At 41.4% G+C, this 487587-nt stretch overlaps 10 protein-coding genes and 2 long non-coding RNA genes across 66 annotated transcripts in view; 6 read left to right on the top strand and 6 right to left on the bottom strand.

Moving 5' to 3' along the window:
- Positions 1-3513, top strand: part of FGG (fibrinogen gamma chain) — a 5814-nt gene extending 2301 nt beyond the window's left edge. Inside the window, exons 6-10 of the mRNA XM_083834424.1 lie at positions 563-696; positions 811-995; positions 1458-1735; positions 2134-2300; positions 3286-3513. Coding sequence (XP_083690550.1) covers positions 563-696; positions 811-995; positions 1458-1735; positions 2134-2300; positions 3286-3300 — 779 coding nt within the window. The 3' untranslated portion in view covers positions 3301-3513. The remainder of the gene's footprint in view (positions 1-562; positions 697-810; positions 996-1457; positions 1736-2133; positions 2301-3285) is intronic.
- Positions 3514-10245: 6732 nt separating this feature from the next.
- FGA (fibrinogen alpha chain) lies at positions 10246-16861 on the top strand. Its single transcript, XM_083834425.1, has 6 exons — positions 10246-10384; positions 12164-12292; positions 13288-13471; positions 13756-13901; positions 14539-15613; positions 16000-16861. The coding sequence occupies exons 1-6, from the start codon at positions 10334-10336 to the stop codon at positions 16707-16709; spliced, it is 2295 nt and encodes a 764-aa protein (XP_083690551.1). The 5' UTR covers positions 10246-10333; the 3' UTR covers positions 16710-16861.
- Positions 16862-20011: 3150 nt separating this feature from the next.
- Positions 20012-27659, bottom strand: FGB (fibrinogen beta chain). The gene is made up of 8 exons (XM_083834426.1): positions 27501-27659; positions 25672-25875; positions 24226-24409; positions 23397-23624; positions 22680-22793; positions 22000-22122; positions 21534-21819; positions 20012-20615 (listed from the first exon to the last, which is right to left on the bottom strand). The coding sequence occupies exons 1-8, from the start codon at positions 27573-27575 to the stop codon at positions 20387-20389; spliced, it is 1443 nt and encodes a 480-aa protein (XP_083690552.1). The 5' UTR covers positions 27576-27659; the 3' UTR covers positions 20012-20386.
- Positions 27660-32193: 4534 nt separating this feature from the next.
- On the top strand, positions 32194-50204 carry PLRG1 (pleiotropic regulator 1). Its single transcript, XM_083834427.1, has 15 exons — positions 32194-32330; positions 33566-33672; positions 33924-34066; positions 35112-35165; positions 36740-36833; positions 37262-37352; positions 37538-37639; positions 39887-39979; positions 40327-40476; positions 40589-40690; positions 41205-41307; positions 41985-42093; positions 43146-43285; positions 45670-45863; positions 46821-50204. The coding sequence occupies exons 1-15, from the start codon at positions 32322-32324 to the stop codon at positions 46878-46880; spliced, it is 1551 nt and encodes a 516-aa protein (XP_083690553.1). The 5' UTR covers positions 32194-32321; the 3' UTR covers positions 46881-50204.
- Positions 50205-69709: 19505 nt separating this feature from the next.
- Positions 69710-176927, top strand: DCHS2 (dachsous cadherin-related 2; the record flags this gene model as incomplete). Of its 8 annotated transcripts, XM_083835074.1 has the most annotated exons (22): positions 84852-86324; positions 86835-86932; positions 87077-87191; positions 110149-110340; positions 120352-120583; positions 134607-134843; positions 135807-136826; positions 138182-138369; positions 139170-139269; positions 145341-145498; positions 146511-147351; positions 148007-148246; positions 152350-152484; positions 152729-152938; positions 154167-155021; positions 161046-161156; positions 163582-163793; positions 165301-165452; positions 168259-168389; positions 169907-170193; positions 172827-172965; positions 173979-176927. In XM_083835074.1, the coding sequence occupies 20 exons, from the start codon at positions 87180-87182 to the stop codon at positions 176603-176605; spliced, it is 8079 nt and encodes a 2692-aa protein (XP_083691200.1). In that variant the 3' UTR covers positions 176606-176927. The 8 variants fall into 8 exon arrangements, with proteins under 8 accessions (XP_083691193.1, XP_083691200.1, XP_083691194.1 ...); XM_083835068.1 differs by having other exon boundaries at positions 84852-86932; XM_083835069.1 differs by lacking the exon at positions 86835-86932 and having other exon boundaries at positions 84852-86662.
- Positions 176928-195547: 18620 nt separating this feature from the next.
- Positions 195548-336315, bottom strand: LOC310899686 (uncharacterized protein). Of its 28 annotated transcripts, XM_083836414.1 has the most exons (8): positions 336220-336315; positions 299576-301076; positions 296203-296314; positions 281836-284674; positions 280958-281119; positions 243192-243269; positions 207824-207952; positions 195548-196684 (listed from the first exon to the last, which is right to left on the bottom strand). In XM_083836414.1, the coding sequence occupies exons 4-8, from the start codon at positions 282077-282079 to the stop codon at positions 196677-196679; spliced, it is 621 nt and encodes a 206-aa protein (XP_083692540.1). In that variant the 5' UTR covers positions 282080-284674; positions 296203-296314; positions 299576-301076; positions 336220-336315; the 3' UTR covers positions 195548-196676. The 28 variants fall into 28 exon arrangements, 1 of the variants encoding a protein (XP_083692540.1); XR_014584486.1 differs by lacking the exons at positions 195548-196684; positions 207824-207952; positions 243192-243269; positions 280958-281119 and adding exons at positions 237260-237398; positions 238161-238226 and having other exon boundaries at positions 284526-284674; XR_014584487.1 differs by lacking the exons at positions 195548-196684; positions 207824-207952; positions 243192-243269 and adding exons at positions 237260-237398; positions 238161-238226 and having other exon boundaries at positions 269699-284674.
- LOC310899687 lies at positions 207790-242112 on the top strand. Of its 6 annotated transcripts, none has more exons than XR_014584514.1 (9): positions 207790-207930; positions 208429-208507; positions 210940-210982; positions 212505-212786; positions 221126-223585; positions 224203-224227; positions 227635-227923; positions 229674-232732; positions 233075-242112. It is a non-coding gene; the product is annotated as an uncharacterized lncRNA (long non-coding RNA). The 6 variants fall into 6 exon arrangements; XR_014584515.1 differs by having other exon boundaries at positions 233192-242112; XR_014584516.1 differs by having other exon boundaries at positions 221126-222456; positions 222794-223585; positions 229674-242112.
- A 2226-nt stretch (positions 336316-338541) lies between the features above and the next one.
- SFRP2 (secreted frizzled related protein 2) lies at positions 338542-342556 on the top strand. The gene is made up of 3 exons (XM_083836413.1): positions 338542-339192; positions 339783-339863; positions 341310-342556. Exons 1-3 carry the CDS (start codon positions 338700-338702, stop codon positions 341612-341614), a joined length of 879 nt encoding a protein of 292 aa, XP_083692539.1. The 5' UTR covers positions 338542-338699; the 3' UTR covers positions 341615-342556.
- Positions 342557-359629: 17073 nt separating this feature from the next.
- LOC310899270 lies at positions 359630-366766 on the bottom strand. 2 transcript variants are annotated; one of them, XR_014584138.1, is made up of 3 exons: positions 366434-366766; positions 365865-365973; positions 359630-361800 (listed from the first exon to the last, which is right to left on the bottom strand). It is a non-coding gene; the product is annotated as an uncharacterized lncRNA (long non-coding RNA). The 2 variants fall into 2 exon arrangements; XR_014584139.1 differs by lacking the exon at positions 366434-366766 and having other exon boundaries at positions 365865-366056.
- Positions 366767-377781: 11015 nt separating this feature from the next.
- LOC310898652 (toll-like receptor 2 type-2) lies at positions 377782-385747 on the bottom strand. Of its 5 annotated transcripts, XM_083834001.1 has the most exons (5): positions 385551-385747; positions 385258-385440; positions 383504-383571; positions 382918-383015; positions 377782-380522 (listed from the first exon to the last, which is right to left on the bottom strand). In XM_083834001.1, the coding sequence occupies exon 5, from the start codon at positions 380511-380513 to the stop codon at positions 378162-378164; it is 2352 nt and encodes a 783-aa protein (XP_083690127.1). In that variant the 5' UTR covers positions 380514-380522; positions 382918-383015; positions 383504-383571; positions 385258-385440; positions 385551-385747; the 3' UTR covers positions 377782-378161. The 5 variants fall into 5 exon arrangements, with proteins under 5 accessions (XP_083690127.1, XP_083690126.1, XP_083690124.1 ...); XM_083834000.1 differs by lacking the exon at positions 382918-383015; XM_083833998.1 differs by lacking the exons at positions 382918-383015; positions 383504-383571.
- A 1161-nt stretch (positions 385748-386908) lies between these two features.
- On the bottom strand, positions 386909-394288 carry LOC310898651 (toll-like receptor 2 type-1). 8 transcript variants are annotated; one of them, XM_083833993.1, is made up of 5 exons: positions 394060-394286; positions 393704-393974; positions 390587-390656; positions 389836-389990; positions 386909-389659 (listed from the first exon to the last, which is right to left on the bottom strand). In XM_083833993.1, exon 5 carries the CDS (start codon positions 389653-389655, stop codon positions 387274-387276), a length of 2382 nt encoding a protein of 793 aa, XP_083690119.1. In that variant the 5' UTR covers positions 389656-389659; positions 389836-389990; positions 390587-390656; positions 393704-393974; positions 394060-394286; the 3' UTR covers positions 386909-387273. The 8 variants fall into 8 exon arrangements, with proteins under 8 accessions (XP_083690119.1, XP_083690120.1, XP_083690116.1 ...); XM_083833994.1 differs by lacking the exon at positions 389836-389990 and having other exon boundaries at positions 394060-394287; XM_083833990.1 differs by having other exon boundaries at positions 386909-389990; positions 394060-394287.
- Positions 394289-407760: 13472 nt separating this feature from the next.
- TMEM131L (transmembrane 131 like) lies at positions 407761-487258 on the bottom strand. Of its 4 annotated transcripts, none has more exons than XM_083833987.1 (35): positions 487091-487258; positions 486800-486870; positions 479860-479903; positions 454099-454170; positions 453038-453161; positions 451849-451965; positions 449512-449622; positions 443733-443810; positions 441716-441869; positions 439423-439481; positions 438951-439059; positions 437886-437991; positions 437108-437261; positions 436284-436454; positions 435930-435999; positions 434020-434137; positions 433155-433293; positions 432057-432166; positions 430237-430309; positions 428073-428215; positions 427274-427416; positions 426760-426946; positions 425560-425745; positions 423855-424004; positions 422651-423267; positions 420044-420198; positions 418624-418748; positions 416823-416980; positions 415858-416043; positions 414677-414755; positions 413527-413612; positions 412086-412206; positions 410625-410713; positions 409647-409789; positions 407761-408173 (listed from the first exon to the last, which is right to left on the bottom strand). In XM_083833987.1, exons 1-35 carry the CDS (start codon positions 487212-487214, stop codon positions 407895-407897), a joined length of 4851 nt encoding a protein of 1616 aa, XP_083690113.1. In that variant the 5' UTR covers positions 487215-487258; the 3' UTR covers positions 407761-407894. The 4 variants fall into 4 exon arrangements, with proteins under 4 accessions (XP_083690113.1, XP_083690114.1, XP_083690112.1 ...); XM_083833988.1 differs by having other exon boundaries at positions 413527-413609; positions 433155-433296; XM_083833986.1 differs by having other exon boundaries at positions 433155-433296.
- Positions 487259-487587: the final 329 nt, after the last annotated feature.

Raw genomic sequence — 487587 nt, forward strand, 5'->3', positions numbered from 1 at the left:
TCTTAAGGGACATAGATTTTTACAAAGATATGTAAGATTGCAAGTTCTGAAGTCAGTGTTTGGAACAATTTAAGTACTGGGTAGATGCTCTGCAAGAAGGACATTCAAATGGAACAGAGGTCTCACTTGCCCCTTTGGCCTTTTTGACCAAAATATGATTATCCCAAAACGTATGTCATCAGTGACAGAAGGAGAGTTGCTGTGGACAGAGTGCAAACAGAAGATAACTCATTATGACATTTCTACTTAGTCATATGAAAAAATTTAGCTCCAGAAGTGCTGTTTTTGTTGTTGTAGAAACTAATGCAATGACTATATTTTACATTTAAGTTGCTTAAACTCCATGGAAGACCAAAGTCGTTCTCGTCTTATACAAGTCCTGTGACCTTCAGTGAGTTTTTTATGGCAGTGACATTAAAGTATGTAGACTAAATAGTGAACTTTGCAACAGTATTTAGATGAGTTGTATTTTTTGCACTAAGAAAGTTGCAATATCAAATAGATGTGAGGATAGAACTGCAGCTAGATTAATAACAATCCTTTTAATATATGCTTATTTCAGATTGTCAAGATATTGCAAATAAAGGTGCCAGAAGAAGTGGTCTTTACTTCATCAAGCCTCAAAATGCTAAGCAATCATTCCTAGTCTACTGTGAGATTGACTCATATGGCAACGGCTGGACAGTATTACAGAGGGTATGCCACTTGTGTATTATTACCATAAGCAAGCTTACTGCATCAGCACAGTTTTTATTTGCTTACATAAAATATATCACATTTTGGTTGATTTTTTTAAATATATTTTTCCAGAGATTGGATGGAAGTGAGGATTTCAGAAGAAATTGGGTTCAGTACAAGGAAGGATTTGGACATCTGTCTCCAGATGACACCACTGAGTTCTGGCTGGGCAACGAAAAGATTCATTTAATAACTACACAGTCCACTCTGCCATACACCCTGCGAATAGACCTGGAGGACTGGACTGGCAAAAAAAGGTATTTTCTCATGAAGCTTCTGAAAATGACAGCTTAAAGCTTACTGCTCCCACTGTTGTGTCGGGTTGTACATACTTTTGAAAAAATTATGGTGCTGTTAGGTCTACTAACATGCATAGGACACTGTATAGGCTCCTGAACTCACAAGTGTGATGCCAGCCCCTACGTGTGTCTGCCTGAAGGCCGCACACAAGCAGCCCTAGTTGATTTGGCAGAATAGATCTGTTTCTTCCTCCGTCTGAGAAATTCTTTATGACCATAGTATGCCTAAGCAGTAGGGGATACATATAGGGATACATATATGTGTGTATATGTGTAATGTAGGTCTTCTATACATCACTGAAGACTAGGAGTCAGAAAACACATCTAATGCTGGAGCATAAAAGTTGTTTCTGTATTTTTCGTTTGAGCACATACTGGGAATGCAACATGCTTACATTCACCATTATCCTCTGTTAACAGCACTGCTGACTATGCTGTATTCAAAGTGGGAACTGAACAAGACAAGTACAGATTGACCTATGCATACTTTATTGGTGGTGAAGCTGGAGATGCCTTTGATGGCTTTGATTTTGGAGATGATCCAAGTGACAAATCCTATACCTTCCATAATGGCATGCGATTCAGTACCTATGATAATGACAATGATAACTTCGAGGGCAACTGTGCTGAGCAAGATGGATCTGGATGGTGGATGAACAGATGTCATGCTGGCCACCTGAATGGCAAATATTATATAGGTAAAATATCTTCTAAATACCTACTTTCAGATATCTTCTAAATACCTACTTTCATGTGGAAAAAAGTAACCAAGGACAATACATTTCAATGACAAAAAGAAAAAAAAGTCACTTTCATTGAGTATATTTTGCCATCTGTTTTTTCCAAACTATACATAGCCCATTTTTTTCAATAATTGTTAATATTAAGGCCAGCAGTAGAAACTTCTGGCAGCTCTCCAGCCCAAAGTGGAAGTATCAGTCCTAAGAGAAGTAAACTGGGGGTCAGGGGCAGTGAATGCATACTGTTAGTATGCCTAGGGATATCATAGAATTGTTAGTACCACAAATATGTATGGGATGGGCACATTAATTATTTTAGAAACAACTAAATATTTTGTGCCAACTGATATTTTTAGATGGCGTGTACACATCTCAAGATTCTGATCCAGCTGGATATGACAATGGCATTATCTGGGCAACCTGGCGTGACCGGTGGTACTCCATGAAGAAAACTGCAATGAAAATCATCCCATTCAACAGACTCTCAATAGATGGACAGCAACACTCAGGCGGCACCAAGCAGGTTCGACCTCAGGAGAGAGGAGATGTTTAAAATGAAAACAGAACATAGTTATCATTTCAAGTACAGAGCACGGACAGCTGAAGTGTTAAGCCCTCTGCATCTTAGGGGCATCAGCTTTGTTTACCATTTTGTCACTGAAATATTTGTGTTTTGATTTTAGTATACCTTCTACTTTAATGTTTCTTTTAACAGATAGATAAGTGATTGGTCTCATGATCAGAAATAATTCCTTGCCACCATTTACTTTGAAGGCTACGTTTTTAACTTCCAGCTAGTGTCATAGAATCATTACAGTTGGAAAAGGCCTTCAAGATCATCTGGTCCACCTACCAGCAATATCACCCACTAAACCATGTCCCTACGTACCATGTCCAACCTTTCCTTAAACACCCCCAGGGACAGTGACTCCACCACCTCCCCGGGAAACCCGTTCCAATGCCTAGCTACTCTTTCTGAGAAGAATTTTTTTCTAATTTCCAACCTGAACCTCCCCAGAGCAACTTGAATGCATTCCCTCTTGTCCTGTCTCTAGTTATCTGTGAGAAGAGGCCAACCCCCAGCTTCCCACACCTTCCTTTCAGGTAGTTGTAGAGAGCAACAAGGTCTCCCCTGAGCCTCCTCTTCTCCAGACTAAACAACCCCAGTTCCCTCAGCCACTCCTCACAGGACTTGTGCTCCAGGCCCTTCACCAGCTTTGTAACCCTTCTCTGGACATGCTCCAGGGCCTTGATGTTCTTCTTGTAGTGAGGGGCCCAAAGCTGAACACAGGACTCGAGGTGCGGCCTCACCAGAGCTGAGTACAGGGGGATGATCACCTCCCTGGTCCTGCTGTCCACACTATTCCTGATACAAGCCAGGATGCCATTGGCCTTCTTGGCCACCTGGGCACACTGCTGGCTCATGTTGCACTGTCAACATGCCATTGTAGCCTTATGTACTTCTTTCTTAGAAGAACATTAAAATGCTGTCTTTTTTTCTGTTGTAGGTTGGAGACGCATAAAGGGACAATTTAGCAAAGACTGATATGGACAGGGAAAATAAATCTTTCATCTGTGAGACACTGAACTTATCTCACCTTCCACAGTTTGGAAGTCAACTTTGTAAAAAGCTGTTGGCTGTAAAATGCTCAAACGTTTTCCTTGAGCAGTGCTTACTTCTTATGTGGTTATTTTTTCTGTACAAATTCTCAATAAATTTTTGATTACTACAAAAATGCTGAGCTTACTGTTTGTGCTCTACTGTTGGCCAAACAAAACAAAGTAAACACTATAATGCTTGGAAGGTTACTCTGATCAAATCTGTTTGGTTCAGTCATTCCTGAATTGCACACCAGAAATTTCTGCTGTTTGCTTAGAAGTGTGTGTTGGAGCTATTTCTTCATAAAATGTGGTTTGTTTCCAAGAGTCTTCATTTTGTTTTCTGATGAAATTGTTGATTTGTGACACAGATCAAAGTACACAGCAAATTGAAAGGGACCTAGTTTGCTGCTAAAGGCCATTTAACTGAACCTACCACAAAGTAATGAATACGTTTTCAACCAGGATGTGTTCGGAGGTATACTAGCAATAATAAAGATATTTTATTCCAGAACATACATATTAACAAGTTTCCCAAATATTATTCAGAATAGAAGTTTGGTTTTCTATATAGCACACACTACCACACTGTACAATGATTATTCCTGAATGCCATTGTAAAACTATTGTTCCTGAATACCCTATTCATAAGCATTTTAAATGATTCTAATGTATATAGCATGATTTTCAGACCAAAGATGTTAAAAATTGCAGTAGAAAATAATTACATTTTAGTTGCATTTGCTTTTCCTAGATACAGTAATAATTTTCCAGCAATCCACACTACCAATCCAACAGCACAGATCAAGAACAGCAAAGACTTGGTTGGAGATGCTGTCTGAATGTACTCATTCAGAATATTTGATGAGTATTTCTGGGTAAGGGATTAATTATCAAATCAGATTAGGTTTGTGGATAAATTGCTCAACAAAAAATATATTCAGGCTAGAATAGAAATATAGATACATATCAGGTTGATATATGAAGAAATGCTTCCTGGTCTTTCCTTTTAGCTACCATTGAGCAGCCAGAAGTTCACCCGATATTTCTGAATAGCACATTCAAATAGTTTATTTTAAAGACAGAGAAGTGTAAGAGGAAGGCAGGTTTTTCAGGAGTAGGTCAGAAGAAGCCATTGCTAGCATAGTGTCAACATGGGGTTAACAGCTCTTTGGGATGAGAGACCACCCCTCCTCACCACTGAACCAGTACATTTGCATGGCTCTGTTGCATCCATGCAACCAGCTGTGGTTTGCAGCCCAGCTCCAGTCTTGACACATAATTCCTCACCAAGCAAAGCAGTTTTCCTGAATGTTTTGTGCAGTGAGGCCTCTCCCGTGGTTCCTCATGTGGTACATGCAGAGAGACCTGTGGGAAGGATGCAAGCTGGGAGCTGGCCAGCCCAGCCTGATCCTGGTTTGACAAACAGCCTCTTGAGTGGCATTGGCCAAGTCACTTTCACTTTCTGTTTTCAGTTTATCCCACGTATGGGATAAGGGTTGTTAAACAATCTTAAAGCCCCACCTATGACATCTGTAGCCACATTCCTCTAGGTCTGAACTGTGGTTTGCCCCTCCCAGTCTAGCTTTTTGGTTGCAATGACTTATTTGATGAGAATCTGCTGTAACTGCACACATTTCATTGCCGTAAATTGGCATTTTATGGGTTGCTCACATGAGCTAAGATTGGCTCATTCTACCAGTTGATTTGTTGATTGGTGTCCTAAAGTCTCAAGAATAATTTTGAACCTCTATGGAGAGGACCATCTGCTCGCTCCAGAAGTCTGTCAGGTCACAGCTGTTGAATCCAAGAAGCCTAATGATTCACTGAAGTCCTCTGACAGTGCTCAAAAGGGAGTCTGCCAGATCCCAATCTGCAGCTATACCCCATGGGCTCTGAAAGAAGACTGGCAAGATTCATGCCTTTTGGAGATCCTTCCTATTGTTTCCAACCATTTAGCTATCAGAAAGGGGCCTGAACAGATCCATCTCTTCTAACTCTTAGAGAGAGAATAATACTCTCTAGTTGTGTTTTGGTGTTTGTTGGTGGTTTTTGTTTGTTTGTTTTTGTTTTTGTTTTGTTTTGTTTTTCAAGTAAATATATTGTACTTTGACTTAATGCCCCCAATTTGTATTCTAAAAGATCTTATTTCTCCTTTCTAAATCAGTCTATAATTGCGGCCTTCAGAGCATAGACAGTATAATATATTTATATATTTATATTTATATTTATTTTATATTTAGGCTAACCTATCCTCATCTGAGTTTATGAGTTCATAATAGGGTTTGAGTGCTACACTGTTTGCCTTCCTTTGATCCCTGTGATCAATCCAAAGGAAAAAACAAAATAGGAAGGGATAGAGGTGTAGTGAGGCAAATAAGGTGGACAGACTGAAGGACTTTTGTAAGGAAACTAGGACTAAGAGGGCAGAGAGAAGGTACTTACTACCATTGGCTGTCCAGCCAGTAGGAGCAGGGAAGAAGACAGACTGGAGGGTGGTGCAAATTCAGAAACACGAACACTGACTTGCAAGCTGAAGTGAAGCTGAGGCCCCAGCAATGTTGACTTGGGGGAAACATGGGTCCAGACGCAGGGACTGGCTAGTAACAAATCCAAGAGAGATGAATAGGCTGAGGAAAATGTGAAGAGCAAGTGGAGCTCAGAGCTGGGGCTGGAGGGAAATTGTATCTAAGACAAAATTTCCAGAGGAGGGACAGGAAGAAGTGGATAAGAGGAGGATAAGGCACCTCCTGGAAACTTGTGGTGGGGATTGGTGATAAAACAGGAGACAGAGGCAATGATGGGCAAATGAGACCTGGTAGACACTAAGTTGAACATGAGTCAGTGATGTGTCCTTGCCACTAAGAAGGCTAACAATATTCTTGGCTGCATTAGGCAAAGTATTGCCAGCAGGTCAAGGGAGGTGATCTTTTCCCTCTACTCAGCATTGGCGAGGCTGCACCTGGAGTGCTGTGTCCCGTGCTGGGCCCCCAGTACAAGAGAGACTTGGACATACTGGAAAGAGTGCAACAGAGGGCTACTGAGATGATCAAGGGACTGGAGCACCTCTCCTGTGAGGAGAGGCTGAGAGAATTAGGACTGTTCAGCCTGGAGAAAAGGAGGCTCAGGGGAAATCTTATCAATGTCTATAAATACCTGAAGGGAGGGTGCAAAAAAGACAGAGCCAGGCTCTTTTCAGTGGCACCAGTGCCAGGACAAGAGGCAGCGGGCACAAACTTCTTTCCTGTACAGGTGATGGAGCACTGGCACAGGCTGCCCAGAGAGGTGGTGGAGTCTCCTCATTGGAGATCTCCAAAAGCCACCTGGACATGGTCCTGGGCACCCTGCTCTGGGTGGCCCTGCTGGAGCAGGGGTTGGACCAGGTGGACCCAGAGGTCCCTGCCAACCTCAGCCATGCTGTGATTCTCTGATTCAGAGCTGGCTCACAGCCAGGGCACACAACGCAGAACTAAATCCCGGACTCCCCAACTATTGTCGTGGCAGCCTGCCAAGAACAGGGCAGCCGAATCACTAAACTACACTTCTGTCCTTTGATCATGAATTAAAGTTAAATCCAAAGTTTATTTAGCTCTTAGCCTTTAGCCTTCTCAAACAAACAGACAGAGAAGTGACTGGATGATTGCAACAAGAAAGCAAAGGTACAGGCTGAAGGTCAGGCCCAGATTCAGCCCTCAACTGGAAAGCCTGAGGAACTCCTCCTTTTCCCCAGCTTCGCATATGAAGCAGGAAAGCCCTCTTAGCTTACCTAATGTTTATGATCAGTTATCAGCTTTTTTTTTTTTTTTTTTTTTTTTTTTTTTCCCAGCCGCTCTAGCCTTGTTGGCTGGGTTTTACTTGAACCAGAGCTTACGTTTTTTTGTGTTTGAAGGTGACCAGAGAACTGCACCCTCCATCAGGGTCAGAGGAAAGCTGGCTCATACTACTGCAATGTCCAGTCTTACACTGGTAGTGTACGTGCATCACACCATTAGCAAATTTTCTTACCCTCTGTTACTATGGTTGAAAAGGCAAAAATCCTTCTACTTGATGTGCTCACATTGCAAGAACCTGGACATGAAGAGAATGGTATGCATTTCCTGTTTCTTCAACACATTTTGTTTTTAAGGCCTATTAAATTACAAAAATAATGTTCAGAGAGTATTGAAGATCACAAAATCAAGCTCTTGCAAGTTAGGAAAAACAAGAACTAATGTGACACATCACATCTGAATTACGCTTACATATTCATTATGATACAGTCCTAAAGATACTATTACCCAGTGTTTTTTAGTGTTTGTTTTGTTTTGTTTTGTTTTTCCCATTACATTATTTGCCTAATTAGTGCTGAGCATGGGAACTGGTTGCAAGAAGAATGAAGGACAATTTGTTTGTTGCTGAGGTTGTAATAAATGTAGTGAGCAAGACCAGACTGGGTACAGTCATCTCTTACAGCCGATACTCTGCAAAATTAGGTACTATTCCTGACCTCTTCATCTCATTCCCATGGGACCACAGGCAAGTCACTCAGGGATCTTAGAGCTGGCTGCTGGATGTTCCTCCGGAGCCCCAGTGCTAAGCGGAGAGCTGCAGCTGAGGTCAGAGGGTTCTGCACATACAGTGTATTCTAAAAACTCAGTGTATCAAAAAAGATCCCCAAACCTAAGAACTACTTTTGGACTTAACCTTCTCACCTGGCTTCTGCAGCTGTGAAATGGAGAATGTGGTGCCTCACAAATGAGTGCTGGTAACGCACTGGGATAGTTGAGTGATGAGCACCATAGGAAAATCCTTGAGGTTTAAGTCTTCAGAAAAGAACATACAGCTTTGGGCAGCACTGTACACACTAAACATGATCAGGAGAAGGGAGAATCACAGGTGATCCAGCAGTACAGCCAAGTACATGTTTGTACACACAAGGAGGGCATGTGGAGGTGTATATGCAATTCTTGTGTTCCTGAGCATGGAGGGCATCAAGCCATGGTCTTTGAGCAGAGTTTGGGGTCTATCAAGTACGCTAAATTAGAGCTCATTAGCTTGAGTGGGGGACTGTCTGTGGACCCAAGTATATTTTGCATGTAGTTCATTTTACTCTGTTCTTTGAAATAACTTATCGCAATGCTACAAGTCTTTTTGTTATCATGATCTTTCCCTCCCTCAAGCATGTTACTCTTTTCTGAGCTTTTTGTAATTCCTTAAGATTCTTATAATTCTTTCACAGTACTGTTACACCAGAGTGAACACAACTGTGTAGGACTTGGAGTGGGGAGGAGTCATCAGTCTTGCCAATGCTGAATTTAGCAATGGAGAATTTATGTAAGTATATTATGTGCTTTGAGTTCAGGAGCTGCCTTATGGACATTTATCAACCAAACAACACAGCCATGGCTGGCTGATCTTCAATCTGAGCAAAGGTAACATGGGGTCTGTCTGGACTTCTGTGGCTGAAGTTAGTTGGGTTGTTCTGTTTCTGAAATTAGAATGTGTTTCTTGCATCATAGCATTACTGGCACTGCGTGGGATTCAACAGAAGTCTTTACAAAACAGCCTGCAGGGAATTGAAATAAACAAACAGTCTTGTTTCGGGTTATGCATGCACAGGTAAGATTAAGTCTTAAATGTAATAGAACCCCTTTGTCATTTGCAAAGCCAGATTCTGGTGGTATAGGTGTAAATCAGTGGCATAAATCAATGTAGCATCATCTTACTGAACTGTTATGTTTCCTGCTACCTGAGAATATGACTCAGTAATATTGGTATACGATCTATTTAAGTTTAAGAGGGTTTTCCTGGGTAAGGGAAACGTGCAATGCAAAGCCAGAAATAGGAGAAAACAAAGGGTCCAATTCAACTTCAATGAACTTTACATGGAGAGCGACAAAGACTTCTGAAGACAGAACAAGAGGAAAAGCAGAGGAAAGGAGGATAAGAGAAAACTAAAGAGGCTGTTCCAATGGATCCAAAGCTACAATCAGCTATTTTTAGTTAAAAATGTACGGTGTCAGAATCAGGCTTAAACATGCCTCTGTGGTGCAGAGTATGATAAGCAGCCTGTAGTTGGCGGAGAGTTTTGTGAATGTCATGTTATTTAAAAAAAAAAAAAAAAAAAGAGAGTGTTTTATTCTTTCAACTGATTAAGCTGACATTTGCCCAAGCAAAGATTTTCTTGCTCATTTCTGCTTACTGTGGTGGCAACTTTTGAGACAGGCAGTATCTTCAAGTGTTTGACAGCCATGTACAATATTCCCCAGTAATAGTAAGGTTTTTTATAGATCTCACAGCAGCAGCACATTATCATCAATTGCCACACATAAACTATACCCCTTGTTCAAAAAAAAAAAAAAAAAAAAAAGGAAATATAGCTCCTTAGAAATATTTAATTATTCTCAACATTTTTCTGGGACATTTTCAAATACTACTATATTGTGCTCTTCATAAACATGTGTTCAATTCACACAGTCCATTTGGTCATAGATAGCCTATATCAACCTTTCTAAGACAAGTACTTGCTTTAGAAGGCCCACGGGAACATAGTCACAGAGAAAGGGCAAATCAATGACTTCCTTTTTCAAATATCAACTGTTTGATTACACTAGCTAAATTCCTGTCACACAGTGTATGTCTTCCAGTGGTTGAGTATTCCTGGATGCTGCTAGATCCTGCATACATCTTAGCTGAACATCTGTTTACAAAAAACTAAGCTTTAAACAGATTTATTTTTTTTCCTGGAATTCATGGTGTTGCCCTCATGTTGGTGCTCTACAATCTTATCTGGAGCAAACAGCACCAGAAACTTGTGCAAGAGGCCTTAGGTAATCACCTGGGGACATCTGGCATGTTTTGTCTCCAAACAGAGGGAAAATAATGATTAATCTCAGATTTTCATTAAGGTTTAAATTGCATCAAAAGACAAGAGAAGAACATCCTCTCAGTCAGAGTTCTGCTCGCTCTTCTCTGAAGATGATATCCATGAGGATCCTCTGTGTGTTGCTCTGCCTCAGCTTAGCCTGGGTATGATTTTGCTTACTTCATTCTTTTCATATCATGCTGATTTGAAGAATGAAGGTTTATTTAATCTTCATTCATTAGATACATTTTGGCTGTCACCTAGCTTGTGAAATTCAATGCACACACATATGCACAAGCTTACTGTAACCAATTCAGTGCTGGACTTTCACATCAGCAGTTCTTGAATATCCATTTCTCTAGTTTTGCTTAATCTGGTTTTGCTGAATCTGCCTGGCTTTTGGAGCAGCAAAGCAGATACATTAACATGAATTCCTAGATTCATAGATGATGCTGTGAGTCTTAAAACTGACTGACCTGGATGCTAGTGGCTCCAGCAAGTCTGGAATTTTCAAGTTTATTTTAGGGTAAATTCTACTCTCCTTTGGCTAGAACATCTCAGTTTACCACTATAATATTTTCCAGCTACAAATAATACATAATGCCTTTATCATGAAATACCAGTTATACAACAGTGATTCCTGTGACAGCAGCATCAGGTTAAAGCAGATTTAAGCAAGAATCATTTTTTAGATAAGGAAAGTGATAGTCTTGATTTTCAACTATGCTAATGTAACTTTGCCCTTTTTTTCATTTAGGTCTCAGCCCATAATCTTATGTTAGTCCTTATGTTTCTCTTTGTGACTGTGTTTTGAAGAAAGTAGATATTTTAACAAATGACAGGAGTTATGTGAAGCAGATCTGACAAAACAGAAGCAGTCATGTTGGAGCTGTCAGTGCTGAAAGAGCACAGACCATCTAAAATTAAACTTTTTATTTGTTATTTTGTTAACAGGCGGTTGGGCCAGTTCCTCAGGATGAATCAAGCCAAAATGAATCAACACTCTAGTCCCATAGGGATGAGGTTCTGGCCCTGAAGTCTGAAATTAGGGAAACTTTCTCTGCCTCAGAATAAATCATTAATCTTTTTAAGCATTAATTATACTGCTTGAAAAGAAGGTAAGATGTGTGCAGAGGAGTCTAGTCAGACCTAATTACATATCAAGTCTTCAAACAGCCTCCTTCATCTTTTATGAAAAAAAAATATTTTCCAGTCTTTTACTGAGCAATAACACAGTAGGAATCTTTGCAACGCTTTGATTTAGAATTAGCTAGTGTAAATGTATTCTTGCTTCTCAGGTTTCAAGAAAATCTCAATACATTTCTTTCTTCTCTTTCCATTAGCAGAGTGGAATCCATTTATCACTGACATTAGTAATTTTATTACAGTGTTATTAGCTTTCTTGTTCTTTATGTTGGGCAAAACACTGCTACAAAGTTATATTTAGCAACTCTGATTAAAATCAGAAACAGGAATGGGAAAACTCAATTCATATATATATTTAAGACAGTTTTGTGTAGACTAGAGGGGGTAGGATGAAAATAGAAACTTAGAAATATGACAGCAAACAGATGTAGAACACAGAAATTTCAAAGCATAGGCTTTACCTTAAGCAGTTTGAATCTAATTTCAAGTTGTTTTTTAATATTTAAGTTTGCACAGAGCACGAGATCACCCTTTAATGATATTATCATATATCCTGAGCACCTTTCATTAATTTTAAGGTGCATTAATTTTAAGAATTGAAATGCTTTATTGTAAGAAAATCATATCTTACAAGAAATGCCAGGAATAAAACCCTTGCATTGCTGGGTGATTCCTTCCACATGGCTGCATTTTCTGCAGCAGTGATGCCACTGAGTGCTTAAGTGCTTAAATTTCCATTCTCTTGACAACTGTTTAGACAATCTCAGGTTTGCACCTCCTCTTTTTTCACCTGGCAGGCGCAGAATGGAGAGAGCACCTTTGAAAAGGAGGGCGCAGGTGTGCGTGGTCCCAGGATCGTGGAGCACATGCAGCAGACCACCTGCAAGTTCGAGAAGAATTGGCCCATCTGTGCGGATGATGACTGGGTGAGCAACGAGCTTTGGGGATGAAAACTGGGCACTCACAGACTTCAGCCAGCCTGCTCCGATGGGTGTCATGCAGTTTGTACACATTTGAGCCTTAGATCTGAGAGAGGGCAGATAAACCGTCACATCAGGGCATTGTGGTGAGGTGTCCTGGGGAAAAGAAAGTAAGAAAGCAACACAGCTGTTGCTGAAGAAGAAAGAAAGAGAAGGAAGAGCAGTTTGTAAAGGTGCAGAATTGGTCTGGAATAGAAAGATTAAACAAAAGAAGATTATATATATATATTTTCAGAATTTTGATATTGCTGCTTTTGGAGTCGGTAAGAGAAAGGCAATTGAAAGGAAGATGTGTGACAAAGAAAAATAAGTAAAAATAACTCATATTTCAGGAGCTACTTTTTAGAAAACCTGATGACAAAACATTCAGTAAAAGATTTGTAATGACTGACTGAATGTCTCTGTGTATAAACTGTCAGTTTGTCTTCTTCTTGCCTCTTACATCTCAACTCACCTTTATGCTATATTTGTAAGATGTAATCTTGCCAAAGAGCTTTAGTTTATAAAGAACATTAGGCTTTTCTGAGGAAAATTTTGCTTTAATAACTTGATCTAGGACATCCTTTCTCAAACTGGACAACAAAGCTCACCTTACAGCAGCCTTTTGGAAAACAAATAAGGTTTTTTGTTTGTTTGTTTTATTTCACTCTTGAGGAAAAGAGTAAAAGGAAAAATAAGGGTTCCTCATCCCTGCTTACAGCAGGTTTCATGGGATGCACTACAGGTGGTTTGCTCAAAGTCACACGAGTCCTTGGCAAAGTCATTGGATGAACAGGGCAGAACACCTGAAGAGAAGTTGCATTATCTTGCCTTTTTTTTTTTTTTTTTGTGTGTGTGTGTGTGTGTGTTTTAAGTGCAGGCAAAAATCTGTAAATATATTGATAAAAATAAGGCACGCTCATGAAGACTTTAACACAATTATTTCTTTCTTCCAATCTTAGGGTACAAAATGTCCATCAGGCTGCAGAATACAAGGACTGATTGATGACATGGACCAGGATAATAGTCACAGAATAGACAAAATTAGGCAGCTGCTCGCAGACAATCAGAACAACTATAAAACATCCAATCGGATAATTGTGGAAACCATAAATGTACTAAAACCAGGCCTGGAGGGTGCCCAGCGTAAGTATCTCACTCAGTTTTATAATTCATTGCTGATTTTTTTGTGTGTGCGTAAACAGTATTTAGCAAAAATATATGCTGTACTGGCCCTCATTATCAAAAGCCAGAATAAACATAATGCATGACTCTTAACTAGTAACAGATAAAAACTAATGTAATTTTTTTCTGCTTAGTGTTATGAGAAATATGTTAAGCACGTTTTAATTGTGTATTTTAAATTATGCCACTCTTTTAGGAAAGAAAGTCACATGTGCATAGCTGACCATGATGCATTTCTGTTTCAGAGCTTGATGAGAATTACGGTCAAGTGTCAGCAGAATTGAGGCGGAGAATTGTGACATTAAAGCAGAGAGTTGTCACTCAAGTGAACAGAATTAAAGCTCTGCAAAGCAGCATCCAGGATCAGGTGCTGGAGATGAAGCGCTTGGAGGTAAGCAGCTGCTTACACCATGCATATTGTTTCCAGAGCTTAGCTACAGAGCGAGGAGGGTCTGTTATACCATGCACAGCAAGCGGTGCTCCATCCAGAAGGAAAATACTATCTGACCTGCTAAGGCAAATCCCCAGAGGAGTTGCTTTCTGTGGGGCTTGCTTTTCTTTTCCTGCTGCATGGGAACCAGCATGAGCTGAGGAGGGCTCCTTGTCCCGTCTGCTCTCAGGCAGGCAGCGAGGTTTACTGATGCTGTGTCTGCTGATAAGTGGCTCCGTGCGGGGCAAGTCTCCTCCTGTAAGGAGCTGCTAGTCATTGAGGACAAGGGGGGGGAGGTCCTGTCTTTCAGGACACCCTTATGCCCCAAAAGCAAAGGGAGCAGAAACTGGGAACATGCCACAATGTACTTCTCCATGGCACTTATGTGCATCATGCCACCGTGTGTGTGGTATTTACAGTGGAAATGAAGCCAGGGTAGGTTTTGAAATGGAGCTTGGAGTTTCAAAATGGAAAAGCTTGGCTGTAGATGGGAGGTACCAATGCAGCTCCCAGTTTTCCCCAGTCCAGTTAAAGAATACACTTGCTTGAGAAAGTCAGGCAAGTTCCCTAACCGAGTTATTTCTCTCTGTTTATGTAGGTGGACATTGATATTAAGATACGAGCTTGCAAAGGAAGCTGTGCTAGAAGTTTTGATTACCAGGTGGACAAAGAAAGCTATGACAACATCCAGAAGCAGCTTACCCAGGCCAGCTCCATCAACATGCACCCAGACCTTCAAACAACCACCCTGAGCACACTGAAAATGAGGCCACTTAAGGACTCAACTGTTCCTGAGCATTTTAAGCTTAAGCCTCTGCCAGAAATGCAAGCTCTGAATGCATTTAGTAACATCAGGCAGATGCAAGTGGTGTTAGAAAGACCAGAAACAGGCTCGAGCCCCTCCCGAGGCGAGACCATGTATCACGTGGCAGAATCGAGGGGGGATGGACATTCCCACACCAGCAAATTAGTTACTTCTCCTCATGGGAGAGACACCCCTAGCCTGGGAGACAGAACCACCACTGTTCATAGATGCACCAAAACTGTCACCAAGAAAGTTGTTACTGGCCCCGATGGCCCCAGGGAAGAAATAGTTGAGAAAATGGTTTCTTCTGATGGCTCAGACTGCTCCCACTTGCAAGGACTAGGAAATACTGGAGGTGAAGGAAGCACGTACCATTTCAGTGGGCCAGGTAGCTTCCACAACCTAGACAAGTATTTCCCTGACTTAGAGCCCTTTCTTACCCACGATTCTGGATCCGCTGGCAGTAGGCACTCCAGTGGATCTAGCACTGTTTCAACTACTAGCCGTGTCACGGGGGCAGGCAGCAGCCACCTGGGTGCAGGAACATCCAGCCACACAGCGTCTTACGGAGGGAAAGACAAATTCTCTGACTTAGGCGAGGGGGAAGAAGATGACTTTGGAGGACTCCAGTTTCAGCCTGGATTCTCGTCTAGTGGTGCAAGTCACTCCAAGACTGTAGTTACCAGCTCCTCTTCTAGTTTCAACAAGGGAGGCTCCACTTTTGAAACCAAATCATTAAAGACCCGTGAAATATCTGAGCAGCTAGGTGGGGTGCAACACGATCAGAGTGCAGAGGACACCCCAGACATTCAGGCACGCAGCTTCAGAGCGGATAAAGTGAAGCAAAGGACAGCCAGCACTGGGAAAGGTACACAGGCTCACAGACATAGCTACTGAGGTAGTGGAGCCAAACTCCATCCATAACCAAACTGGCAGAGTGGTTTTAGGTACTGCAGTATAACAATGTGATGATAAAATGCCAGAACTGTGTCTGTTGCCACCTTGGGAAAAAAAAAAAAAGGGGGGGAAATTATATCATTAATATTTGGGTATTATATAAACAATTCACAGGTTAAGAAATATGTAACGTTTTCTTCTCTCAATTCTTTTTAATGTTGCCTGTCAGTATACCTAGTGTAGTCCAAGACATGTTTAACAAATTTTCCTCAGAGCTATTGCTACTTGGATTCCTCTGAAGTTTTTATTAAATTTTACTGATAACTCCTGTCAAACCAGATCAACTTTTTTTTTTAGACTGCGATGATATCCGCCAGAAACACACTTTTGGTGCCAAAAGTGGCATTTTCAAAATCAAGCCAGCGGGATCCAATAAGGTTTTGTCAGTTTATTGCGACCAAGACACCACTTTGGGAGGATGGCTATTGATCCAACAGAGAATGGATGGATCAGTGAATTTTAACCGGACCTGGCAAGACTACAAGAGAGGTTTCGGCAGCGTGGATGCCAAAGGGCGAGGAGAGTTGTGGCTGGGCAATGAAAACATTCACTTGCTGACTCAGAATGACACTCTGCTTCGCGTAGAGCTAGAGGACTGGGATGGAAATGCTGTGTACGCAGAGTACATCGTGCAGGTAGGGTCTGAAGCAGAAGGGTACGCCCTCACCGTGTCCTCCTATGAGGGCACGGCCGGGGATGCGCTGGTCGCCGGCTGGCTGGAGGAGGGCACCGAGTACACGTCCCACGCCCAGATGAGGTTCAGCACCTTCGACCAGGACCACGACCGCTGGGAGGAGAGCTGTGCAGAGATGTATGGGGGCGGCTGGTGGTACAACAGCTGCCAGGCAGCCAACCTCAATGGCATTTACTACATGGGGGGTCACTATGACCCACGGTACAATGTTCCCTATGAGATCGAAAATGGAGTTGTCTGGATGCCGTTTAGAGCCTCTGATTACTCCCTGAAAATTGCTAGAATGAAAATCAGACCCATGGACACCCTGTAGAAGGACAGGCATTTATTATATGTGTCATAACTGAAAGATGAAAAGATCTTTTATATATATATGCGTGATGTACCTTTACCCTATGAATGTGAAGGCAACCGGACACACAGTTCGTGGCTTACCAAATAAACACTGATTAATTATTAACAAAATAGTTCTTTCATCTTCTTTATAACTGAAAAACTTTTAAAGGAAATATTGATTTTAAAAAGCTTTTTATATAAACCTTGTCTGCAACCTTTCTATCGGTCCTTTTATAAAACTTCAGTAAACATCTCTCTGATGGACAGAGTACTTCTTACTAACATGTTTTAGGCTTTTCAACATGCTAAACATGTTAAAGGTCAAAAACTCACAAAACAATTATCCCTAACTCATGCCTTACACAATTGTTCCAGAAGTGTGAGTGAAAAATGACATTTGTGCAGCAATTTTCTAAAATGCAGCTTGAGTTTATCTTGATGGTGATTTGGAAGGGGAGTCTTGGGTATGCCAATAGTAGTGACATCAATCTACTGAAGAAATAAGCAATTCAAAGTGACAAATTGTGGTGCTCTTTGGAGCAAGTCAACAGCCTGGACTCCAACTTAATAACATTTGCCAGACTTAATCATTTACTTTAGCTCAGGAGAAAAATTCAAAATCCAGGTGATACCTGTATCAAATATGCTGCCTCAAGTTTTATCACAATAATTTAATATTTAAATGTCTGCCTTGCACCTTCCTCCTGAGAGCTGAAAAAACTTTTTTTTTTTTTTCTCTCGGGTTCATTCATTACCACCAGCATAAAAGCTTTCGGGGCTGGATGGTTATTTTATTGCTGTTAGTACTGGATAGATGAGGATATACAAAGTGTACTGCTCACATTTCTGCAGCTACATCATTTATGCAGCACTAAGCTGCCTAACCTTTCATAGGTGTTGAAAATAGATACTAATCCAGTTCATTGCTCTACATGAACACAAGACATAAATGGAATAGAATCCAGCCATACAAAGCCTGTAGGGCTAGATCCCTATTTTAGTGAAGCCAGCAGGTATATACTTGAAACATGCCCAGGTTTAGATCTTTTGAATATGGTGTTACTATTTTTACCTGATCTTTTTCATGTTTCTCTCCACTGTTAAGATACATATTTATGGATAAAATTACACAAGTATTTACTCTTTTTATTTTTTCTGTGCTTCAACTGAGAAACAAGCATAAGCAGAATTGCTCGCCTCAAATCTTACTGGTTAGCATTTTTCACACCATTTAACAATATAATAAAATACTGAGAAGGCTCACTTTTAGCCTTTTTTCAGGGCTTCTCAAGCACAACCACTGCATAACATTTTTTGAAATTTTGCTGAAGAGCAGAGACATCTATATAGCCAGATGTGTGGAGAAGTTTCTATGCTTTTGGAAAAGTTACTTCTGCTTTATGCCGCTTGTTTTAGTTCCCTAGCCTCACTGGAAGCCTGTCTGAGGGGATGCTGAATATCTGCAGTCATGCAGTGTGATGCTGCCATGACATCTCCTCCTTGTCCTCCTGGACTCCAGAGATTAAATAAACATGAGAACTGTAAATGAGAATTTTAGACTGCCATCATAATCAGCTAAAGAAATGTTGAAGGTGAGAAGGATGGCCTCGCTGACAAAAGGTCTTGATCTATACAGAGAGTTTAGTCCACATCACAGATGGAATAAACGGATGCATTTGGGAACAGGGAACAAACAGATAACTGTCAGAATAACATTGATACATATCTGTATTGCATTTAGATGCCTCTAAAAAAGAAGACAATTTGTGTTGTGTTTGCTTTAACTACCTTTATTATTCACAGGTAATGTACACATGGGTAGGATTTATACAAGGAGATGTTTTGTTTAAAGGGCTTAGCTGGTTTTAATAAAACCTTTTCGCAAATGGCAAAATGTGCTTCTCATCACTGCCCATGGTGTGCCCCCTGCTCAGTTAGCTCACCGGGTCGAGGTACACCCGTGCAACTCACAGGCAGAGTTCACAGGCAACTTGCGTTGTTGAGCCTGGCCACATTTCTGTCCAAAAAGGAAAACGTTCATAATAAAAATGCCAGTATACAGACAGTAAGTCAACCTCACTATCTTGCTCTCTTATGGTACAGCACCCCATCTCTCTTTGCTACAATTAGTTTTGTGTCTTGCCTGAACTTCCTTCAGCACTTCCAGGTCACGGGCACTTTCCTAGGCTTCTGGGCAAGCAAGGTATTGATCTGGCAATGGGAGTGGCACGGGGCAGTTCCCTCCAAAGCAGCTGTAGTAACAAGCCCCAAAGTCCCAATTACCCCGTTAAGTGGTAAAGATAAGGGAAGACTGTAACAGACAGGGGCTGGGTGATTTGAGAGGATGACAATACAAAGGTAGGTAGGACCTGAATACTGTATTTAGCCCAGAGCCTGAAAGCCTCTCCGCTGTTCTGCCTGCAGTCTGCAAGGGTCATCATACTCAGTTTTGGGTGCCCCAGTACAAGAATAGCAATGACAAACTGGAAAAAGACCAGTAGTTAGCAGGCTGGAGCACAAGGTATATGAGAAGGGGAACACAGCTGAGTTGGTGCAGGCTGGAGAATAGGAGGCTCAAAGCAGGGAGATATATCTCTACTTGTTGCTGTCTTCAGTATCATCTCATGGGGGTGACAGAGAAGGTTGCGTTGGACTCTTCTCGCAGGTGCACGCTCATGGTATGTGACGTGACAGGCACTAATGGCTGCACAGGAAAACCTGAGCAGATATAGGGGAAAAAACATCACAGACAGTGAAGCAGAGCTGGCTGCCCATCAAGGCTGTAATATCTTCTTCAAGATACTCAAAACTTGACAGGGCAAAGCCCTCAGGAACCTGATCTAACTTTGAAGTTGGCCCTGACTTGAGCAAGATGCTCTCTAGTGTTTCCTTCAAACCAGAACTAACCTATGATTGGAGTTACTAACTGCTCTTGTCCTGCAATAAGTGATTGCGTGAAAGACTTACCAGCCAGCTCCCCTAATACTATATAGGATATACTATAAAGATTGTGGGATGCTGGAAAAGCTGTGATGAGGTATGGTATGCAACCCAGTTTCCATAAAAGGGCATATTTAATCCAGGAAATAGGATGTGAACTAAGTGACTTAACCTACATGTTTTTTAAATTTACTTTTTTTACTTTATTCCTTCTCAACTTGTTACACAGGTAGTTACCACATCTTTATGATACAAAAGAAAAAAACAGTGCTTTCTTTGGTGGAATGTGTTTGCTTCTCCCCCGATAACACTTAAAGACTTAGAAATTGTGGAGAAAACTTCAGTTTTAACGCTTTATTTAATGTTTTAGAAAACATTTTACGATAATCCTTTTCCTCTTCAAATTTGATATGGAACTTCTTTGTAAAAGAGTGAAAACAAGTGTACATATACATATTTTATCAGACTTCTTTTAAACCAGTACTGCTGTATTGTGAAGAAATGAAAAATGGAACAAAATATACTTATGGCTTATTTTCAAAGTTCAGATTTTGATTTTTTCAGTTGCCATTGTTTTTCATTTTAGGTCACTATATGGTCCTACATATGCATTTGGTTCTCATATGTAAAGACAAGCCTGAATACCACGCTGAAAAACATAACCAGGTACAAATATGAAAAGAAAATCCCTGATTCTTTACACTTTTATAGCAGTTAATCTGGGAAGTATGGCTTGATTTTCATGCTAATCTTCTTCATTGAATACCATGACCCTTTCCAGTTCATCCATACAATACCATCGTCTGTACCATGTTTTGCCATGTCCCAGCTGTAGGACCCTCCCCAGTAGTATCTGCCATTGGGGTTGGCTGCGTGGCAACGATTGTACCACCATCCACCACCATCTTCTTTGGAGCACTGTTTTCTTGGATCTGTGGTTAACCTGATGAAGTAAAAGGAACAGTTAAGACAGATGAACAAGCAAATAAATGAGAGTATATACACGTGTCCCTGTACTGAAATTTGCAAACTACAACAAATATTTAAAATCCTCTCTGAACCTGCTGTAAAAGATTGACCATCACAAGTGTGTGCTATACAGTGCACTTGGAACGTTAAGTTGCTACAAGAAATAGGTAAAATTTTAGCTGCAACTCATTTGGAATGTCATTTTAGTTTACCAAATGATAACTACAATTACTTGCAGTTCATAATGATAATTGTAATATCGACACAATTTAGGGCTATTAGAAATAATGACAATTGTGTCTTCCCAAATCTAAACAATTCCTTTACTCATTAGTATGTAATCAGGTCTGAAAATAGAGATATATCATATGTTTTAGAGATACAGTGCTAAATTACATCCTTTACAAATGAGCTCCAGTCTTCTGAGTAGGCAGAACATTTTTTTTTTAATAATCTATTCCCTCAAGACCCATTACTGTGTTACACGGGAGAGTACCAATATTCCTACTCAAGCAAGACAGTGCTTAGGACAAGCACTGCCACCATCAGGCTCTGATATTGAGAATATTGTATCCAGATTTGCCATTTTTTCTCTGGTAACATCATTCATGTAATCAACCTAATTCAGTATGCTTGCTCCTTACGTGGCTGTGGAGCAGTGCTAACATAATATAGTTTTACCTGTCCTTTAGCTATGTCAGTTCTGTCATTGGCTACACCAATGGGACAGTGTGAACACTTGGCCAGTAACTTGCAGTGAGAAACTTATTTTAAGTTACTATGAAATGCTGTGCAAACTAACAGCAAAGTAGAGAAATATTCTATATTTCTTTTAAGGAGAGACATATGGTCGATAATTAATTTCTTTTAACTGTCTAATGTGGTTACATACCATCCATCATTGTCTCTGTCGTAAGTACTGAAGAACATGCCATTGTGAATTGTCATTGTCCTGTTTTCTCCATGCAACTGTGAAGCTCCTTCCATCAGAGCATTGCCTGCATTGCCTCCATAGTTACTAACTGAAAGCTGGTACTTGTTTCCTTCATTATGTATGGTGAAACCTCCATAGCGAGCTGATACTTTATCACCATTCCAATCTTCCATTTCAATTAAAACTTTAGTGGGCCCTATCTTGGTAAGTTGGCTGATTTTGTCATTTCCAAGCCAATATTCACCTGAGAAGCAACAAACGAGAGCTCTGTGAAATTAATTTCACAATATACTTCAAGGTAACTTTATGATTTGCCCACGTCTGCCAAAGCAGATTGGTTAGTTTTAAAAAGTCATAGTGCTTCAAGAAATATAAGAAAACAGTTTCAGTAAGAACTCTTCATGTTTCATGCTCAGTGTTTTACCTGGTGTATCACAGTAGTTCTTCCCTCCACTCTTTGCAACATTTCCAAATCCCCTTTTATATTCATCCCACACTCTTCCAAAATTAACACTGCCGTCCTGGCGGTTCTGAATCAAAGTCCAGCCTGCAGGAGCAACAATATTTAGATTAATTTGCTCTTATGAAAGGAGCATGAAATGTTAAGATACAGCCCTTCTATCATCATCTCAAGGTGAAGCACGTGACTTCCTTGCAGCAAGTCTGAGTTTTCACTGTTTATGAGTTCAGCCTTGCCATTTTTACTCACTCTGAAGGAGTGCCTTGCTTCATGAGGAAATGTGGAAAAAACAGAAGGTGAAAGAGTGACCCAGTTTTTTTGGCTAACATGTAGTAGCAGGGCAGGAAATGAGCCAGACCCTCCACTTCTGCCCACACATTGTCCATTTTAGCCATAGTAAGTATTCACCAGTCCCTTCCCATTAATTTATTTCCAGTTTCATTATAAAATGTCCTGCAGTGTATCTGAAGATGACCAGCAAGACTTTCTTGAATTAGTCAGACTTAATTCTCAAGAAACTACAAAAATTGCAGTTCTGTATTTGATTGTTTAAATTGCAAGTTACTACTACTTTTTTTTTTTACTTTTTTTTTGTGGAATTCTTATTAATTAATATTTTAACAACATTGATATTTCACACTAACCTCCATTATCTGTTTCCATGTCACAGTATACTCTGTATGGTCTGACGAAAGGATCTGGTTGGATGAGGTACATTTCAGATGTTTCACCTCCCTTTCTGAAAATATCCTCACATTCTGCAAGAATAAACCAGAGACTCCATTACTGAAAGAGCTCTGAACTCCTTGGTTTGCTGATTGCAAGGGAACAATTTTAAAGATGTATTTATGTACTTTGATTTTGATTTCCATACTACATTGTATGAAAGAAGCAAAGAAGAAAGAGCAGCATACTTGGATTGTTTTACTTTTCTAGATAAGCGTTTCTAAAAGTTCAGCCTGAACAACTGAAGACTATATTTTAATGACTTTTTGAATTGGACAAGCTTGTAAAAAAAAGAACCTTTCTTGATTGAAAAAGTAGAGTACAACTACGAGAGTCACAAATGTATCACCTTCACCTCACTGAAGGTGAACATGATTTACTTTACTTCTTCAAAATGCTACTGGCCAATGATGATGACTAGATATTAGGTAAGACAATCTTTGGTCTGACCAGTACAGGTCAGTCAAAAGATTTTTTCATATTGGATAACTATCTGTCTTTTCTGCTATCCTAATCAGTGTCATAGGTTTCAGAGCAACCAACTCACACCACCACCAATTGAATGATGTGTTTATCAATATGCACAGTGATATAAATGTGGGAAGAAAGAGATGTTATTATAGTTAAATGAGTACCTTTGCCTGTAACCACTGGAATATTACAGGAAGCAACGCATGGGGAACGGCAGTAGTCTGTTTGGGTTGCAATGGCATTTTCCAGTTTCTGGATCTTTTTGTATAAAGAGTCCATGACTGCACGAAGGACCCTGAGGCTTGATGGGATGTTATTGTCCAGATTATCCTTTATATAATTATAATGCAATTCCACTTCTGTGTTATACTCAGAAAGTAAAATATCATTGTCTAGAAAAACAATTAGATGAGAAGCAGATTAATTTTCAATGTTATGGAAAAGCCAAGAGCAATCTGTAAGCACAATCTGAGAAGCCACTTGTTTTCTCAGTGGGGAGGAAGGATATACGTGTCTTTTGCTTACCTTTGCACACTGTGCAAAAACTATGAAGAGATTCTTGGAAAATTATTACATGTGCACCATTATTTCTTTACAAGCTCATAGATTTATCAGTGTTGCTATATTCTGCCAAAGAACTGTAACTAGCTTCTTTCCAGAGAGCCATGGTGCCAAGCCAGGAGCTGGGCATAAGGGAGTCGGATGGATCATAGAATCATAGAATTGTGAAAGCAGGTAAGAGAGGGGGCAACCCTTACAGTTAAAGGCCTAATAAGAATCTTGCTTCAGTATGAGATCCATTCCTTTGACTCTCTCAAACATATATATATATATATTAAAGATTTAAGGTGGCACAGTGGTGGAACCCTACTTTGCTAGATATTCTACTGCATTTTTAACTTTTTTTTTTTAAAGTCCTGTTAGCAAGTAATAGTAGCAGTGTCAATAGAACTGTAACATTATTTACATTAATGATTCATAACAATAGCATACCTTTTCTTTGTTTTTGTGTCTTTACCAGTTTATCATCTATCATATTCACATATTGATAGAAAGTTGTAGAAGTATCAGAAAATTTGGTCACTTTGTCTTTTAGATCACGAATAACTGATGTCACAGTTTTTTCCTGTTTTACCAGTGCAGTTTGCAGTTCACATCCAGTTGGACAGAGTACTCCCTTAAAAAAAAAACAACAACAAGGGCTGTGCATAAAAATCAAGTAAAAAATAGAAGTTTCTAAACTAGTCAGTGAATGACCATAGCTTTGAAAACATTGAATAGTTAGTAATATGTGACCATATATTTAGGCATCAAGGTACAGGCTTAAGACATTTAACTACTATGAAGAAGCTGCAGTGTGAAGGGAAGGAAGGTGCCCTGAGTACCCCTATAGGAGTCCTGTTGAAGCTCTTTGGAAAAGGCCTTTCTTCACACTTTTGGGTCCACTATCTGCTTTTCACTTTTCTGCACTTTTAAATGTTCACGGTGTTAAGCCACCTGATCTATAACTAAAATCTGTCAGGAACTAGCTGGTGTCCATGCATGTCTATATCTACCCCTTCCTCTTTCACTATCCTCAGAAAATCAACCATGTTCTCTACACCTCTGTTATATACATCTTGAACTGGCCATGTATATTTCATTTAAAAATGGCCATGTCAAGAAGCCGAGCACTGCACCGTCAACAATAACTGTTTTAAAAGAGGTGGGAAATTCGGAAGTCCTGTGAGAAACAGAATACCCAGACAGCAGGGAGACCCTAACCATCGTGTATTCATTAAGCTTCAGTAGGCCTCATTTGTTGGAAACCTCCATAGTGAAACTTGCTCTCAGACACTTAAGATGCCATCACAGCTCACAGTCTCTGGCAGAGACCACAGCAGAGACTCTGTGATATATTACTGCCAGGCAGTGAGGAGTATGCTACGTATCAGGATGCTCCCATGCTCTTCCGTAAGAGCTGGAGCAGTGACTGAATGTAGACTATAATTACGGTTTGAAACAAATTTTAAGACATGTGAGGTTTTGGTGCTTTTTTTGTTTGTTTTTGTTCTTGGAGCTCCTTGAGGTTACCTGAAGCCCAAGCCAGCTCTTTTGCAGAACTTTTTTCTGTCATTCTTAATAGTCACCTATGCAAGGCAATAGGGAAAGTGCAGGGTAACCCACAGACGCTTCCTTTCCTCATTTATGGTTTGAACCTTTTCTCCCCTTACTCACTGTAGGCTGTCTGGCTTTGTGACTCCCATGGACTCTATATCGCTGCTCTTCTGAATAAAGCTCAACCAAACCCAAACAAAAACATGTTAAGTTGTGCTGCTTTAAACGAATGACCATTCCGTATTTGGCAAAGAAAACTCTAGTTCAGCACACTAGAAGAAAAGGACAGGCTGCTAACAACCGCGCCATCCTCCATTTCCATTCATACGAGGAGACACCTACCAGCTCCTCGTGAGGATGCTTGCAGCCACCAGCATCGGGGTAGACGATACGTTCCTTCTTGCTGCCCTGCTTATCGCGCTTTGGTGGCCGGGGCTGGTACCCGATTCCGGAGATGGGAGGTGCCACGGGTCTGAGCGTGGGAGCTGTTTCTCGCCTTTTGTCTAGGGGTCGGTGGCCTCGAGCCCCAGGTTGAGGGCTTTCGTCCTGCAAAGCCAGGGGAGAGGAAGCTCTCAGAGTCTGGGATTGCTATTGCAAAATGCTATGCACAGGATGACAGTATCCATTCAGCACTCTGTTTCAAACAGCAAGGAAAATCGTGGATTGGAATAAAAACAGCAACAGCTGAAATACAATACCGACGTTATGTAAAAATTATCACAGTGCTTTTCCTTGTAAAAGCAGCACGCTCTCTCCACCTAGGGACAGATAAACTAAAAAGCCTTTAAACCAAAGCAAAACAATGTTTCCGTATTTCATTCTGGCTAAGGAATAAAGTTGATATAGCTCAGAGCCACCGAGAATCATGAAACTTGAAGTGGTGGGATTAAAAACAAATATGTTAGAAATAAGAGGGTTAGGAAGAATATTCACCATCATGTGAATATTCAGTGTCTCAGTGGCATAATCAGGAAGATTGCTCAGTCATAGCCCTCATGCCAGGTTTTTAGAACTTCTTTGGATGTCCATGTTCCTCCTCCCTCCCAGAAGCAGGAACAACAACAGCCCCCTGCATCCCAAGCTGTGTTTTGCCAGCAGCAAAGGCTTACACATCGTCTCCTAAGGAGAACACTACCCCTGTGCGGCTTCGCTTCTATCGGCAAACAGAAACACCATCTTAACAATTTCATTTCTTTGAGAAACTTCCATCCTAAAGTTTATCCTGAAAGACTAGTAGGTCAAGCAAGGAAACTAAATTATTTGTTGAAATGAAACCTATTGAATCGTTAGTTGTTTGAAGAACTGGATCAAAATCTTTGACCATCTCCAATCCCATTCAGACTTAACTGACAAACATTTGTAAGGACCCATGAGCAGAAGTTTCAAGTAGTTCCAAACGTAGGCAGCAAGCAAATGACAAAACTGCTGAAAATGATTTAGTGTGGTGATCTCATCAATAATCAATGTACAGACATAAACATTTATGTTGTATAACAGAAAATAAACTAATTTCTGGTCACCTGAACCTACTTCTGACCTATTTCATTTTTGCAGGGATTTCGAAAATATAAAAATCATACTGAAACTATAAATAAAATTTCCTAATAAAATATTTTACTTATAGAAAACTAAATGCAGGTTAAATTATTTTAGATTGATCTTCATTGCTTACCTTTTGGTTTAGCAACTACCACCTCTCCATTTCAAATATAAATCTGACAGTTAATGATCTGGTGGCTGATTTTTTTTTCCCAATGTCTACTGCATCCATAGTAAAATTGTTCCTGTCTTTCAGACAGGACATGATTAATTACACGTTTCTATGGCTTTGCACATCACAAATGAATTGTCTGTAACATCAAATGTCAAAATTGCTACATAAATATCCTTAAATAAATTTAGCTAAATAACTAATCTTACCATTCTCCATTCCCTACAGAGAAAGAAAGGAAATAGGAAGAAAGTATATCCAAAACTAGAAAATAACTGTTGCACTGTTAAATACACATGAAGAAATAACTGAAAGATTATTTCTCTGAGCAGAAAAAGAACATGCACTGTATAATTTTCTAACTTAGCTAAGTCATACAAGCCAAGTAAGTCATGCATGCAATTAAATAAAATTAATTATTTTCACTCTTATTATTATTAATTCCAATCAATATTACAACCTCATCATCGTAATCAGTAAAACTCTGGGATTTAATGGAGGAAACACAGAGCAGGAGCAACAGGAGCAGCTTCATGGCGCTGGCTTTCTTGAGTTGCTCAGTGACCTTCTCCCATCAGCAGCTCTGACAGGGCAAGATCCTCTCTGTTCCTATATATACAGGTGGCAACCCCAATTTCCAGCTTGACACTGATAGGACCAACCCTTCAAAGCAATCAATGCTTTCCTGTTAACATTTAACATTTCCCTTCTCTGTGTGCCTGAATACATTCGATGTTGAGCAATCTCTCTGGACATCTCTTATCTACGTGTCCCAGAGACCTCTGTTGCTGCTGGCATCAACTAAATGTTTAAAAACTTAAAAGTACCTCCTGCTCAGATTACACAAGTTACCATGTTCTCAAAAATTACGAGTCTTACAAGACTGAAAAAAAATTGACAGCTGAGAAGGTGAACATCCAAAGAAATGTTGTCAAATATTGACTGTGACATCTCCTTGCTTATTTTCTCCCTGATGAAAATTTGAATGCTTCAGTAATAGCGTATTAAATTTGAATTAAACTCACCTCACACAGAATGCTACACCCTTCTAAATAGTTCTAATGGCACCTGGATATGCAAGCCTTTGGGTCATTTTAAGTACAGTACATATGAGTAAACTAATTTTTCTCAAGAAATTCACACTAATTATGTAAGATTCATGTTTTATTTTTACTTTCATTGCTGATGAGCCTTCTACTGAGCTATGTGGTTTGTAGCAGGGTTTGTAGAAACAGTGCATTTCAAGAAACTGTTAAAAAGCAAATTCCACATTTCTTTTGCACACATCCTGCATTTCAGTTGTACAATAACAAAATAAATAAATAAATAACTGTACAATAAATTCAATGGATACAGGATGGATTAGCCAATAAAACTGAGCTTTGAATACTCCTAAAGAGCTGCTAGTGCTAATATATAAATTCTGTAATTGTAAAACTTTATATGAGTAGGGTAATTTATTTTAAAAAATTAGATAATTAACTAGACCTGCTCAGAACTGACAAAGAAAAAAAAAATCATTCTATGTTCATTACATTAAAAAAAAGTGTGAAAACATTGCTCAGCTATAATTAAAGATCAGATTAATATTGTAAGCACAAAGCAATGCTTTTTTATTACTTCAGCAATGACATTGTAAATGAGTTAAAATAACAACATTTTACATATTAATTTCCTGTTTTCCTTTTTAACACAAGAAGAGTACATCATAGCCTTTATTTAAATACTTTTAATAATCTTTTAAAGTAATATGGTATGAAGTTATTTGTAATCACAGTGGATCATACTTTCTGATACTTTTTAAGAATATGGCATATCACTGCTCTCATATAAGCAGTTTTAACATTTCAGTGTCTGCATATCCTATAATTTTTGCAAGTATTACAGATGATTGTGTTATACTGAATTAATTCAAATGTGCAGAATGAAGGCCTGCACAATTTTAAAGTCATTCCTATCGATGTCTGAGGACATTAGCAGGAGCAAGCCATAGGCTGAGTTTCTCTTTCAGAGACCAACCTAATGGAGCAGGAGATTTTGTGATACAAAGACAAGAACAGCCAAAAACTGCCTGTTTTAGCTCTTTTTCCTGTATTCATGCCGTTGTCAGAGTTCTGGTAAACTATGGAGATTCTCGAAATATGAAAACTGTTTAACCTGGCTGGTTTAATCATTAAACAGCTTGGCCCCAAATGAGCCATGGCTCAGGAAGCTCTTACTCCCCTGAATATGATCCCTTGTGTGAGGACATCACTTACACTAACACTATTAGCTTTGGAAGAACACAAACTTATCCCTACAGAAATTAAGGAAGCCTGTCTGCGGCCAAAACTGACATCATCAACATGTTATTTATACGTAACGATGCCAGCCAAGATACCGTACGCCCTGTCATTATCACTGGTTCTGGGCATCTACCAGAACCTCAAATGCAGTTTTCCCCACACCGTACCATGGTGAAAGTTCGGTCACCCTCATTTTATGTATAAGGAAGGGGCACAGTGATGCTGAGCCTCTTCCCAGGGCTTACAGGTAGTGGGCCAGTGGAGAACTAAAATGGCGTCCCACTAGTCCTGAGTTAGGAACTTGGCCTTAAATTATCTTGCCTTGGTCCATGCAAATCTTCATGATATTTGTCTTGAATTCATTCTGAAACGACCACTATGTTCTGCAGTAGCTCATGGTGTCCTTCCTCAGGCGCTCAGAGCTCTTTGCATGTGGTGGCCAAAGGTGGCTATGTCCATGCAGAGCGTGTCCAGCACAAGTGGCAGGGGTTGGCACGGGAGCTGAGCCTGCTGCAGAGTCCCAGCACAGGAAAACCCCAGTTTCATCTGCTTTCTGATGGGATTTCCCCTTTGAAATTCAGCCTTTGACCCTCTCTGCTCCAGTGCTTTTCCTTGGCTTCCCAAGAGGGTTAGCCATTAGTATCTCCCCAGGAATTACCAGGAGCCACAACACATGAACAACAAATATCCGGTTTGTGGTGTTGGGTCAAGTGAGCAGATGCCCCAGCAGTGGTTGTGCAGGGCCTCAGCTGGTAGGTGGAGGATGTGTCTGCACCACAAAGGTTTTTGCTGGAGAGGATTTTTATGCAAAGCTGTGCCTGTACAGGGACACAAATTATTCTGGGAGAAAAAAAAAAAAAAAAAGCTTCCCGCATGACAGTCTAAATCTGGAACTGCAGAGTGAGCAAGGTATACTGGCAAACATACATGCATGTATCAAAATATTTTGGCAGCAGAACTTAATCTACGTGGGTTAGCTTGCTGGTAATGAGATGGGATTTTTATTTCATGCTTGCAACCATCACAGCTAGGCTGACACTTTATAAGGACTGAATATAGCCTTACAAAAAGCAAAGAGCAGGGCTTAAATTTATCCTAAAAATGGTATGGAGGAGGCTTTCTTTTCCAAACAGGACACCTGATTTTTTTTCCTTGCATTTTCGTCATATTCTCCCCAACACACATGGTTAATGCGAAGATCTTCTCAGACTCACATAGTTGTGACACCACAACAAACCTGCTATTAGGAACTGTAAAAACAAAACATTGATCTGGTGGTGTTCCAGGACATCTCTTTGTACAGTGCATTTGTCCTGGAGAGCTACTTACGGGCAGAGGTGTATGTGTGTGTTTCTAGGAATGCATATTTGTTTGCCGCCTCGTGTTTGTTCTGCCGATTTGGCTGTCCATACTCTTTACACAAACCCCCATCCTTGAATCTTGGCTCTTCCAAGCTGAACATGTCCCTGAGGTGGTCTTGGTGAGGGGGAACAGAGACTTCTTGGGCTGCTGACATTCTGTGATGGTTACTAAATTAAATTTAAAAAGACATCCAGTTGATTTAGAAATGTTCTCTGAAGCTGCTAGTGTTGTAATAATGTCATACTGTGACAAGAATACTGTGGAATTAAATGTTCATCTCAGGTGTCCTCTTTTGTTCCTTTTACTGGTAAAAAAATATTTCAAAGGTTTCTGGTAAATGAGAATTAACGTTACCTTCATATTCTGGGAGTAAGCAAGTTCTTAAACATTAATGAGGGGGGCTGTTCACTTTGGTCTTAAAAACAGCACTGAAAGCATACTCAATCTACCAGTCATCCCTTCCGTAGTGGTCATTTGTAAAAATAAATAAATAAATAAATGACATAGCTTGTTATTCCTGGAATTAGAGCTATAGCTGACATGCAAGAACACATCAAGTAGTAGATGTATCAATTGATTAAAAAAAATTTAAAAAAAGATTTTTAAAAAAAAAGTTGATTCAAAAAAATGAATAAAGTGAATATTCTCATGAATATTGCTGACATGATTTATTGAAGATCTTGGACTATATTTCAACTTAGAATAAATCTGCTAGAAAAAAATGCAAACATAACAGATTAATTTGACCTCTGGTTTTCTAAAGCATTGCAAGGTGCGTATCATTGTACATCACTGTACTTTATCCATTGGCAGAGATTAGCCCTTAAACCATTTCCACGTCAGGTTCAGTAGTCAAGCAGACACTCATTACTTTTTGTGTAAATCTTTGTTTTATTGTCTGAAATCCCTTCCCTCCAGATCTCCTTTTACACCTTGTGTATCCTCCATCTCGGGGATCTGCTGTGGCAGCTGTGGGACGTCTGCGGCCCACCCTCATCCCCAGCATCCGTAATGGATGCAAGGGGCATCACCCCGGCCCAGACCAGGCAGTGGAAGCCACCGGCAGCACATGTCAAGCTATTGCCACCAGAAATGATCCATCAGCACCATGAAAGAGAGGAGACGGTCGTTGTGTGAAGCGGGCAAGTTGTGTGAGGCACTAATCCCACCTTGCCATCCCATGGCACATAAAAGGGGCAGGTTTGTGTGCAGTTCCATGTGTGCGGTTGCTTATTTGGCTTACGCAGGCAAGTGGGAAACCTGCCAGGGCATCGGGATACGATCTGAAACACTAAAACTTCCACACAGGCCGCTGCTCCCCCACCCCAACCCGGCCTCTGTCTGCTCTCAGCAGGGAAACACCGCACCCGCGCGTCGGGCCCCGTAACTGCAGCCTGGGGGCGCGGGGTGGGACTCGAACCCGCAACCTCCGCGCCGCCGCCGGCCGCGCGGCGTAGCTGAGCCCACTGCGGTGCGGCCGCGCCCCATGATTGGCCACGCCCCATGCTTCACTCCACCGCCGTTCTTCCCGCGCGCATTGAAGACGTCACTTCCAGGGCGGCGCGGGGGAACGCCGGAAGTGCCTCCATTGCGAGCGGCGGCGGCGGCGGCGGGAGGCGAGAGGGAGCGGCGCCATGGTGGAGGTGCGGGGCGCTCGGGGGGGATCGGGGGGGGCGCGTTCTGTCAGAAAGAGCAGTCAGGCGTTGGGGCGGGTTGCCCCGGGAGGTGGTGGGGTCACCGTCACTGGGGGTGTTCGAGGAAAGGCTGGATGTGGTGCTTGGGGACATGGCTTAGTGGGTGACGGTGGTGGTAGCGGGGCGGTTGGGCCGGGTGCTCCTGGAGGGCTTTCCCAACCCCACTGATTCCGTGACTCGTGTTGCGATGAGTAGCGGCTCGCTGCTGCAGTTCCTATTCCTTTAGCTGTGTGGGATTCCCAGCCCAAGTCCCAGTGCTCTGTTCTTCAATTAGTACCTGCAGTTCGCAGGAGCTCACTGAGCCTGTGCAAAAATCTCCCTGTAGGTGCTGCAGAGTTAGGGGAGTAATACCATGGCAGGTGGACAGGCAGTATTCAGGGCAAAAAGACAGAAAATAGAAGAGCTTAAGGGGGGAAACCTCTGTGTAACAGGTCATGGAGGCCGGGCAGCAGAGTGATATCCAAAAGTTATTAACGTACCTTCCAGTTCGTTGCTGTTATTGGTGGCATACAGAACAAGTACAGGGTGCTTCACTTTTGCATACCAAAGCAAGCAGGCTCGTACTTCTAATTACTTCTTTTTGTACCCTGGGAGGAAGACATGAATTAAAAACTGATTTATATATACTGATGATAAATTAATATTCTATGTAAGTTAATAGCTTTTGAATTCTGCATATTTTTCCCTGAATGGGATTTTAAGTTTGATTTGCTTTTAGTAGCAAAAACGTAACAAAGTCACACTGTGCTCAGAGACTGATGATTGCCCTTGTTCATTTTCCTGGAGCTCGTGAAATAATTTTTAAAGAAATCTTTTCAGATTCAGTTGCTGTACTGTTTACATATAAAAACAACTGGAAAACATGAAGAAAAACATTTGCATATTTATGCATTTGTCATATAGATGCTACTGCTGAAAGTTTGATCTAAGTTTTTGGCTTGTAGTTCCAAGAAAGTGAATGTTGTTTTGAGTAAACACTGAATTAAAACAGATAAGAAGTGTAAGACAGTATATAACAGTTTCTAAGGGGAGCGGTGTTTTCTGTGAACTAAACAGTGTTGTTATATCATCTGTCTAATGCTACCGAAGTCTGAAATTGCTACTCAATTCAGTTTATGTTTTGGTTTTCAATTTTTCATTTAATCTTGGCTGAATTTATTTAAATATGCTTTGCTTTATTTTAGGAAGTCCAAAAGCATTCTGTGCACACACTTGTGTTCAGGTCTTTGAAGAGGACCCATGACATGTTTGTAGCTGATAATGCCAAACCTATACCATTAGATGATGAAAGGTAAGTGCTGTGGTCAGTAAATTATGAGCATGCCTCAAAGTTTTGTGTTGTTGGTGACTGCTCCATCCCAGGGGCAAGTTCAGATGTTTCCTTCTACACAATTAACAATCTAATGCTGAAAGAAGAAAAAGAAAGAAGAAAAAAAATAAGGATTGTAAAGTAAGCTGTATAAAACATTTTCTGAAATATTTCAGAACTTATAACAGTTCAAGTCAGGGTTTAATCAGGGTTGTGCTTTGTTCTTCCAACAGCCACAAAGTAAAGATGGCAGTCAAACTGCGTACAGAGTATGGCTCGGTGTTGCACATGCCTACTCTTAAAGAAAACATGAGGGAGAAAGGAGGCCCAGCCACTGGGGATCCTTATGGACATAAACAGTATTCTGGAAATCAAGGTCAGTTTGCTCATCGCGGTGTGGTTTTTCTCTATTTTGTAACAGTCTCAGTGATCTTCGTTCTGGAGACTGTGTTGTTAACCCATCAAAGACTCAGAAGGAAATTAAAATCTGTTTTTTCATTCTTTGGTATTTTCCTTGCTAGGGTCCACAGGAGGTAAGTGATCCAGGACAAGGAAAAGGTTTCTTTTAACAAGGGAATGGTATGATGCTGTGTAATTTAACTTGTTGGTAAAATGAGTGTTTTTTAAGGTAGTGTTAGTGTATGCTGTACTTGGGTATTAGAGAAAAAAAAAAGTCAGGGAAGTGCTTCACATTTTACAAACTGATGATTGTCAAGGACATGCTATTTGGTTGTTTTGTTTGTTCCATAGATTTTTTTTTCAGACTTCTTTTAGCTGGGCAGCTATTAAAACAAATATTTATTTTGATTCTGTAGGTTTTTTTCAGCTTATGTTTGGTTTGGTTACATATAGAAAATGTGTGCATTGGAGAGATCCATATAGAAATTTCTCTTCTGAAGAATGCCAAATGCCTTCTCATTTTAGTTGATTTTTTTCTGAAATACTCTATTTGAAAGTATTCTGAGAATGAGAAATGTTGAGGACTGAAAATATTTTAAGAAAAAAGAAATTTTGCTTGTATATTTCTTTTCCGATATCACACACAATGAGTTTTTGTGAGTGGCTTGCATGTCAGACACTCATGTTATTTGTGTACTTGAATCCTTTTTCATGATATTTTATCTACTTTGAAAGGCATCTTTGACAATGTGAAGGATTTTTCTTTTGGGAGAGTGTCCTTCTGGATTGAAAAAAAAAGTCATTGCTATTTTTAAGAGGTTATTTTACTACTGAATTTTAGAAAACAGATAATCAAAACAAATCAATGAAAATAAGAATTAAACTTCTGTGTAGTTCACTAGAAATGATTAAGTGATTGCAGGTTTCTTTTGCTCTGTTTTCCTCAATTTCCTGCTTGAAAGCATTATTTTGTGAAGTAGTAGAAAATACAGTTATTAATATGAAATTCTGTTGCTTTTTAGGACAAGAACTTGAATATATGATAACGGGTACACATCCATACCCATCTGGGCCTGGTAAGTAAAATTCTTTGAGTTTTGACAACTTTTTTTTTTGCCTGCCAGGCATCCCACATCCTAGCAGGCTTCCTGTTGCAGTGAATCAATAGCTGACAGTAGTGGGAAATAACATTTGAGTCTTTCGTAGTATTGATGCAGAGTTTTGTGGCTGATAAACGTTCTGGGTTAGGAGGTAGTAAGATTTGATAAAGATGCGGTGTCTTCTTGCGAAGCCTCTGTGGATGTGATCTTGCTCTGAGGATGTCATTTGCTTCCGTGAGAATTCTCCGGTGGTAACATCGTCAAAAAACGTTCTAGGAATTCTCTCCCTGATTTTGTGGTTCACTTTCTCTTGGAGAACTAGCCAAGACCTGTGGATTCCTAGTGCCTCCACTGTCGTGGCAGAGCTGCTCTTAGAGATTTATTGTGAATGAGGAGGGGGACTGCAGCTAGAAGGCAGTAGAATGACAAGGGGAGATGCATCCTGCTTTTCTTCCACGGACCAGAAGGATGTAGGTGTCACCAGCCTTGCTTTGAGAAGGGCGCAGTAGTGTCTAATAGCTGTAGTGTCAGTTGGTTTCATGTATGCTTGGAAAGGTCATTCCTGTGTTGTTGCATTGACAATTGCTAATTGTTGCTGTCATTGATCAGCCTCTTTGTGGCAGTTTAGATTTGTCTGTTCATCTTTTACTGTTAATGCTTAAGTTTAGTACAATAGTAGTGCGAAATGTGTTGTGGCTTGATTTGTAAGTTAACAAATAAGAGTTCAGAAGTGCTTACTTGCCTGTAGCTGTGGGTTAACAAAATCAGGTATGTTGAGCTTAAACATTAGATTTCCTTTTGTTGTTGCTTTTCTTTCTTGTTTTAACATGGGCACCTCACCCAAATTTTGTCTTTGTTGTCAATTGCCAGAACTTCGGTTAGGGAAAAAAATAGAGAAATGGGAGTGGAATAAATTCACCAGTCTGCACCAACGTTACACCTTTAAAAGAGGGTTGGTTTGTTGGGAAATTTGCTTTTGTTTGTTTTGGTTTGAGTTACTTATTTTTTGTTGTTGCTTGGTTTCTAAAGTGATCTGCTGTTCTTAGGATGATAAATTAAAAGTTCTGGTCTGAAATTTTCACTTAATTAGGACTAAACCTTTTGTAGTTCCTGCACCACCCTATGATACCTGTCAACACACAGGTACCACATAATAAACTGTTTTGAAGGAACAAATCAGCAAATACTTCTCAAAATATTGTTTCTTACTGTGGTGGTTGGAGTTCCACAGTGGTTGAGGCTGGATAAGAAGATGGACACTGCTACTAGTTAGGCTTCTTTTGTTTGCAATGACAACCATACTGTTTGCAACTCTAGAATTTGTGTACCTCTGTAAGCAGTAGAATCACGGTGGAATGGATTTGGACCAAAATTAAAATTTCTGTGGATTGGACTCCACAGAAAATTCTCTGGTTTATATGACATTATTTAGTATTACAGAGACGTAAGTCCTTGTGGATAGGTCTGTGTGTAAATGTGTTTATATAATGCACTTAACTAAATTTTCTTTTTAATAGCTGTCTTTGCTTTTGCTATGTTGTTTTTTTAAGGCGTGGCTCTGACAGCAGACACTAAGATCCAGAGGATGCCTAGTGAATCTGCAGCTCAGTCCTTAGCTGTAGCACTTCCCGCTTCTCAGAACAGGTACTGCTGTGTTACTTTGTTAATGCTTCTGTAATCGGGGGGAATTTCAGGACAAAACAAAAATTGGGATAAGTGCTATTTTGAGTGTTATGAACATTCAACTTTATAAAATACTTAAAGCCTTTTAGCATGGCCAGGTATGATCTTTGTTTACACACTGTTGTCACTGTTTTTTCTTGGGTGTCATAAGAGGCATGTGGACAGGAGTGGGAACATGGGGAATTCTGATTAGAGTAAAAGAGGGCCTTTGCTTATGGGTTAAAAAAAGTTTACCTTGAGGTGTTCAGAGACTGGAACCCCTCTGGGCAACCTGTAGTGGAATCTCCATCCTTGGAGACTCAGCTGAACACAGCTCAGAGATACCTTATCACTTACTTCATGAAAGACTAAGTTGATTCCAATCAGTCAACTGTTTTCATTCACCCTAGGCTGGATGCAAATCGGACAGCTGCTGGTGTGGGTGAGATTTACAGGCATGCTGGAATATCTGAACGTTCGCAGCCTCCTGGGATGTCAGTGGTGAGTTTGTTGCATGTCTAACGTGAGAATTAGGTAGTGTTCGTCAGGTTGGTTCTGTATTCATGTGTTGTGTGGAGATCTCCTTACTAAATTTGATGGGTATTGAGATGTCAGAGCAAGGAAGCTTTAGGTTTTGCGGGAAGTGATTAGTTTTAAAGCATAAGAGTAACCTTTTTAATTTACAGGCTATGATGGAAGCTGGTGGAAACAAAAATTCTGCATTAGTGGCAAAGAAGGCTCCCACCATGCCCAAACCTCAGTGGCATCCACCTTGGAAGCTGTACAGAGTAAGTTACAAACTTATGACATGAACTCAGATAAACTAATGGTTTATGTTCTATTAAGATCCGAACACACAGATTTTAATTCCTTTCTCATTCATAAAATAGAATCAAAAGAAAAGTGATCACACCTAAATTGTATACACACTTATCCTTAACAAAAAATGTGTTTACAAACATTGTTCCTTCTATTTAGTAAGTTACTTACTGATTATTCTTTTTACCTCTTTTGTTTATGTAAGTATACCCATAGTAATACATTTCTTAGAGATCGTGGGTTTTGTTTGTTTTGTTTTTTCTCTCATCATATTCTTTGGTACAGGAACTCAAAGGCAATATGCAAAAAATGAAACTAATGACATGCTAAAGAAATGACCGTAGCTGGTCTAGCAATGGTAACAAAATGAGAGAGTAATTTCCAAAAACACTTAATGTCAATGTCCAAGCACCAGACTCCTTTTAATTGCTATGGAAAAGGGAGGAAAAAGCTGAGCACTTTAATTGCATGTTATCTTTACAGTTTCAATTGTTAGACTTAGTCTTGATTATAAATTAATCTAATTAATTTTCTTGGAGTAATAATAGTTGTTCCCCCAAAATCTCAAATCATCAAACATTTTGGTGATGAATGTGGCAGGGTAGCTGAGATGCAGAGAAGATCTCTAAGCATATGTATTGGTTCAGATTTTAACTTTTCAGGTACATTTGTTTCAACATGCACACCTTTCTAAGGGGCTAATTCTTCCTATAAGACTTAAGCAATTTTATATTTTGTCTGAGAAAGGGTGAATATTATTTTAGGCATATCAGGCTGGTTGAGATGAGAAAATCTCCTGCTCTGGTATCAGGATTGCATTGTTTTTGTACTGTTCATCTAGATATAGCACCCTATAGACAGTTCAATCTTCAGAAGAGTACTAAATGCTGTTTTACTAATTAGGCGTAAGGCTAATTGTAAGAAGTATTTTTTTGAAAAATGGATATATATATTTGATTCTGAATGCAGCAGTATTAGAACATGCTCTGTATAGAAATGAAGGCAAATATCATTTATTGCAAGTGTCATCAAAATAAACCTAGAAGAGATACAAGGCAAACAAATGACAAATGCCTACTATATTGCGAGCACTTTTTTCAAAGAGGAAGTACAGATGTAAAGAAGAAAATTACAGCAAGTACAGTTCAAGTCACTGTGCTCGTTCTATATGTCAACTCTTTGTTAGCAGAAGTTTGCTATCAGAATCTTTGCTTAGTGGGACAAAAGCTTGTTCAAGTAACTTGGAAGTAGAAGCATAGATAGAACACCAAGTGCGGGTTTCATCTCATCTACTTAAGAACTGTGTTTCAGCTGGTCTTCCTAAGCTTAATTTGAAGTCATTTGAGGAAGGAAGATGGGGACTTAAAGTAGGTCGAGTAAATTATTTCTTATATTTGTGTCTTGGAAATGCTTGTGTTTTTTTCTAGACTATGAAGAAACCTAGGCAGATATTTCAAATGTATGTGGCTGAGGTCTCATCTGGTCTGAAGAATACACATTAGCTTTCCAAAGAATTTCTGCTTAAGAACTTCTGTTGCATTGTAGGTCTTTTGAAATTAGCTGTATGATAGTTCATGAAGTACTGCATCCGGTGAGGCCAAATGTGGATTTCGATTTTAGTTGTGTGACTTGAGAGAAGTCAGTGAAACAGAAAGGCTGCTGTAAGCAAGCCATGTATCAGTAGAGCATTTCTTGAGATTTGTCTCTAGTACTCTGTTACCAGAAAGTTTTTGATATACTTGTATCACCCCTTACTTGGGGAAAAGGAGGTGGTGGCTTGTTTTAAGTGGTAACTATTATTTGCCAATATAATTTAATAGCCAAGATTTTATGTAATAGTTCTTGAACTAGTTATTATACAAGCCCTATACAGTGATATAAGGAAGTTGCACTTAAGTATAGTATTTTTCTGTGAAGCCTCAAGTGTTGAACCACAATGGTCTGGACTCAAAAGATTTGAAAAAATTGCTTGTAGGAGCAGGGTCTTTCCCTGTTGCACGTTTCTTAGGTGTGGTGTATGACATGTAAATTTCTACTAAAGTAGAAATAAAAATTAAACTCTTTGCAGATCTAATTTCAGATTTGATTGTTTTGAGGAGCATGTGTTTCTCAGCAAATACTAACAAATTGTAGTGTTTGAGAATGAAAGTTTTATTGACTAATATATGTGTATTTTTCCTGATTTAGGAAAAAAAAAATGTTTCTTTTTTTTAAAGGTTATCAGTGGTCACTTGGGCTGGGTGAGATGTATTGCAGTAGAACCAGGAAATCAGTGGTTTGTTACAGGCTCTGCTGACAGAACTATAAAGGTAAGAGGTTGGAAGAAATTACTAACAAATAAAATTTTTCTGTTCCACCCCCTTCACATTTTAAAATGTCTTTAGCTCCTGGAAACAATTTCTTGGTTACTGTGCACATAATGCTGTGTACAGAGCTACAGAACTTATTTTTTCTTACTACCTAGTCACAAATGGAACAAGATTTATGGAGTATTACTACTACTTGGTATTTCATTTGTTATATGGTAGTAGTTGAGGAGTAGATGTTTATGCTGTAATTTTTAACTTTAATCCTACTGCTTTTTACCTGGGCTGTTTTCTCACATTATCACAGTGTAGGTTTTTTTGTCTACCTCAAAATACCTGTTTTGTTGCAGATTTGGGACCTCGCTAGTGGCAAATTGAAATTGTCTTTGACGGGACACATCAGTACTGTACGAGGAGTGATAGTAAGTGCAAGAAGTCCATACCTCTTTTCTTGTGGAGAAGACAAACAGGTGAAATGCTGGGATCTTGAATACAATAAGGTAAGCTGTAGTTTCTTTAATCGGAATTAGTTGGTACTGGGAAACATAAAAATCAAAGCACTTGAAATCTTCTTTTGAAGATGTTAAAAGTTTGTGTCTTTTTTTCATGTAGGTTATCAGACATTACCATGGTCACCTAAGTGCTGTCTATGGTTTAGACTTGCACCCAACAATAGATGTACTGGTAACATGTAGCAGAGATTCAACAGCACGAGTAAGTATAACATTGATATTTTTTAATATATTCAATGTATAAAAGTGAGTAGTTAGCAAATGTTAAGAACGTGTATTAAGATGAAAATGCAATGAAGGTTTCTGTTAACTTTGTCTTCCTGTGTAGAAAAAAATAAAGCCTTTGGTTATACCCCAAAAACAAACAAAAAAGTGTCATTTCAGGAGAATGTTCTATTTTTTTAATTTAGTAGGTAGACTACCTAAGTAAATACAGGATCACTCATTTTACTGTATTTAGAAAATGTTCTGTTTTTATGGTAAATTACTTTAAATTTCTAGACATCTGGATAACTTAAAGGCAGGTTTCCTGTTCCCCTTGAAATTTGAGAGCTGGGGCAGTCGTGATGAACTGTTGGGTGAAGTAAACAACTTAAACATCGTAGTTTAATCTGTAAACCTATGACAATGAACTCATATAATCATGACAATGCCTAAAATACATTGAATATGCTTCTGTTCTTGACCTCTATAATTTATTTACTGTGGATTTGTAGATTTGGGATGTGAGGACAAAAGCCAGCGTGCACACATTATCAGGACACACAAATGCGGTAGCGACAGTGAAGTGCCAAGCTGCAGAACCACAAATTATTACAGGTATAATGGGCATGGTTTCACATATAACATGATTAACAAATACATTCATGATTAGGTTTATGTGATAAACCTTCATTATTATTTAGGTTTATGTAAATATTTATTATTTTAATAATACTTTATTATTATTAGGTTTATGCAATAAACCTGATAATAAACCTAATGATGTGAGGTTCATACTCTTATCTTTAACTTAATTCACTTTTTTGTTAGCTTTCTGTTGAAAATGGGCCATGCAATGGTTATTTCATACAATTGATGATATATTTAGGGAAATATGGCTGTACATTGTTTAAAAGATTTTCTGCATTTCCTGTTTTTATGATGTTTAAATTTTTTTGTAATTTGTATTGAGACTTTGAATATTCTGTAATAGTCCAGTTCTCTACAATGCAGTTAAGTGTCTAGTACCATGATTAAATGAAGTGCATCTTTCCCATTATGTCCAATATACAGCTTTATGTAACTACTTAGTTCTCTTTGAATTTCAGACTGCATAAAAAGACTATTACAACCTTTCATCTTTCTCTTCTGAGATGGCATTAGTGTTTTATTTTCCTAACAAAGATATCAGTATTTTTTTCTTTCACATGTAAAGTTTTGGTTGACTTATCAAAAAAATAGTAACAGTTTTAAGAATAAATAAAATGTTTTTTACTATTTTCTTTTCATTGCAGGCAGTCATGATACTACCATACGACTCTGGGATTTAGTGGCAGGAAAAACTCGTGTTACTTTAACAAATCACAAGAAATCTGTAAGAGCAGTAATACTACATCCAAGACAGTAAGTTTTCCTCATTCTTTTACACTTCCCTAATTCATAACCTAGGGAAGTTAGGGAAAGCTAATGCAAATGATGATCTGGAATAGTAGGGCTTAATGTATTTAAAAAAAAAAAAAAAACAAGTGTAGAATGCTTTAAAAATGTACATATTGGTAGCCTCTTAGTTCTCAAATATATTACACTGTGCTTCCCAGGTATTGGTAATGGTGTACATTAGCAATCCCCAGAATATATTTTATATACCCCCACGGAATTTCTTATGCATGTACTTTGACATGATCCTTGAAAAATCAGCTGCACTGGGCTTTATAAAGCTAATGCTAAATATGTAACTGAATGATTATTAGCAGGAAGTAATGCATTTTATAAAATCGTGCATGTGCAAAGGAAGCAGTGACTAATGCAAAAGGATTTTTTTCAATATGTGCTTCACTGCATAAGATGTTTCAATCTAACTGACCTTAAAAAGAAACTTCTTGTGGATGTTTCATCTTTGAAGCAGGTGTTACTGGAAACACTCTGAATTACGATACGATATGTTGATGCATCAAAAGTTATCTGTTAATGCCCATTAAAACAATGGAGAAAAGAAATTCACATAATTCACTTTTTTGCAGTGCTTTCTCCTTGCTCGTGTGGTTTTGGAAGACTAGCCATAACTATTTTACCCCCCATATACTTCTGCTGCTGATGCCATTATACCTGAAAATTTGTCAGAATAGCAACAAATGAGAATATTACGTTTTACGCTGTCCAAAACTTCATGTGCATTTTTAATGTTTGTTTGCATATTAACATCCTGTATGGTATAGGAGAGCCTTGTGATTTGTAAAGCTTAGGTTATGTAAGAAACTAAAGGAAAACAGTAGAGAGAGATTAATTCATGCTTTCATTCATAACTTCATAAAACTGCTTAATTTTATGCAAAGTACAAATGTCAGAAAAGCAGTGTTAAATAATTTTGCAACTAGCATTCAGCTGTAGTTTGAACAAAGTGTTATTTATACTCACAGATATTGTAGCTTTAATATACTGTGTGTATTTTCTTTCAGTTACACATTTGCATCTGGTTCTCCAGATAATATTAAGCAATGGAAATTCCCAGATGGAAACTTCATTCAGAACCTCTCTGGTCACAATGCCATTATCAACACACTGGCTGTAAATTCAGATGGAGTTTTGGTATCAGGAGGTAAAATGAGAAATGCATGTTCATATTCCTTCCCCTCCACCCCATGCTATGAATATATGGCTGGAGGTCCTTAGACAAAGATTTTCACTGAACTCTCGTTTTTCTGGGATAAGAAGCCTGCTACAGCCTACAGCTTTGTTTTGCTGCAAGTAGGGTCACCGGCATTTTCTTTGTTACTGAGCTGCAAGCCCAAAAATATGTTTGAAAAGAATTTTAAGACTCTAGTAGGGAAGAGATTTCCCCTTCTCAGCTGGCTGTTGCCAAGATTAGTAGCTTATCTCCAAATTTTTTTTTGGCTCTTTGAGTCAAATGGAGGAGAATTCTGAATGCTTCCTATATCTGATCATGAATAGTTTCATGTAAGAACATTCATTATCTCATATTGCATGTAGCATTATTTTATGTCAATTACCCAAGTACTGCAACAAAAATACTTTGGAAGTATGTGTTATTAAAACCATAATCTTTGATGGTTCTGGAAGTTTTATGTTTGTGCAAGACAAGAGTACACATGTAGACTTTTTTTTAGGGGCAAGCATATAAAAGTAGCTTGTAGACATCCCAACTGAATTCAGATCTTTTCATTAAAGCACTGTCTAAACAGTAGGAACTGGTCATTTCTGTTGAGGTTTTTTGTTTGTTTATTGTAGATACTATTATAGAATTAATTAATGTGAGAAAAGCTATAATTCAGTGGCTTTAGAGTGAAGCTCTAGAGAAATTCTACAATAATGCAGGAAAACAGTTGAAGCAGGAAGTTAAACCCAAATATCTGAGGTCCTAGAACTATTACTTAATTATGAGTTTGTCCTGTTAAAGCTCTAGCTATTGTGGAAAATTAAGTTGAGGCTAAACTGTATTGCACCAAATTACTAGCAGGACCTGAGTTTTCTCCTCTTGATTTTGCTTATATAGTCTTTTGGTAGTTGTAAATGAGGATTGGACTCGATTCACAATGTGATGTGATAGAAAGTTCAATTTAAGACAGGTTCCATGAGTTTGCAGAAGCAGACACTTAACAAAGATTTCTGGTTTTGTAATAACAAAAATCTAATAATTTTTAGAACATCTCAGTTACATTTCATTGTTCCAAACTGAGTTTGATTCCATTTGATACAGTGTTCCTTGTAGGCTAATGGTGTGGAGTAACATGGAAATGCTTTAAACAAATAGGAAGATAGCTAATTATATGGCCAGCCTACCATGGTTGTGTTTTCAATTACTAGTAAAAGGGACCCTTGATTTTAAAATTCTGACAAAGCTCTATTTGACAACTGGTGCACTCACAGTGAGAGCAAGAACTCTACAGAACACTGGACTTTTCTCTTTCATTCTGCTTTGCTTTGAAGACATTTCTAGAAGGCCACCGTAGGACTTCCATGTTAGTAGTGGTTGAGGCCTTAGAAAAACTTATTTCTCTACAACTTATTTTAGTAAGATTCTGTAGACTTTTCTTAAAAATTAAAATTTAATAGATTATTCCCATCCCCTTGACATTTTCATGATAACTAAAATAAGTCGAGGTTACCTTAGAGTATCATACCTTGGTAGCACCCTTCTTGAAATATCAGGAATTCTTGCTAGGGAGAAATGAAAGCTTTTAGTAGATCTGGTTAGGCCACATAACGCTATTGGAGTGGGGTTGTATTTAACTGAAAAATTCCTTTGAGAGCATCCTTCTAAATACACACTTTGGATTGCTATGAATCCTCTGAGGCTACTAGTAGTTATAGTGACAGTAGTTTACACTGGTACCTCTGTAAATGTTAAGCATTGATACCTCTTTGTTCAATTTTAGTGGAGCTACTGAACAGAGAACTTAATATTCAGAATGCCAGTCCTTTCTTTGCTTTCAAAGCAACTTCTATGCCTTGGGATGTAGTGTATCATACTTGAGGCAAAATTTGATGAGCTTCAGAGGAAGCTTCATCAACCTGCTTAAACGAGATCAGCCTTCCTTAGCTAAGAAGGAAACCAGCAGAATATGGGAAACCTTATAGGATGTTGGACCTTGAATATTGTGGTCAGTCTTGGGCCCCTCGCTGCAAGAAGGATATTGAGTTGCTCTGGTGTGTGCAGAGAAGAGCTGATGAAGGGACCAGAAAACAAGACTCTCGAGGGGTGGCTGAGGGAACTGGGACTGTTTAGTCTGGAGAAAAGGAGGCTGAGGGGAGACCAGTACATCACTCTGTACAGCTACCTGAAAGGAGGCAGCAGCAAGGAAGGTGTCAGTCTCTTTTCTCAGGTGACAAGTAATTAGAACACAAGGCAATGGCCTGAATTATTGAATACATGAATATTTCAGCAGATATAATTCTGATAAATTAATTAGATGTTCTTGATACTGTTTTTAGGAAAATACTAATTCTTGTGTTTTTTTTAAGCTGATAATGGTACTATGCATCTTTGGGACTGGAGAACTGGATACAATTTCCAGAGGGTACATGCAGCTGTACAGCCAGGCTCCTTGGACAGTGAATCAGGAATATTTGCTTGTGTATTTGACCAGTCAGAAAGCAGATTGCTAACGGCTGAAGCTGATAAAACCATAAAAGTATACAAAGAAGATGATACTGCGGTATGTCAAAGTGTCTTTTTAATGTATTTTCATGAAATCAGCAGATTTCAAATAAGTTGTTACATATGTCCATAAGGCACATGTTAATAAAACAGATTAAACAAGTCTGTATATGTTCAAAAGAATATGTATGCATTAATGTAAAGAAGACAGCAGCCCACTCCTAATTTCTTACTAACTCCTATAGAACAAATAAGTTTTATGTCCATCAGCTCCTCTGCACAAATCCTTTATGAGAACGTTTGGATAAATACCATTAAAGTAGTTGTGTATATTGTCTTTTGAAGCCACTAGGGGACTGTTTGGTTTTAATCATTAAAATGTTAATTAGCAAAAAGATTAAATTTTGAACCTTTATAATACTTCCATATATGATCTAGGTTAAAAAATTGTCAAGACAAATGACTAGAGTTTAGAGTAAATAGCTTATTTTCAAACTGTTATTTCCAAATCTGAATCCATTTACTAACAGGGAAGGCAATAAATTATTGTATAGCTTTTCAGAATGTCTTGTGTAAATATTTTTTTATTAAACCATTGAACTTAGAGCAACTTGTAGAGGAATAACTTTTTTATACATTTTGCTATTGAGCAAACTGCAGACATTGTGGCATTTGCCAAAACTAGTGTACACCACTGAAAGACATTGACTTATTGACTGTTCCTGATGCTTTGATCACTACAGTGTTTTTTGAGCTGCCATTGGCAACCTGATTTTTATCTTTGTTGCTGGGGGGGGTGGGGCAGAAAAAGTTCTGTCATGCACTTCAGGCAGTGGAATGATATTAAAATTTCATGTGGGTAAATGAATTACATAATACATTAGGTAATTATACTATTATATATAAAATATATATAAATCCTTTGTAACTAATATTTTAAACTAAACTTTACTTGCAGATTGATTTCAAGTTAAAAATAATCCTTATGAGACTTTGCTTTTTTTTTCCCTTTTAGACTGAGGAAACTCATCCTGTCAGCTGGAAACCAGAAATTATCAAGAGAAAACGATTTTAATACAGCAACGTACTTGTGCTATAATTTTGTTTTGGTTTTCCGGAGAGCATTCAGTCACATTATGTTCTGCCTACAGCAGCAGAGCAGGAAGTCGGCAAGTCATTGCTTTTTCAACATGTTTTGTAATAAATTTTATTCTTCTTTCTTTGTCTTTTTTTTTTGGTGTGAACCCAACAAACCAGTTGCAGCTGTTAATTTTTTCTTTGTGGCGCATGTATAGTTCATGAAAAGGATAAATGTGTAGGTGGTTACTTTTTTATATGTATCTACTGAGCATAAGTCTAAATGTTTTGGTGAGCCAGGTTTTTTGAAAGCCCTTTGCTTCACTACAGAAGTTAATTGTAAATTTATCCATAGAGGCCATCTACTGGAGACTTCTTGAGTGACGTTTTTAGATTTTACATCAGTGTTGTTTACTGTATATATGCTTAGTATATGCTGAAATACTGTAATGGAACAGTATATATACTAAATTACAGAAGAATACCAAGAAAGAATTGGGATGATAAAATACCAATGTGGCTTGCTTAGTAAGCCACGCTGGCAATGCTCAGTGGCTGTGTTATTGAATGAAATGGATTTTCATAGTGTTCTTTCTCGAGGAAAGCTTTGACATGCAACTCCACATCTTCATTACTTTCATTTTGGAGTGGACCTTTATATAGCAATGGCTACTGTCAAATTATGTTGTTTAGTCAGCAGCGGATTAGGACCAATTGACTTTCTTCAAATCACCTGTCTGTTGCTTTTTTCAGTTATCCAAAGCATGTATGACATTAGATTACAGGGAACTTCTAAAACAGGTCTGAGGAAAAGCTCTTAAGTCATTCCAGCCTTAATTTTATTTATTGCTGTCTCCCCAAAATCTTACAAAGGATTAAAAAATATATACTGAAATATGATTAATACAAAGGTCAGATATGTCATTGTGTTTACAAACAGTCATGTAACAAGCAGTAAATACGTAAGCCTCCTTGGTACAGTTTATCGGTGGTGCCAGTGCTGGTGTTCTAAAGCACTTTTCTCTTAGCAGAGGAGAAAAGTGTTAAGTCATTGAGCCATTCAGTTGCCAGCAATTCTGCTAACGTTTTCAATAGCTGCAGTGGTGAGCTTCATGCAGGGTAGATACTGAGAATTGTTCTGTGGCGGCAGCCTTGTAGTAAACTGTTCACAGTAACCACTTCTAATTTATGCCAGTCTGACTTCTTTCAAATCTGGGATTTATGTTAGGGAAGTGACAGTTTGTTGAAAAGTGCCTGGAGCCCTCTGTTTGAGATACTGGCAATATAACTTACAAAAAACTAGTAAAACTAAGTGTCATTTATATTACAAGACTTATCTCTTTTGTGATGCATGGGAAATCTTGTGTACATCCTCCAAATACTGTATTTATAACTTAAATGTTTGACAATGTCATTTTAAGGCAGTCCATGCTGCATGAGTAACTGAAGTTTGGTTGACAGCTATTGACTGAAGCATCATCACAAAATAGCAAGTTTTATACACTTTGCTAACTTTGCTGTTGCCCTTCAACACATACTGAACTTTGTTTTCCAGACTGCTGTTTGAGGACAAAATAGGAAAAGATGGGAATGGTGATGTTCTTACAATTATGAAAAATACAAAAGCAAAAAAAAAAAAAACCAACCACATGAAATACGGATCAAAAACAAGCATTCACTTTAAACTAAAAAAAACTAGAATAATTTGAGTTAACTTAAAAATATTTAGTTTTTTTAATGTTCTTTTCTTTTGAAGTTTAAAAGCGGTGTTTCAGGGGGAGGAGGGAAGGGGAAGGTAGACTACAGTAACATATGCAGTCCCTTTTTAATCTGCTTCTCTGTGTATCTGCCTAGCCTGCAGTTTCTCACTCTTACAGTGTTAGTTTTCTTGCTGTCCTAGAGCCTGGAGAAAAATAAACCAGTTATTCTTTTTTAAAAAAAATCTTATAGAGGATATTTATAGGTTGGATTAAACACCTTTTATTTGGTTGCTAATCTTTATTACAGCTGTTTTCATTTTAACTGATGTAATGGGGAAAATACAGCCTATGATTTATACCTGCTGTTAATGCTTTGTTCCAGAAATCTGTGAGGTTCTGGTGTTGTACGGAATTCTCATGCTCACAGTTGAATTTTAACAGGAAACCAGTATGGAGAAGAATAAACTGGAAAAGGGTGTGTTTTTTTGTTGTTGTAATTTTCTTTTTAATAGAAGTGTCTCTTGATAATTTGGAATCAGAAAGGGGAAATCAAGTTTTGGCTCCCAGGTTTTGCAAATCTTTTCTATATTGGCATCTTCCTTTAAAAACTGCTTTTATTCCATTGCTTAGCATTTTGAGGAGAGATCAGAAAGTCACCTGCAGAACCTGCATTTCTTCCCTGGAGTCTTGCAGGAATCCACTAGCACGGGGGCAGTGGTTGCCAGGGCATTCTGTGTGTTGCTGTGGGTAAAGATTTGATTTGCAAATGAAAGGCTTTGTCACTGTTGTTTGGAATTACACTTTTCCTTTTTGGCTCTGTAATATGCTGTCCCAGTTTTCAGTGTGACTTTTTTTTGTGTGTATTCTTTAACATTTGATTTGCATGTTCATTTCCTTCCCTGTAGTTTTTTTCTTCCACTTGACAGTAATGTGAATATTGTCCTATGTACTTCTGTAAATATTTCAGACATCAAGATTCATTTAAACAACGAAAATTCATTTAAGTGCTTCTCTAGTGCAAAGCAAGCCTAGATAGTGAGCTGATGCACACACATCTGGTTGTGTAGGATACACAGATAAGACTTGTCCACGTAAGTCATAAAATGAAGCAAAATGGGAAGATTTGCATCACTGAATATAGTTTTCATGCTTCTGGAAAGTGTCATGCTGCAATGTCAGTTAAAGTGATCTTGACCTGGAGTCTCATTCGCAGAAAATAATTGTCACTTATTTCAGAAAATCTGTTGTCTTCTGTATATGATCAAATCATACACATTTGTACCACAAACCTTGGGTTTTGTTTTATACTGTACATAACTGCAGAGAAGAAAATGGTTTTTGATTGTAACATAATTAAAAATGTAACAGGTAAAAGTGATAAATTCTAAGATTGTTGTTTGCTGTGTGCTGAAGCATATAATGTAAGCTATGCAGCTGGAATGCAGTCATTTGCCGGCAGCACAGAAGTTGTGCAGAACAACATGTATTTGACAACCTAAAGGCTTACAGAAGTAAATCTTTAATAGCCAGTTCCTTTTTGGTCCTGTTAGATAAGAATTAAAGTACTTTGCCTAATTTTAAATGACAGCAATTTAGCCATCAATAAAACCTTCTATACAATATGATTTCATGTCATTTTTTTTTCCACTTTGGGTTCTGCATTAAGAACAACAATCAACTAAGCGCATATTGAAAACTAAAGTAATTTAGGATTAAAAATCACGACTGTTTCTCATGTAACAATAACAAATTTATTTCTGCAGTTCAGCTGTCATGGGGGAAGTAAGTCCTGGCTCATATTTTATGTACAACTTCGTATCTGTGTGAAAGGAATTAGCAAAACAAATACAGAATTCTTAATAATTTTCTCTAATGTATTTAAAAAAAATAAAAAATCGCAAGAATGAGGTTTAAAACAGGTTCTGGACGGGAGCTAAGGGTGTGGAAAAAAGTTTAGAGTGAAAGTTCTGGTATGTATTACTGAAAGCAAATTAAAAGAATATCCATGGCACAAAACTGAACATTTGTTCTCAAATCAGTGGGAGTTTTCTTTTTTTGAAGATTATTTCTCTCAGTGGGGTGTTTTATTCTTCACTGAGTTGCAAAAGCTATCAATCTGGCAAGTTGTATATGTAAGTATTCACACACGGCACACATTCGTGTGCAAGATGCATTTAATTTTATTTTTTTAGATTAGATTTCTAAATTTTTATTACTGCACCGAAGAAAATGGTGAGGGTTTTGGAAATTAATGAATGCTAGTGAATCTGATCAGCTGATGAGAGTCGGTTTTGTTCTGTAAAATTTAACACTAGATTAGCAGGACTTGAAACTACTGTAAATATGACTTTTTATGGAAAATGTTCCTTAAACAGAACATACAGTTAGTGAATGGCTTCATTCTTTTGAAAGCAAACAAGTCTTTAGGAGAAATGAGTTTGAAGGCTGCATGAAGAGGCAGAGAAGCTTTTTGACTTGTTCTTGCCTGTTGTTTCAAAACTTGGCAGGCAGGAAACTACCGAGCTCCTTGGTGGCCTTTGAGATGGAGCTTGTCACTTTGAGTGACTCCATCTGATGCTTCCTTAACAGTAGCAGTTACGAATCAGCTTTCTGGCTTTTGCGTCTTGAAGCCTCATGAATTTTAGTTCTGTGCTGACAAGGTCAGAAGCTGGCTAAAAATGGGAATCCATTTTCCATCCAATTTTTTTGCCATCTGTCTAAAGATGTGCCTTCCAAGAATTTTGATGCACAAAGGGAACTCTGCATTTCTCATTGCTATATGCAGTAAGCTTTTGTAAGTAAACTCCGACTGTAGGCCTATTCAAATATATTTGCCTCTATGAATGCTCCTACATGCATTTTTCGTATACTTTTTATCTTAGGAAAGGAAATCAAAATAAGCTTCTCAGGAGTTATTCTTCAGTGTTGTAACTTCATCTGCCCTATGTCAAACTTGAAAAATATCAGCATAAGCCTTCTAAGTTTTGATGTTGGAAATGTGGTATGTTTTTGAGAAAAATGACACAATCTATCCAAGAAGGTTTTCTCTTTAGCATGTATTCTAGCAATTGCTGTAAAGCAGCACTCAGATATTTAAAAAGGTGTATGAAAAACTAAGCTTTGTTTTAGATGGTAACTGTGGAGTTTCTAGATGCAGACTTCACCCCCCCCCCCCCAATCCAGGATGAATACTTGGGAATCTTTAAAAAAATAAATAAAATTGAGGGATATGCAGGATAAACCAATCAGTATTACTGTTCACTCACTAGTGCTTGTAGTGAAACTAATATCAATCAGCTTTGTGACTTGAAAGCAGCAGCAACATGTTAAAAGGTTACGTGCAGGTGAAGGAAGTTAATTCTTCTTTAGCATTTTCATTTTTAATATCACAAGTATGCAAGCCCCATATGTGTATCTAATGCATGGATTAATTGGGGCTCTTGCCTACAGATCAGACCTCAACAGTACAAACAATAATTCAGACAAAGGATCTGGGTAACAAAGATCAAAATCAACGGTAAGTATAGTTAAAAGGAAGAAATTGTATGTTTGCACTGATGGTAAAACTACCTTGTATGTTTTATTTTTTTTCCAAACAAATAAAGGAACTACCACCACACCCTAATTACTCTTGTTTTCAGTGTGAGACGTATTGTATCTTCCACCATTTCCTTGCTGCCTCTCTGCTTTATTTTCAGGGACTGCATGCATGTTTGCAAAGACCTCACCTTCATTTTTTTCTGTTACAGTAACAGCTCTTGGGCTTTGGGCTGCTGCAAGCGTTTTTTTCCTTTCTTTTTTTTTCTTTTTTCCTCTCCCCAATAGCTAAGAGTAGAAGTGAAGCGTTAAACACTTGAGTGCAAAAGAGAGTCAATCCAGCATCAGTATGAAGTATGAACAGCAAGGGCTATACCTAGGATACAGAAGGACTTCCTGGGGACCAAACAAGAAATAGTTGTAATTAACTGAGATCTCTCAGGAAAATAGAAAGGACAAGGAAAAGCTAAAATGAGGAGAGACCAGAATTATGACATCTGAAAGGAAATAGCTGAGAGCAGGCTACTTGAGAAAGTTCTGCTGCATGTGAAGAGTCTCAAAGCAACACAGAGTTAGGAGGCTGGAGATTGCTGCTGCTGGAGTGGGATTTCGCAGAGGAAGCACTCGCACGTACAATTCTAAACAAGGCTTAAGAGTAAAGCTTGAAGAGTGAAGCCAAGGTTTGCATTGCGAATAGCTTAAAAAGATAAAGTGAGGCTGATTTTAGAGTTGATTGAACGCGTGGATTACCTTAGGACAGTGGGTTAGCTTCTTTCTGACAGGCGGATGGTGGAGCTGGAGAACAGCACGAGTTCATAGCTGTGGAGCATCATGCTGACAGGATGTATTGCTGTTGGGAGACTATCATGTGATAAATAAGGGTGTAGCTAGTGCAATCAGGAAAACTTTTGTGCCATATCCAACAGCATTTTTTTCCACTAGGAAAAGATACCACGAATCTTAACATGACAACCATTTCCAAGCAAATCCCCTCGACAAGCAAGCTTCCTGCATTGACAACTGGAGATCTGCTCTTGATAAAGTAGTAATATAGAGTATGAACAGAAAAATTCCATACAAAAATTTGAGTGTGGCTTCAGCTGCCAGAAGAGTCAAATTTCATGTCCTGTAAGTATTATTAATTCTTTCCTGTTCATTCCATTTCTTTTCTTCCCATGCAACATGGTAACGAACACGTTTCTCTCAAAGACAGTTTGGCAATGCAAATCTACCAGAATTGATCAATTCTGCTAATGACTTTGTTCTATTTTGGAACCGAAAATCCCAGTTTTATTATTCCGTGCTGCTCTAAATCAACGTATAACAGGAAATTCAGAAGTAACTAGTGAAGCATACTCACTGTAGTAGATGAATTAAATTATATATTTAAAAGGCTTGCTGCTAATTAAAATAAATGTAGTAAAATCAAGTGTATGGCTCTTCCTAAGTAAGCCCACTTCGTTAATTTGTAGGTGAAGTTGTAAAAGGCTTTTAAATATGCAATAGGGTAGAAAACTGCACTCCTGCTGTTCTCCAGTTTCATAGTGTTGTTGGTACACGCAGTAGCCAGGTCAACGATGCAGTTTTTCTCCAGACATTAATATAGGATGGCCATGCTTAAAATAGCATGGTGTATTTCAAACTTTCACCCACTGAAGAATATGTCCGTATGCTTTCCAGTAACATAGCCCTGTGGTCTATGGCAGTGCATTTTTTATAGTAGTATTCTCTCTCTCAGAGGTTTTTAATTTCTCCTTGACCTTTTTAGGCAACAATAACTTCTAATGGGGAAAACATTGCTAAGAAATTGGAAGCTATCTCTAGCCCACATCTCCAGACCGATAATTCCTTTCTTTTCTTCCTTTTTCCCCCAAACTTGTCCTGCTCTTCTTCCATCAGCAGCAGCCCTGTGGAACCGGCAATGTCCTCAGCTGTGCTGGAGAGCTTCATGTTGTCTAGAAGTGTGTGCCGTGCTATGGATTGCTCTTCCAGGTCCCCATCACTTCATCAAACACGGTGACTGAACTATGTGGTGGAAGCATTTCAAGGTGAGAGATTGTTCTTGGAGAAGGGAATAGGCTGACTGGGTAAAATCTTACTTTCTCTCTTGACATGCAGTCTGATGTTGACAGCTGATGGTTCTCCCTTCATCTTGTTGCCCCACTTGGTTTTTCTTGAGTGATCATTCTCGTGGTACAGCACAGCGTGTATAATACGCTCTGGTGGTTTCTAGCAATACCCCACAGTCCCAGCAAAATGCGACGACTATTTTCATGTTCCAGGGAGAATAAAGACAAGTGGTAAAGGCTAAGACTAATGAGAGACCAACGAAACCTACAGCAAAGTTAGGAAGATGTCTGCGTTTTTTTTTTTTTTTTTTTTTTTCTCTTTATCTCCTGCTCTGCTCAGCATCATGCTCAGCAAGTTTATTGGCCTCATCTTACTCTAGGATAAGTTGAGACTGACCCAGAACAAGTCCTGGCAAATGCTTTGAATTGGTGTGGTCAAGGCAGGGAAGATGTGGTCGAAGAATGTCAAATGCTATCTGTTAGTGACAGGCTGTCCTCCATGTGATGGAAAGGTTTTTCATACAGCACTCTTTACTATTTATTCTTAATTTCTTAAACCCCATAAACATTTACTACAACATTTGCTACATATACTGTAGTAAAAAGATCTAGTATTTCAGGTAATACAGGTCATAAAATTGGACAGAACTTGTAAACTGTATCAAAATTACAGCCTTGCGAATATCCCAGGATGTGTAAGGCTTGCAATAATGTGGTCTCTCCTACCATTAAAACAAAAACAAATAAAAACATGGAGAGGAAGCTACTCTAATTAACAGTCACAATTAGGAAATAGGATTTTCTACTCTTCTGAACATTGTATGTCCATCTCCATCTTCATTCTGTTCAAAGAGAAAACAGAACGGGAAGATGAGGGGGGTGGGCAGGGGAACAGAAAATGATTGTTCAGGGCATAAATGGCCATGTGATGTCCTGTAAATGTATACCTTACACCTCGTTTAAGCTGAGGCAGTTCATTTGAATCATCTACGATGACAACTGGTATCAGTATAGTTATATCTGAAGGTAAGTTATATCAGAAAAGTTATATCAGGCAAGTTATGTCTGAAAAACAAAGCTGACGATGATTGTATGTAGGGGACACTTTACAATTAACCAGGAGGAGCCAACACATTTTTAAAATAACACAGCTGTTGTCGTTAATACCTCAGGGTAATGCTGTGTTTTCACACTGTCCTAGTTTAAGGCATGTCAGTTTGCACATTTTTTAATGTGGTGCATTTCGCTGGTGTAGACAGGGCCTAAGTAATATGCAGTGGAATTTAGAAATGTTCCAGTACGGACAATATATTTTGCCAAGAACAGGAAACCTCATCCTCTTTCATCTTTTTTTTCATGGTTTTTGTTGAAAGGCTTTCCTGCACATTCTCACATGCAGTTCATGTAAAGCCACTTTTCTTCCTCAACGGAAGGAGAGCAAAATTAGTACTAAGCAAGCGAGGATAAAAGCAATGTCCCTGAGACTTTACCTGGAAAAAGATTAAAAAGTATTAGTTTCTTTTTTTGTTGGTGAGTGGATATAAAGCAGACATACTCTGATTTTCCTTTTCTTCTTTGGTGGTTAGAGGTGAGAAAGGGATCACCTGCAGGAGCCACTGGAGCTGTGTTCCTAGGGTCACACCTTCTAAAATTCACTGTAGACTTTGTAGAAACATGAACTTAAAAAGTGCTTTGCTGACAAATTTGTTGTTTCTCCCACCTGAGATCGTCATAATGATAAGCATGTTTGTGATGTATCACTTGCCACAATAAGCACTGGGTCCCAAGATGCATTTTCACATGCTTTTGTTCAGGGAATTTCATGCAGATTTTTTGTCTTTGAAGTGGGACTGGACAGCATCGCTGGTTCACGCCTCTAGGTTTCTGAATTCGCTTGCTGAGATCAAGTCAGCTTGGGAAAAAGAAACTCTACAGTTGAATATAAACTGTAGCTGGCTTTCTCACTGCCTACTACAAACGTAGTGCGGGCCAGATCCAGCCAGGCCACTGCTTGGTCCTGCCCCACCAAGCTGTGTTGGGGCAGGCTGGCTTGTGGCAGAGCTCCATCAGGCCCCGGGGGGTGGCAGGTGGTGGCCAACAAATTCTTAGGGTGCTGCTGAGGAGCACCAGGTCAGGCTGGCACCACTTCTTCTGGAACTGGTTCTTTTCTGGACTCCAGGACTGAAATCCTGGAGCCTTTGGCTTCTCAGGAGGTGAGGTTTTGGCTTCAGTGAAACCCTGAGACGCAACTCGGGGAGGCTGATGTCTGCAGTAGCCCAGCCAATCTCCCTTTTCATTAAAAAATGCGAGGCTTTTATGCCAAACCTAGCATGGTCCACAACTTAACTATCAGCTTTGCATGATAGAGATTAAGCTAGAAAAATAAAGCAAATGCACATTCTTGTGGAAATAAATTATGGGAAGCTAAGTTTGCAGCTCTTATTTCACTATTTTTTTTTTTTTCTCATTTTAAATCAAGCATCAAGGCAGCAAGGGGGTGAGTTGTGGTGTGAGTGTGTGGCGACCTTGTTGTTGCATCCCACAGAGGGAGGAGGAGAAGTGCTGCTTCTATGTGCTCTACTCTGAAGTCATCTTTGCTCTGATAAAATCTCTTCACTGGCATTTTATCCATATCTGACTCATTGGAGCCGTGCATTTGTTTTCCATTAGTTGCCTCTTTTAATACGATGGGTTTCTTTCATATTATCCTTAAATATTGCATTTTAATGAAAGATTTAACATTAACATTGACACTTCTTCAATGGTCTGATAAATCATTGGAAGATAATTTGCTCTTTCTGCCTCATGTTTTTCTTTTCATTCATTTTGCTTCATTTTTCTTTCCCTCCTTCCTTTTCTGTGAGCCGATGTTTCTCACCCGCACACCGTGTTTAATATTTTCATATGCATTGTGCTACACACAGAAGCTGTGAGGAAGAGGTGGTTTTCTGCCATTGTAAACACAAGTTTGCTCTGTGTCCTCTCAGGAGCGTCCTGTGTGCTGGGAGCAGGATCTGGAGGTACCTGGAGGCCAGGAGGATGAGAAATGGGAAGAGCGAGGTGTCATTAAGAAACGGTGTTATCATTTTTTAATATTCCCCTCAGCTGGGTGCCTTACTTACTTTCAATGTATCTTTAAATTTTGCACATAGGTTCTGGGGTTTTGCTCCTTTAACAGAAGGAAGTTTAAAAAAAAAATATCGGAGTGCACAAGAGAGTGAGTATTGAGAAATAACTCTGAAGCGAGATTTTTCATGTGCTCTTTGAGTCCTATAAACCCACTACAGAAGTAGGACCATAGGATTAAGCCTTCCAAATTTCATACTGTAAAGTTTCCTCTATCAAGACTGTACATTTTTCCTTTCTTCCCCTTTGCAAAGATTTAAGCCAAAAGATAAGTCTTGCCTCATGGCCCAAAGGTCAATAAATCCAGTCTGACATACACCTGTGGGGAAATTAAAAAGTTACATTGTCCTCATGGCTTCATTTTCTAAAACGTCTTTCCTCTGCCAGTGTTTTGGTCATAAGCTCTTCGCAGCAAATTCTGTAGCTATAGTTGTGCCTTGAAGTTGCTCTAGTAATAGAAATAACAGGGGAGAGTTGATCTCTACCATACTGAGTGGTTTCATTTTTCAAAGTATATTCAGTTACAATCAGTTATTATTAATTTAGGTGAGGCGGACAGAAAAGGGCAAGCTGGGAGTACTGGGGTGGGATGTTTTCATTCCTTTTAAAATGCTCTACCAGCACTAATGTACTGCTGTTTTCATTCACATCCTTCCCCAGCTCAGAAAATGACAAACTGGGGGATCAATATTTGTTCCGCCTAAACATCTGCTTGAACCACTTTTGCATTTCCTGCCCTCACCTTTCTCTCAAAATAAATTAATAAATATAAACCCATAGAGTGAGGTATTAGCCCAATCACTTGGTCTTAATGACAGAGATGTCAAATGATAGGAAATGACAATCTGAACTGAGGTATGTAAAAACTCCCCACCTCAAATGACTGCTTTAGATCTAGGTTTGCCATTGTACTTGTTGAGAGGAATTCCAATACGGTTCCCTTTCCTTAACCTCTCTGTTTTACAGTTTATTCCTTGTTCCACAATTTACTGTGTTTGAAATTGGACACGGAGACACGTATGGGTTGAAAAGCAAAGGACAGGTCCCAAACCGTGCTGTTACACACTATTAACCATAGGGATAGCAGCCAGTGAGCGCACTTGATTATGCCAAACCCAGATTATGCAGCACAAGCCCCAACAATTTGATATCATTTTCTGAAGAAGCTATTCCAAATCTACTTTCTGGTGGGGAGAGAAGACAATGTTTTGGGGGAAAGGAGTGACTCTCTTTAGCTGTTGAGCAAATACAGAGCATCTGTCTAATATGCACTGTGCATATCCAAAGACACTTAGGTGGAAAAGGTTTGTTTTGGAACTAAGGGGATGGATTCCTGTCCCATTAGAGTAAATGGGAGACCTGCCATTGACTTCAGGCAGGCCAGCTTTTCACCCAATATCTTTTACATATGTTCTTATATGTTATGATAATTCATGAATGAACTAAAACAATCCCTGTAGAGAATATATAAAGATTTTTCTTCTCTACCTAGGGGGGAGCAATCTTTGTTGCTTCGTATATTGGGGTTCTTGGAAAAGATATGGATTGGAGAGCCTTTACTACATTAATGATACATACTTTGTCTTGTATTACTCTTTTGTATAATCTATCAACCGCAGCATTACACAGAGGTTAGTTGAGAAAGGAGCACAGATGGGAAGAAAATGCTTGAAACTGGATCTGAATGGGGCTGAGGCGATGTTGTCTGGATGGGGACTGAGCAGAAAATGAAGAGAATAACTTGCCCTTCGAGTGTGTCTATTTCAGATTGTTCCAAGTCTATGTTCCAAAGGCAAGGTTGGATTTCCAGTCCCATTCTGGCTGGATTTCCAAACACTTAGGACAGCATTAGTAGCCAGGACAACTTTTGGGGGGGGGCTTCGGGGGGCAGGGGGATTTCTGTACGTTGCCTGGCCAGGAGATTATGATGAATCCTTCTGGGGATGGGTCTTTTTGTTCTTTATCCAAGACTTCATCTGCCCAGCAGCAGGTTTGTTCAACATGTTCCTTATGAAGATGCATCTTCCATCTGAGGGGAAACTGATACCCATGGAGATTAGGGGCTGGCTTATCCCTCTGTGAGCATGTAGTGCCTGTGCTCCGCAGTCGGCTTTGGCTTTGGCTACCTCTCATCTTGATTTGAACATGTTAGTTTTGGCCGGAGAAGTTCCAGCAAGCTGAGTGAGCTTGTCCTTTCTTGGCCCAGGCCATGGTTAGTGCTGGCCCTTGGCCTGCAGGGCTGCTAATGTGAGAGGGAATAAGAGGTAGCTGGAGAGCCATTTTCTGTTCAAGATCTTTGATTTGGAAACTCACTTTCTCCTCTTGGTCAGAATGCCTTGTGGTGGGTGAGTAAGAAGTGGTTTGGAGCTTAGGCAAGCAGAGAAAGAGGATGAAACTAATGTCATGCTACTTTCTCTTGCAAGACTGTAGTTAGTTAGCAGGTAACTGGGGGAGCCCTCTAATAGCGTAACTAGAGTCAGTTTAAATATTCAGTGGAGTAAGAAGTGGCCACCCAGAGAAAATAAAATCATAACTAATATAAAGCCTGTGTAAATTAGAGTATGAGAAACTGAGAGGAGAAAAGCACTGTTGACACTGTTGACTGCAGAGTGCCGAAATCCCAAGCCTTTGCTGACAAATTAACATTGCCCACCTCAGGGGTGGAAGCAGTAGAGCTCTTTGGGTTGTTTTGTGTGCAAGTATCACACAGTATCACACAGTATCACAGATTTCTAGGTTGGAAGAGACCTCAAGATCATCGAGTCAAGTAAATAAGCTCAGTTTTTCAGAGCAACTTGGGTGTCTTCCATACCTGTGGTATGAGTGACTTGCAGTCGGGGAAATTGATTTCTGGGTAATTGAGAGCTGTCTATATTTCCAAGGCTATCCAACAATTCTGACTACATGGCTGTTATTTGCATAATAAAATGGACATATTCTAAATGAATAAGAAAATTAAATTGGTCACTGCAAGAGACTTGCATCTGTTTCATGGACTAACAATGTGCAATTCTGAGTGGTCCAGATTTTATATTTCCCCAGCACGCTGCTGATTCCTAGCTTCTAATTGATACTTCTGCTATAGCTTTGTCAGGCAGTTAATCTGCCAGGCAATAAGGACACAAAATTGTTGCAGTAAATAAAGCATTTCAGATAAGCACTGTAGTGCTCAGTTGAAGAAGCCCATGGGAATACTTCAGCTCATTCTGATTTCCTTTAAAGATTATCTTGGCCACAAAGTACTATTATTTGTCCTTACAATATGACTTTTTTTCTGGAAAATGTTAACACAAGCTCTCTTATATCATATTGTCTTATAATAAATTACCATGGTTTGGCTGATGTTCTGGTTACAGTCTGCTCTAAAACAGAAGGAAGGGAAGTAGCCTAAAATAGCAATTAGAAGAGAGATTTGAGGGTCATGCATTATTTTCTATTCCTGTCACTAGTTGAGATCTCAGCTCAAAATGCTTTGAAGTCACAGGAAATCCTTTTATTGATCTCAGCAGGTTTTGGATCAGGTGCATTCCCTCTGACCTCAGACAAGTCAGGTGCCTTCTGTGCTTGGAAAGGAAACATGCAAGCTCTGCTTACCAGTCGGACAGGATTGCCGTAAAGCCTAATTCATTCACATCTGCAGAGAGCAGTAGAACCCGCAAACCAAGGCCGCTTTTTTAAGTACAACCTGTTATTTCTGTGTAGATTAATTCATTTTACCTTCCTACTCGCTGCCAACAGTCTGTTTAGTGCAACAAAATCCTGACAGCCTGTGTCAACAACCGAAAGCAGCTATTTTATGACAGGGAGAGAAAAGAAAAGAAAATACAGACCTGAACTCTTCCCCTTACAGGGAATGTATTAGTTGAAGGATTTCGTTGTGTATGAAAATAAAAATTGTGGCTATCATTTAAAAGACCTTCTCATAAAAGAAATGCACGTTAAATTAAAACCGCTGTTACTTTTTTCATTCCCGTGCAATATGGACCCCTCCTGGTTCTTGATGAAGAGCGAGGTGAAATATCGCACGACTGAGCTGCAGAGAAAATACAGGCTGTTCCAAGCACATCAGCCAAAATGAGCGTTCAGAGAGAGATCACTGTGTCATGAGCTCATGCTGGCAATATGGTTTTTTCTATGGGTGTAAACTGAGATTTGAGCCTAGGAGAGACCCTATAGCGAGCCTCACAGGAGCACTTCCACTTGTGTTGTTTTCTTTAGCATCAGCAAGGAAGCTGTGAGCTGCTCCCAGACCTGGAAGCACTGCAACAGTCCCCGGCGGGTGCCACAGCCCAACAGTCACCTCCACCTCCCTCGGCGATAAACTGATGACAGAGCCAGAGATGGAAACATCCAGATCTTAGCAAGGAGACAACGTAATTTTGTCCCATGTAACTATTTGCCTTTGCACTCCCATTTCAGATGGGGAAGGGCTGTGGTGGGTGGGTGCAGAGATGTAGTGGGCAGGGGTGGGGATGCAGCAGGCAGAAGCAGGATGGGACAGTGGAGGTGCATGGACCCCCAGTCTTTCTTCATTTCTTCTGAAAGGAAAAGGATGCCCTGAGCGTGGCCCAAAGTCAGCAAAGTGCTGGATTTCTCAGCATCCCGACTTTGCAGTCCAGTAAGTGCCATGCTGCACATTTTACAATTCCTCTTAAGAATTTCCTATCTGTATTACTGACAAAGCCTAAAAATCATATTAGTAATTCTTCTCAATGTACTAAAAAAGGATAGTAGCTTGTTAGGAAAAAATGTATTTAAAAATAGGTGCACTCTTCTAATCCCCAAAGCACTGGCACCGGGTTTTAGAGTGTGACTGGGTCAGGGGGACCCTGGTGTTGGGAAGGGACTTCCCCAGCAGCACGACCCCAGGCACCTACGTAGACAAGCAGATTTAGGAATCTGGTTTCATTTGCCCAGTAGCATTGTCCAGCACCATTCAGCGAAGTGGTGTGTCTTGTGTTATTTTGAAAGAAGCAGCCGTGGAGCCTTTGACACTGGAATTTGGAAGCGATGCACCCAAGTCAGGCATGAACAAATGGCAAGGGTGACTGAAACAGTGAGCTAGGCATACAGACAGTCCTTGCCTAAAATTAGCTATATCAGTTTAGTCTTCCTACATTTTCGTTTTACTGTAGCCACATGTTAGGGCATGTATGTATATGGGTTTAGAAGAAATGTTTTCCTTTTGGACACGTCTAGCAGTCTTCCTTTTTCCTATAAATATACACTTAAAATTATAAAGTTTATCATAGAGCCTTGCTTGAAGGCTTGAAAGCTTCTCCTTTCTATTCTTTCTGGTTGAATTCAGTCTGAAATACAAGCACTGGTTTCTGTACCTACTGCCGAATGATATATGCAAGTGTTACAACCCTTAAACAGTTACAGGATATAAAGTCAAGGAGGTGAATATTCTCATATATAACTGGAAGCAAAGAAAAGGCATTAAAGAAGACATTACATTGACAATTTCTTGTCAGGGAAGAACATCTGTTTTTAGTGAGTCTGCAATCTTCACATTTTGAAACTTTAAAGTTACTGCTGCAGCTCTGTGATCTCAAGTATTCCGATTATTATAGCATCTGATAGTTGACATTCCAGCTACCAGAGCAGAAGACACATAGCTGAAATTGGTAAATGCCTACATTATTTTATTCTTAAGCACACCAGGAAAAAAAAAAGTATTGGGGGGGAGGGGGGAGCAGTGGTCAAATACTGCTAGAACAGGCTGTAAAAAGCAAGCAGCGAAAAACAAGGCCTGAGGCATGACCTTGGGATCTGAGCTAGTACGTGGCAGAGAGCTTCTCGTCCCAGTGCATGTGCTGTGCACAGGCACTAGTTTGTCCCTAGAAGCCGTGATGAGGGGATATTTGGGCTTGTCTGGCATTTAACCTGCCCCTTTGGCCTGTTATTTCAGGCTCAGCACCCTGAGAGTGCTCCTGTGGCATCACCTGCTGAAAAGCAGGGTCAGCATTTCTTCAGGGCACTTTGTCCATTGCACGACGCACATGTGCCCTGCGGACAAGTAATTCAACATCTGCATGTGCTCCCCTGTGTGGAGTGGTGATAATGAACCTTTTCAGCCCTATAAAGATTCTGTAAAGACAAACTCTGTAAAAAAGGATGAAGACCTTGAATAAGTCAGTGAGAGCATCATAAAAATAAGATTTCCCCCTATAGACATGAAGCGGCTGGAGGAAGCTGGCAGGAAACTGCTTATAGATTCTGCTTCTAAGCCTTAAATTAAAACAGGCAATCAACTTCATCTCCAGCATTCGGTCTTGGCTTACTTTCAAGCAAACAGGATCCATTAATTAGGATTTACACGAATGTGTTTTCACACATAGTAAAAATGGGTGCCTACTCAAAAACCGTGAGGTGTTCCTCCACCACTTACCAAAATGAAATCAACAGAATTAGCTAACCAGCAGTTTACCTCTAGCTGCCAGCAAAAACAAACCTGCTGCAGAAGGTAACACAAACATCTGCTCTTCTCCGGCTTCTGCAGGCTGTCACCTCCACACACGGATGCGTAGGACGGCGTAACACCGTGTGTCCTGAAAATCAGCAGGTCAGGGCACTTGCACGGTGGAAAAATGAGGATTGCTTTGTTCCTGTGTATTTATAGACACACCCACCCACCTTCTTTTTAATAGGCGGTTTAAGAAAACAGGCAAACCTTTCAAAATCGTAATTATGCTAGTGTCAGCCGGAGCGCAGCAGCCAAGACTCAGGCGTTCAAGCTCCTTATGAAATTATCATCTGGAAAAGGAGTGCAGAGGCTCAGAAACTGCTGGTTGGTTAGTTGCTTTTAATTTGCGTGTGCGTGTGTGAAAATAGCCAGGGGCCTTAATTCACACGTGGATTACAGTGTATTTTAGTTTTAAAAGCAAAGCCCCTTTCCGATTTATAGCTATTTTAAATAATTACTAAGTTCTGAACAGCGAGGGAATCAGCTGGCACAGTGACTGGAGCATACTAAGATCCAGCTTTGTGCCGACTCTCTCTCCGCTCAGTGCCACAAGCTCGAGTCCCCAGCAGGGACTTGCTCTGATGAAGTGATAGCAGCAGGTTTCCAGACCTCCAGCGCGCTGTGTGGGCTGTTCTTCTGTGATGAGGGCAGCTGCCCTGGGAAATGGGATTTTCGTAGATTTGAAAGCCAGAAAGGAACATTCAAATCATTTAGCCTGACTTCATTTTACTCGGTAATTCCTGCCTAAAGCCCTATAATTTGTGACTGAAAGGGAACATATCTGTTAGACGTCTAATCTTGATTTAAAGACTGCAAGTGTCAGAAAATGCATCGTATCCCACAGTATCCTGTTGCAGTCATCCTTACTGTTTGCATCTTGTTTGCAGGCTGAAGGCTGCTGACTTTCAACTTCCTACTACCGTATTTTGACTTGCTGGCACCAGTGGTGCTGTGTGCCACATTAACCACAGTTAATGCTGGCTAAATGACTTCCCTGAAGGGAAATCTGGGAAGAGCTAGGTCAGAGCAATCCTGCCTCTGCAGGCTTCTTACGCCTTCAGATATGGTTGTAAAGCTTTTGTGTTACTTGTGAAAAGTCAATACAGTGGTCAAAGGAGGTTACAGTGTTAAATCTGACCTGGGATTATTTCTTCTCAAGCTTCCTGGAGTTCATCTCCAAGTTTTAGGGAGACCACTAAATTCCAGATTCAGTGTTGGTAAGCAGATGCAAAAGACAACTCTACGTGAAATGCAACTCATACAGTTGAAACCTCTTGTGTTTTCCCGCCTGGCCCCAAAGGGTGAACCCTTCTCCATCTTAAAGGGGCTGCTTCAAGCCTGCACTGGTTTGTCAGGAAAACACACAAGAGAAAAAATCCTGTTTCTGTTTTAGAAATAATTTTATAATATGTTAGGTGTGACATATACTGCAAACCACACAAGGAAGTAAAGAGCAATCAAAAATAGGGTCTTTTGCTTCTGGATAAATATTATCGCTAGAATAATAAAATCTGTGGCTAAGCTTATAAACTATATAGAGAGCGTATGTATATATGTGTATATATATAAGTGAATAGAATGTCAAAATCTGAATGAACACAGATCTAGCAGAATCTCATTTATTTCTGTTAATATTTAATTTCATAAATAATTTGACTGATTTTTTCAGAAACTTTCTTCATTAAAAAAAAGGATCAGTTATGTATTACGCATAGACAAGAAGGGTCTTCATCCTGCCAGCAATAGTAGGATTAACGTGATGTGGACAGAAGAAGGAATTTGGATTTCCCAGGCTGTTTGGTGAACCTACCGGCTGGCTGCGAGGCAGCTAGGAGCAGTACACTTGACAAGTGGTGCGGTGCTCTGGCTGGTAGATGGAAAGGCATGGAGTACAAACGGGGCGAGATTGATGGCAGAGAGACTACCAAAGGTCTGTGATGGAAACACAACATCGGGACAGATTAGGCCTGGATGATAGCACATGAGATAAGTGAGCTAGAAATAAAGTTAATGTGAAGTTATCGATCTGGGTAATCTTACTTAGACGGTTATAACCGAGTGACAAATCCTGAAGTGATTGCACATGGAAGGCAGCAGCAACACCCACTCCACAGAGGCAAAGGCACTGCAGCACACCTGGAACTACAAAGAAAAAATAATAACAATAAAAAAACAACTACTACTTTTCCTACCTGTAGCCTCATTCTCTCAAAACAGCTTGAAAGCCTCTCCTATGTTGGAAGGCAAAATCAGGTATGCTATTTCCCATCGGATTCTGGCAATGAAGTGATTCTTGATTAGTGAATGCTCAAGCATCTGTTCCGCAGCAAAAGGAGTTCAGCAAAACACTTTGTGCTCAAGAGTGACGGGATGGCTCCCAGGAAAACGAAATAAAATCAAATCACTCTTAACTACATTGTGCTGCGTTAGTAGGAAAAGCAGTCCCGTACATTGCTTTCTATTACAGTCACTGTGACCAGCCTTCATTTGGTCACTGGCAAATCTTTTGTGCAGCTGACACTCCTTCAGAGAGGTGTTGCTGAAATCAATACACGCCTGCCTGGGGAGCTATAAATAATGAAACGCCTGATGATCTGCAAAGTTAACGCTTTCTCCATACATCATGTATCCCAGGCTGAGTATTCGAAGTGACCCCAGCCGGTAAGGCTGTGGACAGGCATTCTTCCTTAGATCCAGCTGCAATAGTTGGAGATATTAGTGCTTCCCCACCCCACAGTTCTGCCAGAAAGGTGATTTGTATGGGATCTCTGCAATCCAGTGTAGGAAAAATAGCACTGGGGTTAATGGAAATTGTTGTTCCAGTGTTGATTAAACCCAATTCGTGTCCTTAAACCAAACCCACAGAGGATCAGGGAACGCCATCTGGTAGGCAGAAACGCAAGCATGGTGCCCACTTGCTGAAAGTCAGTAACAAGCAGCTGACACCGTACTGTCCTCAGACAGCACAGGAAATAACCTCATGGAAAGACTTTTCCATTTTTTTTTTTTTTCAGCTCTATCTGGAGCAGTTCAGCCACCCTCTGCCCTCAGCTGGCTGCTACCTCCCATATAATGCATGCTGGAAAGGACCTGAAGAGCTCCGGCTCTCTGTCAGTACAGAGCCAGCTGGTTTGGCTGGAGCGGCTGCTGTGGGCTGACTTTGCTGCAGGAAGGGAAGCAGTCGTGCTGCTTCAGCACCACCTCAGCTCCATGGGTCCTGAGTGTCTTGGGGACACATCTGAGGCTGCCACAGCTGCTGCGTAGGCAAGGCGATGTGTGTAGGTACCAGTAAGTCTAGCAGTGAGGGACCTTCATGGCTGTGACGACGTGATCTCTTTCAGTGATCTTTTGTGCTCTAGTATTGTACCACAGCTTTGCTTTGCTACATTTTAATTCTCCTTGAAGGAGGAAGAATTTCCGATTAGCCCAAGGAGCATTAAACCATGGTGAGCATCGACTTACAATCACGGGCCGGTTACATTTGAGCAGCTGATCCAGTTATTGGCCCCGCTTCCTTCCTCGCTCTCTTCCTGGAGGCTGGGTCCCTGCCACAAGGACAGCTGACCTGGCACACGGAGCTGCCCCGGGATCACCGCAGGTCGCTGCCTTGCACAGCATAGCGGTGCCGACGTGGGGCTGCCTGGAGGAACGCCAGGTTGCTGGAAACGTCACTGCTTTGGAAGTGTTGGCGTGAGCTCTTCACCTGCCTATAAAGGCAGGGGTGGCCACCTCCAGGAAAGCATTTGGCGCCAGCCAACATCCCTTGCCTTCAAACAAGGTCATGTCTAAGTGCAACAAAATGAGTAGGGGTACAAATACACAGCACGCTATTCTGTCTGCTCTTTACACCATAAGCTTAGGTAGAAGATGTAAGTAGCAGCCAAGTGTTGTTGCTGCAAGAATGACTCATTTGGGATGTCGGGGTAGTGCACTGAAAATTTGCACCCTTCCTTTGGGATAACGTTGCTGTGGTAGCTTCCCTTTGTGCCTGATGTGATGCCACTTCTATTTTACACATAGGTCAGCATGTCACTGGGAAGATGGGGAACAGCGGGGGTAGCTAAATATATCCAGGAGACTGCAAGCATCTCCTCAAAATTTAGAAACTTCTGTTTGTGATTTGTGGAAGAAAGGGAATGAGATCATGAACACGGCAAAAGAGAGGGGGACAAAAAGCTTAAGAAGGAATGGAGAAAGGAAGAAAATGCTCAGAGGAGGCAGAAGGACAAAGAAGGTGGAGGAGCACTCACGAGGTAGGGCTCAAAGTAGGCAGCACATCTGTGCTGTCCCACAGATGCGGCATTTCTGGAAACATGCTGCAGTTGGGCAGGGTTTTACATGACTTTACATGATGTAAAACTGATGATGTGCCCTGGCCTCACAAAACACAGGGATGCTGGGTTATCTATTTCTATACTGCCAGAACCTCAGACAGCTAAGTCCGTCTTATTTTTTTTTTTTTTCCAGCTGCCTCCATGCTTGCTGTGTCTGAATACAGAACCTTGCTCCTTAGGCACTGCCTGAGCTTGGCAACAGCAGGTTTTGTTTATTTCCTCAGTAAACGCGCCTGACTGAACATGATTCACATGTTTTCTTAGTGACTGCATGGGCTGCATGGGACATGGCAGTTTTTCCAAACTTGCTGTGATTCAATGGAATTTAGGCATTTTCATATTGAACATCTGTGACTTGGGGAGGATCCATGTGTTTTCTCAATGAATATGAATGGAACTGGCAAGGGCCTCAGCGTTTCCTTCTTGCTTCTATGCTTGTAATTATCGCAGTATATAAATATACAGAGACTTTCTCAGAATTTGCACTGTGCCTAAGAAGATCTGACAAAATCTAGATTTTGCTCAGCCCTGTCTCTCTACGTAGGGAGGCCAGTCAGATGTAGCGATACGATCTGTGCCTCTCCCCTCCCGCACATGCAGGCACACACACTCGCAGACTTCCAGACTTACTTTGAAAACTGCTTTTCCCTCTTACCTCGGTATGTTGACTTTTTAGGTTATAGCAACGTGGGAAAAAGCCACCCTTCTCTTCCCTTCTCCTGCCCTACGTGGATACTTTCAGGGCTGTTGCAGCGGCTTTGCCCCTTCCTCAGGGAACTGGTGCTCTGGCAGTGGGATGTGGGTAGCAGTTCCTAGGGAGGCAAGTAGCAAAAGAGCTGCTCTCCCAAGTGCCCCATGCTCCTTCATAGCAGGGGACCTAACCCGCAGCATCTCCTCCTGCCACTTTATTTTCTTTGCCCTGATTTCACTTGTCTGCCCTAGGATGAATGTGCTTTTCTCCGACTGGCCGGCAGGAGAAAGGGGAAATGGAGTTTGGGAAGGGAGCAGCGGGAGCAGCAGGAGGCTGCAGGTAACTGTTGAAGCATCGCACGTAGCTTTCACGGGAAGATGGATGTCTGGTACTTAGCATTTATATGACGCCGTATATTCTCGGTGGCACCGAAGAATCACTAATTCTTCCCAGTCAGATACGGGAGTCAGGAATAGCGAAAAAGGAAGGAAATCCTGGTCCCACTCAAGCCGACCCAACTTCCTCCTTAGAGCTTACTCCTGGTAAGTGCTCCCCTGCCGTGCCGAGCGCTGTTTACTGACCTAACGCTGGGATAAAGAGCGAGCCTAGAAAGCGAAGACGCGAACATTAAGGCGAGAAAAATCCTGGCCGAACACGGCAAACCCTCGCAGGTTTCCGTCCGATTTAAATCCCTCCCCGTGCCCCCGCGTGCCCCGGCTCCCCGGGGCGCTCCGCTCCCGCCCGAGCCCCCCCAGCCCTCCGAGCGCCGGGGGGCGGCGGGGCGGGGGCTGCGCGGGGCGGTGGCGGCGGCGGGGAGCCGCCCTGCCCGCCCCCTCGCACTCGCTCGTCCTCGCAGCGCCTTGCAGGCTCGCAGGCTCTCCTGCCGGCGCAGCGGAGGAGCATGGCGGGGCGGCGGCGGGGCGGCGGCGGCGACAGGTGCCGGGGCGGCCGAGGGGGGCGAGGCGGCGGCGGAGCCCCGGCGCCGGCCGCCCCGTCGGGGCGGGCGCTGGTGCCGCTGTGGCTGTGGCTGTGCGCGGCGGGCGGCGGCGGCGCGGCGCCGGCCTACAAGCTGAGCCTGGCGGTGGACGAGGGGCTGCCGGCCGACACGCTGGTGGGCGACATCCGCGCCGGGCTGCCGGAGGGCTCCGCGCCGCCGGGGGGCTTCCTGCTGTCGGAGGGCAGCGGCGAGTCGGCGGTGCTGGCCGACTTCCACGTGCAGCCCGACACGGGCATCATCCGCACGGCGCGGCGGCTGGACCGGGAGCGCCGGGCGCGCTACAGCTTCGCGGCGGCCACGCTGCGCGGCGACGTGGTGCAGGTGGAGATCGCGGTGGCCGACGTGAACGACCACCCGCCGCGCTTCCCGAGGGACCGCCTGCGGCTCGACGTGTCGGAGCTGAGCCCCCCCGGCACCGCCTTCCGCCTGCCCGCCGCCCGCGACCCCGACGCCGGCCGCTTCGGCACGCAGGGCTACGCGCTGCTGGCGGCCGGCGAGCCGCCGCTCTTCGCGCTGCGCTACGGGCGCCCGGCGCCGGGCTCGCCGCCGGAGCCGCTGGACCTGGTGCTGCTGCGGCGGCTGGACCGGGAGCGGGCGGCCGAGCACCGGCTGGTGGTGGAGGCGTGGGACGGCGGCAGCCCGCGGCGCCGCGGCCGGCTGCGGGTGGCCGTGCGGGTGCTGGACGAGAACGACAACGCGCCCGCCTTCAGCCGCGCCGAGTACCGGGCGCGCCTGCGGGAGGACGCGGCGCCGGGCACGGCCGTGTGCCGCCTGCTGGCCACCGACCCGGACCTGGGCGCCAACGGCGAGGTGCGCTACGCCATCAACCGCCGGCAGAGCGACCCCGACGGCTACTTCGCCGTGGAGGAGCGCAGCGGCGTGCTGCGGCTCCGCCGCCCGCTGGACCGCGAGGCGCGGGCGCTGCACCGCCTGGTGGTGGAGGCGCGGGACGGCGGCGCGCAGCCCGAGGTGTCCAGCGCGCTCGTCTCCGTGGCCGTGCTGGACGTGAACGACAACCGGCCGGCCATCCGCCTGCTCTTCCTCACCGAGAGCGGCGGCCCGCGGGTCTCCGAGGGGGCGCGGCCGGGCGACTACGTGGCCCGCGTCTCCGTCTCGGACGCCGACGAGGCGGGCGGCGAGCCCGGCGTGGCGCTGGCCCTGCGCGGCGCCGACGGCGCCTTCTCGCTGCGCCCGGCGGGCGCCGGCGTCTTCTTCCTCTGCGTGGCGGCCCCGCTCGACCGGGAGCGCCGCGACCTCTACGAGCTGCGCCTGGTGGCCCGCGACGGCGGCGCGCCGCCGCTCTCCGCCGAGCAGCCGCTGCTGCTGCGCGTCGCCGACCTCAACGACGAGGCGCCCGCCTTCGCGCAGCCCCACTACCGCGCCGCCGTCTCGGAGGCCGCCTCCCCCGGCACGGCCGTGCTGCGCCTCAGCGCCTCGGACGCCGACGAGCCGGGCTCGCCCAACGCCGAGGTGCGCTACGCGCTGGAGGGCGCGCCCGCCGCCCTGGCGCTGCTGCGCATCGACGCGCGGAGCGGCGCCGTCAGCACCCGCGCCCGCCTCGACCGGGAGCGGCAGGCGGCGCTGGAGCTGCGGGTGGTGGCCCGCGACGGCGGCCGCCCGCCCCGCTCCGCCTCCGCCCGGCTCAGCGTCCGCCTGGAGGACGCCAACGACAACGAGCCCCGCTTCGAGCGGCGCGTCTACCGCGGGCGCCTCCCCGAGCACGCCGCGCCCGGCCGCTGCCTGCTGCAGGTGAGCCCCGGGGCGGGACACGACGGCGCCGGCACCCCCGACGGCACCGGCCCCACGACGGCCCCGTGCCCCCGACGGCCTCGTGACCCCGACAGCCGGCCCGCCCCGATGGCTGTGACCCCCCGACGGCAGTGTCACCTCGGCTGCCGTGTCCCCCCGAGGGCCAGCCCGCCCCGACGGCCCCGTCCCCCCGACGGCCGCCCCGGCCCTCCGGGCGGGATGGGAGCAGCAGCGCCGTGCACTGTGGTGGCTAAGTCATAGCCTACACAGCCTACGGGTGCTTATTTTCTTGGTTTTAGGGCTTTAGGTTTTCTGCCCTAGAATAAAAATATCGCTTACACCTTCTGCAACGTGAAGCAGCCCAGGTAATGAGCACAAAAGCTTGGATCTGCAGAGATTCAGGTGCCGGCTCTCTCCAAGCCCCACACAGTTAAACAGCCTGTTTAAGCTGCCCGCTTTGGAGGATTTGGGAGAGTCCTCAGTGTAGAATCAGTAAGATCACACATCTCGGAGGGTAAGTGTGGTGCACAGGGGAACTTTATGGCAGAGAGCAAGTGTGACACAGAGGGACCTGACATTAAAAAGCATTTCTGGGGCTTTGTAATGTTGTCAGAGCTCTCTCGGATAATGAAGAGAATCAATTCACCCTGCCTTTACAGAAAGTGATTAACGCTGATAGAAAAAAATGTCCGCTTTTGTACATCAAAAAATCCTGCGTAAGTGAGGTTGAATGGAGGTTTTTCAAGGCCAGGATTTGCCAGATACCCCTTCTGCCTTTAGCTTGGAAGATTTCAGAATTTCTACACTGGAAAGCCTTCAGCTTTGTATCTCGTATCCCAAAGCAACGAGAAAACCTGGCTGCAGGGCTGGTGCGCGGGGCCCCTGCGGTCCGTGGTGCTGAAACACAGCGACTCGTGCGTGTGGTTTGGCCGGACAGGCGCTGCTTGAAGGACCTGGGGAAAAAAATAGAAATGCTGGGGTTTGGTACTTGCTCGATACAGGTTTTCTAGCAGGTCAAAGCACCACATGCGAGGGTATCATCCAGGGTGTGCTGAATTTTGCAAACATCACCAGGCTGCCGTGATCCTTCTTAGAGAGTAGGAAAAAGTAGGCAGGTTACATGGGTGGATGATCAGACCTGCGAGATTAAAGCCAAAGGTGATCCAGAGTGTGGGAGGAATAGGAAATGAGCATCCCTTGGACTGCCGGGGAAGGAAGCTGCTGTTTCTGCGTGCAGATTAATCCTGTACCATTGGAGTGATGCCCACATTTCTTACTAGGCTTAATAGGTTTAATCCTTAAACGTGCTCCCTTTTAAAATATCCATTTCCAATCCATTTTCCCTGCTTTCATCCTATTCACCTGTCATAAGCAGGAAAAGCTCTCATAAAGCAGGTGGCTTCATTTTCATTGCTGTTGTAGCTTCAGTGGGTGCTGTGAATGAAGAAAATAGTTTTTGCTTTGGCCAAGCCATCTTTCAGGATCCATGGTAGGAGTCCTGGCTCTCACTTGGCTCTTGAACTTCAGAGCTAGCATGAAGAGGGGGTGACCCCAGAATGTGTTATTGCTCCTCCTGAAAACAAACACCACAAAATGCTGGGCAATTTGTTCCCTTGTGTTCTTCGCTGCACGCTGTTGATGGGAGATTTCTTTCCTTCTGTGAGGCCTTTTACTCTGGCTGTGACTCTCAGTTAGGTTTTCGTTCCCTTCTGCCTCCTTGCCTTTGGGATAATATCTCATGGGGTAGATAAATGAAGTGTGTCAACTTGCATTTAAGCCTGTCTGTCAGTGGTTTCTGCTGTTTTGTAGAAAGTCACTGGTTGAAGGAATTAACTGCACTGCACTTAGGGGACATGGAGTTTTCAGCAGCTGCTGCAACCACTGCTCATTTCCAGGCATAGGGACAGGATTTTCCGTGTTGGCAAAAAGCTCTCCCTTCTGGTGAAGATTTCCCAGGAAAGGAGAATCTGCATCCTGAAAAATAAGTGGTGTTTGTTTACATTGGCTAAGATAGAAAGAAGCGTGGCAATGTAATGATTGCATCACTGAAGAAAATAACACAGGTGAGATCAGAAATCTGAGCAGACAAATGGGAAAAAGTCTAAATGAAGAAAAGGGAAGATCAATGTGGAAGTGATTGGACATTGGAAAGTACTGCACAGGTATACAGTGAAACACGTATAACTAGATTTCTGAAGATGTTATTAGAGTTTATCACATTTTTGTCTCTTTTTGGCTACTGAACTTCTGTCTTGTAAAAGGTTGTGGTAGACGCACCTTTGTTAAAATATAAGGATTACCATGGGTAATTGAATCAAGTCTTATGCAGGAGATGGTGTAGGCTGAGTTTGTGCGGTGTGGTCACCATTATGGCACATTGCGAAGGACGGTGGCTGCAGGGTGAACAAGGGGCATGTTTCATGGTTCCCGTTGAAGGGCAATGGTCTCTGAGGCGGCAGCACTTCTGAACTTGTAGCCTTTGGGGCGCTTTCATAAGTAAAATGCAAGTCAGGACAGGTTGGGTAAGGGAACTTTCAACATAATACGAGTCTGTTTTCTGTGGATCTTCAGTATGACCTAGAAAGGAGATAAGATGGACAAAAAGCGAGAGCAGCTCTGGCTTTCTTCTTTTTTTTTTTTTTTCTTTCTATACTTTTCATCCCAGTCTAATGGAGCAATGTGATTGCAAAGCCTGTGGACAGCTGAGTGATGATGATGATGATGTCCTGTTTCCTTGCTCCTTGGTGTCAGCTTGGCAAGTTCAGTTGGGTTTAACAGACGATGATTTATGCCTCTGTGATGATTGCACCTCTGTGGCCTAAGGGTGATGAGTGTGACCGAGTGTCTCTCTTGTGAGCCATTCTCTTACTCCTAATGTAATGAATTGAGGAATAAAGTTTTCCCGTTGACCTGACTTGATAACACAGGTTAAATTCTCATTACTAATTTCATTTTCGAGCTTTTTAGGTGATTGCAGTGCTTTGTAATACTCATTGAAATGGCTCTCTCTAGTACAATACATCTATCTCAAAATTAGAGTACTGAGTTGCGAGGTCTGTCAGGATTTTCAGTCTCCTACCTGAAGCAGCAATATATTTTCTTTGTCTCTCATGCAGCAGGCTAAAACTTGATTTAAAGGAAAATAATTCAGTACATCAGGTTGGCGCCTCTTTTCCTTAGGTTGTACCTTTTACCTTGGTGAAGCAAAAATGTGCCAGTTCTGCTTTGTGTCCTCCAGGGACTCCTGCGTAAATGACTATTTGTCCCTTATTGGGCTATGCAGAGCTTAGAGTTAGAAAGAGATTTGGTGGCTGTTGCAGATCTCAGCTGAACTCTTATTTCAAGCTTAATGGAGGTGTTTATTTTGTGTTACACAGCACGGCACATTCTGTATATGTTTGGGACTGGTAGGTTAAACTTGCTTCCCCAGCCGGAGTGTGCTGGAGCTTGTGAGGTGCTCTGTGGCAGGAACGTAGCTCACTTAATTCTGCACATGAGTTCTTAGGAAAAGTATAATAATGTGTTAAAAGCCTGTAATTGCATCTTGAAGAGAACATAAATCGTCATGAATTAGTGACAGTCATGTCAGTAGAGTTTTCTTGTTTTCCTAAGTTCATTTTCTTTCATGGTTTATCAGAAAATATGTTTATTGGCTTTTGAGTGATCTCTGACAGCACAGGAGAAAAAACATATGTTAACTGTCAAATGATAAAGACCTATGTACATTCCGCTGTTATGACAACTTGCACTTTTCTGGTCCATTAAGGAGGCTGTTTTAACTCACTGGTTAGAGCTCCTCCGTTCCTTTTATTTAAAAATGACGGTCCTTCTGGTGCTGAGATTGTGAGGGGTTTGTAAATGCAATGACAGCAAAGAAAGATTTTGTTTAGAGCCCTAGAAGCTAGCCTAAGTACACTTGCAATTAGTCCATGATTAGGGAAAGGCCTGCAGGTTTCTATAAAATAATATTTAAAGGTATAATAAGAAGGTTGCTTTGTTTTTGATTTTTGTTTAAGTGCTTAGTATATTTCAGATAAACTGTTTTTACTTGAAATACACATTTCCAAGAGGCACTACCAGAAGGAGAGGGTTCTAAAAAGGACATTTTAACATGCAGCTGTTCCTCATTTTTTCTCTGCTTTCTGCAAAATAAAAAGAAAGAAAAGTAAGAGTATGAAAAGGGATGAGGGATACATCCCTGCTAGAAGTGATGGAGGCTTGGAGGCTGTAATCTTTTGCTGGGCCCCTGACCAGGTAGCAGCACAGCCTGCAGACTGCATTTTCCTTTCTTTTCTTTCCCTGAATGTTGAAGCAGGGAGCTGAAAGGACTGTCCTTTCTCTGAAGGTTTTGGTTTTAGATCATTTCATCCACGCTGCGGTTACTAGAAACAGAAATGAAACCAACAAACTAGACTATAAGGAGCTGTAAAATCTGGCTCATCCTCACTAGACGTAAGAGAAAAAGAGGCTGGAGGAGATCAGGCCATGTGGGCAACTCTTAAGTTTCTTGAGCTTTCCAGGTCTAGCTTGGCTGTATCCTATTTCAAGAATTCAGCTGCAGGGAAGAGTTAGGTTTTGTTTGTTGACTTAGAATGATACATTTTAAAGCTACTGTAATTGACAACAGGGAGACCAAAAGCCAGGCTGAACTACAGTTACAGCAAAGAAATCAATCATCTCACCTCTAATTACAATGCAACAGTATTTATTCATTCATCCATCCAATTAATACTATATTATTAAGTCTGACAGCAGTCACCATATCATGATTTATCTGTTTGGTATATGATTTTGAAGCAATTATTTTTCTATAAATTCACAACAGATATCCTTTTGCACTCCGGAAGCCATTCAGTAGATTCTCGGTAGATTATAACAGCTTTGCAGAATAAAATCAGTTTTCATGGCTGCCCTGAACTTTATTTGATCTATAAAATATGTAGCTTCACAAGTATGGATGGTCTGGGCCCAGAGAATAATAAGTGGCTCTTTGACTGTGCAATATTCTGATGATTCCTGTATGGAGATGGAGGAAAGGAAAAAATTCAGAAAGCAAAATACATGATTTTAATGATTGCTTTAAAGTCTCTTTAAATGAGTAGGATTTTTAAATATTCTTTTGCTTCAGAATTCTAATTTTGGTGCCCTTTAGCTTTTTAATAATAGGAAAAGAGTTTCGTTCAATAACTGAAAAGTTTATAGTAATGAGAGTCCGATTCTTGATGCTATCCTTTCAGTGCTGGTCTTAAGCACAGGCTGCATGCTTTGTAGGTGCAGGAAGCACTGATCCTAACAATGCACGGATATGAGAAGTGGGAGGTAGAAGTAAGTTCCTCCATAGTCACTGACTTTTTGGGTTAGTGGTTGGTGTGCTACTGTTTCAGATGGGAGCCAGGCCCCTTCAGAAAAGCAATGGTTTTGCTGGTGTTCACCTTTAATCAAAGAGCTGACTTCAGCAGTTGTTTTATGCCACACTCGAGCAAATTATAAATAAGCTGTAAATGGCTGGCTATGGCCTGTCTATTCATTTATCAAACATTAACGTCAGTTTATCATCCGTATAGATTTTCATAAATTGCTGGGTAAGCAGAAGGCTTAGTCTTTCCTGGAAGGTTTTAAAGCATTGGGAAATATATGAGTTCACAACCTCTTAAGGTCTAGCTTGCAATGCAAAGAGATTGACACATCACAGAGCAAGCCCTTGTTTTTATTTCACTGCTTTATTCATTCTTGAAAACAAACTTCTAATTGCACGCTTAAAAAACATGAATGATTTATAGAGTCTGCATTTGTCTTTTAAAATTCATGAGTTTGATTTAGAACCTACTCAGGAGTTTTATGGGATTTGGTGCACTGTGCATGTAGGAGAAACTTGTTCTGTGATGCGTTAATGATAGGGTTTGTTTAAGCAACCCTTACTCCCTGTTCCCTCTTAAGTGGTAAGGAGTAAGAACACCGCTGTAGCAAAGAGTGGGGGGCTCTGCCAGATTGCTTATGAAAATCCCACAATAGGTGTCAACAGCACAGAGGCACAGATATCAGCTGACACAATACACTTGGTGGAAAATACTACAGAGCTCACTTGGCACAGATGTACGTAATCTGTGCAAAAGAGGCTTCTTTCAGGAAGAGTAATAGATTTTTAATATATTACTTATAAGTCACAGTTCATTCAGTCAGTTCAGGAGCTTTTTAATTTCATTGGCACTTGAGTGAAATCATTCTTCTCTGGTGAATGTAGGACTGCAAAGGATTTGCATCATACCTGGAGAACATATCCAGTAATGGTGTATTTGATTCGGCAACAGAAGATGTGCAAACACTTCTCACCTTCTGGTAGTGAACTGCTTTCCTAATAAATGTGTGTGTGTACCTATATACATATATATGTATATATAAATGTGCAGGAGTTTAAACAGTTGCATCCTATTTAACACGTACAGGACCACACGTAGTAACTGTCAGCATTCACAGTGACCACCAGCACACAGTAATGCAGCAGGAGTGTCCCTAAGGACCTGTATGCTGGCCAGCGGTGTGTGGGTGTAAAATCTCTGCCTCGTTCTCTTGGTAATTACTAGGTTAGGGTTTTCAGGGTAGGTGCAGGAGCTATGTACCAAAGCATGTGGATCACCGAGGAAATTGTTCTGTGTGCCAAATCTGTATCATTCTCATTCCTTGCTCAGTCTCCTTTAAATCAGGCAGCATAAAGAAAATGTTAACTAGGTTTTTCTTTATGTGGGTGAAGTTTACTGTACACCCCAAAGCCTCACCCTTCATGGGTGAGACATGAGAGTAAGCAGAACATGTTTTAAGGGAAGATGCTTTTGTTGCAACCCCTTTTCCTCTGCTCCACATTGATACGGAGGTTGCTCCAGAGAGGGTCACATCTATGGACTTTGAGACACTGCTTTGCTGAGAAGTGGACTTGCCTTTTGTAACTGACAGCATAGCATTAGAGATGCTGCTCTAGGTTCTGTCTTCTCTCTTCCCTTTCCTTAAATGAAAACAAGCATTACATTTCTGCCAGACTTTAATGCGTCTGATTCCTGTTGGATGCGACTTAAAAATCCGGATGCTGTCATGCCTATTTACTTGCTCTCACAGGCTGCACTGTTTTAAGAGTAAAACTGTTGCGGTAACAACAATATCTGCTATTATACAAGCAAACGTACTGATTTCCAGCCTTGACAGATGTCTCAATCTCCCGCACTGACCTTGTGGGACTCCTGTGTAGTGTTTTCATCTCCCCTTCCCCCTTCCCCAGCTATGTCCCTCATGCAGGGAATTAGCTTGTCATGCTTATGTCTGCTCCACTTCCACTGGCTTCTACCTACATCTGGTACTGGGAAAGGGGTAACAGGAAGGGCAGTTTTTTTAACTAACGTCTGACTGAACATATGTGAGACAAACAACTTGTGTATGCCTTGGTGGTTTTTTTCTTTACAATTATAAATAAACACATATGGTTTAATGCAGCGTCCAAGGAACTGGATGTATGTCACCAATCAGAGAAACTGCACTCCTGCACTCAGCCTCTGGTAGGTTACATGCTACACCATCTTTTGTTTCCTAATGTGTAAAACCCCAGAAAGTATAATTTTATAGTACACATTCATTTTTTCGTACTATGTTTTGTAGTTTCTTTAAATTCTGAACTCATGGCCAGTCATACCAAAGTAATAGTTTATTGGAGCCTGTTCTCCCAGTTGGCCTTCTGCACCATGACTGCCTTGATAGTAGACTGACCATTTGTAGAAAAGAGGTTTTCTCAAAGATTGTTATCAAAGTCAAGGCTTTATTGATATCTTCATCTCTGCTTCCATACAAAAGTAGGGCTACATATTAAGCATTCTCATATAGACACCTAATTATTTTTACATAGCGATGTACTGTTAATCTTGTGATAGGCTATTTCTTTGGACATTTATCCAGTTTGATTCTGTAAGAAACTCCACACACTTTTATTAATTAGCTAATTTCTTGAATACGTTTCAGTTTGGTACTTTTACCACTGTAATACTTGATGATATTACTGTAGGAGTGATGTTGTGCCCTTATGTGGGAATGGACAAGATAAAGCATGTTCTGTAACATAAATTTCTGTTCCGAAAAGATTTTCAGTTGTCTTTAGATGCTGTCAGATGGAGGAGAATAAGCTCTTTGAGACAAGGATTATCACCTTGTTAATGCTTGTGCTGTACGTTGTACTGTAAGTGCCTGCTGGATAGATAGTTTTTTTTGGTGTGGTATTAGAAAATGTATTAATCTCAAGAATGTATCAACACAGAATTTAAACCTTAAAATTCACAGATATGTTTGGGGGAAGGGGATTAGTAACCTGATTTATGCCAGCTCAGTGCTTGCTCTGTTTCCAACAGTTTTGTCCCTGTTTGCGCATTTTGTGTGCCGCACTATTACTCATGCTCAAAAAGACATTGAATAGAGTATAATTTTATAGCATTTTGAGAGGTGAAATCACTAAAGGCATTTCAGACTTCTTGCTTACAATTGTAGTTACTCTAGCGTAGCTTTGGAGTAGCTTTTTAGCGCCATTAGTGCCAAGGGGCAGTTGATGCTCAAAGCCTCAGCAGAATCCTGTTGCCAGCTTGTGCTGGGGTAATAGGATGGGGCAACATTGCTCGGGGAAAACTGGCTGTTTACCTCACAGCACAAGTCAGTAATGTGTGTTTTTAAAAACGAACAAACTTGGTAATTCCTGCCTGCCTTCTGCTTTACATAGACCGCTAAGCCCGTGCAAAGTAAGTGTAAAATGCTACCATATGGTAATGCTGTACGACAACCTCGCGCCCCTTGATGGCTGCAGAAGTTGTGGGGCAGTGGGGAGCTGGAAGGCTGTTTTCAAAAGAGCCTTTGTTGCGCAAGTGTGCAGGCAGCTTAGGAACATAAGCCTCGATGAAATCAGCCAGGACTTGTTCTTTGGGGGTTTTTCAGGTTCTCTGAATTTTGAAAATCCCAGCTAATTTAATGTGTGCCTGTGTCTCCAAGGCGGAGAGAGGGAGTGCTGTATTCATGGTGCTGTAGGAGCAAGGGGATGAAATAAACTGCAGTACAAACATGACCTACTTTCCCAGAGCACAGAACTTTTTCTTAATGTCACATATTTTAACGCAGTCTGTGCTTCCATCACCAGTGACACTAGAATAATGATTTTACCCAAAGGTTGCAGTTGAAGACAGACTCACAGCTTCAAAATTTCTTTTGCTTTTAGTTTCGCGTTCATATAATTTTTAAAGGAGCTAAGAGGGGACATTTCATTCTGGTTCTAAAAAGAAAGAAGAAAGACAAAAATGTATATTTGGCTTCTATTGTTGTTTGTTCTCTCATTTTTGTTACTGTTAAGTAAAATTCCATATCCCGGAATTTGTTTCTTTTCTTTCTTTAGCTGTCTTTGAAGTTGATGTCTTTAGCAATAATTTTGGCAGTGTTGCAGTCTTATAATGATTTTGTTCTGATAGCAGGCTGCTTTTGCATTCTCTTTTCATTGAAAAAATGAACCGCCAAATCTCTTAGATTTGTGATTTGCAATTAAAGAAGTAAGGTTTGAATTTTCTTGGAACTAATCACTAATTACTACTTTTTTTTTTTCTTTTTTTTTTCTTTTTTTTTTTTTAATTCTCCATTTGTGCCTGTGTCTTTGGAGGGGAAAAAGAGTTGGCAGTGGGAACACTCATTTTGAAAGTCTAACTGCTTTTCATTTTCTGAAAGGTTTGTCTGAAGCTGTTTGTGTTGAGGACCAAGGCCAACATTCGGGACTTAGACCAGAACATGTGTTGCATTTCCAGAACACTGCAGTTATGGGATACACGTTAACCTAAAGTTTCTGAAACTCTGTTGTTGAAACACCATTTTGGAGAACATTTCTGTTTCCTGGGAGATTTCTGATGTCTATTGTATCTAATTGGAGGCCACTTAAAATGTACTTTGTTACTTCCCTTTTCCCTTCCCATCTTGTTTTCTTTTCTTCTTACCTGGTTTCTAACCATATGATCTTTTGACTAATAGCTGAGTCTGTACTAAATAAAAATGGAAAGAAATGTTGCTTCACAAAATGCAGATCGACTAAATCTATTAAGCTTTGTGTGTCTAGAAAATCCATTGTCAAAAGGATACCAAAATACTTGGCAAAATGTTGTCTTTTATCCACTTATTCTATCTTCTGCCTATTCTTCAGAACTTGTTCTAAAGTTTGTATCTGTTTTGGTCAGCATGATGGGACTGCAGTGCCCACGTTCATTTGCTCTTCTTTTCTACACTGTTGCCTCTCCTTTCGGTATTTTCAAGAGAGGTGGATTTGTTAAGACCTAGAATAGTTTTGGCTGCAACCTTGTAGTTTTATTTGTAAGTTCTTTAACAATTCTAGGTCGGATCCTCCCATTCTGAACACTGATTTAATGTTAACTTCAACATGTATAACTTCCTTTCTCGCATTTTCATTCCCATTAGTTATGATAATTGTTGATACCAGAGTGAGGAAGGTACTCCTTCACCTCTCACGCAGTGGCCAATTTTAACAGTATGCTGGCTTCTCATCTTAGCACACCCAGTTTTGCTCATTCTTTTCTGAGTATCTACATATATTTATCCTGACTGACTTAAGTCCTAGTCTTCTCTCATATCCAAACCCCCGTATTTGTCTGTTTGCCTTTAACTGTCCCTTTCATTTTTAATGTTACTTGCTTATCACTTTAAAACTGAGATACAGACTGTTTATTTCCCTCTTTATTTTACACTCAAGTTATAATTACATGGTCTGAAGTATTCATGTCTAATATCTTTATTACTTTAATTGATTTGTGAGTCTCTGAGAAGCTAAAGCTCCTCATAAAGAACTGATTCCTGGTGATGTTCTTTCTCCAAGATCATTGTAATTCTTTCTGGATATCTTCTAATCTAACCCCAGGGCTGAGGAGGCCTATAGCAGATACTGAGCTTTGTTCCATATGATGATGGGGAAAAAATCCACCAAGCAACATACCCTGTGAGCATTAACTCAACACTTTACAGCTGTTAAAATCTCATCTTCTTGCTCTAAGGACTAACCATCTATGTTTCTCTTGGCTCACAAACTCACATGTGAATTCATTCTAGCTTTGTGTGTGTGTTTTTTTCTTTTTCCTTTTTTTTTTTTTTAATAATAAAATAGGGGTTAGCTGGGGTTGCTTGTAGAGTTTCCTCTCTGCTGGGACACTTCACTGGGTGATATGTTAGGGATTTATTTCATTAGGCCATGCATTCTTTAAGCCCCTGGAATCTGGACCTCCGGGGGGTCTCTAAGCACCTTCTGGAGATACCATAAATCTTTCAAGCGACTGCTGGGATCCTGCCCAGCTCCTCTTGGCTTCTGCAGCTTCCGGCATTTCTTCAGTAACTATGCTTTTCTCCCACTTTTTTCTCACATGAATCTTATATGTCTCCAGTTAAATAAGACCCCATCTTCTTTCTCTTGTCCAAAAATTATTGAGATTGCCCCCTATGCTCATCTTTCAAGTCTTTTTCTAAGCTTGTGTTGTAGCCACTCTCTTAGTGAATATTTCTAGCTTGGGTATTCTCTGCTCTCTCCGCTTCCTCCTGGTGGACAAGCAGGAGAAAATTCACTTCTGGCTTTAATCACTCAGCCAAAGAAGCAATTGTTATTTTCAATGGCCAGTTACTTTATCTGGTTGGGGAGGTGTGGTTGGAAACTTTTACTGGAAATGGTGTGTATGAGATTTACTCGATAAAAAAAAACACTATTTATAAAACAAATTCAGAATGTCAGACAAAGTTCATGAGTGGTTTACAGGGAAGATTCCTGAACTGTCACAAGGAGTGTGGATATTGTCACTGTGCAGTTACTAAAAACGTTTTTCTTGTGTGGAATTGTTAATGAAGCCTTCAGAAAGCCTCAACAGACATACAGTCATCTTTCATATTCCCCATCCTACTTTTAAAAATGCTCTAGATAATTCAGGACTTCTGAATATTTAGAATAGCTGTAATCCCTTTCAGAATTAATATTTACTCAATTAAATAAGATGCATCCCTAAAAAGCAAGAAATGAGAAATTGTGACTGGGGAGAATAAACATCTTAGTTCTTCTATTCCTCTTGCATCAGTGAAGTTCTTAAAGGTTGCCAAGTACAGTGTAGCAATGAGTATGAGGTCTTCGGTGGCTATAATTCAGCCTACTTTTGTTTATAACTTCACTGTTGCATGTACCAAATTGGAGAAAAGAAGACCCTTGAAAAACACTTGAAAAAAGAATTTTAGCTCTGGGATGAATGCTGTTGTAAGAGTTTCACATTATGAATATCTGCACACTGCCCGAGATTCAGATGAGCTTTCAGAGCAAAAGGATGTTTTCCTTTTGTATATAGCTGTCAAAGTGAAGGATGCTCACCTAGAAAAGCTGTGTTACGAAGTAAGGATTTGCACATATGGCTTTGAAGCTACATGTGATTACCACTAAATGTACTGGTCTACTACTCATCTGCAGGGAAATTCTAGCTGTGAGACAGAAGCTGACCATAAGTTGCAGCAGCATCTTTTGAAGACCATCACAATCATATCCATTTCATGTGCTTGACATGTTCTGGTCATTTAAGGCAAGGTAATGTCAGAGCATAGGTATGTGAGACTTCTGTTTGATACATATTTGTATTGGATAACAAACTGTGGTCAAAAAATATTTGCAATTAATGCATGGAAAAAAAAGAGTAACACATTTCAAAGAAGAGATTTCCTCTAAAGTAGTAAACATATGAGTTACAAAAAAATACAGAGGACATCCTGATAAAATGATAGGCATTTGGGTTTATTTTTGTTTGTTGCTGCTGAAAAATCCCTTCCTTGAGTTAGAATTCAAGCTGATAACCCCATCTCATTCCATATACATCCAAAACACCTTCTTCCTTTTAGATATCTACATGCTATTTATCAAACATAGTGTAATCTGTCCATTCACGTTTGTTGTCAAATTATTTTCTAAAAATGAAGTGGTAGTATTGCTGCTTCTTTAAAAGATAATAAAAGTGGGATTCTATCAGGTAGAGAAACATAACTGTATGTCCAGTTATTTGGATACTCTTGTTTAATATGTGAAGTGAAGAACACTTTTTAAACTATAACTAGCCTAGAATTATTCAGCTTCCATGAGAACTACGTCCTCCTCATATGGGCAGTCATTAGAGACCTCCTTGCAAACTGGAATACAGAACACAGATTTAAAGTCTCGGGAGCATCGTGCATATTTCTAACAACTCCAGGAGGATTTTGTATCTCTACATGGTTAGCAGGCTGTCAGCATATTCATCTGTAGCTGGAGCATTGATATTGTGGATGATCTTAATATGATAAATTATTCAAAAATGTAAAATACAAAAATTAATTTGGTAGAGCCATTTTTAATTTGTTCTTTTAATCTATGTGATTTGGGGTAATTTATCAGTTTTTAGTAACTCCAGCATCACCAATCAGAAGTTCCTTTAGGTGAAATTTCTGGGTCATCAGTATGGTTTTGACATTTAGACCAGCAGCACGGAATAAGTAGTAGCAGTATTAGGTTGTTATCTTCTCTGGTTCACATCCCTAAAGTCATGCCTTCTGTTAGCTTTTTTATCACACTTTTTCTGGTTCAATGTTTTACATCTTATCCCGCCTTGTCTAAGCTGAAAAATTAATGCAGGCTTTCAGTCTGAAAAAAAACCTGAAAAGTATTTTATTGCTTTTTTCCCCTTTCAGATTAAATATGAAATTAATAAGGTGCTCCAGGCTGGATGAAACATTGGCTTTGTTTGGAAATAAAGCACTTTTTTTTTTTTTGATCCTTCAAAGAAAGCAAAGAAATTTAAGTAAAAGTGTCAATGTTCTCTCTTCTTATCTAATAGCTCAGTGATTAATTCACTCACACAGGGACTGAGGCAGAAAACAAGCACCCATCTTCTATTTTCTGGAGGGGGTTGTGCACAGTGATATGTGTAAGTAAAGATTTTTCTTGATCCTTTGAGACAGGTACAATTCAGAATATGTTTTCCACAATCACAGGTTTAGACTTGTGCTTGGAAAATACTTTTAGTACTGAAGATGTTCTTAATCGTTGTGACATTATTTTCATGATTCACTTTTTTGGAAAAGAAGGATGAACATAGCATTTGCCATGCAGAAATAGAACATAAGAAAGGAAAGTTGAAAGAGGAAGAAAAGTCCTGGACAGCAATGCGAGGTTCTGTTTCATAAAGAAGAGGTTACTGTGAAATTTCAGTTTCCTTTATTTCCACTCTTGCCCTGTGACTTCTGCTGGTGTATTTCCCCCAGTACCCTCTTTAATACTGAAAGCCTGACTTAATTGTCTTGTTTTAATTAGTACAATACAAAGTGGAGGAGACTGAACATCTGTGGTTGACAAGGAGGGACCTGCCATGAGGTTGTAGAAGTGGAATAGATTTGTGAAGGTCTTTAGGAACACTTCTCCCTGCAGGAGCACTGAGGTGAAGCTCCCTGGCATTTGCTGGGAGTGGTAATGAGTTACTCTGGGACCTAATTGCTTTTTCCAGGTGTTAGCAGTCTTAGAGGATACAGCCTCAGCTGCATTCACTGCAGTGGGATGTAACACTTGGGGAAGGTAATTACTTAATTTCATTTCTGCAGGAGAGATTATTAATGGCTTCATTCACACACCCTAGAAATTTTACCTGCTCAGCATGTTATTTGCCTTCTGCCTTCACTAGTCACTTAGTGGAGTATTATATTACTGACCTCCATGCTCTGTGTTAGTCTTTCTTTGGTTGTCGTACACTGTAGATAGGAAAAATAGATTACCAGAAATGTAAAGCTGTTATCTTGTAATTAAGACTGTAGTAAGTGTAGGTGGCATGCTACATGTATGATAATTGTAAAACTGTGTAGTTTGTTAACTGAATGTGGGAAAAATATTTGGTAGCTTAAAGTATTTAAAAGTCTAACAGACTTCTTTCCTTTAGCAAGGATTATATTTCAGTGCACTCTAGTCTTGGAAATGGATAGGTTTAAGGTGGTAGCAGTAAATGTCTGTATAATCCTTTTGTCTTTATTTAACCATTTTGATAGCATCTGGAAAGTATTCTTCAGGTACTGAGACGTAGTAAATACCTACTTGCCTTAAAATGATCAGATTATGCTATAGAGATCATCACAGTAATGTGTTAGAATTAGCATGATACTAAATGGAACAGGACAAATTTTCTGCCATTCACAAGCTTTATTGTTTGATTAGAAAGTCCTCTTTACATGTAAATGCTAGGTTGTGGTGAACCTGCATGGAGAAAGTTGTTCTACTTCTGCCTATTAGTAGAGGTAGTACCTAGAGAACTTCTAGAAGTCTAGCAGATATTTGAAATGGTACATTTGGTAAATTTTAGATATCTCTGTTTTCCTTGGGAGCTGCGTGAAAAGACACCCATCCACCCCACCCATTGGCCATAATTTTTGTAATAAAGGGAATTAAAAATAATATTTAGTTATCTTTTCCACCTCACCTACCAGTTCTGTGGTTTAGTTCTGACTTGCATCCAGCCTAGTGTAAAGTTTTCTGCCTCCAAGCTCAGCAAAAGATGGAACGTGAAGCACACCCGTGTTACTGAGGCAGATGTGCTTTCAGGTAAGCCAGTACTGAGCAGTCAGAGGGATTGTGCCTGTGCTTAAATCAGGATGGGATTTCATTGCTGCCAGTTCTCTGCACAAACTAGAAACACTTGTTTTGTTTCTTCTTCTGTATTTTTAAAATTTTATCAAGACGTTATATTTCTGTGCTTTGACCATGTGACTAGTTTATTTTTCTTCTTTGATTTGCAACTGAAGCTGTTTCAAATTATTACATTTTTCTTATGCATTCTGTCTGGAAAGAATACTTTCTCCCAAAGTCACTAAGAAAAGGCACGTAGTGCTACACTGTTTGCTTTATCCCATGAAACCCTTCATGTTGTGACACCGTAGTGAACTGGAAGATATATGAACTGTGAAGTCTGATTTTGATAGAATAGCATTTCCAATTATATAGAGATTTTTACTTACGTGGGGTTTCTTTTTAATTGTTCGTGCTAAACTTTTGTGTTCTAACATTCATCAGCTCAATAGAATTACATTATAAATCTTCATATCATAAGCCAGAATGGTGACTTCTTTTCTGTGCTGCTAAAGAACTTGCTCATATGAAAAACATGCTTTTAATGATACAGATGGCAGTAGATTCTTGAAAAAGCTTTTATGTTTGTCAGCAACATTTGCATTTCATGCTTTAGCAGTCAGGAACACTTTGTAACATCAACGTGACAAATGCGGAACAGTTAGTCCTGTCATGATGCATTTTTGGTGTGTGGCAGGGTTTTTCTTTTTCTAATTAAGTCAACCAAAGACTATTCGTTTTTCTTTCTTGTCTTTCTACAACGTGGTTGGTAAATTCCAAACAGCATTACCCAGGATAGCGGTCAATCTGTTTTGTTCCTGCAGAGAATTGCTGACACGTGTTGGCAAACTTTGTAAAATGTCAGAGCTTATTACATTAACCGTCATACTTCTCTGGTTCTGTTAGTGTTGCCATATTATGTCAGAGTTTAAGTTCTCTTGTATTCCTGGCCATGATGTTTCCCTACTTTGAGTTTAGTAATTGTGAAGCTTAGTCCTAATAGTCCTAATTCTGGATTCCTTGTCCACTCAAGTTGGAAGCTTAAACTGGTAAAAAAAAAAAAAGTGAAAATAGATACTCCGGGATGATTTGTCAGCCATTTGTTCCTCTTACTACCATTATTCTTCATTTTCCTTGTTAGTGTCATCTGACTTTTTTCTGAGAACAGAACAAGCATCTTCTGTCAAAGCTGTTGATAACCCTTATCGGACAACACTGTCCAAGGTGTCAGAGTGAAAGACAAACTTCTTTTCCTGTTTTAATTCACTTGAAAATGCCTTGTATTGAGGGCTCTACTGAGATATTTAAGGACAATTACATTAAGTGTAATTACATAGTAACCTAGGCCTTAGGTAGGAAGATGAAGACCAGTTTTAACTTTATCGTGACTGGTTCTCTGTCATAATACTACTATTCCTGTTTATTTAAGTCTAAATTTGGAGGGTGTAGTCATATAGCAGTTTAATCTATCCCCTTGACTACAGTGATATCAGCCATGGAGAACATAAAAATTCAGCATGCTTGGGTTTGGCATTTAGGTTTCCTTTTATTTCTGGAATTTGCCAGCACTATTTGCATTGGCATTATAGCATAAAATCTTTATAATTTTGAGTAACCTTTGTAAGGTCTTCTGCTTTATCAATTTCCCTATTGCGAATTCTTCTCTCCATTTCTGTGATATTGTAAAGAGTTACGTTAAATGAATTTTCAGATGTTACAGCCTGTCTTTAGATACGTATATACAGGAAGTGCAGCTTGATTTCAGTATCTGTGTTCAAGGACGTTTAACACAAGAATCAAAGCCCAAAGTCTGTGAAAGCAGTATTTCAACAAGTATAGAAAAACCTTAAGAGATTATTATAGTTCACAGTAACTGTCAAATTTCCAAGTGTCTTCATTGCTGGGAGATTCTGCCCCAGCTGTGTAGATTGCCCATATATCTTACAATTCCTCAACAACCATCCTAAAACAAATTTAAAGCCACACATTTTATATTTTTATGATGACCATGGGCAGTATTTTATTACAGAATGAAATTTGCTTTCTTCCAGAGTGTAGCAGCTGTAGTGTGTCCAAATGCCTTCATCTGAGGAGCTCCAGAACCAACAGGTCAGGTCCTATTGTGAAAAGGAAACCAGCCACCTGCTTTCTTTGGAAAACAGGATACTGACTCCTCACCGTGAAATCAGGGCTCAAAGGAGAATGTGAAATTTAACAGCTGCTGCTTAGTTTCTCTTGAGAAGGATCACATGCTTCCATGAGGCTTGAATTCATTGTCCTTAGCAAGAAACCTGGCTGCTTGGAGGAGAAAGGAAGGGGGGTGGACACTTGATGCTCCCCCCAAAAACCTCATTGTCTCCACTTTCCTGGACGTTATTCTCTGGAGCTAGCTGATGGCTGTTTACATGGTTGTTTATACTCATCTTTAGCTACATAGAGATTGAATAGATGTGTAGATGTTTTCATGTGCAACTTTGTTATTGAGGCTAAGTGACGAAAGCAAATGTGGATGTTATGGAGGGGAAAACATTACACAGGGCATAACTTGGAAACAAACCATGAAGATTACTTTTTCCATGCTGGCATTAGAAGCCTAGAGTAAGGAAGGAGTTGGGTGTGCGTTATCTTCTGGGACAAAACCAACCAGAGTTGTCAAACTCCAGGGCCAGTACAGCTGACCTGCTTCTTCTCAGGAGTAAAAAATATTTGTGGAGCACGGCAGAGCTGTGGTGCCACCTCCTTATTCAGTCCCTTGGACTGTCAGCCTGGTACTACCAGATGGCATAGACAAAGGAGCTATTAATATGTAAAATGAGACACTGCTGTGTAATGTTAATGAGTGGAGAAGGAGCATATTAACTCTAATTTATAAAACTTGTCAATGTACTATTTTTATTTGTTGTTATAAGAAAAACACTTTTTCCTAAGTACTAATAACAATACTATAAAAATACTATTATAACACACTCTTGTGAGATTTTCATTTAGTGGTTACATGTATACTCTTCTTGTAGAAATCACTGTTGAAAAGATGCACTTCTGACCTTTGGTGTAGTGAAGTAAGAAAAAAGCTTTAAACTTTCCTTATGAACTACGTTCAGTCTGGCTTTAAAAGTTTGTCTCTAAGACTATGTGAACTTCATAGGCAGATAAAGTGGTTGGAATACAATGATCTTCAGGTCCTTTCCAACCCAAACCATTCTCTGATTCTATGATAGTATACGATAAATGATGCTAAAATGTGAGAATTCTCCTCTTCCTCCTCAACATTTCATCAAATATCCAATATCCATCTTCCTGTTCTGGATGTTGGCAACACCTTTTCTTTAGGCCTCAAATAGCAGTATTCTTCCTTTGGCCACAATGTTCTTTCAGCCTTTCAGCGATTCTCTTTCTTTCTTTCCCATCTCCTTGTTGATGTACCTGTGCTATCACTGCGTGTCCTCCAGACACTCCAGAATCTGGGGACCTCATCCTTGTGACATGGGATGTAACTGACCCGCAACTGTGTATTCTTCCTATTGAACAGCTACTTTGGTGTTTGTGTTATTGAAAAGAGAAATTAGAAAAATCATCTGAAAGAAATTTAACATTTTTCAAGGGAAAAATTTTCTTTTGCTATCACTGACCAGATTTTTATAATTGAGGCAGGGGTGGGGATTTCATTTCAGCTATTGGTGTTAGCAGGGTAGTTTAAGAAAATAGTCTTTGCTTTCTGTTTTGGTAAAGCTAAGGTTTTTTGTTGTCCTCATCCCTTCTGGAAAGGTTCTGCTTATTTTTGCCCCATTTGGGCTGGGGGTGGAGCATTTAGATGTGTAAAGTGCGACTGATAGTTCTGTCATTTTCTAAAAGCAATCTTTCTGGTAGCTGAACTTTAATTCCAATGAAGAGGTCTGAAGATAAGGATGAGAGCCTTCAACTTGACCTGTTCTTTAATGGAGAGTTAATCAAATGAACAAATGGAGAAGAGGTTTGAGTGACTGCGGCTACTGAGCAACGGCTTTGCTGTAGTTGGATCTGGTTAGAGCTTGCCCAGGACTTGAAGTAGTGTGTGGAGTTACCTGTTCAGTTGCAGTTGAAGTGGTGAGGCCTAAAGGTGATAAATTTTGTGATTGAGTGCAAGTGTGACAGGAATGGGACCCTCTTAGTAGGTCTGGCCTTTTGAGTGTTTGGGAAGAATTATAAATTCAGGTAAATACCAAAATTGGTAGCGTAATGTTGTGTGGAGAGATTACTTTTGGTGTGGATGATACTAGAAAGGTGGTATTTTTATTTTAACAACTCTTATTTTTCAGCCAACACTATCTTAGCATTGCTAGGGTTCATCCAGCTGTCTGGTATGCAAATCTTATTCATGTTGTGGATAACTAGGAAATAGCACTCTTACATTTGATAGCAGAGAGGGATGTTAGCAGTACATAAGCGTTTACATTTAACTTTACCCAAGGGCTTTGTGGAGAGGAAGAGCAGAGATGTTTTATGATTTTCTGAAAAGAGCTCTGAAACCATCTCAGCGCAAGCCCAGCAACCCCTGTGAGGTGTTTATGGCAGTGGTGTTCCCAGACGGGAGGAATTCTGCTTTTTGGCAATCCCTGTGTTGACTTGGAGGCAATTCTTGTCAAGTCTCTTATTTGGCTTCCTCAGGAATTGAGAGGTGGTATTACAGATGGGAAGTAGATAGAGGAGTTGAATAAATGGAGAGCTTAATACAGTGTGCTCCAAAGGAGATTCTTCTCAAAAGAGTTTTAAAAGGTAAGATGATATAACTGAAGAACAAGGAAGAGCTTTAGGTTGTTGTTATTCTAAAAGCCTAGGTTGTTAGTTATAGTTTTGTAGCATGTTACTAATGAACATTTTTACTTGTTACTCCTTCTTAGTTTTTAGGACTGGGACTGACCATCTCAGGCTGGCTACTGCCCCTTCATTTGTCTTTGTCACAGAAGCCACCGTGAAGGAAGTCACTCTTCTTGGTAGCCAAGCAAAAAGGTTTAAAGCGTTCAGATATCAAAATTGTCTCAGTACTGAAAGTGTGTTCGCTCATGTTTGGTGCTGATACACATCAAAGAAAACTTCTGTCAGAGGAGAGAGAGAGGTTTTCATTTTGTCAGTGGGGTTAGTTTGGGGCTTTTATGGGAACCAAATGTATGGTAAGGAAATATCTGCAAGTTTCCCACAAAATTCATAAAGTCTCATTACACTTCTTTACATTAAAAGATCCAAATACAGTTGTTCACATGACATTATCTGGTTGCACACAAAATGACTTCTGTGTGACCTTTCAAGTTTGATAGAAGTAGCATGTAATTGTGGACAGGTTACCCCAATAGACAAAATAATAATAGTTACTTTACTGAGTGATTAAAGCCTGAAAAAGAGAGAAAATAGATCTGCTTAGATACTACCCAGCCAAAGAAAATAAGGACCAAGACCTCAACAGTAGCTGAGATTTATGGGATGCTGATGCTCACTGAAAAAAGGGCTTATATCAAGTATATGCTAGCTTAAAATTAATTCAACATTTGTAATTTTACATCTATATTGTAACTGTTTGTGTTTAAGCATGTTAATGTGAGACAGCTGCTGGAGCTTCACACAGAGATGAAGTCCACATGAGCCTCTTTTTCCGTGCAATAGAGACGATTCAGTGTTACTTGTGCTTTGAAGTGTTGCAGCAAAATGGTGTTTCACTACAGAACTGTCTTGCTACCAAGCGACTAGCGAGATACAACTGACTGCAGGTTTTTCTGATTTCTACTGGTTCTGCTGAAAACTGCTTCTTATCAAACAAAGCAGCAGAAAGGGCTTACTTTTCCTATCTAGCTGCTATTGGTGACACACAGGTGTCAAGGAGAAGCTTTTGAATACTGCTGAGGTGCCTATCAATGACCAATATGCCTGTGGAGGAGGTCAGACTATTTTTTGAGGTAATAATTCCAGTGCTAGTTCTTCAGAGGTGAAGGTGACTGGTGTATTTTAGGGGTGCGGGATGTTGCGAAGCGGATAATAAACAGTTCCTGGTATTGTTTGGAGCCTGTTGGGACTGCATGTAGAGTAAGGCAGACACAGACATATTGTAAATATGCCTCACACTGAAGGCTCTGCTTTTCTACACTTATCTTCTGAGTTATTTGCTGTCATGTAACCCTTGCTTTTTGAGTTGAGTTTTCAAGGTGAATTCACTCAGACATAGATGTGTTTATAAGACCAGTGGGTATTCATTAAGGACTTAATCCCGTTGAGTTTTGTGGTAACTTGACGTGATTGAAGAGCACTTTGAACCCCTGTATTTTGATGCAAGAGATTCCTCACTTCAATCATGAAATTATCATGTCCTGTTCAATACCAACACTCCCATGCTGCTTTTAAAAGGGAAGTTTTACACAATGCCTGAATCCTACAGCATGTGTAGTTCCTGAAATGCCTTTTTTTCCCTGTTGGATCCAATATTTGGGGGTTGGTGGACAAGGTTCTTTCACTGTAGCACCATTGTCTATTGCAGCAGTCCCATGTGCCTGCCCCAGTTGCCCAGAAGCACAGGGCTCTCATGGAGTTGCAGTCCAAAGCACCTGGCCATTGCAGGCTTCCTGTAATTTGTCTCTAGCCTTTTATTTTGCAAAACATTGCTGTTATCTAGTACTAGTTTATTTTCTTAACCTTTGGGGGAAAAAAATATCTTGACATGATTGATTTTGGCACAGGTATCAGATGAATGCATGCCAGCATGACTTTGACATTTTATCACTGATATCATTGCTTTGGAGTGATATTATTTTCTATACTGTGTGAAATGAGCCCTGTTAAAGGCAGTGTGTGCTCATTCTTTTTACTTTATAATGTTATTACCTTAGGTATTTAAAGTTAATGATCACTCTTCCAAAATTTCCCAGGCCATTGCTAGCGTGTTGAAAATCGTGGAATTCAATGCAAGGGGAAAGATTAGTAAAGGAGGATAAACATACCACTGCAGGATTTCCTTTAAATTTTGTATTAAATATTTTATTAATTTCATAATATGAAATTTTATAAGACTTTATCTGTGAAAACTGTAGCGTAAGAATTTTGAAATGCTGAAGCTGCAATTATTTTGTAATTAAAGGAGGCATTGAAGCTGAAGAGAAGTTAGAGCAAACTAGTAGTTATTTCTCATCATGAAATAATGTTACAGGTTGGATGGCACCACAGAGAGGAGGCACTTGCAGGGAGGAGAATAATGTTGAGAATAAGACCCTTTTCTGTGTGTTGGCCTGCATACAGGGCTTTTCTTTTGTCTTCAACCCACCACTAGTGACAGTGGGATTAGTTTCAAAATGTGTTCAAGTGCAGTCATGGTCAGTTCAAATCAGTCCCCCAGGATTCTGTGCCGTAATAGAGAATACTGGCTATGCTGGGAAATGGATTTTGATTCATATTTTGCAAATGCCTTTACTTGCTACGGTGGTGGTGGTAAAATACTGAATTCCTCATGCTGTAGAAATTCACAGCAATGTTGTCATATTTCTTATCTTTGGCACATAGGCTACCATGTTTTGTCTTTTTCTCTGTAGGGTAGCTTTATATCAAATTAATACTGGAGTTTCTTAACTTCTGTCTTGCTCTTCTTAGGATTGTGTGGAAAAAAATATTAAATGTATCTTTCCTATCCTCTCTTGTGGCTTTAGGAAGTCATTTTTTTTCCCTTCAGGTAACTTCTATAGTTTTCTTTCTGTACTTTCCTTGGTCTCAGCATATCCCTTCTTTGCTTTTCTGTATGTTATATACTTTGAAAGGTGTTGGTGTGTGGACATCTATTTACAAAACATACTGAGTTGAATTTGCTCCTGGGACTTTGTTCGCTACATGTGCGAAGCTGCACATCTTCCTTTTAAAAGCTGTGGCATGCAAGAACAGCACACAGTGCTGACATCAGTGGCTTTATGTGAAAGCTCGTTTGTCTTCCCTTCACTTGTTTCAGTTCTTCATGCACCAGCAAAATACAAATGGAATTTGCCCTTTTGCCTAGCTCAGTTTACTCCGTTATTTTGCTTTAAATTTTTTTTGTCATTAACCGAGGTTGCTAAACTTCCTTTTCCTTGAAGTGTGGAGGACTCTATTTATTTCATGGTAGTAGGCTGAGGTGGAAGGACATGATGACTTTAGAAAGACTTTTTTTTTGACTCAAATTATCTTAGAAATTGATGTTATTTACTATGATTAGATGAATTATTCTCATTAATCCTGTGGAAATGCATCTTCACAGGATCAGAAAAGAAAGACCTTTGCATTGTGGGCTGTGAAAAGCCTGATGCTGTTGCCGATGTGGTATTAGCATTGCGGGTGGCTTTACTATGAAGGGCTGTACCAGTTGGTAACCAATGTACATCTCTTGCTTCCTCTGAAGGATGAAGACCTGGATTTCTCTGGTTGTCTCACTTTTCCCAGAGTTTTGTGCTGAATTTCCCATTGAGTCCTTTTTTCTTTTTTTTCAGTGTTATTTCTAGTGAGAAGAAAGGTAAATTCAGTTCCAGCTAGGGCAGCAGAACTGTCTCTCAGCACTTGGCTCTATTGCCAGCCATTCTGACAACATACAGCACCCAGTCTTCTGAGCTGGTTCTTTAGTGTCTGTATACATACAGAGCACTGGTGCTGTCATTGGGAGTTGAGTCACAGTCAGTGTCGTGGACCTTTTCTCTTTAATTGGTGTGACTAACTGTGGAGAAATATTTTGTTTTTGTCTGTAAATCTCTACCTTGCTTGCAGATCTTTTTGAGTGTATTGCACAGCCTTGCAGATAATTACTATAATCAACTACTTGGCAGCATCTCCTGCTGTGTGGTAATCCTGTTTAGCTCAGCTGCTGTCAAGAAACAGCAGTTTTTATCCCCATGTATGCTGTTTATGGATGGGTGTTAATGATAAAGTAGCTCTACCAAGGGTGTGATCAGAGACAGCTCACTGTTCATGAGTTTTGGCTGCTACTGAAAGATCACTGTTCAGTACTGCTAGATGTACTTCTTCCAGTCCGCTCTGCATTTACTTCAAAACATGCCCACTTTTTTATTGACCCACCTGCACTCCTGGTGCATGTGATGTGCATGACATTACCAGATAAACATTCAGGCTGTGCTGCTGGAGCATTGCGTTACAGATGTGAAAACAGCTCAAATGACAGTGTTCTGAATCTTAGTGGTGCACAGAGTATGGTGGCTATATGGAGATCATTTCCTGACACACAAACTTGTCTGCAAAACTAAGTGTGCAGGCTTCTCTACTTCTGAAGCTGGTGGGTAAGATGGACTACATTTACTTTGTGCTAGAGCAGGTGTTCTCCCACCAAAACCCTTCAGTCTAAGCATAATTTTTCTTTAATAAATTTAACTGTTTTTAACACCTTATATGAAGAATGATATTTTAAGATCTGATAACAAGAAAAAGCATTTGATTGCTCTCTTTCATTCTCAGTTTTCATTTTTATGCAAAGTCTGGTACTTTGGTAACACATTTTGCAGCTAGGGCACTGTTTCCTCCAGCTGCATGCCTCCTGCCCTCCCCAAGTCACTTCTCTGCTGGAGTTAATTAGAGCTATGCAGGTGCCATGCTTCCTTTAGGCCACGTGTTCTTCCATTATTCCCCAATGTCAATACATACTCTTTAGCTTTTCTATCAGTTGAGTTCAGTCCTGCTCTGTCCTCCATTACTGCATCCTATCTGTAGATCTGCATGCTGGATGCTTCTAGTGTTTCAGAAAATGTGGTATTTCCAAATTTGAAACATCTGTCAGTTAACCAACCTCCATACCTCACGGTGAAGTGAATCTGAACAGCAGAAGTTGTGGAAATAGGCTATAGCAGTGTCTGATGCCAGCTCCCACGATGATAAAGATCTGAAGAAGCTGGACCAACCAGCTCCATCTTCCTTCTTGGTTGAGGACTGACACATTGATAGCAGTTTGTCCTTTAAGAGATCATGTCTTTTTAGCTTCATGAGCAAGTGACCATTAACAATTATTAGTTATTAGTCATTGCTAGTATTCTTGGAGGCTCAAGACCTTGCTGTGTTCCCTGTGGGCAGAAGCATGGAGAAACATCAAGGATAAATAGGTCATCATTGGCAGAGGAAGATCTCTACTGGCACTGCTCTACCATTTCTAGGACACCCATAGGGACTGGAGTTACTCCTTTCTACAGTGCTGGCCAATGCCACCTTCATAATCAAAGGGATTTTAAAATACCGATTCAGGCACAATCCCTGTTTCCGGGTTGTCTTGGTTACTTCACTCCATAGACTGTAGCTCTAGTGCAAGGACTTGGTCACCGTTGTAACTTCTGAGGACCAGGAGCCTCCATGACACTGGTGCTGGCAGAGAGATGGCTGAAATCTCCTGTCTTTTTGTTGTCTCAGTATCAATTTCCAAGTACCCATTTTTTTCTTTGGAGTGGAAAGGTATCTAGCTTTTAATTCCTCATGTAACAAAATATACTCCATTACACTGAAAGGCAAATTCCAAAATGATGAAATAAAATTCTTCCTGAGCAGGAACCTTGTAGCCACGGCACATCTTCAGAAGTAGTTTAACATGTTTGGAGAAAGCTTGGACGTTTATGCTTGTAATGCAAGAAAAGGTATTTCATTCAGAAAAGTTTGGGGAAGAATATAAGCCTGACCTCTGTTTACTTACCTATTTAACTATTAAATTTATGTTGAATCCTTCATGGAGCAGGAGAAAGATGAGGCGAAGGGAGTAGTATATCAGCTATGGGTTTTTTGCATTTTACTCATAGGGATGTGGCACTAGCCATCCTCCAGGACCAAGGTACTGAACTAGAGAGCCAATTGTTCCATTGTGGTCTGGAAGCTTTGCATCTTTATAATGCACCTTCAACAGCTACAGTTTCACTTGAGAAAGGGTGGGGGAGTGAGGTTATAATGAGGCAGGACAAATGAGAAAAATGCACTGGAACAAGATCTTGAGAATAAAATACAACAGGGTATTTACAAGCCAACTGGAAACCTGTGGTGCAAAGTGGAAAGAGCACACACTGCAGCCCACATATCCCCATCTCTGTACTGTACATTCTCCAGTGTCTCTTGTGTGGCTGAAATATAATAATCCTGTTGTGAAAGTGTAGCTGCTGTGATTCCCGCTTGTGTTGTTTAACAGGAGCCAGGTCTCTGTAAGAAACTGTTTGTTTTACAAGGTTAACGAAAAGGCTGTTGCTACGTGTCTGCTGTGTAGCTGCTGGCCAGGGGAAACTGCCACCCTCTGGAGCTACGGAAAGGACAGAACCTGTGCTGGGGATAAAATGACATGGCAAAGGTTGGGAAAAACAAGCTATTTTGGGGCCAGCTGGTGAAAAGCTCCAATGCAAGCAGCTGAGATTAATGAATGTTGTGGACAGGTACCAATACTATGCATGAGAGAGGGAAGCAACTGAGAGCAGGATCTCATTATTCAGCAGTTCCCTATTCTGAGTTCTAACATACCTTTTTAGTTTCTCCAGAAAACAGAGGAATGCTATGCTACAAATTTACCGTGTAGATGGGACAAAACTACAGGCATCATTTTGGCTTAATAGGAATATCTGGTCTGCTTATAGTTTAAATACCATGCTACAAATGGTCTCATCTGTTAGTTTGAGGAAAAATGTAGTGAGTCAGTAAAGAATGGATCATCTAAAAGTAGCACATGTGATAAAGTGATTTAGTATTAGCAACATACTGTCTGAATATTCAGGGAGGCTTCAGTCCTTCCTAACCATATGGATGTGCAAATTCTGCATGCACAAATTGGACATAAGCTTCTTTTTGGAGTTACTGTGTTTTTAATTGTTGTTTCTGTGAAGCAGATACTGAAGAATGCTTCTAGTTGCCAGACTCATCTTGCTCTTCTGGTTGCTGAAGTTGAAATTCATTCCAGTTAGCTGTTTTGATCACTGAAAGGGCCACATCCAAAATGTTCAGAACCAGTCTTCAGAACAGAATATTTCCTTTTCCTAAGAGAGAGCAAGAGACTTCAGAGAATTCTGGAGCTGAGCAAATGGACCTGGCCATCTGGCTTTCATAATCTCCCACTTCAAAACAATTCTGAATTCTGCTGCTGTGCAGGAAATATAAGAACAGCATAGGGCTGCAGTGTACTGTTTGTGGGAGAATTCCTTATTGTGGGGGGGGCGTTGGATGCCTCTATCTGTGTAAGTGATGTGGCCAATTTATACCCTGTCAGCATCTCTCATTTCCTTCCCGGAACTTAACCCATCTGTTGCTTTTACTAATTAAAATACGCTGTTGGTACACAGTGTGCTTTCCTTAGATGTTATGCTATAAAAAGTAGCTGCATTCCATGCTTGAGATGCTCCCATATGCAATGCTCCTTTTGTTATCTGGTGTATTTTGAAAAGGCTTGGGATTCAGTAGGTGTCACTATTTAAAAACTCTGCATTTATTGGGGGGGGGGAACTTATTGATGATTAAAGTAAGCAGAGTCTGAGACGAATCAGTTGTAGCAGGACAGGATCCACTTCTGCAGCAGGTTCATGGCTAGAATGGTTATTTTCTCCTCATTTTCTTTAATTTGATCCTGTTAGTTGGCTCGGGCTGTGTATCCTGACTTGCATACTGGTAACATGCTGGTCTTGTGGCTGTTGCGTAATTGGGGTTGTGTATGAACAGAGAGGGATCATAGGAGAGGAAAGGCTGGTGCACCCTGCAGTTTCATTTAGACACTCAGCCTGTGGCCAGCGTGCACCTGGGGATAGGGGTACTTCTGGGCCTGTAGTCGTGTGCTGGGGCAGTTAATGACCTAAATGTTACGGTGTTTGTTTAAAGATCTGTAGCGTATGAAAGGGTGCTATGCAGAATTATTTTCATTCTTGGTAAGTAAGGCTTGTTTGGCGTGATAGATATCAAGTAAACTTTACTTCATTGAAGAATTTACTTCATTGTTCATTTACTTCATTGAACAGTTTTCCTTGTATGCACTTAAGCATAATTCCCATAATACCAATTAAGATTTGTAGTTTGGGAGCAAGAAGTTATTTATGGTAAGTTCTTTTTAGATATTGAAAGTGTTTAAAAGCTCTACCTTTAGAACATCTTGCACAAAGTAGGGCAGTGGCTTTGTGGTGCTTCAGTGACCCCATGATGTATAAGCAACAATATGCAGATATGTCCTTTAACTTCTTGGGAATGGCTCTGCCACCTCCACATATTCAAAGATGGGCCATCTGAATCACTTTTAAAACGTATACCTAATTCAAATCAAAGAAATTGATGGATTAGTTGTATACATCTACTGCACACAGTTTTTTTATTTTGGACTAAATAGTCTTTTTGTTAGACAGTTTCCCAAATATTGTTTAGTGTCATGCAAAACCCTAACCTGGATAGCATGTGTCATGCCTTTTGATCTTTCTGGTTGCTTATTGTTATGTTTTGTAGTCTTCAAGCCTCTAGACTGTGTGTGTGTATGTGTGAGACTGCTATAGAGCAAAAATAGCTAGGGACAGATTTGGAGTGTTGGAGAGATGGGAAACAAAACTGGTGTGTATATGAAAAATTCTTTCAGAAGAAAGGGGAGAAATGTCTCTATAGTTTGTGTCAGGCTTCATTTCTGCACCAATCATTAGGAGATATATAGATCCCTTGCTAATTTTTATGTCTGCAATGAACAGAATATAAAAATATTTTTTAATGTGCTATGAATACATTATTCAAGCTGTGAGTTTGGCCATGTTTTAAATTTTCCATAAAAGCAGAATGAACTAAGAGCCCTCATCTTCTTACTTCCAAATATAAAATGACTATGATTTATAAGGCTAGTTACACAAAATGTATGCTTTTGTTAGGAGAGAAATTGTTCTCTTTAACACACAGCTCTTACAGGGAATGACTGAAAGCAGTGCAGGCCGTGTTTCTGAGAGCCAAGCTAAGGCGCTCACTGATGATTTGAAGATGTTATTAGTAGTGTTATTTTGCAGGTAAGCGCATTAACAGGTATTCACAAAGGGAGAAGGCACTAGGGACCAGTTTTCTGAAGGGATATAGGTGCCACAAGCTGCAGGCCTCTCCATGGGGGTTTTCAAAGCTCTGATTTCTATGGAAGAATATGGGAGGGTAGGCAGGCTCTAGCATGTAAACAAGAAGTGGCCCAAACACTTGAAAGGCTTTTGATATCTGTTGCACAAGTATGGGATAGAAGGGAGCCCACCACTATTTCAAGAAGTAAATAAACTAGATCTGCAAGTCAAAGGATGATACTGTGGGGAATGTAAAAGAACCTGTGTAGCATTGATTGACTTCTTTTTTAAAGAAGGACTCTTCCTGACTTATGGAAAAACTTGGTGCCTCGGAAAACATCCAAACCCAATCCATAGCACAGCTTCAGTTATAAGGCAAGCCTGGGAGGGAGTTGACATTGGATGGACCCTCTCTGAGATCCTCTGGGCTTGATCAAAACAGTGTGTTTCCTGAGATAACCTTCTGCAAGGGTTTTCTGACCAGTAATGGTATTTTGAAGGCTGGTTTTCCAGAGGCAGCAAGCCTTCCTGTTAATCTGCCACATGAGCCCTTCAGCTATGTTAAACGACCACATTTACCTAACAAATACAGAAATCTGAAAGTGGCAATTTAGGCAGCACACACGTGGTATTTATTTATTATGAAGGTGCAGTAACAAAACCTGTTTCTCTCACAGAAAAATCAATCTGATTTCCATCCTGGTTGCTCATTGATCCTTCCTAGTGTTATTGAAGTGAAGTAGGAAAAGAATTCTTAACGTAATCTGACTAAATACAAATAAAATCCAAGAACACTTATTCTGATTGGTATGTCTTGGGAGGAATTTAAGCTCTGTTCTTAGTGATCTTGTTCACAGCGTGGCTCCATAAATAGTTGTATCAGTCAAGCCAGGAATATTGGTTGAGCACTGTGGTTTGTGGGCAGCAATTAGCAGCTCAGACTGGTTTGAGGGTTTGGAAAATGCTTGCATAAACACATGTAAGTGTGCTGTTTCAGCCTGTCTTAAGTATGTGCTGTTATTGCAAGAGTTTTTAGGTGTTTTCCTGCTGCCCTTCCACTACTTGCCCTGGGCTCAGCTGCATCAGGATCAGAGCTGGCTGGAATCTAATAATGCAACAATAACAGGAAGTTTTAATGACTGGCTTCTACTGGGTCACCTCCTAGAGCTGGCCAGTTGCACAAGCCTGGGTGCCCCCAAGGAATGGATAAGGCTGCTTATCCACATCTGCAGTTCTTTCTCTCCTTTGTAACCATCCTCCTTCAATTTCTCTGTTACAGACACTGGTATAATTGAAAGATTATTTTATCCTTAGTGTTCTGTTATAAGGTCACACATCTACTCTTCATTCAAGATATCTACTTTGATCATTTAGGCTCAATTAGCTAGTATATCACATTATAGATATTTATATAGTAATTATATCGATTGATCTGAACCAAGAAAATTATTTCTTCTAATTAAAATTAATATTACATAGTGCCAAGAAAAGTCATATAATCAACTTATCATTCATAGGAAGGAACTGTAATAGGAAAAACATCTTAAGCAACAAGATAGCTGGTACCCTGAGTTCTTTACAAATTTTTATAAATCATTTTGTTAAATGCGATATTAAAATGAGTACCACCCCCAAAAGTTAAAACATAGTCCAGTGTAAGATCATCAAAATAACATGGTCTATATGAAATATTTTTGTGACATATTCTAGTTTATTAAAGCCATTATTCATAACTCCTTGCTTTATGCAATTAGCACAAAATAGGAAAACTTTTGTTCTCTGCTATTACTTGGCAGAGGTTCTTAGACTTGGAGCTCTGCAGCTTGCTGAAGTTAATGAATAAAAACGGATTTGTACTTAAATTCTTAACTGTGTATAGCAGGTCTTTAGTGTGCTATAAAATCTGAAATTATAACAGAGTATATGAGCAGCATTAATGAACATGCTGATTTGCTTTTACTGAAAAGTAGGGGTCACCTTTGATTAAATAACACTTTAGTCCTGGAAATATTTTCTATTTGCTATGACAGTTTACCTTCCTCAGAAATATGTTCTCCTGTTCATCATTTCTGTTCTTCCATTTTACATAGGCAATAAAAATAAATGATATAAATCCAGATTGTATTTGCACAGCAAGGAAGGAAGGATGGAAATGTAGACCAAATGGACTGACCAAATAGATGCTGGATCTCTTAGCAGATGATCTTGGCACTGGACCCTAAGCTTCCTGCTCCCAAAACACACTTTCTAATCACTACTCTACCATGTAGCAAGTAGGTATTAGCAGCACTGCTGTTTGCTATGAAGTCAGATATTGACAACTGTATTTTGTGATGGTCCTGATCCTATTGATGTATTAAGTGTGATAAGGGCCTGCCTTGCAGATTGGGCCTGATTCCCAGATTTCTGGATCCTGGCTTGCATCAAAGGGATTTAGCTGCTCACGCCACTTTGGGGGAGGTGTAGAAACAAAACTGAAGGCATGTCAGGAACTTCTGGTTTAAATAGCAGTGAATTCAGGCTCTGGGTAACATCAGAGCAGGAACTGCAGATTACTGTTTGGACTGACATGCACAGTTCTTCCTGGATCCCCCTTGGTTTGCTGGATGATGTCTGGTTTTCAGAATAAAAGTGTGATGCTATAATGTACTCATGGTTTTTCTCTACCAATGACTTTCTTTTTCTTCTTTCTATGGATTAACTGAAAGCAGTAAATTGCAGATATGTCAATATTGGCAGGTTTGTTCATTGTCATCGGTTAGAAAAGAAGACAAAAAGCTAAAATCTCACCATCATACATCAAGTTAAATGTTTCCTTTCATTTACTTGAAAGATGAAGTGAAGGTAGCAAATGTTACAAAACAAAAATCAATGTGTTATTAAAAAGATAAAAATTGGTGTGATCTATGAGAGATTCATGTGTGAAATGGGGTTAGGCTTATCTGATTTAAAAACCTTGGGTTTTATTTGTACATGCCATGCTCCTCATGGGTTGGCTCACAAGTACAAAAAAAAAATGCCAACAATGTAGGCTGCTTTTCTCCTCGGTGAGGAGTGGTGGCTGCTTCTGAAATACTGGTGGTCAGTCATTGTGGTGGCATTTGGATTGTACTGCAGGACTTGTCTGGTAAGGGTTTGTCATTGGGCATTGCTGTATTGCCATGAACACTTCTGGTGTCCCATAATATGAAGGGTGCTGGAGTTTGGTTTGGTGACCCCTGGATGTCTGTAGGACAGGACTATTTTCATACCACTAATCAGCCCCGTAATTGTGTTGCTGAATTGCTTCCTTTCAGTGTCCTGGTAGTTTCACTGTGTCTGTATCCATCTGTAGTGTCCTGCCTTATATTTTGATGAGGAGGATTTTGGAGTAGTAGAGAATGGGTTTATTTACATTCTGATTTTCTTTGACTACCAGCAGTTAATTTGCTTTTCACAATGTCACTTCAATTGAAAGAATTGAATGCACCTTTTATACACAAAATAAAGTCTTAAGTTTTGATGTTGAGAGTCCCCCAAACAGGCTTCATGAACTATAGAAGCTGCATCTTGTCTTGCTGGAATCAAATTGAGGAAACTTGACAAAATGTGTTGTATGGGAGTAATTCTTAAGCTGTGAAAAATTAATTTAGTACTTTTTAGTCGTGTTTAATTGCTATCAGAGATGACCAATGTCACGAATGTTTTGGCCAGACTGCCTGCTCTTTCCCATTGTAGCCTATTTTTATTCTGTCGATCTGAAAGCCATAAAATGAAATCTGGTCACCCACATGTGCAATTCAGTATTGCAAAGCAGTCAGCTTCAAGGCTGCACACTACCGAAGCCCTAGAAATGGTCTTTACATAGAATGCAAAATGCATGCCCTGAATTTTTGGTCTGCATGTTGAGTTAATCAGACTGTATTCTCTGGTGTGGTTTTGTGTGCATAGGTCACTTCTATTTTGTATATAGTTTAAAATATTTGTTCTGCTTTTCAAAATACATTCAGTTGTTAATAAACAGGAAATAATGTCTTAGGAAAAATCGAAAATACCTAAATCTATAGACAGGGACTTTATTTTCATCTGTCAAAACAGTAGGGTGACAGTTAAACACATGCTTGAAGATTTTGAAGCAGTGGAAACAAATCAAAGTGGGAACTTTTCTGTCAAAATGGATTAGTGTTTGAAATAATCTGGACTTTAGAGAATTATAAGTTTTTCTATATAATCATATTACTGTTTCATGCACTTAGAATATGGGGAAAGATTGCACATTGCTGTGAGTTGTTATAGTCCCACTGGAGTGAGTGGAACCAGCTGACAATCTACCAAATGTTTGCTTTCTATTAGTTGTAAAGTCTCTTCTTCCTTAGTATAACACTGAAAAAGATTTTTCTGTTCCCATCTATCTGAGCATGGTGCCAGCATTTTTTCTTTGTTTGGACTTCCACATGTGTTGTAGGATTAAAGTGTACATATAGATGAAGTTAATAATCTTCAAGTACACAGTGGTTCCCATTATTTTTTTCTGAGATGAGGCCTTCTTTCCACATGCAAATAGAAAGTTGTTTCTGCACTTCTAATGTTGTCTGTTACTTGGTCATTTAAAGACACGAATTATTTTTATCGCTATTTTATACCCTTTCTTTTCTAACAGTTCCCACCATTTGTTGCCTCATGCACTAATCTGAGCATCACACTGATTGATCAGCTTCTTAATTGTTCTTCATAACACTTCTCTAGGTTCTACCTTCATCCTCTTGAGAGGACATCTCTGTTCTAACCATTTATTACCTTACTGGTAGTGTCAGCAGGGCAAAAAAAACCTTTCTTTTTCTTTTGACAAGCTTGTGGTCTAGAAAGTGCAGAAATAAGCATGTAGGTTACAGAAAACATGACTGACTGGAGAAGTCCAGTCAGCAGCTATCAGGCTGCTAAGCCATGGCTTTTGTTGGCTTTTAGAAATGTTTCTTGGGAATGCTTTGTCCTGTAGCTACTTATTCCCAAGTTTACACTCCTTAATTACACGTCTTCAATTTGGCACATTGAAAATGTATTTAGTGAAAGAATAAGTAAGGCCCTGAGAGCTTAATTCTCCCCCCCGCCCCTTCTCCCAGCTCCCGATATCATATCACATTCAGCCTGACTGTCAGAACAGTTGAAGTTACAGCTTTGTGCTCTCTTGCCTTCCCCACCTCCAAGGCCCATAAATCCTTTCAGCTCTATCACCTCTGTGCTATTGCCAGCACGCAATGCTCTTGATCAATGCCCTGTGAAAACTCTGGCTGCTGCCTTCATTTCCTTTTGCTAGGACTGCTGTAACTCAAAGCTACTGAACACTTAATTACTGTAATACCCTGTAGGAATGGTACTAGTGCAGCTTGTAATGCCCTAGTGCAACTGTTATACCCTGCCATGCTTCGGCTCATGACTACAATATGCTTCAGTTCCTAAAATGTGTGGTAACTTGTTCTCTTCACTTGTATCTGAAAGCTTGAACTTGAATCCAGTGAAAACACACAAACCTTCTAAATCAGCTTGTATTGATAATTGCTCCCCAGACCTCAGGTGCTATTCAACTTCTGTTTGCTACAGTAAATTATTCTTTCGTTTGTGATTTCAGATTTTTTCCTCTTCAGAGCCAAGACTCCATGGGTAAAACTGCAGATTAAAAAAACCTGTTAATTGGGTGAAAATTGAGTGGGTGCTAAGGACTTGGACAGAGATCATATTTTTATACATGCAGACATTGCCATTTAATTCTGGCATCATTTATTGGTAACAGTTAGACCTTCAAAGCCATACTGCTTTGAACTGAAGCATTTTCCTTTAAATTCATCAGTCATCATTCCATTGCATGTACTGTTAAAAGCCTAAGGACTGCATAATCTAAAAGAAGGAAAACAAGTTGCTAAGCTTCTAACAATGCTCTCTACCTTCACACTTATAATTACTCACCCATGTTCAATTGCAGACAAATGTCAGCATTTACACATGTAACTACATATAGGTATAATGAGACAGAACCTTTCATTATTGTCACCTGCATTAGATTTCAGGTGCAAAAAATATCTTTCTCCAAAGGACCAAATGAATTACTGTTCCATAACATCAGGGTGATTGAATACGGAGGGCATGCTAGACTTCTGTTCTATTATCTTTTATAATAGTAATAACAAGGTGCAAGAGTGGTAAAATACGTGTGGTAGAATTCATTTATGTACAGCTGTAAAGCATGCTTAGGGCCAGATCTTGGTTATGCTGAAGCTGAGTTTTGCCTATAACTTAACCAGGAGGAGTCATGGGACTGGAGTCAGGACTGGCCATGAATTGCATGCACCTGGTGCTATAGCTGGGGGCTGCAGACTGCAAGGGAGCATGAAAGGCTCTGAAACTGCAGGGCTCCTTACCATTTGCAGTGCCAGAAATCCTGGTATAATGGCCTGCAGTGCTGTAAGAAACTTGAAAAAGGGATACGCTGGAGTGTGCTGCACAATCCCAGTCAGAGATACCTCTTGACATATAGCAAATGTGGATCATCTCATGCAGAAGCAGGCAAATCCATACAGTGCTTTAAGATAGAAAGGAGAAAAAAAGTGTCTGAACTAATGTGCATCTTTTGGGCCATCACCTTGAAGTTCTGATATAAGTAACTGGTCTAGGGTAAGTTTTAGCCTTATAATTTGCTTCAGCCCTTTGTACACAGTTTCTTTTCCCCCACTTCTACATTTTTGTGCCTTCACAAGCCATGTTTTTGTTCAGGTGAGTTTCCTTCAGTCCCAGTTCAGTACCCTAATGCCAAAATGATTCCTCTGAGGGCCAAGAGGTGAGTGCATGACTAAGGCACTGAGTGGCCTTGACCACATGTTTATAGCAGTGAGGAAGGCAGCTGGGGCCTGTTCTCTGGCCTTGTGGCCACTGACTTGCAACAGCTTGTGTCCATGCACATGAATTCATTTGTCCCCCTTCCAAAGAAACAGGATGAGCTCATCCAGACTCTTTGCTAGGAACAGTCCCTGGTATGTCCTGCTTGGTTGCTGTTGAAACCATGCCTAAAACCGTGCCAGATGTCTAACAGTACAGACAGCTGTGCAGTAGCACACAGACCTCTGCCCTCCCTGGTTCATGACCGTGGGCGTAGCCTACAAACCTGGGTCAGGGCAGGTGGTCAGTCTCACAGGTCTTCTTGGGGAACTTGACTGGGTTTAAACTCCCATACTTGGTGGTCATAAGTTTTCCGAAGTTTTGGTAAGGTATTGTACTCACACAGACAGGCAAGAAAAAAGCACAGGACTTCTCTTCAAAGAAGTGGAAAATGAAGCCAGATGAGGAAGAGAAATCCTTCAAGTATCTCCAGTAGTCACAAACTAAAAATGCAGTCTATTTTAATGTGTACTTATGTTTACAGATATCTTAAAGAAATCTTATTTAAAAAGTGAAAATTTTCATGATGGGATATACCACAAAAAAGCCAAACTCAGCACAGTTTTTTTTAATCAGGGACTTTGTGCCTTCAATTTTATTGCTATAATGTACAATACTTCTCTGTTTACCAAATGTTTAAGCTATCCACCCCTCAGCAAAAGAGCAACAGCTTTACACTTCAGCATCCTATTGTATTTGTTTTTTAGTGGCTGGTGAGGCAGCACAGCCTTGTTGCAGTGCTAACGTTGCCTGGCAGAGTTTATTCCTTGGGCTGTGGATGGAGAGTTGGTGGGAGGTGTCTGGTGGTCTTGGGGCCAGACAGCTCTGGCTGCTCGTGGTTGTGTCCCCTTGGGTCTTGGAACTTCAAGAATGGAGACCTCAGCCTCTCTGGGCAGGGAGCTCCATCATCTTCATAGCAACAGTATGTCTTTTCATCCAGACAGTACTGTTGCAGCTTGTGACCGCTGTTTCTCCTCCTGCCCTGCACCTGAAGAGGGACCCTGATGTATTTTCAGTAACATCCTCTTGGATAATGGAGGGCTGCTAGTAGATCTTCCTGCAAACCACCTCTTCTCCGTGCTAAGCAAGCCCATTTCCCTCAGCCTCTCATAGGGCATGTGTATGTTTTATGGACAAAGCCTTCTGATATTATAAGAGCTTTTTTAAAATATTTTTTAAAGACTGTTGATTTCTGCTAGGTTGGTGCAGATGAACATCTCTCTGAAGTCTTGCTTTAAAATACTCATTTACAGTGTTTGGGATTTGCAGCAGATTTCATGCTGTTTTTTAAACGTACTTAATATAGCTGAAAAAAAGTTGGTCTTGTTCAGCATCTGTAACTCCATCCAAGGCTGTGCTAGGGACCAAGGGAATCTGGTCTCTCCCAGGAACTTACTGCAGTCCATACATCCTTTGCTTTGTGCTGTGCATGCAGGTGATGGCTGTGTTCAGTAGTGCTGGCAGAGCTCTGGCTCTGTAGAGAACTGCAGATTAAAGCACCCTCCAGCCCTTGCCTTTCATGGATCACTGTGTCGCCAAGCCCTCAATTAAATTAAGGATTTTAATTAAGCTCTGGGAAATCTTTCAGACAACACATTCAGTAAGAATGTCCTGCATCACTTCTCTGATGCATATGTAATATTCATGATAATTCATACAGGAACTGTATGAATTACCTCTGCTGATTAAGATCCTCTCCCTTCCTTTTTTTTAACGTGTGGCCTAGTGACATGGCTTAGTGTGCATGTCTTTTCTAGTTATAGGATGTTAATTTGATTGAGATGATTATTGACAAATAAACAAGTATGTTACAGACAAGGTCTAATCGATCTTCCATGCTTGTTTCAATAATTATGCTGTCAGCATCTGAGTTTTCATCATTTTACACAATGCAAACAGATAGCTTAGGGCATGTTTGTATTCATAGGGCATCATGTGTATGCATGTTTGCTTTCAAAACACAGGCATTTTTAAAACAAAGTATCTGATTTTTGAGTAATAGTTTCACTGCCTTCATTTTTCCTGTTTCCCTGCAGGTCAAGGCAACAGATGCTGATGCTGACCAGTTTGGTGAAATTGAATATTTTCTTTATGATGGATTCCATTATTATGAAAAATCCAAAGCCTTCCAGATTGATCCCCGTACTGGTCAAATCTGTGTGTCTCAAGATATTGACAGAGAAGGAGATCCAACTACTTATGATCTCTTAGTAAAAGCTACGGATGGGGTAAGTTTTGCCCTGCTGTAATGCAAGGTTTGTGACTATATTAGCAAATTTGGATGTGCTGCGTGTGTACCCTTAAAGGGAAATGGAGTATGTGAAAATTGCATGACTTCTGAATAAATTTTCTTGCCCCTGCAGAGGACAGAATGATACTTCCACAAAACTTAAATTTTGACCTGAACTGATAAAGGTTCACTGTAAAATCCAGAGTCACTCCTAAAAACGTTTCTAGGACACATTAGTCCCTGTTGATTTTCTTTCTCCTTTCAGGAATGGTGGACTCCAACTGGAGTGCATTAGCAGCATTAAGTGCTATCATGGAGTATATCCTTCATTTAGTTTTAGCTTAGCTTGTATGCTTTGAGGCCAGTGCAAACTGAAGCAGGGTAAAGGAGGAGTCAGAGTAGTGAAAACAACAAAGAATGTTATGAAGAACAGTCCATTTCTTCGGACAGGCCAATGGACTGAAAATACAGAAGAGTTTTGCTTGTCAAACCCAGATGTACATTGGGGTAAAACTGCCTAAAGCTGTAAAGAGTTGTTTTTTTTAGATTGTCTTCCTTTGAAATATACTGTGGAGATGTTTGTTCACATCACACATCATGCTGTTCAGGGGTGGACACTTGTTCTATAGGGTGATGTAACAGAAGATTTTGGTAAAGTGGCTTCTCAAAAAGAAGGGAAAAATAACTCATAGTTTCATTTAGTGATGATCACAAAACCATCTGAAGGCTGTTTGCAACAAGGTGGCCAGAAGGGAGACCATTCACTACTTTTCTTACTTTCTTTAGCAGTGAACTGTGAGAAGACTGAAGAGAGAGGTTACTGGCTGTTTGCAAATTTTACATTTAACATAAAGGCACTGTTTTAAACTGAGGGATTCATGTTATTCAGGTCACGTTTTACAGTACAAGTTGAGCTGAAAAACATCAAAAATAAATTATTTGTCTATAAAGTTTTTATTTTGTACTTTAGATATTATGCTTGCATTTAAAGTAGTCCTAAGCTATCTAGTATACGCTTTTTGAAAAAGCTGTTTTTCTAGAAGTTTTCCATAAAACATGTGCTTTTCATTATAATTCTCCAAATTTCTTCAGTGTACTGTAATTTCTGTATTCATGAGTAGATGGACTTAACTAGCTGCAGTTGATGCTTGATGCTATTTGTTGCATTTGGATGACGTAGTGGTCAAGGGTATATTATATTTGTATGCTGTCCAATTTGGATATATGTGTATAACTAATGCACCTGTATTTTTCTTTAACTGTGACTAATCAGTGTTTATTTCAGAGGCTACAGAAGCATTCTTTTACATTAACATTGCCTTTTGCAATGTTTTTTCTATAGTTTTCTTTATGAGGAGAAATAGCATAATATCATCTTTTGTTTGTTTCCTGACATACAACTCTATCTTATAGGTTATTTCTTAAATTAAGTCTTTTTTTTGGGGCGATGTTTGAAACTTCCCCAGCAGAAGTCTGGCCATTTCGGAGATTCTCTGGGATGTAATTTCTGTCTTCAAAATTTCTTTCTAGGCAAAATTTCATAGTGTACACCTAAGTGCAGGTGTCAAAAAGACGAAGAATAAAGCAGTCAATAATACAATATATAACACGAGAAAGCTACTTTGCAATAGTTCATAGCTTCATTTTTCTACTACATCCAGTGCTGATTTTGTGCAGGGCCTCACATGTTTTGGATCTGTATAAAGAACGTGTACAAATACTTGGAATAACAGAATTATTCCTATTCACCAAGGCTATGTGAGAGCTGAACAACAGCACTGAAATTCTGACACATTTCTCACATACGCTTTTTGGCCTGGTCCAGAAGGTTAGCTTGAAAATGTAAAATAAAATAGGTTTACGTGAAAAAGGTAGATCCATTTTTTTGTTAAATTGTTGCTCTGATGATACACTTCACGTCAAAAGTTATAGGAAAATGGGCAATGCATTGAAACTATAGTTTGTTTCATTTTTAAGATAGGTCTGTGATTTATTTCCATTTAGGGACCTTGTGTGTTCAGTAATGGAGAGGACTCAATTTTTGATTGCCTTGTCTGTGACAGACAAGACTTGATCTTTTTACTGGAACCCAGCACTTTACAGCTTCCATTGATTGCACTTCAAAAAATTAGGTCATCTGACACCTCAATACTAAAGCACCAAAAATCAATATTTGCCTTTCAAAATTTCCAGTATGCCTGAAAAAATGCTGAGCCACCAGCTGCCTCTACAGCAGAACTATAGTGGGTTATTTTATCTCCCGGCACTCTGCTGCTGTTTGTGATGGATTAAATGTGTTAGGTGTGCAGTTCAAGGTGGAGGCTGTGATCAGGGGAGAAACGTATACAGAGAAGTTGAGGGAAGAGTGAAGGGTCACTATTGACGAAGGGGAGGGAAGAGAGATGAAGAGGAGAGAAAATAACAAAGTTAATTAGAAATGAGGAGAAAAAGTGTTTTCCAGGTGGTGCTCAGCTAATCTTACAGTAGGGCTATCAGTTTCTTCCACCTGTTCAGGCCTGCTCCATTACATGGTTTTGGATCTTGTTGGTCTTGTCTTTTATGCCCTATTTAGAAGCAGTAATGGGAGAACTGAAATGGCACACAAGAGCCCATGGACAGGAAGGCACAGAGCAGATTCTGTTAAACTGGTGTTAAATAAACATCCTGTGAGAGCATGTGGGAGCCATCGTGCTGACTTAAATGGGGTCATAGTGTTAGCTTTATCAGCTAACAGCACTGATTTGGGTTCCAAAGTCTCTTACTTCACATGTGTATCTGGTCCTCCTCCTTGAAATGATTTTTATATGGGAAGAAATCATGTAGCTAGCTTATAGAAAAGTTTGCGCTGTATCCCATGGCATCTGCATTTAGCCCTACTTTTGGGTCTTTGTACATGGATTGTGGCAGATCAACATCTTGCTCCCATAGCAAGGGTCACACTCTTGTCACTTGCACACCAGCTCTGCCTGGAATTACCCCAGTTAGTTCTGGCTGTAAACAGCTGTGTTTTGCAATTGTGACAGATCAGGGTTTCAGTAGACATTTTAGGAGTCTTTGAACTTCTAGTCAGATAATTTCCTGTATTGATACTAAAATTGCAATGTTTTTCTTTAAAATAAAATCAGATGAAGGCATTTTGTTTTGGGAAACTTCACAAACAATTGAGAGATTTAGATCAAACTTACTGTGAAATCAAGCCTTACAAAAGGAAAATATGGAAAACCAAGATTTCTAGCAAGTGTTTTCAAATGTATAGGGAACAAAGTTACTACTCTTTCCCATCTGAATGTGTGGAAGTTAGATCCGATAAAGTTTTACTGCTTATGTTTTTTGTTTGTTTTTGAAACATGACTGAAATGGGTACTACAGTGTGTTTTCCTGATTGCCCAAGGGTGTCCAAACAGTTACATATGCAAGTTTATGCTTCCATTACTCCTTTTAAGTGATTCTTAGTCCTAAAATGAATTCATTTTCATACAGGAAAGCTTATTTTTTACAGCACACATTTTTGCTGCTGTATGGTGGCAAACTTTATTGCTATGTATCATGCATATTTCAATCCTATTGTTTATTTGCATTTTTATGCCTGTCATCTTTCTTTTTCTTTCAACAATAGTAATGCTTGCACCTGTTTAGAAATAAAAAGCAAAACAAAAACAAAACCTGTTATGGTCCATGGAAATTTAATTGGAATAATGCTAGTTTAAATTCTATCTACTGGCACCTATACCATCTGTTTAGAGACAGTAGTTGTCTGGTTTTCAAAGCCAAAATCTTCAAGTTGCACAATTTTGGGGTTGGTGCACAATGAGAGGCCTTCAGGAGTGCGTCCAGCTTCAACTCTCTGAAGACCTGGTCCATGCAGTTTTCCCCAAAAAATGGGGAAGGCCTGATGACCTGTGCTTGCACAGGCTGCTCTCAGGGATTGTCCAGCTCCAGCAACAAACACCTCTCTAGATAACACAGTGCACATACCAGTCTACCACTTCTCTTCATCAGCATGGCAAGAGGTTTCAAAAACTGCAGAGGACAGGCAGGATGTTGTGCTTCTCTGGCCCTCACACCGTAAGGGATGCCACACCACATCCTCGCAGTGGTGGGATTGTATGCATCATTATGGGCTTGAGCGTGTCTAATCCCAGCTGGATCCATGTGGCTTCTGTGAAGCCTCTCCATAATACTGTAAGTTTGTGTTAGAAGCACATGCTTGGCTACAGTGGAGTCCAGGAGAAATCTGTATGCCACGCTGAGAGTTCAGATGATGGAAATACCCCCAAACCCATTTTTTTCTTTTTAAAAGGTGGACTACTTTTATTTTTGCCCTTTCCAGGTGAGGTTCTTGAGAGCTTTGATAAGACAGCCCTTCATTAGGATTTGACAGCTGTCGCTGAATGGTGGTGGTGGGCTTGTTTGAAAGTCTGTGCCACGGTGACTTCTCATCTTGCTTGTTTTCCTCAGGTCTGGATCCATTAGGTTCTGTTTTCAGCATACTCCAGGTTTGACTGGCATGTAGTGCTGTGGGTACCATATGAAGCCCTACTTTCTTTCATACCCTATAGCTGTGGTTTTTTTTTTAAGCCTTTTCCGGGGGCTTTTTGGATGAGAAGAGAAAGGTGTGATGGATGGTTTTTGTATTTGTTAGGCCTTTTTTGGTTGGAGTTTTCTTTTTATCCTGGACTACAGGATAAATCTTTTATCCTAACTTGTTGGCCCAAGAAAGCTCTCTGCCTGCTAAAGTCACCCTTTGGCATGTACATGCTTAGTGTGTCCATGCATCTCTTCCCCTGCCCACCTGTTCAGCCTTTGCCCGGACTAAGATCTGTTGACTTTAGGCCATATTTTCCTCCAAGGGGAAGGGATACCATGTCGTAGGATAAACTCATGGAAATAATTTCTGCCAGGCAATGGTGGAAGTGAGCCAAAGATCACTGGTTCTGCCTTGGCTCTGGAGTGTGGGTGAGTGCCCTGCAGCCCTCGGGAAGCCTTGACTACTTAATCTGGGATTCAGTGGGGAAGGATGCTATCCCATGTTCTCATCATCTAGTCTGGGCTCCTTCTTCCCTGTCCTCCTGCTGCAGGCTGCTGGCAGACAATGACACAGTAACAAAGAGCTCCTTTAGTACGTGGGTTACAGGGTATGTCCACTACTGGGGGTCAGAGGGAGCAAAGCAGCCTGCATATGGCATGTTGAACCTTTTGCAGAGATAAAGTAGCAGCTGAAAAACTGAAGACCTAGAATGCTATATAGAAGAAACAAGAATACTTCTTTTCATCTGTGGTTATTTAGTATTAAGTTAAGACTTAATTGGTAGCTTTTCTAGGTTTTTATCTTTGAGTCATTAGTCTTTTTATTCTTTTCTGAAAAACTGCTTTTGAATAGATCAGATGTCTTTTGGATGCTGAAAACTACTTCAAAATCAGATGTCCTTGTAGTAACTAAGACTTTTAAGTACAGTTTTTTAAAGTAGATCATTAGTCACATCTATTTGCATATACAAGTGCATCTGCTAAATGTGAAGGTATGGTTTCATAGAGCATTATGATCACATCTGTGTGCTGCATACTCAAGATGGTTACTGAATTTACTCAGGATTGTGTGGCCTTACACTGGGTGTTGTCACTTGCTCCTTGTTATGAAGCAGTTTTTCAAAACTCAGCTGAAATACACTTAAGAATGCTTGCATAGGCAAAGTGCACGTACTTGAAAAAGTAAGAACAGGAAAAAATTGAGCTTTATGTATTGTGCATTAACTGACCTTGCTGTCACAGAATACATGGTTAAAGCTGCCTTGCAGTACTACACAGTACTACAGTATTGTGCCTGGGTTCCTGCCGAACCACGCATTTTGTAAGTAATTGTATATGAAGTCTTTGAGTTCTGTTGTTCACCACAGGAGCTTTGACATACTGAGAGACAAGTAGGTAAACAGCTCACCTGAACAGTAAGAGTATTTAAGATGTTTTCCTTTAATAAAAATAAAAAACCTACTAAAAAAATAAAGCTGGCATAATTTTCAATTTGTCATGAGATTCTAAGTGAAAGATTCTTCATGGAAAGAAGAGATCAGGTTTAGGTGTCAGGGCTGAAGTACAGCAGTACTTTAAATTCCAGCCTGCCCCCTTCCCCTCCCCCCCCCCCCCCCGAAGAAGTGTATCTTGTCTTTCAAATTCATTTACAGCAGATCATGAAATTGCCTACCAACACAGAGTATGCCATTACTAACTTTTATGTTACAGCTCACTTTTATAGAGGTACATGAACAACAGTTCATTAAACACTTCAACTAGGCCAGTTACGTAGGCTGGTATTTATTTAGGTTCTGAAGAACTTCCAATGATACTGAAGCCTCGATGGCTCTTCTGCTGTCTTTGAGTATAAAGAAATATTTTGCTCTTCATCCTTTTTTTGGTAAATACACTACTTGTCCAATTTTCTTTGTATTTTACACTGAAGCAATTAATGTAGAGATAAGCACTCAGCACTCACAGGCAAAGCTTCTAAAGAAGTTAAAGCTTTTGAGATAATTGGTAGTGCATCTCCATTTTGACAGGATGGTGACTTGAAGATTACATACTATCTTCTAGGTTTAATAAAGAAAAGAAAACGTTTTCATGTCAGATCCTGTCAGATATCACAGTTCAGTTGGGATCATGAATTTGACAGCACCCTTCATTGATCAAAAAGGTTGGAGACTGTAGTGGAAGTCTTGACAGATTCTTAAAAAATTTTATAATGTCAAGACAAAATAGTTATTCAAAACAGCACTGCTTTTACTACTTGTTAATCTAGAGTATCTCTCCTGCCACAGGCAATGAATTTTTTAAAGACAATTAAGAGGGGTACTAAAAGCTTTATATTTTCTTACAAGTTTGGTCCTGTCAAAGAAAAGAAAATATATCTCATGGTTATTTTGACTTGGTAGCTTTGCATGTCCTATTCTTCAAAAATCACAGGATTCTTACACAAGCCTACATAATTGTTAGTTTTTGTCACATCAAAACAGTTAAAATATCTGAACGTTTGAGAAACAGGATTTCAAAATGAACAACTGTGGCTTTTTGTTGCTTGTAATATGTTTTGACAAATGTAGTTTTCTGTCAACAACAGACTCGTTTAAATCAACCTTCATGTTTTGGAAGATCAGCTTTGTGCTTGCTTCTGAGTAGATGAAGTACATCCATGTGGTTAGAAATAGAAGCAGTTTGTTCCTTCTCACTTGGGATCCTTCTCACTTGGGATGTTACTTAAAGATTTTCATAGCCAGAGCAAGAACTGGGCCATAACCAAGTTAATATTGCTCTTGACTCATGTGAGGGAATACGCTGCTTCAGGAAAAGTAGGGTCTGCCTCCATCATAAGATTCGGTCTGTCTTCTGAGAGATTAAGTAGTTAGTAGATCTCCAACTTGCTTCTCCCATATCGCCAGACTGACTCTATTTCCAAAGATTTTAGTCTTTACATAACACCATAGGATAAATATAAATCCTCTGGAGAGGGTTTTGGTTTTTCATGTCTGTTTAGCAATAATGAGACTTGCAAGAAGCAGCTAAACACATTATCATGAGCTTTCTTGCAGTTTGGTTTCATGCTGCTCTAACCTTGCCTCTTTTTAGATGTTTTATATTCTTGACCTAATTTCTTCCTTGGCACACTCATTTTCCTTAAAAACATTGTTTCTAATTCCTGTCCTAAAATATCTGAAACCACTACCTGAAAGCTGTGGAGCTGCAGCCCCAGGGCATCTTCTGAGAGTGGGCTTCAACAGAGTACATAGGTTTTAGTTCCTGTGCAGTGATTTCCTTCTCAGGGAAATCAAGACCTTGGGGAAATGCTCGCACTGCAGCAGGGTTGGGGTGCGGGCAGTGAGCCCAATAGGTACGCACATCTACCCTTCCCCATATCAGTGCCGTGATTCGCATCTGTTTTGGCAGTCTGAAGTACAGTGCCCTGCCCTGCCCTCGTCCCCAGGTGCTGGTTGACTGCTCTATGGCTCATTGTGGCCTTGCTTTCCTCAGAAGAAAACCCAAGCATGCTGCAAGGAGGATGGGGGCCAGATCTCCTAGTTTCCAGGTGAAATAGAGGCACTGTGATCCACAATGCACTCTTAAACAACAGTCTTAATTTTCTGCATACTTGAGCTTTTATGGCACTGTCACTTCCACCCAACAGGGATACTACTGCTACACAAAGCAAAACAAAAATTCTGATGGAAAGCTGGGGAGAACACTGATAATATTTTCTCCACAAAATTAATTCTCATCTTGTGTGAGTAATAAACTCGAAAATAATTTCAGAGACATTCTTACACTGCAAGAAAAAATAATATCGAGTCTAAATCATTTGATACTGTTAAACCCAACCTTCATGAAAGTAAGCGAGACATAGGATTAGATGTGTTTTGTATCTCTACAAGCTATGTTGCATATCACCAGTACTGCAATTGCAAAATGAAGTTTAGACATGCTCAGCATAGCTTGTCATTTGTATGTGCCAGCATCCCATCTGTCTCAGCAGTTTCTGTAAGTGACTAATTGTTCCCAACACTGTGCTCCCAGGGTCCTTCCTCCAGCTGTGCCTTGATGTAGTGTGTATGGTGTGTGCAAGGTACGCATGCATGTGATGGTTTGTGCCTACGTTATACACATCACTGCCACAGAATTTGCTGTGAGTTTTTTTTTTATATTTTTTTAAGAAAACACTACCTAAATATAACCCCTCCTCACAACTGATCTGCAGGGGCTATGTGGCTATGAGAGACAAATTGCCATTTGTTTCACTCCAGGGCCCTGTGGGGTCAATGCTTCAGCACCCACAGAATTATCTCTTCCAGATTGCCACAAAACTGTTTTGCCATGGCAAATTATGATTTCACTGCAGTGTAATGTGATAAGCCAGCTTGCAGTTGCTCCTTGCTTCTCTGATTTCGCTGTAGAGCTAAAGGTGGCTTTCTGGCTGCTCAGGTGGTATTTAGGGGAGGTCTTAGTGGGTGCCTGTAGCAGAGGCTTCAACCCAGGTGAGAACAGCCTAGCAGCCAGGCCTGGGATGGCAAAGGGGGGCATTTACTGAAGCCATGCACGCTGCCTGGCTCTTTTCCCAGCTATTAGCATAGGGGAAAGAAACATGATCTGAGAAGTTGAGCCAAGCCCCCTGGAAAGCATGGTCAGACCTCTTCCCCCTCAAAATCACAAGCGTGCTTGAAATAAAACTATGTAAGCAGTTATGAATTTGACATGAAAAAATCTTTTCAGCTATGTGCTTCAGTGGAATTTGGTTTTGTTCTGTCTGTGTACGTGAAGTGGGGATATGTAGACATATATATATATACACACGTGCATGTACTATATAATTTGTATATGGATGCAATTTACATGCATATATACTTACATATTTATATACAGTGTGGGTGTATATAAGTACACGTAAGTATGCTGCAGAGCTGCTTAAACCTGCCAGGGTGGTAAATTGAGAATGGATCTTACGTGCAGCAGCCTGGCAGGTAGGCTTCTAGCTGTCCTGCAGTGGTCTGCTCTCAGCCTGTGTTCCTAATCAGTGTTGAAAAACTATTGTATTCACTGTTAAAATGGTCACGCTTTTAAATCTGAAAAATGCATAGACAGAAAAAAGTTACTAAGCCCTGACTTTTATCTGTGAAAGAGTAAGCGGCATGTAGGTGATTAACGTAAACATGTGCGAAGTCAGACTAGCAGGAATTGATGTGTGTAGTGCTTGTTGGCATTAACAAAAGTAGTTTTGTGTTCAGGCTTCGCAGTCACAAGAATTTGAACTTTGTGTATTCTGTTAGCGAGCACACTGGAGCTGTTCTCAGTGTGTAGCTGGCCTGAACTCAGTATTTTGGGATACTTACTGTACATACCTTAAATTCTTCTTGATAGACAGTTTCATTGCTCAGTTGTGTTGCAGTGTGTTCTTTAATGATGTGCTGAAGCTAGATTCATATCATTCTATTGTATGCATTTATAATTATTTTTTTTCTGATTTATCCAACAGGGTGGGCTGAGTGCCCAAGCTTTTGTTCGTATAGAGATAGAAGATATTAACGATAATCAACCAGTTTTTGAACAAGCCACCTATGTGACAAGCATCAGCAGTCACGCACAGCCAGGAACAGAGATCGTCAGTGTTGTTGCCACGGACAGAGATTCGGGAATATATGGAGTAGTCACATATGAACTGGTCCCAGGAGAATCTTCTTCTCTTGTCACAGTAGATGCTACTACAGGTACTATGTGTGTTTCAGAAAGGCTATAATTATACATGTGTCTCTTCCTTGAGGATGTGTTATGTGATTTCCTACCCCCCCACCTGGAGTCATGTCATAAAGCTGAAACTTAAATTCTGCTGAAAAGTAATTTAGAGGAGGACGGAGGATTTAGGTTTAACATGAAGCCTTTGTATTCACTGGAATAAACAGGAAAAAGGGAAACAGTACACGTCAGTACAATACAGGGCAAGCAATTGTGTCACTTCACCAGTGTTTCAGACAAATACATTCATCGCTCTAAGGAATAAATAAAATAGTTACTTTATACAATAATATCTGAATTCCTCTTTTTTTTAAAGTTTACTCTTGAAGAGCATGCTTCTTTCATTTCATCTGTTTCCTAATCTTTCCCTACGTTGTGCTAGAGTGCATCTCCTGTTCTGCTCACAGTCTGCCATACCCAGCTGCCTCCCTGTTTGATTCAGTGATTAGCTTCAGGAGTGTGTCTTCTGCTTTTTATTTCTGGCAGTGAACCTTCCCCCTTCTGATTTCTGGCGGGAGGTTCAATGAAGGTGTGATGAAGAAGGCAAGAAAACAATTTTGGCAAAAGCAAATCTGGATGATTTTTTTTTTCTAAGGGAGCTTGAATCTGGCAGATTGAATTGCTCTTCCCGTGTCCACAAAGCAGCCTGTATAGTCTGCTTTCTAATCTTAAAATAATTATCAATGTCAGCTAGAAGGAACGTGAACCATGTATCCACAAATGTCCGTGGTACCTTTCAGAGAGTGAAAGCTAAGCTTCAGCTGCCACTTAACTTGAGAGCTAGCCCTTGCATACTGCAATGACTGTGTTCTCATCAAAAGTTTTGCTTCCTGATGGTCTTGGCACAGTGGATTATTTTACATTCCTAAAAGAATTTTTGGGGCTGTGTGTATTGTATGCATATATAAGCTGTTTGGCATGTGAACCGCTATGAGTCTCTATTCTTTCAAAATTATGCCTGTTTTCACTTTCTTGTACAGTTCCCCAAATATTCTGTTGAACAGAAGAGCCTAATCTTCTTAGGAAGTTGGCCTGGTTGTCTTGGCTATTTCATAATTTACTTTAACTGTGGACTTCAACTGCCTTTCAAATCAGATCCTCTAGGGCATAACTGTTGCCAAAAATATATAGGTCAATCAATAATTAGGGAGCTGGATCTCCACAGGCATTTAACTGGTCGTTTTAAAACTGCACAGGTAGGCTGGTCGGAGAGACCTTGTGGATTGTGCTGGAAGAATTGGCTGTGCAGCAGCCCTTTCTTCTGAAAGGGTTCTTCCTCAGATTGTGACCTTTTGGCCCTTTTTTTCCTAGTTTTGGCACTTTACATAGGAAAAATGTCATCCTTAATCATGGAGAACATATAAGATAACGTTATCTCGCAGATCTATCGTAGTGTTTTATTAAAGGCAGACCAAATTCATGATGAAGTAGCTTAAGGTTGTTATTACTGACATCTCGTGATGAGAAAAGCATTTAGGTTAGAGACGCTATTCCCAACATTGTAGTGCTTGGAATCTGATTGCACTTAATCAGATCTCCTGAGTAATTCAAGAGGTCAGGCTGTGTTTTGTTTTCACTTATTAATATTAATGGTGTGGGGGGTGTTTTGTTATTTTTTTTTTTCCTGAAGAATATGTTTTCTGTATTTATATTCCTTGTGCACTCACAACCGTGCTTAGGATTAATCGCTAGCAAGTAGAATTATTTTTAGACTGGCAATGTTTAAACAAAATAAGGATAAAAATTGCCAAGTTGCTACTCAGAAATTGTGCAATCTTTGTGGATTAAATACCTTTGAAATCTGTTCAGTATTCAGAGGAAAGTGAAAAAGTGGCTTACTGTTACTGCGCAGAGATTTGAGCTCTTCATTCCTCCTCACCTCTTGTTAGGACAGTTATTTTTCCCTGTTTTCATCTTGCTAAGGCTGTCTGCGTGCACTCATAGGTCCTAGTTTAGATATGTCTCTCTGAAGGTTACGTGTGGAACTTCATCTAGTTACACAGACTGCATTTTGTGAACAGAGGGTGATAGACAAATATGGTTAGAACAGAAGTTCTCAGGAGATTAATCACCAAACCCATAGGACAAACGTGATATTACTGCAGTTTTGATATTAGGGTTTCTGATCTTTCTTGTGGACTTGAAATCTGTCACTGATCTGTTTTGCATTTTTTTCAGTTTGCAATGATGCAAATTGGTTTTTTTGTGTGTGTGTTTTTCACTATTAGAGGACCCAAAAGGAGATGTGTAGTGTTACAGGTATAAGAGGGCAGAGATATATTCAGTAATATGAGATGTAAATTAATTATTAGCTTAACAGTTTGTCAAAGTACACCATGGTACGTGAAAATAATTGCAGGATGGTGCTGTTCTCCACAGCATAGGTAATGGCATCTAGGTTGTGCATTTGAAAAACTCATCTCGTTTTAGTGTTCTTCAGGGATGTTTTTGGTGTGCTGCACTTAGAATACTCACTAAAGATGCACTTTTTTCCCAACTCCCTTTTCATTTTTAGGAGAAATGGGCAAAGTAATAAAAACCGTAGCTGGAATTCTTCACTTTTATGGCTTGCTTCTGGTGGTTGCTTTGTTGAAGCAATTATATGGGTGTAACAAGAAAGCCATTAGCTTTGCATAGTGCACTGTGGTCACAATACAGGTATCATACCAGCTGGTAAAACACTGACTGGACGTAATATATCAATGGTGCTTTTGATACATACAGTTCACGAGGTCGAGCTACATCCAAGCTGCTTGAAGGGGTTCCATCCTTGGTTTCAAGCACTGTGACGTGTGGGTTTCGTGTATTGATAAATTCAATGGGAACGGGAAAGAAGAGCCTTCCACTGGCCAAGAGATACTCATTTAAAAGGTTCTTTGAATTCTAAACAAGTCTTTATTAGTGGCACTTGTTTGCTATTTTAGCTTTTATTTTCTCTATTTATTGTTTGGGATACACTCTTACAATCTTGTAAATAACACTTTTTCTCAAAGGAAAATGCAATAAAAATTGAAATGAAGTATTTTTCACTTGATTGATGATAGACTGTCCACAGGAAAAAAAAACACTCTAAGAATTGTTTAACTAGAAAAATGTATGGATAGGGAACTGTAAACTGGTTCTTTTGCTAGTTCATGACTGTTATTATCATTTGATTCTAGTGTTGGTGTAAACAACATCTTGGCTTTATTATGTTTCCTTTTGTAGATATCTGATCTATGCATGATCTATGAACAGCTCTCGTGAACTGATTAGAAAAGAGCAAGCTGAAGAGCTCTTCTGGCTAAGAAACTGTCTGGACTATGCTTGTTTATTTTCCCTATTGTTACCTAACAACCTATCTGAAAGTGTATTTATAGTTATGGCTGAGCAGGTAATTAAAAACGTAAGTCACAGGGTACAATCAGAAGTGTGGCAGAAAACCTATGCAGTGCTTAACTTTAAGACTTTGGGATTAACAGTTGTATTTACAACTCCCATTATGTTACAAGCATTATTATTTTCTTTCACCCAGGGGCTTAAAGTTAATTTTTCCGTGGATCTTAGTGATACCCTTCTTCAGAGCTGGATAAAAGATGGTTATCATCTCATTGCAATCCTGGTTCAGGGAAGCTGTTTCAGATCAACAAAATTAATAATAGTCTTTGAAAATTATTTTGGGCCAGTGTGAATTCAGCATGGCAGTCTTCAGATAAGCAGCCTGTTCGTATTTGAAGAACAAATCCCATAGCTGGTTGTTGTATATGGAGAAAACTTTGACGTGAAGGTGAAGTAAAAGGCAACAGCCATCAATTTATGTTCGTTTGAAGGTATTAATGATTTAAACCTAGTAAGAAAAGGATTTAGAGAAGGTAGCATTCACAGTCGACATTACAGCAATATAAGCATTTATCTTAGCTTCTCTGTTTCTTTCTTTTGACAATATAAGGCATTTAGGCTCTTGTTTCTGTGAATCCTGCCTATATTAGATGCTTAAAACAGAGGCTATGACTATCCTTCTTGTATATTACCAAGATTGTTTCCACGAGGAATTTAGAGATCTCTCCACTGACTTGAAGATACTTGGTTCAGGCCTTTGTCATGATACCTTCTGTTACTTACTTATGCTAATAAATCTGTACTGAGTACAACAGACCAGCCTTTTTACAAGCTGGTCAGTAGTTTAGTGTTAAAAATTCTCATCTTAAAGTACAGTTTCTACAAAAGAACTATTCTTTTGAGGAAATTTTAACTTGCTAAAAAAAACATAATTAATTTCCTTTAAGATGCATTCTGATTTCTTTTTAACTGAATAGCATAGGGCATCACGCGACTAAAATGTCTTGGAAGAGATGTAGGGCAATCTAGGGTCTTAGTCCATTGGAGACGAATAAAGGAAGAAGGCACATGAAAAACATACAGGTTTAAGAATGTAAAAATTGCTAACTTAGCTAAAAGGCAGATTTAAGTCCAGTATCTTGTCTCCTTAATGGTGTCTGGTAATGGAAGCAAAAGGAGGGGTTAAGAATAGAACCAGTGCAGAATGTTTCTTCCACTGGTACATTTTCCTTGCTTTGGCAGCATGCAATTTAGTGCTGTACTACTTCCATTACTGTACTATGGTACCATATGTAAATGCAATTTAATGTCAAACTGAGTTAAAACAAACTTCTTGATTTGGTTCAGAGCACCAGAATAGATTAATTCCAGTTAAGAATGTTTACAAGTTTTGTTTTACTGAAGAAAATGGAAATGCTATTTTCTGACAATTGCATTTTGGGAGATTTTCATTGCATTAAAATGCCTTGTTTGATTTTTATTACACTACAGGTTGAAAATAAAAGTTAAAATACTAAAATTTCTTTTGGAGGGAAAAAATATCAAATTTTGCTCAACTCCGTGTATTACACAATATTTAATATATAGCAGATTGTAATATGCATTAAAAAAAAAGAAAAAGAATACATCCTTTTTAAAGAAAGCAAGGCTGTTTTTATGATGATTAATGATGTTTTCATATAGTATTGTAGGAAAATTTTTTTATTTTTAAAGTACTTCTGGCATTTTCATACAGCATATTGTACATTTGCTAAACATATGAAGAGGTTCTCAAAAATAACATTTAAAATTAGGAATGTTTTTATTTTGGAACATTTTGAGACCACATTTTTTAACTGCAGTTTTTCAATTACTGTTTTTCTGATCTTTCATATGAAATTGATACCAATGCTGTAAATTAGAGTATATCTCAGACATTGGATTAGCTCACTAGGCTTTCGACTTTGAAGAATTTTATTCATGTTAAGACACAAAGGAAAAAGTAGAAGTCTCAGCTGAATAATTTGTGGACTTTTACCGTTATCACAGAGATCTCATCTATTGAGTAATATGACATAAAGGACACCAGAAATAGTATATTATCCTTGAAGCATACAAACTTTGCTATAATAAGTATGAGAGTGCAGATTTTGGCCCTGAAAGAAAGCTCTGTGGCAGAACAGCATGAAAAAAATACATAATGCCAGCTCTTCATGTACGTAGCTCTTTTTTTGTTCTGTTATGAATAAAATTCAGTAGAATCAATCATGTACAAAGTGAAAAATACCTGCAAGCTGTGTGCCAAAAACTCAACAATGCAATAGTAGGGACATGTGTACTTGAGATTCATTGTGCACAACAGAATGCAAAGTATTTACCAAAACCAGATACTCTAGCCCACCCCCCTTTCTTGTACTTCAGTCACTGTCAGATCTCAGAAACAAGAATCCACCAGATGAGACAAAGAGCGAGCTGCTGTGGTGATGCACTGCCACAGCTCTTGGTCTGCAAGAGGCAGGTGATGTGGGCCGGTAACAGAAAAAATGGAGAAGAGGAAAAGATTATACTCAAACCTCACATTTTGGAGGAGAGAAATAATGCAAGGTTTATACAGTTAAGTTCAGGCGATCAGCGTGTTTCTTTAATAGCGATTGTATAGGTCTCAGGTACAGAACATTAAGAAACCAGTTATTGCTGGCAGTGAGCACATCATGTTCTTATTTTCTCTTCCATTTCAGTAGAACAAGGTACTGGTGGTATTGTCTTTCTAATCAGAAGCTATAGATAGAAGGGGTTTGCACTTCACTGCCTCTTTCCTGAGGCTGCCCAGTATTTAGTTTTCAGGGAGGTGGCAGTCCTGGAGCCTTGCAGTTAGTCCCTCTGGAAAAATGAAGGCTCTCCTTCATGTTCTCAGTTAACTTGAAGAAGAAAGTGCCAAGTCACACAAAGAACAAATAGGCTTGGAAAAATGCCTTCATGCTGCTAGACTGTTAAACTGAACACGGTAGGGAGTCCATATAGTACAAAATCAGTTTGTGAGGATTAAGATGAGTATCTGGAATGTTTTGTAATGCTCTTAATTTAATACAAGATCAGCAGACCTATCTTACTGGGCTTGTGTTATGCTTCAGTCAGTATCGGTGCTGGAAACGTGCATCTTTTTGCACGGTGCCTTCAAAGAAATATCTCTGGTTACCATGGCAGTGGAGATTTGTTATCAGGTTGTGCATTGAGCTGGTTTTGAATCTGCAAGCTGGCAGCTTGGTTGAGAAGGTCCTCGACTAAGATGTTTTTGGAAAACTGCAGTAAGCTGAGCAACCAAAAGTGACGTGGTGGGGGTGGTGAGGCAGTGCTGGAGCTGCGTGTGTTGCTTGGGGAAGGCTCTGCCTTTGTCTTTGAAAATGCAGCTGTTCGTTGGGCAAGAGTCCAGCCCACTTCATTGTTATATGCTTTGATTTTTTTGTTTGTTTGTTTTTAAACTCAGTTGTCATGTGGAAGTGTTACCTGTTTGCATACAAAGAGAACAAGTGTACTGTGAGTTATGTCAGTTTAAAGAAAACAAAACAATGCAGAATGAAATCTCCATGCAATAGCAAATTGGGTCTTTTCAGTTATGTGGGGCTTTATTGAGAAATTGGATTTTTTTTTTTTTCTGGTAGGGAGGAATCACTTAAACATGTGGTAGTATAAAAAAGTAGAAAAGGCGATGTCAATGTAATACTTTCTTTTTCTTTGTTCAATTTAGTTTTGGTGTCCTATGGTGAGTCATAGGAGCCTTTGTTGTACTAACATTATCACTGTACTAAGCAAAAAAAAATGGGGGGGGGGAGGGGGATGGACCTAGTCCTGTCCTGTGAGGTTTATAGCAAGTTGAAATTGTGAGAGTAATGAATAAATATGACAAGCAGTCAGTTCAGCATCTCTAGGTGTTTGGTTTTTTTTTTATTTAATATGCACTGTAGGAAATGCATTTTGAGGAGCTGAATGTTTGATTTGACAGTTTTCTGAAGAATATACAGCAAATATGCTTGTGGGAAATTTGAGTTGTTTTTTTTTAATGTTGAAATTTAACATGGGAGGAAGAAAATCAAGCAAAATGTTTTATTTGACTTAAATGACAAAAAGAAATGAAATGAAGCAATAGCTTCACAAAGTAGGTGAGGAATTGTAATCCCTCATAGTTTAGCGATTGATTGGGTCACCAGTAAGACCTACTGCAGCTCTTCAATTGCTTTGAGCACCATTGGATCCGTTAGCCTTCAGGCAGGTTTGCAGTCACCTGAATAAAGCTAGAGCCATAGGGCTTTATTTCCCTTAGTATTTCTGTAAGTGTTTCAGGCAGAGTGGAGCATCTTCCCTGTTCACATTAGCTGCAGGTACTGGTGGCTTCAGTGCAAATGCCCTGGCATTTCTTGCTAGCGGGGGGGCAGCCTGTTGCCTTTTAACTTGTTCAGAGTGCTGCTGTCTGGCTTGCAGCTGGTGGGAGCACAGTCAGCTTGCTTTGCCTGCTCTTTGTTGGGAGCCTGTTAAATGAAACACTCCGTTTAGAACCAACTTAAAAGCTCTGAATAGGTCTGATCCAGCTCGTATCTGAAACCTTTCAGATACACTCTTAGTCTTGCCTACCTTCGGGATTCTACCATCTCTCTTGAAATCAATAGGCAATTTTTCTAATAAATAATTAAAAAAAAAAAAAAGATATAACCAGTGGTCTCAAAAACTTGCCTTTGTTAAACTCAACTTCTTGAAATCATTAGAGGTGGTCTCTTTTTAAGAGCATTATGAATTTTATTTTTTTTGTGTGATCAGTGAGCACCATTTTAGGGTTGTCCCACACCTGAGAACGTTTTACAAGGGATGCTTCATAAGAATCTGCTAGAGAAGGAACACTGTCTAAAGCATTCCTGGTGCAGGGGGATGAGGCTTCTGTAAAGAACAAATATAGATATGTGACTGATAAAACTTGAGTCAGTTATTTACTACAGAAGCATTAAAATACTGAATACTTTCAAACTTGAAATAGCCCTCTTATTCACTGAAATTCCAAACAGTGTTTGTGTCACAAAGATTAAGCTTTTAAAAATAACTTCCTATAAGCTGAAGCTGTGTGTATTGATGCGAATAGACTGTAAATAACACTGTAATTCCTCATTAATTCTTCCCTTTCCCCTGACAGTTATTAAACTGGCTCTTCAAATAATGTGTTCTGCAGGGTGTTGTTATGGTTACCATCAAGAATGCAGCTTCATTTGAAATGAATAAATAAATAGCATGTTTTAAATACAGGTGAATGGCTAAAGATTGAATCTAAGTGTGATGCTAAGATTAGAGGATAGGCAGTGAGCCAGACAAATAGAAATGTCAAACACTCTTTTTCTCCCTAGAACAATGCTGTTTTTAATGTTAGTGTGAAGTCTGTGTCCCCTAACTGTATCTGCCTGTCCAAGGCGAATTTTCTAGTGCAGTTCTTTGCCATATGTGAAGAACAAAGCTGTACGTGCATGTCTGTACCAAGAAGTTAGCGTGACGGGTTGGGCAAGACATACTCCCAACAGGTCAGTGGGTCGGCTCCACCCTATATGTGGTACTGAACAGCAGGTTCAACAGCCAGCTTTGGACGTGAATTGAGGTGGTGAGCTATACATCCCTTTTTGCCATCTGCTTGCTGTCTGCATCCTAGGATATGTGCTGAAGAAATATGGCCATCATCTGCAGTTGTTAGGGCATTCAGCTTTGTGGTCTTAACATTATTGGTTGTTGTTGAACTTTATTCTTCTTCCTGCGTGCTGAAGTTGCCTTTTTTTTTTTTTTTTTTACTCCATGAACAATAAGAAAAAATAGAAGCTAATTAAATGAATACACATTTCTATGTGATCAAGACTACGTTACTGAAGTTAGTCTGTCCTGATTTATATCTTTGCCTTTTCAGTGTTTGACTAGTGAAAATTTTTTTTTTTCCTACTAATGGCTATAAATGTAGAGCTGTTTTTTGTGTTGATTACTTGAAGACCCTGTGGAAAAACAACTACATTTTCAAAGTGGTCAGCTAGAGGCTTACATGGAAATCCTATTGGAATAACCATCACTGTTTCCTCTATACGAAATATGACTTTGGTGAGTGAGCCTACTTTGCTGATCTATGCTGCTGTGATGTTAAGACTGAACATAGGGTCACGGAGAAGATCAGGAATGTATTTTAACAGAATCATTATATGTGGCCCCTATCTCCTACCTTTAACCCTTGAGAAATAGCACACAGCAGCAAACCCACCTGGGGAAGTAGAATGCACCTCAACAAAAATAAGTGCAGCAAAATCAAACCCAAGAGGAACTTTGACATTGCCAGAGAATGGCTGGTGCCACAGAGTCCTGTCTTTCACTACTGTGTTTGCATGTTTTGGGCAAACATTAGCTTTGTTTCACCTTTGTTTGTGTATAGGCACAACGTGGAGAACAACTTTTTGGAAGTGCCCTAGCACATGTCATGAGGGAGGAAGGGTGAAGCAGGTCAAATAGTTGGCACTCATGATTTCACCCCTCATTAGTGCTAGCTCTCACAGCAGTATATTGAATCCCTGGATTGTCGTAACAATTTACACTAGCTAGTAAGCATAGATTGTCCTGCAGCAAAATGTCTTTAACTCCCAGTGTGGCTGTGCTGAGCTAACCTGCCCTGGTGCAGAGCTTTTCTGAAACCACACCTTGTAGTGGCAATTGCCAACATGCAACCAGCAATGCAGCTCTATCTAAAATGTGTATGCAGATCACTGTAGGCATTCTCTGGGACATGTTTATGATTTATAAAAGTTCAAATCCACAGTCAGTCACACCCATGAAGATCTATTCAAGAACACAGGCTGGATGATGACATTTCATCTGGAATTTAATTATATAATTGCTCACCTGTGAGTCAGAATTGATTCCAGCACACTCTCCTGCAGAATGAGGAATTACCAAAGGTAAAATCTTCAAGGCAGTGCAATAATATAAACAACAAATTTTAGAAGTGGGAATTAAATGTTATTAAAGACAGCAGATAAGCCTGTCCATATATATGGGAAGCCAAGCCATAAGGAAGGTGCCACTTCTCAAAGTAGAACCACACTTCTGTCTGTGTGGTCCCACACAGGGTGCTTTGGTCTTAACAAGGCATTCCTCACAGAGGAGCTGTCTAACCACTGCGTTGTTCCCTTTCCATCATTAGCCTTCCTGGAAGCTGTTCTTCATAATGGAAGAATATACTTGTACCATAGCAACTCAATTATCTTTTAAGTTCTCTGAAGCCACAAATTCCAGGCTGCACATGACTATGGTAATAATAACAATAATAACCCACTGTCTTTTCTTAATCACAGAACGAGAGAGAGAGGAAAATTATGACTCATCTGCAGTCTGTTATTTAGTGGAGGCATACCTGCTGAGTTTTGTACACCGATGTGTGACTTATGCAGCTGGCTCCCGCCTTGTGTATCTTATGGTTTAGTCCTGTGGGCAAAGACAGAAGTCTGTGCAATGTAGTACCAGGAGTTCTCCCCCACCATGCTTCAGGAGATCAAATGCACCTATGTTGGTAGCTCTTTTTGACCCAAGCAGTCATGGCTGCCCATTTGAGCCAGTCTGGGATTTTTACCTAACTAAATAGAAAGTAGAGTCACAGGTGCTGTTTATTTCTACAGCTTCTTTCCCATTAAACAGTCATCATAGAGCTTAATGTGTCATGTTCCCTAGCATATGACAGAGCTGTCTGAAACGTCTGTATAGGTTATAATCCATATCACCAGACTCAAAGCTAATCTCTAGTCATACAAATACTGAAACAGAATGTATATAATTAAAACTCAAAACAGGTTATACAATTTCCAACATATTATAGTTTTGAGGCTGGAAGAAACCATCAGGAACACATACTTTTTGCCTGGAGTCTGCCGCTTGTCTTAGTTCATCCTTGGTCCTGAAAGAGAGGACTGAGTTGCTGAGATATACTTGCCTCTTCCCTCTCTAGGGCACAGCGAAAGCATGAAGAACAGGAGCAAAAAAACATTTTCTTTCTTGACTGTTTTCTGTAGTAGTCTGAACTGTCATGGACTGTGCTTTAATCTGTGTTTTGTCTAGGTCAGCAGAGAAGTAATTTTGATTCTGAAATATTTCTGTTCCACAAAGTCATCATAATTCCAGGACTGAAGCATTTTTTTTTCTGATGTTCTATATATTCTGATTCACTATTTATTGCTTTTAGAGTAAGAATTTCAACATGATGCATTTCTGTAGCAGTTTTCCCACTCTTCACATATATCTTGAATATTCCAACATGATATTTTTGGCCTTTTCAATAGAAAAATATCTAATAGTGAATTGGTCAAGTTTGTAAAATACAGTCCATTTGCTGTCAAATTAATTGAAACTATCAACAATGTTTAAAATCCATGCCTATACATTTAACCTCTGGGAAAAGAAGGTTAAAAACCTTTTTCGTTCAAGCCACAGTTACTCAGATTACCTCAGGAAATGCCAGAAGTTTATGTCCCTGGAATACTACTTTGTTAAGCTAACTAATCGTAAAACCCAATCATCAGAAGACCAAAAAAAAAAAAAGGCCAAAATAAGGTTTATTCGTGGAATTGCATCAGTTACTGGCCTAGGAACTGGATTAGCAATGAATTCTGAATCTATCTAATCTATCTGTATCTTTTGAGTTTTTACTGTAGTTTGTCACACTGGTATAAGTGTCCTTTGTTGTTAGTGGAAAGCATTCTTCCTTGATCATGAAGACCCTTGCATGTCAAGACACAGTTTGTTATTATAATGTCCTGGCAGCATAATTGGAATATATTCTGCATTCCAATTTGAATATTTGTAAGGATTTAATGCATTTTCCATTATTCTGCTTAAAAGTGCATTGTAGCAAATTAAGGTTGTGGCTTCACACTCAATTTTCAGAATATATATTGTAGTTGAATCGTTCACTGATTCTCCTAAGGCAGTTTGAGTTGCATCTAATTTACCCCATTTGACAAATAGGACCACTCAATAACTAGCATGAATGCCAAACATCATCCCTACTAAACCTGTACTGAGAGCCAGGAAGTTACAAAGGTAGCTCAAAGCTTTGAAGTTTGGTTTTACTGAGCTGTTAGAGGCTTTGTGATCTCATCAGTTTCTACAAAAAGCAGTGGCACCTTCTTAAAAATATCCATTGATATATAGAAAGTGGTCCCTATTAGCTGAATTGGTTGAATTTCCTACAACCTCCGTACTTAGAAGCTCACTGCTATTTTTACATTTAGCGTACACTTAATAATAACTCATTTATTGCTAAGAAGAATTTCCTTGCATTTGGTCACCTCTCATCTTCATTTTCATATCTAAAACCTTACTTTGCAAATGTCTGTTTGTGTTGCGAATTCTGTGACCCCCCCCCCCACCCCCCCCCCCCAAGAGTCTTTGAATACTGAGGGATTTTTGTCCTCCCTTCAGAACAGGTGGAAATGTTTTCCTTCTGCTCAGTGATAGAGAAAATGCTGGACAGCAGACAAACCAAATAATGCTAATGCTCACTAGGGCCTAATTATATTTTTTTTCATTCCATCTTTTACCTGGCTGAAAGCACCTGGTCTTTAACTGTGTGCCACAGTTTATTATTTAATTATACAATTCATTGAAGTAATACAATTTATTGAAGTAATAAACATACTGTGATCTGCTATATTGCCCTATAATTTAGTGTGCTGCCCTACGTTTTTAAGTATTTTGCTCGCTTCATCTAGACCAGACGTTTCAAAGTGCTCTAAGGTTTAATGTCTTACTCAGTGTTTTTGTATCTTCATTTATAAATCCTTAATTTGTTTGCAAAGGACAATCATTAACATGGAACAATAGCAAGTGGTGAACCATTATGAACATCCCATAGAGACCTACATTTCAGATGTAATTGTCACTACTGAGACTGATGTCTTTGCTCAGACAAAGCTTTCTGTGAAGTTTAGACAAGCTTTTACTGCAGAAGATGGGCCAGGATTGCTGCCTTGTGCATGCTTTCTATCCATACTACCATCTTAGGTAATAATAGATGCTAATGTAGATGTGGGCTTCTGTAGTAATATACAGAGTAGCTGAAAATCGTGCATAATTATCTGATATTACTAAAGACTTATTTTAGCAGTCAGAGGAGAATGTATTTGGAGACAGCTAGTCTCATTCATCAGAGCTAAAGGATGAAAATGTATTTATTTTGAGGAAAGCACTTCCAAAGTACTGTATTTCTGGACAAAGCATTGCATTTTCTTTTCAAAGAATTACTTATTTCACGTAGTTTAGACAAAACATAATTGGTGGCAGCTTGCAAATTCAACAGACCTTAGAATTTACCTCAGAAAAAGGGTTTTTTACCAGAAACTTGTGACCAGACAGCAGGTGATTGCTTCCCAGATAATTCCCACAGAGCCCACTGTTCCTAAGATTGATATTCTGGGTACTCAACTGCCTCCTGTGTGGATGCTTTATATGGGGACTTAAGATGTTTCTGCAAATCCTGTTTGAAATAAAGTTACTCATTTCTCAAACTCTTGAAAAGCTTTCTGCCAACATTGTCTGGTCCTCTCTTAGAGCACAGGTACCTGTTGAAGGCATTTTGACATCCTGCTAGATTTGGCAGAGTGCATCCTTAACTTACTTTATTACTCTTTTATTTCTGTACGGTTTCAGGAATTATTTACCTGCTCTCAGCCCTTAGTCACCTGGCACACTCTGCACTCTTCCTGACTGTTTCTGCACGTGATGGAGGCGGTCTTTCCTCTGCCATCAATGCAGCTGTCACAGTACACATCCTTCAGACCACTTTGGCCCCTGCCATATTTGAGAAATCCCGGTATGCTTTTTCTGTCCCCGAAGATGCTCCTGAAGACAGTCTGGTTGGAACTGTAAAGGCCAAAGAGCCCCCAGGTAAGCTGTTAAATCATTAGTCATGGGAAAAAAAAAAAAAAAAAGAGCAGTGCTCATGAATAGTGAGTATTCAGAAATTTCAAAGAATCTACAGGATGTGTTGGCCCCTACTCCCCCCCCCCCCCAATGGTGAAGTCCAGACGAGTGTTTATGGGGCCTTAAAGATATATAGGTATTTGTTTTGTTTTTTTTATGCTTTTAGAGGGAAATGGGTTAACCCCTGCCAAGCTCCCGTCATAAAATACCCTGTCCTGAGAGCCATATATAATTGTTTTTTATGCAGAGCAGTAGGAGCCATGAGTCCATGTACCAGCTTGGTAATGGATCTATACATGCAAGTTGGTAGAGGCAGAGGTTTCATATAATTAGTCAGTTCTTCTCCTTGGAAGGGACAGGATGTTGACCACTGTCCCCAGAGAGGTAGCAGCTGCAGGGCAGCCTTGTCAGAAAGACTTTAGATAGCTTTTGCTTTAGATAGCATCTGATGTACGCCAGTTATAGCAATGGCCATCCATGAACAGTAAGTTCAGTAAAATACCATTCTTTCAGGGAACTGCTACCTGTTTCATTCATTGCTGTAGTGAATGCCTGGGTATAGTGAAATTATTCCCTTAAGACTAATTTATAGGGGCTTTTTTTCTGTGCTTTAGATCAGAGAAAAACAAGAGGCTATTATACTATTTTCTCTATAGAGTTTTATCATACCAGTGAGAGGAAAAGCAAACAGTGCACAAATGGGCAAAGTATATACACTCAGATCAAACCTGTGCAGTATTTATTTTACTGAAGGGCTCCAGGGACGGGAACAAAGAAGTATATAAAGCTTAAGAAAGTCAAACATCTGTGTAGCTTACATCTATGCTGCTGATTTTAACAGCATGCCTTCTTCACAGCTGTTCTTACCAACTTTTATGCTCTCACTTTGTTGTTGTTGTTACTTTTGTTTATTATTTCCATTTCTAGATTCTGTAGAAGTGGTTTCTTATAGAATTTCCTCTGGTGACCCACAAGGAAGGTTCTGTATTGACCCCCAGTTTGGTATCATCCGCACCAAGAAAAAGCTTGACCATGAAACCCAGTCTGTTGTGATGCTCATGGTTCAGTCACAGTTGGGCAACTCTCCTGTCTACAGCAGTACCCAGGTCAACGTATCTGTGATAGATGTTAATGACAACCCTCCGGTATTTCTTACTAAATCTGATAAAGTAATCATTTCACACACCCAGCCTCCTGGCACTGCTGTCTACATTGCTCATGCAGAAGATAAAGACAGTGGCCTAAATGGGGCAATCAAATACAGTCTTGCAAGCAATCAGTCAAATGCATTTAGCATTGATCCAAGCCTTGGAGTGGTAAACCTCACCAGGACAGTGTTTGAGGATAAACAGCAGGAATATACTCTACGCATAGCAGCTGAAGACCATGGAAGTCCTCCTCTGAGTTCTTTGCTGTTATTGACAGTGGTTGTTGAAGAGCAGAAGATGGGCCCGACTTTGGTTTTTCAGAACTTGGTGTATCAAGTAGAAGTCAGTGAAGCTACTCCTCCGGGTGCCCAAATCCTTCAGATTCAAGCCCACTCACTTGATCCACACGGTGTTACCTACAAGCTGATGTATTCCTTAGAGTCTAGCACAGATTCTGTTGCATTTGGAATCAGAGCTGATACTGGCTGGATTTATCTTCGGAAACGTTTGAACTATGAATATGCACAGTTACTAAGTTTTAGAGCCCTGGTCAGCACCTCAGAGGATGAAAACTCCATGCAAAATGCAAGTACATCAGTAATAGTTAATGTCCTGGATGAAAATGATAATTCCCCTGTGTTTATGCATGAGAGCTACTTCTTCAAAATGGAAGAAAATCCGGTCCCCAGGGGTGTGGTTGGCACTGTCACAGCTGTTGACAAAGACTCGGGAAGAAATGGACAACTTTCCTATTTCCTCCTGTCTGATGGAAAGTATTTCAAGATGAATTCCAACACAGGTAGCGTTTTTATGATTTGTAATCTGCCTAATATTGCTTTTGGAAAGCAGCCCTCCCTAAGGGAATGGAAATCGTGTAAAGCTTTCAGGAACTGCTGTGAATCTCGGGTTGGTACATGAATATTCTAACTAAAAGCTTCAAAATTTGGGGAGTGAAATAAATCTAATACATGTTGATGAAGGATAAACTAACCCTTAGTATCTGATTTTTCATGGCTTCATTCTGACCACTTGGTTATAAGTTCTGACTGTTCCAAATTAAAAGAGGGAGTTTTAAATTATAGCTTCAATAGATTATGAGGAACTTAATTGCCTGTGTTCAAGTAAAGTTGAAAAATACAGATCAGCCATAAGTAACTATAAGGGTGACTATAATATTTGACGGTTAATGCTTTAAAACATTTGTGAAAGCTTCTGCAAGCTACATCCAAATGGAGTTCATGTTGTACAGGCTACCACAAAAACAGTTTGGCTGAGAGAAATTCTTCACCACACTGTGTACTCTGCAGTGAATCCCAAATGCCTTGTGTGATAGATACTATATTCACACAGTGTAACGATGCAGAACACAACACTGAAAGCCCAGAGGAGGGGAATCCAGTAAGGAATGTGGGTGCTATAAATAATGCAATTAGGCAAAACATGTAATGAGCAAAAATCTGACCATTTCCCATGAGATTCTGTTCTCATGGGCAGTGAAGAGGCTCTTGTAGGATTTCTTTCTATAAAACTCAAAATTTTCATTTCAGAGCATGTTCATTGAGTGCATTTATGGAAATTTAAAGGCAAACAAAGGAATTAACGAAGATCATCTTAATATGTGATTATCTGTGTGAAGGACTTTGGTCATCCGCAAATCTTCGGGTATATAGAGTATGGCTGAGCAGATGGGGACAAGATTTGGTCAGATTTATTTACTGGGCTTACCAAAACATGTAGGAGACACAAGGCTTCCTGATTAACTCACAGATGTTGTACTGAGAATTTCCTAACCCAAGGGCGTAGTAAACGCTGTTTATCGGTAGTTAAAACCCCGTGCTCATAGATTATCTGTCCTGAAATGTGATGAAGAAAGGGACAGGTGGATTTGTTTGGAAGGTCAGTATGTCAGTTTGAAATGTTTTGCACCTTTGCTTGGGGCTACCTAGAGTATGGCAAAGAATGTAATGTAGTACTAAAGTACAAGCACACACTTTCATTGACAAAACACTTCTATGGGTTGGAGCTTGGAAAACTGTGGTTTGATATCAGCAGCAAGGTGTATCAAAAGACATATCATTACTGCATGTCATAAGAATGGTGCTAACACATAATAATATGTAACTCCCTTTCTCCCTCATTTTCTTTGTCCCTCAGGTGAAATTATAAACTGGGTTGCATTAGATCATGAAAAACAAGCTCACCACCAGTTAACTGTGCTAGTGACTGATCATGGGTCACCACGCCTTAATGCCACAGCAACTGTCTACATTTCGGTGACGGATGTCAACGATAACAAGCCTATCTTCCCTCAGGTTGCACCTGGAAAAGAGCTAAGCGCCAAGGTCTGTAGCAGCCCTTGGCCAGCCTGTGCTGCGTAGTTCAGGGCTTGTTCTGAGCACCACCCTGTGGCAATAGCTCAAACTGTAAATGGGGTTTCAGTCTGCATTCTGGACAGTCTGTGCTTGGTGCAGTGCATGCGGTCAGGCTGCTACCTGGGTGCGCTGCAGAGTGAAGCAGTCGGTCACAACGAGACATTATCCAGTCTGCCTGGCCAGCACGTTGCCTGCAACGCCTGATCTAACTGAGATTCAGTTAAGGTTAATTAATTGAGACTCGTCTACCAGCCAGAAGTTTTTTGATCAATGTGAAATGAATAATTTATCACCCTAAAGTATTTAAATTGCCATTTTGCTGTAGAACTGAAAAATCATTAAACAGAAACAGTATAACACCGAAACAGAGACATAGCAGATTCTTAATTTAGACCCTGGTATATTTGGGACTTTCAAAATTTGCAAAATGATTTTCCAGCCTTGTAGACTGCTAGATAAAAAGGATGTGTATATAATTTTGTTTATGCATGTAGTAGATTTTTTTTTAATTTCTGACCTCCAAGTCTGTTATATTAATGCATATTTTTGAATTAGCAATATATGCTATATATATATATATATGCAGACAGTAAAAGGGGCTTGCTAGAACTGCATTAACCTTTTTCTGAAATGTTATTTGCGCTGACCGTAAACATCACTAAAATGTAAAACATAGCAGCACTAAACTTTTGTGCTAAGGGAATGAATTTGTTTTAAGGCTCACTGTTACATTTGTGTTTGTAAGTTATTTATAAATTGCTTGATGACAGGTTTTGGAAGGGCAGCCATCAGGAACACTTATCACCACTATCTTTGCAAAGGACTTTGATTCTGGGAACAACGGTGTCGTACTATATTCAATAGAATCAGGTAAGAATTTAAAGTGGAATTCATAAGCAAAAATGCAATGAAATAGAGTTTTCAAAGTGGCATATATACACGCAGGATTTCATGTCTCTCTTGTCTCTGTTAGAGTAATGGTGCTTGTGTAAATAGGAAAGAGGACCATTATGTGTCTAATTAAGCATCTCTGGAGGCATGAGGAGCTTCCTTCTTTCCCTTCCTTCCCCACTGCCCTGTTTTCCCAAGGGCTTGGTTGCTTTTGTGGCCAGCCAGAGAGCATTCACCTGGCATTCACAAAGGATTAGGATCATGATCTTGTACAGTACAGTTTAGTGTTTCAGTCAGTTGTTTAACAACAGAAAGGAAAGATGATCTCCCTTTTCCCATGACCAACTGAAAATTTCCTGCTAGAAGAATGGTTCTTGACAGTCTGAGACAGGGATCAGAAGGATCAGCAGATAATCTGGGCAAACAATGAGGCTTGTGGTTTTTAGTTCATATTGCACCCTTTTATTAGTCTTGTGTTAGCCTGACATAGCATAGCTGCTTAAAAACACTTCTCTTTTTTAGTTTTTCCCTAACTCAGATGTGTAGCACCCAACTTTATTGGCAGTGGAATCAGTAGCAGAGTAGTCCTAAATGAGAATGTGAGCAGGACTGAGGCATGGATATTGGTAAGAGACATAGATGTCATCTATTTTTGTCAGGTATCACTTACTGCATTTTTACACAAGGGAGACTTCCATCTGAAAACAGTGAGGAAAATGTCTCTTCCTCCTGTTTTAATTTGTTATTGGTTCAAAACAGCAAAAGATGCCAAGAACTGAACTTTCTTTTATTTTGTACTTGCTCTATTTTACCAGCTTACTGCAATCAATGTCTTTTAACCTTGGTGTATCATTGTGATAATTTTCACATTCAACACACTGTTTCATCAGAGAAAGAAAGCATTTCCAATATTTCTGTCTGCTCAGCAGGTTTTCTCAGGTGTTCATTCCTCCTTAGGGAGAATGCAAATGGGTGCTCAGTTGGTTTAAACTCATTATGATTATTTGTCGCTGCCGAGTAAAGAACAAAATACCATAAAGCTACTTTACTCCTCGGTCTTTAAGGGAAAGGGAGTCTGAAGCCTCTTGCCAAGGGTGAAATTACTGAAAGATTCCTATGGATTATGTTATACTGTGTCTTTATGTACCCTTTGGACTTCTGTGGGGTAATGGAAGGATTTTAAGATCCAAAATTCACAGGGGCCAGAGAGCTAACTTTGCTCTCATCCACCAAGAGATGCTTAAAGAAATGAGATGTTTAACAACTCTATTGAAAATTTTGCAGTTGAAATGTATTTAGGTAATCAGTCTTCAGTTTTTTTGCCATATTTTTATTGCATTAATTTGGATACAATTGACCACCTCTTCCAAAGGGATTTGGAAGAAAAAAGGAAACTGCAGAATGGGTAGTATCCAACCCTTTGTTTGGTGGGTGATGGTCCAGCAGCCATGGGAAGTGTTCTTAAGGGGTCACTGCCTCTCTGCAAATCTCACTGTATCCCTTCCTTCAAACAGCACACTGGATTTTCTTATGGCTTCTCTGTAGAGCCAGCAAGTCCCCTCTGTGAGAAAGAATTCAAAATATAAAAATGACTAGCAACACAAAATACGACTGGTCTTGTAAATGCTGTCTCTAGCAAGGACAAAAGGATAAAAACAGCAGCAAAAATAAACAACAACAAAAAACAATACTAAAATAGCTCTCTAAGTCTTGGAACTAGATATCTTTCTGATAAACAGATCCAGAAACAGCTGAGCTTCTCTGATACTAATTTTTGTCATTGTTTTTGGTTGGCTTACAGCCTTGAACATCTGCTCTTTTGTTTCATGGTGAAGTTCTTGCCTGGTTTATATTTAAAATAGTATTTTCTAGTTTGGAGACACTGTTCAGTGCTAAAATTTGAGGAAGAAATATGATTTGATTTAAAGCCATATTTACTAAACACAGTTATCGGGTTAATTGGAGGACTGGAGAAAAAGAAATACCTTAAAGAAATGTAACAACAGATAAAAATAGAAACAATAGATTAAGCTATGCAGGCGGGCTAGTAACAAATGTCAGCAAATTATACAAGCAAAAATCTGTAAAGTAAAAAATAAAGAAATAAAAATGTTGGGAGGAATCAGCTTTCAGAGTGTGTTTCCTTCAAAATGCACTTCCCTTTTCCAAGATAATGAAAACAAATCATCCCTACACGTTCACATGTCTGGAAATACATGATCATATGGTCATACCCCTCACTTTTGTAGTACCACTAATTACCTAATTCAGAAGGAAGTAAATCCCAGCTATGTTTGTTATCCCTTATGGTCGCCTTTATGACTGTCAATAGATTATATTATAGCCTTTATACCAGAAACGAGCCTGTATGTATAGTGCATCATAAATGATTGCTTGTGTGCTAAGAGTAGCACAGGCGAAGTAGAGGCTCTTACGATTGCCTTTGGACCTATTCTGCAAATACGTTAAAACTTGACCACTAGAGTGCTGTGAGAAGACTAGTTTGCACTGCTAAGACACAAACTGGCAAGTGTTGAATGTACGTCTGTAGACAAGTGAAAAGCCAATATTTGAGATTCACTCCAGGGTGTTGTGTAAGCACCATGTAGGGAGCATTCCTAGCCTGGTGGAGGGCTACATTTCTGCAGCAGCCCCACGGTGTTCAAACTATTTCAGAGCCATGGCACTGCTTACCTCTTTTCTATTAAGAAAAACAATTTTAATTTTATCTCAAAGGACAATGAGATGGCCAAGGCACCAAGTATTTTAAAGAATATGTAAAATACGTTTCTTTGGGAAATTAGGCAAAAATGTATGTGACTGCATACTGAGGTTGCTATTTTGGGGGAAAAATCTCATGCTGCTTTCTGTCTGCTTTTTGGGCCATTTTGCCTGAGTGCCAGTCCTCCTGGAAGGCTTGAATGTTCTCCCGAAGTTCGCAGCCACACATTGCATTGCAATATTTTTGTCCAAATTTGCGGATTCTGTGGTTGTGTTTGAGAGCACAGAGTTGAATAAGTGCCTGGTCTTTGGAGAACTCAAGTGAATGAAAGCCTGGTGGACAGGTCAGGCAATGAAGAGTTAGAAAACCTGAGTGAAACAGCGTATTGGTTTATTGGCAGGTTAGAGTAGAGTTAAAAGCACAAGAAGAAATTGTGGTGGCATTGGAGTCTAGTCGCTGACATTTTTCTGTTCCATGGTTTGTCTGCTCTTTTCTATCTCTTTTCTGATCCATTTGTCTCATACTTCTTTTTTTCTTTATGCATAAAGGGAAGCCCTTAGGATGTATGATAAAAGGAGCAGTTGCCTAATTCAGGTGACTTACAGAGATGAAAGTTGGGCAAATGTTTCTGAAAGCGCAGGGAGCATGAGCTTTTAGAGAAACAACTCTTTGAGCATAAAACTTAAAACCATCTTTTTCATTGCTTTGAGCTCCCCAAAAAATAATGTGGAGTATTTGGAATGTATTTAGAAAGTGAGCAAGCAAGGACTTACATCCACTTGCTCTCTGTTATCTTGGGCAAAAGTATTTAAAAGTGATCTGTCTGTTCTCTTAGCATGTGTCATCTGTTAAATCAGTGGCAAAACAAGATTGGCTGTTTAAGTAGGCTTTTGAAATTCAGAAATTGAATAAAATGGTTTAGCATCAGAATATAGCATAAAAGGCTGTTTAAGCTGTTTGTAGATGAAGGGAAATCCGTTGCATGGCAAGATTTTTTTTCTTGATAATTTTATTTAGAATCAAATAGCTCTACTTTGAAATCGTCCATGAGGAAAATAAAAAATAGACTGATAAAAATATTAGCAAAATAAAACCGAGACATTTCAGCTTTGAATGTCTTAATAGTGCAGTACCAAGTAAAAATATGAAAATAAGAAACAATTCCATAATAGAGGTTCTGAAGGGCTCTGGTTATACAGTCACTTTCCAACGTGAGCAGACTGTCTTGTTACTGAAGTCTCCAGCAAAATGTGCTAAATTGATGGTTTCAAGCAATTTTTGGATTTTAGGAGAATGATAGTCTCTAATGAGTAACACTACGGTAGTTTCTTTTCTGACCAGTTCTTTTATGTTATTCAGAAATGTAAATTCCTTTCTCCTGTGAGATAAGCGTCAGCCCTCCTGAAGCTCTGAATGATGCCTGTTTCAGTTGACCTTAACTATATGCTCTGTTACTTCAAATAGAAAAATGGGTATTGGTGTTTATGGTAGAGATACTGACGATCCTCAGTTACTGCTGGAGCAATGGTGAATCCTTGTAGCTTCTGTCTCAGACTGCAGTTATATGCAGTATTTCTTGTTTACTGGTATTCTTTTTTGGCTCAATTTTGTAACTACAGATCTGTTTTGATAGAAAAAAGAAGGGAATGGTTTTCATGCACTTTTGTTTACTGTTTTGTTTTTCGTGTTAGCTCTCACTATCAATTATTTTAAATGTCAATTTTAGCAAAATGTTGAAAATATTTGCATGCAATTCACATCGTGTTCTTTTTTTCATATCTCCTTTGCTGTTTTTCTTAGCTGGGGTTTTGTGTCATGAAATACTATATTGGACAAAATAGCATATCTGTGTATGTAGATGTACTGTTGGGACCTAAAACTGAAAAGTAACCAAAAGCAATTTATGAAAACAGTAATGTGGCAGCATTAATATTTTGAAACTATTGCAATGCAGAATGTGAGACTGTATCATTCAATGTAATTGTCACTACATATTGCTTCCTTTTGTTGGCAATTTCCTCATTTTGTTCCAGACTGTGAGAGTCAACCCAGAAGGGACTCGTGGAGCATTAAAAACCTATAGTCAGTCAAAAATAACAGAACAATGTTAGAAAAAATTATTTGTAGATTGTCAAAACTCTGTTTTCTAACTAGCAAGCTCAGTGTTTGTTCAAATTCTACGGGTGCAAGTATTTTGCAGTTAGAGACAATGTTATTGGGTATATGAATGAACACTTATATGGGCAGCTAACTAATTTTCATGTGCAGATTTGGAGAATATAAACAGCTTCATGCTCGCTTAGGTGCCTATGGAAATACAGGTTTTTTATGGATGTCTTCTGTACTACATCTGCATTGAATTTATTTTTACCACAGTTGCTTATTAGAATAGCAGCTGTTACGCTACATGACTTTGTTTAACCCACCAGCACACCTTATTAAAAATTGATGTAGCAAAATTGTTTGTGTACTATTTTAAGAGAGAAGTGGTTAGGACAAATTCTGATTTTCTCGGTTTCTGGTAATGTACATCAAATACTAGATATTTTCCAATTTTACTAAAAACTGGAGAGTGATTTCTATTGTGCTCCCTGAAAGTGGAGGAGAAATTGCAAAGACCTATTTACTCTTCTGTGGTAGATTTTTTCTTTGAAACTGAAATAAATGTTATATGATGCAACTACTGGTAGTAATTTTAATTAGAACTTGCCAGTTATTAGCGTGAAGCCAGTTCTTGGTGATGGATGAAAATGCAATTTCCAATATTCACATTGCTTTGGAAGAAATCAGTGTAAGATGCTAGTCACCCCCAGATGTCTCCCTGTTCAGAGCAGAGGCAGGGCAGGCTGCATCACTGTGATTGCTTTGTTTTAGGGGTAGAGGGGTCTCTTTGCTGACTCGTAGTCCACCAGGGATGTGAGCCAGCTGTGTATTCAGCACCACCTAACTGACTCTTCATGCCACTTCAGAGAAAAAGACTTTCTCTGGCCCTGATTGCCAACTTAGGTTGGAAACAGGAGTGGCAGTCCTGGGCTGTCTGCTGCACTCCTGATGCACACACCATTAATGTGAGCAACATCAGTACAAAAGTGAGCAGTTGCTTTTGTATTCCACAGTGTTTCTCTCTCTGAATTTTTAAATTTAGAGTAAGCAGGTTATAATAATTATTATTCAAATTAAATTCAAATTCAAATGGCTGCAGCAGTTCCCTTTCCTTTGTGCCCTGCTCCTTCTTACTCGTTAATTAAATTATCATGTTCAGTGCCATGGAGGCACTTGGCAAGCTGAAGAGATCTGTAATAACTGATACCCATTTTTTCCCCTATAGAGGAGGGTGCAGGATGCTTCCAGATTGATGCTGTCACTGGGGAGCTGAGAACGACCCAGTTTCTGTCATATACTGCGAGATCAAACTACAGGATGACAGTCACTGCCAGGGATCAGGGAATGCCTTCCCTTCAAGGACACACTGCTGTTTCCATCCAGGTACTTGTTTGTATTGTGCCAGTAGAAAAACTATGCTGCATACTTCGTTCCTTTAAAATAATAACAAAATAAAAAATAAAAAAAGCAGTCTGGGAAGACTTTAGGGAACTAAATTGAAGAAAGGAAAAATCTGGAAATAAGTGTATTGTCTCAATTTTCCTTAGTCTAACTGCTTTTCTGTTAAGTGAGGAAATCAGAGGCCAAATTCATTTTGATTTGTTTTGAAGACACAATATTATGGGTTGTCCTGCAAATAGATCATGATTGTGCTTTAGTAGGGGGTCTTTATGAACACTGGAAAAGAGAAGGAAAATATCCGGGTAGGCAGAATGAAAAGCAGATTTCAGGAGGGATTGGAAGTGGGACAGATAGAAGCTAAAACACCTGTTGGAGTAGATGTTGTTTCTCAGCTATATTAATATCTTTTCTGAATTCTCTCTCTGTGCAAGGACAGCTCATTCGCTTGTGCTGATTCACAGTGAGCTGCTCTGCACAGGAGTGTGAAATGCAGCCTGTGCTCTTCCTGCATGCAGGAGGTCTGCCTGGCCACGGCCCTCTGCACGCTCCTCTGTCACAGGTTGAGTGTCACCTGCTCTGTGCGTGTTTGGCAAAATGTATAGCATAGTACCCCGTGCTTCCTTGTCCAATCCATCTGTGTGAGTGCTGAGCTGCTGTCCCAGGGAGAAAGGCAGCTGAAGTGCTCTGGAGCAGGGGCAGAGGTACCAGTGTTGGAGGCTCCTGTCTTTGGATGCCTGCAAATCAGATGACGACAGACTATCTTGTCCCTTATTTTTTTTCATATGGGAATGAAAGAGAGAATTATGGAGTGACTGGCCAAGGGCCGTTTGAACTCTGCTAGAGCATGTCAAGTTTGTTTTCTGGCTTTCAGGCATAGTTAGTATAATTACATAGTCACAAACGATAAATGATTAAACTGTCAAGAAAATAATTTTCATTACACTACTTCTAATAACAGTGGGAAAATATGGCAGTCTTTGTGCTTTTGTTATAGGTAATCCCACTTCCCCCAGGGAGGCCTGTCTTCTCTCAAGATTTCAAGCACTTGGTCATACCTGAGAACTTTAAACCTGCACAAATATTGACTTCTGTAAAGCTGCCTGGTAATCATCTGGCAACTAACAGGAAATTGTATTTTAGTATCGCTGAAGATGTTGATGATGTTCATTTCGAATTAGATAGTTTGACGGGAGACCTTTTTCTTTCCAAGGAACTTGACTATGAAACAGCTTCACACTTCCTTTTACGAGTTCTTGTAAAGGATTACAATAATAATCCTCCACAGAATAACACCGTGTTCCTCAATATTGATGTAGAAGATCGGAATGACCATTCCCCATGTTTCCAAGATGACTTCATAGTGATTGGCATAGAGGAAAATGTACCTGTTGGGACTCTGGTTTACACATTCAATGCAAAAGATGGAGATGGCAGTTTTCTGAACAGCAAAATACAGTATTCTGTGGAAATGAGTAGCGTGGCTGAAAATCCATTTCTTATTCACCCTTCGTATGGCACCTTGGTCACAGCATTTCCACTGGACAGGGAGATCACTCAGTCTGTGATCCTTACAGTGTCTGCCACAGACCAGACAATAAACGTGGCTGATCGCAGGCTTGATTCCCTAACTGCAAAAATTGTTATTCTAGATATCAATGACAACACTCCCAGTTTCATGTCTTCATCTCTTTCCTATGTCGTGGAGGATGCGGAGGTGGGTTTTCTTGTGCACCGCATAAATGCAAAGGATCCTGACGAGGGAAGAAATGGACAAGTTACATATCACATCGTTTCAGGCAATGAAAACAAATCGTTTATATTGGATAAAATCACAGGTACTGTAACTTCTGTCTACAGTCTGTACGATGTGCTTCTCAGGGTCATATTTGGGAGTATATACAGTGCAATACTGAAATACCACATTACTGTGGTACTCTACCCCAGGTGATGAGCATGGTGGTGCTACTTTCAGTATGCATACTCAGTGAGACTCAGCTCAGAAATTTATGCATGGCACTGTGACTGTGTTGTGCAGATGTACTGAAATGCCTTCCAGTAGGGCACTGAGGGAAGCAGGGAAAAAAGTGTGTGCAATGAAATACTTCACTCAGATTTTTACACAATGCATACTTAAAGCATGTATACGCAGCTACATTAATATATGTAGATGCTATATGTAGAGCTGCTAATTGTAGAGCTAATGTGCAAAAAGAAAATAAAGCTAAGTAAAAACTTTAAGCCAAAAGTTAAATAAAAATAAATCTCTTAGCTTCAACTTCACTTCAATTTCCATGAATCCCAATTTTCCCTGATGTCAAAATGAGTATTTCTGGGTGACTCCAAAAGGAATGATCTGCTCCAAAGTCTGGAAGCCTTGCAACAGTGGCACAGAGTGCCCTGCGCTGCTACACTGAAGCCGTGAGTGCTGGAACAACTAGCATCCTAACCTGGAGCAGAGCACTTCTTTAATGATTCCTTTCTTTATAACAGGATTCCTAAGTACAGCCCAGCTTCTGGACCGTGAGGTTCAGGAGCGCTACAGTCTGATGGTCATGGCTATTGATGATGGCAGCCCAGCTCTCTCTGCAACTCAAGTTCTGACCATCGTTGTTCTTGATGTGAATGACGAGAGACCAATATTTCTGCAGCAACTTTATGAGACTGCAGTTCGTGAAAACCAGGATCCAGGGGAGCTGGTCGTAAAGGTAGAAGCTATGGATAGAGACGCAGGTAATTTCAGTCCCTTTGCTATACATTTCATTGTGAACACTGTGGACTGATCAAATCTTGCTGCTTGATTAGTATATTAAATATAAACTAAGTGCTTGGGTGATGTGGATAGCTCAGCATGCTCTAGATTTCATGTGAAAACAGTCGGAGTATTCTGTTTATAAGTCAGAAAACAATGTTCATCTCCATTAGAGTTAATATTTGAACATTTTGTTTCTCTCCATCAGTTTTGCATAGTTTTAAAAGTTATGAGATAGGGTCCTGGTTTTGTAAGAGAACCAGTAAATATGCACTAATCTCTTCTGACCAGAGAGGGGCACTGTCATCCAAGATTTTCCAGGTAGCTGAGCTGTGAAGGAATTTTGGAAACCACTCTGGATTTCAAATACGATTTTACATACCTAAAAATATTAATGCACTGCTTTTCAAACATACACGAAATGAATGAGTAAAAAGGGTGGTTCATAAGCTCACAGAAAATGGTGAAATGTGAGAGAGTCTTTGCTGAGCAAATAAAAAACTCCATCCAGTTCTTCAACTACCTGTTCTTTCGGAATATCTGAAATGCATGTGATGCTACAGGTGGTCTGTGTGCTGGAGATAATCATACCTTCAGGAATACCAAGCACAGCATATGCAGTTGGTGTAACCTGAAGCAGTTGCCCAGAGTTTGATTTGTAGTAAAATAAAATATGAGAAAAGAATTAAACTTGTGGATATTGCTGCAATTGTCCTAAAACTTGTCTCAGCTTTGTGAATGACTTTCTCTTTACCATGAGTTTGCTTTCTGCACATCTTGAGAATGGTTTAAGATTGTGCTATCCAAAAAATAAAACTCTTGAGCAAAATCATCTTTCGTCTCCCAGTAAGATTTACCATTTTAAAGTAGAGCACATACTGATTATGAAAGGCTGATGTGAGATGCACAGCTCAGCAGAGATGCTGTATGGGAGAGCTATTTCTCCACAACTATGTAAAGTATTTGGAAATTCGGAAGGAGTGGGTAGCCCTGTATATGAACATCTTCGTGCCAGTTGAGCAGCATTACCGTCTGCCTCTGTCTCCCTCACTCTTCCATGTACTTTCTTTCCTTTGCGCATCACTCTATAAAAACAAAGGCTGAATTTGATGTTAAAAATTGCTAGATAATATAGAAAAAGAATGGGAATTTGCTTGAATTCCTCTGTCTCCTTTCTCCATCCCTTATATTATTTTATCCCACCTTTTGTGGGAAATACAACAGAAGGGAAATTTTGGGAGCCATTAGTAGGAGGGAGCGCGACTGGCTTGGCAGGGTGGAGAGGAAGGGCTCTCCAGGTCTACCAGGTGGCATGTGGCCGGCCAGTGTGCACATGATGGAACAGATACTTGAGGCTGGAGCAGTGTTGGAGCTAATGGATCCTTCCTGTTTTGTTTGTTTTTTGTTGTTGTTGTTGGAGGTGTGTGTGTGTGTGTGTTTATTTTTGTTATTATTAATTATATTTTAGTTTATAATTTTTCCAGTAATCAGAGTCGTTCTGTTGTCTTTTTCTCACATTTTCATGATTTGGCCCAATCTCATATGTATGTTGCAGTATTGTTCCAAATACTGAAAATGGTGCTTGTAATGTAAGAAAAGATTTATATAGGCGCCATACAAATATAACATAACTAACTTTTCTTATCCTTTTGGGACATAATTTTTGAGTAAGACAACTGCTCTCATGGTGTTCTTTTTTTTCTTTTTTTATCACATTTTAAACATCATTTTTATTTGCTCTTTAAATTGCAATTCAAATCTCAGTAATATTTCCAGTCTCAGAAGAGGACTTTCCTTCCTGTATTGTTTCTTTCACCTCATATGTTCCCTGACTGACCACGGGGAGGAATGATGGAATGATTTTTACTGACAATTGCAGCCATCATCAACCGTTTGGTTTCATTTGTTTCTCTACTTTATGTATTATCTGTGAAGGAAAGAGCAAGCAGCTGTCATCTACTTTGTGTTTGACCCAAGCTTTAAGGTCACTGCCACTTCAAAAGGTCTTTTGTGGAAATCACTGCTAAAATTTTTGCCTGTACAGATTTTTTTTTTCCCCACATAGATATCCATGAAAATTCTTGTTCCACTGACTCCTATCTCTAGCTGTACTTACTGCAACCCTGCCCTTCCTCATCTTATATAAGTCTTCTACACAGTGTGGGAGCTCTCTACTTGCCCCAAGGCCAACATCTAGCTGTGTGATGAGAGTAAACACACGTCTTCAATTGGTCATTCCAGTTTATAATGTCAGCCCCCCAAAATGTGACTAGTAACCAGTTAACCGGGAGGTTGGATTAAGTGCAGATGTGTCAGCTGCTATGTCAAGCCCATGGCGCGTGAACGCATAGAGTCATCACCCTCCTCTCTTGGCAGTATACAGGCATGCATTTTTTTCTGCCTGTAGCATGTTGGTAATTAAGGATGGATAAATGCAGACAAAGTTGCAAATATCTTTTTAAAGGTAGTTGAGAGTTGATAGACTGTTGGTAATATCAAGTTTTCAAGATACTCTTCTTCGTTGTCCCTACAGCCATGATTTTCCTCCTTTCTTCCAGAGAGCTGGAAGGATTTCTGTAACTCATTTTTTTTGTATTTTCATGAATACGTTGCTTCCTTGAATTGGTTTAGATGCGAATAACAGTAATAATTCCTTCAATCAAATTTCAGTAGCATTGTCAACTACTTAGCAAAGCTATTCAAAGGCAAACAAAGGCAGTCATGGGCATCAAAACTGTAGAATCTGTTTCTTGTCTCACTTTGGTGTTTCTCCATCAACTCCACTGCAGACCATCCTATTTTCTGCTGCTGTAGCTGACATCAAGGATGCAGTGTTAACTCGGAATAGCAGTTATAGTATTACCAGGAGTACTTTAGTTTTCCGGGTGCACTAACTGTCTCTGTGTGACCAAAAGATTGTTTATTGTGTGGAAAAAACAAACAAACAAAAACAAAAAAAAAGTATTTGCATGAAACAGAAAAATGTGTAAATGAATGAGCACAGTTGTACAAGATGTGTGGTTGCTGCCTTTTAATTGTAATGTAGGATTAAACTCATTAGCGATCTTGTAATTGAGATTACATTGTATTTTCCTCTGATGGGTGTTGAAACTACATAAAATATGAAATAAATTATAAAATAACCATAACTCATAGGAATGTGGAATCCCATTTCTTGTTCAACTCAGGCAGCTTTGGAAGAAGGAGTTGTAAAAGCCTGTACAGTTTTAGCCTAGTATTTCCTAGAGAAGGACAGGAAGAATAATATTTGTGTACTGTATACAAATGGTAGGTGCAATTAGGAACAGATTGGAGATGGCATTCAGAAAAACATTGAGGGAGGGAAAATCTTTAATCTTCCCTTTTGGAAATTCTACAAGACTTCACAAAGGCAAGCAGTATGATTTCAGAGGTTGGCTACGAGCATGAACAGTCTAAAAGGCCTGAGACGTGCTGTGGGAATGTCCACCAAGTTGGCTTTTGTGTTGAAGACAACTAGGAAATGCCTACCCTATGAATCCTGATTGGACTTAGGCACCTGCCTGCTCAATATTACAAATGTTTACAACTTGTGGGCATGCCAAGAAGCAGATGCTTTCTCTGGATGTTTATGCTATTCTGTATCATACTTTATAGAGATGCTTGTATTGGCTCTGAGTGAGGAAACTGGAGAAACAGAGCTGCCAGACAAGCCTGGTGCACTGCCTGACGTCCTGTTGAGAAATAATTAATTACCTCAGAGAGAGCACAAGACAGATGCACAGATTCCACGATCTAAGCTAGTGCTGTATTACACCACAACAATATGTGAGCTTGCTTGGAGACTTGCCCTGGATGCTGAGAAATGCTGCTGGGGTCACTTTGAGTGGCAGGCAACACATTAGGTACAATGCAGCAGCTGGACAAGCATTTTGAAGATCCAATTTTAAATTTTAATCTCTTATGCTAATGAAGAAGCAGTTAATCATTGCATTAAAAATAATAATTTCATCCATAATCCATTTCCCAGAACGTGGGGGGAAAATAAAGAGAGCATGTAAGGAGAGTGGCTGAGTTTTACTAACACTTCTATTCTGCTTTTAAGGACGAAATTCCTTGCTTCAGTATGAAATCTTGCCAGGAACTGGATCTGAAAAATTTAGGATGAACTCAGAGAATGGAGAACTCACAACAGCTGTATCACTGAACAGGGAAACCCAGGAGTTTTTCAGCATTAAAGGTAACAGTGTGAAATACCTGGGACTGCTTGTAAAATGGGAGGTGGGAATGGAATTGGTGTTGCCGTCATCATTACCTTCACTTCTTGCCATCTGGATTAGATGGAAGTGGTAGTATTTTGAGGAGCAGGAGAGTATGTGCACTTTGCATAACACAAATAACTCTAGTGCTCTGATATTGCTAAAGAGTATCCCTTGTTGCACCTACCCTCTGTACAAAATTTGCTTTCTGTTTTTTAACCTTAGTTTTGGTTCGAGATGGTGGAACTCCCTCACTATCAAGCACAGTGACAGTTATCTGCAAAGTGCTGGATGAAAATGACTGCTCTCCCAAGTTTCTCTTCCCTGTTTCTGAGATTCATATTCCGGAGAATCAACAGCCTTCAGTAGTCTACGTTGCTGGGGCTGTAGATATGGATGCAGGCAATAACGGAGCTCTAAGATACCAAATAATTGGTAAGTTATACCCTATCATTTTTGTTAGTTAGTATAAATCGGGAAGCATATAAACAGCAGTATCCAGGTTTTAGACTACCTCCTGCCTTGTCCACATCCTTCTTTTATGTAGAGAGGAAAAAAAAAAATCTTTCACTCCTTTGTCAGCATTAATAAGCCCTTTTCAAGCACACTTTCAGTCTGTTTTCTGGATTTGAAATAGTACAGAACAGAAGAACAAAAACAATCAAATGCTGGAAGGAGGCATTTATCACAAAAGCATAGTTTTGTCCCTGTTGTAATAGTTGTGGAAGTATTGAATGTAAATATACCCTTGCAAGTAAGTACAAGAACTAACTGAATTTTATTATTTTATTATTTATTTTATATATTTATATAAATTTTGTTTCTTGAGAGCTTCTTTCACTCACCAATTAAAGTTATACTTAATTTTCATGTTGCCAGACTCTCCACATGTCCACTATGCCAATGTAAGCTCCACAGCTGTTCAAAGCCTCCGGTAAAATTTGTGCAGAAATACAAGCACACTGTGCTTACTTTGGTTTGTGGCTCTCAGCAATAGCTGAAAAAGTAGGCACATAGCTACTGTGGTAACAGCCAACAAATTTTTCTTTGAAGAAGCAGTTAAGAATTCCTTTGTGTTTTCTTGGTTTTCATTTCATGATCTTTAATGATCTTTAATTACCTTTAATGGTCTTTCTACGTGTTATAAAGTATGTATGCCATTCACTGTTACTAAAAATGCTAACTTTTCTTCTGTCAACTTCTTCATATTTACCTTCCCCCGCAAATCAAGATCTTGCACAATTCTTCACTTCCAAGAGACAGGTTTGTAGAAGAGAGCAAGGAGCATGTAATTACAATCGTCAGCAATGCTTTATAAGTTTCTGGAGTTTGTAACTAAGGTTGGGAAGAGGTCACTTTGTGCAGCAGCATAGTTGCAGGAGATTTTATAAGGTGTGCTGCTTTAGGAAAAAAGACATGCATCTGGCAAAATAGCCACTCTGTAAATTGATATGATATTCTGTATTTACTGTCATTGCCACCCACTGATTTAAATGAAATGCAGGTTTTAATTCTTATAAGAGGAATAAAATATGTGAAAGACACATGAGCACAACAGCTGCACTGGCAATTGGATTGTGTTATTGCAATTAATGTGGTATTCACAAGGGATTCTTTTTCAAAAGCAATTGTTTGTCATCATTTGATTTTGTGTGTTTGAAAGGTGGAAACGATGGAGAATACTTCACACTAAATAATACTTCAGGAAAACTGTTGGTCACTCGTACCTTAGACAGAGAGGATATCAGCAATTTCACCCTTGTAATTGAGTGCCATGACCTAGGCAGGCCCTCGAGAAGCTCCACTGCACTGTTGTACGTAACAGTCCTGGATGAAAATGACCACAGCCCTCTGTTTGCAAAGAACCAGTATCACGTCTCTGTGAGAGAAGACCTAGAGGAAGGCTCAGCCGTCCTTGACCTTTTTGCTTCTGACGAAGATGATGGCCTGAACGGTGAAGTTATGTACCGGCTTATCGATGACACCTTTGGAGCATTTGCCATTGACAGCGTAACAGGTTCCATAGTTACCACAAAGGCACTGGACCGGGAGACCAAATCCCAGTACACGTTCAGGGCTGTGGCAAGTGACTGTAGCGCTCACTGGCCGAGAAGTGCCACTGTCAGCGTTGTGGTGCATGTTGACGATGTCAATGACAATGACCCGGTGTTTCTGCAGAACCCTATCAGGGTCTTCATGCCTGCTGAAACTGCTGTCAACGAGACGGTAGCCACTGTGAGAGCAGAGGACGTGGATCTGGGGCCAAATGGAGCTGTTGTCTTTAGCTTGGTGCCAGAAACTGTATTTCAGATTGACGCAATGACGGGTGCCATCGTTCTTCAGCAGCCCTTGGCTTCCGAAGACTTCAGTGCTCAGCTGCTTGTGATGGCTTTGGATCAAGGTAGCTCACCTCGAACAGCCACAGCCATGGTCATTATCTTTACGGAGGGACAAGAGGAGCAGATTTCGTTCAGTCGTAACTTGTATGAAGCAAGTGTGCCTGAGAACAGTGCAGCAGGTAGGTATCAAATCCCCATCTGTGTTCTTGCAGCTGCTGGGATCCTTTCCATTTGGGATGGTAATTTTAACAAACAGTGTAGGGAAATGTCCTTCCTGTGCAGCAACAGGGAAAAGTTAAGCTTGATGGAGCAAATACCCCTCTGCCCTTTGCCAGCGTACCAGCTAAAGGATCATAATCTGTTAGTTGGAGGCATTGTCTGGCACACGGGTTTGCTGCTCGTGTACAGTGGTGTTGCTCACATTAAGCAGAAAACTCCCGTACCAGAGATGGTGTGTTCCCAGCCCCTCAGTCTGCGAAGCACTGAACATCAGTGGGTTAACTCCTTTAGCAAAATGACTTTAATGATGGGTGGACAGTGCTTACTCCTTGTTTCACTTGTCAACACACTAAGGTTCAGATGAGATGAGTGGTATGTACCAGTTGCAACACAAGTTTTTATTTTTATTTTTGTTACTTTTGCAAAACCCTTAATGAACTGTAATAGCTTTCAGAGAGACTGTAAAACCTTACTTAAGTTTTGGACTTTCCAGAAAGAGAATAAGGGGGTAGGGTGAGGTGAAGGGGGAAGAAGTTCGGAAACTGTAGTACATCAACATTCAGACTTCTACAATACATCTCTAGGTAGAGCTTAAATCACAAGGTGCTTACAGATTTATTTTTTGTTCATTGTAATGATGAGAATTACTGCTTTAATTTTTTATCATTTAGAGGGTATTTGTAGTTGTGCATCCTGCTGATTAGATATGGTAAGTACTTTTTCAGGCTTCAGGGGATGGGTTCATCATAATGAGGGGCAGAAAGGAGTGCCTTTCACTTTTTTTTCCACCCACAAATACCACTGTACAATTGACCAGACGTATTTAGAGGTCTGACCTGGACTACATTCTTGATTCAAAAGCTGCCTCACAAGGTTCACCTTGAACAAGTCATTTATTCTCTTTATAGTTCAAATTTCCCTCTGTAAAATGAGAGCAATATTCCTCTATATCCTAAGGGTATTGTGAGACTAGTGAATTCTTAGATCTTGAATAACAGCCTATATATTTGATTAGGAATCAGTAAAGACGAAATGTGCTATTAATTTTGGAAAACCAATCAACATACATGGATAATTACAAACAGAATAGAGAACTGAGGGTGAAGATGGCTGTGGCAGAAACTACTGCTAGGATTGCTTAGACATTTCTTCCTATGTACCTCACTGAGACTACAAGCCAAATTTTCAGCAGTGTATTTTAAAATTAAGATAATGCTGTGAGTATTAATAATGTTTCAGTTAACAGGCCAAAAATATGCAATATTGTGAAAAAACACTTTAGATTAAGTGACTTTTTTTGACCGTAGATAAAATAGCCTGAAAGCAAAACATTTCACAAAAAAGTTGTGAACTGTGACCAAGCCACCAGACTAGAGCATCCATCTTGTTTTCTCACTGTCTGTCAAAAAACATGCATGATTTTGGAAAAAGTGGAAGACTTCCTACAGGAAATAGAAGAGAATGCAGTAGAATGGTGGTTACAACACCCTCTGGAAATAAGAAAGGTATAGATTCAGGTCTCCTCGGGTAGAGGAGTATTTCCATTTCCCTTACTCTATTCTGAGCACTCTAAGTACTGAATCCACAGGATAAAAGTTTATTATTATTATTATTATTCTTTTGTGTGTGAAACCAGTGCTTCATTTATGGCTTCTATTTCAAATACAAAAAATGTATAAATTCCTAAGTACATTTGTCTTGACATTTAAAATATGTTTTTTATTCCATGAATTTGACCAGGCTTTGCAAGTAATTTTGGGTGGCCTAAACATGTTTTTTTCTGACTGTGAGTCACAGATACACCCTGTTTTATTAGAATCAGCACTGTACAGTAATTAATTGCGTGTTGCTCTGCAAAGGAGAGGGAAGCCCTGAACTCTGAAGTTTGTCTATCTGTTGATGCAGCAAGCTTATATTTTTAGAATGTGTCACAGGAACTTAATTCTCACTCTTCCATGGAGAGTAAGATGAAGATCCTGGCATCGGCCTTTTCATAACAGATTGGATTAATTTGCACTAATCCTGCATTGTATCAGGAAAGATCTAAATTTCTTTCTGTTCAGGAAAAGATAATAAGAGCAAAGATAGGTTTTGTTAGGAAACAAGTTAAAAGAAAGAAAATGAAAATGAGAACTTTGCAGCAATTGATAAACTAATCTGATCCTAAATTTTCCTAAGTGTGGATACATTTATGGGTCAGGCTAGACAATCCAGCCTGAAATCATGGAAATACCCCAAGGAACTGTGGTAACAGAATGCCATAGTCAGATGTTCTCCCACTCAATCTATAGAAAACATAAATCAGATTTGATTTAAGTTGTTTTGATTAAAAGAAATCTCACAAAGCTTCAGGGTAAGCTAGAGGGTTTCATCCCAAAATTTTAGTTTGTATTTTTAATAAAAGGCTATTTATAAAGAAGATCAAATTCTTTTAAGAGTATGAAAGATTTTACCAAATATTAATCTTTGTTTTGCTCTGCTTATAGTATTTTCTTATTTATATAAGTATAAGTGCATATCAAATACTTCACTTCTCAGGAAAAAAGGCATGATTATAATTAAAACTCCCATAGAAGTTAGCTTACAGGATATATGTGATCTGGGACCCCTTCAAGTATGAATAGCAGCAGTGTATTCAGTCCAAGGGAGATTTACATTACATACTGATTATTTGTAGACCTGGTATTAATAAATGTGGCTTTTCCTCCTCATTTTATTTCTGCCTTAACTAATAGAGTGGGAAAGCTCTAAGTTTATTTTTAAAAGAATCAAAACTCAAAACAATATAAACAATGAAAGTCAAAGCCAAGGGTCCATAGTTTGAATTTAGTCTAAAATTGTCTTTTAGATAAGTACCTCAGGAACTGGCTCTTATGGTCAGATTTTCTTTACTTAAAGTGTATGACCTCCAAGTTTAATGATCTTCAGAAAACCCTATTCTTCTATTTTTTCTTTAATAATGAATATTTAATGTCTTTAAATATTATAAACTGCATTTAGAAGCCAGTCAATACTTAATTAGGTCTCTGCATTCTTCAGAGGGTACCCAGAGAAACCCTTATTATTCACCAGGCTTTCAGTTGAATGATTATATGCATAGCACTTCCTTGAAGACAGATTCAGCAAAAAACCTTGTTGACTCCTCTGCATTTGCAGAATCATTTTTTTCTAACAGGTATAAAATATGTAGCCTCTTATTCTGCGAGTCATCTCTTTGTGCTCAGTTAGCTTTTTCTTTCATTAGCAATTAAGAGATCTCAAGAAATAAGGACAAGGATGAATCAGAGTTAGATGATAAAGGAGGAGAAAACGACTGCAAGGCTGACTGCAGAAGACAGAAGAAAAAGAATTGTATAGATTATATGGTAGCTCAGTTCTGGTGTGCATTGTATGTCCGAACACAGAATACAACAAACATTGTTATGAGCTTTTTTTGCCAGGTAGGCAAATAGTGCCCAAGCTCCCCTACTTCAGTTTCAAGTCTGCAGGCATAAAGTAAAAGTTGTTACGCATGATATTTTAAAGCAGTTTGAGATACTTTCAAAAGCAGTATGTCTGTGATTTAACTGAAAAACGAAGCATAAACATTTTAAACTGCTCTTCTTACACCTTTAATATTCTTAACTAATTTAGAAGTTGATTGTGTAGTGTTTCAAGAGCATCTGACTATCGTCAGCTGTGATCCTCATCTCCATCCTTCCTTATACTGGCTTCAGTGCTGACCTGATCCTCACCGTGACATTTCACTGTGCTTTACAGCCAGAAAGCTCCCTTTCTCCTGTGTTAATTTTCTACCAGCTTGGCACAGTGAAATGGCTCAAGAAGGGGTCTGCTGAACTTCAGCTCCAGGGGGGGAAAAGGACTGTGAGGAACCACAGGTGAAGGCAATATTTTGGCATGCAACATCTCGGCAGCTACAAGTCACTGTGATTTGGAATGCTGTAGGGGCTGAAGCTTCAGTGCGACATGCTGTGACCTCCGCTTGAGCAATGTTTGAGTCACGTATGCTTGATGTTGTAAGCTACTGGATGGGTGCTGTCTTTTAATATTTATCTGTATAGGATTTATTTGTGTCACAGTAGAGATATCAGAGCTTGGTCGTATTTTTTTCACAATGAGCTGTAAAAAAAAATGCTGTTTAAAGGAGTCATTTTCCATGAAATTTATCAGAAACAAAGGAAACATGTTCTTTGCCAAAAATAAATAAATAAGGTTTAAACAATTTTCATCACATGAAAATATAAAACTTAAAGTATTAGGATTTGAGGACCCAGAGCAACATTTTATTAACTTAATCCCTGAAAAACGGATTCAAATGGAAATACTGCTGCTTGCTGTATTTGTGGTAGGTTTTCTTCTAAAGCCAGCAGTCAAAAAGTACAGAAAGATTGCTGACAGTGTTGGAAGATAAATATAAACAGTCTGGACCTTGAGTTTTTTTTCTTATCTTTAGCTCTGGTAGGAGGATGCTATAAATGATTGCCCTTTTGCTGTCTTCTATTGTAAATCAAAGTTGCCCAGCAATGAACATTCAACCTACTATCATCCAGAAGTTCCCCATTTTAGATCCTAAAAGCAACTGCACAATCTTCGTATCCGTCTGTTGGATGGGTAGATCTTATTTCCAGAACCCTTATAATAAATATATTCACTAGTGCAGAAAACTGTATCTGTCACAATCAGAGTGTTTGTGTTTTTAATTGGCAGATTTTAGGAGAAAATTACAAAGCATATAAAACAAGATTTCCTGTTTTTAAAAATTAGTGGCTAACTGTACTAAAATAAAATAAAATGAATAAGTAACAGTACCAAGAACAAAACTTCCTCTCACATTTACACTAAAGATAAAGCCCTTCCTTCCAAAATTGAATGTGAACAGCATGCCCTTTGTAATGTAATAAAATAGCTAGCTGACTGTAATGCTGTTTGGAAGAGTTCAGGATGTATGGTAACCTCATTCCATCACAGCTGGATGGAATCAATTAAAATTAATTTAAACAATTAAAATTGGTTAAAAATCAATTACCATATGTGCTAAAAGATTTCATAACTCTTGAAAAGAACAGTTATTTGAGAATATTGATAATTTTTTTAAATAAAACTTGCTACAATTCTGTTTAACATGACTGATTAGGATAATGTATTCAGTTTCAAATTTTTTTCTCTAATCCTATTTCAAATAGGATTTTTATTTCACATCTTTTATATTCTGTATTAAATCATTACTTTTTTTCACTGAATTCAGATAATGCTCAACTCATCTGTCTTTGACACATTCAGTTTTTCATTCCATCTGTCAGAAAATGACTACTTAAAATTTTTAAGAATATTTCAAGTATTTCTCAAAAATTCAAATTGAACTTAGATAAATGAAGGAAAAATAGAGGACCTCTTTGTAGTGATTTAGAAGTAACACGCATTCTTATGCATGCTACAAGAAGGACTATTTTCCTTGACAGAATTCATGAAAAGGTTAGATTGTAATGACCAAAGGTAGCATAACCCGAATAAGAAGACCACACAAATAAAAAGACACTTTCTCAGACAACCTCAGAAAGGGAGTTTAATATTCAATGTCTATTTTGGCCTTCAACTCAATCAATGTTATCACCACTAGAAAGAAAAAATAATATCATTTTTTCTTTTCCAAATGTAACTTCAGTTAAGAGGTAATTTTGGTGGTGCTTGGGAGTTTGCAATCAACAGAAGTTAAAAACTTATACTTTCATTAGGCGGGTGATGAAGTCACAATCAGACAGGTAATTTACTGGGCAAGGAGGGATAGATAGTGCCTTGCCTATGAAGTTGCATTACAGTGAAAGGTCGCTGAGGATTTGTTTTTCTTGTCTACTATTTCAAATCGATAATAAGCAGCTAGGCTAGTTCACGTGTGTTTGGCTGTGCATCTGCTATCACTCAAAGTAATATAAAAGTGCAATAAAACTTTATCAAGTGGACATTATGAAAATGTCTTGTTTCCATAGGTACATCACTTCTAACTGTAGAAGCTTATGAACACAAATTTACAGGAGAAAGCATAAAATACAGTATCCTTGGTGATGAGGAAAGCGTATTCTCCATACACCCAATTACAGGTAAACTTGGTTGTTTTTCTCAAGTGTCTGTCTAGGTTAAAGAGTGTGGTCTCTTCCCTGGTGTGTAAGAGAGCATAACTTCTCCGTTTGCTTCAGTTCCTTCTGAATATGAGCAGCAAGAGAGCTGCCTTTTGAACAGCCGTAGTCTATTTGGGCTGGCCGTAGACAGTATAAGCAGTTTTCCTCAGAAGTAGCGTAGATAGGTTGTACTCTTAACAAATGCCATTCTCTCTGACTTCCTGGTGGCTTTCATCTCTGATTATTCTGCTGTCACCAGGCACCAAGCAGTGAACTCCTGCAGAGCTGCTAATGTTTGCTGCAGATGGACAGTTTAAAATGATTTTGTTTTGTTCAGATGAGAGGCACTTAGAAGTGCATATGCTTGATTTCCAAGTCCTTCTCATTTCACTGAAATAAAGCTAGAAGTGTTAAGCTGAATGACTGTCATAGTCACAGGCAAGTTTATCCCTGAGGAAGTGAATCTTCTCCAATATCAACTGCCCAAAAATATCGAATGCCAAAAAAAGAAAAAAGAGATGCTACTATTTTTTTGTTTTGTTTTGTTTTTTATCAGCCAAGTTGCAAAATGGTTACACAATGTTTTAAGTCTCATAAGCACTTTCTTCACAAACACCAGTGGGATTTGTGTAGCCCAGGATGTCGCAAATCTTCCTTTGAGACTTTTGAGCCATTGTAGTTGAGTATTGAAATAGTTGGTGTAAATGTAATAAAACCTTTTTCCCATTTCTTAGAAAATATTGAAGTGCTGCCTTTCCATACTTTTAAGAGCAGTTCTTTCCTCAATACTAATTTTGACACCAGTGGCTCTCTACCCATTCTTTATAAAGCAGAAGTATTTGGAGTTGTATTGATGCCCTCTGTAACTTAGGTGTTCATAACAGATAGAGGTCTGCTCCTCTTCAGTTTTCAAGCACTGATGTTAATTAACCCTGCTTTGGAAAAAAAAAAAATAAAAAAATCTCCAGAATTGTTTGCTGTTACCAGACATCCACTATACTATCTAGAAACTTTCCCCTTATTAGGGGAATTTATTATATTGTTGAATCACATAAACTATAGTTAGAAGTGACCCAAGGATGTAAACTAATCTGTCCCCTGCCACAGAAAGGGAACCAACTGTGCCTAAATCTAACAGGCATTAGTCTGTCATGTTCTTAACAACTTCCAGCGATAGTAATTCTGCAAACTTGGTAGTCTCTACAAGTCTTTGCAGCTGGAAAGTTTTTATTCAAATTTACCCAAATGTCTGCTGAAAGAATTTCAACTCATTACTTCTTAACCTAATAGCAATAGATATAAAGAGTTTTTGCCTTTGTCTTTAATGTATTTGAAGAGCGTTACCCTATTTCTTCTTTGTGTGCACTTCTCTAGAATGAAGCTCTGGTTCTTTCACATTGTCCTCATAGGTGATGTTTCTCAAACTTGATTCTTTGCTCCATGTTGCTACCCAAGGATCTTTCAGTTACTCTCTGCCTTCTTGAAATGTATTCCTTCTGCCACTGTACTTTTTTTTTTCTGTATACAGAATGTGATAATTTTTAAGTATTGTGCTGGATATAGACTACCTGCCACCTTTACGTTCAAAACACAACTCTTGATCACTGGAGAGATCCATAAACAACAATTAATCATTGCCGCTTGTCTTAGAAAACAAAATAAGAAGTACTAGCTTAGAAAGACACGGTAGTTGGGGCCTTACGCTATCACAATTTTGGAATATAGATATTCATGGCATCATTACTGAAAAATTAATGCAAAACTCAATTTGAAATCTAAGGAAACTGACATACAAATGGGCTATGTTTGATGCTAATGAAGAATTTTAATATATCACTATATTAGAACGTTGAAATGATGACGACAGATTTCCAAGGAAATTTCAGATGTAACGTGGAGATGTCTAGTTCTGTCTGTTGTCTCAGTCACTGATTATTTTTGACAGAATAACAGTTGGTGGGGAAACTCACTGCATCAGAAGGAATCTAAGTGCTTTGCCTATTTGTCAGATACAGCTATTGCCCTGTTTGTATATAAATGGAGCATTAGATGTAGCTACGCTGCAGATGAGAGCCAGGAGTCTCTTGAGACACAGCTGGTCCATTGTCACATGTCAAGGAACCCACATCACACAGCCACTTTCTTCCTCTCTAACCCCTCTACAAGTTGATTTCTTTTGCTTTAGGAAATTGCCAACACAGTGGTTGATCAGTAAGAACTTAGCTGAGATTCATCCAATAACTTGCACTTAGAAGATGATGTCAGGTATAGGGAGGACACAGTGGGAAGCTTGCTGAACTTCTGTGGTGTGTCCAGCAAAGGAGACCACATACATTATAGGTTTCGTAACTGCTTTTGTTGGTGTTCTTTCCTAACTATGCATGTCATCTCTTTCTCTCATAAACAGGTACAATCACAGTAAAAGAGCCAAAGTTTCTTGATTATGAAGTTAAGAATAAAATACATCTTTCAGTTTTGGCTGAAAATAGTTTGGATTCAGCGCTCTGTGGAGTGACTATTTTGATACAGGATGTGAATGACAACTTACCGAAATTTGAGCAAAGCTGTTACAAAGCATCGGTATGGGAAGGCCAAACTGCTAAAACAGTCATCATACAGGTAAGTAAATGTTTGTAACTACAGAACTCAGCCTGCGAAGATACAAGTTTGGTTAATTTGGTCACGAATGCAGTCTTAGTCTGTTTTGGACCACTATCATCTTTCAAAAATCAAGAGTGGGGTTCTTGGTGTAGCTACTACTTTGCTTGCATATCTAAAATATTCAATGATTTAGTCTACACCATGCTTCAGGTCTTTCAGTTTTATCAAGTTGAAGGAGAAATATCTCATTTATATTATTTAAAAATCTTTCTTTATATTTGTACTAGTTGTGCAGCTGGACTTAAAATTCTTCTTTTTTTTAATATTCTGTTTATCTCTTCAAGTAGTTGAAAAGAATTATTCAAAGCTATGGTTCTGGTTACAATGTAGGCTGGGTCCTGCATTAATGCATCTACTGTGAAAGGGCTGTAGCAATAAAAAGAATACTTTCAACCCATCAGACTAGGAGTGGAGTCAAATCCAAGTGTTCAATTTAAAATCTGATGCTTAAAGAGCAGCTTGTCTCAATTTAAATGTGCAAACACTTCTTCCTCTGAATGGATCCATTCTCTGAAAGTGTTTCCAGCTGGCCACGTTAGAGCAAAAGAAGACATCAGATGGACTAGAAGAACACATAATTTCCTCAGTACATGTTCTTGCATTGCAAGTCAGGTCACAGTGAGGGTCATGTTAGGTACTAAAGATATTCCTCCTCTAGAGAATAAATAAATGGAAAGCTACAAATGCCTCACAGGCAAAGCGATTAGAAACTGATGGACGTTGTATTTAGAGAAACATATGTCCAGCAATGGAGAAGAATCAAAAGGCAGTCAACCCAGATGTGTAGTCAAAATTTTATGACATGATACATTCTACTATGTTTCCTTTATTCCATCTGACTGGTTGCCTCTGCCATGGTTTGGATCCTGTACTCATTATAATGCTTGTTCAACAACCAGAAAAATACAAAGACAACTCGTTGAAGAGAGTCAGAAAAATCTTTGAGGAACCTGTGCGCTGCTGTTGAATGTTATTAACAATATTGCTTTTATAGCAACATTTACGCTGCTGGTTTTTATTTTAAAAAGTAATTAATGAACCATCCAATGAAAGGTTTGAAAACTTTAATAATTCCTTTTACCCTTTATCTGTATAGCAGTAATGCTTTAAAGGGTAGTCCTGGACTAGTGAGAAAGTTCATTTTTAGGCACTAAACAGAGATAGGATTCTAACAGAAACATTATAGTAATGTAAACAGTGTAAAAATGATTACATTCACCTCTAATGCTTTATGTAGTTGAATTTCAAATTGTGTGGGCAAAGAATTTATGTGCATACTATCTCAATTCATGAGCAGATTTCATGACCTCACATGACACTTGTGTTGAGGGCCAATATGATTATTTGCTTAAATCTGTGCTGTCATGAGGAAAGTAAGCAGAAATAGATAACTGTAGTATATTTTTTTCTTGCTGAAATAATGTTCTGCCATTTTGAATTAAGCCTCAGGTTTCCTCCTAAACAGATATTTGCAACTGACCTTGACAGTGGGCTGAATGGAGAAACCGAATACTCAATTTTATCTGGTAACGAAAATGCAACATTTCTAATTGATTCAGCAAGAGGGATTTTAGCAACTAACACAATCCTAAATCGTGAAAACACTTCATCTTACAGGTTTGTATGCAGGGATCTTATAAAACCTTATTCTTCTTTTTGTTCACTTCAGCATGAGATTGCTCATGGTATGTGTTTTACAGTTTTCAGTTGATATCCATTAGCCACAGAGCCTGGGTGCAAGCCAGGCAGCATTGAAAACAGCCCTAAAACTGGCCATTTGTACCATGGATTCTTGGGTATTTCTCAAAGTTAAGAAGGAAAATAGTTTTATTCAATCAATTGCAACACTTACTGATATAAGTGAGCATGATGATTCACTAGAGGAATGATGACAGTTCCTGGTTTTCAGTTCATTAAGAACTACACAGCCATTCCTTTTCTGGAACCATTTTTTTTTATACATAAAGGCAGAGGGAAAGCACTCAAACCAAATCCAAAAAGCAGGGACATGTTCTGTTTTTTGATTTAAAATAGAATATATTTCAAACTTCCTGTATAATCAGATAAAGATTCTTCTGTAATTTGTTTCCATCTATAAGTTGTCTTGTGCTCAATATTAGTTTTTTCCTGTTTTCCAAGAAATTGTGAGTAAATACAATCAAGTGGATGTGACAATTTTTCTTTATCAGTCGTGCCATACTTGAATTTAGAAAGAAAACAAATCATGCCTTGAGAGAAAGTAAGAGCATCCTGATTCATAAATATACCCTTTTTATATACTGCAATCTCTACAAAAATTAGGTTGCTTTATATGTGTTAGTGGAAATTACTTTTTTTTCCCATATGGCTGGGGCATCAGTTAAAGTATTTGCAAGTTTCTGATCCTCCAGGGCCTCAAATTTTTAATCATCCAATCACAGTTCTTATGAACCAGAATAACTTTTAGAAAACCACATTAAAAAGATGAACAGAATATGATTTTTTTTAAATATCAGTGTAAGATAATAGTCTCCTAAAGGGAATGCTTTGTGTTAACTTAATATGCAGAGTACTTCATTTGGAGTTTCTTTTTCAGTTTTTCACTGAATCAGAAACATCAGTCCTGATTTTTAGTCACTTAAATAGCATAATACATTTTATTTACGAGTAGTACTTTAAAGAATGCCTGTAATAAATCCTTTAAGGAAGGATGTTTGCTGTTAGTGAAGCATTGAACATGTAAGTCTAACAATTCTGATATCTATCTTTAATTGGAAGCCTGACTTATTTCAGTATTTATGTTGGAATTCTAGCAATTTAAATAGACAATTTGTTCAAGGAGTCTGAAGCTTCATATCCCTTCTCTTTATTAATACTTTTTTAATCGTGTTGCTAGGTGAAAAGTGAATAGCAAAAGAAGCTTTTAAAAGTGTTATGCTGTTTAATTTCAAAATGACACCATTGGTTCTTTCCAATTTGCAAGGAGTTGTTTATTTTATCTAAATTGAACATTTTCATCCCCAGAAGTTCTAAGCCTCTTGTAAGAGGGATTGTAATGAAAGTGTTGACAGAACCTTAATTTTAATGCCTTGGCTGAGATATTTTTATGGGAGTTTTTTCCTGAAACCTTAGAAAGTGATTATTTTTAGTAAAATATTTCCATATGTACCTTCCCAATATTCATTCTAGAAAAAATACACTTTATGTATGGAATTATACATGGTCACTGACTGAATACTAGTCGGCAATTCAAGTTGTGTTCTCTCAGTGTCAGAAACCACAGGGGCACCCAGAGCAGAGTTTATGTGGTTCAGGAGTGGAAGTGCAATCCACAGCTTGAGTTACAGCCTTGGTTTTCTGTACTGTCATGTGAACCTTTAGAAGTTGGTATCTCCATGACACTTTGAACAGCAATTGTGACTTAGAGGGAGAAATTAAACTTTCAGGAGATCTGTAAGGAGACCCAGGAAGCATGACACACATAAAAATTGTTAGTACCCAAAACATTTAATAGATATGCTGGGTCCTGACATGTAAATTCTTTCTTGTAGCTTGATGTTATCTGTTTTCAATCATCTCTTTTTTTAGAGCACCTGCTGAGTTAGATTTAATTTTAAATTTCAATCTGGATAATTCATAATTGTGGGGAAGAGTGAAGAAAGAATTTTTTGCTTACAGTAACAGTTTTCTCTCTATTGTTTAGAAGCTGGTTCCCACAGAGTAAACATCCTTCTATCTGTGTTTATCCTTGCTTATTGTTTTCTTTGCTATGTTGTTTGTGGAAATCAAAACGTTGTTGACAGTTCACTACTGATCCTTATGCAGGCCTAACATGGATGCCTAAAGGCAAGCTCTCTTAATCTGACTATGAGATTCTGGTCCCACTAAAACCAGTGGGAACTTCGAGAAATGGTGTCTGTATTCAGTAGTTTCATTTTATCGCTTAATAATATAATGGGGGGGGTTATTCTATATCTCCACAGACATTGTCTGAGTATTACTTTGGAAGTTTTCATAACACCTGATTTTCTTGTTTCTGTTGTCTCTCCGTAATCAATGAGGACAGTCAGGTTCCTCCAAAGGACAATTCAATACTTACAATTTATTCCTGCTCTGAGTTGCTTTCTGGAGAAATGTCTTATTTGCAAGAGTCTTGCTAGCTTTTTTAACTACCTGCATTTCATATGAAATTGCGTGAAATAAATGCATCCTTTTGTCATTGTTTTCAGTATATTTTTGCCACCTAGAGTCTTTTGGACATCGTTCATACAAGAGACAAATCATAAAACTGCAGACAGTCACCCTTATGGAAAGAAAGATGGAGTTTACATTGAGCAACAAGGAGCTGAAAGAGCTAACCTGTTTTTTTCCCTGTTTATATCATTGGTGAATAATTCTGTGAATTTTGACAGATGGTGACAATTGCTGCTTCCTTTAATTGTAGGTTGGTTGTACAAGCTGCTGATAAAGGAAACCCTAGACTTTCTGCTACAAGTATTGTGAGGATACAAGTGGTAGATGTTAATGACAATGCTCCGATTGTCCAACCACTGGGGGAAGTGGAGGTCCCAGAAAGTAAGTGTCATGGTACAGCTAGGTGATAAGATCAGGATTTGTCAGACCACGACAGTACTTTCAGTGAGTTGTTTAACCGTAAGATTATAGTCAAAAGGATAATGGATCATATTAATACTGAAATATCAAAGTAAAATGTGATCTGCTTTTGTTCTCAGAGGCATTGTTCTTACTCTGTAGACATTGTATTTAAGAACAGTTTGGAATAAAATCATAGGCAATTCAGAAAGAAAAACAAACTCTACAGAAATACATCTGTAATCTGTTCCTTTTGGACTCCAATGTCATATTGTTCAGATGTCTTCAATTTCTTCTTTTCTGCAATAACAATACTTGGTGTTAAAACCAGCATTGCTAGAAATTAGACATTCTGAAGTTCATTGTGATGAAAGAAATTCTTTCTGTAAATTTGAATGAAACTTTAAAGTGCTATGTAGCTTGATCTAGTTGATGAACACGAAGAAAAGGGCCCAGACCTCCAGAGTTCTCATCCCATCTGGTATGTTGTGTGACATTAGCTCAGCACTTGCATATCTTAAGTCCTAAGCCCAGCAGTTTCAATTACAGACATCATATATGTGATGCATTAAGATAAGCAGCAGCATGTTTATAAAGACTTAGTCCAATCCTCTTGTTAACAGAATGTATCAAGGCTGTCTTTCCAGTGATTTTTTTTTAGCTTTTTCTAAATTTAGCTCCCACTGGTAATGACAAGAACAGGAGCCATGGATGCACAGCAGCTGTAAAGTACTGGCTATTTATTTATTTATTTTTTATTCAGTTTAAGAACATTTGCCTGAGGGCATGGCACAACATGTTTGAGGCTTAATGCTCCAGGTGTGCAAATGGGAAATGGTTTAGTTTCTGTTAGCTCCAGGCTTGATTAGATTATCACTGATAGTCGGATTCAATTTGGAATCTGTGGTACTGTCAATTTGACACATGACAAAAGCTGTCTGTATACAATTTCTAAATCTCCTAGAAATATATATTGAGCCCTTAAGGTTTTGTGCCATGTGGCTCTGGCTGGATATTTCTCTAGTGGCCTCTTCCTCCCGTGGAAAAGCTATCATAACTGCGGTTGTTGATTCTAGAAAGACCAGGAGACTCAGTTAATGCCTCAGTTAAATATTCCTGTGGAATTTTGTGACACCGTTCAGTAAATTCATGTCAGCTAAACATATATCACATTTCCACATATTGCCATGTGGAAAAACATGGAAGTTCCTGTTGCTGGTGAAGAAGCAGTTATCAGTATACTGCATCTGTGAAAGCCTAAAGAAAACCCAGACTAAAACTGGGAAGAAGCAGAAGCATGTGAAGAAATCTGCTACTTGTTTCTGTATTATTTCTGGATCTTGCTTTTATTCTAAAACATGAAGCCATAAGACAAAAAAAATCTAAGGCAGAAAGATTACATATGCCTAAGATTTAGTATTAGAAAATTGGCAAAATCCTCAGAAATTGTAATATCATCTTTATCTATGACTTACTTACTCCAAAAATTATTGTTTCAGATGTCCTTCCTGGTTTTACAGTGACTCAAGTGTCAGCAACTGATGCGGACTCCAACCCAGCACTTCAGTTTGGCTTTACTGATGACAATAGTTCTGGAATGAAATTTGCTATCGATCAACACACCGGTGTAGTCACAGTGGTGGAACCATTAGATTTTGAAGAAACTGCTGTGTATAAGCTGGAAATCATAGTTTCAGATTCTGTCCATCAAACAGAAACAGAACTCACAGTCCTTGTTTTGGACATCAATGATAACCCACCAGTGTTTACTCAGGATTCATATCAGGTGGGGAAGTGGGAAACAAACAACAAATGTGTGATGTCCTTCTCTATATGAGGATAAGTAGTGGGAGGGCTTGTTCACATTTGTGTGTTAAAAATGTATTTGATCACCACTAAGAAGGGAGGTCTCTGCAAACTATTACTGAGAACAGAAACAGCAGATCGTGCAAAATGCTCTTCTAGGAAACCCCTGCCCTTTCCTAAGAATTCTGCTGAAAGGACTGGAAGACTTGTTCTGTTTTCGTGTTTGTATATTCTGGCTTCAGAAGAAAAGTGGTGTGAATGCTAGCTGTACTCCTTACACTATGCATTCATCACACACTTACTGGATATAATCCAAAACCAGTTTGGGGAGCAGTGTCCATTGTTCAGGACTGATTGTTCCTTCTGACAGAATGGTAAACAAGTTGGTACGTTTATTTTGGCCCAATTACTATGGCATGCATTTCTTCATTTCCAGTTATGCAGCTCTTCCAGTTATGCAGCTCTTCAGAGGTGTAGTAAATGTCCCTGTGGTAGGTTAAACATGTATGTTTGTAACATGTAGCCCTGCTTTATAGCCATGGCACTCTTCTAGGCAGTGGGGGTGTATCGGTTTTGACCTCCCGAACAGCTCCTACTAGACTGAAGGCACAGCTCAGCTTTTGAACTACTAGACAATTGTAGAAGACAAGTTGTCTGACATGTTTTGAACCAAAGCTGTTTTAGGAGCCACAGGCCACCAAGATGTTGTCCGTGGGTTCGTGCCCGGTGCGCCATGCCAATAAGCACACAGAATCGGAATCCACATAAAGGTTTTTAATTAAATAATAGGCCTGACTTCTTCATGGGAGACGAAGGCTGTGGGGCTTCGATGAGGGTTACAGACAGGAGAGAGACAGTCTGGAGCTGCAGGGGAGATGAGGCTGCCAAAGCAGTCCTCTCTTTAGGCCTCATTCATGTGTGGCTAGGCTGTGGGGCTTGCCCAAGAGAGCCTAGAGCGTGGATTGTTCAGTCTGGCAAGAAAGATGCTCAGGAGGTATCTTACCAATGTATCCTAACCTGGTGGGGGGAGTAAAGAAAAGCCAGACAGTTCTTCATGGTGCCCAGTGACAGGGCAAGAGGCAATGGGCACAAACTGAAATACAGGAAATTCCTTTTAAACTTCAGGAATAACTTTTTGTTCTAACAGTGATTGAACACTGGCATAGGTTGCCCAGAGAGGCTGTGGAGTCTCCATCCTTGGAGTTATCCAAAACCACAAGCATATGTGCTCCTGAGCTATGTGCATTAGGTGACCCTGCTCTGAGCAGGGCTTGGACAAGATGGCTGCTTCCTGTGGTGCCTGCAGGCCTCAGCTGTTCTGCGGGCCCGTGGACTGAGCTCTTTGCTTGACTTGGTGCTTTTTGTGTGCAGGGTGTGCTCAGAGCCAAATATATGAGGCACCACAGAAGACTTTGATTTAGTAATGCTTCATTTGTAAATCTCAGACAGCTTTAAGAAATAAGTTTAAACATTTGGCTTAGTAGAGAAATTTCAACCTCTGAGCATGTGTGGGGGAAGCAGTTTAGCTGCTCAGATAACTGTGGGTCAGGCTCTAGGCACCTGTGAAACTTTCAGGCATCTGAGTTGTCAGGCTTTGTGTAAATCACCCACTTAGACTTTTAAGTCAAGATCCCAGAAAAAAATACACTTTTAATGCTCAAATGATTTCTAGATCTGGCCTTAAGTTTTTCTCAACACTCGTGTGTGTCTGATTTTGACGAATAGTTTAGGCAAGTACTTGCTTGTGCAGGTGCTAGGAATTTTTTGTAGATAGAAGCAGACCTTACAGGCAGGGTTATGAACTGATGTAAATCAGTACAGTTCTATTGACTATGCTAACATAAACAGCTGAACTCTCTCCACAGTCCTGATGTTTTGATATGTTGCCTGGACAGTATGGTACACTGCTTCTTTTTAGACAATGATATGTATAATTCCCTATTCACAGTCCTGTAATTTTTACCCTTTTACTGTCCTTTAAAGATAATGGAAGCTCTTAAGAAGAGCAAGGACTGGCTTGGCTTTCCAGATTAAGTGAAGAAAACAAAAAAATGTTTTTTCAAATTAAATTACAGGAGTAATCTGGTGATTATTCAGGCTCTAGTGCTGGAATTTTCAGGGTTTAGGAGTTGTGGGGGTTTTGTTTGTTTTTGGTTTTTTGTTTGTTTGTTTTAGATTCCCCAGACTGGCACTGCAAACTGTATTGTATATGTAGAAATCAAGATATTTCTGAAAGCAGGGAGAAAAGCCTGTGAGAAAGCCAGGGAGAGTGCCAGGGAGAGTGCTGTGAAGTATTCCTTCCATTAGTGTATTACTGAAGAGAAATTCAGCAATTCATTGAATTTTTCATAACTAAACCTGAACTAGATGGATTTTACTACTATTTAAATCTTACTATAAATTTTGGCTATATTGTATGCAATATTTTCAATATCACAGCTCTTCGTTTTGTCCCTGAAGGAAATGGGTAGGTGAAACTTTACAAAGTTGGGAATTGTATTTGTGTGGTTTTTTTTTTCCCCTAACCAGATCAAATGAAGGGAAATGTATCTTTTTATGTTCAAAATATTTCATTAAGTTTTATCAAAACTGTCATTTTACTTTACGTGCCAGGTGAGCTTTCCAGAACTCATTTCAGTGGGTGCCACTGTTCTGACTATCTCTGCTGTGGATAGGGATTCACAGCATAATGGAATGATTTCCTACAAAATCCTCTCCTCCTCTGAGGGATTTTCTATTGATCATAAGAATGGTGAGTCTGTAAGCATAGTTTATTATTTCAGCTTATTCACTGTAAACTGAAAAGTCTTATTCCATTCCTCACCTATTTCCAGTGATCAATTCTGGAAATCATTGATGACTGAAGTCCACCATATATTTTGGCTAAATCTGCCATTATCTCTGTAGAACTGATATTATCAAAGACCAGGGTTCTATTTGTCCCTGAACCATGCACAAGATATCTACTTACAGCATTTCATAGGTGCTATTTCCTTGATGTAGTTTAATAAAATGTTGATATATGTTTTGTTTTGTCTCATGACATTTCAGATCACATATTAGGCTGCATTAAATTTAAGTTCATATCTACTATTTTTCAGAATAAGATGAACATATCATAATGGAGTTTTTCTACATTTTGGGCTGTATGTTTTTAAGATTTCTACTTTACAGTACTTGTTATTCAATAATCCTAAATGGATTTTAAAAGTTTTCTAAATTGAGAACACACTTTCCAAAGTACATAATTTTCTTTAATAGTGAAGAGATTTACTGATTTTTCTGACCGAAGTCTGTAACACTCTGGGAGGTAGCAAATTGTGGGTGTGTGTGTGTCTCAGTATGCATGTGTATGTATTACTTTTGATAATGTCAGCTTCAGAGATCATCAGATACTGTGAAAACGATGTGTAACTGTTGTTCAGTGAGCAAGTGCATGTCACTTTCTGTTCCCAGGCATTTGTGAGATGAATTTTTTGAATGTTTTATTTTGCCTCTTGTTTTCTACAGTTTACATGTTCAGCCTGCTATAAGGAAGATACATTTTTGGTAGTCTAAATGCAGTATGTGTATTTGATACTGCATCATTGTGGGTAGGCCTTGGCTTAGAGCATTAGCTGTGATTTCGTAGAATTACTTTGGGGTGTGCAACCATTACATTACAACCATGTCATTTTTAGACATGACTGATAAGATTCAGCTTTTGCAATAACATTTACATGTCTTAATGAGTGTGGGTTTTTATTATGTCTATTTTATTTTCAGGTTCAGTGTACACTACCAAACCAATGTCACAGCTGAAAAACAATACCAGTATTCAGCTTCTGATAGCTGCCATGGATGGTGGCAATCCTGCCCTGAGTGCAGTCACCTCCGTAGAGGTACACATAGAAGATGTAAATAACCATGCCCCTCAGTTCACAAGGGCATTGTACAATCTCAGTGTGAGAGAGAATGCCTCAGTTGGAGAAAGTGTCCTCGTGTTTTCAGCAGTTGACTATGACTGGACACATGAAAATACATACATGGAATACTCTATTATTGATGGTGATGCTGAGAATCTATTCACTGTGGAAACAAGTGTCATGGAGTCAGAAACATCCTACAAACTCGTTGGCAATCTTGTTTTGAGCAATATTCTTGACAGGGAAACTGCTGCTTCTCATCGTTTGATCCTCCTTGCCTCTGATCATGGAATGCCCTCCTTGAATTCCACTGCTACCGTGCTAATAACTGTACTGGATGTCAATGATAATCCTCCAGTATTCAGCAGCCCAGAGTACCATATTCATGTTAAAGAAAGCACCTCTGTACATAGTCATGTCACTGAAGTTTCAGCAAATGACCGTGATGTGGGCACTAATGCAGAGATCACTTACGCTATAATCTCTGGAAATGACAAACAGTATTTTTCCTTGGATGGGAAAACTGGATCAGTGGATTTGATAAAAACTCTGGATTATGAGGATACCATGAAATTCACTTTACTTGTCCAAGCCACAGATGGAGGAGCTGATGTAAAAAATGTGGCTTTTTCTGTTGTCCATATTAGTGTCCTAGATGACAATGATTATGCCCCACTGTTTTTGTTTCCCAGCATGAACTGTATTGTCAGTGAAAACTTGCCTACTTTTTCTTTTGTGTGCTCTATTAATGCACTGGATTTTGATAAAGGCTCTTACGGACATCTTACCTACTCCATCCAGTCTTCATGTTTGGCTCAACGTGAAGTTCCTAGAGACCATGATATGTTTTTCATTGACGCTTTGACAGGAGATATTCATACAAAGCAAATGTTTGACTTTGAACGTCAGAATAGGTACTGTCTCATAATCCAAGCAAAAGACAAAGGTGACTCACTGGCCACAGTTACAGTTCAGGTAGATATTGAGGGAAAGGATGAATTTGACCCAGTGTTTGCACAAGATCGGTATTTCTTCAATCTCCCTGAGAAAAACGAAGCAGGCCAGTTGCTTGGCCAAGTGACAGCGTCAGATAATGATGGTGGACTAGATGGAGTTGTTCATTACTCACTGCTAAAAACTTCTCCATTCTTTTCTGTAAATCAAACCAGTGGTAATATATATTTGACTGAAAGTGTTCATAGAAAGAAAAATGGCAGCAAATGGAATGATGACAGCCTGGAATTGTTGATAAAAGCACAGAGCCCAAAAATGGAATCAAAGTTCACTGTATGCACTGTTTTTGTGAATGTTTCTAATTCTCCTGAGAGTTATCCCATCGTGTCAGCATACAGCCTGACCTTTAGCCTTTCTGTTTCCTTGATAGTGTTCCTGCTGCTTTCTATCAGCCTTATTGCACTGATTCTGAGACATAAGCAGAAAGATACAATGAACTCTGGTGTGGAAAAAGAAGCAGTATCCTCCTCGGCTTCTGATTTCAATTTGGCCAGAGAAGATGAGGACTGCCAGAAAATCCAAAGTACTGAGAGCAGTATGCTTCCCATGGGTGCCATAGCAGAATGGCTGAGCTTGGCAGGAATCGAAGAGAGGAAGGATGGTGGTGTCCCCTGCAGGCATTCAGACTCCAGTGGCCGCAGTTCTGCTGAAGGAGAAACAGCGGAGGATGAGGAAATCAAAAGGATCAATGAACATCCTTGTAGAAAGAGGGCCGGCTCTGTGTTGAGTGAGCAAGGCTCACGGGTACCAGATTCGGGAATCCCAAGAGAGTCTGACCAGTTCTCCTGGCAGTCTGGTGAAAATGATGTGGCTACCACACGAAGTATGGAGAGCATGCAGGCCATTCAAGGTGAAGGTGGAGAAGAAGCCTGTGATGTTGCCTATACAAAGAACACAATGTTGTCCCAGACACTAAAGAAAATTGGAATAAAAGAGAAGGACATAATGGCAGACCTCACAAGAGAATATGCCTTGATATCGGATAGGCAGGACTCTGGGTATGATTCGCTTGTAACTCGTGGCACCTCTGATGAGGATCTTAGAGTTGGTTACAACTGGGATAATGTGCTCATCTGGCAACCCAGATTTCAACCTCTTGCCTCAGTGTTTAATGATATTGCAAAACTGAAGGATGAAAGTGTACACATTCATAGCTTCCCTAAGGAAAAGAAATCTTCTAATTTTCCTCCTCCCTTGATAACGTCAATAGCTCAACCTGGCATAAGGACAGTGCCCCCTCGAATGCCAAATACAATATCAGTGCAAGTATTTAAAAAATACCCTCGTTCTCCATTTATCCAAAATTCTGGATACCCTTCACCAGCTATGACCCCCAGTTTTTCTCCCTCTCTATCTTTACTTACCATGCAGACACCTACTGCTTCTCCAGTAATGTCTAATGGGAGAATGATAGGAACGTGTCTTATTTGTCCAAGCCATGAACTTGCAACAGAGGAAGAAATTCAGGTCTAGGTTATTAAATGACGGTAGTCTGTGGAAAAATGTATGGCTTGAAATGTTTTTGTTTAACAAGCAAAATACGCCTGTTGGAACTGTATCACCAGTATTCTTTCTGTTTTCAAGAGCTGAAAATGTTAATATATTAACATAGCCACAAGCTTTCTAACAAACCTTCTTATTCTTTGTAGGGTATGCTGTGAGTCCATGAAGTTTCTCCTTTTGCAGCTCCCAGCAAGTGTGGTTTTCCATGTAAATCAGACAGACAGGTGCCTGATATCCAACTTGATCGAGTTTACAGGTTTTTTTGTTTTTTTTTTTTTTTTCTCATAATGTGTCAATAACAAATTAATGGTAGTAACTGTTTACTGTGGAAAACCTGTATTAGCATGCTGGTAGATTCTGACTGCCGCTGTGGTTGCTTCAGGAGAGGGTACTATAGGGATGTGCAAGTATGGCAGTTTTGGCCAAAAAGTCATGATTTATCTGCATAATAACAGATCACTCATAGGGTCCACTGGAAAACATAATAACCAATGGTAAGATAAAAGTAACTTTCCTCTTTATTCCTAGAGTAATAAATATCTATTGTCTTTCTGTCAATAGGACAGAAGGATCCCGGTCCCCAGGCAGCTGTAGGATAGGACAGTGTTACGGTTGTGAAGGGCTCGTATGCCTCCACCCTGCTCTTTGGTCCTGTGCTGGGCACATCTCTGCAAGACCAGATACCTGGCCTTGTTTGTTGTATGTATCATACATATTGCATTTCATCTATGTACGTATATTCAGACATGTACACATGCCTATACTGCTGTGTATGCTTGTATATTGTATCAGATCAATAAAACACAGAAAATCTTGAGTAACTCTGGTTTCTCTTCTGTGTATATTTAAAAGTCGTTGATGGTTCTTTTGCATCATGTATATTAAAACTGAGCTATAGGTAAGAGCAATTAGTGCCTGGGAACCTATTCCAAGTTGGATATGTACAGAGGGTGTATATTGTATAGGTTGTAACAGCTAAAAGGAAATGCATACAGTGCTGTTAGATTGAATGATCATGTGGGATTAGTATCATGTGTAATGCCTCAGTCATACATGTCATGATCCTTGCTGGTTTACAGCCTGTGGGTTCATAACCTACCTTCAAATAAGATCCTGTTTCTAAGGCTGCACCTGCATGGTACAAACTTGCAATGAGATCCATGCTGCTATGCAAGAGTGTTTCTTTTAAAGCTGGCATGTGTTCATTACATGTGTTCATTAGGGATTCATCAGGGTCGAGAAATCTTACTAAAAAAGAAGAGGAATAAAAGTTTTATAATTGGATGAAAACCTGTACCAGGAAGAGGGAAGAAAAGAGGAGGAGCCATTCCCAGTTCATATCTGGATATAGAGCATCAGTTCAAGTCCATTGTTTCAGTATGAATTGGGTCATTAGATTGGCTGCCCCAGGGTTGTGGGATAAACTTCTTTGGACCTATATCTGAAGAAGGCAAAATGTGTTTTTGCATTTTTATGTCGATATAGACTGCATGTGCAGTTACCAAAGTTTCAAGATTAATTCATGAGCTTTCAAAGTAACTTGTTTTGGCTGCTTATTGATGCAGTAGTTATTTTTGCAACTGAATGGAAAATACTAATTTTTGAATGACATTTCAGTGAGAAATCTGTGTACATAAAAAGCAACTGTAATGTGATGCCATGACATCAACACATAATAATTTCATAGCTCAAATAATAAAACACTATTTTAAAACTTAGCAGATTTTTCTATTATAAAGGCTAAAGGTTATCCACAAAACTTGTTTTCCACCCGTTAAAATTGCACCATCTACAGCTTGTTTGGTTTTGACATATGTCTTGACTGTAAAGTCATTTCTGATTAAATGAGAGGTATTCTTTGTGATGTTCAGCTCTGTGTGTTTGTAGTTTCAGGAGGCAAACAAGACACAGAGAACTGCTTTTTCTGTATAGTCAGCATCTTAGCTGCTATCATTTTAGTTTCAGGCAGCCACGGTCAAGTGGCAGCTGTTGTTGCTCTTAGTAGGAGCAACAAGCACATGCTATCCTCATAGAGGGATCGTCTTTGCAGTGGGTGATCGGTGGAAGATCAAATGCTTCAAAAAGCAAAACTATGTTTCACAATGATGAATATGAAGTGGTATCTAGGGTGTTGTTTCAAGTATAGATTATAGATTAATGGTTTAATAGCTTTTTCTTCACAAATATTGCTGTTGCAAATAGAATAATATTAGTGCTATAGATTTTCAGGCATGCAGTCATACTTTGTACAAAGATTTGGACCTTACCACACTTGCTAACATGGGCCTGCTGTAATTCTGCCTGAAAAAGAGCAAATCTTGTTTCTGTTCTTTTTGCTCCTTCAGATATATTTTGGTTTTGATGCCTCTCTGAAAGGATTGTGACTCACATCCTATTTCTCAAGCACATGAAATAACCAAGACATACTTTGTGCTCCTCTTAAATGCTACAAGAATTTTTTCCTTTTTGTGTATTAGCTCATTCTACATCAAACAGGAAACAACACTTAGATAACATATTGTTGTTTTGTATACTGTCAAGCTTAAAGAAGTGGCTATTGAAACAAATGTTTGCAATAAATCATGCATAGTTCTTCTAACCTTACTGTTTTTTCCCCTAAGTAAACAGTGTAACATCTATAATTTACCATGAGTTTAATATTAGCTTGAATTGAACAGGCTGTGTTACTTGCAATTCTGCACACCAGTTTTAACACTTTGGAGAAGGTACAGAACTTGTTAGTGGAAAATCATATTAAGCTCAAAATGCATAAGCTATAAAATAAAAGACAGTTGTCTCTTCTGGAATTTTGGCTGCCTGCCTTCTGGATTTCTTGTTGGCAGCCTTGAAAACACTGGTGTAAATCACTACCAAATGGATATCAAAATTCCATCTACCAGTAGTAATCATTAAATTGACATTCAAGCAGATTCCTGTGCAAAGAGGAAAAACTTTCATAGTTTTTGGGAATTCATCATTTAAAGATTATAAAAATATATATACCTATTTTCTAAAATGATATGAGAAAAACACTGGTTACTTACATAAGTCCATATTTAGTCTGTAGTTTATCTTCAACTGAAGACAGGAATTGGTCCTAAACCAGGTCTAGACTTAGAAAAAAAAAAAGTTCTGATAAAAATGAACCAAGTCTTTTGCCAAGTCTATTGCACTGCTCATTCCTACTATTATTTATGATTGGTTGCTATTGATTCTCTTTGCTTTTCTTTAACTTTTCTTTAACATGTAGCTTCCTGAAGAATTTTCCCTAGCCTTTCTTCCTCACAGTTAGTATGAATATATGCAAAACCTTTCTTGGGAGACCTGTAAGACAAAAATGTGCTGTCCTTACAAAAAAAAAATAAAATAAATTGCTAGAACATCAGCTAACACCAGACAGACAGTTGTGTCTGTATGGCTTTATAAATTTACAGCCCATGGAGGCAAAGGCCAATTGGTGATTTAGGTGGCCATCATAGGCAGCAGTGTGCAGGGGTGTTGTAATTAAACATTCTCCTTGGTCAGAGCTCCCAATATGTCCTAACTTCATTGTTCCTTGAAAACCAGCCCCTGGGGTAGAGGAAGGACATGGGGAATCCTTGCGGGGAGGGAACTGGCACAAGTTTGCTGTGCATAGAGGGTGGTGTTCCCTCAAATCCTGTAAAAACGCTAATTAGAATGGGACGCACTTGTGACTGTAATGGAAAATACTGTAATGGTAGGTTTATATTTAGAATTTGGCTTACTTTGCAAATGAAATGGCTTTGCAGCTTCTTGCTCCTAGTATCTGGCACAACAAAACCAACTGACTATGGCATTGTGTGGCTTAGTTTGCTGATGATGATCTGGTTGGAACAACTAAGGTGTTGCAATATCAAATTGAGTATACTTTTGAGTCTTGCATAGCTGCTCGTTCTGCTAGCTGTTCACCATCACGTATGCAAAGTCTAATATATATTCAATCTGAGTACGGATTTGGATGTTCAGGTCTCATTAAACTGAACTGCAGTCTGGCATCCAAATCCTCGTGGTGGCTTTGAAAATTCCACTGTATATACGCACAACATTTTTAAAACAGTGGAAAAAATGTGGTTGCCTAAGCAAAAGAAGGGGCCTTACAGAAAGGAAAATTGAGCATATAAAACCTTCTCTTTTAGGCTTGCACTTTACGTTGCAGCTAGAACTATTACTTATAAAAAAAAAAAGCTTTTCTTGTACAAAGTATGAAACAGAAGACCTTCTATAAGGAATACCGAGAGGTATTAGGGTAGTCTGAAATTGTGAAATGGTTCTGTTTCTTGATACGGATGTGCTACCTCAGCAATGTAGAAAGTACCAAATCCTTGCTAATCAGAGTCACAAGAATCAAAGTTTCTGCCCCATTACTGTGCATTTGACTGACCCAAATGAGTCCTGTGCCTGATGAAGCAATAGATGCCAAACCAAATGCCTGAAAATGCAGATGTCACGTTAAAGGACTGAAATTATCCACTGTGATACTCAAAACTTTAGTTGAAAATCTCACTACAACTAGAAAAATATCTTGAATATGTAGTTCAAAACAATGGATTGCAGCACTACAAACTATGTTTAAGAATATCAGCCCTGTCCATGTCACCTTATCCACTGGAAAATAATCTTATATTAAACACTGTTTTGAAGCTTAGAGTATTTAACACACTCTGAGTTGCCTGCCCTAAAACTGCATGTAAACTGCTTGTGAAAAGCTGTCAGCAGTCTCAGAAAATGGAAGTTGAATTGTGCATAGTGCATTGAGCTGACATGTTTGAGAATGGATGGAGCTAGATGATGCCCACTCATCAGCCCAACTTGGAGGAATACCTTTCTGTTCCCTATGTACGCCCACTGCATTTGGTTGAAAACTTTCAGGTGGGGAATTCTAGAGAGTTTCTAAAATGGCATTATTGGTTCCATATCCAAACAAAGTGAGTAGCAAGTCAAGCCTGCTTGTGTTGACCTCAGAAATTCCTGCTTCAAGTCCTGCGTATCTGGGTGTGGACACATTTCCAGCATCTCCCTTTTAACAAACTGTAGGGTTCATTTAATTTCAAAAGACTTGAAAATACTGGGTTGTGATCCAACACCCCAAGACTTCTTCCACAGATTTCAGTGGGGCTTAGATAAAATATGCACCTGGAAGAAATGGACAACATGTGTGCCTTCCTGGTACTGTAACAAGAGTCACTGGCAGCAGAGAGCTGGCTCCCTAGTGTGCAGGGCTGTAAACCAGCAGGAAGAAGCATTAAAAGAAGGGAAATCAAGAGCCTGGAAAAGAGAGTAGAACCAGCATGGGGTGGGGGGAGGTTCGGAGGGGAGGTTCCTCTTTGCTACATGGTGATTGATGCGAGTCTTGCTTTATATGCTTATTTTGGAGTGCCTTTTAGAGAAGCCTGAGAAGGTCTGTAAGGAAAAGGTCACCCCACCGCTTCATCATTCTACTTCTGTGTAAACTATGGTCTGCTGCCTCATTTGTTAGTGCTTTTATTGAACGCACAGAATAACCATGCCTTTGTATAGTGATTTCGCTACTCATCTTTATACTGTAAGCACATTACCTGAGGTCAAGTTCTGGGTAGAATTAGGCTTCAAAATGACACTAACAACTGCTAACATCACGGTAGCAGGAAAAGGCTTGGTGTTTCTTGAATGGGTTGTTGTGTGGTGGTTGGTTTTTGTTAGTTTGTTTTGAGACGTGCATGTTTTTTTCTGTTTTGTTTTTAAGCTTAACTGCACGGTTGTATGGTTTTGTGCTCTGAGTTTTGGCTTCTGTCATACTACTGGAACATGGTGTGCCATTGGTTGACCACATATTCACTGGATGGAAGTCGAGGAAAGGTTTCAGCAGCCTACTCTGCTCTGGCAGCAGAATGGTAGAAAAATACATATATCTTCATTGCTGGATATTGTGTACTGTACTTGATCAATGATATGTTTGAACTCGCCCAGTTTTCCTCCAGAATTTTTCCATGTCTAGCTAAAATGTTCCAATGTGTACAATTTCATCCCCCATATGTTTCTTGTAACTCAGTTTTAATAACTGAAAATTGGGGATTTTGACCCTAATCAGTTAAGGTGTGAAACCAAGATGTGAAAGTTTCCTATTAAAACAATGTGGACTGTTCCATCATTATAATTAGATATATATGAGGTTTTAGTAACACAAAGCCTCCTCTTACCAATAGTTTTTGGATGGGGTTTAATGAGGTTTTTATGACTCGAATATCACTACTTAATTTATACCATACAAACAAAAAGAAACAAGGAAATGTAATTACTGCAAGTAGTGTAAAGTTTAAATGGTGATGTAAGGAGGACATATTGATAACTGGATTTTAAAACATTAGGCTGAATTAAAGGCATGTCCAGTTTGCCCACCTGCTTGAGATACTAAGAGCTTAAGCAGGTCTTGTGGTAGTCAAGACTGCTAGGTGTAGTGCTCTGGGTGCCTAGTGGTAGGGCTAGTAGTCCTGCATTACAGCTCTTTCATTTCGTAGCAATGATAATGCTCACATGTATAAACAAAAGTGCCTGGTATTGTGTCCCATAGTAAAATCAGTCATGCTTCTTGGCAACAGTAGGGACTGGTAGAATACCTTCAAATCCATGACCTGCTGAGCTTTCAAAGTTACTGAAAAGCTGCCTCAAATACATAATGAAAGGAGAAATTTCAGGGTCTTCTTCCTAAGAGACAAATTCATTATAAATGATATGAGCAAAATCCTTCCAGTGACTGCTGAATTACATGTTTCTGGAACGCGTCTACACTTGACTACTGTGGTGTAACTCCTAAGCAGAGTTTTTGTGAGTCTCAACAATGAGCAAAAAGTGTAATATGTGAAAGTCTATAGCAGAGAAGAGAAGATGGGATAAGGAAAAGCAAAGATAAGTATGGACACTGAGCAGATCTGTCTTAAAGAGCACTCTCTGTTAAGAACTGAGTGCCAGTCAGCTCAACTGATCCAGAAGACAGAGTAGTGTGCTGCCTGCCAGGAACAGAATTACGTGTTGAAGACCCAACAGGAGAAATGCCCACTGAGGAACAAAAAAAGCTTGCTTCCTCCACCTATGATTTCATAACAAAAGAAACTGTCTGCTGGAGTTCATGAAGGATGGTGATGGCAGGCTGTGGCATGAAGACGTAGCATCTTTGGTGATCTCCAGCAGAGTTTTGCCAGCCCATCCAGAAGGAGGATAAGGATAGGGGAAGACAGTGCAGAGAAGGTAAGGGAAGAGACACACAATTTCTTAAGTCTGGTTCTATTACACAGAAAGTGAGTGGGGAAGAGATAAGGGAGAAAGGAGTCACAGAAGCAAAGGGAGTAGTAACAGATTTGGAGCTTAACAAAACTGAATGAGGCCCCTGATCAAATTGATCAAACTTTAAAGCTGACACTGCTCTGAGCATGAGGTTGAACTACAGACCTCAAGAGGTCCCTTCTGGTCTTAAGTTATTTGTGAATTCTGTTACAGTAAGAAAGAAATATTGCCATCATCGACAGTGATCAGGTAGATGATACAATGAGCGATGAAAGATCAGGTATGGTATTGGATGAGGTTAGTCAGCTACAGCTGAGGTTCTTGTATGATTTCTAGAGATGCCTTGCAGAACAGCGAAACTTCAATTACTTCTGCAGGATGTGAAATCAAATATAATAATTACAATTGCAACACAGGTATCAAAAAATATGTTTTAATCAGGAAGAGCAGAACTAAAGGCAAAAGGTGATGAGATAGTACTGTACGTCGCTAATGATTGCTAATGTAGTAGACTGTAAAGAAATGGGAAGGGACACAAAAATAAAGCTGCTTTGGATTACTGTTACATTGGAAGAAATTAGTTGAATTATTTCCCTTGTATTTGGTTGGTTATGGAGTCTGCTGTAGATACTAAAGTTGGCTTAGGCACAGGCATATTGTCGATACAGGATTTTCCATAATTATTGTGGTATGCTTCTCTGTAATAACATATACGTGGCTGTTGAACAGATATTACAAATCATACCAGGACCGAGGTGTTCATTTGTTTTATAGTTAACATGTTTCTTCACATAGTTAATAAACAGCATCACTGACAAAAGATTATCTACATTAATTTTTATTCAGATAAGTTATTAGAAAATTATGGAAGACTTGACTGTAGAAAACAAGCTTGCATCTATGATCACAGGTTAGTTTTGTTTAGATTTAAAAATAACCATTCAGATAAAAGGAAGAAATTGGTCTGTAACTAAAAATACATTTGCATGCTTTGTGCTACTGCATGCTTTGCTCCAGCTAACTTATTGGAAATATATTAGCTCAAGTGGAATACCACAGAAGAACAGCACGGGAATGAGGTGACTAGTGGAGATCCTTGCAGATAGATTTTCTGGGTTGTTCAATGTTTCCCATTAGAAGTAATGGTGGAAACAAAAACTGTCTGGAATAGAGCTTGATTATTTTATTGGAGGAAATTTGGATTATTTTCATATTTGAATTTGTCAAACTTCATCTTCCAGCTATTATTTCTTATAATACTTTTTTCTGCTCTGGATTAAGGCACACCTGAACTTCTGGTATGATTGCTCACTGTGAAGCAAATCTATTTTTTTTAACCTCCTAAAAATATTGACTTTTTCTACTCTCACGTCATGAGTCATTTTCTCTCTTAGTAATTTTTGTGGCTATCATCTGAACCTATTTTTTCAGCATCTTGAAGTGAATGTAGTTGTTATTCTAACATTCTTATAATACCAAAAATTATTACAACAACAATTTATAGACCTGAAGTATTCGCAAGCAGTTCCAATTTGTTTCTTGAATATAAAATATCCTGGCTGTTAATTCATCTGTATTCATCTTCATATATGTTCTCTGACCTCAGTAGTATTAGCATTCTTCTCACTTATTAATGAACTGGCTAATGCTTATTATCCCTAAACAATGTCAGAGGTTCTTCATGTATCTTCAGTTGTACAAACCAGAAAGATATGTTTAATATTTAAATAGCTAATGTCTCACATAATTGTATTTGAAGAAAGCATTTACCTTGCTTTGCACGGAGAAAGAAAATACTGTCATTCAAAAAAGTTATATAAAACATGAATACAGTTATAAAAGGGAATGTGCTGAGATAATAGCATCCTAGATGGTGAGTATTGGCACAGACTTAAGTATTCTTAAAGGCACCATAACTCAGACCTCTGTTTACATTAGGCTGTGTAGAACTGCCATTTCTTGATGTGAATTTTGGATCAATAGAGAAGTTTCAAAATTTGCCCAGAGAATCAAATATTTTAAAATATTTTGCTTGAATTTTCATCCCAGTATTTTGAAATGTGATAGGGATTATCACATTTAACAAATAATTCATGATAATTCAAAGGCATTTTATTAAGCTTCCAATTGCATGACTCTACATCTTCTGTTTCCACCACCTCTGTTCCCCCACCCCATATCTCTTCCTGCCAGAATTGTTTTGGGAACTGAACACAGATTGGGGAGTGGTAATCAGAGGACTGAGAGCATACTTTTCTCTTAAATATTTTATTACTGAAATCTTCTCCATTTTAGAGATATCAAAAGAGATAAGGTATGTATTTGGGGTTTGTATAAACAGTAACACTTCAGAATGTGGTCTGAAAATGTTTAGCAGAGTGTATTTGGAAAGATGCACTATTTCTGAGTGAAGATACTATGAGTGAGTTTTGGAGGTTGTCATCAATAAGCAACAATACTCTAAGACCTTTAGAGTATTTCACACCACAGTTTTCTCTGTAGATGCCTGATATTTTACAGCAGCTTATTCACAAAATATTTTAGTAAGTTTTAAAGTTTTATTGTTTCTATTTTTGTCTATGTCTGTAGAGCCAAACTTCATTAATGCTACAATTCCAACTATAAAGAATTCTGGGAGAGCAAAGGAATTTATAAATAATGTATTTAGAAGCCTCTAAAATGATCTGCAGAATTTTTGACGCAGTATTTAAAGGGGGAATGTCTCATGATAGCCACAGGGAGATGTTTTATCCTATATCCTAAGTAGTAAGAGTTTCCTGGCTTTTTAATAGATTTAAATCTCTTGTTTGCAACCTGGGAGGGTCATTAAGCTTACAGGTAGCTTTTATTTGGGGCAGAGTAATTCCAAAGGGGAGATTCATAGTTTATTTGTGGAGAGAAAAGCACACTTTCCTTGTCTGGGACATTTTTTAAGGTGGCTGTTAGAAACCATTGAGGAGGTAAGATAATTTTAAATTAATGCAGTGAGAAAGGATTAACAGTGCAAAATGCAGGGTAGGCAACCAGAGGAACAAGATAAAATACCGTTTCATTTTGTCTGCCAGTGCACTAGCCCAGCAAAGAAATCTTGCTGCCAACCCAGGCTCTATAGAAAACCAGTGCCATCTCCAATGAGGCTTGACTTTCTGCGAATGGGTAGTCCTCCATGCGACGTTATTTCTCTCAGCTGAGTACATACCGACAGAGAAAAACTGCTAGAGCTGGGCTTTATGGAAAGGAAAAGGCAGGGAAAGTAGTCTTCAAGGAGAAAGACAGACACAAGTGAAAGGAAAACAAGGTTAAAGAAAAAGCCTAATGTTTTGGTCCAGAGAATTTAAGCTGGAAACTTGGTATTCTGGGGAAAATGGCATCTTGCTTGACTGGGATCTGAGTCATGTAAATCCTGCACAAATGAAAGTACCATCTGGATCCCGAGTTCCTTGCTGGAAGTCTGCAAAGTGTGATCTGTGGCTCAAAGGCTGAGTCAGGTCTTCGGACGTTCTGTATCCATTTTTAATCTAAAATGTGGATGGTTTTCTATGGCAAATTTGTGGAAATTTTGGCAGAAACACTCCAAACATAACAGTAGTATCTCCTCCCTGAGAACTTTCCCTAGTGGCTTACTTGTTGTTTTGAATAGTTTGTTGGTGATTTAATTAGCTGTTTTTTCCTACAGATTTTCCTCCTGGGCAGTGCTGCAATACAAACACAACACAAACAGTTCCCTTCCTCAAATGGCTTTCAACCCAGGTGCCTGTTTCTGTGATGGGGCACAGGAAAGAGGAGTCCCACTCTTTTTCTTATCTCTAACATCTTTTCAGCTTCTTGGCAGCACCTGTACAGTTTTCCTTTCTTCAATATCTGCAAATACGAAACTGCAATTTAGCCATCTGGGAATAATTCAGTTGAATCTATTTATCCCCAGGGCTTCAGTGAGAATTCTCTCAGGATTGTTCTCTTAGATACGTAGAAGATTGCTCACAACGTGAAAATTACTTCAGTTTATGCTTTCCTTGGCAAGAAATCTATAGCTTTATGATTTTCACTAACCCCACTAATCAGAAGCTAAATTTATGGGTCAGAAACAACTTTTAATAAAGACACTGTAGAAGATGCTGAGGAACACGAGGAAGACTTTCCATGGGAGCAGAAATTGCCGGTGGTTGAAATGCATCTGGAAGCAAACATTTTAATCCTGTACAGTTTCACATTTAGATCTAGAAGACGTAGCTCAGTACAGATTAAAGAATTTCAAGAATTCCCTGCTGGCTTTCACCAAAGGAAAAATAAATCTTTAACTTCTTTTATTTCCTTCCCTTTCTTTTATTATAGGCACTTTGAATGCTTTTCTCACTTTTTTGTCTTCCGATTCCTCAAGAATTTCAACATTGTAAAAGCATCACCAGTATTTAAGCTGCCCTAAGGAGCAGAAGGCCAGAATCTTTTCTCTGTTGCATTCTCATAAATGTTAAATAGTTCCTGCCATTTTCACAAGGTACAGGCAAAACAGAATATGATTCAAGGAATAACTCTTTGTTTGACAGTGACTGCCGAAGAACAAACCTGGTGATCTTAAAGGGGAAAGCTGGAGGCTGGACAAACAGATAAAAAAGGAAGTGAGTTGAATGCTAGCCCAAATTCTGTGGTTGTCATATGGCTTGGCACAAGAGTCAGGTTTATTTTTTTGGTGAAGTCCCTGAATTGTAGCTTGGAGTTTGAAGCCAGTTCCTACAGCTTCTGTGTTTGGAATGTGCTTTGTTCTCCAGTCAGTTCCTGAAGTGATCCACCCACTGCTAGGACTGACTTTAAAGCTGCAGCTCAGTCTTTGTGGGATCAAAGGCAACCCTTTAAAATGAGACAGTCTCTGAGGATAAATTCCTTATTCTGTATCTTGCTACTCACAGTCCTACCCGGTTACTGTAAAACCATTTAACAGGGGATTAAAATCTTTCTGTGGCAAGTGACATAAATTAATAACTCATTGAGTGGGATTCGTTGTCCATAAAAGCAAAGGTAACTTCGGGTTTCCAACACAAACAGCTATGTTACATTGCCAAAGGATTTCAAAGCTGGCTTTTCTCTCAGGTCTGATTTGGTTCTTGCTTGGCGATGCTGAGGTGCTTCAGAGTATTCCAGTCCTTCCTACACTAGTAATTAGAGGTTGATGAACCCAACATCAAAATGTCTTTGGGATGTTTGGGAAAGTACACAAGTTGCTCATTTTGTACCAGATGCTTATTGTACTTGAGTCTGGAATGCTGCTAAAATTAATAGTGAAATTAGTACTGAATTCTGAGAGAAATAGGAATTGTCATGGGTTGTCTCTTTCTGGATTTATATTAACAGGTTTTATTCAATTATAGCTGCATCTTTGCCAAAGGATTCTAGCCTGTAAAACAGTTGAAACCTAAGATTTCACAGAATTTACGAAAGAGTCTTTTCTTCGTACTCAACCCTGCCTGAGGCCATCCATGATAGCTTTTTTAGTATTAAAAGCAATTCTAGCATTATGTTCTTGCATAATCTTCTGTGTGATGTTACCTGGCAAACCTTTTTTATACACTTTATTTTCTCAAAGGGCTCAAAACATGGCATTGTGAGCTTTGGTGAAGGACAAAATAGGTAAGTGTATTAAACTAGAAGAACAGATGAGCTTGAGGGGCTGGGAGGAAGCTGGTACAATAATTGTTAATCATATAAATAACTTTTGGAATTTTAGTGTTGCTGGCTGTATAACAGAATTTCCATGCAGTGCAGAAATTCAAGGTAGTAATCTTTCATGTGTTGCCTAAATGCTATAAAGACTTTAAAAATAGGAAATAAATGACCATAGCAATTTTCAGATGAGTCAGAATGGTTTTATCTTTCTTTAGTCCTTTATAAAAACCTGACAAAAAGAAAAAGGAAAAAAAAAAGTTGCTGGTATAATTAGCTGTCCAAGGAAATGAATCCCAGAAGAGGAATCTTATTTTAAAGAGCTATCTATTGACTTGGTGGAATATGCTTTGTAAGACCTTCCTTAAGATTAATGCCAGAAGTGAAGCCTTTCAGACACTGTAGGAAGCATTTATTCATGTAAAGAAAATGAAGATGTGCAAATGAGTGGTACCTAGGTATAAGGAAATATTTCAGGAGAACTCTCAGGAAATGTCACAGGGTGAAGCTGAGGCTGGTTTTTGTCTGGATTATTGCTTTGCTGGACATTCTTACACAGTTTCTTATATTGTTTCAAGCACAACTGAGTTTTGAAAATGATCAGATGTGGCCACCTTTGAAGGAAATACTCCAAAAAGCAGAGGTAAAATTTCAAACATCATACCCCAAAAAGGGAATTATTCCTCCATTTGTTAAGTTCACTGAGTAACAAGTTCTGCAGTAAAATAACTATCTTTTTTTGAAATCAGTACATGCACTCAGTGACCCCTGTAGTACATCTACCTGTAGACAACATCTTAGCCATGAGAACATGGAACAATGTTTTTTGAAAAGCCACAACTTTGCTAAACTAAAGCCAGTTCCTTTCAAAGCATGCAAGAGCACTAATTTTCATTGATTACTCAGTTATGGCCAAGTTTTAAACTTCATCTGTTTTTACTGTAGCTCTTCTGGAAAAAGTTTGGTCAGAATCACTCTCCCATAACCTGAAAATGGTTGCAGAGATTTTGCTTCAACTTTAGGGGGATAAGAAAAAAAATATCTCTGTAGGCATGGAAAACTCCAAGCTGAACAATGAATGTTTCCAAAAACTGTGGCTGTGAGAAAAATAGGCTTTTAATTGTATTCATTTTGTGTATGTAACCATTTGGGTCCTATTGAGAAGCTGCTCTAATGATCATTTTGCTTATCAATGATAGGTAATTTCCTCTAACTAAATGTGTGTCTACAGGAGGGAAAAATAAGAAAAGCATACCTATGTATGCCTGTGTTTTGTGTTTTAAAAGTTTAAAAACTTCCTGTGCATATTTGTGCACGAAGTCCACCCAGGACTCTTAATAGGAAGACACTGATTCTGGCTAAGGAAATCCTTTAGCCGTAAATGGCTGGAGCTTGGAAGCCTGTTCTGGAAAAACTTGCGTTGCCGGATTAGACGAACCTTTTATCCAGTACCTTCAAACTTGGGTGAACAAAACAAAAGCAGGGTGAGGAGAAAATTCTTGTGAGAAGATTGAATTTTGGCTTCTTTGTCCTGAGTTTCATGGAGGAAGCACAGGCTTAGCCCTCCCTGCTGTTCGTTGCAAATATCCCAGGTGCTTTTAGCACCATGCTCTGGAGGTAGACGTGCTGAGCTTGTTGCTCCTGCAGAGGACAGTTGGAGAAGGGTCTTGCCTTCCTGTGGCTGTGTGAAGACGAGGAGCTGGGGGCTGCTTTTTGGGTTTCTGTCTGGCTGCAGTGTTGAATTACTCCGAGCCGTTAATCCCGCCAGGTCAGCCACAGTGGATGAAGCTAAGCAGAAAGACTTAGCGCTGAAGTTAATGTCAGGAAAATACTGGAGCTGACAGATAGAAGTGGCAAGTAGGTGATGCTTTTATCCTAGCTGATAGCAAAATGCTGGCTGCTAACAAATTAAGTAGGTTAAGCCACAGGTCTCAGTAATTAGATTTCAAGAGTTTTGAAAGCACTGAGAAAGGGCTGCCCTTTAAATGTGGGTGGTCTTTATGTCCTCAATGACAAATAAGTGTCCTAGGTGACTCATATAAATGTAAATATTAAGTCAATGTTGAAATGGAGACAGCTGGCATCATCACTGTGGGCTTGTTGGCCTGACTGAACAAAATACTGGGAAGGCTGAGGTGTGAATCGAGAGGGAATTAAATAGTAGTAAGCTGCATAATGCCAGTTCACAAAGGCTGACACAGAATTTTGTTAAGGTGAGGGAAAAGAGAATTTACCAATTTAATTTGATAGAACTTTGAGGCTGTGAATTTACCTGCTAATGTTTGCTGTACTTATGTGAGGTTCTTGGACCCTGAAAGGTATTATACTCCCCTGCCACCACCCCATATTTTAGTTTTGACATAAGAATGCAAAATCTTCATGACCTAGTCAATGAAATGAACAGGATCAATCTTGAATGAAAGTAGTTTCCTATCTTTTATTAATGTTTTGAAACCTTAAGTTGCAGTTAACTCAAAGACCAAGGAAAGACAAGTAGTCAAGGGATACGTTTTAGAGAAAGGGGTTCAGTGAGATACTTTCTGCTGCAGTGTGGCATTCTGTCTTGGCACAATGGTGGCCACATTTGTCACAGCACTGAGTGATGCAGAGAAAGAGCCGATCATGGTAGCTAACAGATGAACTCAAGCTCCCTGTACAGTGCTCTGGCTAGAAAGGTGACTTGAGCCTTCAGCCTTGCACCTGTAATCAAGGAGATAGGATATGGTGTGGGGACATTTTTGTGTCTGTACTTGGCAAAAATTCTGTCCTTTTCTGTCACTCATTGTTCAAGAGCATGTTGAATATGGGTTGGGCTTAGAGGTGAGCCATGAAAGTGATAATACCATTGTTAAATGATGCTCATTTAAGCATTGCAATGTTACAGTCATTTCCTTTTGCTGAAGTTGTGCCACTGAGATAAGGTCAGATAAAGAAAGTTTTATGAGAATGAGCCTGACTCTGTAAACTGCTGATCAGGGCCTTTACCTCCAAGGGAACTGCAGAATTTAAAATATGGAATCACTAGTAGTAAGCAATAGCATGACCCCATTTCACAAGTGAGAAGCTGCCTCTGCTGGCATGAGAAGTATAGCCAAGCTGACATTGTGAAGAACTTCAGGTGTGAGACATCTAATGAGATAAAGAAGCTCTAGACATGCAAACAGTCTCATGCAGGTAAAAATAGACCCAACTCAAGGAAAACCTAGGAACTTGTCCACCCGTCTTTGGAGCACAGTGTCCATGCAGTGATCATGAGCTCCCTGTTTTGAGCATTACCACTTTGTCTTTGAACTCTCTTCTTGTGAATCAACTGGATTAGAATATTTTGGTGCCTTGTAGCTGCACGTCCCACTAAAAAGGCATTTCTAAATTGCAGTAAACAGGACAAATAATTCTTCCCGACTCTCTGAATGGTAGAGATGCTAAGACAATAAGCTTTTGATTTTGATAGACAACCCCCCAAAATTAGAGGAAGGGGTGGAGAAGGCTCAGTGAATTGACTATTTGTAAAAATATCAACACCACCAAAAATGAATTTGAGAGCTGAATAAGAGCTTTTTTATTGTTGTTATTATTTTTAAAAAGTCCTGAGTATAGCAGGAATCAAAGCAGTTCATTTTAATGAAAAATCAAAACATTTAAACTCTTCTGAAATGCTTGAAGGTTTTTGGCCAAAAAATATCAGCCAAAATACAGAGAATTTTGGTGGACTTAAATAAGCATTTTTCAGAGGAAAAGCATTTCTTCCAAAAAAATGTCACCATTCTCTAGTCAACAGAACATTATAAACAAGCCAAGTAAAATCATTAATCTGTTATGTAAAATTATGGAAAGACCCCACCAAAGAATGATATTCCCTCTTGAGTATATCCATTCCATCTGATCAAAAATCTGAGAAAGGCCTTAGATATGATAATAAACTAAAGAGTATAAGGCTGAAGTTTCCCCTCCTTTTCCCCAGAATAATGAAGTTAGGCAGTTTAATCCAAGTGGTCTAGTTTCCAAAAGTGCCTTCTCCATGTAGCAAGCATGTTGGGCCTCTGTTCAAGTCCTTCAGCTGGCTCCTAGCTTTGGATGCCAGGTCTTCCCTGACATTGAAGAATCAAGTCCCAGCTACATTAGGAGGTTGAATTTCAGTCTCTTAGCCACCACAGCAGCCGTGACAGTGATGATTTTCAGGCACAACTGCACTGTGTAACAGCTCAGTTGAAAGGGCCTGGCTAGGACACAAAAACCCAGAAGAGAAAAGGCAAGCAGGAATAGTGGCTCTCTTTGGGAAAAAGCAAAACCTCCATTGTTCTTGCCTTCAGAACTGCTGTTCAAAAAACTTGTCTCTGAACTTCCCATCAATTGCTGCTACTCCCTTTCCAGTTGCTCTCTTGCCCCAGCTCTTCTCAATCGGGTTTTCCTCAAAAAGAAACAAGACAGAGCTTGTAGAAAGGTCCCAATGGATTTAGTAACTTAAACAAAGGGTGCTTAGATTTTTTTTGGTGATGGACAGCATTAGAAATCCCAAAGTTAGATTGGTGGTCTATGAAGAGTTTGGGAAAAGAGAGAGGAAATTAAAATGGTACTTTAAAATGCAACAGGTTATTTCACAATTAAAACATCATCTTTGGGAATATATTTCATTTTTATTATTTATAGAGATAAAAGAGATGGTAGAGTCCAATATTTGGCATTTGAGACTGATGGTATTTAGCTTGACGAGGAAAAAGAAATAAAAATACTGCATCTCCAGTCTGCTGTTTTTTTCAGATGTGGCTGCAGTTTGAGCACAGAGGCATCTCTCAAGGAACTGCCAGATACATCAATGTCTCTGTAAAAATTAACAAAATGGAACTGTCAATTATTTAAAAATGTAGATGCAGCAAGCAGTGAGCTGTTTGCTGTGTCTGGCATTCCTCACAAGGAGGGGTGCCAGAAATTTACTGGCAAAACACTTCAGTTAAGTGATCTCAGATGAAAAAATGACAACTTCTGCTAATGAACAGTCAGTGCTATGAGCATAAACATTCATCAATAGTCCCAGAGTGGAGGGATTGTCGTAGTATCTAGCTTTCCAGAGGCTGTCCTGTTCTTTGCACCCACGTGCACATCTAGCACAGACTTGATCTGTGACAGTACTGGAGCAGAGGAACGTATACCACCAGAAGAAAGAGCAAAGGGCATCTGCTCCCAAGGGCACAGCTCGAATGCCTTGGCAGTCTCTTCCCAGAGTGTAACAGCTCATTCTGGAGACAGCTGCAGGAAGGCTCAGCATACCCACAGCTCCCTAGGATGGTGGAGAAGATCATAGGAACCATCCCACGTCCTGCCCCAGCTGTGGCCAGCAGCAGATGCCTGGGATAAGAGTACCAAAACCAGCACGGTATGATCCATTGTGGGTCTGGCATCTGCTGTGACACGTGGCAGGATGCAAGATGTATGGGCAACTTGTGCTCACGAGCCACTGTGCTAACCTGTTTTCTGTTAACTGTCCTAATCGCTTTTTGAACCCCCTAATACTTCTGGTTTCCATAAGGTAACAGGCATGCATTTCACCATTTAATTACGCACTGTGTGGGAAAAGGCCTTCCTTTCTCTCCGTGGCATTCAAAATGAATTGTTTTGGGTGATGTGTATGTTTGGGAATATTTCTGTGTAACCACAAATGAATTACTAAGACTGATACAAGTGTCAACTTGATTTAAAAGCTAAAACATTAGATCAGCAGTTTATGCACTGTAGACACTAACACTTTAAAGTGTTCTACAGTCAAAAACTTTAAAGAAAGAAGGCAGCTGTGGCTATAGTGCTAAAGGTTTAGTGTCTTTATTTGTGGGAAGCCCATGTTAACTGGCACAAATAACATCCTGATATTGCCAAAAGGGGCCTTTTTAGTGTGTTCTCCTCACCTCCAGATGGCAAACACACAGATGTGTACATCATCTGCAAATTGAATGCAAGCCTGGAAGAGATTCGGTGTTTGTAAAATTTTTAATTTTTTTTACAGCATTTGAGGAAAGGAACTAGGAATTTTACACATCAGTTTGATTTAAGAAACCTTGCAAAAATATCCAGTCTCTGAGAAAATACAGACTGTGGTGGCCAGTCATGGGTTGAGATGCTGAGGCTGCTAGCAGGGCTAACCAGGACCGCAGCTCTTGTCCTACGTGGGGCGTCGAGAGGTGACTTCCTTAGATGCCTGATAAGCAGTTCCTTGGGCATGGGGGAAAATATAACATATGTTCAGGTCAATTGAGAAGTGTAAAATTTATTTATTTCCTTAAAGGAACAGACAAAACCAATAAACCTTACCATACATGCCAAGAATGTATACCCAGACAAGAGAGAGTAAATGTCAGTGGCCAAGAAAACTCCCTGGGCAAGGGACAGAAATGAATGAAGTTCCTCTCAGTGAGTTTACCTTTATTGTGGAAAAATATATTCTCATTTTACATCGGTATTGTCAGTCCTCTGCAGTAGTCCCCAAATTTAGTTCCACTGTTAGAGGGGACAAGAAGTAAACAGACATAGGATGCAGCTAATTTAGTCAGACATGACTCAACAACCTTTTTTTTTTATCATTAAATATTATGCTCTTCATATTTAGCCTTTTGGGTTTCATGCTACTCATACAATGCATTACACATCACATTTCAGTCAGGAGGCATGATTTTAGCCAGTTTGTCACCAAGTGCTATTTTGGATAGGTAACTACTCATCTCTGTTGTGCTCAACCCAACGCATAGGGGGAAAATGTTAGGAAATAAGATAATGGCTCTTGAAGAAAACTGCACAGCCATTACCTAATCTGTAAAGATGTTTCAGGACAGCAACATCAAAACCTTGATTCCCATGTATAGTTTTTAAACAGAAAACTGAGAGCTAGAGTTCTGTCTCAAAGTCCCTGTGTGACGGCATCAGTATGTATCATCCTTCTGTGTGTCTTGCTTTTGTTGCTTCAGTAGAAATAACACGGTAGTTATTAGCACGTCATTTCTGTTGTAGAGGTATTTGGTTTATCAAGGATGGACTGTTTCCTCTGTTTTTATCCAGAACAAGGCTATTTTCCACCTGAATATTTTCGCACCTGAAGAGTGAGTTTTCTCCAAGGGAATTGGGTTCATACACCTGCAAAGGAGAGGAGCATCGTAAAATGCAAGGTGTGAGTTAATAAATAATATTTTACCAGCCTTATGGGTTCTTTCCTTTACTGATGTTTAAATAAAAATGCTTTATAATCCTTGCTAGGTCTCTGACTTTATTTACTCACCACCATCTGTTTTTTGTCTCTCTTCTGTTTTTCCAGCATTTGCTTCCCATCCCCTTGCTTGTTTATCTTTCAGGGCAGCTCCCTCCCCACCTCTCCCTTGCTCTTCCCAGTGTCCTTTACTCCCTTCGCTTTGCTGAGCTGTATTTCTTTCCCTGCACATTTTATATCCATGGCAGTACTTATTCTGTAGACATTTTTTTCTTATTGTAAGAATGTGGTTGCTACTTTGTGGGTTTGGGCTCATTTAGCTTGTCTCAGCTGATTTTCCGTCTTTCTTTTTGAGCTCTCCTGCAGTCTAGGGGCACAGAGGGACCGACAGAGGCTCATTAGGATGGCACTTTGCAGTCATCCAGCAAGAAGTGCGGTGCTGAGAAACTCTGTGGGAGACACAAAGGCAGGGAGACAAGAAGTTGCTTATCAGGTCAGTTTTGAAAGAAGGAATAAAGTGGGGCCTCTACCCATTTTTCTTGCCTTTGAAAATACCCTGAACTGTCACTCTCATTGCAGTGTCCTTTAGGCACCCTTAGATATGGTCTGGGACATGTACATAGGAGAAATTAAACTGAGAAAGCCAACAAACATTGAAATTAGTCTCCTGGGCATTAAAAGATGGACGCTTTTGACCAATGCTGCAGAAAACAGACTGTAGCCAATTTTCCTCACATCCATCAGTTGCAAAGTTATGTTTTCAAAACAAATGTTAACACAAGAAGATTGATCTGAGCTGCCTGAGGTGATCCACTGCATCTTTTCTATAGTTATCAATTAATAGCAAAAAAGTTATTGTTTGCTGTCTCACAGCCAAGTAAGTAACAAAATTAATTGGCCATATTTAAGATAGCTACTCCCTACTCATGAAAACTTCAGGAAAATCACTTGCAGGAAGAAAATAGGGTTTGAGTGTTATTGAAAATAAATCTAGTTTTTAGACAATGAAAACATTTTATTCTCTAAGTTAAACCAGAATGTATGCAGCCTGTTTCTAATTCACATTGTCCGTGAAATTGAAGCAATGTCTTCATCTTGACTTTCATGCTCATTGTCCCCAGTAAAAATGCTCTACATCAATTGCTCATTATTTGCTGAAGTTGTTTACTGTTAAGTTTGTGTATGATTGCAAATTAAACGAGTGCATTGAAACTCCATCATCTAACACATGGTCACTATTCATTTCTGGCAGGGCCCTCTTTTCATATTGAGTACTGAGAAACAGCCTCAAAAGCGATATTTTTCTTGATATTGAAAAAGTTCCATGTTTCAGATCTTCTATTAGACAGAAACTACAGGAGATAAGCAGAACGTTTTAATAGAAAAAAAAAAAAGCTATTTTTAAGCTGAAGTAAGAATTAAGTCGGTTTTATGCAAGCAATCAAATATGAACATTAGCTTAACAAGAGGTAAGAAAGTAACAATCTGATCAATGTCAGTATGTACAAATATCCAGCAGAATAGGATTAATTACTTCTATGTCTATTATAGTTAAGTGAATCCCAGGTTATAGAAACATTTTAAAACATAAACAGCCATTTTATGGGTCAAATTTCTGGGATACATACACAAAATAACTTTAGAAAGGATTTTTTTTTGGCAGAGAAGATTTCTGAAGACCTGGCACTGTACAGGCTTCTCATGTGGAGCACCTAAGCAGTACTATACTCGGTGCCATTATTTTTTAATTTTACCCACTTTTGTTCATAAAAATAAAGAAAACAAATTTTTAGAAATCAGCAGATTTATCAAAGGGCAAAAAAATCTTTTATTTGCTACCGCCATTCTTGTCTGATTGATGACTACTTCCTAAGCATCAAGCCATGCAAGCAGAAGAAATCCAGTGTGATCTCTTCAAGGCTGTATTTTTAGCAGCCTGTGAATCAGCCAAGAGATGCTCCTGAGCTTGGGGTGGGAGAGGGCAAAGTGAGACCCACTCCTGGAGCTGCGCTTGGCTGGTGGCACTGGTGGTTCATGTGTCTGGAAGCACCTCCTGAAGCAGAACTACACAGACAGATGATTGCTGTGTGCTGTCAGAGAGCTCACGGGCTGTTTTTCTTTCCTTCACTTCCCACACTTAAAAAAAAAAACCTCATATGGTCTCTTTTTCTCAGGGCCTGATCTTACAGAAGGCTGGGAAGCTGTAGCCTATGGACATCTGTGACAGATCATACAGTAGTAACAGTAAAGGGTGAGGAGCTGCCGTCCTTGGGAAAAGCTCTCCGCCCGTCACACTGCTGTCCCTGATCTCTTTGTATTTCCTGTCCAGTACTGCCACTTTTGGGAAGGTGAAGCAAAGCTGTGCTGGAGCCCAACCAGTATGAAGACAGCTGTCAAATTGTTATTGGGTAAGGACACAAGAAACTGCAGCCTAAAACCAGATGAGAGTATTGCAACTTGGGTGCTGCCGCTGGCTGCAAGTGCAGGAACTCGCTGCTCCTGGTGGCCTGCCAGCAAAACATGGCCATGGCAGTGAGCGGCAGGATTTTGGGAAGGAAAGCTGCAAGTGTCGCAGCTTGCTGGTGTTGAGTCTTCCCGTGACGTGCAGCATGCAAAATCACACAAGGCAGACATCGGCCGCCGGATAGACAAAAGCTGTGAAATCTCCGAATGGTGTGTGACAAGCTGCTAAGGGAGAAAGGGCTGACAGCAAAACAGAGAGAGCAGGGAGTTTTATCTGCCGTGTGGCAGCACTTGGTGATAAAACAGCACTGGGACGTATGTCCCAGAATCTGACTTGTCACCGGCCAAGGAGAAACACTTCGTGGGACAAATGGCAGTATCAACAGAGCATGTACACACAACTTGCCTTCATTTCTGAATGACCCAGGCATGTCAGCGTGAGGTGTTGGCTGACACCGAACCGTGACTTCTTCAGGCCTCCATAGGTTTATCTTGGCTTCACATCCTGTGCAGTTTAACCCTTGGGTCTCCTTCTGTCAATTTCTTTTGTAAGACAGTATGACTGAGAGAAATGCACTGGAGAATGAGGCTATTGATTTGTTTTTTACCTAGTTCCAGAGTACAGAGCCTCCCCCAGCTGAGTTAAATGGAAATTGAGATTGCTAAGTAGCCCATGAGGTCAGGCTGTACATGATATATAACTGCTCATAAGTGATAATGAATTTTGTAATAGCACATTTGTCACAGGGATGAGTTTTCTTAAATTCTGCTATTAAGGAAGAAAGTGATGCTTTTTTCACTCTGTAAGGAGAAGGGGAGAGGAGGGAGGGGGAGAGATTGCTAAGCTACTGTTTTTTTTAAGCAAAATGTGTTTTAATGCTTTGCCTCCATTCCCCAGCCCCAGGTCAGGGTTGGCTGTGGTTTGGGGAGGGGAGGAGAAAGGCTCCAGGCAGAAGGATAAAACAAAATATTCCTGTGGTCAATGGTGTGGCTTGTCACCAGCTCCAGGGGAGGTGGGCATGGCTCTTCTGAAGGCTCTGACAGCACCAAAACCAGCTGGGATTGCAGAAAAAAATGCACAGGAGGAAAAGGCTCAACATAAAGAACCTGTTTGTCACGTGGAGAAAGCTCACAGCAGAGCACCAAGCAGTGCCATTGCTATGGAGGGATGCGGAGAGGTCTGGGGGCACATCAGCACCAGGTGACTGTCGCTTTTCCTGGACATTTCCTGCACCCTCACAGTGTGGATGCACAGAGATACCTGCTTCTACAGGGTGGGCAGGAGATCTCCTGCCTGCTCTGAGCAGCAGGAAGGGCAGCACAGCCCATCGTAGGGGCTGTGCTCCCACAGCAAAGCTTTTCCTGAATTGGAAGCAAATTACCTTCAGCTCCACGTGGGGACTTTCCCAAAAGGATGGAATGGCAAAGGGAAAAAATTAAAATGACAACCTTCCCCTTCCAAGGAAAACAGGCTTTCTCCCAACCCCCTAATTAAAATGTGCAGGTTTAATAGGCAAACCAGCAGAAGGCTTAGTCACTGTGACCCAGCTCATGGGAGAGGAGTCCAGCCTTTCAGCTGAGCAGCAGCACAGCATTGGCTTCCTGCGAGGAGAAGCTACTTTTCATCGTTCCCTGGAAAACATCACATGTTTTGATTGGAGGAAATGTAAGCAGTGGCCTGCCATCTCTCATGTGGAGTGCTCCTTGCAAAGGAGGAAAGCTCTGGTGAAATTAAGAGTTGAGGATACCAAGGAGAGCAAGGCTGGGCTCTCAGGGTGGAAGTGGGGCTTAGGTGCCACCCAGACACTCCCCCCTGTCCTGCAACATCAGCTGCACCAAAACCTTTTCCAACCGGCATTTAGGCACCTCCATCCTCCTCAGGCTGTTTTTAGCTAGCTACCTTATGATGACATTTTTCTCCTTATCTAACTTATGCACCCCTGGGTACAGGTCCGTCCCTTTAATCTGGTGCCACATGGACGCCTCCATTCTCTCTGCAACCTTGCCCATGTCCTAACTGAACCATGCCCTCTGCTCCTGCAGACCAAATTTCCATTCAGTCAAGCAAACGTTAACCATACATTATATTTTCAAGTAAACTATTGATGTTGGACACCTAATAGCATATATATAATATATATAAACTAATCACATATACATTTGTATATATAAAAATATGCACACGCATGTGTACATATACACGTGTGTATGTTTATATGAAGCTAGTAATTTTTTTATAACAGTTATATGTTATAATATGAATTTAATGACATGTTTAAAAAATTGAAGCTTCAAGGTAAGTACATTTACTCCTAAATTCATATAAAAATCAATGAACGCTTCTGGTCAGGGAAAAAAAAGTAAAAAGAATGCATATTTTAACATTTTCTATGCAAATTAGAAATAAAATAGATTTTTTTAAATAGCTTTTCACCTTGAAATTAGTTTGTTCTAAAAGCCTTGAACCACGCAGAACATTTTAGTCAACTTGAAGTAATGCTGAGAAGGGAAGTATTCTGCTCGATGAAACAAGCAAATGCAATTTGAAATTGGGATCAGCCTGAAATCATTTCACTTCCATCTCTCCCAGATTGGCTGGTGAATTGAGGAGAACTAATTGGATGGCTTCTGTTGCCCTTCAGCCCAGGGGTGCAGGAATCCTCCTACCCTGGGTTTTTGACCACAGGAGCCTGTGAATCTCAAAAGAACATTTAAGCACAGGAGTCTGACTCCTAACTACAAAAATAAAAACATACCTTTGTGGAGAGCTAATGAGAAGATAATTTGCAGGCATATTTGTTGGTAGGAAACCACTGCATAAAATGCATGTGTAAGGCAAAACATTGATTAAAATACCACCCAGGTAAATCAGCTTCCTAGGCAATATACGGAGAGCACTGCCATTGAACTGCTCTGAGGCAGCCAGCAAAAATGCTAATGCAGCCTGCCAAATAGCTGGATGTTGCTGATGGAAAAAATTAGCCTCAGTACATTGGCATCTGGAGTCTGTGACTGCCATCCAAAAAGAAAAGGGACTGGTGCTGTGGAATTGGGTAATTGCACTCCAGCCGCCTACCGCAAGTCTGCTGTGGCTTTGTCATTCAAAAAAAATACATATAAATAAATTAAGTGTTTTTAATTAAAAAATGAGGCTTTGAAAGTACAGAAAGTAAGATGCTAGGGGAAGCCATACAATTAACTGGATAAAAGGAATCGCAATTTCTGTGTGTGTCTGAGTATAACAAACCCAGACACAGGCACATATGCGTATGTGTGCATGTGCCGTTTTGTGTTTCTGGGTATTTGTTTCTGTGTTAACTCTGTGTCCATTTCACAAAGAATTATACACTCCATTTACTTGAGATTCCAATGTATATTACTTGGGAGAAAAAAAAAAAAAGCAATTTCTCAGTACAGCCCATGTTTTAGCAATTATATTCCTTTCGCTCTTTTTCTTCCTTTTCTGTATTTTGGGGAGGGGGGGCGGATGACTGTCAGATGCGGGTGATCACCCCCTGTTGTAATCCCCAGGGTATGGGTGTAGCTGGAACAGTGGGGCAGCCAGTAAAGATGCATTACCAGTCCTAATTCTGAAAATGTGCTTGTTCATAGGAGAAATTTGTAGGATTCATGATACATTAATGCAAACATTTTGGTTATGTGAACGTTCACAGTTTGCTTTACTGCCGATGCCCAGTGAAATACCCTGAAAAACAATGTGTATGCTTCTGCATGGCATTTTCTTTTCAGAGACTAGTTGCAGGTGTTTAGAAGTCCTTCCCTCCAAAGCAGCAATGACACATACTTCTCAGCTCATGCGCAAAATTTTCAGGAAAGTCCACTTAAGTATTTTGGCATTAAAATAAAAATCACTGCATTTCTTGTACAAGACTGACTAAGGGAAGGTGTAGGTTTAAAACCTCCAGACTAGTGCTCAGAAAGGAATATGCTCATGGCAAAATTAGCTGTTTCTAAGAACTGAAAAGGTTATCAATGGCAGAAAACTGCATTCCATGTGGACATAATATACTGTTTTACCTACTATTCCAAATATCCATGGATCTGATAAAATCTGACCTCTCCTCTCCTGGATCTACTACAGAGGCAGTGAGTAAGCACATTATTGGTCATAGACATCCATGGGACTAATCATATGCTTAAAGTTACAGGACTGCTTAAGTGCTTTGCTGGACGATGGCCTAATGGACCATATGTGCCGCACCAACTACTTATGAGAGGGATCAGCAAGGATGCAACTCAGACTCTTGTGGATTTCTTTTTGGCCCTCAGGGCTATTTGTGCATGTGTGTGTGACTAAATAAACCTCATTTTTTATATACAGAGCACCAAACAGGAGGTGGTCCATACACTGTGGTGGGATGTCCACAGGACGAGACAGGTACTTCTCTGCCTGCCACGGGGCCTTCCCACACCGCAGACTGATGTGCAGGAAGAGGAGAAAAATTAACTAGAGGTAAGTATTGGCTGAAAATATTCATTGTCAAGAGAGGTGTTGTGTTGGTGGACGTGTTCTTCATGGGGGATGATACTGAAGTAAATGTTAATTTTTAGAGAGCGTTCTTGTATGCTTTGTAAGTGGCAGAAAAGAAAACATTAGTGATAACCCTTGGAAAAAGTTCTTAGCCATTTCTAGAAAACTATTTATCTTAAAAGAAATGAAGCAGAAACAGAATGCATTTGCTGAGAACAAGGTGAAGCAAAGGTTATTTCAGACAACAAAACAAAAACCACATTGACTTAAGTGCAACCCTACACAGAAAAGCACTTAACGCGGGTACTTCAGGTACAGCATATACCTGATTGCTTTTCCAAGTCATAGCCATGATTACAGAATATTTCATTTGCTCTTTGCAGTGTCCTCAGGTCTGGAGATCTTTTTTTCTTCAGAGAGAAATCACTGTAATCAATCAAAAGGCATTAGCATTCCCACCGCTGGGATTATGAATTACATTTCTGTAATAAACATGAATGCCATTTCCCTCATCTCCTGTTCTTTCAAGAGCCCTAAAAGTTTTATTTCAACTTTCAAACTTGCATTGAGGGCTTTGGCTAGGAGCGAGTGCTTCTGGCTCACTTGAGCTAATTTGGCAAATAATTTTAAAACAACTTCTACTTTACGTAGAGTTGCAGAGTTTGACATATTGCTCAGTCAGCTCTTATTTCATGAAGAGTTTGTTTGATTAGGTGCCCAGGTGAAACACAATCGGGGAACCTGGTGAGCTGTAACGCCTCCAAGGGGAGGAGGAAATGAAGTGGCTTTGCTTGCTCCTTAGCAGAGTGTTACAACTCCTCAGCTGCTGTCCAAAGGGATGTTTTAACAGTGCTGCTGCTATATGTTGTAAAAGGCCCTTTTCTGACAACACATATTGGGCCTGCCATAGGGCATTGCCAGGAGTGTTCCTCTATCAGCGGGCTTTGAGCTGGTGTAAGCGCGATAACCTGCCAGGCCTTGAGGCAGGTGTCTGCAGGCAGGAGGACCAGGCTCAGCCCTTACTGACAGGGCTTCCAGGTCCTGGTGCTCCAGGGTAGGTCAGAGCCACCCAAAAGCCACTTTGGTTGGGGTGGGCTTCACGACATCCGTATGATGATAAAGCTGAGCTGGCAGGAGGGGCCCCGGAAGGACTGGGCCTTTCAGGGTCTCAGCTGGGCCTTGCTGGCCAGAGCAGGCCCTTCACTGTATCTCAGCTGAGGCCCAGGCTTGCACTCACAGACAATTTTCCTCTTGTTCCCATGACAGAGACATGAGCCTGCAGGCTTCATGTGGGTTTTAGGGCATCCAGAAGTATGGAAACAAGTAGTGTTCCCCATGCCCAGCTGCTGCTGGGACTCTTGTACTGCTCCTGCAAGGATGGGGAGCCCCAACATCACTGACAAATTCTGACAATAAAGAATTTACCTTCAGCAAGGAATTCACTGAAAGTATAAGTCATAAGCTGTATGGAAGAAAAAAAAAAAAAGGAAAAAAAAAAAAAAAGACCGCAAAACAGAGCATTGTTTCCAAGCTCCTAGAGAAGCAAGACATGCTATATCCTGAGGACAGAACAAGAAACCAGACCGAGTTTATATAAAGCTACATGTGGAAACCTCCCCTGGTAACAAAATGAGCAATAAAAATCAAATATCAATGAGAGTCCAAACATTCATCTTTAAAATCACTGAGCAGTAAATTACATATCACAGACCTCTTCAGTCTTCTGGCAAAAGCTGCACAAATGGAAACTGCCGAACGCAAATAAAAAACAATGTATTTGTTTAAATCTGCGGCTAGAGAAAGGCTTCGTACCAGTCACATTTTCTAAACAAAGCACTTTTTTTGCCACCTGAGTTTCAGAATGCCTTTGTCCAGCACTACCTATGAGGCATTTAATCAATCACGGTGGTAAAATGAAGATGGCAAATTCCTTCCTCCCTTGCCCCCAAGTGAAGAGACGGGCACATTTCCTAGGACAATTTGAAAGAATTTGTCAGACATTCTTTACTGAAACCCACAATCTTAAAATAAATCCAAAGGAACTGAGTGGGTTTGGTGTTCATTTTCCATCAGGAGCTTTTATTTTTCTTCACCCGGGGCTGGATTACATCACAGGCACACCAGCAGCAGCCTGCTCAGTGGTGTGGAGAGCAAGTTTGTCCTGTCGCTGTCTTCTCCTCAAGCCAGAGCAGGAGGAAGAGGTGGCTCTGTCTGCACCAGGGCCTTTTTTGTTTCAAATAAGCCAAAACTCAGCAGCTTTCCTCATTATTCTCACAGCACAAGGCAGCAGCAAGCCCAAATGAAGGCACCAGTTGGAGTAGCTCCTGCTCCGTGTGAGAAGTGCAGAATCTGGCCCTTAAGAAACTGGGCTCTTCTTGTGCAGAGGTTGATGGACTACACGGCTTTGGTGCCATCTTTATCCCTGTCACAACATGTCAGGCCTATGGCCTTGCACTTCACAGGTGCTCTTGTTTTCTCATGTTTTATGTGTTGGTTGATGTAAAGGTCTCCACCACCTGAACTAGGCACTGACAAAAGGCCAATGCCCTTCTGAACAACTATTTACAAGACATCAGAAGGATCTTTGCATAACATATTGTTATTTTTATTGATTGGAAATAAGGCAGTATGTCATCTGATATTTTATGAAGTAATGCACAGATGCTCTTAATATGAGGAGCAGCAGTGGGGTTGCAAGCCTTTACAGTTCTTTTAGCAGTTCTCTTCCCCAGGCTGTTAGAAGGTGACTAGCACAAAAAGCTATATTAATGATTATTTAGGTCTTTCCTCCCCTCCTCTTTTGGTGAGCTGCAGTGAAACCATGTGAAATGACCATTTTTGGTAGCATTTAATTGTGGATGTTTGCACAAGACATTTTAAAGCTTCAGTGATAGATTATGAACCCTTTCTTTTAAACATGCCATTACAATTTCCCATTATATTGTTGCAGTGGACTGAACATAGCAGCAAACCAAATCCTAAATCCATAAAAGCAGTAAATTAAATGTGGCTCCAGTGGTTTTGGAGCTTGACCAACAAGTTATCTTTATTAATGCATTCAGGGAAAAGGTCTCATTTTATTACATTATTTTCTTAATGATAAAGGCAGTAATGGAATCTCAGCAGAACACACCAAAGGAATCTTAGTTTGCTGGCAGTTGGGTCAAATTTTTGTGTGTGTGCTTGGTACAGGGTTCAGACTTGGCAGTGTCCAACTCACTGACTTCTGTCTTGAAAAGCACAGTCTTTTGCTGCTTCTCTGTACTTGCTAGTTGACATTTTCTTGGCTTTAAATGAAATTTTGACACATAAATCCCACATGTCAAATGATATTGTAAAACAAGCATCCAAGTGTCAGCACATAGCCCAATAGTCTAGGGAGTACAGAATAGAATAAGGAACACCTTTATGCAGTCTTTCATCTACATCCAGCCATCTGCAAGTAATTTGAAACCAGTTTCAGATGAAGCTAGGTTGTTTGGCCTGTTAATGCACACAAAGCCAAAGCAGAAGTTTGGAGTCTTCATGGCTTTTATTGACTTGCTAATAAGTAGATAAAGCTTTTATTTTCCAAAACTGTTCTTTTCTCAGATAGCCTATTCCAAAGAAAGCCTAATTGAAATTACAGAAGTCTCTTGCAGAGTGCCACAAATTCCATTTTTAAATAGCCTGCTGATATTGAAAGACTTCATGATGAGCCTTTCACTTGCAAAGCAGGACCAGTTGGTTCCCTACCAATGAGCTGTTTTGTTTGATTTGGGGAGACACTAATGGTACTAGGTTCCTACAAAACAAGAGCGACAAAGGAGTGCGGATTTACGTGATGATGGGCTGGCTCTGAGATTCATGTCTGAAATCCCATAGGAAGTCTCATGTGCCTGCCTGCTGGGGTGGGTACTTTGCCATACTTGGTTCTTTTCTTCGTAGTACCATTGGAAAAACAGAACTGCAGGTGAGCCATGATTTAACAGGAGATTCAAGGCCCCTCAGCTGCAGCAAACTCAGATTCAGCAGAAAGAAGCTGCACATTCAAAACGGTATTTTAAATATGAAACCTCTTAGGAATTTCAGATGACACAGAAACATGGACCTTGAAAAAAAAACCAACACTCACCTGTGTTCCCAAGAGGAGAAATCCTATGCACCTCGATGCACAGCCACTGCCAATGAGACCAGAGAGGTGTGAAAGCAAGCATCAGGACATGCAAAATCCCAACTGAGGTTTGTGGGTTTGTAAATTTACCTGAAATAATAAGTGTAAAGCAGGTGAAGATGTGAAGATCCAGCAGATTAGAAATAACACATGAAGTAAATGCAACTATATACAGCTGTCAATCTGGCAAATATGAAATATAGTTTTTTTATATATGGATATACATATATGTACGTACATATATAATTTTATAAAAAAAATCTACCTGTTTTTAGGAAAGGTCCTATTAGGTCTGACTGAGAAAAGGATTCTTAGTAAACTTAACCTTGAAATACTCTGAAGGGTAATTAATAAAGGGCATTAAATTCCTGCAGGATTTTACTGCACATTATGTGCTGTGAGTGATTTTACTTCACTTGCAGTCATGCTGGGGACAGTGCAATGAGGTTTGGCAGAGGCTGAATGCACAGCTGTGATGATCAGGCAGAGTATGCCCTGAGGATGGGTCCAGGTGTCTTCTGACTGCCCCCACCCCAGGACTTGCCACATGTCTCTTGCTCCCACAGATGGCCTCCACCAAAGCTTGATGAGATCCAGCTACTGCCCTGTGACAACAAGGGTGCGAATGGGACTGCATGCAGCCAGGTAGGTCCAGACTGAGAACAATAATTTGAGACTAAACCCAAAAAGAAACCATTGGAGGCTGGTGAGACAAATCTGCATTTTTTTGGAGAGTGGTTTTGTTGGTTTTAGCTCAGTAAGGCCTTTCAGCTGCATTTGGTGTTTCCATGCTTAGGAAGATGTCAGAAGTGAACAGGACAAATGAACTTAGTCCATGGAGGTAGCTATCCCCTCTTCCCATGTATTTTAAATGGTTATCTGGTCTTCATCAAGGGCCTGAGATTCCTCATGTTGTGCTGATCATTTTTAAAAGCAAAAATCCACTCATGGCAAACATGTAAATGAAAGCAAAACAAATGATGCTGATTTTGACAAGCAAACAATAATGATATGAGGTTGGAGCTGAGGGGAACTCTTGTGAACTACTCACATGGCTAAAGCTTTTAGAGATCTCACTTCTGTTTGGTCTGATTCTTGGCTCTGTTTATTGTGCTGTCTTTTTAACTTCTTGGAGTGACTTGTGACTCAGTGTGTGTGAGAGCAAGAGGGGAATTAGATGTAGCAATCATAGGCAGAGGTGGTTTCATCCTAGTCCTGCAGTCCTAACTTAGCCTTGCACTGATGGCACCAAGCGTTCAACACCTACGACTCCCTTTGATGTCCTCCAGCACCCTTGCAAAGAGGTGAACCAACTCAACCCCCTGCCTGGTTGCTCTGAAGGTAATGCAATCCGTCTCCTTTAGAGAAATTGCTTTTCCAAGTGTGGGGCCAGTCCTACCACCATCCATGAGATGACAGTGTCACTAACATGGGAGGAAACCCCAAGGAGATCCTCTTCTTCAGATCTCAAGTCCTTCTTCATCAAGATATTTGCCACAGTGACATAGACAGGCATTACAGGAGCAGTTAAAGCAAGAGGTGCACACGTTCTTTGAGAGATGCGTACTGGTAAATATGGGGCTACAAATAGCAGCGTGGATATATCAATAAATAAAACACACCTGATTGACATCAGTTGACAAAGACTGGCCTGTTCCCAAACTAATGAATGCTCTTAGCTCCCAAAAGAGTGTGGTGACGTTCAGGCTGCCTGTTGGTTTGGTCTCTCTGGCAAGCCCAGGAGAACAGGTAGGGACTGCTACAACAACACAGGCAGATGGCCTTCAGCCTCCAGAAACATGCCCCATCTCTGTTTAATTTACTACTGTATATATAGCCTGTGAGAACATTGTGTGTTATCCCTGTAGAAATTTGGCTGTTTTCATGTTGGATTAGATACCAAGCATCATTTTTTTATCAGGTGCCTGGCCTTCTTAGGATTTGCCCAGCTATTTTATTTCAGAAACATCTATCGTATTTTCAGAAACAAGTATTTAGATAACATAAAGATCAGCTTTGCCTTCTGCATGCCCAGTACAGCCAATATCTCTCCCTGCTACATGCCATATCTCTTTGTTCAACTGTGTAGCATAGCGATACATCACAGAAGACATTTCTATGAGAACTTGTGTAAAAGTATTTCATGAGTTGCTTTCCGTAGCATCTAGTGACTGTTAATATCAAATAATTGGCCAGAAGCATTCTTAATGTCATTCCCCTAAAATCCACACAGTTACTATTAGGGAATATTTTTATTCACAGATACTTATCTCGTGTTTTTTCAATGTTATTTTTTTCATTAATTATGAATTTAAGACTCGCACTTTTAGTATACTTGAAGCTGAGTTTGCTGAATGACAGTCCTGTTACATAATCATGTAGAAAGACCACAGAACCAGGGGTAAGATCTGGAATTTCAGACATGCAGAGTTCAACCTATTTTTGAGGATGACATAATCGCACTGAAAAAATGAATGCGATCCATTTTATAAGCTGATCTCATTCAACAGCTAGCAAATTTGTAAGCCTGCTTTCAGAGATCAATTCCCCTCTTTTCCAGTGAGCGGATATGGAGCTCTTCCAATGCACTTTGTTTCTCCAGTTCACAATGCTACAGCAGAAACTGGGTTTGTTTCATACCTACATGGAGCCAGCAAAGCATACCAACACACTTCAACAGTTTATTGACCTTGGCTGTTAACAACGGCATCACAAAACCAGTGTTGCAAATTACATGTTGTGGAGTTTCAAAATTTTGTTCTTCCACTTTTTTTTTTTCTTAGCAATATTCCTAAGACAAAGGGGAAAGAGCTAACAGAAAGGTATGTTTCTGCAACAACTGTAATTGTGTTAGGCCAAACAACTGACAGTCTTATGGAGTTTAACTAGCTTCACTCATTTTGCAATTAAAAGTTTCATCAATGCAACAGAGAAAATGTGGCATTTGTGGCCTCTTAAGACTTTGATTTGTTTTCATTGCAATGTTGATGTAGTCCAGACAAATAGGAGACTAACACTACTTCAAGGCATAAGCTTCTGTAAGAAATTTTACACTCTATCTGCTTTTCTCCACTCAGGGGTCAGCTGTGCATCATATATATTGGTGAGATACATACGATGGTAAGATACAGAGTGATTTATTTACAAGATTTGATATACTTCCATAGTAGTGAAGAATGTAATAAGCAGCCTGGTGTGCTTCCAAAAATTATTCATCATCAAAGACTTTCCTTAATCAGAAAAAAATGTCCCTAAATTCTGTAGAGTAATAACAGAGAAGTTTTCACATGCTGCCTTCTTGAAGATCACTGAGTTCATCTATATTTTGCTTGTATACATCTACACATAACAGATTTTGGAGAAAATTCCTACCATTTCTAGCTACATACTAGTAGCAGTGTGTAATGAACTACCAGTATGAGCAGATCAGCCACATGCAACATATTCGTTTACCTCACCAGCTAGGTTAATCTGCCTCTACTGCATTCTGGGCAGTTTTCAAAGTCACAATATTTAAAAAATCTTGTGGTTACAATGAGGTTTCCTTTCTTCCTGAGTTGTTTCGCTTACCTCTAAATGTACTTTAAAATGCAGATCAAAATTTAACCCTTGGTCAAGACATGTTTGCAACTTTTGAGATATACGTGAGCTTGTATGTGCACAGTGTAATACAGAGATGATGTAAATATTTTTCTTCCAGATTTATACACAAACAGGTGGGAGTGTAAATTGACATGAATTACATTACATTTAAAAGAGGCTTGAGTATTTTGCTCTTTGTCTTGCTTGACAGAAGGACTTTTCCTAGTTTGCTGGCCCATGTCATTCATTATTTTTTTTCTGTTATCCCTTCACATGGGTGCAAAATGTAAAATGGTAGATTTGTACGTCTTGTGAGGCAATGCACACCATGGGCTTTTGCTGATCTGCTGCATCGATGCAAAACACATAGGCTATTCTCAGGAGCTGCATGAAATAATAAAGGAACTTTCTTTAATATCCCCGAAGGCACTGTGCTGAAGAGATATTTTTACTGTTAACACCATGACTAAATAAACCAATAAAATATGAAAAGATAATAGCTGAATTGGAAACATTTGCATATTAACATGATTTCTATTAAGTGCACTGATGCTAGTGACAGAGATTTGGAAACATTCAAAACTTAGTCTTGCATTCAGTCTGCTATCTTTCCTCAAAATTTTCCGTGCTTTCCCCTTCCTCCCACATCTAGTCATTGACCATGGGAATTCTCAATTTTACACAGACAAAGACTCTTTATTGTCTACTCTAACATGGCAAATTTTCTGTCTGCCTGTTGGATTCTAAAATGACCCCTACATTTTTGTAACCAGATTTAGCTTATAAGTTTGAGAAGAATGTGTACAAGAAAAAAGAACATAATAATACAGCTTGGCCAAAAAGTGCTAGGAGACGCTGAACATACTTAGACATTGGCCTGATCTTCATTAACATTATCCATGAGACTGTGGTAGGGAGGACTAAATTTTAGTTCTGAAGTAGGAGAAAAAAAATTAAGAGGCTACAGTAGAATTTGGGCATAATTTCTAAAGCTGTGACTCTGAACAGCCACTTTCACCCACTCCATAGCTTCATCCATAATTTCTCTCCTATTCTTCAGGTATGCAAACCGTGTTTCTAAGAGGCCAGATGTTTTTCCTCCAGGGAAAGTAGCACCAAGAATGCATGGGATTGCTCCCAGGAGACCAAGACTTATACAGCTGGAAAAGGATTTCAAGATCTACTCCTGTACAGTAGAGCAAGATCCATTATACCCATGTCATTCTTGACAAAAGTCTTATTTGGTCCTGGCCATGGGGACCCTACAGACTACTCAACGCGGTGCTGCACTACCTGTCCTATTGGAAGGTCTCCAGAACATCTGTTTTGACCCTTCTTCATGGTAAGTCAAGCCCTCTACACCTTGTCCTATTCCAAGGGATGCAAAGAACAACATATTGCTTAACCTTGCATCATGACGGCCCTTTACGTATTTCGGGATCTTTACTTTGTCCTTTCTTGTTCTTTTCGTCACAAGAGTATCCTGAGCAGCCTCAGTTTGCTTTGCCTTTCCTCTGAGGTCATGTTTCTGAGATCATTCCTGCTGGTCTCTCCTCTGGACTCTCTCTATTTTTTGTGTATTTTATCCGGTGACTATTAATACAAAATGTGGCGATGTAAAAAGTTGCTTTTGGCGCCTGTGGATGGTCCAAGTTGTGGGGAGATCCGCATGAGCCAGGATTTCTTCACAGCTGTCTGGGCCCTTCTGTCCTCTGTGGAATGCGTGCGGTGAAAAATTGGTACACAAATTGTGCTTGCAGCAACAACGAATGCAGGGAAAGGGAACATATGTGAATGTCCTCTGACAGTTAAACAAGACAGACAGTGAAAGGATGCTTTACAGGAAGAATACTTATGGTAACGTGCTGAGAAAAAATAAACATATTTAATTCTCCTGGCAGCCAATCAACCTTGCAAAAATCTGTTCTCCTCCACTCAGGGAAGGCCTCAGGCAAGGTCAGTGGTACCCAGAAAGCAAAAAATGTTGAGTTTTGGAAAGAGATCACACTGTAGCAAACAGCTCTTGCAGCCCCCCCAGGCTTCTGCTGCTCTTGTGTAGGAGGAAGCCCGTGTTCCTTCCTCTTCCCCTCGGGGACACCACCATGTACCATGTCCTACGGCAAGGCAGGGCCCTGTTGCACTGTGTCCCCTTGGGTTGACAAAGCTGCGGGTGCCGAGGGGGCAACCAAAACGTGCAGTGCCCCAGTGCAAACAGTCAGTGGAGGGGATGCCAGCAGATGGTGCTCCAGCCCATGCTGCCTTGCTCTTAGGTTCACAAAGGTTATGAAAAAAGTTACAGTCTTGTTTTGAAGAGCACCTTGCTTCCTGCTGCCCCCCTGTTTGGAGCCTAGAGGTCACGCTGCATGATTTAGGGGATGGAGTCAATCAGTGAGGACAGGCTGAGTTTTGGGTATCAGCTTTTGAACATGTGCAGCCAATGGCTAATGAGCAGTCTGTACAATAAAACCAGACATATAAAGGCTGTGACAAATGTGATGGAAAAACAAACAGTCTGAGGAAAACACAGTGTTCTTGTGGCATTACTGAGGACAGAAAAGGAACAGAATCAATTCTTTAAAAAAAATATACAAGCTCTGATTTATTTTCCTAACTCAAAGGAGATCTCAGGAAGTCCTGTGTATTTTTTCTTCTCCATTATGCTGTAACAGCTGATAGAAACTGAGATTAAAAATGTTCCACATAAGCAAGAGTGTTGTACAATAAGGAAACATATAATGTAAGTTAGCAGAGTGATGTTATTTCCCCTGTTTTATGTCCAACATAGCTTGATGCTAGCTTTGTGGAAAGAGTGTGGTAATTCTCTAAGCAAATCTGCCTATGCACTGATCCACTGCTCACCAGCGGTTCCTTTAAAGTCAAATAACTCAATTTTTAGAGGCCGTTGGTACAGGAAACAGGAAGAAACTGCAAGTTTAATTCAATTTCTCACTAAAGAAGGGAGCAGTCCTATTTTTAACAGGATAAAGTATATCAGTAATTGCTTGCTCCTTTGTGTTTTTTTTTTTAAACCTCTGAATACTGAAGGCACATCCAGTGCATCTAAATAGCAATGCAGTGTAATTGACGAGGCTTTTTAGCAGGCAAAGGTGACAGATACTGCTCAGAAACTATTTTTACATCTGATCCTTCTCTCTCTGCCATTGCATGTATTCTACTCTGCTTTATACCTTTTATTACATCTGGACGGGGTTAATACTGCTTAATCCACTTGGTTGAAACTGAAGAGTAAAATGAGCGAAAAAGGTCTTTTTGACTTGGAGAATTTTGTCTTTTTGACTTGGAGCATTTCAGCCCACATCTTTCGAGATGCTATGTCAGGTCCATACTCTGCATCCTCCCACATCACGCAGAGAGAGGCCATAAGAAAGATCTGATACTGGTCCCAGGGTAGCCAAAAGCTGAAATGAAGCTGCATATCCTATGATGTGTCCCTTTGATTCCAGGGGTATGATCTCTTCCTCCTCAGGCTGCAGCAGGGTGTGGGCTTTTGGAGACAAGTTCTTACCTTGGCTGGTAGCAGAGATCACACACGGCAGTAAGTCTGGAGGCTTGCAGGGCTGGAGTGTGGCAAAGCTTGCTCCCCAGCCACTGGGCATACGATGGGCACTGCAGGCAGCAGCGTGGAGGAGGTGAGGAGCAGGGCAGTGTGCCAAAGCAGGGTCGGGAAGGGGTGGGTGCCAGCCACATCTCCTGGGGCTGCCCCACCGCAAAGCTCTCACCCCAGCGTGGACTCCATCTTTCAGCAGGAGAGCATTAGCTTGTCACCCTCAGCCTCTCTCTTTCCCATGGTTTATTCCACCTCCTGTGCTGTTAGGGACGGGGTTGAAATGAAAAGGGATTCATTCTACATCACACCTTCCTCTCCCCAGTTGTCTCCCTCGCTGCTCTTGCTTATTTATAAAGAGATCAATGCAGGTGACACCTAGAAATTGCTTACACTCCTTAATCTCTAAGGTGTGTTTTAAATGGTGCTGCCCTACTGCTGTAGCTTGGTGATGCTTATTTAACATTTTTCCCCCTTGCCTCTCACACACTTCATTTACAAATGCTATTATTTCTATCCATACAAAATAGACTGTAGAAACAGGCAATAAAATCTTGTGGAGTATGCCTCCAAATGGAAGGGCAGTAATTTATCATACCTGTAAACTTTCTATCCACATCGGTGCTGTGCAAAGAAATGCTCAGCCAAGGGATGGAACTGCCATCACAATCTGTATGCACGTATTTTGGGCTGTATGAAACACTGCATAAATTGTCAAAAATATTTGATTTGCTTTTCTGATTGTTTCTACTTTTATTCTTTAATTCGAATGGTATTTTTAAAAGTAGTGTTTCAAAACAAAACCATCAAAAGGTTTCAATCTGAAATGAGTGAAAAGAAAATGATCTGAATGTACGTAATTTCCTTCCTCCCATATTCTCTTCTTTGGGTACAAATTACTCAGGAAATCAAGACAAATTTGATACTGGTTCTACCACCTAACAAAATTTTGCTGCACTCTGAAAAAATTTCTCATCATTTTCCCATGAGCTTCGTGTTTGGCATCAATGCATTTTTCAAAACTGCCTCTGCAACTTTTATTCTTATTTATTATTTGCATTAGCACCTGCGGGGTTAGGGGTCTTTCTGGGGATATACTAAAAATACAGTCTTTGTCTCTGAAACGCCATAATTTTCAACATCTCCAAGGGATTTCAATGCATGAAATAATTCAGTTCTGGTACTCTCTTTGAATTAGCTAGTTAGTTAATTCTTTGAGTGATGTGTGTAAAACATTGGATACTGTGAAAGAGGCAGCAGGCATGACTCCTGAGGAACCACCCCATAATATTTACCAGATTTAGGTCTCCTCATTTTCATAGTATCTCCAGTCTTGAGTAGTCACATGAAAGACAAAATGAATGAGCTATAAGAAATTCACACCATGCAGCATTACTATAAGTAATAAATCTCCTGCAGAAAAGGAATTTGTATAGAAATAATAAAAGTATCGGATGCTAAGAAGAAGTGAAACCAGCTGTGTAATATAAAAGAAAATCTTTATCCTCATCTCACTGGTGAAAACTAATTCAAACAAAATCCATTACATAAATCATACACTTGAAATTATTTACATAAAAACAGATGGAGAGAGTTCCTACTGCGATAATGATGTTTTAGCAAAGTATGTCTTCCACAGATCAACCAGCTTTCTGCAAACAATGGAATTTATTCTGCTTTCGTCAGGGGTGTAAATCTCTCATAGCTTCCCTGACTTCTGTGGAGGCTCAGGTACAAGGCAGGGCAGCGCCTGCTCCCACTGCTGGAGCATCCTGCCGGTTTTGTGGTTACAGCCTGCAGAAACGTCAGGCTGCACAGAAACACAGGTTTTGCCTGCTCCCCGCTTTCGGGGGCTGGTGCAGCACATGCTGTCTGTTTTCACAGCACCATGCATGCTGCTGAGCATTACCCAGCTTTGCTATTAATTAGTCCAGTGTGTTTTTATACATTTTTCCATTTATTATTTTGTTTCCTTGTCCTGCCAGACCAAAGGCTTTTGTGGGCAGACCAGTGGGACCACGTACCCCTTAGATGTTACTTTCTGCCCCTGCCTCTCTCCCTGCCTGCTGCTGTTCCCACCGGCCTGGGGACCTCATCCCATGGTGGCTTGGGAAGCCACTTCCTCCTCTTGGCAGGAGCTTCCCAACACTAGGTCGATGAGGCAAATCTTCCCTGACCCTCCAAAGGGCCCTTGGCACCAACACACAGCACAGGCTAATCAGCTTGTGGACTTACATGTCCTGTGTTCACACTTTTTTTTTTTCATGCTGCCTTTTCCTATCACTCTTTTAACCTGGTAAGAAAAAAAGAAGGGGTTTGTGGGTAACCAGGTTATAATGGAAATCCTATGTTTCTAGTGACTTAGGGAACTGATCAGAAAGTATATCAAATCAAAGAACGGATCACCACGTAACTAAGATGTATTCGATGGGTATTTGAAAAGGCTATATAAGTTAGGACAAACCATGCTGGCAATGGATTTAACAGAATAACATACTTCAGAGTAGCCTGTGTGCTAACGCAGAGTCAAGGTGCTGATACTTCAATGCAGATGACACTGCGTGCTCTTCAGCTTGTGTGTGAGGCTCATTGTGCAGGATTTGAAACTCTCCGGTTCCTCCTGATTACCTTCCTTTAAAAAAAAAAAAAAAAAAAAAGTAATATTGCAATTTTCACCTTGGTTCATGGTGGTTCTAACTCTCTGAATGACCCCCTGCCCAACAGAGCCCCCCCAGCTAGCTCCACCACTCCTGCGCTACTTCTTCAACTGCTGTCAAAACTCGCTTCATGTTCGAAACATGCTATTTCTGTCAAAATAACTGCCTTCATTTCTTCCACATGATGGAAATATATGCTGTCCCTTTAAAAATGTATCATAAAAATGAATGTTCGTAAAATATGAGTCAAGTTTCCATATACCTTAATCAAATTCTGGAGGGTCTCTGGGGGACGGCACTTTCACTGCAGCTGTGCAATGTGAAGTTTGTTCCAGTACTGATTGAAAATATTTTTGTGCTTCCTTCATTTTTGCCAGTGAAAACCCCAAGGCACTTTCTGCAGGCTGAAGGCGCCGTTATTTGGGGTGACAGTGATGGGTCACAGGAATGGTGCGGAGAACTAACTAGCAGACTTGAAACCAGCAGAGTCCCCAAACCGATTGTCAGTCTTGAAATCTTCAGAACAAAAAGTGTCTGTCTTTCTCATTCTTGATTTTTATTCCATGTGGGAATAGACAGCACCAGGCTTGCATGAGCTATAGAGGTTGTCTGTAAAAGCAATAATGTGATTGTGTGATTGGGTGTCACAGTTTTTAACATGCTTTTTTTTTTTTTTAAATTTTTTTATTTTTAATGAACAGTGTAGTACAGTTTCTTAACTTCCTCAATTTTCCCCCTTTCCTCCCCTGTGTTCCCCAGCATTACTATCACCTGTACTGTCAGGTTAGTATAGGATAGTCATGGCAGTGTACCCATGGTTTTTCCAGTCTGTTTGCTTTCTTCTCACTCTGAATGTCTTCACACAGCCCTACATCTTCCATGAGGAAGCACATTACCTCTTCGCTCTTTCCTGGTGTTCCCAGGGAGCTTTGTCTCTGCTAGCAAGGAATCTTCCTTCCTCTGGGGCCATGAGAGTCTCCTCAGGGCAGCTCTAGCAGGGCATTTTCAGTGGAGGTTCCCTAGTCTTGAAGCTCCATCTCTCAGCGTGTTTTAATTACCAACATGGGAAAGGTGTCCTCATCTGGTGCTTTAGGTGAACAGTTGTACAGGACCTTCAGCTTCAGATAGACTTAAAAAAAAAAAATCAAAGCTCAGCCAAAAATTCTGTAATTCAAAAGCAAAACCCATCTCAATCCTCCAAAGGCTCCGACCACGTGCTGTCGTGCCAGTACCTGGTAGCCACCTGGGTGAGGTGGGGGTAGCCCGTGTTTGTTGAGGCTGATGAACCCTGCACCCCGTCTGTTAGTAAAGCTCCTGGGTGCAGGGCTGATCTCAGCAGGGTGAGTGCCATGCATACATGCTCTGGACCCATACTGAATGTGGCCCACCTCCATTCACAGTCACCCTAGGATGCGACTGGTCTGGCATTGTGAAGTCTTGGCACCCAAACCACAGCAATCCATCAATTCCAAAAGGACATTGCTGGTGCCTTTTCAAGGAACTACAGGAATCAGAGATCTGCCAGTGGAAGACAGCTCTTCATTCACAGCATATTTTCCAGTGCATTGTCCAATCCAGTTTTAAGTGATTCAAGAAATTAGGCTTCCCACTACCGTTTCCCTGGGGTGGATATTCCACAGGCTTATAGACCTCACTGTTAGGACATTTTTCTTAATATTCTGCCTAAAATTACCTTTATTTTTTTTGCTGTCTCAGGAAAACTTCTTGGTTGTATGTCACTGTCAAATGAAAGAGAAAGTCAGCATTTTTAGCATCCGGCGCAGCCACTTCCCCAGTACTTGAGCTGATGTTCGTTTTGCTATTCAGAAGATTTGTCAGGCTGCTTCACCATTCCTCTCCAGGCTTGACTGTATTTTTATGAGCTACCAAACCCACCCATTTATTATTACTGGCAACAAGTAAGTTCCATCCATTCTCGAGGACATACAAAATGATCCAGCCCTAGACATTACCTGAGCAAAGGCACTTACTAAATGAACGGAAACCACAGTCAGAATCCCCACGTTTCTCTTCAGCCCACCAGATAGTCACAAAATGAAGAATTTTATAAAAGTGTGCTGCACAACAGTGTCAGACTCTTACTATTGTATTTCAAGGTTGGTGATGATACTGCTTTTTCCTGGTCAAATTTCCAGCCACACTGTTTTATGCTTTGACCCAGAAAACCTCTGCCTGCAGACCCCCATTTGCTCGCTTTCTGGCTTTCTGAAGCATCCTTCCCAGACTTGTGCATTTGGGTCTGTGAGCTTTGCACCCAGAAGCAGTTTTCAGGTGGCAGTGGTGGAGACTGGCTGAAAACACAGCCCACGGTCTCTGTATTAATTGGTGTGCACTTCTCACATACAGTTCATGTCCAGAGTGAATTCTGAATCAAAAGAATGACCACGGAAAAATATTTCATGCCTTGCCTACTTTTTCTGAAGCAAAGAGTGGTAGATATCTTTTTAATAGCTTAATTTTTTGCTCACTAAGGATGGCAAATCTCACCCTTTCAAAACATATTTTTGGTAGAAATCGGGATGGAAATGGAAGTATTGATCTCTGGTTCTTGATGGAAAAGTGCACAGAGACTTCTTGTGAGATTTTTATTTCTTTATAGGCTACGAATGAGGCTTACAAAGATGCTGAAAGCGTGTGAACCATGTATATTCTTCCTATAAAACTAATTATATCCAGGCTCAGAATAAAATCAGCTACTACAAAATGTTGCTGAACAGACCCTTTCCCCACTAACCATTGAACGCTCTGAGCAAAACGGCTGATTTTTCAAACTTTTGAAATGTCTGCTGTGAAAATACTCCAGGTGTCCTCTCAGAAGGTACTCTGACAGAAGAGGGAGAAGAAAAAGAAGAGAGGAAAAAATAGGGCATACTTGTGGCTGAAATTTGGATTTCCCCTGGAGTTCTCTTGGAGTTCTGCTGGCAGCAAAGGATGCCAGGAGTGGAGATGTTTTTCAAGAATCAAATCCAAAGCTTGAAAGGGGTGCTGAAAGGGGAGGGCAAACTGGCCCTTCTGGAGGCATTGCTGAAGGGTTTAAAACTGTTTACACCTCATGTGACACAGCTTTTTTTTCTTTTTTCTTTTTTTTTTTTTTAAAAAAAAAGGTAGGTTAATTGCTGTAGTGGGGGGTGACATGAAGTACAGCTGTCTGGAGACGCTATTTTACAATTCTCTTTGTATCTCACTGCAACTTTCAGTGGTTGTGGGTTGGTTGGTTTGTTTGTTTTTAATGCACAACCCCGTCAGCCTGATGAGTGTCAGTAGGACCTAGTTTTGAGGTTTTGGATGGTTTTATTTTCTAGAGGTATTATTGGTCTACCACTTTTGCAGACCAAGAATAAGGGTTGCATGCTATATGAGGCATAATTCAAGTGATCATTATAAGTGATTTCCCTCCCAGCATGTTGAGAGGGAAAGGTTGTTTCTTTGTGTTAGCAGAGTTGGTCTCCCAGAAGTCACGAATAGAGCTGAGGAGAGGCTTGAGTATGTTCCTTAACACCAAAGTCATACACCTGGGAGCTGTGGGAAACCTACTGGGTCTTCTGGAGAACGGGAAGAGTGGATTCCTCTATGCTGGGTGGACGTCCAAGGAAGGATTGTAGCCATGCATTGCGACCACTCTTGAGGAGGCAGCTGTAGTGCTCTGTTCGATGTTACCAGGCATCTGTAAGCGAGCTAACCATCGGCACTGTGTGTTTGAATGGGGTCCTGATTGCTTGTAGACTTCGTGATTGCTGTTGTGAAAAGCCTTGGCATGCTTACATACTGCCTGTCAGATTTACATGTGTGCCTGCAGACCTATGGGCTGTGCTGAGCTCTCCCAGCAAGGCTGGAATTAATGAAAGGGCATCACTGAATTCAGCGGAGGTAAGCACATGTCAAACCAATGTAAATACTTATCAAATCAGGCCTTGGGTTGCTTTATAAGATGATAGAAATGTTTCAAAACCTCCCTGGTTCTGTAAATCCTGTGCAGGTAAAACTCTGGGATTGGGCTCTCTTTGCTTGCAATTTTGTATGTCTGAGGCACAAAGAATAAGGTCTGGCTCTATGTGATGTACCCAAAGTAATAGCTACAAAAGTAGTAATAGTTAATTTTTGATCCCACCCAGAAGTATGTTCATTTAACTGATAGAGACAACTGATGCCTTATAACTTGACCATCTGCTGTCAACAGACATCTGAGCCTTAGAATTAGGAAAAATAAATAAAAAAAAAAAGCTTTGCTGATGCTTCATACTTCAGATGGGTTTCATTTCATGTTGCAAAGTTGCCAAGGCCATGGGGAGAGTGGAATGGCTGTAAGATTTAGCATCTTTACACACTTGGAGCAATGTTTGAGGAGAGGAAAGAGTGAGGGGCATAAGCTGGGGACTGGGCTACAGCTGTCTGTTGAGGTCCGAGAAGTGTGTGTGTGCATCATCTGTGAGCTATTAAGCACTCATTGCTTTTGCCATCTAATATCCTTGTTCAGGAATGTACATACTTCAAAATAAATTAGACAGGGATACGGTATCTTGTATCTGTCTTAACTCATCTGTCTCTGCAGAAGGAAATTCCCCACTCCTGGGGTCCAGATCCTCCTGGCTGCCCAGAAGCAGCGACAGCAGCACGTGAAGCCAGCATCCACTATGTGCAGAGGGAGATGACAAGCAGCAAGCACTCGTGTGCACATCAGTGCATGGCTTGCACGGACCCCCTATAGGGTCTGTAAGACCTCCAGCGATCTGGCCTGCTTGCCTGGAAGTTGCCACTGACTTTCAGTGCAGGTGAGGAAGGGGCCTGGGGCACAGCCATCCACGGGTCCCCCAGCGCTGCCCCACAGCAGGGGAAGCCAGCAAAGCATCGCAGCCCCCAGCCAGGGCACCTCAGGGCTGCCCTATCCCACTCCCAGTTAACGCTGATGAGGGATTTCTCAGACATCTACCGGGCTGAAATTATGTTGCTCAGACTAAACATATTAAATGAATTACAGCAAATTAGCCCACGTTCCCTGGTGACTTGAGGCCTGTTAAAAGGCAGTTATGGTAGTTATTAGAGAGTTGCCTTTAGCTACTGCTTTGTTGATTCAATGTTCCTTGCATGCAAAAAAACCCCTCTGATCAGAGGTGGACTCCTCTGTGACAAGCAAGTACTTATTACTGGATGAAAGGGACGAACACACGGCTGCACCACGGACCAGCAGACATGTCCCTGGAGTACCAGGTGAGCTCTTCTGGAGGGGCACTGGAAGCATGGGCGGCTGGTGGGGGTCTCCACAGGACACAGAAGAATCACAGGGTGCTGAAGGAGGCTTTGACGTGGAGGGACCACAGCTGCATTAATACAAGTGGGAGTAAGGCTTTGTAAGCCCTGCTGGAGTGGTTGTGTAAGTCAGTGATCTTCCTCTTGAGCACTCTGGCATCCAAAAATATCCTTCTCACTGGAGAGGAAGCGGGGAAGGGTGAGCTTGGAGAAAACCAACATCTCGGAGCAGTGCTCACCATGGTTTATTATTGCATGTCCTTCAAGGGCTGTGAACATCTACCAGGGTCTGGAAATGCACAGCCGAGTACATGGTCCCAAACCTGACGTTTCCGCATGCTAAACAGGACAAGCCATCAGCAAAATGCCACAGATTTTGAGTCCTATTGTTTACATGCTTTTCCAAAACACTATTTCTTGTGAAATCAGGTTCACCTTGGATTGCTGGAAAATGCACCTTAAGCTGCTCACTCAGTAACTGGAGCCCTGGCGCAGGCTGCCCAGAGAGGCTGTGGAGTGTCCTCCTTGGAGACCTTCAGAAGCCACCTAGACATGTCTTGGGCACCCTGCTCTGGATGGCCCTGCTGGGGTTGGGCCAGATGGACCCAGAGGTCCATATCAACTGTAAACAGTCTGTGACTCTGTAACAGCTAGGTAAGCGACTGCTGGCATTTAACCGTTCGGGTGAAATGAGAACATGTCTCAGTTCCACTTCCACTGCCAGCAGACCACCTCTCAGGTTGTGCCATCAGTGCTGGTTACAATTGACCAAAGGCTGTTGAGGGTCCTGGTTGCCTTCCTGATCTTGGTCTGTCTCCAGGATAACTGCACAAATTTTACACTACCCTCTGATTTTATGTACTCCCAAGCGCCCTGTGTTTGGCTGGAAATCCTGATGGTCTGGCTCTTCTGGTGGTAACTCTGTGTGTTTCAAGGGTGCGATGTCACAAAAGATGAAAGATGAGAACAAAATTCGTATCCTTGTCATCTGTGTTTTTTATTTGTCTTCTTGGAAATAAGACACTGTCCTTTCTCCGTGCTTGCTCTTCGCTAATATTAGGCATATGATATGGACTGAATACGTAATTTAATCAAGACTCAGTATTGCTTGATTAGTGTCATTTGGATCACATTTTGAGGTTATTACCACAAAATGGGCTGGTTTTGATATCTATTAATTTTTTTATGATGATACATGTAATTGTGTTTTTTTTTTTTCTCTTGTAACTTTAACTAAAGAGAAAGCCTTTTTAATGCAATCATCTAGACAGATTTCCTGAAAAGAAACCTGCAAAGGTAGGTTAATGGAACGTTTCACTACACCTACTAACCCCCCAAAAAATAGCAGTCGTATGTTTCCATTTACAAATATTTAGTGAAAATGCATTATGTGAAATATTTTAGTCAAGCAGTGTAGCTGAGCATTTACCTTCTCATGGTGTGGTGGACCTCAGATGTTTATCGTTTTATTTTTCAGTGTATAGAAATACAGTTGTTAGCGATATAAATTTAGAGCATCACTGAACCAAGACACAGGGATTAAAATAGTTCTCCTGAAGAACAGTGTAATGCTCTAATTGTAAGTGGAAATGGGACTCTGGTCCTAGAAGAAGGGCTCTACAAGTTTGGAAAAGCTGCCTTTGGGCCCTGCATGGGGCTCCTGGGATAAGGAGGACCCGGAAGGTTTCGCTCTGGGCAGCTGGGTTTCTGCTTCATATTATGGTTAATTATACCACGTCCTCATGTGCTCCCTGGGACTCAGACCCCAGGAGTTCAGGTTTCCTCCCCAAACCTCCTATTCCTGGTGCTGCTGCTGAACCCCTGGAGCTCCAAGTTCATTCTGAGAAAATGTTCTGCAGCATCAGGAAGGGTTTGCGGGAAATGAATGTGATCGCTAATGACTCCAGGATTGCATTTCAGCTAAGAACTGTGCGGTTCTATGTCTAGGTTAAGAGCTAATTCAATTTGGGTGGATGTTTGTCCTCAGAACAGCTCACTTCTCCTCAAAATAAGCTCCTCATTCTTCCCTATTCTGAGAAGCTCCATTCAGGTCCCCAGGTCTGGGGGCTGACACAGGAGCATTGTTCAACAGATAACATTTGGCTAATCTGAAATTCCAAAAGAAGGCAAATAGTGAAATAGGTCTGAGCAGAGGTCAGATTTCAGCTTCCTCTGGTGTGTGTATAAAGAGCAGATTCTGTTTCTCACAGTCAGCTAGGATTCTGCTCTGAGCATGCCACTGGAGTAATTCACAAAATGACAGTGTTTTCCCAAGCCTTCACTCGAATTTATCTTTTGGTGTTTTTTCCCCCCACTTTATTCCTCACATCATTTTATTTCCTATTAAACAAAGTCACAGTGTGGCATAAGCATAATAAACTTTATACCTTACAATCTAAAAAATCAGTGCTATTCCAGCTGAGAGTCTAAGAGTCATAGCATGTGAATGCAGATTATTTTTTTTTCCACTTTATACTTTAAGAGGTTTCCTTTGTGAACCATTTGGGAGCTTTAAGCTGGAAGACTGTCTTACAACCAAACTACATAGATAAACATATGCATTCATGGATATTTCACAAGCCAGAGGCCGTGTCCATCTCTGATGGCTTGGCAGAGAGCACGTCCCTCGTGCAGAGGTCTAATGGTGACAAAATAATGTGTGTTTCTATTGCTGTGCAAGATGGGTTGCAGGCTCAGACACAGTGGGGTTACATACAGCAATGAAAATCCTCTGGGAGGAGGGCTGGAAAAGGCCTCTGGAGGCCCTTTCCCCATCCCAGGCAGGATCACCTGTAACTGATGTGTTTTTGTTCACCTGGCTTTCCTCTAAACTCTCTGGCACTGGGGCCTAAAAAAGTTTCCTGAGCAGTTTATTGCATGACTCTTTACCCTTTCTGTTAAAATACTTTCCTTAGTGAATAGCCTAAGTCACTGCTGCTGAAGTGACAGCCTGCTCTTTTGTGTCCCACAGAGAAGGGAGTTGATCCCACCCCTCTGGGCAGTGAGCTTTTACAGGCCTCCCCTCTGCCTCCTCTGCTTGGGGTTTCATACCTCTCTGAAATTTTGTTCCTGAAGATTTCACGTGGGTTTTTTTTGGTCAGTATTCAGGACTTCAGACCCCAAGCACTCTGACCAGGCAAGCAGTGCTGCAAAGCAAACCCCTGCTTTCTCACTGCAGCTGCGAGGCTGACATATCCCCATCTCCTAACACTACAGACTGAGCCAAAGAAGTCTCGGGGTGCCAATACCTAGGGAAGGTTTGCAGGTGTCTAGCTGGGTTTCAAGTACACCATGCAACCATGGGTGAGAACTATATCTTTCCAAAATGCAGCGAGAGGATGGGGAGATGCTGAAGTGCAGGAGCAGCAGCGTGGATGGGACCATTTCTGTTGAACTCTGGCTCTTGGTGGAGGGGGGAATGCTGCCTCTCTGTGCCTGCCTCAGCATCTGTCTTGGTGTCTAATGGGGTGTGATGTTATGGAGCCCTAAATGTCTTCTACTCTTCGTTGAAATCCATTTTCTAATCACTCCGGTCTCATGGGATTCAGGCAAGAACCAGTGACAAGAGGGTGGAACAAAAAATATCTCCAATACTCCCCTGGAGAGGTGGTGCTCCTTTGAGGCTCTAAGGGATTAAACTGGAAAATGTTGTGGGTGCAAGCTCTGCAGCTGCTCTGGCAGGAAACCCCAGCAGTGGTTTGCTGTGGGCAGCCCTCTGATCACTGGGGGTCACCAAGGCATTCATCACCATGGCAGGGTCAGTGTCTAGAGGGAGGGAAAATGAAAAGAAGCTCGCCACTCTTAAATATTTTGGGGATGAAAAAGCCACTGATGAAGGCTGCTGAAACCCAGTCTTTTAAACACAGTGATGACCTCGAGTCCCTAGGATTTTAAGCTAATTAAAATAGAACTGGATGGAATTAATATAAATATAGCCTCAAACCAGGCAAAGGAAAAACAAAACCCCATGCAGGCTGATCTGATGAAGATTATGGAATGTAAGTGCCATTCAATTTTCTGGAATACCACATTATTTTTTTATTCTGATGTTAATAGGAAAATATTTTACAGACTCTCTCAATAGGTTATGTTGGATTTCATTCCAGTGTCTCCTTTTGCAATAATGCTAATGGCAAAAGAAATGCACATCAATGTTGTTTTAGCTGCAGTAGAAATGCCAGGGAACTCAGACCTATGCTATGCACTATCACCTCGTCAACTGGTAAATTACTAAATCGAAATTTTATGAAATTACTCAATCAATATTTGTGCAGATGGCTTCCAGGAAAAAGCACTTGTGTCTGTTTAACTCTAGTGCGTAACAGATGGCTACAGACAAGTAATTTCTGTTCAGCCAGGCTCATATTGACATTTTAAGATAGCTTTCTTTAGATGCTTATTAGTTCTTGTAAGCCAGGCACTAAATCGTGCCTTACATATTACAGTTAGAATAAAATTCAGTCATATACAAGGCCTTCAAGCAATGTTATATAGCATGTTACTTGCAGGGAAATTAAGTGCAAATCACCCCTTCAAATTTGTATTTTATTTTAGCTTGTAGCATTTAGTTATTAGAAGTCAGTTATTTGTCTATACTTTCACTGCAATTCTTGAACAAATCGTGGATAAAAGCACTTTGTCTGTTATTACTGACTGACAGATGTGACTCATTCTTCTCTTCTTCTTGCTACTCCAAACACCAGCCTGCCTCTAGGCAGTCCGGGAGGTCTCCAGATCGGCCAGCAAAGAGGAAGCAACCCATGATTCCTCAGACTGGGACTTCCGTTGCTGTCTCAGGTCACAGTGATGGATGCCTCATGAGTGAAAGTGCAAGAAAACCTTTGTGGGGCCACCATCAGCACAGACAGATCCTGCATCTTCTCCAGCCGCAGCAGTTTGCAAGCAAGCCTCCACCTACAGCTCTGCTGCTGCACCCTCAATTTGTGTACCCTGTCCAGGTGTGAACCTCCTCCTCCCCACGTGGCAATGCAGGTAAAGGTGGGAGACTTTCACAAGCCTCCAACCCACACCAATCACTGTTGTCACCTATAGTCCCACTGCACAGAGAGAAGTGAGGTGTGCGATGGGATCCAAATAACATTCCCCGTGTGACTCGAAGCATTTCCACTAGCCTCAGGGTCTGTCCCTTCTCATGCTCAGAAATGAATGTCTCTGCGAGTGTTTATCTCCCATCCTCTCCAGCCTTCCAGGCCAAAATTCTGATTAGCCATGATTGCTAAGACAGAATTTTAGTCTTTTAGTGGCAAAATGTAATTATCTGTTGTTTCACACTTGTTTCTGAAATGTTGTGACCACAAGGGAAAAAAGAGGACAGCACATTTTAGAAATTAGTGACAGTCAGTGAATGTAAATATAATTTCCCAACATATCCCCAAGCACTGCATATCTGACTTCAGTGACTCTTGGACGAGTCCTTAACCTGAATGCATCTTTGTTGGGGTTTGTACGTTAACCGCACACTCTGTAGAGTTTTAATGTGCAAGAATAACATTTCCAGATGCATATTCCACTTTTTGGTATCATCCTGAAAATGGTTATGAAGTGACTTAAACATTCACTTAAAAGTCTTAGCTTTGTGATAAAGAGTTGCTTGTCAGAAAACGCTTATGATATGACTTAGTACAATTAACTGTCCATGGAAGAACTACCATTAAACCCCACAACAGCTGGCATTTCTCACTATCATTGCACCCACCACAGCTGAGACGTTAATGAGCGATGAACAACTTCTCTGCAACATCCCTTCTGTCACTTCTGAGTTATGCTTTTCTTGTGAGGGAGAGGCACACCAAAGTGCTTTTGAAATATAACTGCCACCTCACAGTAGGGGTGAAGAGCAGTCTCACTGCACTTCTCAGAATGGTAATGCCATTCAGAGGTGTCTGCCATAATCTGGAGTTAGGAGGCTGAGTCCCTGGGGGAGCAGTGGGGCTGGTGTCACAACCAGCACACTTTCGTACGCCAGAGATGCCTTGTGGAAAAAGAAAAAGAAAAAAAAGAAAAAAAAAGTCAGAGTCCAAATATTTTGTTTTGTTTGATGAAAGGATTGTGAAAGAGAAGCTCTCTTGAGCAGCAGATAATTTCACAAGAGTTTCTCATCATCCACAGTGGAAAATGATAACAGTGGAATGCTCAAAATAAGATCAATTTTGTTGACATCTCACACCAGGAAAATTCTTGCAGAATCCTCTAATTATTTCAACATCATGCTAGCACGTTAAACAAACCAAATCCTCATGGAGGTTCATAAACCACATTTCTCCACTGGAGTCCTTGAAGGTACCTCTCTCCTTTAAGGATGAGGCTGACTACAAGAGAACATCCTCCAGTGATGTCCACTTCATCTTCCCTCTCCCCCCTCTCTCCATGTCTGGAAGAGAGCCACAGGATGGGATAAAGACTGAAGTGCAAAGGTTTTATACACATTAATCCAAAATGGAGAACAAATTTAACGTGTGTCTTTGAAGTCATTTTATGTAATTTTATACTTGGATGCTTCATGAGTATATGTAACGCTTTACAGCTAAGCCCCCTAAGATTGCTTTGGCCTTGATGACCTAAGGATACAACTGAGACAAAATTTGCAAGGATGTATTTTTCTAAAATTTAGTTTTCTGTCTCCCCACAAACACTGCCACCTCTGTAGAAATTTTATTAGTCCCTGCTGAGCTCCATTGAGTGCTTCCTCAAGAGCTCTTCCCATCTGCTTTTTCTTACCTAGGCAGCAGACAAGATTCATTAAGCAAATGGGCCCAGCTTTAATGGATTTGATGAAGAGGAACCTTCTATTTTGGATATGGCAATAGCAGCACAAACTATACTGTGAGTACATCACCACTTTCCTTTGCTTAGGGAGCCGGATTCAGAATTTTCTTCCACTTATTTAATCAGGATTTGTCTTTTAAAATAGCATGTTTGTGTCACTAGTCTCTCTTATTTTTAATAGCCCATCTTAGAAGGAGTCTTTGTACACAGAAAAAAGGTCAAAAATATTTAACATGGATGGGGCTTGCAAACTACATGAACTTCAGATTCATTTTCAGATACCCACTGAAAAAAAGGCTTTTATTATACCCCTTGCACAGTTCCATACAAATATTTATACATGGCCCATATTTTAAAAAGCCTTATGCTTGTGCTGAAGAACCTTTCAAAACTAACTGAAGTCGATGCCTCTGGAGAGGTGGCCTGTGTCAGCAGATGCTGCTGTATCCCTGCTCAAGCACTTAGGGCACAAGGGAGCTTTGTAGGCTTGTCCCCAGGAGGAGCAGCCCTGCCCCAGAGAGACTGTCTGCTACAAAGCGTCCCAGATTTCTCCATCCAGTGCAGCAGAATAATTGCAACTGGACCATTTTCTGTGCAAGCCGCTTATTTTCCCTCTGAGGCTCCTTTGGCATGTACGTGGTGAGCTTGTGGAGCCAGTGCTTGGCCGCACCAGTGTTTCCCCTGTTTTGGGGCTTGTAGGTGGTTGGAAGGAAATTTCTGAATTTCAGCCCATCAGTGGGCTGCAGAAAAGGAGGAGCAAGCCCATGGGCTGCTTCTAGAACAGCAACACTTAATGCGGGTCAATGACAATTTATGGTCTTTGCTTGCCTTTTATTTTTTTATTTTTTTTTATCAACACTTTGAAAAGGCAGCTGTGGTGTTATTGTCCCATAGAACGTTATTAAAGCCTAGTGGAAGTATTCATTTAGTACTGGCAAGCTGAATATTTCACATAACTGTTACTTTCTCATCATGTAGCATGTTATTAAATGTGTTTTAAAAACCAACTGTGGATCCCATTTTACCAGTGGTATAACACAGATCCTTGCCTGTCCAAGCAAAGCAGCCCACTGCACCAGTCTACTGAGGAGCCATTTATGTGCACAGGGTTCCTGTTGGGCTAACGCTGGCATTTAGACATCAGTGTCCCCCAAGTCCAGGGAATTTCTCAGTTGCCCTTTTTAGAGACTTTTTTTACAGCCTTTTGTGCTAGCAGAGAAGCATTATAGCGCAGCTCAGTGCCAAGGGAAGAGAAGAGCAGAAGGATGGAAGTGACCGCTTCCAGCTCTCCATGCCTCCTCCTAGGGGATTTGGAGGAACCAGCTGCACCACTTCAACCACGCATCTCCAACCCCACATCTCCACATTTTAGGGGTAGATGCTCTGGATTCATTTTCAGCTCAAGCACTGTCAGGTAAAATATTGAGCTTTATCTATTTGAATTGTAGACTCACAGAATAATTTAAGTTGGAAAAGACCCTTAATATTAGCCCAACCTTCAACCTAGCACTACCAAGTCCACCTCTACACCATGTCCCTAAGTGCCACATCGACACATCTCTTAAATAACAGCAGGGATGGTGACTCCACCACGTCCCTGGGCAGTCCATTCCAATGCCTAACCACCCTTTCTGTTCAGAAAGGAAGATCTTCTGCATGAGGAAGATCTCCTGTCCCAGGGGCTTGTTCCAATGCCTGGCTCACGTGGAGTCAGCAGACACACTCTCACCGCACTCACTGCAGGGGATGCCAATGATAGCATTGTTCTCTCTCTACCACAGCCCATTAGGTCATTGGGACTGCAATTCCCAAAACTCCTCACATCAGCAAGAACAAGAGTGTATTTTATTGCCTTGATGAGCAAAGGCGGCCCTTTGGGTTGGGAAATTTGCAGGTGGCTCCACAAAAACAAGACCTTGCGTCTTCACATCAAGCCCTGTACAGCTGGGACCCCATAAACTCCTTCCCCTGAGCAAGTATTAGTGGTGATTCATGCCTGTGGGTATACTGGTAATGTACGTACGGAGGTTTTGCTGAAACTTAAAGGAAGTATGTGCCAAAGAACAAACAACGTATGAGTTGCAATTCACTGGCGGTCATTTTGTGAAAGTTTATAATGAGATAAATGAGGAAAAAAAAGTGTTTCGTTTAATTAATATGGTATAGAGCAGAAAACGTTTTAGGCTGAAAAATGATTGGGTAAGTTGGATGTGTGAAAATGCATGCAGATAAAGGAAAGGTTCGTCTCAGTGCCCTGAACCCCAGCCTGAGGCCCTATTTCTAGGCAGAATCATTTTTCCAAGGCAGAGCAGGCACTGGGATATGTTTCTGCACTGCATTCCGCTAAACAGTCTGTTAACCATCCTGCTAGAAAGGTTGTGCTGTGTGCTGCGCAGAAGAGCACCTGAAACATCTGAATTGGTCTCCCCACCTATTAAATACAAAACTAATCTCAGTAAATCACTACAGAGTCCCCATCCTTCTCCAGGAAATCTGTGGGTGGGGTGGGGGAAATATTCCAGTTTACTCTGTTTTTGCAAACCGGCATCGTAATGATGAGCTACCATCTGCCAGGGCCCCATAGTCCAGCTACCATACCCTGGAAAAGAGTTCCTGAGGAAACATGCCTGTTCCCCTTTAAGTACCATGTAGTGTTGCATACTGCCTGGAGCCTCTTGAAAACTGGACTTTGTGTCCTGCAGGAAATTCCAGTGCAACATTTGGTTTCATCTGCAATTGCAATAAGTTCTCTAAATGTCCATTTCCCACAGAGTGGGGAAATTTCAAGAAAAACATGATAAAAAATGGTCAGAGTGACCGATGACACTGTTACAGTCTGGTCCACAACAGAAGATGGCCCTGATATGGCTTTGCGTGTATCTTCAGATGTATGTGCGGCCGCTGCCTCCGTTGCAGGATCCACAGTGAGCGGGTAGATGTGGCAGCTGACCGCATTTACAACAAAGCTGCATTTCGGGGCAAGTGCTGGAGGGCACAACGTCTGAGGTTCATCTGGTATGCTCCTGCATTTTTCCCATTTTTGCCACAAAGTGAGTGATGACTTTAATGTTTGTCTTTATAAAGTGAGTAGGAGTTATATTGGCTATACTGTTACTTGGCAGTCTTAATGGCACCACGCTTACAATTAATAAGCAATAACTATCTTGCAGTTCAGCCATAGAATGAAACGGGGAATTTCGGTAGCAGTTACCAAAGAAAACGTTGGCAGTGGGTGCTGTCTTTGGGCTATTTTTGCCTAACCAGACTACTGCGAATAGATTTTTTAAACGGCTCGAGCATATAAGTATTCAAAGCAATGGCAATATATTTTATTAAAAACAGTGCGTTGCTTGGTAGGGCAGAAGGAAATAATGGCTCAAGGGTCTGGGAATGGGAGATGGAACCGTTTACGTCTAAGTCACTCCTTCACATCCAGCCAAGGTCAGCAGTAAACAAGAATCCTATCGTTACCAGCTGGTGGCCCACAGAACGAGAAATAAATTGATAGCCGGTTTCCATTAACGGAGGCAAATATAACAGAAAGAGAACCAGAAGTGGAACTAATTGACACCACTGTTGGCTGTACCTGGGAAGCTGAGGACAGAGCCGTGGTAGAAACCGGACCTCCAGCTCTCGGCACGGCGGGTGGTCCTGGCGGAGCTCAGGTGGCAAAACGTGAGCCACTCTTCATGCTGCCACGGTGCCAAGGCGTCCCACGTCCTGCATGAGCCCAGCAGAGGTGCTGAAACTAGGCACTTCCCCCTGGCAGGGCAAGATCTCCCCTGCCCTGGCCTTCCCAAGGAATTGCACGTGTCCCAACAACACCCGTGCCTGACTGACCTTCAAGGGTATTTCCATAAGCAGCGTCCTCTTCGCCCACCTCCCTTTAATTACACATCCACTTGAAGTAATAAAATTGTAAAGTGTAATGCGTGAGCCTGGACTGAGCTGGCAGCTTTTGTTTATTATTATTTTAATTGTTTGCTTCTTCTGGATTTTCTGGTATAATTAATTTATCTAGCCATAATATTTTAGAAACACAATCAAAAGTCATTTTAATTTGAAGCCAAAAAATACAGACTCATACTATATGAAAGCACAAAAAATGATGACTCTTTTTTTAAACACCACAAGGAGAACGTCAATTTAGCATAATTGCATTAAAGAACAGTCCCCTGAGAGAGAAAAAAAAAAAAAGAGTGAGAAAGGATTTGCCAAAAATAAAAAGACTGCATGGGTCAGTGGTCTCTTGATTACAATGTACACATTACAATATGCATGTGTATATATAAGAACATACATGCTTGTGCATAATCGTATATAAACCAGCATGCTTTAACACTTAGCTCCAAATTTATACTTTACAAAATGATCCTTTCATAGGTATTAAGAGAGCATGAGGTCCAGAACTACAAAAGGAAGTGTGCTGGTTTGTTTTTACTTTTCTCATATGACAGGCCAAATATTGCCTTTCTTGACATTAATATCTGGAAATTTGTTACACAAGTAAGGTAGGGGGAAAAAATTAATAAATGGGACTCATTAAAGGTATTGCCAGAAAAAACTTACTAGATTTGGCCAGGACATTGATTTAATCAACATTTTTTCTTATTGAAAGCAAATGTTCAAGTGCAGTGAATTTGAACTGGCTAACCGGGGAGTTTCAAAAAGCAGAAAATAAATCCGTATAAATCTGCATATATATACCAAATCTTAAATGGAAGCTAGCTCTGTCTGCATATCCTGGAGAAGATCCTGGGGAAAGTAGAAATGAGTAAAATAAGGCAGAATTAAACTTTGATGTCTGCAAAAAGATGCTCTCTGAAGAATGAAATAGCAACTCCCCACTTCTGTTTTTTTGGGCTGTTTTATGGAAGTCTGGCTATGCTGCGTGGATAAAGCTCTTGTGAAATGCTTTTCGCTCTGCTCAACAGGCTTCCCTTCAACAGCTAGAGATGTGTGCTGAGCATCAGTCTATATGGGAACTCAAAAAGCTGCTGAAAGATGTTTTGCTGAGAGGGGACCGCTGTGCCTGCCCTTTCTCCTCGGAGAGCTGTGTGTGGAGCTCTTGGTGGCTCCAGCTCCCTCAGATGCCACCTGGAGCATGCAAGTACCTTTGTGCACCTAAATCAGGCCTCATAGGTCTGGGGAGATCTAGCATGCAGTCATCAGCTGGGTGCAGATGCCACCCCTGTCTGTGCCTGCAGGAGGAACCTTCTCCTGGCTTTCTCCACGAGTGTTGGGAGACAGGACCAGTTGACACCATCTTTCATTTGCACACCAGTGCAGGAACGAATAGCAGCATGTAAGATAAGGCAAGCATTCTTGCTCCAGTTCATCTCCTTGCCCTTATATATTCAGCAGCATTTACTCTTCATGCCACATGATGAGTGGCACAACCATGGGTTGAAGCAGATGAAAACACTAAGCAGAAGCTCTGGGAAATGCCACATCTACAAGTAACCCACCGCAAGGCAGCTGTGCAAAGCTAAATGTTTTCCTTACCTCTCTGTGAGTGCAATCTGCACCTTGAGTCAGCTATGCCACAGACAAAGATTTTGTTTTAAGTACAGGAGTCTTAAAAATAGCCTTCACCTCCTGAACCTTTTTCTACAAATGTTCCTCCACTTAGCCACAAGCTGAAGCTAATTTTCACACAACATCTGCTGTAATCAAAACCATCTGTGTGGCTACACATTAAGGACAGAGAATTTATGGCCCACGTTCTTCCCATCCGACACCGGGAAGCTTTTGTGTGCATTGTCTATACATCTGCATTAGCTATATGGCTTTGGGTCCAGACACCCACCCTGTTTCTTTTTCAAAAACACTTTTCTTTTTCTTTTTTTTTTTTTTAAATCAGCAAGGCACACTCATTACCGAGATGCTAAGGAAGGAGCAAGTGATGCCAAGCCAGCTCTAGCAGAGATGCAGACTACTGTGCACAATTAGTTGTTAGGCACTGAAGAGGCCCTTTGCAGCTTTTTGATCATCTGATGTGCTTTAAAAAGGTTCCTCAGCTTGGACCAGATTTCCCTCACTATAGGTAATTAGGAAAGAAAAATAAACGAACGCAGGGCTCCTCTGGCTGCAGAGGAGTACTGTGCTCAACATAACCCCCTCGGCTGTACAAAGCCGGAGGGAGTTGCTAACAGCGCTGACAGTTCAGGGAAGTGATTTATGAAGCTTTTCTTTTGTGAAAAGTTGGCATCTAGACAAACTATACCCCTGCTGCTGCCTGTGTACACCTCTGGCAAGTATAAAATATGAAAGTATTCTATAAACAGACCATTATGCCCAGCAACTTCTCTTAAAAAACATGATTAGAAACCAAAACAGCTTGATCTGCATTCATTTGATATTTGTATAGGGGATTATGATACGGCAGCAGAAGAGCAAGAGACATCTTACCACCTGGTACCACGGAAGATAAGTAAACATTTGTTTACTTAGATAAAAATCTGAAATTCTCCACTGCTGAACATGTATTGCCAAGCTAATCCACTCCATTATACACATTTTTCTTACAGTGTGTTACTTATGTGCAGTTTCTTTGCTGGTCTGCATGCAGCAGTGACCAACCTCAGTCCATGGAGCCCATGCCCTCAGGAGGATCACCCTCACTCCAGGGTGATCTCTGGCTCCAAAACCAGTCTGCAGAGGCTGCTTGTCCAGACATCACCCAGCTGCCTCCTCTGAAAGGCAATGTGGCTCTCTTTTCCCCTATCCATCTCTCTATTGACCACAGAGAGAGCCTGGAGAGAGTTGGCTGTTGGAAATACTCCCTTCCATTTTAGTGTACTCTGCTGCTGCTACAGCTGTTCTTGAGTTTAACTCCAGTTAACTCGAGGGAGCAGCAGCTGTTGGTTTTCATGTGCATTTGTGGGCACCGACCAAGTGCCCAGATGATTTTGGGTATGTGGGGGGGAGAAAGTCCTAGCACATATAGCCACACCAAGCAGTGCCTCACAGGACCAAGCACAGACAAAGGACACCATGCTGTCATCACGGGAACATCACATCAGGTCACAGAAAAATTGTCTTAAGCTTATGTGGTAACTTTCAATCACCATTTTTATTCAGCACCACAGAACAACGCAAAAGTTCCTGCAGTGTTTGTGATCTGATATTACACTGTATTTGTGACACTTTAAAAAGACGGTAATCTATTTTTAAGTAAGAAATTGCTGGGAAGTTTAGTTTAAAACAAAACAAAATGTAAAGAAAAAAACCACAACACCAATACTATATATCTGTATTTAATAGAAGGGATGCAGTTTTCCTTCATAGTCAAAAATAACGTAGTAATAAAGAGTTCTGCATTATCTGAAACCCATTTTCATGTGAGAACAACTGCAGAGGCAGATGAGAAGGAGGAGTGCCATGTTCACCACTAAGCTGTGTCAAGGCTGCTCGTAATTTGGATGAAAAGCAGTAACGAGAGTTTAAGGCAGCTTAAGAATAGGCTAATGTGTTTAACCTACAGATAACTCAATGAAAGCTTTCCAGATCCTGCTGTAATTGTACAATGTGGTTAATCCAGTGCAAGAGACGTCATCTCTGCAGCCTCCTCAGAGGTGTTCCTCTAATCAGTTGAGCTGTTTTCATTAGGGTAAATGGATTGCACCATTACGATCAGGAATGAATCTACAAATGTTTCTGGTCACGTGAGTTGAATTCCCTGTGGTAAAAGTAATTAAAAAAAAAAAAAAAAAAAGATAACAATGATCTTGAAGATTCATTAGCATCAAATCCCTCCAACCCTTAAAGAACATGATGTAATATAGCCTTTAAAATATGAGGGGAAAAATTTTCCTCAGCACAAAGGGGGACCGTAAAGAAATACTCTAAAGAAATCTTTGGAGATTTATCTGCGGAGGGCATTGAGAATTTTTTCTTCTTCCATCGCAACGTTTTACTTTCACCAAAATCAGATATGGAGATATGGAGACATGCTCAGCTGGAGAGCTGCAGGAAAAGAAAAATGAGGAATCGAGGTGTGTGTTTTGGATGACATCCACAGTGAGGTACTGTAGTTTCAGTGTGCTGGTTTTGTCAGCTTTGCACCTGTCCTACCTGGGAGGCGGTGCAGACCTGCCCGATCCACACAGGCAAGTTTATTCAAGGCTTAGGAGGTCGCCTCCCTGCCAAAAATCTGGAAAGTTTTTATAATCTACCTATGCCATCACATCAGCTAAATAAACTCTCCTTGCTCTTTCTGGAGTGGTGACTGAATTTATTTGATCTGTTTGGCACCACAGATTAAATACAAAAGTGTGCATTAAAGGAGAAAAATTTTGTTCGGCTATATTTTAGGTGAGATGGTGCAGGGTGAGAGAGAGAGAAAGTCAAATAATCAAGGTGTTACATTAGAAAAAGTAGCCTTTTCCTTGGCACAAAGTAATTGGAAGTAGAGCCAGGAAATTATGATTCTAATACGTACTCTGTCATCTGATTCCCTGTGTGGTCTTGGGCAAGTCCTTTAACCTGCTTGTCTAATTTCTTCAACCTGTAAAATGGGGACAACCAACCACAAAGGAGTTTGATGAGTACTAGCAGATGTTTTCACAGCACATTGAAACACACGTGAGAATCCATGGATGTGCTATTATTACTATTGCACATATATGTGTGTGTGCTATTATCGTTATTACACTTCCCAGGAGTACACCTGATTGAAATGAATTTGAAATTAAGTTTTCATATATAAAATACAAACAACAATCCTCTTTCCACAGTCTACAGTTTTCTTTTATTTATTTTTAATTGAGTTACAAAAATATCCTTACAAAGAATTCTTGCTCTGAAGCTCTCATAGAAATAGCTTGCTGAAATATTTTATCATTAGAAATCTGCTATTTTGACTGGTCCCCCAGGATATGTGGTATGTTTCTGTCTCTCAACTACCTGAGTATGACTTTAAGGATTAAGTTGCTGGAGAAAACTACCAGAAAATTTGAAAATTGTTTAAAATTTGCTCATTCAGGATGAAATTGAGTTTATCCTCCTCAAGGTAGACACTACAGGAAGCTGTGTTATGTCTTTTGGCATTTCTCTCTTCCTTCTGCCAGGTTTGATAAGAAAAGCCACTCCCCAAACGCCTCACAGAAAAGAAGCATGTGAAGACTGTGCACATGGACAGCTAGTATATGAAAAATTCAAACAGGGAGTCAGCAGGAAGATGTGGTAAGAACCTCCTAGCTTTGCTACTTGAATGTTCAGTAGCTTTTACTCCACTGAGATGACACAGAGCAGAAAGCATAAATAAAGCAGTTTGGTAACTTGATGTCTATCAAGTATCGTCCTCTGCTCGGTACTTTACTGCTGGTCTGATTTGCAAAGATGCTGACAGTTTCCCAGTCTTCACAGAAATCCACAGGAGCTGAGAAACACTGAGCAGGGATAAAAAGCACCCTTGCCTACGTACCTCCATCTAATAGGGAAACCTAACTCGTGATGCCTCTGTTTGAAATTTCTGCTTTAAATTTGCTTTCAAACATCTGCTATGCTAATTCTAGCGTTAGTACAAATGAACAGACTCAGGGCTTTCTTACTGGCTTGAGACACACTGAAAAGCTCATTTCCAGCAGCCGAGGAAGGGGTTAGGGCTCCTTGCAGTGTGGATGTCAGGGTGTGGCAGTACAAACTCAGGCTAACGGAGCCGATCCCATTCAAACTTCGAGTATTTGCCATCCCCTGGAACAAGTGTTGCATTGGACGTGTTGCACAAGATGCTAGAAGAAAACTGGGACTTCACTGCCACTCTCAAACAAAGAACATATTCATTAGGAAAACCATCTCCTCCGAAGCACTAACCCTGGGTTATGTTTCCTACAGACAGCAAGGGTTTCAAATCGTATCATGTGTTACTCATTTACGTATCACGTTAAGTAGTGAAGACAGCAGAAGGCTAATATTACTTCCTACCAGCTCGGGATCTCTCTGCAGCGTATTAGTCACTTCGCTCGGAGGACTTGTGCTGTGCTGTATGGTTGTAGTTAAGGAGCCACCAGACGGTAAAGAGTCAGCACTCTACCTTTTTACACCCAAAGCCCACTCGTTTTTTAAGTAATTGTGTATTTGTGAAAACCTAGCTAAACGAGCAAGAAAGAAGGCTTAATTGAGGAGAGGTACTTGCATGGTACTTGCATGCATCAGTCAAGATGTTCCTGCTGTGGCCCTGTTACAGTGCTGCTTGGCGTGCACAGGGATGGGCCAGAGGTGGACAGAGCTCACAGTGAGATACCCCCAGGGCACAGAACTGTGCACAACCCGTAGGTAAATGCATTTCTCCACTGACCTTGCTAATGCTGCCATGCCTGTACACCTCAGCCTTATACCCACAGGTTGCTTGCTGCAGCTCGATGATCCCTCCTGAGCAAGAAAGAGCCTAACTTTGACTGACTGCTTAACCCCATGACCACTAAAGGAATTTCACTGCCATTTAATAACAGTGGAGCTGCTCAAAGGTCCCTCTGCCCTGTCCTGTGTCAGTGCAACTTAGCATGTGGGAAACAAAGCACTGCTCCAGAGAGCTAGGCCCAGCCACCGCAGAAACCAGTAACAAAATTAAGGAAGGAGGCCTTACAAGGGGACCCACTGATTTCTTTTCCTTCGAGGTCTCTGGAAAGAATTTCACTTATTTCCCTGATGGAAGAGAATTGTCACAAGTAATGGTTTGATCTCTCATGTGGCACAATGTTGGTTTCATTTAAACCACTTAGCAGCCCTGCTTAGGACATCTGTGTAACCATCGCTCCACTGGTGCTCCCAGATCTCCACAGTTCCCATCCTGTTGTGCCAACAAACTGAATGGCCTCTCAGATCCAGAAACAGTGTATTCACAGTGCCTGAAAAACAAGTAATTTCTGTAGCTTGCCAAGTAAACTAGGTTCAAGACCATTGTATTCTAGCAGTGGTTGTAGGGTATACGTCAATGGCTTTTGTTTAACGCAGCTTACTTGGACCATCATGTGGGTGATTGATGCATCAGGAAGTAAGTTTGAGACAGCTGAAGCAGATCCCTGTCTTGGAACCATTCAGATACATGATTAGTCCTGTTTGTTAGAATTTGTGCGTTTCCTTAGGCAGGTAATTTTTTTCAGGATCTTAAGCTAAACCACTACAGAGGGTGAGTTGGTGACTTCACCTGGAGCTCCACGTCACAAGCCATGTGGTGTAGCCACCTGAATTAGCAAGGAGTGACACAGGTGGACACCCTGGCAAAGTTCTTCAGGGAAGTTTACACAAGCTGTGCCTAAATTACACCTGAGTTAAGACCACTGTTATTAGCCTCTTGTTTTGTCAAGCAAATTATTTCTTTAAAAAATGCTTTTTCTTATAATAATTGGATATCACAATTTTTTGATCATGTCTTTTTTTGATCATGTGTTTGTTTTGTTTTGTTTTGTGTTTTTTTTTTTTCCAACAATAATCTCTTTTCTGTGTTGGGATTTTAAATTAAAACCTTTCGTCTTGTAGTTTTTCCACTTAGCAAGTGGATTATTGCCACTTAAAACAATGAGAAGCAAGCATTATCCCTTGTGTTACAGATTGATTAGAAAAAAAAAAAAAAAACACCACAAAAGCAATAGAAGTATGCCATCTTTTGTTTACACATGTGTGCACATCAATGGTTTTCTGGTGTAGGCACATGAGAGGCAGAGCGCTTGGAAGAAATCACCAGCATGATTGATTGCGTTTTCCTGTTCATGGTCATCTGTCTGTGTGACATACACACAGCAGTACATATGGTTATCATAGCACTCCTGACTCTGTGTATTTCACACATATCCATACTAAAATCAAAGCTATAGTTCCTTGTACTTGTTTATTTTGCTGGCATAATATATAGGGAAAGGTGACCCAAAGAAAACATAATGAATAATTCAAGAGAATTCCATTTTCCCTCAAAACTCTGCGAAAACCAGACAAAGTTTTCTGAAGCACAGAAGAGACGGGAGAGCACTGTGGCCACCTGACCTTTTTCCCATGGATGCTGTCTTCTCCATCATCAATCCTTTAACTTCATACCTATTTTTGGAAACCGTTCTCACACTAAATTTCCAAAAGTTGTTTCAACTGGGATAGAATGAATGAAAACTGAATTAGATCCAACATCTTGACTTTTATACTGGTGATATATTTTGAGAAAGGACTATTTAAACCTTTTGTCTTGCAGAGAATGAAGCGCATTGCCGCTGCTACACAACCTGCCCATGAATAACAACTGTCTTCCAAAGCTGCTTTGTTTCTTGCCTCCAGCATTTTTTTTCAGGTTTATATATCTTTTCCCAGTACTGCATAAAGTATTGAAATCACTGTGAGGGATGGTTTTTTGATAATATTTCTGTTCCTATACCGGGAGGAAAAAAAAAAAAAAAAAAAAAAGAAAAGGGGTGGGAAAGAAAATGAGTAAGATTAATCTGGGAATTTTACTGCTTAGTTTTCGGCTTTACACATGGAGTTCTTGTAATTTCCTGAAGTACAACCAAACAAGATTTCTCTTCTATCAGGGCTTTTAGATTTCTTGAAACAGTGGCCTTGTTTTGATACAGGAGCACTCAAACACATATATATTTCTACTACTGATCTTACATCAGTTCATGGACATGTCATTTAGAGAGATCCTCAGTTTCCCAGTGGATTTCATTCAGACTCTGGATAACATAGCACTCCGACAGCATTACGTTCCCCCTGATATTAGAATCTGGTCACTGTCTTCAAAATAGACCTGTCTTTGTTTCTAGTTTTGTGGTTCATTTATCAGAGAACAGAGGATGGAAGATTTCGTGCTCAAGGATCTGTGTGTCCAAATATGTCTATTTTGCCACAATACACATGAAAAGGGAATTGTTCATATCTCCTTTTACATTTTATTTATAATTTAGTTTAAATTAATTTAAAAATAATTTAATTAGAATAATTTAATTTTATGTTTCTATTTATTACTTTTTTAAAAGCTCACTCAAAACTGCTATCAAGAAGCATGCTAGACCAAAACATGTCTCTTGTTTCATATGCAGTATGAAGAATAATAACTATTTTAAGAATAAGACTGATACTTGAACAGAATTCTGTTATACAATACTCCCCTATTGGGGAAAGAAAATAGGACATAACCACAGCCTGGCCACTTACTTTTTCCATTTCTAGTCTCTGCCTGTGTTAGGAACTTAGACAACATTTTGCAGAGAGAACAAAGCGCCAGAGAAGGGAGTAAGAAGAATTTGATGGCTATCTGTCTTTCCAGCTGTGTTTTCTTGTCCGGTAGTCTCCAGCCATTTGTCTCAGCTCTGTCTGGGAGTTCGGTGTCTGCCACCCTGCACAAATATTGCTGCTGCGGGTGCATGTTCATAGGTGCAACAGGATGCTCGGTATGATAATAGGGACCTGTCCCACCTCTTTTTCAACATGGTCAGGCCAGAATCTTACCAGAGGCATTTTGGGATGGTTATAAACTTCATATACATACCTTCACTGCACGTGTCCCAATCAGGAGCACCAGCAGCATTGCTTCTCCCAAGCTGTGCAGGCTTTTCTTTGGTTTTCTCTAAAAAAGGGACAAAAGATAATTTTCCCCAGAAAACATGGCTTGAATTCCCAGCCTGACTTTTCCAGATACATAAGTACATGTTTTTCTGTGCTGAAACAACGAATTGTTGGGAGAAGGAAGAAGAACCAGGAGCTTTCACTGAGGGGCTGGGAGAGGAGTCTGTACGGAGCCGTCCCTATCTGCCAGTGGCAGCTTGAAGCTTTGCTGGCACATCAAAATGGAAAGGAGAGCAATCCAAGCTGTGTCTCCCGCTCAGAGTGGATCAACACAAAAATGAGCCCTCCGGCTTCCAGGGGAAGGAAGGACAAAGGGAGCACTGAACCACCTCCCTAACAGGTTGTTGATTTCTGGGGGAAAGCTGTTGTAAAAGCAGAGCTTTGGTCAGAGCAGGGCCAGTCCCACAGCCCTTCCTCCCATTCTTAGACCTCCTTTTTGTCCACGTCCTTTTTCTGTTCCCCTTCCACAATGACTGTAGTGGACATGTTTGCTGGCAAGGGCGTTTGCTAAAGCTGCAAACTGGAAGGGAACATTGCAGACTGAGGAGAGCACAGGGTTTGCTCCCCAAGGCCACAGGAATATGCCACGTGGCTGAACACAACCAAGCAGGTTTGACCAGCAGGCTCTTAGCAAGCTGTTCACCAGCTTTCCGCAGACCACAAACTGCTTGCAGACAGTGAGAGGGGGTGGATTGTCAGTTGGTAATATGAAGCGCACGCATTTCTTGGAAATGCCAAAAGAAAGCACTTGTTTTCCTTCAAAACGTATTTCTGCACTTCGTGCACCTTCTGCTAAGATGTATGACTGCAAAGAGCCTTCCTCCTCCTTGTGATCTGCAGGAGGGTTAGAAACCACTGTTTTGCTTGCATTAAAGTCTCATCTGCCTCCTCAGGGAGTGCGGAGCAGCCTCACATCCATGTGGCACAGCAGCTCCTGCGCTGCCTGCCCTGCACCAGCCCACGGAGTGGCACCAGGCCGGAGGACGCTCTTCCTGGGTGGTGGCAGGAGGACGCGCTGCCCTCACATGCCGGGGGGCTTGGGGAGCAGGCAGCTCGCATCGAGTCACCCATTCATCTGGACAAATTCCCGTCTACTTGGGAAGCTCACAAGGAAACAAGGGAAAGAAAGGAAATTGCCGGATAAAGCCTTCCACTCAGACGGTTCTCCCAGCCCCAGCCGTAACCTTCTCCCACCCAGAATTTACTGCTGTAACCGAAATGTCACTGGCAAAGCTGTGGGTATGGTGTGTGAGAGAAAAGTTAGCCCTGTCCTGCAAAGGGGAGGGTGAGCCCGTGGGCCCGCAATGGGGCCTGTATCATGTCTGCAGCGCAGACAAGGCCTGCTTTGAGGCCTCTGTCTTTCAAGACGGTCTGATAGGAAAAAGGTCCCACAGAACCTGTCTTACACCAACCAAGGAAAACACCCATAATTAAATTAAGGCACTTTTTGTTTTTATATCAGTACAATTTATAATGATACCAGTTTGACAGTTTCTAGGCACGGATATAAGCTTCATATTTTTCCTGGATGTAGCACATTGTTTTCTCAGCCAAAAAACCACGCTAGGGAGACACTTGGGCACTGAGCAATGCTCCAGGCCATCTTCCTTGGTAATGAGAAGGGGTGGTATCTGCTCTTAAATTGTATTTCTATCTAATTAAATTCAGCAAGAGTGCCTTCTTTAACCAAAGCCAGTCACATGAAAGAATTTGGACCAGGGAACGCTGATATCTGATACAAAAGTTCACACCAGCTGTAACGCCTTTCCAAGACGATAAAATATCCAACCAAGCCATAAGCTGGACCACTATATTTTGACAGTGTATTTCCTGCACTTGGAGCCTCTGGGTGTAGCGGGGGACATTTTCAGAGCCAGTTCTCACTGGGTGTAGGCAGCATTAGGAGTGTAGATACATGCTGATGTGATATGACACAAAAGTTGATAGCAAGACGTGTCTCTGTTGGCACCTGCACATGACCATGACATTACTGCGGGGCAGAACTTGCGGGCAAGGCTCCCCTTGCCTCCTACCTCAATACCATACAGGGCTGTTTCATTCCCACACTTCGCCCAGTAATGCTGAGTGCCGTCTTGTTCTGTCCCTGTGTGAAGCTTGTGGGAGGAAATATAAGAAAGTTTTTTTCTGACAGATGCAAGATGAAATGTGCTCCTCTATGGCATTGTTGTTGTTTTTTCTTGGAGAAGTGGAAATGAAAAACAAAAATCAAGCAATAGTGGGAGCAGTTGTGACTTGCAGAAAAGGCTGTCAGCAAGGAGCCTGGCAACAACAGAGCAAGGGGCTATGACATGGGATTTCAAGGAGATCCGCATCTGCCTTTGGTTTTAGAAGTGTTGTAGAGCCTCAGCAAAAGACTTAAGTTTTTGAAAGTTCAGTTATGATACGCTGATTTAAAACTACTAACCCATTGTACTCATTCTCCCCTACTCCCCGAGAAATTTCTCCTTTAGGATGACCACAGGTACCATGGGTCAAGCTGACATGGGGTGGGTGCCTCCAAGGCTGCCCCTCTCAGGGAGAAGGGGGCCTTCCTCCCAGGTGTGTGGGCAGGGAGATGACCCTTTCTCAGAAACGAGAAACATCCTTTTTGCTGAAAGACAGACACGTGGGTGTCACCCAGTGCCTGCTGCTGCTGCTGCAGTGCTGAGCCTGAGCCCGGACTGGCAGCAGGAATGGCCCTGAATGAAGGCAGAGTTATTGCTGATGTCATTCATAAATTAGCATCTTTGATGTTTAACAAAACTGGACATGCTGTAAATGAAATTAATATGTGTTCAACATGTCATAAAATGCAATCATTGTCAATTAAGGATTATAGCAATAATCCCCAGGGGGGGTGCAGAACAAATGGGATTTGTCTTCAATTTTTAATTTAGGGGCAGATTGCCATGCCCTTGTTCACAGTGAAACAGTGACTAACGTTACAAAAATAATGTGCTCTCATAGCACAAAGGCTCTTTGGAGTGGAGGCCTCACAATCAACCTGGCTGTGACATTTACCAAAAACAGTGTGTTTTTTTTCATGTACTTCTTGGAATATTGGCAACAAGGAAAATGTGCTTGATTTCTGTTCTTACAGAGAACAAGCTGACCCAATCTTGGTTTGTGCTGGTCAGGCTTGATGTTATTGGCTGCAGTGGGAATGAGCCTCTGCCAGGTGTCCCGTCTATATGACCTTAAGAAAAGAAAGGGTGTCAAGGCTTATTTTGAGACAACCAGCCTTCTCATAAAGTAAAACTGGATGATCCCAATAATTGTATTTCATTTAGTTTACAGCCTCCTACACTTGCCTGTTAGAGCATACTGTGATATCCTTTTGCTGTGGGAGTACATTGCACAAAATCTAATTGTTTCTGTCAAGCTGAAAAACTAATAAAAATAACTCAGGTAAAGGTCTTATGTGCAGTGTTTTAATAATCTTATGAACTGACCTGCGCATATTGCTGTTACAATTGTAGGCACTAAAAAGCTAAGGTCAGGCTGAAAAAACTAAGGGCTAGAGATGGAAGGGAGCACTGTCACAGTATTCTTCTTATATTACTTTGTTTTTCATTGACACACTGAAGGCCACTGAGTTACCTTAGAAAACAAACAAACAAACAAACAACAACTCCTAAAAGCAAAGTCCTAATGATCTCAGATGTAGTACATACTGAGCAGAAAGCAGAGCATTTGACTTTCCTCTTTCTGTCTCTTGTGCTTTACATGTAGGCACATAGGGTAGGCCTTTGGCTTGAAATTATTTTCTCCTCCCTACACATTGTCTTTAGTGCCTTAGTTAATCCAGGGTTAACACAGAGCTATAATCCTGAGTGGGTTGGAACCCATCGCATTAAGACCCATATCTGAGAGCCTTATAAAAATGTTATATTGCATGTAACCTACTATATTGATCCTAAAAGACTCCCATTTACGGAACTTGAAATTAATTAAAAGGTCAATACACCCTTATTCATATTGTTAGTTGATAAAAATGAGATGTGTGAGGCCCATTCTGAGTCTGTTTTGTCGTTGCTTTTTTCTGTTTTTGTTTTTGTTTTTTAAATTTTTGTTTTGCTTTGCTTTTATTCTGTTTACTAGGGTCATGATGAAATGCATAACTCACCACAACCTTCACATCATTATCAAGGTATTCTTTGGTCCTCTCTAATCAGGATCAAATTTTTAATGAGGAATTTGTACCTATCTGAAGATAAACCCCTTAGCTCTGCATATAATCTTTCTCTGTTTCCAAAGAAATGAACATATAATTCATTTTTTCTGCTTCTTGCAGATAATTTGATACATGGTATTTTAGAACATTTCTTTTGTATTTACATTTTGGCACAAGTACATCATATTGTTACATGGTTCACAGTCTTTCTATCATCGTTGCCAACATCTTTTGGGGAAAATGAAAGAAAAGCTGAGACAAGATATATCAAGCCACAGTCATTTGGCTGCCTAATATTTGCTCCTTTCTTATTGGTTTCCAGTTCTCAATCTTTTCATTTAGTGCTTCTAAATAAACCATTCTTCTTTCTTGTTTGCTAAATAATTTTACAAAAAGAACTTTCTGAGGACATGCATCACACTCCTTCTCTTCAGGTCACACAAGTTAAAATACTCTAAAGAGTCTCTTCAAGCTATGGTTGACAAATGTTTGGTAGATTTCCTTTTTACACTGGATTTGATAATATATTTTTTATTTTTAACGTATTATGAAAAGAAAAATGAGGTGACTTTCACTGGGATTTCTTAGAAACAATAAAAACAGAGTGCTTATAGTGTAACCAGTTTGGGATTCTAGACCTTCAAGTGTTGAAGTCTGCTGCCTCTAGAGAGATTCACAAGAAATGAATGCAGTTGCTCTTGTGTATCTATTCCCTCCAAGTGGTCTTACCTATAATTAAAAGGCTGTGCATACTTACATAAAAACAATCAGATTTGAGGGGGAAAAAATGTTTATTTACCCACATGCACTACCCACAGTCTTGCAACAGCCTTTCTGCTCTCAGGGCTTTCACATGTCCAGAAAAGTCTTTACTGAACTGCTTGTGCCAACCTGACTTATTTCACAAGCATCAGCCAGAAAAATAATAGTCATTCAAAAACCCTAAAGAGACTCTCTGCTGTGGCTTGGCTTTTGTACGTTGTTTCTCAGTAACTTCCAGCACAGCATAGCTCGTTTCCTAAGGATCAGTGCACTTCTGCCTGTTCTCCCTGTATTGAACTGTCAAAGCCCATTCCAACTTAGTCTGAAAAATTAAAGGTATGAGGCCTGGAACTTCAGGGGAATAGAAAAAGCCCTGCAGTAAGAGGTGGGATAGAGGGGAAAAGTGGGAGAAGAGGCAGGGAGGGGTTTTCTGCTTGCATCCTACCTCCAAACCAGTGATGCTTCCCTTGAAAAATGGCAAAAAACATTAACTCAGATGTCTCTCTGTGTTATGAAGCCTTTCTGCCTCTGATCTCTGTAGGCGTACAAAAGGTCCAGACCTAGGGAGTAATTCTGGGGCAGCAAACCATAGGGGAAACAATAGACCTTTGCCATCCGTCATGTGTGATCAGGGATCTGCTGCTTTGGCCCCTGCTGATCAGGCGGGAGTGCAGCAGCAGGCACTGCCAGCATCAGCGGGCACGAGCTGGCTGCAGGCTTTAAACATATAAGACTAAATTGGACACAAGTCTGAAGATTTTATGCGGGCAAAGCTCCCTTTTGAATCTAGCTGTCTGTGTAGTCTAGTTAAATAGTCCCCTCAGGACCTCATTAGGCATTATTATCTTTTTTCAGTTATTCCAATATTATCTTTTTTTCAGTTATCCTCCCCTGGAGACTAGATGATAATGTTGTTTAGTTCATATAAATTCATTAAAAAAAAGAAAAAAAAAACTTTTTTTATTATTTTGCTTTTTGTTGTTGCTGCTGTTTTTATTTTGTTATATCCCTTTATTTAACAACAGGTTTGGTTCTACCCAGGCTTAATTAAGGTCTTTTTTTTTTATATTTATCTCAGACTATTGGCCCCTCATGATTTCATCTGCTCTCTTAACATTTATTTCTCCTACATGATCATTGGCCTAAGAAATTTCCTTCATTTTGTCAGTAAATAAATAAATAAACCATATTTTTGATTGTAAAGAGGATGCTGTGATGAATGAATAGGGAAAACAAGAGACCGAATCTTAAGCATCAAGACACTTAAGAGGAAACCCTGTCCTACAGTTGTTAATGTTATTGTTGTTTCCTATTGCGGTAGAAAATGACAAAAAATTAGGTGTCAAAATATGGATGCTGCTGTTGCAGATGCTCTGGACACTGGTAGGATGGGATGATCTGTTAATCTCGCATCTCAGAGAGATATCTCTTCGCTGCCTGATGAGAACTCTGAGCGCTGCCCCTGGTGACAGATGATGTGATTCCCACCTCCATAGTGAATCCCTGGGGATTTTAATCTCTCTGATATTACACGATATATCACCAAAACCCTTTGCATGGGTCCAATTCCGTCCACAGTCAGAAGAGCACTTCAGCACAAGCTTGATGCAGAGCATGTACTTGAGACCGCTAAAGTTAATGATGCTTAGGCAGATTTCAAAGTTAACTTTATGTTAAGGGTTTTTCTGCAGTTTCCAAGGGTTTGCCTGGACGAAACTCCATTAAAGGTAGCTGGATTGAACCATGTAGTGTTTTCACTGTAGCAAATTTGTTTGTCTTGAAAACATGCATGGGGAAGCATAAACCTCTGTACTAAATACTGCTAGAAGAATGATTTATACACAGTATTAAAAAAATATTGTTACAAGAGTCTGGATTAGTACAAGCTCTTTAGGGAGACAGCATGCTTTCCTTGGGTTTTGCACAGTGCCTGGCATACTATGGATGCCAGAGTTAACAAAGTTATTAATAATAATAGGATATTTTTACTGACAGAGTTAATGCCAGTTCTTCCTATCACCCACGTGTCAGACATAAATATAAACCTGATCAAAGTAACTCTTTGTGAGTTAGCAAATTTTTAAAGATGAGACTAGCTCTATTTCATTCTTTTTCCACCCCTTACCCTGTCTCCTTTCAGTCTGAACCCGTTTTTTTCAGACCCCTCTTCTTTGCAGAAGAGCTGTCTGCCTGAGACAAATCAGCCGGCCTAAGTACAAGAGCATCAGCCACTCTATTTCGCTATAGGAATAATGTAAAACAAACCCACGTGTCAACAGAGCCCAAGCTGTTGACAATTAATAGCTCTATAGCTCGCATCTGACATTTTTTCGCAGCGTACATCTCAGACCTTAATTTGTCATAGCCAGGAATGTCTTGGTTCATGTTAACTGCCTGATGTAGTCTTTTCCCATTAGTAAAATAGTAGTAAAAGATTGGTGGTGCACCCAGTCTTGTAAGTGTGTGATTCTGACAGCAAGGCTTGAGGTATTGCAGCTGGTACGGCCTGATGCTGGAAATGCAGCGTTATGAGATCTGGGGCAGTACACCAAGAAACACGACATGACAGCAAGCTGGCTTGCTGTGAGATGTGAACAACTCCCTTCCCAGCTTTTTGGTCTTATGCTGCAAACTGGTACTGGCACGAATACTGCCTGCCCTAGTCTAGCTCTTGGGAAATGCCCTTGTGGTGGGTGGTGAGGACACCTAGAGTGTATTCTTGGCTTGCTGCCCTGCTGTGCCACCCCAGGCAAGCTGTGCCACTGCCTCACACCGTTAATAAAAGGGTGAGAACAAGAGCTGAGGTACTGCAAGGCAAGGATAAATCCAGAGGTTTTTTTTTTTTTTTTTTTTTTTTTTTTAATTAATAAATAAATAAATAAAGCATCCCACCATTCCCACAGCCCCAGCTGGGCTCTTTGTTCACTTTCTGATTTTAGCACATCCAAAGCACATTGCATGTTTTCAAGCTACTTTTTTCCACAGTCACAAGGGCTCGAAACTTGCTCTAAAAAAATAAATAAATATGAAAGCTAGGATTCCAGCCTAATCAAAGCACTCTGGAGGCTGAGACAATAAAAATAACAAGGAAAGTTATGAGAGCTGCTAATGCAGCCAACGTCACAGTTGTGCCCACACCACCTCCAGCTGCCTGAAGAGACAAGCGCTGAGTTTGTCAGGCCCTAAGCTTTCTTGAGAGCCCAGAAACACTCACATGTTTTGAGGAAAACAGGATTATTTTGACATGGGCTGCCAGAAACTAAAAGGTTTATACACGCAAGGAACACTGACTCCTCTATTTACAATAAACGGTCCCAGTGTTTCCCAGCCCAGCTCCTAAGGGCTGTCCAGGGCAAAGGCACAAAGAGGTTTTTTGGAAGACTCCATGTTCTCCGTCTGCCTTCAGGCAGCTGTCCTATATTTTCTTGATGGGACCCTCACAGCTGAAGCAAATGTCCTTGGCCAGAAGTCAGGCATCCTGTGGTACCTCGGGGACCCACCGCTGAAGGTGTAGGCCCATCCATGCCTTCCCCTTCATAGCTCCACCTGCAGCTCCCAGCCCATTGCTTTTCTTCTCCAAATGGCCTGCCTGTGCTCATGGCCAAGCCCTCTCCTGGGGGACGCTGTCCCTTCTGCTCATCAGGGCAGCAGGAAGACAGGTGATCAGAAGACGAGGAGTGTGATGAAATGGACTCGCACACACAAGTTTGTAGCTGGGGGTGCAAGGTTGGGACCCTTCCACGTGACTGGGCCCTGTTTCACTAGACTCACTCAAACATACAGAGAAACAGCTGCAGAAATCACTATGAAAAGTCTGTACTCATCTTTCAGTACACAACTTTCAACAGGTTGGGCCTGGGAGAGCAAAAGGTGAGGAAAGAAAGGAAAGAGAGGTTGCAGGAGAGTGACGCCTATTTGCACACAGCAGGCTCTGCGCAGCCAGGGTGCAAGCTGTGAGCAACGGGCAGGGTTCCCCCACAAGCGGACTCAGCCCATCACACTTCAGAATCTGCACTGGCTTTAAAAGCCATTTTACAAATAAATATATTAGCATGTGGAAAGTTGTCCTTGATAGAGTGTGTAAAGGGTTTTGGCACAGAAAACATGTGTGACAAAGTGCATTCCAAACCAAAACCCTGAATTAAGTATTTAAGAACATCTTCCAACAGGGAAAAGGGGTGAAGAAAGAAAGAAAGAAAGAAAGAAAGAAAGAAAGAAAGAAAGAAAGAAAGAAAGAAAGAAAGAAAGAAAGAAAGAAAGAAAGAAAGAAAGAAAGAAAGAAAGAAAGAAAGAAAAGAAAGAAAAGAAAGAAAGAAGGAAAGAAAAGAAAGAAAGAAGGAAAGAAAAGAAAGAAAGAGAAAGAAAAAGAACCGAAGCGGTTGGCAAAAGCACAGATGAATCATGAAACTCTAGGTGGAGCTGCCAAAGTTTCAAAAACACTCTTAGGTACAATTTACTAAACCAACCAAGTAAGAGGTGCTCGTAAATTATGGATGTACACAGATGTTGGTGGACTCCAGAATTAACTCTAAGCCTATTAAAACTTTAAACACTCTATGTGCTTGACTGTCAACAAAGGTTTTAAGTAGTGTGTTGCAGTTTGCAGATCACCAGGGATTCAGACTTTCCCAACTGAACACCATTAGGCTGAGGACTCAAGGGCTGCAACCCACTGTGCTTTAACAGGACGCAAACCTCAACAGGATGGAATGTACCTACAAATCAATCACATAATGGGAAGGTCCAGAGAATGGCTGGATCCATGACATTTCACAGATTTAAGATGGAGAACCCTCTATGAACGGTTAACATGGCATCTGCTGTGTTCTCCAGTGCATCAAGAGTTACTTCAGTATGGCACAGACAGAGGACAACCCCCCTTTCCTGCTTTGTGCATGGAAAAGGATTCATCTTGTAGGACAAAAAATTTAGTCTCCCTGATACTGTGCTGAGAGACCCAATCTTGTGCTCAAGCTGCTTCTGCTCTCATGAAAGCCCAGTTTCACCTGAGGTATCTCCCTTTAGGGAGGGTTTCTGGGGAGGATGAAATTCTTAGAGGACTAACTTATGAAACAGAAGATTTTTATGATGTAAAAGTCATGCTTAGAGCATCAAAAAATGGACTGTCATCTATTCTACTAAACAGATTCCTAGCCTTAAAATTAGGGACCATCTCAGGAGATGTACAACAGGCCAGATCTGCAGTTTTTAGTAGGCACAAGGAGAAAGACTGACTGCTGATTTACATCAGTTGAGCCACTGGCCTCCAGATACAGGAGGGTCTACTGAGGCTTACTCTGTCCCCAGGACAAAAAGAGGAAAATAAATGCAGAGGCAGCATACCCTCTTTAAAGAAGTCCACCCATGCTCTTGGGAAAGGGTGAAGCAGAAATCCTCCTCCCTTGCCAATCTTGGTTTTCAAGCTCTTTTTTTTTATCATCTGAACTTATTAAAACCTTTTATACACTTATAAATTCTTCTGTGGTACATACTATTTTTAAGGCCAAAATAATAAAAGAAGGAGAGTGTTTCTGCCCAGAGTTCCTTAAATATTGAATGCAAATTTCCTGATAAAATCCTGAAGAATCACAACATAGTCTAGTGTACTATAAATTATACTAAATCAAATAAATCAGACTATATTGTCCCTAGCGGCTCCTACATAGTCTTTAAATATATTACCCACTCCTCATCAGTCCATTCCACTCAATAACCAGCTCTGTCTTCAGTCCCCAGGCCCGCTTTAATTTGAACAATATATTAGCCTTCGCAGCATAAAGGAGAAAGAAACCTCAGGAAGAAGGTAGGCCAACTTACAAATGAATCTCCTGTGGCAGCTTACTCAGACGTGGAGGATGGATCATTATCCCGAGCAGTCTGTGTCCCAAACACAGCCAGGGCAATAAATCCTTCCCCGGATGGCACGCTGGGACCCGGAGCGGTCCCCACCTCCGCCTCCCCTGCTTCTCGGCCCCTCAGCAGCACAAAGGGCTGCAGTGTCTCCTGCTCTGCTCCACGGGCATATTTCATTGCGGCCCTGGGAAGAGCGTAACCAGAAGCGGCTGAGCGGCCTCCAGGGAGAGGCTCTGGATGGGTGGGCTCTGGTGCCGGGTGGACATGGTCCTTCCCACATGGGGAGAGCCAGAGCCTGCACCCAACAACCCCGAACCGCGGGGAAGAAGGACCTGAGCAGCACCTCTCCTACGTCATCCCCTGACCACATTGGTAGGCTGGAAGAGGGGAACATGCAGCAGCCGGGCAAAAACCTGCTCCTCCCCAAGGTGTCTTACAGCTGGGGAGACCAAATCCCCCATGCCCCTTCCCGGCATACAGCTAGCTTATGGCATGTCTGAGATGTGGGGTCACACGCTGAGGGCTCGTGGTGCTGAGCCAAGGCTTCGCTCGGCCATCCCTGGAGGAAAGAGCAAACGGCGCTGCCTCTAGCACTGTAAAACATCTGGTAGGGCTATCAGGAGGGAGACTGCTGAGGATACGGTTTAACAGAGCTGCTGGGATTTTTTTTTATTGCATTTATTTTCACGAATCATAATAAGAAAAAAAAAGTTGGAGTTGGCTCAATTGAGTTAATGCTTTCGGAATTTTATTAATCAACGTCTCAGCATTCATAAAAAAATGACACCTTTTAAAACCAGTGGAGAGGAACATTTCCAAATACTTCCAATCAAAAAAAATAATTTTCAAACTCACATTACATGTATTTTTAAACCAACCCCTCAGGGATAGGGGTGTGAACTCTGAATTATCCCAATTAACTTTAGAGCCAGAGATCAAGGCCAAAAGATGCAAAGTCAGCTCTAAGCTTTCTGAGCAGATTGCTGAGGGTGCTCCAGTGCCAGGAAGGCAGCAGCCGTGCACAGATGAGCTTTCTTCATGCCCTGTGTCCGGGTTTGTCCTCAAGCAGCAGAGCTTCGGTTCAATGCCACAAGGTGCTGGGCATGGCGAAGAATGAAATGGTGCTGCCTGTGACAGCCCCGTCCTGACAAAATAAGATCTGCCTGGTGAGGAGAAAATGGAAACCGAATTATGTTAACGTCCATAAAAAGATGTTTACTGACCAAGCAAATGCATTCCTTTTGTCTGGGCACATGGTTAGCATTCACTAAAGGGCACACAGTTCAGTGCTGAATTAAAACCCCGTATTTCATGCCCAGGGCAGGGCTGAGCATCAATATTTTCACTGTGAGTCTGTGAGTAAGTGAGGGGGCAGCTCATTAAGTGTGCAAGCACCCTACAATACCCCATGGGTCCTGTCCTCTCTACTTCTAAGTGCCTGATAATACACCATGTCCTGTTATTTACCTTGGAAATGGAAAAGCCAGTAGAAAAATCTAAATTTGGAGCAGCAAAACTGAAGCAGGGCCATGAAGCAGATTTTTCCAGGGCATACACATAGCCGGTGGGACATTCTTGGGGGGGTAGAGGGAGGAAGCAATATTTAGCTTTTCTACTTGTATTTAAAAAGCTGTTTCTGCAAAATAGAAGTTGCCTTCCCCCCTCTCTTTGTCCTAAGTTTAACTTCTACTTTTTTTTTTTTCCTTTCAGTCTCTCTCTGTCTTTCTCAGCTGACTGCTTTGCTTTGCCCTTGGAGGTTCAACATCCTCCTCATCCCGTGCTCCTGAGCCCTTCCTTCTCCTGCAATATCTGCTCAGCCTCGTTTCCCCAGTCAAGGCCTCTCTGCCTCTCCTGCTGCCTGGGGGAGCAGGGCAGACACATAAGATGATAACAGCAAAATGAATGTGAAGGAAAAGGCTTAGTGGACTGTCCCTAAGTCCTAAGAGTCATGTCATGCAGCTGAAGCATGGAGGCAAAAGAGCAGCTCTAATCTGTTGTGTCAGAGGAGAGCATGGGTCCAATCAGATCATGATGAAAGACCAGCAGTATTTTGGTGGCCAAGATATAGTAATTCTCACGGGAACGTGACCTTTCCAAAGCAGCAAGATAGGACGCAGAGCCGTGTCTTGCAGCAGCACTCAGCAAGGTTACGCCTCCTGGGGTGCAGCAGGGGAGCTGGCTCAGCATGGCTGCACTCTGCTGAGCCACTTCCAGCAGGTCCCACAGAAACCAGATGGCCGTTCAGTGCACTGACCCGTTTCGTCTTGTGAACCCAGACGGTGAAAGAGAGGAGCTGACAGAAGGGAGTGGCTGTCATCAGCCCCACGAGATACAGGAGCTTTTTTCTGACTCTGAATGAAAGAAAAGCATTCAGAAACTAGCAAGGCTCTTCATTCAAACAGATACCATTGAGCACTACTTATGCCACAAAGGTTTATTTAGCTAGAAGACAGTGAGGGGCCAAGAACTAACAAACACAGAATTTGATTGTTTTCAAGGGTACTAAGTTAAACTCAGAATAATGCCCTAAGAATGCTAATTGTTGTGCTGTTCACAAAAGTCCATTGTGAGCAGAAACGTTCATGTAAGCAAATGCTACTGTGTAATGTTTGAGCTTCAGTGTCACAAAAAAAAAAAGGCCAGTCCAAGAGCCACTTAGCTATCTAGAGCAAAAGGCAAGGTTTTACCACAAGCCTCAATTCTTCGAAACAAGCTTTACTGCGACAAGCAAGACCTGGTGGGGCACTGTCTGCAACAGCAGCCAAGTAGCCCATGATCCCTGAAGGGCCAGGTTTCTGCCAACCCCATTGAGCCAGTTCTTAAATCCACTTCACGAAGGGAACTTCCAGTTGGAGTGAGCGGGAACCTACTCGCATTGCAGCTGGTGCTGTTCAAGTATCTGGGAATAAGGAATTCCATAATTTAAAAAGTTGTTGGACCTTAACCAAATCCCATTGAATCATCTCCCAAATTATTCAGCAGACTGCAATATTTACAGTACATTGTTTTAAGAAAATTATGCAAACTATATGTCTTTGTCAGATAAATTATTCACAGTGAGTAATATGACCCTGCCGTTGTTCATAAATATAGCTCCTGACCCAGTTATTTCTCCTGTTGTCTAACTACTGCTTCGGTTAGCTCAGGCTTTTGAGAAGCTCTAAACTTCAGCAAAAATAACACGGCCATTTCAGTCCACTTAGCTCTGCAGTTCCACGGCTCCTTTACCAGTGAGTCTCAGAGTGCTTTATAAGGAGGATTAGGACTGATATCTTCATTTTACAGATGAGGCAGCAGAGGCATGGCAAAAGGGGACCTCCTATCCAGAGACAAACAGTGGCCAGTGACAGAGGCAGGAGCACAATTCTGGTCAAAAGTGTTTGGTCCTGTACTGAAATCCATAGTTTATTTAAGATGTGGATTTGTCTGTCCCTCTCTTTCCCTTCTAGATACAGCCAATTTAGCAGCACAGAGCCCCAGCATCCGCTCTCAAAGTCAGTCTTGCCTTTCTGTCCGTTTTCCGGTATTTGTCTCACCTCTCCAGGTTCCCAGGTCCCTGTCTTCCTCACATTGGTGAACATCTCTGATCAACTGCTGAGCGCTGAGAGGCTGAGGCTTGCCTATTTCAGGGCCTAGCTACCAGAAGAGCCACCAAGCAGCATGGCAGACCAAGGTCTCCTCTCGACTCTTTTCTCTAATGCCCGCTGGAGCCACAAGATCAGTGCCACAACAAGAAGAGCATGGGATGAGATGCTGACACGTGGTTGAGAGAAGCTTGTAAGGGCAGCCTTCATCTTCTCTGCTTTGTGCATGTTACTTGAGTGAATAACCAGAAAGGTGCCACTGCAGCATTTAATAATCCAGAAGTGCTCATTCCCTAGCTGGCTAAAAAAAAGGTAAGTGTGGGAAGCTAACAGCTATTCCTGTCATTTAGCCAAAAACTTAGTCAGGACTACTTCTCAATGGTATCAACAGTGGCTGAGTGATAGCAGGACCTTTTTATAACAACACTAAACATTTGCTCCACCGCAGAGTTAGCCCAAGAACAGATGCAGAAACTAACTCATTTTTTCAACCCCAGATTCAATCTCAAGGCCAGCCTCACAGGCAGGCACCCAGGGCACTCGTGGGAGATGAACAGAGCACTCAAGCATCAGCACATGTCGGGGCAACCTGTCCCACTGAAACCCTGAAGCTAGCTTTGCCCCTTTGGCAAATGCCCCTTACATTTCCAGGGCGCTGAGCTGCTGCTGAGCTGTGGGGTTGGGACTGGAGTCCTGGAGGAGGATGCCTGGGGATCCCAGCAGATACCAGGACTGAAGCTGATGAAGCTCTGGCCAACCAGAAATCCCCAGACCCCATCTGAAGAGGTTCAGCTCAAAGGGTTTCTCAGAGCCTGAATCCAGGAGAAACTGCATATGCAGATACCCCTGCTGTGGCATTTAACAGAAACCGAGCAGACAGCTGGCATTTGGAAAAAGCAGCCACATCCATCACAAGCTCGCCTTGGACTGTTCAAGTACTAGACGAGTGCCAGAAGGAGTAACGCTAACATTACGAGGAAAACCACAGGAAACAGGGTGTTAATGGCTAAAACGCAGGTCTTACCAAATGAAGGAAGGAGAAGCAAGGAAACGGAGAGAAAGATGAAGACGCTGTGAGTGCATAGGCTTTGCAGAAGGGAAAAATAAAAATTAAAAAAAAAAAAGAACAAAAAACAGTGAAACCTTAAATAGCCTCATTTACGTACATTATTGAAAGAACGTAATATGGGAAAGCGGAATTTTCCCCTCTGAGGGGAGAAGCCTCTGGGGAGGTGGTGGATGCCAAATGTTTTCCTGTGCTTGATACAAGGCTTTGGCGGGCACTACTGCACAAATGGAGCACACATCTGCGCTCATTTGACAAAGGAGAAGACACCTCTTACTTGTGGGGATTGGAAGTCTGATGGCATTGATGATTTGAATCAATGCATTACATTTTTGATGGTGTAACTGAAGTGTTGATCAGAAGAAAAATAGTATGGCTGTGCAGAAGACTGAAAAACAAACAAACAACGACAACAAAAAGCAGTGTTGGCCTAAAGCTGAACAAATAAAAATACACATTCTGTATAATAGAAATAACATGACTAGGATTAAAATGAACACAGCGAAATGAGTAGAGAGATACCAAGACTAAGCCTAACATCACTCTGGTTACTCCAGCAGAGATGGGTATGAAAGGACAAATATCCCTCAAAATGTAGAACAGGGAAAGTACACTCATGCTTAATCCACCTACTAGACTTGAAAGTGTGTCTGTGCAGATAAGACCATAAGGCGCTGGTCTCACTGAGGGATCTGAGGTAGTTAATCAAAGGATTGGAGAAGTTCGGCCCAGAGGTACCAAGACAGTGAGTAAAAAACTGAGAAGCCCTTGGACTTTTCCTTGATGGTGAGGTCATCCCAAGAGCACTAGCTTATATCTCACAGATGCTAACAAAAGTGTGTCGCAATAGTGAATGAGGTTTTGCCTATGGTATTTGAGTGTCAAAGGTTTCATGTCTTTACCTACTGGTGGCTCGTCATGGCTGGAAAGGACATTTTGCCACCTACTGCCTCTGCTAAAAGAGCTTGACAAACTTGCCCTGGGAACAGGTGACATTTTTTATTCTTAAGAGAGAGCCTTAGCAGGGGACAGCACCACTAAACAAGGGACTCATCTGAGCTCTAGGTGCACCAAGTGTGGCACACTTAATATAAGAGCACAGGTGATCTGGAGTTTTAAACACGTTGCAGTGAAGCCCCAGACACACAGCTGCAGGCCCCTTTTACACCAACGCAATGGGCAGTGATACTGTCAACACAATAAAGCACCTATTGAAAAAGGAGGCAGAGGGATAATCAGATCTGCATTTAGTACTTCTACATTACAGAATACCAAGAGGGGCATATGGTTCGTCAGCTGCAGACATCTTATTGAAAAGAAATGAGAAACTGAGAATGCCTCTGCTATTAGAAAGTGATCACAGAAGCATCAGGGACTTGCTGGTGCATGAAGAAATATTTAGAGAGAAGCCAAGTATAAAACGCAGTGGGGCATCCTGAGAGCTGCTCCCATGTCCTGGAAGTAATGCTGTGTGCCCCTGTCCATGCAGGAAAACATAGGTGGGTCAGCAGGCGTGTGAAACAATCATTCTGTCTGGACATGAATATAGAAGAACCAGCATCTCATCCAAACCCCAGGCACAAGGGAAGATGAGGAGTGTGACCACAGTATTTCTGACCAGCGAGGACATCCACAGCAGCCTGAATCAGAGCTCCCCACAACACAAACCAGCCAGAAATTAATGTTTTTTCTACTGCCCAGTGCCATGGGGCTGCTCGCTGAAGACAGGAGAAGCCATCTAAGGACAAGGCACCACAGAAGTAAATTGGATGATTGTGGTTACTTTGATTAACAAGCAATTTATAAGCATTCCGTATCCTTTCTAATCTCAGTGCTAACCTCAGTGTCATTACTATAATGAAGCTTAGCTGGGAAAGGACAAGGTAGGGAACTGTTCATTTACAAGTCTCTGGCATGACCTAGTTGGACTGACTACTGCTTTACACAATAGCAGGCATTTAAAAGCCAGGCATTGAAAGAAATCAGCCTCTCCCAAACTTCATGGCCTCACAGGCTTTCTGACCAGCACAGGAATGCCAACTGAATTATAGGAAACCTTGCCTGCTGCCAAGTCAGGACTTGTACTTCTAGGGTCCACTTTCTTCTCATCATCCTCCCAAAGGTGGAAGGCAGCAATACATTCAAAAGAGAGATGCCCTTTGAGAATAGATGATGTCCAGAGAGAGCACAGACATTTCCTCGTGCAGATATCCCACCAAATATGCGGATCTCTAAACAATAAAGGACCTGTATCTCCAGATCTGGCCTACCTGGCCTGACCTAATTGAAGGAAGAGTCCATCTTCTTTATGGGAGTCAGTCCATGGAAACCTTTTTTTTGTTACTTGCTGCTACAAAAAAAAAATAATAATAAAATAATAATAATAAAAAAAACTCCTACTAACTTAGCTTTTTTTTGACAGGACAGTTGATGTAAAGATTTCTGTCACTGAAGGATGTCTCTGAATTTCCAGTTTCCTACAGACATTTGCTACATCAAAAAGCATCATCAAAAAGCAGTGCTGTGCTGAGACAGGGGTCGTGTGCTCCCATCTGTGTGCACAGTGAGAGGCACAGATGTTAGCCCTTCCCTTTCCCTTCCTCCCCATCTCCCTTCTTCTCCAGTCAGACCCCTCTAGACAAAGCCAGAAGATAATCTGGAGAAAGAAAGATGCATTTTTTCCCCTTTGTTTGGATATAATAGCACATTTCTCTTTTACCCGTTGAAATACAGATCTGTACCACAGGGTCCATGGAGACTCAGAACCAGAAAATACCACCCTGGGATGAGAGCTGATGGTTTGCAACTTGCGTGTGCCCATCTCTGCTGGGCTCCAGTCTCCACTGACGCTCCATGTGCGGGCAGAGGCAGCCAGGCTGCTCTCCAGAAGTGGACAGCAGCTTCATTTCTGCCAGAGATGCCATTAAAAACAATGTTAAAGACAACTTTCTGGTAGCTAGTTTGTGTGTGTATAAAAAGTATAATAAAGCAAATAAAACTCTTGGTGTCCAGCACAAAGTTACTGGATCTCAGACTTGCTGGCATTTGCTTTTGGACTGAAGAGGGAAATATCTGTGTAAAGTTTCCATTGATCTATAAAGCAGAAACATCTGCTGGAAATGCTGTCACAGGCCATCTCTGACTGCAGTCAGCAGGAGGCAAGCCTGTGGTTAATAAGCTTTCTCTCTCCCTTCCACAGTAGATGTCATTGCAATGAGTACGAAGCACAATAAGAAAGTTTACAGGATATGGGCTAACTCAGCCAGAAAATACAAAACACAAACATGGAAAAAAAGCATCATTGAGAAAACTGTCAACAGCTTTCAGATTAGTAATGTGCTCCTGCCAAAGCAACAACAGAACCACTGGACCAGCTACCCCAAACGAGCCCTGGGACTTGTCTCCATCAGAAATGCCATAAGGACCTTTTTTAAGGTTTCTTCTGTGATCCTACATAAAAGCGCTTGCAAGGTGGGATTTAACTGGTAAAAGGCTGTCCAGAGCTCTCTGCCAGTTGTTTTTGTTTTGGTTTGGTTTGGTTTTTTTGAGGGTTTATTTCAATTTGCAGTGCAGTTTATGCCACATACCCGCACTGAGATTATTACTTTCCTCAGTGATGCTAATTGGTACTCCCTCCTCACTCAGCAACCAGCTTCCCGCTGGTACCAGACAAGTGGAAGCTCCACAGGACAGAGGTAAGCCTGGGATCTGCTGCCGGCAGTGATATTGAAGAAGTCAGGCAAAGTTTGCGTTCCCTTGGGTAAAGCTTCTCTCCCTCCAGCTGGCACATCCTCCTGCCCACCGAGGCAAGGCAGGGTGCTCGGCGCAGAGAGGAGGGCTCGTTTTGGAGCAGGACCCCAAGGTAAGCACCCCAGCAAGGTCCCCCCATGGTGCTGCTGGTTACTGCAGCTGTCCTCAGGGCTGCAGGGACCTCCTGAGGCTCTGCCCTCTCCAGCACCCTGATGCTTCTGGTTCATGCCAGCATCTGGGTGAACGTCCAGCACATGCTGCCCGTACAGACACGGCCAGCGCTTTTCTGAGGCGTAGCATCTTTTCCCTCCTCCTGGGGAACTGAAAGTTAGCTGGTACAGAGAGCAGTGCATTTAATAGCAGGAACAACAAGATTCTTCTTATTATACTGTACTGGTTATAGCATGTCACTCTGTCATCACCCTATCACTGCTCTGCTGTGCACTCCACTTATTCTGACTTTAATGGTGTTATACTTACCAAGGTTATAATTACACATTATAGTGTGGCTTTCCTATGCTTAAAAAGGACTAAACGTACAATTACACAGCTCATAAATACAAGGACATCATACTACTACATAAGTGCACATGCCCACATAAAACCTTTAATTTAGGTCGCAAATAGATTATAGAGATTTTACAAGCATTTCGTTTTGAATGTGGTAATTGTTAGCACCACCTCTTGGTGAAAACCTCAAACTGCACGGGACCGACACCGGCACTGCTCCTCTCTAGGGGTGAGGACTAGACGATGCTTCCTGCAAAGCCAGGCACTAACTGGAAAACCGTAATGAGAAAAAGGGATTTACTGGTTGTTCTCTTGTTGTTCCAATACTTCCAGGTAAATATCTGAACCTATCTGTACCTCTTTAAAATGTTTTAGGATTTAGAAACATTTATTAGCCCGTACGTCAGAGACATAATCAAGTGAAAAAGCATGCGTGCCAGAATCAGTGACCCCTCAAAACTTTAACATTAGTGCTAAAGAGGAAAACAGATGGCAAATACAAATGCCTAGACAACTATCAATACTAAGATTAACTGTCACTGTGACCAAATGTGATCTGAGAGCCTTCCTTTAAAAGCACCCCTCATTTGAATCATAAATATCAATCAGAGGGGATCAGAGAGCAAACTAATCCCATCTCCTATCCCCAGAGGGTTTCTGAGAGCAACACACTGCATTTTGGTGATGTGAAAATTCACTATACAGCTAGGCTCTACCAAGAGGGTCTACCACACATTTAAAGATTTTTAACACTCAGTAGTTCAGTCAAGATAAAAGCATATTCCGTGGTGTCCAATGGTCTTTTTTTTTTAGCCAGTCCCTTGTCTCAGAGGCACTCAGAGCCCCACGTCCTGAAGGAGAGAGCACCAAGAGGATTTCCAGCAAAGGGAAGCCCTTTGCATGTGCCATTTCCGTGAAAAGCATCAGGGCAGGCAAGGTAGAGATACTTGGGCAATATCCTCAAATGACAACCCAAGACACCCTCTGGCTATGCATCTAACAGCCATGTATTTTATAGGATTTGAACAGTTAAATTTCATTGTGTATCAAGTAACTGCATGTTGTCTAAACATTGAGCTCTGTGTTCACATGCACAGATTCCGCTGATAGCATAGTAAGAGTGACATGACTTACATTCACAGTAAAGACAGAAGAAGGAGAGAGAGAGAGAGAGAGAGAGAGAGAGAGAGAAAAAGAATGAAAGAGGGAGGGAAAGGGAAAGGGAAAGGGAAAGGGAAAGGGAAAGGGAAAGGGAAAGGGAAAGGGAAAGGGAAAGGGAAAGGGAAAGGGAAAGGATACTTTATTCCTTTCCATTCGTTTCATTTGCAATTTTAATTGTGCAGAGCAGGCAAATAGTTACAAATGAATGACTGATGTTTTTGGAAAGGTATAAAACATGAAAAGTATGCACTTCCTTTAAATCAGCTTTTATATTAAATTACTTACAGCACACTGTTCTCAGAGTAGCTTATTGTGGTGTACAGAGCCCTGTGATCTACCGAGAGGCATGAGTTTCGGGAATGGAAAGAGGTCACTAAAACCTTTTTCTTGTTTCTTTTTCTCACATTTAAGTAACAGAAGAAGGAAGGAGGAGAAGGAAAAGATCTCAGTGCTTGTTAGCTAAGATTTCCTAGTTTTCCTTTGTTTCCTATGTGCATCTCTTGGAATGAAATTCCTTTATCTCTTGTGCTTACATTTTCTACTTGCTTACAGTAGCATCTTAGTTTGCAGGCTCACACAGGCAGAATTAACAATAATATACTTGTATATACTGGCCCATGTAATTCTTAACCGTGGATATGGGTAGCAACATAGATGTGCATAAATAGGTTCAAGTCTTACTTTCCTTACTCATTGACATGTCCAGCTGAAAGTGCTTAAGAGAGGTATATGAAGTGTGCAGGATGTAAATCTGTGACTTGGAGATTTAAGAAAATTTCAGTTCCAAGGGTCAAATGAATTTGTCACATCTTTTGTATAACAGCAGCAGTTTAAGTTAACATTTTCAAGAATGATTTTCAATTCTAAATGTCTGTAAATGAGAGTGAGGCCTGATGTTTTTAAAGGGGTGTGATGATTTCTTAAAACCAAACCCCTTGCTCTGGGCAAGGAGTATCAACTCTCACTTTTGAAAAACGCCACATTTTGGCTATGAAAGCTCTTGGCTTTTGGCTGTCCTATTGGCTGTGAAGTTTCAGCCAAAAGCATTCACACCGACAATTTGCTCACCTTCCTGTGCAGGGTAAATTTCCCAGTCATGGCCCTTCTCTGGTTGCGGTTGTTTAAATGTTCTCGCCTGCTCAGCTGGGACATAGAATGAAGAGCCTGTGCATGCACAGAGTCACCTGGCTACAGAGGTTGCTCTACACCCTCCTCAAAAAGATTGCAGATGAGTTGATGGAGCAGGAATACAGGAGGGAAAGGGAGGAATTTTAGAGTAATTCTTTGCAACATGAATTAATTCTTTACCAGGGAAAATGATGAGAAAATGTACACGTATTTGAGGACCTTGTGCCCTGGTTAGCTACCATCTGACTGAGCTGAAAATACACAATCAGCATCACACCTACTGTGTCCCTTTGTCAGTCTGAAAGGCCCCTGAGCCTCCATTTTCTGGTGGGACAGACTTCTACGAGAAGAAGGACATCCTAGTGGGATACAGGTGAGCTTCGGTCAACAGAGACCTTGAGACCAGCACCGGTGATGTCTGCTACAGCAGCAATGAAGGGAAGTAGATTAGGCAGTAAAAGCTGATTAATGTCCTCTCAGACTTTTAGAGATTGGAATAGGACAATAAATAGGTAGAAAGCAGTCTTCAGTGTCTGAAGGCAATGGAGAAACAAGAAGAAAGTCCCTGAGGGGAAGCACAGTGATAGCATTTAGAAATGAGACATGGGAAAGAACTGGTTAAAATCAAATAATGAGGGACTGGGTCACTTGAACTCATGGGTGAACGTAAGTGCCAGTGTAAGAGCACAGTAAGAGCTGTAGTAATTTGCAATGTTACAGGACATTCAGAGCACTGTGTTTCTTTCCAGGGGCTCAAAAACTAACTGTTCAATAAGACACAGCAATGGCATTTCTGTATCAGCCAAAAGAAAACAATACAAAAGCGCTGGAGGAAACAGGACCATTAAGCTCATCTCCCAAAGACACAATGCAATACAGTTACTGACAGTGCCTAGAGAGTCACAACGAGTTCAGTTCAGCGCTTCCTAGGCAAAGAGCAGGAGCAGACAGTACCAGGCTGTCAGTGTTACAGAAGAAATAGCCAAACCGCTGAACGGTGTTTACCAGTGATTATAAGGCCTTAGTGAAAATAGACGAGTCAGCATATATTTTGACCTAAATCAACTAAACAAAGTGCTTGAGAGAAGCACCATCCTATCCACAGTGGACGACATCTTTCCAAGATGAATGCCCGAGTTTTTTTCCCCTTTTAGATGCCGCAAATGGTTTTTGGCATATTCTTCTACACCCAGATGGCGCCAAGTTAACTACTTTTATTATGCCTTTTGGATGGTGATCTTTCCGCAGACTTCCTTTTGGCATCACTACTGCACCCAATATATTCCAAAGGAAATGACAAGGCTACTGCAGCACCTGGAAGGGGATAGTTGCTTGTATAGACAAAGTCCTGGGATATTGCCATTAAGAAGAGAAGCATGATAAAAGCCTGTCTAGATTTCGAGAGACACTTGGTATTCAGGTCTAAAATGCAATAAACATGAGGCTACATCAAAAGGAGTTGAACTATTGAGACAGCGTGCATAAAAAAACTAAGCATAAGGACAGAGTGAGAAAAGGTAAATTGGCATAAGAAAGTAATAAATTAATGCAAACTCCTGAATCTATGTCAAAGTGAAATCAATGCTGGGTTATGGATGGCAATAATATATCCTTGGAATGAACTCCTGGAAAATGAAAGTACCTGATATTTGAACATAATACTAGAATATGTTTTCAACAGAAAGGAAGCTCTACCTGAAGCACACCCATGCTCCCTTCCCGTAACCACTCATAGCCACATGTATAACTGTGCTGAAGATTACTGAATTATTGCAACCAGGTCAGACTGGTGGGACTGCTACATACTGCTCCCGGACATTTGCTGATGATATAAATCACTCTCTGCAGACTGAGGAGTGTCTCACTGTAAAAGAAGCATGTAAAAAATGTATAAAAATGCTCTTCCAGAGAGCCATTTAAACTTTTGACTGACCACAAACCGCTTGTACCCCTGACAAATAGGAAAGACTTGGATCATGTGCCAGTGACTTGTCAAGTACTACTTAGGGTTTAATAAGGTACAGTTCACAGACATAGCACTGCACTGTGACTGGCACAGCCCTGGTAGTTGGTGGTACCCTGTCCAGATACCTTGTGAAAGTGATAGATGTATGAATATTGCAAATGGTTGGGGAAATTAAAGCTTTATGAGAAAGGTCTGCAAGCCTTAAAACCAATGTCTGATTCATAATTATAACACATCTGACTGGCTACTACCAAAAATGTTGAGCTGCAATATTTGAGTGTGGGAAGAGTGACTGGCTTAAATACATTAGAAACATACCCAATAATAACTGGACTCTTATTCCAAAGAGAAGCAGCATTTCGGAGTGCAATGGGGCCAATGTTATCCCAGCGAAAATAACCCTATGGTATTTCATTAGGGAGAATTACAAATAAGCCAATATATCCCTTTAGTGGTTTGCTACTGGTAGAAGACATTCTGCTTATTCTAGCTATGCCTACATGTAGCTGCCTGTAAAATACAAGAGCTACCACAATTTCCTGCTAATGGCTGATAAATGTATCCCCCCTCTAAGTTCAGCACACCACGTCCTCACAAGTGACTTCCTGACCCAGTTTCTTGACCAAAGGTACTCTGCTGTGTTATGACAATAGTATTGGAGTGTGCCGTGGGACAACACAATTACTTCCCATTTATTCAGAATTCTCTTGATTGGGGTATTATCCTTAACACAATGACTTCTAAACTGGAACACCCTCACTCAAATGTTTTAAGGCTTAAGCTCTCCAGAATTGCATTGTACATCTTTATCTGACATATTCTCTCCCCCTTCCCTCTCCTGGAATTCTTGCTTTCAGCAACCACATCCCTGTTTTTTTTTATTCCTGGAAAAAATTCTCCTTTCTCATGGTGTCTTGCTCGATCATTAATGTTGACATGCCAAAAGCTTCCCACCGAGATCTTGTTGGCTTTTTTGGCATCCCACTTCTCCACATCTGGTATTTTATATAGCTATCCATAATATTATAATTCTTGTGCCAGTAGCTTGTCCTCTTCATATGCAGACCATATCTCTCACAGCTTTTTCCCCAAATCTGTGTCTTCTCTGCTCCATTAGCTCCTCTAGCCCCAAACAACCAAGCTGTCTAAAAGCTCTATGCTTTTCAGAAAACATAAATCATCATCAAGTCCCAAAATATCTGACAACCTTTTACATAACAAAATTCATGACCAGAAGTAATGCACTCACAACCTGTGATTGAAGGCCAATGAAAATGACACAAGAAACTTTACTTTGCCCCATGCTGTTGCCGCTTGACTAGCATCCAGAAACTTGCTAACGACTGATGCCCTCAGAAATAGGAATTGATGCAGTTTGTCAACAAATTACTCGGTATTTAAGATAAAGGGAGTTTATATCTGTAGACCTTAAAGAGATAGTGTACGCTGTTCCCTTTTGAATGGGGGGGAGAGGGAGAGCACAACACACACACAAAAAAAAAATCACTACATCTCAGATTCTGACCATCCTTTTACCACATCACAAAAGCTCTCCTTGAAAGGCTGATGAAAACTACAAGACAGATAAAAGAAGAGTGATTCTAGTACAAAGGAGCATGATCAAGGGACCAGAATGCTCTTTTACCATATTCACCAATAATATAATAATATGAAATATCTTAATTACAGGAAGGAATTTGGATATGATCATACCCATCTGCACTTACTTGAAAAAAGATAAAAGATATCTTTATTGGATACTTAACAATCACACCCATTCTGCTAAAGTTTTGCTCATAAAAGGTCTCATTTCATTTGTGTCTTTTATCCCTGATTATTTTTTGACCCTGTAATTTCTCTTCAGCCTGCTAAATCTAGGTTGATCCAAAATGCCAGTAGCAACTACTCAAAACTAGTAAACTAGTATTACTTCTACTCTTACCCTACCCACTGTATAATGGTTGTTATATATGATCTCCACTGTCTTACACTTCATAGTTCTTCCTACTTGAAGAATTTATCCACAAGCCTACAACCGTCAGAGTAACAGGTCTACAATTTTTCTTATGTTACAGTGAAAGTGATTTTTTCCTATTGCCAATGTTTAAGCAAAATCAGGTAAATTTTCTGACCAAATGTCACAGTAAAAACAAACCAATAAACAAACAAACAAACAAATCAAACCAAGCAGCTAATTACAATTGGATTATCATTGGGAAAACAACAACAGCAAACAAACAAAAAACCACCAACACAATCAGAAAGAAAAAGATCATCACATTTTTGAAAAATGAGCAGAAAGACTGCTCCCAGCTTTTCCAGGAATTGCTCAACATGAGAGCATGCCAAGCTCTAGAAAGTAAAAGTCTGTCTCCAGGCACGTGTACAGCTACCTTCATTTTAAAAAGCCTGAAGAGTGAAGTGTCCAACTTACACCTGGGCTTTGCTGGAAATCAGGAAATAGGTCTTGTCTTACCTGTGTCTTGAAAGAAGGAAGGCTAAGGACTCTTCTCATGGGTGTAGCTGAGCACCAGAAGAGGTCATCCAGAGAGACTACGGAATCCCCATACTTGGAGATGCTCAAAACTGGACGAAACAAGGCCTTGGGCAACCTCATCTCATTTTGAAGTCAGCTTGGCTTTCAGCCTGGGTTTGGACCAGATGACATTCAGACATCCTTTCCAATCTCTTTTTTTTCTTCTATAATTTAATAATTTAATCACTAAATAAAAGAATAAACATTCCACAAATGAAAGGGTTCTGACATCCTTCTTCTGTGATAAACAGCACCTCTGTTTTCACCACATTGAAATAATGACGTAACATCTATTGATCAATTCTCTTTTGCTTACAGAACATGATTTCTACTTTTGCAAAAATGCTGTTCCTATCATTTTATCATCCGTGTGCTATTTGGACGGGTTTTATCACTGGGATTCTGATAAATGCTTGTTTCACCAGAACTTCAAATTAAATCTTACAATAAGTTGTAAGGCTACACCTACCCCTACATCCCCCTGGGTACTGCTTCCCTATTGCACAGGTAGAGAAAGAGGCATAAAGGAAGTCTGCAGAAAGGTCAGCAGATGAACCTTTCCTCCTGAATCTTAGTCTGTTGCTTTAAACACAAATCCACCCTTTGGTCATTGTATATACTCTATGGGCAACATCTTTCAGTATGTTAGGGCTTCCTCTTGTAGATATAACGGCTGATATAAATTATTCAATGGCAAAGACATATTTTCATCCAAACTGCTCCATATTCACGGTGTAATTCATATTTTTCGCAGCATGTTTTTGAAATGCTTACAGCTGTAGGCATTTACTCTGGTTGTTGCTTTATAAAGACTTCCTCCATGAAGGAGAAAGATCTCCTTCATTACAAGCCTCTGGAAGAGCCAATATCTCCAAAATTTCCTGCCTGTTAGTGAGAAGGATGATACTGAAAACATAGACAGCATCAGACATATGCTCATGCCAGAGCCAAAGGACCCACTGTGCAACTGCTTTGCTTCTGGATGCTCAGCACTGGCACATCCCCAGGGCAGAGCTGAACTGCTGTGCCAAGCATCTCACACCTTTCCTGCCTCTCCCTGCTTGCTTTCTGGCTCCCACGAGATGCATCTGGCACCACACAGACCCTGGTGACCTCCACTTATCTGCAGAATTTAAGGTCTTTCTGGTTTTTATGGCTGTCATTATTTTTGTTCGTGTCTTGCAGCCATTGCTAATAGCCTGAGTGCTGCCTTTGCCAGCTGTTGTGCAAGCTATATGTTCTGAAACATCATCCATTTCAAACAGAGGATACTCTGAAGACACAGATTTTGAGCAAGTACCTAACTGCTTAGTTTTCTACTGGCTTACTGAGGGTTTTTTTGCTAAATTGACCAAATCAGAACAACGAACTGCTGGCCAGACCTTGCTCACTTTCTTCACTGGTCCCTGTTCATCAGCCAGAGGCTGTCCAACTCCAGTCAGGACAGGACGAAAGAAACCATCCTCTCTTCAAACCATATTACCCCACAAAGGCATGGACATGCATCACACCTCTGAGCGTGTCACACCACTGACTGTTGGTATACTCATGCAGGCAAAAACCCAGTCCTTAAATGCCAGTGCTCAAAACCAGTAATACCTTTGCAGCAGTGGAAGCTGAGTATCCAAATGCTTGCAAGGCAAAGAGGAGCAGCCTACATCCTGACTGACTGTTGTGCTCAAAAAATCTGTCTTGCATGTGTGAGCAGCTGGGACAGGGCATGGTCTGCCTCCGGGGACATCCTCTCTTTGCATTGTTTTCCCTTTTTAAGAGTACAAGTGTTGGGAAGCTGCCTACAACTGTCGCTCAGTGAGATGAAATGAAATATGGTGTTATTAATGAAAGAAAAAAGTGACTTGCACAATAGAGAGATTCAACTAGCCTTCTGGAAAAGGAAGAGCAAAGAAGCATTTCTCCACACATCTCGGAGACATTCTGGGGTGAATATTTAGCTCATATAGCTGTATGGAGCTTGGCAACATGTGCCTAATTTACAGTGGGACAGGCAGAAGGGCCAGCGAGAAGGGATGCTGACAGCCTAGGAATGGAGTGGCAATGTGGTATTTTAACAAAGATGAAAAGTGTCGCTCTACATCTGTAGATGTAGACTTTGTTAATGCCATTGCATTTCTCAGGCCACATAGCTGAACCATCAGTGGGTTTGGCCTTGTCACCTTGGTATAAGCAAAGTCTGATGAAAAGTGAGTAATTTTTAAAAGAAAGCATTTCTGTGGCTTTGATTCTCTGTTTTGTGGTCATTTCCTTGGAAGGAACGTTAGTCATTTTGGGCTTTTGCACTTGCATTGAAAAAAAAAATGAAAGGGGAAAAAAAGTGTGGGAGATACAGAAGGTTTTAGCAATGTCTATGTGAGAGGTGGGGACCCACAGCCAGAGGCTCACCAAGAGGAGCAGGCAGTTTTCCTCCTGTGGAAACCTGGGTTCCAGGCAGGAGCCCTTGGGATGTAGGTCCAGGCTGCGAGCAGCACAGTCTCCAAAACCAAAGACAACATGACCAGTAGCACTTTGGGTGCTGTTTGCATAGCTCTGACCTTAGAGTTTGGCTTCCCTCTGTAATGCCTGTGAGGAGCCAGGTGCCCAAGCATGAGCATCCCAGGAACCAGCAGAAGGGGCAGGAGACAGCAGAAATCAACCAGATGCATGCTTAAGGTCCAGCAAACATCTACACTCTAATGAAAGAAAGCACCTACCTCCACCTGGGATCTGTGTCCATCCATTCCCCTCTTGAAGCCAGTCCATACACCAGTCTCGTACAAACCATTTTTTTCCAGAAGAGTTTACCCCTGAGCGGGCTCCTCATTCCTCAGCCGAAATGGAAACATCCCTGTGGATCCCTGCAGATGCATCTGCCCAGAGGTTAAGGGCTGTGCAGCTCCTTCTTTGCTCCCAGGAATTCACCTTTGAACTTGCTGAAGTCTGTCAAATCTAAGGCATTTCAAGAGCCCTAGCATCTTGGACCCTACGAGCTGTGGAGAGGTTTCCAAAAATATTTTGATTTGCTGGAAATTTTCCAACCAGCTCTAATTGGCAGATGCACAGCTGTGAGTCAAGAAGGTGATAGAAAAATTAGTACAGTCTTGCTTGGTTTGTAATTGCAACTGAGTTTTTTATCTGTCCTAAAAATTCTTGAACAATAAAAAGTTGCCTCTAATCCCTCTCCCCCAAAGGCAGCACAAGCTTTGCAGCTGACTAAGAATGGGATCTGTAACATGTATTATGCCATTTGCCACATTCCAGAAATAATTTTCCTATAGCCTTGAAGCAGAATGAGTGCAGCGCACATAAACAAACAGAAAGCTCTTCAGGGCTTGATCTTTAAAGGTTTACCTCACTGTTCTTCCTGCAAAATTGGTACCTCTGGCACTGGTGCTCCTGCAACAGATCTGAAAACAACTCATATTTAACTTTGTAACTGCTCTAAGTCATTGTTTTGATTCCTGTGTGAGCTTTGGCTGGCTGATCCCTTGGTTTTAAAAAGTCTGCTCAGTTGTATTTTTCTGACAGGTTTGAGGCTTACAACAGAATTGTTTTAAAGGGCATGGTGGCTTCATGGTACTTGGCATTGCCTCATGATAATACAACATCTTTCCACAAGGAGATCAAGAACAGCAGCTTCTGTCCTGAGCATGGTGGCTCTGCTGAGAGAGGTGCCTGAAATACCTAGGGAAGCATAATCTTCTGAAGCAAAGACCACACTCACACATTGCTTCGTTGAAACTGTTGGTGTCGTTGAAGGCTTCTTTTCTGGACCACTGCTTCCACCACAGCTGCCAATGATGAATCCCGTAGGCAAAGCAAGCACTGTGCTGCAGGGAGGAGCATCGGTGGCCCTGTGTCCAGAGCCAGGGAAAGGGCAACTCCAGGCTGAAGACCTCAGTCCAAGAGCTAGGTTTCACAATACTCTAAGAGAGATGTCGCCATCTGCAGTGCTGGTTGTTTACTCATTCCATCTGGAGGGCTGGGGGTGCTTTCCCCAGGAAGTAGCTTCACTAAGAGCAGCACTATGAGGGAACGTAGCTGCCACAAATCATTCACAATTATTTACAATTTTTCCTTCATCCTTAAGGAAGAAGGAGACCAAGAAAATCAGTGGAAAGGTCCGAAGAGCTGCCTTTCAGTTGCTTTTCCCAGCTTTCATCTCTGCCTCTGCAACTGCCTCCTGCTTGCTGCCTCACAGATACTTTGATAGCAAGCCACAGAAACCACAGCAGCAAGTACTTCACAGGTCCTGGGGAAACTCTCCAGGGGGAGGGGAAGAAATAGGTACGAAATTGTTACTCATTTTGCTCTCTGTGTTTATTTATTTTGGACCCATTGGACTAGACCGCAACTAAAACTTTATGAACCTAATAAAATTCCCAACATTCTCAGACATGGGTCGTGATGTTTATATATTAGGCAGAATACAAAGGTGTATTTATGAGGAGACTGGAAGTACTTAAGGATGCTTGAGCTCAGGCAAGGCATAAAGCACACATTAGAAATGTTTTCAAAACTTAGTGCAGGTACAACCGAGCTAATAGGCATGCTTCCCACATAGGAACATGAAGATAAACGGCACGACACATCAAAACCAGAAGCGTTTTGGAAACACTGTGCACCGCATCACAGAGCTATGCCTCCCCCTCACAGGTGGTGGTGAACAAGGCAATCTAATTATTTTCCGATAGATGTTATTGACTTATTTATTTGTCTAGTCCCACTGGGGCTAAGACACAAGATACCTCATTTGGATGTTGGTGGTAGTTACAGACACTAATAAATAGAGGAAGGGTACAATAGTAAACATCTCTTTTCCCTTCTGTCCTCATAAAAATATTACATTCCCTAATTCCATAAGATATACTGTCTGACTGAAGTCAGAGGATAATGGGTCTTGGCGACAGATTAGGCTTTCAATTTTTATAAATATGAAAACGCTAGAGGGAATATACGCCAGGGTTTATTTTTGCCAGGAGCAAATAAACAGTTCTGTCAATACACAGATAATCTGCTTCCCAGCTTCCCCCTTTCTTCTCTTGTCTTTGGCCATCTCCACCCCTAAAAAAAAAAAGGGAAAAAAAAAGAAAGAAAAAGAAAGGTTGTGTGTTCATTCTCCTCCTGTCACGCATGATTTTTTTACTGATTTCAGCATTAACTTTTCTGGATACTTCCTGTCACTGGAAGACCTCTCCCTCCCCACAAGAACAGCATACGTTTTCAATTTAGATTATGTTCCCAGCAGATGTTGCAGGACGTGAAGGCCTTGCTTTCTCTTTCATTAAAAAAGCACTTGTAATACATTTTATTGTCTTGGATGGAAAAAAGGCGTGTATCACAATCTTCAGAAATTGGTTGATGTGATTTCATAATCTTTATCTTAGCAGAACAATGAAAGGTTAACAGAAAAGAATCAAAATCAACGTCTGTGTTGAATGCTTATGTATTCTGATGAGTAGATGTAAGCATCCCTCCAAGGGGTACTATGGCAGGAAAGGTTTAATGTCTTGGGGAGAACTCTTCAACTCTAATGCACAATCATCCTAAGAAAATTCCCATTATTTTCATAATATTTTGCATGACAATTCAGAGCACACGTGGGTGCATTTGATTCTCTACAAGGAGCTCCAGGCTATCTTGTATGCGTACAGCTTTATCTGAAGTAAGACCTGCTAACACAAATCCCCTCCATTCTCAAGACACAGCAACGACGTCCCACATGGACCCCGAGATCTGTGTTGGAGCATAACATCTAAATGCGCTGCTGGGGGAGTACTGTACACATGGTGCTTGCTGCTGGCCAGTGGCCACATAACCCGTGTCTTCCTGGCATCGGAAGGACCTTCTCTGAAGGGCAACCAAGAAGTCAGGGCTTTGAACTTCCCTATGAAAGAGGGTACAAACCAATCAAGCCCCTCCTTTCTTAATACCCACCCGTGAGCAAAGCTTGACACGAAAAGAATTAGGCAGGTTACATGAAAAACAAACAAAAAGCCACAGAAATCCCATCAGAAAATAAATATAACAGGAAACAGCATGCTAGAGTCTCAAAAAGTGCCCTTTAAAAATCTTTAAACTTATTTGCACTGGGAAATTGCTGTTGGTAGTCCAGAGGATGCTCACAGTGCCTCAAAAGCATCTGTTATTGCCTGATCTCGCAAATACCTACTGCTAGGGATGTCTATGTGCGTGTGTGTGTACTTTACATACACTCATATTTACTTATTCCGTCCTTTGTGTCGAAACTAAGAACAAAATGAGGTTATACCCTACGGCAAAACATACACAAACATAATGTGGAATCACCAAAGCTGCCAAAAAAGCCCCGCTGTGGAGAGAAGATCAAGTCTAACAAAACGGACAGCAAACCACAAGTTTCATACAGAAAGCTTGTTTCCAACGCAGTTAGATTTTATCATTCTTGTTTCTTCCTGTATTATGGAAGCAATTGTTTTTTTACCAAAGCATAGGTATGTCAGAGCCAGAAGCAATGGTCCATCTAAACCTACATTTGCGACTGCAAGTCATACAGACAATTTGATATCTCAGCATCTATTCCCAACCACATAAATCCAGCCAGTGGCTCTCTTTCGTGTTTCCTCATTTTCCATAAATTTGTCTATCTTCCCTTGAGATGATATGTGTTGCTTTTTGCTGCTCACTTTGGCAAATCATTACATAACTTAAAAATCATTTGTGAAATAGAAATTGAGCTTGAATTACAGCTCAGGTTGGTCGTCACCACCTCTGTCTCACTGCATGGCGTGTTGGGTTTCCTGACTGTACACGCTAACTTTCATCTCTGTAACCACTGCAGGTTGTTTCTTAACAGCACCATGCACAGTGCTGCTGGAGATGAGAGCACACTGCCTCTGAATCCTCCCTGCTGCTGAAAACCTGAATCTAGGCAAGCTGTCAAGGTGGCACACCCTACCAAGGGCTTTCACCTGGGCATGAACGTCTGAGACCCAGTTCCTTCCTTTGGCTGGTGTTACTCAGGACCAGCAGCAGTGCTCAGCAGCCTCCTGATCACACCTGAAGCCCCCAGGATTGCTCCCCCATGGTTTGCCTTCCTATACATTGATTTTTTTCTCCAACCCGTGAGCTTTCTAGGCAAGGGAAACCCCTCAGGAGACACGCTGAGCCCATCCTGACTCACTCCTCCCCATGCAGTCACAGGGACAAAGGAGATGACAAATCCAAGGGATTGACACTGTCCTTAAGGGATGGGACAGTTGGGTTTCGCCCATGCTCATGGCATTGCTGGACCAAGAGGGCAAAACCAACCTGGGTGCAGCAGAAGCAGCTAAACACAGAGAGGCGGCCACGGGGAGGCAAAAGGTTACACTGAGGATACAGCAGCTCCTCACGGGCAGGACATCTGAACAGAGCATATAAACACTCCACGCTTCCCAACATGGCTTTAAATTAACATAAACCCTTCTGTAACACCGCCAGGGAATGACTGACTGAGAAGTTTATAGGCCAGAGTGTCCAAGAACTCACGCTCTATTGCCCTATGAACATTTATTAAAAAACATAAAAATGAAATGGAAATGTCCATATTAGGAAGATTTGATGCCCTTGGTGGACACATATCTTTTATTTTCAGGAAAAAATTGCTTTCCTTCCAAGAAGCCTGATGGACTCAGAGATCAGGACTTGCTAAAATCACCCATAATGCTATTCTACAGGGCTGCTTTTGCTTGCTGTTAAGTGATATTCTGTAGTTCCTCCACTAACTCAGGAGGCTGAGTTTGACTGGCCTGGGTTAAGCCAAAAAGCCGTAAATAGAAATAGAAAACCAGAAAATATTGTAACAGATATTCAAAATCATAAATCTGTAATCAGCAAAGCAGAGAACCTCTGTTAACATCTTCACTTAAAACAACTATTTGTTGAGGCATGCAAATAAAAAGACTTAATGAGACTAATTTAAAAAGTAGCTTTTGCAAGCCCAAGAGTTTTGGATTACTTGTTTAAGTATCCAGATTGCTGAAAGCTGGGCTGCTCTCAAGAATCCCATAACCTTTTGACATTTCTGTGCCGCGCATTTACATCCCTATGAGATGCATGGGTCCTGCCTGGGAAGAAGCAGCCTTTCGAGGCTCTAGTCATGCATTTTCCATGAGCCATCCCCTGGACAATAAGCAGCACTAAACCCAGAATCAGCCACCATGTGTGGAGCCCCACCAGGCTACTGCCAAGCTTGTGGGGACACCCCATGCACGAGATGGGTGGTGCACACCCGAAAAGCACCATGCATCAGGGTGCCCTCACGCAGGGAGAGGGCTGTGTGGAGGAAAGGTGTGGGGACTCAACGTGATGCCCATGGAGATTTGGGAAGTTGGTCCAGCGCTTCCCTCAGTCTTTGCAACCAGCTGGGGAAGTTGACTCAGTCTTGTACCTTGTACCTTGTGCTGTCTCTCTAGGAAACAGCAAAATGCCTGAAAGGGTGGCTGGGATTCACTTCAGCCATGGATTTTTACCTTGGCTTTACACTGCACTTGCAACTGGATCGATGAAATAAATTGGCCATAACGATGTCAAAATCTCTGTATACTTTTCTCTGACAAATTCAATTGCTCAGTAAAAATGAATTACAGGAGAAAAGCTTTATCATGTGCATTGCCTTGTATAAAAAAAAAAGGAAAAAAAAAGAAAAAAATGTTTTGTCTCATTTTAGATCGTTTCTTAATATTGCCCACAAGGTGTTACCACATTGATTTTTTTTATTATTATTATCATTACTTTCATTTCTAAGCTGCTGCTTCTTTCTGATACTCTTAGGCACACTTTGTGCTCTTGTCCTAGGATACAAGACTTTGCCTTTCTCCTGATCTTTTAGGAAGAGCTGTGCACCTTGGTGGGACTAACAATGAACGTATAGAAACTGTGAATAATTAACCCGTAGATCAACCTCTTCTCACAAGTGCATGACCACGTAAGCTGGTAAACTCAGAAACATGTGCATGGCTCTCAAAGGATAAATATATCTTTCTGTGTGACGTATACTTGACAAACACCCAGCATGTCTGAAAAAAATTGACTTTCTAGATGCCTCCTTACAAACCTAAAAGCTTACCTCTTGACCCCAGTTTTTAAGCTTGATTCAGAGCAAACGTTTACCCTGAGAGTAACACAGCCACCAGCACCAGCACAATCTTGGCAGAAAAGTCCATGTTGATACTTATATCACCATAAAATCCACTCATGCTGAGTGAATTAATTACTTACTGAGCTGATAGTTTTGAAGAAAAAGCAAGATAAAAACAACAAAAAAGACAAACAAATAAGAATCCAAATACAATCACAACATCTGCTGAAATGTTAAAATAAGAATGGAATAATGTTTGCAGTGTTGAACCTTGGCTTTTGGATGAGTTTGTTGCTATCAGATTTCAAAACACATTGGCGCCTTTAGACTCATACAGGTTTCCTGCAGTGCTTTTCAAAACGCCTGGCAGCCAGTCCCAATAGGCCAGAGCCTCAGAGCAACTCTGCAAACTATTTAGCACCTGAATCCCATTTATTTCCACATAAATGTCTCAGTTCCTCAATCATAATTTGGAAAACTGTACTTCTCTGCCTCTCAGGAATTGTTCAACAGAGTTTTTAAATAAGACTTCTGAAGTCTTTTAGGTATGATGGCAAGGGGAGAGCACGGAGATATCCTGGACAGACCAAAGTGAAATGAGGAATTAAGTGACAGAAATTGCCAGTTACAAGATGAGCTTTGCTTTGGTTCCTGGAGATAGATAGATAGCCAGCCAGATAGATAAAATGTAAAAACACTATTAAAAGCCCCAAATTACAATCCATAATCTGTAAAACTCAGCTAACAGTGTGCATACTGAACCAGACTCAAAGTTATTCTTAATTCATGATGCTGAAATTTTCCATAGTGCCATTTATGGCATTATCAAATTATTTCCATCGTACACTGGAACAGATAAATAGCAAAACTCAGCAATCCATACCAGAAGTTATATATATGGAAATACTGTCTAATTTTTGGAGAAAACACTTTGTACCAGCTCACTGGCTCAAGACAGATGGCCCCATAAACCTCTCAGCGATGTATAAAAGCTAAGGTTGTATTTGAAGGGCTCCAGGGAGCAGATTTCACACACATGACTGAGTGCTGCAGCAGAGGAGCAGAGGCCATTCACCACAAGGTTATGGGACATGAGCTGAATGCCCCATCTCCTGTGCACAACATAGGGTGAGACTGAAGTGAAGAGCAACAGCAAGTGACTCCATCGGTATTTCCTCACCTACAAGGACCCAGGGGTGTTGCTGAAACCATAGCTCAGAGAAGCTGCACACTCCAAGCACTCTGAGCAGAAGCGCCCAAATTTATATACCTAATGGTGTATAGCTATTTATATGCCTCCCTTCTCCATTATTAACTTATGCACTGTGAACATCAGGCTTGACATGACATATACTCATATACTGGCATGTCACAAGGGAAGCCTGTTTGCTTCAGTCGATGTATCCACAACTATTTACTCATATCTTAAGAGACAGACAAGATACACAATGCTAAACAATTATCAATCTTTTCCAGCTTCACAACATTTTGGACCTATCTGTAAACAAGCTATCATCCCCAGTGCTTCGATTCATAAAAGCGTAGCAGAAGGCACAGTATAAATAAATATGGCTACCATATGGTACTTCACTTTTGCCCTTGCGAATCAGGCACAATAAGCACTCTGTCCTCTGTCTGCTTTGGAAAGCCCTTGATTATTTAACAATACCTGGAATGCATTGCTTTTACACATCAAAATTAATCTCACTCCGTGAGACATCACTCTAAATTGGAAAAAAAAAAAAAAAAGCACATATATATGTGAGAGGGAGGGAGGGAGGGAGGGATGGAGGGAGAACTTTGCACATGTCAACACATTATTGCAAACAGGGCCACAAGACATATACTGCAGTGTGGGGCTGGGAAGTGTGGACCTGAGGTTTTTGCTAATATTTCACTTGTATAAGAGATTCTTCTGTTTTAATGGAGAGAAAAGTACGTAGCTGGAGCTAGCAACTTGTTTACTCATCAGTTCAGAAATTTCCTAGTGTTGCTATAGATCGGCTACTGCTAGGAAGCAGTAAGGATGCTACTGTTTCCTTTGTTAAATAAATATAAAGCCAGAATGTGCACCCGTCCAGCCGGTGCCTCTGCCCCAGGCTCACCTTGTGCTGGCCCAGTGATGCCCGCAGTGGTCCCTGGGCCCAGAGCCGTGTCCCTGCCGTGCTGCTGGGCTGGGGAGGAAGGAGGAGGCAGCCGCTGGTCTGACTGCAAAAGGACACAGCTGGAGATGGGGATCCGGGACAGAGTATTTCTGGACAAGTAGCCTGCAGGAAGAAGGTGGCATCACAGATGTCTCTGTTTGGAAAATGCCGCTCAGGTTTCCCCAGGCACATTGCTGGGAAAGTCAAATTAAAAATTATCCATGCTATTTAAACTTAGCCCTTGCAGGTAAATCTTTCAGAGAGGGATGGTCCTGAATGCCATTACTGCGCAGCACATTTTTCTCTGACTCGATGAGCAGGGTGGTGGGCACTACTTAATGAGCAGCGACAGCACAGTGTCCTGATCTCCTCTATCAGCAGCACCACCGGGCTCCAGCCCCTGCGAGAGGAGACATGAGCAGAGGTCTGTGCAGGTGACAGCCCCCACACTCATTAGCTCTTGGCCCTCCAACTCCTGAGCTGCAAGTGATGTGAGCTGTCACCCTCCTGGGCACAAGCTCTCAGGGACAGGGACAGGCTGATTGACAGTCATTTCCCCAGGCATCTGCTGGCAACGGATAAATGCTGAACTCAGAAATCTCACTGTCTGGCAGATCCTCAGGGCAGTTATGGGTTTTTCCTCCTAGTCCTGACTCGACCCACTGATCTTCAGCTCATTTTCATCCCCATCTGCCTCTTCTATCTCCTTGGCCATGCCCCTCATGCCATCCTTCAGATGGGGCCTGGTTCCCAACCCAGCCTGAGCTGGACATCCAACCCACCCTCCACTCTTCTCCCTCTCACTCTCGGTTTCCCTCCCCATGTGCTCCTGTTCTCACCTGCCTCTGATTCACCTCCTTGCACAAGTTTCCAGCTCCCCCCTAGGCTGGTGGTACTTAGCTCTCCGTCTGTGTGTGGCTGTGGCTGAATACTTCTTGCAGAATGGAGAAAAAACATTAGGAGACGTATTTCTATCAAAGAGATGAGTATAAGAGATATACAGAAACTATGTTTTTCTGTTGCTTTGGTGGCTGTAGTATATACATTCCACGTTTTACCTTTCCAGATATATATTTTTCTCATCTGGGAGGCACCATCTCGTGAAAAAAGGCATATAACCCAATAGAAATTGAGTGTGGGATCTCAAGGACGCACTGGAAGACTTTGTGAGTTCAGAGTCATGAAAGCCATAAATGCTAATACAAGTGGTCCACGAGCACATATTCAAAGTAGAAACAAAAAAGGATTTCCCCACTGTGGCTCATGACTCATTACCTAGCTGTAGCCATGGTAGGCAGAAGAGCATTCTTGCAAGGCTCTATAAGCCCCCTGGGACTGCGGTAACACAGGGGAGTGAAACTGCTTCAGAACAAAACATATTTTAGGAATTAAATAACTTCAGCCCTTGTCCACAGTATAAACATTCTCCTTTTTTTTCTTTTCCTAGTGGTAAGGGTAAAAATGCCAGTAAAATGTAGAAGTCTCTCCAGAGGGTCTACTTTCATGTTGCAAGAAGGCTCACACAGTGTAAAGAGGATGGCTGGAGAGCAGAGAGGCCATTACCAGGGATAAGATAGATCATGCTGGATAGACCATGCCCAGAGAAGTGGCATGGAAGGACCAGAAGAGAGAGAGAAAGTGATGAATGAAAGGGAAGGATGAAAATAACATTGGACTGGTCACATTTTTGAGGGAATGATCATTTTAACCACAGACTGTCAAATAACTGACTAAGCTAGAAACACTTTGATGAACACCCCAAATACAATACATTCCTGAGTGTTACCTTTGACTTCAGACCTCTAAAATCTGGCGTTTTAAGAACATATGCCAAGTATGATAACACATATAGGTAGATTTCCGTCACCCCCCTTAATTGTTGTTGGCCTTTGAAACTCTAATAACAATTACTGAGTGTCTTCTGGACATCTGAGCTGCTAAGTCTCACTTTACTCCGCACCTATAAGCTACATTCTGGGTAAAGTCTCACTGTCTTCTGGGTTGGTGAGGGCCGCCTTTCCTATTAATGTCTCCTATAGACTCCACTTTTTCTCCAGCCATTAATAACAGTGATTGTAAGAACAAAGAACTGGCTTGAATGTCATTCAGAGAGGCTCTCAGCCATGGGAGTTTTCCCCCAGCTCCATTTCAGGCAGCATCAGTGAGGGGTTAAGTATCTCATAGAGAAAGGACCACTATGTAAGCAGGAGTGACTTTTTTTGGATGAAATTGCCAGGATTCCCTAACCTAAAGAGGGTACCACCATTCTTTGTCTTTTTTATTTTTTTTATTTTTTTTAACCTTGAATTTTCTGCATTGCCTGTTTGTTCGCTCTCTGGACACTGCCAGATATACATTTTTAAGCCCTCTTGGCTTTGAGACATCTTCTTTTCTGCCTTAATCAGTAGATACTTTGCTGGATATAATTATAACCGGAAACCCTTATGTGCATGTTAACATAGTTTGAAAATCAACTGAATATCAAGAGTTTGGGAGTTTTGGTTATAACTTACTATCCTCTCAGTGATTAACAGGCTATTCCACATTTGCCCACAATTCCACTAATCTTCTTGTAAATGCCCCTCCACATCCCCAGATTGTTTTGTCTTGCTTAGCTTTAACTCATCATGGCTTTTAACTCCAATTTTTTCCTGCTAGTAGTAACTTAGAGAATGTTCTTGTGTAGCTGCCACCTCTGTTTTCCATTTCCAGAACAGTTCATTTGTTAACCTCAGATTTTTTGAGCAGTCCCTTGTGAAGCCACATTGGCTTTTTTCGTGTTCTTTGCATATTTTTTTTTCTCAGAGGAATTTTAATCTGTTGCACCCTAAATTCTCATTTCTTATTAGAATTCTCCAGCTTGTTTTCACACCCTTGGATTTGAGGTACTTCTTCTCATTGTATCCAGCCCACTAAGACCCTGATTTAGCTAAGCAGTTAAGGATGTGCTTAATTTAAAGAATGTGTATAATCCTATCCCTGTTCAACAGAACACATATATCAACTGCTGCTCCAATGGGACAAAGGCACATGCTGAAATTTACTGTAAATTTGTAAAAATGTCTATTCCTGAAATCTAATCCTCCAGTCCTACTGCAGCACCTTCTGGCTCCTAAACAGTTTTTCTCAATTAAACAAAAGATGATTTTGTAATTCTCAGTTGCTTTTATCCTTTCGTTTTCATGGTACTTGTTACCTTCTGACCTTTAAGATCACTGAGTTTTTTACATCCCCTAGAGAGAAGTAACCGCATGTTTTACCATATTGGCATAACAGGCTATCATGTTCTTGCAAAGCAAGAGACTCTTTATACACAGTAAGCAAAATAAAGCTGACTTTCTAGACCTCCAATTTCTGACTGATAGGATTTGCATTTGTGAAGGATCAACTGTGAAGGCTCAAACTTACATGGTTGTAAGGCTTTGTATGGGTGCAGAGAATGCCCAGAGACAATATGCTCCCAGACCAGGCTTTACCTTGTTTCCATAGTTAGGTGACTTTTTACTCTCTTGTAGAAAGTGACACCTACCATGCACGTAGAAACATGTTTCCATGAGATGAAGGAGCAGAGAGAGACCACACATGCCCCAGAGTGGTTGATCATCATTTCCATGCTCTCAGTCACTGCTCCCTGCAGTAATTTGTCCCCTCCTCATTGCAAGAATCAAATGAACTATCCTGAAAGAAAGAAGTTGTGATTCAGTACCATAGTACTGTCCTGGTGACTTTTTGTTTTCACCCCAAGCTTCAAAAACAGTCATATTTGTTCTAGTAGCCAAATGCAAATTGAAAAGAAATGGAAAAGAAGTGACAAGCAAATCTTTTCAGGATTGAGCTTTGTCTTATTAATTAAAGCTGATAAAGTAAGGATAACACTTAAGAATTTTGCACCTTGAGGCAATCAAGGAAGTCTGAGTCCTGACAGTCAATCTGACACAGCACTTACAGCTTCATTCACTGTCTCCTAAGAAATATGTCACTTTGCTTCTTGGCTACACTGTTGACTCAGAGTGTAACATGATTTCCAAGCGAAAAGCAGAACAGAATACAGACCTATTTGATTCCTGGCTTGGTATCTTGTTTTTGGCTTAAACAAAGCTTTGGTTTAAATTATTATTATTTTTTTTTTGATGTTGTTGGATTTTGGAGGGAGGGGGTATGTAGTTTTACCTCATTTTTCAGTATTATCTGTTAAACGTATTGTGCAGCTTGATGCTATCACCCACACCCCAACAGCACTTTATCACTTTATCACTTACTCCCTTTCAACCAGGAGAGGAATTTTTCTTGGTGTTAATAGAAGTGCAGTAAAGCACTGCACAGGACCCCTCTGAGAGGAGAAGTACAGAGGGGTTAGTCTAAATTAGAGTTTGGGTGTTTTTTTAAACAAAAATAAAATATTTTATTAACATAGGAAATGATTCAGAAGAATTTGCAGTCTACAAAGCAGGGTAATGTCCTTCAGATGGTACAATTACCCAGACAACTGGAAAAACTTGCAATTGCACAAATAAGGCATAGCACTGAAAAGCTGATAACAATGTAAGAAGTTACAGATAGGTATTGCTCATCTAGGCAAGGGTGAGCGTATTGCAATCAGCAGCCAAACTTGGATAACATGATATGTAACATATTAAATAAAGATGTTTAACGTTTCTTCATAATAAAGTAAAGAAGTCATAAATCACAAAGTACTGAATCCTTTGGGTACCACAATTCTACAAGTTTGAAGACAAAGAAGATATCAAGTTTCATTCTCGTCCTCATTATAATCTCTGCGTAGTAACCCTGAGGTCAGGGAGAGAGGTGAGAGTCTAAGGAGGTAAGCCTTCAATGGGGAAGGAGTGATTTTGTTTTAGACTGCCATGATTTCTTAAAAGAAGATTCTGCTGCCTGAGTAATTTGGAGCATTTTGCCTCAGAGATCTGAAATAACAGTGAAATTGGTAATACATTAAGTAATTCAGGGATCATTTTGTAACTGAGACTGCCCTTTAAATTTATCCACTTTCTCTCTAAAATGTTCCCTTCCAAGAACTAATTACTGAGTCATTCCATTCCTGTGTCATGTAAGTACTGTTTCTTTCCATTTCCAGGGTTTTTTGTGTCTGCATGAACCATTCCTGTTTCTCCACACTAGCACACTTTGGCTACTCACAGAAAGGTAGATGGGACTATTCAAACTGACTGGCCATCTTGCACCAGAGGGGAATTAGCAAACCCTGATAACTGCCTATTTGCTATCATTCACCTAATCATTTCCAAGTACTTTTGAGCCACAAAAGCTTTAAAATGTCTCACGTGGTTGGTATTTTTAACCTTCAGTAAGAGATGCAGGAACAGCTTAGCCACCCTGCCGTAGGTCATACAGGCAGCAACAGAGAGGGGCCCCAAAGAAGCTGATAAGGCTGCAGCGTTCCAGCCACTAGACAACACCACCTCCTTCTGGAAAGAAAAGTCAGCAACATGGTTTTCCAATGCAGGGAAGAAAATAAAATAAAATCACTGCAACTCCTTGAAAACAGTTGTGACACAGCCTTCTTCCCTGAGAACAGGGAAATAAAAAGTGAATTGGGAAATTCACCTTATGAGTCACATGCTATGTATTTCTACATTAAAATGAAAACAACGAGGTGTTCAGAACTTGTTCTAAAAGATAGAAGGACACACGAAGGTTGTGTCCAGGGGCTCAGCTGGCCCGAAGAGCCTGTGTTTGAAGCAAGATCACCGCGACTACGGAGAAATTGGGTAGGCACGTGAACAAGCTTTTGCTGGCCGATCAAGATTGGGTCTGCTTTCTGGTTAGGTTTCACAACCCATGAGGCTGTCTCTGGTACCCAGCCTAGCCAGCGCAGGGAGAGCTGTACTGGAGGGTATGCGTGAGCACCTCATCCATCTGGTCTAGTGCCATAGTGACGGATTTCCGAGAATACAACCTGGAGGCTGCTTTTGAAGTTTCAGACCTATGGGGAGACCAAGTGAGCAGATTGTGTCCAGAACCCAGGACGTATGGAGCTGAGATCATTACAGTGTCATTCCTACCGCGGTGAGCACTGAAAGGAGTCCAGACCGTTATTGCATAAGAGTCAAGCGTTTTCCTGGCAGTGACAGCGAAGAATATGAAAATGTTGAAACTGAATTTATTCTCAGTTTCAACATCATCTCTCAGAAAGAGTCAACCAGCAATGGAATTTCACGGAGGAAAAGCTCCTATAAAACTAATAGCTTTTCACTCTCTCTCTGTCAGCAGATGATTAATTCCTGGTGCTGGAGGTGCATCTGAGTGACTTAGAAGAGCTCTGGAAGTCATGAGGAAGCAAGAGAGGTTTCGACAAGGGCTTAATCATTCTATTCTCAGGACTTGTTCCATCCAAATCTCCACTGAGTAGAAGCCAGCAAGAATTTTTCCTTAATAAAGGCAAAGGAAAACGTCAAGATAATCTTCGTTTGCATCTTGGGATCTCACATGAACAAGAAACTAAAGCAAGACAGATTAAAAATGATTTTTTTTTTTTTTTCAAAGTCAGATGCCTGATGTTAAGCACCTAAATATGTTTTCTGAATCTTGTGTGTATACTCCTGGTGCCAGAATAAACTGGCTGCTTGGGGCCTCTGAAACGTATGCCACATAGTCTGACACATTAATTTAGAGTCATGAATTTAATTAGAGTGACCCAAGTTAAAAAACTTTCACTAAACTATTCACCAGTGATTACAGGGGAAGAGAAAGAGAGAAAGAAAAAAAAAAAAGAAAAAAAAAAGAAAAAAAAGAAAGAAAAGAAAGAAAGAAAGAAAGGAAGGAAGGAAGGAAGGAAGGAAGGAAGGAAAGGAAAGGAAAGGAAAGAAAGAAAGGAAAGAAAGAAGAGTCCTATTTCTTCAATCTCCCTGTTCCTATGTTCTGAACAAAACAACACCCAAACACAAACCCTCACTTTGAAGCCCCAGCAAACTGTGGCACTTCTGAAAACGCATTCCCCAGCCCCCTTTGCTAACTTGTGGTAGTCGCTGCAAAGTAGCTCTCAATATTTGTGATACTCCTGTATCAAAAATAGTGCAGAATAATGGAGAAAGAAGCAGATATAAAGATATTTCCCGAGCAACCATTTATATCGAGTACCTTCTAAAAGCCCTCTGTGCTAGAGCTGAGAACACAGAGCTGAAAACACACCATACTTTATCACTCTCTTCAGAATTTAAAAAGTATTAAGAATACAATATAGATCCAGCATGTATGGACATAGATTAGAAGATTGTAATTTTTTATTCTATTTAAATATTTTTTATCATTTTTTAAACTGCCCTCCAAACATCTGGAAATTTTCTTTAAAAAAAACCAACAGTCTTTTTAGCAAGCGGTAGAAGAGCCAAAGCTTTCTTTCCAATCAAAACATTCTCAAATACTGATTCCATTTTTTCCAAAATTTCATAAATATTTTTGAAAAATCCTCATGATCTTTCTTTCTTTCTTTTTTTCCCCAAATAGAAAAGTTTGGTTTAAACAACACTGCCACTACAGACAGAGAAAGTCCTGCTCCTGAGGGAGATATTCAACAGTCCTCATACACATTAACCATTTTCTTTCTTCATTGCCCTTCATTCAGTCCATATGTTTGACTTCTGCAGTGGAAAAAGCAGGTGTCCCTCAGAACAAATTGCCTGAAGCACCTCTGGAGTAGCTCTATCTGACATATGATCTATACATGGAACCTGGTTGACATGCTATGGAAAAAATAGCTTGTGATCACCTAATTAAAGACTGTATAATCACGCAAGTAACCTTCAGTCAGCGCTGGAGGTTATACTAGGATGACTTATCAAAACCATTTGTCTTACTGAGCTTACTTCCTTCACCTTGACCTTTTTGTTGCTATATTTGGTCCCATTTCTGCTGTTCCACCTAGAAGGTCTTCCTATTTTCCCCAGGAAAATATTTCAGTCCTTCCCTCTGCAGACAATGCCTCCCAACTCATTTCATCAGCTCATGCTTTTAGCATGCTGTGACTTCTGATGACAAAGTTATCAATGGGACAACTACACAGGAACGCTTTCCAGATGGCACAGAAGGAATGTCACAGCTTTCTTCCTCCAGCTCAACCCTTGCCCTTTCCGGAGGCAGACCTGTTGCTTCTTCTTTAACCTGTTCCTTACCACTTGACAGTTTGTGTAGAAGTACCCATCTCCCTCAGATTATTTCAGTCTCCCACACAGCTCAGTGGTACTGAAACCCTGCTAGATTAAATCTCTACATTTTACTTCCTCTGAAAATGAATTGTCTTGTCAAAGAAGTATCAGTTAACCTCGGAAAATTCATCTTTGATAAACTCTTGTTTTTTTTATGTGTGTGCTGTGGGGTTTTTTTTAAGTCAATTTTCTACTTGCCTTTCTATCTCTGTTCTCTCTCGGTTTTTTCAAATCCTTACATACTACTGAGGTCACACTAATAAACTGCCCAGATGATTTTTTCCTTACTTCAGTAGAGTGTGTTACAGGCATTATCCCCCAGTCATAAATTGCTACCTTTGAATTAATTAAATATTGAAAATCCTTTCTACCAGACCTGCAATTTCCTGTGACAGATCTCAGACTTATGACATGGACATTAGCCAGCTGCTCTTCCACCACAAACATGCTCATTTGTACTTCTATAGCTACTCCTGTCTACGTTTGTCTCCACAGTCTACCTTATAACATATAGCCTCATCATAAAATGAAAGTAAAGTATTCTTTAGTTTGAGGTCATACTCAGACTACATCGATCCTCATTCCTTTAACTGAGGGAAGAGGGGATGTCTTTTGCCCCAGCTTCTAAACAGACTCAAGAAATATACTCATTTTGGAAATGGTCTTGACAAACGGTCATGCATGTCTTCAAAGGGTTCAGATTGGCTACTGATGGCAATGACCATACCTTACATTGTGCTATGTGGCAGGAAGGCCCTACACACAAATGCTCCAATCTGAAGCTTTTTTCCCCCCCAGAATTGCAGCAGAATAATAATCTAAAAATAACATTTGGTCCAACAGAGAAATTAAAACATTGATTTCAGCTATCAATGTATTTGACATTTTGAGTATTTATGTCAATAAAGACTGACCAGAAACCATTTCAATGACTATCTACCTAACCTGCTGTAGCATCCCCAGAAGAGCTCCGTCTGAGTAGAATAGCCTGGCTTGCTGACATGCCTGGGACTGAACCTGGTGTTTCTGCAGAGCACTTCATCCTCTTCCAGCTCACCTGAAGCAAACTCAGACAGCACTGTGCAAGCGGTATAGCCCAAACCCACCCATCACCTAGCAGACAGGAAAAGCGCACACAGCAAATATAGGAAAAGTAGAGACAATTTAATGATTATTTTATGTTTCTCGTGGAAAAAGCCATAGACAGCTATTCATTAAATCCCCAAAACTGTCTTCCAAATTTTTCTGTTTGAACATGTAAGGAAGATCCTCCCTTCTCTGTCTCAATCTCCTTCCATCTTCACCATGCCAAAACCCCAGATCAAGCTGCATTTAAGCAATATACAAGGAGTAATTTCAATCCACTTAGTATGTGTAACCAAATAGCTCACTACTCAGTATATTCCAAAGTTTGGGAATGCTTGCGAAGCTGCCACATAGCTTTCAGTGCAATGCAGAGCTCTGAACTGCCAAAGAAACTGGAGGTTCTTGCCATTAAATTGAGGTCCAGTGTGTCACAGAGTGCATATTGTTTTGCCTAATTAGAACCTGGAAACAATTTTTTTATTTTTATTTTTATTTTTTGTAGAACTGGTGAGTAACCACCGAGAGACCAGATTCACTTCTCCACATTAGTACTGAAAGAGATTTTGACAGTGGGTTTGGCCCTCTAAGAACCATCTGCCCTATGATACCATCTCCGCTCCTAATTTCCATATATTAAATTTCATTTTAAAACAGCTGAAATGCAGGATGCTTTTTTCCTCACATCACCCCTCTGAGGAAACCATTGCTTTTAGCTTCCATAAGGGTTTTATGAAAGACTGAGAGAGCAAGACGTCCCCATGACAACCTCTGTAACGCTGGTCAAAATGGCATATTTTTAGCCAGTGCCCAGCACATTTTATGTTTAAACTAAACGCTATGTCTGTGAGCCATATACCCATGACAGATGCTTAATTTGGCAGCAACATGACGGTGTTCCCAGGTGCTACACGCTACAGCAGAGCTGGCAGCAGGCTTTTGTGTCAGGGCCTTCTTGGCACAATCACCTCCAAGCGTTCCATCCCTCTAATGATTTTGATTGCCTCTCTCTGCATCTTTTCTAACTTCACGATGTACTTTTGACAAGAGCTACACAGCCTACTTGAGATGCAGCTTCAAGTGGGAATTTGGTCAGAGCGAAAAAGGGATCTGACTTAACAGATTTGTGGAGTAAAGTAGTTGTAAATAAGCATATGCAAATGTGAATGCACTAATACATTTGTCAGAGCTTACTTCTCTCCTGCTGTTGCAAACATTGCAACAGAGCATGTTTTTTTGGATTGGTAAGGTATACCTTCTGATCATGAGCTGTACAATCCTAATGACCAAACAAAACAAACTGGGTCAGTTTAATCCCTTGAGCTCTCCTCGGACAGGCTTCCTGATTACAAACAATAAGTAGGGCAGCATCTCTTCGCTAGGAAAAAGACAGAGGAGTCATAAACGAGCGTACAGAAGCCATGGGCTAAACTGTCTTATTAAAATGTGTTAAGCCTGGCTAGCATACGTTATCAAGCAGAGCCATCCCCCACTGGCCTCAGACGTCCTGGAAAAGGGATGCCCAGTGGGCTTCTCCTCCCAAGGTGCTCCCCCACCTCCCTCGCCAACACCCCTCTGAGGGTGCAGGCAGTGCTGCAGTACAGGCAGAGGGACAGACCCAGATGGCAGTCGAACACATCAACCCTGTGGTGAGGCAACCTAACTACAACTGCCAAGAGGCAACAACAGGAGAATACCCTAAAAAAAAACTTTTTTTTTTTTTTTTTCCTTCTGGCATGGGAGTCCATATTTTGTGAAATACTGGTAATTTGCAGGGCAAGCAGACAGGTTTTTTTGGTCAAAAACACAATATTTTTTCAAAAAGCAGGTTTTAGTGAAGAACATTTGACCAGACCTTCTTCCAGTTTCCTGCTCAGAAAAGCCTGTCTCTCCCTCATTGCCCCTGGACTCACATATGCCAGAGACTTGTGACTTGGAGCCACCTCTCACACTGCTTTCTAGCTTTGGTCTTGTCAGCAGAGAGGAACAGAGATATGCAAAGAGAGAGAGTAGACAGAAAATAGAACCCTTTAAAAAGAAACAAGAAATAATGAATACACACAGGCAACTTAGAAATGGATTACTACAAAATGATACTGACAGATGTCCTCAGAAATAGCCCATGGTGGGGAACTGGCTAGTCATACAGAGCTGGCTCTCCTTAGTCCCAACTATTGAGCTGTTTTCAAGCTAAAATTGCATGAAATATTTTCCTAACTTTACTTTTCCATGTATATAATAACTATCCACACCACAAGTGTGTTTCACAATTGCAAAGTGGGAAGAGGAGATATACACAAGACACTCTGTATTAAAATGTGATTCATGCTATGAAAAACAAATGAGAGCCCTGGATCTGACCTAGTTGTGAAGTAATTTCAAGTGATAATAAGACACCAATGATGAATTTGTTAAATCTGGAGTACATGTGGAACTCATCTGAAGCCTAGAGCCCCAAAATAAATACACTAATTTCAAAAGTGATGCAATGTGACATTTGGCCCATAAGCAACTTGCAGAGGACAGTCTAGCCTGCAACTATATTTTTTGTAGACATAAGTTTGGGAAATTTTTAATGCATATTAATATTTCTTGTTTACATATTTGTTCAGTGAGACAGCATTCTCTTCCCCAGTTTAGAGACAGCAGAAGTCACACTGCTGGGTATAGTACAGTGTCTACCAGCTCTAGATGATACATACAAACAGCGTATGAGTCTTTTAGCTCAGAAGAAAGACAAAGACAAAAGTCTGGCTTTATGCACATGATAATTATTATGAATCAATCTAGCATTTCTAATATCTAATATCATGTTCAAAAAATGACTCGGTCCAATCTGTACTATAATTGAGTTGTCAATATGTCCATAACAGGCCTAAAGCAGTTAATCATCTGAAATCTTTTCCAGCACTGCATTTCTATGATTTCATCCCACCAAGTATGTGCTGCCTTGTTCTGAATCAAGCTCCAATGTGCCCAGCATGTCCTTCATAGATTCTGTCTAATCTCTTCTTGAAAGACCTCAGTGACAGCAATTCGGCTACTTCCCAACAAAGCCTGTTCCAAAATATAAGCCTTCTGGATATGTCTACACAGTATCTCTGTTTTCCATCTACTACATATTTTGTATTTATAGTTCTTTGCAGTTCTTTGCAATATTCATTACTTGTTTTTATGGACATGATTTTGCAATAATTTAGCCCATTCTCGTACACTGAGTTCTGCCTATTCACTGAGTAGGGAACTTAGGGCTCTAAGATGGACTTCTTTATTCTGTTCCCAGAGCTAGGAGCATACAAGTCAGGAGCAGAGATGCTGCGCTTTGAAGGACTCTGGTGGACCTGGACATACGTGCTTCTGATCAATGAGGCTCATCTATATATAAAACTTATTTCAGAAGAAAGTAGAGCTTGAACCAAAATTATTCTCTGATAACTCTTTGGCTAGGCAAACCTTTGGTGGCTAAAATAGAATGTCAATTTGCATCAGTTTTCAGAGCAGGAAATCTAGATGCATCCTCCTCATCATCGACAATATAATTTACTGTCAGTCTGCTTGCTGCCAGTTTTGTTTCTAAAAGGTTTTAGCTTTACGTAACTCAAGAACATTTGTCAACTTAAGTCAACAGAAACTTTGTTCTCATTGTACAGCCAGCAGCTGAAATATATGAATATTGCCATGTAATATAGATAATGTCTAAAGTCAAATCATTTTCTATTCCGTAGTTTTTGCTTTGTCTCCACAGCATCACTTCTTTTCTTTCCCATAGCCTAATACTAAAGTGCAAGGTAAGAGTTAAGATGTCCTTTTATGCCAAATGCTGATAATTTGTCAATAAAGGAGGAGGAATACAGATTTACTAAGGAGGCAGATGACAGACTCTAAAGTAGTCTGACAATAAAAGGAGAAGATTCTAAATTTTCAAGGACTTTTTGGAAAGTTATTTTAGATGGCCCAATGCAAAGAGAAATCAGGAAGCAGGAGGCATATGTTACATTGCATTCACAGCACAAGGCAACACAACAGCCTAAGGGCAATGAGAAAATTTTTTTACTGCTGAAATGGTTCACAAGTCCTCCAGTAAAATATTCCATGTCAGGACAACAGCCTGACTTGTTGGCCTCTGCTGATTCATATTCTTTCAAGTTAATACTGAAGACAAAACAACTGAAAATGAAGTTTTGACATGTACTTAGTTGTAAACCCATGACTGTCTGGCCAAAACCCCATGCAAGTCTTTATAAAAAAAAAAAAAAAAAACTCATTACCATTACTCCCTTGCATTTACCTTTCTCTCTGAAAATAATATGTTACTGCTGAGACTTAAATTCCAGATAAGCTTCTGGAAGGGTTTTCAGGCTAAATTCACTTTTTTGGATATTCAAATGCACGCTATGTAATGAACATGGGACATAACCTAAAACTCTCAGAAAAAAATAAAATCAATTTAATCTTAATTAACTAACTTATAGCAATCATTTTCTTATGAGCACTTTTAGCAAATGAAAACCTGTCTGAAATAAATGTTTCTATAGATTTCATAAATCAGGAGACATGTTAACTTTAACATCATCTCTGAAGACTTGCCATGCCTGTAATCAGCCATGTTAGTAAAAAAAAAAAAAAAAATCCCTACCCACAGATACTTGATGAGCACAGCTATTATAAATATGTGGTTCCACATTTACAAAGAATATCACACAAGACAATCAAGCATTGTGTTGCTCCGTCACCCCCTGAAAATCTCTCTGTTCTGGAAACATTAATATTTCCTTCCTATAAAGAATGGCTCAAAACAAATTATAATTCCAGTCCATATACTGGTGAAGTTTCAGAACAAACAGATTTAGCACTGAAAGGGCTGTGGAAAGGCAAACAGTATGTTTCACCCTCATCTATATTGAGTCTCTTCTATTGTAATTTAGTATTGTAAAAAAAATTAAAAATTTAAAAATCTGATGTGCAAATTATATTTCCACCCGTACAAAGACCACTTTACTTTGCCAGAAGAATACAAAGAAGACCAGGTAAATGAAAAGCAGCCCAGCATTTATATATGAAGTCTAACTGTCTCCTTTCTTCTTGTCAATAACATGAAGCTTCTGAATAATACCTGAAGACACATTTTTTATAACACAAAGCCCACATGTATGCCTGTCTCTACACAGTTGTTTGCATTTCTATTATTATGACATATACCGGGGTAGGAGTTAACGTCCCACATGCAAACATCAACTTCACATCCTCAGTTACAGTGATGTGTGTTAAAAAACTGGCCTGGGCTCAGTATTACCCCTGCATCTCCACAATCACTACATCAGAACTGCAAGCCTGGTCTCGAGGTGACCGCTCTAAACCACTTCACTGCGTAACATCCCCACAGCTACCAACATACATTTACCAAAGACCCCACCGAGAGGGTGCAAAGAGGCTCACATTAGCTTAAATTTCATAGGCATTTTCTGCAAGATCTGCAGACTCCTCATGAAGTCCAGGAAGCACAGAGTGCCCTGAAGCAGGACAACTACCTAGCAATATGCACTACCCTCCCAATGGGATGGGATTATCCCCTCCGGACACAACCTCTCGTAGGAGGCCCACTGGAGCAGGATTCGAGCTGCCCTGTCCACACTGGGGCTCCTTACAGTGCTGCCTTCTGCCTCACAGGCACAGCCACCACGAGGTGGACAGACTTTGCACGTGTCTAATAAGTCAACGTTATGATGGGAAAAGTTCACCCAATGCCAAGAGCTCCAGCAAAACCATATAACACTTCATTTGTGTGCTAAAAGCTCAATAGGGATTTAAATGAATTAGATCCTTGTGCACAAGAGAAAGTTAACCCTTGCTGAGGAAATATTTTTTATCAGTAGGGCAGAATTAGATAGGATATATTTCTTGGGATGCAGTTTCATCTGAATGAAAATTAAATGACTGACGTACCCTGTCTCCGAAAGTTTCTTTTTCATAATTTATTTCTTCTCTTTTGTTTTATGAGCACACAGTGCCACCAGGGTCTTCTTTTTCTTCTGGGTAGCAAAACCAAAGATAAATTCTAAAACCAGAAGAAATAAATAATATTTCAGAACACTTAAATTCAAGGCTCTCTCTCTGGTTTCACTTGAAACAAACAAACAAACAAATAATAAATAAATAAGAATAATAATAAACTTGTTACGAAGTACAGTAAAAGTTTGCCAAGTCTCTTTAATGACCCAGAAACTGATTATGATGTACTGAATTTTGCAAGTTAGTAAATCTGCCCACATACACGACCACAAAACAAAGCGCTAGGACTGTTAACAACAGGATTTTTGTTCAAAATTACTTAGGTCCAATGGCAGAGTGATTCCTAGGGAAATTTTTTGGTGGCTAACTGGATGACACCAACAGCATATAAATAAATTATTTGTAGACACCACCAGATGCTTCTTCAGTGGAAGATTTCTGCCAGGCATGCCGCAGAGGACTCCGCTGTCACCCCTGGCTCTCAGAAAACCATGGTGAGACCAGAGGGCTGCCATCTCCTCTTACCTCTGTACTCATATGTGTAATTGTGTATGAAAATAATTGTCCTTTTATGCTCACTTATGGAGCAGAGCAGGACAAAGTCAGGAAAGTTGCTCTCAGACATATCATCCTTGTTTTTCACTAGCACAAGGCATAAGCAGGACCTGACCCAAAGTCATCCCAAGCCAACTGATATCCATCCACTCAGTTCCCTGGGCTTTTGCGTGGGACTAAACACAGAGTAGCACAAAACACAGCACCATTATTTTTCACACACCAGTACACTGACAAGAGGTCACAACTGTTTTAAAGGCACTCTTGCTGTGCCTACCAAAACCAAGGGGTGTTAACCGTAAGATACGACTGAATCTGGAGGGAAACAGGTTGGAAAACAAAAATATATTTGCTACTGAAAATCCATCTTTGCTAACCAAGTTTTTCTTGCTTTCTTATTTAAGTGTTTTGTGTTTCCCTTGTCAGGAAGCACCAGACCTTGGGAACAGACGTGCCCTTGGGTAGACTCATGATTTGTGATGTTATTTCTTCAGCCTCTGCGGGTCTTCTTGACAAATTTCTGTCTGAATTGTATTCCTTTCTGAAAGAAATATGCTTGTAAGTCAGTCAGGGTTTACAAATATCTCACCAAGTCAAGTGAAGTCCAAGTGGGTGAAAGGCAGTTTTATTTTCCTGCTATGAATTTTTCAATCACACCTATTTTTATGTTAGCAGGGGAAACTGCCGTGATTTAATAACTACAAGCCATTTACCAAACATGAACTCAAACAAGTACTTGTAAAGAATAAAAACAAATGCTTCACTCCAAAAGGTATGTTTTCCTTTTAAACATGTCTTCCATTAGAATAGAAACATAAATTTAACTGATTTTTACATGATTTTTTTTTTTTTTTTAACAAAAAGTTATTCCCTCCCCCCCATCCCAGATGGCTAGATGTTGACTCAGTGCAAGGAACTTGGGAGGTTATACAAACAAGAACCTAGTTTGACAATCCATTATAACTTGGCTAATACCCCTCTGTTGCCAATAACCAAGTCTCTGCTAACACTTTCATTCCTTTCTTTCTTATTTTTGCTGAGTACATTGCGCTCTGGTCAGCTGAATCACCAGAACATCTTTTCTTTTCTTTCAACAGGGTCCTTTCTTTTAAAGCCTCTTATGGGAAAAATACTTATTTCTCAAATGCAGCACTTGAAGGGGTTTGCTTCTTGCAGGTGAATTTGCAGAAATGTTGATTTTAACAGCAGTGGCAGGCATGGTTTTCCCTCTGCTCTCCCACTTCCAAATGGCAGCGCCATGCAGGGAACCTGTGCCCAGCTGTGGCACCCAGCTCCGCAGGCCTGCCCCCCAGCACTGCTTGATCAAAAATCCCAAACTGCAAGCTGATCTTAACAGAGATGCCAAAGTCCTGAGTCTGCCTCATACATAGTGCCTCAGTCCTAGCAAAAAACCTCCAAACAAAACAATCCTGCTAATTCAGACTTCCTTATAGGCTTCTTTATGGAGACCTGAACTACAACTTTTAAAGGGGCATTGTTTATTTTAAATTATTATTATTTTTGGTTTGCAGGGCGGGGGGCACAGCATCAGCCTGCTGGCTCAGCTTCTCCAGAACCTGAATCCAGGTTCTCCGGGGGGAAGCCTTGGAATCCCATCCAGACACGTGGCAGCACAGCAAAACAGCAGTCCAGGCATTGATTCACAAGCTGCGTGGTCTCGTATGGAGAACACACAGTTCCACACTGGCACCTGCCTGTCAGTCTAGGTGGCTCTGGAGAGGCTTTGGCACAGCTGCCCCATGCAAAGGACAAGTTCCCAGGGTCTGCCACCCCAGGAGCCGCGTCTGCAAAGGAGCCCGCCGGGGCACTCCAGCCCAGCGAAATCCAGCTTTGTGGTCTGGAAACCTCCAGAACAGGCTCTCTAAACATATGGTGTTATTTTCACGGCACTTGACATTCTTCTAGGATAGTTCAAATGGTACATTCATGTTCCCAAAATTATGTCACTGCTTTCTGCATTTAATGGCTATAGTTAATCATCGCTCACAGCTCTCCCCTGTTCCTCTTTGCCTGCGAGAGCACCACGAGACGCCTCCAGCTGTGCATACTTCACCCAGAGCTGCTTTGCACGCTTTCTGTGCTCCCACTCTCGTGTCATCCCACAGGGCTTGGGACTCATGAAAAAACAAGCAGTGGTGGGGGCACGCAAGCCCTGCTCCTGCCAGGCAATGCATTTCCCCATGCCGATCTCCAAAGCATGTCGGAGCCGTGCATCTATCAGCATGCCTCACCTCATGCTGGGCTAAGGTAAGTAAAGCTTGGCAGGTTTGCATTTCCCTGCAGAGCATTGCTACTGCAGGCGGGAGTCCCTCCCAAGCTGATGAATGATGACTTCTCCCAGTTGGGGTCTCTTTGATGGAGCAGAGCAGGACTGAATAAATAAACTCGCCTCCGTGGGAATCAAAACACTTCTGAAGATTTTGTAAGCTGACGTTGAATACAGGAGCAAGGATAACATTTTGAAGAGATCCTAGATGTCCAAGGGAGAAGCTTTATTTATCAGAGAAGTGGCTTAGGAGCTCTGAAACTTATTCCTACCAAAGCCCTCAGGTATATGGTCTTAAATCGCTTAAACACCTACAGTCCTTGTGGCAGGAGGGGCAACTCCCAAACACACCGGTGGTGCTGGGGACCACACTCCATGGGGCTGTCAGCTGGACAGGATGTGCTCCTAACTGCGTGGGCAGAGCAAGTGCAACTCCTGCTGCAAAATAACCCAAAAAGGACCTACCTTGTGAGGCACCTCTGGCACTGTGGAGAAGGAGAGTGGTCCAGCTTTGGACGGTGGAAGCATCCTAAAGGGTAAAGAAAGCAGTGGTGGAGCCAAGTGGTCAGGGAGCCAGGAGACGTGGAGGGAGCCAGTGGAGAGAGCAGCATCCAATTCAGCAAATCCCTTAAGCATGTGTTTAAGTGCTTTGCTAAATCAGGACCGCAGGGCGTCCACACAGATGGCCCTGGCAGATCTCGGGCTATCTGCTAGCACCCCACGAGGTGAAGAGGGGCAGCTCAGTGCCCTACAGCAACGGGCGGCGGCAGGTGAAGACAGCGTGGGGACACGGGCAGAGCCTGCAGCCTGCTGTAGCAGAGATGGTCTGCATCCAGAGGGCTGGTCCTCAGAGCACTTCACTTCTGTGGGCAGTCACATTGAGTTATTACCGTGCAGTATCTTTTCCCTTTTGCCATGTATTTTTTTTTGTGTGGGTTGTTGTTTTTTTTTTTTCCTTCCACCCCCCAAGGTTGTTTATTTCAAATTTCCCATCTCCACTCTCGACGGTGGAAAAGCTGTAGCCTACATGTGTTGTGCAGATCCCTCACCTCCCCCCTCCAAGGGTTTCAACAACAATCGGTTGTTTTCTGTACAGCAAGAGGGATTACAGCCCTGTGGTATCTTTCCACATTCTTTGAAATCTTCCCCTCTCTCGGGGGAAGAATCTGTTTCTGATGTTAATGTGGTGCTACGTGTTTGTAAAGCATTCTGGTCCTGCCTGCTGTCACCACAACAAGATGATAAATTAAGAGTTTAATTTCAGTTTAATTTGCACATGCAGATTAACAAAGGCAGGCGACAGGGCAGGAAAGGACAACAGCAACACTAATATCTCTGCCTCACTCACTTCACTCATGTGTGTCTCTGGGGGCTGTAATTGCTTTGTCCTAGTGTTGATACACAAAAAGCAAGAAAACTGAAGATTTAGTAGAGTCAGTATTATTTTGACCCAGATATTATTGAAGGAGAGAGTTTAGGAAAGACTTCTTGGCAGCAGAGCTAATGTAAATCCTTCCCATTGGCTTTAAGTTTCTCCCCTTCACTCTCAGTGCTACAGAAAGCACCATGTGCTGCCTTTCTGAGGTATGCCCTTAAACCTCATTGATGAAGGGTGGTGGATAAACAGCTACCCCAGCGCTGAGTGGATGGGAACACAGACGTCAGCAGGCCCTCACAATGTGGGCACGAGCCTTCCCAACAAGCTCTGAAGGAGACAACCCCGCCGCTGCTAGAAGCACACTGGTCCCCTGCCCCACAGCCGTTGGGGAGCTGGGAGGACACTACTTCCAGCCATGGTCCTATTCACAGTTTCCACGTGGAGAGCTGGCCTCATGGATCTTCTCAGGCATGACCTTTGTGGAGACACAGGTGGAGGAGAGCCAGGCTGAGGCCTTGTGGTGACTCCTTTTGAAGGCAGCTCCGTGTGTCCACTTGCCCCACAGAGGATACCCCAGTCCCAGGTCTGCTGCAGAGAGGAACAAAAGGGTGTGAGGAGGAGGAGGAAGGGCTCTGACAGCAGAAGGTGCTAGGCAGCCCATAAGACCTTAGGAGACAGGGTTGCCCAAGCCCTCCTCCATGTTTCATCCCCAGAGCGGTGGCTTTGGCTCTTCCCCTTTCCCACCAGCCAAGGCAGTAGGGACGCTCCTCAGCTTGGGGTGGAAGCAAAGCACGGCAGTCAGGTGCTGAGCCGCTGTGTAGGCCCCACACCACACCTCTTAGAAGGAAGAGATATAGTCAGAACATGTTATAAAGAAAATGACCAGAATGGAGACCCCTTGGATCTTGGCATGACAGCTTAAATGGACCAAAGCGTTAAAAATGGAGGAGCCACGTCTTGGCTGCAATGTATAAAAACTGTGCTAGGCATCAGGAACTTTTCAAAGAGTGCTAATTTATAGATGCTTTTCTAAGGAGGACAAGTGAGTATATTACTTTTCTTTTAAAGTGCAGCTGCAACAGCAAACCACACGCACGCTGTAGGTTTTATAACCTTGCTAATTTTCCATAAGTCTTGGGAGCTATTGGTGGTAACTATAAAGTTATTTTGTTTCAATCTAAGAAGAAAAAGAAAATTAAAAACAAAAGGATTTGTTTTCAGAGTACAACTAATGGCTGAACTAAAGAGGTATCAACTGATCTCCACAGAACAGCCAGCAATAGCAGGGAGAATATTGTATATAATTTACTCAGCATTCAATTCAATGAATTGGATTTTTAATCTTATTCCCATCCATATCAATGGGAAAACTGGACACAAAGTGTGCAGGGACAAATGACAACCTAAGGAAATGCCGGATGAATCAGTAACCATTTTGGCTGCATGCAGAAAATCTGTAGCCATCAGAAGAGAGATCCTGGGAGTATTGCACTGGATGAGGTACTCGCATGGAGAAGAATCAACTCCCAGTTCTACCACACATTTCCTTGCATTGATACTCCCACTTGTAAAACAGGCAGCTACAATATAAGTTCAGTGAGGTGTGCAGGAAACTCAGATACTGCGGTAAGGAGGAGCATGTAGATACCTAGACTGAAATCCTCATCTTCTGTTCCCATCACCACCTAAAGCACCTACCAGTCATTTCATTTTATGCCAGCTCTCAAGGTTTGTAATGATGCTTCTGTCCCATAGGAGAGGAAAACCAAGTCTGGCATGGCATCATGCCAAAATTGCTCAGCATCAGGGTACAGCGTAGAAGACTTAAGTCCATCTTCCGATTTTACCAGCAATAGAGGAAACTTTTGATTTGAGTCAAGAAGAGTAGAGCTCTGACTGCAAGTTTGCCTAACTACCTGTGGAAAAGGGGTAGGAGCAGCTTTCTCTGCAACTAAAACATTTGCAGGGGGCATAAAATGAAAATCTACTCAAGTTCTAACCACAGTCCATATTTTTTAACAAAATATTTTAGCCATATCTTAAAATGAGACAAGAGGAGAAGTCTGCACAGAAAGGTTTATATTTAACTTTAACAGACTGAAAACGGAACTGAAGATTTTCTCTCTTCCACTTTTCTGCAATTTTGTTTTTGCTCGATGGTTTCAGAAAAAAAAAAAATCACTGTCAAACCCCTATGGAGGTCAAAATGCTGCTCATGTTCCAAAATCACCGGGAGAGCTCACATAATAAAATATTTGTTGGAAAGGCACCAGGGCATATTAAGTATAGAGAGGCAGCCTTAACTCTCACTTTCCATACTTTCATGTGCCTGAGTCAGAACCTTAATGTTATTTGAACTATACCCATACTGTGGATTTAACGTAAAGCATTTCTTCACCTATCCAACACCATTTTTTTTTTAGTCCCACGTGTTATTATCTCATTAGTTGAGTTATTTTAGCTTCACTTAGCATGCAGGTGATATTGCCAATTTGCTACTTAGTCATAAAACTATGTATCCTTTTATTGTCATTGGAGTTTTACAAAATATGTGCTAATACTACCATCCCAAGATATATTTTACTAGCTGAAGAGTATATAATTAAGCATTTCATTACCATAATAAAAATGAAATTGTATGAAGAGAAAATTGTAGAGTTTTGTATGCTATTCTCATTTTGTGCAATGTTATTCTAATTTTCATTTGCTTCTGATTCTATATATAACCTGATTAGCAAACATCACATGAGAGACTTAAAACTAAATGGTCTGGAAATGGGAAAAGGAGTTAAGTAAGTTCATAATGTCACCCAGAGATCTGCCAAAACAGTTTTTAAACTGTTCCCGACCAAGGTATAAAAATCTGTGGCTAGCTATACTCATCAGCACAAAGGCAGTGATATCATCAGCTTGTTAATATATCTTCCTTTTTAGGGCCACCAGCGGTCAAGAAGAAGATTCAGCGTGTTTGTTTTGTTCCATAAATAGTTATTAGCAGAAGCACCCAGCAGAATGAGGGAAGAACATTAATATCCAGGAACGAGTCCATGTTGCAATGAAACAGCAACAACAGAAACAAAGGCTATACACTGTTTTGTCCTTAAACCAAGCAATCACCCTCTGGCTCACAGAGAAAACACAACCCATTAAATGAGAGTCCTGGTAAAGCTCTTGAGAACCTTCTGCTTTCTGCCCTGTCTTAAAAGACACCAGAATTTCCATCTTTATACATTTCCCTTACTTCTTGTTTAGGGAATACTTTGTGTAAGTATTCCTTGTAAAATGTGTTGATCCTGAGGTATTTCAAATAAATATGCTGGTTTTATTACATGTTAAGATTTGTTAAATTATTATTATTGCTCAGAGCCCAAGAGTTTAGGAGCCCAAGAGTTTCAGGTGAGTTTAGCATGAAAGCTTAGCATACACAAAAAGAAAGTCAGAAACATGCATGATAAAAGTTGAGAATGCTGACTGGAAGCTATATGGTCATTCACTGAATTCACAGAAAACCAATAATCTTGTTAAATTTTACAAATGAAAACTCAGTATTCTTGAGTTAGTCAGTGCGGCTCATGATTCATGTTGGCTAATTCCTGTCTTTCATATCTAACATGGAAAGCTTTATGAACTTTTTTATATTCCCTCCGTCTGAAACAGAGTGCTGCTGTAGCACACATGAAATAGGTTTCCTAGTCTACAGCCTTCACTTTGTATTCAAAAAAATACTAGTTGATAAAAGAGGACAACATAACATCAGGTGAGATGACAAGTAACGAATCGGTTATATTACTTCACAGAGAAGACTTTCTGTGTGCACATTGCTGAATTTTCAATCACAGTTAATTTACTTAATAAGACTGGTGAAATAATACGCAAAAACACATTAGCTCCTTTGACTCTGTATGGGATATACAGACAAATGACTCTTTGCCCCAGCCCCATGAAAAGAGACAGTGAGACTGAGCCATGGTGACTGAATTCAGCAAAGATCCGAGTAAAATTAAGAAGAAAATATCTTGCAGTGTTGGAGTGTAACGGGGGAGGGGGCTTCAAAATAATTCAAAAAGATAGGCCACATATTATTGGTCTTAAAAAATGTCAGTCCGGTCTGCCAACTCAGCTCTGCTGAACAGTAACTGATAAAATAGGGTCTTCAAGTGAGCAGCAACTAACTTCTGGAGCTTACTACTGCTCTAGCGCACCTTTCTGTGTGCGTACCATGCACTGGAGTTCGTCTCAGGGAAGCTGCCCACAGCTGTACACAGCACCCCTATTTCCAAACAAGGAAACAAAAAGGACATTTATAGGGCTTTTTTTCTCCTTCAACCAGAGACACATACCTCACAACTAGCACCCCTACGGCTCACAGGAAAACAGTCACAACTAAGTTAATTCTGCTCCCAAACAAGTGCTGTTGCACCACTGCCATCATCTCCAGCTCCAGCAGGTCCATTGCCAAAACCAGATAAAGATCCTGACCCTCACATACCACCTAGGCACAATTTTGTGGAACTGCACATACCAAAATTTAAGAACGATTGTGCAGAAAGCCATACCACATCTTTTCTGAGGAGGAGTCACTGGCGTGTGAATACATAGTAGTACCACTGTGGCATGGACACAAAAATCTATGCATGCCTCCTGTACATGTAAATGAAAACAGTACAGATCCTCGTTGTGAGTCCAGTCCTGCTACCTTTTATGTATATCATCTTCACCCATGCAGAGAAAGTTCAGCAATTACCCCTGAGTGAGCAAAACCATAAGGTTCATATGCATTCCTTAAACCCAATGAGAAACAGTGCTCTGCAGTGGTTACCGCACAAGGACTCAGCTGACTCAAAACCTGTATTTGACTTTCCTGCTGATAGATTGTGTGATCTTGAGTACCCAATTTCTCTGCAGGTTCTGAAAATGGAGGGTATAGGTGCCAACTATACACTGAGATGCATAGGAGCTGAGCATTACAGCTGTTTGTGTGCAGAATACAAACCTTAAACACTGATTTCCATGGCTGTAACCACACTTCCCTGCGAGCGCTGACTTTCATTAGCACGGCATGGAATTATAGTCAGTGTCTGGGTGTGAAAGTCCCATAAGAACCATACATTTCTGTAACTTATAGGCCATGCCAAAAGAGAAGAATTTGTTGGAAGAAGAAGAAGAATCTCTTAGAAATGATAATTCTTCATTTCTTCTTACTGTAACTAATATCCAGCATCACTTGCCAGTTATTTCAGAGCACCACATTTCTCAAAATGAAGTTACACCATAAAAGTCTGGTGAGGTGAAGCTCATTAGTGCAAGGTATCCTATACTGTCTGACAGAGAACTAGCTATTAGATCTTGCAACATGCTTTGATTATTTATTTAACTTGACATTAAAGTATTTAATGAATAAGCAAAAACTAAGATGTTGCATAGTATCGTAGCATCAGCTGTCACGTAAATTAGGATTGCTCTGCTCCACAAACACTGCAATCCAGAGCTGAATGTTTCCTCAAGACTAGGTCAGCTGAAGAAATACCTCCTTTAGGAAGAAAGACAGTGGATAATGCTCTCTTTCATCTGCTTCTGCAATTCCAGTCACCTTCTAGCTTACATGGCATGAGAAAGTGCTTTTGAGAAAGCCTGCTGCAATATAAGAAATGAACACTGGGAGTCTTGGAATTGCTTAAAAGTGAAATAAAAATGTAGCTATCAAATTCCTCAAAGCCACAGGCTTCAGCTTAGGGCTGTTCGAAAGCCCACTAAAATTAATATGAATTTACTGATTTGCTTTATGAGCTGCCTTTGATAGCCATTGTATGTGTAATATGAGCATAACAACATTTTGGATTCAATGGGATATACCCCATTTCTCTCACCAGTTCCAGGAGAGCATCAGGGATACTGCGTGATGAATGCACTTCACTTAGCTGTAATTCTATTATCTCTCCATTTCTGCAGTGGATTGTGCAGCAAAAGCTGGTTTCCATGTTGAGGAGAACAATTCAAAATGAGTAGAGAATAAGAGTGAAACAACTGTTATTAAATTCAATGTATATTTATAAGGCTATTGTTTCTATCTAGTCCCTTGAATATTCTGGCTCAGCAGACGCCCCTAACATGTCATCAGTCTGACTTTTCAGCAGTCCAAACAGAGGACATCACCATTAATGTAATTGGGTAATGTCACATATTTGTTCTAGGGCAGTGTACTCTATAGATTTATGATACGACTGTATATTCTACTGGTTTATTACCAAAAAAGACATTAATCACCATGACAGACATGAAGCAGTACTATTCACACCCTCTGTACGGAGACATCAAGTAGACCCATTGCTAATTAGGATGTTGACAGCCAGGAATTACGTTTAAAAGCCTCTGTTTATTCCCCACTTCTTAAAACTATTCCTCTGTTCCATCTTTTTCCTTCTTCACAAATCTGGTAGTAAAACATTAGGCAGCCCCTTGTGTGACTCTGCTAAACAGTTCCTTGTTAGCAGATGCATAATAACGATGATAAACGACGGACAAGAAAGCAGGCACGAAGCTATTAGGACCTGGCTGTGCACCCTCCGCATACACGCAGCATTCATCTAGCACTAGCTTGCTTTCCTAAGCCAGGAAAACAAAATGATGCAGAGCAGAAAATGGAAATCATTCATGACGTAATAGTAACCTGTGTGATGCCTTGGAAGTGCTTAAACAGACATTAATATTTTCTTTACAAAAAAGAAAAAAGAAAAAAAAAACAAAAACACCAACAACACAACTTTGTGCTATCTTGACATATGAATGTCTGCTTACTTTCTTCAGGCCTTTTCAGAAGACACTAAAACTCTGTATTACTTCACACACCACACGGGCCTTAATGCCTGTCTGAGAAGACGCATCGATGTTGTCCTGCACACAGCGATGCAGCCAGCAGGTTCTGGGGAGGATGGGGCTGAATACTACGACACTTTTTTTTTTTAAGTTCTGTTTTTTAAACCTCTAAAAACAGGCTAAACTTCTGGTGAATTCTTGCTTGTGTAGAAGGAAAATTTAAAAAATGGAAAAGACAAAATAACCCAACCTGCTTCCACGGTGATTTGTCATGGGAACTTAGCATAATCTTGTGTAAGAAACTTGACTAGGAGTGTATAAAGTTACTTTGGATGATTGATATTTGGCTTGCTGAAAGAAGTATGAAGATGACAAGGAACTTGTCACATCCATACCTGAATGCTGGAGACACTGAAACCAAGTTACACCGGAGAGTGAACTGGAGCTGTGAATGCTGAAGAAGAGCAGAAATGAGCAGAGTTACCCTCAAACTTGTGATATCAAGAGGTAATCAGCAAATCCAGAGACATAGTTGAGGTGGACTTCTTTCCACGGATAGCCCTTTTCCTGCCTCATTGGCCAGATTAATGAGCTGATAGGTAGTGATGATAAATTTCTTTAAAAGGCTTTATTGGGAAAAAATGGAATGTTAACTTCTTTCCTGTTTTCTGAAGTCTGAGGTTTGTGTGTTCAAGAAGTCCTGCTTTGAATTAATCTTTTATCTGAAGTGGCTGTGGATTTTTTTTTTTTTAGACAAAACATTTTGATAACATGCTTTGAATATGTTTCAATAATCATTTCAGAACAAACTATCACTGACATTTTCAGGAGTTTAAGTGTTGGAGAAGCCCAGCTTTTCCACAAGTATTTTTTTGTTTTGGAAGAAGCCCATTCTGGAACGAAAACATTTATCTTACAAAGTTTTAAGACAGTCATCTGATGATTCTGGGGGTTCATTCTTATTTGAGATGTTGATTCTTTAGTGTAAGAAAGATGTGCTCAAACAGAAGAGCTATCTAATAATAATAATGAGGAGTGTTAGAGGCAATTTGCAGCAGTGATTTTCCTACCAAGAGCCCTTGGTTAAAAGTTCAAAGGAAGAAGTCAGAGCAGAAAAGTCCCCTCTTCGGTCTTTTTGACCAAAGACCATACCTGTATAGAAATTGATGGCTTGTTAATATGCACACTGTATCTTAAAACAAGCATTTTTTTTCTCCTATCTCCTCATGTTGAAATTAGCCTTTTTGATCTGCCTACATTTTGCACCTTTGTTTTGCTTTCTTTCAGTGGCTGGGTAAAAAACAGTTACAACACAGCTGCATCTATTGTTTCCTTTAACCTCCATGTTATTTTTACATGTTAATATTGAATTAACTTCAGGCTGACAAGAAGACATAACAGAAGAAAAAGAATTTTTCTGCCTAAAGTTAACTTAATATACAATTACAACAATATAATGAGAAAGAAACGGTGCTTTACAATGAAAACATTCAAATAGTTAAAATAACAACACACACATTTCTGCATGAAGAAACTAAAACCCTTCACAGGTAATCTTGGACCTAGCCCATGAGTACAGAGCAGATAAGAGAGAATATCCACTGCCAGGACATTAACAACAAGGGAAGTTCAGTTTTAAAAGAGCCACGAAAAGAAAAACATGAATAGCTCTTAATGCTTCTCATAGCAATGAAACAGCCACTTAAATGGAAGATGGAAATTTAAAAAACAAATGAAGTGTAACTTCGATTAAGGATCTGTTTTTCAAAGGCATTCATCCACATTACACGACTGGTAGACATCAGTCCCTGTAGTGCAACATGTTCATAGTCAAGCTCGGATTTTAGGGAGTACATGATGTTTTGATTGGAAACTGGATATAAGGAGATTCCTTCAAACAATAACCAAAATGAAGACATTGACATGAGGAATTCAGCTGTGGTTTCCCATGCAGCTGAGGCTGTCTAGAAGCTCACTGACCACAGCAGGGCTGCTGCTTTCCTCCTCCCAATTTCTCTGCGGCTACCCCAGCCCCAGCCTTGCCCCGCTGATCCTTCCCTCCACCACCATCACTCACTAGAAGGCAGAAACCAATGCAAGATATCTGCTTTGGGGTTGCTTTTCTCTTTTACCTATACTTAGCCATTTTGGTGAGTGGCAGAGAGTACCAGGGGCAGCACCAGGTGCAAGTGGCATAAAGAAGGCGGGACAGAGATGGTCTCACTGACTACAATGGGTACTTGAATAGTCCCATATTGAAAGGGAGGAACACATTCATCTTTGCCTATCTTTGTTCTACGTTTGTAGGTGCACGTCTATGTACATAACTCTTTCTGGCAGCCAGCCATCTCTTTTGTGGTACATTGTATGCCTTGGTTAGGGAGAAATAAGGCTTACGCCACATTTGTTATAAGAAAAAGTATCACTTAATAACTACTGAGAGTCCCATCAAGCCTCTTATCTTCCACTTGCCCGCAACATCACTTTACTAGAAGAGCTGTTTGGCTCACTCCCCGCTGGCCTCTATGGCCAGGTAAGGCCAACATGAAACAGCAGGAGTTTGGCAGCTTTAATTCAGGTCACAGCAACCCAGCCAAAACCAGAGCCCATCCTTCACTTCACGGAGAATTTCAAGCTATGCAAGGTTAATTACGGACAGCAGAAAGGTGAGAATGAACAGCAGTGGCACCCGTCAAGCTGAAAGCTGTGCTAGATTTATAAACAGGTTCTGTATTCAATTAATGCTCTTGCCTTTGGCGCGCAGAACAAGTTTGCTCAAGAGCAGAAAATACTGCCTAATACAAAGCTGCACACTGCAGTGCTTTATTCATTTTTCTCACATGGAACTGAGGGCCTAATTAGTTACATTAGTGCAGAACTAATAGCACATTTGTTATAATGGCTGTTTCTTTCCTAAATGTTTTACGTAAAGCTCACAAGTTTGATATTACTGTATGCTAAAAAAAAAAATAAAATAGAAAAAAAAGCAAGAATACTCTCTTCCTCTTCTCTGCTCTTGATAAAACTTGGTCTGTTTGGGTTCATTTTTCTGCCTAGATGATAAGCTGGAAAGATTTTCTCTCAGAATAAAAGATACCAGACATACTTATTATTCTATGTGAAGGTGGTCAGGAACAAATCCGTTCTAATCACTGATGTTGTAACATTAGAGTAGCAGTGATTGTACTTCAGTTAGAGATCCCATAGTTATTTGTAGAACAGGGAACATTAAACGAGATAAAAATGTACCCATTGGTTTGAAGAAATTCATAGGTCTAGAGGGAGAAACCCCAGACAATAACACTAAGATGGTGATGTATGTTAATTATATGAGTAATTACATAGTATAGACCCCAATGTTCCAGGTCCACTCTTCCATATTTTTCTTGGTGTGGTATTTATTCCACTGAGACTGTAACTAAATACATCTATATCTAAATATATACATATATATATATATATATATATCTCACCTCCACCCCTGCTTGCTCTTTCAAATTGTGATATATGAATATTTCCTGCTGATAGGAAAATGCCCATCTGTGGTGGACCTTTCACTGCAGCCCTCAAAACTCCCTGCAGTCACAGAGAGCAGAGATACAATAACCCATACATAGCACATGCCTAGCCCAAAGCTTCCACACAGTCACAGTTACTAATCACAGCCATTGATGCTAACAACAAATTTGTCCAAAGACTTCCAGTAATATGCTGGCGTTGTTACATCAAGCAGGTCATGCAACACTTGACAAATATTAATGCAGATTTCACCAGCCTCTCTTTACATAGGGTTATGAAAACCCAGCAGGGATGAACTGTTTCATGCATAGAGAGAGCTCTTCTAAGCCAAGAAGAGAGTCTACACGCTAGATTTGATTGCTCGACATCCCAAGCCCTTCTTTTAAATCACATTGCTGATCTTATCCAAGTGCACCTGGGGTGCAGAAATTCTCCCCACTCTGTGCCCTGGCATCCCCTTCCCCTGTGGTCAGAGAGTTGGGCTCCAATGCGAACAGGAGCATCACTATGTGGCATGGGAAGATGTGGCATGGGAGGCATGCCTAAAACCTGCTGGACTCAGTGCCACAGGGAAAAGTGACTTACCTGGGCATCACAGGGATATGGCATCAAGAGCTGCCCAGAGGTGCAGAAACCTGAGCAGATCGACAGCACTGAGCAGCCATCTCCAGTCCCCTGCAATTTGGACGTGGAGTACTGACATTAGGTTCTGGGCCTTTAAAATTAATAATTTGGAAAATAAATATACAGATAGGGTTTTTTGTTGTTTTCTTGTTTGTTTTTGATTTTTTTTTTAATCAAGATACAAATTTTCCTTAGAACAGTTGCTTTGTTCTTTTATTATCTGTACATGAACTATTCAGGGCATTTGTTTAGGAACTGTAAAAATCTGTTTTCTATAAGCAGCTTGGCATTCTGTCTTTATTAGCTACAACAGTTATAGAGAAAATATTGTGCTATCAAAAAGAATCATTATTACTTCAACTTTATCACACCGGGTGATTACAACTGGGATAATTAGAAGCTAATTTGAGAGGAACCAAAGAGAAAGTGGAAGTGGAGCTAGAAGTTCATCAGAGTGTGTCTGTATTTAAATCATCCCTGGCTTTCTTTCTTGCTGTTGAACAGCCCTTTAGAAAAGTTTGCTCCTGATCTTTACTAAAGAGCAAAAATGGGACACTGCACGCTTAGACATGAAAACACCAGCAAGGACCTCATGGGGAATGGGCAATGGGGGACCTTTTTTCAGCCTGATTTTGCATTAGGGACTGTTTGGAGACATATTTTTTCCAGCATGACCTTCTCAGAAAATCCTCCTTGTGGGTTGGTGGTGGTTTTTTTTTCTTTTTTTTTTGCCAGAATACCATATAACAGCTCAGTGTGTGAAATAAGCTATTACCAATAAAAGCATTTTTATGGCAGGATAAGGGAAATTTATGCTAGGGCTTTTGCTTGTTTGGCAATGTGGCTGAGAGAAGAACTACAATGGAAAAAACACATTTGCTACACCTGACAAGTATGTGAGGCAGCTCTTGGCTCCCGTCCGCTTCCTCTGATAGCATGTCAGAGGGTTTGGGTCTGTAGGAGCATGGGTGCCCTGTTCAGTGTGGCTGATCTGATCCCTTCCCTTTTGCCTGTCATCTCCCAGAGTCTGCCACCAGCGTGGCATTTTAATCAGACATTTTGGGTCTTCACCCAAACACTGACCAAAACCCTTTGAAAGACAGGATGTCTTTGCTTCCACGCCAAGGAGACCTCAGCAGTTTTGCCTGGTGCACTTCCACAAGGCAGAAACCAGAGACCCTTCCCTTCCAGCCCCAGGAAGCCAACATCTCCAAAAGAAAGCCCTCCTGTGCGTGCCTGCTGTCTGCAGGCATTGCTGGATTTCACCGACTGCTCGACATGCGTAAAGACAAAAGGAGTGAGGGCACGACCAGACACACAAATGCTAGACACTTGGCAACTGCCCCATCTCTGTTTTCTTGCTTCCTGTTTAATAGGTCCTTCAGGGAAGTTTATTGCTGATCTATGCTAGAAAATTACTCATATAATTGAAACGTCAGTGTAATGTTGTTTGCCCAATATAACATTTTCTTCGGGAATTTCTGGATGCAATTATCCCTTGTGACTAATAAAAACAATGGCTTAATTGCAAATATATGGTTAGAAATGTCATTTTATGTGTAAATATAAAATACTTGTTGTCTCAGCCTTTCAGATCAAATGGACTGTCCTTCCTGCGAGCAGCCACAGGAATTCAAGGCACACAAACATGGCAGCAATGACCCTGTCTCTTATTTTTTTTGATAAACAGTAAGCCTCCTCCATCGCCTGCCCCTTGGCTGGTTGCACCCCCCTTTGCAGCCCTCTCCATCAGCTCCTTCTGGGCATCCAGACCTCAAGGCATCTTTAATCCACTGGCAACAAAAGCACGGCACCAGCACAAAGGAGAGGGGTCCGACCACACCTCTGCCCTGCCTCAGTGACCATCCTTCATCTCCCCTCCACACAACGAGGAGGAGGGCCATGGCATGGCCACAGGAGCTGCTCAGCATCTGTCCCCCACTGATGGACAACAACACCTCACAGAAAAAACACCATGTAAATTCTTAGGCCATTTTCAGTTTGTAAATTTGGGGATGAAATCCGTTTGATTTTATGTTTTTATGTACACATCCTCCAAATTCTACCTACATAGGGATGTAAAGACAAGAAGGAATCAGAGAGAAAATATTCGCTTTTGAATCCCTATAAAATCCCCATTTGCTCCTTTTTAAATAATTGTATTTTGTTAAAAAGAAGAAAACTGTTTTGCAGTCCCATTTTCTGAGAAATAAGAGCTACTGGCAAAATATGACTGAGGCTTAATAGCATTCAAACTTGATACAATCCGAACAACTTTACTAGTAACCAACCATAAGGCATTAATAATTTCTTTTCAAAATAATTTTAAAAAACTAGCACTCAGACAATGCCAGGAAGTGACGTAAAAATGGATAGGTTGGGTACTCAGCCTTTAGCACTAAACATGATGGTCCTTAGCTCATAAAGTGAACAAATCATGTCCTTCTGTCCCAGACAACATGAAAGAGGATTCAATATGAATAACATAACACTGTGCACATGCATTGAAATGAATTCCCACATTATGTCATCAATAGGCTTATTTTTTTATTATTAATTTAAAGAGTTGGAATATAATCCACTAATATTAAAGATAGGGAAAAAGAAAAAAAAAAAGCCAGACCTCGAACTAAAATAAGTGTTTTAAGCTCCTTCCAGTCTGTGAGATCACTGGAGCCTACACCTAAAGTGCAAGGATGTTCTCTCCTTACAACAAGCCAAGGCACCACTGGACTACACTGGAATCAGAAAAAAACTTGGATCCCAGTTCTTGTGCCCACACTTCCAAATGATTCCTCTCTTTACAATAGAGGAAAGCTGTCTCCTAGCTCTGGAGACCACAAAGCCAGAGGAAGACCAGATTCACCCTGAAACTTTGCAGCTGATGCTTTTCCTTTAATTTATCATGCAGTGAATTCTCTTTGGGTTTTGAATGATTTACTACAAATACAGATTAACTGTACTGAAGCTGAAATCAACGTATTACCATGTATTGAAACAATTTTGGCTTTTCCCTAGTCTTCAGACAACATCACTGCAAGCATTGGCACCAGCCTCAGCATCAGCAGAATGCACATTTCGATATGTATCCTAAATTAAATATGTATGAGAGCCTGAGAACCACAATGACAATTACTGCACCTTGGAACGAGGCTTGGAATATTTCGTCTGGCAGAGTTCAAAAGACTTTTCAGCTGGGAGCAGCTGCAGCTCGGTTAGCACAAGAATGGATTGATTGCAATTCATAACTTGGAATATGGATTAATGCAATATTCATGGAAAGCTGCGTGTGCAGAGCTCCATATGCCCAGTGCAGCTCTGAAAGCGCTTTGCTTCAGGAAAGAATCATGTCACCAGAAAGCATTTGCCCTCACTGCTTCCAAGTTAGGAAGGAAGTTATTTTCCTTGCTTAGATGGTACACAGGTTGTGGAGTCTCAGACTCCGTTCAACCCCTACACCAAAAGAAGGCTGGAACAGCCCTGGTGGTCCCTGAGCAGGGTCTGTTGTTCGGCTGCCTCCTTATTTACACCCTGCAAATGACAGACTGCAAAATGCATTGGCTCTATCTTTAATGTCCTCACAGAACCTCTGAGGGTGCAGTCAGGATCAGATCTGGTGTCCATATAGACAACGAGGACCCATGCACAGCCAACAGGGACTGTCAATAGTTAAAAGGCCACCATACATCCAGCACACCCAACAGCATTATATAGTACTAATAAACACTCAGGTGACCGAACATGCCATCGAGCACACTCAGGCAGCCTCGGGCAGAGGAGATGAATGCGAAGAGAGCAGGCAGACTGCAGGGCTCACAGTTTTCTATCAAAGGCTGAACAGACCATTGCAGCCTCCGCTACGCAGTATGCCAGGGAGAGGCCAGCCAAACTCACACACTTAGTTATTTGGCACCCGTTTTCTTGTTGCTCTGATGCTATGGAAGATCTTAAAGTCAAGACTGAACAGTGTATTTGGCAAATCTCACCTGGGGAGGCAAAACATGGAAGACAAAAAGATCTGACGCCAAACCACTCTCCTCATTGGGTTCACATACATTCTTCACATGGCTTTGTTTCAAAGCACGTCAGGAAAATATTAAAAACCAGGATTTATCCTAAATCACTGAATGGCTGAGGTGGGAAGGGACCTCTGGAGGCCATCTGGTCCAAACCCCTACTGGACCACCCAGAGCAGGGTGCCCAGGACCATGTCCAGGCAGCTTTTGGAGATCTCCAAGGAGGAGACCCCACAGCCTCTCTGGGCAGTCTGTGCCAGTGCTCCGTCATGCTCAGAGTAAAAATGAACAAATGAAAACAGCCTGGCTCCAACTTCTTTGCACCTTCCCTTCAGGTATTTGTATGCATTGACGAGATTCTCCCCTGAGCCTTCTCTTCTCCCAGCTCTCTCAGCCTCTCCTTACAGAAGAAATGCTCCAGTCCCTCCCTCATCTTTGTTTCCACCTTCGCTGGACTCCTTCCAGTAGCTCCATGCCTCTCTTGTGCTGGGAATCCCAGAACTGGACCCAGCACTCCAGCTGTGACCTCATCAGTGCTGAGTAGAAGGGAAGGATCACCTCCCTCGACCTGCTGGCAGCACTCCTGATGCAGCCCAGAACACTCTTAGCCTTTTTTCCTGCAAGGGCGTACTCACAGCGTTTGTTCAACGTGGTGTCCACCAGGACCCCAGGTCCTTTTCCGGCAAGCTGCTTTCCAGCTGGTTGGCCCCCAGCCTGTACTATTGCATGGGGTTGTACCTCCCCAAGTGCAGGACTTTGCACTTCTTGCTGAAATTCATGAGGTTCCTGGATAAAAGGTGCTTGCTGCACAAAGATGCTGCTGTTGGAATGAGTAACGCTCATTTGCCTGCAAATTTGGATCTTTGTGGTGGGTTTTATGCACAGAAATCATTCTCCTTCCAATGATCTGAAATGCTGCAGCTGCTCTAATACATGAGACATCAATTTAAGGTTTGAAATAAATAATATGCTCCCAAAGAAGAATATGCTTCTGCAGGATGAACTTGCAAAAAAGAGAGTGCAATTACCTGAGTTTGAAGTGAGACAGGATACTGGAGTATGTCATAGGTTATCACCCTCACCCAGGGGAGATCACAATTAATTGTAGCAATTAGAAATGCCTCTGGGAGATAAGCTTCAAGCAGTCAAGACCACCTCCCACTGCTCATCAGCGGCAAGCTGGTCTGCAGCACCTACAGCTCACCCAGTACCTGAGTGTGCCCAACTGGGAATCCCAGCCCCTCCAAGAGACATTGGCCCAAGAAGACCTGAGCAAAGTAGCACAGCGAGAGGAGAAAAGAGTTAATTACAGCAGCAGGGAGACACCTAATGCACTTCCCAGACACATATTCGTGGGAAGACAGTTAAGCAAACCACAGCCTATTTGAAAACATGCCCATAGTTCCCATAGTTTCCTTTCTGTCAAGAGGGTTGTGTTCAGCACACTTTCAAAGCCTGATTACAGGCATTATACCACCCAACTTGCAATCCCTTTTAATGACTTGACTTCCATTAACACTATTGTGGCTGTTATCTTTTCCCTGGGTAGGTTTTACAGGGTGCTTGGTGCACCTTTGCATCTTTCTCTGGTGTCATTTAATCTCTTCTTCCTTTTCTGTTATTTCTGTATTTTCTGATGAAGAGCTAACATACTGGTAGCACCCACTTGGTTCAGATAGGACTGTAATATCACATCCAAATTTCCAATAAAACCATAGCATAGCTCAGAGAAACAGAAGCGTGCTTAAAGCAGCTCGTGCAACTTGCTAGAAATCACCCCAGCTATCACACAGAGGAAGTTATAATTATTGCACGCTGTTATCTGACTTTTGAGAATTTGGAGGAGCGCTGCTAGAAGTGGAACAAAATCAGTGAAAGATCCCCTGCCAATTTCAGAGAGTCACCAGTGTTTGGGGTTGATGTTCCCTTTAAGTTATTTTCCAGAGAGTAAAAGTGGTTTGGGGGGAAAATAAATCTCAAATTCTAGGACTCCTCCTGCTTCTCCTCAGTGTTGAAGTGCTGTGCATTTGCAGCCCTCTTGGAATAGCAAAGCTTCAGCCAATTTTCATGTGGTGCTCCTGAAATCACACTTTGTGATATATGTTCTGCAACATCGCAGGCTGGTAGAGGTTGTGATGACTTGCTAGATCACTTTATTTTGCCCGCTACAATGACTAAATATTTTCCTCGCATCGCGTTCTTTAAGGCATACTGAAATGATCTGGGATCTGGCAGACCTGATTTGAGGGGACAAAATGATCAGACCTGATGCTAAACTGCATTCTGGTTTGTTCACGTTCTCATTCTTCACATGGTGTTGTTTCAAGGCTTTTTTTTTTTTAAAAAAAAAAAAAAAAAAGGATCTCTTGTAGATCCATGGACAAAGAAGTGTTGTCTTGTCTTCTCAGGACTATTCTACAACTACAAGCACCATCTCATGTGGGAATGTTTCACCAATAAATAATCAAGCTTTCTAGAAGGAGGTCAAAGCCACCCTCCACAAAATGGAGGAATATTTAGCAGTAGTGGAAAAAACACTAGAGGCTACTGGGACATAAGGAGTGAGAACATCTGATCCCCTTCTGCAACCACAGAGAGGGGAAAATCTGCGTTTTCCTTAAGTACCTAAGCCCCTATTTGTCTATTACAAAGGAGGATGAAGAGCCTGTCTCTGTGGTACCAACATCCAACTCAGAAAGCAAAAGGTCACCAAAAAGCACCCTCACACGAGGCAAAGACCGACACAGCCTGAAGTGCTCTCTCGCTCTCTCTACCACCCAGAAATTCAGCCAAATGAAAAGCAAAGCCTTCCCTCCAGGAAAACCAAACAAAAGCCATGTGTCTTGAACCCTCATTGTGTCCAGACAGGCACAGGGAGTTTGCCAGAGCAAACAAGCTCCAGAGTCAAAGGATTTCCGCTGAGAGCACTCTGCAACTGGTCCTCCGAGGCCTGGCCCCGCGCTTCCCAGCCAGTTCCCACTGCCGAAGCTGCGGCGAGGAGGCCTCCCATTGCAATGACACATTTGACAGCTTTGCCAAGAGCACTTGGTGAGGTGCCAAAGAATCACTGCACTTTCCTGAAAGCAGCAAACACGCCAGGGAGGAATACTCAAAATGCTCCTTCTAGTAAACCTGGATGGCAAAGCGCCCCTACAGGAAAATACCTAGGGTGTCTCCCAGGGGAGAACAGGGAACTGGTTCTTTCTGGCTTCTCCCACTCCAGAGCTTGCCCACCCATTCTCAGTAATGTTCAAGGCATCTGCCTTGAAGAACAGCCATCTCTCTTTGTGCTCAGGCCCACTTTGAAGACGTTTTCACACTCTGAATTTAAAGCTAATTAATGCCCTGTGTTTGCCTTGCCTCAATTAGCAGCACTTCAGAGCCCCAGTGCTCAGCACAGGGCTTTCACCAGGTCTCCTCGTTACCCAAGGTAAAGCCCCAGTCCTGGCCCCAGGTGTTCCCACAGCAAGGAGAGCCACAGCCACCAGGCTCTTGCAGCCCACGAGGAAAAGCACCACGAGAAAGCTGGAGCTTTACAGCTTACAGCCACTGGAGCACTTCTCATGGCCTGCAATGAAGGATGCCCTCCAGAGGCAGGATTTTAAGGGAGTTATGGAGCAAAGCAGGACAAACAGCCACACATATACGTGCGGGTGTGTGGAATGAGTGTGTGAAAAGTGTGCTTAGTAAGGTCTCTGCTATAGCTATCTGAGGCATCGCTCTACTTCTTAACTTGTATCTTGCGGGAAGGTTTTAATAGCATGACATAATCTAAGACATGTATTGACTCCATTTTTAAGACAGTTGACTTCTGTCTGGTTTACACAACGCCCTCTGATTTTACACAAAGCATAATGGAAGGCTCTTCTTCCATCACTTTTATGTGCCATATCCTTTCTTTCTGTTTCTTCTTTAAAACACATTGTTTTCTTTATTTAATGCAGGATTGTGCATCCAGAGCCTTGCAGATGGAATGCATAATTGAACATTATATTCCACTCTTGAGAGACACAACATAAAATTAATATTTGAACCATATTCTTGCTGATCCAGGGGAAGGGAGCAAAATAAAACAAAGAAAAATATTCTAAAGCAATTTGTGGCCTATCTACAGAATACTTTCCAGATATTAGCATAGTAAGAGAAAGACTTAATGTTAATAAAGAGGTTTTTAATTCACAAGTGGTGTTATACTGTGCTGGATTCCTTTGGGTAATTTTGCAGATAAGAAGTCAGCATGAACGACGCTTGGGGGTGATGAGGAGAAAAGAGAGAGTGAGAAAAGGCCAGGTTTCAAGCAATTCTTCTTATCCCTGTCCATCCCTCCCACCCTACCTCTCCCCAGAAACCTGGGCAGTGGGGAAATGCGAGCAAGAGACTGCTGGAGCTCAAACCACATTGCAGATGAGACCATAGCGGGGTCAGAGTTTCACAGCATGGAGGTCCTGGCTCTGTGAAAGGCATTTGAAATGCTTAGGACAAAAGATTATGAATTACATTTGATGCTGTACTACTCTAAAGCCAAACAGAGGAGAGAGAGGGGGGAAAAATGTATGAACTATAGTCAAGAGAGAATGAAGGTCAGGGGAAACAGAAAGGGGATGGCCATTACTAATCAGCTACTTCAGTCATTACCATAGGCATGAAACTAAGATATGAATTTGGAGTGAAAAGTGCTTCATATGGGGCTGCTTTGCCCTGGGACATTGGTGTGAACAAAGACATGTCAAGTCATTAAATTTTGAGCTGATGCCAGATAGTCTCAGATTGCAGAGTTTCTATTTGTGTCCAAAGCTGTTTCTAGAAGTAGAAATAATGAATTTGAACTTTATTATAGGAGCGCTGATGCTTGATCTTGATACCTACTGGCATCCAAAACCATCTGAGTTCTGTATAAGTATGTTTTGTGCATTGTTAGGGCTCTATTTTTCGTTTTCCCCAGACATTAAGGTTTTTCCTTGGTCAAAATGTTAGGTTCTGGTATTCATGGCTGCAGAAACACACCTCTGAAGGCATACAGTAAGCAAATGGCATTGGTCTGCTATTGTAAACATACAGCTTAAAATGGGGCAAAAATTTGCCCCCCCCCCCTTTTTAACCGGGCTGACATCTCTGCACTCCATTAATGGATAAGGAACAAAGAGAAGATGCATTATTTTATCATCAGAAATAGCTAAGGCACACAACCACAACCAGCAATTCTCAGAGTAATTAATACTAGAAAAGGTTTAAGGCAACAGGTACAACTACACCACCACCACCACATCTGCACTTCATATGTTTATTAGTCACCACTTGACATTAAAAGGTCTCATAATTGGCAAGGGTTCATTCCCTCTGATCTCATGACGTTTATAATCGGGAGGGCCACAGACACAACACGACCGATGTCTGCATCTCCCACGCTCGCTTCTGCCTTGCAGAAGGCACGCACCGCGGTGCATAGAGCAGGCGTCCAAAAACGAAGACTGAGCCCCCATCCCATCACGTCCAGGCACAGCAGGACAGGAGGGCACGCAGGTGCCCCAGCGATTTGGCACGTGGACTTGCAGCCCACTGGCAGGGCTGGCCACACGCAGAGCCGCGGCAGGGACGGCGCAGTTGGTCACCGCCACCCTGCAGGGTGCCTCGCTCACCCTGGCTGCCGCTGCCCTGGGAGGAAGCACCCTCTGTTGCAATGCCAGGGAAGTTCTGGCAAAGAACATTTCCAGAGAGCTGCACGTTTGAGGAGGCACTTAAAAGCCCAGACCTCTTTGTTTAAACTCCAATTGAAGACAGACCCATAAGCTCTGTATATTATTTATTAGTTATTGTCTCATTTAATCCCCTTTGGAAAGGCAACAATAGAGGTTTTAGTTATAGTTCTCTCTTTTTTTCCCCCCTTTTTTTTTTTCCCAAGCTAGTGATGTTATTCCTTCACTCAGAAACACAAAGCAGAGTGTACCATACAGCTACTACCACAGGCGGGTTACGCTGACCCACCGCATCTGTATCTTTCGTGAGTCACGAGTGGTCACCATTAACCAGAGCATCACTTGAGAACTGAGTGTTTTGCCCAAATATCTGGGCTCAATACCTGGATCCTTGCCCTCAAGCAGAAGTGATCTGATCTCCCACGAAAAGCCTGAGCCAAGCCAACTTGAAATTCTCACCTCACGGCCAGCCTATGGGTGAAAACCAGGAGAAGAAAGGAGCAGTTCTCAAAGGAAAGCTAAAACTCATTGCCAACCTAAGCATGGTCCAGTCATGCTCTCACTGAGGAGCACCAAAACTGCCACTGATGTCAGAGATATGCCTGGTTTACCAATGACAGACAGGAGGACACCTCCGATTTTCACTATCATACTTTAAAAAGCAAGATCAAAATGAAACAACAACAACAACAAATGCCACTACTCTCTCATGCTAGATGAAAGCCTATTGAACAAGCAGGAAAATCAGCAGACTTTCACTGTCCCTTCCGCACACTGGAGCAAACTGTCAGATACACGGGCTAGTTTACCCACATCTGCTGACATTTTTGTTTAGAAGAGATATTTGTTTTGAGGGAAGAGGTGAGTAAAAGTCAGACTGCACCCTGAAATCCGATTTTACTCCTTTAATGGTGGGCTTGGGCATCTGGAGTGTGTATGCGCAACAGCCAGCCTTCAGTTCAGCTTGTAAAATCTTTTTGTGGGGGGTAGAGATTTTCCCAGTATTTTTCATGTTAGAATAAATTAACTTAAGTGTGCATGGAAGGTAGGAATACATATGACTGAAATGAAAAGTCACGCTAAAAATAGCACTAAACCAATTGCATTGTTCATAGTGAGGGAAAGGAAACCTGGGGGGAAAAAAGAAATATATTTAACAGCTGTCTCAACATAATGTCAGATTTATTCAAGATTTCTAAAATGGTCTTTGACAAGCCTTGACTCATTGTGTAGGGCTGGAAAGGGTATTGAGGGTGGACTATTTCTTGTGATTTATAAGAGACCACTGTGACTAGTTTGAAAAACCTGCATACAAGTGCAGTAAATTAAAACAGAAGCCTACATAAGACGTGTACCTTACAGACAAAAGGCTTAAAGCATTCTTCAGTCTGAATCACTAGTGCGTGGTTTGCAAAGGGAAATCAGTTTCAACAATTTCTGCTAGCCGAATATGTTTTCTCTGATATTTAGAACCAGTTTCTTCCATTAGCACATTCTGGAAATTATAATCCAAAATCACGCAGCTGTACCAGGCTTTCAAAGGCACTGCACTTGGACTCCATATCAGAAACTGCAGAAGTTTTCAGTGGCTCATTAACACCGGATCACGTAGTTTCATTTACTGAAAAGCTCACATGGCACATACAGCAGCCTCTACATGAGCACAACTTAAAAAGTACTAAAGCTTGCGTGTACAGAGGAGTGGAAAACGAAACCATGTGCATTTGATCAAAGATGGACGTGTTGGCCTTCCCCTTAGCTCCTAGAGATAATTGCACAAATTTTCATATAAAATTCGAACATTACCTAATCCATCAACAGAACCTTGTACAGACTGTACCATAAAGAAAACACTCCAGACATCTCTTCACTGGAAGCAATCGGAAAGCAAAAACCCCGCAGCTAGAGGTGCTCTGCATAAGAAGTGTATTAGTTTCACAGATCGAAGAGAAGTCAGATTGTGATCTTCTTTAAAACCCTGTTTTTCCCTCTCCCTCCAGGCAGATACTTGCTCACATTCCCCTGCAGAGTCCAAGAAATTACTGCGGGGAGGTTCTCACCAGCTCCCACAGCCCTCTCCCAGCCCTGCGAGTAAATCAATACAGGCAGCCCCTTTGACTGCTACCGCAGGTCTGCAGAGGTACGTGATCCTCACCAAGCAGCTTTGGAAAGCCATAATATGCAGCTTCAGAGGCTCTAGAATGGGTTTGGATGGCCAGTATGGCTGGACAAGCAGAAGAGCCACTTCTCCTGGGAAGCAGGAGACAGAACTGATGGAGATGACAGACAGCCCGGTCCTGAAATCCTTAGGAATGAGTCGTCATCTAGGGTATGCCAGAACTAGCTAAGGTGCAGTAGGTGCTTTGCTTCCCGTTGCATTTTCACACATCAACTTACCTATCAGCTGATTATTTGTGTAACACTCACTTCAAACCACATATTGGAACTCTGGACCCAACAATCTACCATGACAGATACTGCCTTGACTACATAGAGGACCTGCAGCCTCTCTGTCACCATGCAAATTTTGGGACAGTAGACAAGCAGACCTCCCATAAACTTCTACACATAGTATTAACACCTTTTTTCAGTGATGGGGCTTTATTAGCTGGTGTTTGCGGAGGAACGACCAGGAACAGACTAGCTGATAGTCTTAATGAAGGCCTGAGATCACAGCAGACTGGCAGCTCTTCTTTATGTAACACTGTAGTTAATACATTTTGCATAATACAGTCAGGAAGGTGTAGATGATGACAAAGGACTGGCTCTTCATCATCTCCTTTTACACAGAGTATAACCAAAACACCACATTTTGGCCACTATCTCTGTGATGTGGCTATTACACTAGGAATTAAGTATTTTCTTGAGTGCACCTGCTCCAGTTTGCCTCACACAACTACAGCCTAAAAGATTTCTGTATTAAACCTTGGGCATAAAGGTTCCTGCTCAGTATGACGTATCTATGGCTCCTCCTTTATTCCACAGCAACTATCCAAGATAACATTGCCAAATTGAGGAGTTGACTGTCTATAGCAACTTCCCCCTTCCTTCTGTGTCAGCTAAAATAAAGGAGCCTGATTTTGAATTCACAGACATTCCCATATAAACCTAGCTTCCAGTCAGTGCAGAAGAATTGCTGTAAGATATTATAATCAGATGCAAATATCTTTTATCTGCCAGACATCCTACAGGCTGCTCTGAAATGATGGGCCAGTTATCACAGAGCTGTGCTCTTCCTGGGCTGAATGAGAATGGTTAAGATGAGATCTCACCAATCACTCCAACTCGTATTGCTCATGCAGGGAGAATTGTTATGGAGAAACCCAGGTTTACAGTAACTGAACAGATAGATTCCCAAAATATGGGATGTTCTTGCAATGGAAACACTAATGAATTACAGGAGAAGAACACATGCCACTTAATTAACCTCCTGATTTTCTTTGAATCATTGCAAGGACAAACACACAGGTCTTAAAATAAAAATTAAAAAAGGAAAAAAGGGAAAAAAAATGTAAAGAGTAACACAGCTCTGCTCTCTATATTTCACGCAAGCTGTAGAGCTTCCTTCTATGCCAGCACACCTTCCCGCCTCACCATGCAATTCCAGGGCCCAGGATTGCTGCAGGAGACAGAGGGTGCTTGGTAGGAAAGTTGGTTACACTGCTTACAGGCAGATGTCTCTGCACTTTTGCACAAATACATATTTTTCCCCCCTAAATAAAAGAGAAACTATTGTGGAGATGCACTGTGATAAAGATAAGCATTCTTCTTCTCTGGCTGAGTAAAATGGGAAGAAAACAACTTCTGCATTCAACCTGTCCTCTGTGTGTGCAGGCACACAATCAGAACACGTATATGCACACACAGAGCACACGCATACACCGATACGTTCACACACAGGGGAACAGTTAAACATAGGAATTATTGCAAGTATATCCATGCACATGCACACAGACAAAACCTTGGCTTTCCAGTAAAGCTTGAGCAATTCAGTGTAATAAAAAAGGGCTCCTCGCAGCAAAGCGCTTAACCAATGGCAGACTGTGTCCAAAGGGTGCCATTACCCCAGGGAGCCGGGGGATTTGGCTGGAGCATGCAGTATGAACAAATGGCCTGAAGATTTGTTAGGGGAAGGACTGGATTCAGCACAGTCAGGGGGCTTCATCTCCTCTGAAACCCTATATATTTCATCCCCAGAGCAGACAAAACTGCAGTGTTTTTCCATACTTTAAAAGTTTTTTTATATATATATATTTTATTATTATTTTTTGAGAGGAATCCAATTTCTGAAAATATTTGTGTCCTCCCAGTATTTTGAGAGTCAAATTCTCCTCTTAGGCCCACTGGAGAAGAAGAAAGGAAAAAAAAAAAAAAAAAAAGGAAAGAAAAAAACACCTAACACGTTTCATTTGAATTTATTTTCATTACTAATTCTGTTCTTGTACTGGCAATGGAAAATTGAAAAACCTAATCAGACACCACTTCAATGTGCTATTCTAGATGCCCACTAGGGATAAATGATGGCTCTGACATTGGCTACCTTCTGGAAATCATCTTTTCACTTTCCCCTAGAACCCATAATTTGAAGTATTTGCAACTCCTCTTGTCTTGAAGCAAATATAATATTTACAGCATGTTTTCTATTCTGGGAGCTCAGAATTCCTCCTTGACTCCAGCTCATACATCACTTCTGTGTCGAACTCTGACCTCATCTCTATTTGCATTCCCTACTCTGATGGAGCAGCTATTTCTGATTACAGACTGGCAAAATAAATCATAGAAAATTGGAATTTCAAGGAAAAAGAACATTTCATGTTTCGTCATGTTGTTGTTATGAGACAGGCAGGCTTTTTTGTGTTTGATTGTTTTATTTTTACCAGGGGATGCTCAGTGCTATGCTTTATGTGCTCTCAGAATACAAGTCTGTGTACTCATGGTGCTCCAAAACCTCAAAAACCACAGTCAATTATAACGCTCAAGAATGGTGACTCTAGATTTCTGAGAACCAGTTTCTCCTAAGGTACTGCTGGCTGGAACTGCCCCGTGCAGCCATCCTCCTTGTGGCCTTAAAAACGCACAGAATCACAGAACGGCTGAGGTGGGGAGGGAGGGACCCCTGGTCCAACCCCCCAACCAAGTGGGACCACCTAGAGCCAGTTGCCCAGGGCCACGTCCAGACAGCTTCTGAACTGAGCATTTGCTTGATATCCCGCTCAACAGGATGAGTGATTCTTGAGCTTAGAGAAGGCGATCCTTGGAAAAATTACCAGCTCTCCTGGACCCCTCTTCTCTCTAGGACTGTCTCCCACCGGGTTCTTCCAAGTAAGGCCCTGAACAGGCCAAAGTCTTCTTTCCTGAAGCCCAGGATTGTGTTCTTGCTATTTGCTTTGTTACCTCCTCAGGATTCTGAACTCCTCCACCTCTGGGTCATCGCAGCCAAAGCTGCCCCTGACCTTCACATCCCTAAACAGCTCTTCTTGTTTGTAAACATGAGGCCCAGCAGAGCATCTCCTCTCACTAACTCCTTCATCAGGTTTTACATTATCATCAAAAACAAAAACAAAACTAGAAGCAGGGCACAAACAATGCAGGAGGCCTTGTCAACCATCCAGTAGACATCAGGGTGGCTGAAGTCTCCCACAGGGACCAGGGCTTGTGCATGTGAGGCTCCTTCCAGCCATCTGAGAGCCTCAGCTAATTCTTGTTGATCAGAGGGTCATAGTTAAAAATATTATTTACTTCATACTAACTTATAACCTGTAACATTTCCATAAGTGTTTTTATGTGATGGTTTGTTTGGTTTTTTTTTACCACAATACAAGAGAAATAGAACATAATGGAAGAATACTTTATCTGTGCATAGTCAAGCCCATTTTCTTTCTTTCAGGTTACTCCATCTGTGGGACTAGCAACTTGTAAAGGACACCCAACAACTAAGAATATACTGTACTGAAATCAGTATAAGAGTATTGACTTATACCTTCAAAATCAGTGCTTGATTTATGGATGCCTGGTTTGAAGATATTTTGAGCTTAAGCTTCCAGCCACCACATGAGGACCACAGTGTGTAAAGTCCCCTTCTTTAGAAGGAATTCATTTGTAAGTACAAAATGGCATCACCCACAATGAACTGCCAACCTATGGAAGAGAGTAAGTTTTGAAAAGTCAGTCCTGATCTGGTGCCCATGGATGGGAAAAAGCTGTTTCTTGTTAATGCCCCAGCCATTCTATCACAAGAAGTCGGTCTCTTTTTTGATTTATGTAAATCTAAACCAAAAAGTAACACACAGCTACATGTTTATATCACCTCCAAGTCAAGTCTGAACAAAAGGGTAATGAAACTGATGAGTATCAAGGAAATAACTGATGCGCTGCCTCTTCTCACCACCTGCAATACCAACAGCATGATATTGCAGCAAGTGACCCAGAATCGAACATATGTTATGGTGTTAATGCTCCTAAAGTAGTTCCTAAAAACAGACCTGTGCAGAGAGATGCATCCACTCCTTCCTTATGAAATATGTACTCCATACACAAAAGCTAAAGTATGATTAAAAATTGTGATTTGTAAGCAGCAGGGTGAAAACTTCCCTCATAGGCAGAATATAGAGTGTACTAAAATAGCACAGCTAAGGGTTTTTGTTTTACCTGTGAACATTCGTCCAGCCAAAACAGAGCTTTGCCTAGACTGATAACAGTGCTGAATGTGTCCCCATGCTGGGATAAATAATAAGGTAAGTTCCAGATCTCGGTACTGCAGGAGACTCAAAGGGCCTTGAGGATAGGTATTAGTGAATTGACTCTAACAATGCCCCTCTGGGGCAAGCAGATTTTCATAAGCCCCTTTAATAGAAAACAAAACAGAGATATGCAATGATTTCTTCAAAATCAGAGATATGCAATGATTTCTTCAAAATCACATTGAATTAAACAAAGTTGAAGACAGAATCCAGATTTTTTCCAGACGTGTCTCCCACGGAGCCACCCTTCAACTTTCACAGAACAAAGCAAGTTAAAGAGGGAGCATATGCATACCCTGCTATAAAGCAGAGAAAAGTAGCTGGGATTTGCCACCATTAAATCAGTGAGATCTCATCTGCTTAATATATGAGGCAACATAAGAAGGGAAACCTCAATTAACTGTTCAATAGTCATTCTCCACAATCACATCGTCAAAGGAAAATCTTCTGATTGATCACAATATAAGTATTCATGGGCATACTGCAGATACAGTTAATAATATTAATAAGTCTTCCATAACTATAAATAGGTCAGAGATGCCAGATGCTTTTCTCCCTTCTTCACAAACTCAAGAGGTCTAGCAAAAATCTGAATTCAGAGACACATCCCAAAAATAACAGCAGGCGTTTCAAATATGTGGATAGCTCCTATGGCTATAGGCACAGCTGCGCTTTGCACAGCATTACAGAATTAAAGCTGTTACCTGCACACATTTAAGTGCATGGCCATTAATGACACAGGCCATCTAGGAAGGATTAAGGATTAGTTATCATTTCAACCCAATGAAAGAAGATCTATATTTCTCTTTTAGACACGTAATTCACAGGAGAATCATGCTTGCCAACACTCTGAAAAAATAATCTTTCAGAATTCTTGCAAACCCACTGTGTTATGATTTCATCTCATGAAATACAACACCTTTACATTAAACCTCATAAAACTAAATCCTGCTGGATCTCTTCCAGGCCCAGAGAATAAACAGCTATATCAGTGATGCCTAGAACAGTAAAATCTGGCCCACTGTCATATGGCATGTTCCCATTTACAGAGGGGAGCAGGTCTGCAAACAGCTAATTCACTTTGCTATTACAAAATCCTCACATATAATGAATTTCTCACATAATTGGTCTAAGGAATACTTCAAGGGAAAAAAAGAATGCTTTGAACACCAAAATGCATATTTATTTCTCCTAGTTGTTTTTTTTTTACCTAGTCCCTGCCTTCCCCCTAATGAAATACGTAGTGCAGCCCCACTCTGGTTTCAGGCAAGCCGAAGTGAGTTCAGTTGTGGCTGGAAGCCTGGGAGATAGCAAAGGGTGGAAATCTGTTGTCAAAACAGTTCAAGAGCACAGATGAGTATGTCCGATGAGATTACTTTTTAAAGCCCAATTATTTTGGCTTCGCAGTCTGAAGAGCTAAATGGATTCCTTTCGGTCTTGCCCGTCCCACCCAGAGCATGAGTAAGGATATTAAAATAACCAGCACAAGTGCACCGGGTGTCACGGCTCCAGTGTAAAAGCCATTCTGGGGAACACACAACCAAATACCGGTCAAATGTTCTCCGTACATAGCACGTGGCCAAAGAACAAAAGCAATTTTCTATTTGAATTAGGCTCTTCCCCACTCTCCACATAGAAGTGCGTTTCAATCCCCAAACCTGGGCAGCCCAGACATGGGAACTTCAGCTCCAGATGCAGATACGCACATCTCACACATTCCTGGAGTCTCCCAGATCACTTAGCGGGCTAATTACACCTCAGGCGAACCGCAACGAGATAATCTTCGGGGCCGAAGCACACGCTGCGCAGCGGCCGAGCCAAGGCTAACATTACCCGATACCACGCCTCATCCTAAGATTCCCTTCCTCACTTTTTCCATGTGGGTCGGAGCACGCCAGTTTTTAGTAGCCAAGGCTGGAAAGCGATATTTCTATAGTAAAAGGAGGAGGAAGGGGGGAGAGAAAAAAAAAAATAATAATGCAAAAAGCAAAGCAAACTGCCTTGAACCTTCCTGCCCGTGCTCAGGGGCCGGGGGAGGTTAATGGCGCTGTAAAGCACCCGTGGCCTGGCCGGTAACACAAAGCAGAGGGAGGAATCGCTGAGCTGAGGCCCCCGGCGGGCAAGAGCTGCCGAGGAGGGCACAAAGGTTTCCTGGGAACTGTCAGTGGGTCCTTTCTGACGGAGGCAGAAGAGAAACGTCCCTATTAAGCCGGGCGGTGGGATGATGTAACAGCAGGGCAAGGCCGCTGACCCTGCCGCCGGGAATGATTAGGACGGGATGTGGGCCTGGAGCGTGGCTAACAGGGCCTGCATCCCCTGTGTGTGACATCTCCACTATCCGGCGGGAGGCTCGGGGGGCATTGCTGGCCCTTCCCTGCGGTGGGGAAGGCTGATGCCCCAAGGACAGCTCTCCTCGGGTCTGGGGCCATCCCGGCCAGCAAAGGGACTTCTGTCAGAAAACGCTCTGGGGGTGTTGGGCAGGGAGGGTCTCGGTGTGCACTGGTGCTCTGGGCTGGGAGGAAGGATCAGCAGCTGTCTGCACCACAGAGGATGCCCTAACTCAGACTGGCTGGTGACCCAACCCCAGAATCAGCTGCTTTTATTAACCAGACACCCTGAATAGCCATGCAGTACAGTGCTAGCTGAAACCCTCATGACCACAGAGGCATATTGCCCTTAGAGAAAGAAAGGAAAAAAAGAACAAAGCACAGATGGCAGAAATCCAATTTAAAGAGGAACTCCGACCTGACCTAGTATTACCATTCTTATGGTTTTATTCTGATATTTGAAGCATCGTTTTAAATACAACTTGTGCCAAACCAAATTAATACAGATTTGTTTCAGCTTTGTTCACCTTTTTCCAGCGTGGACATTTTCAAGCTCCAAAGTGTAACTATGAAGTAGCTAAGGATATGTATGTGTAAACCAAGGTACCTGTATTTTCAGTGTTTATAGCATTGCTCTAAACAAGGTAATTTCAGCATTTGCTCACAGATGTAAACATTAATTCTAACCTGACCCTAATATACTCTCTGCTGCAACTCCACTTGCAGGGAATATACAAACTGTGTTTGCCCTGAAACCTCACGGGCAAAAAAAAAATATTAAACAAGTAAACCAGAGAATTACATTCTCACTTTTTTCCCCAGACATGAATCTTAGCTCTCCCTAGGGGCATTCAATCAAACCAGCTACACACGGTTTGGGAACATGGTCCGCAAGTTACAGCTTCCCTCAAAACTAGCACGGTTTCAACCAGACCGGAAAACCAAGCATCGACTTGGATCCCAAGGTCAGATCCTCTGGCTAGCTTTAATTCACTGTCAAATTTCAGCCTGCAGCACTTTTATATCACATAAAAACATGAATATCTGAATAAAGGTTTGGAAAAAAAAAACAACTGGCAAATAAGATTTCTGTCTAGTAAAGCTGCTGCTCTAGCATATTGCAATTCCTCAAGAAGGAAATTAAGATAATGAGGTAGGAGAAAAGCACAACACTTGTATCATGTTTGTTTACGAGAAGCACTTGGGAAACACACAGGTCATCAAAGGAAGCTTATACTGAGCAGCCCAGCACTTCCAAATGAGTAAGCAACCCTCATCCCCAGAAATAGGAGATGAAGCAAGCTCAGCTGGCTGGCCACATCAGAAGGCACATGGGTAAAGCACAGCAAGAAAAGTGTAGTCATGCCATGCCAGTCAAGTCCAGATATTTGTCTGCCTCAGCTCATGAAAAAAAAAAAAAATTTAATTGTGAGGAATCCAGCTCCAGCCATTCTTGTCCCATCTCTAAAAGCTGATCCCAGGCAGCATAAGCATTTGGGAACAGTTTGCAGAATAGCAAAGGGTGGGCACACAGCCTCCCCCATATCTCCCTGATGGAGGCACAACACTCTCCTGGGGCATCCTCTCATTAGTTTTAGTGATAGGAAGCACAGTGCTTGGAAGGCTTTTCTTTTTCCCCAATATCTACTTCATGCCTCCCTTGCTGCACATTTGCTGCACATGAACAACCCCGCTCACTCATGCAGATGTGCCCCTTTGGCCAGGAGCAGGATTTCTACCTCTGCAAGGCCAGGAAAAGCTTTGGGGTGGGACAGCGGTCTCTTCTGCATGCAGAAAAGCCAAGCCACGGTCCCAGGTACTGTGGTTTGTGTTTTAGCTTATGAACTATTTGGGCAGTCATCAGGGCTCAGCACTCTACTGGCTGTAAGTCTGCATTTGGGCAGAGGAAAGATGAGATATAGATTAGTCACATGGACAACTTAGAGCTAAGAATATTGAAAATAAACCCAACAGAAACAAAATAATAGGTAAAATACATTAAAAATAATAATAATAAATGAATGTACCAGGTGGTTCTAAAACTTACTTCTACCTAAGTTACCTGTATGACTCTGCATGTACTGAGACAGAAAAGATACACGTGGGGAAGAAGAGTGTGTTTAAAATGCATTTCAGATGGCTTTTTCTACAAGCTTCTTCAAGTTTACGTTTGTTTATTAAGTTCAGAAAGATTTGTCCTCTGCAAGGAGAAGAGTAGAGGAAAGAAGAAATAGGAGATGATGACCAAAAGTCTGAGTGTATTCCTTGCTGGTGACTACCTGCTAAGTGACTGTTGTTGATTTTTCAACAGCTTCTGAACTTTCTGAAAACTACTGATATCTTAAGCCATTTCACCCAAACAGGTCCTGTGTCAGCTTCTTCAGAACTGGCCTTGAACACTTGGATTTATTTTTTTTTTTTAAATATACGGAAACACCAACTTTATAGTCTGCAAATATACTTTAACTACCCATGCATGTGCCTACTGGACTGATGATTTAAATCACTTCGTAATTTAACTACAATTCAACACAGATTAATTTGTTGTTTTCATCATGGTGTCCAACTGATCTAATTGCTTCATTGCTTTATTTTAAATTGGGTTTAATAATATTTTTAATTAGCATAGCTTTAGGCAACAGCCCCTCTTGATTTTACTCATTTAAGAATGTTTTATTACAAGTTATTATTTAAAAATTATTTCTCTGGACAATCAATACGTGCCCAAACCTTGAGGTCATTAAACTAACTGCAAACCTGACCATTTCCCAAAATGGAACTGGTTCTGAAAATGAGTTTCTATGCCTGCCTCACTCCCACACTCATTTGTAGTTGCTTTCTCTGGCAAAGAGACGTCTTTCTCCTCCATGCACCTGCAGCACTACGACAGCCCCCAGCACACGGACCAACGCCAGAGCTCAATATGTGTCCATGGGGCAGGCAGAGATCAGCAAAAAGTCAACCCGCACCTGGCACACGCCACTGTTTGAAGATGGGCCTGGTGCTAAAATGCCCGCACACCAGCACCCACGGGTGCTCTCCGAGCAGGGGATGGAGACAAGCACCTGCCTAGCGGGGAGCTGCTCAACCTAGGATGCAGATGACTGAAGGCTGCCTAAGTCCTGACTTGGGGAGTGCAGTTTGGAGCTAGACCCCTCGTGACTGGCAACAACAGTAAAACTCTGCTGGGGACAATAAGGGCAGTATTCCTGCCCCGTGCCACCCTTGCCATGGGGAATTGATGATTTTCCCTTCTTCCCTCCTGCAGCACACATCCCCTACCTGGAGCCCAAGCCCTTTGGCACACGCGCTGTCCCTCTCTCTGTACGACTCACGCAGTGGGGCCCTGCTCTCTGCCAAAGGTGCTAGCTACTGCCAGGCTGCAGGAGGACGGGGGCGGAAAAAAAACGGGAGGATGAAAGGAAAGATATATTACATTATAGCTTTTTAAATATAATACACTAGGAACACCAGGTACCACGCAATTGTTGTCCTCTAGGGCATGGTCTCTGCTATCTTTAATTGTCATCCAGCACTTAGATTATATAGATAATAAAGGGAACGGTAACCACAAACAGACCTTCTGCATGAGTAAAAATGCTCACCATGACAAAAACTGTAGCCAGATATAGATGTACGTCAGATAAATCTGAAGGATCATAACTTGCTAAAGCACTAGCATACAAATAAACCCAGATTTATATACATGTGTGTGTAGTACAGCATCCAAGTACCTTTATTTACCATTTAATATAAGATGAGGAAAGTAGCATGCAACATTATCAAATATTATTCCAATCCTCTGTTTTTTTTAATGTTCCTGTGGAAAACATTCCAAATTAGAAAAACTTGCCCAAAGATTTTAAGATAAATGCGAGGAAACTATTGAGGGAATGACCACCAAAATAAAGATAGAAACGCTAGGAAACTTGCCGTGACTTGGTTTTGTTTCCATTTGAAAGCAATCAGCCTCAGCCTGATCCTTACCCTTCGTGACATCAAACCCTGATTAAACGCGGTCCAGAGTTTCAGTCCCCGAGCGTGGCGGTGCTGGAGAGGAGCGGCGGGCAGAAACACGGCGTGCTGAAGATCGATGCCTGGTGTCACCGGGCAAAGAAAAAATTACATGGTGTGCACAAGCGCCACCACGAGGTTCTTCTTTCATATTCTAAAATATTATTTCCCCCTACAACCCCCTGCACAGCAACCTGTGCCCCTCGGGCACACACCCAGCACCCTGCGGGCGAGCTGCTCGCTTACACCAAGCATTGCCTGCTGCCTCTTCAGGGAGCATTGCACATGGGAAGCAAAACAGGCTAGATTATTATTATTATTTTTTTTTTTAGGATTCGCCTCAGAACAGGGTGTGAGGGGGCAGATGTATCTACGGCACAAGCAGGTTTTGACAATGGAGCTTTGAAATGCTGCGGTAACAGAAAACAAGGCTGCTGCCCAGTCCCGGATCTGGAAAATGTTAAATTCCACCTTATCAGCCACCTAAACAGGCAGCAGGGATCTGCTGCCGACCTGCCTCCCATCAGAACCTGTGCAATCCTATTTCCCTGCCCCCCCAAAACAATTATGAGATTCAAGTAATAATAATAATAATAATAATCTGATAGTGGGACGCTAGAGACCACTTTTAAAGGTAAGCAGACATTTTCATCAGATTTTTTTTCATCATGGGGAGAAAGCCAGTTTTGTCCTCTCCACTGCCCTTTCATGGGTTGATGAGAACGAGCTAAAAAGCCACAGTTTTTCCACTCCTCTACAACACTACTAACCAAAGGGTAATCGCTCAAGCCCCAAGTTTGTGCTTACAGAGCCACTGAGGTCAGGGTCTCACCAAGCTGCTTGGCTAGGCTACCCCAGCAGCGAGCTGCAGTGGCTCGTGGTGGCTCTGGACACCCCTTGGAGGGGAAAGCAGCACCCAGGTCCTTGGCAAACATGGGTGCTTCTTGCTAGCTAGGGCTTGGCTGCCCTCCGTGGGTGCACATCCACCCTGCTCACCCGTCTTGGTGGGAAGCCAAACTATAGGGAGCCCAGAGATACAAAGGACCACACATACCATATGCAGCCAGGTAAGGCAACAGATTCGGAAAAACATGCAAAGGACAGACTAACAAATTGATAGCATTTACTGCTGTCTGCGTTGAATCAAGTTCTTCTTGACCATTCCTTGCCACACAGGCAAGCACCAATGCATCTCCCCCTGCCCACTGCTCAGCTTCCAGGACAGGCCAGAAGAGGTGTAGCAGATCTGAGCTCACACCAAGGCTTCAGACAGAAAGAAAGTAGCACCATGGCTTCAATGTAGATAGCACAGACCATGCACGCTCCTTAGACAACAGATACACCTCACGGGCACCAAAGACCCAATTCATTTTTGCCACAACCCATCAGAAAATTTTTACTGATTTTTTTTTTTTTTGGGGGGGGGGGGGGGGGGGGGGGCTGGGGGAAGCCTTGTGCTGGCCCCAGGCTATCCAGTCATTACACGAAGCCTCCACCAGTCCCATCCTCCTTCCACAGGGACCAGGAAAGCAGGAAAACGCCTGAGGTACTGTCCTGTTCTGTGGGATCTCAGGAGAGAGCAGCCACCTCTCTGGGGCTCACTTCAGCATCCCTACCTAGTTTCAGTGGCCCCCAATCATGGTCTCCTTTTTCTGGGCAGCTTGTTCTCTCAGCTCGCTCCCAAGATTTAAGGTGATTTAAACACTTCAGGATTAAAGGCTTACATTCCTTTAAGCAGCTAAGGTGGCTTAAACACTTACACCACTTTCAGGGTTTAACACAGCTTAACCACCTATGCCACCTGATGAACTTGCAGAAGCTTAAAAGCTTACACTTAAAGCAATAAAAAGGCAGCTTTACCATACCGCTGTGCTTCAGGAGCGATGCCTCTTTTGCTGGCCCCTCTTCCCTCCTCCCTCCCAGTTCAGGCCAGGGGGCTGCAGGGCTTCACCCAGGAGGATGCTGGGGCTGCACCCTGCCCTTACCTGCTGCTGCCAGCAGGACCAGGGCAGGACTGGGCTTGGCAGGCACCGGGCAGGGGTCCCAGGGGAACCTCACCCCACCCTGGGGTGGAGCAGCTGCTTGGGTTCCTTCCCAATTAAGCATCAAGCTGCGGCTGTTTCTCAGGCAGGGAGAGCCCAGCCTCCTGCTCCTGTGCTTTCCCCTGCAAGGGAGCAGAGCGAGGGCAATAATGATGGCTTGGGTCTGCAGGCTTGGGCTGGTGGTGTTTACGTGATTGTTTCAGATTTATAGCCAATGAGTTCACCAGGGGTGATTAAAAATGGAAATAGCAAGGTCTCGTAAAGCCTTATCTCAAATCAAAGCTTAATCCAGGAAAAGCAATGTGTTTTTTTCTCTTTATTTCCTGTGGATGGGAAACAAACAAGCAAGCAAACATTTCTGGTGAAAATAAAATGAGCAGATTTCTGTGAGAAATGCCTCATCCTCCACCATAGAAAACAGATATTATTATTGTAGTCTAAACAGTCTCTTCAGATCTTGGGTCCTCGTTTGCACACTGCACAGCCAGCTGGGTCCGTGCAAAGCAGTGTGCAGGGCTGAAACTGTCTTCTGATCATGCTGAGCTCCAGTTGACGAGCTGTCAATGATGCCAGAAAATGACAGAAGCAGTGAAAAAAGGTGAGAGGGTGAGAGAGAGGGGAAAAAAAAAAGTCCATTTACAGAGACCCGACTCAGGGTAAAAGCAAATGTATTGGTAGGTCTCCTTTTACTGAAGAAGAGTTTGGGGACCAAGGCTAGGAGCTGGAGGTGACATCTCCTGCAAATGGCAACAGATACAAGCTCTGGCAGCACTCAGGACTTCGCAAAATGGGCTTAAATTGGGCACTGTAAGTCATCTGTAGGGCTCAGTGCCGTGGAAGCCAGCTGAGGCCGAGAGCTACAGGTATGTTGTTTAAAGGAACGAACTGAATGCAGACAATAAATGGCAAAAGTATGTGGAGCTGTAGGAAACGGAGTACTTTTAAGCACTTCCACAAGGGATGTTAGATATTCAGGGTATTTATTTTCCAGGTTTGGAACAACTTCAAGTAACAGAGAGGCTGGCCTGCAGGGAGATCACACCCATAAGCACGCCCTGCAGGAAAGCATGCTGAAATCTTCCCCGAAACAGCGTGCACTGGCTTTGGTGTGTGCCAACAGCCAGCCCGGGGCAACGCTGTGGCCACTCAGCACAGCTGCCCCTTGCCTTCCCCGGGGACACCACGGGTCCCATCCCTTTCCTGTGCTGCAAGCAGTGAAAAAAGCAGGCCGGACACTGGATGTACAGGGATTGTGCAATTTACAGAAGTCGCAGCAGGAAGGCTGGCTTCCCATAAAACATCTCTATAAGAAGATCTATTCAGTAGCTGATTAATGAATGTGGCTTACCACAAAATGATACTACACAGGCCTACTCTCTTCAATAATAATCCCATAAATAATTTTACTAAAAATCCCAGAAATACCCAAACTGCGCTGGAGCTGTGCTGTGATCCCAGCGCCTAGTCTGTTGTTCCTCCCTTTTAGGCAAATCAACACCAACATAACTCTTGGAGGGAGCTTCTAGGTGAAGACAGGAGCGAAGGGGCAGGGACGTGCCTGCGGGCGCGGGGCCAGTCCCACGCTCTAGGCCCCAGAAGAACGTGCCAGGTGATGGGATGTCAAAAGCCCTTGGACACTCACACCCAGGGGAAACCTCCTTTTGTGGTGGAGGCCACCCAGGGGCTGTAGCTCCAGGGACCGCCCGGCTCTGCCAGCAGCAGCCCTCTGCTCCTCGCAGCGGGGAGCCGGGGATCGGTGCAGCTTTGGGAGAGGGGTGCTGCGGCGGCGGGGGGGTGCCGAGGTAGCCGGCATCCGAGCACCCCCGGGGGGCCCGGGGAGCTGCTGGCTCGGCCCCAGCTTTGGGGAAGCGGCCCTAGGTTTGGGGAGGCGGCCCCGGCGGCATCACCACGGCTCCGCCGGAGGAGAAGGGACCAAGCGTGGGCACGGCGGGGCGGGGGACAGAGGAGGGTCCGGCGGCTGCAGGGCAGGCTGGAGAACTGCAAAGCTCACCTCGAAGCACCCGGCACCCGAAAGCAGCCCCCCTGCCCGGCCGAGGGGCTCCGGGGGCTTTGGTGGCTCTTTGTTCGCGGGGATCTCTCCCCCCTTTCCCCGTGCGCGCCCGGCACCGTTTCTCGCAAGGATTTCCTGCCAAAAGACAATCCCCCTGAGCAAAAGCAGAGCAAGAAAGTAGTGACCAATCCTTTCTGGATGGCTGTCACCAGGCTCCTCCCAGCCCCCGCTCCCCCTGCCATTTGCATACAAAAAATCCAGCAAACTCCCGTTTGCCCCCGCATCTCGCTCAGAGCCTCCGTCCCCGTCTGCCAGGCAGCAGCCCCGGCCGGGGCCCGCTCGGCACCCCGATACCCGGGCACCCCGACACCCCGGCACCCAGCACCCCGAGCAGCCCCGGCAGCGCCCCGCGATGCAGCGCCGCCTCTGCGCCCTGCTCCTGCTGGCCTCCCACTGCCTGGGCTCGGCCGCCGGGCTCTTCCCCTTCGGGGAGCCCGACTTTTCCTACAAGCGCTCCAACTGCAAGCCCATCCCCGCCCCGATGCTGCTGTGCCGGGGCATCGAGTACCAGAGCATGCGGCTGCCCAACCTGCTGGGGCACGAGACGGTGCAGGAGGTGCTGGAGCAGGCCTCCACCTGGATCCCGCTGGTGCAGAAGCAGTGCCACCCCGACACCAGGAAGTTCCTCTGCTCCCTATTCGCCCCCGTCTGCATCGACGACCTGGACGAGATCATCCAGCCGTGCCACTCGCTCTGCGAGGAGGTGAAAGAGAGCTGCGCCCCGGTGATGTCCGCCTTCGGCTTCCCCTGGCCCGACATGCTGGACTGCAGCCGCTTCCCCAAGGACAACGACCTCTGCATCCCGCTGGCCAGCAGCGACCACATCCTGCCGGTCACCAGGGAAGGTAAGAGCCCCCTGCAGGGGCGGCCCCCTGCCCTCACAGCCCGGAATCACGCTCGGGGGCCCGGGGGAGCCCCCCCAAATTCCCCACAATCAACGCGCTCGGCTCCGCGGCGGTGCCCGAGCCCCCAGCCCCCGAGCTGGGGGTGTGGGGCTGAGGCTGGCACCGCTCCGCAGCCCCCAGCCTGTCCCCAAACCAGGGAGCAGCTCTGCCGCCCCGCACTCGAGCTCCCCAAGCCGGTAACGGGGGGAAGGGGGGGGCGTCCTCTTCCCGCAAAGATCGGCGCTCAAGCGCCCGGCTGGGGTGTTTCCCCCCACCACACACCCCCTTTTGGTCTTTCCACGTTTAAACAAAAGTTTGGGTCTAGGTGTGACCCTAAAAGCAGCCCGTGCGCCCCCCTCCAGCGGCTTGCCGCCGAGGTGAGGGGCGGCCAAGTGGAAAGGCAGCGCACGGTGGGAGAAGGCGCGCAGTCTGTCTGTCTGTCTGTCCATCGAGGGATGGAAAAACCGCCAAGGTTTCCCCCAAGGGTTCCCAACGCCACCTGCTGTTCCTTTCTCCCCGAGCCTGACGAGCACTGTCCCTTGCATTTCCAGCACCCAAGGTCTGCGACGCCTGCAAGAACAAAAACGAGGACGATAACGACATCGTGGAAAACCTCTGCAAAAATGACTTTGGTAAGTGGAAGCAGAGCCCCTTGGTTAAAAGTTGAGGGATTAGCAGCAGGTAAAACTCCCAGAGGAGTAAGAGAGAAGTGCCTAAATAAAGGCAGGGCTTTGTCTCGTCTGCAGATGGACCCGTCCGTCCCGTTGCGTCCGACCGTTCCGGTCAGGAAACGCAAAATTGCATCTCTGAATAGAAAGTGGCCCCGTTAGAGTCCTTTTCTGTGTGCTTTTTCGAAGTAGTGCTCTTTTATGTGGATGTTGCAGGCAAGCCAAATAGAAAGTGAAATGAAAAAAAAGGAATCTTTCATCTAGACCATTGCCTGGGGAGAGGTACAGCAAAGCTTCCCTTAGACACATGAGAAAGAGCCGCATGACCAATCTCACCGTGTAGCAAGAAAGAAAGTTTCTCCGCAGATTAAGACTGAAGCTCTATATATCATTTGACAGAGAAGGTAATGCACAGACAATTGGGGATATAAACTTAATGTGAAGATCTGGGGTTAGAAGAGGACAAGAAAGCCCCTTCAACGCAGACAACTGAACAGCACATTATCCACACATTAGCATTTCAAGAGAAAAGGGGAATAGGGAGGGGAATCCTTTTATAAGAGGTCAGTGTTTATACCTGGAGACAGATTTGTACTATAAATATCTGTAATAACTCAAAAGCTTTTCTTAAATACCAAACCAAAAAAAAAAACAAAAACTGGAACCCTGCTTGTGGGACATAATTGCTAAAACAACCAATAGCTTTGACCTGGCAAATTGCACTCAGATAAATCCTCCTAAAGCTAAACATGCCCCACAGATTCTTAAAGAACCTTGTATCCCCCTCCTAGTTATTTCACCAAATCGAATGCAGCTGTTGGACCAATTTGCCCTCCGCTGGATCTATTCTTTCAAAAAAACAATGCATGTGAAATATCATTTCCTTGCAGGTTTGCCTAAAATCCTCTCCAACCTAATAAATTAAGTTTAGAAGTTTTCAGCCACAGCAGAGATCAGGTTTCAGATTAGGTTTAGGTACTCACCTCCCCACCTCCCCTTCATATTCTAGGGTTTCAGGAAGACAGTCCCGTCCCAGGAAAAAAAAAAAAAAAGAAAAAAAAAAGAGCGCTGCTTAACGTAACAAAGCTGCCCTTTCTGTTTGCAAACACGAGAAAAGCTGGAGAAAATATTAATTTAGAAAGGAAGGAAAAAGAGGGGGGAGGGGGAAGAGGAGAAAAGAAACCCAAAAACCCTCAGTCCTAAGGTTGATTCAAACTGAAATGACTTGCATGCCCTTTGTGGCTTTAGAAATGGAGCCACCTGCTGCCTCTTCTGTCAGCCCTGACAGTTTAATTAGCAATAGAGCACCTCCCTCCCCAGGTCCTCTTTATGTGCACTAATGGGAAAAAAAACTCTCAATCTCTCTCCCTCTCTCCCTCATCCCACTCCCCCCTCCCCTCATTCCATTAGCCTTGAAGATAAAAGTGAAGGAGATTGCCTACATCAATGGGGATACCAAGATCACCCCCGAAACAAAGAGCAAGACCATCTACAAGCTGAATGGGCTGACGGAAAGGGATCTGAGGAAGATCGTGCTCTGGCTCAAAGGTGGCCTCCAGTGTACCTGCGATGAGATGAACGACATCAATGTCCCCTACTTGGTGATGGGGCAAAAGCAAGCTGGGGAACTGGTGATCACCTCGCTGAAGCGGTGGCAGAAAGGGCAGCGGGCTTTTAAGCGGTTCTCCCGCAGCATCCGCAAACTGCAGTGTTAGTGGCTTCGGCTCTGGCCGCCTCCAGCAGCCTCCTCTGTCCCGAGCTCTCCGGGCCTCCCGCACCTTCTTGCTTCGGCTCCTCTGAGCCTCGAGATGCCCTGGGCAGGAGATGCAGCGACCATTCTCTGAGAGGGGAGGGAGCCCTCTGTTTCTGTACATAGGTTAAAGTGTAATAAAATAAAAAAAAAAAAATCATGACTATTTTTGGGAAGTATTAAAGTATCTCACTTAAAGCTTTTTTTTTTTTTTTTTATGGTTGCAAATGTGACTTTGGTCTGAGGTTTTCCCTCTTCATTTTGGTAATGCTGGTTCATTTATATTGCTGCTTCTCTGTATACATGCATGTCTGTTGTGCAGAAGTAGGAGACGCAGAGAAGACAGCCACGTGTGCAACTGGCCTGTCACAGGGGGTACGACTCTTTCACTGAGGTGAAATGGCTTGCCATCTATATTAACACTATAAAGGTCATGTTACGACTCTTGCATGTGATACATAGGCATCAATAAGAGTATATTAACCATTCTCATGTTTTATTTTCCACAAGTCTGAGCCCTTCTCTCAGAGAAAAAAAAAAATGAACAGGTTCTGGAGCTGGTTCATCTGAATGCAACTTTTTTTCTTATTATTTTGCAAATTAAACCATCTGTAGCCTAACTGTAATATACCTAGTGGTTAACCTGAAAGAGTTGTAAAATATTGCTTTAATTAACCTTGTAAATATTCCAGATAAATGTTATATTCTTGTATATAAACTTTACATCATAGTTTACCCCTTGTCTTGGTCTGTTTTGGAATGAGTTCACTTTAACATTTTTGGGAGAAAGCTGACCAACTGGGCTTTGTCATGGCAAAGCACAATATGCCCTTCCACCCCAAATCACCAACAGAGAAGCACAGTGAAACATCTAGTGCTGCAACCAAAAAAAAAAAAAAACAAACAACATATTGGACCTTATTTCCCTGAAGACCAACCCATGAGACATGGGACTTGAGGTTCAGTTACCTCATCTTAATATATTTCCATTGAGCTCTTCAACGTGAAGAGTTTTCTGTGGTTCCTTTGTTTGACTGCCTGCAATTTCATCCCATCTTCTCAGAAGACCCTGATCTTTGCTGAAGAGGAATGACAAGGAGACCATTTGCTTACAAATCAAATCCATTTATCTGTTCCTTACACTTGAAATAGTCATATCGAGGAGTTCAAGAGTAGACTGAAAAATCTCATTTGCTACTAACAATTCACAATAATTTAAATGGTAGGAACAAGGCATGTTTTGTGTGTATGTACACTCACTATTCTTAGAAAATAAAACATCATTTGCACTACCTAATAGTGTAACCAGAGCAATGTCTTTCAGCATGTTGTCCGTGGAAGAGCATTACCTGCTAGAACTTTATTGTATTTACCCTGAAAAAGTCTTGCTTCCCAGTGCTGTCACACATGTAAAATTCCTTTTACCCTCACTGAGAGAATGAGAAGCTCGGTATTTCCAAGAACAATGTTTTACGCTAACTAAAGACTGAATGCAAATCCAACCCTAGATTTTTTAAAAGTAAAATGTCATACTAATTTCATATATTTGGTGTGGTTTTTTTTCACCATTAGAATAAGAAGATAAAATCTAAAGATATACCATGTTAAATTTGTTTTAGAAAACAAGTCTCATTTGCCCTCTTACAATGTCTTCATATAGTCACTACACCCAACACAAACAATGGTAGGACTCTGAACAAGCAAGACAAGATCAGCCCTCACAAATGTCCTCAGAAATAAAGTAACAACAACAATAATAAAAAGACCCATTCCAAAGTGGTTCTTCATTCTTTTATGAAACACTATCTCTATTTAACGGCCAGTGCATTGCTATAACGTCCTTACAACTTTTCTTCTGAATGGACCTGGCTTCTCGGGAAACATATTTGAATCTTTGCACATTAAGGAGTAACAATTTTAATATCTGTACTGTGTTCATCATCATCCAGATGTCACATAGCTCTACGCATCACACTCAGCACATAATAACTGTCACTTAATGGGTCTTGGGTATTTTAGAGGGAACAAGCTCACAGAGAAAGAGGAGCTGTCTGAAGATGAGCCTGCAGAAAATAAGATTGTGCTGCCTGGTAGAGGAAAGCACTTTGAGGAGGCAGCAGTTGCAATGCACACTTTGCGGACCGAAAATGAACAACCAGGACAGCTCCACTCAGCCTGCCTTACTGCCTTACGCTAAGTCCTCCTACAGAAACCATAAAATTATCTTAATTGGGCTGTCCTAGAAGGCAGCAGTACTGATGCTGATGAGGACAGACAGGTCACAAGTTACTCACTCTGGGGTCATACTGAGGCCAAGACTACATAACAGAATTTTGCCAAATGGCTTGGATGTATGAAAAGACATTATCTACGACCAACATCGCTCCATCTTAGAAAAACATTCCCTTTCCTACACCACAAAATAAACACCGCTACACCAGCAAAATCCTGTTCCTGTCAGGACAAATTCAGGAGAACAAGAATACACTAGACCAGCAAACGTTCAATTTCACGAGTATAATCAGTGTCCAGGATTAGGAGCATTCTGCCATGCAGCATACCCCAGCTGATAAAGCCTTCCACGGGAAGCCCTGGACTGACTCACTGGGACTATCCGCCCCCAGGGTGAACTGGCAGTGGTGGGATTACCTTTCAGATAAGCAGGATTTAGGCAAATGTCAGGAGTAATGGAGTCGCGTTTTCCCAGTTAAGTTGCATCACGTTGTTCTAACAGCATCATGGTAAAAGACGGGTAACACTCCCCCTGCCAAGGAGAGGGAGTATCAGGGGTGGTGTTATACAATCCATTTCCAAAGTTGTATAAACCAGACACTGCAAACTGTTCAACCAAATATCAGAATTTCAAAGTCACAGCCTGAGGAAGCTTCATCTCACATATACTGGTAAAGAAACAAACACAGACATTTTTCATATTTTTACCCTTACTCGTATTCACACAACAATAACTGAAAATCTTTGTGTCAGGCAAAGAGTGAACAAAACACAAAACAAAAATTATCTGGACCTGTTACTTCTGATCAGCGTTTGGCACTTACTTTGGAGTTGCTTCATTACCTGGTATGGCATGGTTCAGTTCTAGCAGAAATTTGTTTGCAATTGATGAAAACAGGCAACCCACTGTTGCATTTTTCAGACACTTTTTGTCTTCTTCTAATTAAAAAAACATTGTTAGGCAGCCAATTATGTAGCTCCATTGTATTTGCTTTCATAAAAACTATAAAAGCAGTTGACTACAATGAATTAGTTTAAGAACAATAATAATGATACTTGACATTTATACAGAAGTTTCCATTTAAGTTTCTCAGACTGCCTTCACAAAAATAGGCATTAATATCCCAATTTTGCAGATCAGGAAAATGAGGCACACTGAGGTGAAGTAACTCACTCAAAACCACCCAGCAAGTCCTTTGCAGTCATGAAAAGAAGTGTATTTTTTGATTCCAAGTTTTATGTTCTAATCACTAGACCACAGCAATCAGAATGGTATATAATCAAGGCTGCACTAAGATCATAATTTGAAGTCATAATAGTATTCAAGGCTCCCTCCAACCTCTTCTTTCCCCCCAAGTGTATAAAAAAATGACTGCCTAAATCCGAATTTAAAACCCATGAGCAATGTTGCTTGCAGTCTTTCCCTTTCTTCCTTATTTATCATCCTCTCTATCCTTTAATTACTTCTTAATCCTTTCCTTTCTCCCCCACTTCTCGTTCACTTCAGATACCCACAGAGAAGCCACTCAGCCTCTCTCTCACCCCCTCTCATGCAGACACTTTCTCCCTCAGTATGTTTTATTAAAGGACTCATGCGGCATAACTACGCACAAGCCACAAAAATCCTAATGACCAGCTTAAGACATGAGAAGACCCACGTGGGAAATCCAGCAAGAGACATTTAAATTTAATTAATGATTCCCTGCGAGGACAGGAGGGCGGTTAGATGCCACAAGGACCGCCACAGACACATACCAGTCACCGCAGGCACAGCCACTAGCCTTATTCCGCAACAGGCTTTTAAAGAGTATAGACTGCATAAAGGACATACAGATAAAAGTACACCTTCCCTTGCACAGCCAGGTCTCCCACACCTCAGCCCTGCTGTTATAACACTTGTTGCCCCACCGGGACCATGGTACACCTATCTCAACCCTCTTCCTGATGTCTCACTACCTCTCTGCAGTCATACAAGGCACCAGCCAAGAGCGGAGCCACCATGACCCCACCTCATCGTCCCCCAGTGCCTGCTGGAGCACAAACCACCCCCTTGAAGGTGGCAGGACAGTCCTTTGGTTGCTCCTTCTGCTGCCACCCTCCCCACCCTACCAGCCCTGTGAATCCCTGTGACACGTCTGGTGTTGGCAACACCAGAGGAAGAGCGATGGATTGATTGCTGCCAGAGCAGTAGGCGGCTTCCTTCAGGACGGGCAGCCCAAGCTTTTGGTTTTGGAGCCAGAAGCTCTTATTTCTAGGCTTCAGAGATATGCCTCTATGATTTATCTACGAGTTGCCTTCTTATCAGCAAATGTAGATTCAGTACTGCCTGACTGTCTGATGAAACAACCACAGGAATGGATCTTGTTTGCCTCCGGATGAAGAGAAGAGTGCAAGACATTCACATCACAGGAATCCAAGACCTCAAGCTGCCTCACAAACATAAATTAGACCACGCTATATCCCTTCGGGGTAAGTTTAATAGGGTAACATTTTCCAAATGCATCAACCCCCTTCAGGGTAAGCTGTGGGCTCCTAAATCACCTAGATGCCTCGGAAAATATTAGCGTTTCTCCTTCCCCCCCTCCCCCCGAGTTAGAGGCGGTTGGCGGAGGTCAGCCAGCAAGGCTGTCACCCAGCCAGGAGGAACACCTCAGCAATCAGCCAGCCAGCCCATCGTTCTCACGGCCGATCAAAATAACCAACCTACACAGAAAGCTGCACAGCAACGCAGCTGATGGAGCAAACCTCAATTACCGTGCGCACAGAAAAGCTGTCCTGTAAGAAAGACCAGCACAGGTTAGGAGGCATGCTCCGTGTCTTACTGACCAGACACAAGGAAGAACACATATGCTTATTAAAAACCATGATAGGACAATGATATTAATGCAGCTCTTTCAAAACCTAAATGATTCACATCATCATTTTGGAATAATTTTCAAACCACATAGGTGATGCCAAAATCATGGAGTATTTTCTGTTTGGTCACATTTTTTAGGGTTCCATTAGAGTCACAACCAAAACTTGCAACAACTCTTGGGAAAGATCTGAAAAGGTAGCAGAAATGCTCATTTAAGCACAAACGCTTTCAACTTTCCAGGTCTTCGTTTCCAGAGGTTAACCCCTGGCAGTCTTCATTAGACATTAAACTTTCCATATGGAGCCACTATGGAAGGACAATTTAGAGTTTTCCATTGATACCTGCTTTTATCAGGCAAGAGATAACTAATCCGTCCCTGACAGTTTTCCTGCATTGTTAGCTTGCTTCAAATCCCTAGCGCTGTCTAATTGCCTTTTTTTGTTATGTGAATCTCCAGCCATGCACAATAGTGAACCCTGGCTGGTTACACACTGAGACAGGTGCTTTAGTGGCTGTAGAGCTCACATCATTAGGCACACACTGAGCTATTAATCATTTCAGTTTACTCTCAGGCATAAACCTCAATTAAGTTAGGCCACTTTACTAAGCAAAACAATAGCTTAATTGTAATAGGTAAAGCAAAAGAGTTTTGAGAGGCAGAGTTTCAGGAACTAGAGCAACCAAAAAAATCTGCAAGAGAAGAAAACATACTGTAATTTAAGAAGGGGGTGGCGGTGGTATTAATTTGCTTTGAACAAGAGAAGCAAATGATTTTGAAGAGAATCTTATAGCCTCACACAGCCTCTTTGTTTCCTTCAGGTGCTGGACTCTTCAATATAGAAAGATTTTCAATACTCTCACATTCTGTGGTCTGTAACACTGCAATCATCACAGTGATATTCAAGGTGCTTTTTCGCACAATGGGGATTTTTGAAATAGAGCGTGGGTTTTGAAAAGAGTCTACTTAACTGAAGCATAAGCTCTATTTCCAAAGTATTCTTAGATTTTGATTTTAAATTAAGTTAGACCAATGAAAGGACCAAAAATCAATTTTGTTGGAAGCAGTATAAGAAGAGTTATGTGAAATGCTATTAGATGCTTACAGATGTTTATCCATTGCTTGACATATCCACATATATTTAAACACTTGGCTGCATCACATATGTCCTCAAAGAGTTTAGTGTAGTTGGCACCCAGTGATTTTGGAAACAGGATCTAGACTGTTGAAGACATGAGCAAATAGAAGTATCATAATCTGATCCACAAGTGCGAAAAGTTAAAATTATCTTGATCCTTTTGTTCCATCATTTCACTAGAATATATGACATACTGGGAGAGCTGAAACAGGATGTCCTGGCTCCTCCACAGAAGCAGGCTTCAGATATTCATAAGATCAGAATTCCAAAACTAGCCCATGAGAAAATGCTGCACTGAAGTCATTCCCTTGATCCAGAACTGAGCTTTAGAAGTCTTTCTGGAAGGTTAATATCCTTCTCAACTGTGTACTGTGTCCTCATCATCAAGGAGAGGAGCAAGAAAAGATTTGTTTGAAAAGCTGCTTCCTACAGCACCACACAGCAGGAAATTACATTCACTGATAGGATTTGTTTGGTAACAGCTGCAATTAACTAGCATACAGCAAGAAGAAGGAATATAAAAGTCAGAAATGCTACTATAATTAATAAAAGGTCTGTTATTTAGTGAGATTTCTCAAAATGGAAGATGGAACAGACACTGCATTTTCTCTCATATGAAACTCCAAAGGATCGGGGGAGACATCAAGAATATGGATTGTAATGCAGCACATCTCCTGTGCTGGTACAACCTAGCTTAGGGTGAAGTTCACCTAACAATAACTACACTTAATGTGCACATACTGTACCTAATTGTGAGCTGCTCCATACAGGCTCCATTTTGCTGCCCTCCTCTCCAGCTGTGTGCTCCAACTACCTTCCTCAGGGCAGATGCAGCAAACACACAATGCAGATTGTGTGTCAGCTCAGCTCTTTTATCCAACCCCAAGTCAGCCCTGAATAAATGCAACTAAATACGGTTCATGGCCAGTTCAGCAGATGAAACCACGCAGTCCCATGGTTGCACCATCAGATGCCGGTAGGTCACACAAAGAGTATCCTAACAGTTGAACTCAACAGGAGGCTCAGACTCAATTTGTTGCTATGACTAGCCTAGCACCAAAAGATGTCAGTAGGCTGGTGAAGGCTGTTGAAGAGCTTGCAGTATCAAGTTTCCATAGCCTATCCCTGCAGCACAGGAAGGGGACCTTCCCCCAGGGATCTGTCCCGCAAAGGGGGCACGGAGCAAGGGCTGGGGTGCTGCTCCACCTCTGTGAGCTCCCCCCAAAGGGCAGGAGAGCAGCAGCTTGGACCCCTTCAGATGCCAGTCTACTGATTATCTGTGGGCAGGGCTCAGCATGCTTGTATCTTGGACATGAAGAATACACCTTTTTGGCTTTATGGTAATCTTGATAAGGCTGAGCGCTGAGGCCTGGGCCTGCTGCATTTGCAAACTGGGCTCCTCCTGCTTGCCTGTCTCCCACACTCATTCTATCTTTGATCCTCTCAAGGAGAAAAAGGATCTAGGAGAGCTTGTGGAAAACTTTACATACAGCAGCACTCGAAAAAGAGATAAGAAGAAGGTGTTGGTGAATACCATAATGGCATAATCTACTTCAATGGGAGATTCTCAGCTGGCTGATGTATTCCATTTCTGACACACTACTGAAAGGACAGTGCAGAAACAAAGTTTTAAAAATAATAAATAAATAAATAAATAAATAAATAAATAAATAAGAGGACAAGATTTGCCAGGGAATTTGGTGCCAACACATTTTCTAGGTAGACTTTATGAAGTGTGAAATGATGGCCTAGAGCTGGAAATCAGTGGTAAAATCCTACATACGTTAACAGAAGTAGAGTAAGTCCAGTATTGACTATTGAAGAGTCTGACTCTTCGACAGTAACAGAGTTTAATTTCCAAATGTCATGTTACATACAAATTAAGAACATTAACAAATTAGAAGAGGCACACCTGCTCAAAATCCAATGAGAAGAGAAACATTTTGAATAGATCTCTACTGAAGCCACTGTTCTAAAATAGTGTTAATGCCATAGCTGACTAAGTCTGAATAAAACATGTACCTGCACATAAATAAAACAGAAGCTATGCGGAAGAAAAAAGAGCAACCCTGACTGTCACTGCCTCAGCACACAGAGGTGGACAACAGACTGTGGTCAGGATGCAGTCACTGTCACCACATAGCATCAGGCAAGTGTCTGAGAGCAGCAGCGCTGCCTGAGGTTCAGCAAAGTCAGCCTGGTGACATGTGGAGCAGATGCTGAAAGTCTGACAGCTGGAAATGTTGGAAGCGCTTGTCATCAGGAGGTGGCAGGAAGCTTATGTCAGCTGGAAAAGAGCCTGGATGCTTGTTGCTAGGGCAGCGGAGAGGGTTTTGACAGATAAAAGTGTTGGTGAGCAACGACTAGAGATAAGAGTGCAGATCTCTGGGAAGGCAGAGGAGGGCTGGTTCTTCAAATTTATCTTTAGAGATAGGGATACAACAGGTCACGCTGAACCCCCAGTTTGGGACAGGGGCTTGCACAGTCCTTAAGTCATCCACTGCCACCTTAACCCCAGAATGGAATCGTTAGTTTGATGTTTCGTGTTCATTCTCTGTGTTATGGTATAAATACTACAGCTAACAGGGAGGTTGCAGATGGGGGAGAAGAAAATACCTTTGGGAAGAGTCAGATTTGCTGGACTTGACCTTGAGAACCTGTTTGACCAAAAAGTTTGCATATGCTTACGACTGCACCTGACAAAGTGTCCTCTTCTTGTATTCTACTTGCCTCTCAAAGCATTCCAACAACAAAGACAGCAGATACGTCTTTACATCAATTCTATCTGGTCCTGAAAAAAATAGAGGGGGAAAAAATAGAAGTTATTAACTGAGATTTCTAAAATGCAGGAGGGAAACCTGAGGGCTATAAAAAATGCATAGTCTTCAGAAAAAAAGTTAAAAATAAGACCTTGTTGGCAGCTGTTTTTACTCCAGAGCCAGTAAAAATTCTAGAAAACAAAAAATAACTTGTAAAAGACTACTTTCTATTTCTGAACAAGTTTCCCCAAACGTACAATATTGCTCAGAGATTTTCCAGAGCAAAAGTCTCTTGAAAAAATGTTATAAAAGTTATAGCATTGATAGGGGTTTCAGGTAAATTGAAAACCCAAGGTCTGTCTTTGTCAATCTTTGCACTATGAAAAGTTCCTTTAACCAAGCACAGCTTGCTGAACTTCTTTTCATTAAATCATTTATTGGTTTGGATGACACAAATAAATTCGAGAAATTCATGTCATGAATTTCTTTTCCACTTCCAAGGCTGTGGGTTGACATTTCTGAAATGAAAAATTCCGGGTTTGGTAGCAGATTTGCACAATAATCACTGGCATTATCTATACTCATGCACGCTCAAATAGATATGTGGGACAAGATGGCAGACAGTTGTCCAGGCTGTGGGAGGACTGGGTTTAGACCTGTCCTCTCCTCCTTTTGTGCTCTGCGTCCTAGTTTAAATCAAGAGCTCAACCAATAACCAGAGGAATTGCCAGCTCCACACTTTAATGGAGAGTATGCTGGGTGTTTCATTCTTGACCTTTGCTACTGAAGCTTTTCCAAATTGTATGAAATTATAGAAGAAATCAGATAGAGAAAGAATAAGCCTATGGCCTAATGACTAGGTTACTCAACTAGCACAGCAGTGAGAGAGCGTGAAGTAGGGGGGTTAGAAACCACCTCTGATCCTCAGCCTCTCTCTTGACCCTGTAGACGTGTGCCACAGCCCCATGTCAGACTCATAATCAGAGGAAATTCAGCATAAGAAACTTGATCCATGTGTTCTGATTTTGCTTGGTTGATCTGTTGGGGATATTTTTTAACGTAGGCATCCTAGCAAAGAAACAGAGCTCCGTTCCAGCATACTTCCTTTTCAGTGGTAAGACTTTCATTTGAGTGTTAGGTGAAATTAACTAAAATCTTGAAGTGCTTCAGAGTCTTAAATTTAAGTTATTAACATCCCAGGTAAATTGCCTTAGTCACTCAAATAGTGGATAAAACAGGAGAGCTGGGACTACTTCCCTCTCATGTTTATGATCTAATCCTTTGCTTTTATTAAATGTACCTGAAAACCAAATGAAACAGTTTGCCAGGTGTTAAAAAATGTTTCTATAACCCCAAACCAATCCGTGGTGATGTGCTGACAATTCTAAAGAAATGAAGTTTCCATTCAGTCCATAACAATTTTTTTCAGTTCAGCTGCCAAAATACTATAAACCCCGCAACTATTTGCACAGCCCTATAAATTAGGTTTACTAAAGGAAACAATTAGCAAGCCCGTAGCCTACAGGAATTTCAATTGGTGCTGCTACAGTGCATTGTTTAAGTAATTAGAAAATGATTCCAACTATTGTAAGTATTTGCAAAACAAATGCAGAGCACATAGATGCTGTCCTATTAATAATGGGAGCTATAAAAAGATTGAAAAGCTAGTCTGCAGAGGAGGTCACATGCTTATTAATCTAGCTGATATATCCTTTTCATTGTCACTGAACAACAAGATGAAAATAAAATACAAGTGAACAGGAAAATGTGTGCTTCCACTGCTAAATTTGTGAGAAATCAAAATGTACAGATGCGTCACTCCATTTGAGCTTAAACAGGTGAACATCTGAATAAAGACATGAATGTAATAATTAGTGAAGTTAAGGAATCACTGAACTAGAATTCTCTATGAAATACTGAACAGATCTATCAGATCAGCAGCAAGATGTTGTGAAACCAAAATGAGTTTCCAAATGAGTGTCTGTTTCCAAATGTCAGTCATAAATGTTGATCTTAGGAAAACTAATTTAACAGGAAAAGTCAGCAGAGGTGCTCAAACCACAATTTAATATACTCTATAACTCTGAAATGCAATTAATCTGCTTAAGACTGTAATACTTCCAAGTAATAATTTAAATTGCAGCCTTAAAAAAATAATAATAAAAAACTCTGCACCTCAGATTTAGCTATTAAGCTTTAGAGATGGGCCAGCAGCCAGATGTTTATAAACTCTTTTCAGGTTACAATTTAGTTACGGTTACAGGGTTAGACAATGTACTCTCATTTAGTCCTTCAACTGACTAGCTTAACCATTATTTGTCACTACACTAGGCATATGCACCCTGCTGGCTGCTACTGTCCAATGCCAAGTCATCTATTTCCCCGCTACTGCTTGGCTGAGGCTGCCCCATTCATCCCCTAGACAGCCTCCTTTCAGGGGAGCATTACAGGCTCAACAGACCTCTTTGTTGGAGTTCTATTTACACCACCATTTTTTGTTACTCGGATTGTGAAAGGAAACAACAGGAGATGGAGAGGAGACGGACCGCTAACACAGTAGACCAGAAGTCATCGCCCTCAGTTCTTTGAAGTGATATGCACAGTAAACATGGAAACTACACCGATACGTGAAATAACCTGGTGGTCTAAGTTCGGTTCCCAAGAGACACGTGTATCTATATCCACAAAAAGCCAGCACCATAATCAGCAATAACCGGCAACCTTCCCTGTTACTTACAAAGAACCGCAGTGTAATTATTCACACGGCTCCCATTGATTATAATGGGATTTGGCTGGATAAATCCCCATGTAACTCTTTGAAAATTTGGGAGCTTTGGAGCAGTCTGCTCAGAGGTGCAGAACCAAGCAAGCACTAAGTTGGAATGTGCTCTCTTTTGAATATAGCTAAAATGCAACAGCAAGTGTTGTGAGCATTTGACTCAATTGCTGCTGTCTCAAAGCTGTTGTTTGAGGCAGAAATTCACCTCCCTGCAGCTGGACAGCACAAAGACCGTGTGCCTCCCAGACACAGGCACCAGCCCAGTGGCTCAATCGTGCCCATTAAAACACCGGAGCACAAGAAGAACTTTGAAGACTCGTTTAATTCCTTTTGACTAGCAAGGCTCAAGCACACGCACAACTGCTCTGGGGTATGGATGTCAGCGTGTGATCCAGGACGTAAAATGTACGGCAGCAGTCTGTAGGCCCTGCAGTGAATTCGGTTGTCAGGTTTTAGCTCCAGAAGCTGCTTTGCATACGCACCATGCTGCTCAGCAGCTGCCTCTCCATACGCCATGGGCCCGCCTATTCCCTGCTGGTGCTGCAAGGGCTTTTGCAGTCTCACCATTTTGCTCTGGTGATCCATCCCACTGACTTCAGTGGAAGTAGCACTCTGCATTTCAGAGAGCTTTAGCAAGACCAAGGCTTTAGATGCCAAAGTGAAAGGCACAATACGTAGAACTGCAAGCTGAGCAGGCATAAAGGGCTTGGCTTCAGTGAACTCTGCTCCATTCACAGACAGACTTCCTACCCCTACAGGAACTCCACCAAGGATATATGAACATCACTCATTTCTTGCTGCACTCTTACTGGAATACAGCAGTTATCCCCCTGCCATATTATCATCTTTTCACCCTGTCTTCCAGCTTCAGATTCATCTCCAGCCCTCAGCTACTCTACCTCTTTCTGAGCTTCCCTGAAAGGCAGCTCCAAGCTACTTAAGTTGCCAGATTTTAAGTTTGCAAGTATATGGCACTCTGCTCCCACTGGCCATGGTGCCCATCAGCCTTCCTAGAGCCTTCCCACTCTATTCTAGCCTCCGAAGCAGCGATGCCGTAGACAAGATAAACACCACCAGAGGAAAAAGCAATGCTGTTTTCTCTGTAATAATTATTTCTCACTTCTACAGTAGGACCAATGCTAGATACCACTGCCGTGTATCACTGCTGTGACAGTTCCACATGTTGCCTTTACCACAATTGCACTGCAAGTCTTTCAAAACTTTTTATTGGTCCCCAAATTCTGGAGTCCTGGGATTACAAAGGTCTCACTGCTTTCATTTTGTGAAATGCACATTTTTAGACTTACTTTTTTTAGAGAAAAAAAAAAATGAAAGAGAAACCTAATTGCTAAAAAATTAAAAGAAACTAAGAAAAATTTTAATGTTATTGTTGAAATTTCCTTTTTATAAATGAGTCACGTCACTGAGAGAAGTAGGGGATCAGCTCTTGAATTTTCATTATTTGAAGTAAAGATGTTTACTGCACTAACTTTTGCAGATATGAGGAGAAACACATTTTCATGTCTTGCTTTACAGCAGATTAACTTACTATTTCTCCCCTGTCTGCTGTGCTTTGCTGATTTTTAAGAGCACCTCCTTCACAAAATAAAAATTTTCCTCTTTTATATGACAGTATCCAGAGGCTGGACATAAAATAGACAATCAACAGAGCACAGCATGTGCATGCATATTTCAGTGCATAGAAATTTGCACTTTTAATTTTAATCAGTGCAAATGACAATTAAAAGCAATAGCCTTTCAACTTCTGCAAGATCACTTTGTTGCATTTTACAGGGTATTTAGAAATACAAAATTTTACTGCCTGTATAGGGGAACAATTTTCAGTGATTCAAGCTTCTAGTGAAACCAGCTGATGTCCATCTTGCTTTATTCTTTGATCATAAATGTTTCCAATATTTTTATATTATTTTACTTTCTTGGTAAATTGCGTGCATCATCAGATATAAAAAAGTATGCTAGTTACTATTATTTTCCTAATGGGTTTTCCTTTCCAGTACGGCATTGTATTGTAGTTATCACATTGAGAATTTGCCAAAGTTATCTGACAGACCTGCTCTGGAGCTTCAGCAGTTCTGACATTCCCACAAAAGTTAAAAGAAGAAAAAAAAAATCCATTATTTTTTGGTTCCCAGGAGTCCCAGAATCCAGCCTAGTCAGCCAGAAAGAGTTGTTTCCTTCTAAGGCCAAAGCAAGTCTTTTAAGCATATCAAGTTTATGAAAACACAGCCGAATCCAGTAAAGCAGTCTTTAGGGGGGAACTCAAAGAATAAAATTTAAAGAGTTCGTTGTGTTCTGTTGAATGGTATGATAAAGCTAACAACCAACAGTGCTGTCCGGTCATCAGGAGACTGAGATTGAAAGGCAGGGCCCCAAATGTTAATTGGACATGTCACGTAAATTGCTATGATTCAGTTTACGTTATCTTACACAGCTGCTTGGCTTTGATTAGATTTCTGTCAAGCACTCTGAGCCTCTTTGCTGATAAATGTTATAAAGGAATAGTATGTGAATATTGAACATGGGCACTATTAGTTCCTGCAGAAACATTCTTCTATTACCTACTCTTATTTCTGGCTGCTTAGCCCCACTTGTTAAAACAAAGAAGAAAGAAGGGGAAAAAGTAGGATGAAAATATATACACATTTTCCTTTGAATATTTCTGCTTTGTCAGAGATAAATGCTTTTTAGACTTCCAACTTTTGCAAAAAGAGATGCCGCTGTTGCATTTTAAAGAGCACTTAGAAATGCAAAGCTACTACCTTTATAATGGAACAATTTTTAGTGACTTAGGTTGACTGTGAAGGTTTCAATGCATATTCTGAGTTAAATGGCCAGTATGGAAACTATACAAGGAAATTACATGCTATTACAATATGTAACTCACTGTATTTACATATATAAAATTTATATATATATATGCATGTATGTATGTATGTATGTCCTTACAGGGAAATCAGATACCACCACCTTTTCCAGATAAGGATTTTCCCTCTCACCAGTGGCTGATACTACTTGTACACTTAGTCACTTTTACTTTTACACTTAGTCACATACTAGGGGGTGCACAGCTCTGCAACATACTGAGAAGTTTGTGGCAAATATTGCATAGGTCTCACTGGCAGGATTCAGTTTGGGTATCAACCAGCACTTGCCCCTGGGGTCAAAATCCCAAAGGAATGAAGTGAAAACAATGATGGCAGACTTAGAGACAGAAGTTTTAAACAGAGTAAAGTGACGACACAAGGTCAGAGTCACCAGTATATTGACACTTAGCCCATCCAATATGGCAACACAAGGAGACAAACGCACAATTTTTTGGTTATACTTTATCCTCCAGCAGGGGTGGCAGCCAGCTGTCAAGGACCAATATGTTAAGCTGCCATACCTGCAAGCTCAAACCCAATTTGCTTTGTACAGGTATAGAGCTGGGCCATTGTTGGGTGTCTTCAGGGGATGTCCCATGACCAGACTCAGCCTGCTGCTTCTCTTCACATCAGGGCTGATGTCAACTGCATGTACCACGTATAGACTAGCTACTCATATTTCTCTCCCCATACAACACAGCCATCCTAAAAAACTTCCTGCCACATCACACAAAAAGTGAAGAACCATGTGCAAGCCCCCTGAAACTTTGCATCTTAGAAGAGAAACAACACTTCACTTCACTTGGGACTTGTGTGGATCCATCTCTGTAGGATCCTTGATACCAGACTCAGGAAGGGCCAGGAGACCATAGAAGACCTCCATTTTGGAGTCTCTTGTCTCAGAAAATAATCTAGTACCACCAAACAGCTATACAGTTACTCACATCAACAGCTCAAAGATTTTATTATAAACTTTAAAAAACTGTATTTTAAAAATACACCTGGCACAAGGTCTGGATGAGAGAGAGGTCTTTTTCAGTCCTCACTGCCAAACACACACCAGCCATGGCTGTGACCACAACCAAGGATTGGTAGCTGCCACTGAGGAGGTACCAACCTAGGTACTATTAAAAAACCTTGCCAAAACCCTGGTGCTTGACTTTTGATGGGAAAAGCGTAGGGGAGAAAAATATGTCTACACGTATTTTGTTGCATCTATCCCTCTTCCACTGCATTTTTCCTCCCATTCCCTGCTCAGTCTGCCACCACAGCTTTGGAAGGCTTCATGCAGCCAGCCACTTGGGGAGGTCTGATAGGAAGGACAATAAAAGACACATTCTCCTATTTAAAGGTCATCTCATTGGAGATGACCCACAGCAGTGGTCTAGACTGCACAAACACAGCCGAGGGTGAGGGTGGACAGAGCAGGGTGCCCCCTTGTCTCCAGGGCCATCAACTCCCTGGGTGAGAGGGCAGGAAGGAGGCAAATCCTTGTCCTGTCCAGACCTTGGCCAGGGAAGCAGTCTCTTCTGACCAGCAGCTTTGCCAAGCCATCCAAGACCACCCCCCACCGCCTCCATCTTGGGGCTCTGCAGAACCCTGCTGTGCCACCACAAAATGGCCGCTCACCAGCATGGCTGCTGAGGGGTCACAGCAACCCTCCAAGCCACAGCTGAGGGCATGGCCGCTGCCGTGGCCATGGCATGAGTGCTGAAAGCTCAGCAGCAGCAGGGCCAGGGGAAGGAGGAAGAGGAGGAGGGAAGAGGTGGCTGGAGAGGGGCTAGTGCTGTTGTAAGGGTGTGTGAGGGGCTGTGGTGAGGAGTGGCTGACTGCAGCAATGTGTGTACATACACAGTCTATATAGATACAGGTGTGTAAGAGGTGCTATTGGTGTGGGCTGTGTGACAAGTAGCTGCCTCTTCAGCCCTGTCACCTTGCTGGCTGTGAGGGCACACAGGCGTTGGGGGACACCCAGGCACTCACTGCATCTCCACAGGAAGGGAGAAGGACGAACCCAAGTCTCCACACACTGCTGCTGCTTGCCTCCTGGCCCGAGGCACCTCACACCACCAAACTGAAAAGGAGGCGGCCGTCAGAGGGGACCTACGTGGTGCTGAGCCAAGCAAGGGGGACTGCTCCGAAGGCACAGATCTTGTAATGGAGGAGGTTGGGAAAAGCAACATATAAAGGCAAGATCCTCTGCACTTCCAGTAACTTGGATAAAAAGAGGGAGAGGAAAAAAAAAATTAAAAAGTCCATCTGTCTATTCTTTGTGTGTTTGTGTTATCACAGCGTGTCCCAAGACCTTGAAGCTGTTTGCAAGCGCTAAGTTCAGAAAACATTACAACAAACATCATAGAGCCAGATGTGAGGCATTAAAAATGTTGTAATAATTTCCTCTATAATAAGGAACTGGATTCTCTGTCCTCCCTGTCCTTTTAGTTGCTATCTGGGCCACAAACTTTTAGCTGTCTGTTTCCTGGGGGCCAAATAAAACTTTCAGCTGTCTGCACACCAAAACAGGGCTTCATTGACCTTTCTCAGCTGCCATCACCCACCATAAGCTCCCTTGCCATGCAGCCACCCCCATGGCACGTGCCCAACTTTCACAAACAGGATAATTGCACACTCAGCATTGTTCTGTGTTCAGTGCTCCATGATGCTATGTAGCATTTGCCTGTACCCGTATTTCTCCATGGCCACCTTCAAAATATTACACTGTGCTTCCTCACATACATTGCTTTGTTCTTTGTTCTCCCAACACCTGTGCCACAAACCACAGAACCCAGCATCTCATGGCACTTGCCTTACTCCCTCCTGTCCAGTCCTTCACCCTATGGACCTTTCTAGCCACTCTGCTGACAAGTCTTCACCTGTTGCTCTGGTGTTTCCCTCACTGCACATCCTCACTCATAATACAGACAGCCCTCAACACCAAGCTATTAACACCTGCATTGGGTAGGATGAGAGTGATCAGAGGTTAAAAAGGGAAGTCTGGAATGCAAGGATTTGTTTGGCAGTGCATTATCCAAAATGAAATTAAAAACTTTTTGTACTCTGTAATTTTGTTTTCACGTTTTAGCTGCTACCATATACAAATTCTAACACAGATAAGCTGATACTTGAAGTGCCATTATCAGCGTATTTTGGAAAAATATACCAGTATTTTGTGGATGTTGTTCCACTTTAAGAAGTTGGAAAGAAGTGTGCTAATACAATATGATGAAATACTGGCAAATGGTCTGCTATCTTTGAAATAAATAAATAAAACTAATTTTAAGTCCCAGTATCCTTCCTCTTAAGTGCACCACAGCTCACTACCAAGTTAAGTGTTACTGTGAGCAATGTTGGGAAAAGTGAGATATGAAACATCCTAAGTTTATTTCCAGTTTTATTACGGAGTGACAGCAGAAATCAGATTTGATTAGCAAGATATTAATACTTTTTCAGGGTCTCAGCTACTTGTTACCTGGTAAACAAATAAATAATGCAGTGTAAATTGCAATTCATTTCTAGTCTGAGCTATGTAATGTAATCGTTGCAGTTTAATTCACCTATAATGAGATTAGTTTGCAGATACATGGTCCAGTACGCTTATAAAGGTGCATTAGCATACATATGAACTCCAACAACAAGTTTCAGTTTCACAGTAACTGCTGACTAAGACAAGAATGTCAGAGCCTTTACTTGACTCTACGAAAGTATAAGGAAGACTTCTTTTGCTCCCCCCCAGTTTGCTTTATTCCCTCAATTTGATCCTCATGCTCTTCAAAGATAAGAGATCAGGAGTCACTCGCCTCATAGGTTCTCTCACAGAAAGAGCAGAAGGAGCTGAGGAAGCAGAGTCGTAGCTAGGCATCTAGATATGCTTGAAGTTTCTACTAGGTTCAGCTACATCCTTTGGTGCTTAAGTAGTTCTAAAAATTTACATTTCTCTTCTCCATGTGAATGGTGAGTTGGATTCCCAGTTTCTCCTTCTGACTAGTAGAAAGCGCCACACACTTACATAAGGCAGATTGCAAAAATGTAACATATCCCACAGTACTCAGAGCACCATGCAAATACACATTCCCTATAGTGCTAAGATGTATATGGCAAAAAAAAAAAAAACCCACAGCATAGAGTGGCATCTCGATACTTCAAGTTATATATTAACAACAGACATTTCAGCCATAAAGAAAAAGCAAACATTTTTGTAAATGGAAAAAATATATATCCCTCGCTAATTCTGTTGCAGTGATTTTGTCCATGTGTATTGGTTAAGAATGAGAATTCACAGCCACAGTAGGCCTGGAGGGGGCGGTGAAGTCCCCATCTATGGAGGTACTCCTAACTGAACCATATTTGGTCCTGAACAACCTGCTGTCACTCACTCCATTTGGCACTGGAGGTCAGACCAGGTTTCAGCGCAGCTTCGGGGAGAGGGACGGGGGAACTTGAAGACCCCTGGCCTGTGCATCCAAGTGCAGCAGCTGCCAGGACGGAAGGGGTGGTGAGGGTTAAAATGAGGAAACCCATCTGGGTGTTGTTCACCATGAAGTTATAATATTTGTTTTGAATGTCTTTCAGGAAAATGATTTATTATCAACGGAAGAACAATGGAAATAAGTTGATTTACGTACCACTTGCAAACGCTCTATTAGATGAATTGCACATTTATAGCAACACCAGAAGCCTTTGTGTTCACAGAATTATAGTTAATAAAGAATTTTCTTTTGGAAAAGAATTTATGGGAACTATTCATTCTGTCAGTTTAATCAGTTCCTCAGCAAAATAACACAGAACAGCTTTATAGCTGTCGCAGCACAACGTTTCCCTTTAGGTGCAATGAACATACTGCTTCATCTCTTTGCAGGTCCCGTATCAAGAAACGCTCCCTTAACCACCGTCTTAATGCCTGTTCGGGGGGTGAAAGAGCAGGGGGAGCACGTTATATCCCCGTCCCCCGATTCCCTCCCCTTAGGACACACGTCCCTCCGGCTCGGGAGCGGTGCTGAGCTCGCAGGGCTGTGCCCGGCGCCGTGCCCGTCAGGGGGCACCCCAAGAGCGGCCGAGGGAGGGAGGCAGGGAAGGAGGGAAGGAGGAGAGGAGGACCGGGTGCAGGGCACGGACGAGCTGCCTCGGGATGCTTAACGTGAGCAGCCCGTCGGCAAAGATGCGGTGCTTCTGTTTTGTGAGTTACAGAGACGTGCTGTGCGCGTATGGCTAAAAATAAATAAATAAATAAATGAAAGCCACCACACACAAGCACTGTGTACGCATAGATCTAGTAGCCAGGAGGTGCTGTTGAGTCCTGGAAAGTAGGCCTCGAAAGCCCCAGGTCAGCGGAAAACTAACATCCAGGTGAATTTGAGTCAAACCCAGATGAAGATCAATATCCTCCCTAAAGGGACGCAGGGCTCAGGGATGCAGCCTCACTCAGCTTTAGTTATGTCAGGTGTTGATTTGTAGCTCTAAGGCAATCCCCTCCTTCTTTATGGCTTCAGGGAAACTCTCGTTAACCCTAGAAGGAAGATAAATACCAGTTACGATTCTCACTTTATAGGGAAGAAAGTTGAAATGGGGGTTTAAGCCCTCTTCTGAGTTTGCATTTAGCTTGGGCTGGAAGATTTCAAATCTGAGATTATAAAATGTCAGCTTAAAATTCATAGGAACTATGATTTTTTTTTCTGGCTATATTCATATTCTGAGTTAACAGAAAAAAATAAAGACAAGAGACAGCTCTTGCCCATTGATTTTATGTCTGCCCATTAATTTAATCTACATTTCCTTTTCAGGATAACAGCTCCAGTTATAGAGACCAACTGTTCTCATCTAGCTTGTTACCTTACCTCTTCATGTATAAGAACACTAGCATTTCCCTCACTAAGTATCTCTCATACAAAGCCTTACAAAAAAATTTAAACTTTTTAAAATTATGATTACTTTTTAAATAATAGAATGCATATTTTCTTTTCCGTTTGCAACATCAGAAGATGCACGCAAAGTACCATGACCACAAATCAATGCACAGGGAGATAGTTCTTGTTCTTGTTGCAACCTTGGTTCTGGCCCAGATTTTACTTGTTCCATGGAAGCAAAGACACTGTCAATCATACAGTGCAATTAGCTTGTCAGAAAGACAGCTGTTTTGCAGCTGCATTGCTTTATGGCATCAATTTTTTCTCAGTTTGGAGGCATGACTTACTCTTAAGGGTCTGCATCTAACAAAACAACTGAGCCTCTGTGGGAAGCGGTAAGCCATGATTCCCGCTCAGGTGGAGAATAGCTTCTATAGAGTTGTACAAAACAACTTGTATTTTACTGTCTGTGTGTGCATACTGATGCTATGGTCAGTCTTTAGGAGGTTAAAGCTTTTCAAGAAAAAACTTTCAATTTTCAAAACAGCAGTCTAATAATGGACCAGGTAGAAAAAAAAAGTCACTACCCTTGTCTAACTGATAGTAATGCCACATAAGTTTTACTGTGAGAATCCAAGGCCCCTATTCACCAAGTTATTCATACACATAACATAAATTAGAAAGTTAGTCTCGTGGTTGAGGTGCTAAAACTGGGGCTTATGGTGCTTCAGCTCACTTCCTTTCCCTGCCACAATTTCTCTGCAAACCTGAGAAAGCTAGAGTGACATGATTTCCACCCCTGACCTCCCTACTCAATAGCTGAAACAAGTTAGGCACCTCAGAAAGGGCCAGTCCTCGGAAAGCAATGTAGGTTTTAAGCAAGCATTAAAAGAATAAAACAACTGCATAAATGGGGAGCGCACAGATATATGAGACAGGCAGAATTTTAAGCACACAAGCAGTTTCTCAGCATTTCCCCCTTCGTAAACTGATGAGCACCCTAAGCCATCTGTAGGTTGATACTTCTTTTTTCCTGTTAAGAACTTCAGTTGCAGTGACATCAATAACTGTCTTGATCAGTTCTTGGTCCCCTGGCAATTGCTCCTCAGACGCTGCAGGATTTTTTAAGATTAGTAGGTTCAAACCCACGTACTTCTGACAGGTTTGTTAAACACAGAAGAATGAAGCCTTGGTACAATTTACAGAAACAGCTTTAGGAAGGGATATAAAAACAGCCTGGTATATGACAGTTTTACTGTTAGTGGAGTTTCACAGTGGCATAAAATTCTAGCAGAGAGGTTGTGAAACAGATTCTTCAGCTCCACTTTACAAAGTTAGGTACAGGGGTGAAATGTTAATCATTTTAGGTTCATATCACTAACTCTGCCTTTACAGGGGCACACACGCTCCTAACTCTGAGCACATACAGTACAAGCATGTGCAATATGACTTCACTTGATGTTCTCTTTAATTTCTCTTCTAGACCAGCTTTGCTGTATCATTCAACCATTTTATGTTCATGTTAGCATCTCAGACAAATGAGTTTAGAGCTTCTCATGTGTTTCTTTCCTTCCAGTTTTGCCTTATTGATTTTAGCAGGCATTTAGAATAAGGAGCAGAATACTGAAGTGACTGCAATCACGCAAGACAGTCCGTATCACGGTCTTCCATGAGACTGGCACCACGTCAGTGCCACAACACGCCTGCAGTCTAAATGTGCATGCAACGATGAGCAGCCAGGAAGGTCCCTGTCTGCACGTGGGAGTCTAAGCAGGATGCACTCTGCGTTACTTTTCCATTACCTTCCACAGCAGTACTTTCAAGTTAGTTAATATGTACTGTACCCACTTAGCTGTGACAAAAACACCAGTAGCCTGTGCTTGCCTGTCCTATTACTTGTCTAACTTACTCTTCAGCAACTGAAGCTTCATTCCCAACCACTAGCTCACGGGAGCAGTCAGAACTAAAAAGTGACATAACACTTACAGGGGAAAATAAATAAATAAATATACTTTCAAGTGCAGTTTGTCTAATTTAGGAATGCTCCAGTACAACCACAAGTGTTGCAACGCTTCAGTAAGACTTGTGATGGTTTTTGTGTTTTTGCAGTGCGTTTTAGAATAAACAAAGCTGAACATCTGCAACAGAAACACAATGTGGGACTTGAGCTTTAAGTGTAGAGCTGTGTGACAGCAGTGAGGCCTCCTTCAGTAAAAGAGGAAGTGAAGCAGAGCCTCTTACAGTAAAAAATAGTGGCATCAGAAGCTGAAGTTAATTTTGGACTGAATTTTGGCAGTTCTGCTTCACGCTCTGTTGTGAGACTAATACATTCTCACGTCTACTACCTTACCCATCTATCTATGAATTTATTTTGTAAGAGAATACTACTGATAGTATGTCTCTGCCAGTAGACAGTTCATTGAATTTACATAACTTAAGTTACCCAAAGGGTGTTTTTCACCTAAGCAACTTGCAGGCTTCTGTATTCAGTTATAGCTGCCCTCATGTTTCATATCTGGATACTTCTTTGTCATTTTTGAACACACCATCGATCTCATTGCATTAGTTTGCTTTCTCTAAAAGCATGTCAGTCAGCAGTGTTAAAATTATGGATTTTTACCTGTGCTGTAACTGCCTAAAATCTTATCTACTGTATTTTGAAGACTAACCAAATATAACAAACATTAAGATACAAAGCTGAATGGCTAGCGAGATTCTTGCACAAGGTAGGTGCAAAAATAAATAGCATATGCTGTTACATGAAAATATAATTACTGATAATGAAGCCTTTTGACTTAGGAGGGGAAGCTGTAAAGGTGGTCACATTTAGTATTTGAACAACTTGGTTAATGCAGACAGGAAATTGTCCATTTGACATTAAAATAAACAACACTAACAAAAATCTACTGCCTCACTAAGTACAGGCAAGTCTAGATTTCTGCAGCACAGCTCTTCCAGGTGGCAGTTATTATGCTTACGTTCATGTGCATATCATTTTTGTTTGATTTGGTGGGAAACATTTAAATAAGTCAAATTTGAAAAACAACCACATGTTTGCTAAAGAGAAAACAGCCCTCAACTTTTGCTTGCTTATGCGTTTCTCTTACTTGCCATTCAGCTTTTGGCCACTCAGTTTATGCTTGTATAGTTCACACACAGGTTATGCACAGCATAACCAAACATTTTCCTGTGTTTGTAACAACATGCTTGCATCTTTAGGATCAAAAAAGAAGGGAAATCAGACAAAGACCTAGAACATGTTATTTTTGATTGGGGGTGTTATTGGTGGTAAAATAAGACTCCTTGTCTCTGAGCAAAAAAGTGCTTTCATTTTGATTTGCTGTCCAAGGACATCAACAAAATGAGTAGCCAGCCTTCCATTCCACATCAAGGCTTGAAAGGCAACAACAGCTGGCAAACCTTTCTGACAAATTCTTTGAGTTAAGGATGGGTGCTTGGTCCCTGCTCCAGATACCCATGCTGTTCACAGACATAGAGCTCGGAGAGAATTGCACAGTTTTGGTAGTAGAAATAAAGCAAAGGATTGCAGTGATTGACTCCCTCCCCTTCAAAGTGTTTTGAAAACATGAAAAAAAGAAAAGTTTGGTTTCTTTTTAAAGGAAAAAGGAAATGAAGGCCAAGGGGAGCATAAAAACAGCCCTAAAAGGAAAGGGCATTCATTAGCTTGCTCAAAAAGAACAAAAAATAAAAAGCAGCAACTACTTACTAGATGCAAGAGAAACAGCAACAGCCTGTAGCTTCCAAAAGAGCCTTATCCAGGCTTATCGAGAATGTAAAATGTCTCCTGATGAAAAAAGGCATGCTGGGGAAGGCTCCTATTTCAAAGAGGCAAAAGCAAAAAGTTGCAGCAAAGCAACCAAGGCTCAGCTGTGGATAATTTTGGCAAGAGGGAAGAGATTGCCCCTCACCAGATGGCTAGGTATAAAGTAACATGGGTGTAATCCTAGCAGAAAGCAGGGGGAGGGAAATAAGCAAGAGGTTTTGCTAGTAAGACTTGGCCTGGACTAAAATGTTTGTGGACCAGTCTGACAACTGTGCCTTTTTTTTTTTTCTAAAGGATAGCTGACATTTTGGGGTTAACTTCCATAAGATGGGGAAGCAAGTTAGAGAAAAATCATCATTTCTCCATTATTTTTCAGAATTTCATCATCGTTGTTTGAGATTTTTGAAAATAACTATGGAGCCTGTGGTCTACTAATTCACATTGTAAAAACACGATTTTCAATAATTTGCATCTGTGCTCAGATAACGCTCCCATTTCCCCATTTCACTCACAAATTTTGCGTTCCTATAATACACTGAGGTGGAGGCAATTATGTGCTTGCAGCTGTATTATGTGCTCTGGGACGTGGGGTGGCAACCACAAATGCTACTCAGAGAATTATGATCCTTGGAAAACCATTCCTAACCTATCCTAGCCTCTCCTATCCATTTTGCTCAGCATAAGGGCAGGAGTCTAACATATCAAATGGGGAAGGAAGGAAAAGGCTTATTAGTGTTCTGACTTCGTCTTTTCCCAAAGGAAAATTCTGACTATCAGGTACTCAGCTGATTCTTATAATGCAATTTGCATGCTGTTGGAAGCTGTCCACTGATTAAAATTAAATAAATGTGATATATGCGAACAAAATTGTTCTCCCCTGGCATAACAGAAATCTTAAAATATCTGAGGTAGAAAGGCAGATTTGTCATGGTCTCAGAACAGTTTCAAACAACAATGAAAAAAGACATGCTTCTGGTCCTGTAGGTGATTGCCCATTTTACTGATTATATATCTTCTGTCATGTGGCGATCATGTCGTGAGAACTTACTTGGAACACAGTTCCAAGAAGAAGCAGCATACTTCTGACAGCATTGATTTCTATGCCCCAACAATGAGGCTAAACTTGAAAATAAGGTTGTGCGATTTTCTTGATATGGAAGTCTCTGCCAATTTTGAGTGTGCTATCAAGTATAAGCATATTAATTTAAAACTAAGGAAAACCCAAGCATCTGATTTATTACTGCTCTCATGCATATGTTTCTGAGTATTTGAATATGTCTACATCAAAAGAAACTAGATTTTTAGAAAGCCAGTTAGCTTGTGTTGCCAAGTTAACGAGTTCTGGTGAGGTCAGTCTGTCACAATAAATCTAATTATTACACAGTTATTTTCTTTATGCATGCAGTTTTCCCCATATGCTATAAGATGGGAAGGACAGTGGGATAGTGCTCTTCTGCTGGGTTTGCTTGTGATACACATTCTTCCTTGCTCAGAGTGGGGGTATGTTGCGAGGGAGGCAGAGTACAGATGGACATTTTGCAATTGGTGCTTGTGTGACCTGTTTAATCTGCATAATTAGAAAATGGGAAAGTTGTCTATGACGCTGATGCTGACTTCACTTCTAGGTCTTTTTGAGCTCATTTAAAGTACGGTAATGAGAAAAACATTTTACCTTTGGGCAGCAATCTGATTTGTCAGGAAATTCCTCTTGCTATGATGGGTGGATGAGGAAAATTTGGAATAATATGATCCAGATGTTAAAGCTTCCATTTAGCAGCAATGCATATGTATTATTTTATGGAATTGTCCAGATGGTGACCTTCAAGTATTAACAATAAATCAATACTGGGGTTTTCATCTGTAGGACTAGATCCACATCTTTGTCCTCATCTACATGACAAAATATTCCTGCATTTCAAGTAAAGGATTGTTGTATTTAAAATAACAACATGACAAAGATAAAATTCAATAAGAATTTTTGAAACAATTACGAATTGCAAATAATACGTACCAATTGATCTGCTTTTAGCATCACCTGAGGTTGTGACACCACCTTTACATTAACGAGGGCTCCATTTTGGAGCTAACACTGCAACAAAGGTCTGTTATAGATTTATATTAGAAAGTAGCTAATTTACAGAAGATATATGTCCATACTGTTTTGGGTCTGCCACTGAAATTCTGACTCCACTGCCAGCCTGCAGGGAAAAGAACCCACACCACAGTATGAAAGCCCACTAGAGAGGGATTGTGCTGGACAGTGGCAAGGTAGGTGGCCAACGGGGAGCCTTTGGTGGCTTTGGTGAAGGCCAGGAGAGCTCAGCTCAGCAGTAGGGACTGCTGGCCTGTGGCATGCCAGGAGGGTTGTGTGACACAGAAGGAGCTCTGTCATTTTTCTGGACACGAGCAGCAGAATATGGCCCTGTACTGCCAGTGCTGCAGGGTCAAGAACCGTGTGCCTGTGATGGGGGCCAGTGATGCTATGCAGTCATCTTCTGCAGGTGTTTCTGTTCATTTATTTAAATTCACAGTGTGAAATACCAGTCTTCTCAATAGTTGCATGCTTTATGGGTCAGGGGAGTATTTTGGGGGGGTTACTCATTTTTCATAGAAGAAAAAAAAAAAAAGAATACAGCCCTGCTTCAACTGAAATCTGACAAAATTCTCTTTGGTATCACAAGGAGAAACACACGTTCCTTCAGCATGCTATTTTTTGGGTTAAGAAAAGAGATTTATCTTCCATAGAAATAACATTTTTGTTTGCTTTTAAAAAAATCCCACTGCCCCACACCAAATGACATTTAAAACTATAACCCCTCAGACATTTTACTTTTATTTAAAATGCAGGAGCTAATGCTACAAACACATTCTTGTTTTATCTTTGGCATCATCAGGCTTGGGGAAAAGTCATGGGGAAAACTGACATAACAGGGCTTTTAACTATTTAGTGGGTTTCAAATGCCTGTGTATTGGAAAATAAGTAAATATTTCCTCATGGCAGGCAATTTGAGCAAATACACTTTATTAAGTTTGATATCACCTAGTTTAAAAAAAAAAAATCAGTAGTGTGGTCATGTAGCTGAGCTGCATCCCAAATTAATGCAGCTGAGTGTGCCTTTCTCTGACAGTGCATAAGAACATCTCCCAGGCTCAGAGGCCAAACTGTCTGCGCTGATTTTAGAAGTTGCTCCCAGAGCTTTAGCCCTGCAGTCACCACCATATGTAACTTGAGTTAGAAAATAAACTTTAATGGTTGTTTCAGTAGGATTGGTTGTGTCCAAAAGACACTTTAGCTTTTGAGGGTAGAATGTGTGGGTCTGGCAAGTTGTATCTCAGTGTTATAATCGTTTGCTAGACTGGGATTACTAATTATTTATGGGGTGCAAGACAGACTAACGTTGTTATTCTAGGGCCAAAGGCCCTATTGTGTCAGATGCCGTACAAATCACATTTTAGTATAAATTTTGCCATTTGGCAATCTTTTAGTCAAACCTAATCATGCAAAACGGAGCTGTAGGATGTCATTACTTTGAAATGACTGTCTCAGTTTTGCCCGCAGCTAGTCACACCGCTGCAGGTGTGGGTTGTTCCTCTGCATTTCACCATCAGGCTTTGCTGGTGGAGATTTCTGCCCACGTGGGGAGTTCTCACTTCTTACCAGTTACATCATTTTCAGAGCAACACACAGGCCTCTGTCAGGAAAAACTCCATGGCCTGTTCTTTTTTGGTGGTTTGTCTTTGTGTAGGTTTTTGTTTGTTTGTTTGTTTTGGGGGGGTATTTGTATTTATTTATTTATATAATTTTCTCTCAGTTGTGTTAGTTGAAGAAAACCTGTAGATGGAGAAGATCAAATTAGAATTTCGCTGCACCAAGTCTTCACAGATTACAAATAGGGCCATTAGCAGTTGAATTTGAATGCTTCTTACAACTGGAGTATGAATAAATTCTCCTAACTCAGTGTTTATCAAACAGGCCATGCAAATGAAAAAAAAACGTATATATATATATATTAATCAAGAGTTCAAATTAAATCCATCCCATCATGTTTTTTTTTCCTTCTGCAATCTTTTACCAACAGCAGTCATCTCGGGTCTTATTGAGCCTGGAGAGGAATGCATATCAAATACTCTGAATTTATTTCTTAAAGTCTCATCTGACTCTCTAAACAGAGATCTGTATTCTTCCTTCTCCAGTCTTCTGGAGTTATCTCTAACTTAACTCCACTATTTTTCACCTGTTCTGTCTTATGTCTCCCTCCTTCACAACTCCTGGCTGTTAGTTTTAATTATGTTAGCAATCTGTTCACCGTTACCATTTCTTGTGAAAACAGAAGCAAAACAAGTAGTTCCTGTCTTTATGTTTGTTTGCTTGTTTGTTTGTTTGTTTTTTCCCCTGGACTTTTCCCTGTATTAAACATTTTTATTCACATTTCATTAAGGGAGAAATATAGAAGTTTAAAACTTCAGTGGATTTACACAAACACTTCAGTACGAGTCACATATTCAATACAACACTTAGCATTTTGTGCCACTCTGCTAAACACACAAGGTCTTAAACTGTCTTTCCTTTCTCTTATCCATAGGTTGGTCTACACATGGTTCATCCTGATTTATAAACTGAGTTATGCAATTGGAATTGTGGGTTATTTAGCCATAATGTTTACCATGTTTGGATTTAATTTATTCTCTGGGTAAGCATCTTCAGGTAAAATTGGGATTGGCATCTGTTCTGAATTCCTCTTGGATATATATATATATATTTTTATATATATATATATATATTTATTTTTTTTGAGTGAAATGGCTCCAGGCTGGTCTTCTCAGCACCTACCTCAATATATGAAATCCTTTTTTATGTTGTACGGCAGCAGGTTCTCTTACTCCTTAATTTTTATTGCCACTTAATTGGTCTGAGGTTTGGTATTTAGTCAGTTTACAATTTGTGTCTGTGATGTGCAGAGAAGAGGGGAAAAACCTGAAACTTCATACAGCCACTGTGTTCACTGACTGAATACCTTAATTTAACTGCTGAGTAAATCCTCAGTCCTTCACTTACGTACCTGAAAAAGATGAGACATAAAAAGAAAACATACAGGACAAAAATAGTTCAGCACACTCACATCAAAAACACATTATAGTTCTTTCTGATAATTGTGCTTTCCCATTCTACCAGGCAATAGTGTTGCTAGGGGGTCTCCTCTTTTTATTTTGACTATTTCCCAAGCCAACACTATATGTGCAGATGGTTCTAGACCCAACCTCTTGATCCAGCAAAAATTTTTGTCTGGGTAGAATGTGATTTTATATTGTGTGTGTGTTTGTCAAGGCTTTCTGCCTGCCTCGCAGCAGCCCAGTCAGAGCTACTGTGCGGGGCTGTGTTTGAGGTGCCGCCTGACCAGAAATTCCAGGCATTCCTCAAGAGCACGTAGATGGACTACATAATGCATCTGCTCGAAGTCCCACACTTCTTGGAAGTATTGGAGATACTTTCTGCACATACATAAATCAGCTGTTCTTTTAAGTGTCAGATTTATTGCCCATACATTGTACAGTTGATTCACCCAAAAGCACATAGCTCTGTTGGAACATTTTCCCGGCAGAGATGTAACAGCCTTGTGTTACCAATACTGCAAGCTTTATTCCACTGAGGTAATTTGTTTAACCACCTAGCTTCCCCCACCAGTACGTTTTAAAAATGCAACCGCAACATTTGCCAGGTCTGTTTTAAAGGTTCTTACCTTGTGCCCTGATACAGCAGAAATGGGAAGCCCTTTTAAATGTTCATTGATAAGGTCTGTTTTTATGAGTAGCCCTGTTTCAGACTCCCAGGACACACAAAATCTCAGATAAATGAGACTAGATGTCAGCATTTTTGCCAACTGTGACTATTATTTGAGGGGAGTGGGGTGGGTGGGGAGGAGGATTGTTAAATACACCTTGTTGCAATTTAGCAAAGATTTTATTCAGAAGGTCATTGTCGTTTTCAGCTGAAGAAACTTAACGTATCTTTTAATGGCATCCTACACTATATTGAGATTTGGCTGGTCTTGTTGCTTCTGCAAACAATGAAATATACTTAATTGTTGTGTATGATAAGACTCTCAACAAACTTGCTTTCTAAGAAAATGTTCTGGCCAGACCTTCTTGTAGCAACCTCTAGTATTTGTGGCTTCAAAAGCAGTTCTTCACCTACTTTCAACATTGTTTGCTATCAAGCATTCAAGCATACTGATGCTTCAAGTATGAGGGTGTTTGTTGCTGAAAAATAAATAAATAAATAAATATTATATAAATAAATAAATAAAGTAAACCTGCAGTTTGAGGAAAGCAGGAGGAATCTCTTGTGCCCCTGGGCTCATGAGAAAAAGGTCTACCAAATACTCTTGCAGTAAACTAAACTCACTTTCCCTTAAGGGGAGCAGTTTTTCTGCCACAGACAAACCATTGAACTCCCTTGTTGATCTCATCATTAGAAGATTAGACTTTGTGAAGTAGTAGCCAGTGAAATATGCCAGTATCTGATCTGGGATTTCAAACAGGCTGGTCCCTATGTACAAGAGACTACAAAATTTCCTTAATTGCCATGGGAAGACAAGTTTCTTCCCCAAAGTCTGTGAAAGACACGTTCTTTCCTTTTTATAGTTTCTTCTTGTATAGTTTTTTTCATATAGTTCTTATAGTCTATTTTCCCTTTCTAAATAAGGTGACTATCTTAACACAATTCTCTTATGTCTCAGTTTCCTGAAATCAAGTAGATTTTGTTGTTGTTTAGCTCTTTATTTTTCTCTGTAAACCTGATCTTGGCATTTTTCCAACATCAGTGGCATACCAACCAGAAATGTGTCCAACAACATCTGTGTGGTCTGCAGGCAGAAAATATTTGTGGCTATAAATGAAGAAAGAATCATTGAAAATACCTACTATATCATTTCCATGTAATTATGGAACTCTTGTTTTCTCCTCTTTTGTGCTACATTAAAAGTAACAATAACAGCAATAAAAAACAAGGGAAAGAAAAATAAAAAGGAAAAAGCACATTCAGAAACAGCACAGCACAGAAGTAAAAATAGGTCTATGAAATATATTTTGGTTCTGTGACACAAACTGAGTCCATGCAGCTTTTTGATAGACAAACCCATGCAAGAATTGCCATAACCCCACAGTTTTATGCCAAAATCTGCCTTCCAGGTACTTTGTGCACAGCCTATTTGATTGTACCTGGCAGTACATTTGACCACCCCAGACGTGCTGGCCCATCGGCCAGGTCTGCTAACTCAGGATCCTGTACACTGCAGCCGATTTCCTCTGGCTGTGCCTGGGCTGTGCTTGAAGAGTTCCTATAAAGCAGCTGTGGAGCCCTTCTCAAAAGATGGCACATCCATAGGCTGCAGCCTGGCTGAAGAGCCCGTGTCTGATACTCAGGGGTACTAAACAGCTCAGCAATTTGTATTCCAGAAACTAAAAAGGAAGGTACCGCATACGTGCTGGAACACTGTTACTAATCACCCCCTTCTGCAGTTCATAAGCATCTTGGCTTCTTCTGTGCTGGAAAATATGAATACTGGTCTGGATGTTCAGGCCATTGGCTTCAACTTTAAAATATTTCTAAGTATTCTAAATATTTTAAGTCATTTGAAACTGCTGGGTTATAAAACCAGGCAGTATCCATAATCAGCCATTAAAATTATCTGTGGATGGTTTGACTAGGTTTGCAGATGAATATACTGAGTCTTGTTTACATCTGAAAGATTTGTTAACAATACACCTGATACCAGGTTTCATGAATCCTGCATCCGTGGTTGGTGTGCTGCTGGCAAGAAAGAGACTTCCCCATACCGCAGTGAGAAAGTTGATTTGAAGAGGATGTTAAGTAACCCATATCCTTTCCCTCACAAGTGTGCTTTTGATTTAGATTTTCTAAACTGTACCCTGATTGCTTGCTAATTCTTGTTTTGATCTGCAGTAGAGGGATGAGATGCCCACATTAAATAAATGGAAAAACAATTATTATTAAGGAGCAATTATATTTAGGGAAGATGATAGTTCTGTTTGGCTTTATCTTATCTAAGACTCCAAGCAAGTTAAAAAAAGAAAAATGCATATATATTTTCCTCCTTGGTCTTAAGACATTCGGAAATCATTTATATAATGAGAGGAACATTTTAAAGAATGTAAATCATAGTTTTAGAAAGACCATGCAGTGGTATTTGCTCTTTAAAGTAGTAACAAGATTGATATAATCCACTTTCAGAACAAGTGATCTTTTTATTTTGCCTCCTCTTAGTAGTTAGTAAACTTCCTTTTTTCTCTAGCAAATGAAATAAGTTGGAGATCTGCTGTTGCATCAGTAGAAACCTGCTTGAGTTGAAGCAAAGTTTGGCTTACTTCTTTGAAGCCTATTTTAAATACGTGTGAGGAGGAAATTCAAATTTAGCCTTTCCCCTAAAATATATATATATATATATATAAATAAAATAAAATAAAGAAGTAAACTAGAAGAGTTAATGTAAACTCAAAGAGATAATACTTTTGCTTTAATTCTGGCCTAGAAAAGCACCAAGATTTATCTATTGATAAATTTAATCTCCAGTTTTCTTAAAAACAAGTTAGGTGGGAAGGCACACCTGTATTGCACGGGCAACTTTTGGACTGGCTCTGCTACCTGATGGCTTGGTAACCAGTAGTTGTAGGTAAAATCAAGACATTAATTACTCCCCGGGTCTATAACAGGACTAAGATTATTAGTGAGAATGCACAGAATTGAATATTTACCTGTGTACAGTAATATGCATAGTATGTTCTTAGTTTTAAAAGACTAGAGAAAGTAGTTGGTTGAACTCTGATGTGCTATGCACACTTTTAGAAGATAGTGCATCTTTTTACACTGCAGCAAGACGGTATAGCATTTTTTTTTATTTCCTCATAGAATTAAAAGTTAGAAGATTACGCTAGGACAAAAAAAAAAAAAAACTTATTTTCTTACCATGTATATCCTTTTAAAAAAAAAAAAAAAAGGAAACAGTGCCAATATTTAAAGTTTGTTTCATTATCAAATATATTGGTAGTGGCTTCTAGTTGAAATTCTGACTACAGAAAGTAGTGTAGCAAACAAGGAGAATTTTAGGTCTGATAATGGTTTTGTGTACAGCAGATTCTGAAACACAGCACCCAAACAGTTTCATCATTCAGTTAATGTAAGGTAATATAAGATTACCATTAGCTTTTTTCATATTTTTTCCCCCACCTCTTTCAAGAACTGCTGTATCATAACTCCTATGTCTTCCAGTGGCCATTTATAGAAAGCTCTAATAGCAGCAATGTTTATGGTGTGCATGGTGGCCAGATAGACCTCCCTGGCATCTGAGATTTTGGCAAATATTTTGTGCTGCAGAGTTAGCTGGGGATACATATCTGGTGGCAGGGGAGATGCTCCAATTGCTCATGCTGTGAAGGCAGCAGAGGATGCAGATGATATTTCTCTTTTGCTTTTTTATGCCCACAATTGTTCAAGTTTTCAGTTAGTCAGTTACAAACTGACTTAACTTCTAAAAATTGAGCCGCCCCACACACACCTTTTTAAATTAATGTGTGTTCAGAAATAGAACAGGTGCCATTTAGTGACCTTACTGACAAAGTGTTTTCCCCGCTCGATTTCTGAACTGCTGCAGATAATACATCACAAGTAACTTCCTCCTACTTACTCTCCAACAGAGAGGAGCTGTTTTATTTGGAGGGGATTAAGTCCTGTTTGACTTACTGTCATCATGCTCAAAAGGCCCAACTTCCAATAACCAGCTTCTCAAATACAGGAGGAGGGAGTTAGGCTCTCTAATCACCAATTACTTATGTTGCTATTGCTTTTTTTTTTTTTTTTTTAATAAACAGATCAAAGTGGATGCATAACTCTTCCTGCTTAGCAGCTGAATGTTTGGCTTCTAAAATACCCTGGCCACACCATAAGGAATTGAAACACAGTTTGTTTATGCAACAATAGCCAGTTCTGCTTAGGAGTCCAAGAAGGTAGTCTTAGAAGCTAATTTCCCCAGCCTTGCTAAAGTAGCTTTTGAACTCAGATTAAATATGGTCAGTATTTTAAAATCTTCACAGTGTCATTAGAAGTGACAAATACAGGTTAGCTTTACTTACATCTTGATATATATAAGAATAAAGCAGAGATTGTATGAAGCCATCTAAGTGAAGGTAAGGTTTAGATACTAAAAATAGAAAATGATACAACTGAAAAAAAAACCACCAACACCTTAGGTAAATGAAAGTGAGAGCAAATATTAAGTACATAGAAGGCAGGTGGCTTTTTGCTTAGATGAACTAGCAAGGTTAGTAATTTTTGTAATGCTTTAAGCCTGTGTTCATGTATGCAAAAATGGATGTAAATAAATTTTTCTTTTTGTGTTACACTGACGGAGTTGCTTTATTGTGTGTGATAGGGAGGAATGTTTGTCCTCAGTCTTCTATCTGGCTAGAAAAGGACAAGAGGACTTCTGCTCTCACTGAAATACTGTCTGCACAGAGAACCTCCTATAACTAACACAAAAGGTAACTAGCTATGAGATGAGAGTTTTGGAGTTTAAAGTCAGATACAAATACTCAGGTGGCTGAACAGAGATTTTGTACACTTAGGATGCCAGAGACTAAAACACAACAATAAAAACATAACATGGACATAATCTATAAGGTCCTCCGATGCTTAAAGGGGGCCTAAAAGAAAGATGGAAGAGACTTTTTACCAGGGTTTATAGTGATGGGACAAGGGGTAATGGCTTTAAACTTAAAAAGGGTAGATTTGGATTAGACATTAGGAATAAATTCTTTACTATGAGGCTAGTGAGGCCCTGGCACAGGCTGCCCAGAGAAGCTGTGGATGCCCCATCCCTGGAGGTGTTCAAGGCCAGGCTGGATGGGGCTTTGGGCAGCCTGGTCTGGTGGGAGGTGTCCTGCCCATGGCAGGGGGTTTGGAATTAGATGGTCTTTAAGGTCCCGTCCAACCCAAACGATTTTATGATCTAATCCCAGATACAGCAAAAAACTCTGTATACATTTACATGGGAAGGCTTTTAAGGTCTGCTTCTGTACATACCTGGAAACGTCTGTTGCAAGTGCACTGTACCTAAACGCTGACCTGATCAAGTAGACAGTTCTCCCTCTCATCTGTCAGACAAGCTGTTAGGGTTCATCTAAAACTTCCTGTGTCTGCAGGAAGACTCCTGACTCCTGAGATACCCCTTCCTTCTTCAGTCACAACTGAAGGAAGAGGCTGGTGCCTGTGTCTCCATTTATTCCACTTCTTCAGCAGTTAGAGTCCTTGTCCAGTCATCTTCTTGAAAGAACATGGGCCCTACTGGCAGCAAACAAAACGTTTGAGGTAGGACACTACCCAGCCATTCTGGTTTTGTGGACTACATTTACAGAGAACAGAAATGTGGGAAATGCCCTTTTCATGCTGATGCCAAGGCTGTTGATTAGAGAGAAGAGTATGGTCTTGAATTCAAAGACTATATATATATTAGTAGCCCACACTCTAAGTGAGCACTCACAGAGCTACATTTAAGCAAGTCAGAAGGGTGTTTGGACCCTACTCTAATGCACCTGTTTCCATGCATGGTACAAAGAAACTATACTGAAAACATCCATAAATGCCTTTCACCAAGAAAATTGTCTGCCATAGAACATGTACATTACAGCAGCCAGCACTGCAGTGTGAAGGTGCATTCTTAGATTAAAGTTTACAGCCATGATTCTCAGAAGATTTGGACATTTAACTTACAGAGATTGTGAAATACTGTTGAGAATATGTCCTCTTAACTAGGGGAGCTAGGATGAAAATCGCATGTGATAAACGCAGTAATAAACTGCTGCATAAACTAACCTTTATTGCACTTGATTAGAAGTAGTTTATACAAAAAATACAGAAACACCCTTGGCTAAGCAGGCTCTTTTATACAGCTATTGCAAAGATTAAAGTATACAAACTACATAGCCATGTATCTAAATAACTTTTCATCATCAAATATTTAAATGAAACTGCTTTTCTTAATAACGCTGGTTAAAATGCGTAGAAAATTCATGACTACAGCAACAAAAATAAAACAATTTCACAGCAAGTAACAGAAATCTCAGTAGCTTAAACATTTGTTAGAAAGATATGGGTAGATCATGGACAAAGAGGCAAGGGAAATGAATCCAGCAGATATTTTCCACATACTCAGTCTTAAATGCCTCTGTCTAGGATTTTAGAGCTACTTTCAAATTAAACCAAAACATCTCCTGCTGCTCTTCTTCATGAGGCCACTCCAGGTAGGTCTTTGTGTTCATTATCTTCCGCAGTTTGCAGAACCTCTTGGGAATAGCTTGGCTCTGGATGGGCTCCAGGAGGATGAGAATCGCCGCATCGTTGTTCTCGTCAAAGAGGCGGAAGTGCGAGAAGTCCAGCTCGTACTTGCACCACTCGCTCTGCACAAAGTGCTCCGACAGCACAAAGAGCGTTTTGTGGCTCTTCTCGATGGAGTCGATGATGTTATCCACAATCCACTTCCCGGGCACAAAGTCCCGCTTATGGAGGCACAGCCTAAAGGGGGGACACGCCTGCTCCAGCTCCTGCACCATGACGTTTTCCACCCAGTTGGAGTCGTTCTCGCTGTAGGAGACAAAAGCATCGTAGCAGATGTCCTTTGGCGGGGCTCGCTTGGGCTTCCGCTTGGCTTGGAGCCACGCCCACGTCATTCTCATGTACCAGACTGCGTGGTACTTGTACCCAATGGCCACCAGGATGAGGATGACCAGGAAAACCACAGCGCAGATCAAGGACACCACCAGGGACCGGTGACACTCCATCAGTGAGAGCTGCACGGCTCCAACCTGCACCCCTCTCACCGACAGGGGAGAGTCGCAGATGTAGCTTTCTGGCCACCCCACGAGCACCTGGCCTATCCCTGCCTGGTGCTGAATGAAGGAGAGGAATTCACAGGAGCAGATAAAGTTATTGGCGCTGGCATCCAGCAGCTCCATTTTCTTGAAGGACTCCAACTCTTCCTTGGAGAAGCTGTTGAGCTTGTTTCTTCTGATTGACATGGCCACCAAGTTAGGAATGCCTGCCGCATCAGGCAAGGCCTTCAGCTGGTTTTTTGCAAGGTACAGCTCTTTGAGAAATGGCAGATGCAGATTAAATTCCTTCAGGTTGTTTGCACTGATGTCCAACACTTCGAGAGTTGAGGGAATGCAAGCCGTTAATTTGGGAATTTGAGTACTGGAGAGATTCAAATATTTCAAATTTGCTGGCCACTCACACACATCTGGAATCTCACCAAAATTGTTTTGGCTAATGTCTAAAAGAATTAAGTTTCTTAGATGAGACAAGCTTTTAGCTGTCATTTTTAAGTCACTCAGTGAATTCTGACTTAAATTTAAAGTTCGTAGTAAAGGCCAAGCACCTGGACAGGCTGAGTGCTCCAAACTCTGATCTCCAAGCAAATTTGCACTAAGGTCAAGATACTCTAATGACAGAAGTTGTTTTGAAAGCCTGCATGGTACCAAAAAGACCTTGGTATTTTCAACTGTGATTTTGGTAAAGAGAGATAGTAGATCTAGTACAGCCTGAAGATCTGTAAACAAATAAAATTCCTCTATAGATAATTTCTCTATTGTCAGAACTGTCAGAGACTGTGATTGGTTTGCGTGAACTTTTAAATCCCATCGTCCAGTGCCCAAGAGTCTACAGTCTTTCATCTCCACCTCAACTAATTTTGGCATATTTTCTAAAATACTGACAATCCCAGGCACAGTAGCATCTGTGAATAAGACCTGTTTAAAAGAAATTTTCTTTGCAAAAGACAAAGATATAACTCTCAAAAGTTGTATTTCTTCAGGTATATTGAATGCTATTTCTCTAATTTCTAACCAAATGGCAGAGTGCAGAAGGTCCCGAACAATTGCTGAGAACAGATCTACCCTTCTTATGCTTATGATCATGTGATTTATCTTCTTAATTGATTTCAGACTTCCGGGCTCATACAGACTGAGATTGCTGCCCTCGATCCACAGCTGGTTGAGAAGTGTAATGCCCTCAAAGTTTCCTTGCCTTATTGTGGAGAACCGCGGGTTGCCCAGGTGGAGGGAGCTCAAGTTTCTCAGGCTAGAAAAGGGAGAACTTTCCCCCAGGTCGCTATAGCAATTGCCGTGAATGTGGAGATGCTGGAGCGAAAAAAGGGGCTCAAACCACCCTGGGGACAAGTGAGCCAGGCTGTTATTTGACAAGTCCAAGAGCTCCAGTTTCCCCAGGGAGACAAATGAGTCCTCGTCTATGGAGCTGATTTTGTTGGACTGCAGCAGCAGGGTTCTCAGGTTCACAGCCTGCTGCAGATCGTGCGCTCGGATGTGCTTTATCCTGTTGCGGGCCAAGTCTAACACCGTGATTTTGTCCGTGAGCCCTGAGGGAATGAAGTCCAAGCCCCTGGAAGAGCAGTTGCAAAACTGTGTGGCATCGCATGAAGGACAGGCCTGCTTCAGGGCTTGTTCCTCAGAGAGACTGACAGCCAAGACCATGTACATGGCCCACACTTGCCAGGTATGTGTAGACATTTTTTTTGCCTAAAATATGAAATAGAGAAAATACAAGATGATTACTTAGTTCTGAAGTAGCTACATTTTGGATAATAGCTATAACATAACCCTTACTGTTCCCTTTAAAGACACTGTGACTATATCAGTTTTTAATGTATTTCAGAGATTACATAGATTAATCAAATAAGGGACACTCTACATACATATTCCAAAATCACTTGCTAAATGCTAAGTATATTGAATTCATTTTTTTCTTTTCTCCTAAGGGTTCCAGTTTTGGAATTAGGACTATCAATTATTAGTTGTACACATTTTTGACAGATTTAGCTAAACATCTGAATAATTACAACATTCTTGCTAATATGATCCTTTGCCTGTTTAGAAAATAGTCCCCATATATCCCATCCCACCCCCAATCCTGTCTTAAGTAGTTTTCCTCTGGATCTGTGAATATTACTTTGTATATTCATTTTTTTTACTATGAAGAGTCTTGCATATGTGATTCAAATCCTGGTCACATTAAGAAGAGCCTGTGTCTTGTGGGAAATAGAATCACAGAGTATCCTGAGTTGGCAGGGACCCACAAGGATCAGCAAGTCCAGCTCCTGGCTCCACACAGGACCACCCAAAAATCAGACCCTGTGTCTGAGAGCATTGTCCAAATGCTTCTTTGAACTCCGGCAGGCTCAGTGCTGTGACCAGTGCCCTGGGGAGCCTGTCCCAGTGCCCAATCACCCTCTCGGTGAAGAAGCTTTTCCTGACATCCAACCTGACCCTCCCCTGTCCCAGCTCCATGCCGTTCCCTCGGGTCCTGTCGCTGTCCCCAGAGAGCAGAGCTCAGTGCCTGCCCCTCCACTCCCCTCGTGAGGGAGCTGCATGCCGCCATGAGGCCTCCCCTCAGCCTGCTCTGCTCTGGGCTGAACAAACCAAGGGACCTCAGCCGCTCCTCATACATCTTCCCCTCTAGTTCCTTTGCCATCTTTGTAGCCCTCCTTTGGATGCTCTTTGATAGTTTTATGTCCTTCTTATACTGTGGCACCCAAAACTGCACACAGTGCTCAAGTTAAGGCCACACCAGTGCAGAGCAGAGCAAGACAATCACTTCCCTTGACCAGCTAGCCATATGGTGCCTGATGCACCCCAGGGTATGATGGTCGGCCTTTTTGGCTGCCAGGGCACACTGTTGACTCATATTCAACTTGACGTCAACCAGAACTCCCAGATCCCTTTCCACAGGGCTGCTCTCCAGCCTCTCGTCCCCCAGTCTGTACATATAGCCAGGGTTGCCCTGTCCCAAGTGCAGAATCCAGCACTTGCTCTTGTTACACTTCATGTGGTTTGTGATTGCCCAGCCCTCTAGTCTGTCTCTCTGCAAGGCCTCTCTACCCTTGAGGGAGTCAATGGCTCCTACGAATTTACTATCATCTGCAAACTTTGGTGTTCATTCAAGTCCTGCTTCCAGTATGTGGATTCAAATCCTGGTCACATCAATAAGAGTCAGCATCTTGTCGAAAATAGTAACGTTCACATTTAATATTTATACCAGCATATGTCTAATCTCACTTCTGGCAATAAGGAGAAGCTGGTTGAATACGTTTCTGTCCCTTTCTTCTGCCTTAGGCTATTCTGGGTGTGCGTGTGCTAGGAGCTGGGAGCTACGTATTTGTCTTGATGTCTTTGTAGGCCATCATTACCATGCTGTGATCAGTCTGACACTTGATACTGAAACTTAAGCTGGGAAAACTGGCCACTGTAAACAACTGACTCTTAGCTCTTCCTTTTTACTGCTACATCTTCCTCCTCTGCTAGGGGCTTTTTCTGCTTTAGGTCTGTGTGGCAGATCTGGCTGGTCAGGCCTAGATGTAAGGAAGATCCAGGGGCTCTTGGAGCTTCCTGCAGCCAGATCCCTTGGCTGGACTAGACCAACTTTTTCTCCATCCTCATAGCCTGTTCCTCATCTTCTAGACCAAAATGATTCAAAAAAATCCACACAGTTGTAAATTGTCTCACTTCTCTTTCCCCTCACATTCATGCCTTTTATAATACTGATTTGAAATGGCTTTTTGTGTTACAGAGCTTGCCATAAAATCCAGCCTGGCCCCCCTTCCAACAGAGACATTAGATCTTCTCTCCCTTTGAGGAGTTGGAAAAATGATTCTTAAAGCCTGGGAGGGCTGTGTTCCTTTTAAAACACTTATTACATATTGAGTTATAAATCTATTTTGTTTATGCTTTCTTGGCAAGGATCAAAGAGCACTTTTAAAGCATGAGACAACATTCCTCAGTGTGTCACAAAACCCCTGGGATGTAGGTATTTTACCAAGGGTGAAAAGAATGAACCAACTCCAAAAAAGACCAGAGAACAGATTCCCAAAGGTCATCATGGGATCTACATCAGGTTAACTGGATTAGATGTACTCACTGAGGGGAATTTTCTCCTTCGGTCATCCCACTGAGACTCTGTGCAGAAGATCTACTGCAGTTTGAATTCATACCCCAGTTTGTTTTACAGTAGCTGACCTACAACAGGAAAATTTAGGCAGACAAGTCCTAGCATTTCTAGTTGCGTTATTTTTAGCTGGAGTTTCTTAAAATCTTTCAAAAGGGGCAGAATTTGAGCATATGGGGAGAGGAGGAAAGGATCTGGACAATTTTTTTCAGTCCTTCCATCTTTTCCCACCTAAAAGACTACAAGCATTTTGACCTCTTCTGCTATTTTCCTTTAATCTCTCTTTTTCTCTGATGTGGAGCTTTGCGTCCTGAAGGACACATTCATCTCCCCAGACTTCAGATGCCCACAGCTGAGGTGGTCATTCACTCCGTCCTCCAAAGTCAATCAAGATAAATAACAACATTTAGGGGCAATTCACGTCATGTCTCTTAGACACCCGCATTAAGATGTGATGCCTCCAAGAGAAATTACACCACCAGCTTAAAATGGTTTAGGTATCTAGATATTTAAGCAGGTGAATCCCACCCAAAGAGTTACAATCTGTAGCCACAGTCACCTGCTATTCAGCTGAGGCTCTTTTACAGGGCTGCTTTGGTCACACGAGGCTGCCTGGATAACACAGTGCTGTAAGCCATAGGAGAAAAGTTGTGGTTAAGATTGGTTTCACAAGCAACACACTGAAGTGGGATTTCTAAAATGAATAGCAAGCCCAAGTTGTTGTCAAACCGCCCACTGTTAGAAAAAGCAAACAGAAACAACCAGGCAACACAGTCCATCAAAATCTATCTATAGGTAGGTTATTTACAGATGAAAAATTGGCAGAACAGAAGGTAACTGGGCTGGTACTAACTACATCAGAAACACCAGCTGAACCCAACAACTCTCCTCCTTACCAGCAGGAACTGAAGGAATGAACTCAGTTTGGTGGTACAGGAAGAGATTTTTTTCTTTATTGTCACTTCTTATTGTCACTTCCCTGAGCACCTGTTTAAGGTTGTTTTGCTTGTCTGTCACATGGGGCAAATACCTGGGGAAATTCCATTCCTACTCTCATTCATTTTCAGACATTCTTTTCCCCCTCCCATTCCTGTCTAATAATGCAGTTTCCTGACTTCCAGGGTCCTTTCAGGCCTCTCCACATCTGCTCAGAAATACAGCCCCACTCCCTATCATCAACCTATCAAAGAATCACTTGTTCCCCATTTCACTGGACAGAAAAAAATTGCCACATAGAAACTGAAACACAGCTAATATGCAGAAACTTGCACGGATATGGTCGTACTGTAAGGCACAGTGATGAACTAAATTTTCAAAGTGTTTCTAGTTTATGGACAAAGGATCCAAGCCATCAGACATGCTCAGGGTTATCTTTCCTGGTCCAGGCCAGTAGAAGTATATGCACATATTCTTAAAGAAAACAAGTGTCAACAGACCAAGGTTCTATAAGCACTGATAAAGGTGAATTTAACTGCGTGCCAATAGCATGCAAATTGTTTCTGGTTTGGGAAAGAGTACCAAGCTAAAAGAGAGCTACTAACTTCTAGCAGAGCTGCAGTCTGAGGGGTCACTGGTTGGTGAAAGGATCAATCCACAAGTAGATTGGGGAAGTCATTACTTCCCATTTGGTTGTGTGTGGATTACATACATCCTGGGTATTGCTCACCAGCATTTCCTTAGAAGTATATATGCATATATACATACATACTCACACATGGCTGTGCAACGGGGTTGCGTGACATAAGTAGCTAGCTGATCACACAGCCCCAAGACCATTGCTTACTTAGCTCTTTCCTGGTTGTATTCCTAAAACAAAAGCAGCCCATATTCACACCTAGCCTTCCCTGGGCAGGTGGTAGTGATGTACAAATGGCACAAAACAATGAATAGGACAAAACACACACAGGGCACCCTCCCAAGAGGAAACTGAGATGAAATGACACAGCCTGACCCAGCTTGTCTTTTTTTCATGTGCTGCTTTCCTCTGTCGCCCTTTCCTGAAGAACGTTGCTCCCATCAGCATGTCCCGGCTCTCCCAGGGAGCCTTCCCTCTCGCTGCCTGCCTGCCATGCAGCCCCGCCAGCTGCCTGTGATTGCTCCTGCCAGGAGTCAGAAATCCTCCCCCCTGTCCCGCTCTCCCACAGGAGCCAGACCATGCCCAGCAGCCCCAAGCATCCCGAATCTCCCATGCAGAGGAGGACGACATGGTGGCAGAGATTAGATAGCCCGAGTGCTCCATCCCCACTTCTCGCTACAGCATTGCAGCCTCACTCTCTCCCTGCGTCTCCAGCCTCCACCCGCCTGCAGACTTACCTCCATGTAGAAAACATTCCCTGGTGCTCCAGCTCTGGTGCCTGCGTGCCGGTTAACTTATTTCATGTTTCATTTCTCTCTTGGTGATCACTCTTCACTCAGCTATCTCTCATGCTGCTGTCGCCTTCCCACTTCACTTCTCAACTTGGGCTATGCAAGCAGGGGAATTCCCACCTAGAGGATCTGATTGGCATAAGATCAGTAATGCTGTCGGTCTTCTTTAAATGTGTGAGCCCATAAAATTCTGTGTCTATGGTGAGAGCATACCACATAAAAGTCAAGGTTTTTCTTACCTCTGCCTGACCTTCTCTGAAACGTTTCCCTCCTTACCTCTAGGCATGCAGCCTCCTAATCAATCTTATCTGTGCTTAGTGTTTGCTATCAGATGATTCACTCATCACTTGCCTGGAACTCAGATTTGATTAGCCCTTGAGCTATTCTGATCCAAGAGGGTGAACAGAAAAGTTCCATTGTAGACTTTGGACTAACCCTAGAGATGTCATTGTAACAGGAAAGTAGAACCGAAAGTGGAGTTTGCATGCTAACCCCCAGAAGCTGCAATCTTGTGTATCTATGCATACACATGCACACAGAAGTGTTAATATGTATGTATACATAGGCACATACACAGATATATATATGTGTACACATATGCCTGCAGAGACACACATGTATAAGCAAATTTCCTTATTTTTCAACCACTTACTTGGACTCTCAGTCCATACATCAAAACTTGCATTTCACCACAAAATAATTGCATATATAAAGTTTAATCAAGATTCATCTATACTCTTCTGTGCTTATGCTCCAGCAACACAAGAAAATTGGAGCATGGAAGTGCCGAGTTATACAAACTCACATATAAATTTATCCCTCCAGAGACAATTCAGCTTTCCACAAGCAGCTCTAAACACAAGAAACCCACAATAAATCCAACTGCAGGTACTCAGGGTGGGACCAGCTATCGTAACATAAACATCTATAGCTACCTGCTTGTCACAATTCCCTTTCCAACTGGTGAAGAGCAATGCAGTATATCCAGGACGTATCTCACACTGAAGTACAAAAGATGAATTCCCTCTTACCAGTGTAGACTTTCTGCACTGGTTACAGAGGCAAGTGTGTAGGGGTGCATGGCTCAATGATGAATTAAATGTGCTGTGCAAAATAGAAGAGCAGAAACCAGTCTACAGTACCATCTACCCCACTCATTAGAAGTACATGCTTGCACACCACAAAAAGAAAGCAACTATTTCTATGGGTAGGTAAGGACACGTGGTAACCACAAAGGGGGAAACAAGAATCCCCAGGGAGAAAGAAGACTAAGAAAATTAAAAAACAAACATACATACATTGATTTAAGGCCTCCAAATTTCAAGTTATTGTACAAGGTGCCACAATACGACCTTGACCATTATTGAGCAAAACCCAACCTGTGCATGGTGGTATGGACTCCAGCATGAGTAGCCAGAAAAACAGTCTTATGAACAGAGATGTACATATTCAGTACTGTCTGTTTCATGTTCCATGGCAATGGTAGGGCTTCAGAAAGCATATTTTGATGTAAATTCTCAGTTTTTTTCTCAGAATGTAATTTTAATAGCATTCTATGCATGATGGTGCTGAAAAAAAAATGAAAGAACAACTGACATGGGAGTATTGAAGCACTTGGATTTATTTTCAATTGTAAACTACAAAGGGATTGTCAAGAGCTAATCAGTGATATGGTGACAGGAGGAAAGAGTACAGAAAAACACTGAATTCAGCTAAATGTATTTAGAAAAGTATCTAAAATCAAGCATGACTTCCAAATATCACCATTACTAGCAGGGAAGATCAGAATATAAAATCACTGGAAAGCCTTAAGTGCCTCTTTTTCATTTAATAACATGACTATCCACAGGAAAGCTAGTTTTTGTTAGGCAGAAAAATAAGAAAGGTAAATTTCTTAGCAGAAACAAACGCTGACCTATACCCTTTGTGTAAATACACTGAAACAAGAACTAATAAATTGTCCTATGATTTCAAAGCTGCTTTCAAGTTTTCCCAAAATATCTCCTGCTGCTCTTCTTCATGAGGCCACTCCAGGTAGGTCTTTGTGTTCATTATCTTCCGCAGTTTGCAGAACCTCTTGGGAATAGCTTGGCTCTGGATGGGCTCCAGGAGGATGAGAATCGCCGCATCGTTGTTCTCGTCAAAGAGGCGGAAGTGCGAGAAGTCCAGCTCGTACTTGCACCACTCGCTCTGCACAAAGTGCTCCGACAGCACAAAGAGCGTTTTGTGGCTCTTCTCGATGGAGTCGATGATGTTATCCACAATCCACTTCCCGGGCACAAAGTCCCGCTTATGGAGGCACAGCCTAAAGGGGGGACACGCCTGCTCCAGCTCCTGCACCATGACGTTTTCCACCCAGTTGGAGTCGTTCTCGCTGTAGGAGACAAAAGCATCGTAGCAGATGTCCTTTGGCGGGGCTCGCTTGGGCTTCCGCTTGGCTTGGAGCCACGCCCACGTCATTCTCATGTACCAGACTGCGTGGTACTTGTACCCAATGGCCACCAGGATGAGGATGACCAGGAAAACCACAGCGCAGATCAAGGACACCACCAGGGACCGGTGACACTCCATCAGTGAGAGCTGCACGGCTCCAACCTGCACCCCTCTCACCGACAGGGGAGAGTCGCAGATGTAGCTTTCTGGCCACCCCACGAGCACCTGGCCTATCCCTGCCTGGTGCTGAATGAAGGAGAGGAATTCACAGGAGCAGATAAAGTTATTGGCGCTGGCATCCAGCAGCTCCATTTTCTTGAAGGACTCCAACTCTTCCTTGGAGAAGCTGTTGAGCTTGTTTCTTCTGATTGACATGGCCACCAAGTTAGGAATGCCTGCCGCATCAGGCAAGGCCTTCAGCTGGTTTTTTGCAAGGTACAGCTCTTTGAGAAATGGCAGATGCAGATTAAATTCCTTCAGGTTGTTTGCACTGATGTCCAACACTTCGAGAGTTGAGGGAATGCAAGCCGTTAATTTGGGAATTTGAGTACTGGAGAGATTCAAATATTTCAAATTTGCTGGCCACTCACACACATCTGGAATCTCACCAAAATTGTTTTGGCTAATGTCAAGATTATTCAGTTTGGGTAGATTAGTTATATATTTTGCAGTCTGGTTTAGGGATTTTAAAGAATTTTTACTTAGATTTAAAGTTTGCAATGAAGGCCAAGCACCTTTACAGATTGTCTCACTTAAGCGATTATTTACAAGCAAATTATCATGAAAGTCAAGATACAAAAGTGATGAAAAATTTCTTGCAAGTCTGCATGGTACCATGAATACTTTAGAGCTTGCAATGCTGAGTCTTTTCAGTTTACTTATTTGTGACTCCAAACCTTCCAGGTCAAAAAACAGATAAAAATGCAGAATAGTCATATTTGTTACTGATACTGTTTCAACAGAACCTAGTCCACTTCTTTTAATTGCTGTAGTATTCCAATTTCCTTTCCCCTCAAGCACACAATCTATTGCCTCTACCTCTCGCAAAGATGTGATTTCCTTCAATAACACCATTATTTGGCTAGCATATTTATCTGAGAATGAAGCTCTGGTAAAAGTCATTTTTTGTATCATTAAAGGAAGTGTAGAGTTCTGCACCAGTTTTTCATTTTCAATGTCCAATGCTATTTCTCTAATTTCTAACCAAATGGCAGAGTGCAGAAGGTCCCGAACAATTGCTGAGAACAGATCTACCCTTCTTATGCTTATGATCATGTGATTTATCTTCTTAATTGATTTCAGACTTCCGGGCTCATACAGACTGAGATTGCTGCCCTCGATCCACAGCTGGTTGAGAAGCGTAATGCCCTCAAAGTTTCCTTGCCTTATTGTGGAGAACCGCGGGTTGCCCAGGTGGAGGGAGCTCAAGTTTCTCAGGCTAGAAAAGGGAGAACTTTCCCCCAGGTCGCTATAGCAATTGCCGTGAATGTGGAGATGCTGGAGCGAAAAAAGGGGCTCAAACCACCCTGGGGACAAGTGAGCCAGGCTGTTATTTGACAAGTCCAAGAGCTCCAGTTTCCCCAGGGAGACAAATGAGTCCTCGTCTATGGAGCTGATTTTGTTGGACTGCAGCAGCAGGGTTCTCAGGTTCACAGCCTGCTGCAGATCGTGCGCTCGGATGTGTTTTATCCTGTTGCGGGCCAAGTCTAACACCGTGATTTTGTCCGTGAGCCCTGAGGGAATGAAGTCCAAGCCCATGGAAGAGCAGTTGCAAGACTGTGTGGCATCGCATGAAGGACAGGCCTGCTTCAGGGCTTGTTCCTCAGAGAGACCGACAGCCAAGACCATGTACATGGCCCACACTTGCCAGGTATGCGTAGCTGTTGATTTTTGTTTTGGTTGGTTGAACATTTTGCTGTAGGAAACAGAAAGGAGAGAAGACAGTATCAATTTTGGGTTTGGACAGCAACTGGCAACAACTAGAATCCTGTGCAGTTTTATTAGCAAGTCCATATTCAAATTTTATCTCGTATGAGATATCATGCAACATCAGTCCTATTTGAGCTGCTGAAGCCTGGAAACATGGCATACTTATCTCTGAGGTACAGCCATATAGTGTCCCAACAGCCATAGAGGATGACTCAAAGTCCTGCCTTCTCATACACCCATCTGCTACAGCTCCTGTCTCCTAAGCCTTCAGCATTATGCCTCCTCTTTGGAATGACGTTACGACTGGATGTTTCAACCTAAGAAGGGGAAGACTGTTAGATACACTCACACCCTTTGAAGCATTAAACCGTCCGTCAAGTACAGCTACCAGGAAGTCAGAAACCAAAAATTAGAACAGGCTTATGACCACCTGGGTGGTACACACTGGCCCTTTCGGCCCTAAGAACAGGCTGCAGCTTCCTACGCTGCAAACATCTGCGGAAGAGACCCTGGGGTCTCCCACAGCGGAGCCTCAGGGCTTCTAAAAAGCAAAGCTGAGTACACTTCTCGCACGCCCTTTTAAACACTCTACAAGCAATTTACATTCTTTATCAGAAAGGCTGAACAAGCTGATACCCAACCCAACAAAACTATCACCCTTTTCTGTAAATCAGTGCTGGGAGTAGATGAGAATTAGACATTACCGTCACCCTATAAACTGAACGTAATTAGAACAATACTGATTTTAATTTACAGAAGGGCTGTGTTTCCTGCCATCGGTGCCAAAGAACATTTCACCGTTGGCTACACCAGCAAATAAGTCACTTATTAAAGCTCACAAGCTGCTCTAAATGGTTTCAGTACTGACAAACAGCATCGCCCAATGCTGAATACACAAAGAGTAAATACTTACCTTGTGTACTGCACATTGCATTTCTCTCTCCGTGTACCGATCTTGTACAGACCAAGTAGTCACCTCATACCTGTAATTGCAACAAGAACTGGAAACCCTTTGGCAGGTATGGAGCTAGAAAATATTTCAGCCTGTGCTCCTCAGACAAAACCTTATTGACAGCTTCCCGATCTCCACTAACTACTCAGGCAATGAAGCATATTGCTGTGCATGCCTATTCTTTAGTGGCTGCTCTCCTAAGGAAATCACGGCTTCTGAAGAGTTCAAGATTGTCCACCATGCGTGACACTGACCTTCAGGCTCACAGTCTTGCAGTGCTGTACGTTTTTGTACCCTCTGCTCTGCAAGCTGAAATTCAGCAGCAGATCCCTCTCCTTCCGACAGTCAGCTCCCATTGCTCAGAAGGTGATGCAACCATTTAGCGCAAGTCATTCTTTCCCAATCGCTTCCGGAGGCATTAAGTGCAGAAATAGTTTCAAGGCAGAATGACATTCTGCTCTCTACCTCTCTACTTTTGGTATTTATTGCTTGGTATGTGTTGGGGGCTGTTAACTAGACTGAACAATGGAAGATCTCAGCACAGCCAAGATGTTCTGTTGTGTGGGTTCTAGAAATTGTTTAAATGTATATATATTTATTTATAAATAATTTGGAGTCAAGCTGTTTAGTCAAAAAGAATAATGGAGAAACACTCAGCATCATCTCCTTTCCTAGGATGCTGCGGTCATAAGTTATCAACAACTACAAAACGCATAAAATTGGAACAATACTTGGTCTCAGAAAGAAGACATAGCTTGAAAGAAAGTATCCCACTGTAAACATCCAAGACAATTTTGAAAGGGAAGGCTTGATGATATTTATTTTCGCCTGACTGAATGGAAACACATCTGGTCAAATGGCCAAGCAGGCTGCCAGTATGAAGGGGTAGGAAGCCTTCTTACCAGCACTGAGAGGGAGATCCATTAAATTCAAGCTCCAAACCTTCTGACAGCAGTTTCTATCTTTTTATACTTTTTTTTCTGAGCACAGAAATTGTCACAGTCTGCTGCCCACTTGCTCCGAGAGGTACCTGCCTGAAAGCAGACAGACACACTGACTGCGGCCACCTGCCCAGCCACACGTCAGGGGCCCAGCAGCATCTGACTGCTCAAGGTTGACAAAGCCCAGGCAGAAGCTCAAGTGCATCTGACAGCATGCTTCGGTCCTGCTACCTTAAAATTAGCATTGCACATAAGGTTAAAAAATTGCCAAAAGTTCCCTAAAGCTGTCTCTTCCCTCTTACACCTCTCAGCTGGAATAGCTCTTGTTTTTAAACGGGAAACTTTTGGTTTTCAAAACTTTTCAAAATGTTAATTCTGAGTTTGGCACGACTCATTCCTGGGTTTTCGTCATCAAAATTGCAACTCCTCAAGAAAGTTAAAGAAGTTACATTTGTGAAGAGCTTTCAAGATACATGTGAGGCTACTTACTTCATTTAGTGCATAACAAGCACGCTTTCTTGTGTCTTACGGAGTCGCTATCATGCATTCATGGAGACTTTAGGTAGGTGTCAGCTTTTTTTTTCAGAAACACCGTCTCCCAACATTCAGGCTCAGCCTGCTCTTATCACATTTCTAAACTGGAACTTGGGGGGTGATTCGCTTGTTCAGAAAGCATAGGATGATAATACAGACCCAGAGGTTGCATGCAAGAGTATAAAATGAGGCATATGGATGTGGTTTCTGGTTTCTTCCAGAAAGAGAAGACTGGAGAGACTCTGCCCCTCTTCCTTGGGGACCTTTCCCAAAACAGCTTGGTTCAGCAAGCTGCTTAAAAAGCTGAGAAGTCAGGATGGGTGTTCTGCTTGTTTCCATCTGTAGGGGGAAAAAATAATCTACACAACTTCTCTCTTTCTCTCATTCCAGGTCAATTTGTGGGGATTTCTCAGGTTACCTGGAGTCAGGAAGGTCTGACAATTCACAGTGTGGCCAGAAACACTGGAGACTGGGCTCAGAATAACTTCTTTCAAAGTCAAAGTAGGAAAAAAAAAATCCCACTTTTTAAGGCAAGAATAAAATTCATCTCATCTGCTTTTTCTCCAGAGCAATCACATGTTCTGCATTGAACAAAGTTGCATCTGGTGAGTGCTTTCTCTCCTCCTCCCTGTCCGACTTGGAGCTGTGATTATCCTTCCTCTTTTGCAGTGCTTCACAAGGGTGCGTGCCTCCACCGACCAGCACACTACGTTTTTTCCCAGCAGAATGGCACAGAGCTGCAACAAGCCTGTACTCTTGTAACTGCAGCTGTTCCAAGCAGAGACCCCACACTGGCCCTTGTCAGAAGATATGTAGGGCTGAGGGAGAGCTGTGCAGGCCATTTTTGAAGCTTTAAATGTCACTGTGTATCTGACGGCAGCAGATGCAGCACCCATTTCCCTCAGATGGCTATGCCCTGACACCCAGCTCCAGCCCTGGGCTCTGCATCACCGCTCCTGCCGGAGGGACAGGCTCCTACCTTACCTTGTCCCACCTCCAGTATTAAACCGCTGCTGCTGGGCAGGGCAGCCACAAATGGAGGGAAGGATGTATTAGATGGGTGTGGACCTAAACAGACATAAAAAAATGTTTATGCTTTTGTGTGGGACAGAACCCTACGAAATTGGTGTGGTGGTCAAACACCATGAACCAAGCAACGGTAGTCCATGGGGGAGCTTGGCCTCGGGACCAGGCTCCAGCTGCCAGAGCCCTGCAGCCCTCTCCTCCTGCCAGCCCTGGTGCTACCCCCCACGGGCATGTCTCTCTCTTTAAGTCATTTCCTCTTCACAGTCCCACGGGAGAGGATCCTGCAGCTGGTCCCCTCCCTTCCTCTCCTTCCTCCTGCATGACAGCATCCACGCTCCAAACTGCTCTCATTTTGCTCTTCCGCTTGGGAGATTGAGAAATGACGAGCAAGCAGCACGGGGTGGGGGGGGGGGGCTCACCAAGGGCAGGCGACTCCCTCCCTCAGCCCCTGCCTTGAAGAAACCACAGAAATAGCAGGGCAGGGAGGGAGTTCATGAATCCACTGGCCAGCAGCAATTTTAGCAGAAATGCCTTGCGAATTTTTACAAGCGGTGCAGAGCTCCTTCCCGATACTCACCCCGGTGACTAGGACGTGCCAGCTTGTCTGCAGCAGCGCAAGCTGGGCTGAACCCGCAGCGCTCTTCTCCTGGCCCCCCCTCGGAAATGGCTGGTGAGGAAAGGTGGTCAAATCTGTGCCTGCAGTCTCTGGAGCAGGAGGTATGAGGCTTGTGTAATTGGAAGCAGGAGGCTTGGCATCGCTTCACGGTTCTGCAAGCAGAGCCTTGGCATGCACTGCTGGTGCCTATGCTTTAATCTGACTTGCAGCACTTCAGGTATTCATCTTCAAACTAAAAGGAAAAAAAAAAAAGAGCATTATAATGAAAAATTATGAAAAAGCAATTTTAACTCCATCATGTTCCCTATCAGGCTTACATTGACAGCAGCCGAATCCCCTGGTTAGATCTGCAGATGCAGCTTAAATGTAGAAGAACAGATTCCCCTTACTTTTCTTCTGCAACATCCTCATTTATCTTTTCGCTGTGGCAGAGTGTGAGACAGTGTTGTGTAACTGACTGCACATTCAACAGCCAGCCTTTTGGACTGTCTTTGCCAAGGAAGCAGGTTTGTGATGTTGTTTTGTATTTTTTTTTTGTGTGTGTTTTTTTTTTTCTCCTCCTCTTGCTCATATCCTTTCTGAAAGCTCTCGGTCAGAAATGAAGCTGATTTGCTGCCTTAGCAGAGGAGCAGCTACCAGGGAGGGTTGCAGGCTGTGACACTCATAACACAGAAAGTTCTGTCTTTATGGCATAGCTGCAACAGCGTGACTCAACAGCAGAAACATCTGAATTTCTCCCAAAATAGTCCTGTTGATTTTTTGAATCCCAAGGAACTGCATCAACACAAAGCAACCAACTAAACAACTCAGCACCTTTCTTGCTCTGCATTTTAATAAGTGAGATGAATTTTTTTTTCTGAGATGATTTTTTTTTCTGAGAGGAATGTTAGGATTTGAAGTTGATACACAGCTGTAAAGCAGTAAATACTACAGCAAGTTTTGACACCCTTCCCTTGCAGAACATCATGACAAATGCATAACAAACCCTGTTATCAGTGTCACACAAATTTGTTACTCCAAAATGAGACAGCTCACCTGGCATGCTGCAGGGAGCAAGGCAAGGTATGAAGCAAATGCCACCAGCCAGGAGACTCCCTCGGTGTGTGTGCAAGTTCATCAGGTTATGTACGACTGCCTCTGAGCACTGCCTGGGACATCCTGCACCCCTCAGAAAGGGGCCTGGTGCCCAGGGAAGATGCAGGGATGGGGACCGCGCTTGCAGGTAAGCGTCCAAGAGCCAAGACATCAGCTTTTCCTACAGGCTAGCTTGGCTGCATTGACCCTTACTTGTATTTCCCGTATCCATAACCCAAGATGCCCACACGTGCTCCACAGGGAGCCTAAACAGCCTGTGGAATGTAGGAGCCCAAAACACAGCCTGAGGGCTGGGCTCCCCCTTAGGTACCCTGCAAGCAACAAGCTGCAACATGGGGGGCAGGAAGGAGAGAGGAATCGCATCTCTTATGCTTGCTGTTGGACAGCTTCTGCTTCATTTCAGCTCACCAGGAGGGAAAATACGCTCTCACAGTCTGCCGGGTGCGAGCCATCACCAGCAGGCTGTCGTTAGGAAGCGAGGGTTTAACATCCCAGCGCTGGAATTTCCCGTGAAGGGGAAAAAAGGCTTCCCTCCACTCCGCGGAAAAGCTTTTTCAAACATGCTGGGCAAAGGGACACGCATGCCGGGAAATGTCACTTTGGGAAATGTCCAACAAACTGTGACCTTGCCTAGTGGAGATGGGTGCATGGACACGTGTTTTGTGCCTGGCTCTGCCTTGATACACCAAAAAAAGTGCCCTTTCTCCCCCCCCCCCCCCCTTTTTTTTTACGTGGAAGAGAAACATACTTGGGAATGGGACCAAGTCGCCGCAGAAACAGCCAGAGTTTGTTTCCTGCATGGAGATGGAAAACGCTGTGCTGGGATGCAGAGATACATTTTTAACTGCTTGTTACACAAAAATGAAATAAAATAAAATTCTGTTTAACAGTCGGGCAACAACCTGAGCAGGAAATGAATCAGGTCATTATCATATACTATAAAAATATCAAGATGTTTGTATTTTTTCCAAAAGAGACAATGCCAGGATATATTTTGCACAGGTAGCTCAGGCTTCACGTCCAATTGCTGCCTCCCTCTGTCTCCGTTACTATGAAGTATTTCAGATGTGACAGTGCATCTCAGGAAGAGAAAACCAACCCATCCCTTGTTTTCAGCTTTTAAAACCTCAGAAGCTCTTTCTTTGGTGCAGACACTTTTCTTGCTTTATCTGCTGTCAAAGCACCATATTTTTAAAAAATTAGGCAAAATCTAAGCAGCTCTTCCCAAGTTCGTGTGTACTGGAAAAAATGGTATCTTTCACAAGTTTCTTGCAAGGATTAATTCTATTGTGTTCTTTTGCATTTCTATTTTTTTAACCAACTTTTTTAGGAGCTTGAATAGAGCAAAGTTTTAATCAGCCATGAAAAATAACGTTACTTAAAATGAAAAGCTTGATCGTAAGATGATGTTAATAATTACTTGAAAAGTGTGTGTCAAATCTGATAGAGCCACCAAAACATCTTCAAATAATTAGATATTTCCACTATCTGACCATTCCCTGACTTTCCAGACTTGAATATGAGTGAAAACAGACATCCCGAGCTAATTTTCAAGTACGCACTCAGCTATTTTAATCATTCCTCCTAAACTATCCTCAGATTGCATTTCTTGCTCTTCCCTAAGTGTGAGCGTAGCAATACCAGCCTAGTAATACTGCAGTCAGAACTCACCCTGTAGCTGTGGTTCCTCTTCTGCATTGTGCCTTTTTGCCTTTATCACAGTTTCCACAAAGCAAAAAATACCCTGTGCTAGGAGATCAACCCCCAAAACAAAGTGCTGTCTAATACTGTGAAGTACCCACCTGTAAAACTTTGTCGAATTCAGCTCTAATCGCCAGTTACCTGGACTACTTCCACAGGCTGGGCAGCGGTGGCACGGGCTTGTGAAGGATTGGTCCTATCTCCGCGATGTCCCATTACCCCAGGAGCGATGGTCCAGAAGCACTGCTGACCCTTCAGGCCTTTTAGCAGGACATCAGACCTCTGGCAGAGACCAAAGCCCTGGTTCGACAGGTGATTACAAGCACAGAGTAGAAGAAAACAAAACAACCCCCCCAGCTCTTAACCTGAAATCAAGTAGGCAGCCTGTACAGGTTGCAACAGGGGCCATAGTGATGCTGAAGACTTCTGCAGGTCTTTAATAAGCATAGGACATATGGTAACACATTCTTTTGGGCAATCTGATCCCTAATTTGCATCTTCTGGATGGAAGAGATATCAAAGGAAGAGGAATCACAGGAATTATAGGCAAAAACGTGGTAAAAACAATCAACCTTCATGACAACAGCTAGAATTATAAAGCAAGGCTAAATTTGTTCAGCGGTAACCATAGGATAACAAAATCTTAAATCCTCTCTACTGTGGGAAAGAGCATCTCTCTCACCTTGTCTCAATGCAGGGGATATTCCTCCAACCCTGAACCCGTGATGAGGTTTGCACCTGCAGGCACAAGAAGAGCTTTGTTTCTTTGGGTCCCAACCTCCAGCACTTAACAACTCTCACCCAGCAGGCTGGCCACCTGGTTGGCTTTCAGCTTAGCACTTACCCAAGTGTCAGCATACAGATTCTTTTTCTATTTATAGAGGTCATGCTACGTTTGTGTTTCTTTCATGTGCTATTATTATGACATCATTTTAAATTAATTTCCTGTCTGTTCCATGATTAATAGTCTCAGCAAATTTCCCCTGGAATCAGTCCTTCAGAGCACCTTATTTCTCTGGGGTTGGTTCCTTGAACTCTTTGTTCCCAGCTCACTTCTAGGATCAAAAGGCCAAGCAAAGCGTATTGAGGTGCAGGATCCTCTGCGGAGAGGATTCCCTCTCGGCCCTCTCTCTGGTGTCTCCACGTCTCCAGCTGCGACAGTGTCTTTGCTGTTTGCACTGCCTTCCAGCTGAATACTATCTTCTAACAGTCACTAAAAAAAAATCAAAAAAAAAAAAAAACTAAGTGGAAGATGGGATGGATAGGGCAAAGGCTGGCTGGCCTCTTCTCCCCTTGTGTTCATAGTTCTAAACTTCTCTGTAAAATCAGTTTTCCTTACACTTACCAGCACAAAGCACAGCCTTTGAATGACTTTTGTTCACTTTCTGCAGGCTGAGGCTTTGGAAATCCTGTCCCCGGGCCAGGCGGCCCCTCCTCGTTCATGGGGAGCACTGCAAGGAGCTGGAGAGCTGGCCGGCTAGGCAAAAAACTGTGAGCTCCTAATGTCTCAACAAGTAACAGGACAACTTTGCTACCACTGACTCACTGTGGGTAGGTCAGGTCTGCAACTGCTGCAAGGATTAAGGGAGGAGGGAGCGCTTTCACCCGTCCTGGCTCTGTGCAGCTCCTCCTGCAGAAAAAGCCTCCCGGTGGCGAAGAAAACGCTTTGTGCCCTGCTCTGCCTTCTCTTCCCCATAGGAAGTCCCCAGAAGAACCCCCCATCCCCCAGAAAGGCAACTGATCATAAAATAATCCCTTTCCGTTTGCTTTCCGTGACGCTGCTGGCACAAGAATGAATACGAGTGCTGCCAAAATTAACAAGCAGGCATGGCAATCCCTCCTCTTGCTAGAGAGCCTTTCCAGACCTGCCTGAGCTTTCTTCTGGTGGCTGCACACAGAGGCAGGCTTGAGTCAGAGCCTATCTTCAGGAAAGAGGCAAGCAAGCACCTAATCTGACGTGACTAAAGCGCCCGAGGGCAAGGTGCCAGCTTTGCTGGGCGGCTGACCTCTTTGCTCACAATTTTTCATTCGGGTGGTTTGCTTTGGCTAAGCGTCTTCGGTAAACATCGCAAAACACCGAAACCAGGAAATAATAATTATTTTTTTAAAGAAAAAAAAAAAAGGAATCAAAATTACTAATAGATATTTCTTTGTCCTTCCAGGAACCAGCCTTACCCAGGCCAGCACACACCATCTGGAGTGGAGCAGGGGCTCCTCGGAGACCTGCAGCATTGCTGGGGTGCCCAGACACCCCACGCCTGGGGATTTCCTGCTCCTCCAATCCTTGCTTTTCCCTGCAACTCTTGGCATGAAAGAGAGCAACTTCGGAGCACCAAAGCTGTGCCTATCACCCCCTGACAGTGCCTTCGCTCTCTGATTAGATGGTCCCCTTGTGCATTTTGAAGGGGAAGGCAGGTAGTCAAGCTGCTTCATTCTCCCTCCTTTTGGGGTGTGAAGCAAGAAGAAGGGATGAACTGGAGACAAGGAGGTCCCCCAGCTCTCTGTCCCTGCTGGTGGAGACCTGGTGCAGAGCTGAGTCCACACCAACACGCGCATTTAGTCTGGCCTGAGCTTGTCAGGCAGTGGGACAAGGCTGCTCCATCACGCAGAGAGGCTGGCTCTGGAAAGCCACAGTCTTCTGTTTGAGGGGAAGTCACAGATCTGTGGGAGGGAAAAGCCAGCACAAATGCTCCTTTTCCTACAATGAGCAGAAAAAAGAAATGTGGGGCAGACCACCAATGCCTGCTACTGCCTGCTCCCCTCCTGTGGAAGAGGGAAGTTTTTGGAGCCGGAAGGTTCCCCACACCTCTCTAAGTGCTCCTGCAGCTGAGATACTGAAGAAAAGGTGCTGCTTTCCCCTCTTGTGGCTGTTTTCTGACAGGCAAAAAAGCATGATCTGGGAACTGGAGTTAAGCCTTGCAGAAAAGATGGGTAGAGGAGATGGATACGAGGGAGAGCTTAACCACAGGACACAGGCAGGGGTGGCTGGCACCAGCAGCACTGAGGCATCCTGAGCATCCTCAGAGTGGGGAATGCAGAGGAAGCGTACCACCAGCACCAGGTCCAGGGGTTTCATAAGCATGCTCTGTATATGTAACTACTGCCAAAGGTGTGTGTTTCAGGCAAGCCAACTACAAGGTTAGACTCCTTGCAAACAAACAAACACGCACACAATGTACAAAACAGGCAAACAGAAGCCATGTCCTGAAAGGCCGTATTTCAGTGAGATGGATGGAGTTAAGAGTCATTGCGCATGTTGCGGCATTCCCCTGTGATATTGTGGGCTTTGGCCTCGAAAGCAGAGCAACAAGGCTCCATCTGCAGAAAGAGACAGACTTTAAACTAACGTTACGTGTTTGTGGAAAACAGAAGCAGCTGTTTTGCAGACAAACTAATAAAAGTCGGCATCTCTCGTAAGAACAAGATTTAGCTCAACTATAACTCTAAAATATCTGCATTCCAAAATGCTTTGGAAAAACAGCCTCTTCTGCCTTCACAGAATAAGTTGAACAATCAAAAAAACAGTTTTCAAAATAAGTTGTGCAACTGGAAAGCCACTTTCTGAGTTTACTGAAGCTGGTACACAGCATTTCTACCTGCTGCTGGGCAGCTGGGGGTTTGATTGCTTTAGACATGATAAATCCAACCTGTCCAAGAGACTACACTGAGCTCTGAGCCAACTTGTACCAAACTAAGCCAGGCGTCCTGCGGTCTTACTTCTCCCCATCACCTTCTGGAAGTTAAAACAGATATCTGTGATTAAGTGGGTTGCCCTAAACAGACAGGGATGGTGATACAATTAAGATATCTAGGATATCCATGGGTAGATATCTGTAGATCTATACACAGATCTATAGGTTCTCTTTCTTCCTACCATGAAATACATCCTTATTACGCTCTCTCAGACCTCCAACTTTCAGATTTTTCCTCTCTTCTCTTCATATCTTCAGTATGTTTTGAGGCAACACTGAGTCCACAGTAGTAGTAATTAAACAAAAAACAAACAAACAACAAGAAAAAAAAAAACAGAGCAGTCATTAGGCTTTATTCGCTGCAGGAATAGATGGGGGAATTTGAAATCACCAAGTCAGTCCCATTACTGTACGGATACATTTGGTCTGTCATCTATTAAAATGCATGACTGTATGTGCCTGGCAAGTGCTTCAAAGTTGTTCTTTTGATCTTTACAAAGATAAAACTGTAATATTTTTGTAGGTATATAAGAACATTAGTTACTGGACTAGTTAAAAACCACTTAACTTTTGAAACTGGTGCCATCTGTTTCCTATTTTTATTTATAGAACGAAATACTCAGCCTCGGAGGACTTCTCTAACAAGCCCTCTCTTACAAAATATCAGTGATGTTTTGGCCAAGACAGCTGAGCTCCTGCTCGACGGGTTTGTGGATGGGGCTGGCCATCCAAACAAAGGACTGCAAAAATGAGAGAACAAGGAGAAAGTCAGACAGCAAGCCACCTAAGAGCCTTTCACTCATCCCTCAAGTCAGCTCTTCAGTAAGAACACTACCTTGGTTAGGCTTCAGGCTTCTCTATTATAGCGAACGGCGTATGAGATTCTTGCAACCCAACCCAAACCTGCACCTTACTGAGCTTCATGCAAGTCCCTCTCGGGAATGCACACAGGTTTATATTCCACTGAGAAAACCAGTAAGTAGGAATTAACAGATTTGTTATATTGGCACCTCTCCCTTAAGGATTTGGAAATGTTTTTATAAACAATTATTTGCAACAAGTTTTAGTCATTAAACCGACAAATTATCAAAATGTTTCAAGTGGAAATAAAGCTTCATTTCTCAGGGATAAAAAAAATAATACCCTTAAACCAACAACCTACCAACCAATGAACGTTCAGGGCATCTCTCAAGGGCATGCAGACACCTTTCCTTAGTGACATTGTGAACTGAGGGCTTGGCACACCCCTACTAATTGCGACAGCACAGCGACTGCTGCAAGTTGCATGTTGCTGTAGGGTATCAACCTACATCACGAAGTTCAGCTATTACAAAGGAAACCCAGGACCTCACACACAAATACCTCTCAGAAGGCAGAAATCCCTCAGGCTGGGGCAGACAGGAAAGGCTCGTACCCCCACTAGCTCAGCCTGCCCACCACCATGTCCTTCATTTGCGTCCCAGCTTGCTGTTGCCATCAGGAGCCCAGAAGCCCCAGCCCAAAAGTTGTGGGCATTTCAGGCCACGCAGACACATGATGTTCAAGGCTGCAGCTGCAAGCAAGCTCTGCAAGCTTACAAAGAGGAAGACAGCTATGAGGTAGTGGTGGTAGAAGCAATAGCAACATACTGGGAGAAGGTGACTGAACAATATTTGTGCTCACCAGAGTGATGGTGTGGCAGGGTGCTGGGGAAGTGCCCGAGCTGGGCAACTGGGCCTTGGTTAACCAGAAGATGCCTACAGTCTGCTTTCTTTCAGCCCTGGAAAGAGCATTCATTGCGTGATGAGGATGTACAGACCAGAAAACACTGAAACTCGGCATTCAGAGTCATTTGAAGAGTGCATGACCTCAACACAGTACTAGCAGTGGGAGCCCAAAGGCAGGTGTAGGCGTAATGTCCTTAGCTGACAAGAAGGGGTGACAGGTACAGCACACCATGGGTCACAGCCCTGAGGAGAGCAGAGAGGAGACAAGAGCTTCCACGCTACAGGATACACAGGGCAGCAATGAGATCGTTTTCCATTGGCTTACAAGCACTGCCATCACCCTGCTTCGCCCCTGCAAGCACAGCCAAGAAGTGAGCAATATGCTCCCACGGCCACATTGTCATCTGAGGAGTGTGATGGAAAGGTTACCGTGTTTTTTGTTGCTTCTGCGGGGTTCCCTTATCAGTTTTGACATCTGGCTTGCATGCGCTGGTGTTTCACGCATGGCACTGCAAAACACCTTGACTTTAACAAGGCCGTGCCGAATGAATGAAGCGAAACCCGCCTCTCACTAAATCAGAACCAGAAACCCCAGCAGGCCCCGTGGGGTGTTGATGGCCTTGCTACAACACCTAACCCGCTGTCCTGCGCGAGAAGAAAGTTATGTTTCTAGTTTCGAGACAGCCCCGACCCAGCACATCCTGCTTCCCCCGGATGCCGCGGAGGCAACCGCCTCCCTTCCACGTAGGCGCTTCTGGAAGCCGTGGCGAGTCCAGCACACAGGCTTCCCACACATCTGTGCTACGGAGGACGTGTGAAAGCGCTGACTTCCCTCCACAAACCATACATTCAGTCAAAATTAAAAACAAACAACCGGCTCCCAACAAACCAAGTGTTTCGCCAGTGCAGTTTGAGAAGCGAGGTCTGGCCGAGCCCGTCACACCACAGGCCAGGTCCGGGGGACGGAGCAGCACTGTCCCAAAATCACCGCACGGGCGCTGGGTTTGCTGAGGAGCCCCTCTGTGGTCGCTCCCCAAGACAAGGCACACCTCAGGAGGTGCACACACACATGTACCACGCTCGGCTATGAGCCAGGCCTGCCTCCTGGTAAAGTGGCTGAAGACAATTAAACAACCAGCTCACGCTGGACAAGCAGCTCAGTCACTGGCTCATCCAGCACTGGTTTGTGGGCCGGGGAGCCCCATGGCTGGGGTCGGCTCAGTCCCTGCTCACCCAGGCCAGCACCAGCCTGCAAGCAGTGCTTGAGTGGTCCCAAACAAAAGCTCCAGAGGCACGTGGCCCAGCAGCACCACCAAGGCTGCCGGCAGCCTGGGGTGCTGCCGCCCTCCACAGCCACCCCAAAATTCAAAAGGGTTTGAGGGGTTGGGCCGCTGCGTTTTAAGTGACCGGAAAGAAATGAAGCAAAGCAGAGGCCGGGGAAAAAGTTAGCCACATGGTGTACAAGGCACAGTGACAAGGGAAGCTTTTTTGTTGGGGAGGCATGGAGAGAGAGACTTCTGCAGCGAAAGCCACCCCAAGGATGAAGGGATGAGCATCAGCAGGGGAGAACCTGGGTCTCTGCCTCTAGTGACGACCACAGCAGTGGGTGCAAGCTCCCAGGACCTCAGTTGCAACACCTCTTTGTAGGGCTGGGACAATAAATCCTCCCCTGTGCTACTCCACATCCCCCAGCTCAAGGAGATGGGGAACGGTGCCAGGCCTCTCGCCCACCAGAGCAGAAACGGGCAACTGCTGCCAGAAATGCTTGGGCCTGCTGGGACACCCACCTCCGCCAGGCCAGGCGAGCGAGCCTGTCCTCCTGCAGCCACGCCGAGTGGGCATAGCTGCTGGTGACGCCAGCTCGGCAGCCCTGGGGACGCTCAGCCCACCAAAGGTGCTGTGAAGAGCACACAGTAAGCCCTGCGCCGAGCCCTGACAAACACAGCAAGGCTGACCCCACAGTGGGATGGGGCAGAGGAAGCAAAGGTGCAACCAGAACGTGACCGTGGTGACGAGGACGTGCCACCCTGCACCTGTCCCACAAATAGCTTACAGCAAAGAAAATATGTGGAAAGGGCAAACAGGGTGACTCAGGGACTAGCACAAGCAACAGGCGTTGCCTGAGACTGGAAGGGAAAAGAGCAAATGCTGGAAAGCAACGCCCCATCCGCCACCGCAAAGACCAGTCTCGCCAGTCCAGGTCCCTCCCTGCAGGAGGTAAGCCCAGTGGGACCAGCCCCACTCACTGGCAGGGTCGTGGGGAGCACTGCCCGCTCCTCTTCCCTCAGCTCTCCAGCACAACGCTGTGCAGGTCTCACCAACCCTGCAGGAGAAGCTAGGACAGCTGAACAGACACTCACTGTTCTCACAGACCCTATAAACCCTCACAAAATGTGCCAAGAATATTCCCTGGATCCAGGATGGAAACTGGGGACACACCAGGCAGACTTGGCCAAGACGCCCGGCACAAATCAAGTACAGCAGTAACTTCAGCCTCCGTACCTCCAATTCCCAATGCACGTCCATGAAGCCACAAGGCTGCCTGGAGAGGGAGCAGGTGTGGCTGGGACTTCTCCAAGTCTCTTCTTGGGAAAATGCTGAACATCCCAAGTTTATGTAGCGTTCACACCAGGACAGAAATCCACACTGAAAGCTTGTAACTGCCCATGATTTTCCCCCTCCCTCCCTCCATAACCAAGCACACTAGTGAACTGTGCAAGATACTATTTTATACCACGATTCTTATTTGTCCCTTTGCAAACTGAAGCATTTCTTCGGTTTACTGAGAACTTTCACAGGAGAGTCTCAGAAAAATGGTAACAGTTTCACAGAGATCGGCAAAACTCAAGACCCTGCTTAAAAAGAATTCCTGGCACAAGGCAATAAACTAGAAATTATTTTGCTCAAGACAATTAGATGTCTTTATAGCTATCCATTCAAGCAGCCTTTCCAGTTTTACTCTAGTAGAATTACAGTAATTTTGGTACAAAGAAATTTGTAGTGGAATTAATTATTTCATCTTCTCTTTTACTGTAGGGGGAAGATGATTTTTAATTGCGCCCAAATCCACTTGTATGCTGTGGATTGCTCATTAAGCTATAGATGTCTCCTGATGGCAGCAATTATTCCTGGTAACCTTAATGAGCTTGTTACATTCCTTTGTTATTGTTATGAAAAGTTATATGAGATACTTTGCCTAATACTACCCAGCTCCTGGGGGAATTACTTCTTGATCTGTTCTGGTTTGATTAAAGAGAATGATTGTTTTCTTTCTCAGCAGTATTTCTCAAGTTGTTTGTGGCTCATTGCCCTTGTCTGTTGCTGGCACTTTAACCACTCTAACAGAGTTTTTCATAGAGTTCTTTTCCAAACATTTCTAATTTTTGTTGTTCTCCCTGAACTCTCCAGTGTCTTTGCTGGGATTATTGTGTTTGTTCTCTCTCTCAGCAATTTATTCAGCCTGGAACACAACACATTGCTTAGAACAAGAACTCGGTGCTGATCAGAACTCTGTGGGGTTTTTTTTTGTTGGTGTTACAGTTTGTTGCAAATCTAAGAAAAGCATCTCCTTGTACTGGTGCTTGAGGGAAAAAGCTTCGCTTCAGTGCAGGGAACATACAGATACCATTACAGCGATGGAGTTAACAGAACAAATTGGGTATGCTAACCAAGGGCAGCTTTGAGCATCCTCTGTTCTTTCCAGTGCCTTTGCACCTCCAAAATTCAATGGACACACAGTAAAACGAACAATATTATCCAGGGAATAAAGAACTTCATTGCATTTCAAACCAAATGATCAATTGTTTTTTTTTCCCCCATGTTTATTGTGTATGCACTCCCAGTCTATTCCTCCTGAAGTCTCCTGCCATGGACAACAGGTGCACAGAAAGCATGTCAGTGGTTATGCCTACTTCTCATGGCTTTGCACTGGTTTCAGGAGCAAAGTTCGTATGAACATGTGAACTTTCCTTCAGAATCACAAGCAATTACCATTAAACTCCACAGTCACAGAGTCCCATCCTGCAAGACACATCATGGAAGGCGGCCAAAGACTCTTGGCGCTACGTCCTGATAAAGCCATTAAAACACCACGGTTTTGAAAGCATTCAGCGACGATCTCATTTTTCTGACACTGAAACCAAAGAAAGGCTTAGAAGCACCCTCCACGTGAGCAGCTAAAGCAGTAGCTTCCAAATAACCCACCCAATCACCCCCTCTGAACTAATGCTAATACACTCTATTTGCTGTGCTTTAATGTATCTTTCAACAAAAGTTCTGCAGGAACTGTTGATTTATTGAAATGAACTTTTTATGGAAAGAGGTCTTGAAATACCTCCTCAGAAACATCCTAGGATGGCATTTCTGACCAAAATGAGCATGTCAGAGGAGCTGGTCCAATAGCTCAGCAACACGATGCGACTGGCAGAGCCAGAACTGTGTGGGCTCTCAGGTTGCTGAGTAGCCTTGCATGCATTGCATCAGCTATTGCACAGTGCCTTTGCTGCTCTGCCTTCAAATAAAAACAAAGCTGAGCGCTTCAGCATTTTGTTGTCTAACAGTTCTTGTCTTCCTGTCAGGCTGAGTTCAAAGGGCGAGAGGAAAACAGGTGAAACAGCAAAGAGTAAGGAATTTGCTGAAGTTTGCAAACTCCTCAGAACAGTGACTGGACCTTGGTGGTCTCACCTCCCACACAGAGCAGGACTGTCACTGCCACTAGAGCAGGCAGCGCTACAAACACCCCCCGAGCACGGAGATGCGCCCACCCCTTAGGACAACCCATCCTCATGCAGCACCCTCCCAGGGAAGCCGCTCCTCCTCCTGCTCCACCTGAGCCTCCCAAGCTGCAATCCATCTGTGACTGCTGCTGCTTGCTGCCAAGCCTGCAGCCACCGCAGAGGTTCTGCTTCTGTCCTCTTCGTAACTCTCCTTCAAGCAGCAGGGAGAGGCTTCTGCTGGATGCCCCTTTGGTCTCTTTCTCCACTTAACAAGCCCTCTTGCAGAAGACATGCCACAATTCCCTTGCTGTCCCCTTTCTTTGACACCTGAAGAGTGAAGACACCCAGACATGGTCTGCAATACCAGAACAAAAAGCTCTATGGGGATGGGCAGTAGAGACAGCTAGCATTCAGCCCCGAACAGGGTCACAGCCCTTCCTTGGTTGCCTTTCCCACTCCAAAGATTTGGTCCCATAATATTAATTAACACAATGCTGTTCTGTTTTGGAGAGTGGTGTGAACTCGCTCTCAAAGCAACATTTGTTCCAATTCAAGAACTAGCATTTTAAACAAGGGCAATTAAGTGCACTGAAAATGCTATTGCAACGTGAAGGCTACAAATCCAAACACAAGATATCGGGAGTCACTGGCAAGAAAAGCTCCTGGAAGAAGTGCCCACTCACCCACACTGCACAAGTGTAATATCATCCGACTGATAGTCTGCATTTTGAAGCCAGATAAGCAAGCCACAGTTCATCCTTTTTTTTTTTTGCGCCACAAATTTACACCCACAAAGAACTATGTCAGCAGTAAGAGTGGCACCACATGGAAAATACCTGATCTGCATCAACAAGTAGGTTCCTAGCGTTAGTTTGGCACAGACGCAATTATTTACAGGTATAATTATGCAGCTACAAATGCTAAAACACACCTAGTTTATACCACAAAATGCAAACTCCAGAAGAAACGTGCAGTACGTGGTCACGGATACTTCTAAGAACCTAACACTTTTTTTCTTGAAAAAATTTGGGTTTTAAATTTATAGCCTTCACCTGACAATAACAGTGTCCTGAATGTTTTGCTTCTCAAAATGCACTGAATGCTCAGACTTCAGTAAAAAAAATTTATTTTCAATATAAAAGTGCCAAAATATCCACCAACATTGTAATCTATTCAACAACCAACTTACTCTAGTAATCAAAATTGCAAGCATCTTTATTCACATTTTCAAATCAAATTCCTTTCACACATTTCCACAGTAACCCGAGTCCCTTGAAAGTGGGAAATTTGCATTTCGGTTGGCTGCTGTAGTCCATATGTCCAAGTTCATGTAGGCACGGAACGGGTTAAACCTCGGATAGTATTCCTGCTTACACATAACTGCCTGGTTCTCAACATGGGTCGAGTGCTGGGTTGTGGCACTGACAGGACAGCAGCTTTCATAAACATCGCTCTGAGGTGCCCAGATGGAACCAAAAAGTCCAGACATTGGAGACAAGCTTCGGGTGCTCGAGAGGTAGGGCTGTAGAGCAAGATAAAATCATCATGGGAAACTGCAAAATGGTCTGTTTGCCAAAGAATGCATGGAAATGTACTAAATGGGAGGAATCGGCACTTAGGCAGAGAACTTGGAAAACACACAAGTAGAAAATTACCCAAATTTGCAAAGCAATATGGTTGCCCAAAAGATTACAGCAGCATTAGTGTGCATATCGAAAGGCACTTCATGAAATGAATCTGCATGAGCTCCTCTCTACATGGCACCAATATCACTGTAACAGGAATACAATACTCAGTTCTGGCTGGGTTGTTAAGAAATTTAAGGAATAAATGGATGTCACGTGAAGAGCACCATGCATGGTTTCGGGAGTTAAAATTAAAAGGACAACTAAATTAAAGGGTTGAAGTATGTGTCAGTACTGAAAGATTATGCACACCAGAAGCAAAGAGGGATATTCAGCATGGAAAAGAGAATATAACTGGGAGCTGGGGAATTCAGTTAGAAAAAATTTCGAAAGCTTATAAAGAACCTCCTGGAGAGCAAGATGTGTTAGCCTGTGAGGAAGTCTCTTGGAGAAGGTCATGGAAGTCTTGGGACTTTTAAATCTGAATGAAACACTGAAAAGTATTGTGGGGGAAAAGCTCAACAGGGAAATGAACTGAATTATCTAATGTATTTTCCAATCTCTACCTTCTGTATTTCCTGGCATTCTTGAATAAAATATGGCATAAAGCTACATTTAATTCAGGAAACAGAATTCTACCAGTTTTGCCACTTTTTAAATACAGTTGAATTTTCGTTTTTGCAGTTAGAAATATTTCTTGCTTTATTCGGTTAATTTTCTTCAAAACAAACATACTGTGAGTACAATTTTTTGTTCTAATATGTAAGATTTTTGAAATATGAGCAGAAGAGAAGGTGGTTGCAATTAAAGACCACCTTGAACTGAAGTCAGCCATACATTGCACTATGGGATGACATAAGCATGGCTAGTCCAGAGCATAACAGGTCAAAGTCAGCATTCAGAAATCTGCACAAATCCAGCTTAAATCACTTGGATTTCCTAGCAAAAAAAAGACTGTCAAAGTCACTGAGAGCAGCTGTCCATTCAGCCCCACCATTTTCAAATCTCTCTGGGTTTTGCTGTCAGCACTTTTTGTATTTTATCCTCATCTGGAAAGGTTGATTTTGATAGGGAAAAGTCTCAGTAGACTACATAAGTCCAAAATGTTTTTCCATATGTAAGATGATTTGCATCAATTTTTAGGCAAAAAAAAGATCTATCTTGCCATTTAATAGACAAAGCTGAGTAACAACCCTGACCAACAACTGGGAAGAAGCCATGCTACCGACACCAGCACCAAACGCATACATCAGGCTACTTAAAGGAATCACGAGGAACATGCAAGCGATAGGTAAGGCAAAGACGGGCATGGACTGGAAAGGTTTTTGAAGAGGTGCACACAAAGGCAGCCTGGCAGTGACAATACTCACTGTGGAGTTGACATAACTGGCGGGCTCCCAGGCAGGCGGCATGTTGGGAGGCGCATTCCAGGTGGAGGGGCAGCTCTGGTCAATGAAGGCTGTGTTCTGCACTGCAGCCGTACCCGGGAAGCCACTGGGGTAGTTCATATTTTCTACAGTTTATAAAACGAGGAAGACAAAATAAGGCTTTTGCAATGTAAACACTGCTAACGTTTCTGTGGAGGAATGTTGAATCTTCTTGGAGCGAGACATGCTGGAACCAACCTAAGCTTTTGGTGACTTAAGGCAGCTTCCAGGCAATGCAGCAGCGAAGCGTAACAACTTCTGTTAACAAGGCTACCATTTTGTACCAGGCACCCACTAACAAATTGCTATCAGGAGGACGGGGTAAAGAGTAGGCAATCTCTTTAATGGAGAAAGGAGTCTTTATTAGCTGCAGAACGTGCATGGCAGAGCACTACCCTGGCTTCACTGCCAACATGCCTCAGCTCTAAGCACCCGAGGGAACACCGTGCTGCCTGTGATACTGTAGCTTGACTTTTAATTATTGCTTAGGTAATGCTAAAGAATTTTAGGTTCTTGCCAGTGTGCGTCCCAAGCCAAGAAACTCTAGCCTGGAAAGGTAATTGGTCACAAGAGGCCTTCTGTTTCACACACTGGAAGGCAGAAGCCTGCCAGAAGAGAAACAAAGAAAATTGTGCAAAAAGAATTGTGTAATATTGCGGTCACAAGCATTTCTCTCTATTCTGTCTCAGAGCAAGTACTGTATGCTGGATTTTCAGGCTTAAGTCTATACAAAGTGTTCTCATCTACCACACGCAGATTGTGATTTTTTTCTATAGAACACCCGGTCAGCTGGAAAGTGCAAAGTTTGGTCAAGCAATGAACGTCCAGATGCTTATAGCCAAACTCCGCTTTTTTGTTTTAAAGAAGAAAGTGAGAGAGAAAAATATGCTCAGTGATAACTTGAGTTTTATTTCATCTCACCTTCTGGGAAAGCACCGTATTCGTTCATCTCTAATGGACAATACATGTTGGAAAACTGGCTGTCACAAGTTGCGTTCCAGTCAATGAAGCTGTCCCAAGAAAAAGGAAAAATTTGCTGTTAGAAGCAGTTTGCAGAACTTCTGAAAATTATTTAGACATACTTATTTACTGTAAAGCTATTGGGTGTAAAATGCCTGTAACTCATGATTAGGCTTTTCACATTCCACTTGCCATACAAATCCTGCCACTAACCGCTCTCTGCCAGTACGTAATCAGAGCGATTATCTTGCTGATCTCTTTTTCACCCCCTGGGAGGATGAACAATTTGTAATGACAGCTACCAGAGTTCTGCAACACCTAGTGGGGCTCAACTTCTTCCTCCATAAAAAGAAAGTAATTCTATTTCTTTTCGACAGCCACATCAGTAGTAGATAGAAAGTGAAATGATTTGAAATAAGAGAAAATGTAATGCATTCTCTAGCATTTCTATGAATAGCACTCAATATGGGCATTTCTCCTGTCCCCACCACAAGCATGAGAGCCCTGTTTGGCAATGTTTCCTAAACTACACATGCTTAGTGAAGGGATTATACATATTTTCATTAAAATAATTCAAGTATTTCAAGAAGATTTTCAAGAGCAATTCTTAAAGATCTGACTTAAGAGAGCCAGACAAACTGCTGGCCATTATTCCAAATCATCAGGACTGCAGTTTGTTGACACACCAGTTTACAGTTGAGGTTAGCAGCCTGGTTAGAAACACAAGATCGTCACTTGGGGATTTCTGTGTTACCACTCTGTCATTTCGGATGACAGGACATGACCTGAAGAACTGACAGCACTGCACTGCCAGAGTATTTCTTCTCCCTAGTTTGTCGTGAATTTTGCATTAGTAAAATTTACAGTGCAGAAAGTCTCAAGTACAAGAAGGACTCGAGTTCACTGCTGTTGGGAGATCTACTCAAATCTATACAGAGCCTGACCAAATAGCCCAACCAACTTTTTTTCATATACCATCTTCACACTGGGCTATTTTATTTTATTTAACAATGTCTGTTTATGCCATATAACATGAGTACTACTTCATAACACTCCCTCTGATATACAGAAACCATGTGTTTAACAAGAGGAAAGCAAACCTAAAAGGCAGGCCCTCTGCCTGGTCATGCAAAAGAACTGGAAGAAATTAAAAATTTTTCAGCAAGTATTTAATTAAATTTGAAAAGAAGTTCTGGAATATCTACACATGAATAGGAACACCAGTGAATTTGTCTGAGCAAAATTAATCATGATGTACTAATGGAGAAGTATAAAAAACAGGAGATAGTTAAAATCAACTTTGTGCTGTTGCTTCTATCATCTGCCTTACAAATATTATAAAGTAGGCTTAAGTGCAGTGGTCTGTATCACAGAAACCTGAACAAAATGTTAGCCATACTGTTGACATGAGACATAACTTGCCTGTTGTGGACCGAGGGCGTTTCTTGGATCATGCACGGTATATTATTCTCAAGGTTGTAGTTTAGGCTGTTTGTCAGGCAGACTGGCTGGGCAGGCCACAAGTCTCCTGCTGGGTAAAGACCTAAACAGGGGAACGAGAATGAAATGGAAAACAAGAAGGAAGCTTGCACAAGCTCTGAGAATCAAATGTCATTTGTGATATTCAGATCTAGGCAAAAGAGAATCCAGAGATGCCAATGAACCTATTTATGTAAAAAAGGCCAATCTTTAAACAAATCTCAAAATTTCTATTTGTTAAAAAAAAAATAGAAGAAAGGACCTGAATCAAGAATTTGAAATTCCACAAAACAGGGCAAGAAACTCCTATAGAGAATTCTCAAGCCACTGATCATTGGTGACAACACAGCACCCTTCCTCATGGCAGGACAGGCTGGCGGACATGATCCCCACCAGCCTCTCCTTCACCCCCACCCTTCATTCGGTAATCAGGTCTGAAGTCCAGCCACAGAAATGCAGCACGAACAGTCACGTCTTTAATGCATGGACAGTGCTGCCAGAGCTATCCATGAGCGAATACTAGGTGAACTTGCTATGGCTGCATTTAGCCTGTAGAGCAGATATTCACCCTGGTACTGTCTACAGTCTGAACACCTAACTGCCCAAAGACACGTTGCTCCTATCAACTACGAAAACATAGCTGGATAAAGGAAAAAGATCCAAATTAGCAGTCTTTATAAGACAATGGTTGCAAAGTTAGCTCAATTTCATTATTTCACATGATAGCAATTCGTAATATCTACCACAGAAGCTTAAACAGCCTTTGTAACTTGCCAGACACGTTAATCCTACAGCAAAAGGCACAGCTGCAGGCAGGCAGCTCTGCTGCTTAAAGAGCTGCGAGTTTAAACAGTTTTCAAACTCCACCTCACCATATAGAGCCTTTTGCTGTTACGAACTCCAGTGAACAAGTCAGTATTGAATAAAAATAAAACAGAAACAATAAAAACTCAAAGAGTTTTAAAAGCCTGATCCAGTCTTCTTCATTATTCCTTTCAAAAAGGGCAAGTCCTTACTGTGGACATTTGGAGAGAAAAATGGTCAAATTTGCTTTGATGCTGAACTTCATTTTAACGTAAGGATCAGTGTTATCTCCCAACCACGGTACTTTTAGACATAAATCTATGTAAAGCAAGAGAAGAAAAAACAAAGAATACCTAAAACATAAGCTGAAAGCTAAATGCTGTCTTAACACAGAAGATTCAAAAGAACATCAAAGCTGTAAGACTGTTTGCTAACTTTGATCTTAACTTGCTTAGAAGTCATTCAAATTCTAACAACATCTCTATGAATTTTGTGTTTACATGCGTTATTAGCAACATCATTGAAACTGCTTGACAAATATTGTGTAAAGCCAGCCTAAGTTGTTAACTAAGTAACTGACCTTTATTCTTGTCAGGATCTGCAGCTATGTCAGTGAAATTGGGACATAAGGTTTCAGGATACTGGGGAATGCTGTTCATGTCTCTGCTAAATGAAAAGAAAATTTCATTTCTTAAATCAAGGCACTCATGTTTCATAATTCAAAGTATTTCACAGGAAAGATACAAAGATGTAAAAAAATATTCTAGTGAATATCACGGTTGCTATTGCTTTCCCAGTTTCTTTCCTGATTTTCCTTAAATTACCACTGAGCAATTTTTCAAAATTAAAAGCCAACCACTAATTACAAACGCAAAACAAATACATCTTAATTATCCCACTTTTATTATTCAAGTATCAACCTATTGCAAATTAATTCAACACCTCTCCTCTTGAAATTGGAAACAAAGCTATATTCCATTAAGATGAGTAGGATCTCACATGATGTTTCAATGCTCCCAACAACTTTCAGACAAGTATACTTTTATGTGCATGAAGACACAGACACATATGAAGACCAATTTCGTATTCATTGAATGCCAAAGAAACTGGTTAATATGAGTGGAAAGAGCATTTTTAAGAACCAGAACCCCAGAGGAAAAGGATTAAATTATTTCTGCTAGTGAAAACAGACAATCATGAATGAGAAGTGAAGTGAGGATTCATAGTAATAAAAACCGTAGCTGCTATCTCTACAACAGCAAAGAAGTAGAAAGGAATGAGGGGTAGGGGGAAATCAATTTTCATGCTGTATATCCTAGAACATTAATTTCATTAAAAGAATAACATCAACTTGAAAGTCTCACTTCTACTTTTTTTTAAAACGATTATTACTTTAATAAAACTAAGTGCCAAAGGAAATGCAGTAAGTTGCTAAGATCTGGAATAAATTAGAGGGGAAAAAATCACTTCCTTTTCTCCCCAATTTCATTTTACATTTGGAAGTATTTATCATATTACCCCAGCACAATCCATTTTCTGTCACAATTGTACAGATCTTCTCACATACTGAACATGATTCTTCTTTTTCAACTAGAAAGTCCAATTAGAGGATCACAAAATATCGTAAGACAACAGATAGGTATGATTTATCAAAATGAGACAAGTTTTCAAGTTGGTGGAGTTTCTTTAATGTCTTACAGGTGTAGATTCAAATTTATTTATTTTTTTACCTGGTATTGCAGATGTTATGAGACAGATTTAAAGTGATAGGAGTTTCAGATGGAAAATCATTTTGTGAAATATTCTCTCCTAAAGAAAAGAATGACTGTGAAAAATCAAAGATCCTAAAAAAAGAAGTATGCACAGAATATTCATTCGCACAGATGGACTCAATGGTTTTAACCAATTTTTCTTTCAGACTGGAGTATCATTAGCTGCAAAGTGTGCTATTTCCCCATGGTCTTAAACGTATTTTGTGACTTATAAGTGATTACCACAATTTTAATGGAGAGATTCCTTGTTACTATCAAATTCATTTTGTATCTGAAATGACTTTTAAGAGGCAATACTATTTGAAAGTAAAGTCATGTGCCCACAAATCATTATCCATTACATCACAGGTTCAGACCCATCAAATAGAAACTTCATAACGTCAAGTTTTGAAATTTTATACACACACACAAATATACATATAAATGTATGCTCATTTTTAAGATTATTCAAAATAACTTCTTTCAGGTACTCAAAGCGATTTTTACTTGTGCCACTTCAGCACTTTAAATTTACTTCTATCACTACAGCAATCTGGCTAGTAATGGCAGTGACAGAATCTTGGGTGTTCAACTACGTAAATGGTATTCAGGCATTCAAAAAGATGCAGTGATGAACCACAGTTGCCACTTCTCACACCCCTGAAGTGCCTTCACTTCTACCCTGAAGTAGCTCAGGCCTCCTGGCTACTTCTACTTCAAATACGCCTATCCAATCCCAGCACCCTGAGATCCATTCTTAACTGCTTTCACACATTTCTCATTTGTGAACTTTCTTAAATAGCTCCAACAAGAAGATTGTATTTTTATGAGATTAATGTGATGTAACAAAGTCAAAGACTTAAATTGCTTTGACTAGTGACTCTCAGTTCCACGGAAACCGATTGGGCAGCTCCTCAGCGCAGAGGACACCTCCTCTGTATCGTTCTAACACTCTCTGTAGCCTGGACAGTTCATCCTCATCTCCACAAAACTTGTGGTACTTCCCTCCCCCAATACCAAGTATCTGTCCTACTGTTTCTGAGAGGTACTTTCCCCTATAAAAGGCAAGTTACATACTCCATGCCGTGGCAGCCCTTTCCATTCAGAAGGAAGACAAACTCTCCCCACTATTGTGCAGAGGTGATATTTGCAGAACTTACTGGATGGAAGAAAATGCCTGGCAGTAATCATGGGCTTTTTATCTCCGTCAGAACTGCTGGTACTACTCCAGCTACCCCAGCTCCCACGACTGGCACGAACACTTCCTGATGAACTTCCACAATCTGAGCTTGAATCAGAACAGAATTTCTCCAAACACTTCTTTTTAGACCGTTGATAAAAGCTTTCTAAAGAAGTTTTGTTAAAAAAAAAAAAGTCTTTCAGTTAAAGTGAAAAGTTACTGAGAAGGGAATTTACATTATTCTTCTAAATTTCCTGATAGCAGGACAGAAAATAGTATCTACTGACAGCCTCACCAAGATAAACATGCCAGGCCCTACAACACAAGGAGCTTATGACCTGAATGACATCCCCAGTACAACGAACACAAGTCAGGGCACAGCACAGTTACAGGCAATAGTTATGAAATAGGAAGCAATACTGCTCATTGAAATACACGGCTATTATTTTCAACAGGAAACATTCTGACTCTGGGAACATGCACACTAAAAGCAATGACAGTAGTAATAAGCAATGAATCTGTAAGTGATAGATTCTCCTTCCTTAGCATCTTGTCAGGGAGGCAATCTTACAGGCCTTACAATCTTACACCTCCTTCGGCCTGCTTATTCTAGAGGTAGCCTCAGCATTAAAGCTGCTTCAGTTAGTACCAGCAGAACCTGGACACACAAGCCAACTGTCAGTCCTTCACCCAGGAACAATCTGTCATGCCTTCAGACTGACATCTGCTGATTTGTGCCGAGAACCACCCCGTGAAGGAAGCACACGGAGCCCTTCAGAAACGAGCACGTATTATCACTGCCAGCACTGGTCCCCCTGCCAGCCCTGCCATGTCGGTGTCAGGGTTTGAAGCCAAGAGGGGCAAAAAGGTCTTAGGAAAGGAAAACAATCCTATTGCCACAAAAATATCTTACATTTCTTCAGTTTGACAATTAAGATTGCATACCTGTTTCTCCCTGTATAGACAAGCTCCCAGATTTCTGGTCTGCTTTGCAATTTTCCCCATCACCCTGAGGACACCAGGCTCTTATTCCAATATTTGCTCTCAGATCCGGTCTTTCATATTCATTGCACATATGCTTCAACTCACTCTGCTCAGGGACCCTAATACAACCACACCCAAAGAAACACATTTGCACGTCACATTTCAGTCACACTTGTTCAGGTATTAAACACTTTAACTCAAAACGCTACCAAGTCAGAATGCAGGGCAAGGAAAAGGCCGCGGACTTTTATTCCCCACCTTTACAGAAACTTTAAAAAAAACCCCATCTGTTAAGGGTTTCCCAAAATGCTATATCCCATCATACGGACTGCTACTTCTCAGCGGGAGGAGCAAGACTGCGTGCATATGTTTAACTCCGTTCTCTAATGCACTTGCAGAAGGCATTCATACGTTACAGTAATAAACAGTCTAGCACCGTATGGAGATCTAGGTTCACAGGAAAAATGTGCCCTACATCTATTTCATTGGCATAATTATAACCAGAATAATCTGGTTGTAAGATCTGAAGTAATCTCAAGGTTTTGCTAGTAAAATTGAAATATCTGGATCCAATCAGAGTATTAAGGGAGAAGGAATAAAATCCAGCTGTCAAGTTTCTACAGGAAGGATATGGCTACATCTTAACTCAGAAAGGAGCAACTACTGAATCAGTTGAAGGAACAGAAAATTTCAGTAATTCCAGTTTTATCCGTCCTACCTGCAAATGTCTGCGTGCTGCAAAGAATTACACATAAGCAGACTTCCCGCAATGAATATTAATTGGGTTATAATGGGTTATAACAACCTTTTCAGATTTTGCAATCTCCTCGTTAAGCTCACTGACCTCAACAGGACCACGCACAATAAAAATGAAGTCAGTGAAGGCTTTGTAGGACTGTGACCTTAATTCAAAGGACTGTGGGAGGAAGAGAGGGATTTTCTCCTAACAAGCTTTTCTGTTCTAGCACTAATTTACTATTTGTATTTTTAACAACACTCAAAATAGCTTAAAATTATAAAAATACGAAAAAACATTTAATATAGTAGTTTACAGTTGACTTCAGAAATGCATTTAAATGAACCTCAGGGAAAAAAAAAAGCAACTTCCCAAGGCGATCTCAAAATACTTTTGAGCTTAGTGCTGTTCTAACTTGTTAATGCTTATCTATGAAGCCCCAGTGATATTACACATCTGCTTCCCTGAGGTAGATAAATTTTAATCATTATGGCAAAAATGAAAGTAACTTTATCTCGTCTTCCTCTTTCAAAACTACCAGAAGACAATATCCCCTAAGCTAGTCAATACAGCAAATGATTTTCCTGACAGTTTTAACAATATATATATATATTATATATATATATATTATATATATATATATAACAATATATAGTTTTAACAATTTTGTCTTCCTCTTTTCACTGAAAAGAAAACACGACTGGATCTTACCCACACAACACAATAACGGAAAGCAAGTTAACCATCCAAACCTCAGAGACAGCAAATTCCAGACCGTAGCAAAGAGCAACCACTGCTACGCAGAATGGGGTGCGTCTATATACATACAGATTTACAAATGGATAAATATTTCTTTTGCTGGCGATATTTAGTAGTGCACATTCTTAACAATAAGCCAGGACTACAGAGTGTTTATTTAACAAGATAAAACAATCTGCCTAATGTACTATGCAAAACTCAGCAAAAGCCTGTGGAAACGTTACAGCAGCTCTGGATTTCTTCATGACTTGGTGAGGCAATACATACCTTGTAGATATATTAACATTCTTTTTCTTATTCTTTCTAGATGTTCTATTTCTATTCCAATTTATGTTTGATACATTCCCTTCCTTCTTCTCCTGAGGTTTCTTCTTCCTAAATGCATCTTCTTGCTGAAGGTTTAAAAAAGAAAAAAAGCTGAGAATACATACTGAGGTAACTTCATTTTATACAGTAAAATGAACTCTTATCAGATTTTCTTGCTAAATTTCACTGGACAAAACAACTCAACCCCAATTGTATAGTTACTGTATGATTTACTGTCTCTCCACAGCACTTCCTCTTTCCAACACCATCCACTTGATCAGTCTTTCCAAGACTCTGTCCTTCAAGACACCAAGAGATGATGAGAGAGAAATTTTTGAATTCCCAATGTTAGTATTTCACCCCTCACACCATCTAGCCCTGACTTCCAGGGGAAAAAAAAACATACAGGGAGAAAAAGGAAGGCAGTCAATAAAATCCCCAATGTGCTAAAAACAAAAAACATCTGCCAAATTTATGATCAGTTTGTGTGCAAGTTCAGCAGCAATAAATCCTCCCTTTCCTCAGCAGCTGGGGGGGGCATTCATTTGAATTACATCTGAGGAAATTATGGGGTAACTTAACCAACAAAGAACAGTGACTAAGAAATTCAGGAAACAAAAACTGAGCACCATCAGCCACACACAAAAAGGAGTCTGTAACAATTCCTAAAACAAGACTGTACCCCATCTTTTCTCATACATATTCCTCGAGCACTGTATGGAAATCATCATTACACTTTGTCGTCATGCAACTCCTTTCCAGTAGACAGAACACACACAAACCAAATTCTTGGATTCTTATTATTAATTCTTAATTACCAGATGAAATTCTTTAAGCGTTTTACACTGCCCATAACACATGCAATGCATTGTGTTTATTATGTGCTCCAAAATCAAGGATGCAGAACGATCCTTCTCAGCAGCTTCACAATCTGTTATAGGGCTTCTGCCTGCTCTGTTCTTAAATGCAAATTTCTTACACAACGTCCTATATTTGGAGATCGGGTCTGTGAAGGAAGGGAAATACACCCGTCTAGACCACTTCCTCTCTAGGATTTGCTCCCACATCATTGTCATGGCTAACAACTGGCATTAGATTCCAGCTCTTCTGTGCCTGCTCTGGTAAGGAAGAAAATGGCTGTGATCCAGCCAATATCACAATATAAGGGCTATTTTAATTTTTACCCCAGCTCATCATTCTATACATCATTAGTATGCATGGGATGTGGGACAGCACAACTGCATACTTCCTCATTCATCTGATTTACAGTGTTTTAGACGTGTGTCTCTGTGACTGTACGTAACAGTCCCCACATATACATGAGAATAAGTAACAAGGAGATTATTTTAAATTTAAAAAACAGAAAGATTGCAATACGAACCTCAGAAGAAGTAATCTCCTCTTTTGCACAGCACAGAGTCTCTTCCTTAGGTCCCTTATTAATCTTTTTCTCGGTGGAAGGCTTTAGGTTGATCTGCTTTTTTAAGGTCTCACAGTTTTCTGTTTCATTCCTGAGAGGCACTTGCTGATTATTCCCTACAATTAAAAAGTAACACAAGTTTGCTTGGGAAGTGAATGGGCTCCCAGTCATAACCACATTACTTTCAACCTTCACTTTGGCCTACCTCTTTAAAAAAACCAAACATACGAACAAAAGCAGCAAACTAAAACACATGACTTGGGTTGTTTTCCAAAACACTATGGGACTAACATCTAGGCTGATGATGCTGAAAATTCCAAAATCAATAGCTAATGCTGTGTAAGCATTCTGACAGCAGCTGCAAAAAGTACCTCTGTACCAATTCATGCTCATGGGCACACTGCTCTTACACACATAAACTACCCCATCCTTACTCATCTCATCCAAATTTGAGCTACTCCGGTCCCAGCCACGGGCTTTGGAGGGTAGAACTGGAAGCCAGAGAACTTTGGGCTTAAAAACAAACAGAAAAACCCTGCAAACTTGTGCAGAAAACTTCTGAAAAAAGGGTAGAAAGTCATCCTTTCTTTAGGATGGGTGCAGCACTAGAAGTTTCTTTTCTTGAGGGGCATATGAGGAAGTACTCTTGCATAACAAAAGCAAAGAGATGAAGAAAAAATGAGGAGGCCATTCTCAACAGCTGGCTGAGCTGCCCAGCTGAGCCACAATCCTCTGCTGGGATCCGTTTTAGGCTTCATTTATCCTACCAAAGGAAATAATCAAAACCCCAACAGTGCAAAAATATAAATACAACTGCCAACAGACCCTTCAGCAGATTACCTTTAGTGCTTTACCACTGAATACAAAGTATCTGTCAGTACTCTTTAAATGATCTCTCAAGGTGGAATTTGTGCTAATGAAAACAATTCTAGTACCTCCTAACTGGTTTATGTATGAACATGGTATCTGCAGTCTGTACTCCAAGTTACCTTGCTATGTACATAAATACAGGTAAGATGTAATTATGGATTTTTTTTTCCATTTGATTTTTTAATTCAAAGCAAAGAAGGAATAATTTTTTGCAGTTTAGGAATGTATGAAGCATCTCAAAGAACTCTGTAAGTAAGAATAAAATTGCCCTGTCTCCACTCCTGAGACAGCACACTGGTACCTGTCGTATCTAACAGGTAAGGACACAAAGGGTAAGCAACCAGTGCAGGCCAACAGAGACGCACTACAGCAGGGCCCCAAATCCCCGTGTTACATACAGTTCATTCACTAAATAAACTGCCATAGACCAGTGTCCTGGTTCCAGTTAGGACAGAGTTAAGTAGCTCATAGTAGCTGGTAGGGTGCTATGTTTTGGATTAGGATGAGAAGAGCGCTGATAACATGCTGATGTTTTAATTGTTGCAGAGCAGTGTTTACACCAGGCCAAGGACTTTTCGGCTTCTCGCTCTGTCCTGCCAGCGAGCAGGCTGGGGGTGCAGCAGGAGCTGGGACGGGACAGACCCAGGACAGCTGACCCAAACTGGCCAAAGGGGTATTCCATACCATCTGACGTCATGCTAAACAATATATAGGGGTGGCTGGCCGGGGTGGGGGGGCCGGCTGCTCGGGGATAGGCTGGGCATCGGTCAGCGGGTGGTGAGCAATTGCATTGTGCATCACTTGTTTTCTTACACATTATTATTGTTAATACTATTACCATTATCACTATTATTATTATTATTGTTATTATTATTTTCCTGTCTTAATAAACTGTCTTTATCTCAACTCACAGGCTTCACTTTCCCGTTTCTCTCCCCCATCCCAGAGAGGGAGGGGGGAGGGTGAGCGAACAGCTGTGTGGTGTTTAGCTGCCAGCCGGGTTAAACCACAACAACCAGAGACACCATAGCTTCAGCAAATGCCAGTCTTCAGCATGTAACTACTTTGCTGAGCTCCTAAGTAAAACCAAAATTGCAGAAGAAACATCTTCCTAACCTACTTTCCCCCCAAAGTACTCTTGAGATTTTCTTAAAATTTTTAGCTGTGAAGCTATGAGGTAAGATTTCGCAGGCAGGTTAGTTCCACTATTAAAAAAAAAAACAGTTCTCCAATTAACGACAGCATGATAATTGGCAGATTCCTGCAAAATACAAAAATATCAGAACACGTTTGCTCTTTTAGGTGTTGTTATCATAGGAATTCTGAATACTTGGTATCAATGGTGCCTGGTGATTCTAAAAACAAGGTGTCAGATTGTCAGTGGACCTGAAACTAACAAACTAGGATGCTTCTGTATACTTGAGAGGGGAAATTTCCATCTTTTAAGCAGATCTATGACAATGATTTTAACCATTAAAATACCACTGTACAGCCTTGAAATCTGTAAACCAAGGCCAACTTATGATTTATGAAACAACTTCTACAGCAAGCCATTTGCTTAGAAGAGATGAAGAGATATATCACAGTGATACATAGGTAATATCACATCTTGTCTCACAAAAGAAATTCCTGACCACAACAAAGTCAAGGCTACTTCACTCAATTTCACCTGATAGAAATTAAAAATAAAAAAGATACCATTATTTTTCCTAGAAATTTCTTGCAGTTCTGGCTGTTGCAGAGGTGAACGTCTTGACAAGTGACTTTCAGGTAGCTTCTTAGACATCTTCACAGGACAGAACTCCTGTTCTTTGAGCTCAACTAGATTTTCTGAAGCTTTAAGGTTAGTTTCCTTAGGAAACATACATGTTTGAATATCTTCCTTCAGATCACACTCTGAAGAAGTATTTTTAATGAGAACTGTATTTTTCAGTGCAGTTTCTTCTTTACCCAGAAAGTTTTCTGGAAGAGTTAAATTCTTGTTAACGTTTATGCCATTTGCATATTTTAGAGTTACCCAGTTCTCACTGACAATATCAGTGCAAATGTCCTCTTTTGGTGCTGAGATTTGGTTCTCTGCAATCTGATTTTGCTTCTCATCAGTAGCTGTAATGGCATTGCCAGCTGCTGTGTTTGGCTTTTGCTTACTGTAGTAAACTGAACATTTGTGTTTCTTCTGAGAGTGGCTGTAGGTCGCAGGACTTCTCTTGGCTGCATTTTGACTTCGGCTGGACGAAGTGCCTACAGACAGGAAGCCCTTCCCTTTGCCTTTATCTGACGAACTATAGGAATCCATAAATGTCTTACAGCTTCCCCTGGAAAAAAAATAAAGACAAACTGAGTTGCCTTTTTGTTTTTTAAACATCTATGAGGCTGTCGTAAGTTGTTTTATGGGATATTTTTGTAATGAAATGAAGGGGGGCATATTCACAAGCTGAGATTTTGTTAGGTCTTCAACGTATCATACCAGCTAAGCACATTCTGATTTCAGTGGGAGTTGAGAAAGACTAAGTATGTGCTTAGACTTCAAATACACTTACTTGCTTGAACAAATGCCTAACTGACCAACCAAGAGGTCAGGTTTGAGGGCCATTAACATCATTTGCCATTCTTAGCTTTCTAAGGCTGCTGAGTATGGTGTATCCATTAATTTTATCACACAACTTCTATCCTGTGTACTACTGACAACATACAAAATGAATAAACCCTTGAGTTCTTCCACTTCTCTTCTGAAGAGATAAATACATGGTGCAACACTGAAGCTCTCTGAAGGAGGTTGCTTTGAACAAGACCTCTTCTAAACAAGTCCACAGCAATGTCAAAGTACCAACAGACAGAAAGCACTGCTCCATATTAAACAGGTGAAAAAATGCAAATCAAAAGAAGAGGAAATTGTTTTTACTTGTAGGAATCAGAGCTGATTACGTCAACAGAGTTGCTGTTCTGCTGTGATGAAGAACTAGGATTTGGCCTCTGTCTTGATTTCATAAACTCAGCTAGAATATATTGGGCTTGCTGGAAGGCTATCAGAATCACACCGAGCAGGGACAAACTGTCAAAGAAAAACAACAAACATTGGTGTCTACAATTTTCAGGAATGTTCAATGGAAGTTACAAAGCTTGTAAGAAGATGCATTTTTCAAATATTTTGTTAGTAATTTTAAGGAAAACAGCAGATAGGAAAACACAAAATAAGGAACAGTTCTAATGGTCCCCCTCCCCTTTTTTATTAAACATCATAGCTCCTGCTAGTTGTAGTCTGGCAAAAAATAACTCAGCCTTGAGCTTCATAAAGAAAAAGCTAAAAGAAAAAAAATCCTAGAAAAGAAAACTAACACTTGGTTTAAAAATCAGTTAGAAAGAAATCTCACTCAACACAATGACAACATATCACAGCATGACACATCTACTGAGTACATGATAGTTATATCACTATTTTGTTATTTATTTACAATTGTCTCTTCTGCTACCTAGAGAAAATGCTGACATAAAATGCCATCATTCTTCTGAGATAAAACTGAAGCTGCAAAACGCCTTCTCTTTCTCTCTAGCACATTAATTACACCAAACATTAATCAATCAGAATGAAAAGCTCTGTAATTCATCAAGTCACCTTCTCATATAGAATAAATTTTGTCAGCTGGGAAACAGAATGAAAAACTCCTGATTTTTCAAATGCTTGTAGTATCCTTCTGTTGCATCTAGAGCCATGTTACATGGTTACTCTTACTGTTCAATTGTGCTCTGTTTTCAGCGTCAAAACAACAATGCAAGCAGAACAAGTGCGCATCATGATCTCAATTATGCATGCACTGGCACGTATATGGATCACCACGACATTTGTGTTCACTCCTTGCTAGTCCTGATAGCAGGAATTCAGGGTTCAGTGCGTTGAAAACATCAGAAATCATTTGCCACAAACAGCATTCAACTCACACTCACAGTATGAAAGGTTAATAAGAAAGACAAAAAAATATTAGTAAGAGCAGAACCCTTAACTGTTGTACAAAGGTACAGGCCTCCTAAAACAGTTTACCATGTATGAGCAATGAGTTAGCTAACGTAAGACAACTTTTTCTGGGGTAGCATCTTTATCAGTGTTCCTAACAAGAGCCAACAAAAAGAGAGAGATTTTTTTTTAATACATTAAAGAAGGAAGCAAAAGGAAAAGCAGGTCCTTACTCAGGTGTCTGAAATCTCATAAATGTTAGTTTTCCAGAAATACTTTAAGATAAGCCATCAGTCCACTCCATTCTACTGATGACATTCAGGGACGAACAGGTTCCACATGCATCTCTATGGGTGGGGAAGTAAATCTTCTAGCAAGAGGGGTAGCCACTGGCTCTTCCTGTGGGAATACCTAACCTGTCTTCTTTCCAAGCCTAACATGGGAGTTTATCAGCAGGAGGAGCATGAAATGCTTGTCAATTCTACCACAGGCTACTGGATCACACAAGCTCCTGCAGACAGCTGGCAGTACTCCCAAAAGACTTAGATGCAGTAGAAATTTAGGCCCTATCATCACATCTACCACAAGCCAGAAGTGCATGCTGATCTCTCACCAGTGGGTCTCTTTCAACCTAGCCCAGAAGCTCTGAGCACATTACCTTACAAAGAGGACAGTGAGCCGCCAGAAAGACTCCTCCCAACTGGGTCCTGGCACCACATCTGCACACAGCGGTAACAAATGGTGAGGAAGAGTCACGTTGAGGGTGAAGTGGAACTCCAGATCCGCAGCAGTCACCAGGGTTAGCTCCCGGATTACCCACGAAGATGTAAAATCAGGAGTGAATCTGTCAGGAAAGTAGACAGAGTTGTTGCTATTTTTCCCATTCGCTAGGCTGAATTTCATTTTCTGAACTCATATTAATACAAAAAAAGCATACAGCATGACTTTTGATTTAATAGTACGGAAAAAGACAATGAAATAAGTGATCACTATCTGCTTAAGACTACGCAGGTGCATTAGCACCTGTTTAAGAGGTTAAGACTTTGAGGTCATCCTCAAGCAGTAAGATGTGTGTACACATACACACAACACATTATTGTAACTCATTTTCCTTATTTCAAAGAGGTGCAACAAGATCAACTCGTGTTAACTGAAAGATGCTTATAAAAAGCATAGTTTTCAAGCATAAAGCCAATATTACTTTGGAAAGGGTCAGATTCTAAGATAAGTCTAGAACGAGGCTAAAAAGACAGGGAAAAGCAGAAGAAAACATCAGATTTGGCTCTTCCATTCATTTCCCTTGCCCATTCCGTTATTCTATTTGACTGCCATGTGTGCTGCTAGAAGGTGTGACTTGCCTTTCCAATCAGGAGAGGTGATACTCGTTGTGTTCATAATCACAGTTACTGTAATGTTAACTCTCCTTATGTTCAAATCATGGCTAACTCAACAGGATTTTTTAAAAAAAATCTGATTTAGACATATGTGTAATGTTAGGTAAACATGACTAGATGGCAATCAGGCTACTTGGAACAAAGGAAAGCAGAACAAAGAATGAGAACAGCTGGTGACAGAACACTCCTTATTTATTTTGACTAGTCTTTTGCTTTCATTTATTCTTTCATAAGGCACAGATAAAAGCATGCATATTGCTTTTTAAAAATAACGGGCTATTATAAAGAAACGTTATTATACAATCGATTTAATAGTATTACCCTTACTGAAAAGGGTATTGAAGCTTATTTTCAAAGCTCACCAAATTTTGTGTGCGTGTGTGTTACTGGAGTGTCTGTTACTGCAACTAATTATCTCAAATTTCCACTTAAGTTAACTTGTCATCAAATTTGTCAGTGCTTACACAATGCTGATCTCCCGTGATGAGTTCTGAGCCAGGAAGAATTCCTGACAGTCTAACACTTCAAATCCATATCCTTGGCAACTGTAACCATTGATTTTCATTGATGAAATTGTTATAGGGAGAGGCCCAATATTCTCTACTTTGAAGTTCTTTGTGATGGACAAAATTTGCTTGCTGTCTTTCAGTTCTTAAAAGGAAAAAAAAAAACAATTATTTTAGTGCTTAAAAAGACTCTCATGTTTAGAAAGAAATAGCTGCTTTTAATTTCAAATCAATTAAATATTCAGAAGCAACCAAAAATTTAATACAGACTATTTTGCAGCAGTGTATTTCCAGAACTTGCAACTATTATCAGCCAGTATTTTGAGACATCAGAACCTACACCTCTTACTACCAAATTCTTTAGTTTCTTTACTTCGATATCCTGTTTACTTAACGTTATTGCATGATATCATTACCACTACGGAGTAATGCAGCCAGCTACAAAATCAGAGACCTGTTTCTTCTTACTCACGTCGTCTGCAGTCCATTAGTGTAGCTTCTGGCACCTTGAATCTAAGAGATCCTCCTGTACCTGGCAGTCTTCCCCCTACTTTAAGTAATTCTCTGGCTCCATAGCCTTCTACGTTGACCACATCCAGAACAGTCAAGTTGTTTCTGCCACAAAATAAAAATCAAACCATCAGCCATTAAAACACAAATGAAGTTTGCAACATCGTGGCTTTGCTATCTAGGTGCCAAACCAACACAACAGTGTGTCAGTAACAGAATCACTGGCCACATCTGGAAAGGCTTCCCCTAAATACAGGCAGGATCACCCAAGAACCATTCACCACTGCATTTCACACAATGAAAGAGCTAGTTTTGTTACCATTGCCACTGGATAATAGTGCTACCTGGTAAAAGTAGTTGTTCCTTCCATAAACACTCTTCTCCAGAGATAACCAGTTATAAATTTGACTCACTGGATTCTTAAATCCTATCACTATGAAGTTAAGTTTAAAATAGCAAAGCCACCCAGCAGGAAAAGGCTGTTGATCTGCTGACTGAAGAAGTGCCTTGGTCATACATACAGTATATATTCATATGCATTTTCTAACCCACTGATCCACGCCACAAGGAAAAAAAAAATCTGAAGAAGTTCCAGATTTAATGACCTAGGTAGGCATAAAGTACAAATAACCTTCAAGCAACTTTTATTAAACCAGAGGTGTTCTGACTTGCAAATTTTGACTATTTGACTTTGCTCCAAGATTTGGCAAATTCATTTTCACATTTAGTTGGTTGCTTCTCACAACTGAAACCTGGCTTACCTGATTAAAATAAGTGAAGCTACTCTTTTGTAGTCAACTGGTGTAAAGATTACAGCAACTTTTCTGGTTTCCAGTGGTTGTAAATTTAACCGAAGCAGCTCAGAACTGCATTTCTTGTTGATAAGATCCTCTTGATGTGCATTCTGTTAAACAAAAATGCACTTATTTACTCACAGAAAATGTGTGTTTAAAGATCTTAATAAAAGAAAGCACTACATCTTTTCTTAGCACCACGTAAGATATTTTTGGCAAGGTGCAATAACTCCTAATTAACTTGTTACACTAAAGTCTTTCAATCTGACAACATAAAACATCAGATAACGTTGTTTATTTGAGCAAGTGTTCATATTACTGCACTTATTATTATGAGGAATGTATTACTTCATTTTTTAAAACAGATTTTATTTGTTCAGATGGAAAAGAAATTACACTGTGTCCTTCATATTCAAGAAATGCTGAAACACTTCACCACACAACTAGAACTGACAGTACACTGATTGCACGGGGAAATGTGGCAACCATTATACCATCAGCGTAAGACTTGCAACTTGATTTAAGTGAGAAAGGGACTGCTGGCAAATATGTTGATCGTTTTGAGTCACTGGAAACAAGCCAAATTGAACTCCCTACCATATTAACTGAAGACCACCACTACCAGAAGCTGTGTGAGTCTGGAAATTATGTAAAATATATATACTTCTTAAAAATTTCAATACTGCTGTTTATATTTTCCCCCCAATTAACATAAAAAAAAGACAAAGAGAAAGAAAACAATCCTAAAAGTTTCTCTATCAGAACTGGGGGGTCTCCTCTTAGAAAATCATGATTGGACACCCATAGCAGTCAAAACAACCAGAAACATCACAAAGCGGGCTCTTTCTTGGTTATTTTTAAGTTCACAGCTGTTGTCCTAGTGTTTTTTCTTATCTTTTTCTAGCCCAAAATGTTTTTATTCTTAGTCTATTTTATGAAAAAAAGAACATACAAAAAAGTTTCAGAACCTTCCCTCAACAGTTAACATTCATTAAAAGCAAAACACGTATGGATTTGCAAACTTCACTGGGTCACTCTCTACAAAGATGCACATGCACAAATGTGAGACTAACTACTCACTACACATGTATATAAAGTGACTAGAAAAATGACATTCAAAAATGTAAATATTAACAACTAGCAATTTGGCCAACAACAAGCCAAGGTCGGTCTCATATACAGATATACTGAACGCCTATGTAACCATAGATGCTCCCATAGCTCTTCAAGTCTCTACATGAAATACAGGCAATACACACACCGGTGTAAAGATCCACCACTATTTTACAACAACTCTTCACTGTTGACAAAAAACAAAGGTCAGCTTTGATAAGTTTAGCAAATATATTCTTTTGTTTTTATAAAGTACCAATCTTTCAATAGGATCTTAAAAAGTGTTTGTAGAAACATGTACAGAGCATTAAGGATGAAGCTGCAGCATGTACAAATAGCAAAGAAAATGTCAATTCCAGGCTTTCATGCAAACTAGAAATGTAAGAATGAACTCTGCTGGTACCCTGGACAGTACTCTGATTGTCAGACTGTGCCAACATCCCTGGTAGCACATCTTCTCTCTTTCTATTATCCACAACAGAACACCTGAGGGTATAATCACAGCTCAGCACTGGCATATGGCACAATTAAGTGTCATCACACTCATGTTAAAAATGAGGTAATGGAAACCACAGACAGCTGTGACATTCCAACCTGAATCTGGGAGTTGCAGTGAAACTGAGGTGAAGTGTAGAAATCCATCTTTCTCCTTCTTTGAACTATTGTCCAACATTTCCTTCTACTGAAAATATTATCTGTTAACTTCTGAGGTCACCAACAAAAGGCTTACACCTCGTGGTCAACATAGGGCTAAACCGAAGTCCCAAAATAGAAAGCAAACCGTAGCCTTTTCGACACGCACACAAGCATGCACACACACTCTACAGTTGTTTTCAATTTAGAAAACAACAAACTCTGGAAAGAAATTAACTGCAAAAATACAAGCTTGACAGAGAATCAAGAAAACACAGTTACAATGTTTTAAATAGTACTTAGTAAAAACTCAGATGTAATGTAGCTAAAGAAGAATTTTTCTAGTGTGTCAGATTGCTTCCTCTATCAAAGTTAAACATCTTACCCTGTGAGAACATTCATCCATGAGCCTGAACTCAGTGGTGGTGAAATTAATAGCTTGGACATTTACGCCAAACCTAAATAAACCAGAACAAAAAAAAATAAGCATTGCAAACCTAGTCTGTCAGAACTATACTGACTTATTTTTACATAGTGGCATTTATCATCATAGAATCATAGGATATCCCTGGTTGGAAGGGACCCACAAGGATCATCGAGTCCAACTCCCGGCACCACACAGGTCAACCCAAAAATTCAGACCATGCGACTAAGAATATTTTCACAATTGCACTTTGGCAGATGTGAAATACTGGGGAAATGCAGATCTGCATTTTAACAAAATACACTACAAATCAGTTTTATGTGGATTCCATGCGTTTGGAAAACAGAAAAATGCCTAGGCATTTCAGATCTCTCAGTATACAGTATTGCAAAAGATAACAATCAAGAAATATTTCTAAGTTGTATATAAAGAGAGATGTCCCACAGCTTTTTCTGAAACATAGCTGTTAAGAAACAATCATTATCAAGTCTCAATAATTTACTCGCATGTCCCTCTTTCTGCTCACAATTTCTTTGGGACAAATTCATATTTTCTTCCACAAACTTTGCGAATCAAAATCCCTTACAGAAACTGATTATCTATCTGAAAGCAAATTTTAAACCTATGATACTTAAGGCATTAAGAATGGAGAGAAGAAAACCAATATGTAAAATTTAGGTCATAGAGGATTAGTGGACCTCCACCCACTGAATTAGAAATTCACTTGTCACAATTTTTTACAACATTATCTTGAAAAAAAAAAACCAGTTAATGAACATGACTGCTGGTAAACCTAGATGATCTGCAGAAACATAAGTGTGAAAATAAGGAGAAAATGTAATTTCAAACCACTAGAAAGAGTCTACATGGAAATGGTATTTTGTATGCAAACACATGTAGTTACTAATGTGCCTATCTCTATATATACACATATACACACACGCGTCAAGAAATAATGTTAAGGAAGCAGCTATACAGGGACTGGTACCCCAAATAAGCAAGGTACACTTAAGCATGTGAGTAGTTCCACAGACTCCAAGCAAGCCAATAATTACTACCAACTGCACACGTATTGCAGTTTTTCAAAGTTAAACATGACAGTCAGGGCTTATTTTGGTGAACTCCATGTCCCTTTATAATCTCCATCTAACTCTATCTAGATTTCTCATTAGATCTTCTCATTTGTAACACAGGAAGTTCAAAACGTTTAAATATTTGTTTAGCTGCCCCTAAATGTTTATGGTGGGGTTCCTGGCTCTAGACCTGCTGCATTTTTCTTCCCAGCTCCTATTTCTTCTTCTTAGAGACAGGGTTTTTACCTAAGAAAAAGCTAAGGAAAAAAAATAAAAAACTTTTTTCTTAAATTAGGTTCAGTTACCTTCCTCCTCACAGACTGCGGCCTACAGACTGGGTATTTCCCAACCAGCTTTGCTGGGAGCAGCACATCCCCACTTGTGTGAGTTGTTCCCCACAACTGCATAGCCTGCACAAGATTGCACTAGGCCTCAGATCTTAAAAGATGACATAGTTTGTGGCTGGTATACATAAACTTGCTGAAAATATGTTCAGAGTGTTTTTTATCATAGATCAGGTGCATTACACAGTCAGGTGCCACACAGAGAGCTGCTCTGAACATGACGATCTTCCAAAACAGAGCAGAACATTGCCCCCACTTAAGTTACGCTTTGAGAAAGTAAAACAAACAATAAGCAGCAATCATAAGGCATAGCAAACAACTTTTTAAACGGAAAACAATATTCTGATACAGTTATACTAATTACCATTTGCTGAGCAGACTCACTGAAGCTTGGGGATCAGGGTAGTAAGAGAGCGGCACAAGCTGCAATGCAACTGGAAAGGATGACGGGTTTCTTAGTACAAAATACTTCACCTAAATAGTTCAGAGGGGAAAAGAAAAGTTAAACTACATACTTGATAATAAGTCAGCATTGGTAATATGAGCTGCATTTTCAAGGAAATTCAGCCTGGCTTCATCAGTCTTAATTCAATATAATCACGTGCATACAAAACTGCATGGAACAGTAGGACATCATCACAATGCCGTCATTTGCAAAAACAGCTAAGAGTGTATGACGAGTGATTTTGTATGTGCAAAAGCATAGACCTCACCCCCCTCAAAACAATCCTTTCATTTGTATTTTGATTTGCACAGACAAACTAACCTCTTCCTCAAAAGAAGGTCAGTTAGTACTAAGGTGCCACCCTTTCATACAGAAGTTTGAGTCCAAGTAGGTTACATACATTACTATAATGACGATCAAATGGCATAAATGGAATATCAAGGTAATTCACATGTGCATATGAGAAGCATCTCTGTATGACTGGTCTGGCACAGACTAGGTTAGTACCAACCAAAATCTGACAAACGAAGAAGTAACTGTCAGCATGGTTGCAAGACACATTGCAATGCTGATGCCTCAGTTTTCTATCTTCAACATTTCATATGCTTCTGTTATGTAAGGCTGTGGCAGAAGGAAGGCTATCCTGTATGCAGAATTCATCATTAATGACAGCACATTCTATCCCAAGTCCCTCGTTCAACTATTTTACCACAAGCATGTAGCTTAGACCACAATGCGAGGAAAGTTTTAATAACCATGAATAGTTGTTAGTTAATACCTACACTGCTTTACTCCTCTCCTTGTACTAAAAATACTACAATTTGATAGCTAGAGAATTTATCAAAGAGCCAAAGGGATAAAACAAATTTGGTGTCTTGTATTAGACTTGTATGAAGGTTTCAAAATACCAATCTAGAAGCAGTATGAAAACATCACCAAATATTAACTGCAGACTCTGTTCTTTAAAGAAGCTAAACATTTATCAATTCAGAAGAAGTGTAAGAAAACCATCTTTACCATACTACTTTTAACTGCTGTGGCACTGAAGTTGAGTGTAAGGCCAGGCTCTGCAGTTAACCGTGGCAAGAAAAAGGCGAGGGACTCCTCTTCAGGCTTCTTCTGGTGAATAAAGCGAGCTGATCCTAAAATACTTCTCCTGCTTTATTGGCAAAAAACACAAAGATTTTTCTCTTTTTTTTTTTTTAAATCAAAGAACAAAAGATAATGATTTGCCAGGACCTATTAATCATACCAACTAATCCTTCCTTGAAAACGTTCTTCACAACACAAAACCCACAAACGTGATCTAGTCATAGAGAGTAATTCAATCTCCCACTTTTCCACCTGCAACAGTGACTAGTTTTTGCAGCCCTACTTCTCTATTCTGGAAACTGGGTGGTATCACTGATGCACTGTCTCTCCAATTGCTCAGGCACAGTGACTGCTTCCCTCCCCGCATCCCCAGTACATAGCATCCATTAGGTCAGGGACTAAAAACCTTGAAAGCTATTTAGAGCTTCTGATCCTAAAAAGACTGCTATGGGACCTGTTGACAAAGGATTTGTGCAGCTCCATAACTGATCTGTTAAAATATGCTTTGACTGCTTTCAAACTGGGTAGCTGTGGTGGGGGCTCAGTCAAAACATTATTTACATTCTAAAATTCAAGCATCTGAAATGTTTACTTATCGCTGGCAGTGCCTTGAAATTGAAGTTAGAAGTGTTTGGGATGCTCTGAAATTCCAGATGCTTCAAGATAACTAACTTACATGCAGCTAGGTCAAAAATGTTTGTTCTAATTAAGAATATTTCAGAATAAAAATATTCCCCCTTACAACATTGTACTGGCTTGAATTAAGAACCTCAACAGATTCTGTACAGACCTGCAGGCTTCCCCACGTCTTATTTTTTGCCATCTTTCATAAAGTTCACTTGCAAGCTCAGAATCCACATCCCAGGCAGAATGGTCCAGAGAGAGACTCTTCTGCCAAAGCAGATTTACTGAAACGATAACAGATTTTTCATATTTTAAAGAGGCAACATTTGCTCCTTCCATCAATCTACTTCTTAATGTGAGCAATCAGTATCTGCAAAGGGTCTCAACACAAGAAGTAAGGCAAACCAATTTTTTCCTTCTAAGCAAGCATGTGTGAAGGTACACATACTAAGCAAATCAGATGGGAGCAATAAAGACATACATCCTCAAAACTGCAGTAATTCTACGTGCAAACAGCAATATGGGAATTGCATAGATTTCATATGCTCTGGTAAGTCCTTTTTTACTGTTGCTGTTTCTCAAGGATGCTATTGAGAAATCATTAAATTATCAATAGACTTTACACAGAACTTTCCACTGGTATCAATCAAGTATCAAGATCTCTTCTCTGTGCAGCAGTACAAAATTGTAATATTATAGCACAGCAGGCAGCAAAACAAATCTCCATTTTGCAGAAACGGTGCTTCCATTTCACCTTCTCTTTTCCAGGTCCTGACTATTTTCTCAAATTCTACATAAGCTAAATTTCTGGGCTTTACATCAGTCCAAAGATTAAAATCGTTTTTAGAAAGTTAGACTCATGCTGCTTCAAACAGTTTCACACAGCAGAATGAAGTTAAATAAGCAAATTTCTTTTTAAAGAAAACAAAACCAGCTTATTTTGAAAATACAAAATGCAACTTATTGTATTATCCTTAGAGTTTAAAGTAATCGAGACTAATGACGACTTGAACAATCCAGCTACAGGTTGTTCAGGCCAGTATTTTCAGACTTTTCTATTTAAGAAGGACTAGTATCCTAAATTATGAAGTAGAATATCTACATATAAAGATCTGATTATGTTATTATGTATGTTATTAGAATGGAAAGTAAGCAAGCAGTAAGCATTTACTTATATCAGCAATACTCTTTTATAAGGTTTTAAAATATCTCTTGCTTTTAAGATATTTACCTAAATGTGCCTATGTATTAATCATGCTTCAAGCCCTGTGTTTCTGTGTCACCTCAAATCTCCTTTTTATCTTTGACTGACTACTATTGCCTTCTTCGTATCTTCATACAGAAACATATTTTAAGAAAGCATCATCTTGAAAACGCATTCAGGAGAACACAAATATTTAAAGCCTATGGTACCCAGCTGTCTAATGAAATTCATTCTTAAGCAGAGATTTTTTATTTTTGTTATTATTTAAAAAACACTATTCTGAATAAGCCTTCATCAAATTATACATTCTTCAGGCAGTATTGTGTACATATAGTACATACATACGTACATATATATACATACATACATCTAACATTGTGTTTCTGTAAATGCTAGCTAGGTACTTAAAACAGCTCCTAGCATTACAGAATCTAGACAAATCCCTCAGTTCCAGGAAGAATGACACCACTTTGTTTTACATGACACAGCTTTCAGTGCCGTTTTATAAGCCTGATAAATTGTCTTTTGCAGAAACCTATGAAATTATTGCTGTGAGAAACAGATAGAGAGAACAAGTTCAAATAAACTCTGGCTAAAGGTCTGATATCAGTCAACGTGTTTTTGTCCAAAACTACGTTACAAGACAGAACAACAGTTTAGCAAGTGATACCAAATTAGAGGTCTGAAATACTGCACATTATACTCAGTACGAAGCCATTTATATCAGTAATGGTCTCAGAAAAGTATGTGTTTTTAAAAGACAAAATTAAATAGTTGTATTAACAATCTCAATATTCTCATTACAAGTCCCTTTACATAGATTTTTCTACAATACTGTCATTAGACGCCTAAAAAAGCCAAGACAAGCCTACCTGAATCAGATTTTCCCAAGTAGGACTGAATATCACAATGGGCAATAGCTTCAAAATGAAGATCTCCTTGCTGGAAAAACAAAAAACCCAACCATTTTCCATGTGATAAAACAACAGGAAAAATTCGAGTTTTTCAGTGCATAATATGGGCAAGTCAAGGAAGAGAACTAAGGTTGCCTAGAGATCCGTAATTCCATCACTGTTTAACTCTGAGTGCTTAACTTTTCAAGTTAAATAATGGACTGGTATTGAGCATTTTTCAGGACTAAGGGACAAATTTCTGACCAAAAAAGGAAGCTGCTGCAGTTTGGTCGGCAGTACATAATAATCATTCAGCGCAACTTAATACAATACCTTGGACACAGTTGAATATATCTGCAGAGGTATTTCAAACATCACTCCCACATTGGTGGCCAAACAAATACTAGAAAGTACATTTGTTACAGTGTCTTTCATACTGAGTTTCAAAGAAAATACATTCCAGCAGCCTGGAGGTAGAGTCAAAGGTTCAGCAAAGTTCAGAATCTAGAAAGAATCAAATGACACCTGAATTAAATCTGGAACGGCATTTTTAGTGCAAGCTGTACCTTGAAGAATATAAACTTTCCGTTTCTTTGTGGTTTTGCTGTTATTACACACATGTATGTGCCCGTAACTGATCCATAGTATGCATATATAAGTCTCCTATCTAAATATATGAATGGCCAACTAGATGCTTACATCATGTGCTTATTCATAAAACTGAATTGCCTGGTTTGAATCAAGCCAGTGTACAAGTAAATTATTGGCTTCGTATTCCAAACTTCAAAGCTCATCTATGTACTGAAGACTTCCATTAGAGCCTATGAACAAACACTCAGTCCTATAGAGCACAAACAACACACACAACAATTCTGAGAACTGAGCAATGGTCTATAATTTGATGCATCTGTAGCTGCAACTGAAATGAGAAAAACAGTTGCTAATGAAATAATATAAAAACAAGCCAGACGGTAAATAACGCCTACAGAGAGCCCAAGCTTTTCAGTGCCTAAGTTACAGGTGCACAGCTACCTTTATTTTTAACTGATTTCAATCAGCACTGAGAACAAAGTCCATGAAAGAATCTATTTTTATGTCAGCAGAGCAAATCCCTAAATCAAGGACAAGACACTGTATGAAGCCGAAATAAAACTTACTTTTAAAATGTTATTTGTTTCTCTAGCTATGTAGACTTCGTTCAGTTCAATGCTGAAGTCAAAGTTGTTTGTAAACCATATGGACCAAAATCCTGAAGTATTATGGTGTGGTTCTATATGAAACATTGCTGCAGAAGGACTGACATCAAAATACCTATATGTAAAAACAGAATAAAAAATAAATACAACTGTAATTGCCTTTGAGCATGCACGAGCAGTCCACAGATAACTGTAGTGTTCTAGTACAATGAGTCTCCTAAGGTTTTAAGGAGAAAGTAAATTAATTTCCTTTAAAATACTTACATATAATACCAGAGTAAAACTTGACAAGAACAATGTAGAAGAGGTAGGCAGGTAATCATTCCACCCTCCTGCTATGTCACAGTATACTGCTTACTGCTTTGTGATAAGGTAGGTTGGATGAAATTGGCAAAAGAAAACTGAAGAAATGTTTGTGATTTTTCTACCACTACCCTGCTTCTGAATTGGAGGAGCAAGGATGGTGGAAATTTTATCACATCCTCCAAGCAATGCTTATATGATGTAAACTGTGTATGTTTTTACTGACTCCTGGAAGTCTTACTGTATAAAATACAGGATTATTACTTGAAATGTCAAGGGTCTGTTTTGGCAAGTGACACAAGAACAGGAAGAAGCCTCTTCCCTGTCCTTAGAACTGCTCCATGACAAAGCAATCTAACTTTGTTTCTTTGAGTAGGTTGCAATATTCTTACAGTATCAATGAATGTTAACTAACAAAAATCCACCATTAACATACCCTTCCATCACAGGACAAGAAAGACAGGCTTTTAGTGTTGTAGTGCCTTCCAATAGGTTATTCTTCTTGTCATCAGAGTAAGGACTTTCACTGTCACAGGATGCAGCTGGATAAGAACAGACATACAGAAGAATACATCATCAACCGGAAGAACAAAAGCAATGATTTCCATGTGAGGATTCCAAAGAACGCTACCAAGGGGAACATTCGCTGTTCCACTTCTCACACAGGTGAACGAAGAAAGCATCTATTGCTAGTGTCCTAATTTTCAGAGGTTTGAAACCTTGATTTAAAAAGAATTTATGAATGCTAAACATTTTAATAATACACACCACACACAACAAGGCTGCTGAGAGCAACCTGACCAATTTCAACCATGTCATCAACATGGCATTCTTATTTAAGAGAACATGCTGCCTCCTTTCAATAAAAGGAAGCGTTCTGAAAAGAAAAAAAACCACCACTTAACATAGTTCCTTTCTTTCTCCTTACTTGCCTTTGTGAGGAAAAACAAGTGCCCATGTCATTATGAAAGCAGCCTGTTTCAGAAACATTTAAGTCTATGCACTGCAGTCTAGTGGACAGAACAAGAAACAAGCTGGAGTCAGCAATGCCTAAATTTCAATCTTTGCTTTTCCACAAACATGCCTGGTCTCGGGCAAGCCTCTTCAATGATCTTGCCAAGAAATGTCATAGAAAATGACCACCCAAGCACAATAGCCTTTTAGAAAATATATTGGAAACAGAAAAATAACCACAAATTATAAAAGGATGTTGAAAAAGCATATTCAATAATTATGCTTATTTTAAAATCAGCTAACAATTTCAGTATATGTTTTCTTCTTTTTGTAAAATATATAGCTTAGAGCCTTAGATCAGCGTAAAAAGAAGCATATATACACAAAAATGATGGAAATAATTAACAGAAAGAATTCATCCTCCTCTTCAAAAAATTCCTAAGTTTTTTTTTTCCTGAGATTTTTCAAGATCTGTCTGCTGAAAAAAGCTACCATTGTATAGATGATTAGACAGGGTTTGATTATATTAAGTATATGCATGCTGTACCTTTACAAGAAATAGAAGCAACTTTTGTAAAGTTAGTAGATGATGAAGATAGCAGTACTGGTTCAAACTCCACAGGTGATTTGCCATTTTGAGACAACTGTCGTATTTCCTGCATGAAGACAAAACAAGATGATGCTTGTAGCACTACCATCATTATTATTGTAGCTCTCATATTAGCGTATCTTCTTGTCAAATTTGCAAGCCAATATCTGCAATTTTCTCACAACTTCTAAACAAGCCCATGGATTTTTATTCAAAGATAGCAGCTCCTACATCTTAAAAAAAATCCATTGCTGGAAGTACAATTCTAAAAGATATATTAAGATGTCTGGGTACAATGTAGAAATACAGACATGTAACATTTGCCACCAGCAAAATCCCATCTACAATTAGAGAGTAAGCCAGTGGGTTAATTAATTCCCTAATCAGATTCAACAGCCTAAAATATGGCTTCCTATAAGCCCATAGTTACCTGTATATGCACATGGCTGTTCCCAGAATGCAAGATGTACATATCTACCGTGGAATCACCTGTTCAAAAGAATGAACGTCAAGGTAAGCTCACCAAAGACTGAAGCACCCTTGCTAAGCCAGACACTCATATTAGCAGCAATCATAATTTAAATTTAAAAAGCTTTCTGCACAATAGCTGCCCTCGTAAAAATGAAGAGATATGTGCATCTGAGGCCGAAAAACCTCTCAGACCACTTTATAAAGGTGCAGAAATGCACTTAAGCTTTTTGGCCTTAAGTACGAAGGCAAGCATCAAGATATCTTCCTTTATTATCTCCTAAATCCAGGACGGAATAACTCCTCTTTCCTACAGGCAGGGAGACAAGAGGCTCAGCTGAAGGAAAGACGGGTGGCTGATGTTGCTATGAATTTTTAAGGGGCCAAAGCATCAATAGCACATGATAATCCAGTTAAACACACAAAAAAAAAAACAATAAAAAACAGCCTGTGTAAGCACACAGCTATAGAAGAGCCTGGGTCACCCGCTCTGAACCACAGGCATTCTCAGGAGACAACGCAAAGCTAGATTTGGTGCCTCACACCTTTGGGGCTTAATCACCAGGTATTGTAGTAATTTTCTAAGCTTAGCAACAAGAAATGGATATAAGCCAGCTTTCACCTGTAGGTAAGGTGTATTTGATTACCACCCTTTGTCCCTGCTGAAGCTACACTCCCAGTCACTGGATGCTACAAAGATCTGGAGGACCAAAAGAAGAGCCACAGGACAGACCAGACACGGCTAGTACACCAGGGTGGTCATAACACTTCAGTGAAGGAAGGAGACCTGAGTTCTTGCTCTTGCTTGTACCTGAAGTAAGTAAGTAGAGGCTAACAGTGCATCTTTCTCCCAGTTTACCAGGTAGAATTTCTGTGAATGAGTGTGCTTCGCTCAGCTGCCTGAGGGCAAGACTACAGATGCCACCTTCCCAAAGAGGGTTCAAGATGTTGATGGAGATGCTCCATATTCCCACAGCTGTGAGATTTAAAGCGCACACTCATCTACTACCTTTCCAGCTGGCAAGTTCCCCTGTGCAGACCCTGCCTACTTGCTTGTCCCACTCTAACGCGTGTTGAGCGAAGAGACTAAAACAGCATCGCATTCCATTTTGTTACACCTTCCCCTCAAGACCGTGTCTCTCGTTTAATTACACAAATGGAAGGCAAGCAAGCAAACACTGCTGTTTTGACATGGTACAGAACTGGTACTGATGGAGCAAGACGTGGAACTTCCCACTGACAACAAGTCCAAAGGGATTATATGATCAACCTCTAATCCAATGAGCATTCATAACTGCATTACATTTAGTAGAGAACAGCCTTAAAAACATACCTCCAGCACTTTACCCATCAAAACTGTCAACAGCAAACACCCTTGAAATGACAGATGTGAACAATTCTCTGCCAGCACCAGAATAAATGTACATCCACAATTCAACATCAAGTATCAGCATCCCATGGGCAGGGAAAATAGGTTTACAGTGGGTATTTCAGTTTCAGTTGTGTAAATATCACATCACAGGACAGGCATGGGGGAATGGCACATAGTGTTTTGTGACCAGACCTTTACCTGAACTTCTCAGAAGATAAGACGATCACACACTTTTGATTAGCATTAAAAATTACTATTTTAATCTGGACTCTTAGGAAGTCTTTCCTTCTTCAAAAAGTATAACTGGCAGAAATGCCTAAAAAACCTAACCAAACAGACCGCAAAGCTCTATAAATAATTTAAAACCCCTTGGATTTATAAGATTTGTTCACCCAATAAACGTAGCATAAAGAAACTGTAAGGAGTTGATTGTTTTGCCTGTGGCATTTTAGCTTAGAAGAACAAATGATGCACACATCTGTATTACCTCATTACCCCACCTTCCACAATATCCACTATTCCAAGTAGTGTACAAACCATTCTGCCTTCACAGTCTTATTATGACTAATTTAATTGCTGGGAAACTAGGCACAGAGTTGTAGAAATCAAAGGACTACGATATCTTTTCATACCATTTAAGCAGATACGTTAGCACAGGGAAAATAGCAATGAAGCAGACTTAGCAATTGTTACCTTTATAAAGAGGACTGCACTTAGAACAGCTCTGCCCTAAGCAATTGGCTGACAAGCTGTATTTAACTGTTTTTCCTTATTTGCAAAAACTTCAGTGTGTCGCTGAAATTGATTCAATTTAGCACATCAAATTATAATATATGTATAACACCAACTTCTATTACAATTAACAATGATATTTAGGACTTACCTGAGGTCTTCGTTTTTTCCATTGCTACATAAACTACAAAAAGATTCTCCAGTAAGTATTGTCTGTGCTCCACAAAATCTTGTTGGGCATTTTCCATTCTTACCGTTAAGCTCATTTCTAGCAGCATTGGGTCATCGGACATAAAACAGCAACTCTGGAGCGAGACAAGGGGATACAGTGTGTGTGTGGTGGGGGAGGAAATGGAAAAAAATAAATACAGTAAGGCATATTGAGAAGTTAATCAAAGGCATTATCTAACAGACAAGGTCTTCAGCACGCAAGTGCTGATAAACAGGAGTAATTAGGACCTCTGCTAAAATTCTCAGCAGAAACCAAAGACAGTGCAGATACAGACAGCACAGCAAAAACAAAGACGAAAAACAACTAAAAAGGACACTGAACCTTGAAAGAATGCAAATTTATAAACTGTCTTAGTCAGTCTCACCTCAGGGACTGCAAAACAGTTTCCTTTGTTAAATCCTCTGCCTTCAATAAAATGTGCCATAAACAGACTGATGCATGTGTCTTAATGGTAGGAAGACAGTTCATGTTCACTGGTCTGTTTATAGTTAATTTTTCCAAATCCTGTGTTTTTTGTCTCCATTTCTCACTGAAGTAATTTTAAAAAAACAAACATACATGTACAATTCTTAATAGAAAACACTGTCGTCTGGCTAGAATACTTCAGATAAATACAAATAGGATCTTATTTCCTTTCTAAGTAGTGGCTGCTGTTAAGACAGCTGAGTCTTAGCAACTACAAAGACACAGACACCACCTTGCAAAAAATTAAATGCAACAAGCAAAACAAAACTAGACAATCAACAATGAGTAACGAATTTGTCTTGCATCACACGTTGAAGGTCACTAAACTCAGACTTTGCTGCTTTACCACAAGGACTACTTTGGAGGTAGAAGACTTCCACACCTGACACAAGAAGTGCTCTAGTGAAGGGGCAGCAAACATCTTCAGTTAACCTGAAGTGCCACAATGAGGTGTAAGGGGAAGGGAAGCGTTTGTGGATGTCGGTTCCCTCCCACCGCATCAAAGAAACCCTCAGTGCTTGCAATAGCTACCAGAAGCACAGAGGATGCTGCTGTAGAGATAGCATAGGGGTGATGTGCCTTTGGGAAGCTTGTATCAGAGAGTGGGCAGCTATACTACATGTGATCTTAAACTTCCAGGTACATCTCAAGCCTAGCCTTGTTTACCATGCAATGCAAGAGTCAAACATGGAAATAAAACAGTACAGGATCACTATGACCTGTAACGTACAGAAAAATAGCTATGGAGTTTTGACCCAGTCATACTTAATGAAAGAAAGGTGCTGCAGACCACAGCTCTAACCTATAGATCTGATCCAACAAAATACCTGATCAAGTGCCATCATCACTGTGAACCATTATTTATTTACTGCGTAAACTCTTTTGAAGACAAAGGGGAAGTCGATATTCTGCTGGCACTGCCCAGGAATAGGAAATCTAGTGCCTTAAGTGCTTGCTCAGCACTTTGGAAGGGGCTTTTCTGCAAAAGGATTCGCCCCTCCTCAGCTCTGCTGAACATCAAAGCCTCTTGGAAACAGAACTCAGGCAGTACGGACTTAAGACTCTCATTTCATTGTTCTTTTGCCAGTATGAACCAAAAATTTGGGAAAACGTTTCTGGAGAAAGAAAATTCCAAGAATCTAAACTAATACTAATATATTGCTCTAATACTTTATTTAAATAATATAACATGCATTACAATGCATAGCTGGTTAGGCATTTTGTAGGAAGGGAAGGGCATTTTCTTTTACCATCTCACCTTCTCCTAATGGTAATAGTGCGGTGTGTGTAACATTTCATTTATACCATAAGGTACGGTTTTATAGAATCATAGTTAAAAATCACATATCTTCTTTAAACTGAGACATCTGAAACTGCATTGTTGCTAAAGCTTGTAAAACTCTGGGACGTGTCCCTCTAAACATGAACTGTAAGACAACTTAAGTAGGCATCACACGATAATAAAACATACCTTAATTTGCTGATATGCATCATTAGGTAAACTGCATTCAAGGTGAACACGTAAGAGACTGGCATTCATAGTTTCTGCCTGTAAGAAAGGAAAGTGAAGAAAATGTCAAGCAGATTGCTTCAAAAGATGTTATCATAAAAATCTGATTCACACACCACAGTTTATAAAGATAATAAGACTGTCTCCACACATGCATGACACAGCAAGGTAAGAAAAATGTAAAAAAATAATATGTATTCTGTACAGTAGGTCAGCAAACTCCAGTTCTCAAGAAATGAACTCCATTATTACCTACTTATCAAACTATTATTATACACGATTACTAAATATTTGTACAGCAGCAACACAAGAAATCCTTATAAACTTTCATAAGACAATAAACTGTACCCAACACAGCCTTTTTGTTTAATACAAAAGCTTCTTTTCTTATTTTCTGTACATTTTCTCTGTCGGCTGTATACTGAAATACAGTTGCTAAGCCAAGAACGTAATGCCTCTTGGATATGGTCTTATACGTAGGTTTCATGCCAAAACGGACAGACAGAAAATGCTTGCTTCACCTTTTTATTGATTGGAAAGGGAAAAGCAGTGATTGTGCCAGCTTGTAAAGCACTCATAAATCTAATGGGGCAACAGCACCAACAAAGCCAAGCATAGTTCATGAAAGCTACTTGGGAATCTGAACTGCCAACTTCACTGCACATACTGCTTAACCAGTATATGTTAATTCTAGATAATAATTATGAGAGTTCTGTCACTCTACTTGTAACTTAATTACAGCAAAATTACCTGAAGACTTTGAGACTGATGTGGAACCCCACTCAGTTTGTCTTTTGATACGCAACTAAATCTGAATGAGGTGTCTGCAGGTTCGAGTTCTGAAGGTGTCAATGCAACTTCTTTTAAAGAATTTAAATAATTTGATGCTGAGAGGCAGAACTGAATAAAAGGTTTTAAAGTATCCAACAGCCTACTTCATATCTCCATGGGACAGACAGAAGGGAGCGGGATGCATCTGAACAGAGAGATTTATCATATTTCATTTATATGATGGGGTATGGTTTTAGAAAAGCACAGCCCAAAGGAAGCCAATTCAAAATCTGCAGTCTTAGTTCAAGTGGATTTCATACTGAAATGACTTAGGCTTCACACAAGGGGGCGATCCAACCTCTGCAAAGGTTATTAGCAGCACCAAAACACAGGCACACGCCTCCAGCACAGCTCGCTGGAGGTGTACAAACCCCAACCAGCTCTTTTCTTCCTGCAAACTTTGTTGTCCTCATCAGTTTTGAGAGCAGTAAAAACCATTTGGCTCCAAAACATGCACCACTTACCAACGTCTCACAGCCACAATTGCTAATGGAGTTTTAACAAGGCAGTCAGAGATGAACAGCAACTTTTGGGATTGCTTTTTTGATCAAATAAACCTCGTTACTTAAAATTCCCTTCTCAGTGGTTTTAGAAAAACCACTGTAATTTCCATGGCGATAAACAATGAGGTGTTAAACACTTATTCAATGCCATGGCAGACCCCTACCCCCATAAAAATTCAGTTAAATCATGTTTTTCCAAAGTTTTATTTGAACTTCTCTTCTTGACCTGTAATAGGCCTACACAACAATCTGCTATTACCTTAAAGACCGAAGCTGCTAATACAACGCACAGTGGGAAAAACATTATTGGGGTGTATTCAGTGTTGACCTGTTCTCTATTGCAATTCTTTATTTCTCTTTGCAAAGGTTATCTTCAGAAAAGGAAAAGGGTTTTCATTTATCTAAGCCAGACAATACACACACAACTACTGTGCCTACTGTCTCAAAACACTGGTAGCATGACTGCGTTAACCGTAAGGACAAATAAAGAATCTGGGAAGAAGATGTCAAGCTGAGTTTCCCAGACAACAAGCCCATGACCATGTTCGCTCTTCCAAGGGTGGAAGCATTTCATTTACACTGCCAGCAACACTGCATAGGAATCAGCAGAGTGATGAATTTTGCAGTGCATGTTCACACCAGAGGCAAATTCAAAAGGAGAGGCAAATTACAATGGGAAAAGTTAGAAAAAGCACTGCATAACAAACACAACCACTGCCGCTCCTTCAGTCACCAGAAAGTTAGATGGTGGCTCTGTTTCGTATTAGATATGCATACATACCTACTTGCACACACACACAGCACCCACAAACCCTGCAGGAACTGTATGGACAACTCTGATGGAAGCCACTCAGATGAAATTCTGGCCAATTTTGGTACGTTCTTCAATTAAAAACCAGAGAGGGACAGATGCCTCTTTAGAAAACTAAATAAATTCAACCATCTGATGTGCCAGGAGTGCCATTCTGCTAGAGAAGGTCTAGGATGCTCATTGGGGGACAGAACAGTTGGCAATTACTCAGGAAATAATCCACCCATCACAAGAGACAGCGCATCAACAGGCCTGCTGGCACAGGCCACCTCAACAACCACCACAAAACTGCAGAACTGAGGCCACTTTTAGGGGAAGGATTCCTCATTCTGCCCCAGATACCCCGTCAGTCAGACACGGCTCTACACAAGATCTTCAGAGATATTCTTGCATTAATCTCAGGACTTGTAGAGTTCAAACCACTTCCTGGAGTCTGACCGTATTATAATTTGAAACAAACAAACACACACAGAACGAGCTTCCCCTTCTTTCTGAACATTGATACATTAGTTTCCTTCCAGGACAGTCCCTGGTCCTGAAGAGCCATTCCTCTGTTATAAGTGAAGAACTGTTAATAAACTGTTCTTGTAACAATGATTCAGCAGAGTTTCATCAGTTTTCTGCAGGCAGTTATCAGGTTGGCACACCAAGAAAACTCTTACTATCCCACCACAGTCCCTCTCCACACCCTAACAACACACTGCATAAATTTGCTTCTGTCATCTTCTGTTCACCTGCACAAAACATAACTTAAGGAGTCTTGGGAAGCCAGGAAAGCGATGCCTGTGTCTCCTGTGGTAAGACATCCCTCCCTGCAGCTCTCTCCTCCACTGACATTTCCAACCTGTCTGTATAGCATTCTGAACACGAGGCACTGATGTAGCTGCCTGCTAAGTGCCATGCAAATATTAAACAATGCCCCACAACAGGCAACTGGAGCAGAGGCTGTATCCAGAAGCTGGATAAACAAAGATGACCTACATGTGCTCCGCCATCTGCCATGGCTTAGTGGTTACTAGTTGCTGCTGAATGGCCATGTGGACACACTATGAATTCAGCGTTGGATACAGCTCCCTTCCTCCCAGCTCCTGAGCCAGAAATACCAGGATCCAGGACCATAGCCAGAGCATGCTGATTATGAACCCTCCACAAGCTGAAACTTTGAAAAAAGCAGCAGAAAGATGGTGAAATTCAACAGCAGAAACAGCAACTTTGTCTTTCTTTTTCATCCTCATTAATCACAAGAGCTTCTGGTTAAAAATATGGGGGAATGACAGAAAAGCCTGGGTACCTTCGCTGACTTAAGAGCAATTAAAATCCACAAACTCAGCGCAGCATGGAAGCTCGTTTTCCCCCAAAAGAGGGGAAACTTAATCCATATCCCTATGCACAATTCTGACCACTCATCTTCAAAAGAAGTTGTTAATAACTGGAAAAGCTGCAGAAAGGCATTGTCAGCTTGGTTAAGAAATGGCCAACCTATCACAGGAAAGGATACTAAAGAGCTTGGATTGCTCAGCTTGGCAAAAAGAAAGCTGAAAGATGTGATACCACCTACAAATCATTCTGGGTTTAAGCATCAGAAGCATGAGGAGTTTCCTAAACTGACTGTGCATCATAACAAACAAACAGAAACTGGCAACACAGAAATATTCAGACTGGAAGTCAGATGTAGGTTTTGACTGCAGAGGAGCAAGAACAGGTGTTTGAGTTACGATGACAATACATCCAGCAGTCGTGGGAAGCCTTTTTACTCATCATCACTGGATTACATGAAGATGTTACCTTTCCAGCCTTGACAATGATGGATGATGCCACTTTCAGTATTAGCGAGCAGCTTAAACACAACCATCTTTAAAAGAAGAGCTAGTAGATAGGGGGGGGAAAGACAAGCCATGGAGCCCTCACTGACCCTTCTCACAGGTTTCCAAGCAGTATCAGTAGACTTTAGAGGCAAGGGTATCTTTAGCATATCCAAGTGAGGCTTATGCTACCCTGAACTTACATTAGTATTTTACTTCAGTTAAAAACAAACTTGAGAAGTAAGTAAATGAGTGATTAGGTAGGTATGGGTGGTTTGTTTTGAATGTTTTTTTTCACTAAAAAACTCCATTGTTTAGTATTTGTGTGTCCTTATGTTTGCATGTGTGTAGTCACTCAAACGTCATAGACCTCTTCCTCACATAGCTTCTAAGCCTATAATATAAACTGGAGAAGAAGGAATCATACCAACTTTTTGGGAACCAGATCAGACCATTAGTGGGGTAAACTGGAAGAGACACTTCTGGAGCAGACAGCTATCTTTAAAGCAGTGAGAAGGGACCCAAACTTGAACCACAAGCTCCACTTCAGTCCTTAGATCTCACCTACCGCCTTCAACAGCTGAGGAGACTGTACCATTGGTGCAGCGCTTGTGTCCAGATTAATAACATACAGTGAACTGAAGAATAATTCCCCAGTTGTTGCCAGGCATGGAAAAATTACACCCAGAGCTAGGAGAACTGAGTCAACACCCTCTCACATCTCATGTACTGAGACAAGAAGGGTGCCAGGTGGTACCATCCTCCACTGCCAAACCACCTCAAGCTCATACTCCAGAGAAATAAAGCAGAGGAAAATGTTCCTCACCATACAGTAATGAAGACGTCAAACACTCCCCACAACTTGTCCAACTCAGGCATTCAGATAGAACTGAATGAACAGCAGAGTCTACTTTCAAACCTCACGTGGTACCTGACGACAATCCAACAAGCCAGTTGAGAAGATGCAGAGCAACATGTCATGAATAGCATCTTCCCTCCCTCCACCACAAATTACTAAACCTAAAGATTTTTGGTTCCTTCACAATTGTCTGCCTACACACACCCACAAGCGTACATACTTGTATGTATACAGGAAAGACTGTTACTGGGGAAAAGAAGGAAAGACAAGGAAATTGTGAGATATCTTTGGGGAGAGGTAAGACTGATCTAACATACAGACAGCGGACTTAAAAATGAGATCTAAGGTGAGAATTTCTCTCAGGTAGAACAATCACAAGGCAGCATCATGAACGCAATCAGTGCAGGTTATATTTAGATACAAGATTATGAAAAAAATATGAAGGAAATCCGAAAGATCAATTTTCCAGTTATACATACTTGAGCTGTGTAGTACCGCTCAAGTGAATCACAGCTCTGAACTGGCATAGGGAACAGGTCTGAAATAAAATGGGGGGAAAAAACAAACCAAAAAAACTCACAGCCCCTCTAAACCACTACCCCCCCAACCCTATAAGTGGATTTATTTATTTTCAAGACATATCAATTCTCCACTCTGGTTCAGAGCAAGGGCACACAGATGGCACAACTGAGAGGACAGCACAGAAGCAACACTCAAGAACAAGTGAAAGTAGCTTTACGGCCAAAGGCTTTTGTCTCAATAGAGCCAGAACACCAGCTCATCACAATACCCCTGTATCTTGTAACCCCTCTCCCACACTCACTGGTACTTGGATTTTCTGTTAACATTACTTGTATCCCAACAACCTGAAGACAAAAATCTTTTATGTCTAAGTAGATCAGTGTTTCACTACTGTTTGAAATATATACTGTACCAGTGTTTGCGATGCCTGGATGTTTTGAATATGTGGAAGCAGTAAATAGGCATTTGCTAGCTGCATTCTAGGTTCTTCTGGAGTAGATGTCAGAGTTCCCACTCCAAAAACCTTTTGTTAAAAAATAAAGTCATTATATCAACATACAGTATTTCACTTATCAGAGTAACATAGAAAATTATTTTACTAACAAGAATCCCAAGGAACAGACTGGTTTTTAAAATTACTTTCTTTTAAAAATAATATATATATTAAAACAAGTTCCACTGAGCAAAGTAAATATACACACAAGTGGCATGTTAGCATCTTCACTCATTCACTATTACAAAACAAAAATGCTTATCAGCAGAGTATCAGGTTCTCTCAATTACAATACAAGCAATTACAATACAAGTATCTGGATATACAAAATATTTGGAAACTGGCAATAATCCGTATTTTAACCATGATAGCTAAGCTAGTTATCAGACTTTTTTTTGATGCAAGTAAACAGGAGGCATTATCTTTCAAACTGTCTTCACAAATGATGGAATAAAGCAGAACTGTTTTTCAAAAACTACATGCAATACTTACACATACCATGTAGTCTTTGTTGTCAACAGACTACTAAGTAAAACAGGAGGCTAATAACCACATACAGTTTTACGGTCACCATTTGGCTGTGCGGTAATCTCTGGAAAACTATGTTTCTAGCCTGAAGGCATACTGAAATCAATGGCTTTGACGTCAAAATTAAGTAAAATATTTTTTGATCGCTTTGGTTTTTAAAGCCTGCAATTTTCAGAGCACTCAAAATTTGCAAGTGTTTTTTTTACCACATTAATATTCCACTCTGCCAAGATTAGTTTAAAGACAATGAGATGCAAGATAACCTCTGATGATTTTATTCTTTCCTCTCAAGAAAAACCCACTGGGGTTTTTCACTTACTTGTATGAAAATAAATCTTTAAAACAGAAGAAAAAGCATGTTTAAAATTAATAGAATAACACAGTGTTCACTACAGACCCTCAGGCATTGGATAGAAAACATCCAATCAAAGGGAGTATTGGGAATTTTTATTTATTTTTTAAATGGAGACATTTACAAAGTACATTTTACTGTAACGGTGGGACTCCTCCATTTGGGAGGATCTTCCATACGTACTTCTCGCATAAACACATTAGAAACAAACACATTTCACGGCTTTTGAGCTCTCTAGAGCACTGTAGCTGTGTATCAGTCACTACACAGTTATGCCCAATTTTGAAGCTCTTAAACCTAATGAAGGCTGAAATCATGGACAGTCACTTCCTCTGTTACAGATGCCTGGTGAAACTGTCAGTAAATAACAGTATGCTACCGATTTTAGGAGCAGTCCAACAGAAGACAAACTGATTTTCTGGTGACACTGACAACTGCTTCCCTGCAACTTGTTCACAAAAGGCCCTGGTTGAGCTGACTGGGTAACAAAAAAACAAGGGGTCAGGAGTGAATGCAAAGAGGGGATAGATGCAAAAAAGGTCAAACACTCTATAATGCCGTGTTCCCCTATCTTTGATGAAAAGTTCCCACAAAATTTGGCATTACCCCTAGTATGTGCTAGACAATGGCAGTATTTGTATTCCAAAACGTGTATTTCAATGAAGTTATCTATGCTTCATTTCAAGGAGGTCTGTTTTCCAGCACAGCATCAAAGTATGAGAATAAAGGAGCTGGATAGTTGATTAAAGCTGACATTGTTTTTAAGTCACTACATTCAGGTTTAGCATTTTTCTTCTACAACTTAGTAAAAGTGAAGAACTTGAAACGTGTAACATCCCTTATAAAAATCAAATAACTTAAGACTTGCTTGAATTCTCTAGATAATCAGACAATAGATGGCTTCAACGCAAAGCCTGTAACTTCCACTTTCACATTATAAGGACCTAAAGCTCTTGCGTGTGCTACATCCCCAATGTATTTATATAAAATGCTGCAGGGTAGTTGATGACCACCTCGAATATTTCCTACATATGTTTTTCATGACAAACAAATTCCAGCACAGTGCATTCTAGACAACAATATTATATGGAGCCAACCAGTACTGACAGGACCATGATCTGCTATGTAGAAACAAACACACACTTTTTTTTTTTTTTTTTAACTACCACAAGTAGTCCCACTAACAGTAGCTATTTTAACAGTATATGAGTATGAGGGATCATGAGATCAGCAACATCTGGTAATAGGGATGAACTGTAAAATGTTACTCCACTTGACTTGTATCAGGAATTCAATGAACATTAAGTTCGAAATACATGAATAGCACTTTTTAAAAACACAAATCCAAAACTCAAACCAAAAATAAGCAAAGTTACCTGATATGAAAGTACTCCATGAGATGAGGTATTTATAAATAATGAGCTTTCAATATTGCCTTCTTCTGTCGGCAGAAAAAGCACTCTGAATGAAATTTTTCCCATCGCTGGAATCACCTACAGAGACCACAAAGAAGCTTGCTTGCTCAGTGCAGTTAATCACAACACCCACCATTCACCCACAGACATTTCCATGTATACTTCTGTATCCACAGATCCCACTAGCAGAAACTCATCCCTACAAAATTTCACCTGTCCGTAACTCCCTCTCATCTCTTGCAATGTAAGAAGAAGAACTGAGAGCACTCAGCAACTTGCTGTATTATGGCTGGAATTCCTCAGCTAGCTCAGGCCTCATCAATGTTCTTTTTTGCACAAGAAGTTCATCGTACAGCACTAACAGCCTCTGCATCCTTTAAAACTCTTCCCCGCACATAGATACTTACCACAAAGCAAGTCAATCACCTCTGTGACACATAGCTAAATGAGTCAAAGCCGAACTAGGGCAAAACAATTCTAACCAAATAGGCCTGTCTAACCAAGAGAGCAATAAAGTTTGTTTGCACAGTAATATCCATTCAGGCATGGTGGGGAGAGAAAAAAAAAACACCAGACAAAAGCATAATAAAATGCTTTGCACATCAGCAGAGGGTAAAATCTGGGCTTCATCAAACTCAGATCCCAATGACTCATTCCTAACATGTGTTATATTGTTATACATCATAAAAAAAAATCTGAGTTAAAATAATGGTCTTAGATCCTATGGCAATTATGCTCTAAATTGCAATACAAAAATGCATAAAACATTTCACTGTATTTTTTTTTTTGGTTGAATATGCAAGACCATTGAAAAGACTGAAAATTCAAGGCTGTAAACACCCACACGCCTGCGGATGACTGCATAATGCTGCATATAACAGAATGAGATCTAAACAGCCAATTTAACACTGAAAAATTCTCTTCTTTCTGAGTTACTGTAAAACACATTTCCTACTGTAGGTTTTGGATGTCTTCTCCATTACCAATCTAAGTAAAAATGAGCAAAAAGTGCTAGCAAAAACAGAAAGAAGTTGGAGGTCCTAAGGAAAAGCACGAAGAGAAAACACAGAATGAAAACTTTAGGCCAAAGGAAGCATGAAGGCTTGGCACTTGGCCATTACATAGTTTCCAAAAGTACATCAACACTCACCCGGCTATGAACAGGAGACACATGAAACTGTCTAGTAGCTGTAAACACTGAATTCACCACAACTTCTCTATCTCTACTAGGGTTGTAGGCATGCAGCATTTTAGCTCTGGGTAACCCCAGTAATCTAAAGCGGGGAAAAAAAAGAGAAAGAAATTATTCACTTTATAATAATAGGCAATGTACAAAAAGCATCCAAACAAATCACACCAGAACATGTCGATATGAAACAGTTTCCCAGATACGATTATTCTTTGGAAACATACCAAACAAATTTTGCCCTTTAACATACAAATAAATAACACTGCAATGCAAGAGGTGCACCTAGCCAAAGCTCACTTGGGTCACTCGCAGTTTGTTTTCTTTTTAAATGCAACCCTTACTAGGCACAACGCTTTCAATAAGAAAGTTCAAATAACCGAAGTCTTGTTTTGTTTTGTCAGCTAAAACAATGATCTCTTAAGGCTTGTGAGTTAGCTAATATATCTTAAAAACAGCAGCTTACATATACATCTTCTGAAACATTCCTTTAACTCACAAGGGTACAGTGTTTCTGTTCTGGTTATTGACGGAAGACAGATCATGATTTTAAAATGTTGGTTTTTTTTGTGTTTTTTTTTTCTTAGAAGAAAATTAAAAATCTCAAGTAATCTACCAGTATGTTTTGCCTCGGGTTTTCTCCATTTTACTTTTGAAAGCTAAAGGAAGCAACAAGCTCTTCCCCCTCTAGAAAGGCAACTTTTCAAGAAAGGAACAACCAGCATGAGGAACTGATTTGACACACATGCAGAATCACCTGAGAAGGCCCTTCTGTTCAGTGTCTACCCAGAATGCGTTACAGTTCCCTGTTCCTTTTTCCTCCATTCTAAAACTACATTAATTTTCATTTACCAAGTGCCTCAAGGTACAAAACGATTCCAACTCCGTGGCAGTTACTTACTATTTCTCTTTTTTTCAGAGAATAGAACGATCTCAGCTAATGATCTTCACCCAAACGTAGCCCAGCAGAGCTGTTCCTCCCCACTTAATTATTAATTGAGGTAGCAATAATGCAAGACACTTACTGCATTCCAAAATGCAGGACTGAAGGGTGAAAATGTAAGGCCTTCCCATGTGGAGGCATCTTTGCTGAGAAGCTGAAAAAAGAGGAAAAGACAACAATTAATATTTAGTGCATGTGATACTATACATAGCAGGGAAAGAAGACATTACAGACTATAGTTCCTTGTATTCCCAAACATGCTATTTCCAAACCTTTTCATACATTCCTCTCTCTGCCTTGAGAATGACCTTTTAAGAAGGTTTCTGTACAATACCACGCGTTGGAAAGCCCATGCTAATAAAAGCACAGCTTGATAAGTATTTCACTCTAGATGCAATGCTGTCTTGAACAACCTCCCTTCCTTGAACATATCCCCTCAGTCATACTGATACACCTGTTTACAAGGGTGTGTAGGGAGCCGTGGAGAAGTCATTTAAGAGAGTCCTGAGGAATGAAAATTATGTCAGCACGGAGCAGATCCCCCGTCTAGTCTACCTGGCGTTCAGACAAGCACTTGTACTAGCAGAGCTGAGAGATGCACAGGTAGAAAAGCAAATAGCAGCTTGTGAAAAACTGACATCAAAGGAAGTGCTTGCCTAGCTGGCTTTAATACAAAAGCCAACTCATTCCTTCTAAGTAGAAGAGAATAAGAAAGAGCGTGGAAGCATACACGTCATCATCTTTCCTTTGCCCTAGGAACATTTACAATGAAGTTCCCATCGGTTCTAGCACATTTTTAGCTTATTTCAACATGAGCCGAGATGCCCTTAACGTAGACAGAAATCCCAGGGCATCTTCACCACTTTCTCAATTAAAACGTGTTCTCCACAAGCCTAAACAGCCGTAGTGGTGAAAAACAAGCCCAGCACTTGATCGTTACAGCTACATACCCAGTGCGCCATGCTGTTAAAAACCTCCCCAGAAGCAGTCTGCAGCTTCCATAGCCTCAACCAGGCTCGTCACTGCTGGGTGATGCTAATAAGCATCCTAGCAAGGGCAAGTCTGAGACGGGAGGGAAGGATTGTGGTCTCATTTGTTATCCAGCTGCTTTGCATAACATGCGGTAGTGCAGTTAATTGGTTCCCAATTTGAAAATGCAGTCCTGTAACATTACACCTTTTATATATTAAAGCACCTACATAATTCTGTTGTTATAGTCCAAACCAATACAGCCATCGTAATTTATTACCAATCAGGGAAAGTTAGGTTTATTACTATGAAAACCCACAACTTTTATGAAAACATTTCTCAGAGGAGGGAGTCAACTCCCTTGCCGCTTTAGCAGGAGAAATGGGATACATCCAGGTAGTGCTTCTGGGGAGTTGCTGGAAAATAACGTAACAGCAAATGATGCAGAACTATGAAGTCCAAGTGAATGACTGAGTCTCCTTCCAACCACCCCCAGCCAGCTCCTGTCCCGCTCCCACAGCATCTAGCACCTTCCAGGCCTCCAAAAGTCATCCTCAGGAACATACCCAGAAGGAAAGTCTGAGCACTGTTGTAAACATAAATAAATCAAAATTGCCACTAAAATAAAAGCCCCAGACATTTGAGGGAAGGCACGTTTCTTAAGGGTACTTAAATATATATTTATATGCATATATATACCAAAATAAAAGTTAAGCCATACAGCGTATGTATACAGTATCACCTTGAACCCCCTCATTGCTTTTCTTAGGTTTTTAGCACCCTGCAGGTACTGCTGAAATATCTTTTCCCACCTGAAAAACCTCTGCTAAGAAGGACAAGAAGCTGAGTACTCCCCTGTGCCAATTTGTGTCATCAGCAGCAGCTCTCTAAGACTTACTAATTTGTCTTCTGGGGAATTCAGGCAGCAACAGCTTTTCTCCTCTTGATCCCAACTCTGCAACAGGCACCCGGTGCTTTGGGGATGCAGTAGACCGCATTTCACCGAGTTAGGGAGAACAAGGACGTGACATAGCAGTGGTTCTTCAAAATGCATTAGGTTGCTGTTCAGCCAACAACCACAGCCAACCCTCTAGCCACAATACAGGAAAAGCCCCATGAGAGCAGCAGCAGGGATCCCAGCGCTGGCACCCCATTCATTCTGGAGAAGGCAGCCTGGACCTGGGAGGTCCAGCTAACAAACTCTGCAGGCTCTGAACTGGCTTCTGCACATCACCATGGAGGTCATCTCTTTCACAAAAGCTGGGAGCAGTACTGGACCCAGCTCACTCCTAACACACAGTGGCCCTGCAGGGAACAGCTCAGCTCCGAGCGGACGAGCACTCTTCTCGCAGAAGAGAGCCATCCCTACACGGAGCTACCAAGCATCTCCACACACTGCTCCCCAGCAGCTCCGGGGATGGGACCCTGGCTGCAAGACACCCAGCTTCTGCTCTGCACCCCACAAGAGCTGCTCAAGTGCTCCAAGCCCCAGCCTGGCCCCGAAAGCAGAACAGCCACATTCCTGCGGCGCTGTGCTCATAACCCTGCCCAGTGGCCAGCTCCAGGGCGTCTGCAGCGCTTATCAGCAGCTGGAAGCGGTCCCAAAACGTAACTCAAGAGCCGAGTTTATTCGACGGCAGGACTCACAGAAAGAGAAACCTACCGTTTTCCAGTTCTGATTTTTTTTATTTTCCTCCCCAAGGGAGAGGACAACAAGCTGGAATAGGAGGAATGGGCAGGGGGCCACTCTACCCTCCACACCCAAGCCACCAGTATGCATTTTGAAGCCCACCGCTGTGAAGAGAAAGGGACAGGTCCATCAACATCAGAAGTGTGGTTCTCCAACGTGTTAGTGGTCTCTCAAAGCCAGCTGGAGGCTGGCACAACACCCTTCTGCATCCCTGCCTTTCCAACACAATGCAGCACATCCAGACCTCTGCAGGGGAACTCGCACAGAAGTTAAGTTTCAAAGACAATTTATTGAGATGCTTAGAAGTTGAAGTCACTTTTAAAATAGAACATTTAAAGAACCTCATCTCACAAATGGATTCACCTCAAGTTATGCCAAAGAAGCTCTCTTTTGGCTGCAGACTACATGCCCAAAAAAGTACACGGGACATTTCACGAGAATGTTACAGCCCTGGGAAAGACCCACAAATATCAGCCTAAGAATGGAAGTCTTGAAACAACAAATGTGGAGAAACAGTCCTCTTTGCAGAGGAGAAAGCCTGGTTTCCATCTCCTCCATTGCCATCTCCAAGCAGCCAGCATCACACTGAGCAGTCTGTCTAGCAAAGCTCAGCTCCACGCTCCACTTCGGGGCATCTCTCAGTTTTTTTCAGGCTCACCACCTGAACACCAACTTCCAGGTGATACATTTTGACAGAACGGGCCAATTCTAAAATTTCAGGGGATGTTTTTAAGTACAAGTGAACAGAACTGGAAAGAAACAGGAGGAAAATGAAGGAGGGGAAGGGAATTTCTGGCAACTGCCTTGGCACCTGAGCAGTTTCAGCTAGGTTTGTACTCATCTTTGTATCAAAGTAGTTCAGTTTCCTCCATCACCACTAACAATTCAATATCCTTCCTCTTTCTCTGGCTAGCCCAACCTCACCATACATACTGAAAATGCCGACACGCTGAAGCATTGATCTCCAAAGGAAAGAAGAGGAAGAGCTGAAGGGATGGGGAGGTGGGCAAGGGACCAGCACGGTCACCCAGAGCACCCAGGGCAAACGGAAAGAGGCAGGCACTCTCCTCAGCAGAAGGAGAGGGTGGGCCCGAGAGGTGCACCTCTTTCTTCATAGCAGTATTACTCACACTTCACAGGCCAAAAACAGAAGAAAAGTGCTTACCCCCTAAAAATGCAAACAAAAGCCCAAACCTACTCTGAACAAGTTGTTTCTTTTTAGAAAACTTAAACTGAGTCAATCCTTCTGACTACATATACATATATATAAAACAACCCAGCAATCCGCCGAATAAACAGCAGCTAACCAGAAGTGCAGAGAATTATACCCCAATGTCTCATTTTCTACCATCAGCTCCTCCAAACCTTCCTTGTACCCTTATTTCTTTGATTACTTCAGATTACCTTAGGATCCATATTATCTGATGATTCATATAGCAACATCTGTAGATGGAAGAATCGTAACCATTACTTGGTGAACTTTCCCCATCCTTCCTTTTTGTGCCCTTTGTTGACAGCATATGGAGAAAAAACAAAGGAGGGAGGGCACTTCATTGTTTTTTCCTTTGTGGTTTTCCTGGGAGCAGCAGGCAAAAAGGGACTGGATTTTTAACATGCAAGAGGTCCTTTTAAGTGACTCTGCTTAGGTAGAATTATGCTGTTTTTTACTGATAAAAATAAAATCCGACTTTTTATGTTTGGCATTTTGGCACTTTGTATGTTCAATGTATGAATACTAATGAACCCACAGAATGAGGCTTTGAGATACAAAAGCATATGCATACTGTATAGGAAAGCACAATTTTTATATGTAAACTGAAAAAGAAATTAAATTCAAAAATCTCATTCACTGACTAATTTTAGATTCATTCCTCCAGAATACACCTGATAAACAGAAAAACTAAGAGGAGATTGACACATACTGAAACAACTGAACCCAAACACTTTCAATAGTGCTGACTACAGCTGATGCAAAGAGATTGTGTCGACAAATGAATAAAACTGTTAAGGGAGAATTGACACAGATATAGAAACTGATCCCAGCAGCAGCTGAACCAAAGTCTTCTGCAGACTGGATGCAAAGCTTTTGTTTGTCATGTCACCTAGCCCCTCTTTTCTCTTTTACATTTACCATCAAGACAACTCAAAAAAAAAAAAAAAAACCACCAGCAACTGGAACATTTCTAACTATGGGTTTGTTTTTTTTTTTGCAGCCACCAAACTCAACATCTTTCCTAATGGCAGAAAGAACCACCAGAAAACCCATCTGCCCTGCTACAACCCTACCAGGCTCACAGGCAATGTCCTCTGCAGGCTGCGGCACCTGGAGCAGCGCTGCTCCTGCCTGGCTCCCCACGTTCTCACCACCATGTGGGACCTCCAGTGCTCTTCTCAGCACCCAGAAAATCATGGGTTATTTATTTATTTATTTATTTATTTTAAGAAAAAAATGCCTAGCAGGTGAAAGAACAAACATGAGTTTTAAGCACTGAGAACCTAGAAGGCGAAATAGCCTCCGCTATTCTTAGTGCTGCATTGTTTAGGGAAGAGGGGGAGGACTGACTCACTGCTTCTGAATGCTTGGGGACAGGCAATTTGTCGTCAGGATTCATTTATATATACTTTACAAGAGCGCTGTGCTGTCTCTGGAAGAAGGGTGGTGGTCTTGTTGTTCTCTGAGCTACCCCACGTACGTCAGGAACTGGCCCCCAGAGCGCGGAAGGCAGGAAGGGACAAAATGGCATCACCCATCAAAAAACACTGCGTGCAGGCCTGCTATTTTGCCTATCTTGGCTAAAAATAGGAAAGGGGAGCTAAACCAAAATAAATCAGTGGGATGGACAAGACAACTTCTCTCCAAAAACAAACTCCATGATTTACAGCCACGAGTCATGACTTAAGGGGGCAGACAGGTCAAACAACCTTTTTTTTATTATTTTTTTTTTTTTAAAGTTGGCAAAACAGCACAGAGCCAAAAGTTGCAATGTGGTTTATTTTAAAAGGTACTGAGGTAAAAGAGGTAGGTAAGCCTAGTGAAACGTGTAAGACACCAGCTGTTAATCGCTACTTCCAAGCGGCCTCTGTGTGCGGCCTCCTCTCCTCCAGCCTCCGGTTCCCACCACCATTCGTGGTCCTTCTGGGTAACCTTCGCTCACCTCACCGCTCGGTGTCCCCTTCCTGTGAAATTCTGCAATAATGTTTACATAAGCTCTTAGCAGAACAGTTAGCTAAGCCAGCACTGCTTTATTTTCACTTATTACAAAACCACAACTGCATCAAATTCATAAAGATCAAGTTCATAGGATTTGACGGTAAAGCGCTTACGAAGTCTCATTTCTCAACAGGATACGAATATAAGGATACAGATAAATCTGTTTTTTCTCCCTGTCCTCACACCCAAACAGACTCCTTGAAAAACGTCCAAAAAAGTTAAATGCAGACCATGATAAAAATCAGAATAATACCCATGAAGAATTTTAACAGAGAAGATGAGCAGTTAGACATGAAATCTTATAATGAATATCTTGGTGAAAAGAAAAGGCTTTCTTCTCCAGATATCTGTGCGGTTTATATTTTAGCAGCAGCAGCACAATAAAGCGTGTTTAACAACAGAATGGAATTATTCTCTCCCATAAATCAATTCTCAACTTAAGAAATAAATGAAATCTGTACTAAATTAAGAAATGAGTTTACAATGACTTCAGTTCATTTGAAATTGTTTTCTGAAACCTCTTCTTTCAAAATCCTTCAGCCACCCAGATTTCAAGCAACAACCAAAGCTCTCTAGAGGTGGTCCAGAGGGAGCTTGTATCTTTTAGGCATCTTGGACAGTTGCTTCAACAACTAAATAAGAGCAGAGATTCTGGAAAAGGCAAAGTGGTGCTGCCGAGAGCATCAGCAACGCTTCAGAGCTGCCTCATTAAGCCTGGCTTCCCAGTTGCTTTTAAAAGCAAAGAGCACAAAATCCTAAAAGCCCCAAGCTCAGCTCACTGAGACCACCACATAGGTTCCTGCACAACGTGGGTCACTCTGGCATGTAGTCAGCAAATCAAGCATGAACATCAGGTATTCAGGCACCTGTGGGGCCTAAATTGAACCTGAGACTACTTGTGGACACACACAAAAAAAGATGTCTTGTTTCAGCCAGGCCAAGAACTATCTGAAGTTATTTGCTTTGGATGAGCAGACTGGGCCCACTCGTTCAAAACGCACATCAAACACTTTCCTCTGAAGCATCTCCGTCACCGCCAGCAAAGCCCGAGTATCCCGGCAGGCAGAAGACCTACCTTCATGCTCCTTTTTTCTTCTTACAATGAAATAATTGCTTGTTCATTTTGCAATACTTCAGAAAGCGATCTCTAAGTACCTAAGAGGACGGTAACTGCTCTGAAATAAAGCCTTTAATTTACCTTTTTTCCACATTTTCTTAAGTTCTTAACAAAACAACAGAAAAAAAAGAGTCACTTGCCTAATGAAACAAAAACTTAAGCTCCCTTAGAAGCCTGGGCATTCTTGACGTTTTATCCTGAATTACCAGGTCCTGGAATTCAGGGGTTATGAGAAAATGTTATATTTCAGTTCCGTTTAAAGAATGCTTCTAGCCCATGAGTATGTGAAATAAAAACACAATTCCCAAAGGCACAAAGCAGTTCATATGTGTTGGTTTTTTTTAAACCTCAGAGTTTTTCAGCCAAATTCACTCTCCCTCTCCCCCCGAGCGATTTGCTTACCCTGCAGTTGCCATATCCTCCAAAAATTTAAAACTGCCTGCACAACCCTGGTTTGTTCTTCAGAACCTGACACTAAGATCACAAATCATTTCTAAGATGCTAACTTGTGTCCATCTGACTTGATGAAGAAGTATTAAGGAAGACAAACCTGAAAGCCCTGGTCTACACTTTAGAGGTGTAAATAAATGTCTTTTTGAAGAGCGCTGACCACTCGCAACCCAAAACTGTTTCAACAGGAGCTACAAGACTCCGTGCCTCTGAAAAATCATGGACTATCCAAGCTCCTACCTAGAGCCTCTAAACTGAAAAAGAAACATTTTAAAGCCAAGATGTGTTGCTCACAGTCTTTTTCAGACATCTGAAAACACAACTCAAGAGAGAAAGAGTACACAGAAATACCTAGCAAAAAGAGAAGGCTTGTACAATGCCAGCACAGCACCTTCTCAGGCTAAAAGCCGAGCCACTCTAGCTGCAAGTCTTGCACTGGAAATACCGTGAAATTTAAATGGCTGCTCCCTACCCAGTTTTCAAAGCATTTCACTGGAAGTAAACAAACTTCACAGCACACCCCTGTGAAGGAGGCAGAACAAAAAATTCTCAAAAAAGGCAAAAGGTCAACCACATACTCACCTACCTTGTACCTAAGGGCAGCATATTTCTTCCCGCACACTTCTGCACACCAGGTAGGCTAAATATCAAATTCTGTCCTTGCAACACTGAAACCATGGCAGATTTCAGTGGCAAGTACTGCTTCTAAGCATCATCCTGTACGAACGTAATTAGGAATCTAATGAAGACAGAGAATCAAGAGAAAGCAAGTACTGATTCTATCACACTTGCCTTAATTAAATTAATTCCCTTTAAAATAACAATGGACTCGTTTTCTCTTCCTGCAGAGCATGTCTATGAGGGGAGAAAAGATGCTGAAATTCAAAAATGAAAATTAAGGAGGGACCATGAACAGTACAGAAGGACGAGATCCCAGTCCAGCCTTTGAATGCATCAACTACAATTCCAATTTTACTGAATAAAATAAAAATTCTTTTTATCAAGCACATAATCTCACTCAAAAATCTCCCTAGGTGCAACAGCAAAGGGCCAATTTCTGTCAATTCAGCAGCAACACCACTTAAAGCGTTTCACTTTCATGTGTAAGAGCACTGCAGTATTTACCCCATGTAGCAGCACATCTCTCTCTGGTCTTGAGAGAATGGGGGAGGTTATTGACAGGAAACACAATGGGGCTGCAAAGCTCAGAGTAATAGGAAGTTACATTCTTGTTAAATATCATTGCACTCAACCATTTCCTTTTTCTATTTACAGCTGCAGCCAAAAATTTCCATCTTGACAGAAACCATTTCAAGTTAGAATAGTTCAGCAAAATGCATGAAAGAGCTCTGTGGTATCTGATAAGCTTGACCCGCTTAGTATTTAAGAGTGATAATCTTCCTACAGTAGCCGTCTCTTGCTGTTTCTTTGTTAATTTGAGCTTTTTAGTTTCTTCCTATAATGAATGAGCACAAGCCTTTAAGACAGCTAAGATTTGCACGGTAGATCTTAAGGCCCATAAGAAGTTTTTACACCGCATCTGGTAAGCACTAAAAATCCCCTCCCCTTTTTTCTCCCCATAAAGCAGAAAAAGAACATTAGCTAAAAAGGGAAACTAAGCAAATACAAGCATGCTCAGACCTAAGATTTAAGAAATAAACATAATTTTTAAAAAATCTGGGTTTGATTTATTGCCTTTGGTCTGGACAATGCAACTGATACCACCTGCCCCTGAAAAGAAGCCATGGAAAAGTCAGCAAGCTCAGATGCCATATAAAGCTGCAAAATCCAGCTTTGACACCGAAGTGGAAAACATCAGCCTGGACTGCATGTCTCCTATCATTTGTGAATTACAGCCCAAATCTTTAAACAAAAGCATAAACTTTAAGCATAGTATCTCCCCTCTGACATCCAATGCTATTCCTTGTTTAAACCAGCACATGAAGATGCACGATCATGGGCTCAGTATGGAAAACTGTGCAAGGTATCTACAAAGAATTTTACCAGATAGCTTCAGATGCTATTACTGTGGAAAAAAACAAACACTACACCATTTAGATAGATTAGGCAGCAAATGTTTACAAACTCCTAGGACACTGGACAGTCCTTGCAGAACACAAATACAGGCACCTCTTTCAAAACCCTTTCACCAAGCTTTTGCTGGAGTAACACACCAAGCCCAGCTCTCTCTGCACTATACCAATTTCAGTTTCATAAGGGAAAAGTTATAGCTGCTACTGATTGCCTGGCTTATTAAAATCTTAATTTTTTCTTCCAGCAGAGGACACTTCATGCAAGACTTCCTCAGGCATGTGCAAGCTATCCAGAATTTAAAAAACATACACTAGTTCTCTAGGAACATCTAATTTTTTGTTTCACTGAATAGCATTTTCACAAGTTGTATTATATGACTGTGGAAATACAATTTAAAAGAGAAAGAAATGAAAAGAACAAGGCTACACTATCCTTGAAGGTACTTTAAGCACGGTGCCGCAGAGTGAAATTGCGATTACACAATCCTCCTCCACTCACAGCGGGCTCCAGCAGCAGCTGAAAATGCCGCTGCTCCCCCCCCCCAGGGGTCACTACAAAACCTCACTGAGGAGGAAAGTAAAAGATAAGCATGAGCCAGTAACCAGACCGCAACATGGAAAAAGTAGCTTCATCCCAAAATCACCACCTCTCCATCTCCCAGAGCATCATTCTGTTCTTCACTCCTCCCAGCTGGGATGCGTTATATCCTCTTTGCTTCCCTCTCCTTCTTCTGATGTCACTTGACAAAGGTTTTTGTTCTGGTGCAGCAACCTACTGGATTCTACGCCATCTGACTGAAGCACTGCATGATATTATTTATCATGCTTGATATGTATTTTCTCCAGCAACACTGATTTTCTTCTCATGAAGTACCTTTTAAAATTTCAATAGTGAAAAAAAATTGCAGACTACTTTTAATGTTCATTCATATTTTATTAACTGACTGCACTATGCAATTTCATCTTCATCCGTATGCTTCAACGCTCCAGTCATCTATACCTACCATCAAATTAAAAGCTTCTGCTTTCCAGCTCCCCATATAAGACTCCGGTTACACTTCCAAGTACATACACCCCCTTCTGCGGACAGAAAAAGGGGGAATCCTCCACAGCGTCAGATCATTTCCACATTTTGACCTAAAGCAAATAAACCACTGCAGCGGCAGGGCACCATGCAGACAGCCTGCAGAATTTCCCTAGATGCAACCTTTTGAAATACCCAGCTTGCTGGTCTGTCTTATGTCACTCAGCACTCGCGGTCATGGCATATAAAATGGAAAGACAGTTGCGTGATTTAGTGCTATTAATAAAAGGAAGCACTCTCAACAGTGTATTTGTGACCTACTCCTGAGTACTAATAAATATTTATACTTTATTAGATTACGTTGTTAAAAAATTTAAAAACACACAATATGAAAATACATACAACAGAAAATCCAAGTTAGCCCAAAAAAGGTCATTACTAGGATCAGTAATTACAATGCTTATTGCAGAAATTATCAGGTCCTTACAAAACATCTGGGATGCGCTGAAGTCAATGCACAGCACGTACTTTGAGCCAGCTTCTTCTGATGTATAAAATGCTGCAACACACTACTAAGAAGGAAAGCAGAACTATACGAAATACACCCTGTTTCACAGGTTTATTAATGAAACGTCTACCACCAAAAATCTCAGCTATGTTACAGCTGGCACATCAACCTCTGGAGCTCTGATGTCCAGCAATGGGCACCTTGAGCCTTTAAGCTAACATTTGCTCCCTTCGGTACGATAGCTGGTAGGGGAGGGAAGAGGAGAAAAGTGAGCTGGGAAAAAAAAACAGCAGGAAGTCAGCTTTTGGTATTTTGTATCAGTTCAAAAAATATATATTGCAATCAAGTACTATATTAAGACCTCACCCCCCAGATTCTAGTATTTCCTCCTTTATTTCAAAGCCAAGAAGCTAACCAGAGTTCACAGAGTTCAAATGTCAACCCATTGCTTTTAACTCCTTATGGTCAGCAAAAAGAAAGGGAAAAGGAGCAAGCCTCATAAAGCACAGCATTTTTTTTTTGTCTCTAAGGACAAAGAATCAGTAAAGCTATTCTTAGCGTCTTAACGATCCTCAAAAACAGAAATTTGCTTCAACTGGAAGAAAGGATGTGCTTCACTGCTGCGTGCTCCACAAATCAATCTATTTAATATGGAGCTTCTCAAGCTTCCTACGTCAGGAAAAGCTGCTACTGACAGACCATGGATTTCCCCGCGGCCTGAAGATGTATTTAACATGCTTGGCTGTGCTCTTCTCACTGCTCCTTTCTCTGCAAGGTAACAGGGATGTGAACAGCCCTGTCCCAGCTGGGAACCCACACCTGAGCGAATGCCCACTGCAGGCAGCAGGACTCGATGCAGATGGGGGGGCGGCAGCAGCGGGCCGAGAAGTCCAAGGAACCCATAGCATTTGACCCGTTATTATGACCACATCGAGAAGAGAACGAAAGCAAACGCGTTCAACCTTTAACAGGCTTCTTCCTGTCACTCAGCAGTGATACTTCACGCTAAAAAAAGTTCAGTTTTGTTCATAACTCATCCACCAAAACGCAGCCCGCCACCTCGATGACCAGAAAGCACTCATGATTTACAAAAAGGGGGAGGAAAAAACAATCTGTGCAAGACTGAAAGCGTGGGGATGGTGGTGGGGGGTGGTGGTGTTTGTTTTAAAGTGGCTACAAGCATCTGCAGTATCAGGCATGTTATCCCAGCAACGCTGGGACTACTCACAAAGGGCAGAAATGCCTCCTTTACAAAAGAAGAGTTTAAATGCTCCAGAAAGTAGGTCACCAATAGGCCAAAGAAATACCTAAGCAGGCAGCAGGCACCTCATGGGTTGCACGCAGCAGGCTTGCAGCAAAGGACTTGAATAAAAGAGCACACCAAGACAGAAATGGGACAATAGCTATTGAAGAAAGGCAGTTAATAGCAACAAAGCACGTAAAGCACGGGTCAAGGAGTCGGTCAAGTACAGGCCCTTCAGCTCCCCACCCTCCTCCAGTTGCCAGGAATCAAGATTTAGACACAAAACAGCGATGCACATGGCACACAGCACTAGCCGGCAAGCAGGCACAAAACCAGAAAGCGCTCATTAAAGCCACAAAATGAAAAGGAGCTGCAAAACATGGTCCACAGTATTACATGACTACTCATTTCCTAAGGGCACCGCAATGCTTTTCATTGTTCCAATCCCATAAAAAAAAAAAAACAGGAATTACTTATTTATGCTTATAGGGTTAACACATTCATTATCTCTGTGTTTAGGTCTTTACCTTGGTGGTATGTTTATTGCAGAGACCTTAATTGTAAAATGCCACACCACAACTTCAGTCAGTGAGACAATGCAATTCAACATAAAATACATCTGTAGACACAACATAAGAGGTGACCTATGATGTCGCTGGGGAGGTCCAACTTGCCCACTGCCTCGTACCTCGTGTAGTAACCTATGTGGAGGGTGCACACAGCAGGGAAGTTGCACGCTTTTTACTGCCAGAGGGGAGACTCAATTCAGTTTTGTATGGACTCGGTCTCATCGTATGTGAACGGCGGTGGTTACACAAGGTACAAACAGTTATGAATCAGTCACTCCCTCTTTTATTTTTTCCATTTTACTTCCCCTTTGCTGTTGTCTACCTTTCCTTTAATCGTTAGATTGCTATCTGCTGTTGTCGTGCCTTATCAGTTTTGTCTATCACTTCAGATAAGCTAACTTCTTTCCCCTTCCTACCAGTATTCTCATTCACTAGACATTTTTTCACTAAGTTTCTTTTTTCTTTTCTTGGTGTTTTTGTTATTTTTGTTGTTCTGTTCTGTTTTTGCAGGGTCTTTTTCCCCTCCACAACCTTCACCATCGTTTCTTCTGTCACAATGCTCTTCACTCCTGCCTCTCTGACAATCACACCCCAAAATCCTTCCCCCGCTGCCGAACTGCAGCCCAGGCAGGCTCATCATCACATCTGAGCAGCTTCCACAGGTGCACTAAGCAGGACATCTCACCAGCACCACGTGCGATCTGCTCGTGGCCCAGCCCTTCCTGGGCTGTGCAGCCGTGCGTGGATGGCAGCCTCCTGTTTCCGTACAGTTCTGCCTGAGCGAGCATGCTGCTCCAAGCCTCGGCTGGAGGATGCAGGTCGAGGAGCTTCTGCAGAAAGAAGGAGCCAAGTGGGCAGGACAGGCTCGCTGGGCCAGTCAGAAATGCTGAGGGTTTGGAAAAACTGCTGTATCCTCACCTGGCTTCTTGTCCTGTCCTGCAATGGGAAACCACCACGCAGGACAGCGGCAGGCAGGAAAGCTCCACCAGGATGGGAACGCTCCCTCACCTCGGGCTCCGAAATTGGGAAACCTGTCCCTCCCACCTCCCTCCGCAGGCATGGGATAAACAGGCATCTCCACATGCACCTCAAAGAAGCTGAATTAAACCCTTCCCCCCCACACACAACAGAAGGAGCCAGAGGAGACCAGCCTTCCAACACCTCAAGCTCTGTCCCAAAGTGACTCTCCAACAGTCACCCCGGTCGGTGCCCAAGGCAGGCATTTCGCCACCAGTGAGATCACGTACCCATGGTGCGGACGGGTCCTGCCTCTTCCTCGGTGTCAGCTCCAGGTCATGTGGGGGGTGAACCTTGCCAGGCTCTTGCATTGTTTTGAAATGTATACTTTTTTTTTTTATCCTGACTGGTGCAACCTGGTCACCTTAACGCCCTCTACGCTGACCTGCTCTCAAGCAGCAGATGGGCAATGCCACAACAGCACTGTAATCGTATGGGACACCACACTATAATCAGTGGCAGCAATGCCATGGTGTCTTAGGGCCTCTGTACACAGCAGATTTCCCCGTCAGCCACTACTTTGCTGTCATCTCCTTGCAGCCCCACAGGCTGTGGCACCAGCTCCCCTCCCAGCAAAACCCTGGAGAGGGACAGAGCTGCTGCACCCCTGGGTGTGCACCTCCTGGGGCATTCACGACACCAAGCAGTACTTACTAACACCAGTAGCACCGCTACTCCAAAACACTGGGGATTTGTGGCAGTGCAGGAGGCAAGCTGCTAAGGCCCCGCTCCAGCCACTACTGCTTCAGGCCGAGGGGCTGGGGCCGATGCCGAGCTGCACCAACACTGTCCCGGCCCGGCTCCCACGGGAGCCAGCAGTCACTGGCCCATAGCTTCAGCTGGGCCCTGATTTCACACTGGGTAAAAACACAAACTTTTTACATTTCAGACGTTTGTAATACATAGTCTTTGTTGGTCTGCTCTACTTTTCAAGTAGAGCAAACGGCTTCACATGCCAATTTCTGCATTAATCCCAGAAAAGACAAGCCAGCCCTTCAGAACAACATCTAACGTCCACAACTCCGAAGTTTCACCAAAGTACATCTTCACAGTCTAAGCGCTGCCTCAGCAGCAACACTCAGGCAAGTATAATTACTTTAAACTTTAGAAGTAGTGCTTTTATCTTCTACCAAACATAACGATTTTTTAATGAATTACAGCAATTTATCCTTGAATAAAACTGTTGTATCACGTCAAATAATTGCCTGACAAAACCCGACCAGTTTTGCCTTTTATCCTGCAGCTCTCTCAGGCTTCAGCCCCACCGTGCAATGACAGCTGATAACACCACAGCGTATGCGAGGATGGCTTCCAAACCGAGCGAGGCGTGCATGCAGGCCCCACCTGTCTGTAGGACGCCCTGTCTGAAACAGATGAGGGATTAACAGCTTCTGCAAGGAAGTCGTCGAGGACGTGGTGCACCTCGTTGCTCTGAGTATAGCGAGCTGGACACAGAACAGACAGAAGGTCCGAGCCTTAAAAAGCGCGTGCAAGCACACTGTCGGTTGGTTGGGGAAACTGCACCTTTTATCCAAGAGCGCCACGGCTATGGAGTTAAAACAGTGTCATACGTAGGAACCTCAAGACCTTGGACATCACACAGAGGATCCTCCTCACAAATAATACAAAAACAAGAGCACATCTGTTTTTTCTCTCTCTTCAGTGCTAAACACATCACACTGAGACCATTGGCTCGGAGTCAAGGAAGTCTCCACAGCTGCTCTTTGTTCCAGGGGTATTCCCGACGGCAAAGCAACACGCCGCTCAGGCAAACGTGGACCTACGTCTCAAATGCCTAGGGACCGCATTCAAGCCCATACACTTGCGTGCATACAGCCTAAATTTTGCTTTGATACTTGACTGCCAAACCTGTTTTCATTCTCACTAGTACAAAGCAAACACCTACAGCTCTAAGACTGCATGGAGTTGCTTGATCCCACCAAACCCTTGTACTGCCTGTGGAGGAACTCTCCAGAAGTGCTCACCGGGGCAGGAGGCACCAGCAGAAGGAATATGCCGGGTGGCAAAATTATGGTTTAATTTTGAGAACCCAAAGTTGCAGAAACAATTGAAGCAGCTTCACAAGGAAGGTCGAGACCTCAATGCACCAACAAACTTTAAAGACATCAGGCACTAACATTTGGATCCGCTGCCTGCCAAACACTGTCAGCTCTGAAAGAATCCTGCAGGAGTTGACAGCAGATGTTCCAAGTGGCTCAAAACTGGTCCATAAAGCTACAGCAAGTCTAAGGCTCTTTATTAAAAAGAACTCCACTTCAAACCCTCTTGCAAGGGGGAGAAGACCCCCAGTAAATCGGGGGGGGGGGGGGGGGAACTGCAGTGTGAAAACATGACAGCATTCAGAGCACGTAGAGCGGAATAAAGAGCAGTAAAATAAGACTTAACTTTCCACTAGATTACATATCAGCATTCACGCATGACTTAAAAAAAGCTGGGAAAGTCCCACTCAGAAGATAAATATACATGTGCTACCAACAAGGCAGATAATAGCAGAGACTCAGATAAGCAGAATATGAACTGCTCACTTATTACTTCGTTTTATCCACTTCGTAAAGCTGAGACTGCCTATCCATTTTAATTCAAAGACTTCAAATTAACTTATTTTCATCATTGATGAGATATGTGACAAAGGGATTAACCTTCAGTCTCTCAAAGAAAATAACCAGGTGCCAGAGAGAAATATTAAAACAATGGACAGCTACATATATATATATATATATATAAAATAAATACATAAATAAAGCTTTATTATATACAGAAGAAATACTAAGAATGTATGTCAGATCAATATTAACTTAAGGTCACTTTTTATTCTTTACATATACCATTTGGGTTTCTGAAAGTCTTCCCAAGCAGAGTGAAGTTGGTGAAATTATCATTCCATCGACATACAAGCCTGTCCAAAGTCCAGATCAGCTTCAAATTTTAGGAATGCAAATGAACTGAGGTCATGCATAAAGAAGGCTCAGCTACATGACTATAAGTGTCATCATCTGCCACCATCCCATCACCTGAAAGAACAGTTTCTAAACAAGCTAGGCTTACAAAGTAGGGCTGTTTTCTGCATTTCTTATGTTTCCTGAAGCAGCAATGCTGTTGTGAACAAGTATTTAACATAACTTTTTCCTTCCCACAAAGTTCAACCTCTAACCAAAACACAAGAAAATCATGAACCAGGGGAAAGACACCCTGAGCTTTCAACGGCACTGAATGTTTTGCATTATTTTCACTTTCTCCCTTCTACGTCCAAGCCCTTACAGCTTCTTCATGTGTCTTCACAAAGTTTTACAGTAAAAGTCAGCTTTTATCAGGCAGTAACAAAACCCATTATTTTGCACTTCTAATTTATTAATTTTGATGTCTGTGGATTTCAGGTATATGGGTGGGTTAGATAGGAAACGGCTAACTACTGGTTCACTGGGTACTGCAGCAGATATCTTGTACTAGACAGGGAGCTATCAGAAGCCAAGAGGTTCACAAAAAAAAAAAGAAGAGGGCTGTCTCACCATCCTCTTGGAGAGTACTGCTCTATTTTGAATTCTCAGCACAAAACTTCAAGGCGATAGGTTCTGATTGAGAAATTATTGTGTTTAAAGCTTATATAAAGCCCACTTGTTCTACAGAAAACAAGGTCTGTAGACTATACAAAAAAAATGATTTGGCCTCATCTACTCTCATTTCCATTGCACCTTCCTAAACTTACCAGGACTAAAAAAATGCAGCGTAACTTATACATTGCTTTGGGGACAGGAAGAGAGAGAGAGAGAAGAGGTGACCATTGACACAGCCTGGTTTTGCTCTCCAGCTTCCGTATCTCAGGCAGCAGGCTGGACATACCCAAACAGCAAGCCCCTCAGAGGACAAGACAGGCACCTAAACTAACCACGCTGCCCCACACGCTTCTCCTTGGCTTACCTGATGAAAGCACGCTCTTGTACATATGTAAAGCAAGTATTTGCAGTGAGTACTCAGAGTTCTGCAAAAGCACCAACACATATCACCACCACATGCAAATACCATATCTGATAGACTTGTCCTGCCCCTGACAGGGACAGTACTGCTTTGTCCCATGAGGAAGGGGGGAGCTGGCCGTTCCTCAACAACCACCACAACAAAAGAAGTCTCTGCCCTAAGCAGCTGCCAAAGAAAGTGGATCAAAACTCATGTTAAGACAATACAACTGAAATGGTTCAGAACTCAGGCCTGAATTTATAACCAAGACTGAACTGAAAGCGGTAGTGATAAGGTATCTGTTTTCATTTCCTGTCCATGTTTTTACCTACATTAGTGTGGCAAACACCAAAATGACCGAAAAGACTCCTTCATCCGATTGCTTCCAAGTCACCACCTGGACTCACAGCCAGGGTGAGAACTCTGCTTTCCCAGGGCACATTTCCTATTCAAATTGAAATACATCAATGTTACAAACTGGGCTGTATCAACCTCTGATTCTCTAGGAAGATGGGAGGAAGGTAACAGCACTGCCCATTAACACTTCACCGCACTGCTTCGGAGACACTTCAGGTAACCCCATATTCAACTTTCTGAAATCAAGCCAACGTGCTGGCACTGATGATTCACGAGCGGATTGTTTGTAAATTCCCAAAAGCCACCAAGCTGCTTTATTTTTTCTACTCTGTAATGATTTGCCAAATCTCTAATGGCAGGAAAATTACGACTCCAAATGCTTACAGGGTGTCAATTTTCAGATTGCTGACAATGGTCTATTATTCCAGATGTCCATCTTTTAACTGCATAATGGTAAGATTAAAATTACTGAGAATTATGCCCTCTTAAGGAGAACTAAACAGCAGCTCTTAGGGAAGCAAAACTTATTTAGTAATAATAAATTTATAGATATAAAGCTAAACCTTTTGCGGCCCACTGCCCACAAATCAGAAGGATTATCTTGAGATTAACACTCATGTGAAGTTCATTATTAGTGTATTAAAATGTAAAAGCAGAAGGATAAGAAGAGAGTTCCTACTCCAAACTACGTGTATTACAGAAGTAGCATGCATGGGTGAAGGTGACACAGAGATTACGATTGAGACAATGACAAACGTGCCACAGCAGCTGTTTGCTTTCGCTATTTTTTTCCTTCTCTCTAAACACACGGTGCCCTTACATCCCCTTCTCCAAAAGCAGGCAGGTTAAGCTGGTTGAGAAGGACGTCTGGGTACCAGGCTGACCCGCGGAGCGCTCGCAAAGATGGTGCATTTGGGGCGCGCTCTTGTCCCAGCGTACAGGCTACGCGTACTTTAGCAAAAGCCTTAAAAAAATTAAAACCACCCGTCCAGGCAGCAGGAAGAAAGAGGAAGACAGGACAGAGGAGACTGCAGAAGGAAGCCACAAGGTCAGGTCCATAGCCTGGATGAGGAATGGGCTTGCCAAAAAACCCGTTCTCCTTGGGAGGAGCGCGGTGGTGATGCTAACCCCCGGGGGAGCGCAGCCTCCACACGCAGCTCTGGTTCAAAGGTCCAGCACAGCCAGAGGAAGAGCCCAAGGAAGGAGCGTCGTGCACATTTGCAGCTGACACTACTGCAGAAAGAACAGCCCCCAGCAGCCCCCGCACCATACGCACCCTTCTGCCATGGCTGCAAAGGAAAGCGGAGAACGATCCCAGGCTGATGTTAACCTTGCAAAAACTAAGACAAAGAAGCGCTTTGAATCCAGAGTCGTCTTGTGATCCGACGTGTAGAGCTGCACAAGGTAGGGGATAGTACAGGGACAACAGAGAGGGCAAGACAGACTCTTTCTTTTGCTGTGCAGGCTTGAAAATACAACCATTTCCGGCATGGCCTGGACAGGAACTAAGAGAGGAAAGAAATGCTGTCATAGTAAGATATGCAAAAGATCTGTGGAAGAGACATAAAGCCAGAAAGTGGGAAGAGAAAATGAGGAAGAAATTAAGAGAATGAGAGAAAGAAAGAAAGAGATGGGTCACCACAATGTGAAACCCGGTTCATTTCTCTGTTTCAAATGGGTCATTACAGGCGAGAAAGTTTCCTCCAGCAGCACAAATACAGCTTCTTCAGAAACACTGATCTCTGTGCAAACAATAACCTCACAGCCCCAGCTGGGAGGAGACCATCACTGCCAGAGCAGAAACGGGGGTAGGGACAGCCTGCATGGCTTTTCAAAGCAGCACAAACCATGAAGTGTTACGCAAGTGTTAATCCTCAATTGCTAGACCAAGACTGACTTCATTTCTCAAAGTCAAATTGCCACCCATAGATGGGGAAGTCCCCTCTAGGTCAGTGTACAACCTAATGTATAGATCAAGCTGTCACTGTCCTGATGATGGGCATCTTTCAGGCCAGGAGGACTCACAACAGCGGGCTCAAATTCATACCCCACCAGTTGTTTTTGTTTTAAATTCAAACAGACAGTGTATGCTTGAGATGTATGGCGGTGTATTGTGGCAGTGTATCAAAGACAAATTGAACCTGGTGATGCATCACCTTTAAAATACTCCAGTGAGGGTCAAATAGGACCCGTGCCACAGACAGGAGTTTGACAAATCTTTGCACGATGCAGTAGGAGTGCCTCATCTGCCACTAGCTCCAGCTCCGAAGCAGCCGTAGCATCAGCTCCTCAGCCTGGTCTGAAACAGTGCAGCTGGCCCGGCTGCTGTTCTCATCTCAGAAATGGTTGAAAGTGACTCTGAAGTAAATAAATAAACGGGTAGCTGACTCATTTGCTAGCACACAGCACTGGCATGCAATAAAGTGGGGGAAAAAAAACAGGTCTTTTACTCCCTGTGTCAGCAGACAAGCAACACAATTGCAAAAGGACCGGTATTTTGGAAGAAGCAATGCACATAAGGAGCACAGCTGTCCCTAACAGCACGTAATGCAAAGTTCATCAAGGCAAAGTTCATCAGTGAATGAATTACAACACATAAATCAGAGATAAAAAGATTAAAGAAACAAGAGTTCAGTATGCCACCCTGGCCATGCCTGGCAGAAGCCTAACAGAGCAGGAATAATGCTGATAGCTCCTTCCAAAACAATTTGTTTCTTCGTCTACAAGAGATCCCTTAACTTTGTCAACCTTCCAACAATTTTCTCTAGTAAGCCTTTCTTATTCTAGCTTCAAGTGATCCTCTTCAGTCCCTACAGGGAACCCAAACATTAGAGGTAGTTGCATACATCTCATTCCTACTCCCTGACTTCTATGCTCATTTCTTTATGCATCCAATAAAACTTAAAAAATGACAGTCCCTTGGTGATTTGTTGAAGTTGTAAGATACATCCTCAATGATGTATCAATTAAACACAAAAGTTAGCCAATATCAAAGTATTTTGGTGCAATTCAGTGAGAACACTGCATACTGTACAAGTGTGTTATTTTATGCCATAGCAACTAAAAAGCCTTTTCCCAAGAAGAAATGTAGCTTTATACACGTAAATATATACAGACATGTATATGAATAGACACACACATATACATGTATATACACATGCACAGATGCCTCATTCTTTCTAAAAAGTCCAAAATAATTTAAAACTTAATGAAAGCAATTCTCAGTATTACGAGTTAGGACCAAGCATATATGCTAGGAAAAGTCTTCAACTAATTTTTCAAATACTTTGGGTGGGGGAAGGGGTAAATTTAATGGCAATTACATGATTAGTGGTACTCAGTACAAGCTTAGGTTGAAAACACTGCTTTCGGATGGTTCCTTTTGAGCAGTTTAGTATCATATACTGACATTCCCAAATGACTTTTCGGCTTTTCCTTTTGAAACAATTTCTCAATGGATACTCATTTTAATAAAAAGTTTAAAAAGCAAATGCCACACAAAACAATGTTTTGTTTACACTTGGACATTTGAATCAAATCTTTTTTTTTCCCCATCTTCAGTAAGAAAAAGTAGAAGAAAAGAAAACAGGTTGATCCTAAACTATTTTTCAATCTTTCTTTTCCCGAGTCAGCCACCACCAAAGCTAATTATCTGGCTCGCAAGCTTAATACCAGCCCCATGCCATTACTTTCCAAGAACTGGACTGTCATATTATGGCACTAAGATCACAGGCTTTTTTGAAGGATGAGTCACTCACATAAGTTTTTGGCTTTCCAAAGTGACTTAACAGACAGCCCTTAGTGCCAGACTCATCTGTACCTCTTGACTGCAGAAGGGATGAAGTTGTGGCCAGTGAGAAATTGCCACATATGAACTTGTAGGGTGAAGCTAGGCTAATTCCTGCAGAAAAAATCACTACATCTCTTAAGTATCTGCAGGAGTGTTGACCACCTGAGTAATTTTGCAGTTTGTGCACCATGTCAGCATTCCTGTTTCACAGTAAACCCCGCACTTCCCAAATGTTAGTTCAAACCTTTTCAGATCACCAACTTTATTCCTCCTCGGTGATGTTAAACATTTCGCTAATCAACGCCAGGAAAAGGCAGCATGTCCTATCTTTACCTTCCAATGTTTCCTCCATGTCTGAGGCACTGTTCCACAGACAGCAAAAAACGTGGGATGAGGAACAATCCCACTGTGCAATCAAGAGAGGTGAAAGAGCCAGAGGTGAAAGAGCCAGGCACCAGCTGTGACTCCAGCGGCTGGAGCATCCCAGCAGCAGGAACCCACCTGAGACCGGTACCACCAGTGAGCAGCTGCAGTCCACTGGTCAAATTCTTGGAGATCAAAGTCAAGCACCAATGCATGACTTAACTCACTGGATCACACTTGTAATTCTCCTATTATTTGATACCTATCTACTGAAAGCAAAACATGCTTCAGGTAATGGCTGCAGGATGTCCTCTCACTGATTATATACCATACTCTTATTGTCTCTCTCTCCTTTCTCACAGACTATTAATACATGCCACATTCAGAGTACACAACAGTATTTGCTCCATGTGTTTTACTGAGTGCAACCTGGTACAACTGTTATTTAACACATCAGCTTGGAATCTGGTTTCTCAAAGCCCCCCACTTGAAGTCCTCAAAACCACATATTAACAATGTCATACGTACCAAAACTCCTTTTTGCTTTTGATAGTCCAATGTAGTTCTTTAAAGCAGAAAACTAAAGCTTATTCTGCTGCTTTAGCAAAAGCACAGTAAAGTAATAAGCTTAAATCTTCAAAATTTAACTTCCAGCTGTGACAAGTGAATATTCACCAGCATGAAGAAAAAAAAAAAAAAGACTTTTCAGTCAACACCTGTCATTGACTTTCTTCTAACACCCTGAACCAAGTTATTCTTCTGGAGAGCGTCTTTTCACTGACCACGTGCAAATGCAAGAAACAATTTTTAAGGAAACGTGAAGCTTTTTTAACAGGCTAGTCCAAATAAGCATGACTAAACATGTTAAAGACTGTGGCCTGAAGCAGTACATCCAGCAAGTATCTACGATCCATCATTTCTTATTTTAGAGTCTGATCCAGAGAGACAGAAAGCAGAGGAAAGCAACCTGTGGTAGCAGACAAGCAATCAGAAAGGCAAGAATTGCAGACTGGAAATTAAGGAGTTGCAAATTACCCTTTTTTCACTCAAGGCAACAGGAAACCTATGGATCTCCATATCAACCACTTCCCATTCACCTCTGAACCAGCTCTTTACAAAAAATGGTATTTTGGCAATGCCTTGTCACTTTCACGCAAACTTCTCTATTTAATCAAGTTCACCCTAAGACAGAAATGATGAGACAACATCCATCCCTCCAGAGCACTCACCCAAAAACAAGAGCAAAAGACCACCACCCCACATGGAAGATCCTGTGCTGCACATGCAATACACAGGAAGCCAGTTAACGCTTTAGTATTTTTTAAAGTAGGTTAACAAGCTCCCAAGAGAGCCCATTAACTTAGAATTAAAATTGAATAAAACAATGTTTTGGGAAGAGACTTTCTCCTTTATGCCCCAAGACGCTGAACTCTCTCTGCTTTCTTTGGCTCTGGGGAAAATTTTGATTTCTCTGTCTCCATTAACGTTTGTTCACACCACTGCTCTAAGGTTCTTTGCTTCTGGTGCTCAAGGGGCTCCACATCAAGCCTCAGTATCTTCAGCTGATTTCCCTAGGGCATGCTGGCAGACAATGAGATGGAGATAATGCAACCTCTCAGGTTCTGCTGCTATAGGAAAAGGAAATCCCCATCATTTCAGCACACATAAAACAAGGGAATGAAAGCTCATCTGGAAAGAAGCTCTTACCCTTCTAACATCTTTGCTACATACAGCCTACATTCTAACATTCCTTCGATACACACAGATCAGTGTTTACGTACTACAGCAAACTACAACAGCTTAAAAGATGCACAGAAATCAGCGTGTGTTTAGGCAAGCTTCCTGAAGCATCTGAGTGTATGACAATAGAAGGATGTTTCCATCCGTGTAACAGTGAGCCTTGGAAGCTTTACTTTCAGAAAACAAGTTCACTAATGGAAATGAGTAATTACTAGAAAATCTTTAAGCACCTGTAGGACAAAAAGAAACCAAACCACTTTTTCCTATCTGAGGATCAAGAACTATTTATCTCTCAACTGTATTTTTATTGCCATATTAGCCAATCACTCCATCCACCTCCTGAGAGAGAGAGGCAGGTGAAGGGGTTATTTTCCCTAAAACACATCTCTTGCTACTAACAAAAGTCTCAGTAACCACCTTAAGCACAACATTTGAGACTGTTGTCTTCTAACTATGTCTCAAGAAAGAGAGCATGCTTCGGCACGCAGTGAAAATTTTGCACCAAAACCATAGTAATCCCCAGCTGAAAGACAGAAGGTTCTGTATTTGCGCAGAGAAAATGCCAGCTTTCAACAGTTTACCCCCTCCCAATCCTCTTCTCAAAGAGGAGAGAAAAAAGATTTTTGTTCTCCGCACAGATATGAATCAGAGGATGTAGGTAAGCACAAACTGTCAGTGACACCTGTTAGAGGCAGCAGTAATGCTGCCATCCTGTTTCTACACCACCTTTGTCATTTCCATGTGGATGAGGCACAAGAGCCCTACGCTGATGCTGGGTCCAGGAGAGAGGGTTCCTGAGGGGGCAGTGAAAGGGAGAAAAAAAGCTCTGAAGAAGTATTGCAGCGCAGGACCAGCAGATCAAAACCATCCCCTTTCTACTCCCATGCTTACCCCTGCTGCCAACTCCCAGCAATGCTTGCGTTTTTAACAGATCTACTCACTCTCAAACCCTAGCTAAGGGCAAAGACAGGAGATAAATGAGAAAAGCATTTCAGGCAAACTACAGCCGTCAGAACATGGTGGTGTTACACGTGTTTATTTTAAGTCTTGTGATCTTTGTGACTGGCATGGCATGGAAAGCTGTACCCACATTAACACATACCAAAGGAAGGAAGTGTTTCACTGGTAGATGTCCAAGCATTTTAATCTAGACACTTAGAGGAAACAAAATGTGTGTTCAAAATATAAAATCTGCAGCGCTATTTACCCAACCCTCCAAAACAGAGGAGGCCTGGTGTTAAGGAAAGAGCAGAGTTGAAGGCTACGTTTAACAGCTTTATTACTTATCTGATTTAAAAAAAATAAAAAATAAAGCAAGCTATTTATTGTTCCACAGCAACACATTAATAAGTCTTTGGCTTTAAATCTTCCTTATCCCCACAGTACACATTAACACTCCAAGACTACTTACGTTTGCAAGTTTTGGAACTGAAAATCATCTTCTTGTTTAAAGAAACAACTTACAAAATATAAAGCAGAACTGATGAACACAGTATTTTTTCTGTGTAAAAGCGATGAAAAGTAAACGCAGTTTAGAGATGGAATAAAGAGAAACAGATGCAAGAGGGCATTTAGGTCTTGCATATGCTGTACACTGTTTTTTGGCTCTGCTAACAAATTAATATTAACATCAGTTGAGAAACTAGTAAGTCACACGTATTGAAAATGTATTTAATACACAGCAGAAAAACATCATTTTTAGTAATCTGCCCAATTACACTTCAATATTTCCTAAAGTAAAAAAAGAAAAAAAAACCTTCAATACTCATTTCCATTTAAGTTTTGCTTACCTCTGCTCTTGTGGATGTTCCTCCACATCCTCCTCAGAATCAGCCTAACAAAGAAAGAAAATACCACGTAAGGATCTCAGAATTGCAACAGCATGCACTGGACATATGCACCATTTCTAACCCCTCTGAAGTTCGACTCTATTCTAACTTGTCTGGAAAAAGAAAAAAATCAAAAATCTAAAATTCCTCCAGCGATTCCTTTGTGGTCCAAGTAAGGTGGATGTTGGCCATCCCACTTGCGGTTACAGCTCATTTTGCCAAATAAATGGTGTCTTATCATGGCTATTCCATTATTTTTTCAAACGTTGATTTAACAGACTTATTTTCCATTTATACCAATGCATCTAAGATTCTGTTCATACATACAATTTCAATTTGAAAACATCAATTGCCCTCAAGCTACAGGAAGGCTGATTATTTCCACCTTCAAATTACGTGCCCTGTGTAAGTAAATGTCATTCACCAGTATCTGAGCAAGCATGATGTGTAAAACCTTGAAATTCAGGTCACACGGTAACGCCAAAAGCAAAGGCAAGGCAGCAAGTTCTAACTAAGGCAGCAAGATCCCAAACCCAGATCTTACCAACAATCAGCAAAACGTACAAAAATCGTGCAGAGCTTAAGCTTACAGCACAGCAGCTCAGCTCAATTGTTGGACAAAGGTAATTTTCGAGACGTGCAGGAAACAAACCATGGCAGCTTGCAGCTGACCACTAAACACTTTGAAGTGTCTAAAGAAATGAACTCAAGCGTTGGTTCAACGAGCTCCCTGCAGGAAATCCATTTAAAACAAGCAGGTAGCTGTGTTCTGGACCGGCTGAAATTTCCAGGAGAGCTGTAGGTATAATTCAAAGCGGAGCATGTTACAGCAGCCCAATCTGCTCTGATGTAATGAGGCACAACTTCGGGGCGATTAACATTTTCGAGACGAGGTCACGGTTCTCCTGCCAAGCACAGCTGGTAAGCTTTCCCAGCCACTGCAGAAGCAGGTGATGGTTCCACAAGACACCAGATAAGACTGTAGCAATGAAAAGGTAGGAAAAAAAATAAAAAGAAAACTTTAAAATTAAGAGAGAAAACCCTCCACCACTCCTCCCACACATTTTCCATTTAACTGCATCACTCACAGGCCACAAGACACTAGCTTTCACCAGCTTTTGTTTTCTCTACACAATGGGGGAAAAAAAAAAATCACTTCGTCGTCCAGGTCCATCGCGTGGTTCTGCAGCACGGGCCCACCTGGAGGTCCTGTGGCCAGCGTTCATGGAGGCCTGGCAACCTCCTCCAAAGACCAAGCAGGCAAAGGTTTGCTAGACCCTACCTGAAAGGCACAACACAAAAGCACCACCCATTTTCCAGTTTCTCCAAGCTCGTGCCACATTTCCAGGACCTTGGTACCATAACACACAAAATCAGAGGACTCCTCATCCACCTCTCCCAGGAACAGCTTTTCTGCCACACAGACTGGCAATCTATCCTCATTTTAAATGGCTTAACTCTTCCTTTAAATGGTTTAACATCTGCCAGGCATTAGAAACCTGGGACTGTCATTACAGTGTTCACTCTTAACACTCATTATCTTTGCATTGACTACTTCTCTTCTTCATGTTTTGTTAAGCAATGACGAAGAAAAACGTTCCCAATCTATGGTGCGGCCACAGCATGAAAATTCAACTGTGCAAGAAAAAAAAATATATAAATAAAACCATGCTTGACTTAGGAGCACGCATGAAGAGCTCCATTTCCAGCGTTCTCCAACCTTCTTCCCTCCTCTGTATATGTCACGTATACGTCATGCTACACACAGACTGAGGATTTAAAAAAGAAAAAGAAGGCAAAGCCAGCAAGCTTTATCCAGCTACAATTTTGCCATACAAGTACTACGAGGGGCTAGAAGGAAACAGCTCCTGAGGCCGAAACGCAGGCCACAGCAGCCTATCCATGACAGGAAAGAAAAAAAAAATCCCCTTTCTCCAAACCTCATCCTGAATACAGGCAGGCGCTTATCTTGTGCCCTGAAAGAGCCTCCCTCATGTCACACAAGGCATGAGAGCCTGGTCTGACAGTTTCTGCATAATCTGCATGGCCAGCCAGTCTCAAAGTCATATCAGCACCATCCAGAAGCTCAACTGGGAGGCTGGAAGAAGCCTTTTAACAGCCCAAAGAGGAACATAATCCCACCCTAAGTCTGTCTCGGGCTTTCACACAATTTGTGTGCCTTCAGACAAGCCCTGCTTTGAAGTAGGTGACTCCGTATATTCAATTTGTGCATGGCTGATAGGATATGCCTCTCTTAATGACATACTGCAGTGCCACATATCTCAGATACATATGCAAGATCAAGGTCTTCATCAGCTTTCGCAACTGGCAGACTAATTAACCTTATTAGCCCCTGAGCAGCACTGAAGAACAGGAACTGAAGACAAGTCTCTACTACACGGGCCAAAAGGAAAAGAAAAAAATATGTATCTTTCAGACCTAGACAGAATCTTTACGGTGAAAGCCCACACAGCTCCGTATTTGCCCCTTGCCTGTAACTGACTATAATACAGCAAATATTGTGGCACCTTCCTTTTTCTCCAAAATTCAATACCTGAAACATTATCACAATAATCTGAAATAAGCAGTCACTGTAACTTCCTACATGCCTGCAAAGAAATTCAAATGTACTCAAGGCGTTCCTCTAATGAAACATCTTGCTCATGTCCTACACACAACATGCATAGACAGAAGAAAACCCATTACATCAGATAGACACAAACAGACACGAGGAAAAAAAAAAGGTTGGTACATACTACCTTTGATGCCTTGCTGTCATTTTCAATCGTAAGACCTCAAATTTAGCCTTCATTATTTCACTTTAAAATTAAATTGAAGGGGCTAAAAGGAAAGCATTGAATGTCCTCCTCCATATATACCTAATTGGCTTGGCCCTGCCTTTAGATTCTCAGAGTAATTACCACAGCAGTCTCCGATGGAGATAATCACACTACATCAGTTCCCCAGTACCTCTTTTAAGTGGTGTCCATCGTAAATAGCAGATGGCATTTGTGTCTCTCCTTTCATTTTTTTGTGGCTGTGGATACAGAAGGCCAGATCCCCTTACCATGCTTCTCCTTGAGTTCTTTTCTCTCCTCTTTAGAGGAAAAAAAAAAAACAACAAAAAACACACGTAACTAACTCCACTGCAGTTTTGTACTAAGTTTGACTGTGTATATTTGGAGCTTTTTCAGCCTTTCATGGTGAAGGGCTTGAGTGTCAAGTCCTACCCAAAGAGCTCTTCTCCTGAGCATTTCAGTTAAATAAGTATTAACAGGTTACATACAACCAAACCCACAAAATAATAAAGAGTTTGAATAAAAAACACAACTGCTTTAATCAAGGCTCTCCCAATTGGTATCTTCCACGTCAAAATCCTACTGGCTTTCCATTCATCTCCCAACCGTCAAGGCTGGCAAGACTTCATATTCTTCAGCATCAGTGACAAGTACCAGGAAGCAAAACAAAAATCCAGCCACCCTGGAGATGTTTCGTGTCATGATACTATAAAAAGGAGGTGGAGGAAGAGGAGGAGAACACAGGAGCTCTGCGGCCACACTACCTTTACAAAGAAAGAGGAACTCGGCCCTAAGGGAACACTGACACCACCTCGGGCTGGAAAACTGAGCCCATTTCAAAGCAAAAAGGAAGAAATACTAACGCTGGAGGAAGACGGATGGAAGCACGCTATCCTCCCCGAGTTCAGGGGCCCACGCACCCCCTCACAGCCCGCGATGCCCGGCCACCCTTCAGGCTTGGCCATGGGCCAGCAGCCACAGGTGAGCCACCACCCCCTGCGGCCGGGGCGTTTTCAGAGGGAGCCAAAAGCAAGAGAAACGCTCCCAAGGAGAGGGGAAGAAAAAAAAGGCGTGAAGCTACACACAGGAGGGAAGTTGGGAGGGCGCCTGCAAACAATGAGAGGGAAGCAAGAGGAAACAGAAGGTAGAGTGACGAGGGTGGAGGCGTGTAGGCCGCCGGCGGCTCCGCTCCAGCGGGCGCATTCGCAGAGCGCACGCAGACACAGCGATGCTACGAGAGGCCTGTGGAACGACTACAAAGATTAAAACACCTCCCCCTTCCTTGTAACACGATTTCTTTATTCCGCTTGTGATCTTGAAAACAAAAGCAGGCACAGGCAACTTGGCAGCTGACTGGGCGACTGGCCGATCTAATTCCCATTCTCAAATGCTGCATGCAGCAAGAAATGCTCAAAATTGCTATGTCACAGACAGTTGATGATGCATGGAAAATAAGATAATAGTGCAAAGCCACTACAGAAAGGGAAAAGCATCATTCAGACAGTGCTGGTAGCCTGCCAAAGCCAGGCAAAAGGACTGGACAGACAGGACAAGCTCATCTCTACCCCGTTCAGAGCTCGCAACACGCGGGCAGGGTACAGGTACATTGGGAGAGTGGCACGCATGGCTCCTTCCTGGGATTCTTCCTTTCTGCATGGGAGGTCCTTGCTGTTGTGCTGCACTCCTTCCTGTCCGTCTGTCCTTCCTTTCCTCTCTCCTCAACAGAAGAGGAAGAAGGCGATCAAGAAACCAGGATGCTTCCCATGCCCAACGCCTTCCCCTGGGCCCATCTTTAAACAGATGGATGAATCTACTCGTGAGTATTCCCTGTCAAACAACATTTCTTACCCACTCAAGAGCCAGGAAGTTATTCATCCTACTAGATCCTTACCATCACATCACCACTGTTCTGGTCCAGTGACGCTGGCAATAACCGCCTGGGTGTCTACCTGGGAAAGCCTGCTCTCGCAAGGAAGAGAACATGGACAACCTCCTTACAGCAGCAAGTCAGATCCTTTTCTTTTTGTGGAGTGTGGCCACCAGCAAGCAGCAAATCTCTTGTGAGTTTAACCATCCCTCCAACACAGGAAGGGAAGTCAAATGTTAACAGGTGAAGAGGTTTTCTGAATCTCAAGAGCTAATGCTAACACCCCTGCCAAGCTCCTCACCAACCCATAAGGCAGCAGGGCGACAACGCTGAATTGTTTTCACTAGCTCAGACATAGCATAATAGGTACGTACCAAAGGTGATCGAAACAGGGCAACGCTTGGTCCCTCAGGAGCTCAGAGAAAAGCTACAAATAGCAATAGCAGGCCAGCGGCATTGCTCCTCATTAGAGGAGGAGTCAGTCCATCACTAAGGAGATGGCCCATCAACACATCCACAGGCACACAGAGAAGTCTCCTTTCCTCTTCCTGCTAACTGGAAAGGCAGCTTCAAATGGGTCATCCAGCCACAAGCCTGAAAAGAGCTAAGTAAAGCCAAAGCCCACAAGGGAATAGAAATTTGAGCACCAGGGCTGGGCCTGGAACCACACTTGGGTTTTAAAACCTGACTGCAGAACCTGTTTCTGCTTGAGCAGTGTCCTACGACGCAGATGCTGCTTGCACCTCCAAGCTCCAAAGAGAAAGCTATGTAAAGCAGTCTTTGCACCACCAGCGCTCACAGACACTGGTTCATCTGTCTCTTAAAGTCAACGTTTTACTTCAGCGAGCCCATCGTGATTTCTTCTCACTCTGTTGCAACTGAAATTAGGTCTGTTTTCTTCCCTGCATACCCAGTGCTGCATCTACAGAAACGAAAGAACAGGCTCATCCTTTTCGCTGCTGCAAGGGTTCAGCAGGACCATGCACTAAAGGACAACAAGTTCCAGGGCCATTCACGACTGGTTTTGCTGCAGCCACACCAGAGCTCGTTTTTTGAGGATGCTCAAGAACAAAGTGTTTTCCAAGAGGACCTAATCTTCTTGGGAAGTAAACATTATGTAATCACCTCTCTGCTATGAGAAGCAACTATAAACAACTGCATTACGTGGTCCTACATCTAATGCATCTTAATGTCTTCAAGGTAAAGGCTAACAAGCAAGAGGCAGACTTCACCGAGCACCTCTGGCCACGGAGACTCTGCACCTTCCGCCAGCTGTTACCGTATCTACACTTCTGAATAGCACCAGGCAAATTCAGAACAGCATAACAGATAAAAAAAAAAGGGGGGGGGGAGGGGAGGGAGAATATGAAATGTACAACAGAAAATGCTTCCATAATACCAGAACAGAGAAAGCTGGGCCCCAGGAAGCAGCGTCAATCGGCAGCTAGCTGCGGTGAGGAATAACACTTGTGCTGTTTTTCCCCCACATCAGTGGATAATCGGTGGTCGAGCACTGAACGCAGAAGGGCGTAATGGCTCGGGAGAAAGGAATTGCTCTGCTTTCCCTCTCGCACAAGACGGCGTCCCTAAGGACTGATTCTCCCCAGTTATAAGCCTGGTGCCTTGAAGTCTAGGAAGGCACAGCTCGACATATGGCAGAGTCCGTCACCGCGAGTTAAATGACTGCCTCGAATGCCATAAACTCCAGGCCACCGCTGCCAGCACTCCTCCTCCTGCACAGGCTCCGCCGCGTATTTTTACCGTTCCAGCTCCTCTCCCCATGCAGATTTCTGCAGTTTTTGCCACCGCTCGACAAAACGAGCTAAACAAAACCAAAATGCACCACGACGGGGGGAGTGACATCATAAATGATGTGTCATTTGAGGGGGGGGGGAAAAAATAAAAATGGCTTCACCTGAGCGGTGCTGCGAAATATAAATATATGCATATTTACTGCGTGCGCATTTGGCGTTTGCCACGCAAAGGCGCAGGCAGGCACGCTCGGCCTTTAAAAAATAAAGGGAAAAAGAATAAAATAAAAAAAAAAAAGGAAAGCGGAGGAAATAAAACTAATAAAGCTGCCCCCCCCCCCGGGTGCAGGGGCGGAAGGCGTGCAGGGGAAGCAGCCCCCATGAACATGGACGCCGCCTGACAGCACGGCCCCCCACCCCCGGCCCAACACCCCGACCCCATAAGCCCCCCCCCGCCCCCAAAAGCGCCCCCCGGCCCCCCTCACCTGCGCGGGCAGCAGGAGCTCGCCCTCCTCGGCCTGCCACAGCTCCACCACGCCGGGGATGGGCTCGATGGCTGCGGGCAGAGAGAGAAACCGCACATGTACCCACCGCCGGGGGGCACGGGGGCAGCGGGGGGGGCGCGGGGCCAGCCGCGGCCGCCCGCCTTTGTGTCCCCGGGCTGCCACCGCGGCAGCGCCCCGGGGACGGGGGCGGCGGCCCCGCTCTCCCCCCCCGCAGCAGCAGCAGCAGCGACAACAGCGGCGGCGCCCCCCCGGGCCGTCCCCGGCGCTCACCTTGCCCCTGCGCCTCCCCGGGTCGGAAGCAGGGCAGCAGGACGTGGAAGACGCCCAGCAGGAGGTTCATGGCCGCGGCCGCGCGGCAGTGCCCGCCGTGCTGCGGGTAGCGCAGCCCCGCCATGCCGAGCCGCGCCGCGCCGTGCTGCGGCTGGGCGGGGGCGGGGGGCGGCGCCGCGCCGGGCAGGGCTCGCCCATCGCCGCAGAGGCCGCGCCCCCTTCCCCGGCCCTGTGCCGGGCTGGCGTGAGGCGGCGCCGCCATCTTGGCCCCCCGCGTTTTGGGGGCACCGGCAGCTTCCATCGCGGCCCCAGGGGCACCGGCAGCCTCCATCCCGGCCCCAAGGGCACCGGCAGCCTCTGTCCCAGCCTCCCGGTCAACGACCGGCAGCCACTGCCGGGGCTTGTTGGTGAGGCACCGCTCACGTCCCCTGGGCGCTAGCTGGGCTGGCGGCCCGTCCATCGTCAGCTTGCGGCTCCTGGCAGCCCGTTTGGTGCCA

Source organism: Anser anser, assembly GCF_964211835.1.
Source record: "Anser anser genome assembly, chromosome: 4".
Taxonomy (NCBI): domain Eukaryota; kingdom Metazoa; phylum Chordata; class Aves; order Anseriformes; family Anatidae; genus Anser; species Anser anser.

Excerpts from the sequence above, each read along its gene's own strand:
- PLRG1 (XM_083834427.1), top strand. Across the intron at positions 36,834-37,261 it reads CTTCCCGCTTCTCAGAACAG|GCTGGATGCAAATCGGACAG; the intron begins GTACTGCTGTGT and ends CATTCACCCTAG. Across the intron at positions 41,308-41,984 it reads AGAACCACAAATTATTACAG|GCAGTCATGATACTACCATA; the intron begins GTATAATGGGCA and ends TTTTCATTGCAG.
- FGA (XM_083834425.1), top strand. The coding sequence starts at position 10,334 with ATGATATCCATGAGGATCCTCTGTGTGTTGCTCTGCCTCAGCTTAGCC. Across the intron at positions 10,385-12,163 it reads TCTGCCTCAGCTTAGCCTGG|GCGCAGAATGGAGAGAGCAC; the intron begins GTATGATTTTGC and ends TTCACCTGGCAG. Across the intron at positions 12,293-13,287 it reads TCTGTGCGGATGATGACTGG|GGTACAAAATGTCCATCAGG; the intron begins GTGAGCAACGAG and ends TTCCAATCTTAG.
- SFRP2 (XM_083836413.1), top strand. The coding sequence starts at position 338,700 with ATGCAGCGCCGCCTCTGCGCCCTGCTCCTGCTGGCCTCCCACTGCCTG. Across the intron at positions 339,193-339,782 it reads CCTGCCGGTCACCAGGGAAG|CACCCAAGGTCTGCGACGCC; the intron begins GTAAGAGCCCCC and ends TTGCATTTCCAG. Across the intron at positions 339,864-341,309 it reads CCTCTGCAAAAATGACTTTG|CCTTGAAGATAAAAGTGAAG; the intron begins GTAAGTGGAAGC and ends TCATTCCATTAG.
- LOC310899686 (XM_083836414.1), bottom strand. The coding sequence starts at position 282,079 with ATGAGAAAAATATATATCTGGAAAGGTAAAACGTGGAATGTATATACT. Across the intron at positions 243,270-280,957 it reads CATCACTGGGCCAGCACAAG|AGAAAACCAAAGAAAAGCCT; the intron begins GTGAGCCTGGGG and ends TCCCTTTTTTAG. Across the intron at positions 207,953-243,191 it reads TTGGGACACGTGCAGTGAAG|GTAAATTTACAAACCCACAA; the intron begins GTATGTATATGA and ends TTATTATTTCAG.
- FGB (XM_083834426.1), bottom strand. The coding sequence starts at position 27,575 with ATGAAGCTGCTCCTGTTGCTCCTGCTCTGTGTTTCCTCCATTAAATCC. Across the intron at positions 25,876-27,500 it reads TTACTGATTACGATGATGAG|GACGAAAGCCCTCAACCTGG; the intron begins GTTGTAATATTG and ends CTGGCTTTGCAG. Across the intron at positions 22,123-22,679 it reads CATGGAAACAGATAATGGAG|GCTGGACTTTGATTCAGAAC; the intron begins GTTAGTGTGAAA and ends TTGCTCCTGCAG.
- LOC310898651 (XM_083833990.1), bottom strand. The coding sequence starts at position 389,757 with ATGGACTTGCTAATAAAACTGCACAGGATTCTAGTTGTTGCCAGTTGC.
- TMEM131L (XM_083833986.1), bottom strand. The coding sequence starts at position 487,214 with ATGGCGGGGCTGCGCTACCCGCAGCACGGCGGGCACTGCCGCGCGGCC. Across the intron at positions 479,904-486,799 it reads AGCTCCTGCTGCCCGCGCAG|GCTGATTCTGAGGAGGATGT; the intron begins GTGAGGGGGGCC and ends TTTCTTTGTTAG. Across the intron at positions 428,216-430,236 it reads TGGATGAATGTTCTCACAGG|AATGCACATCAAGAGGATCT; the intron begins GTAAGATGTTTA and ends TTTGTTTAACAG.